This window comes from Lithobates pipiens, unplaced genomic scaffold (assembly GCF_037356315.1).
Source record: "Lithobates pipiens isolate NorthernLeopardFrog02 unplaced genomic scaffold, aLitPip1_a1.2 Scaffold_18, whole genome shotgun sequence".
Taxonomy (NCBI): domain Eukaryota; kingdom Metazoa; phylum Chordata; class Amphibia; order Anura; family Ranidae; genus Lithobates; species Lithobates pipiens.
The window spans coordinates 527,128,363-527,705,078 of NW_027507758.1; the positions used below are offsets into that span (position 1 = coordinate 527,128,363).

General features: G+C 43.6%; 1 protein-coding gene across 6 annotated transcripts; it reads left to right on the forward strand.

The window, feature by feature from the left end:
* The first annotated feature begins 136,903 nt into the window (after positions 1-136,903).
* LPIN1 (lipin 1) lies at positions 136,904-406,907 on the forward strand. 6 transcript variants are annotated; one of them, XM_077488801.1, is made up of 21 exons: positions 136,904-137,144; positions 302,525-302,725; positions 303,751-303,846; positions 310,883-311,208; positions 316,826-316,945; positions 318,640-318,769; positions 320,720-321,038; positions 325,514-325,607; positions 327,634-327,824; positions 337,270-337,363; positions 344,897-344,966; positions 364,907-364,984; positions 365,149-365,241; positions 372,875-372,954; positions 375,608-375,749; positions 382,823-382,971; positions 385,714-385,800; positions 388,135-388,287; positions 390,801-390,915; positions 396,212-396,315; positions 402,808-406,907. In XM_077488801.1, exons 1-21 carry the CDS (start codon positions 137,004-137,006, stop codon positions 402,965-402,967), a joined length of 2,943 nt encoding a protein of 980 aa, XP_077344927.1. In that variant the 5' UTR covers positions 136,904-137,003; the 3' UTR covers positions 402,968-406,907. The 6 variants fall into 6 exon arrangements, with proteins under 6 accessions (XP_077344927.1, XP_077344932.1, XP_077344929.1 ...); XM_077488802.1 differs by lacking the exon at positions 136,904-137,144 and adding an exon at positions 236,778-236,799; XM_077488805.1 differs by lacking the exon at positions 136,904-137,144 and adding an exon at positions 257,637-257,801.
* Positions 406,908-576,716: the final 169,809 nt, after the last annotated feature.

The following is a 576,716-nucleotide window of genomic DNA, read 5'->3' on the forward strand; positions in this document are numbered from 1 at the left end:
TTGAAAACTATTTAGCATTTTCCTTTCACTTCACAATCATGGGCCACTTTATGTTGGTCTATCAGATAAAATCCCAATAAAATACATTTACTTGTTGGCTGTAACATGACAAAATGGGGAAATTTCAAGGGGTATGAATACTTTTTCAAGGCAGTGTAAGGCAATAGAGGAGGCTAATAATGCACTACTGTGTATAAAACTGATTTATTGAATAAAAAATGCACTTACATCCAAGATTCTAAAAACTAGCAATGTATATGGTAATCGTGCTCGGCTGCCTGCAGAACTGCCGGCACTGATGGACGTTGTGTTGCTAGCTCCCAGATGGTTTTTGAAAGCTTCAAAACTAAGAATTGGGGTTTTCCAAGCTCTTGCTATGGTCAATTTAGTAGCAGAAAAAAGGTGTAATGCTAACTGTCGCTTTTGCAAAGTAATTATTCAATCAGTTTGCAGAGAAGGGCTTCATATGGGTTCTGTTTGGGTTCGGTATGAAGCAAAGTGCGAAGTAGGGCATAAACCCTGGCCCAAAATCTGCACACCTTTGGGAAAGACCACCAGATATGTCATCGTTCCCACCTGTGAGCATCCTCAGAAACAATTTTGCGGGTAGGCAGGGATAAAACGTGCAAGCCTAGAAGGAGTTTAATACCATGTATACAAAATCTTGCAGGCACTTTCCAAGATAAACACATTCTTGGAGCACGTACAGTAGAAAGTGTCATGGTCATGATCTGCCAATCCCCCAGGTCTAATCACATCCCCAGTTTGCTTTCGCATTGGACGCAGTGGGGGTTGTCTGGAATTTATCATTATGGAATAAATCAGGGAAATAAGGCCAGGGGATTGAGTTTAGGGCCTACAAAGACTCTCAAATTTGGTCAATGTGTAGGGGGTGGGCTGAGATCTAAGGAGCTGGGAAATAAAGTGACGGAGTTGGAGATATCTTTAGTGCTCTCATAATGGAATGTTATGTGAGAATCTGAGTGTTTCAAATGTCAAAATCCGAATGGGGGTGAGAAGAGAATGGATATCAAAGAATGCGTAGTCAGTCCATCAAATTGTCCTGGATTATCCAGTCCTGGGGGGAACAATGGGCACTGAAGAAGTGTAACAATAGGAAGTGGAGTGAGATCAGGCCCGCAGAGAATTCGACTCACATTCGAAGGGTGTGGGAGTGAATGGGGTATCGCTGGGCGAAAGGCAGTGGGAAGTCAAGGTAGAGAGTATAGAGGTATGGGGCGAGAGACTGTAAGAGCCATAGTGGCCCACAGCAGGAGGTGATAAGTATCATGAGGATGAGACAGAGGAGCGATTTTAGCCGCTAAGTAATAAGCCTCAAGGTTTGGAACTGAGAGGCCACCATTGCTCCTACGGATAAATAGAACCTGCTTATGGAGTCCAGATAAATTTCAAAAGTTTGCATTGGTGTATACGTAGGATTTGTGAAGGAATTGAGACTGATAAGACCTGTAAGGCGTATAACAATTTTGGAAGATAGGTCATACGAACTGCAGCAATCCTGCCAAACCAGGACAATGGAGGGTAGTGAAAAGGAAAGGTGCTTTTTGGATTAGTCAGTTCGGAGGATGAAAGATTTATAGACAGAGCTTTGGACTTGGCAGGATTGATGCAGAGACCAGACAAAGAGGCAAAGGTGTCCAAGAAGGAAAATACACTTGGAAGGGTGATTCTAGTAGAAGTCAAGGTCAGAAGTATGTCACCAGCAAATGGCAACATTTTATGGGAAAAGCCTGCTACCTCAATACCTGTTATGTCCAAGTGTGTGTGGATAGCCTCCATCATTGGTTCTAGAGCCAAGATAAATAAAAGTGGGAAAAGCGGGCAGCCTTGTCGGGTACCCCTATGAATTGGGAAAATAGAGACCTCAAAATCATAATATTTACGTTTAGCCTGGGGAGAATCATATGGAGCCATTATCCAGCTCAAGAAAGAGGGACCTAACCCATAACGACAGAGAATAGTCATAAGATAAGTCCAAGATAAAAGTGTCAAGCACCTTATTTATAACTAGCATTGGAACCATAGGCCAAATTTTTGCAGATGTAGAACTCTGCGAATGGCACCCCTCACTTGTTGTCGTGGAACAAATCCAACTTGGTCTTTTTTGATTAGACAAGTCAAGAAAGAGTTTAGACTCTTTTTTGTAAGGATTTTCATATCAATATTAATTAAGGAGATGGGTCTAAAATTAGCCCAAGAGGAATGATCATGAGGTTTTTACAGTATAAAGTTTTTTATTGAAAATATAAAAAGTTGACAATGACATGTCATGATGAGGTTTAGGAAGCATCACAATGTTGGAGGTCAATAAGTTTGGGGATAAACCTGAACCATTTTTGAATAAAAGCCTGCCAGATGGGGGACTAAAACATCTGCAAGTGTCTGATAATATAATGCTGTGTAACCATTGGGACTTGGACAAACCAGAAACCTGAACGTCATGATCCTTAAGGGTTTTGTGAGCCAATGACCGCTTTGGCAAGGAAAGGTAATACAAGAAAGAATTGATACCTTGGGTATCCATGTGGATAAAAGCTTCTTATATCGTAATAAGACGACACCTGAATTCTTCGAATACCTTTACGCAATGATGGGCACGTAGGGAGATTGGGTTAAATTTGTGAGCAAACATATCTAACCAGTTGGCTAGCATTGTGTCTAGTTTATTTGCTTTAGTGTATCATTTCCGAGGAGACCAACGCAAAGATCGTTCAGCCACATCAGTGAGATAAAGGTCTAGTTCGGTACGTACCTGGTCCAACAGTTTGATTGAAAGAAGGAGACTGTTTGTTTATATTGCTTTGTAAGCGACTTCAACTGGGCCTCAGGCTGACGCTGTTTGAGCTGTTGTTCTCATTTACTTTTCGAGGCCAGCTGGATAATGTGGCCATGGAGGACTGCCTCAAAGACCTCCCACAGTGACACGGGGGAAGAGATCGAGAACAAGCTTTTCAACTGAGGCTGTGACTACTTTCTTAAGAAAATGAGCTGTACAATTTTTGCATGCCTTTTATTTTGATGCACCTGGAGTTTGTCAAGCTGATTTTAAATCTAAAATTCTGTTGGAATTTAATGTTTTACAAAGCTTGGTTCTGTATACAGTTTGAAAATACTATACAGAATGTACATGGGGAACCTGTGTTTTACAAAGGCTCCACTCCCTGTTTTGCAGTGTTGAACAACGGTAATGGTGTAATGCTACTTCTTACAATTCAAGCCTATGGGGTTGATTGACAAAAGGTAAATAGACTGTGCAGTCGAACTCTGCAAAGACATTTGCTCCAGAGCTTAGAAAATGAGGTGAAGCTTCTCTTTGCAAAGAATACCAAATCTCATGCAAGGAAAAAAAAAGCTTAAATTTTTTTTGCACATGATTGGATGATGGAGGTCAGCAGAGCTCTCCCTCATTTACTAAGCTCTTGGGAAAATGCCCTTGCAACATGCAACTGCACTTGCAAAGTGCACAGTGTGTTTGCCTTTAGTAAATCAATCCCAATTGGTCATCTGAATCACTGAAATAAATGCCCTGATAACTTGCTTGTTAGTAAGGCTCCTTTCACACGGACGATCCGTTCGGGTCCGCCTGTCAGTTTTTCAGGCGGACCTGAACGGATGCTCCATAGAGGGCTATAGAGCGTCGGATGTCAGCGGTGACATGTCCGCTGATATCCGACATGCTCCGATCCAAAAAAAGTGTAACGGAGGAAAAAGCTATTTTTCCATCCATCATCGGATCGGATCGGGTGACGACGGACACTGCGGTCCATCATCACCCGATCTCATACAGGGGTAAGCGGCGCTGTGACAGGTCCGTCTCTGCGCAGTGTGCAGAGACGGACATGTCCTCTGCCTGCTCAGCGGAGATCGCTCTGGCGATCCCCGCTGTGCAAGCGGATATCCACGATCCGCCCCATGTGAAAGGACCCTTAGTTGCTAACCTCTTCTGCTTCTAGAGAATAAAATAAAATCTACAGATCTATGCATTTAATTGAATAACAAAATATAGAAGAGCAAGCATATTCAAATATGAAATTCATATAAAAACCCCTTGAATAATATTACAATAATAAAATAAGTGTTCGGTAAAGATACGTTATACATTATTCATTATGCCTTTAACGACGAACACCCAACCAACCCCCTCCCCTATAATGAATCAGGATATCACTTTAGATGCTTTCTATAAAAATGGACTTTAAAGGGTAATTCCACTTAAGTGGGAAAAAATAGCAACTAAAGAAAACATAATATAGCGTATACAATTGCAACATAAGTCATATTGTAATTGAATATCATTAAAAATGACGTTTCCTTTTCAATCTACAGCTCTGTCATTTTCTGGAAATGCAATGCAATATGACTACCTGGAGGTGTTTTGTACACAGAATGTGTACAGAACACCCCCCAAAAACATAATTTCCTGCTTGTGTGATTGTCTCACCAATTTTCACAAAAGTCTGCCCTAAGATACAAGTCAGATTTCAGTCATCCTCTGCAACAAAAATATAATTTTTGGTGAGATACTTCCAATAGGTCTAAAGGGATGCAGGCCCCGCAGCTTTCCCCTGTAAAGCCCTGCAAGTGCACAGCTGATTAATAATTATGAAACCACTCCCATTAGACTCACTTTCCGACACGGATACAGAGAAACACCCAGGGATTTCTTCAGAATAACAAAAGGTAGGCATCTGCAACAAAGTTTGTTAAAATCCTTGTAATGTATATAGATTATCCAGAGGGTAATGTTTTTTTCCTCAAAAAAAGTGGAGCTACGCTTTAAATTGAATCACATGCAATATTGTATAAGACCCAGTTGAGAGAATAAAATAGCCTTGTATTTGTCTGCTTTTTGTAGGTATCAAGAGATTCCCAAATTTTCCACTTCTTATTAAGTGATTGAACAGTACAGACTGGCATATTCAAGGCTTTGGATATCTTTTTATAGAATAGATAACACATATATATGAGTTGTTGGACACCCAGAATCGTTTAATTGAATAGGAAATCCCTCAAGTGGTGTTTTAGCAGCAAAGTGATATTCAAGGCAAGTGTCAAAGATTTTCTTAAAAATTAGTAGTTCTTTATTTATATCATGGTATCAAAAAGGGAATGTATGGCATGAATACATGGGAGTCATTAAAAGCAATTCTGGTCTTAACATAAAAAGCATATCTCGTCAACATGGGAAAACCACACATGAACTCAATTTTATATTTAAAATCCTAAAAATTGTGTAGAGTTTTACATGATATCCCTATGTGTTTTGGTCTGTATGGGCAAAGTTCTTCTTCAAGGGAATTTATTCACTTCTTGACGAGAAAGTTACATTCCATAATCAGATAGATTGCTGTTCATCTAAAAGTGCTTTAAGCCCTGGCGATCCCTATGTGTCACAGACAAATCATTTCTGGCCTACTAATTCATAGCTAAAAATGGCAGTCATGTCTAATTGGCTTGAATTATTTGATAATTATATAACCAATAAGTGTATATGCGCACACCCATATGGCTAGGCGATAATATATAGGTAAATATGTTGAAAGTAATCATCTTTTTATTTAGGCATAATCCATTAATCGGCTTAGGGCCAAGTTGTGCACATACAAATCCACATAATTGGCTGTTGGTGTTAGTAGGTTGATTGGTAACGAAATATATAATTAGAATATTGCTAAAAGAAATGTGAGCAGGAAGCCTGTTAAATGTGACAAAATAAAAGAATGTGAGTTTGTGTGGTAACTGTGTAGGTGTGTTTATTGTGTGATGTTGAAGTATATAAATTTTAAATAAAGTGATAAAAAGAAAAGGATGTGCTAAAAAATTTGAATATCCGATGAAATAGTGGGAGTGGGTGATGAGGATTGAGTGCTGACTAAGGTCAACATAAAAAACTTAGGTGAGCGTGAATTAGAGGAAAAAAAGTGAGCAGTGAAATAAAATTTAAATAAATTGAGTGAAATGAAACGGTGAAAAGGGAAGTGATAAAAAAAAAAACTTTGTACAGTGCACTTTACAAAGTTTTTTTTTTATGATATAAATAAAGAACTAGAAAAATAGCAATACTACAAAAATCGAATGCAAATCCTTTTTATAATATTTCAGCAGCACTTTTTTCCTCATTCAAATGCAGATATCACTTCTCATAATCAATATACGATGAGGTAAGCAGCAGAAAAGGAGAGTCTCTTATTGTGATTTGTACAAAGCTTCCACCCACAATTCACCACATGCGTCAAAAACTCCCCTTTGGGGGTACACTCACCAGACCACAAAAAATATAGAGCCTTGATATCTCAAGCTTAAATATCCACTTTTCACTGCTAGTCTCCCAGAATCCACTAGATGTCAGGGTTGTTTACATCAGGGCTTCGGGTAAGCCTAGGCCATGTTGAACTTCCAGGGACTGGTATGAGAGAGTGAGCGTGATAAAACCTGATTTAACACACCTGCTCCCCATTCACACCTGAGAAATTGCAACATTATAGAGTCACATGACAACGGGGAGGGAAAATGGCTATTTGGGCCCAATTTGGACATAATTAATTAGGGGTGTACTCACTTTTGTAGCCAGTGGTTTAGACATTAATGACTGTGTGTTGTGTTATTTTGAGCAGACAGCAAATTTACAGTTATACAAGCTGTACATTGTAGCAAAGTGTCATTTATTCAGTGTTGTCACATGAAAAGATAAAATATTTACAAAAATGTGAGGAGTGTACTCACTTTTGAAAGATACTGTAGATACCAACTGTCCTAGATTTGTCCATCTGTCCCACTGATGCTGTATAGGGATGAGCTGGGTGTTCGACTCGAACACCGGCTGTTCACCCATTCAGCGAAATCAGAACTTTATGGGCCATTCACGCCACATTCGTGTGGCGCTCACGGCCCATAATGCACTGCGGCAGTGACAGTTCATGCATCAGTGACACTGTACCTCTTGTCCACCTGTTGGAGCACACACTACGTGGAATAATGGACAGGGCACTTGAGGCAGAACAGAGGCAGGAAGAGGAGAACCTCCTTGCCTCTCAAGGCCCCCTTTATCCAGACAGTGTTGCTGCTGTCCCGCTGATCACACAGGAGGAGGAGGAGGATTGTGTCAGCATGGAGGTGAAGCCTGGCACTCAGCATCAGCAGCAGTCTTTTAGGGATGATTTACAGTCCCAAGAAACCAGTGGACTTGTACGTGGCTGAGAGGAGGTGGCTGCGGATCATGTTGTCCTTAGTGACCCATAGGACTCCGGACCGAATGCCTCAGCTAACCTACGCTGCATGGCCTCCCTGATCCTGCAAAACCTGCAGAAGGATCCTCGTATTCTTCGGATCAAAGAGAGGGATCATTACTGGCTGGCAACTCTTCTTGAATCACGGTACAGGGGTAAGGTTGTGGACCTTATCTTGCCGTCGCAGAGGGAGCAGAGGATGAGACATCTCCAGGAGGCCTTGCAGAAAGGTCTGTGCAATGCGTTCTCAAAGACTGAAAATGACTGGACAACGTGTTGCTGAGGCTTCGGTCAGTCACAGAAGGAGCGGTGGAGAAGGTGGCCATCTGACCGATGCGTTCAGACAATTTTTTAGTCCGCAGCCCCAAGGTATGATCGGTTCCAGCAACCATCGCCAGCGTCTGATTTACATGGTGCAGGAATACCTAGGGGCAAGATCAGACGTGGACACCTTTCCAACTGAAAATCCTCTGGGTTACTGGGTCTTGAGGATGGATCACTGGCCAGAGCTTGCACAGTATGCAATTGAGCTACTGCCCTGTCCTGCATCCAGCATTCTTTCGGAACGCACCTTCAGTGCTGCTGGAGGCTTTGTAACCGATCACAGGGTGCGCCTGTCCACCGACTTGGTTGATCGACTGACTTTCATAAAGATGAGTCAGTCTTGGATCACCACCAGCTACCAAACACCTGAAGCTGATGTAACCGAATAATGTTTTTTTGAAATGTCACATCCCTTCAAGACTGCCTATGCTGATGCTGAGTGACTATCCTGTTATGCTGACTGACTATCCCCCTAGCTTGGAAGAACATTGTTGGTTCTGGGTGCCGCCAACTGTGGCTAAGGCCCAATTTTTAAGCCCCTGTTTGACAGGGGTGTGTAATTACAATTTTGATGCAATACTTTGCAGCAGGGCTCATTCCTGCTATCCAACTAGAGTTTCTGTGAGGTGTTGCAGTGTTGTGTCACCAGTGCCTAAGGCCCAATTTTTCAGCCCCTGTTTAACAGGTGCATGTAAATATAATTCTCGATATAATATTTCACAGCAGGGCCCGTTCCAGTGCCCACCGAGAGTAACTGTGAGGACTTACCGTGTTGTGGCACCAGCACCACCACCACCACAACCACCAAAGGCCCAATTTTTCTACCACTGTTCAACAATGGCATGTAATTACAATTCTTGATATAATAGTTCACAGCAGGTCATTCCAGCGCCCACCAAGTGTCATTTTGAGGGCTTACAGTGTTGTGGCAACACCAACACCTTAGGCCCAAATTTCTGCAGAGCATATAGGGCAGGCCCCTACTTTCAAACCTCTAACTTACAAACGTCTCCTACTTGCAAACGGAAGGAGACAACAGGAAGTGAGATGAAAAAAGACGGACGGCAAAAAAAATTATACGGGTGATAACGGGTGATTTTTTGACTGGAGCTACACTTTAAAAATGTACCAGTTCAAAATTACAAACAGATTCTACTTAACACAACAAACCTACAAGTCCCTGTCGTTTTTGCACCGCCTGTATACTGCTGTTCTGAGTATATAGGGCCTGGGGGCCCCATGCCTTTCCTTTTTTTAATTTGGGTACGGGTTTCCCCTTAATATCTGTACAAGACCCAAAGGGGCTGGTAATGGGCAGGGGGGGGGGGGGGGCTACCCATGCCATTTTTCTCAATGATTTTCATCCATATTGGCAGAACCAGACATTACATTAAAACCGCAAGCAGTTTTAAATAACTTTTTTTTCTGTTAGAAATTTAATTTTGTGCAGGGACTGTTCTAAACATGGGAAACACGTGCCACTTCAAAGGCACACTATAGACACCCCCCAGGCACGATATTTAAAGGAATATTTCACTTTTTTTTTTTCACTTAAAGCATCATTGAAATCAGTGCTCCCGAAAAAACGGCTGTTTCTATAAAAAATGTTTGCATTGATACATGTCCACTGAGGCAAGAGCCGGGTCCCCAAACCCTTTTTAGGACAATAACTTACATATTAGCCTTAAAAATTTGCACTTTTGATTTTGAATGTTCGAGCCCCATAGACTTTAATTGGGTTCTAAAGTTCACACAAATTTTCAGTCCGTTCGCAAGTTCTGTTGTGAACCAAACCGGGGGGGGGGGGGGGGGGTGTTTGGCTCATCCCTAATGCTGTGTCCCAGGATCTCCCTATGAGCAGCACCAGCGGCCCCTCACAGGGATAAACAATATTTCCTTAGGAGCAACATGTGACAAGTTAGTCTTACATGTGGGTACACACAGAGTATAGGAACACATGTAACATGATCATTTAATCAAAGCACTGCTCTTCTAAAATGCTGCTGCCACTTATAGATGCGTGTAGGTTAGAGCTCTGTTTAAAATCAGGCATATTTACAGGTCATTATTTATTGATGTATGCAGCAGTACTCTGAAAATTTTCACTATAAGAAATGTTAATTTGCAATTAAATGGCAGTGCCAGACAGCAACTGAAAGTAGTCAGCGAGGTATTACATAGCTCCTAACCATCCCTCTTTTGGGACCAAATCCCCCTCTGCCCCTCTTGCAGCCCCAGCTGTCCTTCTTTTTGGTCTAATGTGTGCATCTTAATGCAAAAAGTACTATTGTACTACCAGGGGTGTTATGCTGCACTAAACTTTTTTTTTTCCCAATAACTTTTTATCGATGGTCAAGCAGTATATTACAATACAAGCAAAAGATGCTGAACAAAAAGAAACTGATCCAGTATGCCTATATAAAAAATAAAATACTACAATACAAGGCCCATATATGATGAATCATAAAAAAGGCATAGTGACAATGTCATTATCAAAAAGACATTCTTCAATATTTCCAAAGCTTATGTAGTATTTTTAGACCCATTAATATAGTAAGAATATTATATGAGGCAAAGGGGGAGAAATAACAAGAGAATAACAGAGAAAAAAATATAGCATAACATTTCACCAGCAATGACTTAACAATACTCCATTTTAGAAATTGTACAATTAGAATTTGCCAGTGATATGGTAGGTAATTTTGCTTACAGCAAGGATTTGCCATACAATTATAGCCATGGATCCCAAGTATTATGTAGCGCCAGCTCCTGAAGAGCACGCGCTATGTTTTTTCTATTTAAAATTCCTAAAGCCAGGTTTAAGGTTAATTATACCAAATTATGGTTTCAGTACCAGTCTAGCTGGATTGCACTGGGTTCTGCTTGGCCACAGGTGTCGCTGTCACCACTGGCAAGTGTGAGAACGCAGTTTAGCTAAGCGTATTGGTGCCATTCTTTCTCAGAACCAGCCCAGTGGGAGTGTTGTCTTGCTGTGCATTCTGGGAAAAGGTACTTAAAGTACTGACATCAGGTGCTTCTGGGCTCCGGTCCAGAAGATCTTTCTGTCTGCTTGGTCCTTGTCCTCCTGACCAGCCCCCTTGGCCCTCATGGCCTGAGTTGCAGATCCATCCAATTCCAAATCACGAGGCTGGCTAGCCCAAGGCAAAGTAACTGGGAGGAAGATTCAAAGGTGGTCCGTGCCGTCTCATCTGTGGAGAGGCCCAGCGACTGGAGAAGCAACCAAGGGAGGACTCTTCGGGAGAAGGCCACGCATAAGGCTGGTTTCTCAGAAGGAGCCTGGAGGCTCAGTTGAAAGACACCAAGTGAATCTACACTCATACGGTATCGCCGGGCCGGCTTCAAGATACTGGTACCATATGATAGCTCTCTAAATTTATCTACATCCCTCGGTTACATCCAAGTCTGTGGCAGAGACTTTGTTCAAGTGTTCTACATTCAAGTCTGTGGCAGAGACTTTGCTTTGTCTAAACACTCTATCGGCTGCTGGGCCTAGTGAGAGGAGGTCTATCCGGTGGATATGGGAATCCAGCTGTGAACGGTAATTCTCTGGATTTCTATAGTGAAAGACTTCCTATCTTTTGCAGTTTCAAGAGTACCTGAACTTCCTACATAACCTTCTACCCTTCATTGAGAGACTGTTTTGTTTACTACTTTTCAAATAAATATCCCAAAAGTGGATCCAGTGTCTGTTTCTGCAATTCTTTGGGCCATCTACCACAAGAAACTCCTAGACGTACACGAGGTCAGGAAGGTAACGGTAAGCCCAATCAAACCAGCCGCTCCTTTGCAGATCAATGCTACAATTATAAACTACAGTAGGCTTAATTTGAGTACAAGCAAAGGCTCTTTACTAGGAATAATGGTTGTTGACTCTGTGGTTCACTTCAGATATAATAGCGGCATCCGTATTTTTTCATTTATTAGTGATTTTTAAACATGCTGCATACAGGATATGATAGATTAATGATAGATTAAGCTCTAAATTGGTTGGGAAGACCCAATAAAGCTAGTGTGTGGGGGGGTGTATTTCAACAAAAATGCCTGTAACTGCACCCCTTATTACTGCATTTGTTATTTTAAAAAGCTAATATAAGGAAAACATAGATGTCAAAAAACATTTGTGTAGTTTAGCCAATCATTTTCTGCATATTAGATCTTTGCGATTCATGGCAGTGATGCATCCGTGGCTTTACCTACATACTGTAAGTTAAACATGTTCCTCTAGTTTACTTAGTTAAAAAAATAAAATGTGATTATATACAAAAGATGTCCCTCTTTATCATTTCAGAATGTTAGGAGGTATATGTATCTGAGTGTACATGTTGCAGGACAAACTCCGTACTTTGCCACTCTGAATCTGTATGTACTTGTGTCAGGATTTTTTTTTTCAAAGCCTGCGTGCTGAAAATTCTATGTCCCTAACTACAGTTGCACACTGCTCAGCGCTTCAGGATGAGATATGCCTTAAGTGAGTAAGCACTACTTAAACACTAAAATAACAATTATAATACAAATTAATAAAAATAGTAGCTGCTGCTTGTTTAAAATATAAAATCATAGAAAATATATAAAAAGCTCAAATCCTAAAATCAAGAGTCCACTAATTATATATAGCAGCGCTCAAACATGCGAGTCTTGTTCAGAAGACCTTCATTTTGTGCTCATGAAACAATGATGATTGGATACAGTCCAGTTTGTGAAAAGGAGAGAGATACAAACAGCTTCCACCTCACGTTCCACCTTTCGTGCTCCAAAACAAGAGCCCCCTGTGGGGGTGCACTCACCAAAATTCTAAAGCATTTGAGCCTTCATGATATCAAACCAATTACTCCTTGGCCGCTAGATGTCTCAATAATGGGAGGTCCAGTGTTTTTCATATAAAAGACAAGATTATACCAACATAGTGTGATATTGTTTTAACCTTTTTATTAGAACCACCCATATAAATAAATTATGCGTACCAAACAGAATAAAAACAATCGCTTTAAAAATGTGTGTACTGTGCCTTTTTCCTTGTTATGATCTATCACGGTCACCGCGGACGTCCGCTCTATAGATTGGTTTACTTCCTGGTGCCTTGGTTATTCAAAACTCGGTGTATGGAACGTACACGTCACTTCCAGTGTGTGTTACACCCACCTGAAGTGACTTTCAACTCAGTATCACATGAAGATAAGTAACAAAGTCACACAGTTATAGAAATTAACGCAGACATTCCAAATGCTCTAAAAGAAGAAACCAGGCCACAGAAGGCTTCAATCAGGAAATCCACCAGAAGCAATAAAGGCATCCCAGTGAAACGTCTGTCCTGTATTGCTCACTAGGGATGAGCTTCGTGTTCGAGTCGAACATACGTTCGACTCGAACATCGGCTGTTCGCCCGTTCGGCGAATTCCGAACGTTATGGGCCGTTCGCGCCAAATTCGTGTGTCGCTCACGGCCCACAATGCACTGCATCATCGCAGTGCATTGCTGGCTCATGATTGGCCAAGCATGCACTGTGACCCCGCATGCTTGGCCAATCACAGCGCCAGCAGCGTGGAGAGCCATGATTGGCCACAGGCAGGATGCCTGTGGCCAATCATAGCTCAGGCTGTGTAGTACACGCCCCACACTATATAAGGCCGCCAGCGCGGCGGCCTTGTGTAGTGTGTTGGCGTCTGAAGCAGTTAGTGGGTGTTCTGTGTACCTTCAACACAGTGCACACCGATTGTTATCGGCCGATTTTCGATCTTGCTCTTCTGTAGTGGTTGTTGTCTGCTTGCCCTGACCGCAGTATACACCGCTATATTCACCTCACCTATATAGCTAGTGATCTATCTTTTATAATAGAGCTTGCAGTCAGTAGTGTTAGGAGCTTGTGCGTGCTGTCTGCGTGCTCTGTACCCAGTACACACCGCTATATCCACCTACATAGCTCTTCTCTATTTGAGCCCACTTGCCATCTGCAGGAGTTATTGGAAGTTGTGTGTGCCTCCAGCACAGCACAGTATACATCTGTATATACCCCTTTATCTCTGGTGTTCTATAATAAAGGCATCTGCAGGAGTTAGTGGGTTTTTTGTGCCTCCAGCACAATATACACCTGTATCTACCCTTTATTGCTGTTCTCTAATAGAGCCATCTGCAGGGCTTAGTGGGTGTTGTGTGACTCAATTACAGTATACCCCTTTATCTCTGGTGTTCTATAATAAAGGCATCTGCATGAGTTAGTGGGTGTTGTGTGACTCCAGCACAATATACACCTGTATCTACCGTTTATTGCTGTTCTCTAATAGAGCCATCTGCAGGGCTTAGTGGGTGTTGTGTGACTCCATTACAGTATACCCCTTTATCTCTGGTGTTCTATAATAAAGGCATCTGCAGGAGTTAGTGGGTGTTGTGTGCCTCCAGCACAATATACACTACCCAACTGCTGTTTTACCCAACTCCCTTCAGGCCATTACCATGTCTGGAAGGCCAGCAAGGAGAGGCAGACAGGCACGAGCCGATAAAAGAGGGCAAGCAGGCTCTGTGTCTAGAGACAACAGTGCTGGTCGTGGACGCGGTGCATTGTCATCAGCACGTGGCCATGGGACACACTCGTCCTTCTTTTCGGCAGCTGGACATGTTGAACCCCAACATGCCAACGACTTGGTAGAGTGGATGACCAAGCCCTCTTCATCCTCCTCATCCTCTCTCACCCAGTCTCAGGGTACTAGTAAAGCAGCTGCCAACGCATCGTCTTCCCTCCTCTCAATGTCATCATCAGTGACTCCTTCCCTAGACCCACCACGTCCTCCTGAGGAGTCTCCTGAACTCTTTGAGCACAGTGTTGGGTACATGCTCCAGGAGGATGCCCAGTGTTTTGTAGGCTCTGATGATGACACTCAGCTAGAGGAAGGCAGTAGCGTGAGCGCAGAGAGAGGGGATGCTCAAGAAGGACATCAATCTGGCAGTCATGTTCCACAAGCTGCAGCATACTGCCAGGTTTGCTACAGCGATGAAGAGGGAGGGGATGATGAGGGCACTGACTCCACGTGGGTGCCTGGTAGGAGAGAGGAGGAGGAGGAGGAGGCACATGTCCAACGAGGCAGGATGCCCTCGGGGGGCCAGCTTAGGGGCAGCACACCGACTGAATCACACCGCAGAGCTCCGCCTGTGCAGGGCGCTGCCTCTGCGCGTTATTCTAAAAGTTCTTTGGTGTGGGCCTTTTTTGAGACGAGTGCATCAGATCACACCACTGCTATTTGCAACATATGTTTCAAGCATATCTCGCGTGGCCAAAACATCAGCCGCTTGGGCACCACATGCTTGACCAGACATATGTTGACCTGCCATGCAGCTCGTTGGCAAGCGTACCTCAAAGACCCACACCAAAGAACAAAGCGGACCTCTCCTTGCCCCTCATCAGCTGGCATCTCCAACCCCACTAGACCTTCAGTCCTCTCTGAAATCTGCTCTGAGAGGAATGAAGGTGTAGAATTAGGTGTGTCACAGCCAAGTGCTTCTGGGCACTCTGCTAGCAGTACACCCAAGTCCGATTATAGCAGGCAAATGTCCCTGCCCCAGCTGCTGGACCGGCGAAAGAAGTTCACTCCCAGCCATCCACATGCCCAGCGGTTGAATGCTAGCTTGGCTAAATTGCTAGCACTTCAACTGCTGCCTTTTCAGTTGGTAGACTCGGCCCCCTTCCGTGAGTTTGTACAATGTGCGGTTCCTCAGTGGCAGGTCCCCAAACGCCACTTTTTCTCACGGAAGGCGATTCCGGCTCTCTACCGGCATGTGGAAGGCAATGTCCTTGCCGCGCTGGACAGGGCGGTCAGCGGTAAGGTGCATATTACCGCTGACTCATGGTCCAGCAGGCATGGACAGGGACGTTACCTGTCTTTCACAGCCCATTGGGTTACTCTTCTGGCAGCTGGGAAGGATGCAGGACAAGGTGCAGTAGTGTTGGAGGTTGTTCCGCCACCACGCCTCCAAAATGCTACTATTGGTTGTGACACACCTCTCTGCTCCACCCCCTCCTCTTCCAGGGGCTACGCAAGTACGCAGGCAAAACTATGCCATGCCGTGCTTGCGCTGGTTTGTTTGGGGGACAGGAGCCACACTGGGGCGGATGTTTTGTCAGCTCTGCAGGGGCAGGCCGAGAGGTGGTTGACGCCACGCCAGCTTAAGCCAGGAATGGTGGTTTGTGACAATGGCACCAACCTCCTCTCCACCCTCCGACAGGGACAACTGACCCATGTGCCCTGTGTAGCTCACGTCCTTAACCTGGTGGTGCAGCGGTTCTTGGGCAGGTACCCCGGCTTACAGGATGTCCTGAAGCAGGCCAGGAAAGTCTGTGTGCATTTCCGCCGATCATTTAATGCCTGTGCTCGGCTGGCTGAGCTCCAAGAGGAGTTGAACCTGCCCAAGAACCGCCTTATATGTGACATGCCCACCAGGTGGAACTCAACGTTGGCCATGCTGCAGCGGCTGCACATGCAGCAGAGGGCCATCAATGAGTACCTGTGTGACTACGGCACCAGGCCAGGGTCAGGGGAGCTCGGTTTTTTCTCACCATGCCAGTGGGGCATGATCAGGGATGCATGCACTGTCCTGTCACCGTTTGAGGAGGCCACAAGGATGGTGAGCAGTGACAGTGCATGCATCAGTGACACTGTACCTCTTGTCCACCTCTTGGAGCATACGCTGCGTGGAATAATGGACAGGGCACTTGAGGCAGAATAGAGGCAGGAAGAGGAGGACTTCCTTGCCTCTCAAGGCCCCCTTTATCCAGACAGTGTTCCTGCTGTGCCACCCATCACACAGGAAGAGGATGAGGAGGAGGAGGATGATTGTGTCAGCATGGAGGTGGAGGCTGGCACTCAGCATCAGCAGCAGCAGTCTTGTAGGGATGATTTACAGTCCCAAGAAACCAGTGGACTTGTACGTGGCTGGGAGGAGGTAGCTGCGGATCATGTTGCCCTTAGTGACCCAGAGGACTCCGGACCGAATGCCTCAGCTAACCTACGCTGCATTGCCTCCCTGATCCTGCAAAGCCTGTGGAAGGATCCTCGTATTCTTCGGATCACGGAGAGGGACCATTACTGGTTGGCCACTCTCCTTGATCCACGGTACAAGAGTAAGGTTGCCGACCTTATCTTGCCATCGCAGAGGGAGCAGAGGATGAGACATCTCCGGGAGGCCTTGCAGAAAGGTCTGTGCAACGCGTTCCCAGAGACTGGGAGGTTACAAACTCCTGGTCCTGGACAACGTGTTGCTGAGGCATCGGTCAGAAGGAGCGGTGGAGAAGGTGGCCGTCTGACTGATGCTTTCAGACAATTTTTTAGTCCTCAGCCCCAAGGTATGATCGGTTCCAGCAACCATCGCCAGCGTCTGATTTACATGGTGCAGGAATACCTAGGGGCAAGGTCAGACTTGGACACCTTTCCCACCGAAAATCCTCTGGCTTACTGGGTCTTGAGGTTGGATCACTGGCCAGCGCCTAGAGGCGATTCAGTTCGCATTGTGCGCTATATAAGTATTTCATTCATTCATTCATTCAGAGCTTGCACAGTATGCAATTGAGCTACTGGCCTGTCCTGCATCCAGCGTTCTTTCGGAACGCACCTTCAGTGCTGCTGGTGGCTTTGTTACCGATCACAGGGTGCGCCTGTCCACCGAATCAGTTGATCGACTGACCTTCATCAAGATGAATCAGTCTTGGATGACCCACAGCTACCAAGCACCTGAAGCTGATATAACCGAATAATTTTTTTTGAAATATCACATCCCTTCAAGACTGCCTATGCTGATGCTGAGTGACTGTCCTGTTATGTTGATTGTCTATCCTCTTCCTCCTTCGCTGATATGTTGGAAGAACATTTCTGGTTCTGGGTGATGCCATCAGCCTAATTTTTCTGCCCCTGTTTAACAGGGGCGTTTAATTACAATTTTTGATGCAATGCTTTGCAGCAGGGCTAATTCCTGCAATAAAACTAGAGTATATGGGAGAGGTTGCAGTGTGGTGGCACCAGCACCAGTGCCTAAAGCCCAATTTTTCTGCCCCTGTTTAACAGGGGCGTTTAATTACAATTTTTGATGCAATGCTTTGCAGCAGGGCTAATTCCTGCAATAAAAATAGAGTATATGGGAGAGGTTGCAGTGTGGTGGAACCAGCACCAGTGCCTAAAGCCCAATTTTTCTGCTCCTGTTTAACAGGGGCGTTTAATTAAAATTTTTGATGCAATGCTTTGCAGCAGGGCTAATTCCTACAATAAAACTAGAGTATATGGGAGAGGTTGCAGTGTCGTGGCACCAGCACCAGTGCCTAAGGCCCAATTTTTCTGCCCCTGTTTAACAGGGACATGTAATTACAATTCTTGATATAATATTTCACAGGAGGGCCCGTTCCTGTGCCCACCCAGAGTAACTGTGAGGACTTATAGTGTTGTGGCACCAGCACCACAACCACCAAAGGTCAATTTTTCTACCACTGTTCAACAATGGCATGTAATTACAATTCTTGATATAATTGTTCACAGCAGGGCGCTCCAGCGCCCAGCAAGAGTCACTTTGAGGGCTTACAATGTTGTGGCAAAACCAACACCTTGTTCCGCCATTTCTGCAGAGCATATAGGGCAGGCCCCTACTTTCAAACATCCAACTTACAAACATCTCCTACTTGCAAACGAAGGAGACAACAGCAAGTGAGATGAAAAAAGATGGACGACAAAACAAATTATACAGGGGTGATAACCCTTCCCTATGTTTTCCAAAAAGCTTAAAAATAGTTTTTTTGACTGGAGCTACACTTTAAAAATGTACCAGTTGAAAATTACAAACAGATTCAACTTAACACAACAAACCTACACAGTCCCTGTCTTGTTTGCACCGCCTGTATACTGCTGTTCTGAGTATATAGGGCCTGGGGGCCACACTAATTTCCTTTTTTTAATATGGGTACGGGGTTCCCCTTAATATGCGTACAAGACCCAAAGGGGCTGGTAATGGGCAGGGAGGGCTACCCATGCCATTTCTCTCAATGATTTTCAACCATATTGCAGGAACCAGATATAACATTAAAACCGCAAGCAGTTTTCAAAGATGTTATTTCTGTTTAATGTCATTTTGTGCAGGGACTGTTCTAAACACAGGAAACACGTGGCACTTCACAGGCATACTACAGACACCCCCCAGGCACCATATTTAAAGGAATATTTCAATTTTTTTTTCACTTTAATCGTCATTAAAATCAGTGCTCCCGCCAAAACGGCCTGGGGCAGGAGCCAGGTCCCCAAACCCTTTTTTAGGACAGTATCTTGCAAATTAGCCGTTAAAATTAGCACTTTTAGGCTAGGTTCACATTGCTGCGATGCGGGAACGCCGCGAATCCGCGGCGTTTTCCCGCATCGCATACCTCACGCCGGCAGTTCACACTGCCCTATGCGGACGGCTGGGGGTGTCAATGTTATGTTAATGACACCCCCAGATCCGTCGGCATATCGCAGTGCGATCTGCCGACTCGCACAGGAATCGGATCGCATGGTGTGAACCCCCATGCGATCCGATTCCGTTGCGGACCCAAAAAAGGGTCCCGTGCGAGTTTGCTGCGGGACCGCTGCGAGTTCAGCCATACTATCTGTATGGCTGAACTCGCAGCGCTACGGAGATCGGATGTGATCGAATTTGGGGTCCGTTCGAAAGTTCTGGTGCGAACCGAACCGGGGGGGTGTTCGGCTCATCCCTATTGCTCACATAGCATTAAAACCAGAGCCAGATTCATGGAATAAGATGCAAACTTCCAGCTCATAAGAAACAAAAGTGAATCACAGCATGAATCACAGCATTTCACAAAACCGCTTACATGAAACAGATTTATAGAACTGAGATCCGAAATGGGACTAATAAAAGCAGCAGTTGTTGAGTGGGGGTGTTGGAATACATTGTTCATGTGTTTTTTTTTTCTCCAACAACTATGTAACGGAAATTTGCGTTACAGCAGAGGGGGGTGGGGTCACCCGCACGTCACTAGGGAAGCCTGGGCTTCCCCTTGTGTCAGAGGGGAACGGGGTCACGTGACAGGTGGCCCCGTCCTCAGCTAAGAGACCTATCGGGCTGCCAGGAATTCCCGCGGTGTCTCCGGTGGAGACAGGATGCGCTGCACTGGACATCATCGTTGGACCCTGGATCTGGAGAGGCGAGATCATCCATCGCTGGACCCTTGAGAGGAGATCCCCCATCGCAGGATACTGAGAGTAGATTACCACCGCTGGAATCTTTATTTTTTATTTTTAATAAAGGACTTATCCCAACGGTGTCTGTGTGTTTTTTTTTTATTTTTTACACTTTGTTTGTGAAATGGTAGGGGTACAATGTAACCGTTACCATTTCAAACAAGGGGGGAAGGATCTGGGGGTCCCCTTGTTAAAGGGGGCTTCCAGATTCTGATAAGCCCCCGCGCGCAGACCCCCACAACCACCAGGCAAGGGTTATGGGGATGAGGCCCTTGTCCCCATCAACATGGGGGCAAGATGCTTTGGGGGGCTACCCCCAAAGCACCCTCTCAATGTTGAGGGCATGTGGCCTTGTACGGTTCAGGAGGGGGGCACGCTCTTGTCCCCCCCCTCTTTTCCTGCAGCCTGCCAGGTTTTCGTGCTTGGATAAAGGGTCTGGTATGGATTTTTGCGACAAATTCCATGCCATTTTTTTTTTAATTTGGCGTGGAGTTCCCCTTAAAATCCATACCAGAGACCTGGTAATTGAATTTGGGAAGGACCCCCACGCATTTTTTTTATCAATGACTTTCAATGACTGTTTTCTGTAGCACGGGAGCTGACAATTCATTATAGCCCCGAGTGTTTTTTAATTAATTTTTTTCCTTCAGAAACAACACTTTGTGCGGGGACAGTTCTAAGCATGGGAAAAAAGTGCTACTTTACAGGCATACTATACACACCACTTAGGTATGAAATTTAAATAAATATTTCACTTTTATTGTTTCACTTTAAGCATTAAAATCACTGCTCCCGCGTTTAAAAAAAAAAAAAATTTGCATTGATACATGTCCCCTGGGGCAGGACCCAGGTCCCAAACACTTTTTATGACAATAACTTGCATATAAGCCTTTAAAATTAGCACTTTAGATTTCTCCCATAGACTTTTACAGGGTGTTCAGCGGCTTTTCAAATTTGCCGCAAACACCCCAAATTGTTCGCTGTTCGGCGAACGGGCGAACAGGCAATGTTCGAGTCGAACATCAGTTTGACTCAAACTCAAAGCTCATCCCTATTCCTTAGATGTGCTAATGAGACTGCTGTTTACAGTTTGCAATGTTAGGGTAATCTGATCACCAGGCCCTTACCTGAACTGGTGTGCTATATATTCTGTGTGAATTTACAATAAAATGAGTTTCAATCTGCACCTAGGCTAGTGTTGTCTAGATCTTCGGGGCAATATCTGCTATAATACCTTGGTCCTGGGTCCAGACAGTTGGAAGCTGTATCTTGACAGAAGCATTCAAGCTGAGAGCTGGACAGTTCGTCACATACAATTTCTACCAGTCTAAAATATTTATTCTTACATATTCTCTACTAAAACAGGACAATATTGTTTTACCTATTCTAAAACCATTCTGCTTATACTAAGTACTTGAGTGAAGACATTTCTATTATGTATCACATGCAACTCTAATTGGCAGCCTTGAGCTGATAAGATCAAGTGGGCCCAAACAGTGCTACAGGCTTTGTGGTTGGGTTTAACAAAAGCTGTATAATGTTTTTTGTCCTGTAAAAATAGCTTTTACCTAGAAGACCTTTCTGTTTTTGGAGAGGCTTACTTTTTCAATTCTAACTTTTATCAGCAGTCATCCAACTGAATTCACAGTACATATAATAATTTATGGCCATTAAATGTTTTGATTACTTAAGTACAACACACAGGCCTTACATTGAATGTTCTTAATGGAAAGATCATTTGTGCCTGTAAGAATTTTTATTAAGGAACAATTTTGTCTTCCTGTATGAGCCATTATGGGTTATTTTGAAAGAGACATTTCTTGAGATTCCAAACGTGTTTATTTGTACTTTGAGTCACAATTATGTTTTATGCTGTACTCAATACTGCTGTGATGCTAATGCATGTCAACACCAGCAGGAGATAATGCATGAAGTAAAAAAATGTAAATAAAATCTAACCTCACTTTTGATAAAGTCAGAAGTGGTCTGCTGTATATGTCTCAAAAATATACAGTGTTTTGCAAAAGTATTAACCCCCCCCCCCCCCCCCCCTGGCTTTTTACCTATTTTGTTACATTACAGCCTTTAGTTCAAAGTTTTTTTAATCTGAATTACATGTGATGGATCAGAACACAATAGTCTAAGTTGGTGAAGTAAAATTAGAAAAATATATACATAAAACAATTTTTCAAAAATAAAAAACTGATAATTGCCATGTGTGTATGTATTCACCCCCTTTGTTATGAAGCCCATAAAAAGCTCTGGTGCAACCAATTCACTTCAGAAGTCACATAATTAGGGAAATGATGTCCACCTGTGTGCAATCTAAGTGTCACATGATCTGTCATTACATATACACACCTTTGTGAAAGGCCCCAGAGGCTGCAACACCTAAGCAAGAGGCACAACTAACCAAACACTGCCAGGAAGACCAAGGAACTCTAGAAACAAGTAAGGAACAATGTTGTTAAGAAGTACAAGTCAGGGTTAGGTTATAAAAAAATATCCAAATCTTTGATGATTCGTAAGAGCACCATCAAAATCTATCATAACCAAATGGAAAGAACATGGCACAACAGCAAACCTGCGACCGCACACCAAAAAGCGACCGCACACCAAAACTCATGGACCGGGCAAGAAAGGCATTAATCAGAGAGGTAGCACAGAGATCTAAGGTAAACCCGGAGGAGATGCAGAGTTCCACAGCAGAGACTGGAGTATCTGTACATAGAACGACAATAAGCCATACGCTCCATAGAGTTGGGCTTTATGGTAGAGTGGCGAGAAGAAAGCCATTACTTTCAGCAAAAAACAAAATGCCATGTTTTGAGTTTGCGAATAGGCATGTGGGAGACTCCCAAAATGTATGGAGGAAGGTGCTCTGGTCAGATGAGACTAAAATTGAACTTTTTGGCCATCAAAGAAAACGCTATGTCTGGCGCAAACTCAACACATCACATCACCCAAAGAACACTATCCCGACAGTGAAACATGGTAGTGGCAGCATCATACTGTGGGGATGTTTTTCAGCAGTTGGGACTGGGAAACTGGTCAGAGTTGAGGGAAAGATGGATGGTGCTAAATACAGGGATATTCTTGAGCAAAATCTGTACCACTCTGTGTGTGATTTGAGGCTAGGATGGAGGTTCACCTTACAGCAGAACAATGACCCAAAACACACTGCTAAAGCAACACTTGAGTGGTTTAAGGGGAAACATGTAAATGTTTTGGAATAGACATGTGCACACTGAAATATTTTGTTTCGGAATTTAGTTTTCACCCGAAAAATACATTTATTTAGTTACTCCCGAAATTTATTTTTATTTATTTAGTTTTTCGTTAAAAATTCGTCTGAAAATCCTAATTAATTAAGGTCGAATCTGTCATTGAAGGATTATGGTGTCTGTCGAATGTTCAAAGAAGATTCTATGGAGCAGCTAAACTGTATGACTCCATATAGTTTAGCTGCTCCGTCAAATCTTCTTAGAACTTTCAACAGTCACCATAAGCCAAAGATTCGACGTTTGTATGTTTTTCGCTGCTTTGTCGAATCTTTGTCGTTCATGTTGAATGTATATAGTTCAAACAGAAAATAGACTGGTCATAGTGATCACTGATCAGACAGGTAACAAGATAGGGTATATAGAATCTATATATAATCTCAATCTATAATATAGAATCTATAATAATAAATCCCCTCCACAACATGGGCAGCCTCTGAGGCTATCACAACACTAGAAACACTAGTATCACTACTAGTATCACTACTAATAGCAGCAGATTATTATGAAAAAGTTAAGTTGAACTGTAGCTTGCTTCACTATTCTGCTGCTGTGCTTATGCTTAAGTGCTAAATAATTTAGGTTCTCTGACAAACGGACCAGCTAAAATTGACTGTCTTCTGAAATGATTCAGTGTGTGTGCCTCTCTCTGCTAGCAATTGTAAGTGAAAGTAAGTTGGCTGCACGTGTGTACTTAGTTCTAGCTATTTTACTGCTCCTCCTCTTTGGTTACAATCAGCCAATAACATTCATCATCATCATTATTTTTATTTTACTTCCCCCACTCAATTCCAGCAGTAATCTTTTCTCTCTCTGTCAAATCTTTTCTCTCTGTTGAATCTTTTCTCTCTGTCGAATCTTTTCTCTCTGTCAAATCTTTTCTCTCTATGTAGAATAATCCTGGACTAATAGAGTTAAGATTAGGCACATTCGACCACAGGTTAGATAGACACAGATTGTTATTGTCAGTGTCATGTCGAATCTCCTATCTATATCAAACTGTTGTTGCAACGAAAACAAAAATAAAGCATTTATTTGTCGGATCTTTAATTTTTCGGATTCTGCACTTTCGTTATCGTTTGTTAAAACAATAATCAAAATACCTGAAATTCGGATGAAAATGCATTCGGACGAAAATGAATGCACATGTCTAGTCTAGAAAATCTGTGGTCAGACTTAAAGATTGAGATCTGAGCAGTGAGTGTGTTACCCTGTCAGTGTCTGTCCAGTGTCCACTATACAGCAGCACCTTGTACTGTGATCTGTCATCGGACTGCAGGTGGCGGGAGGGAGGGTGACCTGCTTCTTCTGTGCCCCGAGAATACACCTTCAATCATTCACCCAACAATGTGCTCATTACACATCATCTGCTGACTGTATACCACACGAGGGGTCCCAGCACTGTCTCCTGCTACAGCCATGGTTTACAGACAGTATATCCCCACCTTAACCAGATCTATCTATCTATCTATCTATCTATCTATCTATCTATCTATCTATCTATCTATCTATCTATCTATCTATCTATCTATCTATCTATCTATCACTATGTATGTATGTATGTATCTATCTATCTATATATCTATCTGTCTGTATACATGTATCTATCTATCTATCTATCTATCTATCTATCTATCTATCTATCTATCTATCTATCTATCTATCTATCTCTCTGTGTCTCTGTGTCTCTCTGTCTGTATCTGTATGTCCCTGTATGTTAATGTTTCTGTATGTTTCTGTCTGTCTAGTTATCTATCTATCTATCTGTATCTATCTATCTGTATCTATCGATCTGTCTGTAGGCCTTATCGTGGGCAAGTGACGGGGGGGAGGTTGGTTGGGGCTTTGTTTGCAACCCCCCCCAAAAAAAAAGATGGAGCACCAGACGGAACTGACTGTGGGAAATACAATACAGACTCTTGTACAGAAACGGGATAAGGTTAGACCATGTGTCAAATGGCTGCCTAGCAGCCAAGGTCACTCCTGGCCATATGATCCTCAAAAATAACATTATTCTCATGTGAATGCAGCTGAAGCAAAGAAAACGTTATCATACATGTATAACAAATATGAAATAGATTCTCTAAAGCAACTCCCACTTGCTCACTATGCAACTTATTTATGACAAGAAAAAGTAAATAAATGTAGGGTACCCCCGTAGGAGCCACTAGAAAGATGCCCAGGGTTCATTCTCCCAACAATTGCCCTGCAGCCAGGCACATGAGTGTAGCACACTCTAGTAGTGTGCTAGAGAGGATAGGTACATTTAAGCAGTCCTGGCTGGTTGCTAGGCCTGTTTGTTTTCATTCTGGGTTGGGAGTGGCTCAGAGTAGTGCTGGGTGACTCCCAGGTGGCATCACTAGGACCTCCTACTTCTTTCTAGAACCTTCTAGTGCTTTCTGGCTCATATCTAAGGTAAAGTCTACAGTTTTGGAAATATCAGTTTGTAAATGGATAGAAAACTGGTTAAAAGACAGAATTCAGAGAGTAGTGGTTAATGATTCTTACTCTGAATGGTCTAAGGTTATCAGTGGTGTACCCCAAGGTTCAGTGCTGGGACCCTTACTTTTTAATAACTTTATAAATGATATTGGGTCTGGGATCAAAAGTAACATTTCCGTCTTTGCAGATGACACCAAGCTATGCAGTGGAATAACGTCCTTACAGGATGTCTCCAATTTACAAGCCGACCTCAATGCTCTGTCTAATTGGGCGAATATGTGGCAGATGAGGTTTAATGATGAGAAATGTAAAGTTATGCACTTGGGGGCTAAGAATATGCATACATCATACATTTTGGGGGGGGGGGGGTACAACTGGGGGGATTCATAGTGGAGAAGGATCTGGGGGTTTTGGTAGAACATAAGCTCGATAATAGCATGAAATGCCAAGCTGCGGTTTTCAAAGTGAGCAAAGTCCTTTCCTGTATTAAGAGAGGTATGGACTCCAGAGAGAGAGATATCATTTTGCCCATGTTCAAATCATTAGTGAGACCTCATCTGGAATATGCAATTCAGTTTTGGGCACCAGTTCTCAAAAAGGATATCGGGGAACTGGAGAAAGTGCAGAGAAGGGCAACCAAACTGATAAGAGACATGGAGGAACTCAGCTATGAGGAAAAATTAGAGGAACTGAATTTATTCACTCTAGATAAGAGGAGATTAAGGGGGGATATGATCAACATGTGCAAATATATAAGGGGTCCATATAGTGAACTTGGTGTCGAGTTATTCACTTTACAGTCAACAAAGAGGACAAGGGTTCACTCTTTACGTCTAGAGGAAAAGACATTTCATCTCCAAATACAGAAAGGTTTCTTCACAGTAAGAACTGTGAAAATGTGGAATAGACTCCCTGCAGAGGTAATTCTGGCCTGCTCAGTGGATTGCTTTAAGAAGGGCCTGGATTATTTCCTAAGTGTACATAATATAACTGGGTACTAACATTTATAGGTAAAGTTGATCCAGGGAAAATCCGATTGCCTCTCGGGGGATCAGGAAGGAATTTTTTCCCCTGCTTTAGCAAATTGGATCATGCTCTGCTGTTTTTTTTTGCCTTCCTCCGGATCAACTCTGGGTATAGAATTGGGTATATGGGATTGTATGATATTATTTTTTTTTTTTTGTGGTTGAACTAGATGGACTTGTGTCTTTTTTCAACCTGACTAACTATGTAACTATGTAACTAAGAGGCTGGAGGGGAGGTGGAGCCACCTGGAGTGTTCTGAGGAGCCCTGACCAATCTCTAACTTGGATTTGCAGGGGCAGGCCTGCTCAAATACCCAGGGTCAGCCCAGCTGAGGAGTTGTGGGGTGGAAGAGCTGCAGTGAGAAAGCACGGAGGCTGTTGGGGCCTTTAGCGGAGCTCCCCAGTCTGGGGGGAGTGACCCTGAGCCCGGGCTCAGGTGCAGTCGGGACCACATCCAAGAACACAGAAAGAGGTCCTGGACCGAAGGCACAAGCGAGACCAAGGAGAGGATTGCTGGAGAGTGCACTGCTAAGAGACTCCAGGGAGGACAATTGGTGAGTGAGACACAGTCTGGACTGTAGTGGAAGAGGCAGTGGAAGGAGGCAGCTGCAGCCAGGAGGGCTGGTAGAGCCTGAAGAGGGCCAACTGGGATCAGTAGCCATAGTTAGGGCAGCTAGCACAAGGACATTTCTGCTACACCATTGGGGCCCGAGGTCCCAGCCTGCAAAGGGCATTTGCTGAGGCCTGGCTGAGTCAGTGTCGGGCCTAACAAAAAAATAGTGCTAGCTGTTCCAGGGGAATCAAGTGATGAGCTGGAGGTGACTAGAAAGTAACAGTCTGTGCAGAGTGACAGACAGACCACAGCCCCTGCGGGGATACTGCTACATTTGGGGGCTCGCCCATGATATCTGTTCACAGCTTACCTGCGAGCCGTTGCCCCTAGCAACTGCACTTTGTTTCACTAATTGAGGAATTGAACTTGGGGAAGGACTAATATGCTTTGCCGGCATTCAGTACTATAGTATCAATTGCCATTGCCCAAAGCAACCAGCGGGAGCTGATTGTAAATTATTGCTGCCTGCTCACCCAGTCATCCCAACCGTGGCTGGGGTGGACACTTGTGGCTATCCTGCAACTCAGGAACTGTTCTATTATATGCTATCACCTGTGCTAACCACTGTGGATGATCGTGCCTATGGATTACAAAGCGTTCTGTTACTGCTGGACATTCTGAACTTTGCTTCAAAATTCTTGCTTGTTACAGAAAAGAGTGCCTGGAACCGTCTTCTGTTGCCTGGGGTGATCAGGGTAAGCCTGCGGGTGCCTGTGGGTGGTACTGTGCTAAGGATGTTCCTTTCAGTGAGACAAGAGCTACTAAATGTATTCTTGCTACCAGCAACCATCGGGGAAGTCAGCGGCCATATGCTTCAGTGCTTAGGGCACAGTCAGGGCTGAGCAATATGCCTGGACAAGTTTTACTCAACTTAAAATATTATTTTTTGTTTACGAATTTCAGATTTCGGATCAGTTGTCGTCGCATCGACGACGACTCAGTCATTATGCTTATTATGAGGGGCTCCCACCATCCCTGTGCTATGCTGACTTCCTCCTGGGGCTGTACCTCTGCTGTGCTCAATATGAGGGGCTCCCACCATCCCTGTTCTGTGCTGACTTCCTCCTGGGGCTGCTTATTATGAGGGGCTCCCACCATCCCTGTGCTGTGCTGACTTCCTCCTGGGGCTGCTTATTATGAGGGGCTCCCACCATCCCTGTGCTGTGCTGACATCCTCCTGGGGCTGCTTATTATGAGGGGCTCCCACCATCCCTGTGCTGTGCTGACTTCCTCCTGGGGCTGCTTATTATGAGGGGCTCCCACCATCCCTGTGCTGTGCTGACTTCCTCCTGGGGCTGCTTATTATGAGGGACTTCCACCATCCCTGTGCTATGCTGACTTCCTCCTGGGGCTGCTTATTATGAGGGGCTCCCACCATCCCTGTGCGTTGGACAAAATCCGACAGACAAAATACAACGAATTTGGTTGTCGGAATGTCTGACTGTGTGTACAAGGGCTAAGTGTTTTAGAAATGGACTATGACAAACCTTGGACACGTGCAAATAGGGATCAGAAAAACAATATAAATGTGCTACTTTCTATTGACTCAGCGCAATATAATTTGTCTACTTAGCCATTTGCCAATGTTTCAGCTTTGGGAAAGGCAAATAAGAGACAGGCATCGTTCAATAAAATGAACTGTGTGGGAAGTTTCTAAGGATGAGTTGGGGAGTTGTATATATTTTCTAATTATTCCTATAACATAAATCGTTTCCATGGATTATCTATTGCACGTCATAAGGTAAAGACCTTATGACACTATCATAACACACCAACATATCTATGTGAGGGACCATATTCCGTCCGGAAGACAGTTTACAGACTAATAGGTTATAAAATATTTTTCTTTCTGCAGGAAAACAAGAGCCACATTCTGTAAACTGCAAATTATTGTCTACTAAGTAGTTATCAGTGGTTATGTTGTCTACAAGAAGAAATTAACCTCCTTAGCGGTATTCCAGAGTGTGGCTCGGGGTCAATTTTCAGTACCAAAAGCGAGTAACTCCGAGCCACACTGGGGATCGCATCGCAGGATCCAGGCAAAGTTACTTACCTGGTCCCAAGGGTCCTGCAATGTCTTCCTGCTGTGTGTGCGAGCCATGTCTCCGCTTGATTCATCACAATGCCGGGCTTCGTCCCGGGAAGCAACGCGACACACGGGGACAGAGCACGGCGCCAAATTCAAAAAGTTAGAAACACAATACACATATACACATAATCTTACAGATTACATAACTGTATCCCTTTTGTCCCTAGTAGTTTGTCCAGTGCCCCTAGTGGTTTGTCCAGAGCCCTGCATGCAGTTTTATATTATAAATACTGTTCTTTCTGCCTGGAAACTGAAGATTGTCCATAGCAACCAAAAAGTGTCCCTTTACATTAAAAGTGGTTTTAGACCAGCTAAAAAGCAGCGATAATAAATTAGAATCACTTGCAGAAATGAGCGATAGTGATTCGTGGGGAAAACCGTCATCAAACACTGAAAGTAATGACAGCGACAGTTCTGCAAATGAGCAAATTTCAGTGTTTTTGATTGTATTTACATTATTGAATGATTATTATTATTATATTTTTTGTTGTTATAATTATTAATAGTTATTTATTATATTATAATTTATGATTTTGTGTTTCAAAGTTTATCATAACCGGGATGTCTACTAGACTCTTGTTTGGACAGATTTAAGTGTGTTATTCATAAGAACTACAATATAAAACGCCAAATTTCCATGCAAAATAATTGTACCGCTTTGAGCATAAAAAATCTGACATAATCATCCGCCAGGGAGGTTAAGTATTGATTTTAAGTCACTATTTATCTAATCTGTTGTTACAAATTATTTTAGAACTTTTATGCAGATAGCTTAGTGTCTATGTATTTCACAATCTGACTATGGTGTTTGCAAGTGACTTATTGTAATAAATAATAATTTATTTTCACTAGCTTCAGTCTATACTTACATCACTCTTGTTTTTTTTAAAAAGGATTCTGCTTGGTAAAAATATCTGGGCCATGATCCCAGGAATTGGCCAGGGCATAGTTGCTAACAGTCATGGATTTCCAGATACAATCCCGAAAATCTGACTGATGTCAGGGGAAAAACTTGTCCCTGCCATTATCCTGATAATTTCCCTCTGTCACGGACAATCGGGAAGACCCCTACCTCCTCCGCCTCCAGGAAGTCAGGTGCTGCCTGGCTGTTTGCAGATTGTTCAGTCCTGAGTGAGTGGGCGTGGCCACCAGAGGGCGATGAGTCCAGTTGTGAGCTGTGGTAAGGGGGCGGAACCATCCTCTCCTGTCACTGTCTCTGTCTGGTACTGCACTCATCAGAGGAAGCAGGAAGAAGAGCCTGAACTTCAAAGTCTGGGGAGAGGAGAGGCGCCAGCATGAGTACACTGACCTGTCTACCAAACCTCACTCACCTTTCCTCCGCTCAGTGTCCACAGCCCAACCACCTGTATAGATCTGGTGACAGTGGGGGGGGGGGGGGTCATGAGGGATACGGGGAGAGACATCTATCCCCTGGGGCTGTAGTCATATATGCACATTATTGATGTACTATTTAGTTTGTTTGAGGTCGGTTTGAATATTTGAGGAGCGCAGTTATTAATATTTATTTTATCATCTATAGCAGTGATTCTCAACCGGGGTTCCGTCAACCCTAGGGTTCCTCCAGAGGTTGCTAGGGGTTTCTTCAGCAATCGGCAATTTCTGCCTCTCAAATAAGTTCCCACTGTTCCCAAGATCCCATTGATCCTTTTTAGCTATCTGTAAGGGGGTAATTCTTCCCAATGACCACAAGTGTAAGGACCATTCTTCCCAACGACCATCACACTAATATATCTTGAGTTGTAGATTTCTAATGTTTAGCAGGGGTTCCCCCGAGACCGGAAAACTATTTTAAGGGTTCATCTGTGTTGTAAAGGTTGAGAAAGGCTGATCTATAGGCTATTTTTGCCTTACAATGGGCAGCTCTGGAAAAATTATAATAATAGTTATTTCAATTACACGTGTTTATTTTTTAATCACATTGATTATTCACATATAGATTCATTTGTTCAATTTGCACAGGTTGAGGGTGCACCCATTTTATTCCCAATAATCTAGTATTGCGTGATGGGAGAATATGTGTGATGGGGGTGCTGGCACAGGCTGGAGTGTGTGAAGAAGTTTGGAGGACTGTGTTAAGGAGTGTCTGGGCTTCCAGTGTTATGGCATGGAGCTGCTCTGCAAGCTGCATGAGGTGAGGAAGAAGAAAGTGTCTCCCTCTCCCTCTTTCTTTCTCTCTCTTTCCATCTCTCTTTCCCTATATATTACCAGATTCTCCATTATGTAATGCCTTGTACACACAAACAGATTATCGTACGACGTATCGTTCGCATTTTGTTGCATAAATACAACAGTGCAAAATGTCCTTTACGAAAAGTAAGATTTTGGTCGTACCATTCTGGTAAAACCTTCCGGTGTGAGTAGCTACGTATCGGAAATGATGTCAAATATGTGTGACCCCTGTATCTGCCATGCCTTTTGGCTATCCATTCGTAGTGTACAGGCATATCCGTGTATTGCTCTCCGGACTTTTCACACGATTGTTCTCTTAACAAATTGACAGAAGGAATGCAAGACCCAGAACTTCCAATTGCCATGTTGGGGATATTGGCTATCCAGAATGTCATTAAAAATAAACAACAAAAAAGGAGGACATGGTCCAAGCAATGCCTGCAGGGCCGTCAGAAAAACTCCAAAATGTCTCTTTTAAAAGAGTTGCAAGAGAGCAATCTAGATGATTTTATAAATTTTAAGTATGAATGATGACAGTTTCCAAAATCCGCTGCAAGCTGTCACATCATTGATCATCAAAAAGGATACACCAATGCGGGAATCTATTAGCCCTGAACAATGGCTAATAACTACGGTCCGTTACTTGGCGACAGGGAGAAGTCTTCAAGACCTCAAATTTTCAACTGGCATTTCTCCCCAAGCACTTGGACAAATCATCCCAGAGACCTGCAAGTAGGGATGAGCCGAACACCCCCCCGGTTCGGTTCGCACCAGAACTTTAGAACGGACCCCAAATTCGTACGAACTTTAGAACCCCATTGAAGTCTATGGGACTCGAACGTTCGAAATTAAAAGTGCTAATTTTAAAGGCTAATATGCAAGATACTGTCCTAAAAAGGGTTTGGGGACCTGGCTCCTGCCCCAGGGGACATGGGTCAATGCCTAAAATGTTTTTAAAAATGGCCGTTTTGGAGGGAGCACTGATTTTAATGACGATTAAAGTGAAAAAAAAAAGTGAAATATTGCTTTAAATATGGTGCCTGGGGGGTGTCTGTAGTATGCCTGTGAAGTGCCACGTGTTTCCCGTGTTTAGAACAGTCCCTGCACAAAATGACATTAAACGGAAATAACATCATTTAAAACTGCTTGCGGTTTTAATTTTATATCTGGTTCCTGCAATATGGTTGAAAATCATTGAGAAAAATGGCATGGGTAGCCCTCCCTGCCCATTACCAGCCCCTTTGGGTCTTGTATGCATATTAAGGGGAACCCAGTACCCATATTAAAAAAAGGAAATGCGTGTGGCCCCCAGGCCCTATATACTCAGAACAGCAGTATATAGGCGGTGCAAACAAGACAGGGACTGTGTAGGTTTGTTGTGTTAAGTTGAATCTGTTTGTAATTTTCAACTGGTACATTTTTAACCACTTGCCGCCCGCCCTATAGGCAATTGACGGCGGCAAAGTGGTTTCATAATCCTGACTGGACGTCATATGACGTGATCAGGATTATGAGCCCCGGGGGCGCACATCACGGCGATCGTTGTTGCAGTCTGACACCCGGCAACTACGATCTCGGTAAAGAGTCTCCGACGGAGACTCTTTACCATGTGATCAGCCGTGTCCAATCACGGCTGATCACAGTGTAAATGGGAAGAGCCGGTGATCGGCTTTCCCTCACTCACGTCTGTCAGACGCGAGTAGAGGAGAGCCGATCGGCTGCTCCTCTGACAGGGGGGGTCTGTGCTGATCGATTATCAGCACAGCCCCCCCGAGGATGCCCACACTGGACCACCAGGGACGCCACCAGACCACCAGGGAAAAGGTAATAAAGGTCATAATCCTCCCTAGACCACCAGGGATGCCAGTCAGCACAATGGGTGCCAATCAGTGCCCATAATGGATGCCAATCAGTGCCCACAATGGGCATCACTGATTGGCATGCATTATTGTTTGGCACTGATTGGCATCCATTACTATAGTATAACACCGATGCCGCCTATGAGTGCCCACCTGTGCCGCCTATGAGTGCCCACCTGTGCCGCCTGAGTGCCCACCTGTGCCGCCTATGAGTGCCCACCTGTGCCACCTATCCATGCCCACCTGTGCCGCCTATCCATGCCCACCTGTGCCGCCTATCCATGCCCATCCGTGCCGCCCATCCGTGCCGCCCATCCGTGTCGCCCATCCGTGCCGCCCATCCGTGCCAGCTATCAGTGCCAATTTGTGCCACCTATCAGTGTCCGTCCGTGTCGCCCATCCGTGTCGCCCATCAGTGCCGCCTATCAGTGCCACTTCATTGGTGCCACACTGGTGCCCATCAGTGCCGCCTTATCAGTGCCCATCAGTGTAGCCCCATCAGTGCCCATCAGTGAAGGAGAAAACGTACTTATTTACAAAGTTTTGAAACTGAAACAAAAAAAAACATTTTTTTTTCAAAATTTTCGGTATTTTTTTATTTGTAGCGCAAAAAATAAAAACCGTAGAGGTGATCAAATACCACCAAAAGAAAGCTCTATTTGTGGGAAAAAAATGATAAAAATTTCATTTGGGTACAGTGTAGCATGACCACGCAATTGTCATTCAAAGTGCGACAGCGCTGAAAGCTCAAAATTGGTCTGGGCAGGAAGGTGTTTAAGTGCCCTGTATTGAAGTGGTTAAAGTGTAGCTCCAGTCAAAAAAACTATTTTTAAGCTTTTTGGAAAACATAGGGAAGGGTTATTACCCCTGTATAATTTGTTTTGTCGTACATCTTTTTTCATCTCACTTGCTGTTGTCTCCTTCCGTTTGCAAGTAGGAGATGTTTGTAAGTTGGATGTTTGAAAGTAGGGGCCTGCCCTATATGCTCTGCAGAAATGGCGGAACAAGGTGTTGGTTTTGCCACAACATTGTAAGCCCTCAAAGTGACTCTTGGTGGGCACTGGAGCGCCCTGCTGTGAACGATTATATCAAGAATTGTAATTACATGCCATTGTTGAACAGTGGTAGAAAAATTGACCTTTGTTGGTTGTGGTGCTGGTGCCACAACACTATAAGTCCTCACAGTGACTCTGGGTGGGCACAGGAACGGGCCCTCCTGTGAAATATTATATCAAGAATTGTAATTACATGTCCCTGTTAAACAGGGGCAGAAAAATTGGGCCTTAGGCACTGGTGCTGGTGCCACGACACTGCAACCTCTCCCATATACTCTAGTTTTATTGCAGGAATTAGCCCTGCTGCAAAGCATTGCATCAAAAATTGTAATTAAACGCCCCTGTTAAACAGGGGCAGAAAAATTGGGCCTTAGGCACTGGTGCTGGTGCCACCACACTGCAACCTCTCCCATATACTCTAGTTTTATTGCAGGAATTAGCCCTGCTGCAAAGCATTGCTTCAAAAATTGTACTTAAACGCCCCTGTTAAACAGGGGCAGAAAAATTGGGCCTTAGGCACTGGTGCTGGTTCCACCACACTGCAACCTCTCCCATATACTCTATTTTTATTGCAGGAATTAGCCCTGCTGCAAAGCATTGCATCAAAAATTGTACTTAAACACCCCTGTTAAACAGGGGCAGAAAAATTGGGCCTTAGGCACTGGTGCTGGTGCCACCACACTGCAACCTCTCCCATATACTCTATTTTTATTGCAGGAATTAGCCCTGCTGCAAAGCATTGCATCAAAAATTGTACTTAAACGCCCCTGTTAAACAGGGGCAGAAAAATTGGGCCTTAGGCCTAACAGGACAGTCACTCAGCATCAGCATAGGCAGTCTTGAAGGGATGTGATATTTAAAAAAAAAAAATTTCGGTTACATCAGCTTCAGGTGCTTGGTAGCTGTGGGTGATCCAAGACTGATTCATCTTGATGAAGGTCAGTCGATCAACTGATTCAGTGGACAGGCGCACCCTGTGATTGGTAACAAAGCCACCAGCAGCACTGAAGGTGCGTTCCGAAAGAACGCTGGATGCAGGACAGGCCAGTAGCTCAATTGCAAACTGTGCAAGCTCTGGCCAGTGATCCATCCTCAAGACCCAGTAAGCCAGAGGATTTTCGGTGGGAAAGGTGTCCAAGTCTGACCTTGCCCCTAGGTAATCCTGCACCATGTAAATTAGACGCTGGCGATGGTTGCTGGAACCGATCATACCTTGGGGCTGCGGACTAAAAAATTGTCTGAAAGCATCAGTCAGACGGCCCCCTTCTCCACCGCTCCTTCTGACCGATGCCTCAGCAACACGTTGTCCAGGACCAGGAGTTTGTAACCTCCCAGTCTCTGGGAACGCGTTGCACAGACCTTTCTGCAAGGCCTCCCGGAGATGTCTCATCCTCTGCTTCCTCTGCGATGGCAAGATAAGGTCGGCAACCTTACCCTTGTACCATGGATCAAGGAGAGTGGCCAGCCAGTAATGGTCCCTCTCCTTGATCCAAAGAATACGAAGATCCTTCCGCAGGCTTTTCAGGATCAGGGAGGCCATGCAGCGTAGGTTAGCTGAGGCATTCGGTCCAGAGTCCTCTGGGTCACTAAGGACAACATGATCCGCAGCTACCTCCTCCCAGCCACGTACAAGTCCACGTGTTTCTTGGGACTGTAAATCATCCCTACAAGACTGCTGCTGCTGATGCTGAGTGCCAGCCTCCACCTCCATGCTGACACAATCATCCTCCTCCTCCTCTTCCTCCTCCTCATCCTCTTCCTGTGTGATGGGTGGCACAGCAGGAACACTGTCTGGATAAAGGGGGCCTTGAGAGGCAAGGAAGTCCTCCTCTTCCTGCCTCTGTTCTGCCTCAAGTGCCCTGTCCATTATTCCACGCAGCGTATGCTCCAAGAGGTGGACAAGAGGTACAGTGTCACTGATGCATGCACTGTCACTGCTCACCATCCTTGTGGCCTCCTCAAACGGTGACAGGACAGTGCATGCATCCCTGATCATGCCCCACTGGCGTGGTGAGAAAAAAACGAGCTCCCTTGACCCTGTCCTGGTGCCGTAGTCGCACATGTACTCATTGATGGCCCTCTGCTGCGTGTGCAGCCGCTGCAGCATGGCCAACGTTGAGTTCCACCTGGTGGGCATGTCACATATAAGGCGGTTCTTGGGCAGGTTCAACTCCTTTTGGAGCTCTGCCAGCCGAGCACAGGCATTAAATGATCGGCGGAAATGCACACAGACTTTCCTGGCCTGCTTCAGGACATCCTGTAAGCCGGGGTACCTGCCCAAGAACCGCTGCACCACCAGGTTAAGGACGTGAGCTACACAGGGCACATGGGTCAATTGTCCCTGTCGGAAGGCGGAGAGGAGGTTGGTGCCATTGTCGCAAACCACCATTCCTGGCTTAAGCTGGCATGGCGTCAACCACCTCTCAGCCTGCCCCTGCAGAGCTGACAAAACATCCGCCCCAGTGTGGCTCCTGTCCCCCAAACAAACCAGCGCAAGCACGGCATGGCATTGTTTTGCCTGCGTACTTGCGTAGCCCCTGGAACGCCTACGGAGCACCGCTGGTTCTGAGGACAGAGCACTGGAAGAGGCCATGGAGGAAGAAGAAGAGGAGGGGGTGGAGGAGAGAGGTGTGTCACAACCAATAGTAGCATTTTGGAGGCGTGGTGGCGGAACAACCCCAACACTACTGCACCTTGTCCTGCATCCTTCCCAGCTGCCAGAAGAGTGACCCAATGGGCCGTGAAAGACAGGTAACGTCCCTGTCCATGCCTGCTGGACCATGAGTCAGCGGTAATATGCACCTTACCGCTGACCGCCCTGTCCAGCGAGGCAAGGACATTGCCTTCCACGTGCCGGTAGAGAGCCGGAATCGCCTTCCGTGAGAAAAAGTGGCGTTTGGGGACCTGCCACTGAGGAACCGCACATTGTACAAACTCACCGAAGGGGGCCGAGTCTACCAACTGAAAAGGCAGCAGTTGAACTGCTAGCAATTTAGCCAAGCTAGCATTTAACCGCTGGGCATGTGGATGGCTGGGAGTGAACTTCTTTCGCCGGTCCAGCAGCTGGGGCAGGGACATTTGCCTGCTATAATCGGACGTGGGTGTACTGCTAGCAGAGTGCCCGGAAGCACTTGGCTGTGACACACCTAATTCTACACCTTCATTCCTCTCAGAGCAGATTTCAGAGAGGACTGAAGGTCTAGTGGGGTTGGAGATGCCAGCTGATGAGGAGCAAGGAGAGGTCCGCTTTGTTCTTTGGTGTGGGTCTTTGAGGTACGCTTGCCAACGAGCTGCACGGCAGGTCAACATATGTCTGGTCAAGCATGTGGTGCCCAAGCGGCTGATGTTTTGGCCACGCAAGATACGCTTGAGACATATGTTGCAAATAGCAGCAGTGCAATCTGATGCACTCGTCTCAAAAAAGGCCCACACCAAAGAACTTTTAGAATAACGCGCAGAGGCAGCGCCCTGCACAGGCGGAGCTCTGCGGTGTGATTCAGTCGGTGTGCTGCCCCTAAGCTGGCCCCCGGAGGGCATCCTGCCTCATTGGACATGTGCCTCCTCCTCCTCCTCCTCCTCCTGCTCCTCCTCTCTCCTACCAGACACCCACGTGGAGTCAGTGCCCTCATCATCTCCTCCCTCTTCATCGCTGTAGCAAACCTGGCAATATGCTGCAGCTTGTGGAACATGACTGCCAGATTGCTGTCCTTCTTGAGCATCCCCTCTCGCTGCATTCACGCTACTGCCTTCCTCTAGCTGAGTGTCATCATCAGAGCCTACAAAACACTGGGCATCCTCCTGAAGCATGTACCCAACACTGTGCTCAAAGAGTTCAGGAGACTCCTCAGGAGGACGTGGTGGATCTAGGGAAGGAGTCACTGATGATGACATTGAGACGAGGGAAGACGATGCGTTGGCAGCTGCTTTGCTAGTACCCTGAGACTGGGTGAGAGAGGATGAGGAGGATGAAGAGGGCTTGGTCATCCACTCTACCAAGTTGTTGGCATGTTGCGGTTCAACATGTCCAGCAGCCGAAAAGAAGGACAAGCGTGTCCCACGGCCACGTGCTGATGACAATGCACCGCGTCCACGACCAGCACTGTTGTCTCTAGACACAGAGCCTGCTTGCCCTCTTTTATCGGCTCGCGCCTGTCTGCCTCTCCTTGCTGGCCCTCCAGACATGGTAATGGCCTGAAGGGAGTTGGGTAAAACAGCAGTTGGGTAGTGTATATTGTGCTGGAGGCACACAACACCCACTAACTCCTGCAGATGCCTTTAATATAGAACACCAGAGATAAAGGGGTATACTGTAATGGAGTTACACAACACCCACTAAGCCCTGCAGATGGCTCTATTAGAGAACAGCAATAAAGGGTAGATACAGGTGTATATTGTGCTGGAGGTACACAACACCCACTAACTCCTGCAAATGCCTTTATTATAGAACACCAGAGATAAAGGGGTATACTGTACTGGAGGCACACAACACCCACTAAGCCCTGCAGATGGCTCTATTAGAGAACAGCAATAAAGGGTAGATACAGGTGTATATTGTGCTGGAGGCACAAAACACCTACTAACTCCTGCAGATGCCTTTATTATAGAACACCAGAGATAAAGGGAAATATACAGATGTATACTGTGCTGTGCTGGAGGCACACACAACTTCCAATAACTCCTGCAGATGGCAGATGGCTCAAATAGAGAAGAGCTATGTAGGTGGATATAGCGGTGTGTACTGGGTACAGAGCACGCAGACAGCAGCACGCACAAGCTCCTAACACTACTGACTGCAAGCTCTATTATAAAAGATAGATCACTAGCTATATAGGTGAGGTGAATATAGCGGTGTATACTGCGGTCAGGGCACGCAGACAACAACCACTACAGAAGAACAAGATCGAAAATCGGCCGATAACGATCGGTGTATACTGTGTTGAAGGTACACAGAACACCCACTAACTGCTTCAGATGCCAACACACTACACAAGGCCGCCGTGCTGGCGGCCTTATATAGTGTGGGGCGTGTACTACACAGCCTGAGCTATGATTGATTGATAATTTTTCTCCTTCATTGAAATGCGCTGATGAGGCTGCACTGGTGAGTACTGATAGGCTGCACTGGTGGGCACTGATAGGCTGCACTGGTGGGCACTGATAGGCACGGTTAAGGTGGCACCAATAGGCACAGATACGGCGGTACTGATAGGCACAGATAAGGCAGCACTGATGGGCACAGATAAGGCAGCACTGATGGGCAAAGATGGGCAAAGATAAGATGAGCACAGATAAGATAGGCACAGATAAGATGGCACGGATGGGTGGCACGGATAGGTGGCACGGATAGGTACCACTGATAGATGGCACTGATGGGCACTGATATGAGGCTCTGATAGGTGGCACTGCTGGGCACTGATGGGTGGCACTGATGGGCGGCACTGATGGGGACTGGTAGATGACACTGATGGGCACGGATATGTGGCATATGAGGTGCAGCACTGTTGATGCAGATTGTGGGCACTGATAGGTGGCACTGTGGGCACTGATGGGTGGCACTGTGGGCACTGATGGGTGGCACTATGGGCACTGATGAGTGGCACTATGGGCACTAATGGGTGATACTGAAGGGTGGCACTTTTACTATAAGTAGGTTGCACTGGCAGGGGGCAGGTGGGCACTGATGACTTGGCCGTGATCGGGACTGATCGCCTTTTTACCGGCTCTGTTGTGATCACATGATCAGCTGTCATTGGTCTGACAGCTGATCACGTGGTAAGGGGTCAGGATCGACCCCTTGCTCTGATCCGTGATCAGGCGAGTCTCATAGACTCGCTGATCACAGAGCGCCCTGTGCGCACCCCTCAGGGGGTGCGCAGTCCGCTCGTGCACAGGACGACATCAATAGACGTCGTCCCGGCAAAGCAGGTCCGTGCTGTAGCCGTCATTCGGCTATAGCGCGGATCTCTAGCGGTTAAACATAATTGTCTTCTTTTAGAATTTCTGCTATTCTTTTTTGTTCAGGCTGGGTTCACACTTGAATACACAGTGCCTCCCAGCAGGAGTTCGTAGCATCTCCAATCACAAACATCTCATGTGACACTGCATTGCGGTGCCGATTGCATGTGATGTCTGTGTAATGCGAGTACAGTCATACAGTTGTATGACTGAACTTGCATTGTATTAGCAGGAAAATAGTGCAGGTCCTTTGCTTCCCTGTACTGAAAAGTGATCCCATGCGATCTGTGAACTGATCTGGGGGTGGCATTACCATTGTATTGACACCTGCAGTGGTTCACAGAAGGCAATGTGAACTGCCTATGAGAGAGATGTGATGGGGCACACTTTCAGGGCATTTTCAAGTGCACTTTGAACTTGTAGTTTGCACCTGTAGTGCAAAGTGGATTTGCCTTTCGTAAATAACTCCCCAGAGTCTCCTTATACAAAAAAATTTAGAGAAATTGTTTCCCTGTAAAGTGTTAACAATAGTGCAAAATACAAACAAGGCAACTCAGGGATCGTGATTTTAGAATTTTCGGCATTACTGACATTTCTTGTTTGTTCAAGGGGAAGAAAATGGAGTCCCCTTTTTCAAAAAAGTAGAGCAATGTTTACCCTTATAAAGTGTAAAAAAAATAGTGCCACATAAAAACAATGGCAGCCATGCATTTTAAGAGATCGTGATTGCTGTATTTTTTTTTGTATTTCTGCCATTTCTTTTTTTATTCACAGGGAATAGAAAGGAGTCCCCTTCACAAAAAAAGGGAGCGGAATGGTTACCCTGTAAAGTTGAAAACATTGTACACAAAAAAACTATGAAAACAGTCCACATATATTTAAAAAAACAGTAATGAACATACTTCTATAAAACAATCAAAAATTGAATATAAAAATAAAGTGCTTAATAATAATCACGTGATTGCACTTTAAAGTGGTTGTAAACCCTTACAAACCACTTTGACCTACAGGTAAGCCTAAATTAAGGCTTACCTGTAGGTCCAAGAAATATCTCCTAAACCTACACGGTTTAGGAGATATTTGCCGAAAGACAGGCACCGCTGTCTACGGCGCAGGAGCACTGAGCGCGGCACAGTCAACGGCGAATATGCCGCGCGTGGCGGCTCCTGTGCGCATGCGCGGGAGTGATGTCATCGCGGCTTCGCCGAATGACAGTGGCGGAGCAGCGAGACCCACCGAGAAGATGGATGCGCCAGACTACAGGGGACATCGGTGACATCGCTGGCTCCTGTGTCAGGTAAGTGATACATAATGAACTACTATGCGATGCATAGTAGTCCATTATGTGGTTCTGTAGAAAAATACATTTTATATATTACTCCTCAGTGACTCCTCAATGCAGTGACATGTGTGTACATATCCATGAATGTTATTCACGTGCAGAAGAGACAAAATCCACTAGGCTTTTCTGTTCTACTGCTGTATCAAAATGGATATTCAAATTATCATCTACAAGATCAAGTATGCCAGGGTCACAACAATCACTAATGCTGTCCTGTCTGTAAACCTGGAGGTTGTATTATATTACCTCTGAAAACAAAAGATATGCAGTAATCCGAACATAATTCCCAATTATTTAATTAAAACCCAAATAATCCTATATTGCCTGAAATAAAATCACATTATCCCACAGTGGCTCATTAACCTCCCTGGCAGATGATTATTTCAGATTTTAGGTGCTGAAAGTGGTACAATTATTTTGCATGAAAATTTGGCGTTTTATATTTTAGCCCTGTAATTCTTAGGAATAACTCACTTAAATCAGTCCAAACCAGAGTCTAGCAGACATCCCGGGTATGATAAAGTTTGAAAAATGAAATCATAAATTATAATAAATAACTACCAATAATTATACCAAATAATAATATAATAATAATAAAAATTATTCAATAATGTAATCAAATCAAAAACACTGAAATTTGCTCAGTTGCAGAATTGTCATTGTCATTACTTTTCAGTATTTGATGACGGATCTCCCCACAAATCGTTATCGCTCAATTGTATGAGGGATTCTAATTTATTATCGCTGTTTTCTAGCTGGTCTAAAACCACTTTTGATGTAAAGGGACAGTTTTGGTTGCTATGGACAATCTCCAGTTTCCAGGCAGAAAGAAAAGTATTTATAATATAAAACTACATGCAGGGCACAGGACAAACCACTAGGGACAAAAGGGATGTGGAATAATTACATACAGCAGGGGTGGCCAACCAGACAAAGACCAAGAGCCACATTTTTTACCAAGTTACCGCAAAGAGCCACATCATACGCATGGGAACACATGAACATCACCCCATCCCTTCCTCATACACACATACTTTTGCTCAGCTGGATTTATTGTAAATGTCACACACTGTTTTAACACTACAAAGACCACAGGCCAGTCATTTTGAACAATGAACACTGTGTGCACTCTCACACAGACAAACTCTGTTTAACCAAATCCATAAACAATAATAGAACAATTTACAATACATACATGAAAAACTGCCCACATGCGCATTTGACGAAAATACTGTAGCGACCCTGCAGTAATGTTGAGTGTTACAATGTTTATGTTAGAGTTCTGTGATTTCCCATGGTCTGTGACTGCGTCTGCCTGGATGTGAGAGCGAGGGGGCGGGGGAGTGAGAGTGAGGGGTGAGCGGAGGTGTGTGTGAGAGCAGATGGCAAACGACTGGAAAAGAGTAAGGGAGAGAAACGAAGATTGTTTTTTGTTTGTGTTGTTTTGGCGTGGTTACGGCCAACAGTAATGGAGTTCTGCTGTTGTCAATAAATGACAGTTCATTCGACTACTTCTCGTCATTCTTGCACGTCTGGCAGAACGCTACAATATGAACGTAAGAGCCGCATGGAACCGGGCAAAGATGCTCGGGAGCCGCGGGTTGGCCACCCCTGACATACAGCAATGTAATCTGTAAGATTACATTATACTGTATGTAATGTGTGTGTTTTACTTTTTGAATTTGGTGCCGTTCTCCACCCCCATGTCCAAGGCTCACAGGGAACGAAGCTTGGCTCCATGACAGATTGAGAAGAGGATGAGTCGCTCGCACAGCGCGGGGACATCACTGGATCCAGGCGAAAAGGTAAGCATACTCATCCTGGATCCTGAGATGCGATCCCAAGTCTGGCTCGAGGTTACTGCTAATGGTACTGAATTTTCACCCCGAGCCAGACTCGGAAATACCGCCAGGGGGGTTAATCCCACAAAGAATCACTAATTGGAACGAAAATAAAGCCTACTTATCTGAACATACAGTATGAAATGTACATTTGCATTTTTAAAGAATGTTTTGCATATCTACCTGCCTCAGGTTCACTCGTCGTCAATCATCCTTAGTAGTCCACCAACCTCACGCATTCTGATAATGTAATCTAATTACTGTTGATGCAGCACGACAACACAGAAAAACACGCAACCAAACAATAACAGTATACAAACCTTTTGCAGATTCCTCAGAATAGGACAATTCCTCAAGTGTTATCACACCACTATCTTCATCTCGAACAGTGATGGCGAACCTTGGCACCCCGGATGTTCTGGAACTACATTTCCCATGATGCTCATCTATACTGCAGGGTGCCTGAGCATCATGGGTAATGTAGTTCCAAAACGTCTGGGATGCCAAGGTTTGCCATCACTGATCTAGGACATATGTTTGCTTGTGGGTTGTTTCTTCTGCATTCTCCAAAATGCCTTCCTCACTCTCTTCTTGCTCTTTTTCAGTTCTATTCCATTCTTGCTCTATCCAAACAAAAGACACAAAAACAGTACATTATGTTCGGTAAAGTTTCTATCTTTAAAACACTTGACGATAACCGAAGTTCAAATATGTTGCTGTACCATGGTAACATGTATTAGAGCCATTGATTGTATGTATTGTAAAAGCAGTTTTAGCATCTAGCTACTGGATTGCTGTAGCAGTGAGTGTGGACATGACCACCTCCCCTCCTGCCGCCCTCCTGGTATATCTAGAAGACTTTCAATGACAGAGTAGGGAGTGGAGATGTTATAAAACACAAATGTCCATATAAATAGTACCTGGCACATACTGTGATATTGATTTTTTAACTATTATGAAAACAATAACGTAAATAAAATAAAACTGCAAAAAAAAAAAAAAAACCTTACAGTGGTTGTAAACCACACTTAATAATTTTTAATTATATGAAGCTTATGTTAAGTGGCATTACTGTAAAATTAATATCTCCTAACCTTCACCGTTTAGGAGATAATCACCTTGTATGCAGATGCTTAAGTCGGCAGCGCATGCACTCTGAATGTGCCGACACTTCAGAGCCCCATTACCGAAACATGGGACCTGCCCTGGAGTGACGTCAATGCAGCTACAGCCACTCCCAGTGCCAGCGCCTATAAACAGGGAAGAAACAAACACAGAGGAAACATGTGAGCCCTTTCAGCCTGTTAAAAGGGCACTGCTGCAAGGTCTTAATTAAAAAAAAAGTATTACATATTGTAATAATATGCAATGTATACTAGCACATCATGATATATAGGGGGTTATTTACTAAAGGCAAATCCACTTTGCACTGAAAGTGCACTTGGAAGTAAAGTCGCTGTAGATCCGAGGGGGACATGCAAGGGAAATAAAAAACTGAATTTTAGCTTGCACATGGTTGCACGATAAAATCAGCAGTTTCCACTCATTTTAGATCTACCGCTCAGATTTAGAGTGACTGCACTTCCAAGTGCACTTGCAGTGGAAAGTGGATTTGCCTTTCGCAAATAATCCCCATAGTCTTTCATATACAGTGCCTTGCAAAAGTATTCGGCCCCCTTGAACTTTTCAACCTTTTGCCACATTTCAGGCTTCAAACATAAAGATATAAAATTTTAATTTTTTGTGAAGAATCACCAACAAGTGGGACACAATTGTGAAGTGGAACAAAATTTATTGGATATTTTAAACTTTGTGGTGCGTGCAAAATTATTCGGCCCCTTTACTTTCAGTGCAGCAAACTCACTCCAGAAGTTCAGGGAGGATCTCTGAATGATTCAATGTTGTCTTAAATGACTGATGGTGATAAATAGAATCCACCTGTGTGTAATCAAGTCTCTGTATAAATGCACCTGCTCTGTGATAGTCTCAGGGTTCTGTTGAAAGCGCAGACAGCATCATGAAGACCAAGGAACACACCAGGCAGGTCCGTAATACTGTTGTGGAGAAGTTTAAAGCCGGATTTGGATACAAAAAGATTTTCCCAAGCTTTAAACATCCCAAGGAGCACTGTGCTCTTCTCTCAAGCGACAATGCTTGGCAATCCTGGGATTTATGGCCTCCCATTGGGATCGGCACCATTGGCAGACCCTCCACTGTACAGAGAATGGCCAGAGCAGTCATGTGACCGCCAAAAAAAACCTATTTGAGAGTAAATTTATTACTGAATGGACCTGAGCTGGGGGGTGTAACTGGAGAGTTATTGGGATGCTTTCTACTTTGTAAAGGCAGAAGATTGATTTTTGCAGAGTAATTAACATTTCTGGATGTTCCCTAGTTCAAAGTTGGGCATACATTCCTTTTATATTTCTATTGTTCTATGGTCATGGCAATTACAGGCTGAAGTAAGGTTAAAGGGTTAGGCCACCTTTTTAATGGCCAGTTTTTAGGTAATCCCTCATACACTCCCAACTTATTACACGCCATTTCTCTTCCCTTCTGTTCATAGTTGCTGCTGTCCTTCTCCCCTCCTGTGCACAGCCTGTCTTTAAAAGCTCCTTGGTAGATGACCCCCCCCCCCACCACCAAAGCAGGGCAGGCCCAATGCCCCTTTGTAGCAGCAGTGCCTGCACTGTACAGGCTTGTACACTTAGTGTGCACTGTACTGTATGCTTGTACAGAATGCACTGTACGGGCTTGGTGTTTAAATGAGCCAGAGCAGCCACTGGGGGCACACTTCTAATTCTCATTGGAAAGAACACACTGCTGACAAGAGCAAGAAGGGTGCTGCTCACCCCTATAAATCAGAAAAATAAAACAAATTCCCCCACCAACGGGATTTTTAGGCAGCAATAAACAATAAGCGTAGCATACTATATAAAAAAGATTATTTTATTGTATGGTAAAAACATGAGCTTCACCCAGGTATTTAAAATAAAAAATATAAATAGAACCAAGCTTGTATATACAAAAATTACAATGACAATTGGGCATACACTAAGCAGACCTAACTATAAATATACTGTATAAGATTAGTAACAGCAAAAATAAAAAATTTTTTATAGTTCTAACGCGTTTCAACCACTAGGGTCTTCTTCAGAGATAGTCTGTTGATAGAGAGACAAGATACAACTTAATAAATCTATCGAATAGTATTAGTATTAAGCATATTCTAAATTTGTTAGTGTAGTTACCCAGTATAGTATTGCCGAGAGGTTCATATAAATTATAGTGCTTAATGGTGGAGTTTACCCAGGTTCATGCTTAGACGTCCTTCACAAGTTAAGAAAGATATATGGTCCATACATCTCGCCACAGAATCCAGCAGTGGGGTGAGGGTCGGAAGCCCAGAGGCGCGGCTCACGAGCGGTCACACGACAAAAACCCTATGCCCCACAAAGGTTGTAGGAAATAGGTGCAAACGTAGGCAGCCTGCCTGTATGGTAAGCCACGCCTGTGATGGAAATCCCAACATAATCGGAATTAGACATATATATTTTTATATTTGTTTTTTTATATTCTATATTTTATGTATAGGCCCACATATGGGGTATGAAGATATCTTATATATGATTTGTGTGCATATAAAGGGAATATCCCCAGATATCTGTATTCACATCCAAAAAGAAAAAAAAAAAAAAAATGAATAAAAAAAAAAAAAAAAAAAGAGAAAAAGGGGGGGAAAGGGGAGGGGAAGGGGGGGAAAGAAAAACAAAACTCAAAAACCAAACACACATTGAAAAGGAGGAACAAAACAACAAACGTAACTCAAGTCAAAAAAAAAAAAAAAAAAAACAAGCGTGAAATGACATGTGGTAGGGATAGTGTGTGTGATGACAACCCGATATTGGGTGACTGGAGTGAGTGAGTGAGTGAGTGAATGGTGTGCAAGGGAAGTGAGTAGTGAGGTGAAAAGTGTGGGTGTTAGTGTGATGAAAAGAATTGAAGGGATAACATATTAGGAAATCAGGGTGACAATGGGAAGAGTGCATTGGGGTGCTAGTGACGGATAAAAATAAAAATGAAATTGCATGGAATGCTAATGTTGAACTAGTGAGAGGTGACAAAAAAAAAAAAAGGGATTACAATAACCATTCAGGTGTGGTAAACCATGTTTATACTGAGAGTAATAACAGTTACCTGGATAGCTGGGCTGGACAAAAGATTCCCAAGGTGGAAAAGGAGAGACAGTAGCTGGGAAACTATCCCGGGAAGAGTGCCAGATACGGTCAATAACTCCTAGTCCATAGGGGCACCCCCATCTAAAAATGAATAGAATGATAAGGCGAGCTAGCTGTTAGAAAAGCTAGTTTGAGAAATTTATTTAAATAAAATGGGGGCATGTCAGCCAGGTTAGCAAATAGTCAAACTTACCAACCAGGGATTCAGAGATACGAGAGTCCTTGTTTGTGTACAGGAACTGATGTTTACTGCCAAGTGTACTGTGTTATATAGTGCCCCGGGATTGCATCACAGGCAATGGCCGCCCACCCATTGGCTGGTACTGCCTATTGTTGCTTGGCCGCCTAAACAGGTCGACCACGTGTGAACGCCCCGGCGTCCCGGAAGGTCGTAAAGCGACCCCGAAACGACGTCACTTCCGACGCAAATGCACGACGCGATTGCGTCACGTCCGTCCGTACGAAGGGTCAGACGAACGTGAGGCACGTCCGGAAGTGTTCAGGGACGCCGCCGACAAGGAAATACGTGTCTCCAATGGCTGGGCGGGACCAGCCCGCACCAGTCATATAGGGAGACATCTGTGGAGAGAGCCCTGCATGTGCACAGACAGGGGTCCCTCCTGCCCTTGTCGGGGAGTCGCGCAAAAGAGGCAAACAACCCCCCACGCACCACCTCCTCCACATAGAAGCGGAAGGGCATTGGAGGCAATGTGCAGAGGGACCATAAATGTGGGGGACAAGCATACACCCGGGTCAGGTCAATGTGGGGATATGCCGCTACTGTCCAATACCTCCCCTAACCCCCAGAGCAGGGATGGGGTAAGGGTGTGTGGGTAAAAGACGGGAGGGGAAAAAAAAAAAAAGGGAGAAAAAAAGGGGGGGGGGGGAAGGGGACAGGCGTACTCAAAACAAATGGCTGTAGAAATGAATCAATGACTTTGCTAAGATTTTCAGTTATTCCCCCTTTCCCTGAAACGATCGGCCGGCCAGGAGGTCTTGTTTGGCATTTATGGATCTTTGGTAAACTATAGAAGGTGGCGGCCTTAGGATATTTAATTCCAATAAAGGCATGTTGGTCCTTTGTGATGCCACCCTGAGCCAAGGCTGCATCTATTAGCTTGTAAAATTTATTGTAAAAAGTCTGTATTAATGTACTCGGGATAGTCCTATACCATTCTTTGTTGTCTAGAATCTCTTGGCACATGCGTACATAGTTTGAGTTGTCCATAAGGACAACATTACCCCCCTTGTCAGAGGGTTTTATTGTGATGTTGACATTGTTTGTCAGCATGTGAAGAGCTTTTATTTCTTCTGCATTTAAGTTGTTAGGGTGAGATTTCCTAGATGGCAATTTACGGATATCCCTCGATACTTGTTTAACAAATGTATCAATATTTGAGTTTAGACTTAGAGGTGGAAATTTGCCTGAGGGTTTTTTGACCATCGACCCAGGGGTGTTGGGGGGTTCATTCGTTGTATCCAATAGCATATCCAGATCTATCTGGTCTATGAGGTCCAGAGTATTGTTTTCCTCGTATAGAAGTGTCAAATCTCTCAGGGCCTTAAATTCTCTCATACTGAGTTTAGGGTAATCAATAGCATTGATATCAGTGGCATTCCTAGTGTGCAGGCTCTTTAGCAAAAGCCTGCGTGCAAAAAGTTGTATGTCTGTGATGGTCCCAAAGGGATCACAGTTTTCTTGTGGGCAAAATGTTAAACCACGCGCCAGAACCGCAGTTTCCACTGGTGATAGCGCGTAGGACGAAAGGTTGATCACACTGAAGGATTCGCTTGGATCCGTGTAACAAATGCGTCCAAGTTTCCTACTCCCTTGTTTAGTCGGGGTGAGGGAAATCCCCGCTTCGGGTTTAAAGAGTTCTGACCAGTTTCCAAATCGGATACATGGTTTTCCCTATACTCACTTCCCTTGCACACCATTCACTCACTCACTCACTCCAGTCACCCAATATCGGGTTGTCATCACACACACTATCCCTACCACATGTCATTTCACGCTTGTTTTTTTTTTTTATTTTTATTTTTTATTTTTTTTTGACTTGAGTTACGTTTGTTGTTTTGTTCCTCCTTTTCAATGTGTGTTTGGTTTTTGAGTTTTGTTTTTCTTTCCCCCCCTTCCCCTCCCCTTTCCCCCCCTTTTTCTCTTTTTTTTTTCTTTTTGGATGTGAATACAGATATCTGGGGATATTCCCTTTATATGCACACAAATCATATATAAGATATCTTCATACCCCATATGTGGGCCTATACATAAAATATAGAATATAAAAAACAAATATAAAAATATATATGTCTAATTCCGATTATGTTGGGATTTCCATCACAGGCGTGGCTTACCATACAGGCAGGCTGCCTACGTTTGCACCTATTTCCTACAACCTTTGTGGGGCATAGGGTTTTTGTCGTGTGACCGCTCGTGAGCCGCGCCTCTGGGCTTCCGACCCTCACCCCACTGCTGGATTCTGTGGCGAGATGTATGGACCATATATCTTTCTTAACTTGTGAAGGACGTCTAAGCATGAACCTGGGTAAACTCCACCATTAAGCACTATAATTTATATGAACCTCTCGGCAATACTATACTGGGTAACTACACTAACAAATTTAGAATATGTTTAATACTAATACTATTCGATAGATTTATTAAGTTGTATCTTGTCTCTCTATCAACAGACTATCTCTGAAGAAGACCCTAGTGGTTGAAACGCGTTAGAACTATAAAAAATTTTTATTTTTGCTGTTACTAATCTTATACAGTATATTTATAGTTAGGTCTGCTTAGTGTATGCCCAATTGTCATTGTAATTTTTGTATATACAAGCTTGGTTGTATTTATATTTTTTATTTTAAATACCTGGGTGAAGCTCATGTTTTTACCATACAATAAAATAATCTTTTTTATATAGTATGCTACGCTTATTGTTTATTGCTGCCTAAAAATCCCGTTGGTGGGGGAATTTGTTTTATTTTTCTGATTTATAGGGGTGAGCAGCACCCTTCTTGCTCTTGTCAGCAGTGTGTTCTTTCCAATATCATTTTGAAATGGAAGGAGTATCAGACCACTGCAAATCTACCAAGACCTGGCCGTCCCTCTAAACTTTCAGCTCAGACAAGGAGAAGACTGATCAGAGATGCACCCAAGAGGCCCATGATCACTCTGGATGAACTGCAGAGAACTACAGCTGAGGTGGGAGAGTCTGTCCATAGGACAACAATCAGTCGTACACTGCACAAATCTGGCCTCTATGGAAGAGTGGCAAGAAGAAAGCCATTTCTCAAAGATATCCATAAAAAGTCTCGTCTAAAGTTTGCCACAAGCCACCTGAGAGACACACCAAACATGTGGAAGAAGGTGCTCTGGTCAGATGAAACCAAAATCAAACTTTTTGTCCACAATGCAAAACGATATGTTTGGCGTAAAAGCAACACAGCTCATCACCCTCAACACACCATCCCCACTGTCAAACATGGTGGTGGCAGCATCATGGTTGGGGCCTGCTTTTCTTCAGCAGGGACAGGGAAGATGGTTAAAATTGAGGGGAAGATGGATGCAGCCAAATACAGGACCATTCTGGATGAAAACCTGTTGAAGTCTGCAAAATACCTGAAACTGGGACGCAGATTTATCTTCCAACAAGACAATGATCCCAAACATACAGCAAAATCTACAAAGGAATGGTTCACAAATAAACATATCCAGGTGTTAGAATGGCCAAGTCAAAGTCCAGACCTGAATCCAATTGAGAATCTGTGGAAAGAGCTGAAAACTGCTGTTCACAAACGCTCTCCATCCAACCTCACTGAGCTCGAGCTGTTTTTCAAGGAAGAATTGGCAAGAATTTCAGTCTGTCGATGTGCAAAACTGATAGAGACATACCCCAAGCGACTTGCAGCTGTAATCGCAGCAAAAGGTGGCTCTACAAAGTATTAACGCAAGGGGGCCGAATAATTTTGCACGCCTCACTTTTCATTTTTTTATTAGTTAAAAAAGTTTAAAATATCCAATAGATTTCGTTCCACTTCACAATTGTGTCCCACTTGTTGGTGATTCTTCACAAAAAATTTAAATTTTATATCTTTATGTTTGAAGCCTGAAATGTGGCAAAAGGTTGAAAAGTTCAAGGGGGCCAAATACTTTCGCAAGGCACTGTATTTAGTTTGGAGCGGTTTATTACTTAAAAAAAATATTATTCAAAATTAGCTTGGAACTAAGCACTAAGCTGTTTGCATTAATTAAAATTAAACTTTCATATAACATACCTTCTGCAATGATTCTTTGCTCATTGCTCATGAGCTCCTGATATGTCACTGTGTGCAATTTTCTGATCAGATGGGATTTCTTGCAGTCGTTTGTGAATGCACCTTTGATGCTGCGATTTATTAGATTTTGTTTTTTTTTATTGCCCTGTAAAGAAAACATACAATTTATTCAGTTTAGGGTATTCAATATTTTCACATTTACATAAGCCAAACAAAAACATCAGAAAAAGGCAATAAATATACTTTTAACTTTTACTTACTTTTTTTAATAGTTTGATGAATTAGTTCAAGTTGTTATATTTCACGGCGCTTTAGGTCGGATCACTGCTTCCTTAACTGATCTTGATCTACTGATTTTGTTTTGTGTCCAGGTCTGGCACTATGTGCCTTCCTGCCCTCCATGTCCACCATTTTCTCCATGTTGCAGGTTAGGACTCGTGGCTGCGTCGCAGGCGTCGGCTAGATTGCATGTTCACTTGTCATAAAAGGGCAGGGCAACATACACAGGACTAGTGTACAACATACCGATTGAACGTTGGGATGTTTATTGACACGAGACAAGGACAAGAGCACGAGTTTTCACCACCCACGAAAGCCATTTCCACATGAACGTAGGTATTAGGCTTGTGCAATTAGTTTCGTAACAAATCAAAATTTGGGTGCATCCGAATGTCCGAATAAAAAAATAAGAATTTCAACTAATACGAAAGAAATTATAGCGGATATAATGAATGAATTCGACATAATTTGGTAATTCGTTAAAGATCTAATGAAACAAAAGGTAAACTCAAAGTAAATCTTACAGTCCAATCAGCTGATTAATTTTGTGCTGGAGGTTGGATTACTGGCAAAGTGTATTTCTGAGAACTGAGTGAGAAGGGTGTTGTATTGAGCAGAGGAGAAGAGATATTGGGGGTTATTTACGACAGGCAAATCCACTTTGCACTGGAAGTGCACTTGGAAGTGCAGTCGCACTAAATCTAAGCCCCTGTACACACGGTCGGACATTCTGCCAACCAAATCCGTCGGATTTTGTCAGACGGATTGTGTCCGAAACTGCTGCATACACACAGTCGGACCAAGTTGTTCGGAAAATCCGATCATTCAGAACGTGATGACGTTATTTAGTTACGATGGGACTACGTTCAGGCTAGTAGCCAATAGCTTTGGTCTAGGAATTTGATCTGAGCATGCGTGGCACTTGGTCCGATCAAAATTCTCTACACATGAGTATGTCCGATCGAACCAGTTGGTCGAAAAATATTTCCAACATGTTGGAAAATTGGGTCCGACGGATATTTCGACGGAATCAGTCCGATGCATACCACACAGTCGGATTATCCGACAACACGGTCCGATAGGACACATTCCGACGGATTCTCCGACCGTGTGTACAAGGGCTAAGGGGTAGATCTGAAATGAGTGGAAGCTCTGCTGATTTTATCATCCAATTGTGTGCAAGCTAAAATGCTGTTTTTTTTATTTTCCTTGCATGTCCCCTCGGATCTACAGCGACTTGCAGTGCAAAGTGGATTTTCCTTTAGTAAATAACCCCCATTGTCAATGTGTGTGTTAAAATATTTAATAAACAAACTATTTTCCAAACTACGAATCATTATTATTACGAATATATACATACATAAATATCGAATTTCAACAAATACGAATGAAATTATAGCGCATATAACGAATGAATTCGACATGATTTGAGATTCAGTATAACGAATATCGACACTCTACAGAAATAACAAATTAACATAACATAACGAATATAACAGAACGAAATGATGTATTTTACGAATGACAACGAACCAAAACTAAACAAAATTTTCCGTTGTGCACAAGTCTAGTAGGTATCTTTCAAACATATTTTTTAAATCCTTGTTTATGGATTCAATTGCAATAGTCGTTTTTTATTTGTTTAAGTTCAGTGTAATTGAAGGCCTTGTTTATGGCATAATGTATATTAGGTCTGATAAAAGATAGGAATTATTTAGAAAATTTACATTTTATTTTCCAGTCAAAATGGCGGACAAGTTTACCAGCCCAGAATTCTTAGCACAATTCATCGAAATGTAAAGGGAGATGCCCTGCTTGTGGCAGACAAAAATCGAAGGAGTACTCCAACCGTAATAAAAGGCATGAGGCCCTCTGTAAACTTGTTGAAATATGCAAACCCATTTGTAGTTCTGCGGACTTGAACTATGTTCGCAATAAAATTGCTAACCTAAGAACTGTTTTTAAAAGGGAACTCAATAAGATTATTGATTCTCAAAGGTCTGGAGCAGGAGCAGATGATATGTATGTTCCCATACTCTGGTACTTTCAAAGCCAGAGATTCCTCACAGATCAAGTAGATGCCAGATCATCAATATCTACTCTTCCTTCTACCTCCTGTACTCTACCATCTACCTCTGTGGATTTGGAACACTCAATGTCTCCTGAACTACAGATTGAGGACACAGAGGACATACCACAGACACAGGTATTATTAACAAATTGTTGGCTTTTCAGATGCTTTCTCACAACTAATTCTTATATGATATGTTTTCTTGTAACATCAATGTTTGGGGTTTAATGTGAATATGAACTCTATTTTTTGCAATACTTTAAACGTCCTTTTTTCATTTACTAGACAATACCACAGGCAAATTAATCACCAGAAGACTTGAATGTGTTCACTTTCTAACACACGTGACAACTTCGATCACAACTATGACAACTTTCATCACACCTGTGGCCAGGCCTCAGAAGAGGAAGAGACTTGAGGATGCCACTACATCTCTTCTGACCAAGGCAAGCGCTGCTCTTCAAAAGAAAACAGATGTATTTGACGCTTTGGTCATTATAACAACAGACAAGATGAGAAGCATGTTGGTGGAACAACAACAAATTGCCGAAATTTTAGTGCTTGAGATGTTGAACAAAGGGGTTAGAAAAAAACGATTCTTACAGAGTCCGATTCATCTCCATCTCAGTCATTATCACAACAATCACACCATGCAGCTCATGGCTCACAGCATCCTAGTGCCCAATGGCAATACATGCGGCATGAACCTCAAAGTCCTCCTTGGTCTCAAGACTTTAATTATACGCAACTGTAGTTTCATATTAAAGAGTGTTAGGTTTTAAATAGTGTTCATTTTTATTGGACATCATGAACAATATGTTGCATTTATGTTGTGAGAATTAACTTGTTCTTTTTTTATGTTGACCACCAGGTCTGCTATACTGTATATTTGTTGTTTGCTACATATCAGCACAGAAGATCTCTTGCAGTTTCATTAAAACTACTTCTGGTCTACATACAACAATTGAAGCATACCTGTGCAATGGGTGTCATTACACACACTTGTAGTCTCCATTGACAGCCCATGTCACAAGGTGGCAACACAGGAGAACAATTGGGACAGGGACAGAGCATTGTCACTTTATGACAATGCCTGCACAATATTTTTCAGAGCAGGGTCATCAGGGATTATTTTATTAAGCTAAAAAATATTTTATGTCAACTACAAAGTAAATGTAAAAAAAAGTGTCAACTTTTGATCTTTTTTGGCCATCTGTGTCCCTTGAGGAGATTTTTGCTATGTTAATGAAATGTAGACACTATGAGAGGTGCAAATAAAAATGTCCTTAAAGCGGGGTTCCACCCTAAAGTGGAACTTCCGCTGATTGGAACCCTCCCCCCCTCCGGTGTCACAATTGGCACCTTACAGGGGGGAGGGGGGTGGAGATACCTGTCAAAGAGTATTTACACCCACTTCCGGGCATAGACTCCCGTGGGAGTCTATGTCATTTACTGTCCTGCCGCGCTGTCTGCTGGGACACACACGGGTCCCAGTGACAGCGCGGACAATTCCTATTGCGCTGCGCGACTCGCGCAATGCGCAGTAGGGAACCGGGAAGTGAAGCCGATTCGCTTCACTTCCTGATTCCCTCACCTAGAATGGTGACGGCAGCAGCCGAGAGCCGAGCGATCGATCGACCTCGGCTGCCGGCATCGCTGGAACCCGGGACAGGTGAGTGTCCATTTATTAAAAGTCAGCAGCTGTAGTATTTATAGCTGCTGGCTTTTAATATTTTTTTTTTTAGGTGGAATCCCTCTTTAATAAACAAAATCCACTCTTCAGGGGGACCCCCCGCCCCCCCCCCCAGGCCACCATAACCATTGTCCCTATTGGAAGATTTCCCCTCTGTTTTTTTTAGGGAAAAAACACTAAATTTGGGGATTCGTTTTACTTAGTAGTAGGAGTTTAGGAGTACAGACAGCATTAAAAAATTGACCTTTCTTTAGTTTGCTTAGTATAATTCTTTAATGAGTGACGAATACTAAATTTTGTGTAATAAGTTTAAATATAATGTTTATTATATAAAATATTGGGCACATGTAGATGCTCTGAGATTTATTTTGTTCACTTTTATATGAAACGCTTTAATAAACATGATCTGATTTAACAATACTATGCAAGCTTTGTTATTGTCTTTATTCTTTTTTTTTTTTTTAACTAAATAATTAGATTTCTTGACATTCAGCAGACTATATTAAAGTGCAATCAAAACATTACATAATAAATATAATTATATCATATTTTTATGGAACATGCTGATAAATAATTAACTACAATATTATAATTTGTTCATTGATTGTTGAGGAATATTGTGATCGGCTACAGGCGAGTTTCTGTTCATATGTTGGAGCATTTTTGCAGTGCGAACATTGTTTACATTCTCCCATCTACTTCTGGGTTATTTTCGTGTTTCCGATCATGCGTGGTGTTGGTCTATCGATTTTTAACGGACGCATACTGTACTAATTAAACGATTTTCTTACGATGGGCTATCGTCCGAGCAAAGTTTTCGTGTTTGTCCCTTCGAATTTTGATGGACGGTCTGTCATGGTCGGCTGTCGAAAGCTGTGTATTAATTATTAATAATTGAACAATCTATCTGAAAGCGATTTTTATCATCCGATAATCTGATTGTGTGTACGAACCATAAGACATCTCAGACTCTACTTACCCACACCCCCTTTAAGCCATACCCAAAATTTAGCATCATTGTAGGCCCTGCCTACAAATGAATGCCCCACCCCTAATTCCAATCATACTCTGCCTACATCAAAAAAAGTGTATAAAGTTTTTGAGAATGTTGGCAACTATGCCAAAGCAGTATAAATATTCATGCTGCCCATTTGCCTTGCTCAACACTTTTGTTCCAGAACAACCCATAGATCTCCAGAATGCAGAGAGAGCAATCACACCTGCAGCAAACACTGAACAGACCAAAATATTTAAACACAACCACACTGGTTACAGTGAGCCAGAACTAAATGTAGCCAATCCTAGCACCTATCTAGGAAGGTGCTACAAAAAGACAAGCCATTCTTCTATAACTATGGTGTAATTTAATGGCACACACAGGATACAATTGTTAGCGTGGTAGAGACACTGGGGGTTATTTACGAAAGGCAAATCCACTTTGCACGAAAAGCACAAACTACAAGTGCAAAGTGCACTTGAAATTGCACTAAAAGTGCACTTGGAAGTACAGTCGCTGTAAATCTGAGGGGTAGATGTGAAATGAGGGGAAACTCTGCTGATTTTATCATCCAATCATGTGCAAGCTAAAATGCTTTTTTAAAAATTTTCTTGCATGTGCCCCTCGGATCTACAGCGACTGCACTTCCAAGTGCACTTTCATTGCAATTTCAAGTGCACTTTGCATTTGTAGTTTGCACTTGTAGTGCGAAGTGGATTTTTCTTTCGTAAATAACCCCCACTATCACGGCTTGGAAAAGGGGCAAATTGCTGAAGGTATTATGCCCTCATGCAAACACTGGATCAGTAGGTCTGATTTTGTGGCATTTTCCTGACTTGACATGGCAGAAAAATACATTCTACAGAAAATGTACCCTTTAGATGTTGTTGAAGTGAAGGTCTGACTGCAAGCAATTCTGAACAGTCTTATAGTATCTCTGTCCCCACACAGACTGGGGACACACTAAGCTATCCCACTTAGACATGTACTGGACTGAAATTTTGCTTTGTTTCAAATAGATTCGTTATGTTACTAATTTTGTTTAGTTGATTTATTTCCAAATTTGTTTAGTTTAGTTTTGCTTCATAAAATTTTGTTTTGTTTATCTCTTTTCTAATGAATTCCACATTTTCAGAACAATTCAAATTCAGGTTTGGTCAAAAAACGATTGACCGATTTGAATTCTGTGTGAAGAATAGCTGGCATTTAATGAACCGGCCTGGGAAGCCGGTCGCCATGTCCTTAACAACCAATGACTAAGGGGCTTCCCCCACTGACAGCTGATTGAAAACAAAAGATTGCCAGCAATGAAAAATTTTGAAAAAAACAACGTGGGGTTCCCCAAATCCATACTAAACCCTTATCTGAGCATGCAGCCCACAGGCCAGGAAAGGGAGGGACACATGAACACCCCCCTGAACCATACCAGGCCACATGCCCTCAACAGGGAGGGGGTGCTTTGTTGCCCCCCACCCCAAAGCACCTTGTCCCTATGTTGATGGGGCAAAGGCACCTTCCCCAGAACCCTGGGCGGTGGTTGTGTGGGTCTGCGGGCGGGGACCTTATCAAAATCCAGAAGCCTCATTTAACAAGGGAGCCCCCAGATCCCACCCCCCCCCCCCATGTGAATGAGTATGGGGTAGTATCCCTACCCATTCACCAAAAATGTGTAAAAAGTAAGTAAAGACACAACAAGACCTTTTTTAAGAAAATAAGAAAAAGGGTCCCCCAGTGTAGATCCATCTCCAATCACGACATTAGCCAGACTAAAAAAAAAAGCTTTGTTCTCGTCGAAGGCTCCCCTCATCTGTCTGCTCCTCCATCTGACGTTTCTTAAACAACTAAGTGGTAGGGTCATCCGATGACGTCACCTGGTGACATAATTGACCCACCCAGCATGCCTCGGTTGATGGCGTCACAAGAAGGCGTGGCCATCCAGTGATGTTACTGGGTGGCCCTGCCTCCTTTGCTCCAAAGCCCCCGTGCCCCAAAGCACCCCCCCATGTTGATGGCATGTGGCCTGGAGGGGGGCGCTCGCTTGTCCCCCCCTCCTTGCCTGCCGAGCTGCATGCTTGGATAAGGGTTTGGTATGGATTATCGGGGGGGACCCCCACACATTTTGGTGTGGCGCTCCTCTTAAAATCCATACCAGACCTGAAGGGCCTTGCATGGATGGGGGGGACCCCACACTTTTTTTTTTTTCAGAATTTTTTTATTGCCGGTATACTTTTGTTTACAGTTCAGTTGTCAGTGCAGAAGCCCGCTGACAGCTGATGAGTCATCGGTTGTTAAGGACATGGCAGCCGGCTTCCTGGCCCGCTCCTTAACAACCAGCTACTGTATTCTTCACACAGAATTCGAATTGGTTGATCAATATTTTTTTACTTTCTGCTATAAAACATTCTCTATAAAAAAATTTAAAATATATAATATCTTCATCAATTTAGGCCAATTTTTATTCTGTGAACCAATTTTAGTAAAAAAATCCCAAAAAGTGTATATTGAAAAAAAATGCACTGACACTGTATAAATGACAATGGCATGGAAGGGGTTAACATCAGGGGCAATCAAAGGGTTAACTGTGTTCCCTGGGAGTGTTTTCTTACTGTGTGGAGGATGAACTGACTCGAGGAAGAGAGACATCTGTGTTCCTAATTAGAAGGAATCACAGATTTCTCACTTCCTGTCTGACAGAACGACTGCATTGTTTACATAGGCAGACTGCCATTCTTTCTCCCCAGCAATCGATCGCGGGTGGCCAGAGGCTTTTGCTTCCACCGGAACCACTGATTGACTCCCGCTGTGTCCAATCACAGCAGGAGCAAGCGTTCGTTGGCGGTACGTGATTTTGCGCTTAGGGGCCTATCAGTGCCCAACAGTGCTGTCCTATCGGTGCCCATCAGTGCAGCCTATGGGTGCCCATCAGTGCAGCCTCATCAGCGTTCATCAATGAAGGAGAAAAATTACCTGTTTGCAAAATTTTATAACAAAATATAAAAATATATATATATATATATATATATATATATACCATATTTATCGGTGTATAACATACGACGGCGTATAACACGCACCCAAGTTTAGGAGGGAATTTTAAGGAAAAAAACGTACATATAAATGCCCATCAATGCAGCCTTATCAGTGTCCATCTGCAGCCTTGTCCATCATTACACCCTTTTCAGTGTCCATCTGCAGCCTTGTCAGTGTCATTTTCAGCCTTGTCAGTGTCATTTGCAGCCTTGTCATGCAGCCTTGTCAGGTCATTTGCAGTCTTGCCATTTAAAAATGGCACTCGGTAACTCTTGGCAGCTTCTTTCCGCTTTCGGCCGCTCTCTGGGACTCTCGGCGGTTCTCAGGGGCTTTCGCCCACTTTCGGCCTCACTCGGGACTGGGAGAGCGGTCGAAAGCTGCCGAGAGTGGTCGAAAGCCACCGAGAACGGCCGAAAGCCGCAGAGAACGGCCGAGAACGTCCGAAAGCAGTCAAAAGCCCCCGAGAACGGCCGAAAGCCGCCAAAAGGCTCACAATCGGCGAGGGATCGGTGTATAACACGCACCCACGATTTCCCCCTGATTTTAAGGGGAAAAAAGTGCGTGTTATACGCTGATAAATACAGTATATATATATTTTTTTTAATTCTGAATTTTTTTAACAAAAAATAAATACGACCAAAAGAAAGCTCTATTTGTGGGTGGGTACAGTGTTGTATGTCCACGCAATTGTCATTCAAAGTGCGACAGCGCTGAAAGCTGAAAATTGGTCTGGACAGGAGGGGGGTTTAAGTGCCCAGTAAGCAAGTGGTTAAAGCACTGCCTACAGAACACATAAGATACTGAAGTTTGCCACATTTTTACAGGTGAATGCAATTTGAAGGTTTGACGGGTATCTATTTCCTCAGCGCAGCCTCATCTTTTATATTTTACAGAAAATTGGGTAATTTATTGCGTTTGTGTTCTCAAAAATGAACTTGGTTAATTAGTATATTTTTTACTGCAATGTTGTGTTTCCAAAACTGTTACTCTAATATCTTATAACATAAGAAACAAATTGGAACTGACACTATTTTATTCTCTACAGTGTTTTCAGAAAATATTTGGTTTTTTGTGAAGCCAGTTTATTACTATAATCTATCACTTGTAAATAGGACATCATGTGTGCTATTCTTGGCAGGATCTGTTATATTTTACAAAATGATGCATGTGTTATCTTTGTATCTCTAACTGTATAATCTGTCATCTGTGAAGTGAAACTCATTTTCCCCTCATTAATGACAGGCATGTACTCTGTGTTCCGCGGTGATTATAAGCTATTTCCATGCAAGCATCAGTCTTTTTCTTAATAAGACAGTGTGAGAGCGTGGTGATGTGCAATGCACCATATGAACCATGCTGCACCTTGTGTCATCTTAAAGCTGTCAGATTATTGATCCTTCTGTCATCTCCCCTAGACAACACACAAAGTTCATTAAGACCATGCATCCAGGGAAGTGTGCTGAATTCCTTCTATAAAAAGTTAGCTGCCTTTCTGTTTTTTTTTAAATCACTGACTGCAACAGACAGATGTGAAATGCACATATCCTGATCTACATACGTATTAGAAAATAGAAAGAAGTTCCTGGATGGCCGCACGTCAGAGAAATGGCATCTTTATTGGTCGATAAAATCCAAATGCAGTAACATATCAAATATGGAAAAACAGGTTTCACGCCTTCATAGCTATGAATAAGCACCAGAACAAGGTGTGAAACGCGTTAGTTTTTTATCCTGTTTTTCCATATTTGATATGTGACTGCATTTGGATTTTATCGACCAATAAAGATGCCATTTCTCTGACGTGCGGCCATCCAGGAACTTCTTTTTATTTTCTACACTGTGCAGAGCCAGCACCTGAGTGTCTCATTAGGGATATACATTTGTGGGGTGTCTGAGAGGCTGGAGCGGTAATTTCTTTTTGTTTGAACTTTACATACGTAGTACTTATTATTGACAAGAAAAGTGTGAATGGCTTTGGATCAGGAAAATACTGTAATGTGTATTTCCTTGGCACACATTTTGTGTTACCACGTCCAGCAATAGAATGTCAAATAATATGGCAGGATGCTTCTCAACTGATGAAGTAAAGTTCTTCCAGTCCATTCTTGGATGTACAGCCTTTTACTAAACTTTGTAGGACAAATTCTGATTTGTTCCTGTATTTTATGTATTTTATTAATTGTTTAGTAATTGTTCTTTGGGATAAAATTAAAGCTGAAGCCTGCCCCCCGGTCATCAACATGCTAATAAAGTTGTCAAATAAAAGCTCTTCATTTCATTACATTAGCTTATTTTAGACCAAGTGTTTCTCTATGCAATACAGGCAGATTATGGCTGGTGGCAGATGCTGGCAGGGTGTTGTAAATATCCCCATTTTTCTTAAAAAAAAAGCTTATTTTTTTCTTAGTTTAGGCCGATATGTATTCTTCTACATATTTTTGGTAAAAAAATAAGTATACATTGATTGGTTTGCGACTGCGACATTATAGCGGACACATTGGGCACTTTTGACACATTTTTGGAACCATTGGCATTTATAAAGCGATCAGGGCTATAAAAATGCACTGATTACTGCAAAAATTTCACTGGTAGGGAAGGGGGTTAACACTAAGGGGCGATCAAGGGATTAACTGTGTTCCCTAGGTGTGTTTCTAACGTTAGGGGAAGGGGACTGACCTAGAGGAAGTGACGGATCGTGGTTCCTAGCTAATAGGAACTCACGATCTGTCACGCCTCACAGGACAGAACAGGAATTTGTGTGTTTACACACATACTTCCCTGTTCTGCCTCTCGTCCCCGCGATCGCTCGTGACCGGTGGTCATCGCAACCGTCGGCCATGAGCATCGGCACCCCCACTGCGGGTGTGTGCGCACACCTTCTATCCCCATCCCGTGAGCCGACGTATAGCTACAACGGCTTGCAGGATCGTGCCGACCTGCCACAGTAAAATTATGGCAGCTGGTTGGCAAGGGGTTAATTGTTCTTTGGGATAAAATTAAAGATGAAGTCTCCCCCCTCCCCCCCATCATCAACATGCTAATAAGGTTGTCAAATAAAGCTCTTCATTACATTAGCTTATTTTAGACCAAGAGTTTCTCTGTGCAATATAGGCAGATTATGGCTGGTGGCAGATGTTGGCAGGGTGTTGTACATAGCTTCCTGAAAATAGCACAACACCCTCTCTCAGTACTACTCCCAGCATAGCCCTGATGTAAGCAGTGGGAAGGATCTTGGTGGGAGGTATGCAAATATCAAAATGCCTTGATGGGTGAATGTCAGTTTGAAGGAGTGGAAGTTGCTAGGCAGGCGTGGTTAGCATGTTGACCATCCTAGATAATGCCCACGTGTTATGCTGAGCCTCCATGACTGAAATCCTGAAAGAGGTGGACCAGGGGCATCACATTTCTGACCAAGGGGGGCTGCGTGGCTCCGATACTTTTCACTTTGTCCACTGTGATCTAATCATTCTTCAATAAAAATTTTGGATGGTACTTCATGATCCAAGGGTGACAACTCAGGTGCACATTTAAAAACATAGACAAAAACTTTCAGGAAAAATAACCAGGTATTAACCCCTTCATGACGAAGGTAAAGCAAATCTTATTTTGCCCCTATTTGACAAAAATCAATCTAATGCCGCGTACACACGACTGGACTTTTTGACAGCAAAGGTCCGACGAAACGAGTCCGTCGGACAATTCGATCTTGTGTGGGCTCCATCGGACCCTTGCTTGCCAAAAATCCGGCGGACTTTAGAAATAGAACATGTTTTAAATTTTCCACCGGAACTCCGCCGGACCGAGAAATCCATTCGTGTGTATGCTTGTCTGACGGACAAAAAACTACGCTAGGGCAGCTATTGGCTACTGGCTATGAACTTCCTTATTCTAGTCCGGTTGTAGGTCATCACGTTCCAGTCCGTCAGACTTTGGTGTGATTGTGTGTGGCCAAGTCCGTTCATTCGGAAAGTCCGTCGGAACTCCGCCGAAAGTCAGTCGGAAAGACCGTCGGACCTAGTCCCTCGAAAAGTCCGGTCATGTGTACGCAGCATAACAATTGACTTCTGTCAAATAGGCTTGTTGAGAACGTTTTTTCAATCAGCATGAGTCCCCGCTGTCATTATACAATGTCTGAGCAGAGAGGATTCCTTTATTCACATTGAATTTGTGAATGGAGGAATCAGTTTACTTTTATTTTTTTTGTTCAGTCTGAACGAGAAAAGAACAATCCATCTATGGCCAGCCTAATGTTTCTGGAACCCTTGGCATATATTAATGCAGAAAAAGTCAAAGTTTCACCATTCACGGATATATAAAGATATGCAATATCAATTTACCATTTCATAAACTAAAATTTTTTATTAAAATTAACACAAAATCATTAGGGCTGGTGCCCACAGGAAAATATGCAACAAATGTATCTATATAGTGTTTTTTTTTTACGGATCTGAATGCAGCTGCCTAGTTTTCTATGAAAGTATGCACACAGCTGCATGAGGACCAATAAACTTGTGCTTTGTAAGGACTGTATTTTATGCTGCATGCAAGTGGGACAGGAGTTCATTTTACTGTACCATGCAGGTCTTCTTTTCGTTGACAAATGGCAGCAGCAGGTGTGTTTGTTATTGAGATTGACTTTAAAGACTGCATCACTCTGGGAGATGTAGTTTGGGTGGAGATCAGAGTCATTGCCATACTGGGAAGCAAACTACTGCACCCAGGGGTACCTGAGAGCAGGAGGAGCAGACAAGGGGGTAGTATAAAAGGAAAAGCCTGGGAAGTGAGAGGAGGAGTTTGAGAAAGTGTCAACCGGAGAACTGCTGCAGAGGAAGCAGTGTTGTATCTCGCTGGGAAATGAAGGTGCCAGAGGATTGAGTGCAGGCTGAGCGCTGTTGTATAATGACCCAGGAAGCTAGATAGAGTTATACTTTGTTGCAATATCAGCTACCCTGATACTCTGGATAGCTAGTCCGTGACCCAACTTGCTGCTGTTTGGGCCTACTGGAGGAGCCACAGAGGTGAACCACTGCCAAGATACTCATTATTCTTTCTGCCACAGGTAAAGGCCAATAAAAAGGAGGACCCCTTCAACAGCTCGGCCGATCTATGCAAGAGGAGTCTAGAGAGAGAGTGGTGAGCAGGTGACAGATCCACAGTTAAGCTGAACCACTCTCAGTGTAACTACTCACTCTCAAGAAGCTTGTTGGTTTAAATGACCACGCAACGTTAATACCAATTAACACTGCGCTATCCCAAAAAAAAACAAATAAAGTAAAGCTGCTAACACAATCACAAGGATATAAAATAGTGAACAATTTGCAAATGTTAAATCATAGTGTAGCGCTAAAAAAGAAAGTGACCATTATATATAACTAATCAGTGATCTCATCATATTATACAAATGTCAAAACCAAGGATTATATGGCATTCATTAAAAATCCACCATATGTGCACAATTTACTAGTACAACATTTTTTTTATAAAAAAAACATATAGTGATACAAGAAAGTCCAAAAAGAGATACGAAAAAAAGTCTCTTATTCCACACGTGATGAAAAAATCACCGTCCACCTTCTTTATATGAAGATAACGTGCAGACACCACGTGATATTCCCGTCACCATTTACGATATAGGCTTACCAGATGTATTGGATCCAAACGAATATACATTCGAAGGATCACAAAGGCTTGTGCACTCGTATGCAAAATCTTTCAAAGATAAACTCTCCAGGGAAGTTTCAGATCAGACTATTCCACTCCAGTATTCAAAAAATTTCAAATCTTCAGTAATGTAATCCAACTCACATTGTCGAACCCATACAAAAAGAAATGAGGGCCACAATAGTATAATTCTGTTTAAAAGAAAAATTTAATAAAAAAGTAATGAACTTACATATGTACAGTCAATAAAGCGCTTATTTCATAAAAGACACAGCTGCAGTAGGAGTCCCAACGCGTTTCGTCCTCAAAAGACGTCATCTGGGGTAACACTCCGCTGCAGCCCACTTACTTTTATACCTAACCTTCCAATCTAGGCGAAAATTTCACCTGCCTGTGTCACCGCATATTACTTCCGGTTTAACATGGCGCCCGGCGTGCGTTCCACGCCTCATTATAGTGTTTTCGCATAAACCTACTCCTAATTGCATACCATGATGTATCTAAAGTGAGCCACTACAAGGAACTATCAATAAAGTGTTTAAACGACACAGAAAAACGGATATTTAGAAAGAGCGATGTTATACAACAAACATCACTTCCGGGTCATGACTGGGATGTTATCTAGTCAAATAAATGAATATAGGTGTGGCTCCAATAACAACCCACCTATCCCAGCCAGTCAACGAACGCCCACCAACCAGAGACGCCCAACAAAGGGAGCACGTCTCATCATGGGAGCGACGCAAAAACCTGGCATTTCCGGCCAGCACTAAGCCGCATCCGGGCCTACGCTGGAACGCACAGCACAGGAAACGCCAACACCAAAGGCGCATCCGATGCCGGAAGTGATGCAAATAAGAACTCGTCACTTCCGGTTGCTAATGGAACGCATGTAAACATACGCCGGAACGCACAGCATAAGAGAATATACGATCATACATACGCCTACCCCATGATCCGAAAAAATCAGACTCCACTAAACAAAAAATAATAATAATTCAAAAGAAAAAAAGGGGGACAAAAGAGAATGGAATTTATGCAACTCTCGCTTTATATTCCATTCGAAAAATGAAAAACCAACCTATAAGAGTTTATTGTATGCCAGATCGTACTTGGCAAAAAATCCCAGAATGCATTCATCGTGCATTCTAAAAAGGAAGACACACATATATCTTCCACAAATTAGAAAATAATTATATAATTGGTTCTAAATCCCTGTGCATACAGGCACGCAATAAGATAATGCATGTCGGTGTGCACATAATAACCTAATGCGTTGACACATAAGGCAGGTAAAATTCTATCCCAGGGATGGTATAGCAAACAAATAACAACCATAAAAAAGAATCCTATTAACATACAAATTTAAAATACTATAGAAAATATTGAAAAATTATAGAGGTTACAAAAAATATTTTTTTGAAATGCAATCGAAAACAGGACATTGCCACTTCCCACCTTACCCATCATTGATAAACGCATTAATGTCCCATTCTACGTTTAGGCCAAATGGAGAATAGGATCGAATCGTATATATCCAGTAGGTCTCTAATCTGGAGACACCCCGGGTCATAGCACCACCCCTCCAGGGAGGTGTGTATTTATCAATAGCCAAAAACTGTGTACCTGTAGGATCGCTGTTGTGACATTCCCTATAATGTCTCGGGACAGTGTGTTTAGAGACTTTACTCTTTATCAGGGCTATATGCTCTCCTACTCTAATCGCAAATGTTCTTGTTGTCCTCCCCACATATTGTTTGCCGCATGGACAAGTGATCAGATAAACTACGTACTTAGTACTACAGTTACAGAATGATTTTATAATGTGTGTTTTATTAGTTGTTGTTGATATAAACTCAGTTGTTTTATGTCTTCCAACCGTATTAAATTGGCACACAACACATTTCTTACAAGGATAAAAGCCCGTTAAATTGTGAAAAAATGATGGGCGACAGGGTGGATTGATAACATTGGGAGCAATACAACTCCATAGAGAGGGTGCACCCCTAAAAAGTACCTTAGCACGCTCAGGCAATTTAGAGGCGAGAACTGGATCACTTCTCAACACATCCCAGTGTCTATTTATGATGGTCTTGATTTGTCTATGCTGTATTGAAAAAGATGTAAGCATAGACCATCTATAGGTATCATCAGATTCCCGGCGTAATTTCTCTGCAACGAGGCTTTCCCTATTGGTGTCGGTAACTCTCTGTATCTCTACATCAAGAACCCTAGCATCATATCCTTTATCTACAAATTTTTGTTTAAGAGTCTCCGCCTGTGTCCTAAACGTATCCAGGTCAGTGCAGTTCCTCCGCAGTCGTAAAAACTGGCTGCGTGGAACCGAACTCAACCATGATCTATGGTGGCAGCTATCAAGGGAAATAAAACTATTCCGATCTGTCGGTTTAAAATGCGTTTTAAACACAAATTTATTGTCTACTATCCCTATCTCTAAATCAAGAAAATTAATCCTGGAAGAACTTATTTCAAACGATAGTGAAATACCCCTATCATTACAGTTCAAATTCTCAAAGAATTCAACTAGAGATTCTGATGAACCATTCCACAGGAGGAGGATGTCGTCTATATATATTGCCCACAGGACCAGAGAAGGGTTTTGTTGGGCATAGACGACATCCCCCTCCCATTTGGCCATAAATAGATTAGCAAGGCTAGGGGCAAATTTTGCCCCCATTGCCACACCCCGTTGTTGTAAATAATAATTATCGTTAAACCAAAAATAATTGTGCTCCATGGCAAATTCTAAAAGTTCTATAAGGTAGTCACATTGGAATGACGCCAAAGAGTCCTCGAGATTTAAAAAATGCCGGACAGCCTCTATACCCATCCCTTGTGGTATGCAAGTATAAAGGGACGCTACATCCGCTGTAGCCATAATACATTGCTCATGGAGCACTATACTTTCAAGTCTCCTAATTGTGGCACCAGTATCTTTAAGATAGGAGGGGGTTTTTTTAACAAGGGATTGCAGATAAAAATCTATATAACGGCCTATACGTGAAGTGACCGAATTAATGCCACTCATTATAGGCCTGCCAGGGGGGTTCACTGGATCCTTATGGATCTTCGGTAGATAGTAAATTGTGGGAATCCGTGGGGCAATGGGAACCAAAAAAGTTTTCTCTTTATTATTCAAAATTTTTAAATCATAACCTTTACTGACAAGATCTTTAAGTTGTCTCTTATATATGTTCGTGGGATTATTGGGTAGTCGCTATACAATAAACATACAATACAATAAACTCTTATAGGTTGGTTTTTCATTTTTCGAATGGAATATAAAGCGAGAGTTGCATAAATTCCATTCTCTTTTGTCCCCCTTTTTTTCTTTTGAATTATTATTATTTTTTGTTTAGTGGAGTCTGATTTTTTCGGATCATGGGGTAGGCGTATGTATGATCGTATATTCTCTTATGCTGTGCGTTCCGGCGTATGTTTACATGCGTTCCATTAGCAACCGGAAGTGACGAGTTCTTATTTGCATCACTTCCGGCATCGGATGCGCCTTTGGTGTTGGCGTTTCCTGTGCTGTGCGTTCCAGCGTAGGCCCAGATGCGGCTTAGTGCTGGCCGGAAATGCCAGGTTTTTGCGTCGCTCCCATGATGAGACGTGCTCCCTTTGTTGGGCGTCTCTGGTTGGTGGGCGTTCGTTGACTGGCTGGGATAGGTGGGTTGTTATTGGAGCCACACCTATATTCATTTATTTGACTAGATAACATCCCAGTCATGACCCGGAAGTGATGTTTGTTGTATAACGTCGCTCTTTCTAAATATCCGTTTTTCTGTGTCGTTTAAACACTTTATTGATAGTTCCTTGTAGTGGCTCACTTTAGATACATCATGGTATGCAATTAGGAGTAGGTTTATGCGAAAACACTATAATGAGGCGTGGAACGCACGCCGGGCGCCATGTTAAACCGGAAGTAATATGCGGTGACACAGGCAGGTGAAATTTTCGCCTAGATTGGAAGGTTAGGTATAAAAGTGAGTGGGCTGCAGCGGAGTGTTACCCCAGATGACGTCTTTTGAGGACGAAACGCGTCGGAACTCCTACTGCAGCTGTGTCTTTTATGAAATAAGCGCTTTATTCACTGTACATATGTAAGTTCATTACTTTTTTATTAAATTTTTCTTTTAAACGGAATTATACTATTGTGGCCCTCATTTCTTTTTGTATGGGTTCGACAATGTGAGTTGGATTACATTACTGAAGATTTGACATTTTTTGAATACTGGAGTGGAATAGTCTGATCTGAAACTTCCCTGGAGAGTTTATCTTTGAAAGATTTTGCATACGAGTGCACAAGCCTTTGTGATCCTTTGAATGTATATTCGTTTGGATCCAATACATCTGGTAAGCCTATATCGTAAATGGTGACGGGAATATCACGTGGTGTCTGCACGTTATCTTCATATAAAGAAGGTGGACGGTGATTTTTTCATCACGTGTGGAATAAGAGACTTTTTTTCGTATCTCTTTTTGGACTTTCTTGTATCACTATATGGTTTTTTTATAAAAAAAAATTTGTACTAGTTAATTGTGCACATATGGTGGATTTTTAATGAATGCCATATAATCCTTGGTTTTGACATTTGTATAATTAAATGACCACGCACCATTGTTCTAACTGCTTGTTGCTGTTGTTAAACTAGGCTCAACATGGCCAAGTCACCTGTTCTTTTCATACAATTGCTAAAACTGTGTTTACTTTTCATCTAATTACTGCAACTGCAGCTAAGGAACTCTCCATATTACTTAGTCCTACTCAGACACAGACACGGGCAGACACAATCGCTCCGTCCTTTTGATCACCCCAAGTGCAAGTCCCCCCCCCCCGTGAGGCCCCAGCCAGACACTGGTGTCCACCAGTGCCGGCTCCTGTGGTTCAGGCAAGTCAATGTTGGGAGTAGACGTCCACCCTTTGCCATCATGCTCTGCTGCCTCGTGGTGTCTTCTGCTAGCAGGGAATGCTGGGTCTCCTCCAGGGTGTGGCATCGCCCCCTCGCTTCCAGACATGCTGGGGCCCCCAGAACTGATAGACAGACCTCTCCCAGGGCATGCTGCTATAACCGCTTGTTAGAAAAACCTGAAGTTATCAGGCATACTGATGCTAGCAGGACTTGTCTAGGCATGTCGCTCGGAACCTACTGTGCCTGAGCAACTGGGAACTGATGACCGTTGACTTTTCCGGTGGTTGCCAGTAGCAACAATAACGTTTGTAGCCAATGTCTCACTGAAGGGCACTATCTGAGCACAATCCCACCCGCAGGCACCCACAGGTTTTCCTTGATCACCCCCCCGGGCAACAGTAGACGCTTCCAGGCACGCCTTACTGAATAATGCAGGAGTTTGGAGCAAAAGTTCAGAATGCCCAGCATTTGCAGAGGGCTGGACATATTTGTCATCATAGTTACATAGTTACATAGTTAGTCAGGTTGAAAAAAGACACAAGTCCATCCAGTTCAACCACAAAAAAATAAAAATAAATAATAATATCATACAATCCCATATATCCAATTCTATACCAACAGTTGATCCAGAGGAAGGCAAAAAAAAACAGCAGAGCATAATCCAATTTGCTAAAGCAGGGGAAAATATTCCTTCCTGATCCCCAGAGAGGCAATCGGATTTTCCCCGGATCAACTTTACCTATAAATGTTAGTACCCAGTTATATTATGTAAACTTAGGAAATAATCTAGGCCTTTCTTAACCACTTTCAGACCGGACCATTTTGCTGGTAAATGACCAGAGGTCTTTTTACACTTTGGCACTGCGCTGCTTTAACTGGTAATTGCGCGGTCATGCAATGTTGTACCCAAACAAAATTTGCGTCCTTTTCTTCCCACAAATAGAGCTTTCTTTTGATGGTATTTGATTGCCTCTGCGATTTTTATTTTTTGCGATATAAACGTAAAAAGACCGCAAATTTTGAAAAAAAATGATATTTTCTACTTTTTGTTATTAGAAAAATCCAATAAACTCAATTTTAGTCATACATTTAGGCCAAAATGTATTCAGCCACATGTCTTTGGTAAAAAAAAAGTCAATAATTGTATATTTATTGGTTTGCGCAAAAGTTGTCACATCTACAAACTAAGGTACGTTTTCTGGAATTTACGCAGCTTTTAGTTTACGACTGCCTATCTCATTTCTTGAGGTGCTAAAATGGCAGGGCAGTACAAAACCCCCCCAAATGACCCCATTTTGGAAAGTAGACCCCCTAAGGAAATTGATAAGAGGCATGTTGAGCCCATTGAATATTTTATTTTTTTGCCTCAAGCGATTGAATAATGACCAAAAAAAAATTGTTTTTTTTTTTTTACACAAAGTTGTCACTAAATGATATATTGCTCACACATGCTATGGGCGTATGTGAAATGACACCCCAAAATAAATTCTGCTGCTTCTCCTGAGTACGGGGATACCACATATGTGGGACTTTTTGGGAGCCTAGCTGCGTACGGGGCCCCGAAAACCAAGCACCGCCTTCAGGCTTTCTAAGGGCGTAAATTTTTGAGTTCACTTCTCACTACCTATTACAGTTTTGAAGGCCATAAAATGCCAAGATGGCACAAAACCCCCACAAATGACCCCATTTTAGAAAGTAGACACCCCAAGCTATTTGCTGAGAGGCATGTTGAGTTCATGGAATATTTTATATTTTGCCACAAGTTGCGGGAAAATTACAAACTTTTTTTTTTTTTTTTTAACAAAGTTGTCACTAAATGATATATTGCTCATGCATTCCATGGGCATATGTGAAATGACACCCCAAAATAAATTCTGCTGCTTCTCCTGAGTACGGGGATACCACATATGTGGGACTTTTTGGGAGCCTAGCCGCGTACGGGGCCCCGAAAGCCAAGCACCGCCTTCAGGCTTTCTAAGGGCGTAAATTTTTTAGTTCACTTCTCACTACCTATTACAGTTTTGAAGGCCATAAAATGCCAAGATGGCACAAAACCCCCACAAATGACCCCATTTTAGAAAGTAGACACCCCAAGCTATTTGCTGAGAGGCATGTTGAGTCCATGGAATCTTTTATATTTTGCCACAAGTTGCGGGAAAATTACAAACTTTTTTTTTTTTTTTTTCACAAAGTTGTCACTAAATGATATATTGCTCACGCATGCCATGGGTATATGTGAAATAACACCCCAAAATAAATTCTGCTGCTTCTCCTGAGTACGGGGATACCACATATGTGGGACTTTTTGGGAGCCTAGCCGCGTACGGGGCCCCGAAAACCAAGCACCGCCTTCAGGCTTTCTAAGGGCGTTACAGTTTTGAAGGCCATAAAATGCCAAGATGGCACAAACCCCCCCCAAATGACCCCATTTTGGAAAGTAGACACCCCTAAATTTAGGGGTACACTAGTGAGACTAGGTAATAAATGGCGGGTGCCCTGAAACTATAAAAAAATAACTAACCAACCAGCGTCACCTGTAACAGTTATATGGTGATCACTGGTGAAAGGGTTAACTAGGGGGCAATCAGGGGGCTTTATGCGGTAGTATATGGGGGTCCCTGGCGCTATAAAAAGCTGCAGCGAACCTAAATACCTACCTGCCTAACTAGCGTCACCTGTGACACTAATACAGCGATCAGAAAAACGATCGCTTATTAGGCTGGGTTCACACTGGAGCGATGCGGGAACGCCACGAATGCGCGGCGGGTTCCCGCATCGCATGCCTCCCGGCGGCAGTTCACACTGCCCTATGCGAACTGCTGGGAGTGTCAGTGAAATGTTACTGACACCCCCAGATCAGTTCGCATATCGCAGTGCGATCTGCAAACTCGGATCGCATGGTGTGAACACCCATGCGATCCGATTCTGCTGCGGGCCAAAAAAAGGGTCCCGTGCGAATTTGCGGCGGGTGCGGCGGGTGCGGCGGGTGCGGCGAATGGCTGAACTCGAATCGCACAGAGATCGGATGTGATTTGCACTGCAGTGCGGTGCGAATCACATTCGTTCTCATAAACCGCTGCAATGTGAACCCAGCCTTAGTGACACTGGCGACGGGGGGTGATCACGGGGTTAAACCTTTATTGGGGGGGTTAGGGGGGTACCTTAGAACTAAAGGGGGCTAACCCTAACTGCCCTAACAGTTATTAGTCACAAATGACACCCGCCGGGTGATCAGGGGGTTAAACCTTTATTAGGTAATAAATGGCGGGTGCCCTGAAACTATAAAAAAATAACTAACCAACCAGCGTCACCTGTAACAGTTATATGGTGATCACTGGTGAAAGGGTTAACTAGGGGGCAATCAGGGGGCTTTATGCGGTAGTATATGGGGGTCCCTGGCGCTATAAAAAGCTGCGGCGAACCTAAATACCTACCTGCCTAACTAGCGTCACCTGTGACACTAATACGGCGATCAGAAAAATGATCGCTTATTAGGCTGGGTTCACACTGGAGCGATGCGGAAACGCCGCGAATCCGCGGCGGGTTCCCGCATCGCATGCCTCCCGGCGGCAGTTCACACTGCCCTATGCGAACTGCTGGGAGTGTCAGTGAAATGTTACTGACACCCCCAGATCAGTTCGCATATCGCAGTGCGATCTGCAAACTCGGATCGCATGGTGTGAACACCCATGCGATCCGATTCTGCTGCGGGCCAAAAAAAGGGTCCCGTGCGAATTTGCGGCGGGTGCGGCGGGTGTGGCGGGTGCGGCGGGTGCGGCGAATGGCTGAACTCGAATCGCACAGAGATCGGATGTGATTTGCACTGCAGTGCGGTGCGAATCACATTCGTTCTCATAAACCGCTGCAATGTGAACCCAGCCTTAGTGACACTGGCGACGGGGGGTGATCACGGGGTTAAACCTTTATTGGGGGGGTTAGGGGGGTACATTAGAACTAAAGGGGGCTAACTCTAACTGCCCTAACAGTTATTACAGTCACAAATGACACCAATGCAAAAAAAAAAAAAAAATGACATTGGTGTCACTGTGACTGGGGGGCAGGGGTAATTGGGGGGGTGATCGGGGGGTAAAGGGGGGTGTGAGTGTGCCTGGCATGTTCTACTGTGTGTGTAGAGTGTTGGTGCAACTCACCGATCCGCTCTCCTCCGTGTCGGAACGAAAAATACCGACACGGAGGAGAGAATACATCACTTCCTCTCCTGTGTTTACATTACAGGAGAGGAAGTGATGTCACCGGGGATTTCTATTCGTCGGGAGCGATCGCGAGGGGGTGGCCATGAATGAATGGCCGCCCCCTCGTCCCGGATCGCTCCCGGACGAAAACCGACCGCCGATCGGGCCCCCGACCCGCGGGAGGCAAGGGACGTACATGTAAGTCCTTATGCCTGCCCGTGCCATTCTGCCGACGTACATCGGCGTGCGGCGGTCGGCAACTGGTTAAAGCAATCTACTGAGCTGGCCAGAACCACCTCTGCAGGGAGTCTATTCCACATTTTCACATTTCTTACTGTGAAGAAACCTTTCCGTATTTGGAGATGAAATCTCTTTTCCTCTAGACGTAAAAAGTGCCCCCTTGTCCTCTTTGTTGACTGTAAAGTGAATAACTCAACACCAAGTGCACTATATGGACCCCTTATATATGTTTACATGTTGGTCATATCCCCTCTTAATCTCCTCTTATCATGAGTGAATAAATTACATAGTTACATAGTAAGGTTGAATAAAGACACCAGTCCATCCAGTTCAACCTGAGTGAGTGTCTACAATTGTCCCTATCCCTGTACATTGCACACTACATCGGTCCTTGCCCTCAAGGAGACCACAATCCAAGGTCCCCATTCATAAATTCAGTTCCTCTAATTTTTCCTCATAGCTGAGCTCCTCTGTGCCTCTTATCAGTTTGGTTGCCCTTCTCTGCACTTTCTCCAGTTTCCCAATATCCTTTTTGAGAACTGGTGCACAAAACTCAACTACATATTCCAGAAGAGGTCTTACTAATGATTTTAACAGGGGCAAAATGATATCTCTCTCTCTGGAGTCCATACCTCTCTTAATCCAAGAAAAAACTTTGCTCGCTTTGGAAACTGCAGCCTGGCATTGCATGTTATTATTGAGCTTATGATCTACCAAAACCCCCAGATCCTTCTCCACTATGGATTCCCCCAGTTGTACTCCCCCTAGAATGTATGATGCATGCATATTCTTAGCCCCCCAAGTGCATAACTTTACATTTCTCAACATTAAACCTCATCTGCCACTTAGTCTCCCAATTAGACAGAGCATTGAGGTTGGCTTGTAAATTGGAGACATCCTGTAAGGACGTTATTCCACTGCTTAGCTTGGTGTCATCTGCAAAGACAACTTTTGATTCCAGACCCAATATCATTTATAAAGATATTAAAAAGTAAGGGTCCCAGCACTGACCCTTGGGGTACACCACTGATAACCTTAGACCATTCAAAGTATGAATCATTAACCACTACTCTCTGAATTCTGTCTCTTAGCCAGTTTCCTATCCATTTACAAACTGATATTTCCAAACCTATAGACCTTACCTTACACATGAGCCGTGTGTGCGAAACTGTATTGAACGCTTTTGCAAAATCCAAGTATATCACGTCCACCACCACCCCTCTGTCCAAGGTTTTACTTACCTCCTCATAAAAAGAAATCAGGTTTGTCTGACAACTTCTGTCTATCATGAATCCATGCGATCGCCCGCCGTGGTTGTCACGGGTGACAGCACATGGTATACCAAGTCACTGAATTGCAGGATTAGTATAAGTGTCCGCCCCAGCGCTGGTTGAGGCAGCTGGGTAAGCAGGCAGTAATAACTGGTAACTACTCGCGCTGGTTGCAATGGGCAACAACACTTATCATTACAGTTCTGAATAGCAGGCAAAGCACATAAGTCCTTCCCTTGGGTTCAATTTCTGAATAATGGTGGAGCAAAGCACAGTTCCCTGGCTCACTCAACTTCAGTTGCTATGGGCAATGACCCATAGGTTTGCAGTGAACAGGTGGTCCCAGAGCGAGCCCACAAATGTAGGGGCTGCTAAGTGATGTGGCTCACTTTGCCCATCCCAACATTCACTTCCCAGACACTCCAAGACAATGAACAGTCCATATGCTTGTTTATGGTATTTTATTGAGGGAATAGAACTTGGATGGGTAGAGGAATTTATGGGATGTCCAGTCGAACAAATGGTTGACTGCTTATGTAGCAATCAATTATTGGGACAGCTATGTACACTTTGTTACTCCAGTCTCCTCCAGTACATCTCTTGCTTGCAGACTATTACTCTCTCGCTCTCTCCAGCACATCTCTTACTTCTCAGGTGTGACCTTGAGAGGGGGGCTGGAGCCCCGAGTGGGCTCCCAAAAAGCACTGTGTTTCGGGCATTCACAAATCTATTATTGGCCTTGAGCCCGAGAGGGGACCGATCTGACTCAGAGCGCAGCCAAGTGACATAGCAGGTCCTGCCTTCTGGAGCCTGCAGCACTTTTGATGGATGTCCCACTGGTCCAATGCCAGAACTGCAAGATGTGTGACGTCCATCATAGGCACTGCAGCCTCCAGAAGGCTGGAATTACAATGCAGCCTTGGCGTCACTATGAGAAGTTCCCCTTTTGATGCTTGGGCAGTAGCACCTACCTAAGTAGAGGGTGCTACATAACTTTATTACTAAAACTGAGGGGCACATCATTTATGGTGACATCATACTCCAATGCCTCATGCCAGCTGTACAACTGAATGCAATCTTTTTATTCAAGCCCCTCTCACTTCCTGCACCTCACTATTGGTCAGAGAGGCCAACTATTATGATAAGGGACCAATAGTAAGATTCCAGGAGGGGTATGCCCCAGCTCTGCTTTGGGTTACTATGTGCATAAAAGCTATACCAGCCTTTTTGAACCAGGGCAATATGGTACCCTGGGGTTCCTTTTGGGTTTTTCAGGGGTGCCTTGGCAGAATGCCTAAAAATTCCCAGCAAGCCAGCGGGTTTATCAAGCCTGTCTTTTTGGTATACAAAGCTGAAACTTTTTATTGTGCAGCATTACAACCTTGGTCATCATGTGGGCCAGCCCCGTGGGCCACAAACCCAGGGAGAAGAGAAATGCTGGAATACTAGTAACTTGAAGTGTGCAAAGGTCCATTTGCTTTGTAAGAATAATTAATGTTGGGTGTCCTACGCGTTCGGATGTTGCTGTGATATATAAATCTATTAGTTTACTTTTTACATTTTAAAATGGAGTGCCAACATTTTAACGGGTGCCCTCACTGAAAAAAAAAGCTTGAGAAACAATGAGTTATACAATACTATACAAGCATTACTTTTATGTCAGAGAATAGGTGCAGGTACTTACCCAGGTAGTAGTAGGGGCATGGAATTTATCCAAACTAGCTCCCCATTCTGGCCATAAGATGGCACCAGAGAAATGAAATAAAATAGGTGTAGGGCCACTTGAATGAATAGGCAGTGTATTGCACTAGGAGTGACAAGAAGTCTTCATAGGTAGGATGTAAGTTATAAGCGGGAGGTAAGTAGAGTTAAAGTAGAAGTCCCCCCTATACTTCAACCTATACCATACTTTATCTGGATTATTTCTGGTTATATATATTTATCCTATGCAAGTTATCAAGTTTTTCTTATGTATATTTGATCTTTAAAATCAATGTATATGTACTGTTGTATCATGTTTTGTGTCATATTTGTTTTATCATACAACATTGGTTGTTAGACGTCTATTTATGATTGGATTTTTCAATCATTGTTTAATTCACTTGCTTTATGTAAAAATCAATAAACATTTTTCTATGCTATTCAATGTATATGGCTTTTAAAGTCCCATCCGAGGGGGAATTTTCTTGTGATACGTTGCAAAACTGTGTTCAGATGTTAAGATTTGTTTTACCTTCTGTCATGAAGTGATTAAGGCCAATCTTGACCCTCTATTCTAGAGGGGTCTTCCATCGCGAACATAAAATAGCAGCAATGTCTAGTGGAGGTGAATTGAATCAGTTTCTTGCTGATTCTTGTCACAGAAAGCATCTCTGAGGCAGCTAACAGTTAGAACTTCCCCATATATTAAGGCAGTCTTAAGGCCTATACAATGATCTGACTTTTCAACAACAATGGTCAGATGGACCTGTTTTATCGGACAATCCGACCGTCTGTATGCTCCATTGAACAATTGTTGTTGCTTTTTCAATGGACAAATATTCGCTGTGCATGCTCTCAAACTTTTCGACAACAAATGTCTGATGGAGGATAATCCGACTGTACACAAGTCCATCGGACTAAAGTCCAAAGTACAAACACGCATGCTCAGAACCAATGCTAACCATCAGCCAACAATAGCAGAAGTTGCCCAAAGGGTGGTGGTATAGAGCTGAAAAACCACGTGATTTGGTAAAAGTTGGCTGAAAATGTTCTGCCGTGTGTATGCAGAACAAGTTCACAGCCAACGCCCATTCTGACAAAATTCCACGTAAAAGTCAGATGGAAGTCCAATCATGTGTATGAGGCTTTAGATTTGGAAATCCTAAAAATATTACTCCATCCAATAAAAGGCTTTTGTTGCCATCTGGAAAACCTAACAGATATTTTAACTCTTCTCCCCTCTATGCAAAACACCAACAAGTTGTGGTATCACTTACCTGAAACATTAAGCAGCTTCTGAGCATTCCAACAGTGAAGCATGAGAAGGTAGAAAAGGGTAATGAACATGATATTTTAAAACTGATAATCAATAGTTTGCATCTGCTATACATTTTTTTAAATGAATGCATTGTGACCATGTTTGATTTGCTTGTAATGTGAAGAAACTTTTTTTTAACAATACAAGCTTCACCTAAATCCTATTGATGTACAGATGTCTAAATGTCCTACAGGTATAATAGAAAGACTTGGGCACTGTCAGTCACCCTGATCCTTTCTATTGGCTTATTGGACCTCTGCAGGGGAAGATGATTCATGTCTTGTTCGAAGAGAGAACTATATGTATTTGTTTCCCTAAAGCTGAACTCTGGGATAAAAAGCCTTATTGAGCCTGTGGGTAAAAAAATAAATAAAAAAAAATAAAAAAAATACCATATTCCTTGCTCAGCAGGATCCAGCACACCCTTCTTCTCTCCTCTGCTCCAGGTTATGAGGAGACCCTTGATGGCCTCACATAAAGGAGCCTTACAAAGGAGGCTACGGAAGACCTATCACACAGATGGAAGGAGCCTGCCAGGGTGAGAAATAAGGTAACAATTACAGCCTTTTCCTCTACCTCTAGCCGTCATAAGCATTTAACCCATGAGACGTGGGGTGCCCCACTGCAAGGTCACATTTTTTTCCTCCCTGGAGGGCAGCTATAAAAACTAGACTGTTGTCTTGTACCTTAATTATAGCCTGTTGTCTGTCCCCAGCTATTTTCCCAAGAGCCAAATTTCCAACTATTTATAAATTAATGTAATGTCTTGCAGCAGCCGAAGTAGGGGCATAGAAAAGAGGGAGATATGGGGGTCCAAACTCCCCACAGAGTGTCCTGGCCGGTGGCCACTTTAAAGAAAAGTTATGGCCAAAGATTGTTTTTTTTTTTGCTTTACAGGTTCACAGGAGTTTGGCTAGCTCTCCTCAACTGTGACTGTTTTTTAGCCGACAATGAGCTTTAGCTATAGAGCTGTCTCAAGCTTTATAGATGGGATCTGCCCAGATGCCTGGACCGGCAGTGCCTGCCTCATCCACAGTGCTATGGTGAGTGCTAGCGGGGCAGAGCAGAGAGCTGGTGACTGACAGTCACTGGTTCTTTGCAGGCTGAGGACCAAGAGCTGAGCGATCAGTGGTGGTTGACGGCTCGGTTCTCAGTCTTAGAGACAGCGGGGGGCAGCTGCAGCTCGGATCAATGCTGCACCCATCTAGGTGAGTATGATTGTTTTTTTTGTTTTTTTTTGAGATTCCTGAACTTCTCTTTTAGGACGCTGGAGTCAGACAGCCAGAGTACTCTTCTGGGTATCCGCACCACTGATCCCCTGTTCGACTTTCAAAAAAAATAGCATTAAAGAGGCAGCAGTATCACCTTCTGAATGCCTGTCAGCTGCTCCTGTGCCATTCTCTAAAAAGCAATCCACCATGGATCGCTTTTCAGAGTCCAGTGCAAGTATAAATTAACTCTTACTGTGTAGGCTCAGGTTTTATGCCCCTCCCATTGTAAGCGCAGTTTTGTCATGGTGTACACAGTGTTCTGAGTGCCCAAGGTCGAACACCCCTCCCAAGCATAGGTCACACAGGAAAATTAAATGTTAGACAACTGAAATAAAATTTATCAGAAGCAGCGTCATTCTAATGTACTAATATTTATCTAGCTCTGATAGCCAGTACTGTATCTGTTAGCTTTTATTACAGGCATTATCACGGATCAGTGGTCCCCTGCTTTGGTGACTGCCATCAGTTAATTTTTTCACAGCTTTGTTAGCAATAACTGGCGCAGAAGGTCGATCCTCCTCATCTGACATTTGTTTTCCTCCTCCACAGCATAGTGAGCCATCAACTCTAAGCAAGTATATGTAGCCAGGAGCTGCAATCAGAAGACCCCGTGTAGTATTATTCAGAGGGAGCTGTTTCCCTCTAGTGTTCCAGTTTGGCTGTCCTGTGAATCTCTTGATTAAAGGCAGAGCAGGGCAACTTGGGACATGTAGTCCATACGGAAAAGATTCGCCCTCTGGCTGTATCGTATGAAACTACAACTACCAGTGGACTGATAGAGAAAAGCAGACTGCTGGGAGACTATAAGAGGCAAGGCTAGGGGCCTAGCGTGCTATCTTGAGACCCGTGTGGATCTGTGTGCAAGGAATCTGTGATAGAGTGAGCTGCAGCTGTTTTGCGGCCTGCCTTGGCAAATCTGCCCAGCAGGTGTCTGGAAGGACACCTGCAGACAGTTCCCCTTCACCTTCCGACAGCAGCCTGGAGGCCACTCCTGTTTCATACACCCTGCAGAGACATCAGATCTGTGTGAGCCATGGCGCGGTGCGGCGGAGGCCGGAGGTAGCCCTTGAGCCAAACACCTGAGAGATCATCACCCTCATCATCATCATTATCCTCCTCATCATCATCTCCTGTTCCAGTATGGTGAGCAGGCAATAGCCCAGTTTGATAGACACTGTGTGTAGACATCATTGTTCCTTGCACTTCTTACCGTCATCAGTTCAAAGATCTGTTCCAGCATATCAAATATACCATACACAGACATCTATGCCATCTATTGTTCTGCTGCTGCTTGTATTTTCACAGAGTTTACTATTTTTAAGTCAGTGATCACCGTGAATTCAATTACAGTTCTGATTTGCACAGAAATATTGTCTACTGGTTATATACCATGTATTGGATCAGCTATTCTGCCTTACCAATCAATATCCTTTGCATGCAATTAAATACCTGAGAGCTAGCTGAAGATTAACCGGATTGTCACACAGCAACACTGGACTACTCTAATTTTCCTCCCCACTTCAGGAAATTGTGTTGCTTAAACTATTAAAGCTGCATTTCTCTGTAAGAGCAGGTTGAATTGTGCTACAGTTACTGTTTGCTGGCGTTTTATTTGTCTATCTGTCATTTTCCCATTTTCTTTTATGTGAAGGTTCAGTAGTGAGGGGTCTGACACTCATAGGAGTCATTCCTTTGCTCTCCTGTAGCCACTCACATAGACCTTGCTGTAAAAACGTTTTTTCCCACTTCATGATTTTATATTTTTTTGCATATTTCTCACACATAAAGGATTCAGATCATCCCAAGTAAATCCAAGATGTAGTTTTTACATTATTATTTCATTTATTGAGGGAAAAAATCTGTTCAAACCTGCCTGGCCCTTTGTGAAAAAGTAATTACCCCCCCCCCCCATGTTGAATCATGAATGAACTGTGATTAACCACAATTTTTTGTAAATCTGAGTTAAATTTCACTTGCCACACCCAGGCCTGATTAATGCCAGACCTGTTAAATCAAGAAATCACATAAATAGAAGCTGTCTAACAAAGTGAAGCACGCTAACAGATCACAAAAAGCCGCACATCATGCCACATAAAAAAAAATAAAAATCAAGAACAGATTAGAAACAAACATTTATCTGTCTAGGAAAGGTTTCAAAGCCATTTCTAAGGCTTTGGAACTCCAGTGAACCATTATCCACAAATGGAGATAACTTGGAACAGTGGTGAACCTTCCCAGGAGTGGCCGGACCACAAAAATTACTCCAAGGGCATGACGACAACTCATCCAGGAGGTCATAAAAGAACCCAGAACAACATCTTCATGATTTAACAATAAGAAAGACACTGGGCAAAAATGGCATCCATTGGGAGAGTTCCAAGGCCAAAGCCATTGCTGACCAAAAAGAACACAAAGACTCATCTCACATTTACCATTTACCAAAAAACATCTTTTTCAGGTTTCAGGCTTATCCTTTAAATCTTTCTCCTTTCACTCAATTGAGTAAACCATTTCTTATTTAACAAATTCTGGTGTATTTCACTATTGCTGTTGTCTAAAGGAAAACATTTGTGAACCCAGGGTGTCAGAGGTTGCAGAGGACTCACAGGGTCAGGGAAACCAGAGGGGTATTGATATTATCTTGCGACCTTCAAAAAGGGCAGCATTAACAAGGATAACAAGTGTAGAAAACCATTCTACCCACTGATATTTGCACTTTAGCAACAGAAGGCGCGTCTCATTATCCTGTCACCAACACTGTTGAGTTTTTTTCAGTTTTCTTTAAACTAAAAGATGCCAACCCTTAACATCATTTTCTCTGTTATTCTCAGGAATACAGAGATATCACCCCCCACCCCCACCCACAGTCTTTTAATTGGAAAATTAAGGATTAGTTACTCACATCATCAAATTTCCTCCTGTCTGCAAGTCCCCTTGTAGGTGGAGCCTAGGCCCAGGTTACCCAATCAGGGAGAGACCACATGCAGTTTTTCTCACATATTGTACTCAGGTTAGTGGTAATTATTAAAATGGGTTTTGAAGGCACTGTAGCAGTTGATATACTGTTTTACCGGAGGACAACTTCTGCTGGAGGGGGGCCCTTCCTAGGCCTTTTTGTTGGAAGGCGGAGGGGAGGAACCTGCGGTCAGGCTACTGGGCACGGCCACCTCCTGGCTGCCCCTTTCCCTGGCCACCTCACAATACAACACACAACACAATAAATTACACCAAGAAATCGCCATAATAAATATAAAATCATAATCATGAATGAACATGTGATTAAATAAATATGTAATACGTGATAAATACGTGATAGAATAACAAGTCCTAAAATAAAATAAATAATGTATTATATCAAAGTCCGGTGAGTAAAGTGAAAGTGATGACTTAATCAAATTCTTCTGTGCAAACAGAAACACAAGTGCCTATGAACCTCCACCACACAAACTATGCGCTTACCAGAGGGTAAGCGATACTGGTTCTGTAGTATTAAATCTGTAGCCTCAAATCAACCTCCAGACATCCATTGGAAATAGCAGGAATCATCTGTGGTTAAAATGAGGTGTAAGTCCATAAAACACAGTTTATTTTATAAGCAAAAATATTGCACTTACATTTGTAGAAATATTAAAAACTCGTAAAGAAATGCCGGTCAGCTTGCAGACACCCATCCTAGACAGCAATGATGTCAGCATGCCACCCTCCCAAACATTATTTTCATGTTATTAAGCTGGGTAAATAACATAAAATTTGCACTTTAGCAACAGAAGGCACGTCTCAATACCCTGTCACCAACTCTGTTCAGTTTTTTCAGTTTTCTTTAAACTAAAAGATGGCAACCCTTAAAGTGGTTGTAAACCCTCCCACACATCTTTGTCCCATGTAAATCAGCATAAAAAACCCTAATGAACACTGCTTGTAGATATCTCCTTACTTGCTTAGTATTGTTGTAATCCTTTTTGTTCTTTAGAAAAACGTCACTGAGCATGCCCAGATCTCCCCTGATTTACGGCACACTCTCTATGTCTTATCTATCTGTTATCGGGACTTCCTACGGTACAACATTGAACTCCCAGGAGGCTGCTAATCACTCAGAGCTTCCTTCTAAACACCATGTGACCATGTGACATGACATACAGTGTAAACCAGGGAATGGGACAGCAGTACTGCAGTCTTATCAGCTGAAGCTGATAGGACTCATACAGGCAAACACTAGGTAATCAGCACAAGTATATACTATGAAATAAAACAAGTCAGCTATGAACAGGGAAGCAGGGTTGCCATAGAAACGTTGGATTGAGAAGGAGGCTTGGTTAACAGTACAGGAAGTGCTCAATGTAAGGGCATAAATACACTCCACTGTGGACTCAGAAAACAATAGTTAAGATGGCGCTGCCTAACTCCTGGAAACAAGTTTTTTTTTAAGTTTCTTTAAACAGTAAGTAATATGCAATTTGGGCTGGATTACAGTGGCTATACTTTGATAATTACTTATTATAATGGACTAAATGAAAAGAAGCATCAGAGTGGGAGAGTTTACTTCCTCTTTAACATAATTTTCTCTCTTATTCTCAGGAATACAGAGATGTCACCCCCCCCACCCCCACCCACAGTCTTTTAATTGGAAAATTAAGGATTAGTTACTCACAACATCATCAAATTTCCTCCTGTCTGCTTGTAGGTGGAGCCTAGGCCCAGGGTACCCAATCAGGGAGAGACCACATGCAGTTCTTGATGTAATTTTTCTTGCATATTGTACTCAGGTTAGAGGTAATTATTAAAATGGGTTTTGAAGGCACTGTAGCAGTTGATATTTATACAGTGTCACCAGGCATGGGCCTGTTTTACCGGAGGACAACTTCTGCTGGAGGGGGCCCTTCCTGGGACTTTTTGTTGGAAGGCGTAGGGGAGGAACTTGCGATTCGCTCAGGCTACTGGGCACGGCCACCTCCTGGCTGCCACTTTCCACGGCCACCTCCTGGCTGCAACTTTCCCTGGCCACCTCCTGGCTGTCACTTTCCACGGCCTCCTCCTGGCTGCCATTATCCACAGCCTCCTCCTGGCTGAGATTTTCCTGTGTATGAAAATGGGACATAGTTTTATGGTCATCAATCACACACAAATTTAGAGCTCATGACTGTTGCAAACTGAATGTTAACAAATGGAAAAGACTATCATTCTGACCCCAGCATTTGTCATTCTTGACCCAATCATTTTTTGGCTACTACTGTCTATTGATATGTAAACCACTTTGTTAAATTAATTAAATTCATGATCAATAATAAAATCTAGTTAACATCATTAATTTTTAGTCAAGAAATATGTTTAATAATGCTATACCTGGCTCAAGCTGGGCTCCTCCACTTCTTCCTTGGTGGAAGGCCCGGGTTGGACTTCTGAAGCCTCATCTGAGGTGGAAGAAAGGGTGGAAGGAAGAGTGGAAGGAAGGGTTGAGAGTGATGACCTGATTTCAGTCTGGTCTGACAAAAACCGCAGTCTGTCCTAGTACCACAGCCTGGAGACATATACGTCATCTGCTGTTGCTCCTGATCTCATGGAATCCTGGATCTTTTTGCACTCCCTATTACATGTGCTCCTCAGGCCACCAATTTTGCACTTCAAATAGGGGATGGTTGCCGTGGGAATCACTGGCTTTACCAATTCCAACAGTTGATCCAACACTGCCTTCCTCTTAATTTTATTATTATAAAAAGGGTGTTTCACCTGCCGCAGCTCCCTGTATTTATCAATGAAGCTAGGGAGGAAGTCATGATCGTTGAATATATCTATTTTATCTACAAGGCAAACCCTAATGTCAGGCTAAACTCTCCTAATCTTGTCCCAATATAGGCCTCAATCTATAAGCAGTATAGGCCACTGATGCCCCAAGTTAAAATTGTACCTTCGTTAGCACAATCGGCGCTTACTCTGTTCTCCGCTCACAGATCGTAACCCCACCAATCATTACAAAATCAAATAAATATTCCTAAAACTATTAATTTTTTTAATGGGAATCTATTATGATATATTAGTTTATTTATTTATTTATTTATTAGTTTATTTTTTTCATTCTGCCCGCTGGCTGCAAAAAAACGAACCATCTGTGACCAGCTTTAAGCTCCATGCACACTGGCTTAAAAATCGCCGCTACTGCAGGATTTTTGTGTTCTGCCAGTGGAAGCAGCTCAATGTTATCCTATGTGTCCATGCATTAGGATGATTATAGGCATATTTTAAGCTCAACTTTTAAAGGCAGAAAAAAAAGCCCTTTGTGTTTCTGAAATGCAAAATTCTTCTAAACTCGTCTAAACTCTGTACAAAAAAATGCTCTATATGAGTGTTTTTTTCTGTCAAGGTAACTGCCATTTTTTTAAGCCCAGTGTGCATGGAGGTGCTTTGATAAACAAACATCACATTAATAGGCAATTCTGATATGTTACTTTCAGACAGCCAGAGCTTTAACATCCTTTTTATCTAAGCAACCTTTTTATGTATTCTTATAAACTTGTATTAAGCAGTTAAATCTGGAAAGATGTGATAATTTATTGGACAGAAATCAATTTTTTTTTTTCAAATTGACAGTTATAATGACAAAGGTTAAAGGAAAACTGAAGGGCAGAGGCAGATATTTGAAGTGAATTATGAAGTGGATGGATGTCCTGTAAGTACTCTCTTCTAATGTACACATACACTATAATTCAATGTATGATGCTGGTAATTAATGAAACTCAAGTAGTTAGTCCCCATTGAGTCAATTTGATAGTCTGTTATACTCTCTGTAGTTAGTTTCTCCTTGTCTATATAGATTGTGTTTTCTGGTCTGCAATACACAGCATAGCATGCCCTTTTCATTATTCCCACTTTTATTATCGTCATATCTATTATCCCTGCATAGGAAGATGGTACAAAGAATAGAAAGGATTGCTCTTGAGGGTGATCTGTTGTTACATTCAGAGAAATGTGGAAGAACTGCCAACATTTCATGGTCAAAATCCTCTGAAATTGTGCTAAATTCCAGGGAGATTGCAAGCAGCAAAAATAATTGCTGCAGCGTATTAAAAATTATGTATTCAAATAACAAGGATAAAAGGTCAGAGATGTGCAGACTGGCAAATGAATAAATGAATTCAAGTTTCTGATTCATATTGTTAAAGTTGTCCTGTTCTTGTTTTTCTAGTTCAATATATATTTTTTTTAATTTTCACAAAGCAATGAACACAATAAGAAAAGGTACAGTTGTAGTTGGTGAATATCTGAAAAAAAAGCTCAGCAACAACATACAGGGATATACAACGTAATACTGACATATAATCACACACATAGGTTGGACTTGATGGACTTGTGTCTTTTTTCAACCTCACCTACTATGTAACAAGTGCCTGAACCCTAGTATCTGCAGGCTGAGGCTAATGAGGTAGAACATGAACATATATGAAAGGGAGGTGGGGGATAAAAAGAGGGAAAGGGTTCCCAGGTTTGCCATTCCAATCACAGCAGAGTGGATAAACGAAAGGCTGGTTCACTTATCAACAGGTCAATGCTCCTAAAAAGATTTGTCAAAACCTGATGGAAGAAAGCTTGTATTCAAGGCTAACACAACTTGGTATATGTATGCACCCTATTTTGTAAGGTATGTTCTAAAATTCTATGGATCATGGCCTATGTGACCCTGATCCTAGCCTCGGTAATGCACATTTAGATCTTATCCAGGCCTTCAGTAAAGTCTGCTTAGTAGCAGTTGTGATCTGCAGGAGAAGCTTACCTTTTAGGGAGCTGAAAGGGGTTTCTATTTAGTAGAGCAACCATCGTCTCCAGGGAAAACGATCTACTGAAAAGTGGTGAGAGCATCCCAAATACTCTTCAGCCCAGAGAGTGTGTAATAGGAGACATGGCCACTATATGGGGGGGGGGGGGGGGGTACCCAACTTCCCACAACTCCTGAAGCAAGCTGGAAAGTATGAGGGGAGGAACTTGTGTGTATATCAGTGAGGAACAGGGTAAAGTTTAGCAAATATATGAGAGTACAAGAGTGAGATAAGACCTGGTTAGTGACAGTTTCTAACACACATACCCCCAAATAATGAGAGCTGGTCAAGTGAAGTTCATGTTTGGATCACACAATGATATAAGTTTTTGAATTTTAGGTACTCTGAAACATCTCAGTTTGAGGTAGTTTACAGATTTGATGGAGAGTGGAAAAAGATAGGAGCCTTGCAGGATCGACCAATTAGTAGAGGTGAATTTAAGGTGGACCATAAAGAAAAAGATTATGGCGACTCTATTGATGGGTAAAATAAAGGGTTGTGAAGGAAGGACAGTAGTGGACTATGCGGGCATTGGAAGCTAAATTTACATCCCTAGAGGCGTAAGGCTTGAAGGGATATGTGGTTAAACAGTCTCTGTTCTTTTTTTTAAAGAATAAATACAATAAATACAATAAAATGAGCCAAGCTTTAGCATACAGTTGGTGGTTTTCAATTAGTTTAACCCCTTAACATTGCCTCCCAGCAGCCCTTTAGGTTAGCATGGATTCTATATCATGTGACCACTGTGATTGGCTTTCAGTGTGGTCACATGATCAGGAGCCTATCAGTGACAGCTCGATCAGTGTTAGTAGAGTATGCAGTGAGCATGCTCTCAGCACACAACTTCACGCTACCGTGGACCAATACGCGTCGGCTAGACGTTAAAACCCATTTTTCTTGATCCCACAGACAGTATATGCATTACACGGTCGGCAAGAGGTTGACATGATGTACTTACTATGACATTAGGACGGGACACGGATGGCAAAAAAAACCTAGCAGGACTATAATCATCCCTCACTGTCTAAAATGAAAGAACATACGTTTTGCCGTTGGTCTTTCGTTTTTTAGAAACAAATCTGCTCAGTAGCTGTTCTAGAGCTTTGGGAGTAGTCTCTACCACTGCTATGCTTTGTATTGTACAATGAAGTGACTTATTACATTTATTATTAAATTGAAACAGAAGTTGCTTTTGACATTTGTATATTCCTTCTGAATGAGTTAATGAGTTCTGAATGTGTTATACGGTGTGATAATGCAGGTCATAAAAAGGATATTGGGAAACTGGCGAAAGTGCAGAGAAGGGCAACCAAACTGATAAAAGGCACTGAGGAGCTCAGCTATGAGGAAAGATTAGAGAAACTGAATTTATTCTCTCTTGAGAAGAGGAGATTAAGGGGGGATATAATCGACATGTACAAATACATACAGCATCTCACAAAAATGAGTACACCCTTCACATTTTTAAAATATTTTATTATAACTTTTCATGTGACAGCACTGAAGAAATTACACTTTGCTACAATGTAAAGTAGTGAGTGTACAGCTTGTATAATAGTGTAAATTTGCTGTCCCCTCATAAAAACTCAACACACAGCCATTAATGTCTAAATCCTTGTCAACAAAAGTGAGTACACCCCAAATTGAAAATGGCCAAATTGGTCCCAATTAGCCATTTTCCCTCCCCAATGTCATGTCACTCATTAGTGTTACAAGGTCTCAGGTGTGAATGGGGAGCAGGTGTGTTAAATTTGGTTTTATCGCTCTCATTCTCCCATACTGGTCACTGGAAGTTCCACATGGCACCTCATGGCAAAGAACTCTCTGAGGATCTGAAAAAAAGAATTGTTGCTCTACATAAAGATGGCCTAGGCTATAAGAAGATTGCCAAGACCCTGGACCTGAGCTTCAGCATGGTGGCCAAGACCATACAGCGGTTTAACAGGACAGGTTCCACTCAGAACAGGCCTCGCCATGGTCGACCAAAGAAGTTGACCTTTGGGAAATAGATGTATGAGTGCTGCCAGCATTGCTGCAGAGGTTGAAGGAATGGGGGGGTCATCCTGTCAGTGCTCAGACCATACACCACACACTACATCAAATTGGTCTGCATGGCTGTCATCCCAGAAGGAAGCCTCTTCTAAAGATGATGCACAAGAAAGCTTGTCCTGTGGTCTGATGAGACCAAGATAAACTTATTTGGTTCAGATTGTGCCATGTGTGTATGGCAGGAACCAGATGAGGAGTACAAAGACAAGTGTGTCTTGCCTACAGTCAAGCATGGTGGTGGGAGTGTCATGGTCTAGGGCTGCATGAGTGCTGCCAGCACTGGGGAGCTACAGTTCATTGAGGGAACCATGAATGCCAACATGTACTGTGGCATACTGAAGCAGAGCATGATCCCCTTCCTTCAGAGACTGGGCCACAAGGCAGCATTCCAACATGATAATGACCCCAAACATACCTCCAAGATGACCACTGCCTTGCTAAAGAAGCTGAGAGTAAAGGTGATGGACTGGACAAGCATGTCTCCAGACCTAAACCCTATTGAGCATCTGTGGGTCATCCTCAAACGGAAGATGGAGGAGCACAAGGGCACTAGCATCCACCAGCATCGTGATATCATCATGGAGAAGTGGAAGAGGACTCCAGTGGCAACCTGTGAAGCTCTGGTGAACTCCATGCCCAAGAGGGTTAAGGCAGTGCTGGAAAATAATGGTGGCCACACAAAATATTGACACTTTGGGCCTAATTTGGACATTTTCACTTAGGAGTGTACTCACTTTTGTTGCCAGCGGTTTAGACATTAATGGCTGTGTGTAGGGTTAGTTTAACCACTTGCCGACCGCCGCACGACGATATACGTCGACAGAATGGCACGGGCAGGCATATGGGCGTATATATACGTCCCTGCCTTCCCGCGGGTGGGGGGCCCGATCGGGCCCCCCCCGGTGACTGCGGCGGTCGGTATTCGTTCGGGAGCGATCCGGGATGAGGGGGCGGCCATTCATTCATGGCCACCCCCTCGCGATCGCTCCCGACGAATGGAAATGCTCAGTGACATCACTTCCTCTCCTGTAATGTAAACACAGGAGAGGAAGTGATGTAATCTCTCCTCCGTGTCGGTATTTTTCGTTCCGGCACCGAGGAGAGAGGATCGGTGAGTTGCACCAACACGACACTACACAGTAGAACATGCCAGGCACACTCACACCCCCCCTTCACCCCCTGATCACCCCCCCAATTACCCCTGCCCCCCCAGTCACAGTGACACCAATTGCATTTTTTATTTTTTTTGCATTGGTGTCATTTGTGACTGTAATAACTGTTAGGGCAGTTAGGGTTAGCCCCCTTTAGTTCTAATGTACCCCCCTAACCCCCCCAATAAAGGTTTAACCCCGTGATCACCCCCCGTCGCCAGTGTCACTAAGGCTGGGTTCACATTGCAGCGGTTTATGAGAACTAATGTGATTCGCACCGCACTGCAGTGCAAATCACATCCGATCTCTGTGCGATTCGAGATCAGCCATACAGATAGTATGGCTGAATTCGCGCCGCACCCGCCGAAAATTCGCACGGGACCCTTTTTTTGGTCCGCAGCAGAATCGGATCGCATGGGTGTTCACACCATGCGATCCGAGTTTGCAGATCGCACTGCGATATGCGAACTGATCTGGGGGTGTCATTAACATTTCACTGACACTCCCAGCAGTTCGCATAGGGCAGTGTGAACTGCCGCCGGGAGGCATGCGATGCGGGAACCCGCCGCGGATTCGTGGCGTTCCTGCATCGCTCCAGTGTGAACCCAGCCTAATAAGCGATCGTTTTTCTGATCGCTGTATTAGTGTCACAGGTGACGCTAGTTAGGCAGGTAGGTATTTAGGCTCGCCGCAACTTTTTATAGCGCCAGGGACCTCCATATACTACCGCATAAAGCCCCCTGATTGCCCCCTAGTTAACCCTTTCACCAGTGATCACCATATAACTGTTACAGGTGACGCTGGTTGGTTAGTTATTTTTTTATAGTTTCAGGGCACCCACCATTTATTACCTAGTCTCCCTAGTGTACCCCTAAATTTAGGGGTGTCTACTTTCCAAAATGGGGTCATTTGGGGGGGGTTTGTGCCATCTTTGCATTTTATGGCCTTCAAAACTGTAACGTCCTTAGAAAGCCTGAAGGCGGTGCTTGGTTTTCGGGGCCCCGTACGCGGCTAGGCTCCCAAAAAGTCCCACATATGTGGTATCCCTGTACTCAGGAGAAGCAGCAGAATTTATTTTGGGGTGTCATTTCACATATGCCCATGGCATGCGTGAGCAATATATCATTTAGTGACAACTTTGTGGAAAAAAAAAAAGTTTGTAATTTTCCCGCAACTTGTGGCAAAATATAAAATATTCCATGGACTCAACATGCCTCTCAGCAAATAGCTTGGGGTGTCTACTTTCTAAAATCGGGTCATTTGTGGGGGTTTTGTGCCATCTTGGCATTTTATGGCCTTCAAAACTGTAATAGGTAGTGAGGAGTGAAGTCAAATATTTACGCCCTTAGAAAACCTGAAGGCGGTTCTTGGCTTTCGGGGCCCCGTACGCGGCTAGGCTCCCAAAAAATCCCACACATGTGGTATCTCCGTACTCAGGAGAAGCAGCAGAATTTATTTTGGGGTGTCATTTCACATATGCCCATGGCTTGTGTGAGCAATATATCATTTAGTGGCAACTTTGTGAAAAAAAAATAAAAAAAAATTTAAGTTTGTAATGTTCCCGCAACTTGTGGCAAAATATAAAATATTCCATGGACTCAACATGCCTCTCAGCAAATAGCTTGGGGTGTCTACTTTCTAAAATGGGGTCATTTGTGGGGGTTTTGTGCCATCTTGGCATTTTATGGCCTTCAAAACTGTAATAGGTAGTGAGAAGTGAAATAAAAAATTTACGCCCTTAGAAAGCCTGAAGGCGGTGCTTGGTTTTCGGGGCCCCGTACGCGGCTAGGCTCCCAAAAAATCACACACATGTGGTATCCCCGTACTCAAGAGAAGCAGCAGAATTTATTTTGGGGTGTCATTTCACATATGCCCATAGCATGTGTGAGCAATATATCATTTAGTGACAACTTTGTGTAAAAAAAAAAAATTTTTTTTTTGTCATTATTCAATCGCTTGAGGCAAAAAAATAAAATATTCAATGGGCTCAACATGCCACTTATCAATTTCCTTAGGGGGTCTACTTTCCAAAATGGGGTCATTTGGAGGGGTTTTGTACTGCCCTGCCATTTTAGCACCTCAAGAAATGAGATAGGCAGTCGTAAAACTAAAAGCTGCGTAAATTCCAGAAAACGTACCTTAGTTTGTAGATGTGACAACTTTTGCGCAAACCAATAAATATACAGTTATTGACTTTTTTTTTACCAAAGACATGTGGCTGAATACATTTTGGCCTAAATGTATGACTAAAATTGAGTTTATTGGATTTTTCTAATAACAAAAAGTAGAAAATATCATTTTTTTTCAAAATTTGCGGTCTTTTTACGTTTATATCACAAAAAATAAAAATCGCAGAGGCAATCAAATACCATCAAAAGAAAGCTCTATTTGTGGGAAGAAAAGGACGCAAATTTTGTTTGGGTACAACATTGCATGACCGCGCAATTACCAGTTAAAGCAGCGCAGTGCCAAATTGTAAAAAGACCTCTGGTCATTGACCAGCAAAATGGTCCGGTCTGAAAGTGGTTAAGGGGACAGCAAATTTACACTGTTATATAAGCTGTACACTCACTACTTTACATTTTAGCAAAGTGTAATTTCTTCAGTGTTGTCACATGAAAAGATATAATAAAATATTTACAAAAGTGTGAGGGGTGTACTCACTTTTGTGAGATACTGTAAGTGAACCATATAGTGAACTTGGTGTTGAGTTATTCACTTTCAGGTTATTAAAAAGGACAAAGGGGCACTCTTTACGTCTAAAGGAAAACAGATTTAACCTCCACACACGGAAAGTCTTCTTCACAGTAGGAGCTGTGAAGATGTGGAATAGATTTCCTCAAAAGCTGGTTCTGCCAAGCTCAGTATATTATTTAAAGGAATAATGTTTCATCATGTTTACCTGTTTACCTGTATGGTCATCAGAGCAGTGCACATCGAAGTTATTGAATCTATGGACACTTCAATTTTCATAAATGCCCTCAGGCGCTTCATTGCTATCAGAAGCCCCATAAAGGGCATCCGCTCAGGCAGAGGCACTAACTTTATTGGAGCAGCCAGAGAACTGCATATTCCTTCAAACATGGACACCAAAGGGGTAGAGAGATACCTCAGAGACCATACTAGTGGCAACCTGTTAAGCTCTGGCGAACTCCATGCCCAAGAGGGTTAAGGCAGTGCTGGAAAATAATGGTGGCCACACAAAATATTGACACTTTGGGCCCAATTTGGACATTTTCACGTAGGAGTGTGCATTTAGGAATGCATTCCTAAATGCACATGATATAACAGGATATCAATATTTAGAGGTAATAACACCAGGGGTAGCTGGTGCTGGGTTGTTTTTTTTTTTGCCTTCCTCTGGATCAACTGTGGGTATAGCATTGTGTATTGGGGGGTTTTCAATATCTTTTTCTTGTTGCTTGAACTAAATTTACTAGTGTCTTTTTTCAACCTTACTAAACTATATGTAACATGGAAAATACAAAGATATGCCTTTCAAATATGAAGCCTATTTTTGGTGTTTTTAAGCCGTTTTCCATTTTTTTCAGAGTTAGAGCATTTTTACAGCTGAAATTCTCTCAAAACCCATTAGTTCTGGGGGGGGGGGGGGGGGGGTTTCCAGCCAGAAAACGCCCCTGCCAAAAACTGCTGATAACAGCCAATGTGTGCATGGACACATAGGACTTGATTTGTGAAACATCTGACTGGGATGTGACCCCTTGATAAGAACTCTTGGGTAGAGCGGAGGAACTCTCTATCAGTCTTATCTGATCTCCATGTTTCACGGCCATATGCTCCCGTACCTTCTACAAAGACACAGAGCCAAAACCTTGGATTATTTTGTGCTGCTTCTATCAAGGCAATAGCTGCTGTGGCCTACTTAAGAACTGTCGACACTACAGGACGATGCTATGTAAGATTCGTCATGGGCAAGGCAAAACTAGCCCCATACCCTGAGTACACTTTACCTAGGCTAGAACCTTGTGCTGCAGTGACCGAGACCATTTAGGGTGCACAGTCTTTCAAAGAACTAAAGATGACAATCATGTGGCAATGTCTATTGAGGATAAACTCTTCTTAGAAATAATGGAGCAAAGACTAGTCAAAGATAGCACAAACAGCTGGGTCGCACCTCTTCCCATCAAACCACAGAGACAACGCTTACCCAATAACAGAGAGCAAGTGCTACAACGTTTCGCTTCCCTTAGACGTAATTTACAAAGAAAGGCAGAGATGAGAAAACATTTCTTATTTTCATGGGGAAGATCTTTGAGAATGGTCACGCCAAGATAGCTCCCACCCTTAAAGACTCTGAAGAGTGTTGGTACCTCCCTATATTTTGAGTGTACCATTCTAAAAAGCCAGGTCAAATCAGAGTAGTTTTTGACTCTAGTGCCAAATTCAAGGGTGTCCCCTTGAATGATGTCCTCTTGACAGCTTGGAACTAAGAGATGTGTGAGTAACGTGATCTTTAAATGTGTCGCAAACTTCGTGGCATGCTACAAACACAAAAAATGGCCAACCCTCCAGCTGACAGACTTGCTCCAGACCTCCTTTCACCAATGTTGACCTTGATGTCTTTGGTCCTTGGTTTGTTGTCGCACGTCACACCAGGGAAGGTCACGCAAACAACAAACGCTGGGCAGTCATGTTTACCTGATGGTCATCAGAGCAGTGCACATCGAAGTTATTGAATCTATGGACACTTCAATTTTCATAAATGCCCTCAGGCGCTTCGTTGCTATCCGAGGCCCCGTAAAGCACATCCGCTGAGTGGCCATACAACTTTAGATTATCTGCAGATTTTCTATGGTCAGATGGAAAAGTGGAACGGATTCCTCCATCTATGCTGAACTGTGTGGCTGGAGGAATCTCCCACTTTTTCCATCTGACCATAGAAAATCTGAAGATAATCTAAAGGTGTATGGCCAGTCTTACACAGAAAATTGCAATAATCAGTGCTCCCTACGGGAATTTCACCACTAAAGACTTGCGCCGGTGGAGACAAGTACAAAGTCTGGCAAATACCTTCTGGGACAGGTGGAGGAAGCAATACCTGTCCACTTTACAGCCACGTACTAAATGGCAAGACAAGAAGCCCAACCTAAAAGGAAGAGACCTTGTTCTTGTTAAGGACTGTCAATCCCAAAGGAATGAGTGGCCTTTGGATCTCATCACCAACACCTTTCCAAGTGAGGATGCAAAGGTCAGAAAAGTGGAAGTCAAGATTCATAGAAACAAGGAGACAAAGTTGTTCCTCAGACCAGTTTCTGAACTAATTTTATTGCTGTCATCTAATGAATAAATAATGGCACCTGACGCTACCAGATGGGGAGTGTCATGCCTTTGGCCTAAAAGGAAAAATAAGGCAGCATTGATGGGCACTGCCCAACGGCACTGATAGGCAGCATTGATTGGCACTGACAGGTGGCATTTGATGGACACTAATAGATGGCACTGATGGGCAGCACTGATTGGGCAGGTACTGACAGATGTTAATGCTGGGCACTGATTGGCAATCAAACTGACACACCGCACTCGCGATCGATGTGCTGAGTGCCCCCACATATGACGTCCAATCAGGATAACAGAACCACTCCCCGGACGTCAATCTGTTATCGGCTGAGCGGGAAGTGCTTAAAGAGGAACTTCACTTTCTCAGTGAACGTTGACTATTTGTAATCCTTATGAGGCTATCATTTGTATATAGATAGGAAAGTATATAATATTTCTTTTCCTTAAACTTTTTTTTTACATTTCTTCAGTTACTTCCTGTTTTCCAGGACTAGGAAAATTATGTCATACATCCCAGGAATCTTCAGGAGGGAAAGAGGGGTTTTCTCTGGTAAGCACACCCTTCTGCCTGCATGCCTGAGCTAAGGGTAGATGGATTTCAGGAAGTAAATGATACATGAATCATCTGCATATACACAAGATGGCCACGAACAGAAATGCTAGGGGGTGTTTTTCAAAGTAATTTATTAGCAGGATAAAGCATGGAGACATGGATGGATGGGTGGGTTTGCGTGGACTATTAAAAATGAATTAAATAGCGTTTTTGCCTTGTGGCGCTCAGATGCAGTGTAGTTCCGTTAACTGGATATTGTCCCTTCTGGTCTCCTGGGATTTTCATATTGGTGACAGCACTATATTGACCATTTTTCATAAACTAATTTGCATCAAATGTATCATGTTTTCCTTCCACGGACTAAAGATTAATATTTGATAATACTTTTTTTTATACATTATGCTCATCCCATGATGATGCTTGAACTATTCTAACTAATCTAGAGTAACTAAACACAGAAATGTAATTTAATTATAGTTCCTATAGTTTCACCTGGTGATAGACCGGTAACACAAGTCTTGTCTAAGCCCTTGTACACACGGTCGGACATTCCGACAACAAAATCCATTGGATTTTTTCAGACGGATTTTGTCCTAAATTGGTGTTGCATACACACAGTCGGACAAAGTTGTCGGAAAATCCGATCCTTCGGAGCGTGGTGACGTTCGTTCGTTACGACGGGACTACGTTGATGCTAGTAGCCAATAGCTTTGGTCTCGTAATTTGATCTGAGCATGCGTGGCACTTTGTCCGATCGGAATTCTCTACAAACTATCGGAAAAAGTCAAATCGGATCATGTTGTTGGAAAATTTTATATCCAGCTCTCAAACTTTGTTGGTCGGACATTCCGACAGAAAAAGTCAGATGGAGACCCCACACGGTCGGATTATCCGACAACAAGGTCTGATCGGACATTTTCCGTCGGAATTTCCGATCATGTGTACAAGGGCTTAGAGTGGCTACATTCACTCCATAGCCACCTCAGGACACCAGGAATAAGTAGAGGGTGGTGTTGGATGTACTAGTAGATTTAGATGGGCTTTACATTAGTGACTAACAATATAAGCCCTGGTTCACCTTAGTGCGTTTTGACATGCGATTTGACATGTGGCACCGTTCTAATTGGTGTGACGCTGCATTTGCGACGCTGCCACGATTTCAAAAAGTAGTTTGTGTACTACTTTTTGCGATTTTGAGGTGCAATTTCCATTGACATCTGTGCAGAAACCCGCACAGATGTTTGTGAAATTGCTGCCGAAATTGGGACTGACATGCGGGAGTGAAATCGTGCGAGTTTAGCTAAACTCGTGCAGCTTCATTCCCGCAGCTCAATGTGAACCTGGGCTAAAGCCCAACTCCAGCTAAGGCTCTGTTTCCACTAGTGTCAAGCTGCACAACAACTCGCAGATGTCAAGTTGCATGACAAGTCAAAATCCATGTATTTCAATGGTCCCCGTTCTAATTGGTGCGACTCCAAAAAAGATTTTTGTACTACTTTGTTCCGACTTCAGTGCTTGGTTCTTACCAGTCGCATGACATCACATGAAAAATCGCATTGTAAAGTCGCACTGTAAATCGCTCAACTTTGGGACCTCAATAGTGAAAACCTAGCCTAAAACATTTTAAGCAGTTACAGCAATAGTTTTTTTTTCATTTTGTGATAACGGTTTTACATAAATGAATAAAAGTTGCCCATTTTAGCACCCCTTCAGTGTTAAATGGTTTGTCTCAACCCTCTAACTGCAACCTTTTCTAGACCGCTTAGTCTGTTTAGGGATGTTAAAAAACAAGAGATTTAGGGCTAGTTTACATAAGCATTGCTTTCTAAAGAGAGATCTGCATTCAATTGACAGGCAGTGAGGATGAGTTGTATCGCCTCCTCATCACCTGCTTTAACCCCTTGAATTCTCAACTAGCACGTCACAACTGCATGCATTACACATGGTTTCCCCCCTATTCATTAGGTTTTTAGATTATAAGCTCTAACGAGCAGGGCCCTCTGATTCCTCTTGTACCAAATTGTAATGCAACTGTAATGTCTGCCCTCATGTTGTAAAGTGCTGCACAAACTGTTGGCGCTATATAAAACCTGTATAATAATAATAATAATAATTATGTTGTGTACAGTAGTTGGTACTGCCCACTGAACGTAACAGTAAGGGTGATTTTTGCTACAGCATGATGTAGCAGTGGCATATATACACACACCTCTCCACTGCCCTTTCAGCTAAAGGGAAGTGGTTCAGTTACATGACTTTTACCTCCCCTCCAACCGCTAGTGTTAAAAAGCCCTTACTGACTGGATCACCACGCTTCCAGGTAAAGTTGTCCACATAAACCATCCTTTGCACCGCCATTGATGTCATCCCTTCCACGCTGGGCCCCACAAATTTCAAGCCTCGCTTTCAGATTGCTCTACTGCAGGGTAGTCTTCCCGGTCACGACTGCAGACTGACAGTGGTGGTAGCCGGTGGTGCGGAGGATGGTCTATGTGGACAGCTTTACCCCAGATCCCGGCATACTTAGATGCGCCTGTTTTAATCATCAGCCATGTGAGTTGCTAAATGTTGTACCTTCATTAAATGTAACCATATTGCTACACTTAGAGGTGCCTCTCTTCTCTTTTATACTCTATCTCCTGCTGGATTTTGCTTCTAATCCCCTTGTGGAGGCTTCCATTTGTGGATGGACATTTTATGGTTACACAACCTATCACATTGCTAGAATCTTTTTATATGGACTATAAACTGAAGGACTTATGAATAAATGGTTGTGGATGGAATCATTTGAGATTCCATTATTTCTTGTGGGAAAATTGACTTTGATATACCAGTGCTTTGTATTACAAGCATGTTTCCAGAATGAATTATGCTCCCAATCCAATGTTTTTCTGTATTTGATACCATTTTCTGTTTTCTTGCTGACAGCAATAACCTTTTTAGCAGGAAAAGAAGTAAGGAAAAATCTGTCTAACTGGCCTCGGAGAGCACTAAAACCTGACAGGGGATCTAATTACATCTAAGTACAAATTTTAACAGTAAGGGCTCATGCACACTGCAGCTCAAAAGAAACTCCAAGAAGCTGCTCCTACAGGCTTTTGAGCTTTTTTAAACTCCCATTTTTTCTGCCCTCCATGTTAACCAATGTGTCCATGCACACTATGGCTTTTCCAGGAGTGTACAGGCATATACTCTTACCAGGGATCGGCAGGTTGTCTGCGGCCACCCGTTTTGCATTGGGCCACAGGGAGTAGGTCAAAGGAGCAGGACAGATGAATATGCTGTCTGACAGTTACAGCATCCACTGATCCACCTCCCCTGCCGCTACTCACTGGTTGGTAGGAAAGCCGGCATCCTATCAACCAATCAGGTGCTTGCCCCACCCCCAGGCCCCGACTTTCAGAGGAGGAGAATGGAACTTCCTCCTCTAAACCTGCCCATGCTCGGTCTCAGTGCCCCGGGCCCCAGTTTCCTTGTGAGTCATGTATGTGTCCTATTCCTACAGCTCCACTAGAAGGATTGGATCATAATGTAAGGGGGATCTATGGGGGACCCTGCTCTAAAGGAGGATCTATAGGGACTCTGGTCTGCTCTAAGGGGGATCTATGGGGGCCCTGCTCTAAAGGGGGGTCTATGGGGACCCTGGCCTGCTCTAAAGGGGGATCTATGGGGGCCCTGCTCTGCTCTAAAGTGGGATCTATGGGGGCCCTGCTCTAAAGGGGATCTATGGGGGCCCTGCTCTAAAGGGGGATCTAAGGGGGCCCTGCTCTAAAGGGGGATCTATGGGGGCCCTGCTCTAAAGGGGGATCTATGGGGACCCTGGCCTGCTCTAAAGAGGGATCTATGGGGCCCTGCTCTAAAGGGGTATCTATGGGGAACCTGCACTAAAGGGGATCTATGGGGATGCTGGCCTGAAGGGGGAATCTATGGGGATCCTGCTCTAAAGGGGGGAATCTATGGGTATCCTGCTCTAAAAGGGGAATCTATGGGGACCCTGCTCTAAAAGGGGAATCTATGGGGACCCTGCTCTAAAGGGGGATCTATGGGGAACCTTCTCTAAATGGGGATCTATGGCCAGAGAGTAGACAGAGTGTTTTTTGATGGTTTTAATTTGAAATGTACCTTGGTGTCTTTCACTAAGGTCTGTACTTTGGAAAATGTCTGCCACAGCCTTGGTCGTCTGTGCCTATCCCTGGCTCTTACAGGCAGAAAAAAAAACACCAAACTCATGTTTTTGAGAAGAGCTTTTGAAGAGAAAATACCTAAGTGCCCAAAAATGCACGAAAACACGCAAAAAAGTGTGAGAAAGCACAAAAAAAGCTCAAAGCAAAAAAATAAAAATAAAAAATAGGAAAAATTCGCTAAGGGGAGGATTTGTGTGAAAAAAAAAAAATGCTTATGCTCAAAAAGTACAAGCTTCTTCAAGCTAAAATAAAAGCTCAAATGCCTGTAAAAGCAGCTTTTTTGAGCTGCAGTGTGTCTAAATTTAGAATTTTGGTCATGTTAACTTGGTAGTAAAAAAATGTAACTGATGTAAAGTACTGAAACCCATTAAAACTTAGATTAAAAATTTTTTTTTTTGATACTTCCTTGAGCATATTTCCATTGTAACTCGTAACTTGATGAAAAACAATGAAGGAAGTGGTAAAGAACATCAGTTTTCTACAATTTTTGCATTTGTTTTCATAAACATTTCCCATGAAGGTTTGGCTTGTTGCCATTGAATAAATGCTTTCCTTTTCAGTACATTGCATTCCAAGGTAGAACACAGGCAGCTGCTTATTGGCTGGCTGGACGAGAACATATGACCGGAGCGCACACAATGTCAGCCTTACATAATAAAAGCACTGCTAGATTAGCTGTGTAAGCAGACACAGGGTTAAGATCCGTCTGTCATTGCTTCATAAATTGCACACACCTGTCACAGTGAACATTAGCAGTTGGACTTTTCACATCCTTCCCATAACTATATAGGAAGTATTTTATGGGGTCATTAAAGGGAAGGACAATGGCTACTTAGCTGGAATAGCTAACACCATTAAATGATGTACTGCCCAATGCAAGAACAATAGCAAACACATTTACCAATGCTCAGGACAGCACCAAACCTCAAAATGCAAACAGTATGATCATTTGTTTCCTATTTTTGCAGACCTGTTATGTTCTAAGGTGACCAGATTTTTAAAATTAAATCCGGAGACATTTTTTTTTTTTTGGTGGTAATGGCGCCAATCAGGGACTCTCTGCCCATCACTACCGCTGCCCATCTCACAGCGTGTCAAGTCTTACTCTCCAGGCCCAGGCTACTACTGGGTGGGGAGCAGAGGAAGATCACTCCACCAGGGAAGGCAAAGAGATAAGCAGGCAGGCGGCTGGCCGGGACTTGACCCAAGGCAGAAGAACATGTGAGCGGAGCTGAATGGGAATGTGCCGGAAACTGAAGAAATATTACCTCCGCTCCGACCAGCACATGATCATCAGAAAGGGGCTCAGATAATGGAAAAAAATACACCCCCCCTAAGCCAGTAGGAGTGACGGAGCGGAGGTGTGTAATTCAGATTTTTTATTTTTTATTCTGCACTGACTGTCTTTGAAATTGTGCCAGTCCCTGTGCAAATCCAATCCGGGGACAAAACCGGAGACAGACTTGGTTCGGGGACAGTGTCCTCAATCCGGGGACTTCCCTGGAAACCAGGGATGTCTGGTCACCTTATTCTAGGGAAATTTAGGTGAATGTAAAAACACAAATTAATTATTAATGCATTTTTTGTATTGTATTTTTTTTTTTTTTAATGCAGGCAGTGTTAGCACCTGAGTGACAGGTTATTGAGCTCATTACTGTACTGCTTCTTATTTCACTGTCAAAAAGACACTACACAAGAAATCTCTGGATTAAGGGTGCATATTGCATCAAAACACGGTTTTGGTATTTTATCTTGTAAAGTGGTCGTAAACCCTTACAGACCACTTTGACCTACAGGTAAGCCTAGATTATGGCTTACCTGTAGGTCCAAGAAATATCTCCAAAACCTACATGGTTTAGGAGATATTTGCAAAAAAAACAAGCAGCGATGTCTATGGTGCATGGGCGATATGCCGTTAGTGGCGGCTCCCATGCGCATACGCAGGAGTGACGTCATCGCGGCTCTGACCAATCATAGCACCGGAGCCACAATACCCGGAAAGAAGATAGACGCTCCGTGAAAGAGAGGATAGCGGTGACATCGCTGGCTCATGTGTCAGGTAAGTGACACATAATGGGCTACTATGTGATGCATAGTAGCCGATTATGCTTTACCTTTGCAGGGAGACATAGAGGAAGTAAACCCATCGGGGTTTACTTCCTCTTTAATGGGCTATTTATGTTTTCTTGTGTTATCTTTTTTTTTTTTGCTAAATTTTGCAAAATTTTAGAACAAACTATGAAAACTTTTTTTTTTTTTTTCAAAAATGTTTATTGTTTATCAAAAAACCCAGTATTGAGTAAATACCACCAAAAGAAACCTCTATTTGTGTGAAAAAAAAATGCTAAAAATTCATATGGGTACAGTGTAGCATGACCGAGCAATTGTCATTCAAAGTGTGATAGCGCTAAAAGCTGAAAATTGGCCTGGGCAGGAAGGGGTTTTAAGTGCCCAGTAGGCAAGTAGTTAAAATGTATATACAGCCAAAACAACTTTTTTTTATTAGTGTTCTAAAAGTTTTCATTGCTCTCTGTGTTCATGTTGGGCCATGTTAATCCTCCGTCAGTAAATGATTTAAAATCCAAAATTTGTGGTGAGAGTAAAGCCTTGTACACACAATGGCATTTTCTGCAGACAAAGCCTTGGACTTTTGTTCGAAGGACGTTGGCAAAAAACTTGTCTTGCATACAAACAGCACACAATTTTTGGCCAACAAACACAAACATAGTGACGTACTAGACGTACTATGAGACGATAAAGAAAAAGTTAAATTGTCAGGAGCCATCCTTTGGGCTCCTTCTGCTAATTTCGTGCTAGTAGAAGTCTGGTAAGTGTTGATTCGCGCTTTTCATTTCACGCTTTTCCGGAATCAGAGGAGATAACATGTTATTGGCCTTGGAGTTATTGCTTTGACCCAAGTCCAGTCCAGGAACAGGAGGAGGAGGATTTCTTGGACCAAAAATTGGTTGCTTAATCGTGACCAATTATGTTATATGCCTTTGCTGCAGGAGCTCCAGGAGAATACTGTAACCTGGGTGATTTTCGTAATTATCTCCGGATGACAGACCCCTGTTTTCACCAACTCTTGGCATTGTTGACCCCCTATATTAAGAAGCAGGACACATCCATGAGGCTTTTATTTTATTTTTTTTGGTTGAATAATGATTTGATTTGGTATATTTTTTATATTTTTGGATGCATAGAATGCACTTTTTGGTTAAGTTCTATGGGCAGATAGCATGTCTAATTTTATTTGTTTTTTGTTTTTTAATGCACAATAAAAAAATTGTCTAGAATAATACTTGGCTATGTGTTTTACTTCAAATGACAATTGGGAGTAGGCAGTTACATTTTAAAAAATACAATGTAAAATTAACAAGGGACACCAACATACTTGTATCTTTGATTTGGAACTACGGGATAATGGTGCTGTGGTAGCTTGCCCCAAAAAAAAATAACAAAAAAAAAAGAAACAAGAATAATAATATTATTCTTGATATCACTAGAAAAAAAAAAAGCTTTTGAAAATACTTTGGCAGAACTCCATCAGTCTCACCAGCAAGCAGCTCTATTATTATACCATTAAAGAAGAAGAGAATGTGCGCTGCATTTCGAGATTTCATAATTCGCCACGTCACAAATGTTAATTCTCCATTATGAATGCTAGTTTACAAGAGCGACCGCTTCTGGTTCGTCCTTGCTTCCGAGCATGCATGTTTGTACTTTGGACTTTTGTCCAACGGACTTGTGAATACATGATAGGAAAATCCGACAACAGACATTCGTCCACGGAAAGATGGCCAACAATTGTCTGATAGAGCGTACAAATGGTCAGATTTTGCCCCAATAGCCTGTCATCACACATTTCCCCTTGGAAAATCTGATTGTGTGTACAAGGCTTAACTCTTCTATTGGGGGCACTTGTTTTCTGGTGACAACTGTCTAGTTCTCTATACTTTTCCTGTTGCATCTCATGAAACAGAATTATAGAAAATCTCCACAATAGGATAAAGACAGCAAAAAATAAACTGAGGGTGTTTTTAACCCTTCCTTACTGTATCCAAAAAAAAAAAAAAAGAAACATTTTGGCTATGCATACTTTCTTTAAATGTAAAGCATATGAGAAGGTAAAATAATAAAAAATATAAATAAAAAAGACATATGCATTACAATTCAATAGATGCACATTTCCCCATTTTTTTACACCTTTAAAGGCCCTGAAAAAGTATAAAAATATGAGAAATGCAGAAATGCTCTCACCTTCTAAACCCTTTTGTGGGCAGACAACACACAGGTTTTTTTGTGAACAGAGTGGTGTCAGCACTTGCAATTGTCTTTTGCTAAACTACTCAACCACTCCAATTGTCAGATCTCTACAACATAAGGGCTAATCATTTTGTAGTCCAAAATAAGAAATGGGAGGGCTCTTTGAAACAGCACAGGGAGCGTGCAGTGAACATAAGCGACCAGAAAACACACTTATCAAAGTGATATAATAAAACACATGTAGCGTCCTCCTCTGGTTAGGCTGCTAGGTAAATTTCATTTTTGGTCCCATTGTAGTTAAGGGAGCAGGGATCGGTTGTTTTTTTCCTGCTAAGGGTTTTTGAAGATGTGTGTTTGATTTCTTTCATCTGCTTTTGAAACAAGCTTCCAGAATGTATAGCAGGGAGAATCAGACACCTGTTATGGATATTTATTGTGCTCCAACCAATCCCTAGAGGGAGGCATTCAAAAGGTGGCTGGGGATGTGATAAATATTTAGGAAGCCTGAGTGTTCTTTCGTCATCATGGAGGGTTCCATTTCTCCTGGAGCTGTTGCCCCTAGGATAGGAAACACTTAGACAAGAGACTACAGTATGTGACTCAGCAGCTGCCAGAGGATTATTCTTGCTGGACGGCACTATCTTTAAGTCCTGGTCTGGAGAAGGTTCCTGTTGTCTTCCTCACTCATCTACCTATGAATGCTGGATGGCAGACAGCTTTTGGGACACTTTGAATAAATACCCTGCTGGGGGCTGTTAGCTTTGAAAGTGCCAAAAGTTGCTATATAGATTGCTGCTGTAGTGTCCTATGTATAATGGGCATTCCCTGCTACCTCCAGAAAAGCTACTATTTGAATATTAGAGAGACGTCTGTCCTCCCATTATTGCTATTGGTCGTTTGGAGTATACTGCGACTCTAAACCTCTCTCCAGTTACATTTCTTCAACAATTAAAGAGGACGTAAACTTCCGTCTTTAAATTTTACCTATAGGTAAGCCTATAATAAGGCTTACCTATAGGTAGTGTAAATATCTCCTAAACATGCACCGTTTAGGAGATATTTACTGTACATGCAGCTAGTGACATCACTGGCACATGTGCTCTGAAGGAACGGTCACCCGTGGCATTCCATCAGAGCCCTGTGCCGTGACCAGCGGGAGTGGCGTCATTACAGCTCTGGCCAGTCACAGGGCTGGAATCTTCGAACCTGGAAGCAAGACAGGTGAAGATGGAAGCGGAAGGCTTCCTTTTCAGGTATGTTTTACATAATGTGCTAGTATGCAATGCATACTAGCACATTATGTGTCATGTACCTGATCCCAGGCCAAGGAGCTGAGAGGGCTCCCCTTGTGGCTGAGTGCGCTAAACCCTTGAAGGTGGTACAGGAGGTGTAGCACCCAAAGAAGCAAAGTTTGCCAGCAGGGTACTGAAGATCTGGGCCGGTGATCACCTGGTAAATGCTGGAGGTAGTAGGATACACAGCAAGGCAGATGTCTCTCGGGGGAACTGCAGATGTACTTGGCAATCAGTGCACACAGGAAACAGAAGTAGAAGCCAGGCCAAGGGATTAAACACGGATGATCAGTCAGAATGCAGAGGCAGGTAGCAAAAACAGGAACTTGGCTGAGGTCATACATGGGAAGGCAAGCAGATAAGAAGTAGCAAGGTTCATAAGGCAAGCTGGGGTCATACACAGGTGGTCGAACAGGAGCAAGGTCGGTGGAGTTAGCCAAGGGGTCAATGCCAGGGGAAGAAGTCAGACAGGTCTGGAACAAGCTGGGTCACAAAAGGAAATCCAAAGAATATACACAGAGGCTCAGGAACACAGGAAAAATGATGACAGTCCAGCAATCTTATTGGCTCGGCAGCAGTCTTTTATAGGCCAGCAAGTGGCCACATCTGTCACATAATGAGCGTGTTACGCACAAGCTTTTGCCTATTCGTGCATGCACGTTCACCTGCTTGCGCCGTCGTGCATTTTGCGTGCGCCTGTTTATGGGAATGTTTACAACCGCTTTAATACTTAAAAGACATGCCCGGACTGTGCCGGAATTGTTGGTTTGTGTGGGACTGAGCATGTGTGATGGGTAGCCTCTGTACTATTTTAGAAGGACCTGGGCATATTCTCGGTGGCCCCTTCAGGAGCGAACACTGCATCAACAAAAGTGTAGTTACTCTTTAAATGACTTTGGAATTGCTTAACTGGAGTACAGAGTCACATCATATGAAGCATTTGTCAGCCGAATGCTCGAGCTTCACAATGAGAATTATCTGAGCAAACTATATATTTTACTTCTTCAGGTAAAATTGCCAATATACTATTGCTGAATTGAGCTTCTTCTTCTTTTTTTTTTTTTTTGGGGGGGGGGGGGATTTTGTGCAAATGACAACAATTTATGTGATTGTGTTCTGTCACAGATCACATTGTTGAAGACCATTAGCAGCCATCTGACAAAGAAGTGAAAGGACTTAATGGGTGGCGGTGGATGACATGAAGTACAGTAAACGAACTAGGCTTTTGAATTAATCTTTCAATACCAATTTTGCTCCATTATGAAACATTTCTTTGTCATTGAAACACCTTGTCAAATAATTCTAGTGATTTTTCAATCTACAATGTCTTTTGTCCCGTGAGACAGATGTCAGTGCTGGTGGGTCTCCCCTACATGCCGTATGCTATCAAAGGGAGCTGCTAACAAAGATCTGCTGGACAATGACTGAATCACGACTGTCTATGGGGACGTGACATGCATAAAATGAGACGTTATCCATGTGATGCTATCTCATTGTAATATGTTCTAAAGAATAAGGTGCAGGAAATGGCTGAAGCTGCTTGAAGGTTCTAATTAAATCAATTGGAATTCTATAAGATCAAAATGGCATTTTTATTGAAGGTTCTGTTTAAGGATGAGCTGAGACGCATGGTCCCCGTGCAGAGCACGCCAGGAAGTCGGCGCAGCGCTGCGCTAATCATAGGCAGTGAGACATTGCCCTGATGTACGGCTGCAGAGATCGGGCAATGTCTCACTGCCTGTGATTAGCGCAGCGCTGCGCCAACTTCCTGGTGGGCTCTGCACGTGGACCATGCAAACACGCCTGAGCTCATCTCTAGTTCTGTTATACCTGTGCAAAATTACTCAACAAACCTGACAGAAATCCAGTACTGTCCTGTGATCTCTCTGAACTGCTCTGTCCATCTACAGTACTACAGAACCCCTTACCCTAATGAACAGAGGGGGTGATATTCTGTAGCCCTCCATAGATACAGTACCGTTTTGCTCCTCCATAGATATAGTACTGTAAGGGCTAGTTTACACATGGATTTCTCCCTGAAGGGCAATCCACAGTGGACCACTCCTCAGAGGGCATTTGACATGAGGTGAGGTGACATTGTATAACTGCCTTACTGTATGTTTTAACCCCTTTAACCCACACTAGCGCACCCAGTTGAATGGGCTGTTTTCAGCAGGTGGTAAGGTCAGAGGAGATCATTTTTGCATATGTACTCCCCCTATGCTGCCTTTGCCGCATAAAGGGGAGTGGTTTGGGATGAATAAAATCATTGCTCAGCCACAAGTTATTACTACCCCCACCCACATCCAACACAAGTATAAATTAAACTTAAGTGATCTTTTTCACTCTAGTAGAGAAAGTGTGTTACTGGCGGGATCACCGGGTGAAAAAAAAAAGAGAAAAGTACTTAAAGTGGAATTAAACTCCTCTTTTTTTTTTTGTTTGTTTTTAAATAGCTGATAGGTAGGGTTGTTATGACAAAATAAACATTATTGGTCTCGTCTGTCATAAATGCTTCACCCTGCTTATCAGCTGTAATGTACACCGATAGAAAAAAGGTCAAGGATAATTCCAAGGAAAACTCCAAGCTTATTTACCGACCAGCCCACTGACAACCGAATCAACCTGTCTAACTGTATGCATTAAAAACAGGGGTTTAGTCTGCACACATTTGCAAATTCATGCGTAAGCTACAGAGCCCTGTGACAGCACCCTGCTATCTGTAATCCTATCACTAACTGATGAGAGACTCCACAATGGAAGGACATGCATTCTGATGAATAGATGGACTGAAGGAGCCTACACGTTCTTAAAGCGGAGGTCCACCCTAAAGTGGACCTCCGCTCATCGGAACCCTCCCCCCCTCCGGCGCCACAATTGGCACCTTTCAGGGGGGAGGGGGGTACAGATACCTGTACAGTACAGGTATCTGCACCCACTTCCGGGATAGCTCTCTGCGGAAAGGGGCGTATATTACGCCCCTTTCCGCAAGCCCCGCCCCTTTCCGCAAGTGCCCCGCTGCCTGCTGGGAAAACACACAGATCCCAGAGGCAGCGGGGACCGTCCTTATTGTGCAGCGCGGCTCGCGCATGCGCAGTAGGGAACCGGGAAATGAAGCCGAAAGGCTCCATTTCCTGATTCCCATACCCAAGATGGCGGCGGCAGGACCCGAGAAACGATCTACAGATCGGCTTCGGGTGCCGACATCGCGGGCGCGCTGGACAGGTAAGTGTCACTATTTTAAAAGTCAGCAGCTGCAGTATTTGTAGCTGCTGGCTTTTAAAAAAAAAAAAAAAACGCGGAGTCCCGGTGGACTCCCGCTTTAAAGGTACACTGGCACACTGAACACCCAGCATATAGCACAATGGCTGCAAAGGTGTCAGTGCGTTGCCTGACCAGTATAACAGTATTACAAAAAAAGGGGTCCACTGCCCCCACTTATAACTGGCCATTGCAGTAAGCACCATTGGAAGGCAACATATTATAGAAAAAAGGCCAAGAATAAATTCAAGGAAAACTCCAAGCTTACTTTTATGACCAGCCCGTTGACAATGCTGCTTGCTGCAATGGCCAGTTATAGGTGGGGGCAGTGGACTCATTTTTTGTAATACTGTTATATTGGTCAGGCAACGTACTGACACCTTTGCAGCCATTGTGCTATGTGCTAGGTGCTGAGTGTGCCCCTGTACCTTTAAGAAGGCGTGGGCTCCCTTCAGTCTATCTGTCCTCCATCAGAAGGCATGTGCTTCCATTGTGGAGTCACTCATTGGTTAGTGATAGGACTACAGATACCAGGGTGCCTTGGCGGGGCTCTGTAGCTTATGCATGTATTTGTAAATGTGTGCAGACTAAACCCCTGTTTTTAACGCATACTGTTAGACAGGTTGATTCGGTTGTCAGCGGGCTGGTAGGTACGTAAGCTTGGAGATTTCCTTGGATTTACCCTTGGCCTTTTTTCTATCATATGTTACCTTCCGATGCTGATTGCTGCAATGGCCAGTTATAGGTGGGGGCAGTGGACTTCTTTTTTTGTAGTAATGTACTGTCCCCGTCGGTTCACACTGAGGCAGCACGACTTACAGCGCGACTGCCTCAGGTGACCTTGACGCGACCGCTGCGGCGACTTGCAAAACGACTTCTGTATAGAAGTCAATGCAAGTCACCTCAAGTCGCCCCCAAAGTCGTACAGGAACCTTTTTCTAAGTCGGAGCGACTTGTGACACTCCGATTAGAACGGTTCCATTGTACAGAATGGGACACTACTTGTCAGGCGGCTAAGTCGCCTGACAAGTCATCCTAGTGTGAACCGACCCTCAGGGCTGGGCTCAGCCCTTCCTTCACTGAGTTGTTTGCTCAGCTGTCGGGTAATTGCCAGCTCCCATCTCTCTCCACAGTTAATCAGCTGTTGATGATATCCTTTTCGCCAGTCCTGCCTACTTAAGCCATCCAGTCCAGAGTAGCTCTGCCTTGGTCAACAGCACAGAAACATTCTCCTGCGATCCTGTTCAAATAGTGAAAGTAATTAATAAAAACGAATTAAACCGTGCTCTCTGTGAATAATTACAATCCCAATATTCAACATTTTCAAAGACCGTGACTGCAAAGAATTTATACAAATTTATATAGTGTTCCAAGTGGTGCACAAGTTACACCAAAATATAAATGCAAAAAACTGGAAGATAAATGTGAAAAAAAATGTGATGCAATAGAGTTCATTCAATTTTCAGTGCTCTATGATGTATTCCAGGTCTTAGTTAAAATATTCCACCACCATCAACACCTGCCAAACATCCTACTCACCAGAATCACATGACATCCATTACAGGTATCAATGGTATCCATTAAAAGTTTGAAAACAGCTTAAAAACAGCACAAATGGTTTTCCTGGTGCCTCCATGGCAGCATACCTGTGACAAGCTCCGCCTTGGCTCCTCCCTCAGGACTAGTGAATATTATAAAAGAAAAGGTTAGTACAGCCCCCGCATTCTCCTTTTTTTCCTCATACCTCATGGCAGTGAATCCTGGTCGGCGTCCTTACCTTCTGCATTCGGCAGCGTCCGTCCGGGTTCAAGCCTCTCCCGGACGCAGTTCCTTCTCTTGGGCAGCTAAATGCGCTTATAAGGTTGGAAGTCCCTTCTGTAGGATCTTTTGGGACAAGCAGTTTGTCTCTTAAGTAAGAGCTTTACCTGCAGTATGGGCGTTCAGGCTCCAGTCTATGGCAGCAGAGGTAGCAGCTTTGCTCTGTCCCTGAGGTTTGTTTTTTTCCCTCCAGTCTCATCTGTCCTTCCTCTCTCCTGCGCTCTGTTTCCGCGGTCCCCATAGTCCTAGCAGGCCCCCCTTTCCTTTCCCATGTGTGTTTGTCACTCCCAGACTCACTAGGGGCCGCGCGCGGCGAGTCTGTGTCATTTTATAATAGTCTAGCGTTCCCGCCGTCGTCTGCGCATGCGCCGGCGGGTCGTATGTTTCGACGGTCAGTTCTGACGTTCGGCGCGTGCGCGGTAGCGTCGGAAGCTTCGGCGGCCATCTTTTTTGAGGGCGAATGGTTCTTTTTGCCCTCAGAGTGTCAGAGGAGGAGTTTTAGCATGACATCACTTCCCCTCCTCCTATTTATTTCCCCAGCAGCACAAGTGAAATGCCTGTGGTCAACAAGAGAATTACACTCTAGAGTTCCAGGCTATTCCCACCCCTGTTAAGGTAAGGCATGTTTTAATGCATTTGTTTTTGTACATGTGATCATCCGAATATATTGGTATAGCTCTGATGGAATGTCTCTTTTCACTTAAAAAGAATTAATTTATTAATATATTAAATTATTTAAATCGGAGCCTCCAAAAAAAAATATATATATATATATATATAAAAAATGGATTAAAAAAAAAAAAAAAAAAAAAAAAAAAAACACAAAAACACAACACACAGTAACGGGGGGTGGGAATCGTCACTTTTGTAGGCAAATTCCCTTCTTTTCCGTGAATCAGCGCACGACTGGTTGACGCCTTTTTCCTCTGACTCTTTCCTAGCCATTACCTCTGCTAAGCCGCCTAAACATGAGCCTTTCGCCGCCCGCTCAAGATCCTACTCTACTCCCAAGGTAAGGACCTACGCCCAGGTAAGTTTAAAAAAAAAAAAAAAAAGAGTGCACTAAGGACGATACTTTTGTATTTCAGTCCTGTACGCCAGAAGACGTCTAAGAAGACCTCAAGGCGATATGGAGATGACGATGATGATTCCTGTCACAGCAGAGACAGGTCACCCAGACATGGGCATTACAGAAGCGGCAGGAAAGCTTCAGCTAAGAGGCGCCGTCATTCGCGCTCCCCGAGACCTAGACCTACCAGATGTCAGGCCTGCGGAGGCTCCCCACTTCCGGACAAACTAATTTGTCGAGACTGCCTCAGAGACTATGCAGCAGACAGAGAGTCTGAGAGCCTACAGGTGGCAGATCTCCTTAAAAAGGCAGTAAAAGACTCCCTTACGGAATTGGTCGCTACAAGGCCGACACAACAACCGGCATCTCCTCCTCAGGAGCTGATGGCTGAGGCCTCCATTCCTGGTCCATCCACCAGTGGAAGTGGTCGTCTGTTCCCTCCCTCCTCCTCTAAGCATCAGGACGAAATGGCCATTTCAGAGGATTCCTCAGATGACACAGATGCCTCCGGCTTTGCCTTTGCCATGGTCCAGCCCTATGTGCAGGCCGTTAAACAAGCAATCGGTTGGGAGGATTCCAACGTGGAGGTCAGGAAGTCCAAATCATACTTCCCCTTCCTTAAGCGCCAGATCTCCTTCTTCCCTCTTATGGAGGAAATCAGGGAGGTGATCGAGGAAGAATGGGGGAGGACAGACAAAAGACTTTCCACCAATCGATTGGGAAAATTATACCCTCTCTCCGAGGCAGATTCCAATATGCTGGACGGCCCGCCGGTGGTAGATGCCGCAGTGGTAAGGCTGGCCAAGAACGTCACTTTACCCCTAGATGATTCAACCTCCTTCAAGGACCCTCTGGATAGAAGGATGGACCTTGACCTTAAGAAGGCCTACCAGATGGCAGGATATGCCTGTAAACCTGCAATAGCTCTGACATCAGTGTCCAACGCACTACGCGTCTGGACAGATAATATAGAGTCGGCAATCCAACAGGATATCCCTAAAGAAGAGATAATAAGGGCATTGGATGAGCTGAAGCTCTCAGCCGACTTCATTGGAGAAGCCGCCATCGATTCCATTCGTTGCTCCGCAAGGGCAATGCTTCACACAGTAATGGCCAAAAGGGCACTGTGGCTAAAACCATGGGCAGCGGACGTTGCCTCGAAGAAAAATTGGTGCAAGATACCTTTTGACGGTAAAGCCTTGTTCGGGGAAAAACTCGACAAAGCCATCTCTCGGGTCACCGGCGGAAAGTCAGGCCTACTTCCTCAAGACAGGCGATCTAGACGTTTCAGATCCTCTGCACCAAGGTTCCAATATTCCAAAAATAGGGACTACCGACAATCAAGACAAGGGAAAGGCTTCAGGCACAACTGGAAGAGCACACAGTCGACGTTTCTCAAGTCCAGGAGGCAGAGGCCGGTACCTACCCCACAGGAGCCATCAAAGTCTTTTTGACGCCAGGCCAGCCCAAGTGATCCCTGTGGGGGCCAGGTTGAAACAGTTCTCAAAGATTTGGGAACAAAAATGCAGGGATCCCTGGGTAGTTGCAACAGTCAAACACGGTCATTCCTGGTCCTTCCTAAACCAACCCCCCAAGGACTATTTTTCTCCGACAAGGGTGTCAAGATCTCCTCAAAAGGCGGAAGCTCTGAAGCGATTTCTTCTTTCCCTACAGGAACAACGGGCAGTAGTTCCAGTGCCTCCATCCGAGAGATTTTCAGGTTTCTATTCCACCCTGTTTCTAGTCCCCAAAAGAAACGGAGGGTGGAGACCTGTGATAGACCTAAAGAGGCTAAATCGCTACATTTTTCTGGAAAAGTTCAAGAAGGAGTCTCTTCAGACGATCATTCGCGTAGTCCAACCAGGGGATTGGATGTTGTCAATAGACCTGCAAGACGCCTACTTACACATACCTATACTCCCTACGTTCCAGAAATACCTGAGATTTGCGGTGGGGCAAGTACATCTCCAATTTCGGAGCCTTCCGTTTGGCCTCTGCACGTCACCCAGAGTCTTTACAAAAACCCTGATTGCCATCATAGCACCTCTGAGAGAATTGGGGCTCCGGGTGTATCACTATCTGGACGATCTTCTACTCCTGGCGAAGAACCCAACCCAGTTATTAGAACACAGGGATATCCTGTTAACAACACTAGTGGATTTCGGTTGGAAGATAAATTACGAGAAAAGTCTTCTCTCTCCGACCCAAGAGATGGTCTATCTGGGAGCCCTGTTCAATACAACGAAAGGATCAGTGTCTCTCCCTCCTCAGAAGGTATCTTCCATTAAGGGATCCTTGATTTTTTGTTTCTGCTTCTCCACCCCCCAACTCTTATGCAGCTGAGAACAGAGGGAATGTGATCACTTATAAAAAAAAAAAGCTCCTTTCTTTTTTGGGAATTACTGAGCTCCTTATTGGGACCACGAAATAGATTGGTATCTAGAAGGCACTATTAGGAGATGGAGAGCTGACCTACTAAAAAGGAGGATATCTTTTGATGGGACCCATCGAATATATACAAACGCCCTAATTTGTTTATTTTCTGGTAAGCGCATTGAATATACGGTGACGGGCACTTTATGCGCTTTTTGGATTGTGTTGAATCACTGTGGTGTCACAAACGTTTATCCGGACTCACTTATGAACTTTCCATGATTGGACTTTTGTTTATGATATTTTTATTTTATTTTATGTAATACTGTGTTTTTTGCACTTAAGGTGTATTTTTGTCGTTATAATTATTTAATGATAACTACTTATATTTTGTCACTATTTTTTGTTATTTATTTTAGTATAGGGTTGGCGCAGTTTTCCATTTTTGCATATCTGTTTTGGTGTTATATCACATCTATTACTGCTGCCTGTTTCACATATAGTTTATTTGTTTTCATGTTTTTTCCTAGCGCGGCATAATTTTTTCCATCTTCCATTAACCAACAGATGAAGAAGGTGAGCTTGAGATCCTACCTGACAGCCTCAAATTGTTTGAGCCTGATAGGTCGGATGTCATCATGCATCCCTATGGTCCCCTGGGCCCACTGGCATTTGAGACATTTTCAGCTGGAGTTCTTAAGAATGTGGAACAAACGATATCTATCCCAACCCATACACCTGACAACCCGGATGCTCAGGAGTCTACATTGGTGGATGAAGAGACAGTCGCTTCTGAAGTCTCGCCCGCTAGGGCATGTCGACTGGATCATAATTACTACCGATGCCAGCGCAGCTGGTTGGGGAGCACATTCCAACAAGACCTCAGTACAAGGGAGATGGTCCTTCAATGCAGCAGGCGTGGTGTCCAATGTCCTGGAGCTCAGAGCGGCCTATCTTGCACTGCTAGCCCTGGAGTTCGAGATTTCGGGCAAACCAGTTCTCCTCAGGATGGACAACAGGGCCGCGGTATCTTATGTGCACCGTCAAGGGGGAACGCGCAGCAGATCCCTCCTGAACGAGGTGGAGCCCATATTCCTCTGGGCCGAAAGGAATCTGAAGGACCTGAGGGCAGTCTATCTGCCCGGCCATCTCAACTCAAGGGCAGACAGCCTTTCCCGCAGGTTCGCAGACACCAACGAGTGGTCCTTACACCCGGAAATCTTCAACTGGATAATGATCCAGTGGGGGCCCCTCGAGCTAGATCTCTTTGCGACAGCATCCAACACCAAACTTCCAAGGTTTATCTCGAGATTTCCGCACCCCCAGGCGGAGGCAACAGATGCCCTATCAGCCCCGTGGGCATGCGATCGGGCCTACGCTTTTCCCCCACGGCCCCTCATACCGAGGTTCCTGTCAAGACTCGTGAGGGAGACATCGACGGTGATAGCGGTTCTGCCATACTGGCCAAGAAGGCCTTGGTTCCCTACGGCAATGGATCTGAGCACCAGTTCTCCAGTCAAAGTTCCATTAGTACCCCTCCTCCTGTCGCAAGGATGTCACACCCACCCAGATCCCCGCAGGCTGGACCTTCACATCTGGCAACTGAAAGGGAAAGGTTCCAATCCCTAGGGTGCTCCGACAAGGTGATCGCAACCCTGCTCAAGGCAAGAAAACCATCCACAAACAACATATATGATAAAGTATGGAACAACTTCAAGACCTTCATGCTTGATAGAAACTGTGATCCAGGTTCCCCTTCGTCATCTCAAATTCTTGAGTTCCTGCAGGCAGGCCTGGACCTGGGTCTTGCATTGAGTACTTTGAAGGTACAGGTGTCAGCGATCTCAGCAGCAACCAGTAGAAGATGGGCGGAGGACCCATTGTTAATCCAATTTTTTAAGGCCGTCAGGAAGATCAGACCACCGTCTAAACAATCTTTTCCCACTTGGGACCTTACGGTCATCCTGGAGTCCTTAGCCAATCCACCCTTTGCCCCTTCGGACTCAATATCACTCTGGAACCTAACTTTAAAATTAGCCTTTCTGATAGCCATAACCTCCGGCAGGCGGGTGTCAGAGCTCCAAGCTTTGGGAGCAGATCAGGATCACATTATTTTTTACCCAGATAGAGTGGAACTTAGAACAATACGAGGGTTCATTCCCAAGGTCGCTTCATCCTTGAGCATGTCAGAACCCTGGGCACTCCCAACATTTTCTGAACAGGACTCTGTCACTCTTCATGAATTAGACATCGCCTCCACTCTGAAATGCTATCTCCAAGCCACAGCTCCATTCCGGGCTTCCATCAGACTGTTCATAATTCCTTGGGGAAAACGTAAAGGAAAGGAGGCATCAGCCAGAACGATCGCTTCATGGATCGTCAAACTCATCCACAAGGTGTACAGGACAAAGGGACTAGAGACCCCTTCAGTGGTCAGGGCGCACTCCACAAGAGCGGTCTCTGCCTCTTGGGCAGCAAGAGCGAATGTGTCGATCAAAACTATTTGTCGGGCAGCAACCTGGTCATCCCAACACACATTCCTGAAACATTACAGGGTGGACCCAGGAGCTCTCTCCTCAGTGGAGTTTGGCAGACAGGCAATCACTTCGGCCTTAGCCTCTTCTAAATAATAAATTCTTTAAATAAACCTCTAAGCATTATCCCACCCGTCTCAGCTAGTTATTTGTCACAGGTATGCTGCCATGGAGGCACCAGGAAAACAGAAAATTGTTCCATACTTACCGTAATTTTCTTTTCCTGGTGCCTATCCATGGCAGCATACATTCCCACCCTCGGTATTCTATATTAACGAGAATGCGGGGGCTGTACTAACCTTTTCTTTTATAATATTCACTAGTCCTGAGGGAGGAGCCAAGGCGGAGCTTGTCACAGGTATGCTGCCATGGATAGGCACCAGGAAAAGAAAATTACGGTAAGTATGGAACAATTTTCTGTTTTTCTTCAACAGCTGACACTTTCACGTGTTTGAAAAAACGCCGTTCCAGGCTGCGTTACAAATGGAAATTATGTGTCTCAATCATTTTGATTGAGACACATCACCTCCGTTTGTAACGCAGCCCGGAACGCTGACAGCATTTTTTTTGTTTTTGTTTTTTTAGTAAGCCAAAGTAATTTTAAGCACATAAAAAATGAGAACCAACCATGCTAGAACCTATCCATAGAAGCAAAACTTTACCACTACTGGGAACTTGGGGACTGTGTTGTCTGTAGAAAAAAAAATCACAAGTTTATATCAACAAACTGTGTTGCTTTATATCTATCTATCTATATATATATATATATATATATATATATATATATATATATATATATAAATATGTAGCGGCGGCTCCTGAAGAGCATGCGCTATGAGTTTTTTAAAGTTATGCCTGAACTGCAGTTTGGTTTGGGTACAATTATCTAAATTAGACTTCAGCATCAGTCTGACTGGACTGTGAGATGTCTCTTCTGGCAGGCATGGAACTATGGTCTGGTTAGGTGCTTAAGTTACTCTCTCTCGGAGCCCGCCCAGTGGGAGTGGCGCTAGCACTGTGCTTTCTGGGAGAGGGTATTTAAGATGCGGACGTCACGTGGTTCGGGGTTCCGGCACTCTCACCTAGCAGTAAGAAGGGTCGCTGGTTCAAATCCTAACCACAACACTACCTGCCCGGAGTTTGCATGTTCTCCCTGTGCCTGCGTGGGTTTCATCTGGGTACTCCGGTTTCCTCCCACAATCCAAAGACATGCAGGTAGGTTAATTGGTTTCTGTCCAAAATTGGCCCTAGTATATGAATTGGGACCTAAGATAGTGGGCTCCTTGAGGGTAGGGACTGATGTGAGTGTGCAATGTACAGGGATAGGGACAATTGTAGACACTCACTCAGGTTGAACTGGATGGACTGGTGTCTTTATTCAACCTTACTAACTATGAAACTATGAAACGTCTGTGGCAGAGACTTGTTCCTGAGTAAGCACCTTGTTGGCTGCTAGCCCTTGTGAGAGAGGGATCGTCCAACCTGAGTGATCATCCAGTTGCAAATGGCTATTCTCTGGATGCAGTCAGTAAGCAAGTTCTTCAACATTTTGACTTTGACACTAATGCCCCGTACACACGACCGGACTCTTCAACATCAAAAGTCTGACGGAATGATTCCGGCAGACTATTCGATCGTGTGGGCTGCAACGGACTTTTGATTCACAAAAGTCTGACAGACTTTAGAAATGGAACATGCTTCAAATTTTTCCGCCAGAACTCTGCCGGACCCAGAAATCCGCTCGTGTGTGTGCTAGTCTGACGGACTAAAACCGACGGTAGGGCAGCTATTGGCTACTGGCTATGAACTTCCTTATTCTAGTCCAGTCATACGTCATCACGTTCGAATCCGTCGGACTTTGGTGTGATTGTGTGTGGCCAAGTCCGTTCATTCAGAAAGTCCGTCAGAACTCTGTCAGAACTTCGTCAGAGCTCAGTCGAAAGTCTGCCGGACTTAAGTCCTGTCATGTGTACGCGGCATAAGAGTACCTGAATTCCCTTTCCAACCCTCTGATCCCAATTTAAGAGACTGTTCATTGCCTACGTTTGCAAATAAAATCCATTCAAGTGGATCTGTTGTCGGTCTATCAAGTTACTGGGCCATTTACCACGGGACACCTCTAGACGTGTAACGAGGAAAACAGAAGGTAACGGTAAGCCCAAATCTAACCAGCAGCTCCTTTGGGGGTAAGTGCTACAAATATATATGTAGCACTAACCCCTGAAGGAGCTTCTGGTTTTGATTGGGCCTGCACTCTACCTAGAAACCCCACTGACTTGACTCAATCCCCTTGGCACAGCTGTGGTGCAATGTAATACAGTACATTATACAACAATGCAAAGTGCCTGTATTGTACCCTCAGGATCCACTGGCACCACCTGGTGGGGAAAAACAATACGCCACACAACTGGATACTTAACCAGAAATATTGTTTACTGTAAAATATTTCAACAGGTGGTTACAGTAATTGTGCTGTCATCCCAACATAGGACGACAGCACAATGTATTTCAATATAACAAAATATAACAGATGTATGTAAGTATATTTATATGAACCTGGGAGCTCCCTCTGATTTAAAGGCTATACGTGAGGCCTCACTTAAAGTACTTCAATCCGGGGATCTTCTTTTCTTCGCTAGCTAAAGTCACTCCTTTGTATTTGTAATCCAAAAGTTCATAGAGGATTAAGCTGAAATGCTCCTGGTGTAACTCCAGTAACTTATCTACATACGCTGAGGCGCCAAAGTAAATAGGCCCCGGGCCTGTTCAGTGTCAGTGGCTCTGCTACACCTCCATGGAACTGCAGATTCCAGTGAGGCCTGTATGCGAGTCTAACTGCGTGTAAAGATTAACAAACGGTGGGCCGTAACCTGCTGACCAACTGGTTCCGTATGATCACTTTGGTCCGTTGACTGACGCTTGTCCTTCCGTCAGGTGGGCCAGATGCTCTGTATTGCTCCACCAAATCGATACGGTTCTCCGATTCTCAGCTGAATGTCTTTGGACCTTCTCAATCCGGGTACCGTCTTTCAGGTTCCGTCAGGTCACCTCACAAGAACAAACAGGCTGGCGCTCTGGGATGGCTGTCGGTCGCTGCCTCTCGGGACACCCCTCCATAGATCCACACAGGTAGGTAACGTGGTGCCAAGAGACCTAAAATGGCCGCTGCTGTCCCTTATATCCCTTACCTAGCATGCATTGCGTAAGCGAGTGTTCATGGATAGGTCACACACGGACTCCTGGGTAACGAGGTTAACCTTCAGAATCCAAATAAACAGTCCCTTCCTGTACAAGTCTTTAGGTTGTTCTGAGGTAAATGATAAACAGGTGCGTTACCCATATTTGGTCACTAGGTGGCTCTAGTGCGAAACCACAGTATTGTATATACCTCACATTAAAGCATAATGTTAGGACCTGGGCTTGAACCTGGGACCTTTGGTGTGTCTGGCAGTGACTCTGCTTGCTGAGCCACCTGGAATGCTGGACAGCTCCTTGGACAATTCCTTGAATGATCTTGTCTTGAATCTTGTTTGCCTTGAACCTTGAACCCTTTGCTTCTCCCATGAACTTCCTGATTTAAGCCATGTCTCTGCACTTCCTGGTTGCCAGAATATTGTGCCTTCACCAGCCAATATCTTGCTCCTATCTCTCCCGTATCCTCGCTACAATTCGTTACCGACATTTGGCTTGTTCCTGGACTACGCTTCTGCTGAATCCCAACCTGCAACTATTTGTTACCGACTTTTGGCTTGTTTCTCAACTATGCTTCTGCTTGATCCCTACCTGCTATATCTGCTACCAGACCCCCGGCTTGCTCACCTCCTGGTGGGGCTATCCTGAGGACCGCGACCTGGCACTAACACGCAGCCAAGCCCATCTCCACCTTTGGGAGCTCTGGTGAATACCGGTTAGTGCTTAGACCCCGCACCTCAGGTGAACCCGTGTCATCAGCCAGGGTGACCTGTGTGAATATCTGCTCTGCTGCTATAGCTACTGGCCTCTGAGCCTGACTCCAGATCGTGACACATAATCACATCAATAAACAAGGATGTCAGCGCTACACACACATATATATATATATATATATATATATATATATATATATATATATATATATATATATATATATATTTATATAAATCTCTAAATCTACAGGCATCCACAATCTAAAGCTGGATATTACACACTATACAACTCTTAGATTTCCTTTATATTTACCTTCAACTATGTAGTGCAAGAGCCTGCCTGATTGCATACAAATTTAAAGTGTTTGACCTCATATTATATGGTTTTTGTAAATCTAAAGGTAAAAATCTAATGGTAATTGTATAGTGTGTATCCAGCTTTAGACTAACCTATCTAGCTCTGTAAAGAAGAAATTTTGTGTTGCCCTAGGCCTGACTAAACTTGTGCATCCCTAATCTAAATATAACCTGCCCTGAAATTTTTGAGAAGGGACACTAGTTCTGAGGGCCTAGGGGGCAATGGATTCCCTTAATTTTCATTGATTTCCTCTCACTTCCTGTTTGACTATGGGGCAGGAAGTGAAGGGAAATCTCTGCAATGGGACAGGGATGGTAAAAAATAAACAGCGTTAGGACTCTTTCCGTGCTGTCCCCCTGCAAAGTGCTGTCCTAAGCCTGGGCCTATGCCAGGATACAGCGTTGGCTGCACCGTTCCTGTCTTCAGCGGCGCAAGCTCTGCAGAGGAGTATGTGATGGACACAGGTATCAAATCCCTGTCCTCCTCACTAACTCGTGACAAAGGACCGACCAATCTCACACTGTGTTGTCACTTATGTAACAATGCCACCCTCAGCTGCCCCCTGCACAAACATTTACCAGCTTGTGGGAGCACAATCTGGATGCCATCAGCCTGAGAGTGATTGCCACTGGGCTAATTAAGCAATTAACCCTTTAACTGCCACCACTCCCTTTTCTTTAATCGTCTGTAACACACATTGACACCACAGACAGGTGTGCTCATAGGATTTATCCTATACAGTAGCACTCTTCAAGAGACAGGTTCTTGGTTAGCTTGCATTAAAGCGGAGTTCCACCCAAAAGTGGAACTTCCGCTTTAAGCACTCCTTGCCCCCTGACATGCCATATTTGACATGTAATTTTTTGGGGGGGTAGTACCCTCTTTTTAGTGGGACTTCCTGTCCCACTTCCTCCTTCCTTTTCTTGGCCACCTAAGCGACTCCAACACTCCAACACACAACACAGGTCCCAGAAGATTGGCTGGCCAATAGCAGAGCACAGCGTGACTCGTGCATTTGCAGTGCACGCCCAGCCGTGCAGCCATAAGCTGTCACAGCTGGGTACCCACAGTATCAATGAAGGTGCTGAAGAGAGGAGGGGTGAGGAGCGAGGCTCTGGGTGGCCGAATCGCTGGACCGTGGGACAGGTAAGTGTCGGTTTATTAAAAATCAGCAGCTATGCTTTTTGTAGCTGCTGACTTTAAAGAAATTAAAAAACGGGTGGAACTCTGCTTTAAGAGCTTAGGGACAAGGTTAAGACTTTTCAAAATAAGGTTTTAATAATGAAAAGGCCAAAATTTGTGCAAATAAAATATTTACAGAAAAAAGGTGTTTCAAAGAAAAAAAGACATAATTCAGCAACAAAGAAATAAGGTAGAACTGAGGAGAAAGAATACTTGCAATCAATGTCCTTGGGTTGATCAGAGCTCGGTCAATGAGCCAGGCATAATCGCTTCTCACATTTGGCAGATGTTACTAAATTGGTGGTAAAGGAGAACTCCTAAACTGTCCTGGCATCTCCCCTTTCTTCGGGATCAAAGGAGTGTTGAGAGATAGCAATTCGTCTGGTCATCTGGTTTAGGGGGTGGTTGCTGGGAGGTCTCTACATTCATGACCAGATCTCAGATACATTTTGTGATATGAATACTTATCTCTGCATCTCTACAGACTGCTAATATTTATATTATGACATTTGCTTCAGAACAAATATGAACATGGTAGGTTTTCGTTGTCTATTTTATCTAGGAGAAATGAGGTACCAGTGGTTTCCCATATGATCTGGACTGGTCTGGACTTGAAACGCTACAAATTATCTGAGGAAAGTAAATCTGTCCATAATAGGGCTGTGCTATTAATATTTTGGAAGTAATAAAACATGCTGAAGTTTCAGAACTATCTTACCAAACTGTCTGCACTTTATGTGGATTGAGCTATCGTTCGTGGATGACTGTAGATTTAGCGATTTTTAATGTTAGGGTGGACTTCTACTTTAAGGTTAATCTAATAAAACAGTGAAAAGGAGCCTGGCGCCTTGTGCCTTGCAGTAGTCTTAAACAGAATTAAATTATATACTGCATAATTATATGTAATGTATAATATTACTGAGCTAAACAAAAAAAATTTTTATTTTTTACACATCTTTTTGGTCCCATATATTAAAAAATCAAAAAATTATTATACAGGACACCAGGGATGGGTTCTGGATAGGAAGTATGTGTCTCCCTTGCTTAGGTTGTGGTCCCTTTAAGGGGGGTGACAAGAAGCAGTTGGAGTACTCAGGAATTCTCACCCATGCAGGGTGAGGGGTTCTTGGGTGATCCAGTATGAGGGAAAATTGAAGTGAGGTTTCTCCCAGCATTATTAGTCCTGATGTGGTCCTGGAATTCAGAGGCTCATAGAGATATTGGTTGGTAAAGAGCCTCCAAACATGTCTAAAGGTACTTGAGCCTAAAGGAATTAACCCACTTGCAAGAGAGGGCTGAAAAGGGCAGGATGCAGCCAGACGGTGTCCATGAGTTGTTGAGTGGAACAGGACACAGTTATGAGAGGGCTGTTTGGCTACTAAGATGCTGTAAGGCTATTGTGACTCTTATGACTTTAAACCAGGTTGGAGTGAGCTGAAGTTTTGTTTTTTGTACCAGAGTTATGGACTGTTTCATTTATTTGATGCTGAAAATAGGCTACTTTGTATTTTTTTTGTTTTTTAATCAGGATGTCAGCCCTGGAGCTTATACCTTTAAATATAAATCAGTTGCACCATCCATCTATTTACAGTAGCCCCACAATTTAACACTATGCAATATGTACTATGAACCTAGTCACACAATCACAGTGCCACATGCCTCATTCAAATGTGCTCCTAGAGGTCCCCAAAACTATATGCAAATGCAGGATTTCTAAAAGTTAGGATTTGGATATAGTTAAACATGTTTTGGTGTATAGCCCTTTAATCAAAATCTTGTCAGGCAGCTGACTCCTTCAGTGAGTACTAAGGAATTTCTGAATATGGAACTTCCCAGCATGAACTTTTTTGGACAACTTTTTTTCCATCCTCTGGCAATTCTCCCCCCTAATGCCACGTACACACGAACTGACTTTTCGTCAGCAAAGGTCCGACGGAATGAATCCATCGGACAATTCAATCGTGTGTGGACCCATCGGACCTTTGCTATCCAAAAATCTGATGGACTTTAGAAATAGAACATGTTTCAAATTTTTCCGCCAAAACTCTGCCGGACCCAGTTCCTATGGAGAAATCCACTCGTCTGTATGCTAGTCCGATGGACGAAAACCGACGCTAGGGCAGCTACTGGCTATAAACTTCCTTATTCTAGTCTGGTCGTATGTCATCACGTTAGAAAACTGTCGGACTTTGGTGTGATTGTGTGTGGCCAAGTCCGTTCATTCAGAAAGTCCATCGGGAAGACCGTTGAATGTCCATTGGGAAGACCGTGGGACCTAGTCTGCCGGAAAGTGCGGTCGTGTGTGCATGGAATAAGTCAGCAGTTGTGGGTAGATCCCAAGTGGTAAATCCCTACAATATCCACAAAAAAAATAAGATACATAATGAAGTCTTGCTATCTTGTTATATTCTTTTTTGGCAGATGGCACAGAGAGGATGGCACATGCCCCGTCTACGTGTTCTAGCATGTTTCCAGCTTGTAACTTTCCTTTCAGCTATATAAGCGCAGTGTGATATTACTGCTCGGCAGGATATCACAGTCAATGGAGGCTGCCAAATACAGTGCCAGTCTCTGTGGAGAGTTTTGCAAGGCTGAAAATAGTGCTTAAATGATTTGAAACAAACTTATTTGTCTTAACTAACAAAAGAGGGACAAGTAGAAAGTTAAAGAGCTGAATGCATCATGGGAACAGATTATATATTTATATATAATATATATATTTTACATTGCGGTTTTATGTATTATTTAGATAACAAAAGTGTTCTACTAAACTCAACCTTTGGTCTTATCTATAAACTATTGCATTTTTTATTTTGAGGATAACCAATTATTTTTTGTTATTATTTCTTCACTGTCTGTGTAACTGGGGGCATGGCAGGAGTGTGACCCTTGAGCACATTCTGTGTTCTGAAAGGTATCCCTCTTTTACATCTTGGAAAGTTGGAGGTATGGATACAGATCCAATCACATGGAAGATGAAACCAAATCAAAAATCAAGTACACAAAATGATTGTCTAGGTCAGTGATGGCGAACCTTGGCACCTCAGATGTTTTGGAACTACATTTCTCATGATGCAGTGTAGTTGAACATCATGGGAAATGTAGTTCCAAAACATCTGGGGTGCCAAGGTTTGCCATCACTGGTCTAGGTGAAGGGCAAAGGTAAGCTAGACAATCACTTGAATTGACTCATCATGTCACCAGGGTTGACCCTAGCCGAACACATTCAGGATTTGATTAAGAGCTGTTGTTCTTGGTAAACTCCATTCATGAATTGTGGAACAACTGTGTAGGTCTGGAATAACATTCTTCAAGAGGCCATATTTTTAAAGAACTGTATTGTTGGATTTAAAGCATTACTAAACTCTCGGCTAAATCAGCTAAATACATTTCAGGTGCATCAAAACATATAATGTACAAAAAATCTGTCTCCCGCTGGCTCTAACACTGGGAACCGAGAGATTGAACACCGCCGATCGCTCAGTTCCCACAGCTCCCTGAGAAGAGAGCTGCTGACTGTTAGTCAGTAGCTCACTGCTCTGCCCCCCCTCCCCCCGAGCTCACTGGGGTGCTGGACTGTGGAAGGTACGGGAGTGGATGGCAAAGGCTCTCTGAGGCTCACTGTGAGGTCCAGGAATGTGGGCAGATCCCGACCATATGGTCGTGATCTTGCCCGAGCCAGGACCGACTCTGTGACATTATATATATATAATGCAATGCTTGGCACCTCAGTGGCCAGTTGTCAGACCCACAATGCAATGCTTGGCACCTCAGTAGCCACATGTAAGGCCTGTAATGCAATGCTTGGCACCTCAGTGGCCACATGTAAGGCCTGTAATGCAATGCTTGGCACCTCAGTGGCCAATTATTAGGCCCAAATGCTGTCACAGTGGTTTGCGAGGAGTATGCTGAGACCTGTATAGATATTTTACTTTCAGTAACATGTGCAGGAATTTGGAGAACCATTGATCATGGATTGGGGCAGCATGGCAACATGGGATAGGTAAACACAGTCCTATTATATTCCCTGCAAAACAGCAAACCTGTTTGCCCAATTTGAGCAAAGTGCAGGTTCACTTCAAATGTGTATTTTCCTTAAATAGTACCAGTAGAGAAAATGGATTGAAGAAATGTTCTTGATTTAAAAATCAGATGGCTCAGAGGCCACGGCTATAAATCTGATTATACTATGTGCCCAGCAATGTGCCAACAGTGTAACTTTCAGTAAACTCTGGCATACATGAAGCCAAAAGAGAAACAAAATACATTCTCTGAGAATCAGCATTGACTCTTAAAAAGAAGATGTAATTATGCCCTGCAATTTTTGCAAATTTGTCTCATGTGCATAATTAGTTAATTCTCAGTGTATTCCAAGTCCAGGCTGTGTTGACAAACAGCTGAGAGGACGAAACACGTGGATGGCAATTGCTTTGTTGGCATCATGCCTTGCGGGAAAATTTCAGCTGCTATGACTGCACATCAGAGGAGCAGCACATCTCGTTCTATTATCTAACAACATGTTCAAAGTCATATCTCCACTTCCTCTGTAAATGAATATTTTTCATCAGTGTATAAGTTTGGATGAATTGACTTGGAGAAGTCCAGTTGGTCTTTAGCATTTCAAGTGGTTGTAAATTCTTACATATACCTAGTGAATTGACTGGCCTCAGGTGATACAGCAATGAAGGAACGCCCCACCCCTTCACACAGCACAAAGGAAGAGAGATGAGGCTGTCAATCAGTTGGAGGTCTCTCCCCTATCACCTTCTTTCTCTTGGTGTCAGAAGTGATTCATGCTAATTGCAGAGTAACGGCAGATAGAAATTACACTTATTGCTCTTGAGACAAGTACATAGAGAGATATGCTTTGCTCATATTTCAAATTTGAGGGTTACAACCCCTTTAAATTAGTCATTTCATTAAGCCTATGTTGTATTAAAGCATCACCTGCAAAAGAATCTTCCCATTTGTGAAATCTTGCAGCACAGTGGTTCATATCTAAAGCCCCTTTCTCACTGGGGCGGTGCGGGCGTCGGCGGTAAAGCGCCGCTATTTTTAGCGGCACTTTACCGTCGTTTTAGCGGCGGTCTGCGGGCGCTAGCGGGGTGGTTTTAACCCCCGCTAGCGGGCGAAAAAGGGTTAAAACCGCCCGCATAGCGCCGCTGCAGTGGCGCTATGCCGGCGGTATTGCCGCGTTGTCCCATTGATTTCAATGGGTAGGAGCGGTTTAGGAGCGGTGAATACACCGCTCCTTCACTGCTCCAAAGATGCGGCTAGCAGGACTTTTTTCACTGTCCTGCCAGCGCACCGCTCCAGTGTGAAAGCCCTCCGGCTTTCACACTGGAGTGAAAGGGGCCGGTTTTTTTCAGGCGCTACACAGGCGCTATTTTTAGTGCTGTAACACCTGAATACCGCCCCAGTGTGAAAGCAGCCTAACACACCAAGGATGGCAGTCAGAGGAACCGCAGTTCATTCACTCTTCGTTGGCCCATATGCCTACTATCAGGAAATATACTTACCTGTCTCTGCCAGCCTTTTCCTCTTCACCACAAGGCAGCCCAGGCAGTGGCTTAGTGGTTAGCACTCCTGCCTGCTAGTGCTGGGGTTGTTGGAATCCCAGCCATGACACTACCTGCATGGCGTTTGCATATTTTCAGCTTTTCAGTGCCAATGACTTTCTTGTAGGTAAATTGGCCCTAGCATATCAATTAATATAGGGGCCTTAGATTGTAAGCTCCTTGAGGGCAGGGACTGATGGCAATGTACAATATATATGTGTATATATAATATATATACACACTGAGCAAAATTGTGAACGCAACACTTTTGTGTTTGCCCCTATTTATCATGAGCTGAACTCAAAGAGCTACAACTTTTTCTATGTACACAAAAGGTCTATTTCTCTCAAATATTGTTCAGAAATCTGTGTTAGTGAGCACTTCTCCTTTGCCGAGATAATCCATCCACCTCACAGGTGTGGCATATCAAGATGCTGATTAGACAGCATGATTATTGCACAGTTGTGCCTTAGGTTGGCCACAATAAAAGGCCTCCCTAAAAAGTGCAGTTTTACTGTATTGGGGGGTCGGGGGGTCCAAAAACCAGTCAGTATCTGGTGTGACCACCATTCGCCTCACACAGTGCAGCACATCTCCTTTGCATAGAGTTGGTCAGGTTGTTGATTGTGGCCTGTGGAATGTTGGTCCATTCCTCTTCAATGGCTGTGTGAAGTTGCTGGATATCAGCAGGAACTGGAATACACTGCCTTTTTTGCCAATCCAGAGCATCCCAAACATGATCAACGGGTGACCTGTCCGGTGAGTATGCTGGCCATGCAAGAACTGGGATGTTTTCAACTTCCAGGATTTATATAGAGATCCTTGCAACACGGGGCTGTGCATTTTCATGCTGCAACATGAGGTGATGGTTGTGGATGAATGGCACAACAATGAGTCTCAGGATGTTGTCATGGTAACTCTGTGCATTCAAGATGCTATCAATAAAATGCACGTTGGGTACGACGACGAACTGCAGTCAGGTCAAGATCCTGATGAGGATGCAGATGAGCTTCCCTGAGACGGTTTCTGACAACTTGTGCAGAAATTCTTTGGTTATGCAAACCGCTTGTTGCAGTAGCTGTCCGGATGGCTGATCTCAGACGATCTTGGAGGTAAAGATGCTGGATTTGGAGGTCCTGAGCTGGTGTGGCTACATGTGGTCTGTGATTGTGAGACCGCTATGGTATAGAAAGTAACATTCAATTCAAGGGCAACAGCTCTGGTGGACATTCCTGCAGTCAGCATGCTGACTGCAAGAATCCCTCATAACTTGCAACATCTGTGACACTGTGCTGTGTGATAAAACTGCACATTTTAGAGTGGCCTTTTATTATGGCCAGCCTAAGGCACACCTGTGCAATAATCATGCTGTCTAATCAGCATCTTGATTTGCCACACCTGTGAGGTGGATGGATTGGGGTCGGTTTTTTCAGGCGCTACACAGGTGCTATTTTTAGCGCTGTGGCGCCTGAAAACCGCCCCAATGTGAAAGGGGCCTAACATAGATTTAGAAAGATTTGTGAACAATATTTGAGAGAAATAGGCCTTTTGTGTACATAAAAAAAGTCAGCTCATGATAATTAGTGGCAAACACAAAAGGGTTGCGTTTATAATTTTGCTCAGTGTATAAAAGTGAGTACACCCCTCACATTTTTGTAAATATTTTATTATATCTTTTCATGTGACAACACTGAAGAAATTACACTTTGCTACAATGTAAATTTAGTGAGTGTACAGCTTATATAACAGTGTAATGCCCGGTTCACACTACTCATCTGAGAACCCTGCGAATCAACTGCGGGTTCCAGCACCCGTAACGCACGGCAGTTCCCACTGTCATATGCGAACTGCCGGGGAGTGTTATATGTTAACGACACCCCCATTTCAGCTCGCATATCGCACTGCGAACTGACCGTTTGGACATGAATCGGATCACATATGTGTGGACACACATGCGATCCGATTCTGGTCCGAACAGAAAAAAGGGTCCTGTGTGTGTTTGCACTGAATGTGGTGCGATATCAGCTATACTGTCTGTATGGCTGACATTGCACCCGCACAGACATCGCATGTAATGTGAACAGCAGTGCGCTGCACATTACATGCAATGTCTGGCATCACAATAGTGTGAAACAGGCCTTAATGTTCTGTTCTGTCACTATAACTCAACACACATTCATTATTGTCTGAACCGCTGGCAACAAAAGTGAGTACACCCCTAAGTAAAAATGTCCAAATTGGGCTCAATTAGCCATTTTCCCTGCCCGGTGTCATGTGACTCATTAGTGTTACAAGGTCTCAGATGTGAATGGGGAGCAGGTGTGTTAAATTTGGTGTTATCACTCTCACTTTTTCATAATGGTCACTGGAAGTTTAACATGGCACCCCATGGCAAAGAACTCTCTGAGGATCTGGAAAAATGAATTGTTGCTCTACATAAAGATGACCTACACTATAAGAAAATTGCCAAGACCCTGAAACTGAGCTGCAGCACGGTGGCCAAAACCATACAGTGGTTTAACAGGACAGGTTCCACTCAGAACAGGCCTCAACATGGTCGACCAAAGAAATTGAGTGCGCCTGTTCAGCGTCATATCCAGAGGTTGTCTTTGGGAAATAGACATATGAGTGCTGCCAGCATTGCTATAGAGGTTGAAGGGGTAGGGGTTAGCCTGTCAGTGCTCAGACCATACGCCACACACTGCATCAAATTGGTCTTCATGGCTGTCATCCCAGAAGGAAGCCTCTTTTAGAGGTGATTCACAAGAAAGGCCGCAAACAGTTTGCTGAAGACAAGCAGACTAAGGACATGGATTACTGGAACCATGCTCTGTGGTCGGATGAGACCATAATAAATGTATTTGGTTCCGATGGCGTCACGTGTGTGTGGCGGCAACCAGGTGAGGAATACAAAGACAAGTGTGTCTTGCCTACAGTCAAGCATGGTGGTGGGGGTGTCATGATCTGGGGCTGCATGAGTGCTGTCGGCACTGGGGAGCTACAGTTCATTGAGGGAAAACCATGAATGCCAACATGTACTGTGACATACCGAAGGAAAACATGATCCCCCTCCATTCGGGGACTGGGCCGCAGGGCAGTATTCCAACATAACAACCCCAAACACCTCCAAGACAACCACTGCCTTGCTAAAGAAGCTGGGGGTAAAGGTGATGAATTGACCAAGCATGTCTCCAGACCTAAACCCTATTGAGCATCTGTGGAGCATCCTCAAACAGAAGGTGGAGGAGTGCAAGATTTCTAACATTCACCAGCTCCATGATGTCATCATGGAGGAGTGGAAGAGGACTCCAGTGGCAGCCTGTGAAGCTCTGGTGAACTCCATGCCCAAGAGGGTTAAGGCAGTGCTGGAAAATAATAGTGGCCACGCAAAATATTGACACTTTGGGCCCAATTTGGATATTTTCACTTAGGGGTGTGCTCACTTTTGTTGCCAGAGGTCTATACATTAATGGCTGTGTGTTGAGTTTCGAGGGGACAGCAAATCTACACTGTTATATAGGCTGTACACTCACTACTCTACATTGTAGCAAAGTGTCATCATCTTCACTAAAAGATAATAAAATATTTACAAAAATGTGAGGGGTGTACTCACTTTTGTGAGATACTGTGTATATATATATATATATATATATATACAGTTGTGCTCATTTATATTGAAAATATGACCAATTGTGCCAAAAAACTGTATTTTGTTCAAGGATAGTGATCACATGAAGCCATTTATTTTCACATAGTTTGTTATTTCCTTTTAAAATCATAATGATAACAGAAATCACCCAAATGGCCCTGATGAAAAGTTTACATACCCTGGAATGTTTGGCCTTGGTACAAACACAGAAGGTACCACACACAGGTTAAAATTTCTATTAAAGGTTAATTTCCCACATTTGTGGCTTTTTAAATCGCAAATAGTGTCTGTGTATAAATAGTCAATGAGTTTGTTAGCTCTCACATGGATGCAATCTAGCCTGCTAGTGCATCCATGTGAGAGGTAACAAACTCATTGACTATTTATAACAGGGGATCGCTCAGATGGAAAAGTAGATTTTTCCTTCATCACACTTTTTCAGATCAGAGCGGGTCGGGTGTCAGCGGACATGTCACCGGTGATATCTGACGCTCCATAGAGGTCTTCCTTAATAGATAAAGCTGTCCAGCAAAAGTAGTAGGGATGATAGACACCGCACACCACTAACTCAACAGGTAGAGAGAAGTGGGAACGCCCTCAGCCTGGAACTCCTAAGCCACTCCTCTCTGATGTATCTTGCCTTGCCCACCGGGGCTTAGTCATAGAAGTCATAGAGAGCAGCCTGAGTTCCCAGCATAGCTAGAGAACTGACCATGATGTGATCTCCTGCCTAGTGTGGTCAGTTTTTAATAGCAAAGCAGAGGGACTGACAGGAACACAAGTAAGCAATACAAAGGGAAGAGGATACTTTCTGATACAAGTCATGGTACACGAGGCACATATAAGGAATACAAAATAACAAAGATAACAAATGCAGCCACCACCTAAGGATTAGTAAGCCGCACTATAAAATATTTTGGGTTTTGGTTTATATGTGCTCTTCCCTTTTTCCTTTTTCTGCTGGTGTAATGTACAATTCACATACTCGCCCAGCCATTAAATTCAGCTTTGTCCTGCTGATATTCACTGAGCCACTGCCACATGCCTTGTGCCACCTACAGTACCTCTTGATGACGTACTACTGGCTTCGCTAGTGGTGGCCCATCCATAGGGGGCACACCGGGCGCCGCCACCCAGCCATGTGTCCCCTAATCTACATGCAGGACGCCAGACACAGGGATTTCAATAGGGCTTTTTTTTATTTTTATTTTAAGCAAATGATTAGAGCCTGAGGCTCTAATTGGCTTAAAAAAAGGGTGGGTTCTGGGCATAGAGCACTACGTTCCGAGCCCACCCCCTTGTGTGACATTAGTGAATTAATATTTGCTAATGTCTTCCTGTTTCTTCTCTTGGCCAATCAGGAGTCAGAAGACCCGATTGGCCAGGAGGAGAAGACGGAGAGGGGACATAGAGGCCAGGACACGAAGGAGACAGAGGGGAGAAGCTGCCACCGATGGATTCAAACATGGGGGAGAGCCACTCTCTTCTCTGCTCTACCCGGCTCCGTTCATTCCCCACCAGCAGCAGGCATTCCAATGTGCTGAGCACCGTTCTGGGGGGGGGGGGTATGATGCGTGGTGGCGGTCCGGAGCAAAAGGGGGGGTCCAAGGTGAGGTCCATCTCCCGCCCCCCCCTGATTGATGGAGCACCAGCCACCACTGGGTTTCACCCTTCTCCAGCCACAGTGAATGGATTAGAAAGCATCCTGCAATAAGAGATGCAGGGGATCTATTTTTCTGCTTTTATTTTTATCATTACCAAATTCCTTACAAATTACTTAGCACCACAGAGTGATACTTTGTTCTGCATTGTCTAAAAGGGCAGTACTGAGAGGTGGGTAGGGGATGGAACAAAGGAATGGTGCTGGAGTTGGGTAGGGGCAGAGAAAAGGAATGAATCAGAAAGGGGTGTTCCTGCACCTATTCTCTGAGAGAAAAAAGCCATGTGTACTTATTTCAGGAGGCTTCAGAACTATAAAGACATCATTTTGGCCTGGGCAAGAATGACAGCTAGGGAGCAGGGTGGACCCAAAAAAAAGGAAAAAAAGGTATCCAAAAACAGAAAAAAATTGCCATTTTACATTGTGGAGAGAGGGAGAGCAATGATGCCAAGCGCATTCAGCGGAAATCTTCCCTACCTAATTCTGCATTAAAATAGATTAAAAACAACTTTGCAATGCATTTTTGCCTGGATCAATGTGATAAAGTCTTCTCTTTCTACCTGGGTCCAACTATAAATAGCCATGTAAATGCCGACCAGAATATACTGTCAATGTACACTGTAAATGTGCTTTACTGCCTCTTTGATACCTAGTGTGCACCAACAACATGCAAACAAAGCAGAACATACCAGTAAAGATTATAAATCTCTAATGCAGCACTCAATGTTTACAGTGTAGGAAACTTTAGTTGGGCTCCTCTGTAAGCAGGCTTTGTGTATGAACTCGAGCTGGTTCCTGGCCGGGAATACTGTAAGCAGAGGAGCCAGGGTTAATTTGTTTGGAGTTAATTTGTTTGGGTTAATTTGTTTGGAGTTAGTCGGCAGAGTCCCAAAGTCTCTGTTGCCTCCCCCTGACTTCTGGGACTACTGGAGGGTTCTAGAGGGCAGAGGAGCAAAGACGAGGCCTGAATATTTATGGAGTCTATTCCAATCCCTGGGTGGGGATTGGAATAGAAGGTGGATAGACAGGTCATTAATATTCTGGAGGCTAGTGATGTGGTAAGTCCAGGATCCAGTTGCCTGGAGGGGACCCCTATGCTTGGGGGCTCTGCCCTTGACCAGAAGGAAAGGACAAAAGAGAGAGAGAAGCTGATGAAGTCTCACTCTTCTAGGTTCAGCCATTGGGACCTGTCCAGCAGGAGGCCTGTTCAGCAGTCACATGTGCTTCAGGATCCACCAAAAGGGAGTGAGTGAGTAGCTTCAACCACTGCCACCCAGAACCTGATAAGGGAGAAGCAGCCAGGTGCAAGACCGTTACCCTACACCTCTTGTTTGGGGAATCTAAGGAGCAGCCAGGTGCCTTTGAATTTTCTACAGCGATAGAACACCTTCATTCAGTGATTAGAAATCTTTCGTTAGCAGTTGATCCATGTATCCTACAGGAGGACAGTCATCTGATTTTTGGTAGCCAGAGACAGTTTCAAGTCCTCGAGTTACATTCAAGTTACAGTTCTGGGCATCCCATACCTTCCCATCCTTATCCAAATTCATCTGCGAAAAAAACAAATACAAAACACCCTGGACTGGTTCTTAACTGCTAAGTGAATGCCGGAAATTTCCTGTTGCCTGGTTATGCATGTAAGGGGAAGCCATAAATCCAGAGGCCCTTATGAGGGTAATGCTACAGTAATATATAATACAATGTTTAAAAATTTCACAAACTCTTCTATCTTCACAAACACCAGTCCAGCAACACATATAAATTTGTATCCCAATGATTAGGGTTTTGATGATACCAGGCAATATTGCCTTTAACATTAAGTTGGTGATTCAAGAGGAGGACCTTCCCTGCATTGGTGTTCGTCCCTTTGGAGCCACAAATTTCACCCTTGCCTCTTTACTTTACTACCAAAACGTGAAGTATAATAATGGAAGGCCTCTCTTCATCATCATCTAACAGCAGCTACTCCAACCAAGGGACAGAGTTAGAGAATTGTCTCTGATTGGTGCAAGTCAGACAGGTGCACTTTAACGCTCCATGTGTCAAACAGCTTTTCAGTCACTGGAGAGACTAAAGAGAGGAGATAGGGCAGCTTAGTTTATGTCTTGGAGCAGGCTTTGTGTATGAACTCGAGCTGGTTCCTGGCCTGGAATACTTCAGGAGTCAAAGAGTGCGCTGGACGTCTGTCTCAGATTTCTGAGTTAGCTGCCATTCCAAGAACTTGTGCAGGTAAAATTAGCAAGCAAACATGATCAGTGTAAATAGGTTTAGCCACAGATCGCATTGTCCAAAGCAGTTTCTTCTGCACAGAATGCTGGTTATCCACACCAAAGTGGGGAGATTTTAGCCCACACTCACCGCTTTATAGGCTCTCTGGGAATGGATGTAAATACTGAAGAAGCTGTTTCCAAAGATCACCTAGAAAAGGGGAAACAAGACAGCCTTCCCGAGGATCACCTAGAAGACAAGAGATTGACCCTAGCTGGGATTCCCCTAGGCTTGGAGTACAACTGGTCTTGGGTAATGTTTTCTTCTTACAGCTTGAGTGTAACTGTAGCAAATGCTTGCAATATACTTAGCTACTTGAGGATTTTAGAATGATTTGTTGTTAGTCTTTTTCATTGTATCGTATGTGCTGACAACATATAGAAATTTCAGTGTGTGTATCCAATCTCAATACGTGCAAGATGGACTGTAACGATTTATGTCTTGCATTGTGCGATTACAATATTTAAAGACCTGAAGGAGCTCTGAAAATGGGTTTAAAATATGCTATACAGACAATAACTTCAAGTATTCCTAAAATCAAAATATACTTTATACACACTATATATATATATATATATATATATATATATATATATATATATATATATATATATATAATAGAAGAGCCACCCATGGGTCTTGAGCAGGAATATGTGTTCCAACAAAAAACATTCTGTTCAACTTTTCAATGGATCGCAGTCCATCTTTGTCTAGGCCTTCACAAAGATGGACTGCAATCCATCGAAAAATTGGACAGAATAAACTCTTCTTGTTTGGACACAGCTTCCTACTTGAGGCCCGTGAGTACCTCTACCACTTTCTATTTATCAAACAATGCTACCTTGCTGCAGTGCGCCTGGGCAGATATTATCTAAACAATGTGCAGTCACTTTTGATTTTGATAGATTTTATATATGTGTATATACAGTATATGTGTATATTAATATATATACACACACACATATATATGATGCGTGCGATTTGTTTTTCAAAACTCAGACAAATTTTTTTTTTTCGGAGATTCGGATGTACCCAAATCTCCAAATCACAATAGTAACAAATTTCAATTAATTCAAAACAAATTATGATGACAACTAATTCATTCGTATTCAATTGTTTCATGCAAGTTACATGATGCAATAGTTTGGGCCTTTTATAAATGTTTGAAGCATCCAAAATAAGGTAATGTCATAACAAATGATCCGAGTTGATAAAGATCTATTCATTTTTATTCTAGTGAGTGTGAATGATAAAAAAATGCACTATATAATACATATGAAATGGAAATATTTTGCAATAAATAGTTACAGTAAGGTATAAAAGTAAAAAAAAAAGATGATTCCTACTACTTGCTTTTGGGATGGATGGAGGTGGATCCATCAGAATGGCCAAATCATAATATAACAAATAAATCTGAATCTTCCTAAATAATATCTGATAATACAAATCAGTTTGGAACAATTAATATACAAAACAAATCCGAATATACAAAAACAAATTCCAAATATACAAAACAAATTCCGAAAATCAATCATTCTAACATAACGAATATGACAAAATGAAATTATTAACCAAATTATTCCGAAACAAAATAATTTTTTCTGTCGCGCACATCTCTAATATACTGTATGCTTTTTAATTGATACAATTAAAATTGGGAATGTTTTAACAGTATGGTGAGTGTATAAGCAGTTGCTTTGAACAAGGTATTTAAAAAGGATATCACACAAGCTGCATTGTACTGCATTGCTAAACACTACCTCAACACAAGGACATATTCACCCAGTTCACATTAACATTGCCCGATTATGTGCACTGATTGAAAAGAAAAGTGTGTTATTTAAAAAAAATGTATATAAATAATACACTGCAGTGCTCAATAAATGCATATGCACTGTGTGAATGGGCCCTAAAACTATAGATTATAACAATAATATAACAATTATAACATAATACATAATATAGTAAGGTATGCTTTCATGGTCCTATGTGGGTTTTTTATGCTATTCAGGGTTATGTTAGATCTCTAAACCTTAAAAAAAAATAAAACACACTAATACAATGCAGAAGCCGTAGACATCTTCAGCCATAGAGTGGTTGCATACAGTATCGTCGGCTTCCTGGGTGAAGGAAAGCAACAGAAATGTTATGCAACATCCATGTACACAAGGCTTTACAGATATTTACCTCCACTTTCTGTAGTGCTGACAGTATTTTACCAGTGAGGGTAAATTTTCAACAACACAGGCAGAAATAAAAATGCTTTTCTTTAGTAGAGTAGAGGAAGACTAGAACCCCTGTCAGAACTGTATTTCTGTATATGTCCCTATTGTAGATTTTCCCTCACTTCCTGTCTTGGGAAATTGCTGTCAGCGTGGCAGGAGGTGAGAGCAATGCCGTGTACACACGACTGGACTTTCCGGCATAAAAGGTCTGGCGGTCTTCCTGATGGTCTTCCCGGCAGAGTTCCGACCGAACGGACTTGCCCACACACGAACGGACTAAAGTCCGTTTGTTTTGAACATGATGTCGTGCGAATTAGGACTAGACTAGGAAGTTCAATAGCCAGTAGCCAATAGCTGCCCTTGCGTCGTATTTGGTCCGTCGGACCAGCATACAGACGAATGATTTTCCTGATAGAAATTGATCCCGTTGGAAAGATTTAAAGCAAGTTCTATTTCTAGGTCCGTCTGAATTTTTTGAAGAAAAACAGATGATTTCGTCCTTTTCTGCGGGACAGTCCAGTCATGTGTATGTGGCATAAATCTCTCTGAGCCCTGAATAGCAGTAAAAACCTGACTCGCTTTCATCCAAAATAAAAATAAAAAGTATGACAAATCCACCACTTGCAGCACTGTGAGGTACCTGTATATCGCAGGACTTTCAGTGGTTATACCAGGATGATTGCCTTTTTCGGCTGATGGAGCACTTTTATGTAAAAGTAATCCTAGTGGCAAAATAGCCGCTGGATTACTTTTACAAGTGGCAGGAAGTGGTCCCCCATCCTCCTTCCTGGGCTTTCCCGTCCCAACAGGGAACCCGGCATTGCAGCCAGTGGTTCCGCCAGCTGACCACAGAGATAATCAGGGACTGGAATAGGGTTGCCACCTCATCCCTTTAAACCAGAAAAAACATATATGAGCAAAAAGCACTTGTGGGTTTAACCAATCTTGTTTTTTTTTTTTTTTTGTACAATTCTTCTTTAAGGGGGCGTGTCCTATACCTGCTTACTTTTGCCGATTGGTGTCCCTCATTCCCATCTTAAAAAATGCAGAGGTATGCTATTTAAGTGAAGTTAAATCTGACCAAGGGGCACACTGACATCAATAAAAACCCAGACAGAGATTTTAGCTCTGCCTCACTATGCAAAACAAGCAAAAAGTATTGGCCGGAATATCACTTTAAACTTTTGAGTCCTCAACACCATGTTAAAACAGCTCTAAAATAGAGGCTATTGGTCCAAGTGACGTTTTCGAACAGTGATCAGCCTCAGTGACTCCTGCAGGCCCCTCAGAACTTTTGTTGAACCTGCTGGCTGTCAGCACTAAGCACAAGAGCTGAAGGGATGATTCTACAGACATCTCCGCAGGTGGCATCTGTCATTACACATGGATCGTGTGTCCTCTACAGAATGGATTTCAAAAAGAGGCCACACCATTGAGTACTTACCTGAAAACAGGAGCAGCCCTTCTGTCTCCCGGCTCTGTGTCAAACACTGCCCTCATCCCGTGCCTCTATGATGATGCCAGCAGCTGGAAATTTAACAGCACTACCAGGTGGATATCCATTTACCTGGGGGTACCTGGCAATTGAGGAAAGCAGAGCACTGAAGCCACATTAGGAGTGGATATAAATCTGCTCCGATGGCAGATTGTTGTGAAACCCTTGGGGAGCCTCAGGACTTATCACAGGACCCCAGCTGAGAATGCTTGGGTAGCGCATGTGCTTGAGAGCGTTGGAGCTAGCGTTGCCACCTCATCCCTTTAAACCCGAACGCATATTACTTACACAGGTTCTGTGGCTGATTAGGATGGTAATTAAACTCACTTGGTACCTTATCTACATTAAGATAGCCTCAGAACTTGTGTTATTCATATGTATTTGGGTTTAAAGGGATGAGGTGGCAACCCCTGTTTGGAGCATTGGAGTTCTTATTGAGCTTCTTAACATTTTCTGTACTGATCACAAGAGCAATGATAGGAAGGTGGTGGAGCCCAGCATGGAAGAAACTGGCTTATTAAGGCACATGGGTGTCATAATTTACTGATGTTTACATGTTGTTGACAAAAAGTCTGTGAGTAAAAAAACTGTGTGTAAAACCTGAGTGATGCTGAATATAGGTCTGTAAAGGTGCATAAGCGTATAGATGAGTAAAATTCTTCTTCACTGTCAGTGTTGTAGTATACTGATTTATGCTTATAGACGAGTAAACGTGTATGCGAGTAAATTACTGCACTCAAATGTAAAATGTTAGTTTTATGGCTCTGTACTCATCACTATATTACTGATCTTTACTCAGCTGTGTGCGTGGTTCCATAGACAACAAATGCATGTCATTTCAAATCAGTAAAAATGTGGCATTTTTTTACTCCCATGTGCAAGCCCTGATGGATCACCCATTACTGTTGCCTCTGACAGTCTACTTTGTATATTTTGATGGCTCCTTTTAAGGTGTCTTCTATGGCAACAGTTTTATCCCATGCATTTCACAGCATGGAATCTGATCAGTGTCAGGGCATTACGTTCGTTTTTAATGGAGACAAGATCAAATTCTGCTTCACTCAAACACACCATCTTGGGCAATGCATTTGAGATGACTTTCTTAGTAACTACCCAAGGAAGAAGTTCTGAGAAATCATTGACTTGTTTACAATCTGTGTACAAATATCACAGACAACATATAGCCTGAAAAAAACAATAGAGCCATTATTAATTTTCACAAAGTCTTCTGCTTCAGTGTTTTTAGATCTTTTTGTCAGATGTTACTATGGTATATTGAAGTATAATTACAAGCATTTCATAAGTGTCTATTTTATTGACAATTACATTAAGTTTATGCAAAGAGTCAATATTTGCAGTGTTGACCCTTTTTTTTCAAGACCTCTGCAATTCGCCCTGGCATGCTGTCAATCTACTTCTGGGCCACATCCTGATTGATGGCAGCCCATTCTTGTATAATCAATGCTTAGAGTTTGTGTGTGTGTGTGTGGGGGGGGGGGGGGCATGGACCCAAAATTTAGATGTTTTGTTTCCTGGTCATGGACCCAAAATTTTGATGTTTTGTTATACGACATCTAGTTCTCACTTTTGCCTTATGGTGCTCCATCATCCTGGAAAAGGCATTGTCCCTCACCAAACTGTTCTTGGATGGTTGGGAGAAGTTGCTCTTGGAGAACTCTTTATTCATAGATGTGTTCTTAGGAAAAATTGTGAGTGAGCCCACTCCCTTGGCCAGGGCTGGCCCAAGACATTCTTCTGCTTGGGTCTAAGAATAAAATGCTGGCCACCCCCCCCCCCCCCCAAATAAAAAGAAAATCAGGCCCACAAAAAACATCCATTATTTTATATGATAATTGAAACTAAAATTACATTTATCAAGAAGTCAGATTTACATGCAACAGCACCTTTCTTATATGCAACATTATATGACATACCATTATGTTCAATTCCAAACCACAGACTCCCCTAATCACAGACCATCCCATCACAGACTCCACTCATCACAGACCATCCCATCACATACCCCTCTTCATCACAGACTCCCCCATCACAGATCAACCCATCACAGACTCCCCTCATCACAGACTCCCCCATCACAGATCAACCCATCACAGACTCCCCTCATCACAGACTCCCCCATCACAGACTCCCCCATCACAGACTCCCCCATCACAGACTCCGCCCCCCCATCACAGACTCCCTTCATCACAGACTATTCCATCACAGACCATCCCATTACATATTTCCCCCATCCCAGACCATCCCATCCCAGACCATCCAATCACAGACCATCCCACCACAAACTTCCCTCATCACAGACCATACCATCACAGACCATCCCATCACAGACCATCCTATCACATACCCCTCTTCATCACAGACCCCCCCATCACAGACTCCCCTCTTCGCAGACTCCCCTCATCACAGACTCCCCCCAACACAGACTCCCCCCAACACAGACACCCCCGTCACAGACTCCCCCACCCCATCACAGACTCCCCCATCACAGACACCCCCATCACAGACTCCCCCGCCCCATCACAGACTCCCCCGCCCCCATCACAGACATCCCCCATCACAGACTCCTCCCCATCTCAGACTCCTCCCCATCACAGACTCCCCCGCCCCATCACAGACTCCTCCCCCATCACAGACTCCCCCGCCCCCATCACAGACATCCCCCATCACAGACATCCCCCATCACAGACCCCCCCATCACAGACACCCCCCATCACAGACACCCCCCCATCACAGACTCCCCTCATCACAGACTCCCCCACCCCCATCACAGACTCCTCCACCCTATCACAGACTCCCCTCCCCCATCACAGACTCCCCCATCACAGACCCCCTCCCATCACAATGCCCCACCCCTAATTGAAATAATACTCCATCTACAGAAAAAAGTGTCCGTAAATTATTTTTTTTAAATGTTGGCAACTATGCAGTACGTGGGAGTGTTGTATGGTGTTAGTTCACCTTTTCTGTAAAGGTGAACTAAAACTTTAATCAGAAGTGTATCTGCACCTACCGTTTTCTCTTAGCTTCTCTGCCCACAAATACCTGTTCAGTGAAGTCCACCTAATGCAGCTTCTTGTGATGGTGTGACAACAATGCTGCACTGCTCCTGAATGCAGAGTAAAGCTGTCTCCCTCATGTACAGTGCCTGCTTGTACTACAGTGGAATGAAAGGATATTGCAGGAGGCATGGCAAATAGAATCATCACTGCCGATTCACAAGCCTGTAGCTTGTCAATAGCCCCTGGCCAGACCTAGTCCTGCCCACTAAATTCTGAATCAACACTACTGAATCAGCACTATCTCTGTTACTGAAACCCTCCTACTGTGAGCTACAGTATCTGGGAGTATATGAGGCACCAATTAGGGAGCATTTTTCTAAACCAGGCAATGTAAAGAATGTTTTTTTGTTTATGAATCCTATACATGACTTAGTAACTAAATTTGTACTTGTGGGGGGCATGGCTTGATGGTGGGGCGAGAGGCTGCATAGAAACACTGCTCCAGCTCCCAACTGCTATCCTGTGTCTGATCTCCTCACCAAATGGCTCAAAATATTCCCCACAGTGGTGGGCACACAGCAGGCTGGCTGAGATGGTGAAATACGGGCCGCCCTGGCCCCCTTCCATGGCGGACTGACTGGCTGGGTTCCGGAGGGAAGATGGCGCTGGCTCACATGCCGGTCATGCGGATATGCTGCAGGCATCCTCCTCTGCAAAATGGAGTTCAGCTAAGGGGGTGAGTGCTTCACATTCGGCTGTTACCTACTCACAAGCAGACACCAAGCTAGCACAGGATCCCCAGCTATTGCAGGACACTGAGCTATCACAGGATTCCCAGCAGCTTGTTGAAAATGGCCAGGAAGAGGTTTCTCCCCTAATGAACCTACACTGGCCACCATTATGCTGGCTATACAGGATTGCAAGGCCTCACTCACTAATCAAATAGCCTCTATACGTATGGATTTCTCACTCCTGAAGCAGGTTGTCCAGAACCTACATGATAGAACTGGTGACATGGAGGAACGCATTAGCTCTCTGGAAGACACTGTGCATCCACTCTCAGTTAATATGCATGATATTACTGGGAAAATGGCACCCCTCACGCCAAAATCAATGATTTAGAGAATCGTTTGCGCAGGAACAATCTTCGCTTTGTCTGGTTCCCCGAACGAGCGGAGGTCTCCCACCCTGAAAAATATATTTACTCCTGGCTGAGGGACATTTTTGAAATGCGACTTCGTTCTCTTATGTGATTGGACGGGCATGCCGCACCCCTCCCCGTCCTCCTCCAGAGGGAATCTTCCATGCTCCATTGTAGCACGCATTCTCAACTTCCAGGACAAGGTAGCCATTCTACGCCTGGTGAGGGAGAAAGGCCCGCTCAAATATAATTGTAACAACATATCGATTTATCCTGATTTCTCAGCTGAAGTCCAGCACCAAGGTATCTCCTTCTCAGCCGTAAAGTCCCGTATATGTGGCCATATCTACTGCGTACATATAAAAAGCATTCGATATCGGAGTTCTCCCCCTTACTGTGCGAGAGGCCTTGATCGTACTGCTACTAAAACCCTGTAAAGACCCACTCAAATGCGATTCAGTGTCCAATATCCCTCATAAATGTGGATGTTAAGATACTGGCCAAAGTATTGGCAAATCGCTTGAATGCCATAGTAACAACCTTGGTCAATAGTGATCAGGGTGGTTTTAAACCTGGAAGGTCCACCAGAATGAATATTCGCAGACTATTCCACAATTTGCAATACCCACACGATTGTTCCACATGGGCCTACATGCAGAATGCGCCAGTCCATATAACAGACTGGATCACAAAGATCTTTCAAGAATTCAAATAGTCTCTAGAGGAGTTCACAGGACCATCCCTAAACTCTCTCATATCCACAGAAGCTACATACACACAGACCAAATGTCGGGCTGCATCAGCCGGTTCAATAAAAAAACGTCCGACATTCGGCAGTGTGTACTGCAGCCAGTTTGGCCTGCTCCCGACTAGTGTTCTCAGCCAATGGCTGAGGGCGCTGACTGGAGTTTTCTGGGGGTAGGGGGTGCCCGCCTGTCAGAATACAATAGAACAATAGAATTGTTAGTACAGCGGCTCCGACCTGAGCTGTCAGTTATTTTTCGTTCAGTCCACTGTGTGTACTAGGCATTAGGCTAATCCTATTGTCTCCTTAAGAAACAGACGTGTGTCCTTATCTACAATCTTCCCACACTGCGGGCATGTCAAATGATCCAGTAGGGGCCATATATAGCCTCTCTCAGTCCAAGATAACTAATAACCAAATCTTGAAAGAGCTCTGTGTTAATATAGACACAGGCTCCCCCAAGATGGCCAATGAGAGCCCAATTCAGAGGACAAGTCAGTAAGACAATATGTAAATGGAAATCACTGATCTTTTCCAATCCAAAAGTAATAAAAAAAAGTTTTAGCTATATTTACATATTATTTACATATTTCCTTGATGAGTTCTCTGCCTGGCTGCCCTACTTTCTGTCTTCAGAAATTCCCACAATCCTTCTTGGTGATTTCAACATCCCTGCTAATACAAACACTCCTGCTACTTCTAAACTTCTTAGTCTAACCTCTTCATTTGACCTGAAGCAATGGGTACAGGCTTCTACTCATTCTGATGGCAACACCTTTGACCTTGTATTCTTCTACCTTTGCACTCCATGCAACTTCTCAAATAATCCTTCTCCTCTTTCCGACCATCACCTAATTCATTTCTCTCTCCCCCTGTCTTCCAACACCTTTCCCTTCAGTCGCCTAACCATCACCCGTAGAAACTTTCGCAACTTCGACTCTTTTCTCCTCTATTCTGCTGCTGACCACTTCTATGACAAAATCTCTCCCCTGTCCTGCCCCAACCAAGCCACTTCCGTCTACAATAAACCCCTGTCCTCCACCCTGGACAAGCTAGCTCCAATCACTACACGCAGAATCAGACCTCGACCCCTACAACCCTGGCAAACAGATGACACTAGAATTCTCAAAAAACGTAGTCGTGCTCTTGAGCGTCTGTGGCACAAGACCAAGTCTCACAAAGACTTCAACCAATACAAGTCTGCCCTCCAAAAATACTACTCTTTCCTCCACGCTGCCAAGCAGACCTATTTTACAACTCTTATTAACACCTTCTCGTCCAGTCCCTGTAAACTTTTCTCTACCTTCAACTCTCTACTCCGTCCTCCGCGGCCTCCGCCCACTGACTCACTCACTGCCCAGGAGATTGTTAATCACTTCAAAAACAAGATTGATACAATCCGTGATGAAATCTCCACACTACAGGTATCTCCCCCAGTTAAGACCCCACTACAACAGGTACTCTCAACACTCCCCTTATTCAAAACTGCTACTACAGATGAAGTTGCTAAACTCCTTTCTAACGCCTACCTAACCACCTGCCTCCTGGATCCTATTCCCTCTCAAACACTACGGTCGCCATCTGACTCTATACTACACTCTCTAACCCACATCTTCAATCTCTCCCTCACCTCTGGCATTTTCCCCAAGGCTCTAAAACATGCACTGGTCACCCCCATACTTAAAAAGCCATCCTTGGACCCTACCAATCCTAACAACCTACGCCCTATCTCCTTGCTCCCATTTTCCTCTAAACTCCTTGAGCGCCTGGTTTACAACCAACTGAGTGACTACCTCATTAAAAACAACCTTCTTGATCCCCTTCAATCTGGATTTCGCCCTCAACACTCAACAGAAACTGCTCTTTTAAAACTCACAAATGACCTACTAACTGCAAAAACCAACGGAAACGATTCTGTACTCCTATTTCTGGACCTTTCAGCTTCCTTTGACACGGTTGACCACCCTCTCCTCCTCAAAAAACTTTACTCCCTTGGTCTCCGTGACTGTGCTCTTCAGTGTCTCTCATCCTATCTATCCCAACGCACCTTCAGTGTCACTTACAATTCTACTTCCTCCACTCCTCTTCCCTTCTCTGTCGGAGTCCCCCAAGGTTCTGTTCTTGGACCTCTTTTATTTTCAATCTACACCTCTTCCCTGGGTCAGCTGATAGCCTCACACGGCTTTCAATATCATTTCTACGCTGACGACACACAAATCTATCTCTCCACCCCTCAACTCACTCAATCAGTCTCCTCACGCATCGCCAACTTACTAACAGACATATCTGTATGGATGTCACAACACTTCCTTAAACTCAACTTGTCCAAAACCGAACTTATAATATTTCCTCCCCCACGTGCCTCTTCCTCTGACTTCTCTGTCAAGAGTAATGGCACAACCATCCACCCATCCCCACGTGTCAGGGTGCTAGGTGTTATCCTGGACTCTGAACTCTCCTTTCGGCCCCACATCCAATCACTTTCCAAAGCTTGCCACCTCAACCTCCACATCTCTAAACTACGTCCCTTTCTAACCAATGAAACCACAAAGCTCCTGAATCACTCCCTGGTTATCTCTTGCCTTGACTACTGCAACTCCCTCCTCATTGGTTCAACTTTAAATAGACTATCCCCCCTTCAGTCCATCATGAATGCTGCTGCCAGACTCATCCACCTTACAAACCGCACAATGTCTGCTACCCCTCTCTGCCAATCCCTCCATTGGCTGCCACTTGCCAACAAATTAAATTCAAAATACTAACACTTACTTACAAAGCCATCCACAACTCTGCCCCCAGCTACATCACTAGCCTAGTCTCAAAATACCAACCTAATCGCCCACTTCCTTCCTCCCAAGACCTCCTGCTCTCTAGCTCCCTCATCATCTCCTCCCATATCCGCCTACAAGACTTCTCCCGAGCCTCGCCCATCCTCTGGAACCCACTACTCCAATCTGTCAGACTGTCTCCAAATTTATCCACTTTTAGGCGATCCCTGAAAACTTTCCTCTTCAGAGAAGCCTATCCGGCCTCCATCTAACAACTTCACTATTGTCTCCATTAGCTCATCCCCCACAGCTATTACCCTTTTGTATAACTTGACACTCCCTCCTAGATTGTAAGCTCTAACGAGCAGGGCCCTCTGATTCCCCTTGTCTTGAACTGTATTGTATTGTAATGTCTACCCCAATGTTGTAAAGCGCTGCATAAACTGTCGGCGCTATATAAATCCTGTATAATAATAATAATAATAATATTGGGTAAACAGACATGAAATATAAACAAAGCATATCCCTCTATGGTGTGTACTTAATTAACCTCCTCGCGCCCGCCCTATGGCCGAATGACGGCCGTAGAGCAGGCGCATTCGTCCGGGCGGTCGTCCCTGGACGGCCCGATGTTTACTTCCACAATGCGCGCCCCCGCGGGCGCGCATCGCGGAAGCTCTGTGTTCGCCGTGTCCCCCGGGGACAGGCAAACACAGATCGCTGTAAACGGCCAATCACAGCGGCCGTTTACAGCGTGATCGGCGTGTCCAATGGGAGATGATCTCATATGTAAACATATGAGATCATCTCTCGGCGCCGCTCTCCTTCCTCGCACTGTCTGTGCGAGGAGGGGAGAGGGGAGAGATGAACGGCTGCAGCGGCAGCCGTTCTGCCTGTGGGGGGAAAAAAAAAAAGTAAAAAAAATAAAATAAAGTGCCATCCGCCCCCAGCAGTGCCATCCGCCCCAATGCCATCTGCCCCAATGCCATCTGCCCCAATGCCATCTGCCCCAGTGCCATCTGCCCCAATGCCATCTGCCCCAGTGCCATCCGCCCCAGTGCCATCCACCCCAGTGCCATCCACCCCAGTGCTACCTGCCCCCAGTGCCATCCACCCCAGTGCTACCTGCCCCCAGTGCCATCCACCCCAGTGCTACCTGCCCCCAGTGCCATCCACCCCAGTGCTACCTGCCCCCAGTGCTACCTGCCCCCAGTGCCCCCTGCCCCCAGTGCCACCTGCCCCCAGTGCCACGTGTCGTCAGTGCCACGTGTCGTCAGTGCCACATAGTGCCATCCGTCATCAGTGCCACGTATCAGTGCCATTTGTCATCAGTGCCACGTATCAGTGCCATTTGTCATCAGTGCCACCTGTCAGTGTCACGTGCCATCTGTTGTCAGTGTCACGTGTCATCAATGCCACTTATCAGTGCCATCTGTCATCAGTGTCACGCGTCATCGGTGCCATGTATTAGTGCCATCTGTCATCGGTGGCACATATTAGTGCCACGTATTAGTGCCATCTGTCATCAGTGCCACGTTTCAGTGCCACGTATTAGTGCCACGTGTCATCAGTGCCACGTATAAGTGCCACCCGTCATCAGTGCCACATATTAGTGCCATCTGTCATCAGTGCCACATATTAGTGCCATCTGTCAGTGCCACCTGTCATCAGTGCCACGTATAAGTGCCATCATTGCCACGTATCAGTGCCATCTGTCATCAGTGTCACGTGTCATTGTCCTGGTGCTTCAAAAGTGTAATAAATAGTCAACAAGTTAGATGTGTAATTTATGTTCCTAGAACACATGATGGCGCTACCTGCATGTTGGGCCTCTCTATGTGGCCAGGCTGTGAAAAAGTCACACACATGTGGTATTGTAATACTCAGGAGGAGTAGCAGAATTTTTTGGGGGTGTCATTTGTGGTATACACATGCCACGTGAGAGAAATAACCTATTACAATGACAATTTTGTGGAGAAAAAAAAAATGAAAAATCTTAATTTTGCAAAGAATTGTGGGAAAAAAATGACAACATCAAAAAGCTCACTATACCTCTTACTAAATACCTTGGAATGTCTACTTTCCAAAAAGGAGTAATTTGGGGGGTATTTGTACTTTCCTGACTTGTTGGGGTCACAAGAAGCGAGATAGGCCACCAGTACATCAGATGTGATCAATTTTGTGCGATTCGCACCACAGCTTGTAGACTCTCTAACTTTCACAAAGACCAAATAATATCCACTAATTTGGGTTATTTTTACCAAAGACATGTAGCAGTATAAATTGTGACCAAAATTTATGAAGAAAAATTAATAATTTGCATAATTCTGTCACAGAAACAAAGAAATATGCGTTTTTTTTCCAAATTTTCGGTCTTTTTTCATTTATAGCGCAAAAAATAAAAACCCCAGAGGTGATAAAATACCACCAAAAGAAAGCTCTATTTGTGGGAAAAAAAGGACAAAAAATTCATTTGGGTACAGTGTTGCATGACTGAGTAATTGTCATTCAAAGTGTGAGAGCACCGAAAGCTGAAAATTGGTCTGGGCAGGAAGGTGTTTAAGTGCCCTGTAAGCAAGTGGTTAAGAGCGCTAAACACAGACACAGAAAAGTGACAGCAGAAAAAGACCATCAAGTTTTTTATTTTTTATTTTTTTTTATTAACTTTTTTGTCTGAGTATAGATCTATGTTTGTTCCAAGCATGTTTGAAACAATATACGGTTGACTGTCTCGCTACTTCTGCTGGACGTTTATTCCAAGCATCAACTACCCTTTCAGTAAAAGAATACTTTCTAAAATTAGTTTTGAACTTTCCTCCAGTTAGTTGGAGGTCATGTCCCCGTGTTCTTGACTTTGGTTTCATATTGAAAATACTGCCCTCCCGAACCTTATTCATCCCCTTGTTGTATTTAAAGATCTTAATCATGTCTTCCCTTTCCCTTCTTTTCTCCAGACTGTACATATGAAGCTCCAGAGGTTTTTCTCCAGACTGTACATATTAAGTTCCTGAGGTTTTTCTCCAGATTGTACATATTAAGCTCCAGAGGTTTTTCTCCAGATTGTATATATTAAGTTCCTGAGGTTTTTCTCCAGATTATACATATTAAGTTCCTGAGGTTTTTCTCCAGATTGTACATATTAAGTTCCTGAGGTTTTTCTCCAGATTGTACATATTAAGTTCCTGAGGTTTTTCTCCAAATTGTACATATTAAGCTCCTGAGGTTTTTCTCCAGATTGTATATATTAAGTTCCTGAGGTTTTTCTCTAGATTGTACATATTAAGCTCCTGAGGTTTTTCTCCAGATTGTATATATTAAGCTCCTGAGGTTTTTCTCCAGATTGTATATATTAAGTTCCTGAGGTTTTTCTCCAGATTGTACATATTAAGCTCCTGAGGTTTTTCTCCAGATTGTATATATTAAGTTCCTGAGGTTTTTCTCCAGATTATACATATTAAGTTCCTGAGGTTTTTCTCCAGATTGTATATATTAAGTTCCTGAGGTTTTTCTCCAGATTATACATATTAAGTTCCTGAGGTTTTTCTCCAGATTGTACATATTAAGTTCCTGAGGTTTTTCTCCAGATTGTACATATTAAGTTCCTGAGGTTTTTCTCCAGATTGTACATATTAAGCTCCTGAGGTTTTTCTCCAGATTGTATATATTAAGTTCCTGAGGTTTTTCTCCAGATTGTACATATTAAGCTCCTGAGGTTTTTCTCCAGATTGTATATATTAAGCTCCTGAGGTTTTTCTCCAGATTGTATATATTAAGTTCCTGAGGTTTTTCTCCAGATTGTACATATTAAGCTCCTGAGGTTTTTCTCCAGATTGTATATATTAAGTTCCTGAGGTTTTTCTCCAGATTATACATATTAAGTTCCTGAGGTTTTTCTCCAGATTGTATATATTAAGTTCCTGAGGTTTTTCTCCAGATTATACATATTAAGTTCCTGAGGTTTTTCTCCAGATTGTACATATTAAGTTCCTGAGGTTTTTCTCCAGACTGTACATATTAAGTTCCTGAAATCACTCTCTGTATGTTTGAAACAAAGGGGTTTATTAAGACCCCTTTCACACTGGGGCCGCCCGTGCGTAGCACTAAAGCACTCGGGCTTTCACATTCGGGCGGCATGGGAGGCAGTTTTCAGTCGCTATTTCTAATGCTGAACACCTGCCTCAGTGTGAAAGGGGTCTTACTAAAACTGGAAAGTACAAAATCTGGTGCAGCTCTGCATAGAAACCAATCAGCTTCCAGATTTTATTGTCAAAGGTTAATTGAACAAGCTAACTTTAGATGCTGATTGGCTACCAGGCACTGCTGTACCAGATTCTGAGTGCACCAATTTTAGTAAATCTACCTAAGTATTATTTCTGTCTGCTGCTTTGCTCCTCTGCTATTAGTATTGAGTTACTTCTGACAAGTTTTCCTGACACCAAGAGAAAAAAGGTGACAGAGGAGGAACCTCCAGCTGATTGACAGTCTCAGCTCTGTTCCTGTGTAGAGGGGGGTGTGTCCCTTCCCTCCAATCAGCTCTCAGAGCTCACCTCACTTAGCCCTGCAGAGTGTAATTTCAGTTCTCTGCACCCTTTTTTCTGAAAGTCCATACAAGCTTTATAAATTCTGGACTTTAAATAGATGTAAAGTAGAGAATACTGCAGATAAACAGGTACAACGTATGTTGGAGGATTTGTTTCATCTCTGTGTATCATCTGAGACCAGTCACTTCACTGTGTATATTAAAGGATTTATATTACCTTAGATGTTTCCTTGATGGATTCCAGTACCAGAGGCCAGATACAGTGACTTGAAAAAATATCCATTCCCTTGAAATGTTCCACATTTTGTAATTTTCCAACCAAAAACGTTAATGTATTTTATTGGGATTTTAGGTGATAGACCAACACAAAGTGACACATAATTGTGAAGTGGAAGGAAAATGATAAATGGTTTTAAAAGATGTTGACAAATAAATATGTGAAAAGTGTGGCGTGCATTTGTATTCAGCCTCCTTTACTCTGATACCCCTAACTAAAATCAAGTGGAACCAATTGCCTTCAGAAGACACCTAATAAGTAAATAGAGTACACTTGTGTGTAATTTCATCTCAGTATCAATACAGCTGTTCTCAAAAGGTTTGTTGGAGAACCTTAGTGAACAAACTGCATCATGAAGGCCAAGAAACACACCAGACTGGTCAGGGATAAAGTTGTGGAGAAGTTTAAAGCAGGGTTAGGTTATGAAAAAATATTCCAAGCTTTGAACATCTCACAGAGCACTGTTAAATCTATCATCCAAAAATGGAAGGAGTATGGCACAACTGCAAACCTACCAAGACATGGCCGTCCACCTAAACTGACAGGCCAGGCAAGGAGAGCATTACTCAGAGAAGCAGCCAAGAGGCCCATGGTAACTCTGGAGGAGCTGCAGAGATCCGCAGCTCAGGTGGGAGAATCTGTCCACAGGACAACCATTAGTTGTGCTCTCCACAAATCTGGCCTTTATGGAAGAGTGGCAAGAAGAAAGCCATTGTTGAAAGAAAGCCATAAGAAGTCCCGTTTGCAGTTTGTAAGAAGCCATGTGGGAGACACAGCAAACATGAAGGTGCTCTGGTCAGATGAGACCAAAATTGAACTTTTTGGCCTAAAAGCAAAACGCTATGTGTGGCAGAAAACTAACACTGCACGTCAAAATGAACACACCATCACCACCAAGAAAAATGGTGGTGGCAGCATCATGTTGGGATGATTTTCTTCTGCAGGGACAGGGAAACTGGTCAGAGTTGATAGGAAGATGGATGGAGCCAAATACAGGGCAATCTTAAAAGAAAACCAGTTAGAGTCTGCAAAAGACATTTGCGACTGGGATGAAGGTTCACCCTCCAGCAGGACAACGATCCTAAACATACAGCCAGAACTACAATGGAATAGTTTAGACCAGTCGTCACCAAACTGCGGCCCTTTGCTTGCTTTAATCTGGCCCTTTGGGCACCATTTCATCCACTGATGAGTGGACCGCGAAAGGGAATTTAACAAGACACATGACTATTCACTAAAATGAGAAGAAAAGAGGTTTAACCTTAAACTGCGTAGAGGGTTCTTTACTGTAAGAGTGGTAAGGATGTGAAATTTGCTTCCATAGGCGGTGCTTTCAGCGGGGAGCATCAATACTTTCAAAAAACTATTAGATAAGCACCCGAATGACCACAACACACAGGGATATACAATGTAATACTGACATATAATCACACAGATAGGTTGGACTTGATAGACTTGTGTCTTTTTTCAATCTTGCCTACTATGTAACTATACTTAACTATGCCCTACGCTGAAAAAACGGTGTGGGGGTTCCCCCAAAGTCCATAGCAGACCCTTATCCGAGCACGCAGCCCGGTCGGTCAGGAAAGGGGGTGGGGAAGAGCGAGCGCCCCCCCCCCCCCACCCCGAGCCGTACCAGGCCACATGCCCTCAACATGGGGGGGTGCTTTGGGGAGAAGGGGGGTTCTGCGGCCCCCCCACCCCAAAGCACCTTGTCCCCATGTTGATGAGGACAAGGGCCTCTTCCCGACAACCCTGGCCATTGGTTGTCGGGGTCTGCGGGCAGGGGGCTTATCGGAATCCAGGAGCCCCCTTTAATAAGGGGGCCCCCAGATACCGGCCTCCCACCCTATGTGAATGAGTATGGGGTACGATGTACCCCTACCCATTCACCTGGTGAAAAAAGTGTAAATAAAAAAACAACACAAGTATTCTTATAGCTTCTTATAGCTCTTTAACTAGCGTTGGCCCGGTCTTCTGTTGCCTTCTTCTCTTCTTCCTTGCGATGTTGACACAACGCTCTCTTTGGCCGAAATGGCAAGGACGCGTTGTGCGGCGACTTATATAGGGACAAGGGCGGGGTCACTGGGTGATGTCACATGATAAATATTAAATCATAGTGTAGCGCTAGAGAACAAACTAATACATAGCAATATGTGATCATAAAATATTTTAACCAATCACAGAACTCATATAGTGTGCAAGAAATACACCTTAAGTGTATAATTCGTAAGTGTATATAAAAAAAGTCCAAAGAAAAAATAAAAATAAAAATAAAAAAAATAAAAAATAATTTTTATTTTTATTTTTATTTTTATTTTTATTTTTATTTTTTCTTTGGACTTTTTTTATATACACTTACGAATTATACACTTAAGGTGTATTTCTTGCACACTATATGAGTTCTGTGATTGGTTAAAATATTTTATGATCACATATTGCTATGTATTAGTTTGTTCTCTAGCGCTACACTATGATTTAATATTTGTTAATGATTCACTGTTTTATATCCTTGTGATTGTGATAGCAGCTTTGTTCTTTTATTTGGATAGCGCAGTGTCACAGGGTAACATTTTTTGACTATATATGATGTCACATGATAGCCCCCCTCCTTATGATGTCACAGGCCCGGAGGATGGAGTGGCTCCATGTGGATCCATGAAGTGTCCTTCAACTGAGCCTCCAGGCTCCTTCAGAGAAGCCAGCCTTGTGCATAGCCTTCTCCTGAAGACTCTTCCCCTGGATGCTTCTCCAGTTGCTGGGCCTCTCCTTAGATGAGATGGCACCGGACCACCCTTGAGTCACTAGGCCTCGACATCCATGTAGGCCTGTCCCTGCAGTTGCTTAATCCCAGGCTATCCAGCCCTGGGACTTGGAAATGCATGGAGCCGCACCCCAGGCCAGGAGGGCCATGGGGGATGGAAAATCCTCTGGCACGGAACCCCGTAACACGTAATGTCAGCACCTTAAATACCACCTCCCAGAATGCACTGCGTTATACCACTTGCCGGAGGTAAAAGCGACACCTGCGGGCAAGGAGAACCCAGTGCAACCCAGCTGGACCGGTACTGAAATCATAATTTGGCAAAATTAGCCCTAAAACCCAACTGTGGTTTCAGGAATATTAATTTTCAAAAACATATAGTGCATGCTCGTCAGGCGCCAGCGCTACATATGTTTTTGGTAGCAACATGACAAAATGGGGAAAATGGCAAGAGGTATGAATACTTTTTCAAGGCACTGTAGGTCTAGCAGTCTGATCTCGAAGTTAGAGGACCCCTTTAGATGTAAAGCTGTTAAATACTCCAGGAACAAAAAATAAGACATCACTGTTCATTAAAGTAAAGTAATCTGGTAGCAAAGTGCGCTATATAAAGAGAACATGAGACTTGGATAGAAAATGGTCAAAAATAGAAACTAAATTGATGTACTTATTAGCCACTTGGAAGCCCATTAACATTAAGGCTTTTTATCTATATGTAAGTATATGGGAGTAATTTGCTATAATAAGAACAGGAAGAGGAGAAAATGGTGACGTACATGTGGCAAGGTACAGGAACTCAACTCGTCTCATTCAAACTTAAAAGTATCTAGAATGGTAAGAATATTTCAAAGTGCACAGAATGACGTTTTACCCACCTTGTTCAACAAGTATTCTCCACTTAGTGACAGGTCAGCTAAAGCATCTCTGCCATCACATGTGTGTAAATCAACTCCAGGAGGAAGGAAAAGCCATTTAGTCACCCACTAATGATATCCAGCAAACACTGCAACTGTGTTAAAGCCGTAAAAAATTCACCGTCGCAATAAAAGCACCATAAAGATATTCACAGACAAGCAGATTTCTCTCCAAGAATAGTGGATAGGGAGATATCTGCATGTACTTGAGCGAAGCTGATGTTTTGGGACCTGTTATTCTTTCTAGATGGTGGCAGTGGTGCTGATGCAATCTTCATTCTTTTGTTTTCAGTAATATGTTGTGGATGGGACCTCCATGATGCTGCCACATGAAGGCCTTCCACAGAAATACAAGCATGATAAATGCTTTGCCTAAATATTTCATGTCTCATTTGTTTGGTGTTTAGTCAGATGTAATGAATAAAGAGCCCGCCCAACATCACCTTAACGCCCAAGATCAGCTTCACATTAGAATAGCCCAGCAATTAAAAAAACAGCTTTCATTACAATACTTACCTCCTCTCTGGCGCTGTCCCCTTGTGGGGAGGTGCAGCAAGGTGCAGCGGCAGTAAACACTCGGAGACCAGATGCAGTATCAGGACTGTATATAAAGGTCCAAGTAAATACAACTACCCAGCGGGGAGACAACTTAATTCGGGAGCATTCACAGGATATTGCAAAGAACAGGGTAGCACCAGGTCTCAGATGCTCTGACAGCATCTGTCTCAAGGGATAAAATGCAGCCTGTTTGGTCTACGCCCAAATGGGGTCGTTTTTCAGAAAGGATAGCATGTCCCTGCTCTTTCCCTACTTGTCAAGAACTTCTTCCTACCGCTATAACTATCCCTGTCAGATGGGTGACCTGTCCTTACACCATACACATGCAAATTGTGCTCCAAGCCTGGGAACCAGGGCCTTAAATAGGCTCTGCCTGATCCAAGATGGCTGCCAGAGTCACATGGGGTGGCAGTGTCCAATTGGATAGCTTCCCCAGTGACCCCCTTGTCAGATGGGTGACCTGTCCCTATAATACCCACATGAGAAAAGCACGCCAAGCCTGGGAGCCAGGGCATTAAATAGGCTCTACCTTACCCAAGATGATCACCAGAGTAACATGGGGCAGCAGCGTTCAAACAGATAGCTCCCCCAGTGACCCAGGAAACCATAGAGGAACCGTGCTCCTTTTGACTTCCCCTCCAACTGTAATGCCGCTATACCCTCACATGGTGCTGTGCTGCACATAACTGTACATATCCCGGATAGAGCCCCTTTAGGGTTGAATTACACCCTGCATCATCGTGCACCTGTGAATACAGAGTCATGGATTCTCCACCTGCACTCACAGTACAATAATCCAGAGCACTTTTTTCAGTCAAGGCACCCTTTAAAATGATGCATACAATCTTATGGCACCCCATTCTAAAATGTTGAAAATTAAAAATGGCAACATCCACACACGTGGGCCATCCAACATTAGAGATGATTTATTTTTCCAAAGAAAACACACTTTTGCACACTGGTACTGACTAGTATTCTAGTGACCCCACTGCTGATAAAGAGGGAGAGGGAAGGTGCAAACAAGAATGCTGTGCAGACCTCCAATGTTCTCCTTATTAACTGATGAGGTCATTGATTGTTATGCTGCGTACACACGGTCGGACTTTCCGACGGCAAATGTGCGATTGGAGATTGTTGTCAGAAATTCCGACCGTGTGTAGACTCCATCGGACAGTTTCCATCAGAATTTCCCGTTGCACAAAATTTAAGATCTCAAATTTTACAGCAACAAAATCCATTTGCGTAAATTCCTATAGTGTGTAGACAATTCCGACGCACAAAGTGCCACGCATGCTCAGAATCAAGCATAAGAGCAGCACTGGCTATTGAACTTAATTTTTCTCGGCTCGTCATACGTGTTGTACGTCACTACGTTCTTGACAGTCGGAATTTCCGACCAACTTTGTGCGACCGTGTGTATGCAAGACAAGTTTAAGCCTTCCGTCGGAAAAAAACCATGGGATTTTGTTGTCGTAATGTCCGATCGTGTGCACAGGGCATTAGGACACCGGTGGCAGGAAGGCTGTAATGGTCCACAATGAAAACCTAAGGCTTTGTGTAACTAAAAGGCAGGGATCCACCTGCTGGCTTGTATAACATTTTTGGCCAATTTTTAGGTATTTTGCCAAGGCACCCCTGAAGAAACCTGAAGGCACCCTGGTTGAAAAAGGCTGACCCAGAGAACCGTACTGGAACCTTGGGAAAAACCCAGATATGGGGAAGCAAGTTGCATAGTAGGTGAAGTCGAAAAAAGACACAAGTCCATCAAGTCTAACCTATGTGTGTGATTATATGTTAGTTTTACATTGTATATCCCTGTATGTTGTGGTTGTTCAGGTGCTTATCTAATAGTTTCTTGAAACTATCTATGCCCCCCCCACTGAGACCACCTCCTGTGGAAGGGAATTCCACATCCTTGCCACTCTTACAGTAAAGAACCCTCTACGCAGTCTAAGGTTAAACCTCTTTTCTTCTAATTTTAATGAGTGGCCTTATTAAACTCCCTTCCATGAAAAAGTTTTATCCCTATTGTAGGATCACCGGTATCGTTATTTGTAAATTAAAAATCATATCCCCTCTCAAGTGTCTCTTCTCCAGAGAGAATAAGTTCAGTGCTCGTAACCTTTCTTCATAATGAATATCCTCCAGTCCCTTTATTAGCTTTGTTGGCCTTCTTTGTGCTCGCTCCATTTCCAGTACATCTTTCCTGAGGACTGGTGCCCATAACTGGACATCATACTCTAGGTGCGGCCAGACCAGAGTCTTGTAGAGCAGGAGAATTATCGTTATATCTCTGGAGTTGATCCCCTTTTTAATGCATGTCAATATTCTGTTTGCTTTGTTAGCAGCAGCTTGGCATTGAATGCCATTACCGAGCCTATCATCTACTAGGACCCCCAGGTCCTATTCCATCCTAGATTCCCCCCAGAGGTTTTCCCCCCAGTGTATAGATTGCATTCATATTTTTGCCACCCAAATGCATTATTTTCCATTTTTCTACATTGAACCTCATTTACCATGTAGTTGCCCACGCCATTCATTTGCTCAGATCTTCTTGCAAGGTTTCCACATCCTGTGGAGAAGTTATTGCTCTGCTTAGCTTAGTATCATCCGCAAATGCAAAGATTGAACTGTTTACCACATCCTCCAGGACATTTATGAATAAATTAAATAGGATTGGTCCCAGGACAGAACCCTGGGGGACCCCACTACCCACCCCTGACCATTCCGAGTATTCCCCATTTATCACCACCCTCTGAACTTGCCCTTGTAGCCAGTTTTCAATCCATGTACTTTGTACAGTAAACGTTTATGGGGAACTGTGTCAAATGCTTTTGCAAAATCCAGATACATCACGTCTATGGGCCTTCCTTTATCTAGATGACAACTCACCTCCTCATAGAAGGTTAATAGATTGGTTTGTCAAAAACGAGTCTTCATGAATCCATGCTGATTACTGCTAATGATACCATTTTCATTATTAAAATCTTGATGGGAAGAAGAGAAGTTACTCCTTCCCTTCTTCCCAGGGTGCAGTGATTGGGCCTGAATGTCCAATCACCGGGCTCAAACACTGTCACCTATGAGAGCAAAGAAACTGGGGGGGGGGGGGGGGGTTGATGTGGTTGGGGATGATGGGACCAAGGAGACAAGGTGATTGGGGGAAGGGCAGGGTGGGTGGAAGGGGGGCTGTGGATGGGGCAGTTGAGGTGGTTGGGAGAGGGATGCTGTAAGGTGGTGGGGGGTGCTGTGGGAGGAAAGCCCTGTGACTGGGAAAGAGGACAAGGATGAAGAAGATTTCAACTTAAAATTCTGTATGTGGTTATTCTTCTTCTTGAGTCGATCTAAACCAGGAAAGAAAAGCCCTATTCAACTCTTAAGCTTCGTACACACGATTGGATTTTCCGCCAACAAAACTAAACTTTTGTCCGAAGGGCGTTGGCCCAAACTTGTCTTGCATACAAATGGCAAGGAATTGTCTGCCAACAAACACGAACGTAGTGACGTACCATGTTGTTTTTCAGCTCTTTGGCACCGCCCTTGAGGCTCCTTCTGCTAATTTTGAGTAATTTAGAAGTTTGGTAAGTGTTGATTCGTGCTTTTCATTTAGCGCTTTTCATTTTGCGCTTTTCAGTTCTTTTCTGAATGGCCGTTCGTCAACCAGCCATGTTGCGGAATCGGAGGAGATAACTTGTTATTTATTATTGGCCTTGGAGTTATTGCTTTTACCCAAGTCCAGTCCAGGAACAGGAGGAGGAGGATTACTTGGATCAAAAATTGGTTGCATTATTAATCGTCACCAATTATGTCATATGCCTTTGCTGTGGGAGCTCCAGGAGAATAATCCAGATTATTTTGGAATTATCTCCGGATGACAGACCCCTGCTTTCACCAACTCTTTGCATTGTTGACCCCCTATATTAAAAAGCAGGACACATGCATGAGGCTTTTATTTTATTTTTTGGTTGAATAATGATTTGATTTGGTATATTTTCTATATTTTTGGATGCATAGAATGCACGTTTTGGTTAAGTTCTATTGGTAGATAGCATGTCTCATTTTGTTTTCTTTTTTAATGCACAATAAAAAAATTGCGTAGAATAATACTTGGCTATGTGTTTTACTTCAAATGACAGTTTGTGAGTAGGCAGTTACATTTTAAAAAATACCATGTAAAATTGACAAGGGACACCAACATAGTTGTATCTTTGATCTTGAAAACTACAGGATAATGGTGTTGTGGTAACTTGCCCCCCCCCCCCCCCCCCCCCAAAAAAAAGCATAATAATATTATTCTTGATATCACTAGAAAAGGAAAAGCCTTTGAAAATTTGTTTGCAATAACTCCATCAGTATCACCAGCAAAGCCGCTTCATTATTATCCCATTAAAGAAGAGAATGCGCACTGCATTTTGAGATTTCATAATTTGCCATGTCACGAATGTTAATTTTCCATTACAAATGATGGTTTACAAGACCAACCGCTTCTGGCTCGTCCTTGCTTCCGAACATGCGTGTTTGTACTTTGGACTTTTGTCCAACAGACTTGTACACACGCTCGGAAAATCTGCCAACAGACATTTGTCCGCGGAAAAGTTTAAAACATTTGTCCGCGGAAAATCCGACAACTGTGCAATGGAGCGTACAAACGGTCAGATTTTCCGACAACAGCCTGTCATTACACAATTCCCGTCTGAAAATCTGATCGTGTGTACAAGGCATTAGTATGTTCTACAATACAGTATCCAAGCTTAGTTTTGCTTTATGTAGCATTTTTCTTTAGGGCATAAAGCGGTTATGAACCCAAAAACACTATCTTATATATATATATATATATATATATATATATAAAACATTTATTAATTTTTTTATATTTTATATTTTATCGTTTTTTTTTTTTCTCTCAACCCAGCGGGCTAAATAAAAAAACTAAAAAAACTGGGAGATTGCTGTGCTAAGTAGGCAAAGTTAGAGCAATGATCTCTACCGCTGTCTTTGTTTTCTGACCGACTTCTGTTGGAAGGACAGCTGTACACATGGTCCGAACTTTGTTCCTGCTGAACCGGCCAATATTCAGATAGTGTGTATCCAGTTTTAGGTGCACTAGCAGCAGATTTAGATGGACTTGAATAACAAGCAGTTTTTTTGTGGGGTAAAGGTTTTATATATGCAAAAAAGCATACTACGCCCTGTGAATAATTCATGGAGCATAACATTATTATTGTCCTTTACTCTTCAGGAGTTCAGTGCTTAACAAGCAAACATGACCTTTGTAACATTTTCGTAGAACTAATTTGACAGTATTAAGGCGGTATTAAACCCAATATCAAAATTGTAATCTATTTCAGTTTACCAATCTTAAAATGTGCTGGCTGCATTCGTTTTCTTATTTTAGGCTTTCTTTTCCTCTATTGTCACCCGGTGATCCGGCCAGTAACACACCTCCTGTATTAGAGTTCCCCTACTCTGCTGCTGTCCAAAGTTGTTTCTGTTGCACCTTCATCCATTGTTAGTCTGGGGGAGGGGAGTAGATCCACTAGCAAATTTTAAATACACTAACAAATTGAAATCAAATTCCAGCTAATCTTATATTTTTGAGGGTATTTATTATAGCAAAAAGTAAAACACATAGCTTTTTTTTTCCAAAAATGGTGCTCTTTTTTTTGTTTATAGCGCAAAAAAAATAAAAACCACAGAGGTGATCAAATACCACCAAAAGAAATCTCTATTTGTTGGAAAAAAAGGACGTCAATTTTGTTTGGGAGCCACGTCGCACGACTGCACAATTGTCAGTTAAAGCGACGCAGTGCCGAATCGCAAAAAGTGCTCTGGTCTTTGGCCAGCCAAATGGTCTGGGGCTGAAGTGGTTAAGCAGTTACAGCAAACTGTTTTTTTTTTTTCTTTTGGGATGAAGGATTTACATAAATAAAAGCTACTCATTGTGAGCAACCAATTTTCCTGCACTGCTTGGTCTGTGAAAAGAAGGTTGAAAATAACAGACTTACTGGCCTTTTCACCAGGTGAAAAAAAAAAAAAGGAAAAAAACATAAAAAAAATTTGGGCAGTTAATACTGGGTTAAAATTTATAACTCAATCCTGTATGACACTTATGCTTTATAATACCGCAAAACATAGTAAGATATAAAGTAAATGAATGCAGCCACCACATCTACGAATAGATACGCTGCAATATATTCATCTTTTGGGGGGTTTAATACTGCTTTAATATTTATTGCATTATCCTGTATGTCACTTATGCTTATTAACAATGCAAAACATAATAAGATAGAAGAACACAAGGCGTAATGTATATAATATTCATATTCATGATTACTTTCTAATAAACATAATTACACAGGTTGATCTTGTTAATACAGACTATAATGATCCATATGAAGAATAGGGCTAGGGATGGTTATTGCATGGAAACAGTGACACCAAGTGGTAGTTTTTAAAATGGCAATTAAAATCTAAATAAAGGATCTTGAAATAGACTCAGCAAGGGGGTGCATAGAGTGCTGGGGTCTTTGCAGCACCCAAGCATAGAACCCCCCTTTATCTGCTATGAGCTCATTCTGTACATAGTAAGGTTGTCCATATGCTATGAGGCCTATTATAAATTCCACAATCACTACTTTGCTATTATGTACATATTTCTATTAACCACCTTCAGACCGGACCATTTTGCTGGTAAATGACCAGAGGTCTTTTTACAATTTGGCACTGCGCTGCTTTAACTGGTAATTGCACGGTCATGCAATGTTGTACCCAAACGAAATTTGCGTCCTTTTCTTCCCACAAATAGAGCTTTCTTTTGATGGTATTTGATTGCCTCTGCGATTTTTATTTTTTGCGATATAAACGTAAAAAGACCGCAAATTTTGAAAAAAAATGATATTTTCTACTTTTTGTTGTTAGAAAAATCCAATAAACTCAATTTTAGTCATACATTTAGGCCAAAATGTATTCAGCCACATGTCTTTGGTAAAAAAAAAGTCAATAATTGTATATTTATTGGTTTGCGCAAAAGTTGTCACATCTACAAACTAAGGTACGTTTTCTGGAATTTACGCAGCTTTTAGTTTACGACTGCCTATCTCATTTCTTGAGGTGCTAAAATGGCAGGGCAGTACAAACCCCCCCAAATGACCCCATTTTGGAAAGTAGACACCCTGAGGAAATTGATAAGTGGCATGTTGAGCCCATTGAATATTTTATTTTTTTGCCTCAAGCGATTGAATAATGACAAAAAAATTTTTTTTTTTTTTTTTTTTTTTACACAAAGTTGTCACTAAATGATATATTGCTCACACATGCTATGGGCATATGTGAAATGACACCCCAAAATAAATTCTGCTGCTTCTCCTGAGTATGGGGATGCCACATATGTGGGACTTTTTGGGAGCCTAGCCGCGTACGGGGCCCCGAAAACCAAGCACCGCCTTCAGGCTTTCTAAGGGCGTAAATTTTTGATTTCACGCCTCACTACCTATTACAGTTTTGAAGGCCATAAAATGCCAAGATGGCACAAAACCCCCACAAATGACCCCATTTTAGAAAGTAGACACCCCAAGCTATTTGCTGAGAGGCATTTTGAGTCCATGGAATATTTTATATTTTGCCACAAGTTGCGGGAAAATTACAAACTTTAATTTTTTTTTATTTTTTTTTCACAAAGTTGTCACTAAATGATATATTGCTCACACATGCTATGGGCATATGTGAAATGACACCCCAAAATAAATTCTGCTGCTTCTCCTGAGTACGGGGATACCACATATGTGGGACTTTTTGGGAGCCTAGCCGCGTACGGGGCCCCGAAAGCCAAGAACCGCCTTCAGGTTTTCTAAGGGCGTAAATATTTGACTTCACTTCTCACTACCTATTACAGTTTTGAAGGCCATAAAATGCCAAGATGGCACAAAACCCCCACAAATGACCCCATTTTAGAAAGTAGACACCCCAAGCTATTTGCTGAGAGGCATGTTGAGTCCATGGAATATTTTATATTTTGCCACAAGTTGCGGGAAAATTACAAACTTTTTTTTTTTTTTTTTTTTTCACAAAGTTGTCACTAAATGATATATTGCTCACACATGCCATGGGCATATGTGAAATGACACCCCAAAATAAATTCTGCTGCTTCTCCTGAGTACGGAGATACCACATATGTGGGACTTTTTGGGAGCCTAGCCGCGTACGGGGCCCCGAAAACCAAGCACCGCCTTCAGGCTTTCTAAGGGCGTTACAGTTTTGAAGGCCATAAAATGCCAAGATGGCACAAACCCCCCCCCAAATGACCCCATTTTGGAAAGTAGACACCCCTAAATTTAGGGGTACACTAGTGAGACTAGGTAATAAATGGCGGGTGCCCTGAAACTATAAAAAAAATAACTAACCAATCAGCGTCACCTGTAACAGTTATATGGTGATCACTGGTGAAAGGGTTAACTAGGGGGCAATCAGGGGGCTTTATGCGGTAGTATATGGGGGTCCCTGGCGCTATAAAAAGCTGCGGCGAACCTAAATACCTACCTGCCTAACTAGCGTCACCTGTGACACTAATACAGCGATCAGAAAAACGATCGCTTATTAGGCTGGGTTCACACTGGAGCGATGCAGGAACGCCACGAATCCGCGGCGGGTTCCCGCATCGCATGCCTCCCGGCGGCAGTTCACACTGCCCTATGCGAACTGCTGGGAGTGTCAGTGAAATGTTAATGACACCCCCAGATCAGTTCGCATATCGCAGTGCGATCTGCAAACTCGGATCGCATGGTGTGAACACCCATGCGATCCGATTCTGCTGCGGACCAAAAAAAGGGTCCCGTGCGAGTTTGCGGCGGGTGCGGCGGGTGCGACACGAATTCAGCCATACTATCTGTATGGCTGAACTCGAATCGCACAGAGATCGGATGTGATTTGCACTGCAGTGCGGTACGAATCACATCCGTTCTCATAAACCGCTGCAATGTGAACCCAGCCTTAGTGACACTGGCAACGGGGGGTGATCACGGGGTTAAACCTTTATTGGGGGGGTTAGGGGGGTACCTTAGAACTAAAGGGGGCTAACCCTAACTGCCCTAACAGTTATTACAGTCACAAATGACACCCGCCGGGTGATCAGGGGGTTAAACCTTTATTAGGTAATAAATGGCGGGTGCCCTGAAACTATAAAAAAATAACTAACCAACCAGCGTCACCTGTAACAGTTATATGGTGATCACTGGTGAAAGGGTTAACTAGGGGGCAATCAGGGGGCTTTATGCGGTAGTATATGGGGGTCCCTGGCGCTATAAAAAGCTGCGGCGAACCTAAATACCTACCTGCCTAACTAGCGTCACCTGTGACACTAATACGGCGATCAGAAAAATGATCGCTTATTAGGCTGGGTTCACACTGGAGCGATGCGGAAACGCCACGAATCCGCGGCGGGTTCCCGCATCGCATGCCTCCCGGCGGCAGTTCACACTGCCCTATGCGAACTGCTGGGAGTGTCAGTGAAATGTTAATGACACCCCCAGATCAGTTCGCATATCGCAGTGCGATCTGCAAACTCGGATCGCATGGTGTGAACACCCATGCGATCCGATTCTGCTGCGGGCCAAAAAAAGGGTCCCGTGCGAATTTGCGGCGGGTGCGGCGGGTGTGGCGGGTGCGGCGAATGGCTGAACTCGAATCGCACAGAGATCGGATGTGATTTGCACTGCAGTGCGGTGCGAATCACATTCGTTCTCATAAACCGCTGCAATGTGAACCCTGCCTTAGTGACACTGGCGACGGGGGGTGATCACGGGGTTAAACCTTTATTGGGGGGGTTAGGGGGGCACATTAGAACTAAAGGGGGCTAACCCTAACTGCCCTAACAGTTATTACAGTCACAAATGACACCAATGCAAAAAAAAAAAAAAAAAGAAAAAAAATGCAATTGGTGTCACTGTGACTGGGGGGGCAGGGGTAATTGGGGGGTGATCGGGGGGTAAAGGGGGGGTGTGAGTGTGCCTGGCATGTTCTACTGTGTAGTGTAGTGCTTGTGCAACTCACCGATGCTCTCTCCTCGGTGCCGGAACGAAAACTACCGACACGGAGGAGAGAATACATCACTTCCTCTCCTGTGTTTACATTACAGGAGAGGAAGTGATGTCACCGGACAATTTCATTCGCCGGGAGCGATCGCGAGGGGGTGGCCATGAATGAATGGCCGTCCCCTCGTCCGGGATCGCTCCCGAACGAATACCGACCGCCGCAGGCACCGGGCGGGGGCCCGATCGGGCCCCCGACCCGCGGGAGGCAAGGGACGTACATGTAAGCCCTTATGCCTGCCCGTGCCATTCTGCCGACGTACATCGGCGTGCGGCGGTCGGCAAGTGGTTAAAGAGGAAGTAAACCCTGATGGGTTTACTTCCTCTTTCATTCCCTGCAAAGGCAAAGCATAATGGACTACAATGCTTTGCATAGTAGCCCATTATGTGTCGCTTACCTGACACAAGAGCCAGCGAAGTCGCCGCTGTCCCCTGTAGTCCGCCGCATCCATCTTGCTGGTGGCGTCTCGCAGCTCCGCCGCTGTCATTCGGCGAAGCCGCGATGGCGTCACTCCCACGCATGCGCACGGGAGTCGACACGCGCGGCAGCTCCATTCTTGGAAATGCCGCGCTCAGTGCGCCTGCGCACCGTTGTCTACGGCGCATGCGCCGTAGACAGCGGTGCCCGTTTTCGGGCAAATATCTCCTAAACTATATAGGTTTAGGAGATATTTCTTGGACCTACAGGTAAGCCTTAATCTAGGCTTACCTGTAGGTCAAAGTGGTTTGTAAGGGTTTACAACCACTTTAACACTTTGGCCAATTTCCAATAACTCACTTAAAGTGATTAGAAAGGAAAAGGGTTCTTTTTTTTTTGTTGTTGTTTTACCTTAGTGCATGCTCTGCATTAAAGTAAAAAAATACTTTCAAAAGCTACCCCCGACAGACCAAATATGACGCAAGGGAAGCTATTGGCTACTGGCTATTGAACTTCCTTTTTTAGTCTCGTCTTACGCCATCATGTTCAAAACGAACAGACTTTCGAAAGCACTTAGTCCGTTAGTGTGTGGCCAAGTCCGTTTGTTCGGAACTCCGCCGAAAGTCCGTCGGGTAGACCGTCGGACCTTTTCTGCCAGAAAGTCTGGTCGTGTGTACGCGGCAATAGAAGAAAACTTTTTAGAGACTGCAAAAGATTTGAGACTGGGGCGGAAGTTCACCTTCCAGCAGGACAACGACCCGAAACATACAGCCAGGGCTACAATGGAATGGTTTATAACAAAGCATATTCATGTGTTAGAATGGCCCAGTCAATGTGCAGACTTGCAGCTGTAATTGCAGTGAAAGGTGGTTCTACAAAGCATTGACTCAGGGGGGCTGAATACAAATGCACACCACACTTTTCACATATTTATTTGTAAAAAAATGTTGAAAACCATTTATCATTTCCCTTCCACTTCACAATTATGTGCCACTTTGTGTTGGTCTATCACATAAAATTCCAATAAAATACATTTAAGTTTTTGGTTGTAACATGACAAAATGTCAAAAATTTCAAAGGGTGTGAATACTTTTTTAAGGCACTGTAATAGCAGGGTGCTAAATTTATACATGTAATACAAAGTATGTATAACATACGTATTATTTAATTAAAAAAAATAAGCTTTACAACACCTTTGAGGTACAGTATACAGAGGATATAAAAAGATGGCGAGGTGGTGTTTTATAGCCCCCTCACTGTCTGCTTGTACCCCGCACTAGAGCTCTGAAACCTTGTGCGTTGCAGATGAATGGGTTGTTTTGGCATTATTATACAAATAGCGGTACTCAAAAAATTTAACTGCGCTGATCCAAAAAGTGCTAGTGCAATATTACCACTGATACGTTGTCTATACCTTATATGCCAGCCTTAACAGTAAAAAACTATAAACTAGGCTCTGGTGAGTGCCCATATCAGAAGGTGGTGGTGCCACATGAAGTGGTGAATAGTTCCTGTTCTAGAGCATGGATGAAAATTGGAGCATAATATGCACATTGAATGTATATGATAAATGGAAGTGGACTTTGGGGATTACTATAAAATACCTATGTTCTAGGTTGTGATATTTTGCACTTTCTAATTTGCACATTATATTGATCTATTAGTAATAGTAATATTGCACTAGCACTTTTTGGATCAGCACAGTTACATTTTTTGAATATATATTTTTTTCCTAATCTATGATATAGGACTTTTTAACTGCAGCAGATCAAATTTTAAATTACATTTTTATTACTATTATTTAAACTTTTTTCACCGGTGACACAATTTTCCAAATATCAGTACTGCCTGCTGAATGTGACAGTGGGGATCACGCTGTGATTCAGAGCATTGTACATACCCCTCTGCTGCCTTTGCTGCTAACGGGAATCTGCAATTCAGTTAGGCCGCGTACACACGCGCGGACTGTTCGCCCAACTTTGTCTGTCCAACAGTTTCGGCAAACAGTCCGCTCAAACTTAGCATGGACGGACATGGCCACACACGACGGACGAACAGTTTGCTGAAACCGTGCGCGATGACGTGAACGGCACGTACGACGGGACGAAAAATACGACGTCCTATACACTGCATTATAGCTTTCGGCGTGAAAATCCTTTCTGAGCATGCGCGCAACTTTGTTTGACGAACAAGCCTACACACGGGCGGACTGTTCGCTCAAACAAGGTTTCAGCGGACAGTTTTTCGGAAATTCCGAAAAACCTTGTCCGTCCAACTGTCCGCTGAAACTGTCCGCTGAAAGCCCACACACGAGCGGACTGTCCGCCCAAACACTGTTCAGCGGACAAGGTTGGGCGAACAGTCCGCCCGTGTGTACGCGGCCTTAGTTTTGCAGTCCATTCAAATTATTATTATTATTATTAATAATGATTTATATAGCGCCAACAGTTTACGCAGTGCTTTACAATATATAGGGGGGACAACACAATTACAGTACAATACAAAAGGTACAGGAGGGCCCTGCTCGTAGAGCTTACATTCTAAAGGGAGGGGGTGGTGATACAAAAGGTAAGAGCTGCAGAGAATGATTTGATGGGGGCGGCTCGGGGACAGTTAGGTGGGTGTGGGATAGGCTTCCTTGAATAAATGAGTTTTCAGGGAATAAATCAAGTTTTCAAATTTTTCTAATTATTTTTTTCAAATGAAGTTTTCAAATGAATGATTACAGTGTGAACCAATCCCTACTGCTTAATTTTAACTTCCTGCCCAGCCTATAGCAAACTGACGGCCAGGCGGGGGCTTTCACGTTCTCACTGGACGTCATATGATGCCTGTCAGTGCCCTCATTAGTGCCACCTATCTGTGCCCTACACTGCCACCTCTCAGTGCCCATAAGTGCTGCCCATCAGTGCCACCTCTCAGTGCACATAAGTGCTGCCCATCAGTGCCACCTATCAGTGCCCATCAGTACCGCCTATATGTGCCCATCATCAGTGCTGCATATCTGCACAAATCAGTGCTGCATATCAATGCTGCCTATCAGTGCTCATCAATGCTGCTTATTAGTGCCTACTCTTCTGTGCCCATCAGTGCAGCTTCATCAGTGCCCATCAGTGCTGACCCATCAGTGCAGCCTACTAGTGCCATCACTACAGCCTCATCAGTGCAGCTTACCAATCCCCCTCAGTGCAACCTCATCAGCACACATCAGTGAAGGAGAAAAATTACTTCTTTACAACATTTTAGAAACTAAGAAAAAACTTGTTTTTCAAAATTTTCTGTCTTTTTTTGTTTAGCAACAAATAAAAAACCCAGTGATGATTAAATACCACCAAAAGAAAGCTCTGTCTGTCTCCAAAAAAATATACAAATTTTGTTTGGATACATTGCTGCATGACCAAGAAATTGTCATTCAAAATGCAACAGCACTGAAAGCTGAAAATTGGCCTGGGCAGGAAGGGGGTGAAAGTGCCCAGTATTGAAGTGCATTATACTTGGAGTATTGTAGCTAAAGCAAGAGGGTAAAAAAAAGACATAAGGATATCTAGCGCCAGCTCCTGAAGAGCTTGCGCTATGTGTTTTTAAAATTTAATGTTACACCTGGACCGCAGTTGGTTTGGGTTTAATTACTCCAAATTTTGACCTCAGCATCAGTTTGACAGGGGACGCTGTCACTTCTGGCAGGCATGGTAACACAGTCTGGTTGCGTGCTTTAAGGTTACTTTCCTTCAGAGCCAGCCCAGTGGGAGTGTCACTCTTGCTGTGCTTTCTGGGAGAAGGTACTTAAGATATGGATGTCACGTTTTTTGGTGTTCCGGTCCAGAAGTATGTTCTGACTGCATGGTCCTGGTCCTCCTGACCAGCCCCCAGGACGCCTATGGCCTGGGGTGTGAATCCACCCGACTTTACATCTCGGTGCCATCTCAAGTTGTGGAGAGGCCCATCGACTTCGTAGTTACCCAGGGGAGGACTCTTCAGAAGAAGGCCATGCAAGAATTGGCTTCCCAGCAAGAGCCTAGAAAAGCTGAAGGACCAATGTGAATCCAATCTCGTGCGGTATCGCCAGACTGGCTGTAAGATACTGGTACCACACGAGCGCTCTACAAGTTTTTTCAAGTTTCCTTAAACGTGTTCTATAACAAAGTCTGTGGCAGAGACTTGTTCCTGATTTAAGCACCCTGTTGGCTGCTAGGCCTGGTGAGAGAGGGACTATCCAACAAGGGTGAAGATCCAGCTGTGAATGGCTATTCTCTGGATTTTACTCAAAGTAAGAAAGATCTTTATTACTGACTTTGACAATAAGAGTTCCTGAACTTTTCACCTAACCCTCTGATCCTATACTGAGAGACTGTTGTTAACTACGTTTTTTTATATAAATCCCTTAATACTTATTTATTTTTAATAATAAGTCCATGTTTGTCATTTTAAATTGTTTGTTTGGGCTGACTGCAATCCCCCAACACAGAGGCCGAGCAGTTAAAGTGGAAGTAAACCCACTTTTTTAACTTTTACCTACAGGAAAGCCTATAATAAGGCTTACCTGTAGGTAAAAAAAATATCTCCTAAACCTGTACGGTTTAGGAGATATTCCCCTCGGTATGCGCCGCTGACTGCAGCGGCGCATGCGCACAAGGGGGTTCTCTCCGCGAAAATCCGGCAGCGCTCGTCCGGCCGGATTTAAATCTCCCGCGCGCATGCGCGGGAGTGACGATATCGCGGCTCCGGCCACTCACAGCGCCGGAGCCGCGATACCCGGAAGAGACGCCGAGGGAGCATGTCGGCTTCCTCGGCGTGGATCGGGCGAGATGTCGGGGCCTCGTTCTAAGGTAAGTATTTCATAATGAGCTAGTATGCGGTGCATACTAGCTCATTATGCCTTTTGCTTTGCAGGTTTAAAAAAAAAAAAAAAAAAAAATGCGGGTTTACTACCGCTTTAAAGACGGCTCCCGATCTCTGCCCCGGTTGGACCAGCTCCAGATCATTTGACCCCCAATGACAGCCAATTGCAGTGGTCACTTGCAGTGGTGGCTGGTGCTCAATTTTCTTGGATGCCACCCTTTTTGAAGCCAATTAGAGCCTCAGACCCTAATCATGTGCTTAAAAAAAAAGACCTTGAAATCCATGCATCCGGTGCCCTGCACATGGTTGGCAAATCCTTCCTGCCTCTAGGGCATTTAGAACCATTTAATGGGATGGGAAGGGGTTAAAAAAGCTTTGAGCAGGGTAAAAGCGCAGTAACCAATTCAGAAATGATGGTTCATTGTTCTGACTGCTGTAAACTGATTATATGATCCTTGGATACAAATCGTGTTTGATTTGGCCTCATCTGACTCCAGTAACCTGAAACCTGCTGATAGCATTACACTCTGCATTGCCTTATTATATATACAGCTCAATAAAGGGGCCCCAAAAGAGGCTTCATAACGTTCACTACCAGGGGAAGGTTGTAATGTAAACTTCCAGTGGAGCTATCATTAATTACGGCACTTGGCAGTCAACGAGCAAAAACAAGTTTGGTATGTTACACAGATTGTGTGACAAAGTTATGTAGCAAACAAGAGCCATCTGAACTTAGTGACACCAACAAGTGTACAGCAACAAGTTAAAGGGAAAGTACGCAAAATAATGCTTACCACACGGTAATATCTAATTGTACAATGTCCTTTAGAGTCACCTTATACTAAGCTATTGCTCGCTATCAGCTAACGGAGCAGAGCTGCTTCAGTCTCTGGAAGGATCCCCACAAATTTGTTGGAATCCATCTGGCTGCCTGATTGACAGCTGGCTTTGTCTCAGTGTGTGGCTGAGAGCCGGAGCCAGCTGCGCCCACCCCACACCTCAATGCGCCAATGAGCTCTGGAGGAACAGAGTGGAGAGTGGTTGTAGGCGGGTGCAGTCTATATTCTCCACTGCAGGTGGCGCTTGACCATAGCGGCAATCAGATTGGAGAAGGAGTTAATAGAAGCTGTGTTTCTCTATGATTTCTGATCTGATTGGATACACATGCCCCATGTGACCCTGGCAGCCATCTTAGGTCAAGCAGAGTCTATTTAAGTCTCTGACCTCTGAGTTTGCTTTATGAGAATGCTTTATGCAAGTGGACAGGTTAGGGACAGATACCCTGTCTGTCAGGGACAGTTCCAGCAATAGGGAGAGGTTCCAGAGGAGTAGGAAAAGAGCAAGAACCACGTCTAGCTTTCCAGGAAGCCTCCCGTTTGGATCAGACTGGCAGGCAGCACTTCACTCCTCGTGGTAGAGGCTGTCCACATCCCTGAGTCTTCTGACTGCTGTTAATTCTCTGGATAGTTGTAAGTGGCACCAGATGGGTGAGCCTCCCAGCTGGGCCTGTTTCTGCTGTTAACCTGCTGTTTCAATGCATTGTTCTTTCCAAAGTGGGACTCTCAGTCTTTACTACCTACCACACCATGCTGTACCTACCCAACATGGTAACTGACAGTCACCACTTTCCACTTTGAGCAGACCAAAAACTGAGTGATCAGCGGTCATGTGACTGCTCAGTTCTTGGTCTTAGAGCTGACATGGGACAGATGCAGCATCACACACACAGTGAGTATGAATGTTCATTTCTCTCATAAACTTCTCCTTTAGGACTCATTTACACAACAATCTCTGCAATCACTGTGCCTTTTGCACGTTTGCATGCATTTGCAGTGCGTTTTCAGGATAATTTATTATATTTATTTCAATTTATTTTCTTTAATAACTTTGCACGCATTTATGTGTGTTTGTGTGCACTCGTGTGTCTTTTGCAGTGTGTTTGCACATATTTTCACTGCGTTCCAGTGCAGAAAAATGCAGCATACTGGACTTATTTTAAATGCACACGAAAGCAATGCAGTGGTGTAAATGAAGCTCTACATTAATTTTTCTTGCATATACATTCATATTGCTTTCATGCTGCATTTGGAAATGCATATGACTGCATCCAGTGTAAATGAGCCCTTAATCTATTGCTATTCCACATTCAGGTGTTCCCCTACCTCAGTGCTTTTGCACAAGTAAGGTTGTCCCACTGTCAAAGTATGGTCAGCTAAATTAAAATTTCCATCATGGTGGTACAAACTTGAGTGTTCTTGGCTACACACACACAAGAAGTCTTTTGACTTTATAGCACAAGACTGAGGAGTGGAGCCTAAGGCCGCGTACACACGGGCGGATTGTCTGTCCAACTTAGTCCGCTGAACAGTGTTTCAGCGGACAGTCCGCTCGTGTGTAGGCAAGTTGGACGGACTAAGTATGGCGCATGCTCAGAAAGGGTTTACACGGCCGAAGGTTGCATTGCAGTGTATAGGACGTCGTTTTTCTAGTCCCGTCGTACGTGCTGTACACGTCATCACGCACGCTTTCAGCGGACTGTCTGCTCATCGTGTGTGGTCAAGTCCGTTCATGCAAATTTTGAACGGACCGTCTGTCGGATTGTCTGCCGAACTTAGTTGGGCAGACAATCAGCCCGTGTGTACGCGGCCTAAGGCTGGATTCACACCTATGCATTTTTAGTGCTTTTTGCATTTTTCAGCTTTGCCCTACAGAACCATGGTAAATGTACTGTGGTGAAAATGTGCAAAATGCAAAAAGCACTAAAAATGCATAGTTGTGAATCAGGCCTGATACAAGCAGTGTGATTACCTGAATGTGACTTGGTATCAGCCTCTTGCAGTCCCTGTACAGCAGAGCTCAGACTGGGGAGGGAGAAGCAGACAATCTATTATGCTGCAATGCAAGAAGCATGCTGACAGGAGGGAGGAGCAGAGTTGGCCTGATATTAGATATTTCCCCCAGACATGCATGTTTAGGCCAAATGCCAGATTACCTCCGGGAACAATAAAAACCCAAAAAAGCAAACCTGGCTTATCAGTTTTTACTCCAGGAATGCTCAGTCTGAGTCTAGCAAGGTTGGGGGTTTATAGATAGAGCCAAATATAACCAGTTAGATTGGGTGATGCTGAGCTTATATCTGTAGTCACCCTCAGCATTCACAAGCTTTAGCTGTCCTTCAGCATCTCAGAGTAGCTCATGTGTCATCAAGTTCCTACACATTTAGCCGCATTTACACAATTAGCCAGCTTTCTGGGACCACATGGAAAACTGGTATCCCACCAACAAATGGTGGGGCCCAATTGACACAATAAGCAGGCTTTAAAACACCTTTCCAAAATAAGCTTCAACCCACGTATGAGGATTCTGTTAAGCCTGATGGGTCAATATGAGTTGGTACTTAGCATCTCTTGAACTGGGCTCATGGGGTCCCACTATATGATGATTCTGTTAAGCCTGATGAGCCATAATGGGTTGGTACTTATCATCTCTTGAACTGGGCTCATGGGTCACTATTTGAGGATTCTGTTCAACCTTATGGGTCAATATGGATTGGTATTTACTGTAATGTCTTTTGAACTGGACTCATGGGCCACTATATGAGGATTCTGTTAAGCCTGATGGGTCAATATGGGTTGGTACTTAGCATCTCTTGAACTGGGCTTACAGGCTATTATATAAGGATTCTGTTAAGTATGATGGGTCAATATGGGTTGGTACTTAGTATCTCTTGAACTGGGCTTACAGGCCACTATATGAGGATTCTGCTAAGTGTGATGGGTCAATATCGGTTGGTACTTAGTATCTCTTGAACTGGGCTCATGGTTCACAAAATGAGGATTCTGTTAAGCCTGATGGCTCAATATGCGTTGGTACTTAGTGTCTCTTGAACTGGGCACATGGGCCACTATATAGAGATTATTATTATTATTATTATTCAGTATTTACATAGCACCAACATTCTGTAAGTGCCCGTTCACACAGGGGCGACGTGACTTGCAGCGCGTCTCACAGACGCGACCTGCACACGATTTCAGCGGCGACTTGCAAAATGACTTCTGTATAGAAGTCAATGCAAGTCGCCTGAAGTCGCCCCGAAAATACTACAGGAACCTTTTTCTAAGTCGGAGCGACTTGAGTCGCTCCTATTAGAACGGTTCCGTAGTACAGAACGGAGCGCGACTTGTCAGGCGGCTAAGTCGCCTGACAAGTCGCGGTAGTGTGAACCGGCACTTAAGCCTGATGGCTTAATATGTGTTAGTACTTAGCGTCTCTTGAACTGGGCTCACTGTACTATGAGGACTCTATTAAGCCTGATGGGCCAATATGGGTTGGTACCTAGCATCTCTTGAACTGGACTCATGGGTCACTATATGAGAATTCTGTTAAGCCTGATGGCTCGATATGGGTTGTTATTTAGTGCCTTAACAGCAGACTGATGGGGTCATCTCTCTACTTCTTATGAATGATATAAGCACATTACTGTGTAATGCAGGAGAGCTTAACTGGATGAATCAGTTGGCCGTTCCTCAAATATTCTGCATGCTGCTATATAGTGGGTTACAAGCAGTAGATCAAAAAGACGTACAATTGTATGCCAGCTGTTTTCTTAAATCCTCTGCTTTAATGCATGTATAAATGTAGCAGGTCATACATAGGCCCTGGACCCCATTTTCAATAAGTAGAAATCTGGAAGTTGCCATGTGTTGTGGAGCAAGTTTCTCCGACCTGAACCCCTTGAGCTCTCCAGCTATGGCTGAGCTGAGGTTTCATACATTTCATACATTTCTCACAGCTAATGCTTATGGCTTTGACTGAAAAGAAGCCCGGTGGCCCATAACAGAGAAAGTACAGGGAATTTCCAAATTCACAATTAAAGTGGAAAACCCCTTTAAGAGATTGACGTGCCGCCACATTGTCATTCCCAGGTTTTAGGTTTCCCTCATGAATGACGTAGAATTCCTACACAGATGCCAAATTCTCCATCCCTGGCAGTTAATGAAGTACAAGGTTTCACAGGCATTTACTGCGTACCGCTTTGCTGGGTTTCATATTTCCAGAGCTATGTGTTGTATTGCCCAGACACATCTAGGATGTAAGCTGATAGGAGCCTCTGCCCTCAGATATTTAGACATACATCTCAGGACGTATTTGGAAGTCGCAATGTATCAGGTGATTATCGGCTGTATGTAAAGCCTACACACATTTCCTTCTGGAGATCCTGTCCAAGCTTCCATTTTATTTGCATTTTGTTGCTGTCAATCAAAACCCAACAAGTGACATTTTTATAGAAACTTTTTAAAACAAAAATTTAAATATCTATTATTTGCAAACGTAACCACTAGCCGACCAGCTCATACAGATATACTGCGGCAGGTTGGCAGCGCTGCGCGAATCACCGTACCTGTACCGTGGCTCACGCAGGCGCAGTTGAGCGGCTTGCTCCTGCAGTTCGGGCAGATTCGATGTCCACCGGCAACCCACAATCACCTAGTACACCGGCAACCCACAATCGCCTAGTTCTGACAGGAGACATGACAGAGATCTACTGTTCTCCATTGATCGGGAACAGTGATCTCTGACATGTCCCTGGTAGCCCATCATCCCTACAGTTAGAACACACCTAGGGAACACATTTAACCCCTTGATCACCCCCTAGTGTTAACACCTTCCCTGCCAGTGTCATTTTTACATTGATCAGTGAATTTTTTTTGTTTCAATCTTTTTTTTTGGTGTTTTAAGAAAATGCAGATTAATTGAGCAGAGCAGCAAACAATCCTTGCATGCTCTGAATAATACAACTAGAACTGGTACAAAACAAAGGAGGGGAGGAGAGTATGGAATCGTCAGGGGAAGAGCTTGGTAGACTGGTTAGGTCTATAGTAAGGCCTCAGTGGAACATAACAGAAGAAGACAAGAAAAGTAATCTTTGGGTTATGAAATACAGAGACATTATTATCCCTGAGAGGTGGCCGTCAGGATTATTGCCCTGTATATCAATATGAAGATCAATGAGGGTAGGAATATCCTGAGATTGAAACCTTGCTGAAACGTAGTCACAGTGAGTAGGCCCTCAAAAATTATATAGAGGGTTCTAGTCCAGTGACTATTTTTCTCCAAATAGTAGAGTAGAAAAAGGGGAAAGGAGGAGATAAGAAAAGGGGGGGGGGGGGGTGGAGGGAGAGGGAAAAGCAGAGGCTATAGCAATTTTGGCTGCCGGAAACATGAAATAAATCAGGGTCTGGGTATGTCAGGGGTAGGGATGAGCCGAACACCCCCCGGTTCGGTTCGCACCAGAACTTGCGAACGACCCCCGCGTTCGGTACGAACGTTAGAACCCCATTGAAGTCTATGGGACTCGAACGTTCGAATTGGAAAGTGCTCATTTTAACGGCTAATATGCAAGATAGTGTCCTAAAAAGGGTTTGGCGACCTGCCTCCTGCCTCAGGGGACATGGGTCACTGCAAAAAAAAGTTTTAAAAACTACCGTTTTGGCGGGAGCACTGATTTTAATGACGATTAAAGTGAAAAAAAAAAAGTGAAATATTCCTTTAAATATGGTGCCTGCGGGGTGTCTGTAGTATGCCTGTGAAGTGCCACGTGTTTCCCGTGTTTAGAACAGTCCCTGCACAAAATGACATTAAACGGAAATAACACCATTTAAAACTGCTTGCGGTTTTAATGTTATATCTGGTTCCTGCAATATGGTTGAAAATCATTGAGAAACATGGCATGGGTAGCCCTCCCTGCCCATTACCAGCCTATTTGGGTCTTGTACGCATATTAAGGGGAACCCCGTACCCATATTAAAAAAAGGAAATGCGTGTGGCCCCCAGGCCCTATATACTCAGAACAGCAGTATACAGGCGGTGCAAACAAGACAGGGACTGTGTAGGTTTGTTGTGTTAAGTTGAATCTGTTTGTCATTTTCAACCGGTACATTTTTAAAGTGTAGCTCCAGTCAAAAAAACTATCTTTAAGCTTTTTGGAAAACATAGGGAAGGGTTATCACCCCTGTATAATTTGTTTTGTCGTCCATCTTTTTTCATCTCACTTGCTGCTGTCTCCTTGCGTTTGCAAGTAGGAGATGTTTGTAAGTTGGATGTTTGAAAGTAGGGGCCTGCCCTATATTATAGCGGTATGTACTGGGTACAGAGCACGCAGACAGCACGCACTATCTCCTAACACTACTGACTGCAAGCTCTATTATTAACCACTTGTTAGCCCAATGTTTGCATAAAGTGAAAGATGAAGTTATGCTGAGTAAATAGATATCAAACATGTCACTCTTCAAAATTGCACATGCCCGTGGAATGGCGCCAAACGTCGCTACTTAAAAAATCCCCATAGGCGACGCTTTAAATATTTTTTTACTGGTTACATGTTTTGAGTTGCAGAGGAGGTCTAGGACTAGAATTATTGCTCTCGCTCTAACATTCTCGGCGATACCTCACATGTGTGGCACATGCGAGCACATGGGGACATGGGCGCTTTAATTTTTATTTAATTTTTTTATTGTTCATTTTACTTTATTTATTTTAGTTTGACATTTTTTTTCCCAAAAATATATTTTTGATAACTTTTATTCCTATTACAAGAAATGTAAACATCCCTTGTAATAGGAATATGGGGTGACAGGTCCTCTTTACAGTGAAATCTGGGGGGTCAATATGACCCCACATCTCACCTCTAGGCTGGGAAGCCTGAAATAAAAAATAAAAAAAAGATTCTGGCTTTGATCGCACTGGCGAGTTGGTAGAAGCACCGGAGGGCGGTGAGGGGTGGGGGGCGTCTATGGCTGGGTATTTCAGGGTATCACCGAGTATGGCTGGGTATCTCTGAGTATGGCTGGGTATGGCAATTTATGGCAGGGTATTACAGAGTATTGGCGGGGTATTGGCGGGGTACTACAGAGTAATAGCAGGGTACTGCACTGCAGAGTAATGGCAGGGTACTGCACTGCAGAGTAATGGCGGGGTACTGCACTGCAGAGTAATGGCAGGGTACTGCACTGCAGAGTAATGGCGGGGTACTGCAGAGTAATGGCGGGGTACTGCACTGCAGAGTAATGGCAGGGTACTGCACTGCAGAGTAATGGCGGGGTACTGCACTGCAGAGTAATGGCGGGGTACTGCACTGCAGAGTAATGGCGGGGTACTGCAGAGTAATGGCGGGGTACTGCACTGCAGAGTAATGGCAGGGTACTGCACTGCAGAGTAATGCCGGGGTACTGCACTGCAGAGTAATGGCAGGGTACTGCACTGCAGAGTAATGGCGGGGTACTGCACTGCAGAGTAATGGCGGGGTACTGCACTGCAGAGTAATGGTGGGGTACTACAGAGTAATGGCAGGGTACTGCACTGCAGAGTAATGGCAGGGTACTGCACTGCAGAGTAATGGCGGGGTACTGCACTGCAGAGTAATGGCGGGGTACTGCACTGCAGAGTAATGGCGGGGTACTACAGAGTAATGGCAGGGTACTGCACTGCAGAGTAATGGCAGGGTACTGCACTGCAGAGTAATGGCGGGGTACTGCACTGCAGAGTAATGGCGGGGTACTACAGAGTAATGGCAGGGTACTGCACTGCAGAGTAATGGCAGGGTACTGCACTGCAGAGTAATGGCAGGGTACTGCACTGCAGAGTAATGGCGGGGTACTGCACTGCAGAGTAATGGCGGGGTACTGCAGAGTAATGGCGGGGTACTGCAGAGTAATGGCAGGGTACTGCAGAGTATGCACTGGTATTGCAGAGTATTGGCAGGGAATTGAGGGGTTAAATTCGGTGAGCAGCGATGTGGGCACTGCAGATGCAGCCCACATCGCTGCTGACACCGATCTCTTTCCCCTCCGCTGTACCGATCGGTACAGAAAGGGGAGGGAGGAACAGGCGTCATAACATGATGCCGGTTTGTTTCCAAGTGATCACTCCGTCATTTGACGGAGCAATCACGTGGTAAACGGCCGCTATGAGCGGCCGTTTACCGTGATGCGCCGGGTCCTATGGACCCGGCGGTCACGGATGCTCTCGAGTGCGCACACCTCGGGGCACGCGAGAGCAGAATTCTGGGAGGCCGTCAATTAACGGCCTCTCTGAGTTAAACAACCGCCCTGAAGCCGTTAATCGGCAATGGGCAGTTGTTAAGTGGTTAAAGCTAGATCACTAGCTATATAGGTGAGGTGAATATAGTGGTGTATACTGCAGTCAGGGCACAGACAACAACCACTACACAGCAGCAAGATAGGAAATCAGCCAAAAACGATTGGTGTGTACTGTGCTGAAGGTACACAGAACACCACCTGCTTCAGATGCAAAGTAACACACTACAGGAGGCCGCCTTAAAGGCGGCCTTATATAGTGTGGGGAGTGCACTACACAGCCTGAGCTATGATTGGCCACAGGCAGGATGCCTGTGGCCAATCATGGCTCTCCTCGCTGCCGGCGCTGCGATTGGCCAAGCATGCGGGGTCACAGTGCATGCTTGGCCAATCATCGGGCAGCAATGCACTGCGCCAACGCAGTGCATTGTGGTCCGCGCGCGCGTCACTCGAATTTTGACGCGAACGGCAAAAACGTTCGGAATTCGCCGAACGGCCGAACGGGCAATGTTCGAGTCGAACGTACGTTCGACTCGAACACGAAGCTCATCCCTAGTCAGGGGATATTTTCAACAGGCTTACTTATTAAGGCTATACTCGCTTCTTTAGGGATATTGACCATCATGACCGAGAAAATAAGCGAGTGTACCCTTATCCAAAAGCGGCCGACCTTAGGAGATGCCCACCACATATGCAATGGTGTTCCAATTTGACCACAACCCCTGAAGCTCCCAGCTGAGGCACCTGGATACATTTTCGAAAGCGCTCTGGCACCAAGTACCATCTTGGTGCCAGAGCGTGGACTTTATAGCCCGCTTCTATCAAGGCTACATTTAGAATGCCTTTATGAATTCTCGTGCTCCGTATATGCCATTCTTATGTCCCAGGGGTTATGGACAGATCCCTCTCCCACACCACCTGGTAGGGTAATCTATCATTATTGGTGATAAACAGTTTATATAATAGCGATATGCTCCCCCGCAGAGCAGCATCCTGCATGCATCTGTTTTCGAACACAGTACATACTGCCACATCAGAACTGTCTTTCTGTAGGGATTGGAGAAAGTGATACATTTGTTGCAAGTGGAAGTTCTGGGGGGGGGGGCATCTCCAGGCTTCCTGTGAAATATGAGGAGGGATATATGCCTCTATGGTCCAAATAGTCGCTTATACGGTACATTCCCCTATTCATCCACCAGCCGTACCTGTCAGGTTGCAAACCCGGTGGAAATAGGAGGTTGCCAAAAAGGGGGTTGCTGGGATTTGTGATAAGGCACGTAAACTGACCACGGTGTCAGGGCTCAGCAGCCTAGATTAACCGTGGTCAGTTTATAAATGTGAGGGCAGAACCAGGCAGGATCTGACAGGTATTTCAGGTAACACAAGGGGCCAAATGACACAGCACAAGCACTGTGCTGTGCAGGAACAGGATCTTTTATTTTGTATTTTTTAGGTTAACAAACACCTTAATGAATTCTATAAAAAAAAACTCTAGATTATTACAGTATAGTAGAAGGACATGCTGCATGTATGGAGAGGAGAGGGCCAGTGAAATAAGAGAAAAGTGAATAAATGGTGAAGACTGAAGCATAGCTCTCCTTAGGCCGCGTACACACGGGCGGACTGTCCGCCCAACTAGGTTCGTCAAACAGTTTGACAAACAGTCCGTTCAAAATTAGCATGAACGGACTTGACCACACACGACGAACGAACAGTCCGCTGAAAACTTGCGCGATGACGTGAGCGGCACGTACGACGGGACGAGAGATTCGAAGTCCTATACACTGCAATGCAACCTTCGGCGTGTAAATCCTTTCTGAGCATGCGCGGAACTTAGTTTGACGAACAAGCCTACACATGAGCGGACTGTCCGCTCAAACCAAGTTTCAGCGGACAGTCTTACGGAAATTCCGAAAAACTTTGTTCGTCAGACTGTCCGCTGAAACTGTCCGCTGAAGCCCACACACGAGCGGACTGTCCGCTGAAACACTGTTCAGCGGACAAAGTTGGACGAACAGTCCGCCCATGTGTATGCGGCCATACAGTGGTCACAGAGTGCAGATATAGAGTCTAAATGATCACTGCTGCTCTGCTACCTGCTATTTCGATTTGGACATTTGTACCTGAATTGAAGTATTAAACTCAGTTTATTTTTCTCCCACTGTTTGTCACTACTTTCACATTTGTGTGTTCTTTTTCTCACGGATAAAGAGTGTGAGTCCTCGGGTTTGCCCTGACATCTAGCGGAAGGCTGTGTGGCCCTCAGGTTCCTCCCTTCCCTGCCCCTGGGGGAGGTCTCTCTTCGGGAGAGACACTTGACTACGTTTTTGATGGTCGGCTTTGGCTAACCTAGAAGAACGGGGTCTGCCAGGCCTTATGACCAGGCAGACCATTGGAAACCTTAGTCCCTTTCAGGAGCCTTGGGCCCCATGGATCAGGGTAGAGGTCCTACCTACCCCTTCGGGAGGATGGACTAAAAGCACACTGTGAGGCCGCGTACACACGCGGGGACTGTTCGCTCAACTTTGTCCGTCAAACAGTTTCAGCGGACAGTCCGCTCAAAATTAGCATGGACGGACTTGCCCACACACGACGAACGAACAGTCCGCTGAAACCGTGCGCGATGACGTGAACGGCACGTACGACGGGACTAGAAAACGACGTCCTATACACTGCAATGCAAACTTCGGCGTGTAAATCCTTTCTGAGCATGCGCGGAACTTAGTTTGACGAACAAGCCTACACACGAGGGGACTGTTCGCTGAAACAAAGTTTCAGCGGACAGTTTTTCGGAATTTCCGAAAAACTTTGTTCAGCAGACTGTCCGCTGAAACTGTCCGCTGAAAGCCCACACACGAGCGGACTGTCTGCCGAAACACTGTTCAGCGGACAAAGTTGAGCGAACAGTCCCCGCGTGTGTACGCGGCCTTAAGTGCACTTTTTAGCATGTGTTTGCACATGCATGTTTTTTGTTCACTTATGGTTTTTTTCTGTTTCAACTTTTGCACCATTGCAGACACAAAAAAAAAGAAGTTACTTAGAGTGGAGTTTACCAGTTCTTCTTCAGTGGTGCCACAAAGTCTCTTTTATTCAGTATACAGTATGTTGTACATCAACTGAACTTTGTCCTGAACAAAAGGAAGGATGCCAGCATCTTGGCAACAGCTCAAACAATTAGCTATTTTTTTCAGTATAGTGTCTTCAGCAGGATGTGCGACAATGTATTATCTGATAAAGAAGTCATTTTCCAAGAAAGAATATTTCACAGAAACTATTAAAAAGCTGGGGTCTCAGCCTAGTGCTCTAGAGATTATAGGGCCCCCTATATATACCTCTTAGAGCCCGTTCACACCAAAAACTGCACATAATTGTGTGTTTTTGACTGCATGTTTAGATGCATTTGAAGCGCACATGAATGCGTTTTGTGCTGCATTTTAGCCCTACATCTACAGTGTATTCTTCTATACATTTTTGGGCTTGGCTTTCTTGTCTTAAAGTGAAAAAATATATTGAGATATAACTCAGAATGTGGCACCACATCCAAATGCGAATATCAAGGGAAAAATAGGAGTTATAATGGACTTTAAATTGGTAGCCACTGGTAGACCCAAATGAAATGGAAAAAGCACTCAATTGAATAAAAATCCAAACATTTTTGTGACAACATTATAAAAAACACCAAAAATCCTCAAATAGATTCAAAACGGGTAAATGCATATCGTATACATATGACATTGTCCCATGTGGGTTGATCCTATGTATGTACAAAATGACCTGTAGGGATGCCCATAAATATGGTGAACTTGTGACTTGGATTAAAGATGGTCTTCCATGTCAGGGCCCCATAGAAAGTAAGAGTATCAAGGGATCACTACGCGTTTCACTTATAGCTTCCTCAGGGGTTCCTATTGGTACTGGGAATTATGACATAAATTACCGTAAGATGTGCATATACATATGTGGATCTCAGAAACAATTTGTACATCAACAGCAAAGACAAAGAGGAATGTATATAAATATTTTCCTCATGGGACAAAAAGAATAAAAATCAAGACAATATTTATACTGGTAATGCATATTTGAGTACGTAATAATACTTCCCAGGTTTCAATGGGAAATATGGGATGCCCAGTACACAACATGAAGGAAAAAGGAAAAAATGGGGGACAGGGGGAAGTAGCACACAAATAGCCCCAGATCGAGAATTTGTCCAATATATGGTACTTCAGCCAAACAAGGGAGCTTGCCTTAAGGTCAAACATGTACCTGGCAGATAGACAAGATTAAATCAATGTTTTCTGTATACTCTGAGTAAGGATATTTTTAAACTGTAGGTGTAGAGGGTGCAGTCACTATTGCTTCTCAAGCATTTAGCAAGTATATGTAAGTATATGTTTGTACGTCCCTGTAAGTGGCAGTACTTGTATACCTACCATGTACAAATGATTATCCAGGGAGGGCAGTACAAAGGAGTGATGTCAGATATTTATATATGATGATAAAGCCAAGCCATCCTCGGTGAATAAGTAATCCCCATATACCATAAATCTGCTGTGGGTATAAGTATAGGGTATATAGTGCCCTCAAAAAGTATTCCTTGACATTTTCCAAATTTTCTTGTGTTACAACCAAAAACATAAATGTATTTTATCGGGATTTTATGTGATAGACCAACACAAAGTGGCACATAACTGTGAAGTTGAGGGTAAATGATTTTCAATTTTTTTTACAAATAAATATCTGAAAAGTGCGGCGTGCATTTGTATTCCGCCCCCTTTACTCTGATACCCCTAACTAAAATCCAGTTGCCTTCAGAAGTCACCTATTTGGTAAATAGAGTCCATCTGTGTGTTATTTAATCTCAGTATAAATACAGCTGTTCTGTGAAGCCCTCAGAGGTTTGTTAGAGAACCGAAGTGAACAAACAGCATCATGAAGGCCAAGGAACACACCAGGCAGGTCAGGGATAACGTTGGGGAGAAGTTTAAAGCAGGGTTAGGTTCTAAAAAAATATCCAAAGCTTTGAATATCTCATGGAGCCCTGTTCAACCCATCATCCGAAAATGCAAAGAGTATGGCACAGCTTCAAACCTACCAAGACATGGCTGTACACCTAACCTTACAGGCAAGGCAAGGAGAACACTAATCAGAGAAGCAGCCAAAAGGCCCATGGCAACTTTGGAGGAGCTGCAGAGATTCACATCTCAGGTAGGAGAATCTGTTCACAGGACAACTATTAGTCATGAACTCCACAAATCTCACCTTTATGGAAGAGTGGCACTAAAAAAACCATTGTTGAAAGAAAGTTGTAAAAAGTTCTGTTTGCAGTTTGAGAGAAGCCATGTGGGGGACACATCAAACATGTAAGAAGGTGTTCTGGTCAGATAAGACCAAAATTTAACTTTTTTGCCTAAAAGCAAAATGTTATGTATGATGAAATCTAACACTGCACATCACCCTGAAAACACCATCCCCACCGTGAAACATGGCGGTAGCCGTATCATGTTGTGGGGATGATTTTCTTCAGCAGAGACAGGCAAGCTGATCAGAGTGGATAGGAAGATGGATGGAGCCAAATACAGGGCAATCTTATTCCCCATACACACACAGTTTTTCTGCTGAGTTTTTCCTTCAGATTTACCAAAACCATATAATATGAGGTCAAACCTTAGGAGTTTCAATTTGTATGCAATCAGGCAGGCCCTTGCACTACATGGTTTTGGTAAACCCGAAGGAAAAACTCAGCAGAAAAACTGATAGTGTGTATAGGGCTTTAGAAGAAAACCTGTTTAGAGTCTGCAAAAGACTTGAGACTGGGGCGGAGGTTCACCTTCCAGCAGGACAATGACCTTAAACATACAACCAGAGCTACAATGGAATGGTTTCATATTCATGTGTTAGAACGGCCCAGTCAAAGTCCAGACCTAAATCCAATTGAGAATCTGTGGCAAGACTTGAAAATTGCTGTTCAGACACTCACCATCCAATATTACAGAACTTGAGCTATTTTGGAAAAAAAAATGGGAAAATTGTCACTCTCTAGATGTGCAAAGCTGGTAAAGACATCCCAAAAAAGACTTGCAACTGTAATTGCAGTGAAAGGTGGTTCTACAAATTATTGTCTCAGGGGGCTGAATACAAATATACACCACACTTTTGAGAAATGTATTTGTAAAAAAATTTGAAAACCATTTATAATTTTCCTTCTACTTCACAATTATGTCCTACTTTGCGTTGGTCTATCACATAAAATCCCAATAATATCCATTTATTATTTTTGGTTGTAACATGACAAAATGTGGAAAATTTCAATTGGTGTGAATACTTTTTTCAAGGCACTGTATATGTTAATAACTCCACCATACCTTGAAGGGGTGGTGGAGAAAAGGGGGGGGGGGGAGAGGAAAAAACTTTAGGGAACAAAGGCCAAGATATCCTCTCATCAGGGCCGGACTTACCATTGGGCTTGACTGGGCTCAAGCCCATGGGCCCCACCCAATAGGGGGCCCCGCAGACCCCCCCAAGATACATAGCCGAGTGTACTCGGCTCCGCTGACAGTCACCCCCAGTCCCGCACTATAATAGACATAACACAGTGACTGGGTGTGACTGAGCCGAGCCCAAGTACACTCGGCCACTCTCAGCTCCGCTCAGGACTGTGAGAGGACCCGAGAGCCGCCAAGATACACACGACTTTGTATCTCGGCGGCGCCATTTTTAGACTTCAAGACTGCAATGACAAGGCTGCAAATGACAAGGCTGCAAATTACACTGGGGCAAGGTTGCAAATGACAAGGTTACACTGACAAGGCTGCAAATAACACTGAGAAGGCTGCAGTGACACTGGACAAGGCTGCAGATGGATGGACAAGGCTGCAGATGGACACTGATAAGGCTGCATTAATGGTCATTTAAATGTATGTTTTTTCCTTAAACTTCCCTCCTAAAAGTTTTTTCCCTTAAAATTCCCTGCTAAACTTGGGGTGCGTGTTATACTCTGACACGTGTTATACGCTGATAAATACGGTAATGTATAGAAGGTAGGGCCCACAAGTGACTCAAGCCCAGGGGCCCCCACCACCCTAAGTCCTGCCCTGCCTCTCATATATTACTCCCAGGGAGAATGGAAACACAATGTGCACTGAGAGCTCCTTTACCCTTAATGCTGCAACTACAGGTTTCTATGAAAGTATTGATTTCTGTGTCACAATTCGAGAAGAAATTCGGTCAAATTGAAAATCTTGTTTCCCGTTAATATGGTTAAATAGAACCAGGGAATGGTTATATTTGCACATATTCTGTGCCAGCAGAGCAGCTTCAATCCATTTACTTGACAGCCTCACCTGTTCTCACTATGGAGTCTATTTATAAAAAAAAATCATAGCTATTCATCCAGTAAAATGGCATGTTCATTCGTTCTGTATGAGTTACCCAGCATTCACTTATTAGTTTAAAAGATGTTTTGCATAATGTGTAAAGCTGTGGTTGTTGTGCGAACAGGACAAAATCAAATGTTATTAGGGTTATTTGTCTTCCGAATGAATGTCCTTGGGTTATACGCTGTAATCCTAGGATCAAATGTTTTGCATCCAGCACTTCTTAAATATAAGCCCTTGTACACACGGTCGGAGATTCCGACAACCAAATCCGTCGGAGTAATTCCGACGGATTAATTCCGGAAGAGGTTCGGAAGTGATGTTGCATACACACGTTCGGGCTAAGTTGTCGGAAAATCCGATTGTACATAACGGGATGACGTTATTTTGTTACGACGGGACTACTTTCAGGCTAGTAGCCAATAGCTTTGGTCTAGGAATTTGATCTGAGCATGCGTGGCACTTTGTCCGTCGGAGTAGGCTACACATGATCGGAGTATGTCCGATCGGAGCATTTTGTCTGAAAATTTTACCGGCAAGTTGGAAAACTTGGTCCATCGGATATTCAGACGGAAACAGTCCGATGCAGACCACACACAGTCGGAATATCCGACAAAACGGTCCGATAGGAAACATTACGTCGGAATCTCCGACCGTGTGTACAAGGGCTTACAGAGAAATCCATACAGTAACATGCACAATAATAAATAAATTATAATTACTTTCAACGTGACAATGATGACATAAACAGGATTCACCATATTCATTTTACCATTGTTGGGAAAGACATCTAAAGCCTCGTACACACGATCGGATTGTTGGCCAACAAAACCGTGGAATTTTGTCCGAAGGGCGTTGGCCCAAACTTGTCTTGCATACACACGGCACACAATTGTTGGCCAACAAATGCGAACGTAGTGACGTACTATGTTGTTTTTCAGCTCTTTAGCGCCACCCTTTTGGCTCCTTCTGCTAATTTCATGTTAGTAGAAGTTTGGTGAGTGTTGATTCACGCTTTTCGCACTATGCATTTAGCGCTTTTCAGTTTGCGTTTTTCATTTCGTGCTTTTCTGTTTGTTTCTGAATGGCCGTTCGTCAACCAGACATGTTGCGGAATTGGAAGAGATAACGTGTTATTTATTATTGACCTTGGAGTTATTGCTTTGACATTATTTTTTGGTTGAATAATGATTTTCTATATTTTTGGATGCATAGAATGCACTTTTTGGTTAAGTTCTATTGGCAGATATTATGTCTAATTTTATTTGTTTTCTTTTTTTAACCACTTGGCGCCCAAGGTATGTCATATGACGGCCTCGACTTTCCGGGCTTATATCTGAATGATGCCTGAGGCTACAGACATCATTCAGATATCGGCATTTTCAGCCGGCGATTCCCTGCACCATAAGAACAATCATAGCGGCTGTTCCACCGCTTGATCATTCTTACGGGCAGCGGGAGGGGACGACCCCCCTCCCGCCACCCTCCGGTGCTTTTACCGACTCACTGCTTCCATCGGTGAGTTGGACACAGGATCCGCCGGCCCCCGGATAGTGATAATAGAGATGTCCGGCGGACCAGATGGTCGCCGGAGTCTCTATGATCGTTTAGAGGCCGGGCGCTATGTTATGACGTCACGCCCGGCCTCTGCATTCAAATAACGGTGTCGCCTTGGCTGGGAAGCCGAGATCATTTTTTTGGGGGGTTTTTTTGTTTTTTTTAGGCTTCCCAGCCTAGAGGTGAGATGTGGTGTCTTACTGACCCCATATCTCACTGTAAATAGGTCCGATCATGCCATATTCCTATTATAAGGAATGTTTACATTCCTTGTAAGCCCTCGTACACACAATCGCAGATTCCGACGGAATGTGTCCGATCGGAGCGTTTTGTCGGATATTCCGACTGTGTGTGTTCTGCATCGGACTGTTTCCGTCGGAATATCCATCGGACCAAATTTTCCAACTTGCCGGAAATATTTTCCAACAAAATGCTCCGATCGGACATACTCCGATCATGTGTAGAGAATTCCAATCGGACAAAGTGCCATGCATGCTCAGATCAAATTCCTACATCAAAGCTATTGGCTACTAGCCTGAACGTAGTCCCATCGTACCGAAATTACGCCATCACGTTCTGAAAGATCGGATTTTCCGACAACTTTGTCCGACCGTGTGTATGCAACAGTTTCGGACAAGACCCGTCAGACAAAATCCGACGGATTTGGTTGTCGGAATCTCCGACCGTGTGTACAAGGGCTTATAGGAAAAAAAGTAATCAAAATTATTATTATTTTTTTTCAAATAATGTCAAACATAGTGTCAAACCAAAAAATACAAGTAAAATTAACAATAAAATTTTTTTTTTAAGTGCCCCTGTCCCCGTGAGCTCATACGCAGAAGCGAACATATACGTAAGTCCCCCCCCACATATGAAAACGGTGTTCAAACCACATGTGAGGTATCGCCGTGAACGCTAGAGCGAGAGCAATAATTCTACCCTAAACCTCCTCTGTAACTCAAAACATGTAACCAATAAAAAAAAAATTTAAGCGTCGCCTATGGGGATTTTTAAATACCAAGGTTTGGCGCCATTCCACGAGCGTGTGCAATTTTGAAGCGTGACATGTTGGGTATCTATTTAATCAGCGTATCTTCATCTTTCACATTATGCAAAAAAATTGCGCTAACTTTACAGGTTTTTTTTTTTTTTTTTTAAAGCATGAAAAAAAAATTCTGAAAAAAACGTGTTTGAAAAATTTCTGCGCAAATACCGTGCGAGATAAACGACCGCCATTGTATTCTCTAGGGTCTTTGCTAAAAAAATATATATAATGTTTGGGGGTTCTATGTAACTTTCTAGCAAAAAAATTATGAAATTTACATGTAGGAGAGAAATGTCAGAATTGGCCTGGATGCGAAGTGATTAATGCACAATGAAAAAATTTGCGTAGAATAATACTTGGCTATGTGTTTTACTTCAAATGACAGTTTGTGAGTAGGCAGTTACATTTAAAAAAATACAATGTAAAATTAACAAGGGACACCAACATAGTTGTATCTTTGTTCTTAAAGCGGTTGTATAGGGTTTTTTTTACTTTTACCTACAGGTAAGCCTATAATAAGGCTTACTTGTAGGTAAAACAAAATCTCCTAAACCTGTATGGTTTAGGAGATATTCCCCTCACAATGCGCCGCTGACTGCAGCGGCTTCCAAGCATGTGTGTACTTTGGACTTTTGTCCGACGGACTTGTGTACACACGCACACATTTGTCCGCGGAAACTTTGAGAACCTGCTAGCCAACATTTGTAGGGGTGAAAGTACGACAACAATTGTCCGATGGAGCGTACAAATGGTCGAATATTCCGCCAACATCCTGTCATTACACATTTCCCGTCGGAAAATCCGATTGTGTGTACGAGGCTTTAGAGCCCAAGTTCACAAATTAGACAAAATCTACTCTTGCAGTGGAGCTCCCGCATTGCAAGGGTTAACTGCCTGTTTAGTCTAGGGGAGCTGAAATAGGGAGTAATACCTGCTTTATTCCTTGCCCCAACATGGTCCCTCCACAGTGTGACCTATCTAGCGAAGCCTTCTCTCTAAGGCCCCTTTCACATGTGCGGACTGTTCAGGTTCACCTGTCAGTTTTTTCAGGCGGATCTGAATGGTCGCTCCATACACCTCTATGGAGCGATGGAGCGGGTGAAAACGGACAATCGATGGATCCGCACATCTGAAAGGGGCCTTAGACACTCCTCACTGTAGTTGAACCCCTGCCTCCTCTCTCTCTTCTAAGGGACCACCCACAGCCTGGAGTGCTGGAGGGAGAGGAAGAGAGTGCAGGACCCAACCAAAATGGTGCGAGGTAAGTCATGCAACCTCTTTATCTTCCCCTAGAACACTGGTTCTCAACTACCAGGTGTTAGGTGTGACCTCAACAAGTCACCTATTTGTCAGGTTATGTTACCGTTTCCCAATTGTTAGTTAGAGTTCTTATCCGAGCAAAGAGACACGGAGATATTCAGTATTTCTGCTCAGAAGTCCGTCGTTAACTCTGACTGTCTCTGACTGACTGTGGCTCTGAGGCTTCTTTATTACATCTTTTATAGACAGAAAAGGGCAAACATCAGCAAATGTAAAAAAAACAACATTTTCAAAGTAAAGACAATTCTCCGGGTGTTATCAGCTGATAAGACAATCTTCTGGGCGTAGACTGCTTTTTAGGGCTGATGCGGCCTCTCCTTATGCGTATGTGACTAAAGATGACGAATCCTTATTTTACAGAGAAGGATAGAAAAATACATGTATTTAGTATGACATACGGTCAGCCATTTTGTTTCAACATACCTCAATCCTTACATTTCCCCCTTTGACATCACCCCTCCCTCTTGCCCTGGGTCCACCTGAACAAGTTCTAGTCAGCCTATATCCAGAGTACTCTCCCTGACCGCGAGTTGTCAGAGGGGTATACACCCATCCCCCTGGACAGTACCAACATCTAAAATTCAGGAAGAGTGGCTTTTCTGACAGATGGGTGATGTCAAGAAACTAAATCTACCTATCTTCACAAAAGTTCCATCTTTTCCGCATCATTTACCTTGGCTTTCTTGCAAAAGCACATAAACAACTTAAAGCATGCATAAAAGAAAAATACGAATAAGAGCACCACTATAATTGTCATTGCTGCCTTCTTAACCCAAGAGAATAACCCTGAGAAACTAAAAGTTCCACCAAACGGATCCCAGTCGCGACCAATATTTCGGGCCTTCTCTTGTAAATTCTTTACTTCCGTACGGTGTTGTGCAATGATGTCATAATAATCAGGTACCTCAATGCTGGTGTTATGTATCCAAGTACAGCACTCATAGTCCTCAGTAGTTTCACAGAGTCCTGTCAGTGCTGCACTCATACTTTCAATTGCTAATTCATGTAATTCTAATTGTTAATGCTACTGTTAGCAAGATCAGTATAGTTTATAGGAACTGCCATCAGTGGTATACTTGCTGTGCTGGGGTATAATTTGCTACAAATCCAACATTTCTCATATCCTGACTTCTGGGCATAAGCATATTTAAACTTCAGTAATAACATTTTTTTAGAAAATCCTTCATCCTTGTGTATTTTATTCTGTGAGGTAACCAAACTATTAGCCAGAATTACTGAAACAATAAAAAGATACATGTTGTCATTTGCCAACTGGCTCCTTTTTACAATGAGAAGCGTGGATCCAGGTAGGTTTCCCTTCCAATTTCACTGAGGTTGCTGTAATCAATAGCACCTGGAAAGGACCTTCAAACCTTGGTTCCAGTGTCTTTCTGGTATGTTTCTTTACATACACATAGTCTCCTGGTTGTAGATCGTGTGTACCTGTGACAGAATTAGGGTCTGGAAGAGAAGAATACACACTCTTGTGGATTTTAGTCAGACGCTGTTGCAACTGTATTACATACGTAGTTAAACTATCACATTGTAATTGCATACTTTGAGGAAAATATAAACCTAATCTAGGTGCACTTCCAAACAGTATTTCATATGGGGATAACCCTGTTTTTCCTGTTGGGGTGTACCTAATAGAGAACAAAGCTAAAGCTAGGCACTCAGGCCATGGTTTGTTCAACTCCTGCATAGCTTTTTGTATTTTCAGCTTGATTGTACCATTTACTCTTTCTACTGATCCTGAACTCTGTGGGTGGTAAGGAGTATGAAAACTTTGTTGAACCCCTAACATTGCCATCACATTTTGCATTATTTCTCCCGTGAAATGTGTCCCCCTATCTGATTCTATTGTTTCTGGGAGACCAAACCTAGGTATCAGCTCAGTAATCAGTTTCTTGGCGGTGGCTTTTGCCGTAGCTGATTTCACAGGATAACTTTCGGGCCAGCCTGAAAATAGGCAGATGCACACGAGAACAAATTCAAAGGGGCCGCTCTTAGGCATTTGTATGTAGTCAATCTGCAGTCTCTGAAAGGGATATTGGGCCCGGACCTGATGTTTACGTGGGGTTTTCACTCTCTGTCCTGGGTTATTAATCAGACAGATTTGGCATGCAGCACAGTAGTTCCTTGCAGTACTACTGAATCCAGGGGCTAGCCATCCTTGGCTTACAATCCTATACATAGAATTGGAGCTGACATGAGTGGGTAAGTGAACAGCCGCTGCCATTGCTGGGTATAGAGAACCGGGTAGACATATTTTGTCTCCTTCTCTCCATACATTGTCAAGGCCTGGTGCAGCTCCCTCTTTAACCCAACGGTCCTTCTCAATAGCCCCTGCTTGTTCCTGTAGTTCCATTAGCTGCTGCCATGTGGTTTCGGGCATACTCACCTGTACCGTGGCTAAGGTCTCAGGGCTTACTTCCCCTAGAGCTGCCTTCTTTGCAGTTAAATCTGCAAATGCGTTTCCTTTTGCCTCAGTTGTTTTTGCGCTCGTGTGTGCCGCTATCTTCATGATGGCTACTCTTATAACCTTTTGAAGATTGTTCAGGACTCTTTTGATTCCTTCACCATGTTTAACAGGTGTGCCTGCTGCTGTAAGGTAACCTCTAGCTTTCCATATGTGGCCATAATCATGTGCCACACCGTAGGCGTATGCGGAATCAGTGTAAATGTTCCCTTCTTGTCCCTCCAAGTGTTCTAGGGCTTTCTCTAGAGCGGTTAGTTCCGCTTCTTGTGCCGACATGTGTGCTGGTAGTGACTTTGCCTCAATTACCTGTGTGTCCGTTACCACAGCATAACCTGTGTGATATTTACCTTTGTCATCGGCAAATCTACTACCATCTATGTACAGTGTGTGTTCTGCATTTGCAATGGGTATGTCTGTGACATGTGGGAACCCCGTGGTTTCTTGTTCCATAAGTTGGAAACAATCGTGTTCATCAGATGTTATGTCATGAAATGAAAGTGTGTCAGAATCCTGAGTATCTTGTGCTGTATCTACACCATTATCATCATTACTCCCCCCTGTCAAATCTGTCTGTAATGGTAAAAGCTGTGCTAAGTTAAAAGAAGTGCATCGCTGAAAGGTAACATTGGGGGGTAGGAGCAAAGTGCATTGTAGACGCAGCTGCCTTGCCATTGATATGTGTTTTGGTTGGACCTGTGATAAGATGGCGTGTATGTCATGTGTGGTATGTACCACTACAGGATTGTCTAAGACAATTTCTGAGGATTTGTCAATGATAATTGACACTGCTGCAACTGCTCGTACACAGGACGGTGATCCTCTAGAGACAGGATCGAGAGCCGCCGAGAAGTATGCTACCGGCCTTTGTTTGATGTGTTGTTGTGTCAACACCCCTGTTGCGTGTCCCGTGATTTCAGCAATGTACAAATGAAATGTTTTGGTATAATCAGGGATCCCGATCGCAGGTGCCGAAATTAGTAACCTTTTTAAGGTGCTAAAAGATTCATGACCTGCTTCTGTGAGTACATAGGGTACTATTTTCAAGCAATCATATAATGGCTGCATCAGAGAACTGGCATGTGGTATCCATTGTCTACAATATGACACCATTCCCAGAAACATACGAAGTTGCTTAAAATTGCGTGGGATATTCATTTGTCTTATGGCCTGGACTCGGTCTTCAGTGAGATGTCGAGTACCCTGGGATATACAGTGGCCCAAAAAGACAACCTTTTTCTGACATACCTGTAACTTAGTTCTATTCACCTTGCACCCTTTTTCAGCCAGGAATTGTAACAATGATAGAGTGGCTTTTAAACAAGTATCGTTATCCGGACAACATAACAATAGGTTATCTACATATTGCAACAATACACAAGTGTCAGGTGGTAGCCATTCCCCCTATTTTTACCTTTTTAAGGTTTAGTCAGCGGGGCATCGGACAAAAGACCGTCATAACCACTTATGGGTATGGTGTCACGGGACGTCATGTGTGGAGGGACTACTGAATCAGACAACAGACTGCGTGACGCTCCTGTGTCAACCAAACAAGGAATATGTTTACCTTCCACCTTCATCAACATGTGGTGCATTTTGTTCTCTGATTCAGCTAGGACTGGGGCAAGTCATGCGGTCGGATCGTCCCTATCATTGGTACGCCTCTGTCTGTAGTCCCTCGTGTCTCTGTCCGTGTTTCCTTCCTGTTCGTCTTTTATCCTTTTCCTACAGTCTCTTTTTATATGTCCCACATTGTTGCAGTAATAACAGGTAAGAGGTTTACGGGAGGAATTCCCTCCTTCATTGACCCGGGCAACAGTGTTAACTCCCGGTGTCCTTCTGGGTTTAGTTTCTGCTAAATCAGCCTCTATGCCTTGTGCTTTCTGCAACAATGTTCCTCTGTCCCGTATGGCTCTCCATTCGGGAGTACATGCCTTCAGTTTGTCACCTATTTGGGGTACTAGTCCTTCCATAAACTGTCGATTGAAAGCCCTAATGGTGACGGGTAAGGCTAAATCTAGACCTTCGTCAGCCATCATGCTTTCCATGTTGAGGTAAAATTCTGTAACAGTCTGACCTGGGGCCTGTTTTATGGGCGCTGTCGAACCCCTTTCCTGCTGTTTCCCTTGGCAAAATTCTCGTAACTGAGCAATAAACAGGGGTCTAGAGTCTATATGACGAGGGTGTACTCCTGGCGGATCTGCCGCTGGATCCCCTTGTGGTCTATGTGGAGCAATTTCATTCATAAATTGATTAAACATCGTTAGTGTCATTTTATGTCTACATATATCTTCCCCATCTTGCCAAGTTGCTTCATGTGTGTCTAGTAATTGTGTCACGAATCTACAGAATGCGGCAGGTTTTGCTACGGGATCAGGAGCATTCTGTATTAATGCCATAAGAGTGTCAGCCGACCAAGGTGTCCATGTCCTCAGAACGACTTGTCGGGTCACTGTAGGTGGCTGTCCTGCTTGACCCGCATTTGGATTATTTACTTGTATTACCCTAGTCCGACTATGGACTGGAGCTACGGGCTCTGGTCTTTGAGCGCCGCAATGCACACATTCCTGTGCCCAGTCTGGGTTCTGGGTACCGCATACTCGGCATACCCATCCTCTTCCTCTTAAGGAAGGATAAAGTTTTGGTCTTTCATTACCTGGTGTGGTGATGTTATAAGGAGGTGGAGTATCTCCCGTATTAACCCTATCGCCGGGAGCAGAAGGAAGACTTTTGTGTCGGACCTTCATATCCCATCCACCCTTTTCCTGACAATACTCCCATCCCTCCTCTTTAGCCCTGTTGGAAACCTTAATTAAACATTGTATTTGTGATACCCATCTGTTCTGCAATATCTCTCCCTGTCTGTCTTTCTTTATTTCTTCCCAACCTTCTACACTTAATCCATTTTCTCCATCCATCCCCAATTTCTTGAGAATCCTATTCGTGCCCTGTGCCTTATCCTTCCCATACAACATTGTAATTATGTCTTTAACAGCATAACATTTCTGAGATTCCTCCTGGGGTTTACCATGTGTCTGGCCCATTTTGACAGTCCTGCCTAGGTGGCGTTTGGATCACTTACTAAGTGTCTCGTTGCCTTCTCCTCCTAGGGTGCCAAAATACTAAAAACCTCTCCTGGATGAGATTTCTGAAATCAAATTACCTTATATGCTAGCCAACTGACAAATATTATGACCAGACTGACGGCTACAACATATACAAGCATTCCCTTTTGGTGGCCAAACACATATGACTAGGTCTCCGGGACTTGTGGAGACCTTATTCCCTTCCCATTACCATGGAATCTCTCAGCATTCGTTTCTTATTCCTGCTTTATCGAGGCAGTCAGGACTTATACTTTCAACCCGTTTTTAGGCTCATGAATCAAAAAGCGTATATCAAACTTAAGTGTCGGACCCCCAAAGTACTCTTACGAGTTAAGGGCGCATTCCGTTACCCATTGGGATGATATATGTTTCAATTCACACCATACAAACAGGGCTTATCTCATTCACAACAGACAGATGACAAGTAGACAGACAAGAAACAACGGTAACATAAGCCAAAATATTAAGTTCAAGACCCGCATACTACAGAGGTTGGTTTTTACCTGAAGAACAATTCAGACAGATCAGGTGGGCACAAATCTAAGAAGCACAGAGTTTATAAGAAAATAAAGCTTTTCTTACCTGCGCAGGATTTGTCTGTGGTTCTTTGATGTGCCCGACCATTTCGTTCCGTCCTTATGTTCGTTCGCCTCTTGTAGTTTCTTCAGCGAGTCCGTGTTCGCGGCGCCAGAAATGTTAGGTGTGACCTCAACAAGTCACCTATTTGTCAGGTTATGTTACCGTTTCCCAATTGTTAGTTAGAGTTCTTATCCGAGCAAAGAGACACGGAGATATTCAGTATTTCTGCTCAGAAGTCCGTCGTTAACTCTGACTGTCTCTGACTGACTGTGGCTCTGAGGCTTCTTTATTACATCTTTTATAGACAGAAAAGGGCAAACATCAGCAAATGTAAAAAAAACAACATTTTCAAAGTAAAGACAATTCTCCGGGTGTTATCAGCTGATAAGACAATCTTCTGGGCGTAGACTGCTTTTTAGGGCTGATGCGGCCTCTCCTTATGCGTACGTGACTAAAGATGACGAATCCTTATTTTACAGAGAAGGATAGAAAAATACATGTATTTAGTATGACATACGGTCAGCCATTTTGTTTCAACATACCTCAATCCTTACACAGGCTATAGCCCGCTGCCAGGCTATGGCCTCCCTCCTTCTAGGTTTCCGGCCAGCTGCAGATCCCCTAACTTCCCACAGTGTCTCCCAGCTCCCACAGTGTCCCCATCCACCCATAGTGCTCCCAAACTCCAACAGTGACCCTCAGTCCCTGCAAGGCCCTATAGTCTCCCACAGTGCCCCTATAAAGCCCCCAGACTACTGGAGTTAGCTCATCCCCCAGAGCTGCTCCCAGCCCCTTCCTAAAACCTCATCTCCTACAGGGCCACCAAGTCTGCTGCAAAGTCCCCTAACCCCCTCCAGGATCTCCATCCCCTACTGTGACACCCAGCCTCAACCAGAGCCTTCTATTTGAACTTCTATTTTGTATTCCTATACTTATTGAGTATAAACTTTTTTGTTTTTTAACTATTGTGGCATGAAATGTTTTGGAAGAATTTACCGGTGTGCGTTTGAGATTATAACCACTGGTCTAGACCTAATATAGCATTGTTGGATGGGGTCAATTTTGTTTAATTGTTGGAGTTGGGCGACGTATTTAACCACTTGCCGACCGCCGCACGACGATGTACGTCGACAGAATGGCACGGGCAGGCATATGGGCGTACCTGTACGTCCCTGCCTTCCCGCGGGTGGGTGCCCGATCGGGCCCCCCCCCGGTGCTAGCGCCGGTCGGTATCCGTTCAGGAGCGATACGGGATGAGGGGGCGGCCATTCGTTCATGGCCACCCCCTCGCGATCGCTCCTGACGAATGGAAGTGAAGCGTGACATCACTTCCTCTCCTGTAATGTAAACACAGGCAGAGGAAGTGATGTAATCTCTCCTCCGTGTCGGTATTTTTCGTTCCGGCACCGAGGAGAGAGGATCAGTGAATTGCACCAACACTACACAATACAGTAGAACATGCCAGGCACACTCACACCCCCCCTTCACCCCCCGATCACCCCCCCAATCACCCCTGCACCCCCAGTCACAGTGACACCAATTGCATTTTTTTTTGCATTGGTGTCATTTGTGACTGTATTAACTGTTAGGGCAGTTAGGGTTAGCCCCCTTTAGTTCTAAGGTACCCCCCTAACCCCCCCAATAAAGGTTTAACCCCATGATCACCCCCCCGTCGCCAGTGTCACTAAGGCTGGGTTCACATTGCAGCGGTTTATGAGAACGGATGTGATTCGCACCGCACTGCAGTGCAAATCACATCCGATCTCTGTGCGATTCGAGTTCAGCCATACAGATAGTATGGCTGAATTCGCGTCGCACCCGCCGCACCCGCCGCAAACTCGCACGGGACCCTTTTTTTGGTCCGCAGCAGAATCAGATCGCATGGTGTGAACACCGATTCCTGTCCGAGTTTGCAGATCGTACTGCGATATGCGAACTGATCTGGGGGTGTCATTAACATTTCACTGACACTCCCAGCAGTTTGCATAGGGCAGTGTGATGCGGGAACCCGCCGCAGATTTGTGGCGTTCCCGCATCGCTCCAGTGTGAACCCAGCCTAATAAGCGATCGTTTTTCTGATCGCTGTATTAGTGTCACAGGGGACGCTAGTTAGGCAGGTAGGTATTTAGGTTCGCCGCAGCTTTTTATAGCGCCAGGGACCCCCATATACTACCGCATAAAGCCCCCTGATTGCCCCCTAGTTAACCCTTTCACCAGTGATCACCATATAACTGTTACAGGTGACGCTGGTTGGTTAGTTATTTTTTTATAGTTTCAGGGCACCCGCCATTATTACCTAATAAAGGTTTAACCCCCTGATCACCCGGCGGGTGATATAAGTTTGAGGGTCAGATAGGGTCTGCGTCGCCCCAGGCAGCGTCAGGTTAGGGCCAGTACCGCTAACACCCACGCGCAAAGCATACACCTCCCTTAGTAATATAGTATCTGATCTATATTAGCGTCGCCAGCAGTTTAGGTTTCCCAAAACGCATTGTTAGCGGGATCAGCCCAGATACCTGCTAGCACCTGCGTTTAGCCCCTCCACCAAGCCCAGCCCAGCCCACCCAAGTGCAGTATCGATCGATCACTGTCACTTACAAAACACAACACACAACTGCAGCGTTCGCAGAGTCAGGCCTGATCCCTGCGATCGCTAACAGTTTTTTTTGTAGCGTTTTGATACAGTCGCTGACAGCCTAGGTGCTTTTTTACCTGTGAGTCTCACTAGTGTACCCCTAAATTTAGGGGTGTCTACTTTCCAAAATGGGGTCATTTGGAGGGGGGGGGTTTGTGCCATCTTGGCATTTTATGGCCTTCAAAACTGTAATAGGTAGTGAGGAGTGAAGTCAAAAATTTACGCCCTTAGAAAGCCTGAAGGCGGTGCTTGGTTTTCGGGGCCCCGTACGCGGCTAGGCTCCCAAAAAGTCCCACATATGTGGTATCCCCGTACTCAGGAGAAGCAGCAGAATTTATTTTGGGGGGTCATTTCACATATGCCCATAGCATGTGTGAGCAATATATCATTTAGTGACAACTTTGTGAAAAAAAAAAAGTTTGTAATTTTCCCGCAACTTGTGGCAAAATATAAAATATTCCATGGACTCAACATGCCTCTCAGCAAATAGCTTGGGGTGTCTACTTTCTAAAATGGGGTCATTTGTGGGTGTTTTGTGCCATCTTGGCATTTTATGGCCTTCAAAACTGTGATAGGTAGTGAGGAGTGAAATTACAAATGTATGCCCTTATGCCGCGTACACACGGGCGGACTGTATGGCGTACTTAGTCCGTCGAAACACATTTCAGCGGACAGTCCGCTCGTGTGTGGGCTTCAGCGGACTTTTTCAGCGTGCAGTCTGGCGTACTAAGTATTTCGGATTTTTCGAAATTCTGTCCGTCGTACTTTGGTTTCAGCGGACAATCCGCTCGTCAGTAGGCTAGTTCGACGGACTAAGAATGGCGCATGCCCAGAAAGGATTTACACGGCGGAAGGGTGCTTTGCTGTGTATTGGACTTCCTATTTCTAGTCCCGTCGTACGTGCTGTACACGTCATCGCGCAAGCTTTCGACGGACTGTTTAGGTATCCGTGTGTGGTCAAGTCCGTTCAGTCGAAAGTATGACGGACTGTCCGTCGGATTGTATGACGGACTAAGTAGGCTATACAGTCCGCTCGTGTGTACGCGGCATTAGAAATCCTGAAGGCGGTGCTTGGTTTTTGGGGCCCCGTACGCGGCTAGGCTTCCAAAAAGTCGACCACATGTGGTATCCCCGTACTCAGGAGAAGCAGCAGAATGTATTTTGGGGTACAATTCCACATATAACCATGGCATGTGTGAGCAATATATCATTTAGTGACAACTTTGTGTAAAAAAAAATAATAATTTTTTTTTTGTCATTATTCAATTGCTTGAGGCAAAAAAATAAAATATTCAATGGGCTCAACAAGCCTCTTATCAATTTCCTTAGGGTGTCTACTTTCCAAAATGGGGTCATTTGGGGGGGTTTTGTACTGCCCTGCCATTTTAGCACCTCAAGAAATGAGATAGGCAGTCATAAACTAAAAGCTGCGTAAATTCCAGAAAACGTACCTTAGTTTGTAGATGTGACAACTTTTGCGCAAACCAATAAATATACAGTTATTGACTTTTTTTTTACCAAAGACATGTGGCTGAATACATTTTGGCCTAAATGTATGACTAAAATTGAGTTTATTGGATTTTTCTAATAACAAAAAGTAGAAAATATCATTTTTTTTCAAAATTTGCGGTCTTTTTACGTTTATATTGCAAAAAATAAAAATCGCAGAGTCAGTCAAATACCTTTAAAAGAAAGCTCTATTTGTGGGAAAAAAAGGACGCAAATTTTGTTTGGGTACAACATTGCATGACCGCGCAATTACCAGTTAAAGCAGCGCAGTGCCAAATTGTAAAAAGACCTCTGGTCATTGACCAGCAAAATGGTCCGGTCTGAAATTGGTTAAAAAAGAAAAGAAAAAAGTACCCCACATTTTAAAAACATTTGTGAGTTTTGCATGAATACTGATACGTTCGTGCGGCAAAATGTTTTTAATAACTGACCTCTGTGTGTCTGTGGTCATATCACACTGACTGGCGACAACGCAGGATAAGAATAGCGCCTGTTGGAGTACTTCTTTAATGTAGAGTTCATATATTCCCTAAGTATTTCTGTAGGCAAATGTTGGACTTGCACAGAATGTTAACAACATTGTGAAAACATTTAGGACATTACGCAATTATTTCTGAGTACAATACATCTTAGAAAGGAATTCAAATGCTTTCTCGCAGGGAAGTCTATTCTCACAGGAGACCCCGTGCTTTCTATGGAACTTATTTGTTGCTTTCAGTCCCAGGCTTGGCCAACACGTGATGTTTAGACCTGCACGTTGGTTACTGATTGGCTGTTTGGGACCACCGCCTCCCTATAAGTGAAATGCTGCCAGAGCTTTCTAGGAATCTTTGTGTTCTAGATGAATGTTTACATATGTGTGTGCACATACAGTACTTGTCCACTTCTGGGATGTTTTCGAATTCTAACCATAGCAATATAACAGATTATCAGCCTGTACTACTTGTTCTCACCAGCTTTTAATAACCCTTCGCTACCAGGTCTTTTTTTTATTATTATTATTGTTGCTATTTTTTATTTTTTTTTGCTATAAAAAGGAACATTATGAACTCTTTTCCTTATTTTTTTTGTTATAAAACACTTTAAATAAGAAATGTCCAACAGTACGGAAACAGTATTTTTTTGAAATTTAAACATTTAGCGATATGGAGGGGGGTAGAACTAATGCCCCATACACAAGGTCGGACATTCCGACCACAAAATCCGTCAGATTATTTCTGACGGATTTTGGCCAAAAGTAGTCATGCATACACACGGTCGCACAAAGTTGTCAGAAAATCCGATCATTCAGAACGAGGTGATGTTTGTAACGTACAACGGGACTAGGTAGAGGCCAGTAGCCAATAGCTTTCGTCTCCAATTTTTTTCTGAACATGCCTGGCACTTTGTGCGTCGGAATTCTCTACACACGATCGGAAAAAGTTCGATCGGATTTTGTTGTTGGAAAATTTTAAATCCAGCTCTCAAAAATTTTCAGTCGGAAATTCCAACAGAAAAAGTCAGATAGAGCTACCCACGATCGGATTTTCCGACAACATAATCCGATCAGACTTTTTCCATCAAAATTTCCGACCGTGTGTATGGGGCAATAGAGCTTTTAACAGCATCACCTCTGACATCATGCATAGACCAAATCCGAACCCCCTCCCCGCTCAGACACTACCATTATCACACATGCACAGACCTACCGAGGGGCTCTGCCTGGCCTTCGGATGTCACCACATCTGCGCATGGCTGCGTAGGTGATTTAGTTTTTTTTTTGCACATGTGCAAAACAGGGATGATTTAACACTTCCCAGATAGCAGTCTTTCCACATTCCCAGGAAACCTCATACATGTGCACATGGTCGAGGAAACCAGCACATGCGCAGATGTACCGTAGAACGCTCTCAGAAATGAAGCCATGTGGCACATAAGTGCAGGGGCTGGGGACAGGGTTGCCACCTTTTCTTCAAGCCAAACCGGAACTCTTTAGCGGCCTTTGGACGCCCCAAGGAGGGCAGTAATGTGGTGCAGATAGAGCGCCGCAGCGAACAGTGAGTGGGGTCAAATACTCTTGGTGACATCATCATGATGCCAAAACTACCCACAGACAGCCGCCCGCAGCTCCCGGGTGGCAACAGATTTGTGTGTGACTATCTTGGTTACTTGGGGAACCACAGCCGAGTCTGAATAATGTGTCCAGGTTTCAGTTCGCCACAAAATCAAATTCTCCCTTTAGGCCAGAAATGCAAAAATGCTCCTTTGCAACGCAAATAAATTATTTTGTTTTAAAAAAAAAAAATGATGTTAATTTGTAAGAGAGGAAGCAGGGCAGCACAGCATGACATTTGGGGTGCAGGTCTGCTTTAATCTACAGTCACATACTGTGAAAGAATGGGCATAAGAAAGAGCCGTGCCGCAGACGTGACTCCCATGCGCATGTGCAGGAGTGACCTTATTACTGCTTGGCCAGTCAAACGTTCACAGCCCCTGAACTTGGAAGGAAGACCGGGTGATGATGGAAGCCCCGGGAGAGCCGTGACAGTGCTCCACTGAAGGGCTTTGTTTTCGGTTAAGTTTTTTTTTTTTTTTTTTTTTGCGGTTTACTACTGCTTTAAAATTGCTATTCCTGGAATTCAGCTTTGGTATGTGCTTACTAGAGATCAGTCAGTGGCAGGGTGTCTACAAAGAACAGCTACTACCTACATCTATTCTTAAAGCAGAACTAAACTCTCTCAATCAACACTGATTGGTTATAATCCTTATGCGGTTGGCATTAGTAAATACTGTAGATAGAAAGGTATATTATATTTACCTGTTTTAAACTTTTTTTTGAACATTTCTTTGGTTACTTCCTGGTTTCTGGCCTAGGCCAAAATTATGTCATACATGCCGGGGATCATGGGAATTCGGAAAAGGGGCTTTCTTAGCTAAGCGCTTCCTACTGCCTGCATTCCTGAGCTAAGAGTTTGCTTTGACTATTAAAGAGGAAGTAAACCCTGATGGGTTTATTTCCTCTTTCATTCCCTGCAAAGGCAAAGCATAATGGACTACTATGCATCGCATAGTAGCCCATTATGTGTCACTTACCTGACACAGGAGCCAGCGAAGTCACCGCTGTCCCCTGTAGTCCGGCGCATCCATCTTCTCGGTGGGGTCTCGCAGCTCCGCCGCTATCATTCAGCAAAGCCGCGATGACGTCACTCCCGCGCATGGGCACGGGAGCCGACACGCGCGCCATCGCGCGGCATCTTTGTCATTGACGAAGCCGCGCTCAGTGCGCCTGCGTGCCGCTGTCTACGGTGCATGCACCGTAGACAGCGGCGCCTGTCTTCGGGCAAATATCTCCCAAACCGTATAGGTTTAGGAGATATTTCTTGGACCTACAGGTAAGCCTTAATCTAGGCTTACCTGTAGGTCAAAGTGGTTTGTAAGGGTTTACAACCACTTTAAAAATGAACTAAATAGTGTTTTCAGTTTGTGGTGCTGAGATACAATTCCTCATTGTACAAAAATTGGTTACATCAATCAATTGGCTCTTACTACATCAATGGAAAAAAAAAATTCTGGGCCACAGAATAGGTATGAGCATATGCTTAACCACTTGGCGACCGCTGCACGCCGATATACTTTGGCACAATGGCAGTGGTGGGCAAATGGGCGTACTGTATGTCTCCTTTAATTGGCTGCGTACAGCGTGACTGTGCCCGCTGGTCCCGCAGACTCGATGTCTGCCGGTGTCCCGTGATCGTGTCACAGAGCCATGCCATGACATGACAGGGATCTACTGCTCCCTATCATCGGGAGTCATCTCCCCACAGTTAGAATCACTCCCTAGGACACAGTTAACCCCCTTGATCGCCCCCTAGTGCTTAACCTCTTCCGTGCCAGTGTCCTTTACACAGTAATCAGGGCATTTTTATAGCACTGATCGCTGTATAAATGACAATGTTCCCAAAATTTGTGTCAAAAGTGTTCCGATGTGTCTGCCATAATGTCACAGTCGCAATAAATATCGCGGATCGCCGCCTTTACTAATAAAAAAAATGAATAATAAAAATTCCATAAAGCTATCCCCTATTCTGTAGACGATATAACTTTTGCGCAAACCAATCAATATACGCTTATTGCGTTTTCTTTTACCAAAAATATGTAGAGGAATACATATCGGCCTAAACTAAGGAAAAAAACATTTTTTATATATATTTTGGGAGGATATTTATTATAGCAAAAAATAAAAAATAAAATATATTTTTTTCAAAATTGTCGCTCTTTTTTTGTTTATAAATAAAAACCGCAGAGGTAATCAGGGCCCTCTGATTCCTCTTGTACCAAATTGTAATGTAGCTGTAATGTCTGCCCTCATGTTGTAAAGCGCTGTGCAAAACCTGAATAATAATAATAATCAAATACCACCAAAAGAAAGCTCTATTTGTAGGAAAAAAAAGAAAGTCAATTTTGTTTTAATGTAACCTCTCACGACCGCGCAATTGTCAGTTAAAGCAACGCAGTGCCAAATTGCAAAAAGTGCTCTGGTCAGCAAGGGGGTAAAATCTTCCGGGGCTGAGGCGTTTAAAGAGTAACTCCACTTTTGTTGACAAAAAACATTCCCCTCTGAGTGATCTATGTACAGTGTAAGGATTTTGACAAACTTTGTTGCTGATTCCTACCTTTTGTTATTCTGAAGAAATCCCTGTGTGTTTATCTGTGTCCATGTCCAGAAGTGAGTCTAATGGGAGTGGTTTCATAATTATCAGCTGCTGCACCTGCAGGGCTCTAATGACGAAACCTGCAGGGTCTGCATCCCTTTAGATGTGATTTCCTATTGGGAGTATCTTACCAAAATTTACATTTTTGTTTCAAGGGATTGACTGATATCTGACTTGTATCTTATTGCTGACTTGTGGAAAAATCAGTGAGCCAGTCACACAAGCAGGAAATTACATCTGTGTACAGACCACCTCCAGGTAGCCATATTGCATTACATTTCACAGAAAATGACATATTGAAAAGGAAAGGTAATTTTTAATAACATTCAATTACAATATGACTTGTGTCGCAATTGTATATGCTTTATTTTTATTTTTTCGTATTTGCTATTTTTTTTCCACAAAAGTGGAGTTACCTTTTAAGTATTTTCCACATCTGTACTTGCAGAAGTAAGGAAAAACTGTTTATACCCCACCCCATTTTTTTTTTTAGATTGTATTCACTGACCTAGAACAACCATATGATAAGCAAAGTCAGTGTAAGTTCAGAAATCCTGATATGCATGCTTGTTCCAGGTATGTCATTCAAAGTAGTGAGACCATTACATCAGAGTAACAGCCAGGCAACTAGAATTTTCTGAATGGGTCAGCAATGGTGTTCTCAATGTTTTTCATCTTTTAAGACATATTAGGACTTGTATAACAGCTTACCTGTAAAATACTTTTCTTGGAGTACATCACGGGACACAGAGCAGCCATAGTAATTACTATGTGTGTTATACGCCACCTATAGGTGAATGGACACTGGTACACTCAAAAGACAGGAAGTCTCCCTCTATATAACCCCTCCCATACCGTGATCACCTCAGTTTTGTAGCTAAGCAATATATCTATACCCTAATAAGAGGCGAAGGACCTCTGTTTCCTGTGATGTACACCAAGAAAAGGATTTTATAGGTAAGCTGTTATAAAAATCCTAATTTCTTGATCATACACGGGACATAGAGCAGCCATAGTAATTACTATGTGGGATGTCCCAAAGCAATGCCGACTGAGGGGAGGGAGACACAAATAAGGCAGGTCGCCATAAGACGTGAGGATCTAAACTGCTGCCTGCAGTACACTGTGCCCAAAGGCAGCATCCTCCTGCCATCTTACATCCATCTGATAGAATTTCTTGAATGTATGCACTGATGACCAAGTTGCGGCTTTGCAAATCTGAGTCATATAAGCCTGGTGATGCACTGCCCAAGAAGCACTGACTGCCCTGGTAGAGTGCGCTTTTACTTGAAAAGGTGGAACTTTTCCTTTCCGGTCATAGGCATGAGAGATAATTTGATGATTCCATTTTTAAATGGTCGATTTTGTTGCTGCCTGCCCCTTCCTAGGGCCATCTGGCAGCACAAATAAAACATCAGTTTTCCTTATCTGAGTTGTCGCTTTCAGATACGTTTTTCTTCCACAGAAGGAGGCTGTGGGAAAAGGGAGGGTAGGACCACGTCTTGGTTCAGATGAAAACCTGACACTACATTAGGCAAAAAAGTTTGGGTGGGGACACAGCACCACTTATTCCTCATGGACAACAAGGTATGGCTCTTTACAGGAAAAAGCTGCCAGCTCTGATGCCCTCCTTGCGGAAGTTACCACTACCAAAAAAAACAATTTCTTTGTCTAGAAGATCAAAGAAATATCCTGTATTGGTTCAAAAAGTGTTTTTTGTAAAACTGACAGGACTAGATTCATATTCCATGGGCACAAGGGTGTCCTGATCGGCGGGAACCATATGTATTACCCCTTGTATAAATGCCCGGACCCAGGAATGTGAGGCAAGCGGCCTTTGAAAAAATACTGACAAGGCTGAAATCTGACCCTTAATTGTACTCAAGGCCAATTTGATTTCTACCCCCAACTGAGGGAAGGTAAGAATTCTACCTATGACATACTTTTGAGGATGCCATCTTCTAGCCTGACACCAGTAAATATAGGCCTTCCAGACCCTATAATAAATGAATCTGAAAGCCGGCTTCCTTGCATTAACCAGGGTAGTTATCATAGAACCTTGTAAGCCCTCGATTTTTTAAAATGTGGGCTTCAATAGCCAGACCGTCAAATTTAGCGACTGTAAGGCAGGATGGGATACTGGCCCCTGCGACAGGAGGTCTGGACAATCTGGGAGAGTCCAAGGCCTCCCCGCTGACATCCTGATGATCTCTGTATACCAAGATGGGCCATGTTGGGGCTACCAGAATCACCGGCTTTTATTCCTACTTGATTCTGCAAAGAAGTCAGGGTAGCAGCTCAACTGGAGGGAGAGCATAAATCAGCGCAAACTGATCCCACAGGGTCACTAGTGTCTCTATCCCGTTTTCAAGAGGATCCCTTGCTCTCAACACAAAATTGTCCTTTTTGTACTTTTTGTTGAACCTGGACGTCAACAGATCTATGTCCGGGATACCCCATCTTTGGGATATGGTCAAGAAAATGTCGGGGTGGAGAGACCATTCAAGAAATCCCCCTGCCAATTCTCTACCCCTGGAATGAAGACTGCTGATAGGCAAGGCACATGCTCCTCTGCCCAAATCAGAACATGATTCACCTCCTTTTGGGCTGCACAACTTCTGGTGCCCCCTTGGTAATTGATATAGGCCAATGCCGTGGCATTGTTGGACTGTATCCGGACAGGACAGCCCCACAATCTGTATGTCCAGGCTGTTAAGGCTAGACATACTGCCTAAATCTCTAGGACATTGATAGGCATGTCTTTTTTAACATAGACCATTTCCCTTGGACGGTGGGCTCTTCCAGAACTGCACCCCAACCAAAGAGGCTGGCGTTCATTGTTACCACCTTCCAGGTAACCGGCATGAAGGATTTTCAGCAAATTTTTGGTTACCAACCACCACTTGAGACTCTGGAATACCTTCAGGGACAGCCGCATTGGATGATCCAAGGTCTGGGTATCTTTGTTCTAAACAGACAGAATGCTGTTTTGCAGCAGTCTTGAATCTCATACAAAGGCGGATGGAAGGATCCTTCTTTGTCCTGACCATTTGGATCAGCTCCCTTATGGCATTAATTTTTGCCTGGGGTAAGAACACCCTTCTTTGGGCTGCATCTATGACTAAGCCTAGATACTCCGGTCTTCTTACTGGATGCAAGGAAGATTTTTCTAGGTTGACAATCCAACCCAGACGTTCCAAATACTCGACTGTAGTGAACACGCCCTGGTTCAGTCCTGCCACTAACTGATCTATTAGTAATAGATCGTCCAAGTATGCCATTACCACTATACCCTGGGCCCTTAGGCCGCGTACACACGGGCGGACTGTTCGCCCAACCTTGTCCGCTGAACAGTGTTTGGGCGGACAGTCCGCTCGTGTGTGGGCTTTCAGCGGACAGTTTCAGCGGACAGTTGGACGGACAAAGTCTTTCGGAAATTCCGAAAAACTGTCCGCTGAAACTGTGTTTGAGCGAACAGTCCGCCCGTGTGTGGGCTTGTCCGCTGTACTTTCGAAATGAGCGGACTGTTCCCGCTCGGAAAATCCCCCCATTTCGAGCGCGTGTACAGGTAGGCGGGGCCCGCGAAGGAGACGTCGCGGGCTCCGCCGCCTGGAATGGGCTTAAAGGGGAACCCCAACGCCGAAAAAAATCGGCGTGGGGGTTCCCCCAAAGTCCACACCAGACCCTTGTCCGAGCACGCTACCCGGCCGGCCAGGAAAGGGGGGCGAGCGTGCGCGCCCCCCCCTCCTGAGCCGTACCAGGCCGCGTGCCCTCAACATGGGGGGGTGCCTTGGGGAAGGGGGGGCCGCGCGGCCCCCCCACCCCAAAGCACCTTGTCCCCATGTTGATGAGGACAAGGGCCTCTTCCCGACAACCCTGGCCGTTGGTTGTCGGGGTCTGCGGGCGGGGGGCTTATCGGAATCCGGGAGCCCCCTTTAAGAAGGGGGCCCCCGGATACCGGCCCCCCACCCTATGTGAATGAGTATGGGGTACAATGTACCCCTACCCATTCACCTGTGAAATAAAGTACAAAAAAAAACACAACACAGGGAAAAAATATTTTATTGCACAGCTCCGGGGGTCTTCCGTCTTCGGGGGTCTTCTCGCCGGACTCCTCCGCTATCTGTGTGTAGCTCTTTTACTAGCGGAGGAGTCCGGCTTTCTTCCTCCCCGCCGCCGGCCTCTTCTCCCGACTTCGGGGGTCTTGTCCCCCTCTTCGGTTCTTCTGCCGGGCCACAGCGCCTTCTTGTAGCTCTTTTACAGGCGGTGGCCCGGTCTTCTGTCGCCGCTGTCGTCGTCGCCGCCGCCGCCGCCGCCTTCCGTTCTTGTTCTTCTTCTTGTTCTTCTTCTTCTTCTCCTGGAGATGTTGACTCGACGATCTCTCCGGCCGGAATGCCAGGGACACGCTCCGCTGCCACTTATATAGTGACAATGGGGCGGTGTCACATGGTATATGTCACATGGGTTGGTCACATGGGTTGATGTCACATGGGGACTATGACATCGTAAGGGGGCGGGGTCACCATGTGACCAACCCATGTGACATATACCATGTGACACCGCCCCATTGTCACTATATAAGTGACCGCACAGCGCAGCTCTGGCATTCCGGCCGGAGAGATCGTCGAGTCAACATCTCCAGGAGAAGAAGAAGAAGAACAAGAAGAAGAACAAGAACGGAAGGCGGCGGCGGCGGCGGCGACGACGGCGACGACGACAGCGGCGACAGAAGACCGGGCCACCGCCTGTAAAAGAGCTACAAGAAGGCGCGGTGGCCCGGCAGAAGAACCGAAGAGGGGGACAAGACCCCCGAAGTCGGGAGAAGAGGCCGGCGGCGGGGAGGAAGAAAGCCGGACTCCTCCGCTAGTAAAAGAGCTACACACAGATAGCGGAGGAGTCCGGCGAGAAGACCCCCGAAGACGGAAGACCCCCGGAGCTGTGCAATAAAATATTTTTTCCCTGTGTTGTGTTTTTTTTTGTACTTTATTTCACAGGTGAATGGGTAGGGGTACATTGTACCCCATACTCATTCACATAGGGTGGGGGGCCGGTATCCGGGGGCCCCCTTCTTAAAGGGGGCTCCCGGATTCCGATAAGCCCCCCGCCCGCAGACCCCGACAACCAACGGCCAGGGTTGTCGGGAAGAGGCCCTTGTCCTCATCAACATGGGGACAAGGTGCTTTGGGGTGGGGGGGCCGCGCGGCCCCCCCTTCCCCAAGGCACCCCCCCATGTTGAGGGCACGCGGCCTGGTACGGCTCAGGAGGAGGGGCGCGCTCGCTCGCCCCCCTTTCCTGGCCGGCCGGGTAGCGTGCTCGGACAAGGGTCTGGTGTGGACTTTGGGGGAACCCCCACGCCGATTTTTTTCGGCGTTGGGGTTCCCCTTTAAGCCCATTCCAGGCGGCGGAGCCCGCGACGTCTCCTTCGCGGGCCCCGCCTACCTGTACACGCGCTCGAAATGGGCGGATTTGCCTCCTCCTTACGTGGGCGAGTCCGTTCATTTCAAAAGTTGAGCGAACTGTTTGCCCAACCTTGTTCGTCAAACAGTCCGCTCGTGTGTGGGCAAGTCCGCTCATGCAAATTTTGAGCGGACTGTTTGCCGAAACTGTTTGACGAACAAGGTTGGGCAAACAGTCCGCGCGTGTGTACGCGGCCTTAGTCTTGCTAGTACCGGGGCCAGGACTAAATACTCATAGAGCAGTGGCCAGCCCAAAGGGTAAGGCCACAAATTCAAAGTGGTGGTGTTCTACTGCAAAGTGCAGAAACTTCTGGTGAGCAGGAAATGTAGGCACATGCAGGTATGCATCTTTAATATCTATTGATGCTAGAAATGCCCCTTCTCGCAGGATGGAGACAACTGACCCAATTGACTCCATGCATAAGGAGCGGATGTTTAGGAATCGATTCAGATTTTTGAAGTCTAGAATGGGTCTGACATCTCCATGCGGTTTTGATACCGTGAAGAGATTTGAGTAGAACCCCATCCTTCTTGCTCTGGTGGAGTCTCTATGATTACTCCCTGAGACATCAACCAATCTAGTGCTAGAAACAAAGACCTTCTTTTCCCTGGATCCTTGGGAACATTTGAACTCAAAAAGTGACCCGGAGGGAACTTCTGAAATTCTAGTTTGTAGCCTAGGGCTACTACAGAGGTGACCCATCTCTCTCGGATTTCTTCCTGCCAAGCCCCTAAAAACCTCAAAAGTCTTCTCCCCACTCGATCAAGCAGGGCACCCCTTCAGAAGGAGGCATTGGGTTTCTGCTTTGCAGGTTTTTGCCCCCAGGACTTCTTTGGGCCATGTGCTTGGCCCTGAGGCCTACTCTTTGACCCTGACAGAGTCTGGTGCGGCTGCCTGGAGGCTGGGGGTCCTGGCACTGGAGAGGAAGTACTTTTGTATGAAGAATGCTTATGCCACCTTTTAATCAGTAAAAGGGTACTTTTAACACCTTTTTTGGATGTATTTATCCAAATCCTCCCCAAACAATCATTCCCCATGGAAGGGGAAACCAGCCAATAGCATTTTACATGGTGATTCAGCTGGACAGTGTTTTAGCCCCAGAATTCTACGCATGTGTACCAATAGGAGGGCCAGGTGGGATGCCTGATGGATAGAATCCTTGATAGCATGAACCGCAAAACATAAGGCCCTTGGCATCTCGGATAGATCCTGAGCCCCTGACCCTCGAGGAGGCACATCCTTAATGACCTGCTTAACCTGATCTTTTAGAGCCTGGCAAATACCTACTGCTGCAATTGCAGGTTGTCCCACTGCTCCAGCCATGGAAAAGGAGGCTTTAAGTAACATTTCCTGTTTCTTGTCAGCTTGAGCCTTAAACACCTGAATATTGTCCACCAAGCAGGTCAGACTTTTATTAACAAAGGATATGGCTTCATCAACTGCCGACAAACTCCACTTTTTTATAAATTTTTCTTCCATGGGATAAAGAATAGAAAATCTTTTAGGAGGAAAAAAATCTGGGTGATCCCAGTTTGCATACATTAGTTGTTCCAGTAAAGGATGTACCGGAAAAACATGAGGATTCTGTGGGGGTTTTAGTGAGCCTAGGGAAGAAAAAGAGGCCTCAGCTGCTTCTGCTGGAGGCATCTTATACCTAGAGTGGACCAATTTTGTAAGGCAATGGACTAGTAATCTTTGGGATTGTGAGGTTGAAACAGGCTCTTCTGAGTCTGAGTCTTCAGAGGAGGAGACATCTGTCTGTCTTTCTTCCTGATCCTCCAAAGGTAACACACTATCTCCTTCCCGTTCTTGCTCCAAAGTTGGAAGGTTAGGGGCAGGGGATTGGGATCTATCGTGTTCTCTTCCAGACTGGGAAGAAGACGCGATCATTTCAGCTATTTTCCCTTCCAATCCAGCTAATGCTGAAGCCAAATCGTTGACGTATGCAGAGGCTGAAAAGTTGGAAGCAGTTGCAACTCCGGAAGGCCTAAATGGCTCAGCTTGGTCTGTCACCACAGGCCTTTCAGGGGAGGATGGTCCTGTGGAAGCGTGACCAGGATCCTCAGTCCCTGACCGCAGCACCCTTGCACTTCTCCCTGAGGCATTTTCCGTTGTATTACGGAAAGACAAAGTCCTAAGCACAAAGCAGAGGTCATAACACTGTGCATCTACTCCCGAGCACTAGTCCAGCAATTAGTATTATGCCACTAATAATTTGCTCAGCCTGATGCTGAGTAGATATGCTTTTAAAATTGTGTCCACCAACTATACAGCTTATGTGCCCCAAATACGCTCTGTGTCCTTTATCCCACCAGCCAACCAGTTTGTTGCAGAGAAGCAAACTTTTAAAAGGAAATGAGCCCTGCACCTTCCTCGTGCATGTTGGCTGCTTAAGCCACACCCCCGACGTCCTAAGATCGCCTCGCCCCTCCTAACATACAAAAGAAGTCAGAATCCCACACACATGCATTTAGCATGGTCCGATCGGATGGCGTGGTCCTATCGGATGTTCGATCGGATGGTACGATCAGCTTTTCGAATGGTGTTCGATCGGATCGGACTGGCGAGGAAGGGGGGAAGATGCTCTTCCAGGGGGACCCCCACCCTTAGTTGGTGGCCCAGAGCAAGCTTACAATCTGCCACTAATGCTAAACAGGAACTGAAGCGTGGTAATGTAAAACTTAGCATGTTCTTTCACACCCTCTAGTGGAGCAGGTTTAGTACAATCTACTCAATAGAGAAGTCCATAATAAGTGTAATAATAAGTGTAATACTTTAGGATCTTCTCACTTACCATTCCCGCTGCAGGATGCTGCTGGAGAACAGACAGACCCACTTTTCACCCATCACGCCTGGCATGTCATGGTAGACCTTCAAGGACTGGGTCCCTTGTATATGGGGTTCCTCTCCCTTGGACCTGTATAAAGCACCCTGCCAGAAAAAACGGGTGCTCCCGTATGGGAGGGGTTATATAGAGGGGGACTTCCTGTCTTTTGAGTGTACCAGTGTCCATTCACCCATAGATGGCGTATAACCCACATAGTAATTACATAGTAATTACTATGGCTGCTCTGTGTCCCATGATGTACGATCAAGAAATATATTTTTGCAACACTGGCTGGAAATGTTTATCAATACACTATCAGTTATTGATCCTTTGCTTCACCCTAATGAGTGGGGCTGCCAAAAGCAGAGCATGCAAAACTTTTCCATGGGCATTGTTGTGCCCGTCATTGAAGTGAAGGGCATTGTTTGCGGCAGATAATAGGCACGTTCAGACCTCTGGCTGACAGTGATGATTTGGCTGTTTTAGAGACAAGCTTTCACTAAGCGCAGCTTTTCTAGAAAGTCATTGCTGGAGAGCAGATTGTCTGTAATCCCAAACCCAGTTTATTATGCAGGAGGCAGGTGTAATTGCTTACAGGGGTTGTTCACCTTCAGAAGGGTTTAACAAATGAGCTTACAGATATTCTTTTGCAGTTTTATTCTAAATTCCACAAGCAATTTTAATATTGTTGTGAACGTGTGGGCAAAAAAAAATTGTACATCTTTCTGATATACTGTATGTACAGTACATATTTCCCTATATGTTATCTCTTTACATGTACAGAAATATAACTGTTCTGCCAGATATCCAGTCACCTACTTAACTTGACATATGGGCTAACAGCACAATGCCTCTGCTGCACTGAAATCCCAAGCGGTATTAATGGCCCTGCTCAATTCTTCTTTGCTGGCCCACAGAACACCTCCCCCTCTCCATAACATAAGTGGAGTTGTTCTGTAGTCCAGCTGAGGAGAGCTCATGCAAGGCTGACAACACTGCTTGGGATTTCAGTGCAGGAGAAGCAGCGTTGTCAGCTCATACAGGAAGTAAGGAGAATGGATTTGCATTACATCAGCAGACATTTGTCTGTACTTGTAGTATTTTTATAAATAAAAAAATAAACAATGTGCATGTATTAAAGAGCTGTACAGCATGTTTCTTGCCCATATATACATAAACTAAAACTCGTCAGGGACTGAGAATTAATTTTTGCTATTCATTGTACCCATTGTACCCACCTACCCACCCCATTTGTGCCAGTTTCGGTAACATTACTGACATGTGCGCCAAATTCAGGTAGTCCTAACTACCTCCATTCTAACAGTGACAGATTCTTAAGCAGTTGCTACCAGGTCACTGATTCAGGTACTAACCATGATAAATACCAGCTCTGACCAGGTCATCAGAAGAACACAAGGGGGCACACGCTAAGCACCTCAAGTGTTCCTTTTGTTGTTTTCATTTTTGGAGTTACTGGAAGAGGGTTGAGGGAATTGAGTGGGCCACTCCAAAAATAGGACTATGTACAGGTTGAGCACAGTGAATTCTTTCTGTAAAGTTCAAGAAGTCCTTGCAATAGCAAACTGTGGACTTGGCTTTGTAATAGAAATAGTTAAAAGCTGGTTCCAGAGCAAAGTCCCTTCACAAATAACTAGATAGACTAAGCTCTTCAGGACACCAGACAATGTTCCCTTTTTGTCCCCTTTGGTCAAAAATACAGCTGACTCTCTAGCACAAGAAGGGTGGGTGGCCCAAAAAGTCTCTAAGATCTCTCACAGCAGTCTGTACTCAAAAAGTCCACGGAAAGTTGGTTGCCTTCTTCCAACATCCATGAAACACCTTTCTCCTGTGATACCAGACTAGAACTTCAGAAGACAGCCACACAGTCAGCTCTCTGTAGCTTCAACATCCAAGACCTCAAGTCGCCCACCTGAGGCCTAACGAAAAGCAAGCACATGGCAACATTGCCTGGAGGGCAGCAAGCCTTCCAGGCTGGACCTTCCCTCTGCAGGCAAAGACCTGTGTCTCTGAATATTTATACAAACTCCCAGCAGCCTTCAGAGCCATCCTCCTTGGGATTGGCCAGGCCTGTATAAATATTTATACTGCTATTTGTATTACGCCACATCTATGTTCCAGATTATTCTACTGTTCTCTGAAAAGCAGAAGAAGCAATCAAACCAGCAGCCACTGAAACACTGAACAGACTTAACTAATCACGTGCAGCTGATTACAGTGAGCATACTAAATTTACCTAACACTGGTTACTGAGAGATAAGCTATATTTACCTAGCAACAAAAATACAGTTCCATCACTGCATATGAACCCTTCCTTACGATATTATCCTTGTTCCTAGTCTGCCTGCTTTCCCCCCCCCCCCTGTCCCCTCCCCCTTCCCTCCCCCCCTCCTATCCCTCCTACTTATCTGGATCTATATAATGTAATCTAGGCTTTTGCTCCGCTAGGGAGCCGGTATTAATACCTGCTTTACTTAGGGTTCAAAACAGTCCCCGATTCATCCGGTTGGTCCCCACTGTTTTAAGCTATTACTGTTCGCTGAACTCTTTGGTGTACCACGGTTTCCCTCTGCCCCAGGGCATGCCCTGGATATTTACATATTTTCTACTTATCGCTGTTTGTGCCTTTTTGTATGCCTTTGTATGTCCTTATTTCTTTTTCTTTGAATAAAATTTATTTAAAAAAAATAAAAATACAGTTCCACTGAGCACCGTGGGGGAGATTTACTAAAACCAGAGCACTCATATCTGGTGTTGCTGTGCATAGTAAGCAACCAGCTTCTAACTTCAGCTGTGACAATAAAACCTGGAAGCTGATTGGTTTCTGTGCAGAGCTGCCCCAGATTTTGTACTCTCCACTTTTAATAAATCCCCCCAGTGACCCAGCACTAAACCTTACTAATCCAAGCACCTATCTAGGAGGGTGCTACATCTACAATACCCTTTATGAAGTCCCCCCCATGGAGTCTTATGGGATTTTTTTGCTTAGCCTTGGGGATGACATTGATTAAGTTGCTATTATCAGAAAAAAATTAAAACAATTCACATTACATTTACATTCTCCTTGCAGATATTAATACCAAGAATAGTTTCATGTGAAATGTTTGTAAACTTGTTGCTCGGGTGATCTCTATGTACTGCTCTGTATCTCACACCCTCTTCAATCTTCAACCTCTGACACAGTCACCTTTCAAAGGAATATCACTGATGACGCAGAATAGAGGTTGTTTTCTGTTATGGGGATTTTTTTTATACATTTAAAGGGAACAAACTATTTACAGGCCCACACAGCTAGAACAATTATGTAAATTAAGGTTGGTTCAAAGCATTTATTGGGTACAACTGGGGGTCCCCAAACACAGTCCAGAGGGCTGGATGTTCACAAACTTTCCTTTGACTTAAAGGGGACCTTCACTCAAAAAAATAGACTTCCCACCACTCTACTTCCCCCACAGCAGAAAGTAGCAGACCATTTTATAAGAAATCATTTCTATTTACCATTTTTTTCTGTTACTCTGTTGACCTGCTCCATTCTCGCCTAGGTGAGAATGATTTGTTTGCCTACCCCTGCAGCCTCCTAGCATACCGACTTCAAATATCTCAGGAGGCTCCAGGCTTCCCAGCAGTGCAGGAAGAGGCACCGGGCACCTTGTCCTCGGGGTCTGGCTGCAGGAACCAGGCAGAGACAGCCAGCCCAGATGGCAATGTAGGACGGGACCTGGAGTAGGAGGGAAATGCAAGAGAAGAGAGCTAACGCTGGATCTTGTAAGTATATTTATGCTGCACAAAACCAACAGCAAATGTAAAGTTGGCATGACTAGGGTAGTTCAGATAACACCTGCTACCAAAATAATTAAAACTGTACCTTACCACCCCCCTTATCTTCAGTAACAACACCAAAAACTGAGTTGGGGTTAAATGGCTGATTCGACCTTTTATTAAACAAAAAAAACATAATTGAACATAAAACATTTGTAAACACTCCAGGTCAGAGATGAAGAAACGGTTGTAGATCCTTGACGACACCATCTCCCACAACTTTGGAATCTGTGATACCGTTAAAGTGGAGTTCCACCCAAAAGTGAAACTTCTGCTCATTTATCTCCTCTCCCCCTCTGGTGCCACAATTGGTGCCTTTCAAGGGGGAGGGGGGACAGGATACCCATTTTTGACAGGTATCCCGTTCCCCCTCCTGGGACTCCGGGCCGCGCCCTGTCGCCAGGAGGAGAGAGGAGCGGGGCCTTGCGCACATGCAGTAGTGTTCCCGGTGGGAAGCCGTAAGGTTACACTGCTGGGTACCCTTACCCGCAATGGCAGCGGCAGCACCCGACAGCTGATGGAAACATCAGCTGCAGTGCTGACATCTCTGGACTCCAGGACAGGTAAGTGTCCTATTGTTAAAAGCCAGCAGCTGCAGTATGTGTAGCTGTTGGCTTTTATTTTTTTATTTTTTTGGGGGGGGGCGGAACACACCGCTTTAAATTAGGTTCTCTGCCCAGTCGCTAAACACCGCCTCAAAAACTACCCTAACTGACCACAGACCCCTACCACCTTAACTACCTGGTCCATTTGGATTGATCCATGGGTCCCACCATTTCATCAATATACCTCATGTTTTATACCCTCGTCAAGGACCCCAACCACCAGCGACCATCCTCTTCATGAACTCTAACCAGACATCTTCACCAGGGCAGGAGGGAGTGTCGACCTCCTACGATTTCCAGACTGCAAGTGACGCTCTTCCCTCCTCCCCCCAACTACTATCTCTCCTGCTCCTCCCCATCACCCCCTTCTCCCCGTCAGCTCATCCAATCTGGTAAGAGCCCCTTACTTTTATCCCCAACCAAAACCCTAAAATTGAACCTGCTACTGCCTGGTCTTACTTCCACCCTGTCATGTATGTCCTTCACTTATCATTTTATTTAAGCTCTGTACTTGTGTTGAATTAGGCGGCACAGTAGTGTAGTGGGTAGCACTTTCACCTAGCAGTAAGAAGGGTCGCTGGTTTGAATCCCAACCACGACCTGCCTGGAGTTTGCATGTTCTCCCTGTGCCTGCGTGGATTTCTTCCGGGTACTCCAGTTTCCTCCCACACTCCAAAGACATACTGGTAGGTTAATTGGATCCTGTCTAAATTGTCCCTAGTATGTATGAATGTGAGTTAGGGACCTTAGATTGTAAGCTCCTTGAGGGTAGGGACTGATGTGAATGTACAATGTATATGTAAAAGTGCTGCATAAATTGATGGTGCTATAAGTAACATAAATAAATAAAATTGAATTTTTTGTGGAGGATGAAGCTTCTCTTTAAACTCCGGCCCTTGTCATCCCACAATACAACACTGCTTTAACAGTAGAGCATACATAGAGAAACCACAGGCTTCCTAGTGGGAAAAATAGAAATTGGAACAGATTTTCCAAGCAGTCCACCAGCAGCAAGAACCCAAAAGACGTGGCCCCATAACCCAATCCAGACCAGGTGACTGACATCTCATGTCCGTGGTTACCTTTAGGTACAGTATTCAGTTTGACAACATTTTAACCTTTAAAGGTTATTTCAGTATAACATGAGATTCTTTGTGTACTAAGTCACTGGCACCCTTCCTAGAACAATCATGTGACTGCACGGTTAGTTTGCGTTTTATAAGCTGTCGTAAACACTGCCTGTGAAATTTCGTTTGCAATTATGTTTTATTTTGTTTTGACAATTTAGGTTAAAGTGAAACTTTATGTAAGAAATGAAAATGGGTGCACAGGTGGGATTTTTAATGCAGAAGAGACATGCTCAAAGGTACCTACCTGGCTGTCTGCCCGGTACAGCGAGCTGCGAATGCAGGTATAGCCTAATGTAGAAGTTCGGCAATGACAAAGGCGACTGCACTCCCCCGCATGTGTGGGAATGACATTATATCGGCCCGGCCAATGAAGCCAGACAGTTGAAGATATAATCTTCAAGTGGCCCGCGGAGAGATCCAAGTTGCTGCACCGCTGGAGCCAAGGTGAATATAGTTTTGCTTTAAAGTGACACTATATTAAAATCCTATTAAGTATGTACTCTTAAAAAAGGTTGTAAGGACTTGTTTTTTTATTTTTGTAATAAAACCTTCTCAAACCTCCTCTTCTGGGGTCTCCTGCCAGCACTCTTGGCTCCTCTGTTTCTGCCTCCATAACAAGCCATGGGGGTGCATGTGAAGGCTCACTCCTGAGCCGGGCTGTGTATTTCCATAGACGCACACAGTGTGACCCGGTCCTCCCCTGACTCCCTCCTCACAGGATTTGATTGGCAACAACATGAGCCAATGGCTCCCACTGCTGCCTCTGTGTCCTTGGAGGAGAGAGAGAGACCAGCGCCACTGCAGATGGGAACAGTAAGATCAAGAATGGGCTCAGGTAAGTACAAGGCGGATGAGGGGGGTGATGAAAATACTGGAACATTTTTTACCTTATTGCAGGGAATCTGAACCAAATGGTGTACTAAAATATTTTTCAGTGCCCATGAAATGCAGAGTGATCATTACCATAGAAAATGCAGAGTGACCATTAAGAGTGACCATTACCATAGAAAATATTGCCAGAGTATTGGCAGGGTATTGGCAGGGTATGGAGTGACTGCACTTGTCACAGAGCAGTGCTGTGGGCACTACAGATGCAACCCACAGGGCTGCTGCCATCCGATCTCTCCCCTACACTGTACAGATCTGTACACAGAGGGGAGAGAGGATCGGCGTCATCATGACGCCGGTTTGTTTACAAGTGATTGCTCCATTTGACAGAGCGATCACATTGTAAATGGCCGACGGGTGCACCAAGATGGCCGCCGCTCCGGAGCTAGGCCGAAGCCGCGGCCTTTCCTAAGGCCGAGGCCGCGGAGCGCTCCAGATTGGGGGGGGGGGGCGCTGCCAATTGTATATTCGCACCATAAGACGCAGGCACATTTTCCCCCATATTTCTGGGGGGAAAAGTGCATCTTATAGTCCGAAAAATAGGGTACCTTCTATTGCTCCCCTGACTCCCTCCTCACAGGATTTGATTGGCAACAACATGAGCCAACGGCTCCCACTGCTGCATCTGTGTCCTTGGAGGAGAGAGAGAGAGAGACCAGCGCTACTGCAGATGGGAACAGTAAGATCGAGAATGGGCTCAGGTAAGTACAAGGCGGATGAGGGGGGTGATGCAAATACTGGAACATTTTTTACTTTATTGCAGGGAATCTGAACCAGATGGTGTACTAAAATATTTTCCAGTGCCCATGAAATGCAGAGTGACCATTACCATAGAAAATGCAGAGTGACCATTAAGAGTGACCATTACCATAGAAAATATTGCCAGAGTATTGGCAGGGTATTGCAGAGTATTGGCAGGGTATGGAGTGATGTTTGTGACTGCACTTGTCACAGAGCAGTGCTGTGGGCACTACAGATGCAGCCCACAGGGCTGCTGCCATCCGATCTCTGCCCTCCACTGTACAGATCTGTACACAGAGGGGAAAGAGGATCGGCGTCATGATGACGCCGGTTTGTTTACAAGTGATCGCTCCATCATTTGACGGAGCGATCACATTGTAAACGGCCGACGGGTGCACCAAGATGGCCGCCGCTCCGGAGCTAGGCCGAAGCCGCGGCCTTTCCTAAGGCCGAGGCCACAGAGCGCTCCAGATCGGGGTGGGGGGGGCGGTGCCAAACGTATATTCGCACCATAAGACGCAGGCACATTTTCCCCCATATTTCTGGGGGGAAAAAGTGCGTCTTATAGTCCGAAAAATAGGGTACTTTCTATTGCTCTCAGCTTCCCCCAAACCTCCAAATTTCTTTTTTTTCTTCCTACCATGATCTGACTTGTTTGTAGGATTGTAGATAGTCTCTCTTGTTCACTCCTGAGATGGACTGTGGACTATGGGATTTGTAGTGTGCACGGAGTAGTGCACATAACCACAACTAATGTTCACTGCTCGTTCCAAACAAATGGAAGCGATTGGTGGGGGGGGGTTCTGGAGCTCACAGAGGACTTTACAAGGAGGCAGAAAAACACATGTAGCACCCTGATGTTTCGACATAGTTGCTCCTAAATTTACCTGCCAGATGTAGTTACCTTGGCTCATTGTTAGGGATCAATTGATTCCACCCTAAGTCTAGAATTGCTGAACTTCTCTCTTCTGCCGCTAGGTTGGCAGGTACTTGGTGAAATTAGATAAGACAAGAGCAAAGCAAAGACAGATTAGAAGTATATGGAGTATCTCAGCCAATGGGCAGGGGTTTTCTTAAATCTCTTGGACTGCTGGGAGAACCTATATATTTGGGTGGAGTCAGGTGATCACTGTTTTGTGGCACCTGCATGGCTGTCTGGGTGGACATGTGTTGTATTGCCTGGGCTGCTATGCTGGAGTTTGGGCCTATCCCTGGCACATCTGGCTGCTAGGCTGTCTCAGGGCCTATCCAGAAGCAAGAGAGCTGCATAGGATTGGCATTGCGGCTTGCAGTCCAACCAGAAGTTACAGTTCTGTTGGCCAGAGTACTCATCGTGGTCAGAGCGGGGTAGAGGGGAAACTGTTGCCATTAAGGTACCAACCACCTTATTACCAGGGACTACAGTGAGTAGCTGAATCAAGTACCGGAGCAGTATTCTCACCAACTGGGGAAGGTGAAGAATTAGGAAACATCAGCAGATGTCAAGCCAGGCATCCAGCCAGCGGAGGTGACGCTTGCAGAGCAGCCTTGTTTGTCAAGCCAGGGAACGAGGGGGGTGAAGCTTGAGAAATATCTGGAGTGCCAAGCTATGGACCCAGCAGAGAAGTGGGGTTGATGCTTGAGGAAAATACTAAAGTGCAGATTGGAAAAGCTCAAGGGATTCGGTGGCAGTGAATCAGCAAATCTAGTGAGAGAGACCGGGAGCTCAGTGAGTTAAGAACCTACAAGAAGTGACTGTAAAGAAAGTGAAGGAGTTCATTACAGCTTGTGTTAGGAACTGTTCTAAGACTGTTGCCATAGGAGACAGCATTCCTACACGTGCCGATGTGGTGTCTTGCTGGGTGCCTTTCCCTGCATGGTTGCCTACCTGTAGAAGTGTCTGAGTCTACCAATTAACATTGCAACTACCTTAAGAGTGTCCTGGCCCTAACAGTCTCTCCTAAAGTTCTGTTCAAGAGAAATAAAATCGCTTTGAATGCAAGAAGTGTCTGGCGCCCTTGAATATTCCTTACACTACACCAACTATGCTTTACAAAACACTGTATATATAAGGATGTCAGCAGCTCTTGGCTCTGGAGGTTCTCACTAGACTAAAGGAGGCCTGGGACCTTGCTACACACCCAAACAATTTCATGAAAAATAGATCACACTGTCATTAAGTAGTGGATGTGTATGGATTATTTTGGGACAATATTGTTTAGTGTCACATGGTCCACCCTGAATATTTATATCCTCCCCCAGCATGCACCAGTAGCAATACACCCTCTACTGGTTGGCTAGAGGAAACATAAATATTCATAACTCACCATCACTGTGGCATCTCACTCTATTTCTAGAGAGCCAGTGACACCTACTGGCAGCAGAAAGAAACAACGTCCACAATGAGCAAGGGGAAAACCAAGTGAACAAATAAACTCTAAACCAGCTTGGGCTGTCTACCACCGTTAGGGTAATTTTAAATAGTCATCCCTGTTTAGGAATAACTAGGAGCTGGAATAACTCTTTGTGGCAAGACTGGGCTCAAATGATAGGAAATCATATTCTCTACATTATGACATAAACAATAAAAAATTTGGGTTTACATCCACTTTAAGCCAGCCATAGGCGGATTGAAATTTGGCTTCTTGAGCAGGAACCAGACGAATTTCAATCCATCTATGGGCAGGCTGGTTGTACTGAAGTTGATCGGTCAGAATTCAATGGTGCAGTGGGAGGGATTTCCCCATTGAAAATGACTGTGCTGATTGGTGAATCAATTAATTTTCTTTTCTTCAACCTGTGGTTGAAGGAAAGATAATTGCATAATGTATGGTTGGTTTCATTTCTTGGCCGGAAGTCCAGTGATGTGGAAATTGGACATTTTTTGATCTACCGCCCTGGATTATGTTATTCATGTTTTCTTGCATTGCCTTAATTGGGAGAACCTGATTTACCTGTCATGTCCATTGTCAGCTGTCAGGGGCACTGATTACACAAGAGATAATTATTACCTGTATGATGTTTGTTAGTGTCTTGTGATTTTAGATCATCGGTATACATTTATGCTGAATACACATGGAACTAATGAACAAATTGTCAACATAAACTTGTGCAACCTATTCTTTAGTCACCTCGTATTATAGTGGTAGGACACTGAATAACACCCCAGGGAGGAACGCTCGCTACAACGACAAAACTTCCTTCTGTAGAGTAGAAAACAAATCCACGTATCCACTCAGCCTGGAAAACTCAAATTTCTACTATTTCTCTTCCTGTTGCGAATAAAGCTGGCCATACACTAAAAGAATTTTGCTCACAATTTTTCATGTTAACAGTGTTTGTATGATTTTATATTTGTTAGTGGAGTCAAAACAATGTTTATTTTTGACCGCAGTGACAAGAAAAATTATAGGAAGCGGGATGGAAGACACTTTTTTTCGAACCATCGAGTTTCTAACAGTGTATGTGGCTTTAATTCGGGAAATTCCATTCATTCCAAAATCATGACCGTGGTATACAGATCAGCCAAAAAGGTATATAGTGGCAGTATTTTAATATAAGATTTATAAGCTGTGGGCACTGTGGGGGGGGGGCTGATTAACTATTTTCATATTACTGGGTTTAGTAACACTTTAAGTGGTTAGGAAACCCCCCTGAGTTTATTTTCATTTTGTGCATGCGTGCTGTGGCTGCTTTCGTTATAAAGGATAAGCCTTATTCTGAGGGACTGCTGGAGGCCACCATTAGTATGGCCACCCATAGAAATAAATGGAGCTATGGCGCCCATGCATGTTAAAGGAAAGTTTGTTGGTTTAGGGAAGAGCATAGCTTAGCTTAGCTGGGCTGTAGTCAGAGGGTTGGGGTATTATTAAATTTCACTAAAGCCCATACCTCCCAACTGTGCCTGATTTTGAGGGACTGACCCTGATTTGGAGCAATGTCCCTTTGTCCCTCATTCCTCCTCATTTGTCCCCCATTTTGGTCTGATCTATATAGATGTATATAAAATGCACTTTTTATCTATCAAAAAGTGTTTCCCAGAGCTACACCTTTCATTTGATTTCTAAATTGCTTCATTTGTAGATTACAAAAGCCAAAATAAAGGAATAGTAGTGGTAAAAAAAACACTTGGGGGATTAACCAATCTTATATTTTTTGGTACAATTCTCCTTTAAGGGGGTGTGACAAGGGGTGTGTCCTATGCCTGCATACTTTTGCTGATAGGTGTCCCTCGTTCCCATCTCGGAATGTTGGGAGGTGTGCTAAAGGTGAAGTTGTTCTTTAACCACTTCAGATCCGCGCTATTGCCAAATGACGGCATTAGCGCGGACCTACATTTTCAGGACTACGTCTATTGACGTCGTCCTGGTTACGAGCGGCCTGCGCGCCCCCTGAGGGGCGCGCGCGGCGCGCTCTGTGATCGGCGAGTCCGTGAGACTCGCCTGATCACCGATCCGTGTAAGGGGTCGATCCCGACCCCTTATCACGTGATCAGCTGTCAGCCAATGACAGCTGATCATGTGATAGAACGGAGCCGGTAATCGGCTATTATTCCTCCTCGCGCTGACAGCGCGAGGAGAGAAAAAAAAAGCCGATCACCGGCGGCCGTGATCGGGACATCAGTCCCGATCACGGCCATCAATACAAGGGACCACCTGCCACCTGCCTGTGCCCACCTGCCTCCCGCAGTGCCATCCTGAAGTAAAATAAAAGAAAAAGTAAGTGCCCCCCGTCAGTGCCCCCTGTCAGTGCCCATAGTGCCCACAGTGCCACCCACAGTGCCACCCACAGTGCCACCCCACAGTGCCACCCACAGTGCCACCCAATCTGCCTCAAAGGTGCTGCACCCCAGTGCCGCCCATCAGTGCCCAGCAGTGCCGCCCATCAGTGCCCAGCAGTGCCGCCCATCAGTGCCCAGCAGTGCCACCTATCAGAGCCACCTATCAGTGCCACCTATCAGTGCCCATCAGTCCCATCTATCTGTGGTACCTATCAGTGCCCATCCGTGCCACCCATCCGTGCCACTTATCCGTGCCACCCATCCGTGCCATCTTATCTGTGCCCATCTTTGCCCATCAGTGCCGCCTTATCTGTGCCCATCGGTGCCGCCTTATCTGTGCCTATTAGTGCCGCCTTAACTATGCCTATCAGTGCCCACCAGTGCAGCCCATCAGTGCCCACCAATGCAGCCCATCAGTGCCCACCAATGCAGCCCATCAGTGCCCACCAATGCAGCCTATCAGTGCCGCCTAATCAGCGCACTTCAATGAAGGAGAAAAATGACCCGTTTGCAAAATTTTATAACAAACTATTAAAACATGATTTTTTTTTTTTTTTTTTTTGCATCTTTTTTTGTTTGTTTAGCAAAAAATAAAACTCCGAGCTGTAACTAAATACCACCAAAAGAAAGCTCTATTTGTGGGAAAAAAATGATAAAAATTTCATTTGGGTACAGTGTTGTATGCCCGCGCAATTGTCACTCAAAGTGCATCAGCGCTGAAAGCTGAAAATTGGTCTGGGACTGAGGGGGGTTTAAGTGCCCAGTAAGCAAGTGGTTAAAGCTGAAACTCTGGGAAAAACAAAAATCCTCCTTGTGGTGGCACTGCAATTCACCCTGTAAATTCTTCTTTAGGTACAGGGGACAGGAAAAAGCTCTGCTAGACCAGTTCCCACAGTGTCTTCTCCCCCATGCTCTGGTGGTCTCAGGTCCTCTGATATCATCAAATACAATGCAGGACCCCTAGCCTTGCAACAGGATTCTGAAGGACAGTCCACCACAGAGTGTAGGGGAGAGTGCCGTCTGCTGGTGGAGAGGAGGATCAGGTAAGTAAAAGTGCCTTTTTTAAAGCCCTAAACCTAAACAAGAATTTACCTTTGCAGTGTGTGGGGCAGCCACACTATGTAAAGCCCCATCTACACTATCAGATTTTCTGAGTTTTTCTTTCAGATTTACCAAAACCATGTAGTACAAGGGCCTGCCTGATTGCATACAAATTGAAACTCCTATGGTTTGACCTCATATTATATGGTTTTGGTAAATCTGAAGGAAAAATTTATTGTGACTGCTACATTATGGCGAAAACATCAGACATTTTTGACACATATTTTGGACCATTGTCATTTATACAGCAATCAGTGATATTTAAATGCAGTGATTCCTGTGTAAATGACACTGGCAGCGAAGGAGTTAATCACTAGGGGGCGGGGTTAAGTGTGTGTGTGTGTGTGTTTTTTACTGTTAGGGGCGTGTCTTGGCATGTGACGTCACTGATCGTCTTTCCCTATAACAGGGAACAGACGATCGGTGACAGCCAAACTAGGAAGCACGGAGAGAGGTTTGTTTACACAGACCTCTCCTCGTTCTTCAGCTCTGTGACCCGATCGCGGGACACCAGCGGCGATCGGGTCCACGGGTCCCGCGGCCACGGTCATGGAGCTCAGGACTGGGTCCCGAGCGTGCCACCGGTGGCGCGCGCGCAACCCATGGTTGGGCACTTAAAGAGCAACGTACCTGTACGTTGCCATTCTGCCGACGTAAATGTGCAGGAGGTGGTCCTTAAGTGGTTAAAGAGGAAGTAAACCCTGATGGGTTTACTTCCTCTTTGTTTCCCTGCAAAGGTAAAGCATAATGGGCTACTATGCATCACATAGTAGCCCATTATGTGTCACTTACCTTACACAGGAGCCGGCGATGTCACCGCTGTCCCCTGTAGCACGAAGCATCCATCTTCTTCTGGGTATCACTGCTCTGGTGCTGTGATTGTCCAGAGCAGCGATGACGTCACTCCTGCACATGCGCATGGGAGCCGACACTAACGGCATTTCGCCGATAGCAGCGGCATGCTCAGTGCGCCTGCACGCTGTAGACAGCGGTGCCTGTCTTTTTGCAAATATCTCCTAAACCGTGTAGGTTTAGGAGATATTTCACAGACCTACAGGTAAGCCTTAAACTAGGCTTACCTGTAGGTCAAAGTGGTCTGTAAGAGTTTACAACCACTTTAAGCGAGGATTTTTCCTTTCCCTGTAAATGGGGTTAAAGGTCCAACTCCAGCCAAAGTCCTTTTTGTTCCCTGCTGCATGTAACCCCACTGGGGAGATTTCCCCTCACTTCCTGTTCCAGACAAACATCAGGAAGTGAGCGCATATATACTCACATTCATAATCCTAACTTTGATCATTGTCACCAGAAAAACTGGCACTATTGGTAGATTTACACTCATCTCTGTTTTTGATTTATTTTTATTTTTTTGTTCTGGCGACAATGATCACCAGGACGGATGATGAGAATGTATTTCCCAATGAGGAATGCAGAAAATAATAAAACCTGTCCCTACACAAGCCAAACCTAAAAAAAAAAATGTTTTTATTCTGGGTTTGCAATTTATAGAAGTACACTTCTCCGTTATATTGTGACTTCATTAGAAAGACAAAACAGGAAATACTGTTTTAGGGAGGTGGAGACAATTCACTAAGATTTCAACAAAAAAAACAGGAATATTGTTTGTGCAAACAACATTCCTATGTACTGTACTTCTCAATGGGTGTGATACCACCTCTTCCTCCACAAACATAAATTCTCATGCAAACTTCTTAAAAACACTCTGATGGTTATACAGCATCCACAACCGGGGTTTCTAAAACTTAAAAAATAAATAAAAGTTAGCATCTACAAATCCTGTAGCTGCTGACTTTAAATAGGAAACAAAATGTACCTGTCAATGGATCCAGTGCCATCCTCACCCAGGCTAGTTTTTCACTAGCCTTGGGGTTCCCGACGCTGGCATCTTAAGTATGGGCACCCGGCTGTGACAGCTTGTGGTTCAGGCGTGAATATATATCCAATCCTGTGTCCAGGACTTCCTGGAGACCTGCAGAGTGTATGTCCAGGTGTGTACACTCCTTATGCCGCGTACACACGAGCGAATTGTCCGGCGTACTTAGTCCGGCAAACAATCCGGCGGATAGTCCGGCGGACTTTCTACCGAACGGACTTGGCCACACACGGACACACAGAAAGTCCGGCGTTTGCTAGCACGATGACGTACAGCACGTACGACGGGACTAGAAAAAGGAAGTTCAATAGCCAGTAGCCAATAGCTTACTTTTCGTACTTGCTTCTGAGCATGCGTCATTCTTAGTCCGCCGGACTAGTATACTGACGAACGTATTGTCCGCTGAAACCCAAGTCCAGTGGAAAGATTGGACTGCAAAAATACTTTCTAAGTCCGCCAGACTTTACGCTGGAAAAGTCAGCTGAAGCCCACACACGATTGAATTGTCCGGTGAAATGCGTTTCAGCGGACTAAGTACGCCGGACAATTTGATCCTGTGTACGCGGCATTAGAAGCCAGGAGATGGCCATAGTTCAGAACTCTTGTTTGGAGATAGGTGTGTTCTGCAGCCAGGAGAGGTGTCGACGGTAAAGCGGGACTATTTTTCCGCCGCTTTACAGCAGTTTTAGCTCCGCTATTCAGCCACTAGCAGGACGGTTTTAACCCCCGCTAGCGGCCAAGAAAGGATTAAAACCATCCGCAAATCGCTGCTGCAGCGGTGGTTTGGCGGCGCTGCCTCATTGTTTTCAATAGGCAGGTGCGCTTTAGGAGAGGTGTATACACTGCTCCTACAGCGCTGCAAAGATGCGGCCTGCAGGACTTTTTTTGCCATCCTGCAAGCGCACGGCTCCAGTGTGAAAGCACTCAGGCTTTCACATTGGAGAGACAGGAGAGGCTCTTTACAGGCACTATGCAGGCGCTATTTTTAGCTCTGTATCGCCTGTAAAGTGCTGCAGTGTGAAAGTAGCCTCCATGTTGGAAAGATTCTCTTACATGCAGAATTGGAACAGCTGAGCAAGTTGGCTGGGCTGAGACAGCTGAAGCAACTAGTGAGTCCAGGGGACTGGAGGGATTTTGTAAGTCTCGGAAGAGTGAGGCCGCGTACACACGCGGGGACTGTTCGCTCAACTTTGCCTGCTGAACAGTGTTTCGGCGGACAGTCCGCTCGTGTGTGGGCTTTCAGCGGACAGTTTCAGCGGACAGTCTGCTGAACAAAGTTTTTCGGAAATTCCGAAAAACTGTCCGCTGAAACTTTGTTTCAGCGAACAGTCCCCTCGTGTGTAGGCTTGTTCGTCAAACTAAGTTCCGCGCATGCTCAGAAAGGATTTACACGCCGAAGTTTGCATTGCAGTGTATAGGACGTCGTTTTCTAGTCCCGTCGTACGTGCCGTTCACGTCATCGCGCACGGTTTCAGCGGACTGTTCGTTCGTCGTGTGTGGGCAAGTCCGTCCATGCTAATTTTGAGCGGACTGTCCGCTGAAACTGTTTGACGGACAAAGTTGGGCGAACAGTCCCCGCGTGTGTACACGGCCTGAGAGAGCACTGGGTGATAGGAGAACTCTAGAGGACAGGACTGGGCCCGTGCAACAACGTGTTGTAACTAAGGTTGAGTGAGCCAGGAGAGCCAAAAAGCTGGGTTTAAGGGACCAGTGCCAAGAGCAGTGGTGCCAGTGCTGCTGAAGAATAAGTCAGGTGCCTTAGCATTTTGTTGTTTATATTGCTGGTGGAAGAATTCTTGTGTGGACAACCTGCTGTAAAGACTCTGCTTCTTGTTTTAATAGAGAGGAGGAGTCAGTAGTGCCAACAGAGACCCAAGAAGAGGAGGTTCAGAGCTGCTCTGTGCAAAACCATGAGTTTACCTTTACAATCACATTACTACACAAAAAAAAAACGATTAGTTAAAGTGATACTAAAGTCTCTGTTTTTTTTTTTCTTTAAAAATAGCAAACATGTTATACTTACCTGCTCTGTGAAATGGTTTTGCACAGAGCAGCCCCGATTCTCCTCTTCTCGGGTCCCTCCTCGGTGCTCTTGACCCCTCCTTTCGAGTGCACCCACAGCAAGCAGCTTGCTATGGGGGCGTCAAGCCGCAGCTCCTTGTGTCCATTCAGACATGGAGCCATGGTTCAGCCCCGCCACCTTTCTCTCTCTCTCCTGATTGACTAGCTGACTTTGATTGACAGCAGTGGGAGCCAATAGCGCTGCTGCTATGTCTCAACCAATCACGAGGGAGAGTCCCAGACAGTCGAGGCACTCATGTAAAGGGGCGGCTGATGGGGGGGACCACTGATCCTCTTGTAGGGGGCCCGAGCACACAGGGGGGTCCACGCAGGGAGGGGGATTAGTGTTGGATGACAATTATGTCTCTTTTCCTCCAGCAGCTGAAAGCTGCATTCACCCCATCTCTGCTGCTGATAAAGAACGTTTAGAAGCACTTGGGCTTTTTTTTCCAGCAGCCCCTGAATTCTCTTCTATGTTATCTTTTGTGTCCCTGCACACTGAGTAGTTTATAGTCATTTAAAGGCAGTTGAGTTTAGTGGCATTTTTTTTTTTAAAGGAAAAAATTTGCGTTCAGGATGGATGTTTATTGGCATTTGAAATGCAAATGCTTGTAACAACGCGCAAACGCATCTAAACGCGGTAACTCATGTTTAGCCACATTTCGTTTATAGGCGTTTTTAATGGAGATACATTTATGACCATTTACAATGTAAAAAACGCTTCTAAATGCAAACGCGGCATGTAAACGCGGCACAACAAATGTTTTTAATGGTCAGTTACTAGTTGTCAAGTTCCAGCATTCAGAAGTTTTAAATGTCCCGTGTACATGAAGCCTGGCTTTGTTTCTCTCTCCCTCTGTCTCTCTGATCCGGGAACCCAGCCTGTATATTTTTTTTTATTTTTTATTTTTTTTTATTAAAGCGGAAGTCCACCCTAAAATGGACCTTCCGCTCATCGAAATCCTCCCCCCCTCCGGCGCCACAATTGGCACCTTTCAGGGGGGAGGGGGGTGCAGTTACCTGGATAATCCAGGTAACTGCACCCACTTCCGGGATAGCTCTCTGCGGAAAGGGGCGTAGATTACGCCCCTTTCCGCAAGTGCCCACCCCCTTCCGCAAGTGCCCCGCTGCCTGCTGGGAAACACACAGATCCCAGAGGCAGCGGGGACCGTCCTTATTGCGCAGCGCGACTCGCGCATGCGCAGTAGGGAACCGGGAAATTAAGCCGAAAGGCTCCATTTCCTGATTCCCATACCCAAGATGGCGGCGGCAGCACCCGAGTGACGATCTAGAGATCGGCTTCGGGTGCCGACATCGCGGGCGCACTGGACATGTAAGTGTCACTATTTTAAAAGTCAGCAGCTGCAGTATTTGTAGCTGCTGGCTTTTAAAAAAAAAAAAAACGCGGAGTCCCGGCGGACTCCCGCTTTAACTAAGTTTGATCTCTTAGCAGGAATTCTGTGAGTTATGTTGTATTTGTGTCTGCTAATAATTTTATTGTATTTTTTTGCGAAATATAGCTGTAATATTTTCTTGGGGGGGGGGGGGTCTGTACGGGGCACCGCAATTTCTATCAGCAGCCCTGCTCATGTATATAGCTGGATGGAGAAGGGGCTCAGGTAAGTATTAGGGCGGCTGCTGCACACAGGTTTTTTTTTTTATCTTAATGCATAGAATGATAATGCATAAAAATGATAAGATAATTGGTCAGGGCTCCCCACATGAGCTGCCTGCCACTCAGACTTCAGGTCCAACCCCTATTCCGGAACCATCTTTTTGAAAGCAGGAGAGGCATCTCTGAATCAGAGCACAGATGACCACACCCACCACTACACTAGACACTCCCAGTCCCAAAATCAAAACAGACAGGCCCAGCGTGCAGCATAAGCCTGCCTAAATATTTACCTGCACATATCCTGAACTGGGAAAAATCCTAGTCTAGCACCTACCCTTAGGTAGAGGGTGCTACATTATATATTATATATATATATATATATATATATATATATATATATATATGTATATTAGAGCTGTTACTCATTAAAATTTTTGTGTTCGATTAAACTATTTTTTTTAAATCGGTTAATCGATTTAATTTCGATTAATTATAACGCACATACAGATCCAACTACTTTTAGCTGATCTCCTTACATTGCAACTCTGCATTAGTCAGTGGTAAATGTGGTATACACTATATACAATCACCCGACACTAGTGTTAGTCTCCGCAATCCATGATTTAACTTCACAGTTCACACAAATACGTTTTAAATTCCAACTGTAGCACTGATGTAAGTAATTTTTTTTACCACAGTAGTGTGACAATCCCTCCACCTCCGGTCTAACTAATCACTCTCACCTTATTGCATGGACCCCTGTGCAAACAGGTGGTCATGCAAGCGGGTATCAAAAGGGTTAACTTGGACCATAAACTTCTCTCACGTCTCCTTAGATCTCAGCAAGGACGCCAGGTCATGGGTAGAAAGAAAAGATCTAAGTGCTCACCGCTTAAGTATAAGATTAAATTTTTGTGTTCAAACACAAACTGCTCACATAAAGATGATAAAACACAACATGCAAAGCCGACAATCGTGTTAGTTCCATAGGGCAGCAGCGGGTGACGTCATGCGTAGCTCCTCCCCATACGCGTTACATTCAATCAGAACTTCAACGTCACCGGACTCCTCCCCCCTTCCCTTCATTAGCAGACGGAGGCACTTGGGGAAGGGGGGAGGAGTCCGGTGATGTCGATGTCCATGACGTCATCGGATCTCCGACGGAACTCCCTGAAGACCCAGAAGCCAGCGGAGAGGTGAGTACAGATCAAAAGAATTTTGATTGCTCAAAAAAATTAAGGATTAATTGAGGAATTAATCTTTAATTTCCACAGCCCTAATATATATATATATATATATATATATATATATATATATATATATATATATATTTTTTTTTTTAACCCGAGTTTTGAGTCAGCATAAGCACAGTCTGATTTACCTAATAGTAGGAATGTAGCATTGCCGGGCTCCTTTGCAGAATGGGAAGAAGATGTGAAGGATGGAAGCAGGGTATGAATGTAGCTCTGTCATTATTTTCAGGGAGTTTTCCGCTCGCCCCTCTCTCCCATTCTGCTGCAGGCAGAGAATAGGCTTCCAGCAACATTTACAGGCCACACACATCTACTAGAAAGTGCTGCCCACCCAGATGACAGTGTACACCATTCTGCTGGCTGGGCTGCTGATGGCTCTAGCAGTATTCCCTTACTGTATGGAGATAATACAGACATGGGGTAGGCTAGGATTTGGGACCTATCTATGAAGATAAGAGGTATAAAATCGGAATCATCCAGGATTCATCATGGGAAGAGTCAAGCAAATCCTACAATCCTTGAAGTCTAACAGCTTGCTGTCTGAATCCGATGTCAAAAAGACAACGGTGTGTAAACTTTTCTATATCCTACAGAGTGATTAGCAGACTACACTCTAAGTCCAAAGCAATGTTAAATGCTGTAACATAGATGTTTTTATAATTTATCTGTATATGGAGACATCACTCTTTACAGGCTGAAGTGTAACTTTTTACAGGTCTTTATTGAGTAAATGAAAGTAATTTGTAGCAACTAGGGATGAAGTTTGAGTTGACAGTGATACAGGGTTCATCCCCAACTTTGGTAGTTCGCTTTTTTTGCTGCCCCCAAGCCTCTGGCTGCTGGGAAGTCAAGTATTCAATGGCGGTATTACTACCCCCACTAAATGTGACAGCTTCCTGCTCAGGGCTTGCTGGTTGCTAGGAAGCTGGCGGCTGCTAAAGTCCTAGTAACCAAGGAGCCAGTGGCTTAGTTTACTGCACTGATTTTGATTCAGTTTGTATTAACATTTGCAATGTGCAAACTTTCAGCCACAGTTGCTTCTGAAACCCATGTACTTTCTCCTATCACTAGATACAGGAGATACTACAAACTAGTATCTACAAACTACAAACTAACAGAATCTGTTTGCTATCCGAGGGGATATGGGGGGTTATTTATGAAAGGCAAATCCACTTTGCACTACAAGTGCAAAGTACATTTGAAATTGCACTGAAAGTGCGCTTAGAAGTTCAGTCGCTGTAAATCCGAGGGGTAGATCTGAAATGAGGGGAAGCTCTGCAGATTTTATTGTTCAATCACGTGCAAGCTAAAATGCTGTTTTTTTATTTTCCTTTCATGTCTTCCTTGCCTACAGTGACTACACTTCAAAATGCACTTTCAGTGCAATTTCAAGTGTACTTTGCACTTGTAGTTTGCACTTGTGGTGCAAAGTGGATTTGACTTTAGTAAATAACCCCCACAATGTCGCATTGCTAAAACTAGGTGGCCATACACTATACAATTTGATTGTGGCATCTCTTTAAAAATAAACTATATACCAGGAGGACATACCTAATATATTAAATGAATCTGTATCCAATTATTGAGGATCTTCACTGCCGCAGGGCGGCCGCTCTGTGCCAGATCATGTACCTAGTACATAATCTGATACTTCCGGGTCTGGAGCATGCACATGCCACACCAGCATCCCGCTAATGCTGTGATTGGAAACAGCAGGAGCAAATCAGTGGGTCAGACAAACTCGAAGTCTGCCAGGACCCGCTCATCGTTCGGGACACAAGCAGAATGTCTACTGTATGTAAACAAGGCAGACTGTCATTCTGGCAGATCTTTGCCTTTGCCTAGTCAAATAGTCAGTGAGTGAGGACAACCTAGGCATAGATATTTTACAAAAGTGAGTACATTCCTCACATTTTGGTAAATATTGTATTATATCTTTTCATGTGACAACACTTAAGAAATTACACTTTGCTACAATGTAAAGTAGTGAGTGTACAGCTTGTATAACAATGTAAATTTGCTGCCCCCTCAAAATAACTCAACACACAGCCATTACTGTCTAAACTGCTGGCAACAAAAGGGAGTACACCCCTAAGTGAAAATGTCCAAATTGGGCCCAATTAGCCATTTCCCTCCCTGGTGTCATGGAGAAAAGTCTGTTCATTTTGAACGTGACTCCAGGTAGCCAAGACTAGCAAGGGAAGTCAATGTCACCACCTCCATCGGTCCATAGCAGACCCTTATCCAAGCATGTGAAGAAAGTAGCTGATACACAGCGACTAATAAACTCCGCGCCACAAAAAATAAAAAAAATAGTAAAATATAAAATTGATCAATAATCAGTGAATCAATTATGTTGAGTAAAACTAATAGCCGCTCCCTAAACGAACAAGAAAAAACCTGTCATACTAAAGATATACTGATGATAGGGGCGCTAGAGCAAATATAAATATCAAAAGAATGTGAAAATTTGACAATCAAATGATATCCACCATATTACAAAAATGCAATAAACAAAAAAAAAAAAAAAAAATACAACCAAAATATAGTGAAATACAATAATAAATAAAGTCCCAGTTGGGTGATGACACCAAAAGGAAAAAAAACGCTTAAATAAATATAACTCCAAAGTCCAAAACAGTGATTTTTTCAGTGAAAAATTCCTTCTGAATCCATAAATCAGAAAAAACTGCTGCAATCTTCTATAACGTATTGAAAAGTCCCTTCACCAAAAACTTATGGACATAGAAAACAACACCCCACTTGTGAAGATAAAGATGTCTTCTTACCAGATGCTGTTGACTACTTTGATTAAAAAGATAGTCAAATAGGCTTATGCAGGTTGATTCCCTGCTCACATGGAATAAGGTGGACCTCGTATGGACAGAAGCTTCTCCTCATAGACTCAGATAGGTCATAAAAAAAGCCAAACAAAAATCCATAGCGTAACACCGTTTAATAATAAAAATAAATTAAAAAACATAAGGCCAAATGGCTGCTTACATATGTCGGTGCCAAACCTGGCACTGGGGCTGCTTGCTTAAAACAAACGTTTCGTAATGGATACGTAGTTCCTTGTGGTTTAGGCGTGCGTTCCACCAAAGGGCAGCCGATAACCAAAGACGACCGGAACTAGACGTAAACGAACGTGACTGGATACCGCCTCGACGTACGTTTCGTTTGACACGTCATCAGGACGCTTGGGTGATCAAATACCACCAAAAGAAAGCTCTATTTGTGGGAAAAAAAGGACGTCAATTTTGTTTGGGAGCCACGTCGCAGGACTGCGCAATTGTCAGTTAAAATGACGCAGTGCCGAATCGCAAAAAGTGGTCTGTTCTTAAGCCAGCAAAATGGTCCGGTCTGTAAGTGGTTAAAATACTTTATTAAACAGCTCCGGTGGTCTTCTTCTGCTGTCCTGGGTCTTCTCGCCAGACTCCTCCGCTATCTTCTGCTCTTTTGCTAGCTCTTTTACTTGCAGAGGAGCCCGGCTTTCTCCTTTGTCACCGCTGCCATCCGGGGGTCCTCTTCCGACTTCGGGGGTCTTGTCCCACTCTACGGGGGTCTTGTCCCGCTCTTCGGTTCTTCTTGCCGGGCCTCCGCTTTCTTCTTCCAGCTCTTTTACTAGCGTTGGCCTGGTCTTCTGTTGCTGTTGCCGCCTTCTGCTTTTTCTTCTTCCTTCTTCCGATGTTGACATGATGCTCTCTCTGGCCATAATGGCAGGAACGCGTTGTGCGGCGACTTATATAGGGACAAGGGGCGGGGTCACTGGGTGATGTCACATGGTGACCCTGCCTCTTATGATGTCACATGGGACAAAGCACCCCCCCAGACAACACATGTCCCCAGGTGGCACAGAAGACCCCAGATCACCTGACCTAACCCGAATATATAGGCTCTCCCAGCAGGCTAAGGGATTAAACAAAATCCTTGCCCATTGACTGAGATACCCCATCTACCCATAACCTCACCTTAAAGCGGGAGTCCGCCGGGACTCCGCGTTTTTTTTTTTTTTTTTAAAGCCAGCAGCTACAAACACTGCAGCTGCTGACTTTTAAAATAGTGACACTTACCTGTCCAGCGCGCCCGCGATGTCGGCACCCGAAGCCGATCTCTCGATCGTCTCTCGGGTGCTGCCGCCGCCATCTTGGGTATGGGAATCAGGAAGTGGAGGCTTTCGGCTTCATTTCCCGGTTCCCTACTGCGCATGCACGAGTTCCCTACTGCGCATGCGGAGGTGGACCTCCGCTTTAAGTTGTCCTCAGTCAAATACTTTCAAGTGCCTGGCCATCTGGTGGTAGAAGAAGAAAGTATAACCAGGCCAAACTTAGGGAGAAGTCAATGGATCCTTAGTAATTAACTACAGTAGCTACTCCTGACAATGAATTTGGTGAGGAGCTCCCTCACTTACAGGCGCTATTTTTAGTGCTAAAACGCCTGAAAAGTGCCTTCAGTGTGAAAGGGGTCTTAATGATACTTACCCATACCTCCCAGTACAGTAAAAATAAAGATCATTATAATAATTCACAAATCCTTTATATGATTCAGTTCTTTCGGTTAAGGTTTACAGTCTGGATATATTGATTTCTATAATGGATCTCTGGAAAGCAATAACAATTTGACAAGGGTTCTGGTCCTCCATTACTCTATCCAAAACTAGAAAAAAATATTCTAGCCTGCCATACCCTTCAAATAGAACTATCATATTGCAGCAGACAAATCAGACTCCTAATGGCGCATACACACGATCGGACTATCCGGTGGACATAATTCGGCGGACAACCCGCCGGACTTTGCATAAAAGGTCCGCCGGACTTTATGAACGAGTGGACCTGCCCACACACGACCGGACTTTTCCAGCGGACTAAGTCCAACTATGGTAGGAGTCCGTTGGACTTTTGAAATGAACGGACTTGCCTAAACACGGAGTAAAGTTCATTCTTTTTGAACGTGGCTCCAGGTAGATGGGATTAGCAAAAGAAGTCAATGTTGCCGCCTCCATCGACGAGATTGACACCTCGCTAACTCCGTCACCTGGTATGGATTTAAAGGGGAAGCCCTATGCCGAAAAAACGGTGTGGGAGTCGCCCCAAAGTTCATAGCAGACCCTTATCTGAGCATGCAGCCCGGCCAGTCAGCAAAGGGGATGGGGACGAGCGAGCGCCGCCCCCCCTCCTGAGCCGTAACAGGCCACGTGCCCTCAACATGGGGGGGTGCGTTGGTGGTGGGGTCACCAGGTGATGTCACATGGGGACCCCCCTTATGATGTCACAGCCCCAGCATCCTCCGGGGCTGTGACTTTTGATGGCTGCATCTGACTCTCACCTCTCAATCCGCGGATTGTGTGGTGTGCCGATCCGTGGATTGAGCCCATAGGAAAGGCCGCAGCTTCGGCCTAGCTCCGGAGCTGCCGCCATCTTGGTACACCTGGCGGCGGCCTAGGTGAGCGGCGCGCTGACGTCATCATCACCCACCTCAACTGCTCGTGGATCTGCCTGCCTGTGTAGTGGTAAGCAAGCAGACAATCGTGGGGGAGATGTGGATATTACAGTGGGGGAGATGATGTGGATATTACAGTTATAATTGAAATTAGTCGATTTAAAAAAAAAAGTGTTTTAAACATATTGTATGGCTCTCGCGGAGTTACATTTTAGAATATGTGGCGTTCATGGCTCTCTCAGCCAAAAAGGTTCCCTACCCCTGCTTTACAAGGTGCAATGTCTTATAATTAATGTGCTGGTATTCAATGTGTTATACTGTAACCTCAGCTGGATGCAACAAGTCAGAACAGTGGCCAGAGGGAGAGTGATTGATAATATCACTTAATGGGATGAGTCAGAGTGATATGAACCAGAAAATAAAACAGTGCAGCACCTACAATGTAGATATTCTACTGTGCTACACCCTCTGCATGGATACCGTGTTTTTAATGTTAAAACCCCATGATTTGCTGGTGAGATGCAAAAAAGGAAAGCGTAAACTAAACCTTAATAACAGATGGTGTTAGCCCTTATACACACGGTCGGACATTCTGACAACCAAATCCGTTGGATTTTGTCCGCCGGATTTTGTCTGAAACGGTTGCATACACACGGTCAGACAAAGTTGTCGGAAAATCCGATTGTACATAACGTGATGACGTTATTTCGTTACGATGGGACTATGTTCAGGCTAGTAGCCAATAGCTTTGGTCTAGGAATTTGATCTGAGCATGCATGGCAATTTGTCCGTCGGAGTAGGCTACACATGATCGGAGTATGTCCGATCGGAGCATTTTGTCGGAAAATTTTACAGACAAGTTGGAAAAGTTGGTCCGTCGGAGCATCCGACGAAAACAGTCCGATGGAGACCACACACAGTCGGAATATCCGACAAAACGGTCCGATAGGACACATTGGTCGGAATCTCCGACCGTGTGTACAAGGGCTTAGTGTTATACCCTCACCCAATCTGGGGTATGCTGTGAAAATGAAATGTGTTCCTCAATAATGCTATAAACAAAACTACGTGTTGCACTTTCAAAGGTAAAAGATAATAATGAAAATAGGAGGCTAGAGTGAATTGAATAAGTGCTGGTGCAAAGAATTAACATTTCATGTGTTACACCCTCTGGAAGGTGTTTTCACAAAAATTGATATTGCAACCAATTAAGAAAATATTTTACCAAGAGGGATTAGATGCCTGTGATGTGGTAGTTATAGTTTGCTTAGTAACATAGATAATTGAGGTAATAAATATACAAACTGTATGTGACAATATAAAACTCAATGTAAAAGTCCAAAAACAAAGTGACTAGTGCTCAAAAAAGTGTCCACTGCTTGCTGAGAAATAATTTCTCAAAAACGTCTTATTTAGGTGACAGCTGGTGTTGGTGATTCTTATCTGTGCTCCTATCATGAATGGGGGTACTGCGCAGTCTATATGCCACTGTGTAGCAATCCTTGGAACCCTGCTTCATGCTATGAATATTAGCTCATTATTCCTTTGTTTTGCAGGTTTTTTTTTGTTTTGTTTTTAGAGTTTACAACCACTTTAACAGTCCTTTTTGTATTTTTAGGAGAAAAAGGGTTAGGGTCAGGACAACCTTAAGTAGTTGTAGATTATTGTAGTTATTGGATTATTTCCCCCAGGCCTTCTGCTCTGTATAGGGCCCTCATAGTAGCTGGTAGGGATGAGCCGAACACCCCCCGGTTCGGTTCGCACCAGAACTTTCGAACGGACCCCAAATTCGAACGAACGTTAGAACCCCATTGAAGTCTATGGGACTCGAACGTTCGAAATGAAAAGTGCTAATTTTAACGGCTAATATGCAAGATAGTGTCCTAAAAAGGGTTTGGGGACCTGCCTCCTGCCTCAGGGGACATGGGTCAATGCCTAAAATGTTTTTAAAAATGGCCGTTTTGGCGGGAGCACTGATTTTAATGACGATTAAAGTGAAAAAAAAAGTGAAATATTCCTTTAAATATGGTGCCTGGGGGGTGTCTGTAGTATGCCTGTGAAGTGCCACGTGTTTCCCGTGTTTAGAACAGTCCCTGCACAAAATGACATTAAACGGAAATAACACCATTTAAAACTGCTTGCGGTTTTAATGTTATATCTGGTTCCTGGGTAGCCCTCCCTGCCCATTACCAGCCTATTTGGGTCTTGTACGCATATTAAGGGGAACCCTGTACCCATATTAAAAAAAGGAAATGCGTGTGGCCCCCAGGCCCTATATACTCAGAACAGCAGTATACAGGCGGTGCAAACAAGACAGGGATTGTGTAGGTTTGTTGTGTTAAGTTGAATCTGTTTGTAATTTTCAACTGGTACATTTTTAAAGTGTAGCTCCAGTCAAAAAAACTATTTTTAAGCTTTTTGGAAAACATAGGGAAGAGTTATCACCCCTGTATAATTTGTTTTGTCGTCCATCTTTTTTCATCTCACTTGCTGTTGTCTCCTTCCGTTTGCAAGTAGGAGATGTTTGTAAGTTGGATGTTTGAAAGTAGGGGCCTGCCCTATATGCTCTGCAGAAATGGCGGAACAAGGTGTTTGTTTTGCCACAACATTGTAAGCCCTCAAAGTGACTCTTGGTGGGCGCTGGAGTGCCCTGCTGTGAACGATTATATCAAGAATTGTAATTACATGCCATTGTTGAACAGTGGTAGAAAAATTGACCTTTGGTGGTTGTGGTGCTGGTGCCACGACACTATAAGTCCTCACCGTTACTCTGGGTGGGTACAGGAAGGGGCCCTCCTGTGAAATATTATATCAAGAATTGTAATTACATGTCCCTGTTAAACAGGGGCAGAAAAATTTGGCCTTAGGCACTGCTGCTGGTGCCACCACACTGCAACCTCTTCCATATACTCTAGTTTTATTGCAGGAATTAGCCCTGCTGCAAAGCATTGCATCAAAAATTGTACTTAAATGCCCCTGTTAAACAGGGGCAGAGAAATTGGGCCTTAGGCACTGGTGCTGGTGCCACCACACTGCAACCTCTGCCATATACTCTAGTTTTATTGCAGGAATTAGCCCTGCTGCAAAGCATTGCATCAAAAATTGTACTTAAACGCCCCTGTTAAACAGGGGCAGAAAAATTGGGCCTTAGGCACTGGTGCTGGTGCCACCACACTGCAACCTCTGCCATATACTCTAGTTTTATTGCAGGAATTAGCCCTGCTGCAAAGCATTGCATCAAAAATTGTACTTAAACGCCCCTGTTAAACAGGGGCAGAAAAATTGGGCCTTAGGCACTGGTGCTGGTGCCACCACACTGCAACCTCTGCCAAATACTCTAGTTTTATTGCAGGAATTAGCCCTGCTGCAAAGCATTGCATCAAAAATTGTACTTAAACGCCCCTGTTAAACAGGGGCAGAAAAATTGGGCCTTAGGCACTGGTGCTGGTGCCACCACACTGCAACCTCTGCCATATACTCTAGTTTTATTGCAGGAATTAGCCCTGCTGCAAAGCATTGCATCAAAAATTGTACTTAAACGCCCCTGTTAAACAGGGGCAGAAAAATTGGGCCTTAGACACTGGTGCTGGTGCCACCACACTGCAACCTCTGCCATAAACTCTAGTTTTATTGCAGGAATTAGCCCTGCTGCAAAGCATTGCATCAAAAATTGTACTTAAACGCCCCTGTTAAACAGGGGCAGAAAAATTGGGTTGATGGCATCAACCAGAACCAGAAATGTTCTTCCAACATATCAGCGGAGGAGGAAGAGGATAGACAATCAACATAACAGGACAGTCACTCAGCATTAGCATAGGCAGTCTTGAAGGGATGTGGTATTTCAAAAAAAATTATTCGGTTACATCAGCTTCAGGTGCTTGGTAGCTGTGGGTGATCCAAGACTGATTCATCTTGATGAAGGTCAGTCGATCAACTGATTCGGTGGACAGGCGCACCCTGTGATTGGTAACAAAGCCACCAGCAGCACTGAAGGTGCGTTCCGAAAGAACGCTGGATGCAGGACAGGCCAGTAGCTCAATTGCATACTGTGCAAGCTCTGGCCAGTGATCCATCCTCAAGACCCAGTAAGCCAGATGATTTTCGGTGGGAAAGGTGTCCAAGTCTGACCTTGCCCCTAGGTATTCCTGCACCATGTAAATCAGACGCTGGCGATGGGTGCTGGAACCGATCATACCTTGGGGCTGCGGACTAAAAAATTGTCTGAAAGCATCAGTCAGACGGCCACCTTCTCCACCGCTCCTGACCGATGCCTCAGCAACACGTTGTCCAGGACCAGGAGTTTGTAACCTCCCAGTCTCTGGGAACGCGTTGCACAGACCTTTCTGCAAGGCCTCCCGGAGATGTCTCATCCTCTGCTCCCTCTGCGATGGCAAGATAAGGTCGGCAACCTTACCCTTGTACCGTGGATCAAGGAGAGTGGCCAGCCAGTAATGGTCTCTCTCCTTGATCCGAAGAATACGAGGATCCTTCCGCAGGCTTTGCAGGATCAGGGAGGCCATGCAGCGTAGGTTAGCTGAGGCATTCGGTCCGGAGTCCTCTGGGTCACTAAGGACAACATGATCCGCAGCTACCTCCTCCCAGCCACGTACAAGTCCACGTGTTTCTTGGGACTGTAAATCATCCCTACAAGACTGCTGCTGCTGCTGCTGCTGCTGATGCTGATGCTGAGTGCCAGCCTCCACCTCCATGCTGACACAATCATCCTCCTCCTCCTCTTCCTCCTCCTCATCCTCTTCCTGTGTGATGGGTGGCACAGCAGGAACACTGTCTGGATAAAGGGGGCCTTGAGAGGCAAGGAAGTCCTCCTCTTCCTGCCTCTGTTCTGCCTCAAGTGCCCTGTCCATTATTCCACGCAGCGTATGCTCCAAGAGGTGGACAAGAGGTACAGTGTCACTGATGCATGCACTGTCACTGCTCACCATCCTTGTGGCCTCCTCAAACGGTGACAGGACAGTGCATGCATCCCTGATCATGCCCCACTGGCGTGGTGAGAAAAAACCGAGCTCCCCTGACCCTGTCCTGGTGCCGTAGTCGCACAGGTACTCATTGATGGCCCTCTGCTGCGTGTGCAGCCGCTGCAGCATGGCCAATGTTGAGTTCCATCTGGTGGGCATGTCACATATAAGGCGGTTCTTGGGCAGGTTCAACTCCTTTTGGAGCTCAGCCAGCCGAGCACAGGCATTAAATGATCGGCGGAAATGCACACAGACTTTCCTGGCCTGCTTCAGGACATCCTGTAAGCCGGGGTACCTGCCCAAGAACCGCTGCACCACCAGGTTAAGGACGTGAGCTACACAGGGCACATGGGTCAGTTGTCCCTGTCGGAGGGCGGAGAGGAGGTTGGTGCCATTGTCGCAAACCACCATTCCTGGCTTAAGCTGGCCTGGCGTCAACCACCTCTCGGCCTGCCCCTGCAGAGCTGACAAAACATCCGCCCCAGTGTGGCTCTTGTCCCCCAAACAAACCAGCGCAAGCACGGCATGGCATCGTTTTGCCTGCGTACTTGCGTAGCCCCTGGAACGCCTATGGAGCACCGCTGGTTCTGAGGACAGAGCACTGGAAGAGGCCATGGAGGAAGAAGAAGAGGAGGGGGTGGAGGAGAGAGGAGTGTCACAACCAATAGTAGCATTTTGGAGGCGTGGTGGCGGAACAACCTCCAACACTACTGCACCTTGTCCTGCATCCTTCCCAGCTGCCAGAAGAGTGACCCAATGGGCCGTGAAAGACAGGTAACGTCCCTGTCCATGCCTGCTGGAGCATGAGTCAGCGGTAATATGCACCTTACCACTGACCGCCCTGTCCAGCGAGGCAAGGACATTGCCTTCCACATGCCGGTAGAGAGCCGGAATCGCCTTCCGTGAGAAAAAGTGGCGTTTGGGGACCTGCCACTGAAGAACCGCACATTGTACAAACTCACGAAAGGGGGCCGAGTCTACCAACTGAAAAGGCAGCAGTTGAAGTGCTAGCAATTTAGCCAAGCTAGCATTCAACCGCTGGGCATGTGGATGGCTGGGAGTGAACTTCTTCCGCCGGTCCAGCAGCTGGGGCAGGGACATTTGCCTGCTATAATCGGACGTGGGTGTACCGCTAGCAGAGTTCCCGGAAGCACTTGGCTGTGACACACCTAATTCTACACCTTCATTCCTCTCAGAGCAGGTTTCAGAGAGGACTGAAGGTCTAGTGGGGTTGGAGATGCCAGCTGATGAGGAGCAAGGAGAGGTCCGCTTTGTTTTTTGGTGTGGGTCTTTGAGGTACGCTTGCCAACGAGCTGCATGGCAGGTCAACATATGTCTGGTCAAGCATGTGGTGCCCAAGCGGCTGATGTTTTGGCCACGTGAGATACGCTTGAGACATATGTTGCAAATAGCAGCGGTGCGATCTGATGCACTCGCCTCAAAAAAGGCCCACACCAAAGAACTTTTAGAATAACGCGCAGAGGCAGCGCTCTGCACAGGCGGAGCTCTGCGGTGTGATTCAGTCGGTGTGCTGCCCCTAAGCTGGCCCCCGGAGGGCATCCTGCCTCGTTGGACATGTGCCTCCTCCTCCTCCTCCCCCTCCCTCCTTCCAGGCACCCACGTGGAGTCAGTGCCCTCATCATCCCCTCCCTCTTCATCGCTGTAGCAAACCTGGCAGTATGCTGCAGCTTGTGGAACATGACTGCCAGATTGCTGTCCTTCTTGAGCATCCCCTCTCTCTGCGCTCACGCTACTGCCTTCCTCTAGCTGAGTGTCATCATCAGAGCCCACAAAACACTGGGCATCCTCCTGGAGCATGTACCCAACACTGTGCTCAAAGAGTTCAGGAGACTCCTCAGGAGGACGTGGTGGGTCTAGGGAAGGAGTCACTGATGATGACATTGAGAGGAGGGAAGACGATGCGTTGGCAGCTGCTTTGCTACTACCCTGAGACTGGGTGAGAGAGGATGAGGAGGATGAAGAGGGCTTGGTCATCCACTCTACCAAGTCGTTGGCATGTTGCGGTTCAACATGTCCAGCTGCCGAAAAGAAGGACAAGCATGTCCCATGGCCACGTGCTGATGACAATGCACCGCGTCCACGACCAGCACTGTTGTCTCTAGACACAGAGCCTGCTTGCCCTCTTTTATCGGCTCGCGCCTGTCTGCCTCTCCTTGCTGGCCTTCCAGACATGGTAATGGCCTGAAGGGAGTTGGGTAAAACAGCAGTTGGGTAGTGTATATTGTGCTGGAGGCACACAACACCCACTAACTCCTGCAGATGCCTTTATTATAGAACACCAGAGATAAAGGGGTATATACAGATGTATACTGTGCTGTGCTGGAGGCACACACAACTTCCAATAACTCCTGCAGATGGCAAGTGGGCTCAAATAGAGAACAGCTATGTAGGTGGATATAGCAGTATGTACTGGGTACAGAGCACGCAGACAGCACGCACTATCTCCTAACACTACTGACTGCAAGCTCTATTATAAAAGATAGATCACTAGCTATATAGGTGAGGTGAATATAGCGGTGTATACTGCGGTCAGGGCACGCAGACAATAACCAGAGAACACCAGAGATAAAGGGGTATATACAGATGTATACTGTGCTGTGCTGGAGGCACACACAACTTCCAATAACTCCTGCAGATGGCAAGTGGGCTCAAATAGAGAACAGCTATGTAGGTGGATATAGCGGTATGTACTGGGTACAGAGCACGCAGACAGCACGCACTATCTCCTAACACTACTGACTACAAGCTCTATTATAAAAGATAGATCACTAGCTATATAGGTGAGGTGAATATAGCGGTGTATACTGCGGTCATAAGACGATGGCGGCCTTATATAGTGTGGGGCGTGCACTACACCGCCTGAGCTATGATTGGCCACAGGCATCCTGCCTGTGGCCAATCATGACTCTCCTCGCTGCTGGCGCTGCGATTGGCCAAGCATGCGGGGTCACAGTGCATGCTTGGCCAATCATGAGCCAGCAATGCACTGCGCCACACGAATTTGACGCGAACGGACCAAAATGTTCGGACTTCGCCGAACGGACGAACAGCCAATGTTCGAGTCGAACGTACGTTCGACTCGAACACGAAGCTCATCCCTAGTAGCTGGCTACATTTGCAGGTTTGTTGGTTGGTTTGGCTCCCATACCCCGACTGCACTAGACTCCTCCAATCCTAGCATATAATAGGCACTAACTCCATCCATTGCATACTACAGGAAGGCTTTGTCTAAAAGGGGACTCAACACAAAATTACATAATTCTCTTTTACCACGCCACTTTAGGAGAGCCACGTAGTAGCAGACTAGCTACCTGCATCTACTTATAAGTGCATCTGATGGTCTGAGAACTTGTAGATTTTGTAGCTTGAAGGACAATCCCACAGTGAGAGGACCTGATTTATTTATTTTTTTGAGACAGAACCTACATGGACCCATGTTGAGGAGGATTCCAGCAGGTCCCAGCCCTGGAGCAGTCAGTGATTGGGCAGAAATTACCTTGTCTTTTATTCTTGGAGAAATATCTACGTATCTATGACCAGCCTTAAAGGCAGAAAGTATTAATAATTAATGAGTAATGGATTGCTGCGCAGGTCACTTTGACAGAAGATACTTTTCTTCATCTCTTATTCCTCCGTGTGAGTAAGTCAGCTAGGTTAGATGCTTTTAACAGATCCCATTCCCACAGCAACGCATTTCAGTGGCTCTCTGACCTGGATATTTCCTTGAGATAACACTGATCTAATCAGAATACAGAGTTCATCCTTGCGCACAGTGTTCCATGCAATTCCTGAGGTCCCTTTCATTCTCAAAGGGACAATACAGTGCTATAGGCAGCAGAGACAGACATGAGCACCAGAGAGACAGACATGAGCACCAGAGAGACAGACATGAGCACCAGAGAGACAGACAGAAGAACCAGAGAGACAGACATGAGCACCAGAGAGACAGACATGAGCACCAGAGAGACAGACATGAGCACCAGAGAGACAGACATGAGCACCAGAGAGACAGACATGAGCACCAGAGAGACAGACAGAAGAACCAGAGAGACAGACATGAGCACCAGAGAGACAGACATGAGCACCAGAGAGACAGACATGAGCACCAGAGAGACATACAGAAGAACCAGAGAGACAGACATGAGCACCAGAGAGACATACAGAAGAACCAGAGAGACAGACATGAGCACCAGAGAGACAGACATGAGCACCAGAGAGACAGACATGAGCACCAGAGAGACAGACATGAGCACCAGAGAGACATACAGAAGAACCAGAGAGACAGACATGAGCACCAGAGAGACAGACATGAGCACCAGAGAGACAGACATGAGCACCAGAGAGACAGACAGAAGAACCAGAGAGACAGACATGAGCACCAGAGAGACAGACATGAGCACCAGAGAGACAGACATGAGCACCAGAGAGATAGACATGAGCACCAGAGAGACAGACAGAAGAACCAGAGACTGGCAGAAACATCAGAGAGGCATACAGGAGCACTGGAGACAGACAGGTACTAGAGAGACACAGACAGAAGCACCAAGGAGAGGGACAGGAGTATCAGAGACAGACATGAGCATCGGATACAAGCAGATACTAGAGAAACAGACAGGTGAGACGGACAGGCGAACCAGGGACAGACCGGTACTAGAGAGACAAACAGGAGCATCAGAGAGACAGACAGGTATTAAAAAGACAGATAGATAGATAGGCAGGAGCACCAGAGAGACAGACATGAGCACCAGAGAGACAAACAGGAGCACCAGAGACAGACTGGTACTAGAGAGACAAACAGGAGAACCAGAGACAGACTAGTACTAGAGAGACAGACAGGAGCACCGGAGACAGACTGGTACTAGAGAGACAAACAGGAGAACCAGAGACAGACAGGAGCACCGGAGACAGACTAGTACTAGAGAGACAAGCAGAAGCACCAGAGACAGACTAGTACTAGAGAGACAAACAGAAGCACCAGAGACAGACTAGTACTGAGAGACAAACAGAAGCACCAGAGACAGACTAGTACTAGAGAGACAAGCAGAAGCACCAGAGACAGACTAGTACTAGAGAGACAAACAGAAGCACCAGAGACAGACTAGTACTGAGAGACAAACAGAAGCACCAGAGACAGACTAGTACTAGAGAGACAAACAGAAGCACCAGAGACAGACTAGTACTAGAGAGACAAACAGAAGCACCAGAGACAGACTAGTACTGAGAGACAAACAGAAGCACCAGAGACAGACTAGTACTAGAGAGACAAACAGGAGAACAAGAGACAGACTAGTACTAGAGAGACAAACAGGAGAACAAGAGACAGACTGGTACTAGAGAGACAAACAGGAGAACAAGAGACAGACTGGTACTAGAGAGACAAACAGAGAATCCAGTTGTGAAAGATAATTCTCTGGATTTCTATTGTGAGAAACTTCCTATTTCTGCAGTTCCAAAAAAGTACCTGAACTTCCTTCCTAACCCTCTACCCTTCATTTAAGACACTGTGTTATTTTTTAAATAAATATCCCAAAAAGAGGATCCAGTGACAGTTTCTGCAGTTCTTTGGGCCATCTATCATGGGAAACCCCTAGACGCATACGAGGTTAAGAAGGTAATGGTAAGCCCAATAAAACCAGCAGCTCCTTCAAGGGGTCAGTGCTACATAGGCATTGTCCATGACTTGGACGTTGTCCGTGACTCCCGGTATCTTCAGCGCCATCCTAGTGCTCATAGGTTGGTCGCCATGCCCTCAGCTCTATGCACTACACTCCAACTTCTGCTTCCATTAAAGCTGTGGCTACAGTTTAAAAAAAAATACAAAGAAAAAAAAAACACCTGCAAGGCAATTGTATAATGTGCTAGTGTGCATCACATACTAGCACATTATAAAATATTTACCTTAGAATGAAGCCCTCCAGCAGTGCGCTGTCACCACTGACAGGGCTTCCATTGACACCTGCTCTTTCTTCCGTATTTGTGGGCTCCGGCTGTATGAGTGGCTGGAGCTGCGATGTTAAACTCCTGCACATGTGCGTGGGAGCCCTCCGGTGTTAGGTCGATATGGGACGCTCTGTAGATATGGGACGCTCTGTAGGTATGGGACGCTCTGTAGGTATGGGACGCTCTGTAAGTATGGGATGCTCTGTAGGTATGGGACGCTCTGTAGGTATGGGACGCTCTGTAGGTATGGGACGCTCTGTAGGTATGGGACGCTCTGTAGGTATGGGACGCTCTGTAAGTGTGGGATGCTCTGTAGGTATGGGACGCTCTGTAGGTATGGGACGCTCTGTAGGTATGGGACGCTCTGTAGGTATGGGACGCTCTGTAAGTATGGGATGCTCTGTAGGTATGGGACGCTCTGTAGGTAATAGGATGCTCTGTAGATATGGGGCGCTCTGTAGGTATGGGACGCTCTGTAGGTATGGGACGCTCTGTAGGTATGGGACGCTCTGTAAGTGTGGGATGCTCTGTAGGTATGGGACGCTCTGTAGGTATGGGACACTCTGCAAGTATGGGATGCTCTGTAGATATGGGGCGCTCTTTAGGTATGGGATGCTCTGTAAGTATGGGACGCTCTGTAGGTATGGGACGCTCTGTAAGTGTGGGATGCTCTGTAGGTATGGGACGCTCTGTAGGTATGGGACACTCTGCAAGTATGGGATGCTCTGTAGATATGGGGCGCTCTTTAGGTATGGGATGCTCTGTAAGTATGGGACGCTCTGTAGGTATGGGATGCTCTGTAGGTATGGGACGCTCTGTAGGTATGGGACACTCTGCAAGTATGGGATGCTCTGTAGATATGGGGCGCTCTTTAGGTATGGGATGCTCTGTAAGTATGGGACGCTCTGTAGGTATGGGACGCTCTGTAGGTATGGGACGCTCTGTAAGTGTGGGATGCTCTGTAGGTATGGGACGCTCTGTAGGTATGGGACGCTCTGTAAGTGTGGGATGCTCTGTAGGTATGGGACGCTCTGTAGGTATGGGACACTCTGCAAGTATGGGATGCTCTGTAGATATGGGGCGCTCTTTAGGTATGGGATGCTCTGTAAGTATGGGACGCTCTGTAGGTATGGGATGCTCTGTAGGTATGGGATGCTCTGTAAGTATGGGACGCTCTGTAAGTATGGGACACTCTGTAAGTATGGGACGCTCTGTAGGTATGGGACGCTCTATGTAAGTATAGGACGCTCTGTAGGTATGGGACGCTCTGTAAGTATGGGATGCTCTGTAGATATGGGACGTTCTGTAGGTATGGGACGCTCTGTAAGTATGGGATGCTCTGTAGGTATGGGACACTCTGTAGGTAATAGGATGCTCTGTAGATATGGGAGATATGGGGCGCTCTGTATGTATGGGACGCTCTGTAGGTATGGGATGCTCTGTAGGTATGGGACGCTCTGTAAGTGTGGGATGCTCTGTAGGTATGGGACGCTCTGTAGGTATGGGACACTCTGCAAGTATGGGATGCTCTGTAGATATGGGGCGCTCTTTAGGTATGGGATGCTCTGTAAGTATGGGACGCTCTGTAAGTATGGGACGCTCTGTAGGTATGGGATGCTCTGTAGGTATGGGATGCTCTGTAAGTATGGGACGCTCTGTAGGTATGGGACGCTCTATGTAAGTATGGGAAGCTCTGTAGGTATGGGACGCTCTATGTAAGTATGGGAAGCTCTGTAGGTATGGGACGCTCTATGTAAGTATGGGACGCTCTGTAGGTATGGGACGCTCTATGTAAGTATGGGATGCTCTGTAGATATGGGACGTTCTGTAGGTATGGGACGCTCTGTAAGTATGGGATGCTCTGTAGGTATGGGACACTCTGTAGGTAATAGGATGCTCTGTAGATATGGGAGATATGGGGCGCTCTGTATGTATGGGACGCTCTGTAGGTATGGGACGCTCTGTAGGTATGGGACGCTCTGTAGGTAATAGGATGCTCTGTAGATATGGGAGATATGGGGCGCTCTGTATGTATGGGATGCTCTGTAGGTATGGGACGCTCTGTAGGTATGGGACACTCTGCAAGTATGGGATGCTCTGTAGATATGGGGCGCTCTTTAGGTATGGGATGCTCTGTAAGTATGGGACGCTCTGTAAATATGGGACGCTCTGTAGGTATGGGATGCTCTGTAGGTATGGGATGCTCTGTAAGTATGGGACGCTCTGTAGGTATGGGACGCTCTATGTAAGTATGGGAAGCTCTGTAGGTATGGGACGCTCTATGTAAGTATGGGACGCTCTGTAGGTATGGGACGCTCTATGTAAGTATGGGACGCTCTGTAGGTATGGGACGCTCTATGTAAGTATGGGACGCTCTGTAGGTATGGGACGCTCTATGTAAGTATGGGACGCTCTGTAGGTATGGGACGCTCTATGTAAGTATGGGACGCTCTGTAGGTATGGGACGCTCTATGTAAGTATGGGAAGCTCTGTAGGTATGGGACGCTCTATGTAAGTATGGGACGCTCTGTAGGTATGGGACGCTCTGTAAGTATGGGAAGCTCTGTAGGTATGGGACGCTCTGTAAGTATGGGGCGCTCTGTAGGTATGGGATGCTCTGTAAGTATGGGATGCTCTGTAGGTATGGGATGCTCTGTAGGTATGGGATGCTCTGTAAGTATGGGACGCTCTGTAAGTATGGGACACTCTGTAAGTATGGGAAGCTCTGTAGGTATGGGACGCTCTATGTAAGTATGGGACGCTCTGTAGGTATGGGACGCTCTGTAAGTATGTGAAGCTCTGTAGGTATGGGATGCTCTGTAAGTATGGGGCGCTCTGTAGGTATGGGATGCTCTGTAAGTATGGGACGCTCTGTAGGTATGGGATGCTCTGTAGGTATGGGATGCTCTGTAGGTATGGGACGCACTGTAAGTATGGGATGCTCTGTAGGTATGGGATGCTCTGTAAGTATGGGGCGCTCTGTAGGTATGGGACGCTCTGTAGGTATGGGACGCTCTGTAGGTATGGGATGCTCTGTAGGTATGGGATGCTCTGTAGGTATGGGACGCACTGTAAGTATGGGATGCTCTGTAGGTATGGGATGCTCTGTAGGTATGGGACGCACTGTAAGTATGGGATGCTCTGTAGGTATGGGATGCTCTGTAAGTATGGGGCGCTCTGTAGGTATGGGACGCTCTGTAGGTATGGGACGCTCTGTAGGTATGGGATGCTCTGTAGGTATGGGACGCTCTGTAGGTATGGGACGCACTGTAAGTATGGGATGCTCTGTAGGTATGGGACGCTCTGTAGGTATGGGATGCTCTGTAGGTATGGGATGCTCTGTAGGTATGGGATGCTCTGTAAGTATGGGGCGCTCTGTAGGTATGGGACGCTCTGTAGGTATGGGACGCTCTGTAGGTATGGGATGCTCTGTAGGTATGGGATGCTCTGTAGGTATGGGACGCACTGTAAGTATGGGATGCTCTGTAGGTATGGGACGCTCTGAAAGTCTGGTATGGGACGCTCTGTAGATATGGGACGCTCTGTAAGTATGGTCCGCAAAATCACATACCCATATGTCATCGGCAGGCTCGCGGGCACGTGTGCGCCCACCGCGGGAGCCCGCGATCGTGACATGGAGAGGCAGAATGGGGAGATGCCTATGTACACAAGGCATTTCCCTGTTCTGCCTAGCAACATGACAGGGATCTACTGCTCCCAGTGATCGGGAGCAGTGACCTCTGTCATGTTCTAGTGAGCCTACAGTTAGAACATGCTGAAGAAACACACTTAACCCCTTGATCGCCCCTAGTGTTTAACTCCTTCCCTGCCAGTGACATTTACACAGTAATCAGTGCATTTTTATAACACTGATCGCTGTATAAATGCAAATGGTCCCAAAATAGTGTCAAAAGTGTCCGATCTGTCCGCTGCAATTACTAATTAAAAAAAAAATTAATAATAAAAATGTCATAAATCTATCCCCTATTTTTTAGACGCGATAACTTTTGTGCAAAAAACAATCAATATATGCTTATTGCACTTATTTACCAAACATATGTAGAAGAATACGTATTGGCCTAATCTGAGGAAGAAATTAGTTTTTTTATATATTTTTTGGGGATATTTATTATATCAAAATGTAAAAAATATATATTTTTTTCAAAATGTACGCTCTTTTTTTGTTTTTAGCGCAAAAAATAAAAACCACAGAGGTGATCAAATACCACCAAAAGAAAGCTCTATTTGTGAGAACAAAAGGACGTCAATTTTGTTTTGGAGCCACATGGCACGACCGCGCAATTGTCAGTTAAAGCGACGCAATGGCGAACAGCAAAAAAGGGCCTGGTCGGGAAGGGGGTAAATCCTTCCGGAGCTGAAGTGGTTAAATGCCGCTCGTAGCTGCACATGCAATATTGAGAGCCTCACGCACACTTTGTGAGCGCCCCATACCTACAGAGCGTCACTTACTGACATAACCCCGGAACCGAGCTCTGAAGGAGCTAATTAGGAGATATTTTACCTAGAGGTAGGTCATATTATAGGTAAATATCACAAGATGTGTGACCCAGCCTTATGGGAAGGCAGGGAAACTATAGAAGGAATATGGAGGAGGCTGAGAGCAACAGAAGGGACTTTTCTGAGGTAAGTACACATCATCTTTCTGTAAACCAGAGATTGGTGTGACTTTACAATTTGGAAATGAAAGCTGGAAGCTTATGGTTGTCAGTGTTAGGAAATGCTCCGGTGTGGTGTGTTTATTTTCTATCACTAGTACAGTCACCCCGCACATGACTGGAGGTGACTGGAGGTGAGGAGGATTAGTCAGGGAGGATGACAGCTCTGTTCGCGTCACTTCCACACCAGCTGATGGATTGGCCTGAGAAGATACCCCCAGCTGATTGGCTGCCTCGATCACCTCAGCCCCCTCCTCATTGCACGCTCACACGTCTCCTCCAGCATGGGTGCATGCGCACACGGTCACTCTCTGCTCTAGGTTGCCTGTCAGATAGGGACCTCGCGGGAACGCGCTCCATAGCTCCTCCCCCCAGATGCAGCTGATGCGTCCTGATGTCTGTGCCGATGGTATGTGTCCCCGGAGGAGGGAGGTGTGACACCGGTCTAGGGGGTTATCCCAGGAGGCTGATCCCCTGACTGCTCTCTATACTGCCCTGTGTACCCCATCCACACACGTGAGTATCAGTCTTCTCCTTGGGGCACAGCATCCATGGATGAGGGGGGGAGGGGAGGTACCCTGGGAGGACATCACAATCAGTCTGCTGACCAGTGTGCAAATGTAAAACAAACCGCTGTGCAAGGGAATGATCGATGTCCTAGGGACAAACCACTTTCCTAGGGACTGACCACTGTGCCAGGGAATGATCGCTGTCTTAGGGACAAACCACTTTCCTAGGGACTGACCACTGTGCCAGGGACTGATCGCTGTTCTAGGGACAAACCACTTTCCTAGGGACTGACCACTGTGCCAGGGAATGATCGCTGTCTTAGGGACAAACCACTTTCCTAGGGACTGACCACTGTGCCAGGGAATGATCGATGTCCTAGGGACAAACCACTTTCCTAGGGACTGACCACTGTGCCAGGGAATGATCGCTGTCTTAGGGACAAACCACTTTCCTAGGGACTGACCACTGTGCCAGGGAATGATCGATGTCCTAGGGACAAACCACTTTCCTAGGGACTGACCACTGTGCCAGGGAATGATCGCTGTCCTAGGGACAAACCACTTTCCTAGGGACTGATCGATGTCCTAGGGACTGACCACTGTCCTAGGGACTGATCCCTGTGCAAATAGACAAACCACTTGTGCCAGGGAGTGATCGCTGTCCTAGGGACTGACCACTGTGCCAGAGAATGTTTGCTGTCCTAGGGACTGACCACTGTGCCAGGGACTGACCGCTGTCCTAGGGACTGATCGCTGTGCAAATAGAAAAACCACTGTCCTAGGGACTGACCGCTGTGCTTGGGAATGATTGCTGTCCTAGGAACTGACCACTGTGCCAGGGAATGATCGCTGTCCTAGGAACTGACCACTGTGCCAGGGAATGATCGCTGTCCTAGGGACTGACCACTGTGCCAGGGAATGATCGCTGTCCTAGAGACTGACCACTGTGCCAGGGAATGATCGCTGTCCTAGGGACTGACCACTGTGCCAGGGAATGATCGCTGTCCTAGGGACTGACCACTGGGCCAGGGAATGATCGCTGTCCTAGGGACTGACCACTGTGCCAGGGAATGATCGCTGTCCTAGGGACTGACCACTGTGCCAGGGAATGATCGCTGTCCTAGGGACTGACCACTGTGCCAGGGAATGATCGCTGTCCTAGGGACTGACCACTGTGCCAGGGAATGATCGCTGTCCTAGGGACTGACCACTGTGCCAGGGAATGATCGTTGTCCTAGGGACTGACCACTGTGCCAGGGAATGATCGCTGTCCTAGGGACTTGCCACTGTGCCAGGGACTGACCGCTGTCCTAGGGACAAACCACTTTCCTAGAGACTGATCGATGTCCTAGGGACAAACCACTTTCCTAGGGACTGATCGATGTCCTAGGGACAAACCACTTTCCTAGGGACTGATCGATGTCCTAGGGACAAACCACTTTCCTAGGGACTGATCGATGTCCTAGGGACTGGCCACTGTGCCAGGGACTGACCGCTGTCCTAGGGACTGATCGTTGTGCAAATAGACAAACCACTTGTGCCAGGGACTGACCACTGTGCCAGGGAATGATCGCTGTGCCAGAGAATGTTTGCTGTCCTAGGGACTGACCACTGTGCCAGGGACTGACCACTGTCCTAGGGACTGATCGCTGTGCAAATAGACAAACCGCTGTCCTAGGGACTGACCACTGTGCCAGGGAATGATTGCTGTCCTAGGGACTGATCGCTGTCCTAGGGACTGACCACTGTAGCAGAGAATGATCGCTGTCCTAGGGACTGACCGCTGTCCTAGGGACTGACCGCTGTCCTAGGTACTGATCGCTGTGCAAATACACAAACCGCTGTGCTAGGGACTGACCGCTGTCCTAGGGACTGACCACTGTGCCAGGGAATGATCGCTGTCCTAGGGACTGACCACTGTGCCAGGGACTGACCGATGTCCTAGGGACTGACCACTACGCCAGGGAATGATTGCTGTCCTAGGGACTGACCGCTGTGCCAGGGACTGACCGCTGTCCTAGGGACTGATCGCTGTGCAAATAGACAAACCACTGTCCTAGGGACTGACCTCTGTCCTAGGGACTTACCACTGTGCCAGGGAATGATCGTTGTCCTAGGGCCTGACCACTGTGCCAGGGAATGATCGCTGTCCTAGGGACTGACCGCTGTGCAAATAGACAAACCACTGTGCCAGGGACTGATCGCTGTGCCAGGGACTGATCGCTGTGCAAATGTAAAACAAACCGCTGTGCCAGGGACTGATCGCTGTGCAAATGTAAAACAAACCACTGTGCCAGGGACTGATCGCTGTGCCAGGGACTGATTGCTGTGCAAATGGACAAACCACTGTGCCAGGGACTGATCTCTGTGCCAGGGACTGATCGCTGTGCAAATGGACAAACCACTGTGCCAGGGACTGATCTCTGTGAAAGTGGACTGATCTCTGTGCCAGGGACGGATCGCTGTGCAAATGGACAAACTACTGTCCTAGGGACTATTCTCTGTCCTAGAGACTGACCGCTGTGCAAATAGACAAACCACTGTCCTAGGGACTGACCTCTGTCCTAGGGACTTACCACTGTGCCAGGGAATGATCGTTGTCCTAGGGCCTGACCACTGTGCCAGGGAATGATCGCTGTCCTAGGGACTGACTGCTGTGCAAATAGACAAACCACTGTGCCAGGGACTGATCGCTGTGCCAGGGACTGATCGCTGTGCAAATGTAAAACAAACCACTGTGCCAGGGACTGATCGCTGTGCAAATGTAAAACAAACCACTGTGCCAGGGACTGATCACTGTGCCAGGGACTGATTGCTGTGCAAATGGACAAACCACTGTGCCAGGGACTGATCTCTGTGCCAGGGACTGATCTCTGTGCCAGGGACTGATCGCTGTGCAAATGGACAAACCACTGTGCCAGGGACTGATCTCTGTGAAAGTGGACTGATCTCTGTGCCAGGGACGGATCGCTGTGCAAATGGACAAACTACTGTCCTAGGGACTGTTCTCTGTCCTAGAGACTGACCGCTGTGCTAGAGACTGACCGCTGTGCTAGGGCTTACCGCTAGGGAATTTGCTTAGGCGTGTTCGCATGGAACACGTGCAGTGAGACATTGCCCGATGTGCGGCTGCAGAGATCGGGCAATGTCTCACTGCCTGTGATTAGCGCAGCGCTGCACCGACTTCCTGGCGGGCTCTACACGTGTTCCATGCGAACGCACCTGAGCTCATCCCTACTGACCGCTGTGCCAGGGACTGATTGCTGTGCAAATGTAAAACAAACCACTGTGCCATGGACTGATTTCTGTGCAAATGTAAAACAAACCACTGTGCCAGGGACTGATCGCTGTGCCAAGAACTGATCGCTGTGCAAATGGACAAACCCCTGTGCCGGGGACTGATCACTGTGCAAATAGACAAACCACTGTCCCAGGGACTGATCGCTGTGCCAGGGACTGATCGCTGTGCAAATGTAAAACAAACCACTGTGCCAGGGACTGATTGCTGTGCAAATGGAGAAACCACTGTGCCAGGGACTGATCTCTGTGCCAGGCACTGATCGCTGTGCAAATGGACAAACCACTGTGCCAGGGACTGATCTCTGTGCAAGTGGACTGATCTCTGTGCCAGGGACTGATCGCTGTGCAAATGGACAAACTACTGTCCTAGAGACTGACCGCTGTGCTAGAGACTGACCGCTGTGCTAGAGACTGACCGCTGTGCTAGAGACTGACCGCTGTGCTAGGGCTGACCGCTAGGGATGAGCTCAGGTGTGTTCGAATGGAACACTTGCAGAGCACGCCAGGAAGTCGGCGCAGCGCTGCGCTGCGCTAATCACAGGCAGTGAGACATTGCCCGATCGCTGTGCCGTGAACTGATTGCTGTGCAAATGGACAAACCACTGTGCCGGGGACTGATCGCTGTGCAAATGGACAAACCACTGTGCTAGGGACTGATCGCTGACTACTGTGCTAGGGACTGATCACTGTGCCAGGGATTGATCTCTGTGCAAATGGACTAATCGCTGTTCCTAAGGACTGACTGCTGTGCAAATGGACTGACCACTGTGCCAAGCACCAATTGCTGTGCCAGGGACAAATTGCTTTCCTAGGGACTGGTCGCTGTGCAAATGGACTGATTGCTGTGCCAGGGACTGATTGCTGTGCCAAGGACTGGTCGCTGTACTAAGGACTGATTGCTGTCCTAGAGACTGGTCACTGTGCCAGGGACAGATTGCTGTACTTGAGGACCGATTGCCATGCTAGGGACCGATCATAGTTCTAATGAGAGCTGCTGCTTACTGTGCTGAGGACAGACACATGTTGTAGTGCCAGCTGCTGATCACTGTCCTCCTGAGCACACATCTGCTGCTGACATTGAGTGTAATGAGCAGAGCTCTCTAGGACCCAGCTGTCTCTTCCTGGAGGAGGTGAAGGAGGAGGCTGATCTTGTGTCTTATTTTCCTTTAAACTGAGCCTGCCTTCCCCAGTCTGGCGTGTGATTGGAGGTGTGCAGGGATAGTGGCACAGCGATTGGAGGTGTGCAGGGATAGTGGCACAGCGATTGGAGGTGGGGGGGACACCTGGTACACTGGAGACTGTAGACCTCTATTGATCTCCTTCCATACAGACATGGATGGCTGAGTGTTCTCTGACCCTGGGGAAGTCACTGCTAACTGATCACTCCATTGCTGCACGCTGGTGACACGGCTCCGTGTATGAACAGGTATGTACACTATGGCCACAACGCTTCCCTTTTTTATGGCTTTGGATTGAGTAGGAAAGGGTTAAAGTATAATTAAAGGCAAAAGATTTTATTATTTTTTTCCCCCATTTTGGATAGAGTATCCATTACAACCCTTGTCAGATTTTTAAAAAAATTTTTTTGTCCCCTGTGTCCTCTGTGTCCCCTAGTCCTATAGTCGAAACAAGGGAATCCCTAGTTTGGAAGATTTCTCTATTGTTTTGCTGACAATCCAGAATTTGGGATATACTTTCAGTAATCATGGTAAACAGGACACATGGGGAGGATGAATGTACCTAACGGGGGCACAGACAGCAATAAAACTTGACGGGCTCTAACCCCTCTCCACTGTATCCAAAACTAAAAAAAAAAAAAAAAAAAAAATCTTTGCCTCTAGCTATTATTTATCTGGAACATAGGAAAGAAATAAAGAAGCTGTATGCTCAGAAAGTGATTACATCCGCTGTCATTGGAAACCTCTGTAGGGTTGTGCCTAGAGATCCTGTATAAAAGGGATATGCAATTAGCTTACCTCCAGCTTTTGCAAAACTACAAGTCCCATCATGCATCTGCATCAGGGTGTCATGCTTGTGGCTGTCAGAGTCTTGCTATGCATCATGGGACTTGTAGTTCTGCAACAGCTGGAGGTCCGCTAATTGCATATCCCTGCTGTATAATGTCAGACGATCAGAGTGGCCCCCAGCCTGGGTTCTCGGATCACTCTTCTCGGGTGGGATTTTGGTTGTGGCCACACTCCAGTCACGTTGGTAGCAGTCTGATGACTCAATAGTACATTTTCTCTTAGGTCCCAAAAGCAGAAGCTTCCATCTGTGCTTAAAGCTGAAATTCTCTCTTGCAGTGGGGTTCCCAGCCTTGCAACACTCTAATGCTGCGTACACATGATCGCAAATTTGAATAGTGCGGCAAAAACCCCACTAAGGGTGCCGCTCAAAAAGGGGCATATGCTTCTTTAGGGCCACAAATGCACATAGAGTCAGCCCATTGAAGTGAGTGGGGTGCCCTATGCGGAAAAGCAAGTAAAGCGCGATTTTGAAATCACAAATCCTAAGGTCCTTGTCTCACATACATACTAGGGCTGATTTAGACAGGAGCCAATTGACCTACCTGCTTGTGTTTTTTTTTTTTTTTTTGATGTGATAGAAGAAACCTACACAACCTACACTCTAAGCACAGAAAGAACATACAAACTCCATGTAGATAGTGTCCTGACCTGCATAAAGTATGTTTTTTTTTTTTTGGGGATTCATACTTGCCTAGGTGGATGCAGCATCAGTCCCCCAACTCCTCTTCATTGAGAACCGAGCAATCGAACGCCACCGATCGCTCTGTTCTCACAGCTCTGCGAGCAGAGAGCTCTCTGCTCTACCCCCTTTTCACTTACTGGATACTTTATAGCTTGAAGCTCGAAAACGTTCAACAAGTAAAAAGCCCTTGTTCATATCTGAGCGTCTTTTTGCTTGTAGCACACTGTCTGTCACTCAGAAAAGTACATGCGCTACTTTTCAGGCAGAATTGAGCATTTTTGTCACCATAGGCCTTCAATGGAAACGCCTGAAAAGCACAACATAACATACAAGTTATAGTCTGCTAGTATGCATTACATACTAGCACATTATGTAAAACTTACCTTAAAACTAAGCCCTCCAGCGATGCACTGACGGGGCTTCCATCTTCACCCAATCTTCCTTCCGGGTTTGCGCCTTTTGGCCGTCTGATTGGCTGCTCCGCGATTATATCACTCCTGTGTGCGGGAGCTGCTATTCACAGCACATATTCAGAGCACATGGTGACGCGCTGGTGACGTCACTGGCTCATTCACAAGGAAATATTTCCTAAACGGCACAGGTTTAGGAAATATTTACTGTACCTATAGGTAAGCCTCATTATAGGCTTAGTTATAGGTAAATGTCAACCATGGGCGTTTACTTCCACTTTAACCCTTCTGGGGCGGAGGAGCCCTGCTGCACAAGAAACCATCTGTTTTCCTTGGAGTTCAGCTTTCATACAGTCCCTTTTACTATATGTGCTGGCATGATTACAAGTACATCCTCACCGGACAGATTTTTTTTTTTATGTCGCTCTATAAAAGAAATCCCCGTAATTCTCCCGTCAGAGCTTTTCCTGCTAACGCGTTTCAGGTACAATAGTGCCAGAGATCATTGGGTGTGAAGAATTTATTTATTTTCTATGGTATGTGACATGGAAATTTAGGCAACTCCTATCCTCGTATTGATTAGTGGTTCCAAATTAATAATAACTACTGCAGTAGGGAAGAGACACAAAAGCTACACTCCTCATCTTTCCAAATAACGATTTTGCTTTATTATGATGCCATTGAAGGTTTTTATACACATGATTACGTAGTTATCACATTAATATTACAATTGTTCTTTTATGGTAACAAGGGGCGTAACATAGGCAGGCTAATTCTAAGCAGGACTCGAAAGAATGCAAACATGTACTGAAAACATTATTAGTGCCGTGTACAATACATATAAAATAGAATACAATTATATACAGAACTTACAAATTTCCTTTACAGTATGCATTTCTTCTTATTGTATAATTTGCTCCAGCCAGGTTACCGTATACTACTGAGTAGTGCAGACCTGTATATGGGTAGTAAGTTGTAGGATATACACGGAGGGTGATTCTGCAGTGTGGTCATGCATCCTATTCAGTTATACGGAGCAAGGACTACATGGGATGGTCACACCGGGGTCGGTTAGTGGTGCGTTCAGCATATGAAATTCCCTACAGGCTTGTTTACACATGCCCTCTGAAGAGCGATCTAACTAGGCCTAACTAATCTTAAAAAAAGCTCTCACCCCCCTCCTAACCTCTATACTGGCTAACCTGTGTAAGAAAGATGTATATTCTTTTGGAGCTGCTCTAGTCTGGTGTAAGTGAGCGAGAGAGCGCTGGACACCGGCTAGTAAAGACAGGGAGTGGTGACATCACCCATAGGCTCCTATGGCCCAGCCATTGTAAGCACTCTCTGCTCTCCTCCTCTCCCCTGCAGCAGCACTGGCCATGAAAAGGCCAGAGATCACACTAGCCCACACACTACACTGATCCATTTTGGCGTGCAGGTTGATGTCTTTTCTGTATAGGAAGTGCCCTGTGTTTTACATCTCAAAGCACTATGTACCCCTTTTTTTCCTTTAAACTCATGCACATTGTGTTATGGAGTCTGATGGAGACCTCAGGTGAGCTCCAGCACGGTGCCGATAAATACAGACATGCTGCTTTTTTTTCCCCCGCACCTCATCACTACATTGTTAACAGAACACATAAACAACAGTTTTCTATGTGCCCTTCCTGAGACCTGCATTGATCAGATCCCTCCCCTGTCACCATTTTTCTCTTGGTGTCAGGAAAACTTGTCAGACTTGATTCATGCTGCTAGCAGAGAAATGAAGCAGCAGACAGAAATGACACTTCAGCCAGCCATACATGGTGTAAATTTCTCTCCTGCAACCACCCCCGCCGGTAGAAGGCAGTGGTTATTGCTAGTGGGTATAGCAGCCACTAGCACTAATCGCAAGAAAATCCAGCAGGCTGGTTATATTGATCGATAAACTTGGTACATTCAACCTGTCCATTAATGGTACAAATATCGTCCGGTTCCTGCCCAATCAGCCGAGATTCGACCCGCGTATTCTTCATGCTATATAAACTATAGAGGGAAATGCTTTGTTCATATTTCATGTCTGAGGTTTACAACCAAGTAAATGGAAGTGAAGCCCTAACTTTACCAAGCTGCATGCTTTGTCATGGCCAGCGACTTAAATTATTAAAGCAAGAGACAGCCTAGCAACAAGCATTTCCAGGACTGGACCTGTTCTCTTTGCACAGGATAGTATAGACCGATTAGGCCATGCTCTCACCATGTCATTGTGTTGTGTCTGTGCACAAAAAACATGCAGTTGTTTTGTATGGCGAGCACGTTTTCACATTCATTAGTGTCTCAGGAAATTCAAAAAGACATCTCTTGACCAGAATTTGCTAGTCGATCAGTTTGTCACATCAGAGATGAACTAGATAAGGTACAATGCAGTCACTGTATGAGAGCCCATTAGCATCGTCCCCTTAGAAAAAGCAAACAACATTTTCAGTGCGGTGCATTACAATTTTTAGCTTTACTTCCATTTTTTTTCTCCGCCTCATTCACACTATACATTAGAGCTGCACGATTCTGGATAAAACGAGAATCACTAAAAAATTAACTAACTTTAGTGTTTAGTTTTTTTTTTTTTTTTTTTTTTTTTAATTCATTGAAATGTATTTTTTTCCAAACAAATTGCATTTAAAAGACCGCTGCGCAAATACATAAAGACATAAAATATTGCAACAACCACCATTTTCTTCTCTAGGGTCTCTGCTAAAAAAAAATGTATATAATGTTTGGGGGTTGTAAGTAATTTTCTAGCAAAAAAATACTGATTTTATACAAGTGTCAGAAAAAGGCTGACATTTTTTATTTTTTTTTCTGACCTGCAAGGGAAAAGGCATAATGAGCTAGTATGCACCGCATATTAGCTCATTATGAAATACTTACCTTAGAACGAGGCCCCGATATCTCCGACCCACACCAAGGGAGCTGACATGTTGCCTTGGCGTGTCTTCCGGGTATCGCAGGCTTCGTCTCTGCGAGTGGCTGGAGCTGGATATCGTCACTCCGGCGCATTTGCGCGGGAGATTTCTTTCCGGCAAAGTCCGGCATCTACAAGGCTATCAGCCAAAAATCCCTGGTGTGCATGTGCCGCTGCAGTCAGCGGCGCATCGTGAGGGGAATATCTCCTAAACCATACAAGTTTAGGAGATATTTTTTTTACCTACAGGTAAGTCTTATTATAGGCTTACCTGTAGGTAAAAGTAAAAAAAAAAAAAAAAAACAGTATACAACCGCTTTAAGCCCCATACACCATATAATATAAGGTCAAACCTTAGGAGTTTCAATTTGTATGCAATCAGGCAGGCCCTTGTACTACATGGTTTTGGTAAATCTGAAGACAAAAATCAGCAGAAAATCTGATAGTGTGTATGGGGCTTTAGTTTTTAAGTGGTTAAACTGACCTCATTTACAGACCAAAGTTCATCCCTTTGATCTAAAAGAACCAAATGATACAATGTTTCTTTTTATCTATCTTTCAGCACAGAGCAATGTTGTGATAAAACTTTTCAGGTGTTCTATCAGATTAGCGAACCCGTCAGATAATGTAACAGAAGGGACGTTCCGTCAGCTGCGCATGCGTTCCATCGCTACCAGGTTTGCTAATGTGACAACACCTGCAGTCAGAAGAAGGCAGCGGACATCTTACTACACCCACCTACGTCTTAAATTTCAATGTAATTTTAGCAATAAAGTGAGCGTATATAAATATAGTATATTTACATCTGTGATGCTGTTTGGATGTTTAATTTTGAAAGGCTAAAGGTTTATCACTGAGCAGTGCGGGGTGTACCAACATGGCCTCCGCCATCTTCCTACTGCTGGCGTTTTTGCTTCTTTCAAAATTTAACATCCAAATAGCATCACAGATGTCAATATACTATATTTGTTTATATATTCTCACTTTATTGCTAAAATGAGCAAACCTGGTAGTGGTGGAAGGAATGCGCAGCTGACGGAATGTCAGCTCCGTTACCTAATCTGATGGATTTGCTATTCTGACAGAACACCGTCTTCTTCTTCTTTTTTTGGCAGCTCTGAGCAGAGAATGGATCTGCACCTGTTACATAGAATCATGGAAATGCGGGATTAAGATCGGGGTTTATCAAGATTGTGATTTATATATATTATTTTTTTTTTTTACGATTAATCTTGCAGCTGTACTATATGTGCTTAAAAACTGATAGGAAAAACATGCAGATATTATCCGCATGGAATATTTTGGGCTTGTTCACAGCATGTGTAGAGATATGCGATTTTGTAATGTACGTCTCTGCAAGATCGCAAAGAAAATGATTGATTGTTTTCTGTATGCCCTGTTCAAACCATAATGTTGGCGTCATGCAGGTTGTGTTTTTTTTTTTTTTTTTTGTGTGCAGAATATGCAACATAAAGAATCTGCAAGAAAATGGAATTGCTTTCTATGTGCCCCGTTCACACCACACTGTTGGTGTCAAATGAGTTTTTCTTATGCGCAGAAAAACGCATGCATGTTGCATATTCCTGCGTAGAAAAAAAAATCTGCACGATTTCACTCCCACATGCCAGTTCCGATTTCGGCCGCAATTTCAGAGACATTTGTGTCCTGTTTTCTGCACAGATGTTGATGTAAATCGCAGCCTGAAATCGCAAAAAGTTGTACTTTTTGAAATTGCTGTGGCGATGCACTAATTAGGATGGTGCCATAAACCGAAATCGCCGCCAATTTTGACATGCAATTTGAAATATCAAATCGCATGTCAAAATGCTCCAGTGTGAACCAGGGCCCCAACTAATACTTTGTTAAAGCACCCTTCGATTTTATTACAGCACTGAGCACTCAGTCTTTTTGGGTATGAGTTATCAGCATGGCACATCTTGACTTGGCAATATTTGCCCACTCTTCTTTGCAAAAACACTCCAAATCTGTCAGATTGCGAGGGCATCTCCTGTGCACAGCCCTCTTCAGATCACCCCACAGATTCAGGTCTGGGCTCTGGCTGGGCCATTCCAGAACTTTAATCTTCTTCTGGTGAAGCCTTTCCTTTGTTGATCTGGATGTATGCTTTGGGTCATTGTCATGCTTAAAGGTGACGTTCCTCTTCATGTTCAGCTTTCTAGCAGAAACCTGAAAGTTTTGTGCCAATATTGATTGGTATTTGGAACTGTTCATTATTCCCTCTACCTTGACTAAGGCCCCTGTTCCAGCTAAAGAAAAACAGTCCCGGACCATGATACTGCCACCACCATGCTTCACAGTGGGTATGGTGTTCTTTTGGTGATGTGCAGTGGTGTTTTTGCACCAGACATATCTTTTGGAATTATGGTCAAAAAGTTCACCCTTGGTTTCATCAGTGTAACACATTTTCCCACATGCTTTTGGGAGACTAAGGCTGGGTTCACACTGCTGCGATGCGGGAACGCTGCAAATCCACTGCGGGTTCCCGCATTGCATGCCTCCCGGCGGCAGTTCACACTGCCCTATGCGAACTGCTGGGAGTGTCAGTGAAATGTTAATGACACCCCCAGATCAGTTCGCATATTGCAGTGCGATCTGCAAACTCGGATCGCATGGTGTGAACATCCATGCGATCCGATTCTGCTGTGGACCAAAAAAAGGGTCCTGTGCGAGTTTGGGCCGGATGCGATGTGAATTCAGCCATACTATCTGTATGGCTGAGATCGCATCGCACAGAGATCGGATGTGATTTGCACTGCATTGCGGTGCGAATCACATCCGATCTCGTACACTGCAGCAGTGTGAACCCAGCCTTAAGATGTGTTTTTGTAAAATTTAGCCGGGCTTGGATGCTTTTCCGTCTTCCACTCTACACTATAGCCCAGACATATGAAGAACATGTCAAGATTGTTGTCACATGTACCACACAGCCAGTACTTTCCAGATATTCCTGCAGCTCCTTTAATGTTGCTGTAGGCCTCTTGGCAGCCTCCCTGATTAGTTTTATTCTCGTCTTTTCATCAACTGTGGAGGGAAGTCCAGTTCTGGGTAATGTCACTGTTGTGCCATATTTACTCCACTTGATGATGATGTCTTCACTGCGTTCCATGGTATATCGAATGTCTTGGAAATTCTATTGTACACTTCTCCTGACTGATACCTTTTAACAATGAGATCCCTCTGATGCTTTGGAAGCTCTCTGCGGACCACAGCTTTTGCTGTAGGATGCGACTAAGGAAAGGTCAGGAAAGACCTACCAGAACAGCTGAACTTTATCTGGGGTCAATCAAAGGCACTTTAAATGATGGCAGGTGTATACTGACTCCTATTTAAAATGAGTTTGTATGTGATTGCTTAATTCTGAACACAGCTACATCCCCAGTTATAAGAGGGTGTACACACTTATGCAACCACGTTATTTACTAAAGATTTGTACAGTTTATAGGTCACATTTAAAGGTGGAAAAAGTTCTGAAATTATTTATCTTTGTCTCTCTTTTTTTTTTTTTTTACATCACAGAAACCTGAAATTTTAACAGGGGTGTGTAGACTGTTTGTTTATATCCACCGTAAAATCATATTCTTCATTGTACAATGCTATCCCTGAGGTCTCCTGGACATGGTGTAACCACAGAGAATAGGTACCGGAAACTCCACCATTGTCTCCGCCCCCTACCCACCTCTGAGCACTGTCTCTTGGTTCCGCCTCTGAGCACTGTCTCTTGGTTCCACCCCCTACTACCCACCTCTGAGCACTGTCTCTTGGTTCCACCCCCTACTACCCACCTCTGAGCACTGTCTCTTGGTTCCACCCCCTACTACCCACCTCTGAGCACTGTCTCTTGGTTCTACCCACCTCTGAGCACTGTCTCTTGGTTCCACCCCCTACTACCCACCTCTGAGCACTGTCTCTTTGTTCTACCCACCTCTGAGCACTGTCTCTTGGTTCCACCTCCTACTACCCACCTCTGAGCACTGTCTCTTGGTTCTACCTCTGAGCACTGTCTCTTGGTTCTACCTCTGAGCACTGTCTCTTGGTTCTACCTCTGAGCACTGTCTCTTGGTTCTACCTCTGAGCACTGTCTCTTGGTTCCACCTCTGAGCACTGTCTCTTGGTCCCACCCCCTACTACCCACCTCTGAGCACTGTCTCTTGGTTCTACCTCTGAGCACTGTCTCTTGGTTCTACCTCTGAGCACTGTCTCTTGGTTCTACCTCTGAGCACTGTCTCTTGGTTCCACCTCTGAGCACTGTCTCTTGGTCCCACCCCCTACTACCCACCTCTGAGCACTGTTTCTTGGTTCCACCTCTGAGCACTGTCTCTTGGTTCCACCCCCTACTACCCACCTCTGAGCACTGTCTCTTGGTTCTACCTCTGAGCACTGTCTCTTGGTTCCACCCCCTACTACCCACCTCTGAGCACTGTCTCTTGGTTCTACCTCTGAGCACTGTCTCTTGGTTCTACCTCTGAGCACTGTCTCTTGGTTCTACCTCTGAGCACTGTCTCTTGGTTCCACCCCCTACTACCCACCTCTGAGCACTGTCTCTTGGTTCCACCTCCTACTACCCACCTCTGAGCACTGTCTCTTGGTTCCACCTCCTACTACCCACCTCTGAGCACTGTCTCTTGGTTCCACCTCTGAGCACCGTCTCTTGGTCCCACCTCACGGAGTTGTGGTGCTAAATAATTTGTATGGAATTTGTTACTAATAACAAGAAAATAAGTAAAATAGATCCCCTGCAGTAAGCAGTAATTAACCCCACCCCAGCAACACTAGATCCCACAAAACAATAGATCCCCCAGCAACAATGGACTCCACTCCAGCAACACTAGATCCCCTGCAGCAACAATAGACCCCACAATACAACGGACTCCACCCCAGCAACACTAGATCCCCTGCAGCAACAATAGACCCCACAAAACAACAGACTCCACCCCAGCAACACTAGATCCCCTCTTAGAGCGGTGATTCTTTGTATTTATAACACTAGATCCCCTGCAGCAACCATAGATTCCACTCCAGCAACAATGGAGCACCCACAACAAAATACCACACCCAACACAACAACATAAGATCCACCCCAGCAACATTTGACCCCCCCCCCCCCCCCCCCCCAGAAGCAACAACATATCTCCCAGTAGTCAGCATCAATATACCCTCCAGCAGCAAGCAACAGTAGACCTCTCCCTGAACAGTAGATCCCTACCAGCAACATAGGACCCCTCCAGCAACAATAGACCCTCACACAAAAACAGATCCCCCACCAGTGACAATATATTCCCCAGCAGCCAGCATCAATAGACCCTCCAACACACCCCACACTCCACATACATTCAGTGCTGGAGGTGCCACAACTGTGTTCTCACTGAAAAAAAGCCTTGCACATATCTTACCAAGTTAGTGAATATGGACTCCTGTATTCCACATACAGAACAGTTGTCTCTGTAGACAGACACTGTGTGCGGAAAAACCACTGCAAGGCTCATGGGTTGAGGTAGGAAATTGTGCAAAATGTAGCTGTGTTACTGCATCTGATGTAGGAAATTACTAAACCTTATTTATTCACAAAAAAAAGTGACATGAACATTAAAGCTCCAGGCAGATATAAAAGACATAAATGTATGCAGTTCTGTGTTATTAATACAGAATAAAATGCTTTTCTTTCTAATACAAGCAGTGTCAGGCCCTGATGTGATTTGTATTTGGCCTCTTGCAGTTCGTGTACAGCAGGGCTGAGTGGTAGCTGAAAAAGCAGCACAAAGACCCAATCAGTTTCTGTGCTGGCCAGGAACATGCTCATAGGAGGAGAGAGCAATGTGACAGAGATGAGCTCCCCGCTGTGCTGTTTCTCCTTTCACTGTCCAGTCACAGGCTGGAGGCAGGCCCAGGCTGACCTGGACTCAGAGGAAGTGAATTGAATAATATTGGCTGTCATTTAACCCAGAAGTCTGAGGACATTTTATGGCAGACGGGAAGTACGCCAGAGGACAGCTTCAGCTTTAAGGTGAATATTGCAGTCAAAGCTGATTTATTTGATCTGATAATTGGTGATTCATTTTTTTTATTTTATTTATGGGCTGGAGTTCTGCTTTAGACTTTTGATGAGTGTACAGGATCTAGTGTTCCTGCAAAGTATCATGTTCTAGCGTCTAACTACATATATGAATATTTCATTAGGCTCACTTAGAGAGGTGTCACACTTCTACTGTTAGGCAATTAGAGGTGCGGTAAGCTGGACAATTAGGAGATCAGATACTCATGCCAACGAAGGATTAGTCTGTGTACAATGTAGGGATGGGCAGTGTTAGCTGCTTGCATTTCCCAGTGCTTCCTGCAACTCCTTTATTTTTATTTTTTTTCCCCTTTAGGTCTCATTTCTCACATCACTTCTATGTTAGCTTATGGGGGAGATTGAGTGAACCCGGAGCACACACAATCTGGTGCTGTGCATAGTAACTAATCAGCTTCTAACTTCACTGCCGGCACGCTCCCGACCCGGTCCTGTGCTCTGTGACCGTGGCCGCGGGACCAGCGGACCCGATCGCCGCTGGTGTCCCGCGAACGGGTCACAGAGCTGAAGAAAGAGGAGAGGTCTGTGTAAACAAACCTCTCCCTGTGCTTCCCTGTGTGGCTGTCCCCGATCTCTGTTCCCTTTTATAGGAAAGGACGATCAGTGACGTCACATGCCATGCCACGCCCCCCTACAATAAAAAAACACATCACGTCATACATAACACCTACACTGCCCCCTAGTGGTTAACTCCTTCACTGCCAGTGTCATTTACACAGCAATCAGTGCATTTAAATCAGGGCTCGACAAAACCCGGGCGCCAGGTCGCATTGGCGACTAGAAATAGCGACCTCGCGCCTGGGGCAGCACAGCTGGGGGTATCCTGTCTCTGTGGACCCCCCCAGCGTGATCGCGTCGGGCCGTTCCGCCGGCGGCCGAAAATTTAGGCCGCGGCTTTGAGGCCTTCTGCGGTCCTATGATTCCTTATGGAATCTGGCGCCCTCTTGTGGTCGCCGTTGGTATGACAAACCAGCAATGCTAATAATGAAGCTTCCTCTGCCTGTTTTATATTACCTGCCTCTTCTTCCCTTTATTTAGAACCCCCTAAACATTATATATATTTTTTATTCTAACACCCTAGAGAATAAAATGGTGGTTGTTGCAATACTGTCTGTCACACCGTATTTGTGCAGCGGACTTACAAGCGCACTTTTGTTGGGAAAAATAATTTAGTTAATAAAAAAAATAAGACAACAATAAAGTTAGCCCAATTATTTTTTATATTGTGAAAGATAATGTTACGCCGAGTAAATTGATACCCAACATGTCACGCTTCAAAATTGCACCCGCTCATGGAATGGCGACAAACTTTTACCCTTTAAAATCTCCATAGGCGACATTTAAAAAAATTCTACTGGTTGCACGTTTTTGAGTTACAGAGGAGGTCCAGGGCTAGAATTATTGCTCTCGCTCTACCGATCACGGCGCTACCTCCTATGTGTGGTTCGAACACCGATTTTATATGCGGGCAGGACAGGGCGCGTTTAAAAATTATTATTTTTTCTGCTTATTTTAACTTTTTTTTTTTTCCACTGTTCTTTTAAAAAAAATCTGGGGTCAGAGAGACCTCGGATCTCATATTTACACTAAAATGCAATTGAAAAAAAAATTGTCATTTGAAAAAAATTAATAAAATGTCCCTCTAAGAGCTATGGGCAATGACTTGGAGATGGGGGGGGGGGGGGCGCGGCGACGGCGCTGCTATCTTCCCCTCACTCGTCTCCATGTCAGGCCAGGGACAGGTCCGGATCGCCGTCACGGACCTGGCTCCTAACTTTTTAAGCTGGCTCCTAGATTCCAAGCAAATTTGTCAACCCCTGATTTAAATAGCAAATTGCGATTTTTTATTTTAATTTTTTTTACCAAAAATATGTAGAAGAATACGTATCGGCCTAAACTGAGGAAAAAAATGTTTTTTTTATATATTTTTTGGGGATATTTATTATAGCAAAAAGTAAAAAAATATTGCATTTTTTTCAAAATTGTCGCTCTATTTTTGTTTATAGCGCAAAAAATAAAAAAAACCGCAGAGGTGATCAAATACCACCAAAAGAAAGCTCTATTTGTGGGGAAAAAAAGGACGCCAATTTTGGTTGGGGAGCCACATTGCACGACTGCGCAATTGTCAGTTAAAGCAACGCAGTGCCGAATCGCAAAAAGGGGCCTGGTCCTTTGGCTGCAAATTGGTCCGGGGCTTAAGTGGTTAAAGTGTTGATCAACACAGTTCCCTGCATTCACTATATCTGGTTTCCTACAGTACACATAACATGGAAATGCAATTGTTTTAGTAAATATAAACTGCTAAATACCTTTTCTCATCAGCAGTTAGAGCAGTCTTGTGACTTCTATCAGTGTCCAACAGAGCACTGGTTAAAGCTTGTAAGAGGAGTTTTCATTCTCCCCTGACTGTCCTATGAGGCTGCAGGACCCCTGACCCTCTGTCTGGACAGTGCTGATTGGCCCTGTGCTGATCACATGCACTCTCCCAATTTGAAAAAAACACTAGTAATACACACCAAGCAGAGTGATTTCAAAGGCTCTGTCTTATCAGGAGATGGATTGGGGACAGTGGAAAAAGGGGAGGATCAGAGAAGACAGGATCAAACAGCCTTTTTACAAAATGTAGAGGATTAAACCCCTTAGCTTTCACAGTGAGTATAATATAACCAGCGTACTTTACTGTATATACAGATTGATTTTACTGGTGTGGGTTTAGTAACACTTTAAAGGGTCAGTTCACAAGACCTTACAGGTTTGCAATGTTCCTAGTTCCTTGTAGGACACCTATATAATAGGCACACAGTGTGTGTATCTTGTGCTCTGCGAGCCCTCCCTGCTTATCTTTGCTGAGTATACAGAACCTGTATAGCAGGCTCTTTTCTATTCATTATTTATTGTCAGGAATATATGAGCCTGCTACATCTAACAATGCTTTGGCGCTAAAACTGGCTACACATTACCTTCAACTATGTAGTGTAAGGGCCTGCCTCATTGCATACAATTTGAGTGTCTAGGTTTGACCTCCTATTACAGTGCCTTGAAAAAGTATTCATACCCCTTCACATTTTCCACATTTTTGTCATGTTACAACCAAAAACGTAAATGTATTTTTTGGAGATTTTATGCGATTGACAAAGTGGCACGTAATTGTGAAGTGGAAGGAAATTGATCAATGATTTTCAAAATTGTTGACAAATACATGTGTGAAAAGTATGGTGTGCATTTGTATTTAGCCCCCTTTACTCTGATCCAACTGACTATAATGTAGTGGAAACAATTGCATTCAGAAGTCAATAGTAATTATAGTCCACCTGTGTGTAACTTCATTTTTAGTATAAATACAGCTTTTCTGTAAAGCCCTCAGAGGTTTGTTAGAGAACCTTAGGGAACAAACAGCATCATGAAGACCAAGGAACACACCAGACAAGTCAGGGCTAAAGTTATGGAGAAGTTCAATGCAGGGTTAGGTTATAAAAAAAATCCCACGCTTTGAACATCTCATGGAGCATTGTTCAATCCATCACCTGAAAATATAAAGAGTATGGCACAATTGCAAACCCACCAAACATCACCTAAACTGACAGGCTGGGCAAGTAGAGCATTCATCAGAGAAGCAGCCAAGAGACCCATGGTAACTCTGGAGGAGCTGCAGAGATCCGCAGCTCAGGTGGGAGAATCTGTCCACAGGACAACTATTAGTCGTGCTCTCCACAAATCTGACCTTTATGGAAAAGTAGCAAGAAGAAAGCCATTGTTGAAAGAAATCCTATAAGAAGTCTTGTTTGCAGTTTGTGAGAAGCCATGTGGAGGACACAGCAAACATGGAAGAAGGTGCTCTGGTCAGATGAGACCAAAATTGAAATTTTTGGCCTAAAAGCAAAACGCCATGTGTGGTGGAAAACTAACACTGCACATCACCGTGAACACATCATCCCCGCTGTGAAACATGGTGGTGGCCGCATCATGTTGTGGGCATGCTTTTCTTCAGCAGGGACATGGAAGCTGGTCAGAGATGATGGGAAGATGGATGGAGCCAAATACAGGGCAATCTTAGAAGAAAGCCTGTTAGTCTGCAAAAGACTTGTGACAGGGGCGGAGGTTCACCTTCCAGCAGGACAACGACCCTAAACATAAAGCCAGAGCTACAATGGAATGGTTTCAATTAAAGCATATTCATGTGTTAGAATGACCCAGTCAAAGTCCAGACCTAAATTTAATTGAGAATCTGTGGCAAGACTTGAAAATTGCTGTTCACAGACGCTCTCCATCCAATATGACAGAACTTGAGCTATTTTGCAAAGAAGAATGGGCAAAAATGTCACTCTCTAGATGTGCAAAGCTGGTAGAGACATCCCCAAAAATACTTGCAGCTGTAATTGCAGCAAAAGGTGGTTCTACAGAGCATTGACTCAGGGGGGCGCTATACAAATGTACACCACACTTTTCACATAATTATTTGTAAAAAAAAATGTGAAAACCATTTATCATTTTCCTTCCACTTCACAATTATGTACCACTTTGTGTTGGTCTATCGCATAAAATCCCAATAAAATACATTATGTTTTTGGTTGTAACATGACAAAATGTGGGAAATTTCAAGAGGTGTGAATACTTTTTCAAGGCAATGTATTAGGTTTTGGTAAATCTAAGGGCCGGTTCACACTGCGAGCCGCGGCGAGGCGTCTCCGACTTCCTCGCCGCGACTTGCAGGGGGGGTCAGCGGCGACTTGCAGAGGACTTCTGCATAGAAGTCAATGCAAGTCGCCCCCGAAGTCGCCCCGAAGTAGTACAGGAACCTTTTTTCTGAGTCGGAGCGACTCGAGTCGCTCCTCTCAGAACGGTTCCATAGTACTGAATGGGGGCGACTTGCGGGAGCGAGGCGAGGCGAGCCGTGTCGCCTCGCCTCGCCTCGCAGTGTGAACCGGCCCTAAAGGAAAATTGTACAATAAATTTGTGGAAGCCCAGGTTCACACTGACGGTGGGAATGAAATTGTATGAGTTCAGCTGAACTATTGAACGATTTCATTCCCGCTTGTCAGCCCCGACCTTGGGGGGGGGGGGGGGGGGCGATTTCAGAGACCTCTGTGCGGGTTCTACACAAATGTCTATTGAAAACGCACCCGAAGTCACCAAAAGTAGTACAGAAACTACTTTTGGGAATCATTGCAGCACTGCAAATGCAGCGTTGCAGCGATTCAGGTGGTGCCATTGCCGGCAATACCCGCCAATTTGGCATGCCAAATTGCTGCAATGTGAACCAGGGCTAAAAGTTGTATAATGTGTAGCCAGCTGAACACTTTTCTCCTAACAGAAGAAAAGCATTGTTAAAAAAAGCACCCAAAGCCACTGCATTCAGGAGTGTCAAGCGTTTGGGCATTTATTTATTTCATTGGCCAGAAATAAACGCTCATGAGCTAAACATGCCTCGTGTTCAGGTGCATTTGGACCCGATGGTTTCTGCCCCTGAACGCCCGTGCCCACACATTCCTCTAAAAGCCTATGTGGGCAATCATATAGGCCAGTGATGGCGAACCTTGGCACCCCAGATGTTTTGGAACTACATTTCCCATGATGCTCAACTACACTGCAGAGTGCATGAGCATCATGGGAAATGTAGTTCCAAAACATCTGGGGTGCCAAGGTTTGCCATCACTGATATAGGCTAACATAGAGGGACGTTTGGGGGCAGAATTTTTTTTCAAATGCCTGTAAAATGGACAGCTGTAGTATGCATGAGGCCAAATAAATTTCTAAGCCCCCCCTTTGTTTGGGAGAAGCTGACATAGTTTTATTTTTCAGATTTCCTATCACATGCACTGTGTGCGATGACATGGGACAAATATTTGTATTTCCCATTAGAACATGTGACATTGTAGCAGTAGTCCTGAAGTGAAGAGTAGAAAAAACAGATTTAGGCCTCGTGTATAAGAAGTTTTTTTTTTTTTTTTTCCTCCTCCCCTGGATAGATTCGTTTTTTCATGTGCATTTAAGTGCGTTCACGTGTTTGGCGTAATGCATTCTATTTTTATTTTTTTGTTAATGTATGTGGAATATGTAATGAAATGTGGATCATAAGATCTCCCATTATCTGCCCTCTAAGGCCCCGTTCAGACCTTGCATAGTAGGAACAAGCGCTCCCGATCATGATTTTTAAAGCGCGATTTCCACACAGAAACGCATGTCACAAATGGGGCAGTGCATTTGCACTTTTATAGGAGTTTTTCGCCCCAGAAGAAGCTCCTGCTCCTTTTTGGTTGGCAAGCTTAGCACTGTTTTTAACCACTTGTTTAAGAATAATGGCGATCAAATGTGCGTCAAATGTTCTGCTGCGATTTGGAATAGCAGGCAGAATCGCAGCAATTCCGCCCGTGATTTCATATCGCCTTATGTGAATGGGGAAGGTAGACCTCTCTTGCTTTTGGACACAGTAGAAAGTGTTTCTTAATGCGGAGTTCCACACTAATTTTTAAATTTTAATTGAAATCATTCTTGCAGCATAATCATTGTGAAATGGACAATGTTTTTATTTGTTGATTCTGAAGGGTTACCTAGATATTCCAGTTTTATATTCAGCTTCCTGTCTTTGCCACCCGCGGATATGCCCTTCATATCCGGCGGCACACTGTCTCCTGGGAGCTATGTCATAATTCCCAGGAGTCAATGTGGATGGCTGCCGCTCGGTATCGTGATAGTTTATCTTTGTTGCCATCACAACGGGGCGGGCACTTCTGACGCCGCCGCTGCCCGTTGCAATGGGAACGTCAGAAGTGTACAGCGCTTACATACTGCGTACATGCGCATGCACGAGAACGAAGCGGTGCATGCTGGTTGCTCAGCTGCACCATAACCAGGAAGATGGTGCCTGTGGGCTTCACATGCCCACAAGCAATATGGAACATGCCAGGGATAAAAAAATATAACAAATCGTATGATCTAAATCGGCAATCGAGCGGATATTGATCGCTAAACAGTGAGTCATATAAATAATAGTATTTAACAAAATATATTCGTCCAAAAAAAAAAAAATTTACGTAGTTGAAACTCCGCTTTAAATGGGGTCTCTCTGAATTTCCCTAATTGCTCCATTTTGCTTTGTTGTATACAATATACCATTCAAGGTCATTTTGTAGTTATATCTGTTTGAAAAGTGCAATAGAAAACCCCAGTTAATCCTGTCTGAAATCAAATAAGATAGTAAGCTCCTGTGGTGAGCTAAAGACGCTCCGGCCTGGTTCACTGGTATTATTGTATTCGATTAATTTGATTTCTATGTGGTTTTTTGCCCTTTATTGCATTTGGTTTATGATGTGCACAGAATGATAAAGATGCTTTTCTCGGTCATGTGCTGTTGATGCCCCAGATGGGTGGGAGTCTAAAGGAAGCCATGCCAAGATTCTGTTTACATGGAAATTCTTTGTTCGTCTTTCTGAGTCTACATTATTGTCAAGGCTTGAAGCGATCAACATTGCAGCCATGCCGCCTATTGTTCTCTTAGCACCATGGATTCATGTGGGCATCTGCTTGGCAGTGCAGCACAAATGGAATTTATTTTGCCCAAAGAACTAGATTTGCGGCAGCTGAATAGTCCCGTCCACCATTCTTTGGTAGCGAGGAGTAAACACTGCTTGTTATGTCTTGTTTGTCTGGTTCAGAATCCTGATGATGGGTGCCGTTCTGAAGTATCTGAACCAAGACCTTGGTCTTCTGAACTGGTTGGAATGGATAATCAAGGAACACTTTTTAAATTAAATAGCAAAGTGTGCTTGAACCTTGAAAGGCTAATTCAGCATGTCATTAATTTTATGGCTTATTCCCTTATTCACACTTAGCATGAGCATAGTCAGGTGATTTTTGTGTGTGTGTGTGTGTGTGTGTGTGTGTGTGTGTGTGTGTGTGTGTGTACGTCATAAGCAGAAGCATGTGTTTTTTGCCCTATAGCAGTAGTCCCCAAACTGCGGCCCACGGACCAGATACAGCCCTTTGCTTGTCTTTATCAGGCCCATGGGGGACTTTTCCTTCCACTGACACCAATGATGGTGCCCTATTTCTCCCACTGACACCAAGGATGGGGCGCTATTTCTCCCACTGACACCAAGGATGGGGCGCTATTTCTCCCACTGACACCAAGGATGGGGGCTATTTCTCCCACTGACACCAAGGATGGGGCGCTATTTCTCCCACTGATACCAAGGATGGGGCGCTATTTCTCCCACTGACACCAATGATGGGGTGCTATTTCTCCCACTGACACCAATGATGGGGTGCTATTTCTCCCACTGACACCAATGATGGGGCGCTATTTCTCCCACTGACACCAATGATGGGGCACTATTTCTCCCACTGACACCAATGATGGGGCGCTATTTCTCCCACTGACACCAAGGATGGGGCGCTATTTCTCCCACTGACACCAAGGATGGGGCGCTATTTCTCCCACTGACACCAAGGATGGGGCGCTATTTCTCCCACTGACACCGACTGGGCATAATTCCTGCTACTGACACCAATGACGGGGCACTGTGTCTCCCACTGACACCAATGACGGGGCACTGTGTCTCCCACTGACACCAATGACGGGGCACTGTGTCTCCCACTGACACCAATGACGGGGCACTGTGTCTCCCACTGACACCAATGACGGGGCACTGTGTCTCCCACTGACACCAATGACGGGGCACTGTGTCTCCCACTGACACCAATGACCCCTTCCTATTCCGCAGCGCTGTTCCTTCACTTCCTCCTCTTCGATGAACTGCCCCGTTGCCTTCTGGGACGTGTGTGTCCCAGAAAATGGGACCATTCACAAAGCCCTGAGCCACTCACGCATGCACAGTAGGAAACGGGCAGTGAAGCTGCAAGTCTCCACTGCCTGTTTCCCTTAGTTAGGATGGCGACGCCGGCACCCGATCCGATGGACGGATCGCCCTCAGGGGGGGGGCGACATTGCGGACTTGCTGGACAGGTAAGTGTCCTTATTAAAAGCCAGCAACTACAGTGTTTGTAGTTGCTGATTTAAACAAAAAAAAAAAACGGCCGGACCTCTGCTTAAGGCTGGGTTCACACCGCTGCGATGCGGGAACGCCGCGAATCCGCGGCGTTTTCCCGCATCGCATACCTCCCGCCGGCAGTTCACACTGCCCTATGCGGACGGAAGGGGGTGTCAATGTTATGTTAATGACACCCCCAGATCCGTCGGCATATCGCAGTGCGATCTGCCGACTCGCACAGGAATCGGATCGCATGGTGTGAACCCCCATGCGATCCGATTCCGTTGCGGACCCAAAAAAGGGTCCCGTGCGAGTTTGCTGCGGGACCGCTGCGAGTTCAGCCATACTATCTGTATGGCTGAACTCGCAGCGCTACGGAGATCGGATGTGATTTGCTGTGCGAATCACATCCGGTTCTCCCCCCGCAGCGGTGTGAACCCAGCCTTAATGAAGATGCATTGTTTACTTCCACTGACTCCAGGACAATTTCTACTCCCAGTGGCCACAGTCCACCTCCCCCCCCCTAAATGGGGCACTATTTCTCCCACTGACGGCAATGGGGCACTAACTCTCCCACTGACGGCAATGGGGCACTATTTCTCCCACTGACAGCAATGATGGGGCACTATTTCTCCCACTCACCCAAATGATGGGGCACTATTCCTCCCCTTAATGAAGATGCATTGTTTACTTCAACTGACGCCAGGACAATTTCTACTCCCAATGGTCACAATCCAGCCCCCCCTAAATCCTGGAGGACAGTAAACTGGCCCTTTGTTTAGAAAGTTTGGAGACCCCTGCCCTTTTAAATGGATATGCCTGGAAAATGTGGAAAGAAAGCGCATGGTTTTCAAGCCGTATATACAGTAGGTGCTCCCGTTAAAGCTATGGGGCCAAACAATGTGCAAGAAATGTTTTATTTCAAATATATATTTATATGACAATCTCTAAAACTGTTTATTGATATTTATTTTTTTCTCCGTGTCCCAAAGGCTGTTTAAAAAATTAAAATAAATAATAATTTTCAACATGTGACCAGCAGCAAAGAACTAGAAGCTCCTCCTGCTTATGTTTCCGTGCAGACAGTCTGGGGGGAGCTGTGCATTGACAGCCTGTCTGAAGGGTGTTGCCCCCCTAATCCATGTGTCCGGCCCCTAATCTACATGCAGGGTGCCATTCTCATTGGAGTGATCTCGCTCTACATCGCCACAAACACAGGAGCCCGATGGCATAAGTACCACTGAGGGGGCGGGGGCGTGTTTGCCCCCCCCCCCCCGGCTGAGGCCGCTACTGGAGCTGGGCCATGTGACAGTTGTATATATCGATTAGGAAAAGGAACTTTTTTTTGTTATAATAATTAGTGTCATCACCCATGTTTAGAAATAGAAGGAAAATGTAAATGAAACTGTGTTTAGTATCACTTTAACTTTTAGCATGGAAGTAGAAGGAAAATCTTCCCAAACTTGCCGATAACTAACATGGTATTTATCTTATTTTGGATGGTTTTTCTGCTCGATTCATATTGTGCCAATTGAAAAGGAAGACACAGGCAGTAATAAAGATCATATAAGGGCATACATTTGTATCTTGAGTATAGAGGGTTATGTGACTGGAGGACAATGATGGGAGAAGTAGTGATGAGAAGAGGCAGCTAAAAGTGGCTTATTTACAGTACGTTGTTTTTTTGTCTGGAGTTCTCCTTTAACTTTCCCATGCAGGCTGAAGGCAGCATTGTGTGAATGGAGGGCGAGGAGTCCGGTCTCTGCAGTGCAGCTTTACGTCTGTTCTTCATTTGTACAGTGTACCCTTTACAGGTCTTTGGAAAGTGTCCAGAACCAACACGCTCTGTGTAAGGGCTTCTCTATTTTTATAGGAAAATCCCAGTGGCTATGTAGGGTTTTTGTTATTTTTGGTTGATGAATACCTCTTCAGTCACCATCTGTCTGACATACAGCATTTCAGAGAGGGGGCGTGATGGCATAAAGTGTGGTGTGTTTAAATGCCCTCCTTACTTTTACAAACCTGGTCTGGTGCCGGTCGGGCCAGGCGGGGTAAACAAGGGAGCAGCTGATGCCTGTAAGGGTCATTTAATTTTATGGATGAGAAGGGAGGCAATTCTAGACCTCATAACCCAAAGTATAGTTACAATTTAAAATACAACTAAAGGCTCCTGTATGACAGACTAAATATATCCCAACTCCATTTACTAGGTGATGCATAAAACCCCATGAAGTATATAAATAAACTTCCCTTACCGTTCACAATTCAGCTAGAAGATCCTCCTTCATATGTGTCTCATGCACTCTCCCTCCCAGACATTGCAGCTCACAACAAGAGGGGCTCCGCACCAAGAGTCATTGCTGTCAATCCAGGATACAGCGGGCAGGAAGAGGCGTGGCCAGGTGCTGATTGAAAAGCTACAAGCTTGTGAATCATCAGTGGCAACACTGATGACTGTGACCCCTGCCACATCTTGTCCTCCCATTGTAGTGCAAGCCGACACCACCTACATGGGGGAGACAACTCTGCTCTGCATTTAGGAGCAGTGCAGCATTGTTGCCACACCATCACAGGAAGCTGCATTAGGTGGACTTCGCAGGCAGGATCAAGGTAATCAGGTATTTGTGGAACTTTGCTGGGGGATTGAGAGAAACCTAAGTTACCCTTATAATTAAAGCAATTGTCACCCCAACATTAAATATTCCTGTTATGTGTCTGCTGTGCGATGTACTTGTATGATAAAGTCTCCTCTTCACTTTGTGTTTACTTTGTGTGAAATCCCTGGTGTTCCTGACAGTCCTGCTTTCCTAATAAAAACTGACCACACTAAGCAGCAGAGGAGAGCGTGGTCAGTTCTCTAGCTATGCTGGCCTCAGTGTGCTATCCTTCAATGATCAGACCTGTCCTGACATGCCACCGCTGCAAAGCCATTCATTGGGAAGCTCGGTGTACTGCTGCTTCTCAGAAGGAATGTGATCAATTATAAAAAAAAAAAAAGGGCAATGGGGTATTTATAACCCCCCTTTTTTTTTTTTTTTTTTTTTTTTTTTTGAACTATACCAGATTGTTTTGCATTTAATTTCTATTTTAAACTGAATGGATAGTTTTACAAGGTGATCATTTACAATCACCTTTTAAGTGCTGCAGCGCATATATATATATATATATATATATATTTTTTTTTCATGTATTTCAGTATGGATTGTTATGCTTAGAATAACAGGCATTCTTGGATCTGCTCTATGACCCTTGCCATATGTGTTTGCACTAACATCCTGTCTAATAAAACACATATATTCCCCCAGTGCACGACTAGGAAATGCTAAGATCGTTCGGCACACACAAATACCATAGCTCCCAACTGTCCCTGATTTCGAGGGACTATCCCGATTTGGAGCAATGTCCCTCTGTCCCTCTTTCCTCCTTTTTTGTCCCTCATTTTGGTCTGGTCTATATAGATGTATATAAAATGCACTTTTTATCTATGAAAAAGTGTTTCCCAGTGTTAAACGTTTCATCTGATTTCTAAATTGCTACATTTGTAAATTCCAAAAGCCAATATAAAGGAATAGTAGTGGTTAAAAAAAACGGGGCAATTGCGCCCCCCCGAAATAGCATTGACAGATATGACATGTCTGAGTCGCACTTCAGGTGCTCTGCAGCTGCCGCTGCCTCTGCTGAGTCTCTCTTACATCAGCCGATCAGCGGCGCAGAGAGAGAGACTTGATAACAGCAGGAGGAACAGGTGGGAGGAGCCTCTTCCCCTGCACTCGTTGCTAACGTCTGGGCCGCCTGGCGTCTAGCAACGAGTGACGTCAGTGAGTCACGTCAGACTCCAGTCTCACTCTCAGAGCCGACGTGACTCACAGTCACTGTATGGAGCATTGGAGCTGCTGGAGAACAGGCCAGGGAGGGAGAGGAGAGAAGTTGGTTGCACTTGCAGTCACATATCCAGTGGCTGGTGTCCACATCCACAGTCATTCTGTGACTGTAGAGCCAGCATTCTTCTTTCTCCGCCGAGTCCGCCCCTGACTGTGTTGGCCCCACCCACCGGCACGCACCCTCCTCCCTCCATCTTATCCACGCTACAGGCCTCCACTGCCCCTGAGTTAGTGTTGGCTCCACCCACCGCAGGTGATGAGGCAAGTGACAATCTAATGTGTGGCAGGCTACGTGGCAAGTGACATTCCACATTTGGTCACAAGTGACATGGAAAGTCACAATCCGCAGCGTGTGGCCGGTGACGTGGCCAGTGACAATCTGCAATGTGTGGCAGGTGACGTGGCAAGTGACAATCCGCATTTTGTGACAAGTGACGTGGCAAGTTACAATCCGCATTTGGTGACAAGTGACGTGGCTAGTGACACCCTCACAATGTAATAATAACAACCATGGTGCCATAATGATTGAAGCGCCAATACCAGCCATTTCCCATATAAATTGCCCCCAAAAAAACATTTTATAGCAGTTCCCCTCCCGAGACTAGACTCTGGATCCGCCCCTGGTTGGTACCCTATTTCTAAGTGAATAGGCTCCTTTATGCATAACATGTTAAGGCTTAAATTATCAGCAACATAACAGCCCCAAAGGGTGTCAAGGGGCCCTTAGGATTTAGTGTGGAGTTTGGGGTTGCAGGTCAGAGACTTGTGGGTACACAACCTATTTCCTTCTCAGCACAGAAAGTGTGTGTGTGTATATGTGTGTTATATATATATATATATATATATATATATATATATATATATATATATATATATATATATATATATATATATAATGATTGTAGATGGATGGAAAGTTTGATGGATTTGGTATGTCTAATATGTAATTCTGCTATCCTGTTACTGTCTGACAGGGTTTCAGTGGGGAATTTTCTAGGACAAACTGTTTTGTTTGTGATTTGCAGTACACTGGGATCTTGGAAACATGAAAAGGCAGATTTAACAAAAGGCAAACGCCTTGCCAAACACTCTACTTATTTTATATGCTGGTGTCGGAGGCTTCGCTATTGTACCCCGAAGGTGTCATTATTTATTCCATTTTTCATGTTCGGCCACGTTAGGAATCTAATACACAGTTCTAAAATAAAGCTTTGTTTCATTCATGTCTCAGTAGTTTGTATGTAAGGAAACACACAAACTTTTCACAGCACTTTCAGACTGGTGTATTGTAAGTTACTGCAAGCAATAAATCTACTTTTAGAAGTTTAGTTAAGTCGCGTGTTTGATTGACCTGATTGCAGTGTGTTGCGTACATTTGAAACGCCTTACTCTGACTTGACCTGAAATTCCATGTAATTCTACTTTCACTGCCAATGCGAATTCAAGCTGTTATTAGTCAAAGTGCCTGGCTGGGCAAATGTTGTTCAAATTTTACCTTCTTTAACCACTTAAAGTGGAGTGGCCAAAAATAAAAAAATGGCATTAAAATTCTTTAAAAAATGAAAAATCACCTTACCTGAAACCGCTGTTGCTAGGCAGTCTTCCTCATCTGCCTCTTCCTATTCCGCGGCACTTCCTCCTCTTCGGCGAGCGGCCCCGTTGCCTTCTGGGACATGTGTGTCCCTGAAAACAACGGGGCCATTCACAAAGCGATGCATGCGAAGTAGGAAACGGGCAGTGAAGCCGCAAAGCTCCACTGCCTGTTTCCCTTTATTAAGATGGATGTGCCGGCAGTCGATCTGATGGACGAATCGGCCTCGGGGGCGGCCGTCATCGTGGGCTCACTGGACAGGCAACTGTCCTTATTAAAAGTCAGCAGCTACAGTGTTTGTAGCTGCTGACTTAAAAAAAAAAAAGGGGGGCCGAAACGCCCCTTTAAGGACCGAGCCTCTTTTTGAGATTTGTTGTTTACAAGTTAAAAACATTTTTTTCAAGGGGTCAGGTAAGTAAAATGGTGGGGGGGGGGGGGGGGGGGATGGGGTCCCGCCCTCCTGCTGACCAGCTCGTGTTATAGACGCAGTGTTCTGTCTATCACACAAGCTGATCTAGGAGGAGGGCGGGCGAACATTTGAGAGTCAGCTCTGAGATACAGCGGTCTCTCACTGTGTAAGGGAGGGAGAGAGGGGAACGCTGCAGCCACAGTTCAAAGCGGCCGCAGGGCAAGCAGCCTGATGCCTAGTATGCTGGTAGGCCAGCCCGGCCCTGCCCTCACTCGACTATAAGCCAAAGGGGGCTTTTTCAGCATAAAAAAATGTGCTGAAAAAGTTGGCTTATACATGAGTATATACGGCCATATATGGCTTTTTTTTTTTTATTAAAATAATTACAGTGCAATCATCCATATACAGAAATAGAAGGGACAATGTAAATGTTTAGTATCCCTTTAATGCACTAAATAACTCCCATTACCGCATGCAGTAACACAGCAAAAGTCTGAAAAGTTTTGCCTTGGATTCACATTTTATTTGTATAGCTCACTGTGAACAATTATTGGTAGCACTGAAATAATACCGTATAAGCTTTTGCCAGTGGTGCTCATGCAGTAAATGAAATGACCAATTCTTATATTTGTCACGTGTGAGTAATGCCCAGCAACATGTATGTCATTGTAAATCCACCCCCCTCCGCTGCACGCTGACACCACAGGCCTGTACTTGTATGACCTCTGTGATTGAGACAAGTTCCCTGATTTGCAGAGGGACACGTCAGCTGAGGTTTTCAGTGGAGGCTTTTTATCCGATTAAACGGACAAACCTTGAAGATCAGGGAAAATTAAAATAACGAGCTTATGACATTTTTCTGATCAGTGTATCACTATTGCTGCTCTGTGTTTTCTGATTACAAAGATGTATTGCAGACATCTGTAGATGTTTATAGAGAAGAGCTTAGATCTGTATTCCTTTGTATGTGGATCTGTTCCACTTTTTGTTTAGTGTGCAAATAGCTGAAAGCGGGCAGAGCTTTATTAGTGTTGCCAACCTACCAGATTGACATTTCCTGACACGACGCCGACATTTTACTGGCACAGCCAAGTTTTTACTGGCATTCGAAAAGTTCCAAAATGAGTTTTAAAGAGGAAGTAAGGCCCTAATAAAACTAAAAATAGACCCCGCAAGGCAAAGGCATAATGAGCTAGTATGCATAGCATACTAGCTCATTATGAATAACTTACCTGAGATGGAAGCGACCCTAGTCGTCGTCCTCCGACGCTGCCATGATACCCGGAGTGACTTCCCTGTATCGCGGCTCCGACACTGTGACTGGCCGGAGCCGCGATGACGTCACCCCCTCGCATGCGCGCTTGAGCCGCCACTAACTGTTTAGTGTGCCTGCTCGCCGCTGTCTACGACGCATGCGCCGTAGGCAGCGGTGCCTGTCATTTGCAAATATCTCATAAACCGTGTAGGTTTTGGAGATATTTCTTGGACCTACAGGTAAGCCTTACCTGTAGGTCAAAGTGGTCTGTAAGGATTTACAGCCACTTTAAGTGCAAATGTCAGTATTTAGGCTACAAACAAGTACAATATGCAAGGACAATGCAATTTCAAATGTAAACCCTTGTGCTTTTTCACCTTTAAAGCGGGAGTCCACCGGGAGTCCGCGTTTTTTTTTTTTTTTTTTTTTTTAAAAGCCAGCAGCTACAAATACTGCAGCTGCTGACTTTTAAAATAGTGACACTTACCTGTCCAGCGCGCCCGCGATGTCGGCACCCGAAGCCGATCTGTAGATCGTATCTCGGGTGCTGCCGCCGCCATCTTGGGTATGGGAATCAGGAAATGGAGCCTTTCGGCTTCATTTCCCGGTTCCCTACTGCGCATGCGCGAGCCGCGCTGCGCAATAAGGACGGTCCCCGCTGCCTCTGGGATCTGTGTGTTTTCCCAGCAGGCAGTGGGGCACTTGCGGGAAGGGGCGGGCACTTGCGGAAAGGGGCGTAATATACGCCCCTTTCCGCAGAGAGCTATCCCGGAAGTGGGTACAGATACCTGTACTGTACAGGTATCTGCACCCCCCTCCCCCCTGAAAGGTGCCAATTGTGGCGCTGGAGGGGGGGAGGGTTCCGATGAGCGGAAGGTCCACTTTAGGGTGGACCTCCGCTTTAAAGTGATTGTAAACCCTTTAAAAAAATTCCAAAAAAAGCATACTATGCATAACATACTAGCTCCATTCTAAATTAATTACCTGAGATAGAAGCCCCCACAGCGGTCCTTGTTCACTGCTCTGGCGGCCAACAGTTACTTCCGGTTATCGTGGCTCCAGCGCTGTGATTGGCCAGAGCCGCAATGACGTCACTCCTACTTTAAACTGGTTGTATACCCTCAGAGAAAAAAAAAATGTTAAAAAAATAAATAAAAAAAAACCCCTGTAAGGCAAAGGCATAATGAGCTAGTATGTGCCACATATGAAATATTTACCTTAGAACAAAGGCCCTGTATTGCTGGCCGGTCCACGCCAAGGGAGCGGACAGTTTGCCCTCGGCGTGACTTCTTAGTTCGTGGCTCCGGTGCTGTGAGCGGTCAAAACCGTGATGACGTCACCCCCGCGCATGTGCACAGGAGTCTTCTTCCCGCTGCTGGACCTTCATCTGGGCATTCACAGTGCATGTGCCACTGACATGCAAAGTGAATATCTCCTAAACCATACAGGTTCAGGAGATATTCCTTTTACCTACGGGTAGGCCTTATTATAGGCTTACCTGTAGGTAAAAATTTAAAAAGTTTCTATAAAACCACTTTAATGCATCCTATGCATTAAGGTGAAAAAACTTTTGGCAGTGACCGGACCCCCAGCCCCCCCATTTTACTTACCTGAGCCCCTTCATTGCCTCAGTGGAGATGCGCTCTCCCTCTCTGCATGGGCTCCTGACTCTGGATTGGATAGATTGATAGCAGCACAGCCATTGGCTCCCACAGCTGTCAGTCAAATCCATTGACACGGGGGGCGGGGCCGAGTCCGGCATTTGTGTCTATGGACGCAAATGCTGTATTCGGGAGCGCGCCTGCAATGTAACCCCCTTCTCCAAATGTACATAGATTTGCAAAACAATGGGATAAAGGAATATTCCTGAACTTTGTTTTATCTCATGGTTACTGTGAAAATGTGTGAACGCATTAATGCAATGCAGGTTATCTCAGCTTGCAGAACTTGAATTCGTTGAATGAGTTTACCAAAAATGTAAATATTGCAGAATATACAGATTCATGCTACATGACTAAGCTCCATTTCATGCTCTCTCTCTCTGTCTGCTAATGAAGGGAAGGGGGGGGGGGGGAGTCTGGTGACGTCACCAGACAGCCTGGACAGTGATGGTAATTATGGATGTGGTTAACTGGGATTATTCAGTGAGCTAAGTGTAGGCAAATTTGATAACCTCCATTTTTAACATTGTTGTAAAAAACAAAACAAAATGTAAACACTGTGGTATGTTTGCGTGACTGGCTAAAGTGATGCCTACTATAAAGTGACTGACAGTCAATATACTAGATAAGTTTTATAATTAAAGTTAAACTAACTTTCTACGTTTTTCTTAACGTGTAATGAAAAAAATGACTTACGTCAGTGCTACAGTTTGAATTTAAAACGTATTTGTGTGAACTGTGAAGTTAAGTCAGGGATTGTGGAAACTAACTACTGTCAGGTGATTGTATATAGTGTATACCACACTTACCACTGACTAATGCAGAGTTGCAATGCAAGGAGATCAGCTAAAAGTAGTTGGATCTGTATGTGCGTTATAATTAATTGAAATTTAGACGATTAGTCGATTAAAATAAAAAATCGTTAATCGAACACGAAAATTTTAATCAGTAATAGCCCTAATGTGTATGTATGTGAGTAAGGGACCTTTGATTATAAACTCCTTGAGGGCAAGGACTGATGTGAATGTACAACATGTAAAATCACTACAATAACTGTCAGCACTCTATAAATACCTGTAATAAATCAATTGGTGCCGCTGATGATTGTGATGTTTCGTCATGTTTCATCATGATTCATGAACAGATAACTTGTGTTTGTAAATCTACTCCTTGTATGTGTTGTGTTTTTTTTTTTTTTTTTTTAAGTAATTATCATGCTTGTATAGATTGTGTATAGTCCTCATTTCCTCTTAGGGTCCGTTCACACTGGGGCAACTCAGATCCGACTTCAGGTCGGCTCAAGTCGCGCTACATGTAAAAATCAATGCAAGTGAATAAGAGCCATCTTAATGCACACTACTGAAGTCGCTCCGACTTCAGAAAAGGTTCCTGTACTACTTCAATCCGACTTGTAGGCGACCGGTACCCATTGATTTCAATGGAGGTCGCCTCCAAGTCGGATCTCCGTCTATAGCGAGTGCCCCCTCCCCTCCTGAGCCGTACCAGGCCGCGTGCCCTCAACATGGGGAGGTGCTTAGGGGAAGGGGGGGCCGCGTGGCCCCCACCCCAAAGCACCTTGTCCCCATGTTGATGAGGACAAGGGCCTCTTCCCGACAACCCTGGCCATTGGTTGTCGGGGTCTGCGGGTGGGGGCTTATCGGAATCCGGGAGCCCCCTTTAATAAGGGGGCCCCCGGATCCCGCCCCCCCACCCTATGTGAATGAGTATGGGGTACAATGTACCCCTACCCATTCACCTGTGAAAAAAATGTAAAAAAAAAACACAACACAGGGTTAAACTAGTTTATTGCACAGCTCCGGGGGTCTTCTTCCGTCTTGGGGGGGTCTTCTCGCCGGACACCTCCGCTATCTTCTGCTAGCTCTTTTACTAGCGGAGGAGCCCGGCATTCTTCTTCACCGCCGCCGCCCTCTTCTTCCGACTTCGGGGGTCTTGTCCCCCTCTTCGGGGGTCTTTTCCCCCTCTTCGGTTCTTCTTGCCGGGCCACCGCGCCTTCTTCTAGCTCTTTTACAAGTGGTGGCCCGGTCTTTTGTCGCCGCTGCCGTCTTCTGTTCTTTTGTTCTTCTCTTCTGGAGATGTTGCCTAGTCCCTGTCTCCGCTCACTATGACAGAACGTGTGGCTACTTATATAGGGACATCACCGGATGATGTCTCAGTCCCAGCATCCTCTGGGACTGTGACATCATAATGGGCAGGGACATCATTCGGTGATGTCCCTATATAAGTCGCTGCACGCCGCGTGTTCTGTCATAGTGAGCGGAGACAGCGACGAGGCAACATCTCCAAAAGAGAAGAACAGAAGACGGCGGCGGCGACAGAAGACCGGGCCACCGCTTGTAAAAGAGCTAGAAGAAGGCGCGTTGGCCCGGCAAGAAGAACCGAAGAGGGGGAAAAGACCCCCGAAGAGGGGGACAAGACCCTCGAAGTCGGAAGAAGAGGGCGGCGGCAGCGAAGAAGAATGCCGGGCTCCTCCGCTAGTAAAAGAGCTAGCAGAAGATAGTGGAGGAGTCCGGCAAGAAGACCCCCAGAGCTGTGCAATAAACTATTTTAACCCTGTGTTGTGTGTTTTTTTTTTTTTTTTCATAGGTGAATGGGTAGGGATACTCATTCACATAGGGTGGGGGGCCGGGATCCGGGGGCCCCCTTATTAAAGGGGGCTCCCAGATTCCGATAAGCCCCCCGCCTGCAGACCCTGCCAACCAACGGCCAGAGTTGTCGGGAAGAGGCCCTTGTCCTCCTCAACATGGGGACAAGGTGCTTTGGGGTGGGGGGGCCGTGCGGCCCCCCTTCCCCTAGGCACCCCCCATGTTGAGGGCACACGGCCTGGTATGGCTCAGGAGGGGGGGGGGGCGCTCGCTCGTCCCCACCCCTTTTCCTGGCCGGCCGGGTAGCGTGCTCGGATAAGGGTTTGTTATGGATCTTGGGGGGGATCCCCACGCCATTTTTTTAGCATAGGGGGGTTCCCCTTAAAATCATACCAGACCTAAGGGCCTGATATGCTCTCAGAGGGGAAACCCATAAATTTGGCATGGAGTTCCCCCTTGAGAGCTCATTCTCTGATTGGCCGCGCCAAAAGTCGCCTGGCCTGGGGCGACTTAAAGTTGTGTTGTAAGTCGCCCCAAGTCGTGTCCAAGTCGTGTTCAGGTCGCGTCCAAGTTGCCTCCAAAAGTCGTGTTGAAAGTCGTGTTGCCCCTGTGTGAATGGACCCTTATTTCTAGCACACAGCCAGCATCCAACTCGCAGAGCTAACATGAAGAGATTGGTCACTCTTCTGCCAAACCCAGACACCTGAATCACTAGATTAACACTATTGGTTAGAAGACCCCATTCAGAGGCAGCTAAATACTGCTTGCTGTGCTGCGGCCATGTAGCAACTGACCAATAAGCTGCGGCCAGAAATGCCGTCTCTCCAGGCACCCTGTCTGCCTATAGGAGTGGTCAGAGGCTGCACCGGCCATTGACTTATATGGAGTACACACTGTTCAGACACACCGTGGGGCTGATTAGTTGAAAACTGGAGAGTGCAAAATCTGGTGCAGCTCTGTATAGAAACCAATCGCTGTTTTTTTTATTTAAGATTAATTGAACAAAATAAAGTTAGAAGCTGATTGGCTACCATGCAGAGCTGTACCAGATTTTGCACTCTCCAGTTTTAGAAAATGAACCCTACTGTGTTCATGCAGCATTTAGCTCTGCCAATAGGAATCCATTGAATCTCGCCGGCGGATATCCATGTGAATGTATCTTTTAGATTTCTCAGCAATTCAACTTGCTGCATGGGTCACTGTGCCATGCATTCGGTGCAATTTGTTTTTGTGGGGGAGCAGGGAGAATATGGACACCAGAAATGTATATGTCCTATTTTGGCACCAACTTTTATGACCTCTGACACAAAGGCAAATGTTTATAAGAACCCCTTAGGCCACGAAAGGGTCCCATCAGGTACATTTTTTTTTTTTAGGCACAGTTCGTTCAACCCTATGAATCGGCAGGTGTAAGCAAACTTGTGTCCATTTACACCCATCTATGTCTAATCCAATCGGTCCGCTAAAAACCCCCCCAAAAAACAGAAAAATATCCGCTGTCCTCCGTCTAGGTGGATCGGATTGGAGGTTAGTCAGGTGTAAAAGGACAGCAGAGTCTGTTTACACCCAACCACTCATAGATCAGACAGGGCTCTGTCTGTGTCCACTCTGCAGAGACTAAGCAGACACGGACCTGTCATCTTCCCCATTCTGGTCCCATGAGCAAGGGATCGGTGTACAGATTCCCCCCCCCCCCCCCTCTTAAATGTGCCCCACGTGACATGGGTTTAAACAACAAAAAATTGCTAATTGTTAACCGGTTATTTAGTACTACCCCTAAGGCCTCTCACAAGACCGTTTTTAGCTGCATCCATTGGATTTCAGTGGCAATAAGTGGATTCTTGTTGCTGGAATGACAGGTGTATATGAATAGCATTGGCCGCTCAGCCTAGGTAGACTAATGAATGACAGGCTGACAGCTGCTGTCACTGTTTTGCATGTAGCTGCACACACGGCGACTACCCGTGGTTAGTGACAGCCTAGCCTGGATCCAGCTGACTGTGTCCAGTCTCAGACCTCTGTCTCTAACTGCTGGTGACCCCATGGTGTTCGAATACGTGGGAACAGTGGCAGTCACTGTCGGCTTATCTTTAGTTTATATATAAAGAAATATGTATAAGTTCTTGTGCTCAGCCAACACCACTAATGTGAACCCCTGCAACTCTTATATCCTGAATACTGGACCGATAAATAATTAAAAGCAGTTTAAGTGCGCTGTTCCTTTAAATTCAAAAAGCGAATATCCAATACAACAAATGCACATATAATAGTGCAAACCCAAAGTGTTAAAAATATTTGTGTGTGATGGCACTTCTAAATAAATAAAAATAGGTAAACCACTTATAAAATTATAAAGTTCAAATGCAAATAACCAATATGTAATATATCTGAATGCACACTCTCTTGTGAGTTTAAACTTTAAAGTCCATCATGTGATTATATCCTATCACAAAAAGTCCATATCATGTATACAGTGATAAAAGTGCTTGGTGCTTATGAAAAAAATTCCACTCGAAAGTGCTCCGTATATTGAAAAAATTGGCCTCTTACCAGATGACATGGATCTCATATTATAGAGATCAAAAACGCATAAACTCCTTCTCCAAAGCAGGCTTTTTCAATAGCAAGGCACTTCTGGTGTGGCAAAATCAATGGTGGAAAGAGAAAGACTGCCTCTAAGGCCCCTTTCACACTCAGGCGTCGGCGGTAAAGCGCCGCTATTTTTAGCAGCGCTTTACCGTCGTCTTTGCAGGGGTATTCTTTTAACCCCCGCTAGCGGCCGAAAAAGGGTTAAAACCACCCGCAGCGCTTTGACGGCGGTATAAATTTCCAAGGGGGGGGTATATGATTTCAATGGGCAGGAGCGGTATACACACCGCTCTTTCACCGCTCCAAAGATGCTGCTAGCAGGACTTTTTTTTTACCATCCTGCCAGTGTACCTAAGACACCTTTCACACTGGGGCGCTTTGCAGGCGATACAGCGCTAAATATTGTGCCTGCAAAGAGCTTTCAGGGCTCTTTGCAGGCACAATATTTAGCGCTGTATCGCCTGCAAAGCGCCCCAGTGTGAAAGGTGTCTTAGGCTGACTTAGCTGCTCTTCACACAGGCGTATGTGAAATATGGATAGGGAGCAAATTTTGGGAGCCTTTTGCTTATTTTTTTTTCCCTCTTCTGGTCACCTTTTGATAATTAAGACTAAATTTGTCAGGAAACCATAATAATCACATGACATAATAGGTGTGACGTGTGCAGAAGCAGCTTATTATTCAGGTGTATTCATCCCCAGCGATGATGCGACTGGCCTAAGTGCCCCATGATACTGTATGTTGGCTTTACATGGAGAATTCAATTGAGACTGCTCTCCATTAGAAATAATGACTACAAATAATATCCAGCAATAAAAGCTGTTGAGAAAACTGCATGCATGCTACAACCGGCCAAGCCCAAGGCTCCGATAGCTGATGGTGTGGGATTCGGGTCTGGGATGCAATCCATACAAATTCTGAAACGTGGAGGAATGTGTATCCATGAAATAAAATAAATAATGGAGTGGAAAATCTCAGTTCTGAGAAAAAGCCTGGAAGACTAGCAATGTTTACACACATAATACCCAGCTGGAAAGCATCATTACGTTATGCGGGCGCAATATATGGCTTCCTCTAGACGCAATTATGTGATTGGTGCTTTCTAGTGGTTGACAGACTATATAGCCTGCAGATTCTCTCTGGATGGAATTTAGAGAGCCTTGAAAAAGTATTCATACCCCTTAACATTTTCCACATTTTGTCATGTTACAACCAAAAGCGGAAATGGATTTTATTGGGATTTTATGTAATAGGCCAACACAAAGTGGTACATAATTGAGAAGTGGAAGGACAATTTATAAATGGTTTTGTAAATTTTTTACAAATATCTGAAAAGTGTAGTGTGCATTTGTATTCAGCCCCCTTTACTCTGATACCCCTAACTAAAATCTAGTGGAACCAATTTCCTTCAGAAGTCACCTAATTAGTAAATAGAGTCCACCCGTGTGTAATTTAATCTCAGTATAACTACAGCTATTCTGTGAAGCCAACAGAGGTTTGTTAGAGAACCTGCACAAATAGCATCATGAAGGCCAAGGAAAACACCAGACAGGTCAGGGATAAAGTTGTGTAGAAGTTTAAACCAGGGTTAGGTTATAAGAAAAATATTCCAAATTTTGAACATCTCACAGAGCACTGTTCAATCCATCATCCAAAAATGGAAAGAGTATGGCACAACTGCAAACCTACCAAGACATGGCCGTCCACCTAAACTGACAGGCCGTCAAGGAGAGCATTAATCAGAGAAGCAGCCAAGAAGCTCATGGTAACTCTGGAGGAGCTGCAGAGATCCACAGTTCAGGTTGGAGAATCTGTCCACAGGACAACTATTAGTCGGGCACTCCACAAATCCGCCTTTATGGAAGAGTGGCAAGAAGAAAGCCATTGTTGAAAGAAAGCCATAAGATGTCCCATTTTGCAGTTTACGCTGAGCCATGTGGGAGACACAGGAAACATCTGGAAACTGGTGCTCTGGTCAGATGAGACCAAAATTTAGCTTTTTGTCCCAAAAGCAAAACCCGATGTGTCGGAAAACTAACACTGCACATCACCCCGAACACACAATCTCCACCGTGAAACATGGTGGTGGCAGCATGTTGTGGGGATGATTTTCTTCAGCAGGGACAGAGAAGCTGATGAGAATTGATGGGAAGACAGATGGAGACAAATACAGGGCAACTTAGAAGAAAACCTGTTAAGAGTCTGCAAAAGACTCAAGACTGAGGCAGAGGTTCACCTTCCAGCAGGACAACCCTAAACATACAGCCAGAGCTACAATGAAATGGTTTAGATCAAAGCATATTCATGTGTTAGAATGGCCCAGTCAAAGTCCAGACCTAAATCCAATTTAGAATCTGTGGCAAAACTTGACAATTGCTGTTCACAGACGCTCTGCATCCAATCTGACAGAGCTTGAGCTACAGTATTTTGCAAAGAATGGGCAAAAATGTGACTCTCTAGATGTGCAAAGCTGGTAGAGACATCCCCAAAGAGACTTACAGCTGTAATTGCAACAAAAGGTGGTTCTACAAAGTATTGACATACAAATGCACGCCACACTTTTCACATATATTTTATTTGTAAAAAAAAAAAAAATATTGAAAACCATTTATCATTTTCCTTCTACTTCACAATTACGTGGCACGTTGTTGATCTATCACATTAAATCCCGATAAAATGCATTTATGTTTTTAGTTGTAACATGTGTGCGCGTGTGCGCATATGTGTCTGTGTGTGTCTGTGTGTGTGTGTGTGTGCGCACATGTGTCTGTGTGTGTGTGTTTTTTTTTTTTTTATTATTGCACTGCACCAAAAGCACCCTACATTTTCCAATGTGTGGGGTACCATTAAGAATTAACGGTGCCCCCTAAAGTGCAGAGCATTCGTCTATGTGTTGGGAACGAGTGCGACAAAGGCAAGAGAATTCTTGTTGGGCCGTGTATTAGTGCTCGGATGGACACACTTAGACCAAATTTTCAATGGTTCAAAGAATGTCAGGCAAAATGGTCGGCCCTCAGGCATGTTCACTTCATCAAATCCGGCCCACTTTGAAAAAAGTTTGGACACCACTGATTTACTTAGAACACCTAAACATTACATATACATATATATATATATATATATATATATATATATATATATATATATATATATATATATATATATATATATATATATATATATATATACATATACATACACACACACACTTTTTTTTTCTTTTTTATTCTAACACCCTAGAGAGTAAAATGGTGGTCGTTGCAATAATGTCTGTCACACCATATTTGCACAGCGTACTTACAAGCGCACTTTTTTTGGGGAAAAAATAATTTATTTAATAAAAAAAAATAAGACAACAGTAAAGTTAGCCCAATTTTTTTTTTATATTGTGGTTTGAACATTGGTTTCATATATGCGTTCGCTTCTGCACGCAAGCTTGGCGGGACAGGGCGCATTAAAAAAATTTTTTTTTTTCTTATTTTAACTTTTATTTTTATTTTTTTTCACTGTTCTTTTAAAAAAAAAAATGTGTGTCACTTTTATTCCTATTACAAGGAATGTAAAAATCCCTTGTAATAGAAAAAAGCATGACAGGACCTCTTATATATGAGATCTGGGGTCAGAGAGACCTCACATCTCATATTTACACTAAAATGCAATTAAAAAAAAAATCGTAATTTGAAAAAAATAAAACAAATAAAATGTCCCTCTAAGAGCTATGGGCAATGACTTGGAGACAGGTGGGGGGGCTGGAGGCGCTATCTTCCCCTCACTCGTCTCCATGTCAGGCCAGGGACAGGTCCAGATCGCCGTCACGGACCTAGCTCCTAACTTTTTTTTAGCTGGCTCCTAGATTCCAAGCAAATTTGTCAACCCCTGTCCTACCCTCAAGGAGCTTATAACCTAAGGTCCCTAACACACATTCATACATATACTAGGGCCAATTTTTTAGACAGGTTCCGATTAACCTAAGAGCATGTCTTTAGAGCAGGGATATGCAATTAGCGGACCTCCAGCTGTTGCAAAACTACAAGTCCCATCATGCCTCTGCCCCTGGGTGTCATGCTTGTGGCTGTCGGAGTCTTGCAATGCCTCATGGGACTTGTAGTTCTGCAACAGCTGGAGGTCCGCTAATTGCATATCCCTGCTTTAGAGTGTGGGAGGAAACCGGAGTACCTGGTGGAAACCCACGCAGGCACAGGGAGAACATGCAAACTCCAGGCAGATGGTGTCGTGGTTGAGATTCGAACCATCGACCCTTTTGATTGGATAGATTGATAGCAGCGCAACCATTGGCTCCCGCAATGATGTCAATCAAATCCAATGATGCAGGTGTGGGGAGGCGGGGCCGAGTTCTACATTCTGTGTCTATGAACTCAAATGCTGGACTCGGGAGCACGCCCGCAAAGGTATCCCCCCAGGGGAGCGCTTCTCCTAGGGGGTTATATGATGCGGGGAGGAGTCACCAGCACCGCCGGGGGACCACAGAAGAGGATGATCGGGGCCACACTGTGCAAAACGAACTCTACAGTGGAGGGAAGTATGACATGTTTGTTGTTTAAAAAACAAAACAAAGCTTTACGATCACTTTAATAGTGCACATGTAATTGTAACAATATCATCATATTATCATCATTTAATTGAATAAAAATTTAACTTTTTTTTTTTTTTGCTATAAATAAATCCTTCATGGGACTTGAAGCCATGGCAGAGGGATCACTGGCCTGTGCCTAACAGAACATTAAGAAGGAAGTCTGTTGTTTTCTATGGGACTTGTCAATGCCTGGTAGATATCCAGGTAGATAAGTGAATTTGAATGGCACAACACTGTGCATCACTACATAACAGGAGGCAGAGTTGGCATATATAACAGGCAGCTATGGCTGCCCCCACATAAATATTTCTGAGATGTGAACCCAGACAAAATATTTATTGGGTGTTCAGAGGAGGGCAGATAAAGAGTACCCTGCTAAAAAAAAAAAAAAAAAAAAAAAAAAAAAAAGTGAGGCTACTTTGGGAATTTTCAGAATTTTATAGACTAAATAAGTGGACTTTAGAGGCACACCAGTAGTAAATCTAAAAAATGTTTTTTTTGTTTTTATCTAGTTTTATTATTCAAATATTATTAATGATTTAATTTATTATCATTTAATTTATTATATATTTTTTGGGACGTTGGCACCCTATTATCTGTGCTTCCACAGTGTCACCCTGTGCAAGCATTTTTTTTTAATTATACAAGTGTTTTTCCAAATACTTTGGGAAATTGCTTATTAAGGATATATGTTTAAAAATGCTAACCAAATCCGTTCTACTTGACTTAGATCAGAGAACAATGTGGATTAGGAGCCTACATCAGGTTGGGTAGCACTCTTCTCAGTCAGAGCCTCCCTGTAGGCTTACAAGTGGATGGTGGAACCTAGCACCCCTCTGTCACCCCTGACGGCACCCCTGTCACCAAGTACCCCTGATGACACTCCCCATGTAACCCAGCACCCTTTTTATTTCACTCGCCTATCGCCCAGAGCGCCTCTTATTTCACCAACTTGTCAACCAGCACCCCTGACTTCACTCCCACCATCATCACCAGCACCCTTTTTGTTTCACCAACCTATTGCTTAGAACGCCTTCTCTTTCATCCACCTGTCACCCAGCATCCCTGATAGCACCCCGCATTAACTGGCACCCTTTCCACCACCTGTCACTGAGCACCTTTTGTAACTCACCAAGCTTCCCTAAAAAGAAACCCTCTATAACCCTTAGCACTTACCTGGCATCAAACACCCCTGTCACTGTCCCCGCTGACACCACCTCATTGCTCCCCCTGTCACCCAGCAGTAATGATGCTCACCAAGCACCCCAACTTCACTTTCCTTCACTGTTCACTGATTAAGGGGGCCCTGTGTGGACTTGAAATGCCATTGGTTCCATGTCTTCCAAGTAAGGCTGTAAGTCCAGGCTGTTTTCTTACAATCATGGGTATGCTGGCTTCCACCTTCAAATAACGTCTGTGTACTGGGCATCCTTAATATACTATAAGAGCTGTTGGTCACCCCATTGAATATTCTGGTACTTCCTAGTATGAAGCACACTTGAATGCTGCACCTGCCCACCTAGAATGCAGTGCATGGTGCCCGGACAGCCCAGTCTTAGTGCAGTCACATAGGGGCCTATGCCTAGCATTGTGCAGGCATTGACTATAGATTGCAAGCTTTACCCTGGCAAACCATAATGTGACTGCTTCAGTATACTCCTTGTATAAAGCAGAAATATTTATCTAACCATTTTAAATTGACTGATTTTTGCAGACTCAAACAATGAATTACGTGGGTCAGCTGGCTGGACAAGTATTCGTTACTGTGAAGGAGCTGTACAGAGGCCTGAATCCCGCCACTCTCTCTGGCTGTATAGATGTCATAGTGATCCGTCAGCCCAATGGCAACCTGCAATGCTCACCCTTTCATGTACGCTTTGGGAAGATGGGAGTTCTGCGCTCCAGGGAGAAAGTGGTAAGGATGCATTAATATGATTAATATCATCATTATTATTTGAGTACAATTATTGTACGAACCCTACAATAGCATGAAGATGGGGACATTATGGTACAATTTTATTGAAATTACTAAATTATCAGAAGCTATTCAGAAGCTTTTGAATAGTTTATTAAACAGGCCTTCTTATGGAGCTGACCCAGTGGCCCAGCTTCAAACACCACCCCCATCCCCTGTCCCATCTTCATTGCTGTTTTTGGGCCTTCCTAGATGTAGTCCCTGTACGTTTTGGAGGACATTTATAAATTCTGTTGCATAGCCAGACAATGCTAAACAAGAGCTGCGAGATTTATCATGATACAGATTTACTTTTCTGCCTGATTCTTAAAGCCTGACTCCAGGCACAACAATAAAATGCCCATGCAGAGTTCCAACCCCCATGCCACAAGAGGTATGTGCTCAATAAATCCAGGGGTTGCAGAAGAGGCTCTATTACTTACCCTTTTCCTCACTTCAGCAGGTTCTCTCCAGCTGTTTGGCTTCTCCCCCTGCAGCCTCCTTTTAAGTACTGACCTTCACTGCATTCTGCCTCCACCATGTACAATGCAGAGTTAAGAGCCCTGCATTGTACATGATGATACTGAAGGTCTGCCCACTAACCCACAGAGCTTCAGGGGGAAGAGGGTGGCATTGGAGCTTGCTAAAGTAGGGAGTCTGGTAAGTAGTTGACTATGCCCCTTGTTCTACTGCATAGGCTTAAAGGAGAAGTTCACCTTTTATAACATGTTACATCAGTATGGGTGTAACATATCATGTTCTTGTTCCACCCCTTATCCCCTCCCTGTCTCTCACCAGTGTGCCAGCGGGTGGGGGTTCCCCTCCCTGCACCAGCTGCCAGAATTTAGAAAACAACCTGGTTGTGTGGGGCTCCCCATGTGGGTCTAACCTTGCCCTACTCTAACCAAAAAAAAGTTTTTCCTATAGATGCCCTTTAATTTACTCTAGACTATACTTGTCTAAAATAACGTGTTATATTCTACTAGGTGGACATTGAAATCAATGGAGACTGTGTGGATCTCCACATGAAGCTGGGGGACAATGGAGAAGCCTTTTTTGTTGAGGAGACCGAGGGTAATGAGGTAGGTTGTGCTTAGAACATAATAGTTATAAAACTCTGAGGAATCCAAGAACATATTGCATATTGGACACCTTGGTCATTCATGGTATTGCTCTGGGCTACAGATATGTATCAGCCATCCTTGTTGAGAATGTGGCTCCTCTCCTGTACTGCATAGGCCAATGAGGCCTTATATTATTATGATGGACCAATAATACAGAGCAAGAGGTGGTGGATTAGGTTTTCTTTCATGAATGCTAAAAAATGATTGCATCCTTGCAGTGTTAATTTTGACATCAAATTTTGTTTGATTGAAATGTAGTTTTAGTTCTAGCAAAAAAGGGAAAAAGGCTGGTGCTATGGAAGTCACCTAAAACATAATTTTATTATAGCATGTGAACAACAGTCAAAAAAAAGCCAACACGTTTCGGCCAACAGGCCTTCATTTATGGTCTTTTTTGCATGGATTAAATGGAGGTTTGCAGAGACTTCCCAGTGCTTTGTTGAGGCTCACCAGACATTGCACAGGAGGTAGTAGCTTGGATGCATCTGTTCTAAGCTGTTTTAGTCCTAGTCTTTTGCCTAAAAAGACATTTTAGTTTTGGTCATATTTTAGTTAACTGAAATGGTGTTCATTTCGATGACTAAAATATTTTCGTCAACTAAATTGACACTGCATCCTTTAGTTCCAGCATGCTCAATAATTAAGCTGAGCTCAGGTGCAACCACCATAATGTGCATGTTGTGTTGTAGTGCTGGCAGTTTAGGAATTTCAGTGTGTTCACTTTAAAGTATAGTAGAGCCATTCTCAGCCAGGGTTCCTCCAGAGGTGGCTAGGGGGTCCTCGAGCTGTGGCTAATGGACCTCCCATTCAATGGTGCCTGCATAATTCCAAGTCCAAAGCCACTTGGCAGAACCAGCAAAGACAACATTCTAGCCACCACTGTAAATGGGGCATTCTTCCCACTGGCCCCCACCAATGTAAAGGGCATTTTGCCTTTTGACTAATCAACTTGGGTATCTTCAGCCTACCCATACATGGTTCGAATCTCGGCCAGTTCCTGCTGAACGCCCGAGAGTCAAACAATTTATGTCTGGCTTTACTTTACCAGATCAAGCTGTTTAGACAAAGTAGAAATTGGAGGGTAGAGACAAACCATACAACTCTGACAGGGGGAGTTACAATGATCAGATTTTATTAATTTATATAAAACCTTTATCTCAAAAAGAACATAACTGTTTGCTGTACCTGCTAAGCGGAACTAAACCCATCGATTTAACAGTTTCAAAAAACAGTTACATTCTCGGCACGTGTCGGGAATGTATTTTTCACATTGGTTATGCTTTCAACCAAACAGTCAAACCATCCAATGGCTGGTGTCATAACTGATCACATGTGCAGCATCATGGCAGTTGAAGATCAAACCGAGGCTAAGATGGCAACTTATTTTGCTGAAAATAATAGAAGGGTTTTATTCCACTTTAACCACTTGCTTACTAGGAACTTAAACCCTCTTCCTGCCCAGGCTAATTCTCAGCTTTTAGCGCTGTCTCTCTTTGAATGACAATTGCGAGGTCATGCTACACTGTACCCAAATGAAATTTTTATTTTCATTTTTTTTCCACAAATAGAGCTTTTGGTGGTATTTAATCAGTGTTTGGGTTTTTTATTTTTTGCAAAAAAACAACAAAAGACTGAAATTTAAAAATCAAAAGACAAAACTTTTATAGTTTGTTATAAAATGTTGCAAATAGGTAAATTTCCTCCTTCAATGATGTGCACTGATAGGCGGCACTGATGGACACTGATAGGTAGCACTGGTGGGCACTGATGAGGCAGCACTGGTGGGCACTGAGGTGGCACTGATGAGCAGCAATGAAGGGCACCGATAGGTGGCACTAATAGATGACACTGATGGGTGGCACTGATTGGCGGCACTGATGGGCACTGATTGGCAGCACTGATGGGCATTGTTAGGTGGCACTGATTGATGGCACTGATATGAACTGTCAGGTGGCACTGGTGGGCACAGATGAGGCGGCAGTGGCTCTCGCTGTTCGGGACCGCTATCCCTTTGACAGAAGCTGGTAATCGGCTTTATTTTTTCTGAGCAGAAAAAAAAGCAGTTACAGATCTTTTGTTTACATCACGTGGTCAGATATCATTGGCTGACAGCTGATCACATGATAAGGGGCTGGGATCGCCCCCTTACTCCGATCTGTGATCAGCCGAGTCTCATTGACTCAGTGATCACAGCGTGCACTGCACATGCCCAGCAGAGGATGCGCCAGCAGCGCATGCTCGGGAGGCTGTCTGTTGACGCCCTTCTGGTAATTTAAGGCCGGTGCTGTAGCGGTCATTCGGTTATAGCATGGGCGGGAAGAGGTTAAAAAGTATAAGTTGGAGTTTGAGTTCAATTTGTTAGTGTATCTAAATCTGCTATTACATCTAATAATACCCCATCCCAGACTGACAGTGCTGCTGTGTGAAGGTGTTGCTCCTTCATCCAGAGTGGGGGCATTCTAATGCAGGAGGTGTGTTACTCACCAGGGGAAAACTGGGGGGAACAAAATGCTAACAAAAACTAATGCAGCCAGCACATCTAATAACTGGTAAGCTGCAATATATTACAATTATTGGTTTTGGTTTTAATATAGCTTTAAGAGCCAGCCGTATTATACTAGGTGTTGATGTATTAGTACCATTCTTCTCCCTGCAGAGGTTCCGGTCATCGGAGTGAAGAATATACTAGAAGTTATCTCCTATTTGTGAAGGTGATCTAAGAAATGAGTCAGCTTCTATTTTCTAATGTGTCTGCTCTGTGACATTCTGCAGAATACAGGCTGGTCACATTCATGTAATACCCCAGTGATTTCATGGGTCACAGACAGACGTGGTTTTGTCTTCTGTTGGCTGGCTCCTCGGTACACAAGCTGTGGAAGGCCCAGTCCGGAGTGGGTAGGGAATTTCTTGGCAAGATCTGTGAAAGGCTGAACTATAAGCAGCTACTTTCCTGTTGATATACTGGACAGATAAATGAATAGTCTCTTACAGGCCCCTCTAATGGTGCTGTCCTAGTAGACGTCTCCTGATTACATCTCTCCCTTTAATGGCTTGGTGACTATTAGACAAGATTCTGAAAGTATGCTCCCTGACCTCGTTTGGCAGGACATACCGTCTCTGTGTAACCTGTGATATGTTGACAGCAGCCCAACACAAGTTGTCCTTACGTCCATGTCCATGGCTAATGCTATCAGCAAGCGGTGCAGCTATGCTAAATGTATAAAGTCCACTGTCATTGCAGTTTATGATTTTTCCATTGCAACGGTATGTGTTTTTAATTGGCACAGAACTTGTACCAGTAGATTTGTACGTTTTTCTGTGCCAGTAGGCACTAATGCGTATGCTCGCCATATGCTTATAAGCTTGCCATCAGCCATTTGGCACCTGCCTTCTCAAGTGGTTAAATAATTGGTGGAAACTGGATCAGAATACCTTTCCTATTGCTTTGCAGTGATTTTTGATCATGTGATTTGTAGAGGAATGCTGGGCAATTCCGGTCTAAATCACATGTGATTCCCCCCACCTCTCCTGTGTGTGTGTGTGTGTGTGTGTGTGTGTGTTAACCCAGCATAGAAAGGGAAGCGCCATCTAGTGAGCAGTTTATTTAAAATGTTATAACTCACATTAAAGTACAGTAATACCTTGGATTACGAGCATAATTCGTGCCAGAAGCATGCTTGTAATCTAAAGCACTCGTATATCAAAGCGAGTTTCCTCATAAGAAATAATGGAAACTCAGATGATTTATTCCAACACCACTGCTGGTGTATGCAGTACTGTATGTGGTTAAAGGTGAAGGGGGCGTTGGTGTATACAGTGCTGTATGTGGCCAGAGGTGAGGGGGCGCTGGTGTATACAGTATTGTATGTGGCCAGAGGTGAGGGGGCGCTGGTGTATACAGTACTGTATGTGGCCAGAGGTGCGGGGGCGCTGGTGTATACAGTACTGTATGTGGCCAGAGGTGCGGGGGCGCTAGTGTATACGGTACTGTATGTGGCCGGAGGTGCGGGAGCGCCTGTGTATACAGTACTGTATGTGGCCAGAGGTGCGGGAGCGCTTGTGTATACAGTACTGTATGTGGCCGGAGGTGCGGGGGCGTTGGTGTGTACAGTACTGTATGTGGCCAGAGGTGCGGGGGCGCTGGTGTATACGGTACTGTACATGGCCGGAGGTGCAGGAGCGCTTGTGTATACAGTACTGTATGTGGCCGGAGGTGCGGGGGCGCTGGTGTATACAGTACTGTATGTGGCCAGAGGTGTGGGGGCGCTGGTGTGTACGGTACTGTATGTGGCCAGAGGTGCAGGAGCGCTGGTCGCTCCCAGCGCTTTGTGGAGAAGCTCAGAGATGCTTGGAGACACTCGGAAACTATTGACATTTTTGGGTGCTCCGACGCACGTTACACCTGCCCCACCCAGTTGGGAGTGTCTCTCTGAACGTCTTAGTCCTCCACAAAGCGCTGGGAGCTACCAGTGTCCTCAGACCTCTGGCCACATGCAGTACTGCATACACCAGTAGCTTTGCTACATGGATTGTACTGCTCATATATCAAGTCAAAATAATAAAATGTTGCTCGTTTTTTAAAATGCTCATATACCGCGTTACACGTAATCCAAGATATTACTGTACATATCTGCTCACATCTAACTCTGCATAGTGTCCCCGTCCCGCTGATGATAGAAAACCAAGGCTGCTGGAGGTGCTTACAGGGCTGGAAGACATGTATACGTGGTCTACCCCCCAAGCTGACATCACTTCTGACCTATACCCACAGGGTTCTGGAACTTCTCCTCCAGCCCTGTGAATACCTCCAACAGCTGTGGTTTTCTATCATCGGTGGGACAGGTACACTATGCAGACTTGGATTTGACCAGATATCAGTCCAGCATTGTTAACTGATCACATGTGCAACACCTTGGCAATTGCAGATCAAACGGAAGCTAAGATGGCAGCTTCCCTGGCTGAAAAGGATAGGAGGGTTTAGTTCCGCTTATATTGAAGACTGATAGAGTTTCCAGAATCAGAACAGAACTGCAAAAATGAAGGGCCAGTTCTAGACTATGTGAAATTTTATTGAGGTGATAGTAGATGGTGTTTCAGTGTAGTGACATTTATACATTTATACCCAAAATCTTAAATCTAAGTAATTTACCCTGAATATAAGACTCAGCTTTTCTCATAACCTTCTAAAGTGGCACCAGATGCATACAGTGGGTACATCCTGGCATTTGTTCACATTCTCATCGGAGCAATTGCGTATACCAAAATCTCCAGCACACTGGGAATAGCAGCCAGTTTGTGGCCCATCCCTTCTGCCAGCCCCTGCAGCTTTTGACCCGTGAGGCCGCCCATTCCATTTGGTGGCCAATAGGATTGCATAGGAGGAGGTGAGCCAAGGATAAACCAGGGAAGCTGGTCAGTATTTGCATACTGGATCTTGCTTGGACTGGGTTGCTTGAACACTAAGGATGCGGCACAGTGGTGTAGTGGTTAGCATTCTCACCTAGCAGTAAAAAGGGTCGCTGGTTTGAATCCCAACCACGACACGACCTGCCTAGAGTTTGCATGTTCTCCCTGTGCCTGTGTGGGTTTCCTCCGGGCACTCCGGTTTCCTCCCACACTCCAAAGACATGCAGGTAGGTTAATTGGCTTCTGTCCCAAATTGGTCCTAATATATGAATAGGGACCTTGGATTGTGGACTCCTTGAGGGTAGGGACTGATGTGAGTGTGCAATGTACAGGGATGGGGACAATTGTAGACATTCACTCAGGTTGGACTGGTGTCTTTATTCAACCTTACTAACTATGATAAACTGAGGATGCCCACTCTTTGGACCTGGAGCAACCTAATGCCCCGTACACACGAGCGGACTTTTCGACATCCAAAGTCCGACGGGCTGAGTCCGTCAGACTATCCGATCGTGTGTGGGCTGCAACGGACTTTAGCGAAGCTAAAGTCTGACGGACTTTAGAAATGAAGCATGCTTTAAATTTTCCCGACGGAACTCCGCCGGACCCGGTCCCCTTCGAAAAATCCGCTCGTGTGTGTGCTACTCCGACGGACTAAAACCGACGCTAGGGCAGCTATTGGCTACTGTCTAGGAACTTCCTACGTCGAATCCAGTCGTACGTCATCACGTTCGACTCCGTCGGAGTTTGGTGTGATGGTGTGTGGTCAAGTCCGTTCGGTCGAAAAGTCCGCCAGAACTCCGTCGGAACTCCGGCGGAACTCCGGCGGAACTCCTTTGGAGGTCTGTCAGACTTAATCCCTCTCGTGTGTACGGGGCATTAGAAGATAATGGTAACTTTATTCTCTTATTATTTTTGTGCCACACATTTCTTGCACCTAAATAAACCTGGACTGTAATCTAAAAGTACAAAAATGCCATTACTGAATATTCCAGGGAAAATATATATTGCAAATATAATTGAGCTGCATTCTTGAGTTCTCAGCTTCCTTTTATGGAGATTTCTGAAATAAAAATCTTGCCAGAATGCACCGGGTCAAGTTTTTATATTAATCTAGAGTTTGGAATCTGACTACCCTGCAGGGGAGATTCCCTGGGATTCCTGGCACACCCATAACATGCCACCCTTTGATTGAGCTTACAGACTTTTTTTGGGGTAGATATGGCCATGTTTTCTTGTAAGGACTTTTTTTTTTCTACCTGTTTTCTGTAAACAATGACAGTGACATTCAGATTTTGTGGTTCAGCACCAATTCAGTTGAAAAGTCCATAATTTGGTTATAGAAAACTTGGTTGGACATAATGGCTGCTCCGAGGGTGGGGGGACACATCCCTGTGAGGTGCCCACACATCTTTACCAACCTGGTGGGGGGATTGAACCTTACTCTGCATCCTCCAAAAGAGCACCAAAGCTCTCCTTTTAATGGACATTGCAATAAACATTTTATTATAGTTTGCTCTGTTTATCTGTTAGTATAGAAAAGGTGATGGGACACTTTAAGTAACTAGGTTGTTTTTTGTTGTCACAGGAATCGATCCCGTCATACTTGGCAACTTCGCCTATCTTACTGGATGGAGTATCTCTCATGGAGGCCCAGCTGAAGAGAAGTTCAGTAGAGTGGACTAGAGGTCTGGACTCTGCAGGTTCTTCCCAGAACCCTGGAAATACTCACTTGTCCCAACCCAACCCAGACAATGTCATGAGTGGATCTGTAAAGAAGAGAAGGAAAAGGAGGAGGAAATCAAAGCTGGATAATTTAAAGAGAGACGATAAAGGTGACACGTCAGAAGATGATGACATGTTTACCATGGAGATGAGCTCAGAGGAAGAGACCGAAACACTGGAAAGCGCCAGGTAGATTTCAAAGTGCTTTGGTTAGATGACATATGTACACCATCCACAATCCTGCTAGTCAGTGCGTCCCAAAATATGAAGACATATCATTATCTCTATCTAATGCTATAGTCCAAAAATATTTTATAACATCCAATCCGATCAAAAATGAGTATTGCGGTTCAAAACAAGTGGTAACCAGTGATATCCTCCATCAAGTGACGTCACCAACATTTAGTCAAGATGTACTCTTACCCACATGGTGGACCCTCTAATTATGGAAGGTCAAACTCGCTTAGGATGTATCTGCTGATAAGGTGTCCAAAAGGTGTAGTACAGGCAGTCCATGTCTCTCCAGCCATTCCTCCCACACTAAGATTGAAATATCATGGCAACCCAGCAGTACCCAAAAATAATAGATAAACAAGGGGCCTCCAATAGTGTAAAACCTTTTTATGTATTTATTAAGAAGCAAATGCACATCCACCAAGATAACATTGGAAGTGCATAAGGATAAAAAACAGCTGCAAGGAAGAAAGAGCTAACCTACTTCACTGCGATTTTTAACCTTCCAAGATTTTCTAGATTTTATGGTTTTTATCCTTATGTACTTCCAATGTTCTCTTGGTGTATGTGCATTTGCTTCTTAATAAATCGCTAAAAAAGTTTTACACTAAACAAAACACTTATTAATACACAATTAGCACAACTTTTTCTTTTTCTCCAATTATTTGTTGTGTTATATCTCGCTGTTCATTGTTGCTGCTTTATATTATTCCATTCATTTACTACACAAGCGCAGTCATTTTTATTTTTTTATTTTATAATATTCGTTTGAAAGTTTTCTACTGAAAACACGCATGGAAACATTTATGCTTCCATCAGTGCTTCCAAAAATCCTCCACCCTCTCTTCAGACTGATCCTCGCCCTTTTAGTTGGACATCTTTGTTCAAAGTAAGTTCAATAGCATTTAGCCTGAAGTTCACACTTATGATGTTTCATGGCAGCTCATTTGCGCAGGCACAGACCCAATGGGTTGCTGTCTTGTGGGAAACGCAGGGAAAACCTTTCTAAACCTTTTCGAAAACCGCAGCCCCACAGAAACTGCATGGTGCTGTGCATTTCCGTGCACGGGAAAACGCACCATGGTTTCCAACGCGTGGGGATGCTATTAAAGGGGTTGTAAAGGTTTTTAATTTTTTTAATAGGTTCCTTTAAGCTAGTGCATTGTTGGTTCACTTACCTTTTCCCTCGATTTCCCTTGTAAATGTTTTTTTTTCTTTGCTTTCTTTGTCTAAATTTCTCACTTCCTGTTCCTCCTCAGTAAGCTGTTCTAGCTAACTAAACACCACTCGGATGATGATGTGAGGTTTACTGAGGAGAAACAGGAAGTGAGAAATTCAGACAAAAAAAAACATTTAGAAGGGAAATCGAATGAAAAGGTAAGTGAACCAACAATGCACTAGCTTAAAGGAACCTATTTAGAAAATAAAAAACTAAGCTTTACAACCCCTTTAAGATATAATGGCACCCCCGCGTGCCTGCTAAACAGCAGCATTTTTTTGTTGTTGCGTGTGCATGAATGTATGCAGTTTACACGCAATCCCCGCAGCCACATTGTCGCGAACCTACATTTACAGGCTCTCGCTACCAGATACGAGGACTTTATTTATTACAGGTACTTTATATAGCACCGTCAATTTAGACAGCGCTTTACATATATAAGGCTACTTTAACACTGGGGAGGCCCGAGCATCAGCCCTAAAGAGGCACTCATTATATCGGCGCTTTAGGACTGTTTAAGCAGCACTTTTCGGCTGCTAGTGGGACGCTTTTAACCCCCGCTAGTGGCCGAAGAGGCGGTTAAAAGCGCCCGTGTTGCGGCACATCGAATCGCTTTTCAGGCGCTTCAGAAGCGCTACCCGTTCATTTCAATGGGCAGGGGCATTTTGGATGTGCTGTGCACAGTGCTTCCAAACCACCCCAAATTTGCTGCTTGCAGGACTTTTTCTTGAGTCCCCCAAGCGCACCACCCCAGTGTGAAAGCACTCAGGCTTTCACATTCGGGCAGCATTGGAGGCAGTTTTCAGGTGCTTTTACAGGTGCTACTTCTAGCGCTAAAATTCCTGAAAATTGCCTCAGTGTGAAAGGGGTCTAATGCATACTTCCACTGTTTCTTATAACCAAATGATCCTCAGTCACATATATAACCAAATATCATCTACACAGCACTCTGCTGGCCACTATGTATTTGTGCTTGGGTCAGTAGGCTCTGCCGAATGCATTAAAGTGGTTGTATGCTCAATTTTTTAACTTTTACCTACAGGAAAGCCTATAATAATGCTTACCTGTAGGTAAAAAAAATATCTCCTAAACCTGTACGGTTTAGGAGATATTCCCCTCGGTATGCGCCGCTGACTGCAGCGGCGCATGCGCACAAGGGGGTTCTCGCCGTGAAAATCCGGCAGCGGCCGACCGGCCGGACTGAAATCTCCCGCACGCATGCGGGGGAGTGACGATATCGCGGCTCCGGCCACTCACAGCGCCGGAGCCGCGATACCCGGAAGAAACGCCGAGGGAGCATGTCAGCTCCCTCGGCGTGGATCGGGCCAGATGTCGGGGCCTCGTTCTAAGGTAAGTATTTCATAATGAGCTAGTATGCGGTGCATACTAGCTCATTATGCCTTTTGCTTTGCAGGTTTAAAAAAAAAAAAAAAAAAATTTGCGGGTTTACTACCGCTTTAAGTCCTTTCCTTTTTTTTTTTTTAAACGTCCTTACAAAATCTAGAAATCTCTGCTTTCTTCCGGCAGTCTTTTTACATTGGCAATTCAGCTACGAAATATAAGGCTGCATTTGTATTGCAGTAGCATGTAAAAGTGCACATAATTGAACTTGCAGCGCCATTCAATAATGGACATGCATTTTTGCACAACAATTGGGGCAAAACGCACTGCTAAAAAACACTCAAAGCGCAATATGAAACATGCACGTTATTTCCGTGTTTATGGTTTATAGAGCAACCTATTGAAATTAAAGGGCTGCCCTATGCGTGAAGTGTGGCAATGTGCGAAAAATGCACGAAAAACAATCAACACTCTACATTGGGGCTATGGGACAGATGTAGTCTATAAAGTGAGTATTGAGTGACATCTAGTGGAAACAAATGATGTTGCACTTTAAAACTAATAAAAACAAAACAAAAAAAAAAAAAAACTTTCAATACTCTACATGGAGCTATTGGACAGACGTAGTCTATAAAGTGATTATTGAGCGACATCTAGTGTAAAGAAATGATGTTGCACTTAAAAAAACAACCTTTTAAAGACCCATCATTAAAAATCTATTTTTTTTCCAATGAACAGGCTCCTTTTAGCATCACCAAATGCCATTTTTTATTTTTAGTTTAAAAGCACCTTACATAAATGGGATTTTTTAAAAATCTCTTTCCTTTGACCTAGAGCTTTGGCAGCCTATATTTTACATGGTTTCTGGCTACCAAGAATTTTATAAGTGTTCTAACATCAGAAGAGATATTTTTTCCCCCAAATACACATATTCTGTTTGGCAGGCTTGCATTGAGATAAGAGGATTAGAAAGGTAAAGGCAGAAAGCAGAGCCTGCATATGTAATAAGCAAATGTTGAAGTACTGCAGCTATTGCAATAAAGTGTAGGATAATGTGTTAGAAATTAGCAGCACTTTAATAAAACAAAAAAAAAACTTGCCCTTTAAAAGGAAACTGTTATCTTTTGAGGATAATTTTAGTTGTTTTTTTCCCTCAAGATTACACATTTTTAAAATGATGTTTTATACCAAAACCCATTAAACTACCAGTATCTGCAATCTGGCCATTAATAATCTGACACATGGGTTCATGTGATATGAGAATGTTAACCAAGTTTTCAGGTAGGAATTAGGAATGTGCACTTGTCCAAGTTCCTAGCTCTCTCATGCTGCTTGTCTGTGTTTGTGTTTGGTCTTACCTTACTGATCGGAAAGCAATTTGCATGGTTCTGACCACGTGATCACATAGTTACATAATATGTGAGGTTGTTCAACCTATGTGTGTGATTATATGTCAGGATTACATTGTATATCCCTGTATGTTGTGGTTTCATGTGCTTATCTAATAGTTTCTTGAAACGATCCATGCCCCCCCCCCCCACTGAGACCACCTTCTGTGGAAGGAAATTCCCTGTTACCGGGATCAGTAACTGGGTTGTCATTGGATCGCTATGATGGGTCATAGTGATTATATGAAACAATGTAAGCAACCTGTCATGAATGGCTTTTCATTCATGAACAGCTTTCTTACTGTTGTAATCTGTGATTGACCCACAGCATTTACAAGTTTCCTGGATACCTGTACCATGTGATATTAGTCTAGCAAATTACAGATCACAACCAAAAGCAACGGTTTATGAATGGTTAACCCATTCATGACAGCTAAAACTATTGCTTAAACAGTGATCATCACTGTATAAGCAGTAACGGTGTGGACAAAAAAAAAATTGGAGCCTCAAGAAAAAAGATAGGCAGTCAGTACATCAGGACTGATCAATTTTCAAATCTATATTATTTTTATTTATTTATGTATATTAATATACAATTGGGATTTTTTTTTTTTACCAAAGACATGTAGCAGAATACATTTTGGCCAACATTTATGATGAAATTTGAGTTTGTTGGATATGTTTTATAACAGAAAGTAGAAAATGTTTTTGTTTTTTTTTCCCCAAAATTTTCAGTCTTTTTTTGTTTATATCGCAAAAAAAGTAAAAAAAAAAACCCAGTGGTGATCAAATACCACCAAAATAAATAAATACAAAGAGCCGGCAACTCCAAATGTCCTTGTTGCTTCTTTATTGGTGCATAAAAAAAAAAGTGTGATCAAGGCTTGTAAGCTGGAACGTGTGAGCCCCTGTATGTTTTTACTCACTTTTTTGTGAGAGAGAGCATCAGAGCCAGAGCACCCACTAAGGATTTTATTACAAGCCTGCAAAGGACTTACACTGATTTTTGCATTATCTGCTTTTACCACCAAAAGAAAGCTCTATGTGAAAAAAATAAATGATATCAATTTCATTTGGGTACAGTGTTGCATGACCGCACAATCGCCAGTTAAAGTAGCACAGTGCCGAATAGCAAACAATCGTCTGGTCGTGAAGGGGGGTAAAATCTCCCAGAGGTCAAGTGGTTAAAGGAGCAAATGGAGAGACCATGGCTCACACAGTGAATGCAAAACATGACCAAATTGATATATATTTACACAGATTAGGCCCTGCCCATGTTAAAGAGAATATAAGCATATCGAATTTAAGGGTAAGAGAACTCAGAGGAAGATGTTGCAGTAGACAAGGCACTTAAGCCCCATACACACTATATCAGATTTTCTGATGATTTTTTTCCTTCACATTTACCAAAGCCATATAATATAAGGTCAAACCTTAGGAGTTTCAATGTGTATGCAATCAAGCAGGCCCTTCCACTACATGGTTTTGGTGAATCTGAAGACAAAAATCTGCAGAAAATTTGATAGTGTGTATGGGGCTTCAGAGTATGCATTTTTATTTTATTTATATCATGGATAAGAAAACAAAATGACCAAGTATTTAAAAACGTTACCTTATTTTATAGATCGTCTGTCCAGAACAGTTTTAGTGACCGAGTCTCAGAGGTGAACCAATCACAGATCACTTCCTTCACTAAACCTGAGAAGTACCCGCATTCTGATGGAGAGTGGACTCCAAACCCAAGGTTGGTACCTAGATTGTTCCAGTTATAGGTGAAGAGCACATCGGGGTGCACAAGACAAACTTTTTGGGCTTCATTTTTTTTTTTTTATCCAGACATTGCTCCACCCCGCTTCCTTTTGTAGTTTATCATTTCAGAAGAAAGACCTTAATTATAGCGGAGCACCTGGAGGAGGGACTGCCAATATGAACCAATCACATACTCCCTTTCAGCCTCCCAATCTGCACTAACAGAACAGAAATATTGGATTGGTTCTAACATACAGTTAAAGCACACATGTGGCATTGTAAAAGTGAATAATTACTCCAAAGCATGCAGCTTTAGGGGATCGCATGCATTGTCACCTTAGTTGCTTTTCAAGTGTACCAGGAGCCCCAAACCTTGGTCACTTGATATGTTTACTGTAACCACAGCTGGTATGGTCGTGGGTATGTCCCTGGCTACATTATTTAACCACTTGCTTACTGGGCACTTAAACCCCCCTCCTGTCCAGACCAATTTTCAGCTTTCAGCGCTGATGTACTTTGACAATTGTGCGGTCATACAACACTGTACCCAAATCAATTTTTATCATTTTCTTTCCCCACAAATAGGGGGTATTTGATCACCTCTGCGTTTTTTATTTTTTGTTTAAAAAAAAATTGAAAGACTAAATTAAAAATAATTTTTTTTTTTTTTAAATATTTTGTCATAAAATTTTGCAAACAAGTTAATTTTCTCCTTCATTGATGTACGCTGATGAGGTGGCAGTGATGGGCATTGATGGGTGGCAGTGATGGGTGGTAGTAATGGGCACTGATTGCTTACACTGATAGGTGGCACTGATTGGCACCACTGGTGAGCATTGATAGTTGGCACTTGTGGGCATTGATAGGTGGCACTGGTGGGCACTTTGGGCACTGACAGGTAGCAATAACGGGTGGCACTGGCAGGGGGTACTGATTGGCACAGATGAGGTGCCTGTGTTCCTTCCTCTTTGGGACCGATGTCCCTTTAACATAAGCCGGTGATCGTTTTTTTTTTTCTCCTCACACTGAAAAAAAAAAAAGCCGAGCTTTTGTTTACATCATGTGATCAGCTGTCATTGGCTGACAGCTGATCACATGGTAAGGGGCCGGGACCAGCCCCTTACTCGGATCGGTGATCACCCAAGTCTCAGTGACTCGGTGATCACAGCCTGCTCCCTGCGTGCCCTGCAGGGCGTGTGCAGGGAGCGTGCACAGGGGAGGATGTCCTATGATGGCCTCCCGGAAATTGATGTCCGCGCTGTGGCCGTCATTTGGCCGGACCTCAAGTGGTTAAAGGTTCAGATGCACCTCCTTTACACAAGAAGTTATCAACTTACTTGATGTAGCTTTCCCTAATCTTAGGTCAACACTAGTGTTGCTGCATTTGTGAATGAACTACGAGGGCGCTCATTAGTGCCCCCTGCAATTCATTGAATACAAGCTGTCTAACCGTGGTGACAATTGGGACTTTTAGTTCTCTCATTCTGAATACTGTGCACGATTTCCACGCTGTATTTAAAATGTGTTAGGAGATAATATCTCCCCCCCCCACACACACACACACACTCTGTTACGAAGTATGGGAGTCAAGGGGATGAGGAAGACGTGCTGGAGCATGTTACATGTTACACCCTAAATATGGTAAACTACACTCCTAGACTGGAGGTTTATTTGGATGTTTCTGCTCAGTCCTCCAGGATCCCGTTGTGCAACTCCTAAGAGTGACTCTGAACTGGTCAGCAAAGCACAGGATCGAGGAATGGCGACCAACGATGTCCCAATTCACTGGGCCTGGGGGGAACTACCTCAGGCTACCAAGGTAGGTAACTAATATTGTGAATTACTGTGGGCCTTAGGGTGATGGCTACTGATTTGCAATGACTAGAGATTTGTGAGTCCACATTTGTGGAAGATTGTGACCATAGAGGGTCAGGTATTTTCCAAAGAATGATGAATGCGGAAATACCTGTCTTAACATGATTAATTAACCACTTCTGGACCACCCACCGTGTATGTGCGTCGCTACTAGCTCCTTTTTCATAAAAGTGGTCCCAGCGGCAGATTCGCCATGGGACGACTTTTATGGGCAGTGGGAGAGGTGACCACCACCCCCCTCGCTTCCCAATCGTTTCGGCCACTTACCAGAGAGATCAGCAGTGGCGGAGACGATCCAATACGATGGCGTGATGGTCAGGAACTCGAGTGAGGGCAAGATGGCCCCCACTTGACTCTATGCCCTTGGAGCGAAGTCAAACATCACTTTCGCCCTGAGGCCTTAAATGGCCCATTTCTTTTATGTGAAAACATAAAGTTACTATTTGTTTTGTTTATTGCTTTTAAGTGTAAATGTGAGATCTGAGGTCTTTTTGACCTCAGATCTCACATTAAAGAGACCCTGTTATGCTTGTTTCTATTACAAGGAATGTTTAAAATTACTATTGCGACAACACATCATCAGTAGGGTAAAACGAACCTGTCTCATGACAGTCTAAACCCAGCTCACGTTCTCTATTAGTGGGTGAACAATCCAACGCTTGGTGAATTCTGCTTCACAATGATAAGAAGAGCCGACATCGAAGGATCAAAAAGCGACATCGCTATGAGCGCTTTGCATTCCTTGTAATAGGAATAGAAGTGATCAAAAACATTTTTTTTGAAAGGGACCGTGTAAAAATAAAAAGTCAAATAAATGAGAACATTTTTTTTTTTTTTTAAATGCCCCGTCCCTCCGAGCTTGCGCGCAGAAGCGAATGCATACCCAAGTCACGCCCACATATGTAAATGGTGTTGTGTTCAAACCACACATGTGAGGTATTGCTGCAATCATTAGAACAAGAGCAATAATTCTAGCACTAGATCTCCTCTGTAACTCTAAACGGGTAACCTGTAAAAATGTTTAAAGCGTCGCCTATGTTGCTCTTTAAGTACCGTAGTTAGTCGTCATTCCACAAGTGTGTGCAATTTTTAAGCATGACATGTTAGTAACATCATTTTTTACACTATAGAAAAGAAATTGGGCTAGCTTTACTGTTTCCTTATTTTCTTATTCAAAAAAGTGTATTTTTTCCCAAAAAATTGCGTGACAAAGTATTGCCATGATTTCCATTTTGTTCTCTAGGGCCTCTACTTGGGGGTTCTAAGTAAATTTCTAGCAAAAATACAGATTTTAACTTGTAACTTGAAATGGGCTCGGTCCTTTAAAGTGGAGCTCCACCCAAAAGTGGAGCTTCTCATTTGTCTCCTTTCCCCCTCCGGTGCCACAATTGGCACCTTTTGAGGGGGTGACAGGATACCTGTCAAAGACTTCCCACTTCCAGGAGTCCATGCCGCGGCCCATGACATCACCGTGGCGCTCCCTCCTCCTCCCCCTGTCACATGGCCAGTAGGAGAGAGGAGCGGGGCCTCGCGCATGCGCAGTAGGGCTCCCGGAGTGAAAGCATAAGGCTACACTGCCGGGTTCCCTTACCCGCAATGGTGGTGGAAACAACATCGCTGGACTAATTGCTGGATTATTAAAAGCCAGCAACTGCAGTATGTGTATCTGCTGGCTTTTAATTTTATTTTTTTTGGGGGGACCTCCGCTTTAAGTGGTTAAGGTATCAGGTAGCAGGTGGGAAGGGAGGATGTTCTGAGATTCCCCAAGTCTAGTGAATTTTAGGATTGTGAGTTTCATGTTAGCAGCATAGCATGCATGCTTTATAAAGTCCAGTTTCCACATGTCATTCTGCATTTTATAGATTTATTTTTTTCTTGACTTTTTCCTTATCAGTCTCCACACAAAATGAAGGACTCAAGTGTTGTGAACATAAACCCCCGTGAAAGCACACATTTCAGGATCATACAAAGCATTTCTGAAGAAGGGAACGTCTCATCACTTCCCACAGCTGATGAGCAGCCAGCCTTGTGCATTGTAGAGGATGAAGGTCCAGAGATGGAGCCACTCCAGAGAAGCGCAGACATTGACATTGAGTCTCTAGGAGCTGCAGCCGCTGCTCCCATGTACGAAGAGGCCACTCCTTTAACTGTCTGTCTGAACCAACCACAAACTCAGCCATCAAGCAAGACTGATTCACCTTCCAAGAAGAAAGGTACTTCGGTTAAGTTATCAACATTCTCTGGCACATGTATGGAAGGGATGCAGATCATCACAACAGTGGTGGCAGCCTGGAAGTTCTGTTTCTTTGTAATTTCTCCATCCCTTTGTACACAGGGATCCCCTCCTCCACAGCTCCTGGCTTTTATCTAAAATTGGGGTACAATTTCCAGATGTTTTCTCTATTGCCATCTGTTGGTGAAAATAGGTATAGCTCCATGGCCATAAAATTATATTCTGGCTACCACATTATTTTGTGAACTTTAGTCCATCAAGTGATGTAAACTATAATAGTCCTGCTGTGGTTTACAAAAAAGTTATGGGAGAGATTTGGAATTTTTAAAGGGAAATGGATTCAAGGCAAACAGTAGGTTTTGTTACATTACACAAGCTGGTGACTATTACAGAGTTATATAATAAAGTACAATACCTCCCATAACTCAGACTGGGCAGATCTTAACTACTGTGGCTTCTAGTGGGATTACTACATGAAACATTGGTTTCTATGCAGAGCTGCACCAGATTTTGCACTCTTCAGTTTTAGTAGATCAACCCCTTTATCTCTATTGAGTGAGCCGACTCATACAATTAAGCTGGCCATACACAAAATTACGCCCCTGTTGGCACCACTCACACTTGACGGATGATCATCCATTTACATCAGTTTTTCCATAGCGATGCATTGATGTCCGTTTTTCATCCATTAATGGATGGATGAAAAACGGACAAACGGACAGCATGTGTGAAACGGGCCTTCGTTTTGTAAAAGAAAAGCTGTAGCCTTAGCATCCCTATTTGAAAATGTTTTAATGTAGACAATAATACAGAAGATGCTTGTTATTTGACATCAAGGGCTGTGCAGGACTTGAGAATAAATGAGCCAGTCGCATTAAAATCGGGGGGAGAAGTTTTGGAAAGTTATGTCCATAGAGCAGTGCTGCCAGTTTGTTGATTTGCCCCTGTGCCACTTACAGCTCAGTTGTTTGTATTTTAGGAAGCTGGCAGCAGCTGAGAGACAAAACAATATGCAAATTTCAGTTCCTAAAGCAATCTGTTTTTATTCCAGAGAGGAATGCAAATGACAGGACAAGTAAACACTTATGCAGCGACAAATAATGAAATGTATTAATGCATCTCCAGCGTGAACACCTCCCTTATCCCATGCTCCGTACTGCTGAAGCGCAGGGATGTTTGCATATTCACATTTAAACAAATTCCCTATCCAGGTTTATATTAGTGCAGCCAATTTCAGGATATACAAAGCTCAGTTTTCACGCTAAACAATTGAACTTGCCAAATGGAAAAAAATCACCAAAAACATCAGATGGCGTTGGGGCGCTCCAGCCTTGCAGCCTTGGAAACATTCATGTGGACGGTGCAGCATGATTATTTGCCCCTGGTCTTCTCTTGGGGTCACAATAGCAAAAGAATACAAACTACTGGGACTACAGTTTCTCACATGAAGAACCATAATTTGTTCCTAGACCCAGACCTTGTCCTTAGAACAGAGATTCTTAAAACGGAACTAAACTGTATTTAAGAACCACAAACTGAAAACGCTATTTCATTTTTAATATTCAAAGCAAACTCCCCCATCCATAATGTCTCCATGCTTTGTTTTGTTGATAAATCTGTTTTTAAACCTCCCCCCCAGCATTTCTAGTCGTGGCCATATTGAGAAGGGATAGATAATTCATGTAGTATTTACTGCCTGGAATCCATCTGCCCTTAGCTTAGGCTTGCAGGCAGGAGGGTGTGCTTAGGTGAGAAACCCCTCCTCTCCTCCAAATAAAAGGAAAAGTCTCCTGGGATGTATAACATCATTTTGACCTAGACCAGAAACCGAGCAACTGAAGAAATGTAAAAAAAAAAAAACGTTTAAAAGAAGTAAATATAATATACCTTCCTATCTATTTACTAATGCTAGCAGCATAATGCCTGGTAAACATGGTTAGACATTCCGAACACAAAATCAGTCGTATTTTACTTTGTCCGAAACTGGTGTTGCATACACAAGCGCGGACAAAGTTGTCAGAAAATCCGATTGTTCAGAACGAGGTGACATTCATTGCATATGACGGGACTACGTTGATGCTAGTAGCCAATAGCTTTGGTCTCGTAATTTGATCTGAGCATGCGTGGCACTTTGTCCGCCTGAATTCCCTACAAACGATCAGAAAAAGTCCGATCAGATTTTTTTCCGATAGAGCCCACACATGATCGGATTTTCCGACAATATAATCCGATTGGACCCTTTCCGTTGGAATTTCTGACCGAGTGTACAGGGTATGAAGGTTACACATCGTTAATGCTGATTGAGAGAGTTTAGTTCTGCTTGAACCTTTATGAAGTAACCAACACCCCAATGTAATATGTCCCTATGTCCCTTCACTGATCTGTCCAAAATCATCATCACCACCAGTCTAAAAGTAGAACTACAGGCAAACCTTTTTATTTTAATTTCTGATAGAATAAGCGAGGGTTCTAACCCCGGTAAGGTATATTTTTGCCCTTGTCGCAATGGAAAGATTTCCCTTCACGTCTGTCCCATAGCCAAACAAGAAGTGAGAGGAAACTCCTGCAAATGAACCACTTCAGCTCATTTCAGGCCATTCAGTTCAGGCCATTTTTTGCGATACGACACTGCGTTGTTTTAACTTACAATTACATGCGATGTTGTACCCAAATAAAATTTATGTGCTTTTTTTTCCCAAAAATAGAGCTTTCTTTTGGTGGTATTTGATCACTTGTGTTTTTTATTTTTTGCACTAGAAACAAAGAATGACCGACAATTGTGAATATTTTTTACTTTCTGCTCTAAAACATATCCAATAAAAAATGTAAAAAAAATCTAATTTCTTGATCAGTTTAGGCGAGCGTGTATTCTGCGAAATGTTTTTGTTAAAAAAAAAATCTCAATAATCGCATATATTGATTGGTTTGCGCAAAAGTTATAGCTTCTACAAAATAGGGGATTTTTTTATTTCGTGTTTTTTTTTTTTTTTTTTTTTTTTACTAGTAATGGTGTCGATCAGTGACTTGCCAGAACTGCAATATTGCGGCGGGCAAATCAGACACTAAATAAAACTTTTGACACTTTTTGGGAACTAATTACAATGATCAGTGCTAAAAAAAAAATGCACTATCACTATACTAATGACACTGGCAAGGAAGAGGTTAACATCGGTGGTGACCAAAGGTGAAAATGTGTGCCTTGGGAGTCTTTACTCATGCCCCGTACACGCGGTCAGATTTTCCGACGGGAGATGTTCGATCTGAGCTTGTTGTCGGAAATTCCGACTGTGTGTAGGCTCCATCGGACAGTTCTGTCGCACAAAATTTGAGATTTGGATCTCAAATTTTCCAACAACAAAATCCGTTGTCGGAAACTCTGATCGTGTGTACACAATTCTGACGCACAAAGTTCCACACATGCTCGGAATCAAGTAGAAGAGCCACTCGGCTATTAAACTTCAATTTTCTCAGCTCGTCGTACGTCACCGTGTTCTTGACGTTGGGAATTTCCGACAACATTGTGTGACCGTGTGTATGCAAGACAAGTTTGAGCCAACATCCATCGGAAAAAAATCCCACAAATTTTGTTGTCGGAATGTGTGATCGCGTGTACTCGGCATTACTGTGGGGGAAGTGCTTTTACTACTTGAAGAGATGCCTTCTTCGCAGGATTCATGTCTTCTGTACTCACGGAATGACAGTCTGCCTTGTTTACATGGGCAGACTGTCATTCTGTCAGAGTACCGAATGATCGGCGGGTCCCAGCGGACATCGGATCAGCTCCCGCTGTGTAAAAACAAGCCCGGAAGTGCAGAATTATATATGTGATTCTGCACAGAGCAGCCGCCCTGTAACAGTAAATGTGCTATGGGGCTGTTGGAAAGAGGTTAAGAGAATCCCTTGGGGACCCCCAGGTCACCAGAACTAGCATCCCCATTGGAAGATTTCCCCTCTATTACTTTTCCGGGGACAACCCAAAGTGGAATGGATACCCCTGGTTAGGAATCCTGATCTAGAGACACAAAATTAGCTGGAAAGAATGAGGATCAAGGTTTTCTTTAGGTTGAGAAAATGCTAATCCTAAATGCTATGCTGATTAATCTGACACCTCAACAGTTATTATTCATACTCCGTAAACTAAATCATTGTAGTACAAAATACTATTTATTTTTTATTTTTATTTCAGCCAGTGCACTGTAAAGCGTTTTGTTAACCCAACATTTCACAACATTTTTCAGCTCTAATTTTCTGTGAAATGTAATATGGCTACATGGAGTTGTTCTGTACATAGGTGGTATACAGAATGCCTCCTAGAAATGTCATTGAGAGATTGAATGATTGCAGATTACAGATCGCCATTGGAGGGGACATCTATAGTATATGTACAGGGGAATGTATTACAATGTTGTATACAGTATATACTAATCTCACATATCTATATGTTCTCTATTCCAGATAAGCGGAGCAGACATCTTGGAGCGGATGGCGTTTATTTAGATGACATCACCTGCATGGATCCTGAACTTGCTCAACTGTATTTCCCAAAAAGGTACTTAACCTTCCTTTTCCTTATACTTTTCATTTTCAACCTCAGTGAAACACACAGATAACACACACGGGAATTGTTTTGCATGTGAAAACATTTGTAAAGTAATTGCCAGGCTGTGATACACACGAGATGTACTCTAAGCCCTTGTACACATGGTCGGAGAATCTGTCGGAATGAGTCTTATCGGACCGTGTCGTCAGATAATCCGACTGTGTGTGGTATGCATCGGACTGATTCCGTCCGAATGTTGGAAATATTTCCCGACCAACTGGGCCGGACGGACCTAATCCGATCATGTGTAGAGCATTTTCATCGGACCAAGTGCCACGCATGCTCAGATCAAATTCCTACATCAAAGCGAACGAAATTACGTCATCACGTTCTGAAAGATCGGATTTTTCACCAACTTGGCCCGACCGTGTGTATGCAACAGTTTCGGACACAATCCGTCAGACTAAATCCGACGGGCAAAATCCGACGGATTTGGTTGGCAAAATCTCCGACCTGTGTACGTGGGCTTAGGCTTCACAGACTTGGTGCCACTGCCCCGCCTCCTGCCTGCTCTTTGGACATGTGACACTCGCCTGAATCTATTAGTGCTGCTTATTACCTCCTTATTTCAACAATCTATGTACCGTGTATACACTTTAAACCTGATATCTGGGTTCTGGCTGTTACAGTAAAGCCATACACATGGGCCGAATGTCAGGAGACATCTGGCGTTTCAATAAAAAACGTCCGACATTCAGCTTGTGTGTATGTCAGCCATTCTGACAGCCAGTCCAAATTGCTGTCTTGTGTCAGACGAGCATTTTAGAAAACCAGCAGCCAACCGGCTCCCGATCAGCCAATGGTTGAGCGTGCTGACCGGAGTGTTCTGGTAGAGGGGGGGTCCCCCTGTCAGAACACAACAGCTCAGCAGGGGAGATCGCTGTACTAACCTTGGACTGTTAGTACAACGACTCCGACTTTGTCCATTTTTGTTTTTTTGGTTTCAGGAATCTGCCTGTGCACAGGGTGGAAAAAAAAATTAAATCTGACAGATTCCTCCATTCACTTCAGTTTGCCACCCAATATCATATCAGATTCAGGAAACACACTGTCAGTGAACCTGCAACATGCTTTTTGAATTTTGGCTACAGAGAACACAGATTAGGCAAATATTTTTCTGACTGTAGCTTTTTGGAGAGTGTTACGAGCTCACTGATTGGTTTCACTTGTTACCTCCAACTGTTTCCTAAGGAACCTTGCCTATTATGCTGGTACTAGGTTTTGGCATCAAAGGATTTATGGTCTAGAGATGAGTTTTATAATGCTGTTTTAACATATTTAAAGTGGTTGTGAGGTGAAGTGATACACAGAGGTGAAATAAGTCCGCCAACTCAAGTTGTACCCGTTTATTTGCAGTCTTTTCTTCTTTACATCCATTCAGAGTTCAGAATTTATAAAGCTTGTCTGAAAGTTCAGAAAAAGGGTGTGGAGAGCTGAAGTTACTCTCTGCAGAGTACAGTGAGGAGAGCTCTGAGTGCTGATTGGAGGGAACACTCTCCTTTACTGGTTGTCAATCAGCGGGAGTTCCCTCCACTGTCACCTTTTTTCTCTTGGTGTCAGGAATACTTGTCAGAAGTGATTCATGCTGATGGCAGAGGAAAGAAGCAGCAGGCAGAAATAATGAGACAAGTACACTTATATCTAGGCTCCAATAAAGCAATGACATTATCGCAGCTTTACTGAGATGATGTGATTTCCTTTTCTGTTGTGACATTGCTGTGAATGCACATGATCATCTTATTTTTAGGTGACCTGTACTGGTAAGGTTACCTTTTGAAAATACTGCACAGGCACATAAGTACACAAAAGGCTCTAGCGTAGCAACAATCGGAGGGTAGTGGAAATTGCTGGTCAGGGCTGTGCAGAACGTATTCTTGTCCCCTAAGTCTCCTATTATTCTGGGCTGTATTAGTAGTTTTATTATTTCATTTGCTGTAACAGGTTGTTTTTTTATTTTTTATTTGTATCTTTTCAGTGGTGACCCGCCTGCACCAGGGAAAATCGCAGCAGAAAATGGTGTCCGTTCCGCCAACCAGTCACCGCAGTCTGTGGGAAGCTCTGGGGTGGACAGCGGGGTAGAAAGCATCTCTGATGGGATCCGAGATCTGCCTTCTATTGCTATATCATTATGTGGTGGCCTCAATGACAACAAAGAACTGACAAAAGGTATGTTTTCAGAGCTTATGAGCTCTAAGCAAATATGTAAATCATCCTTACTTTCTGAAATACAGCAAAAAAAAAGAAAGAAGTATGTGTATATATATATGTGTGTGTGTGTGTGTGTGTGTGTATATATATATGTATATATATGTATATATGTGTATGTACAGTATATATATGTATATATATATACATATATATAAAATACATTTTTGTTTTTTATTAACCACTTTGAGACCAGGCCTCTTTTTTAGATGTGGTGTTTACAAGTTAAAAACCGTTTTTGTTTTTTTTTTACTAGAAAATTACTTAGAACCCCCACACATTATACATTTTTCTCTAACATCCTAGAGAATAAAATGGCGGTCATTGCAATACTTTCTGTCACACCGTATTTGCGCAGCGGTCTTACAAGCGCACTTTAAAAAAAAAAAATACACTTTGTATCTATTAAAAAATAAGACAACAGTAAAGTGAGCCCAATTTTTTTTTATATTGTGAAAGATAATGTTGCGCCGAGTAAACTGATACCCAACTTGTCACCCTTCAAAATTGCGCCCGCTCGTGGAATGGCGGCAAACTTTTACCCTTAAAAATCTCCATAGGTGACATTTAAAAAATTCTACCGGTTACATGTTTTGCGTTACAGAGGAGGTCTAGGGCTAGAATTATTGCTCTCGCTCTACCCATTGTGGCGATACCTCACATGTGTGGTTTTAACACCATTTTCATATGCGGGCGCTACTCACATATGCGTTTGCTTCTGCATGTTAGCTTGACGGGGCGCGTTTAAAATTTTTATTTATTTTTTCTTATTTATTTTGCCTTTTATTTTTTATTTTTACGCTGTTTTAAAAAAAAAAATGGTATTGCTTTTATTCCTATTGTAAGGAATGTAAACATCCCTTGTAATAGAAAAAAAAAAGCATGACAAGACCTCTTAAATATGAGATCTGAGGTCAAAAAGACCTCAGATCTCATAGTTGTACTTAAATGCAAAGAAAAAAAAAAAATGTTGTCATTTTGAAAAAATGACAACAAACAATTTGCCTTTTAAGATGTATGGGCGGAAGTGACATTTTGACATTGCTTCCTCCCTGCTATGGTATGGAGATGGGTGGGGGACATCTTCCCTTCACTCGTCTGCATACCTAGCAAGGAGACAGACGCGTTTGCCTCCGCCGCTGCTGATGGCCTCCGGTAAGTGGCAGAGGGCACCGGATCACAGCGGGAGGGGGGGCCCTCTCCCACCACCGATAAAAGTGATCTTGCGGCGAATCCGCCGCAGAGACCACTTTTATCTTGTAGTCGGCCGAACATGGGGATACTGGGGTTATGGCAGCTAGCTGCTGCCATAACAACGATGTCCGTCCCCAAAGTTGGGTTGTACATTGGCGTGCGGCAGTCGGCAAGTGGTTAATATATCTATATACCTTTGTGGGTCTGCAGTTCAATGTTAATACAGTCAATTAACAAGTAGGCACAGATAATGTGAAAACAGAAAGAATTGTTTCAGCAATTGCAACTTTGATCAGGCTGTGAAGCTGGCAACACACTATACAATCTGATTGTACAATATCTTTTAGATCTACTATCAGCTATGTAGTGAAAGGGACATGTCTGATTTGATTCAAAATAAATAACTTGTATAGATTACTCCTTATAATAGTTTTAGTAACTCTAAAGGAGATAGTATAGAAATTGTACAATCAGATTGTATAGTGTATGACCAGCATAACGGGAGGAAGCCATGCTACAATGTCCACTCACTGCTAAGCAACATTGTGTTTATATGTTTTGAATTTTTTGGGTATCCAGATAATAGTGAGTGCAACTGATCTTTAGCACTTATTGGATTTTTTTTTTGGGCACTTTTAGTGCAGTTCTTTGGTATTTTTGTTAAAGCGGTTCTTAAGTCCGGTTTAACCCCTTTGTGCTGGCGCCTTCTGGCCCTTTACTGGATTTCAGATGCTGGGAGGTGGAGCGGGGCTGGGCTTATGATCATGTGACCGCCATGATTGGCTGTCACGGCAGTCACATGATTCCGTTAGCCGCCAGTAACTGTTGGGAGCACACAAGGCGTGCGCTTTCAGCACAGGTGTGTGCAAATTGATGTGCAAATATGCGGCCTATCGGTGCCAAGGCGTACCCTCGAGAGGCCACATATTTGCATACTGTCTGCGTTTAAGGCAGTAGTGTATTTAGGTTTTGTGCTGCCCTAGGCCTGACTAAACACGTGACCCCCTCATTTAAATATGACCCACCCTTCTTGTGAAGGCCACACCTCTTGCTGTTTAAGACCCACCCTGAAATTTTCGAGTGGGGTTCTGAGAGCTTGGGGGGGATGGATTCCCTTAATTTGCATAGATTTCCTCTCACTTCCTGTTTGGCTATGGGGCAGGAAGTGAAGGGAAATCTCTGCAATGGGACAGGGATGGTAAAAAATAAACTGACAGGGGCCATAACCCTCCCTTACTCTATCCAAAATGAAAAAAGAAGTGTTGCCTATAGTTCTACTTTAAGCACAAATTTCTGATAATTTTATGGAGAGGACTAAGAAGATATAACCATGGTGCAGCAGAAACCATATAGCACAGTGAGGAAGGTTTGTGGTCCAGGATGATAGGACAGTCAAAATTAGAAGCATTGTACCCCCCCCCCCCCCCACAGTTGCGGAATGTCGGCCGCCCGCATACTGGAAGCAGTGAGCCCGCTTTATGGGGGAGTTAGACTAATTTGCCTGTCAGCCCAGTCCGCCCAATAAGATTGGCACTACACTAACAGTGTAGCACAAGCCGGCGTGGACTGTTTCCGTGCTGCCCCCCTGCAAAGTGCTGCCTTAGGCTTGGGCCTTGTCGGCCTAGGCCAGGATACAGCGTTGGTCTAAGCCCTTGTACACACGGTCAGATATTCAGACGGAAAATGTCCGATCAGACTGTGTTGTCGGATAATCTGACTGTGTGTGTGGGCTCCATCGGACTGTTTCCGTCTGAATATCCGACGGACAAAGTTTTAGAGCTGGGCTATAAAACTTTCCGACAACATGATCCGATCGGACTTTGTCCGATTGTGTGTAGAGAATTCCGATCGGACAAAGTGCCACGCATGCTCAAATTCCTAGACCAAAGCTATTGGCTACTAGCCTGAACGTAGTCCCCTCATAACGAAATAACGTCATCCCATTAATTACGATCAGATTTTCCGACAACTTTGTCCGACCGTGTGTATGCAACACAAGTTTCGGACAAAATCTGTCAGACAAAATCCGACGGATTTTGTTGTCGGAATGTCCGACCGTGTGTACAAGGGCTAAGAGTTAAAAAAGAAAAATACAAATACTGTAGCTGCTGACTTTTAATATTGGGATACTTGCCTGTCTAGGGATCCAGTGCAGTGCTCCCCCAGGCTAGTTCTTCGCCGGTCTTCAGGTTCCCGGCGCTGGCTTGTTTAGTGTGGGAAGCCGGCTGTGACTCCTTGTGGCTTCACATCTGGCTTTCCCCTGTGCATGCGTGAGCCTCTCTGCACTGTAAGTGGTCCTGCAGTCTCCAGGGACCTGTTATGTGTCCCAGAAAGTTGCGGTTTGGGGGATGGATGCGTCTTCTGGTGGAAATGGGAGCAGGTATCTGACAAAAATAGGTGCCCCCCCCCCCCCCCCCCCAAAGTAAAAAAGTTCCAAAAAAAGGACATTAAGCGGAACCTCCCCTTTGGTGTGAAGTTCTTTTGAAGGTCCCCTGTGCCACTTTTGTAGTCCCCTATAGATGACTTGCATTTAGTGGTTCCATTGGCAGGTCCAGGCTAGTTTCTGGTGAGCAGAGCAGGATCCAGCCTGGTGTTTCTGACATTAGAAGCCTGTTCCCATCTCTTTGTTTTCCATCTTGATGTTTTTCATAAATGTGTGACTAAAATATTTATAGCACATTGTTCTACAATCTTGCAGTGTACTTTGTGAATTTCATTAAAACTTCCTCTAGTGCCAGCGGCTTGTATGCCATCTGTTTGTGTTCAGTATGTCTGTTCCAATAAAAGACTTCACACTGCAACACAGAAGTACTACTGTATGGAGATCTTGCTGGAGGTGACTTCTACACGAGAGCCATACTATTGTGGCTGTCTACAAAATGTTGCCATCTATAGACTTTAGTAGTCATGAGGATAATGATCTGATATATATATATATATATATAGTGTGTGTGTATGTGTGTGTATATATATATATATATATATATATATATATATATATATATATATATATATATATATATATAATATTGTGTGTGTGTGTGTGTATATGTGTATATATATATATATATATATATATATATATATATATATATATATATATAAATTGGAGATGCAATCTCAGTTTAAGTTGAATCCCTTTACTTCAATCTTCATGCATGTAAAAGTTACAAGCGACTGCACAGTTTCGGATAGCACGTCATTCATCAAGCTGCATGTGATGAAGGAAATGCATCATTAATCTTCTGCTTTGTGTCTTTGACAAAATCCACTGTAATTTTTTTCATTTATTTTTAATCAAAAATAAATTTGTGTGTTCCTCTTCAAATGCAGCCTACTAAAAAGGCTTACATGATGTGCGACATACAGTATCTCACAAAAGTGAGTACACCCCTCACATTTTTGTAAATATTTTATTCTATCTTTTCATGTGACAACACTGAAGAAATGACACTTTGCTACAATGTAAAGTAGTGAGTGTACGCGGCTAAGGCGTTTGACTCGGTGGAGTGGGAATATTTGTGGGAATGCCTTAGACGATTTGGGTTTGGGCCTAACTTTATAAAATGGGTCAGAATTTTATATTTTTCTCCGGAGGCGCGCGTGGCGGTGAACGGTTGGCTGTCTGAGCCCCTACCCCTAAGGCAGGGGACTAGACAGGGATGCCCGCTGTCCCCGATTCTATATGCCCTGGCGGTGGAGCCACTGGCTATTTCCCTCAGATCCAATACCCACATTAGAGGCCTTAGGGTGGGATCCATAGTAGAAACCGTGAGCATGTACGCAGACGACATGCTCCTATATCTTGAAGATGAGGGGCCCTCTTTACGGGCCGCTCTTTGTACCATCGAGGAATTTGGTAAGCACTCGGGCCTCAATATTAACTGGGCAAAGTCACAAATTCTTCCCATTGACATGTCTCCGCCAGCACTTGACGCAGCCTCCCTCCCACTGCGAAGAGTGTCTTCCATTCCATTTGGGACTCCAGATTACTAGGGAACCCCTTGACTATCTATTTCATAATATTGAACCTCTGATTATCTACTTAAAATGCAAAACTCAATCCTGGGCAAGGCTCCCCCTTGGCGTAATGGGAAGGATAAACTTAGTTAAAATGATTCTGCTACCCAAGTTCCTATACAAATTCTGGCATGCATCTATTCTTATCCCCCTTAAATATTTTAAAACCATAGATACTATCCTTAACTCATTCATCTGGGGCTCTGGACGACACAAATTGGCTTGGAATACGCTTAAGAATCCTACCAACCTGGGGGGGGGCTGCGCTCCCCGACTTCCACGCATACTACATTGCCGCCCAGCTATCTAATTTCTTTCACCTACATAAAGCGGATGCTCCCAGGTATCAAGCACTGATTTGCAGAGTGCCACATAGCTACACCCACTCTCCCCTCCAGGTTTTGTTTAGGGGGAAGGAGACTAACAGGTGTACGAAGGGTCGCGCCCCATTGCTGATTCAACATAGGCGGGTGTGGGAGATCGCCCAAAAGATGGTGGGGGCGGACTGGGTACATTCCCACACGCCCTTGTGGCACAACTCTCAGCTGGGGGAGCTTCGGGAGCTGCCGGGTGCGGGCCTCTGGGCCTCCAGAGGGGGTGGTGTACCTGTATCAGGTCATCACCCCGCTGTGGGTACGCAGTTTCCGGGCGCTGCAGGGAGAGTTTGAGATCCCCTCGCATATGATTTTCCGCTATGCGCAATTATCCCATGCCCTCCGGGCTCAATTTGGGGAGGGATTTCCTGATCCTCAAGAACTGTCATTGGTGGGTGTTATGGTTGGTGAGGAGCCCTCAAAACTAATATCTACTATATATGGCTCCCTCAGACGACGCTCTGAATCCAGAATTGCTGAGGTAGTAAGGCACAAATGGGAAGAAGAGGTGGGCCCGTTGGAGAATGAGGACTGGGAGGAGATCCTAGATAATGTTAAACAGGCTTCCCCTAGGATAACCGACAGGCTGACTCAACTGTACATTTTGCATAAATCTTATCTCACTCCTGCAAGAATTTGCAGATACAAACCCTCCCAGGAGCCGGGGTGCCCACGTTGTAGGGGTCTTCCGTGCTCCTTCTACCACCTAATATGGTCCTGTCCGGACATCCAAACCTTTTGGCTACAAATTGTTCAATTCCTACATGACCATATGGGTTCCCCCCTCCAGGTGGATCCCAAAACTTGCATACTAGGATTGGTGATGGATGCTCCGACTGACCCCTCACATGCTGTTTTCATACAAGAAGCGTTATTCAGTGCTAGGAAGCTGATTGCCAGGCTGTGGATGCGGCCCGAAACCCCGACATTCAGGGCCTGGGTAGCTGAGGTAAACCTAACATTGCCAATGAAGAAAGTTATATATGCACATAGGGGCTGCCCAAATAAATTCAATAAGATCTGGGACCGTTGGCTCAATAACCCGGACACTTGTGCGGACTAGTCCTACTGGTCCGCTACGAGTTTCCCGGGTGGGCAGTGCGAAGAGAGACACTTTAATTTGATTCACGCTAGGGGGACCAGGGGGGCTGATCCTTTGATACCCCAGAGAAGGGATTGTATAGGCGGGTAAGGGTGGATTGTAATACTTTCAACATAATGGGCAAATTTGAGACATGGTATTCGTCCTCTTGCTTTACTAGGGACCAGTGAGTGCTTTTGACATGCTTTCATGGAATAACATTTTTTCTTTCTCTCTGTTTATTATGCCTTACAGTATAAGTGCCCACATATGTATTATGTCACAGTCTTAATGGATCTGGCCTGTGTTTTTCTATGATACGGAGCTGTTTCTGTTTGTTGTTTCCCACTATTGTTGGATGTACCGAAACTGTAATTCTTTACTGTTTCATTTACCAATAAACCAAAAAAAAAGTAGTGAGTGTACAGCTTGTAAATTTGCTATGCCCTCAAAATAACTCAACACACAGCCATTAAAGTAGTTGTAAACCCCAAAAAAACAAAAACAAACCCTGCAAGACAAAGGTATAATGAGCTAGTATTCATAGCATATGCTAGCCCCCCCGTACACAGCTCCGGCTAGCGACATCGCTCCCAGAGTTACTTCCAGGTATCGCGGGTTCCGGTGCTGTGATTGGCCAGAGCCGCGATGACGTCACTCCCACACTTGCATGCGGTAACGGCACACTAGCTGAAGCAATGGCACGAACGAGCCATTGCTTCAGTGCGCATGTGCCGATGATGTTGACACATGCTGATACAGGGGATATCTCCTAAACCATGCAGGATATCCCGAGTAGCTACAGGCAGTGTTAATTTTGTCTACTAAAACCGCCTAAAACATTTTAGTCGACTAACTTAATACCATTTTAGTCTACTAAAATATGACTAAAACTAAAACAATTGAGATGACTAAAATACAACTAAAACTAAAATGGTACTAAAACTAAAATGCCATTTTAGTCAAGACTAAGACTAAAACTAAATTGAAATTTGACGTCAAAATTAACACTGATCTGTAGTGTATGGTCATACCTCAATACCATAAATAATAACATATTCAAATTTTCACTCACTTCAGCAGTAATTTAATGAGTTTGGACATTTGTGGAGACATGCTTAAATAATGCATTACAATTTAATTACACCCATTAGGTTTTAGTGGACTAAAATCATTTTAGTCGACTAAAATGTCCTGGAGATTTAGTCGACTAAAATTTGACTAAAACTAAAATGCAATTTTAGTCCTAAGACCAAAACTAAATTGAAATTTGCTGACAAAATTAACACTGGCTACAGGTAAGCCTTATTATAAGCTTACCTGTTGTAAAAATTGGATTGTAAGGGTTTACAACCACTTTAATGTCCAAATTAGGGCCAGTTAGCCATTTTCCCTCCCAAGCCATTTTCCCTTCCCAAGAAGTTGAGTGCACGTGCTCAGCGTCATATCCAGAGGTTGTCTTTTGGGAAATAGACGTATGAGTACTGTCAGCATTGCTGCAGAGGTTGAAGGGGGGGGGGGGGGGGCTCAGCCTGTCAGTGCTCAGACCATATGCCGCACACTGCAGCAAAGCGAGGCCATGCCCGAAGCGTGGCAAGGGGCCCTGTTACAAAGAGGAGTCTTACAACAGTGTTGGAACACAGGCGCTGTTTGTAGCTGACTCACAGGTGTTCAGCTTCGGCTATTTTCGGCGGCTCCTTTATGGTTCGTACTGCGCAAGCGCTGTCCCTGTGCAGTACAGTGGGGTCACTATCCGCCGGGGGGGACCTTTCTCGGTAGAACACTGGCACTTTATTGAGGGAACCATGAATGGCAACATGTACTGTGACATACTGAAGCAGAGCATGATCCCCTCCCTGTGGAGACTGGGCCGCAGGGCAGTATTCCAACATGATAATGACCCCAAACACACCTCCAAGACAACCACTGGCTTCCTAAAGAAGCTGATGGTAAAGGTGATGGACTGGCCAAGCATGTCTCCGACCTAAACCCTATTGAGCATCTGTGAGGCATCCTCAAATGAAAGGTGGAGGAGCGCAAGGTCTCTAACATCCACCAGCTCCGTGATGTCGTCATGGAGGAGTGGAAGAGCACTGCAGTGGCAACCTGTGAAGCTCTGGTGAACTCCATGCCAAAGAGTAACCCTGCAGCGCTGGAAAATAATGATGGCCACACAAAATATTGACACTTTGGCCCAATTCAGAAGTTTTCACTTAGGGGTGTACTCACTTTTGTTGCCAGCGGTTTAGACATTAATGGCTGTGTGTTGAGTTATTTTGAGGGGACAGCAAATTTACACTGTTATACAAGCTGTACACTCACTACTTTACATTGTAGCAAAGTGTCATTTCTTCAGTGTTGTCACATGAAAAGATATAATAAAATATTTACAAAAATGTGAGGGGTGTCCTCACTTATGTGAGATACTGTGTACTCACTGTATGTGTATGTATAATATATGTATGATGTACATATGTATGAGATTATATATATATATATATATAATATATTATTCTTTACATTATTTTTTTTTTTTTCTAATTTTATTTAATATATTTTTTCCAGTGCATTGCTTGTTTTTTCTTTTTCTTATTTGTGTAGATTGTCTTTCAAGGCCAGAGAACATATTGCTGTATTAAATGTGCCCTTTTCAGATCATCCTTTCCTCACTTCCTCATGTGAATAGACACACTAAGTACGGTTTATCTTATAGATTTCTTATCTTTTTTTCTTACAGAGCAGTTTTTGGAGCAAGTTGTGACATACCAGCAATTTGTGGACAATCCGTCTATCATTGATGATCCGAACCTTGTTGTTAAAATTGGAAACAAGTATGTGTCGGTTCAGTCCAACTATTTTCTGTTTTAACTTTTATTTAGTTATTTATCAATAAAGTAGAACTATAGGCAAAACTTTTTTTTTTCATTTTGGATGGAGTAAAGGAGGGTCATAACCTCTGTTAGGTATTTTTTTGCCATATGTGTCCCATTGCGGAGGTTTCCCTTCACTTCCTGTCCCAAAACCAGAAGTAGTATCCCCATTGAAAGATTTCCCCTCTTATTACTTTTCTGGGAACAACTCAACAAGATTTAGGATTTTCTCTTACTTTCAATGATAACAATAAACAGGACATATAGCAGTCGTGATGAACCTATGAAACGCCAAGCCAGGATAAGGGGGGAATTCCCCAGCCAGGCAGTCACTTGTGCGACATTTAGGGGAATGTAAAGTTAATCCTCTTCTGTCCCGAGGGTCTGTGCTGCAGCTTATTGCCTCCCCTGGACCCCTAGTTCAGCTCCTCCTGCCCCAGGACTACTTTGGTACAGCCTGGGGGGGGGGGGGGGGGGGGGTGGGGGTTTGCTCAGAGCAGATTATGACCATGGGAGAGGTGCAGTGGCTGCCAGCTGACCTCCTGGCGGCTGGGACACCAAGGAGCAGCTGGATGGCGGGGACTCCTGCAATACTGCCTGCCCGGTGCTGGAGAGAGCCCTGATGTGATGGACGATGAGGCCGTGGAGAGTTAAGGAGGAGGATGGATCCTCCAATCTACAGTGCACTATATGGGGGGGAGGTGTGAGTAGTGCAAGAAGTATGTGTCGGGTAGATCAGTGTATGTGTCGGGTAGATCAGTGTATGTTGCACAGTGCATTCTGAGCAATACACATTCCTGAACCCTGTATTCTGAGCACAACGCATTCCTGAACCCTGTATTCTGAGCACAACGCATTCCTGAACCCTGTATTCTGAGCACAACGCATTCCTGAACCCTATATTCTGAGCACAACGGATTCCTGAACCCTATATTCCGAGCACAACGCATTCCTGAACCCTGTATTCTGAGCACAACGCATTCCTGAACCCTGTATTCTGAGCACAACGCATTCCTGAACCCTATATTCTGAGCACAACGCATTCCTCAACCCTGTATTCTGAGCACAACGCATTTCTGAACCCTGTATTCTGAGCAAATCTGGCAGAATTGTACGTTTTTGGTCCCTTAGGCCTCATTCAAAGGGATGCTCAGTCCCATCCTCTGAACAGAGCCCCAGGTAGGGTTAATTTTGTGTTTGCACTTTGAAATAAATAATTTGGTTTTATGTCGCTGTTTGGGCACTCAAGCTCAAAAAGTTTTGCCATCACCGACATATAGAGAGGGTGAATCTCCCGAACGGAGGCACATTCAGCAATAAAACCTGACAGGTGTTGTAATCCCTCTCCACCCTATCCATAACTAAAATTTTTTTTTAAAAAATAAAGTTTTGTCTTTAGTAATACTTTAATATGTTTTGCTGTATTTATTGAATGCATGGTTTTAGGCTCCATTCACACCTGATCGCGGGCATAATAGGCACGATTCCGCCTGTGATTTCAACTCTCTGCAAAACGCAGGACGTGTTAGCAATGCCATTACTTCTAAAAGCACCCCAATTTTGCTGTGATTTTGCCATGATTGTTGTGCCGTGAATTGCACTGCAGTCGCAGCCAATCCCAATGTGTGACACTGTCGCCCAGAAGAAGCTCATGTTCCTTTTTGCAATGTGTCACAGATTCTAAGAGGCATTGAGAGATCTTTTAGATCCACTATAGGTTGCAGTCAGTAAACCTGACATTGGGGTTTCGTTGATCTGGAAATTGTTTGTGTGCCGCTCAGGCTCGATGGAGGGGGGGATGCATGTCCATAACTGTTGCTAGATTGCTGGCAGGGGATGGAGCCCGTCCTGGCTCCTGTAGTGGCTCAAGGAAAGAAGGGTGAACCTTGGAAACCGCACATCTAGGGTGTCCTACTTGGATAAGTGGAGGGGCAACCTTAGCCTGGACTCCGACCAGGCCAAGCTTTTGCTCCACCCCCGGAGCTTAATCATGGGGATGGGTTTCCCTTAGCAAGGACGCTGTTCATTGAGCTTAGAAAAAAGGACGTAGCTTTGTTTATCAACCAATCCTGTGCTTGCAAAAATACAGTTTTTGTAATTTCCCTTCTATATGATTGGATATTTTGAAGTGAACGCAGGTCCACCTTATTTACTATCTTTCGATTTTTAGCGTACTGGCAGCAGGGCGTATTCTTATGAATGGTTTATGTACTGTGCAAATCATTGTGGTATTAGCTGCACTATATGAATAATTTAGACTAATAAATAAAAAATCGCACAAAGTAACTAAGAACCGGATGTATTATTCATTTACATTACAGATTCTTATACCGCTGAATAATTCCAAAGAGCTTTTTCTTGTACATTTGTACCTTTTTCACATCAGTCCCAACTCCATACTAGAGTATATACTATACACATAGGCTTCCATTGTTTTGGATGGTAGCTGATTTTTGTAAATGCATTGAGAAAAACTTACAGTGGAATGTGTCGAGATAATATACATGTTGGTACCTGCACCTAGAATCCCAGTGCCACAAGATCGCATTTTTTACCACTAAACCACTGTGCTGCTGTAGGGCCCATTTACATTTATGCTTTGTAGTAACTTGTGTTATACTACGCATTACTGGAATATATGTACTGCATTATATTGCGTTGGGGTGCCATTCATAAAAGCCAAGGCACCGATGCTGCAGCAAACATTAATACACATGCTGTGCACGGTGTTGAAAAAATGGGTCATGTTCATTTTCCATTGCTTAGTGTGCATTTGTAGCCCATTGTAAGGGAATCATCCATGCATGTCAATGTTGCATTTGATCCCTACAGCCAGCCATACATCTATTAAAATTTGTCTGGTTCTGCAGGGACCGTCCAAATTTTGATCCATGTATGGGCACCCGGGTTGTACACAAGTCGATTCATTGATCCACTTGTGTACAATGAGCCTGTTGGGTTTTTTCCTGACTGATTTGTGGCTATAAGCTGACAACGCTAATTATTGTGTTCTGCAGGCAGGGAAGGTCCCCCACCGACAGAACACAATGGCTCTGCGGGAGGGAAATCAAACCGTTTTCTTTCCTGCAACCCATCATCGATGTAAAGAAAATGGCATAATCTGTGGTCTGCTTAAAGCCAGCTGTTGATAGAGCGATTTTTCTGTTGCAGGAAAGAAGATCGCTTAATTTCCCCATCAACGCAATGCTGATGGGGGAATCCCTCCCGCGGAGCTAATGTGTTTTCCTGCCTGGGGCGAGGAGAGCTGCCCCAGCTGGGAGAACACAGTGATTCTTGCTAGCAGCTAGAGTCGCTGGCAATAATCACATAAAATATCCAACTGGTTGTACCCAAGTTGATTGATCGATCAACTTAGGTACATTCAGCCTGCCCATACATGTATCTAAACTTGGCCAGTCCCTGCTGAACTGACAGAGATTTGAACCATCTATGGCCGGCTTAAAGAGGAAGTAAACCCTGATGGGTTTTACTTCCTCTTTTGTTCCCTTCAAAGTAAAAGCATAATGGGCTACTGTGCATCGCATAGTAGTCCATTATGTGCCACTTACCTGCAAACGAAGCCCGCGATGTCCACACTGGTGGCCACATCCATCTTCACCCCTCTTCCTTCTGGGGCCGTGGACTCTGGCTCTGTGACTGGCCAGAGTCACGTGACGTCACTCCCACGCACGATCGTGCCTTTTCTTCAGTGCGCATGCGCCAATGACATGGGCACAATCTTATTTGGTAAATATCTCTTAAGCCGTATTTAGGAGATATTTCCAGTACCTACTGGTAAGCCTTATTATAGGCTTACTGGTAGGTAAAAGTGGTGTGTAAGGGTTTACAATAACTGTAAGTCTCAGCCTGTCATTACAAGTTATGTCTTTGTCTTAGCACTACACAGTATTCCCTGCTTGTTTTCAACTGATTTGATTATATTCATTTCCAGGGTAACAGCATAAAAGTGCTGAAACAATGGTGCTATAAACTCGTAGCTGACTTTTCACACCTGTGTCCTGTCTCATTTACATATATGCAAAAACAGCTGTACAAATCCCTATAAATAATTCATGGAGCATATCATTATTATTGTCCTCTACTCTAGAGGAGCACAGTGCTTAACAAGCTAATATGACCTTTGCAACATTTTTAGAGAATTAAAGTGGTATTAAAAGAGAACTGTGGGATTTTTTATTTTTTCAGAATCATATTTACTTAGGTGGATGCAGCATCTGCCCCCCGGTTGAGAACCAAGAGATTAAACACCGCCGATCGATTTGTTCTCAGGGCTCCGTGAGCAGAAAGCTTGGTACTGTAACCACTGCTGTCTGCTCTGCCCCCCCCCCTTCCCCCAACTCACTGGGGTGCTGGACATTCCTGAGCCCTGTATTCTGAGCACAACGCATTCCTGAACCCTGTATTCTGAGCACAACGCATTCCTGTACCCTGTATTCTGAGCACAACGCATTCCTGTACCCTGTATTCTGAGCACAACGCATTCCTGTACCCTGTATTCTGAGCACAACACATTCCTGTACCCTGTATTCTGAGCACAACGCATTCCTGTACCCTGTATTCTGAGCACAAAGCGTTCCTGTACCCTGTATTCTGAGCAGAAAGCGTTCCTGTACCCTGTGTTCTGAGCACAAAGCGTTCCTGTACCCTGTGTTCTGAGTACAAAGCGTTCCTGTACCCTGTATTCTGAGCACAACGCATTCCTGTACCCTGTATTCTGAGCACAAAGCGTTCCTGTACCCTGTATTCTGAGCACAAAGCGTTCCTGTACCCTGTATTCTGAGCACAAAGCGTTCCTGTACCCTGTATTCTGAGCACAATGCATTCCTGTACCCTGTATTCTGAGCACAACGCATTCCTGTACCCTGTATTCTGAGCACAACGCATTCCTGTACCCTGTATTCTGAGCACAAAGCGTTCCTGTACCCTGTATTCTGAGCACAAAGCGTTCCTGTACCCTGTGTTCTGAGCACAAAGCGTTCCTGTACCCTGTGTTCTGAGTACAAAGCGTTCCTGTACCCTGTATTCTGAGCACAACGCATTCCTGTACCCTGTATTCTGAGCACAAAGCGTTCCTGTACCCTGTATTCTGAGCACAAAGCGTTCCTGTACCCTGTATTCTGAGCACAAAGCGTTCCTGTACCCTGTATTCTGAGCACAACGCGTTCCTGTACCCTGTATTCTGAGCACAAAGCGTTCCTGTACCCTGTATTCTGAGCACAAAGCATTCCTGAACCTTGTATTCTGAGCACAGCGCATTCCTGTACCCTATATTCTGAGCACAAAGCATTCCTGTACCCTGTATTCTGAGCACAAAGCGTTCCTGTACCCTGTATTCTGAGCACAACGCGTTCCTGTACCCTGTATTCTGAGCACAAAGCGTTCCTGTACCCTGTATTCTGAGCACAAAGCGTTCCTGTACCCTGTATTCTGAGCACAACGCGTTCCTGTACCCTGTATTCTGAGCACAAAGCGTTCCTGTACCCTGTATTCTGAGCACAAAGCGTTCCTGTACCCTGTATTCTGAGCACAACGCGTTCCTGTACCCTGTATTCTGAGCACAAAGCGTTCCTGTACCCTGTATTCTGAGCACAAAGCGTTCCTGTACCCTGTATTCTGAGCACAACGCGTTCCTGTACCCTGTATTCTGAGCACAAAGCGTTCCTGTACCCTGTATTCTGAGCACAAAGCGTTCCTGTACCCTGTATTCTGAGCACAAAGCATTCCTGAACCTTGTATTCTGAGCACAGCGCATTCCTGTACCCTATATTCTGAGCACAAAGCATTCCTGTACCCTGTGTTTTGAGCACAGCCCAGCACTCACTGGAGTGCTGGGCTGTGGAGGGGAAGGGAGCAGCCAGCTCAGGCTAGGGCTGGGTGCTGGTCCAGGCATGTGGGCAGATCCCGACCCCAGTGTCCAGATTTTGCCCGAACTTAGACCGCCTCTGTGACGTAAGCAGACAGCGGACTTCAGCCTGCTGTCTGTTGAAAATGGGTCACAGGAGTGCAAAACGAACTGCACTTCTGTGATCCATAAGAGGAGTACAGCCTAATGAGTTTTGGCTGTACGTCTCCTTTTAAACACAAAACCAAAGATGTAATGCATTGTATCTTGCCAATCATTTGATGTGATGGCTGCATTTGTTTTCTTTTTAGGCTCTTTTTTTTTCTCTCTTTTTTCACCTGGTGATTTGGCTAGTAACACACCTCCTGTATTAGAGTGCCCACAGTCTGGATAAAGGAGCAAAAGAGACACCTTTTGGACAGCAGCATTGTCCGTCTGGGAAAAGGGAAGTGTTAGATGCACTTGCAGATTTAAATACACTAACAATTTGAAGCTAAACTTCATCAAATACTTTATAAGCAGTTACAGCAACAGTTTATTTTATTCTTTTGGGAAAAGGGTTTAACATTAATAATAGCTGATTGTTGTAAGCACCCCTGTCAGTGGTAATTGGTTTGTCTCATCACTTTAATGGCTACATCTGCAGGACAGCTTGTTCTGTTGAAAAAAAAAAAAAAAAGATTTACTGTGTGGATCACCAGGTGAAAATAAAAGAAAGAAAGCCTGAAACAGAATACACAGCTAAGAATTGGTAAGCTGCAATATAAAAAAAAATAGCTTTCAGGTTTTATTTTTATTTTTATTGTTTTGTTTTTTGTTTGTTTGTTATATGCAAGTTACAAACTTGGAAACATTCGGCACCAGTGGACAATGCAGCTCCTATCCTTTTCCCCCCAAAATAAGACCTAGCGTGATTGTCGGTGATGGCTACAATATAAGCCCTACCCTGTTTCCCCCCAAAAAAAGCCCTACCCTGAAAATAAGGGCTTATTTGGGGGGTAGGGCTTATATTGCAGCCATCACCGACAATCATGCTAGGTCTTATTTTCAGGAAAACAGGGTATATACCATTGTGACATAATAATTTAAATAAATGGCAACATATTACATAATAAGCACTTTCATCTCCAAATAATAGCTCCCCTAAAGTACAGGGATCAAATACCTTATGTGCTCACAGGGGCCTTCAGTGCCCAGTAGTAGCATATCCTCCACAATAACTTCCATTGTAGACAATGTGTTGCAGTGGACTTGTCATTTATCCAATCCCCCCCACACTTTTTCAAATGTAGTTGGCACACCTCTACTATTATATGTAGCCTTATACAATGGTAATGCTTTATTTACCAGCACCTTCCAAGCCAAAATGGTAAGGGCCACCGGTTTCTTCCATAGCAGAATTCAGATTTTCCGTGCATAATAGAGCAGTAGGATGTGGATCACCTTTTAGGGAGCTAGCGGGTCTACCAGGCCCAATAGACTTTGCTTTCAAGTTTAATACCACTTTAATTGTTTTGCCTCGTAAAAGTAAATAATTTGATGAATAGTAATCATACTTTTATTTTATGTCACTTGAATTTTGTATTCTTGAAATGTGATGGATGATTTTTTTGTTTTTTTGTCCTCCTTAGATACTACAATTGGCCTACAGCTGCCCCTCTGCTCCTGGCCATGCAGGCTTTCCAGAAACCATTGCCTAAGGTACTAAAACAAGGTTATGAATGCAGAAGAAAGCTTTTTGTTTTTATCAAGGAAACTTGTCACAAAAGAAATATGAAGGCTGCTATTGCTGGTCTTATTTCTGGTAGGGCTAGTGATCCGGCTGACCCTCTTGCTTCATTACTTTGACTCACTGACCGGGACCAATTATGGCGATAAGGACTTCTGACTTTTCCTTCACTTTACTCATTTACGTGCTTGTTTTGAGTCAGCGACTCAAAGCCAAAAGCCCCGTACATACGATCGGACTTTCCAAAGGCAAATGTGTGATGACAGGCTGTTGCCAGTAAGTCCGTCCGTGTGTATGCTCCATCGGACAATTGTTGCCAGACTTTCCGATGGAAAATGTTGAATGTGAGGTTGTTGGCGGTAAGTCTGACCGCGTGTACACTCCATCGGACAATTGTTGTCGGACTTTCCACCAACAAATGTTGGCTAGCAGGTTTTCAAATTTTCCGTGGACAAATGTACGTTGTCTGATTTTCCGATTTGTGTGTACGCAAATCTGTTGGACAAAAGTCCAAAGAACAAACACGCATGCTCGGAAGCAGAAGCGGTCAGTCTTGTAAACTAACATTCTTAAAGCGGAGGTCCACCCTAAAATGGACCTCCGCTCATCGGAATCCCCCCCCCTCCGGCGCCACAATTGGCACCTTTCAGGGGGGAGGGGGGTGCAGTTACCTGGATAATCCAGGTAACTGCACCCACTTCCGGGATAGCTGTCTGCAGAAAGGGGTGTAGATTACGCCCCTTTCCGCAACTGCCCGCCCCTTTGCGCAAGTGCCCCGCTGCCTGCTGGGAAACACACAGTTCCCAGAGGCAGCGGGGACCGTCCGGATTGCGCCGCGCGGCTCGCGCATGCGCAGTAGGGAACCGGGAAATGAAGCCGAAAGGCTCCATTTCCTGATTCCCATACCCAAGATGGCGGCGGCAGGACCCGACAGACGACCTAGCGATCGGCTTCGGGTGCCGACATCGCGGGCGCGCTGGACAGGTAAGTGTCACTATTTTAAAAGTCAGCAGCTGCAGTATTTGTAGCTGCTGGCTTTTAAAAAAAAAAAAAAACGCGGAGTCCCGGTGGACTCCCGCTTTAATGCAGAATTATCATTCATGACGTGGCAAATTATGAAATCTCCAAATGCAGCGCACATTCTCTTCTTCTTTAACGGGATAATAATGAAGCTGCTTTGCTGATTATACTGATGGAGTTATGCCAAACTAATTTTCAAAGGCTTTTTTTTCTAGTGATATCAAGAATAATATTATTATGATTTTTTATTTTTTATTTTTTTTGGACAAGTTACCACAACACCATAATCCCGTAGTTTTTAAGATCAAAGATACAACTATGTTGGTGTCCCTTGTCAATTTTACATTATTTTTTTAAATGTAACTGCCTACTTCCAAATTGTCATTTGAAGTAAAACACATAGCCAAGCATTATTTTACACTTTTTTTTTTTATTGTGCATTAAAAAAGAAAACAAATAAAATTAGACATGCTCTCTTCCCATAGAACTTAACCAAAAAGTGCATTTTATGCATCCAAAAATATAGAAAATATACCAAATGGAATCATTATTCAACCAAAATAAAAGTCAAAGCAATAACTCCAAGGCCAATAATAAATAACACGTTATATTCTCGGATTCTGCAACATGTCTGGTTGATGAACGGCTGTTCAGAAATTAACTGAAAAGCGCAAAATGAAAAGCGTAAAATTAAAAACACGAAAAGAAAAACGCAAATCAACACTCGCCAAACTTTAGCGAAATTAGCAGGAGTCCAAAAGGTGGCGCTAAAGAGCTGAAAAACCATGTAGTACGTCTAGTATGTTACAAGGTTCGTAATTTTTGGCCAACAATTGTGTGGCCTTGTGTATGCAAAACAAGTTTGGGCCAACCCCCTTCGATCAAAATCTCACGGTTTTGTTGGCGGAAAGTTCGATTGTGTGTACGAGGCAAAAGGGTCACCATGATGGTGGAGAATTGTTAGAAGGAAACAAGCAGTGATAGCCCTTCATGTTCCTTTCATGACAGTTTACCTGTAGCTCTATTCTCAATCCTTGAAACCTCATCTCATTATTATTGTATCTTCACAAGCCACACACAGTTTTGGTAGTTTATTTTGAGAACCAATATGAAGGCATTTTGGGACGTATAGTGTCATTAGGAGCATTAAAAAAAAAAGCCTTTCAATATGGTAGTAGTTTACTATATAATGCCAAAAAAGTGCAGGCTCCCCAAAACAATTCTCACTAACAATACCAAACCAACTCATGTGTATGCAACATCTATTCAAATTATATAAAGGTCTGAGTACAAAGAAATGTGTATACTCATTCATATACAAGTTGGTTGTTTGGTATTGTTTATCAAGCCTTTTGCTCCGTTTTGATTTTTTGAAATACAGTTAAATGTCAGAGTTCTCATGGAAGGGTTTGGCCTGTTTCGCACAGGTTTCAGCTTGTAAAAGAGCAGTGTGAACAAAACAAACATTCGCAGAGCTTTCGGCAAGCTTTGTCGAAGCTTTTCAAGTACCGTTTAGCTCTAGTTTGTAAATGTTGAATATGCATCGTAATGGGAGTGTTGATTGCCACTTTAAGCAAGTTCCTAGCAGGCTTCAACATGCTTTCAACAAACTTCAAGAAGTTCTGAAACCTGCTGGCTTAAAGTGTCAGTCAACACTTTTATTAGGATGCGTGTTCAACATTTACAAACTGGAGCTGAATGGTATTTTAAAAGCTTCAACAAACCTTGGTGAAAGTGTGAAACAGGCCTCAGGGTTTAGTACAGTAGTAGTATTGAGCAGCGGGTTGCCTACTCCCAGAAAACTGATTGTAATTTACTAGGGACCCCAACACACTTTAGGTTAGTCAGCTTTTAGTGATAACATACAGTTAAGTCTAGTACACACTTTTTTTTTTTTTTTCGTTCAACCCAGCAGGGCTGAAGGAAAAAAAAACTGAACAGCTCGGGAGGAGCTGCTGTACGAACTATGCAATGTTAGTACAGCGATCTCCCCTGCTGAGCTGTTGTGTTCTGAGAGGGGGACGGCCCCTCTTGTAAGAAGACTCTGGTCAGGGCTGTCAGCCATTGGCTGAGAGAGCTGATCGGGAGTTGATTGGCCGACCTTTTTTGGTCATGAGCCTTTCGACAGAAGCCGGCCGGTTGCCATACACAAGGCTCAAATGTCAACCGGTTTCTATTGAACCGACCGATGCCGCCTGATATTTGGCCTGAGTGTACTGTGCTCAAAGTGGAGTTCCACCCAGAAATTGAAGTTCTACCCCACCCTCTCCGGTGTCACATTTGCCACCTTTCAGGGGGAGGGGGAAGCAGATACCTGTCAAATCCAGACGAAAGAGCGCCGCACATTGTGCAGCGAACTACACTATGTCCGTCATACCCCCCCCCCCCCCCCCGCTGTTCTCTGGGAGATGCACAGGTCCCAGACAGCAGGGACCATTCAGAACGCAAAGCGCAACTTTCACATGCGCAGTAGGGAACCAGGAGTGAAGCCGAAAGTCTTTGCTGCCTGGTTCCCTTACCAGGAATGGCGGAAATCAGAAGATCGGCATCCCTGGACATGCAAGTGTCCATATATTAATGCTGTAAAGCGCTGCGTAAACTGTCGGAACTATATAAATCCTGTATAATAATAATATTAAAAGTCAGCAGCCACCTTATTTTTAGCTACTGACTGATTTTTCCCAGGCGGAACTCCTCTTTAAGTATGAGTAGAGTTTCTGCCTCAGAAAGGATTTTTTCAACTGCAGTAAGCTGACCAGTAAGATTATTATTATTTTTATTATGATACAGGATTTATATCACACCAACAGTTTGCACAGTGCTTTACAATACAAAAGGAGACAGTATAGCTACAATACAGTTCAATACAAGAGCCCTGCTTGTTAGAGCTTCCATGTAACTATCTCAGTGGACACCAGCTTACACCAGTCCATAGTCACTTGGGTGATCGCTTCAGGGAAGACCTGAAAGTGCATTTAAGGCCTCTTGCACACAATACTCCTGTTTGACATCTACTTTTTTTTTAGACTTTTTTTTTTTTTTTGTATTTGCACACATGAGGCGTAAATTACTGACCAAAAATGCAGATTTTGTTAATTATTTTTCTTTACTGAAGAATGCACAGCGCTTGTTTACATGCCTGTACAATTAATGGGCTGTATTTTAGCTCAGTAAAGCAAAAAAGCTGTACTGAGCTTTGTCAAACTGCAGTGTGCAAGAGGCCTAAGACTGCCAGAAAATGAAGTATTTTGTCCATAACATGTCAGCGATGGATGATGATGTGGTTGTCTCACTTCACTTATTTTGTGTTTGTGTCTTGCTTTGTGTAGCATTACCCATTTTTGTCTTTGCCAACATTCTCAGATTAGGAATGCACACCACATTTTGAAATAGATCATAACAAAAAAAAAAAATAGAACTTTGGCTTCCCATTAACAACTTCAGGTCTGGGCCAATTCTGACATTCCTCTCCTACATGTAAACAAACATAATTTTTTTTTTTTGCTACAAAAGGACTTGGACTTAAGCAGAGGCCCTAGAGAATAAAATGGTGAGCGTTGCATATTTTTATGTCACACGATATTTGCGCAGCGGTTTTTCATACCTACATTTTTTTTTGGAAAAAATACACTTTAATGCAAAAAAACTCAATATAATTCTCAATTGTTTGGTAAATTATAAAATACGTTGTTACACTGAGTAAATGGGTATCAGACATGTCCTTCTTTAAAATAGCCTCCACCTGTGGAACAGCGCCAAATTATGGTACCTAAAAAAAATCTCAGCGATACCTCACGTGTGGTGTGATCATCGTTTACATATGCACGTGGGACCTACGTGCATGTTGCCATGTGCGTATGAGGAACGGGGACTTTTTTCATTTACATTTTTTTTCTTCTTTTTACTTTTTTTTTTTTTTTTGTTAACACTGTACCTTTTTAACTTTTTTTTTATCAACTTTATTGCTATTACAAGGGATGAACAACATCCCTTGTAATAGCATGGGCCGTGACAGGTCCTCTTTATGGAGAGATTTGGGGTCCGGTAGACCCCAGATCTCTCCTCTGGCCTCCGATCAGATTGGTCTGATCTGAGGCTGTTGTTCATGTATCATTCTAATATCATGTTTGTTATGAGAAGCACTGAAAGGTAGTTTGAGCTGTTAATAGCAGAGTTTCAGTAGATGGCAAGCCAGCTGTTCATAGCAAGAGATCTTAACAGCAGTGAGCACTTACCAGCCCTGTACTTGTACACTGGCAGCTCACAAAGTGTTAGTGAGCTGTTAAAGTGACAATAAAACAATAACACACATCCACTGTTTAAAGTGGTTGTAAACTCAAATAAATACTACTGTCAGCCCCTCTGTTCTATCAATCCATCCTACACAGTGTACATGTTTGAATAAAATGATTTCTCTTAAGACCTTATCTCAGATCTTTTGTGGCCGTCACATAGCCTCCGGCTGCTCTCCTCCTTTGATCTAAGGGCTACAGTGGGAGGGGCTGTAATCACCCTCTGACATCAGCCGGGGAGGTCACTTGACTGCTATGCTGTTTGTTCAGCCTTTCCCACTGTAGCCCTTAGATTGGAGGAGGAGAGCTGCCGGAGGTCACGTGACTGGCCAGAGAAGATCTGAGATAAGGTATTTAGAGGCATTGTTTTATACAAACATTTACATCGTGTAAGATGGCTTGAAAAGAGGGGTTGGCAAGTAATCAGAGGAGATGGCTCACACACACAGGAGCTGGAGCTGACAGGCAGGGAGGGAGGGGGAGAGAGAGGAGAGCAGTGGGATGACAGAGGCACGTAAAATGACCACGGCAGTCATGGCTCTGCAGCCAAGATAACAGTGGTCAGCACACTAAAGGGAACACAGGAACTGGCAGGATCAACCAGGTTTTTTTTTTTACAACAGAGAGAGACAGATTAGACAGCACAAGTACTGTGCTGTTTAACCTGCGGTAAGTGAACAGTATCTTTTTTTTTTTTTTTTTTTTTCCTCCAATCAGTTTTTCATGAAATTTTCTTACTGTGTTTTTCTGCCTCCTTGTAACATCCTCTGTGAGCTCCTGAACTTCTCTTTTCTCCTCTCACTTCTGTCTGTTTGAAATGAGCAGCGCCCATTAGCTGTAGTCATGTACACTGCCCGATGCACACTATACATCCTATAGTTCATAGTCCATCATGGGAGTGAGTAAGGGAAGGTGGCTATGCTCCTACTTACAGTGGGACCATGGAGAACAAATATAGCCACCCTTTAACAGGAAGTCACATCACAGCAGCAAACTGAGAGCAACAAGAAGGTACCTTTTTCAGTTAAGAATACATATCTGAATAGAATGTGTATTATTATATATTTTTTTAAAACAGAATTTTAAGACTACTTTGAGATTTATTACTGAACATGGCCGTTTTATTATTTGCGTTCATAGCTTTCTAAATACTAAAAAAAACATTCTTGTGTGATAAGGGCCGAGGGTGGCATCTTGCTATACTGGCAAGTTTGAATTTTTTGGCTGGTATCCATACAGTATTTTCATTCTGATGAGTCCCATAGTGGCCTACAGGTGGCGCCCCTTCCGTAGCCTTCAGGACTTTACCTGCACTTGCTGTAAACTTCACTAATAGGAAAATATGATGCAGTTTTTGGAAGTAAAGTCGTATTAGAGGATCATAAAATGAGAGGGAACTAAATGCCACATCAGTTTCCTTCACCCTTTTTCTTTCCTTCACCGTTTTTCTTTCCTGTTTTCTTTTCGAAAACGAATACTAACATGATTAAAATACAGGGATTTTGGAGGGTTCAAGCTCCATTCAGTCTCTTGGTAGAGAAAGGAAGTTCAGTGGTGTCAGTAGGAAGGAAACTGAATGCATCAATGTTGCCACAAGTAATAATAAAGAATTCAAAATGAGTCAGTAGAGCACCTATTGCCATGACCTAACACCGGGGGAGATTTTCTAAAACAAGCGCACACAGAATCTGGTACAGCTGTGCAAAGTACCCAATCAGCTTCTAACTTCAGCTACTTCAATTAGACTTTAACAATAAAACCTAGAAGCTGATTGGTTACTGTGTACACTGGTTTTTGTAAATATCTCCCTTTTAGATTTTTGAATTGGGTACTTTTTCTAGTGGGAAAGAGGAAATAAACACTGCTCTGAGCTCCCTTATATAATTACAGCCTGGACAAAGGTGGCACGGTCTGTGTCTGGTGCATTGTGGGTGTTTTATATAAGCAAACGCTGCAGAGGGTCTGCTGTTTTCCATTAGAGGCAGCAGGGTGTAAAGTCTGCTATGTAATAGGCAAAATTGTCAGCCACTATTTGCTTATCTGATTACAAGCTGTGCATAAAAGTAGCACACATGCTGAATGATTGATTACGATTATTTCCATTAAAATGATTGTAAACGATCACCTTGTAAAACAACCCACTCAGTTTGAAATAGGAATGAAAGGCAAAATATTTGTGTATAGATTTTTCCCTTTTCTTTAATAAGTGATCACATTCCCTCTGTTCCCTCTGCTCTCAGCTACGTAAGAGTACTGACCACGGTGTGCTCTCCCGCTTATCGTGGTCAGTTTTTAATAGGAAAGGGACTGGCAGGAACACCAGGGATTTTACATAAAGGAAGTAGTACAAAGACTTTTTCATACAAGTACATGGTACAGCAGGCACATATTGGGAATATGAAACCAAAGAAGGGCAACTAAGTTAATAAAGGGTCTGGAGGATATTAGTTATGAGGAAAGGTTGCGAGCACTGAACTTATTCTCTCTGGAGAAGAGACGCTTGAGAGGGGATGTGATTTAAATTTACATATACCGTACTGGTGACACCACAATAGGGGTAAAACTTTCTCGGAAGGGAGTTTAACAAGACACATGACTACGCATTAAAATTAGAAGAAAAGAGGTTTCACCTTAAACTAGGTAGAGGGTTCTTTATTGTTAGAGTGGCAAGGACGTGGAATTCCCTTCCACAGGTGGTGGTCTCAGTGGGGGGCATCAATAGTTTCTATTAGAAACTATTGGATAAGCACCTGAACGACTGCAAAATACAGGGATATACAATGTAATACTGACATATAATCACACACATAGGTTGGATTTGATGGACTTGTGTCTTTTTTCGACCTCACCTACTATGTAACTATTTAACACTTTAAAGTGGTTGTAAACCTTTACATATATCCAGTGAAGTGACAAGGCAGTGGTGGCTGGTGTTTTTTTCTTTTTTTGGGGGGGGGGGGGGGCAAACAACCACCCCCCTTCCCGCTCCTGTGTCCTCTCCTCCTTGCTTCTGCCATGTGTCTCCTCCACTCCTCCTAGGTGTCCAATAGGATCGCCTGTCTTTTCAGGTGAGGGGTCTCATACCCGCTTCCTGATTGGCCAGGAGGAGGACCAGTGTAAGAATAGCGAATATTCATTCACTATTCTAACACACCTGGGTGGGCTGTGAGCGCATTCTCTTTGCCCTATTTTGAAGCCTATTGGAGCCTCTGACTCTAATCAATGCTTCAAAAATATACCCCCACCACTGTAATTCATGTGCCCGGCGTCCTGCAAGGGACGGTGGCATGGTTAGGAGAGGAGGCGGCGCCCGTGCGCCCTTAATGGACAGGCCGCCCCTGGTCTCGGGTACTACACATTGATGAAACAAATCCTCCTACATCAATTGCACCTGTTTATGGGCAGCCGTCTTAACCCTACATCCATTCAAAGTGCAGAATTTACACAGGATCTCTCAGCTTTGAAAAGCAGGGGGCTTTTTATCTATTAGATGGGTACCTTAACGACCACAACATACAGCGGTATACAATGTACTATTAACATATAAGCACACACACAGGTTGGACTGGATGGACTTGTGTCTTTTTTTTTTAACTTCACCAACTGTGTAACTATAAGAGCTGAGGATACATCAGTAAGAGCTCTGGGAGCTGATTGGAGGGGTTTGACACCCCTCTTCACATAGCACACAGCTGAGGCTGTCAATCGGCTGGAGGCCCCTCCCCTGTCACCTTTTTTTTTCTTGGTGTCAGGAAAACTCCTCAGAAGTATTTCATGATGATAGCAGAGTAAAGAAGCAGCAGACAGAAATGACGCTTAGTGCTCTGGATTGAGAAAAATACACACTATAGAAGGGTATGCTTTGTTCATATTTCATGTCTGAGGTTTACAACCACTTTAAATTATTGTATATTAAAAAAACACATTTTTAATTGAGGGTTTAGGTTTACACAAATTTATATCACATACATGTTTAATATGAAGTATTTTGTTAAAAAGGCACACCCTATGTAATCTAAAATGGAAAATTGACGGTTATTTGTCAGGCAAAATAATAGAGCTATTCAGCTAGTGTCTCCAGAGAGCAAAACAAATAATTTGGGAAAAATGTAATAATCCTGCAGTGCGAATGTGAGTTTATGTCCCCCTGCGGTACTGTAAATGAGGAACTCGGCTCCCCAGTTGTTGTTCTAATTCCAGCCAGCAGAGTGCAGAAGAGGCAGTACTAATATCATAGCACAGCTAAACAAGACATGGCGTGCCTATCTGTGCGCTGCAATATTATGTTTGTTCCTCAAAAGCAGATGTTTCTATGCCAGCTGGGAGCTGAGGAGTAAAAACACCTTAGGATGCTCATAGATGGCCACATATCATACCAGAGTGACCAGAGGGAATAAATCTGCTGGTCATGAGAAACATGACCTGACAAAAATGATTTCAATACTTTGGCAGTAGCATGTGTTATTTTTTTCCTCCTTCCTTCTACATACAGTGATGGATCAAGTCTCTTGCAGGAAAATGCTCCAATACAGCCAAAGGTTTAATGCAGGGTTAGGCAACCCTGGAAAGGTGGAGATCTACCAAAACAACATGGAAGAGATGAAAGATCACCAGGGTACAGCAAAGCCCAATTAAAAGTAAGGAAGGTTTGAAGTGTACAGGGTTCAGGTGTAAGTCAAGTAGAGTTTAGGGATCAGTAGTAAGTAACAGTGTTTAGAGGTTAGTAGTATGTAAAACAGAGGTCAGTAGTAAATATTGCAAAGTACGGGATCAGTAGTGTGTAACTCAGAGGTTAATCGTATGTAATGCAGAGTACAGAGGTCAGTGGTATGTAACACACAGTGCAAAGGGTCGGGTGCAAGTACCACAGAGTGCACCACAAAAGGTCCGTCGCAAGTATAACCGAGTGCAGAGATCAGTGGTAGAAAACGGAGATTAGTAGTATGTATGGTAGATTGCAGGGGTCAGTAGTATATAAGGAACAGTGCAGAGGTCATTGGTATGTAACAAACAGTGCAGAGGTGAAATTCCACCCTTCCAGCACAAATATCTACTTCACAAGTCAAAATCACCCAGAGTTCAAATTCTCCCTCCCTCTGTAAAATTAATTTACTAAATCTCAGATGGAGCAGCACCCAGCAGAGTGAGGAAAGTCCTCCTAGCGACCCCCCCCCCCCCCGGCAATAACAGCCACTGGAAATAATCGCAGGTAAAATCTGACAGTTTGGTTGTACCCAAGTTAAGTGATCGATCAATCAATTTGGGTACAAGCAGCCTGCCCATACATGGTTCGAATCTCGGCCAGTTTCTGATGAACCATCCAAGATTCGAACCATCTATGGCTGGCTTAAAGCAGAACTTTACCCATAACAAATTGTTTAAAAAATAATCTTTAGCAAGGAACATACATTCCATAGTACCGTATATACTCGAGTATAAGCCGAGATTTCAGCCTCTTTTTTGAGGCTGAAAGTGCCCCCCTCGGCTTATACTCGAGTCATCGCCGTCTGCCTGCCCGATCAGCGTGTCGAGCAGACAGACGGCGGCCATTCTACTATTCAAAAGCCGCGCCTCCCTGTCTGTGATAGGCGGAACACTCAATTTCCCAGCAGTCAGTGGTCCGCCTATCACGGACATCCGCTCATCCTCATACTACGGACGAGGATGAGAGGATGTCCGTGATAGGCGGAACACAGACTGCTGGGAAATTGAGTGTTCCGCCTATCACAGACGAGGCGCGGCTTTTGAACAGTGGAATGGCTGCCGAGGCGCCGACGCCGTCTGTCAGACGAGAAGAGCGGCGATCCTGGCATGGCAGAAGCACACAGGCTCGGGACGCAGGCTCGGGACACAGGCTCGGGACACAGGTAGGCTGGACACACAAGGCTGCACACACAGGGATGGACGGACACACAGGGATGGACGGACATACAGGGATGGACAGGCATGTCTCACCCTCGGCTTATACACGAGTCAATAAGTTTCCCAGTTTTTTTGTGGTAAATTGGGGGCCTCGGCTTATATTCGGGTCGGCCTATACTCTAGTATATACGGTAATAATAATGCTACCAAAATGAAGCTTGTGCTGTAAATTGTCTCCAGCATTGTTCCTGTTTCTTCTTGCAGGAGGCTGCCATTTTGCAAAAACCCCCAGAGCCACTGAACAGCAGTAAATCAGAAAGCGGAACTAAACCCATCAATTTAACAGTTTTAAAAAACACTTACATTCCTGGAATGCCGGGATTGCTATCACATTTGATTGTGTCTTCAACCAAACGGTCAAACCATCAAATGGCTGGTGTCATAACTGATCACATGTGCAGCACCAGATCAAACAGAAGCATCTTCCTTGACTGTAAAGGATAGGAGGGTTTAATTCTGCTATAAGGCTGTCAGCAGATCGGCCTCTACAAATTTGGCAGTGTCTAAAAATAGAGAGCAACTGGGCATGTGCAGAACACAGGGGGAGACATTGTATTACTGCATTTTAAGCAGTATGGACACTTATTTTTAATGTTTTACATAGCTATACCCAGTGATGGCTGCTTATGCAGGGCGCATGGATGCCCCCCCCCCCCCCAATCCATGCGCCCGGCCCCTAATCTACATGTAGGGCACCTGACGTATAGATTTCAACTAGATTTTTTTTTTTCCGCACATGATTAGAGCCGCGAGCTGTCTCCTCCCCCCCCCCCCCCCCCCCCCCCAAAAAAAAGTGAGCACCAATCTCCACACTGGCTATACCTGCAAAGGCAGTCAGCCTGAAGTAATCTAGCAGGACCTGATTTTCTGAATAAAGTTTCACTTTACAGCGGAGTTCCAGGCCTGAGTGAAAAAAAAATTAAAGTCATCAGCTATAAATACTGTAGCAGCTGGCATTTAATTATAAGGACACTTGCCTTTCCAGGAAACCCATGATGTTGGCACCCAAAGCCGACCCATCCATCGGCTCTGGTTGCAGGTGCCAACATCCTTACTAAGGGAAGCAGGAAGTGAAGCATTACGGCTTCACAGCCCATTTCCTACTGTGAGAGTCGCTTGACTCATCATAAATAATCTGGTCGTCTTCTGGGACACACACTGGTCCCAGAAGGCAACGGAGCGGAAGGAGCTATGAAAAAAACATGGAAGTGACGTACCTTGCCACAGTGACATGGGGTGGAAGTCCTGAGGAAAACATGGTAAAAAACAGAAAAAAAAAATATATCCAAAAATGGGGGGGGGGGGGGGGGGGGGGGGGTGTTTTGGGCCTGGAACTCTGCAAGTAGTTACAGCAAACGGTAACTTTTCGAAGCACCCCCAGCAGTGTTATGATTTTTCCCCCACTCTCCTGTAACTGTCACTTTTACTAGCCAGCTTGGTCTGCTTGTAAATCTGGAGGAAAAAAATAAATATAGGCCTATATGAAAAAAAGAAAAAAAAAAAGCTTAATGCTGTTATTGTAGTTAACAACACCATGCAGTTACCATAACGCATTTTTCAGTTAAAAGAGGGCTTTTACATTTCAAAATGGTCGTTATTTGTTCAGTAAACAGGCAAGTCACACGGGGCGGATCTGCTCAGTGGACTCCGCTAGCTCAGTGGGGGATCGCTCCATTGATCCCCGCTGAGCAGGCGGATGATGACAGGTCCATCTCTGCCCACTGTGCTGAGATGGACCTGTCAGAGACCCGCTGTTCTCTATGGGAAGATCAGATGAAAACGGACAGCATGTCCGTTTTTCCATCCGATCCTATCCGACCTGCTGGACGTATCGCCATCCTTCTGTTTTCAGCAGTTCTTGTCGAATCGGATGGCAGGTGGGTGTCAGCGGACACATCTCCGCTGACATCCACCTGAAGAACGGCCTGGCAGATCTTTGCGGGCCGATCGTGTGAAAGATACCTTAAGCCGCGTACACACGGGCGGACTGTATGGCCTACTTAGTCCGTCATACAATCCGACGGACAGTCCGTCATACTTTCGAATGAACGGACTTGACCACACACGGATGCACAAACAGTCCGTCGAAAGCTTGCGCGATGATGTGTACAGCACGTACGACGGGACTAGAAATAGGAAGTCCAATACACAGCAATGCAACCTTCCGCCGTGTAAATCCTTTATGAGCATGCGCCATTCTTAGTCCGTCGAACTAGCCTACTCACGAGCGGATTGTCCGCTGAAACCAAACTATGACGGACAGAATTTCGAAAAATCCGAAATACTTAGTACGCCAGACTGCACGCTGAAAAAGTCCGCTGAAGCCCACACACGAGCGGACTGTCCGCTGAAATGTGTTTCGACGGACTAAGTAGGCCATACAGTCCGCCCGTGTGTACGCGGCCTTAGTTGTAGTGCTTATCACTCTCTGGAAAGAGGTCCGTGGTAGATTGCTTTTCAGAGGGTGGTATAGCAGCAACTGACAGGTGTTCAGGAGGTGCTACTACAGAGCTCCTAATTGCCTGTCTCTTGTGCTTTTTTTTTTGTTTGTTTTACTTTTTTTTTAAATTGCTGAATGGCAATTTTAAATTGTAGGACTGCACGACGACTGCGAGCTGAGCATTCACATTCAACTAAGTGGGAGAGTCCGCCCAGCAGTTCCATCTGTCGAACCCCGAATTAAAAAAGCCATGTCTGCAAAGCATTATAACTGTGGTTTGGGTACAGCCCTGTCTGGCTGTATTCATACAATTCAGGTAGGCGGCCAAAAGGTGGTAAAACAGCAGCTTGGCTGCCTGTTTTTACTGCCCCCTGGCTGCTTGTCTGAAAGGGTGCTCCGAATTAGTATGCTTCAATATATCACTTTTTTGTTAGTTTGTTTAGATACACTTTAAGTATACAAGCTTTATGCATAAATGACAAATTAATATTCAATATGCTATATAAAGATAGTTCCTTAACATATGGCACACAGATCCATTTAATAGAACATTTCTTGCAATTGTAATACTTTTGACTTCCATCTGTCTTCCAGCAATAAAAGTTTTAGAAGGGGGGGGGTCATTCCCTGTTAAATAACTCAGCAGTGTGCCAGAGCTTTACCACTCGGAGCAAAAGATCTTCATTTACGAGGTTAGGAGCAAACGATTGTTGGCAGAAAGAGAAAAGCTTTGTGCTGCATGATGGAGTTGGTTGCTACGGGAAACTCATTATTCATATATAAACATAATTGAGCCGCCCTATTGTCAGATGCTTTTTCATAAGGACAGATTGGTCGCACAGCAATATTTTCCATTAGAACTTGCTTTGTTTATCCCGAGAATAATAAAACATGAATCATGTAATTACCCATTATAGCTGTGTGCCATTCTCTCTCCCTGGATAGGAACAGAATTATTTGTTTGAGAATGCCCCCCCCCCCCCCCACTCCCACCCCCCCTGCACAATGGCTGATTATCTAATCTGGAAGCTACGGCTATTCAAACAAGCTTAGTATTTATACAGAGCTGTTTACTGGAGCTAGATATAGTCCATGGCGCCATATCTCTCTCTTCCAGATATTGACAATACAGTTATATAATACATGTGGGCACGTCTGTATGTAGAGCTGTATTTCAGAAATAAATAGGAAAACATAAGATGGTTATACAGAAGATGTTAAAGCTGAACTCCGGGATAAATAAAAGTCCTCTCTTGCAGTGGAACTGCTTCCTCACGGTAAGGGTTAACTGCCCATTTGTGTCTGGAGGGTGGGAATAGCAGTTTTACTCACGCAATCCTGCACTGCTAAACGCAATCCCCAAAGCGTCTTCTACTTGGCACTGCAGCTGTCATCGGAATGGATGCAGGGACCCTAGCCTTGCATTGGATGTGGTGACACCAAGAGAGAGTCCTGTGCTGGCGTGTAGCAAAGCACTATTTCCTATGGGAGGATAAGATAAGTAAAAGTGCTTGGGCTTTGCTGATTGTAGAGCTATAGGAGTTCTGGGCTTAAAGTGGTCATTAACCCATATAAGCAAGTCTATGCCAGCCCCTCTATTAGAGACTGGCACACCGTGTAAGTCTTCTATAAAAACGAGGCTTGTAAATACCTGTTTAGAGCGATCTTCAGGCAGGTCACATGACTCCTGGCCACTGTACAGCTCCGATGGATAGCTTCTGTAGGAGGGGTGAAGATCTCCCTCTGATGTCAGCCGGGGAGGTCACATGGCCACTCGGCCCCTTCTGCAGTAGCTCTGGAAACCGGCCGACAGTCATGTTACGGTTTAGAGCGGGGCAGATTCCACAACACAAGCACTGTGCTGTTTAATCTGTTTTAAAGTGGTTGTAACCCTAAAAAAAAAATCCTGCAAGACAAAGGCATAATGAGCTAGTATGCATAGCATACTAGCTCATTTTGAATTACTTACCTGAGACTGAAATCTCTCTCAGGGGGAAATCTCTCTAAGGGGTTACTTCTGGGTATCGCGGCTCCGTCGCTGTTATTGGCCAGGGCCGTAATGACGTCACTCCCACGCATGCGCATGGGAGCCGCCAGTAACGGCACAGTCTAACTGAAGCAACGGCATGTATGTGCCATTGCTTGAGTTTGCTTAAGTGTGCATGTGCCAATGACGTTGGCACATGCAAATACAGGGATACCTCCTAAACCGTGCAGGTTTAGGAGATATCCAGTGTAGCTACGGGTAAGCCTAATTATAGGCTTGCCTGTAGTAAAAAGTGGTTGTAAAGGGTTTACAACCATTTTAAGGGACCAGGATCTGCATTTTTTATTTTTTGGGGTTTACAAACACTTTAAAATACAGTACATGTGGATGGTTTCCAGAGAACATTACAATGCACATTTATTATCTTGAAACGGTTCATGGTTCCATTGTATCTCTTTTGCAATTTTGAGCAGCCATTTTTCATCACACGCTGGAAGGGGACATCTTGTGATTTATACCAGTAAATGCTGCTTCCAATTTAGTTGGCGTTCTCTTGTGCGTTTGTTCTAGTCGCAGGCAATGCCAGAGCAGTACCAAGGGAAACACCCATGCCTCGCCTAGTCTATAAGAATGTTTTTTTTTTTTTTTTTATCCAGTTTTCTTTCTGTCCACAATATTGTGTTTCCAATGCTTTGACCTTTGCTTTTCATGGGCTGTACCTGAATTGCCGCCATCTTTGGTGTAAATAATAAACAAACAGTTGTTTATCCAGAACAGATGAAATAAAACAAAGATTTGGTAGAGTCTTTACGTTTGTTATTGTTATTTTAAAGCTGGTCCTTTCCCAAGGGTTTAGACCAGGGGTCTCAAACTGGCAGCCCTCCAGCTGTTGCGAAACTACAAGTCCCATCATGCCTCTGCTTGTGGGAGTCATGCTTGTAACTGTCATCCTTGCAATGCCTCAAGGGACTTGTAGTTTCACAACAGCTGGAGGGCCACCAGTTTGAGACCCCTGGTTTAGGCTGATGGGGCCAAAAATAAAGTTGTATCTACATTCTACGAAATCTATGCTGTGTGACCACCGGAAGCCACAAAGCCTCTTCCCTGAAAATCTCCTTGCCAGGATCTTCATCTTCCAAAACATGCAAATCTGAATGTCTGACCATTACAACAAGAAAGGCTTTAACAGAGCATGGCCAGAAGACTTTCCATAGAGAGGCAGTGCAACTTCTAGCGACCACGCAACAAAGATCAACATAGAAAACTTCACCCAAAACATACATTTTAGTTTTGTGTGGGTCCTGGAAAATCGAGTCACTTGCTGGCATCTTATGAAGATTCCACTGGTGAGATTTCCATGCAGTAGTTTTCATCCTCCATCCACAATGACATATTAAAGGTATATCCTACACTTTTCCTCCCGAATAACTTCACTATTGTACATGAAGAAGAAGCTACTGTGGGAGTGTGGCACCATCTCTAGGCTTTCTAATATCTTTGGCATTCGGGTAAAACTGAAAATTGTGGTAGGCCTATCTCTTACCACTGAAGTCCCCAGAAGAGTAGGTGATTCAATTTTCCAATTTGAAAATATTTAGAACATGTTCTATTTCTAGGTCCGTCAGAATTTTCGAAAAAAAAAAAAAAATCAGATGAGGCATACACATGTTCGGAATATCCGATGAAAAGATTCCATCTGACTTTTTCTGGCAGACATTCCGCTCGTGTGTACATGGCATTAGGATGGAAGAGGGTAGGGCACCTATAGGAGCCAATCGGGTTCTGCTGTTTTTCAAATGTGCAGGCTGAACAGAGGGGCAACTTATGAATTCACGAAGAACTATAGCCAAAACTTTATTTTTATTTTTTTAATTTTGGATAGAGTTAGGGAAGGTTATAACCCCTGTCAGTTTATTTTTTGCCATCTGTGTCCCAATGCAGAGATTTTCCTTCACTTCCTGCCCCATAGCCAAACAGGAAGTGAGAGGAAATCTCTGCAAATTAAGGGAATTCCTTAGGGACTTTCAGGTCACCATAACTAGTGTTCCCATTGGAAAATTTCCCCTCTCTTACTTTTCTGGGGACAACCCAAAATGTGGGAATTTCTTTCACTTTTGCTTTCAATTATAATGGTAAACAGGACAAATAGAGAGGGGGAATCTCCCTAACGGCGGCACAGGCAGCAATAAATAAGGACAGGTGTTCTAATCCCTCTCCAAAACAAAAAAATGTTGCCTTAGTTATACTTTAAGTTAGGGGATATATTATTGAGCAAGACATTCTGTTATTGAGCCGGGCTGTATTGATTAAACACTTCAGCCCCGGAAGAATTTACCCCCTTCCTGACCAGAGCACTTTTTTGCGATTCGGCACTTTGTCGCTTTAACTGACAATTACGCGGTTGTGTGACGTTGTACCCAAGCCAGTCTTTTTTTTTCCCCCCACAAAAAGAGCAGTCTTTTGGTGGTATTTGATCACCTCAGCAGTTTTTATTTTTTGCGCTATAAACAAAAAAAGAGCATTAATTTTGAAAAAAACGCATTATTTTTTAATTTTTGCTATAATAAATATCCCCCCAAAAAATATATAAAAAAAATATTTTTTTCCTCAGTTTAGGCCGATATGTATTCTTCTACATACTTTTGGTAAAAAAAATAGCAATAAGCGTATATTGATTGGTTTGCGCAAAAGTTATAGTGTCTACAAAATAGGGGATAGTTTTATAGCATTTTTATTATTATTATTTTTTTTTCTTTTTACTAGTAATGGCGGTGATCTGCGACTTTTATTGTGACTGCGACGTTATGGCGGACACATCGGACAATTTTGACACGTTTTTGGAACCATTGGCATTAATACAGCGATCGGTGCATTTAAAAATGCACTGATTACTGTAAAAATGTTACTGGCAGGGAAGGGGTTAACACTAGGAGGCGGTGAAGGGGTTAAATGTGTTCCCTGGGAGTTGATTCTAATGAAGGGGTAGGGACTAACTACAGGAAGTGATAGATCGTGGTTCCTAGCTAATAGGAACACACGATCTGTCACTCCTGTCAGAACAGAATAGGGAAGTGTGTGTTTACACACACTCGTTCCTGTTCTGTCTCCTGATGACCGCTTGTGGCCGGCGGTCATCGCAACCATCGGCCACGAGCATCGGCACCTCCACTGTGCAGCGGGCGTGCGTGCACGCCTGTTGTCCAGACCCCACGAGCCGACGTATAGTTACATGGTTTTGCGCAGGGGAGCTAACCTGCCACAGTGAAAAACTGCGGCGGCTGGTCCGGAAGCAGAACTTTACTCTCTTAATCAACCTTAATTATTTTTATTCCTTATGCTGCTACCTTCAGCACATAGAAAAGTATATTATATTTACTTTTTTTTAACTTTTATTTTTTTTACATTTGTTCAGTTGTATCCTGGTTTCTGGCCTAGGCCGAAATTATATGCTACATCCCAGGAGTCGTCATGGGCAATTATTTTTTTTTCATCTGGAGGAGGGATTTTCTCAGCTAAGCACACCCTTCTGCCTGCATGCCTGGGCTAGGGGCAGATGGATTCCTGAAAGTAAATGCTGCATGAATCACCTCCCCTTTTTCAATATGGCTACAGCAAGAAATGCAAGGGGGAGGGTCCAGTCGAAAATGGATAGATGGGCGAGTTTGCTTTGAATATTAAAAATGAATTAAATGGCATTTTCAGTTTGTGGTCCTCAGATGCAGTTGAGTTCTGCTTTAATTGCAGTTTGCAGGGAGGTCTAAAGCCTGGATATGGTGTCTGGCAGGGTGGGCAGGGTCACAAATCCTTAGGCAGGTACAATTAGTTTCCATATATGTATTAACTTTCTAACTGTATGCCTGGAGTTTATCCTTTAGAGTCTAGTGGCAGAGCAAACACAATGGAGTTGATTTACTAAAACTTTAGAGTGCAAAATCTGGTGCGGCTGTACATAGTAACCAATCAGCTTCTAGGTTTTTTTTTTTTTTCTGTCAAAGCTTAATTGAACAAGCTGAAGTTAGAAGCTGATTGGCTGCCATGCACAGCTGCACCACACTTTGCACTCTCCGGTTTTTGGGAAATGAAATCCAGTGCTGTTTCTCCTACAATGGAATAATCCTTTTTGGGTTAAGTTGTCCTTGGCAAACATTTCATCTCCATCGAGTGTTCATGTCTGTATGTAACTCCAAATACTAACACATTTTTATGTTTTTTTTTTTCTTCTTGTTTTTTTTATTTTATTTTTTTTTCAAGTACTCTTGCTTTGATTTCGTCTGTGCTCTGGTAGATTCCATTAGATTTTGTTTTTCTAGTCTCTGTGGCCAGCAGACAGTATGTATGTTTCTCATACCTGTGCTTGCTTGTCATTGGTTCATTGCTTTCTACATGTTTCTTTTTGGTTGGCCTATTATTTCATTTAGATATTTTTCTGTTTTTGCTTTTTTCTTTTTTTTTTTTTTTTTCCTTTTACTGTGGTCACCGTGCATTTATCACAGGTCACTGTGGACACTTTGATGAGAGACAAGATGCCAAAAAAGGGAGGCAGGTGGTGGTTCTCCTGGCGTGGACGGAACAGCAACAATAAAGTAGTAAGTCTGAGAAGCTGAACAATGTCTTTTCATGTCTTGTGGCTTAAATAGATTATATTATGTAACTGGCTAAGCTGTTTAGGCCCTAAAGCCTAACTCTGGGAAACTCACTTGTAATGGGACTGCACCCACACAGAAAGGGTTAAGTGCTTCTTTAGGTCTAGGAGGCAGTAAAAGATAGAGTAACTTACCTGATCCTCCTTACTGCTAGATACTGTCCCTTGAGTATCTCCTCCCTCGTGTGCTAGCAGTCTAAAGTCATCAAGACTGGGGCAGGGTCCATAGCTTTGCTTTGGGGATGATGGCGCTGAGGGACAGTCCATCGGTGTAACATGAGTAGCACCATCTGCCATTAAAGTGGAGGATAAGGTGCTTTAAAGCGGTTTTGTACAGAAAATTGCAAGTTCATCTTATTCAAATGGCTTTGGAACATAGATGCAGTTATGACCATTGAAATAAAATAATATGCAGTATTTACCTTTTATTTTTAATGTTTATGCCGACTTCCGGGCTCTCCTCCCGTGGGAGTAGGCATGTTTATCGGCTTCGCAATGGTCCCTGGGATCTTTTTTAGCTATTTCCCAGGAATCAGTGGGGGACACAGTCATGCCGAAATCTCGTGAGATTTCGGAAGGAGGACGCCGGTCACGTGACGAGGGCATGTCCGAAATTGCCATTTTGAAAGTGGGCAGGCAGCTCTATCTGCCATTACCACTATAGCACACGAGGCAAAAGGAAGGAAAACAAAAAGGACACTCAATGAGCATGTGCGAGATGGAGCGGTGGATGCTGGGAGCTCAGCATCATCGCATCCAGGAAGTAAATGCCTGTGGGCTTCGAACGCCCACAGTGAAAATGGAAACCGCCGGACTGCTTTTTTAAAAGTTTTCCTTAGCAATGAAATCGTCACGCCGGGGATTAAAAAGACGCCGATCGTGACTGCAAAGACATCGTAGGAATCGCCCACCAGTGACACAGGTAAAAAAAAAAAAACGGCAGCGGAATCCCGCTTTAAAGTAGAAGTTCACCCTAATACTTAAATCTCTAAATCTACTGGCAAAATCCAGGGGATTTTTTCCGACAGATGTTGGCTCAAATTTGTCTTGCATACACACGGTCACACAATGTTGTCCGAAATTCCGAACGTCAAGAACGCGGTGACGTACGACGAGCCGAGAACATTGAAGTTCAATAGCCAGTGCGGCTCTTCTGCTTGATTCCGAGCATGCGTAGAACTTTGCGCTTTGGAATTTTGTACACACGATCGGAATTTCTGACAACGGATTTTGTTGTTGAAAAATTTGAGATCCAGATCTCAAATTTTTATGTGTCGGAATCTCCGATGGAGCCTGCACACGGTCAGAATTTCCAACAAAAAGCTCCCATCGAACATTTTCCGTCGGAAAATCCCACCATGTGTACGCAGCATAAGACTAACCTTTCTAGTCCTGTAAAGCAGTGGTCTCCAAACTGTGGCCCTGGGGTCAGATGTGGCCTTTTGTGGGAGCTGGATTTGGCCCTCTATCCGGCCCTTGGGGCACTATTCCATCCACAACTGACACCAAGGATGGGGCACTATTCCTCTCGCTGACACCAAGGATGGGGTGCTATTTCTCCCACTGACACCAAGGATGGGTTGTGATTTCTCCCACTGACGCCAAAGATGGCTTCTATTCTTCCCACCGATATTAATAGGGCACTATTCCTTCCACTAAAACCAATAATGGCACATTGTTTACTCCCACTGGCCACAGTCTGGCCCCCATCAAGTCTGAAGGACAGTAAATCAGCCCATTGTTTAGAAAGTTTGGAGACCCCTGCTGTAAAGCAAAAATTGCTATACATACCTTTTCTGAAGCTGATCTGGTCTCCAGCGGTGGAAGCTCTGTGCAGGAGACAGCCGACAACGGCTGGAAAGTGATGTCACCTATTGAGTTTCTATGGGGCTTCCGTTGTCGGCTGTGTCCTCTGCATCCATCTCCACGGAGAAGCCGCTGCTGACAGCTCAGTGTGGAACTGGAGCGTCTTCAGAAAAGGTAGGTTTAGCGATTTCTTCTTTACAGGGGCAGACAGGTTAGTCTTACATTTTGGATGCCAGTAGATTAAGAGATTTTATTAACAGGCCTCATGTACACTGCTGCTGGTAAATGGACGTTTAGGAGCAGTTGTGCGTTTTTTTTTTTTTTTTCAACTGCCCCTGAACTTTCCTCTCTGTTATCTTCTCAGTAAATGTACACAGGGTCGTTTATATATTTTTTTAAACGCTTCTAGATGTAAACGCGGCTAAACTGACATTTTTAGACTTCGGTTTCTAACTGTCAAGTTGAATCGTTCAGGAGAAGTTAAACAACGTTCCGTGTACATGAAGTCTTAGGGGGAACTTCCACTTTAATTCTCCTGTAAAATAAACAAGCAGTGAACCCTTGCAGTTGCATATTTAAAATGTACCAGAGTTGGGCTTTAAAGGAAGCATGGCATGAGGGAAACCTCTAGGCTGCCATTGCTGACCTCTCCTTCTGAAAATGCAAGTTGTCTGGCTGTCATGCTGATTTTGTAGTTTAATACCTTGAGTCATTGACCCAAAACAAGTATACAGAGAAGGATTTAAAAAAAAACTTCTGACTTTATAGATCTGCATCAATCAGGAAAGCAAGAGTCTATAAGAGCAATAAATAAAATAGGACGTTTATTAAAAATGCACATACAGAGAATGCCTTATGCCGCGTACACACGATCAAACAATCCGGTGGAAAAGTCCACCCGTGTGTTTTTTTTTTTACCCAAAAGTCCGGCGGACTTATAAAGTAGTTTTGCACCAAAATTTGTCCGGCTGTGTGTGTGCTAGTCCGCCGTACTTTTGAAATGAACGGACTTTTCCCACACGAAGAAAAGTCCGTTCATTTTGAGCGCGACTCCAGGTAGCCGGGACTAGCGAAGGAAGCGTCGCTGGCCCCATCACCTGGTATGGACTTAAAGGGTAAGCCCTACGTCGAAAAAACGGCATGGGGTCCCCCCTAGGTCCATATCAGACCCTTATCCGAGCACACTACCCGGCCGTTCAGGAAAGGGGGTGGGGACGAGCGAGCGCCCCCCCCCCTCCTGAGCCGTACCAGGCCGCGTGCCCTCAACATGGGGGGGTGCTTTGGGGAAGGGGGGGGGCGCGCGGCCCCCACCCCAAAGCACCTTGTCCCCATGTTGATGAGGACAAGGGCCTCTTCCCGACAACCCTGGCCATTGGTTGCCGGGGTCTGCGGGCGGGGGCTTATCGGAATCCGGGAGCCCCCTTTAATAAGGGGGCCCCCGGATACCGCCCCCCCACCCTATGTGAATGAGTATGGGGTACAATGTACCCCTACCCATTCACCTGTGAAAAAAATGTAAATAAAACACAACACACAAGGGTTAAAAATAGTTTATTGCACCACTCCAGGGGTCTTCTTCCGTCTTGGGGTGTCTTCTCGCTGGACTTCTCTGCTATCTTCTGCTCTTTTGCTAGCTCTTTTACTAGCTGAGGAGCCCGGCTTTCTTCTTTGTCGTCGCCACCCGGGGCTCTTCTTCCAACTTCGGGCGTCCCCCTCTTCGGTTCTTCTTGCCGGGCCACCGCGCCTTCTTCTAGCTCTTTTACAAGCGGTAGCCTGGTCTTCTACCGCCGCTGTCTTAGCCGCCTTCTGTTCTTATCTTTTTGAGCTGTTGCCTCGTCGCTGTCTCTGGCCACAATGACGGGGACGCGTCATGCGGCGACTTATATAGGGACATCGCCGGGTGATGTCCCCGCCCATTATGATGTCACAGTCCCAGAGGATGCGTGATGCGAGATTGTGTGTTGTGTTTTATTTACATTTTTTTCACAGGTAAATGGGCATTGGTACATTGTACCCCATACTCATTCACATAGGGTATTTCGATAAGCCCCCCGCCCACAGACCCCGACACCCAACGGCCAGGGTTGTCGGGAAGAGGCCCTTGTCCTCATCAACATGGGGACAAGGGTGCTTTGGGGTGGGGGGGCCGCGGGTCCCCCCTTCCTCAAAGCACCCCCCCATGTTGAGGGCACGTGGCCTGGTATGGCTCCGGAGGGGGGGGGACTTGCTTGTCCCCACCCCCTTTCCTGACCGGTTGGGTAGCGTGCTCGGATAAGGGTCTGATATGGACCTGGGGGGACCCCCCACGCCGTCCATACCAGGTGACGGGGCCAGCGACGCTTCCTTCGCTAGTCCCGGCTACCTGGAGCTGCACTCAAAATGAACGGACTTTCGTGTGTGTGTGTGTGTGTGTGTGTGTGTGTGTGTGTGCAAGTCCGTTCATTTCAAAAGTACGGCGGGTGGTCCGCCGGACCTAGTCCGCTGGAAAAGTGCCGCGTGTAGGCAGGTCCGCTCGTTCAAACAGTCCGGCGGACATTACAGCGGTTTGTCCGCCAGACTAAGTCCACCGAATAGTCTGATCTCGTGTACACGGGATTAAAGTGGTTTTAAGCCCTTACATATATCCAATGAAGTTGGACCTATTTATCTGCAGTCTTCTTTTCTCTACAGCCATTCAAAGTGCAGAATTTATAAAGCTTGTCTGAGAGTTCAGAAAAGGGGGCATAGAATTAAAGTCTCACTCTGCAGAGCTCAGTTAAGCTCTGAGAGCTGATTGGAGGAAAGGGACACACCCCCTACACACAGGAACAGACCTGAGGCTGTCAATCAGCTGGAGGTCCTTCCCCATCACCATTTTTCTCATGGTGTCAGGAAAACTTGCCAGACGTAGCTCCTGCTGATAGCAGAGAAACTAAGAAGCAGATAGAAATGACATGTATTGCTTTTAATTGAAACAAGTACACACTGTAGAGGGATATGCTTTGTTCATGTTTCATGTCTGAGGTTTACAACTACTTTACCTACAGACCATGAGAACAATATTAGCCTTATGGGTAAGTGCTGTAGTGCAGAATAAATCAAGGAATTCTCACTGCTGTATGTGGATCGTTGAATAAACCACCCATTTCGTGTATGTCGTCTTGTGGACTCTGCTTTCCTGTTTGTTTCAATATCTCAGCTTGGCCAAGCTTTAGGGTCAGAGCAATCAGAAGGAGTTGCGGCGTGTGGTTTTCCTGCGTGTGGTCTCTCATTTATATCCTGATCTGTATGTTTGTACCGTGTCAGGAAGGTGGTGGTTCAGCATAAGTGCCATGCAGCGGGTATTTTTAGAAGAGGGTCAGCAATGGCAGGCCTGGTACTTATCTCATTATAAGATTACATTACCACTTCAAGGTTTCCCAATGTAATGGAAGGACATGCATGTTTTTTTGTTTTTGTTTTTTGGTTGGGGGGGGGGGCACCTTCCAAATGCGCATTTGAGACTTCTTATTAGTGTTAATAGACAGCTGTGGTCCTATAATAATGAACAGTAGCCCTCCTGTTTAATTGCTGGTCTTGTGATCATTGTAACAGCTGGTGAAAGTGAATATAAATAACTTTATTTTGTATCTAATATACCACTACAGACTTCTTTCCTGTCTAATCACCTTTATGAGCTGCATCAATTATGCAAGATAAAACTGAGATTATTTTTGTGTGTTTCTGCCCAGTGTTCTAAAAGAAAAAAAGCTAAAAAACAAAGAACAGTTGTCAAATAGTCAGTTCCTCAAAACCTGAAAACATCTCCAATCATGAAGGGCTCAACTTGTCAAACATGAAAAGCCTTCTTCAGTCCAGACTCAGTAAAGTGGGCTGCTGTAGGCACAGACAGATCAGTTCGATGTTCTTCAACACTTCATTGATGCTGGTGCCACTCTACAGCTCCAGTTTTTACGTTTTGGATAGGTAAGGGTTAAAACACCTGTAGGTTTTTGGGGTTTTTTTGCAAAAAGTTTACCTTCTGGAGCATGTTACACATGGGGCAGACTCAGCTTTGATCAGCAGGGGATCTGTCTGCTGATTCCCTGCTGATCAGAGTAGAGCGGGCGGATGAGAGGTCCATGTCCTCTCAGTTTCTGCAGAGCGGACATGGACAGAGCTTTATGGGCAGAATGGAATCCCCTGTCCGTTTACATCCATCTGCCCTCCAATCTGATCCAATTTGCCTAGACGGAGGACGATGGATCCTCCAGTATTTTTTAGCCTAACAGATTGGATCAGAGATAGGCGGGTGTAGACGGACTTAAGTCCATTTACACCCACTGATCTATAGAGGTGCATGGATCATCCACATTTAGGGTGTAACCTGTGACATGATCCGGACTTGCCCTCCCGCACCCCTGCTGTCACATTTTGAAAGGAGGAATCTGTGAAAGAGAAAACCACAAGTTGAATGGGCAGTGAGGATACGGATTAGCACATAGTCCATGCACATTCCCTCCAGCTTGCAAGCTGACAGCTCATACAGAGACTATATTAGGAGCCTAAATGTTTTGCAGATGCCTATTAAAAAACAAAAACAAAAAAAAACAATAATTGCACATTTTTAGCTTGCAAAAAAAAATGTGCATTTTTTTTTTTTTTCGTAAAAGGTGAACTTAGCCTTTGCTGCCACAGCCGTTTTTTTCTTTTCTTTTTTTACACATCTGTTTAAAAATAAAATAAAAGATTACTTACAAACATTATATATTTTCTTAAAGTAGAGACCTTGGAGAATAAAATGGTGGATTTAAGTTAATTTTAGGGTACAAAAACACAATATATTACCCAATTTTTAGTAAAATATAAATGATAAGGTGTACTGTGTGAATAGATTCCCAACATGTCAAGCTTTACATTTGCTTGTGCTTGCTAAACAACAACCAAAAATGTACCCTATATTTTCTATAGGTGATGCTTTAAAAGCCCCAACAGGTCATCAGTAAATTAGAATTTTGTTTTTAAGTACAACTCTAGACATTTTTTGGCAGGTAAGAAAGATTAAAGCCCATCCAGCCTACTGTCTTTGTCCTTGCCTATCTCACCAGGTTAGGAAGTAAGGGGAGAGATCTCTAGCAGAGATGGATACAGCAATAAAAATATTTGTTGTCCGAAGAGTGGCAAAGGGTTAGAACAGCTGTCAGGTCCTATTTGTTGGTATTCCAATTCAGGAAATTTCCTCTCGTTTCCGATTATGGTAGAATGCAATGCATCAGGGTTTTGCCAGAAAGAAAGTTAGGTGAAATCATACCAGAAGCAGTAAAAACCTGACAGAGGTTCTTTCTCATCCCGCTCTTTCCAAAAAACAAACAAACAAAAAAAAACAAGCAAAAAAGTCTTTACTTGTTCATAAGCCAGTTAACCTGCTGGTATGTTTTTGGTTTGTAGTCTGAAAACCACACAAACATAGAGGAACATGCAAGCTCCATGCAGATAGTCTTGTTCAGCAGTGATCACAGGACTCCAGTGCTGAAATATAAAGCTTCAATTAGCTGGCCTTCTCTGCCAGGGAATGTGAAAATCTGCATTTGTAATTTCCCATACCTATCCTGTACAAAATCCACATCTTCCACCGCCTTCCTTTTCATTTCCTTTGTTAATACATTGTGCAATACCTGGTTTAAAGATCTGCTTTGACCCGTAAAGAATTTGACATCTGGAATACAGATAATGTCTTCAGTGCCTCGAACCACATTACTGTGTACACTTCCTCCACCATATATAATAACTGGCCTAACCATTCTTTTTATTAGGAGTCTAAAGCAGAGCAAGGCTTGAATGGAAAAGGACTTTACACTGGCGATCAGGCGGCTGGCATCAGCATGGAAAAAAGGTCAGTAATAAATGCCTGTTGGGGTTGATTTACTAAAGGTATATAAGCTGTTCACTTTGTAAGTGAATTTTCTCCAGGACTTAGTGAATGTAGTGAGATTTATCATGTGTAAAAAACAAAACAAAAAAAAAACAGCATTTGTTTTTGCACGATTGGATGATGGAAGTCCACATTCACTAATCTCCAGGGCAGGGGTCTCAAACTGGCGACCACCCAGCTGTTGCAAAACAAGTCCCATGAGGCATTGCAAGGCTGACAGTTACAAGTGTGACTCCCATTGCCAGAGGCATGATGGGACTTGTAGTTTCGCAACAACTGGAGGGCCGCAAGTTTGAGACCCCTGGTCCTGGGTCAATTCCCTTGCAAAGTGAATAGTCTATTTAGTAAATCAACTCCATTGTGTTCATAGTACAAACACACATAATAAATAAAACTAGTCTGCGTATGTCAGTAAAGTGCTTGTATGGCTGTTTCTACCCCTGATTCTCCCCTATCACAGCAGAATCCCTAAGGGCTCATTTAGACAGGCAATCAGACCTGTCCTTAGATCTGACTGCTGTCTGCTGCTTGTGAATCGACATCAGAGCTGCCTGCAGGCAGCCCATAGAAGTGGATCCACACGTGGCGGCTGCATGGACACAACATTTGACTTGCAGGCCGGAGCGAGTGCACTGATCTGAATGCAGACGCTGTGGGGTTGATTTACTAAACCTGGAGAGTGCAAAATCTGGAGCAGCTCTGCAAAGAAACGAATCGGCTTCTATTTTTTTTTTTTGGTCAAAGCCTAATTGAACAAGTTGAAATTAGGAGCTGATTGGTAACCATGCACAGCTGCTCTAGATCTTGCTCCAGATCTCTCGTTCTCCAGTTTTAGTAAATCAACCCAACTCAATGTGGTCTGATCCCTTCACCTGCTCCTCTGTGCATGTCATATTTTAACATGTGATTGTGTCTGTGCAGCTGCTGCGTATATATCCAATTCTACAGGCTGCCTGCACACAACTCCGAGGCAGATCCACATGCAGCAGATAGAAGCCCAGAGCAAAAGATGGGTCTTAATTCCCATCTTAAAGTGGTTGTAAACCCTTACAAACCACTTTGACCTACAGGTAAGCCTAGATTAAGGCTTACCTGTAGGTCCAAGAAATATCTCCTAAACCTACACGGTTTAGGAGATATTTGCCGAACTACTAATGAACTACTAATGAACTACTAATGAACTACTAATGAACTACTAATGAACTACTAATGGACTACTAATGGACTACTATGCATCGCATAGTAGTCTATTATGCTTTACCTTTGCAGGGAATCAGAGAGGAAGTAAACCCATACTAGCCCATTATGTTGCACTTAAATAGTTGATTTCTATTTGAAGTGGGTACATATGTTAAGAGTAAACACTATGTCATCGATAACAAAAGGTCTCTGCATTGTTCTTCTTTGGTCCTCTGCCTATACTTTCCCCACAGCCTGTTATTTTGCAAAAATGTGATTGGACTGATGGATACAAGTGTACACTTTTTTTTTTTTTTGTAGGTAAGAGCCAAGAGTTTACTGTAGATTTGTTTGGGTGAATGGAGAGGAGTGCCCGATGTCCAAGAAAAGTCTCACTTGATGATTTTATAGTTTATTGAAGATGAAATTATACAAGTAGTGCCAAGGCATTTTAGGGGAGTTGCTTCCCCCTTCTCAGGGCTGTATTTCCTGGAGAACAGTTAGCATCTGAGAGGGTTAGATATATTTGATCAGCGGCTCTGCAGTATGCTGGCATTATGGCGCAGAGACAACCTGGTGGTAACACTCCCTTTGGAGTCTATCACCTACATTTGGCTTATACAGTAATCCATTGGAAGCAATTCTCTCTATACCCTCCACATAGTAATTTGCCATTCGGCAGCCTCCAACAGCACCAGTCCAGCCCGGTCTTCCACCCAAACTTGATACCCACAGTAGGTGTTTTTGGGAATACCTCTCCTGCTTTTTTAAACATTTTTATTTTTTTTATCAAAGTGGGTCTCCAGATTACAAGACTGCAGGCAATAGGAGTGGTTAGGCTGGTGCACTAGAACTACACCTGAATAAATGCCTTCCATGGCTTAATATTTATTTTTATAACTTGAGTGTGCTTTTTAACGGAGGTCCACTTCAATAAAGAAAGTGAGAATCCCTACTTACTGGAAGGGAAGTCCATGCTATGACCTTGACACTGACCAGGTAATATGATGGCAGGAAGGCATGCACATAATTACTGAAGACCATTGCACTCCATGGGGACCCTCTGCAATCTATACTGACCACTGCATTAAGCTCACTTTAAAGCCCTAATGTTAATGTATGTAACTTGAGAGCTGAGACATCGCTATTTTTACTCTCTTCCTATGATTCCAAACCTCATCCTGCCACGTCTCTATTAGCAGAGTGCTGGGTATTATTGGAAATTATATTCTCAATGGAAGGTATGAATGAAGCATTGAGCACAAATATCTCATTGATGGTTTAACATGCAGGTTTTGCTTCTCCTCCCTGGAGACTGGTGTTTCAAAAGACAATCAATTAATGCACTCAGCCATTCATAGCAAATGTATCTATTGAGCCGGCAGCCAAATGCATTTTTCCGGTTCATCACATATTCTTCCTGTGTTTGTTCCAGGATAAAGGATGAGTCTTCGTCCAGTGACGACGATCACAGGGCATCCAAGCAGAACATGGGTTCTCTACAGTCCAGCCAGAGTCACCTTTCATCATCGGGTATTACGTATAAGAAGACGCTGCGGCTGACCTCTGACCAGCTTGTGAGTTCCACATCCATACATCTCTGCACTGGGGAATGTTAGCATGTAAATGGAAATAGATAGCAATGCTATGAGCTTTGTGATGCAACCCGACATCTCAGAGCAGAGTATAATCTAAGGATCTAATAATAATAATAATAAGGATATAATACACGGATCATTAATTTTCGATCAGCCAACAGGCTGATAGAAATAAAACAAATGGATTCCCCCATATACCTAGCTTTAGGGACATTAGTTCTGATAACAACTAGGAATTTCCTCACTTTGGAGGGATTTTCTCTTACTTTCTGTTTTGCCTATGTTTTAAAATTTTCCATGTTTTTGTCATGTTATTTCTTAAAGTGCCCGCAGGTTAGTCTTCAGACCAATCCCTGTATGCCCGTGGATCCCCCTTAAATCACTCTTGGTATTTTAAAGTATATATGATCCCTCACCTTTTAAAACAACACATTCATTTTAAAATAGAAATGAAAGGCAAAACATTTGTGTCCAAATATATAAAAAACATTCTTAATCCCCTTTTTCTTGCCTTTTTTTTATTAGTAATCACATACCTCCTGTTCTCAGGTGCATAAGGAGCTCAGAGAGCTAGGGGAGGAAAAACAGCAGGACACTTGTCTTCCCAATGCCACAGTGGGGCGTGTCAGGACAAGTCTGATCATTGGAGGAGAATTCTCTTTTCTACAAATTTATACCAATTTCTACAGTCAGTGTTTGCAGCTTTGCTATTGGTCTGTGCCTGCCACGTCAGTACAGTTTTATATTTTCACTCATGTAGATACCCAAAACCCAGGAGTGTTCAGATGGGTAATAACAGAGGTGATGGCTGTAGTTTGCACCTGTAAAGAATAGAAATATGCTTTCTCTCCCTCCGGTGCCACATTTGGCACCTTTCAGGGGGGAACGGGGGTCCATCCCATTTCCTGGGATGGACCGCGGCCCGTTCTCCCGGGAGTTTACCCCCCCTTCTTCCTTTCCCCGCCGGGCCAACTAAAAAGCGAGCTTCGCGCATGCACAGTAGGGAACCAGGAGTGAAGCCGAAAGTCTTCACTGCCTGGTTCCCTTACCAGGAATGGTAGCGGCAGCACCCGGGAGTCGATCCAAAGATCGGCTGGGGTGCCGACATCGCAGGCTCCCTAGACAGATAAGTGCCCTGATATTAAAAGTCAGCAGCTACAGTATTTGTAGCTGCTGACTTTTATTTTTTTTTTCACCCAGGGTGGACCTCCTCTTTGAAGTGTTTGTTACCTCAGCACTTCATATTCCTGATATGTGCCTGCAGTACCATTTACCTGTATGAGAAAATATCCTGTTCTTTGTATTGCTTCCTTTGTGTGAAATCCTTGGTCTTTTTGTCAGTCCCTCTGCTTTCCTTTTATAAACTGACCACACTAAGCAGGAGAGGCCACTGTGGTCAGTTCTCTAGCTGTGCTGGGAACTCGGGCTGCACTCCTCCGATGATCAGACTTGCCCTGACACTGGGAAGATCGGTGTCCATTTGCTTCTCCTCCCTCCAGCTCTTATGCAGCTGAGAACAGAGGGAATGTGATCACATAAAAAAAGAGGAAAAAGGTATTTATAATGTTAGGTTTTTTTTTTTTTTTTTTTATATATATCTATACATAAATGTTTGCCTTTCATTTAAATTTAAAACATTTTGCTATACTGCATTTAATTCCACAGTTACGTCAAGATGTATATTAAAAGAAATCCATTTTCCTCTTGAGGACCATTTATTGGTAGAATTCAATTTCCAGGATCTGTCCGGTACTCTTGTAGGTCCTACCCACAGTTCTCATGTATTACTGGGACCTGCAGTTGCTATTCCTGGGTCTCCATACAGTGCCACCTGCTGCCTAAATTCAGTGTTACAGGAAAGTGGTGAAAGGTTTGCCAAGTGTTATCAACAGTGCAGTGGGGTCCCACTATTGTTTCCAAGGGCGCTGTGAGATGTGGGTTTTGCTCCTTGTCCATGATTGCATTCTGCTTAATTGATTTCCTTAGCAAATCCTACTGGATTGTGTTTTTTACCAATACCAACCATTAGTACATGAAGCAACAATATAAATACAAAGACAAAACAAAAGAAGTGATTATTCCTGACACAGTGTGTGCGAAGCAAGACCGGAATCACTCTTTGACAGGAGTGTGCAGAATCTAAATATAATTGGTCTGATGTTGGATGGGAGAGCATTAGTGATATCCATTAGCCGTATTGCCATTGTGTAATTGGTGTGTCTGGAAGAAGGCTCCCGGGCCAGTAATGAGCCAAAATCAGATGAAATGTATCTCTGTGCAGGAAAGATTTAGAAGAAATGTTTGAAGTGAAAGATGAAGAAAAGAAACTAATGGCTTATAGGGGGAGTAGATGGCAGGACTGAATTATTAAACATTTATGAAGAGGCAGACACCGTCCTCTGTGCATTTGCAAGCGAAACACCAAATAAACCTTCCATGATGCCTTTTTTGTTGGTCTTCTATGTAATGTTCATGATGAATAATGCTGTCCGTTAACTCTTCAATGATGTTGCTTGCTTTGTTAGCAGTACGGTCAGATGGCCATTTACAGGTGAAGTATGGGATAAGTACAAAAAAACAAACCTTCATACCTACCTCCATACTGCAGCATCATTGTCAAGATGCAGCTGACTCTAAGACAGAGAACTGAGCAATTACATGACTGCTGACCACTCTCAGACTCAGCCACGGCTCTCTGCTCCTCCAACTTTCACTGGAGTGCCGAACTAGGAAGGAGAGACCAGCTCCGGCTTTTAGACATGTGCTGAAAGGCAGAGCCAGGTGTCGACCAGATAGCTGGGTGGATCCCAACAATAGTGTCGGTGTCCTTCCAGAGCCTAGCTCGGCTCTGCCCTGGCAGCTGATAGCAGGTAATAGCTCTCTATCAGCTAACTCTGGGTCACAGGACAACTAAAGTAAATCTGCTTCTGTGACCCAAAAGAGAAATGTGGCAAAAAAAAGCATTGGCCATGCTTTATTTTTTTTAATCAGCAGGATAAAAATCAAGGCAGCTGCCCATAGGACTCACTCGGGTTTAATGTTGAATTAAAGCAAACATTATGTGATTGGCTTCTTTGAGCAGCTACTTTTGCTCTTCATTTCATTAAAGGACACAGCTAAATCTTCATAATGGATAGGTTTGATTACACCACCTGCAGGAGTAGGTACAACAAAAGAAGAAAGAAGATCCCTAGGGGCAGCCCCCCTTAGTGTGATTGGTAGCTATGAGCAACTACTTTTATTTGTTTCATGGTTTTGCAATTTGGCACTGGGTACTGGTTTGGCCTTTTTTTTTTTTTTTTTGGCTGCGAAAAGTAGTTGGAACAAGTGTCTAATAAGTTGCTGCGCACCTCCCAACTTTCTCTCTTTGAATTTCATAAAGAATGTTGTAGATCTGCATTAGGGATATGTCTCGCAATAGTGTCACAAATGGCGCACTTTGCAACAGATTGATGTACGTTTTAGTAAGGTGTATATAAATCTGTCTCAGAATTGTTTCATAAGAACATGCTCATCTGTCTTACTACTGAATCACCTTCTCATCTGTCCTAACACTGAACCCATCTGCTCATCTGCTGCACCACTGTAACCTGCTTTCTCATCTGCCTCCCCAATGTACCTCCTGCACATCTGTCTCACCTCTGTACCCCCTTGCTCTCCTGCCCCACCACTGTTCCCCCTGCTCTCCTGCCCCACCAATACACCTCCTTTCACATCTGCCCCACTGCTCTACCCCCCCCCCCCCGCTTTTCTGCCCCAACACTGAACTCCACTGCTCTTCTGCCCTACTGCTGAAACCCCTTCTCACCTCTTTCACCACTGTACCTCCCTGCACATCTGCCCCACCACTGTACCCTCCTGCTCTTCTGTTCCACCGCTGTACCCTGTTCTCATCTAAGATATGCAGAGTGGTGAAAGGAAGCAGAGATGAGACACATCTACCTGACCTGGCACACTCATCCTGCTGATCCACCTCTCGCATCCAGCCATGTGCTTGTATGTGACGTATATGACGTATGTGATGTATATGATGTCACATACCAACATCTGGAATAGATGCGCATTGATAAGCTGAGGTCAGGGGCATTTTCTGAAAGCAGTGGGCCTGGGTTTGATTTTCATTGCACTAAATACTGGCTATGGCTTAAAGCAGTGGTCATCAACCCTGTCCTTAGGGCCCACTAACAGGCCAGGTTTATGTATTACCTTGGGGAGATGCAAACTAGAATATCACAATCACTGAGCAGCAAATTATATCACCTGTGATGTATTTCAGTTATCTTGCAAACCTGGCCTGTTAGTGGACCCTGAGGACAGGGTTGATGACCACTGGCTTAAAGGAACACAGAGTGCAGGGGTAAGTAGTAAGTGACACAAAGGTTCAGGAATAATCTCCACAAAGTTCCCAGAATCTCAACAGTAATTCTGTCACCTGATTGGGGTTTTCTCAATCACAGTGAAATCCCTTCTTGCTGAGATTGGTAGTGGCAACCAATCGAGTCATCTTCCTCCAGATGGTGGGCGGGGCTAGCAGGACTGTGATTGCCTTTAGCAGTGGCCAATGACAGTCCTCCTCCTCCTGGAAACAGGGACCCCCCCCCATCAGAACTGTACCCAATCTCTTCCTCATTACAAAAGCTGACGATCGCAGCTACAGAAAAGTTAGGGAAGCAAACAATGTTTCCCATCTTTTACATTAAATGGTAGGACTCCACCAATTAAAATGGCGGTCATGCAGTGCTCAGGACAAATCCTATATTTCCACTCCAGGCACCTTCCCAGGAATGGTATTTCATCAATAATGAAAGCCACAATTTGTTGCACCCAATAGCTAAAAAAAAACAAAAAACCTAAAAGCATAAAACCAATAGTCATTTATTAAACGATAATAGAAGTAAAATATTGCACTCACAAGGTAGAAGTATTAAGATTGCATCTAGGACAATGAGCCACAAACATTTACGCAGGAGGTAATCCAAGATGGTACCTATGCCAACGTGAGGATGACAGACTCCACCCAGCTGACATGTTGCGTCTGTACCGGACTGTCTCAAACACACAATACTTACCTGTGTGACACAATTTACTCGAACATGGAACAGGTCTTATTCACTCCCACCTTTTGTATCACCAATACAGCAGTATTTATTTAGGAATTTGTTGCAACAAAAGCAACAGATGGTAAAAGTGTTGCAAATATGCCACTTACACAAATTAGTCACACGTGTTGTTGCAACAATTTAAAACGTTGCATGGGTTTCATGAATTTGTCGCAAGGCTATCGATTTACATCCGCACCACCAGAAATGTGTCGCAAATGCCTTATTAAAACATTCTCTCTGGGGCAAGAAAGAGGTTTAGTTATATTATCACACTTTTAGTTATTAAATAGTAAATTTTTAATAGAGGTCTATACATCGAATGAAAAAGAGGCACAACTGATATAGACAGAGGCATTTGGTTCCAAAAGAAGCACAGTATTAATGTGCTAATTTCATAAGAAAACGTAGGGTTCATCTTTGCATTTGTGTTTTCTCGTTGCTTTTCTGCGAGGAAAAGTGGAAATTCTGTTTTCTTGAAGACCTTTTGTTTAGAAAAGGGACCCATCTGCCTTGATTTTCTATGGAAAAAGAACAGCTTAAAATTATACCGCTGGTAATATTTGGTATTACAACACGACTGTTTGAAAACACAAGGAGGTTTTATAGGAGCTGCTCCATACTCAGTAGTTCATCTCTAATACACTGGTAATGTAAGCACTTGTAAATTAATAGTGCTGCTCAAATGGTGCAATGGGAGGTGGGAACCCCTTCCTCTTCCTACACAGAAAGTCAATTCTAAATTTGTGACTCTTTTGCTACAATCCCTAGCTCAATGGCTGCGCAGCCTTAGGGAGTCTGGCTTAGGTTCAGTGTTCCTTTGCCATAAAGAAGCTGAGAATCCCCTTATCTCTGGCTCTTTTATATTTCATAGAGTAGGAACAGGACGTTCCCTTAATTGATTGTTCTAAAGTTAAACAATTTTCACCTTCGTGTATTCTCTGTATTAAAGTATAACTAAAGGCAAAAGTGTTTTATTTTATTTTTTTGTTTTTCGTTTTGGGTAGTTGAGAGGGATTAGGATACCTGTCAGGTTTAATTGCTATCTGTGACCCCGTTAAGGAGATTCATCCTCTCTATTTGTCCTGTTTACCTTCATCATTGAAAGTTAAAGTAAAAGAAAATCACAAATTTTGGGTTGTCCCCAGAAAAGTAATAGAGAAGAAATCTTCCAATGGGGACACTAGTTCTGGTGACCTGGGGATTTCCTCTCACTTCCTTTTTTGTTATAGGACAGGAATTGAAGGGAAATCTCTGCACGGGGGACACAGATGGCAAAAAAAGAATTGACGGGTTATAACCCTCCTTTGCTCTATCCAAATGAAAAAAACAACTTTTTCCTATAGTTCTACTTTAAGGTAAAACTCCCCACTACCTGTCCTACCCCTCTGTCCCTAAACATTTACTACATTCTTCCCACAATTCTAGCACTGTCTCTGGCTCCAGCACCACTCGCTTCACTTCTGCTTTCATAGTAGAAACTGAGGCCAGCAGAACCATAGGATCCTGCTGTTGTCAGTTAAACTTCTGTGAGGAGGGAGTGGGGGCGTGGTGTTCTGCTGCTGTGTGTGTATATAGATGCGCCCAGCTCAGAAGTGCATAGGGACAGGAGCTTCTCTAGCATCCGGCTTGCTACAGGAGGTACCCTAAGGAGGAAGAAGTGGACAGTTTATTGCCAGCTTTTTTTTCCAGCATTTTATTTAGCATACAAAAAACACTGGTGTGCATGGAGCCTGATTTTTCTTTAAACCGATATCTAATTAACTTTATCAAGTGACGTGGTAATGGTTGCACAGTTCATTATGTTTACATTTCATTTATCTCTGGCACACTGCTTTTGTAGGAGGAACCTGCAAAATAATTCCTTCCTACTGTTTGCCAAGATATTAAATACCTCCAGCTGAACAGGTCGCAGAATGGATTTCATACTATAATTATTTTCTGTTTTTACAGAAAAGTCTGAAGCTGAAAAATGGCCCCAATGATGTTGTGTTCAGCGTTACGACTCAGTACCAGGGAACATGTCGCTGTGAGGGCACCATTTACCTGTGGAACTGGGATGATAAAATCATAATTTCCGATATTGATGGAACAATTACGAGGTGAGCTTTTTGTGGAGAGGCACAATAGTTACTTGTAAAGGCACAGTGAGCAGGATTTGCTGCTTTCATTTTCCTTTGTTTAATTGCCTCTGAAGAAAGTTGTGCTGGGCTTCTATTCAAACCTAGACTGACAGCTTATTTTTTACAATAAACGATATAGCACTAGCAGAATATGATTGTTCATTGACCCATGCTCCTTTTCCTTTGCTTTCCTTTTTTCTCATTTCCTCTCCCTGTCTCTAGACTCTCTCAGCCTCTCATTTTCTCTCACCCTCCTTCCACGTCTGCTCTCTCTCCTCATCTGTGTTCTTTACCATTTTTCTTATTTTTTCCTCTTCTTTACTAAAATCTGTTGGCATTCATATTTTCTCCCATTTCCCTAATCTGTTTTTTATTCTATTTTCCTAAGCATGCTGATATCCATCTTTCCTCTTCCTATCCTTAGCCTTTTGGAAATCCTCTTTATGCCCTAAGCCTGTTGGTATTCATCTTTTCTCCTCCCGCAGTAAGCACATTGGAAATCCTCTTTCCTCTTCCTGCCTTAAGCCTATTGGTATTAATCTCTCCTCTTCCTGCCCTAAGCCTGTTGGTATATATCTTTCCTCTTCCTGCCCTAAGCCTGTTGGTATCTTTCCTCTTCCTATCCTTATTATTTTAGAATTCCTGTTTCTGACCTAAGCCTGTTGGAATTCCTCTCTCCTCTTCCTGCCATAAGCCCATTGCTATTCTTCTTTTCTCTTTCTGCCCTAAGCCTGTTGGTATTCCTATTTCCTCTTCCTGCCATAAGCCCATTGCTATTCCTTTTTCTCTTCCTGCTCTAAGCCGTCAGTATTCCTCTTTCCTCTTCCTGCCCTAAGCCTGTTGATATTCCTCTTTCTTCTTCCTGCCCTAAGCCTGTTGGTATCCATGTTTCCTCTTCCTGCCTTAAGCCTGTTGGTATCCATGTTTCCTCTTCCTGATCTAAGCCTGTTGGTATCCATCTTTCCTCTTTATGCCCTAAGCCTGTCGGTATCCATCTTTCCTCTTCCTGCCATGAGCTCATTGGAATTCTTCTTTCCTCTTCCTGCCCTAAGCCTGTTGGTATCTATCTTTCCTCTTCCTTTCCTTAGCATTTTGGAGATCCTCTTTCTGACCTAAGCCTGTTGGTATTACCCTTTCTTCTTCCTGCTCTAAACCTGTTGGTATTGATGTTTCCTCTTCCTGCCATAAGCCCGTTGGAATTCCTCTGTCCTCATCCTGCCCTAAGCCTGTTGGAATGTTGGAATTTCCTCTTTCCTCTTCATGCTCTAAGCCTGTTGGTATCAATCTTTCTTCTTCTTTTTGCCCTAAGCCTGTTGGTAGCCATCTTTTCTCCTCCTGTCCTAAGCCTGTTGGAATGTTGGAATTTCCTCTTTCCTCTTCATGCTCTAAGCCTGTTGGTATCAATCTTTCTTCTTCTTTTTGCCCTAATCCTGTTGGTAGCCATCTTTTCCCCTCCTGCACTAAGCCTGTTGGTTTCTGTCTTAGTCTTCCTGTGCTGAGCATGTTGGTATCTGTGTTTCTCTCTATGTCGGCTCTATTCGGCTGCAGTCTAGATTGATCTACATGATCCATTCCATACTAGTTAAGTAAACAGTAAGGGCATCATCTGTGCAGAACAGTTATGGATCAGTCCAAAACGGCATCTCTAGTGGGCTATTACAGGCGCTTCTGGCTGTGGGTGTTTCTCTTTATTGCGCCTAGAACGTTTACAGCTTGGATTATGGTGGATCCCGTGTTACAATTGTATTGCCCTTATTCCTTCTTCAGAAATCTGTCTTTAAATAGCCAATATAAGCTGACTAAGCAGACACCCCCAGTAATGATGTATCGAGAAGAAAACGCTAGCAATCCCAAGGTTTTTTTCCTGACTGATCGCTTGATCATGTGCCTCAGTTAGTGGGGGTCTGTTGGTGTCCCATAGACACCAGGTCAGTGTATCTCAACCGGGGTCTCACAAGCGCGGATCCAGTTTGCCCTGGATTGGCATCATGAATGGTGTGGATGTACTGACCTCCTGCACGATAACAACCGTTAGGGCCATGTTGCTATGGTGTTGGTGACTGGCCCACCTGCACTTTGACAGCCCCAGCATTGAGGAGAGGACACGAGATCTTCTCTTGCCTTTTGCTGTGCTGCTGGAGCCAAAATGTAGGGCTTTTATGTGAAGAGGGGAGTGTGTGATTGGGAGGCTCTGTGATAGGGGGATTGTGTGATTGTGGGCCTCCTGATGTATAAGAAGATTTCTGATGAAATGGGGAACTCTGACGTGATGGGGAGCTTCTGGTATTCATTTCATAAAGAAGGTTGTGTGCCATCCCAGCCTCAGGTTTCCCATTGATAAGTAACGTTTATATTTTTACATTTTAGACTGGAGCATCTTGAGGTTTTGCTTACTTTTAAAGGGTGCCACTGTTGAAAAAAGGTTGAGGAACACTACACTAGATCATCACTGATCCAACCAAAAACAGTGAGACTGGAAGACTGTGGCGTGTCTATGGGCAGCTTTACTCACTTTCCAATTATCTCCTCATTTCTCAGTCATTGCTTTTTTTCTCTCTTCCTAATATGTATACATGCTAACAATAATGTGTTTTATTTCCATTTAACATACATGTTTCCAGGCTCATAGCCTACAAGAAAATTGTGAAAAGAACCAGATATAGTTTTTCCTAATGTATTAACTGTGTGAAGTAATTTGTGACTTTTTCCTAACTTTTTCAGGTCAGATACATTGGGCCATATTTTGCCAACTTTGGGAAAAGACTGGACCCACCAGGGAATTGCTAAACTGTATCATAAAGTTAGCCAGTAAGTACTGTTTATGCTGCCTGTGAATATGCAGCATGTGAGCTCATAAGACATTAAAGTGTCTCTAAAGCTAAACACTAAGAGGATAGAAAGTGGCGACAAATCCCAAAAAAAACAGCTGTCACTGGAACACCAATAGATGGGAAATTAAGCGGGTCCTATGATAGCTTAAAGTGTTACTAAACCCACAACAGTAAAATTAGTCTATATATTCAGTAAAGCATGCTTGTTATACTATGAAACCTAAGGGGTTAATCCTCCACATTGTGTAAAAAGGCCGTTTGATCCTGTCTTCTCTGATCTCTGATCCTCCCCTTCTTGCACTCTCCCAATCCATCTCCTGATACAACAGAACCTTTGGCATCACTCTGCACATGCTCCGTTTTAGTGTGTATTGCTAGAGAGGTTTTTTTCTCCTTGTGAGGGTTCATGTGATTGGCACAGGGCCAGTCAGCACTGTCCAGACAGAGGGTCAGGGGCCCTGCAGCCTCATAGGACAGTCAGAGTAGAATGAAAACTCCTCCTTCAAGCTTCTAGGGCTGCTTTATACTGCTAATGACAAAAGGAATTTAGCCATTTATATTTACTGAAATTATTGCATTTCCATGTTCTGTGTACTGTGGGAGACCTGATAAAGTGAAGGTAGGCTCCTGGATTTAGTGTATATACGTCGCTACCTCAACGTTAAATTCTGGGGTTATGGCAGCAGTTGGCTGCATACTCCTCAGTATTTTTTTACACAGTGGGTGATCTTTCACATAAAAGTGGTCCCAGCAGTGGATTTGCCATGGGACTTTTATGGGCAGCGGATGAGGTTCCCCGCTGCTTCCTGGTCATTTCCAACACTTGCCGGCAGAGGCAAAAATGATCCGATATGATAGAGTGTAGGGCAGGAAGTCAAGTGAGGGCAAGATAGCCCCCACTCGACTCTATGCCCTTGGAAGACCTGAGTGATGTCAAACATCACTTCTACCCTCCGGCCTTAAAGGGCCCATTTTTTTTTTCTATGTGGAAAAGTAAAGTGACATTTTTTTTTATTGCTTTTAAAGGGGTTGTAAAGGTTCAGTTTAAAAAACAAAAACAAACATGTCATACTTGCCTCCGCTGTGCAGTTGGTTATGCACAGTGGCCCTGATCCTCCTCTTCTGGGGTCCCTCTGCGGCGCTCCTGGCTCCTCCTCTTCTTGAGTGTCCTGTCGGAATAGCGCTCTCCTATGGGATACCCGTGCAGGCGCGCTCCCATGTCTTGCTTCTGCGTCTGTTGACACAGACAGCAGGACTCTGCTCCGCCCGCCTCGTTCAATTGAATTGACAGCAGCAGGAGCCAATGGTTGTGCTGCTATCCATCTATCCAATCCGGACACGAGACACCAGCCAGAGCTGGTGTGCTCATTCCCATTGCGGGAATTATGGGGCTCAGGTAAGTATAAGGGGGGCTCGGGGGCGCTGCTGCAGTAAAGAGGTTTTTTCATCTTTAATGCATAGAATGCGGCGGCATTCACGAGTAAATAGCTGGCGGTTTTGATATGTAAATAAAGGCGGCATTCATATTTAGCTCATGCCCCCCTGCAGTGAGGAGATGATGTGCTGTAACCTCTAGCAACCAATCAGTGAGCAGTAATGCTATACAGTAATCTCTAGCAACCAATTAAGCAGAAATCATTTGCTGTAACCTCTAGCAACTAATCAGTGAGGAGTAATGTGTGCTGTAACCTCTAGCAACTAATCAGTGTGCCGTAATGTGTCCTGTAACCTCTAGCAACCAGTCCGTAAGCAGTAATGATATGCTGTAATCGCTGGCAACCAAATCACAATTGCTCCCTGATCTCATACAGTAAACTGATTTTAAGTCTGGCTGCTATTTATTGTATGTCTCAGAGCAATTGGAGAGTGAAATTGCATGGGGGGGGGGGGGATTTTTGCCCGGAGTTCAATCAATATTAAAGATGGCCCTGCTGAGCCCATAGGAAGTTAGACTGTATGCTCTTGCAGGGCAGCCACTGATATAAATAGCCTGTGTAGTCTGTAAAGCACTGTGATATTGTAAGTGCGCAGTAAAAATTAAGAAAATATATTAATTCGGTCTATGGCCTGCTTAATTTATGGGTTTGGGTCAAGGTTTATTGGGTTGAATGATGTACTGTTATTTGCAGTCCCATAGAAAGAAGAATTAACCTGTTTATGGCTAAGCTTATAGGCATGTATGCCATATTATGCATGTAAATATCCAGTTGTACCATATGGCCACTGTATACGTAGCACGAGTGACACATCTTCATTTGCTTTGGACCCTTTGTGTATTTTGTTACTATATTATTTTTATTTCATTCACCAGGAATGGCTATAAATTCCTGTACTGTTCAGCACGGGCTATAGGAATGGCTGACATGACTCGGGGCTATCTGCACTGGGTAAACGAGCGTGGCACGGTATTACCTCAAGGACCTGTACTCCTCAGTCCCAGCAGTTTGTTCTCTGCACTTCACAGGTAAGCAACATCTTGCTGGTATGTCGGCAGCACATTTTTTCTTCTTATTGTTGAATTTTCATCATCCGCTGCACTATTTTCAAAATTTTTAAATCTGCATGTCTCTGTGGGGGTGATTTACCAAAACTGGTGCACTCAGTATCTGGTGCAGCTGTGCATGGTAACCAATCAACTTCTAACTTCAACTTGTTCAATTAAGCTTTGACAATAAAACCTGGAAGCTGATTGGTTTTTATGCAGAAGTGAGCCTGATTTTGCACTTTCAAGCTTTATGGCCAATACACACGATGCCAAAATCGGACAAAAAATACCTCTTTTGGTGCGATAATCGGATCGTTAGTACACACTACACAGCTTTCGAGAGCCGATCAGGACAGTTCATCCTATATTATTTGATCGGACAAACACAAACATTTTCCCTGTATGATACCAGATCATACGATTTTCGTTAAGTCAGTACAGTTGTCATCTAAAAAATACAATACAAATACACTACAACACATGACATCACTTCCGATTTTTTTATATTTTTTTCTGTCGTACGAGTATTTTTGTGACTTTAGTAACCTCTTCAATTTCTACTTGCGACTAGTAAGTGAAACAGTCGGACGATCCGTTGTCCGATTTTCTGATCGTGTGTACGGGGCATAAGTTAAAAAAACCCCATTGTGTGCTTACAGAGACTGCTAAAAAATTAGACTTCTAAGTGACTTCTTATTGAAGTTTACAGACCTAAGTTTGTTTCAGACTCTAAAGAAGGGTAGACATCCTCGCCAGAGAAAATCTAGTTTTTTTTTTTCAGCACAGGAATTGCGCTTACAAAATTTTAAAAACTATGGGTTCGTAACTGTTCACCGTTTCAGGTCCGATTTCAGTCCGAATTTTTGGCTGAATTCGGACCTGAAATGAACCAAAAGACGCACAGGGCTCCTGTGCAATTCGCTCCGGAGCCGCTCTGGAGATGTGTGAACCAGCTCCATAGAGACTTGACATGCGACTTGGATGTGGGGAAACCCGCATTCCAATACGCAGTACTGTGAACCCAGCCATAATCACTTATAAAGTGTTGCAGACCCTGCATTTTCCTCATTAGAAGTGCTGAATAATCATGAAAATTAACTTCCATTCAGATTCACTCTACATATTGACCTAATAAAACAAGCTTTTTCTTCAGAGCAGAAACAGGTGGGACTCTGCAGGAAACCTTGGTAAAACTCCTGCTATGTGCATTGATCAGTCACCGGGGGTTCATTTTGGTTTTTCTCAAAAAGTTTAAGCTTTACTTTCTGTGAATAATATCGTGCAGTGAATGTATGCAATTTACCCAATCTGTAAGAACAAATGGAAGAATCTGAGATGTACGTTTTGTTGTACAAAAAAGCAATAAATAACTCTTATTAAAAAAAAAAAAAAAAGAAGGATAGGCCTATTTTTTAAGCCGTATGCCAGCCAAGCTAGACGGATTCATGTAAACTGTTATATCTGATGCCCAGCCCTAGACTCTGAATGTTAGAGGACCTGAACTATAGGAGCTGTGCCCACAAAAACAGATGACATGGGCCTAATCACCAGTGTTGCCTGTAGGTCTGTAGCTGATCTTTTTCCATTACTGTCTCCAATATGCCTTGTTTCACATTGTGTGGAGGCGGTCATCCTGGTAACAGAGGAGGTGAGGAGGAGCTCATGTTGGCCCTTTGAAGACTGGTGATCTCATAGTGGGTCAGGGAATAGCGACACGGGAGGTAGAAGAAGCCCAGGACCACAGAATAGCTGAAGCAAAAGCAAGGGACTCCTTGCACTGCAGGTCCTTGGGTACACTGACCATACACAAGACGTGTATGGAATTATTTAGTTGTTTCTCTCCTGATCCATTAACTCTGCTGACGTTTTTGGAGACATGCGGTTATCTTGTTTATTTATTACAGTTATTAATACTTTACAAATTGTGCATCACATCACCATTAGGCTGTTGTTTCTATGCACAAAGCATTTGATAAAGAGCAGCTTTGAATGTGCTTCACTACTTGATATGTACGAGAACTATTGTACAGCTTTGATATTTCTAATTCTCACTCCAAATCTTGTTAGACTTACAGTCACAGGTGCACAGTACCTTAGATCAGGGATCTCCAAACTACGGCCCTCCAGCTGTTGTGGAACTACAGGTACCATAAGGCATTGTAAAACACAGACATGGCTAGGCATGATGGGAATTGTAGTTCCTGAGCAACTAGAGGGCCTTGGAGACCCCTGCCTTAGATGATCTCACACTGCAGATGTACAGCTATAAGGCTCCAGGCACAGGGAGTGTCAGTGTCCTTACTGGTCTCGCTTTCATATGTGAAGAATTTTGTATGGAAAGATTATTTAGACTCCTTTAGGTCAGTGAAAACATTGTTTAGATTTTTCCAGTTTTAACATTCTTCTCTTCATGCTTTTTGCAATTTTGATTCTGAGGTTTTGTCAAGATAGTCACACTTCTTGTATCATTTTATTTATTTATTTTTTTGCAGAGAAGTCATAGAAAAGAAGCCAGAAAAATTCAAAATAGAGTGTTTGACAGATATTAAAAACCTCTTTCACCCCAATACGGAGCCCTTCTATGCTGCTTTTGGGAACCGACCTACTGTAAGTACTTTTCTTAGAACTTTGATAGACGTTCAGAGATAATAGCTTTGCAGCTATAAAAACTCATGTTAAAAGGAACACTATTGTGAAAATAATAGTATTTTGATTAGTACATGTAATTAGTACCTGTAAAGATAGTATTCAGTATATTATATATTCTTTTATTCTCTGCATTTACGTGTGCATATATAGTATATGCAGTTCTTGAATCACTATTCCTATCACCTTTGCCTTCTTAAATCTGTCAGATATACACATTGTTATGGTCAGATATTTCCACTGACTGAACCTAAAGGCCTGACCTTTCTGTCACTGTTGGAGATTACAACACTGCTTCAATCCAGGTTACCTGCAGAGTCCTCTCTATAGGGTTCCTTTGCCTAGAGCAGTGATGGCGAACCTTGGCACCCCAGATGTTTTGGAACTATATTTCCCATGATGCTCATGCACTCTGCAGTGTAGTGGAGCATCATGGGAAATGTAGTTCCCAAACATCTAGGGAGTTATCTCTGTAGTAGACATGTGCAATTTGTTTCATTCACAATTAGTTTTTTATCGACTTTTGACAAATTTGTTAATTCGGAAATATCCAAATTAACGAAAACCCGTTTAACAAATTTTTCTGAATATTTGAAAATTCGTAAATTCAAAATTTGAAAACCCGAAAATTAAAAAATCTGAAATAATAACTAACTAATAATAACGTAACTATTACTAACTATTAAATTATAAATATTGGAATTTCCTTTCAAATTTGGCTGTTAGTGAACGTAACGAATACGAATTTATCCAAAGTTTAGGCATTATCCAAAATAACGAATGCCGTATCTAAACGAATGGAACATAACAAATTATTGAATAATAAATAACAATAATAATCTTTGTATTATTATTATGTATTATTAATTTGTTCAGTTCCATACATGCGGCATTCGTTATTTCAGATAATTTGTAACTTTGGATAAATTCGTTTTAGGTTCACTAACAGCCAAATTTGAAAGGAAATTCCAATACCTAAAATTTAATAGTTATTCTTTCGACTTTTCGGATTTTCTTCTTATTTTTGGATTTTCGAATTTACGAATTGCAATCATAAGAAATCACTCAGAAAAAAAAATAAGGACAAATGAAACGAAAATAAACAAATTTTTTCGGACGTGCACATGTCTACTCTGTAGGGCACCTTTTCCCCGCTTGCTGATGACGTGTTAATTACAAAGCATACGTTGAGGTGGCTCCGGTCATGTCACTTCTGGATCCCAGCATCTGGTTTTCTCCTATGCACGTGTGGAATGCACGCCAGCTTTGAACGTGATCCCAGCGACAAGTGGCTTCCAAAATAATTATTGCAGGCTATCCTCTGTGCCAGGCTAAGGCACCTACAAATATAAGCAGACATCCCTTATATTTATGTATGCTTTTAAAATAAAATACAGTATTGCGCTATGTAGTGTCCCTTTGTTTTTCCATATGGGATAATTGGTGGAGAGGAGATCACACTACAAGGATCGATATGTTAACCTAGGATATCCAATCCAGGATTTCCCAATAGCGCATTAGACCTTCCTTTTAAGTAAAGTGGCCACATCCATCTGGTGAGCAGTTTTCAATTCTGAGCACATTGGGTGGATTTTATTATATACGGTGAAGGCATTCCCTCTTGTTTTCGGTGTGAGTCTACTAATCAAGACACAACTTTGGATATAATGGACTTTATAATTTTTTATTAATAAATTCTATATCACGTATGGTTATTATCTATATGCACATGCTCACTTTATCTCATGTTATATTGTTTGACATAAAGTATATGTCGCACTTTATGCACATGTTCACTTTATTCCATGTTATATGTTCCTACAGTAAAACCTTGAATTGCGAGCATAATTTGTTCCAGAAACATGCTTGTAATACAAAGCACTCTAATATGAAAATGAATTTCCCCACAAGAAATAATGGAAACTCAATTGACTCGTTTCACAACCATTTATTCATAAGTTGTTCAGTTTATAGTCCATATAAAAAGATTCTAGCAATGTGACCGGGTTGTGTAACCATAAAGTGTCCATCCACAAATGGATGAAAAAAATGTTTTTTATTTACTTACCAGAAATGCCTGTTGCTAGGCAGTCTTCCTAATCTGCCTCTTCCTATTCCACGGCGCTGCTCCTTCACTTCCTCTTCTTCGGCGAGTGGCCTCGTTGCCTTCTGGGACATGTGTGTCCCAGAAAACTACAGGGCCATTCGCAAAGCGCCGTGCGACTCGCGCATGCACAGTAGGAAACGGGCAGTGAAGCTGCAAAGCTCCACTGCCTGTTTCCCTTAGTTAGGATGGCGGCGCTGGCCCCCGATCCAATGGATGGATTGGCCTCGGGGGGGCGACATCGTGGGCTCGCTGGACAGGTAAGTACCCTTATTAACCACTTGCTTACTGGGCACTTAAACACCCTTCCTGACCAGACCAATTTTCAGCTTTTGGTGCTCTCACACTTTGAATGACAATTACTCAGTCATGCAACACTGTACCCAAATGAATTTTGTGTCCTTTTTTTCCCACAAATAGAGCTTTCTTTTGGTGGTATTTGATCACCTCTGGGGTTTTTATTTTTTGCGCTATAAATGAAAAAAGACCGAAAATTTTGAAAAAAAACGCATATTTCTTTGTTTCTGTGACAGAATTATGCAAATTATTAATTTTTCTTCATAAATTTTGCCCACAATTTATACTGCTACATATCTTTGGTAAAAATAACCCAAATTAGTGGATATTATTTGGTCTTTGTGAAAGTTATAAGTTATAGAGTTTAAAAGCTGTGGTGCGAATCGCACAAAATTGATCACACCTGATGTACTGGTGGCCTATCTCACTTCTTGTGACCCGAACAAGTCAGGAAAGTACAAATACCCCCCAAATGACCCCTTTTTAGACATTCCAAGGTATTTAGTAAGAGGCATGGTGAGCTTTTTGATGTTGTCATTTTTTTCCCACAATTCTTTGCAAAATTAAGAATTTTCATTTTTTTTATTTTTCTCCACAAAATTGTCATTGTAATAGGTTATTTCTCTCACATGGCATGTGTATACCACAAATGACACCCCCAAAAAAATTCTGCTACTCCTCCTGAGTATTACAATACCACATGTGTGTGACTTTTTAACAGCCTGGCCACATAGAGAGGCCCAACATGCAGGGAGCGCCATCACGTGTTCTAGGAGCATAAATTACACATCTAACTTGTTGACTACTTATTACACTTTTGAAATACCAGGACAATGACACGTGACACTGATGACAGATGGCACTGATACGTGGCAATGATGACACGTGGCACTGATGACAGATGGCACTAATATGTGGCACTGATGACAGATGGCACTAATATGTGGCACTGATGACAGATGACACTAATATGTGGCACTGATGACACGTGGCACTAATGCGTGGCACTGATGACACGTGGCACTAATGCGTGGCACTGATGACACGTGGCACTAATACGTGGCACTGATGACACGTGGCACTAATACGTGCCACCGATGACAGATGGCACTAATACGTGGCACCGATGACGCGTGACACTGATGACAGATGGCACTGATAAGTGGCATTGATGACACGTGACACTGACAACAGATGGCACGTGACACTGACAGGTGGCACTGATGACAAATGGCACTGATACGTGACACTGATGACAGATGGCACTAATACGTGGCACTGATGACAGATGGCACTATGTGGCACTAATGACACGTGGCACTGATGACAGATGCCACTTATACGTGGCACTGATGACAGATGGCACTGGGGACAAATGGCACTGACAACAGGTGGCACTGGGGACAGATAGAACTGGGGGCAGGTGGCACTGGGGTGGGGTGGATTGCACTGGGGTGGATGGCACTGGGGCAGGATGGCACTGGGGGAGGATGGCACTGGGGGCTGCTGCAGCCGTTCATCTCTCCCCTCTCACACGCTGTCTGTGTGAGGAGGGAGAGCGGCGCTGAGAGATGATCTCATATGTTTACATATGAGATCATCTCCCATTGGACACGCCGATCACGCTGTAAACGGCCGCTGTGATTGGCCGTTTACAGCGATCTGTGTTTGCCTGTCCCTGGGGGACTCGGCGAACACAGAACTTCCGCGATGTGCGCCCGCGGCGGCACGCATTGCAGAAGTAAACAATAGGACGTCCAGGGACGGCCAATTGCACGAAAGCGCCTGCTCTAAGTCCGTAAATCGGCTATAGGGCGGGCACGAGGTGGTTAAAAGTCAGCAGCTACAGTGTTTGTAAACCGATGTGGACAGTTTCCCCTGGATGCCTGCATACTTAGATGCGCCTCTTTTAATCATCGACCATATGAGTTGCTAAATGTACTTCATTAAATGTAACCATATTGCTACACTTACAGGCGCCTCTTTTTTCTTTTATACTCAGTTGTGACATGACGCTTCTCTTATATCAAGTTACAGTTTATTAAAAAAAACTTGCTTGTCTTGCAAAACGCTCTCAAACCAAGGTTTTACTGTATAAGGAATATAATATAATTAGCGCCCCCTATCACCCATTTGTTCAATTGCACCTTTTCCCCAAGCACTCTTTTATACAATTAAGTGAAAAGTATTTACCCCCTTCGATTTTGTTTCCTGACGCACATCGCAAGGAAACCTTTAGTAGGACATTTCCGAACACACATATTTTGATGTTACAGATACAAAACCCCTTTATTTGAAGTACTGGGCAGCTTTGTACTAATCCTTTCATTATTACTTTATAACCTTAATACTACATAAAACATCTAGGAAAGCCTATTGTGTTTTGGGCTTGTTCCATGTAAAGAAATAATGGGGTATTTCTTTAGTAAAGGCATGAGTCGATGAGCTCATTAATATTTTATATATCTGTACCAAGCAGAAAGTGTTGTGACATCCCCGCAGTGTATTGCTCCCCGCGGTAACAAGATCCCAGCTCTGGCAAGATTAGACTCGCTCCACGGGATAGAGATTAAACTGTTTGTATTAATCCAATAAGACTCGTCTGTGAATTTACGACATTGTCCACATAAAATCAAAGCACTTGGACACACTTAAAGAAAATTTATTGAATAATACATGGATCCCTTTTTATGGGGCTTTTCCACATTCCCTTATTTTATCGGGTTCTATAGAGGACTCCACTTTATGACATCATAAATCAAATGGCGTGCTGTAAACTCTGCGCAGCTGACGCGGTTATCGCTGCATTAAACTGTCAATTTCATAAACTAATATGTGGTTGTATGATTTATGCAGGATGTTTATTCGTATAAGCAAGTGGGAGTTTCCTTAAACAGAATATTTACGGTGAATCCCAAAGGAGAGCTCGTCCAAGAGCATGCGAAGACCAATATCTCCTCGTAAGTATCTCTTTTATCGCAGGGATGCAAGGATCTAAAATCTTATCTGAAAAACACAGCAGTCATTGATGTCAAAATAACTAAAACACAGACAGGGTTGTGTAATGAAGGAGTGCAAAGGACAAAAAAAGATGATGAAATATGAATTCTGATTGGCTGCTGTGGGTTACTGCAGTTTGCATTTGGCACTTTGGGTAGACGGAAACTTTTTAAAGCTTAAGTTGAGGCAGATACAAAATCACCTTTTCGGCCCGTTCACACCAGAGAAATGTCCTCCGATCTGCAGGACATTTCTCTAGTGTGAACGGGTTGAAAAGGTGATTTTGTATCTGCAATGCATTTCTGAATGTACTTTTTTTGATGCATTCCAGTGCATCTTTGGGACGTTTCCGGATTCATTCCAGATGCTTTTTTCCTTCTTATTTTCAGTTTTTTTTTGTTTTGTTTTTTTAACTGTACTGAGATCCGGTGAATTTTTGATGCTTTCAACCGCATTTCAATATAGTTCTGTGCAGTAAAAAAGTAGCATTTGTACTTTTTTTTTTTTTCTGGAACCTGAAAAGCACTGGGCTCTAAGGCCTGGTTCACACCTATGTGTTTGTTGGTGCTTTTTGCAGAAGTGTCATTAATACCAGCATTTCGTTTTTTTTTTAGCAATTTGAGGTACAGTAGCTCATCTATTGGATGGGGCTACATAGGCCAGCCTTCGCTTCCTACATGTATCATGAGCCTTGACAGCCCATAACCCTGTTGATGGTTCATTTGGAACATCTCAAAAGAACTGCAGTTTTGGAGTTGCTCTGACCCAATCTAGCCATTACAATTTGGCCCTTGTCATAGCCACTCAAATCCTAATGCCGGCCATACACGGTTCGAATTTCAAAAGAATTTTCTTTCAAGAATCGTATCTAAGAATTTTCGTACGAATTTCGCACCATTAGTGGGCTTCAGCAACAGCCGGTTTTCGTGCGGAAATCAATTGGACATGTTGGAAATTTTTTGAAAACCAAAGGATTTTCTAATCAATGATGGGAGAATCGTGCGAGAAATGTAATAAGAAAAGAAAATTTACAGAGAGAAAAGATTCCTGGCCACGAAAATTATTTTCTGTAGCAACATAAGGTGAAATTGAAGGCTTGGTCAGCCGAATTTCGAAAATCAATGGTGACATCATCGGATCACAAAAAAAAAACCTTTCTGATTTTGAAAAGAAAATTTGTTCGAAATTTGACATGTGTGGCCTGCATTACTCTTGTCCACTTTTTCTGCTTTCAACACATCAACTTCAGGGATGACATTTTCACTTGCTGCCTAATCTATCCCACCTACATTCAGATGCCATTATAATTTAAATATTCATTATTATTCACTTTACCTACTGTGTTTCCCTGAAAATAAGACCTACCCAAAAAATAAGACCTAGTCTGATTATCAGGGAGGGCTGCAATATAAGCCCTAGCCCAAAAATAAGCCCTAGTAAAGTTCATAAAAAAAAAAAACTGTAAAACTGGTATAAGGTGCCTTTGTAAGACCCCTTTCACACTGGGTCATTTTTCAGGTATTATTGCGCTTAAAATTAACGCCTGCAGACTGGCCTGAAACAGCCGCTGCTGTGTCTCCATTGTGAAAACCCTGAGGGCTTTCACACTGGAGCGGTGCTCTGGCAGGATGGTACCGTACTGCTAGCCGCATCTTTGGAGTGGTGTATACGCTGCTCCTTCACCGCTCCTGCCCATTGAAATCAATGGTGCAGCGTGGCTATACCACTGACAAAGTGCCTCTGCAGAGGCGCTTTGCAGTGGTTTTTAACCCTTTCTCGGCCGTTGGGGTAAAACCACCACCTCATAGCAGCCGAATAGCACCACAAATCTGATGGTAAAGCACTAAAAATAGCGGTGCTTTACCGCCGACGAACCAACCTCCCGCCCCAGTATGAAAGGGGCCTTATTGTTTTTCTTAAAAAATCCCATATTTACAGCTGCCGTTGACTCGCCGGAGGTCTTCTCTCCTCCTGGCTGGCATCTGCGCTCCCTTCCTCATCAGAGCTCGGAGCAGGCTGACGTCAGTGGGAATCTCGGCTCTTATCTCCTCCCAGCTGTCTGCGGCCCCTCCCTCTTCAGAGCTTGAAGCGGGTTGACGTCAGCGGGGATCTCAGAGTGGAGAAAAAGATCAGATCACGGGAGGGCCCAGGGAGCTGTTATAAAGGTATTTTCCATAAAACTGTTACAATGTGAGACACACTGCCAGTAAACACACTTATACCAGTGTAATCTTTTTATTAAAACAGATTACATAATTTTAAGCAAGGTGGTTTTAAAAAAAAAATGATTAACCACATGCCAAACGCCCGCTGTCGTTTGGTGGCGGCAGTATTGTTCCCCTGTGCGAATGGCTGCAGCTGTACGGCGGCCGCTTTTAAGGGGTATAGGGGGCGCGCGCGCCCGTTGCGTCACTCAGGAGCCAGTCTTCTTTTCGAAAAAACATAGTAGCAGTGGTCACAGAGCTATGTCTGATCGATGTATACTGTATGTATTTTTTTTTTCTTAAGTTTAAAGGTTATGGCTGATTGGTGTATTCCCTTTAACATAAAATAAGTCATTATTGGCTATTGCCAGGTAATGGTTTAAAAGCAATATCTCCCCCCTCCCCCCCCCCCCCCCCCCCCGTAGTTTGCAACATTAGAACATATTGGATGCTCTCATTTTGCTTTGGTTCCAGGGGAGAAATAGAAGTGCAGATACATGTGTTAGCTAAATTAAAAAATTTGAATCAGAGTAGATGTAGAAAGAGGTCAATAACATAAAATGGGGTCAATAATAAGTACATGTTACTAATATTTAGTACAAAGAATTTTACTGTTCTCATAATGTCAGATTTAGCACATTTTCCCAGAACAATATACCGAGGCATCCTATAATTAACAGAAGCAGGGAACATTATTATCAGCAGGATTGTACACAGCTTAATAACAAGGGGAGAGATAATTACTGAGGAAAAGATGCATTATAAAGTGTGAAACTAATTAATCACACATGTGCTAATGAAATTTCAGCTATTTTTACATCCAACTGATGAATGAAACCCAGCTCACTATTTTGACAGGTGATTAAATAAGTCGCTCAAAACACATTTGATCTCCTTTCTCTGTAAGAGAAGAAAAAAAGCTTTAAGAACTAAACTCCACAAATACCGCTGCTTAATGATGCCAAGTCTGTGAGGTCCCTTGCCAATGCCATCTTCTACCCAGGTTCTTCTGGTTGTTGGGTATTTGGCTGCTTGATGGGCAGTTCCATTGCATTTTTACTGCCTCACCAAAAGCCAAACATGGCAACTGGAGATGAATGATTGTACAAATGCTTAAAGTGGAAGTAAACTTCCCTATCGTTTCAATCCATGGAAGCTGCCATCTTTGCTTCTGTTTAATCTTCAGCTGCCACGGTGCTGCACATGTGATCCGTTATGACACCAGCCATTGGGTGGTTTGACAGTTTGGTTGAGAGCACAACCAATGTGCAGTTAGTATTCCCGGCATGCCGTTTTTTGAAACTGTTTAGATCGATGGGTTTACTTCCAATTTTTATCTTAGTACAGTCTATGCATTAGGATAAAAAGCCTTCTGTGTGCAGCAGCCCCCCCCCCCAATACTTACCTTAGATCCAGCTATGTTGCAGGAGTGTCTTGGCTGCCCTAGACAACCCTCCTCATTGGCTGAGACAGCAGAGCAGCGCTATTGGCTCCCACTGCTGTCAATCAAAGTCAGTGAGCCAATGAGTAGAGAAGTGGGCCAGGCTGAATGGACACACAACTGTGACTTGGCTTGGGTGCCCCCATAGCAAGCTGCTTACTGTGGGGGCACTCAACATAAAGGAGGAGCCAGGAGCACCAAAGAGGGACCCGAGAAGAGAAGGATTGGGGCTGCTCTGTGCAAAAACACTACACAGAGCAGGTAAGTATAACATGTTTGTTATTTTTAACAAAAAAAAAAAATAGACTTTAATAGCACTTTAAGGCTAGGTTCACATATGTGCAGTTTCTGTGTGCCACGTTTTCACAGGCACAGCAGCCCTTTCAATTGTACCTGTGCGAAAGGCACCTTTTTTGAAAGACGGATGCAGGGAAATGGCATGGCACACGCTTTTGCACCATGCAATTTTTCACAAATGCATGGGGATGGCGCTAAGAACGAATGACACCCATCTGCCAAATAGCACCACTTTTGCCTGTGGGTGCAGGAATGGGTGCATTTTATATGCCTTCCTGAACCCGCATATATGTAAACCTAGCATAACAACTATGGCAAATTTAAAGCTGATCTCCAGCTTTCAGTGAAGAGAGCCAGACTTGATTTTGTTCCAAAAGGGAATTTCTTGTCCCACCACTGCTCTGTATACTGTATGTAGCTGAGGCTACGTCCAGTTTATACAGCACACACAGCCGCTGCATCTGTTTGTCAAGTAAATCATTTGTTTGGACCAGCTTTAAACTTCACTAAAAGCTGTACATCAGCTTTAACTTAGTTTGTCAAAGTTGACAGGCAGCACTGCCTGTCAAGCTCACCCAATAAAGATAATGGGACCGTTTTGCTACTGTGAACCAAAAACGCGGTTCGCAGTTACAGCGCACGAGTTCTATGCAAAATCACCCTTTGACAAAAAATGTTTTTTACGTTTTTTGCTGGGGTCCCACTTTATGGCTATATCCCAGTCAGGTTTATATTTACATACTATTTAAAGTGATGCGGGGGGATAGACTTACCTGCAAAATGGCTTAAATTTTTTCCCTGTTATTTAACTTCTTTTTTTTTTTTTGGCTTTCCCATCAATTAAATCCATATCAGTTTTGATCTCTTTTTAATCCTTCAAAGCTCAAGCTAAGCAAATAAAATGCAAGCCACTGGAGTCTCAGTGGCAAGAGAAATAGGTTGTATAACACAGAATCATGTCATAAGAGCTGTTAGAAGCTCCTGATAAGCTGTATGGGATTATATAAAACTCTGATCAAGGAAATTTGAGCTAACTGGTTGAAGCTAGCACAATCACAGGTCTTTATGGGTAACATTATAGTGCTCTTCCAATGCTTGCCGTTTAAAGGGGCCTTGTCACCCAGAGAGAAATTTAGAAAATCCATTTTTAATATTAGTGTCTTGTGTTAGACTTGACTGACAGCTCAGGTCAGAACTGCTGTACTAACAATCAGATGTTAGTACAGAGATCTCCCTTGCTGTTCTATTGTGTTCTGACAGGGGGACACCCCCTCCGCCAGAACACTTCAGTCAGCCTCCTCAACCATTGGCATGACAGCGCTGATCGGCAGCCAGTCGGCAGAATTTTTTTGGTCATTATCCCGTCAATAGAAGCCGGCAGAACTGGCTGCTGTACTCACAGGCCGAATGTTTGCCGGTTTCTATTGAACTGGCCAATGCCGTCCGACATTCAGCCCGTGTGTACTAGGCTTCAATGTTAGCAGTATAGGGATAAAGAGTACCCATATGCATATTCACTGAAGGAAGCAGGCCATATTGGCTACAATCCTATAGTAACTGTGGATAGTGGTAACATTGCCACATAAGGTTCCTCCATTAAAATCTACTTGTCTGTCAAAGTGCCCTTGATCTCCACTTCAAGTAAAAGGTAACCAGTGTCTGTGCGCTTTGGTTAATGTGATATGTGGTCAAAGAATCGGGTGGGGGTTGAAAGAAGCATGGGTCTAAAAGAGGGAAATCATTGAAGTTCTGAAATGTAAAAAAAAGAATGCTTTTGGGAAATGCAGCTATAATGCTTGCCACTAGAAATACCACTTTGACATATCCAGTTGTAACAAATATTGTTAGAGCCCCAGTTGAACCCAATCTTGGATAGCAATGTCGGGAGACTCTAGAATCCTCAGAATCTAAAACTGTTGGGTGTTTCAAATGCCTGCACCCCCCTGCTACTTAATGTGACTTCCCCCTAGAGCTGCTTGAACATTTGTATGATGTAGTGGCTGGGGAGCCAGAGCAGGATGATACAAACATCAGGAACATCCAGAAGTGTTTGGATACTGAAGTCTGTAGAGGCTCCTCTAGCACCACAAAAGAGCGGTGGTCAGCTGTAATGGAGGAGCTAGTATTAAAACAATTTTCCTCTTATCAGGACTTAAAAAGCTATCATACAAAATTCTGATCACAGTGATTCTTTATCCCCGACTTGGAGAGAAATAATGACCATTTGTATGGCCAGGGCCGTGGACCCAAGGGGCTTTACAAGGACTCTAGTACATCAGCAGGAGTCTTTACATTTTAGGCCAGGACAGGTTCATTTCTTTAATGAATATGGTTTAGTTTTGCTGTTCTTGATGTGAACATACCATTCTCTGACTATGCTCATCTTTCTTTCCAAAGCTTCTTTGTATTGTGCCTATATATAAGTCTTCCAATTTTCCTGTCAATGGGAGGACAGATTTGAATTGGTAAATTGCTCTATGGAATTCATATTCCTATGTCTGTTTTTTCAGCTACGTACGTCTCTGCGAGGTGGTGGATCATGTCTTTCCGCTGTTGAAAAGAAGCCATTCCTCAGACTTCCCTTGCTCCGACACCTACAGTCAGTTCACATACTGGCGAGATCCAGTACCACCCTTCGAAAACCAGGATATCCATCCCCCAGCTTCTTAAAGACAGAACTCTCGTTTGTTTCCACCCAAACTACAACATTTCATCAAATCATTCAGCTGCACTACTTTGTGAAGAAAAAAAAAGACTGAAACAATTTTTGACTTGAAATAACTCAGCTGAGATGTCTTCTATTTTCCTGAAGGTTTATAGAGAATTTAGTTCTTCAGAGAAAAGTATTGATTGACATGAGTAATTTGCGCTTTCGACGTACATGGCTGGAGGGCTGTATATTTGTACTGTAATACAACACTGTTCTCCCCCCTCCACCTCACACAGGAGGCTTCTGGGAGCTTGGTTTCCTTCTGAGAATAGAATCAAGGCTGTGAAATTGTGCAGTGTGAAGAAAGATGCAATTAAATCCATCCAGCCATGATTTTCCAGCGTTATAGGTGAATTTCTTTAGGTAGGGCTTATTTATTATTTACAAGTTCCATCAGACTAACTTCCTAGTGCAGTAATGCTGACAGGTTTAAAAGTGCTTCTTAAAGGGCTTGTTGAGTTTTTGCTGAGTAAGTAGGTACTTAGCTGTAGATTGCATTGCTAAACTAATATTTGCATAGTACATGCTCAACACGCTTCCAGGTAGCCAAAAATCTGGTGCTACAGCACAAGAGTGCGGACATACGATGTTATGATTCTTGCATTAGGGGTTCTTGGGTATGGATACTCCACCTATGCTTATCTAAAGTTTTGTGTTGAGCGAAGTTAGGCTCCCAGTGAATGGAACTTATAGTGGGACTTTAGACTGATTTTTTTAAGCTTTGCATAGGCATGGAAAGGCTTAAAATGTTTGGCTTTTATTGATGTCTTTGTCCCCATTGGAAAAAAATATGCTCTGACTTGTCCGTGTTCGCCAGGATAGAAAAGGAGGGGAAATCTCCCCAAAGGGTATTCAGACAGTGGTTAAAACCCAGACCTTGAAGAGATTTCTTTTACTTGCCATCCTGGTTATGACCTCTTCCTGGGACAGGATGTCAGGTGAGATCTTCAGGGACATAGAGCTAAGTCACCATGTCACAGCAGTTCTAATGCTTTCCCATTTCCATCTAAAACTATATCAAATTCGTTTTGGCTGGAGTTTCTCTTGAAGTTGCAAAGTAGTTAAGTTATATGAACCCCATGAAAGTAGTTCTGGCAGAACAAGAAAGTGTTCTGAGTTGTTTGCCAGATGTAGGCCTCATTTAGAGTTCTCCAGGGGTGTACTCGTAGGAGAAGAAGAAACACAAATGCTGAAATGACAAGTGCCCCTACCATTAAGATTCATAGTGCACATCCATGGTAATTAGTTTTAATGGTTGATGTTTTCTAAGAAATGTTATGAGTAGTAGTAATGATACCTAGTAATAGCACAGCAGCAATGAATGCAGTACCGAATAGTGAAGATTGAACATCTCGGCTACAGTAGCACTGATATCTATATACTGTACAAAGAGATTCAGCCAGCTTTAGGTGGAGTGTTTAAAATATACACAACCCTTAAGCTGAAAGTGAAAATGATGATTATAAACCTTGCTTAAGACTTTCAGGCTGCCAGTCGTACATTACATTTTGAGTAAATTCCTTAGCACTGAAAGCATCATGGCCATATAAAGATCTGCAATTTCTGGTTTTAGGAGGCATGCCCCAACTGGCCAAAATCCCATCTGAATGCCATTTGTACATTGAAAAACCAGTCTCCAATGCCATGCTGTCCTTCTGCACGCTAATGTAATAGATGGATATGTAAGGCCACATGCTTGCCAGTACTCCTCTCCACTACTATTGGCTGCTCTTCTACCCTGCTGAACTTCTCCACGTTCTCCTCTATATATCCAGTAATGAATGAAAGGGAAATTCATATGGACCTACTGGGTTCTATTCAGGTTTTATTGTAGGTGCTACTCTACATTACCTGCATTTGTTTAATGGGGTTTATAATTCAAATATGCCACAGGCTCAGGGAATGCTTTATATACGTAAGTACTTTAATATGATTGGTAGTGACTATATATCCAACGAAGAAGTGGTCACCATCCAACTCATCAACCCAGCTATTGCTACCCTAGTGCCTGCGGTTACAGTTGATCTATTCTGGCACGAGATATTGGAAGTTTTGTCATTTGGTAGCTATTCCTGCTTAGCTAGACCTCAAAATCACAGCAAGTAAAAAAGCTTTAGGGCCTTTGAGTACAGGCTTTTCTTTGCATCAAATCTGTTTTGCTCCCTACATAAGTCTATTGGAACGCAAAAGCTTGACGCTGGTTGATGCAGCTGAGAATGATAAAAGTTGAGTTGAGTGCACCTGAAAGCACACTGCATTTGCCCATCAACTCAAGCTTAAAGTAAACCCGTGGTTTGCCCACATCAAAGGGGCAGGTTTACTTCACTACCCCTGTCCCAAGCAACATACATGCCTTCTTGCTCTCTATTGCGCCATCTAACCAAATGACGAGAGGAAGCTTTGTATGCTACAGATTGTAAATTGGAGCTTACACAAGGCTGAGGACTCTCTCAAAGGTATCACAGGGGGTTGCAGGGAAGCAACTTGCACTTGCAACGCTAAAAATATACACAGCCATTTTCTCGTTTCTTTTATGAACATATTTATTTAGCGATAACTTTTATTGCTTTGGGTACAAATGTGATACATATATTCCTGTTGATGCAGATCTGCGGTGCATAAAATAAGTAAATTCTGCAGTTCAGTAAACATAAGCAACAATACTGTTGGAGTCTTTTGATGGCTGGCCTTCTACATAGTTAGTTTGAACCAAAAAACCGACCCTCTTTAGCCCCCTTTCCTATGCCAACACTCTTTAGCTGTACCTAGATAGCAGCTGTAAAAACTCTGTATAAAACTAAGTTTTAACCTTTTTGTCAGATGTCCATAGCTGAGGCCTGCCCTTCTACAATGGCATAATCCCTTCTGCAGATCTGATTTACAAGAACTAGTTAAGGAAGAACACAGATATTGTTTATGGCAACAGATAGTTGCTTTATGTTTTTACTATCTGCAATGCCAAACTGACAATTTAAATGTGATTACTGCAGAAAATGTGGATCTTTTTTATATGTTTAGGTAACAATCATTTTACTACCACGTACACATGTATAAATGGTTTGACATTAAATCGCAAACAAAATTGCCGTAAAGAAGGGGAGCTGGCAACCTTTGCAGCAAAAACTAGCCTCCACATGACAATATACAAACACGGCTATTCTGGTCCCCCGGTCCATCCTATCTGTACTTCATTACATTTAAAGTGAACCTGACATGTTAGAAATAAGATCTGCCATTGTTAGCTTCTTTTTGCTTATTTGCTGACTGGCATGCTTATCATGAGGCTTCACTAGATAGTGAGTCCATGGCCCACGCTTCAGGGGCTGCATACTTTTTCAGGTCAATGACTTACTAAATGGTTAAGCATCATGATGACCAACTTGGAACTAGTAGAGATGTGGTTGTTATAACAGGTTCTCTTTATTGACCCTTCATTTATTTGTAATGTAGTATTATTTTGCTTTTTTTTCCCTGAATGCTTCAATTTTGCTGTGCAAAATGTTTCCCCTTTTACTGTGAGATTGCAGTTCACGAGCACACTACCTACATACGCCAGATTCCAAATGACAAAAATGGAATGTTGTGTGGAGTTTATATTCTTTCCATGAAAGAAATAACATGGGCTGCTTACTTAGTAATGCTGGTTTCTGTTAAAAGATGTTTTATTCAATAATAAATTCATATACTGTATATTATTTTTTAGCTGTGTAATTGCTGTAAGAATGTTATGGAGATGCGAACAGAATTGTGTCTTTCTTTTTGCATTGTATTTGAACGTACTTAACTGGCGATGACTTATGTAACTGAGGAGGACAATGTTACATTTTGTTGCACTTGTGTGTTTAATATTTACTGTATATACAATGTATGAATACACCATAAAGAAGTGATTTAAATAAAGTCTGTGTGTTATGGCTATTAAGGGATCCATCATGACGTTCGATGTGTTAGTGGAACTGTTAAATGCATTTGTCGCTCTCAAAGAGAACACCGAACTCCCTCGCATGTGCTTTCACCTTATTTTCTTCCCAGAGGGTTGATACCTAAATCGTCATCCAGGGTCTTCATCTAACTTCCAGAAATAATTTGTTGGGCCAGAGAATAAATAGTTAGGTAATTCTGCCTTAAAGCACATTTACCATAAGAGAAATATAGGGGCGGCCATTGCTGGGCACCTTCTGAAATGCTGGTGGTGTCAAGGATCCAGAACAAGCATGTTATACATAAGATTGAGGAGGAGTTTGGAAACCTTTGGTCTGAGTGGTAAACATGGCCAACTAGCACTTTCTTGGTAAGGACAGATTTCTGGAGGCTAAAACATGTGTACCGTGTAAAATGAGCCTTGGGGTCTCAAATATTGGAGAGCAATATGCAATCCGAGGTCTGAAAGGGGAGCAGAAAGCTAAAGCGGGGCTGGCCCTGACTGCAAGTGCCTCTCTGATGTCTGAATGGTCAAGTATTTCCACTCAGGGCCAATAGCCTAACCAATCTTATTAGTCCCGGTTCAGGTGGCAAATGACCATGGGCAGGGTATTTGTTAAAACGGAGTACCAAATAAAAACCTTAAGGGCTCTTTCACATTGGCAGACTCCGCTGATCACTGCTAGGCAGTAATGACAGATCCCTGTCTGCTTCACTTATGCAGAGCGGAAACAGACACAGCCTGCTTTCCTCTGTGGCAGTGGTTTTCAACTCCTGTCCCCAGGACCAACAGGTTAAGTTTGCAAGATAACTGAAATACAGCACAGGTTATATCCTTTGCTGCTCAGTGATTGCAGTATTCTAGTCTGCATCTCCCCAAGGTAATACTTAAAATCTGGCCTGTTAGCGGGTCCTGAGTACAGGTATTGAGAACTACTGCTCTATGGGCAGTCAGATGTAAACTGTCCATTTACATCCAACTGTCATTCGATCTGCCATTCCCCATCCATCAGTTTTTAGCTGATAGGATCAGATCGGATGTCGGTTGGTGTCAACAACACATGTCTGTTTACATCCGCCGATTTATAGAGGGCAATGGATGATCCGATCGGTCCACCCATGTTAAATTGGCCTATATGGGGCTAAAAATTGTAACAATTATTTAAGTCGGCAAGATAATCAGATATTGTTAAGGCTCTGTTCACATCTTGATGCCTGTGCAATCCCCATCACTTTCAATGGCACCCGATCGTGGCACGATTGTCACCCGACAGATCGATTTAAATTCCGCAAACAGAATCACGGGACACCTGTCCACCAAAAGAAGTACAAGAACTTCTTTTGGGCGATGGGCTTCCCAGAAATCTGCGCAACTTTACCGCAATTTCGTCGGGCGACAATAGCAGGAAAATCGTGCCATAATCGAGGTGTCATTGGAAGTGACGGGGATCACACGAGCAGGGTGCAATTTGCCATAATTCGGGATCATGGGCAGAATCGCAGCGATTCTGCCCGTAATCCGGAACACCAAGGTGTGAAAGGAGCCCAAGTCAATCATTACATATGAATGCTGCTAAATTTGTTCTGGGCATTTAAATTTCAATGACCTCTAGTTATGAAAGAATTATTGTTATCCTCCTGTAATGCTGTGTACACAAAACTGGACTTTCCGGCAGACTAGGTCCAAAGGGATTAGTCTGTCGGACAATCCGATCATGTGTGGGCTAGTCCGATCGATTTTCGGAAAAAAAAAATCAGACGGACCTAGAAATAGATCATGTTTCAAATGTATTCGATGGACTAAGATTGGGAAAACCGTTCGTCAGTGTCCTGGTCCGACGGACCAAGTACGACGCAAGGGAAGCTATTGGCTACTGGCTATTGAACTTCCTTGTTTAGTCCCGTTTACGTCATCACGTTCAAAACGAACGGACTTACGAACGGACTTAGCCCTTGTACACACGGTCGGAGATTCCGACAACCAAATCTGTCGGATTTTGTCCATCGGATTATATCCGAAACTGTTGCATACACACGGCCGGACAAAGTTGTCGGAAAATCCGATCGTTCAGAACGTGATGACGTTATTTCGTTACGACGGGACTACCATCAGGCTAGTAGCCAATAGATTTGGTCTAGGAATTTGATCTGAGCATGTGTGGCACTTTGTTGTCTGATCGGAATTCTCTACACATGATCGGAGTATGTCCGATCGGAGCATTTTGTCGGAAATTTTTTACCAACAAGTTGGAAAACTTGGTCCGTCGGTTACGCCAACGGAAACAGTCCGATGGAGACCACACACAGTCGGAATATCCGACAAAATGGTCCGATCGGACACATTCCGTCGGAATCTCAGACCGTGTGTACAGGGGCTGTTTGTGTGTGTTCAAGTCCGTTCGTTCAGAAAGTCTGCCGGAACTTAGCTGAAAGTCTGTCGGGAAGACCGTCGGACCTAGTCTGCCGGAAAATCCGGTTGTGTGTATGCGGCATAAGACTTGAAAGAATGTCTTTATAGCTCCTGCTTTTTCTTCTGGACAATCTTTCTGATGAGGTGGTGCATAGTTTCAGCTAAGCTTGCCGTCCAGCAATTTTTTTTTTACCTTTTTTTAAAAACCTACAGATCTGTATGAATCAAAAGTTGAAATTGGAGCTTTACTTACTGGTGGTTGCCAAAAGCACACACACATTGTGCTTGATGGAGGAATATAGTAGTGGTGGTTCCATTACAGTTTGCACTCTTAAAAAAAATCCATAAACCATATTGTGTACACCACAGCAACCTGCTTTTCATGATGCATGTGACAGCCAGGGCTAGATGTATACTTTCCACCATCCACCTAGCCTAGTCTTCTTCTAGGTTTAGATCCATTTAAATCCATAAGTCCTTTTTTTTTACTACTACTATTCCTTTATATTGGCTTTTAAAATGTACACATGCAGCAATTTAGACATTGAATGAAAGGTTTAGCACTGGGAAACACTTCTCCGCCATGATGACATCACAGAACTGATGGATGATGGAGACATTGCACTCCTCCACCTTCAGTTTGATGATGCCCCACAGCTGCTCAATAGGGTCTGGAGACATGCTTGGCCAGTCCACCACCTTTACCCTCAACTTCTTTAGCAAGGCAGTGGTCATCTTGGAGGTGTACTTGGGGTCATTATGCCCTGCGTCCCAATCTCTGAAGGGAGGGGATCATGCTCTGCTTCAGTATGTCACAGTACATGTTGGCATTCGTGGTTCCCTCAATGAACTGTAGCTTCCCAGTGCCAGCAGCAGTCATTCAGCCCCAGACCATGACACTCCAACCACCATGCTTGACTGTACGCAAGACACACTTGTCGTTGTACTCCTTACCTGGTTGCCGCCACACTTTCTTGACACCATCTGAGCCAAATAAGCTTATCTTGGTCTCATACCACAGGACATGGTTCCAGTAATCCATGTTCTTAGTCTGCTTGTCTTCAGCAAACTTTTTGCGGGCTTTCTTGTGCATCATCTTTAGAAGAGGCTTCCTTCTGAGATGATAGCCATGCAGAACAATTCGATGATCTGTGGCTTATGGTCTGAGCACTAACAGGCTGACCCCCCACCCCTTCAACCTCTGCAGCAATTCTGGCAGCACACATGTGTCTATTTCCCAAAGACAACCTCTGGATATGACGCTGATATGACGCTGAGTATGTGCACTCAACTTCTTTGGTCGACCATGGTGAGGTCTGTTCTGAGTGGAACCTGTCCTGTTAAACCACTGTATAGTCTTTGTCACCATGCTGCAGCTCAGTTTCAGGGTCTTGGTAATCTTTATGTAGCGCAACAATTCTTTGTTTCAGATCCTCAGAGAGTTCTTTGCCATGAGGTGCCATGTTGAACTTCCAGTGACCAGTATGAGAGAGTAAGATAATGGCGATAATAAATTTAACACACCTGCTCCCCGTTCACACCAGAGACCTTGTAACACTAATGAGTCACAATTCTTCGGGGAGGAAAAATGGCTAATTGGGCCCAATTTGGACATTTTCACTTAGGGGTGTACTCGCTTTTGTTGCCAGCAGTTTAGACCTTAATGGCTGTGTGTTGAGTTATTTTGAGGGGACAGCAAATTTACACTGTTATACAAGCTGTTACAAAAATATTACAGCGCACACATGCAAAACTAACATTTACCTCCAGAAAGGCTTTTTTAAAAACACCTAAACATTTTCAAAAAACATTATCAAAAAATATGGGGATTTGGTCACACCATATTGCTATATGGTGCTTAAGCCCACTTACTGTGACAAAGTACCCCATGATTAGTGGGTCGTACACTATCCATAGACTGGGAGATCCTGCTTCTCTGAAACATTGTTTATTTCTTCACTGTTGTCACATGAAAAGATATAATAAAATATTTACAAAAATGTGAGCGGTGTACTCACTTTTGTGAGATAGTGTATCTCTTGTATCATAGTGCCTCCACTCTGAATGAATGAGCAGGGGCACAGCAAACCGCAGCATTGTCAAACTTGGGGAGGCAGCGTAGTGTTCAATGTATTAGCAAATTTAAATACAGTAACAAATAATGCCAAACTCCAGCTCACACTTAATATAAGTTAATATCAGTTATACACCTATGGGCAGTTACAGCAAACATGTTTTTCCCTTTGGGATAAAGGTATTACATAAATAAAAGTTGATCATTGTAAGCATCCCTGCCAATGGTAAATGGTTTGTCTCATCCCTGTAAATGAATATGTATACATCTTGAAGAGAGCTTGTTCGTTTGGAAAACAACAGACTTACTGGCTGAATCACCATCTGAAAATAGGAAGAAAGCCTAAAAAAAGAGCACCAATGTAGACATCACATCTAAGAATTGGTAAACTGCAATAAAATAAATGTTTGCTTTAGGGTTTAATACCGCATTAAGCACTCCGTACACCCTTCGACCAACAAAAACATGCAAGTTGTGCATAAAGAAACACTAAAACTGAGGACTTAGCCTTGCTTCAGTACACAGCCAGGGTGACAGTCTAGAAAATGTTATTATATATGGCAGTGCATTATTGGAAGTCGGCATCATGATGTGTAGGAGGCTGTATGCAGCCCCTGGTAGCCCATTTATCTTAGTCCATGGTCTGTGCTCATTTTTGGACCTGCTGGCAGCCAGACTCCTTCTGCCCATGTACTGTATGTGGGTGTATAAATTCAGAGGAGTGCTAAGGTCAACGGTGAAAAATAATTCTGATAATGGTACATAAATCACAAAGAACACAATTTTATTATCAAAGGGACAACCCATTTCATGGTACTCTTCACTTCTTTCATGTGAAGTGCTGATTCTAATACAAAAAATTGGAAGAATACAATGAACTTTCTTATGAAACAAATTTAAAAAGGATGTCTAAAAAATAAATCTCTAGGGTATTGACACGGTTTTATATTTCTCAGTTTTTAGTTATACATTTTTTTAATTTTTTATAATTCTTTATTCGAAATATTTTTCCATTTATAACAAAACATCTGCACAATAACAAAGAAAAAAATAATATGCCCATTTTAGAATAAAAAAATAAATAAATCAAATCAAAACCAACCTCACATAACAGATAGACCAGCAGCGACACATATTAAAGCGGTTCTTCATCCTAAAGGGGAAGTTCCGCTAATCTTATCCCTCCCCCCCTCCGGTGCCACAATCGGCACCTTTCAGGGGGGAGGGGGGTACAGTTACCTGGATAATCCAGGTAACTGCACCCACTTCTGGCCAGACCGCCGCAGACGCTCCGCTCCCCCCCCCCCCCGTTGTGTTCTGGGAAACGCACAGTTCCCAGAGACACAGCGGGGGACCATAAGAGACGCGCAGCGCGACTCGCGCATGCACAGTAGGGAACCGGGCAGTGAAGCCGTCATGCTTCACTTCCCGATTCCCTGACAGAGGATGGCGGCGGTGGCAGCAGCGAGACGAGCGATCGCTCGTCATCTGCCGCCGACATCGCTGGAACCTGGGACAGGTAAGTGTGAATTTATTAAAAGTCAGCAGCTGCAATATTAGTAGCTGCTGGCTTTTAATATTTTTTTTTTAGGTGCAGCTCCTCTTTAAGTTCATTGGCTAAGATAAAGGATAATACAATAATAATACACCACCCTACTAAAAATTCATATACATTTTCTTCTTAATCACAAACTCCAGTAAAAAATTATATTAATTAATTATGTAAAATTACCTTCATTTAAAGTGATTGTAAACCCTTACAAACCACTTTGACCTACAGGTAAACCTAGATTAAGGCTTACCTGTAGATCCAAGAAATATCTCCTAAGCCTACACGGTTTAGGAGATATTTACTAAAAGACAGTGACAGCTGTCTATGGTGCATGCGCCGTAGACAGCGGTGCGCAGGCGCACTATCGCCGTTAGCAGCATGCCGTTTATTGGATTTGGGCGTTTTTTTTAAAAGCCCATAAACTCCACTCTATGTTAGCCTATGTGTCCATGCACACATGGACGTTTTTTTAGCTTTAATGAGCAGTGGAGTTTATGGGCTTTTTTCTGAACGCTAGAAATTTGCGTTCAAAGTGCTGTTTTTCACCGACAAAAAACGTCAAACGCCGATAAATGTGCATAAACTCTCATAAACGCTCATAGTCGCATCCAGTTTGTCGCACTGCCCTTTGGCCTATCCTCTGTTCCCGGAGTCTTCACAAAGATCCTTGCACCTCCTCTTGCCTGGATTGGCTCAGCTACCACTTCATTACTTCATTAATCAATCAGACATCTTCAATCTGATAGTTCAGAAATGTGGGACTCAGGATGTAGACAACCTTAGTCTCCAGATTCAACCACAAATTTCCTCTGTTTGTAGCCAGGACAATGGATCCTCTAGTCCAGGGGTGCCCAACCAGTGGTCCATAACCTTCTGCTCTGGTATGACTGGTTGGCAATCTCAGATCATCAGTGTTGTGAATAAAGGCGGCATCAGGGCAGTAGGGGACGCAAGTGGCTGTGAAGGAGAGAGGCATAAGTCGCTGCTTTCTGTAAAGCGCCGCCTCCTTTTACAGGTGGAGTGATACCAAATGCACTCTGCCTGGGACAGCATCAGTCAGTGATACCTGAATGGAAAACGTATTAAATTATTATTATTATTTAAGGTACTTATATAGTGCTGTCAATTTACACAGCGTTTACATATACATTGTACATTCACATCAGTCCCTACCCTCAAGCAGCTTACAATCTAAGGTCCCTAACTCACATTCATATACTGGGGCCAATTTAGACAGAAGCCAATTAACCTATCAGCATGTCTTTGGAGTTAAGTTTTTTACATAAAATCACAGTGTATATCTCGGCATATCTGTTCTTTCATTGGTTACCGGGTGGCTTTCAAACTGATTTGCAGATGCAGAGCAGTGCACCTGTGGGTTACCTGCACTGAGCCATAGACTTCTGTTATTACCTACGAGTTTGGTGTGCTTTCAGAAAGTGCACTACACCTGCAGGATATAATAGAAGCCTATGGAAAAGTGCAGCCAACAGATGCACAGCGCTGCGGTAAACCCCAGTGCATCAGCTTGAAAGTAGCCTTAGGCCCTTTCACACAGACCCTCTATTCACCTCTATGGAGTGACAGATGTAAACGGACTTGTGTCCATTTACACGCGTCTACCTCCAATCTGATTGGCAATAAAAAAAACTCAGAAGGGGATCTGTTCCCTTCCATCTGAGCAGATCGGATTGGGAGGCCCATAGAGTAGAGTGGGCTGTGTCCTTGTCCTCTATGCATAAGCAGAGTCCTCTCATTGTGGCCCGCGACCGGTTATCAAGTTGCTTAAGTGGCCCTTGCTCTTCAAAAAGGTTGGGCACCCCTGCTCTAGTTCCAGCCTTGGATACCTTCATAATTCCCTGGTCTCAGTTCCGGTTAATCTTTAATTTCCCTTCAGTGCAAATTCTAACTCATCTGTTCAAAAAGATAGAGCAAGAGAGGATAATGATGATTATAATAAAGCCGAATTGGTCCAAAAGAACCTGGTACACATACATTCTCAAACTTGTAGCGGACGATCACTTGCCTATTCCCAACAGGGAAGAACTACTATCTCAAGGCCCTCTTTTTCATCCTCTCTGGCTTTAATGGCATGACTGTTGAAGCCCATGTCCTTAAGAGATAGAGGAGTCACTGATTCTGTTATTCCTACCTTGCTAAAAGTGAGATCTACCATCGTACCTGGAAATTCTTCTTTGCCTGGTGGGAACACAGGCACTTCAATCCCAAAGAATAGTTTTTGTCTAGCATTCTGCCCTTTCTGCAACCAGGTCTTGACCAGAACTTGGCCTTAAGCCAACTAAAAGGAAAGGTCTCAGCCTTGTATATTCTCTTTCAAAAACCTCTGACTTCGCTCTCCTTTGTGAATGACCTTTCTTTAAAGTGGGAGTAAAGTCCCATCTCGGACTTTTACCTATAGGTAAGCCTATAATAAGGCTTACCTATAGGTACTGTAAATACCTCCAAAACGTGCACCGTTTAGGAGATGTTTACTGTTCATGCAGCCAGTGACACCACCAGCGCATGCGCGCCGAAAGAACGGCCAAGTTCCTTCAGAGTCCTATGCAGTAAACGGCAGCTCCCATGCGACTGCATGGGAGTGACGTCATTTCGCCTCCAGCCAGTCACACAGTCGGAGTCCATGAACCCGAAAGGAAGACCAGATGAAGATGGGAGCACCTGCAGTGGTGACAGTGCTGTACTAAAAGGCTTTATTTTAAGGTAAGTTTAACATAATGTGCTAGTATGTGATGCATACTAGCACATTATGTCATTACCTTTCGAGTTAGGAGAAAAAAAAACACCCGGCGGTTTACTACCACTTTAAACTGCCTTTTGCATGAAGCCACTATTGCAGCACCCTGTGCTTCCTTGGAATCTACACTTGGTTTTTCCTGCAGAAACCCCCTTTCAGATCCATCAGGAATATTCCCTTACATGACATCTCCTGCCGAGTAGCCTTTTAGGTTGCCAAAACTTCTGGCCCTCTCCTGTACTAGCACTAGTGGCCCTCTTTTGTATGGAGCTGTCTTTCATACTTCACATAGACAAGGTTGTCTTATGCCCAAGACCATCCTTTCTTCCCAAATTGGTATCAGTCTTCTGCCTAGATTCTAGAGGTTAAAGCCCTACCATTCTTTGTGCTTTGCTCCAAAGCATCCAAAGAAAATTTCTCTTGTATACGAGGGGAGGCCAATAAGTTCTTACCCTCACCAAAATCCAGTTAGGATCTGAAATTTAGTCCATTAACTCTTCCTTCTCTACATCACCAACTACTATGATTACACACTTCTTACATCCGTGGAACAGACCTTTAATACCATCTGCATAGAAGTATGCAGATTAGTAGGAAAACCAGCTATAAACTTCAGTAATGACTGCCTCATCATTGTGGAAATGTCTTCCCATAAATGTTTCTTCAGATTTGGAAACAGGAAGGAGTTTGAAGGTGCCAAGTCAGATGAGTAAGGTGGATGGGGTAAAGATTAGTAGCCACAATTGTGAACAAAAGTGATGGTAGGTACAGGTCCAAAAAGCTTTGTGCACATTCCACTTGTTGCTGTTTTTGGAAAGGTGTCAGTAACCTGGGAACCCAACTTGCAGCCACTTTCCTCATATGTAATAATTTATGTAATATGTTGTAAACTCCCCACTAATGTTCACCGCCCTAAGAAAATAATAGTCACACATCTATCTTCAAGCACTAGCTGCTCAACTTTCACCACCACACTTGGTTCTGTGGCAGTTGACGGACAACCTTCCCTTGGGTCATCCTGTATATTTGTACGACCACACTTGAATTCTCTCTTCCATCGTTTCATATGATGGACAATCCTCTCCATTCACATCTGATATCGCTTCATGGATTATTTGGGCAGATTTGCCTTGAAGATAGAGGAACCTAATCACGGCTTGGTATTCAACTTTGTCCGGCATGACACCTACTCCGACTCTCTTGGCTCTAACTATAATTCACCATGACCTACAAAAACAAAAGTTGGCATGCATATCAACCTATAAACCTGCAAAATGTCAGATCCCTAGCACATCTAGATCATGGTGAGGGTAAGAACATATTGGTCTCCCCTCGTAGATGGAGTCATAGCCATTAGAGTTTACCTGAGCTACAGCTTCGATTAGACTGATGGATTCTCTATTTGTCCTGTCTCCATTGCGAGATAGATAAGAACATTAAGCCTGTATGGTAGGCTGAGGAGGCTGATGAGGCTGAGGAGGCTGGAGCCTAACCTCCTTATTTAGCCGCACCCAGTTTTTTCCTCAACATGTGCCCCTCGCCTTATCACAGTATAAACATTTTCCCATGTTGACATCTCAGCATGCTTTACAGCAATTGCTTTGACCATTCTTTTAAATATTGTTATATTGTGTGGGTAAGAGTTAATGCTGAGTTTATGTTTGTTTCATGAGCTGTATGGCAATATTTATATCCTGACAAGTAAAAAACCCTGCAGCCTCTGTGAGTCTATATATAGCTATCTCTTTATTCTCCAGCCTATGTGTTGTGTGTAATAAACAATATATTTTTAATATTCAGCACACCAATTGCACTGTGCATTTTACTATCCACAGTGATTCACTGACAAATGACTCAATATATTACGGTGAGGTTTATACATAATTTAAAAACGTAAATGAAAGTCTCTTCTTCCATGCTGTCATATGAATATTGCAGAATTGCATATTTGCATGTATTCATTCATCCCAGGCCATACATACAAAAAGAATCATAAGGAATGAGGCTAAAGAATAGACATATTTTATTCTAATGATCTGTGTAAATATCAATAAATGCAGGAGGATAATTACAGTGCCTTGCAAAAGTATTCACCCCATTGGCTTTTTACCTATTTTGTTACATTACAGCCTTTAGTTTAATGTTTTTTTTTTAATCTGAATTATATGTGATGGATCAGAACACAATAGTCTAAGTTGGTGAAGTAAAATTAGAAAAATATATACATAAAACTATTTTTCAGAAATAAAAAAATTATAATTTGTATGTGCGTATGTATTCACCCTCTGCTATGAAGCCCATAAAAAGCTCTGGTGCAACCAATTACCTTCAGAAGTCACATAATGAAATGATGTCCACCTGTGTGAAGTTTAAGTGTCACATGATCTGTCATTACATATACACAACTTTTTGAAAGGCCCCAGAGGCTGCAACACCTAAGCAAGAGGTACCACTAACCAAATACTGCCATGAAGACCAAGGAACTCTCAAAATAAGTAAGGGGCAATGTTGTTGAGACGTACAAGTCAGGGTTAGGTTATAAAAAAATATCCAAATCTTTGATGATCCCCAGGAGCACCATCACATCTATCATAACCAAATGGAAAGACAGCAAACCTGCCAAGAGACGGCCGCACACCAAAACTCACAGATCGGGCAAGGGGGCATTAATCAGAGAGGTGGCACAGAGACCTAAGGTAGCCCTGGAGGAGCTACAGAGTTCCACAGCAGAGACTGGAGTATCTGTACATAGGACAACAATAAGCCTTACGCTCCATAGAATTGGGCTTTATGGCAGAATGGCCAGAAGAAAGCCATTACTTTCAGCAAAAAACAAAATGGCATGTTGAAGACTCCCAAAATGTATGGAGGAAGGCGCTTTGGTCTGATGAGACTAAAATTGAACTTTTTGGGCATCAAAGAAAACGCTATGTCTGGCGCAAACCCAACACATCACATCACCCCGAGAACACCATCCCCACAGTAAAATATGGTGGTGGCAGCATCATACTGTGGGGATGTTTTTCAGCAGTCGGGACTCAGAAACTGGTCAGAGTTGAGGGAAAAATGGATGGTGCTAAATACAGGGATAGTCGTGAGAAAAACCTGTACCACTCTGTGTGTGATTTGAGGCCAGGACAGAGGTTCCCCTTCCAGCAGGATATTATTGACCCCAAACACACTGCTAAAGCAACACTTGAGTGGTTTAAGGGGAAACATTTATATGTGTTGGAATGGCCTAATCAAAGCCCAGACCTCAATCCAATAGAAAATCTGTGGTCAGACTTAAAGATTGCTGTTCACAAGCGCAAATCATCCAATTTGAAGGAGCTGGAACAGTTTTACAAGGAGGAATGGGCAAGCATCCCATTGGTAAGATGTGGCAAGCTCATAGAGACTTATCCAAAGCGACTTGGAGCTGTGATAGCCGTAAAAGGTGGCTCTACAAAGTATTGACTTTAGGGGGGTGAATAGTTATGCACATTGACTTTTTCTGTTATTTTGTCCCATTTGTCGTTTGCTTCACAATAAAAAAAAACTATCTAAAGTTGTGGGCATGTTCTGTAAATTAAATGATGCAAATCCTCAAAAATCCATGTTAATTCCAGGTTGTGAGGCAACAAAACACAAAAAATGCCAAGGGGAGTGAACTTTTGCAAGGCACTGTATACAGGAGACAAAGCCTTTTCCCCCACCAACACTAAAAATTTGAAAGATTTTAAAAGTTTGGTGACCTCGTTGCAGAGCAATATTCATGGCAGACCATGCAGTTGATATTGAGCCTGGGGTTGGAGGGGGAGTGCCATCAACAACAGCCATAGCAGAATATGCGGCTGCTATTGGGCCTCGGGTAGGAGGGGAGCCTCATTAGGGAGGCTGTAAAAGAAACTGCATGGTTCCCTGTATAGGAGATAAAGTCAGACCTCCATATCCATAGCTCCCAACTGAGCCTGATTTTGAGGGACTGTACCTGATTTGGAACAAAGTCCCTCTGTCCCCCATTTTGGTCTGATCTATATAGTTGTATAAAAAAAGCAACATTTTATCTTTTACTAAGTGTTTCCCAGTGCTAAACCTTTTATCCAATTTTTAAATTGCTGCATTTGTACATTTCAAAAGCCAGTGTAAAGGAATAGTAGTGATAAAAAAGCATTTGTTGATTTAACTAATCTTTTTTTTATACAATGCTCCTTTAAAGGGACATGACAGGGGGTGTGTCCTATGCCTACATACTTTTTCTAATAGGTATTTGCTAATACGTCTTTAATAATGTCCTGTGGGAAGGGAGAAACACAGCATCAGACGCAGCTTGCGGCACCGTGGTGACATCACGTCAGATGCCCGTTCAATTGCAGTTAGGTTGTGAGAGAACCTATTGATTAATGGACTGGTAATTGATGTTCATCCCTTTGCCCTCCTTCTTGGAACCTTGTAAAGATTGATTTTATGATTGGAACTTTGTAAAGATTGATTTTAATGAATAAAACAAGACGTACTTTACTATGCGGGCTCTTTCTCCATATGTTTGTGCCTGAAAACAACCTAGGAAGGATCGCACCCAGGAGTTGGCTTTTTCATCACCCCGATCACCATACTAAGCCTACCTGACCCGCAACGCAGTACTGCTTGGATCTGGTGAGTTCCACCATGGGGGCAACATCTGTGTAAGGCACCTTCCAACTAGAAGTTTATACATATTTGCATGTGTTTTTAAGCTTTCACGGGTTACATGCTTGAGATATATATATATATATATATATATATGTATATATATATATATATATATATATTATTTTATTATTAATTTTGCACTTAATTTTGTATGCACTACAATTGTTCTTTATTGTATTCATTCAGGCTGTCAGTGCTGTGGTACTTATACCCTTTTTTCCATGTTTTGACTTATGTCATGTCCAGCAATGGCAGGCCTAATCACTAATTAGTATCTTTAGCGCAGGGGATTGTTTTTTCACAATAGGTGTCCTTCGCTCCAATCTCAAACAATTGGGAGGTATGCGTATCCTCATCATCAGTGGCAATAGCCATAGCAGCCCATGCGGCTGCTATAGGGCCTTGGGTAGGAGGGGGTCTTATTATGGAGGTTGTAAAGGAAACTGTGAATTTTCCTGTATAGAATGGCTGAAGTCAGATGTTGTTAGTGGCATAACAATAGTTATGTGGCTGCTACTTGGCCTGTGGTAGAAGTAGGGTTGCCACCTTTTCTTCAAGAGAAACCCGAACACTTTAGTGGCGCACATAATTATTATTTTTTGTATAAACTATACATATATTTTGCTATTAAATAACATGTCTAATCATATGAAGTTAATAACAAGAGTCCCCCTTTACATCAGAGTCCACAGAGTTCCCCTTTTACATCAGAGTCCACAGAGTTCCCCTTTTACATCTGAACTTGCAGAGTTCCCCTTTCACTGTAAGGGAAGACTCTGCAGACTCTGATGTAAGGGAGAACTCTGGGGACTCTAACATAAGGGATGCTCTGGGAACCCTGATTTAAGGGGGAACACTGAGAACTCTGATGTATGGAGTGGGCTCTGATTGAAGGGGGAACACTGTGGTCTCTGGTGTAAAGGGGAACTCTGATGTAAGGGGTGCTCTGAGAACCCTGATTTACCTTAGTGTACTCACTCAGGAGATAGAAGGGGGGAGACTTCAGTCACAGACAGAGATAGATGGTGAGCTCACTCACCCCTTGGCAGTCAGCACCTTTCATCCTTTCCTTTTCTAAGGAGTGTGGGCAGACACAGAGGGGTAGAAGAGGGAGGAAGAGGTTCAGATTGAGCCCTCTCTCCTCTCCCATCTGTGTGTATGTTTTGGGAAGGGGGGATTGTTAGTGCTGGCTTTGGGCAGCATGAAAGAGAGCATAACAGACACTCTCAGCTTAGACAACTGCAGCCAGCAAACCTGCTGGGAAGCCATATTTCAGTCTGAATAATGTGTCCGGGTTTCAGGCAGTCTGAAACCCGGTCACATGATTCCAAATCCAAACTGTCCTGGTGAATCCCAGACGGGTGGCAACCCTAGGTAGAAGGAGAGCCCGATTAGAGAGGCTGCATAGGAAACTTGATTTTTACTGTATAAAAGGACTGAAGTCAGACCTCAGGATCCTTGTTGGTGGTGTAACAATAGCCATAGCAGACCATGTGGTTGCTGTTGGGCCTGGGCTGGGAGGGGGGTGCAAATTAATAAGACTGTAAAGGAAACTGACATTTTCTGTGTAGATGGGCTGAAGGTAGACCTCAGTATCCACATCGTCAATGGTATAACAACAGCAGTCCATGTGACTGTTATGGGGCCTGGGGTAGGATGGGGGACCCAATAAGCAGGCTGTAAATAAAACTGTGAAAAGTTCTGTCAGTCATGACTGATGTTAGACCTTTAGAATCCTTCTCCTTGCTAGTCACATATCCCACTCTGTGCAGTAAGAAACAACGGATTTTGTTGTCGGAATGTCCGACCGTGTGTACAAGGGCTAAGAGTTGTGCCTCCAAACATTGTGTGCATTAACATAAACACACAAGTCCATAGCCTAAGAAAGCAAGGCACTCCCCTGTTGTTTACTCCTTCTCCTCTCCGCTTTCTTCTCCAAGATAAAAGAGTTGAGACTTCAACGTCCATTGTCAACTCTTTCCTGTGAAGACCCAGATGTTCAGGAAAGCAGCAATGAGAGAACAAGAGCAATTGAAAGTTGTATAATGGGCATGACATTGGAATCCTCCTCTTTCTGACAGAAAGAGGCCATCGCTTCATTTGGGCCTTGGCTATGACCTCATCATTGTCAAGCGAGCTACAGCAACTTCCATTTGATTTATTACATACAGCTGTAGAGCATTCTTGCTTCACCTGTAACATTTGCTATTTCCTACATTCTACAGCCCTGAGGAAGTAAATTATTTTCAGAAACGTGTTGAGTGATCCCTTTTGACATCATCTCCAGATGAAACTTAAAATCTTTTTTTTTTTTTTCTGTTAATGGGAAATGTGGTATATTTGCTCACCTTTGTGCTTAACCACTTAAGGACCGCCGTATTGCCATTGTACGTCATCGCAATGGCACAGGCAGGCACAAGCACGTACATGTACGTGCCTGCCTTCCAGCGGGTGGGGGGTCCGGTTCGCTGCAGGAGCGATCCGTGATGAGGGGATGGCCGTTGGTTTCTGGCCACCCCCTCTCGATCGCTCCTGGCCAATGAGAAGCTTCCTCCCACTGTGTATTGTATACACAGGAAGGAGGAAGTGATGTCATTCTCCTCGGGGCGGTCTTTTTGACCGGACTACGAGGAGAAGACAGAAAGTAAGTGTGCACCAACACTACACTGACATGTAGCTACACACAGGCACACAAACCCCCCCCCCCGATCGCCCCCCGATCCCCCCCCGCCCCCCCTCCCCTCCCAGTCACAGTGTCACTGATTGCAGTGATCATTTATTTACTGATCACTGCATTCAGTGTCAGTTGTAAAAGTAAAAACTGTCAGGGCAGTTAGTGTTAGGTCCAGGGTAGCCCCCTATCACCCCCCAATAAAGGTTTAACCCCCTGATTGCCCCTAGAGTTAACCCTTTCACCCCCTTTTGCCAGTGTCACTAAGCGATCATTTTTCTGATCGCTGCATTAGTGTCACTGATGTCGCTAGGTAGCTAGTTATTTTTTTAGGTTCACCGCCAGGTTTTTATAGTGCTAGGTACCCCGATATACTACCCAATAATGGTTTTAACCCCCTGATTGCCCCTAGTTAACCCTTTCACCCCCTTTTGCCAGTGTCACTAAGCGATCATTTTTCTGATCGCTGCATTAGTGTCGCTAGTGTCGCTAGGTAGCTAGTTTTTTTTTTAGGTTCACCGCCAGGTTTTTATAGCGCTAGGTACCCCGATATACTACCCAATAATGGTTTTAACCCCCTGATTGCCCCTAGTTAACCCTTTCACCCCCTTTTGCCAGTGTCACTAAGCGATCATTTTTCTGATCGCTGCATTAGTGTCGCTAGTGTCGCTAGGTAGCTAGTTTTTTTTTTAGGTTCACCGCCAGGTTTTTATAGCGCTAGGTACCCCGATATACTACCCAATAATGGTTTTAACCCCCTGATTGCCCCTAGTTAACCCTTTCACCCCCTTTTGCCAGTGTCACTAAGCGATCATTTTTCTGATCGCTGCATTAGTGTCACTAGTGTCGTTAGGTAGCTAGTTATTTTTTTAGGTTCACCGCCAGGTTTTTATAGCGTTAGGTACCCCCATATACTACCCAATAATGGTTTTAACTCCCTGATTGCCCCTAGTTAACCCTTTCACCAGCGATCACAGTATAAGTGTCACTGGTGACGCTGGTTAGCCAGTTAGTTATTTAGGTTCCCCGTCAGGTTTTTTTTTTTTTTTTTTTTTTTTTTTTAAAGAAAATTTTATTGAGGTTTATTGCAATACAGGGGAAAAACTGTAAGTACAAGCAAACATATCTCTTCCGAGTTTGTTCAGATAACAAGTACTTGGTAATACAACATAGCAAAATGTAGGTAATAAGAGGATTAACATCAGAATCGACACCAACTCAAACAATTTTGCAATATTATTCACACGCTACTACGATTTGTGCTGTTCAGACCCATTGTAAATCGAATGTCTAGGAAACTAGGCTCTATTCCCAAGGGTTTGGCCAGAGAGGTTACTAGGTTTGATTCACACACCAATATAATTCTAAAGTGGAGTCGGGGAGTTTACAAACAAACACACTCCCAGACACACCAAAGATATCCCCAGGACACTGTGCATCTGGCAAAATGGGGATTGTGGCATCCGTGTTAGTCAGAGGGCTTATAATCTTGTTCAGTCAAGGTTAGTGTGAGCCTAGTCCTTAATTGCTAAGTAATTCTTCGTGGAGTTTAGGGTCTAATGGAAGGTAATGACTGGTGAGGATTATAAAAGCTTGTAATGAAGAAGTCATATGTTCAGAAGAGGGGAATCTGGAGTGGGGGTGTGGGGAAGGGGAAGGTAGGAGAAAGGGTAGCTGGGGGACCTAAGGAGAGTGAGAGGGAATTAGCACAAGTAGGAGAAATGAAGTTAAAACAGAAGGGTTTTGTGGGTTTGCCCCCCGGGATTATTGCAAGTAGCCATTCGGTTTGTGAAGGGGGAGTTTTAAGCCTAACTATCACAGGAAGGGTAGGACATCTTTTATGTCTATTAAGCTGGCAGGGTTCAGGGACGACCATTCAAAAGATTAGAATAAGTAGGGGTGGTCTTGAAGTGGATCCAACAGGCCCATTTCGAACTAAATTTCGAAGGCGTGTCACGAGCAGTGTGTATCAGCTCTTCCATTTTTGCCGAATGATTGATCTTGCTGAACCATTCTGCAACTGTGGGTGCGTGGCTGGATTTCCAGTTGGTTGGGATACATTGTTTTGCTGCGTTTAGCATAAACATGGCTAAGGATTTATGGTAGGTGTTATGGGATCCGGGAAAGAGATGCAGTAGACACTGCGCTGGAGTAGGTTCAATCGTATATGTCGTAACCTGTGTAGTGATTTTGCAGACTTCTAACCAGAAAGGGACCAGCAAGGGACAGGACCACCAAATGTGAAGGAATGTTCCTGTATCCGAGAGGCATCTCCAGCACCTGTCCTGTGCATTCGGGAATAATTAGCTTAGTTTCACTGGAGTATGATACCACCTGGTTTGTACCTTATAATTGTTCTCTTGCGAACTAACATTTAACGTGCCTTTATGCGTGGTTAGAAAGATATTACTCCATTGTTCGTCTGTCAGGGAAACGTTCAAATCCTCTTCCCAGCGATTATAAGCAACGTAGTCCCTCGGGCTGAAATGGTCAAAGATAAGTGCATGTGTATAGGCTATCAGGTGTCGTTGTGGGGAGTGTTGGGAACATAGTATTTCAAAGGGGGTTAGAGCACGGGAGCAATCCTGGTTTCTGTTTAACGAATGGAGGAAGTGGGAAATTTGTATGTATGGCCAAGGAGGGATAGGGGGCATCTCTAGTTTTTCTGCAATGTCTGCTGCAGATAGTAACTCGCCTCTGGAGAAAAAGTTACCTGCTCTGGCTTGGGACGTGGTCCATTCTGGACCTAGGAATTGGGTGGACAAACCTGGAGGAAAGTCCGTATTTAGTTTGAACGTCGTTAACGGGCTGGGAATAGACGAAATCTGCGTTTGTTTGCAGATGCGTTGGAAGTAATGCAAAGTCGGACCAATTAATGGATGGCTCTTTATAGACACTGAAAGACTTTTCGGGTTGAACCACGGAATGGAGCCCAGGGGGGCAAGTGAGAAGGACGATTCTAGGGAGACCCAATCTTTAGAGGTTGCGTGTAAGTTCCAGTCGGCAATTCGGGACAGGTGGACGGCATAGCAGTAGTTATTTATGTCGGGTAGGCCTATGCCACCTAAAGATTTTGGGCGAGTAAGGAATTTGAAGCTAATCCTGGGTCTTTGGCCGTTCCATAAAAACTTGGAGCAGATGGATTTGTATGTCTTGAAAAATGTTGGTGGGAGTTGAATGGGAACCGCTTGTAGAATGTAGAGTAGCCTTGGCAGGGCGTTCATTTTAAGAATGGCCGCCCTGCCAAACCAGGAAAAAGACGGTTTATTCCATCTGCGAAGATCCAGGATTAACTTGTTTAATAGTGGTAGGTGGTTCTTGGAATATAGGTCCCTTAGCTTGGGGGGGATTTGGATACCAAGGTATGTTATGTGGTCTGTTCTCCATTGAAATGGAAAGTTATTCTCACATTGTAACACTGTGTCATGTGCTAGGGAGATGTTGAGTGCGTACGACTTTGAGAAATTAATCTTGAGATTGGAAACAGACTGAAAAGAATGAAATTCAGCTAAGAGATTCGGGATAGTGGTTATAGGTTCAGTTAAAAAAAGTAATATGTCGTCCGCGAAGGCGGCGTATTTAAATTCTTTATGTTGTGTATGGATCCCTTTGATGTTTTGGTTGCTTTTTAGTTGTTCCAGGAAGGGTTCAAGTGTTAAGATGAATAGAATGGGGGATAGCGGGCAACCCTGCCGTGTACCGTTGCGTATGTGAAAGGCGTCTGACAGAGTGCCATTAGCTTTTACTCTAGCTGTTGGATTGGAATATAAAGCCAGAATATAGTTAAGCATGTTTGGGCCCAAGCCTAGAGTGCAGAGTACTGCTTCCATATATTCCCATGACACTCTGTCAAACGCCTTTTCTGCATCTAGGGACAGGAAGAAACCCTTTTGCTTCGACTGTGTAATGATATGGTGTAGATTGAGGGCCTTGAGCGTGTTGTCTCTAGCTTCGCGTCCAGGGACAAAACCTACTTGGTCAATTGAGACTAGATCTGGAATCAGAGGTAGCAGTCTGTTTGCCAAAATTTTAGAGAAGATCTTTAGATCCACGTTTAATAGCGAAATTGGCCTGTAATTGCCTGTATTTGTAGGATCTTTGTCTGGTTTCGGGATTACCGCAATGTGGGCTTCTAAAAGCCCCGTGGGGAGGGATCTAGTGTTAGCTGTCGAGTTAAAAGCTTTGAGGAAAGGGTTTTGCAGGGTGTCTAGGAAGGTTTTATAATAGGCCGCAGTGAGGCCGTCCGGGCCCGGGCTCTTAGCAGGTTTAAGTTGTTTCACGGCCTGTTTCCATTCTAAACTAGATATTGGGGCTTCCAAAGTGTCCGCAATGGTTGGGCAAATTTTCTTTAGAGATGGATTGTCAAGGAGTGAGCGCAGTTTTTCTGATTGCAAACGAGAGGGGAGATCGCTAGGTTTATTGGGTTCAAGGTTGTAGAGTGATTTGTAATATTTTTCAAAAGCCTGTGCAATGTCTTGATTTTTCACAATGGGTTTGCCCGTAGGGGAATGGAGTAGACGAATTGTGTGTTTTGCCTTTCTCGTGTGGAGGGCCTGGGCTAAGAGGTGTCCAGTTTTATTTCCGAATTCGTAGAACAGTTTCTTTGTGAGAATAAATTTTCTTTTCAGTCTGAATTCCAAGTCTTCCTTGATGAGAGAGCGTACCTCTAAAAGTTCTGAGAGTGTGTTTTGAGCTAGAGTGCGTTTATGTGTAGCCTCCAAGGATTTGAGTCTAGAGAAAAGAGTCGCTAACCTAGCGGCTTTTTCTTTTCTAATTGCGGATGCAATAGAAATAATCTTCCCCCTTACTACACTTTTGTGGGCTTCCCACTGTGTTACATGTGAAACATCAGGTGTGTCATTTTCTCGAAAATAATTCGTTAGGCAGTCCCTTATGTCCGAGGTTTTAGTCTGGTCAGATAAAATGCTGGCGTCTAGTCTCCAAACATAGTTACCGGAACGCTTGTCAGGGAACACAAGCGTTGCAGCAACCGGATGGTGGTCAGAGCAAGTCATGGGTTCTATTGTGGCCGAATATAAGTAGTCAAGGGACTGTTGTTGAACAAAGATGTAGTCAATGCGTGAGTATTTATTATGCGGTGCAGAAAAAAATGTGTAGTCTTTATCTTGGGGGAACAAAGTCCTCCAGGTGTCATGGAGCAGGAGATTGTGGAGAGATTTTCTGATCTGTTTGATGGCTCTGTAGGGAAGATGAGATGAACCCGAGGAGGTATCCAAGATCGGTTCCAAAGGTACGTTCAGGTCTCCTCCAAAGATCAAGAGACCTTCTTGGAAGGAAGATAAGCGATTGATTGTTTCTCGAAAGAAGGTCACTTGAGATGCATTCGGGCTATATATATTTGCTAGAGTCATAGATCTACCATTGATGGTCCCTTTCAGGAAGAGAAATCTACCTTCTATGTCAGCAAGCGTGTCTGAGATCTGGATGGTTACATTTTTAGAGAATAAAATTGAGACCCCTTTAGTCTTGGATGTGGGGGATGAGGCGTGAAAACTATGGGGGTATGCTTGGTTTTGAAATTTGGGAATGGAATTTTGTCGAAAGTGAGTTTCTTGGAGGAAAATTACATCAGCTTTCATAGATTTCATGTTAGTCAATACTTGGGATCTTTTTTCCGGGGAATTTAGTCCTTTTGCATTCAGCGAAATTATCTTAAGAGAGGTATACTTACTAGGGGAATACGATGAAGGCATGGTGATCAGAATGGTCAAATCACTGATGAGGGGAACTAGGTGTAAGAATATCAGTAGGTTTAAGGAGTCCCGGGGGGCAAAGAAAATGAGAGAGAGGAGAAAGATGTGGAGGGGGAAGGGAAGAGGGGGAAAAGAGGAACAGAAAGGAAGCGTCTATGAGACGAGCGTCGTAGAATGGGCGGGGGATGTGGGTGAAACCGGTTACGGGGGCGAACCTGTCGTCCCTAGAATTCCTTGATTTAGTAACCGGGATAGTCGACCGTAACTACCTGCGTCGGTCGCGTGGAGGTGGTGTGCAAAGTATCAAAATGTATTCGCTCTGGTGTCCAATATTGGCCATAAGGCGGAATGGTTCGGCTTTTGCCGAATAAGTGACAGGAGGTACGTGGATAAATGAGTCCCGAGCGACACTAGGTCATATGTGGCTAGGATAACATGCTATCGGGGAAGGAATAGGTATGTTAGGAAAGTTAAGTAGCATGAAGGTCAGGTCAGAGAATGTAAAGAGGAGTTTAGTAGGAGTGATGACTACAAGGTCTACTAGCAGCTGTCAGAGGAAAACTGCAGATGCGTTGAAAAAGCCCAATACTGAGTAAGGGGAGAGAAAAAGAATAAAAGGGGCCTTATACAATGAAAACATGAAAATAAAATTTAAGAAGTTTAAAATAGTGAGACATTAGACTGTGTACCAGGTCATAACAAAAGGTGGAAAAAACCAATAAACTGTGACCTCACAGGTCCTAACAATTCCCATAAACACATAAGAGAGGGTAATAACAATCCAAAAATGTGCCCCCCTTCAAGTAATTCAGAGAAACTGGTATAGAGTAGCAATACAATAACAAGTTCAAATCCTTTCCCCCCCCCCGCCTGCTGCATACGATAAACCCTGAAAATAATACGTACTAGGAGGAAGAGGGAAGCTTCTCTTTAGTTTTCTATCCCCCGTGACATGAACCCAAGATAAAGCTAATATAACCCTACCCCCCTGCATCCAGTTTTATAAGTGCACATCATATTATTTGGATAGTGGTGAGTGAAATTTGATCCTGATGCCCCACTTGCTATAGAGGCGGGTCTAGAATTGAAGCTAAAAACTAGGTTCCTTTTGCAAGAAGCTTCCCTCTTATTAAGTCTGAAGCATTTAGGTAGACAAAAATGTAATACAGACCGGGTGGCAAAATGTAGATCACATGGTAAAAAAAAAAAAAAAAAAAAAAAGGGGGGGGGGAGAGAAAACCCCCCCCCCTTTGTTTCGCATACTTGCCATCAAAAATGATTCAGTCATGGCAACAATATTAGAGAAAGTTCACCTTCATTCAAATATGCAGTGAGAGAATCGTAGTCAATCGTTCCTTTTACCCCTCGTGGGGGGTCGTAGGGGAGAATCGATCGTCTAAAGGATTTCCTAGGAAGGTCCAGAGAAGATCAAACAATGAAGTATCATACCTGGAACCGACGAACGCTCCCTAGATCTTCGGGCACCCGACCCTGTTAGGCTTCGCATGAACGATCGCTTACATCGACTGTAAAGTTCTGCCGAGCTTGCGTGATGTGGGCAGCCTTTTCCGAACGCGAGGATCCGAACCGTACATCGAATAGGTAGAGAACTCTGCGTTCGTTTTTAAGGGGTTTGTCTTTCAAGTGCAGGAAGAGGGGGGAATGGGGGGAGGAGGTTGGGGGGGTAGAGTAGACGATCCATGTGGATCAAACTTCGTATTGCTGCTCGATGGTGCTAGGAATCATGAACGGGAGTCTGAATCAGAGAAAGGTGCATAGGAAGGGAGGCCATATGAAGAACAAAACGAGGGTGGACTGTGAGGTCAGCATCAAAACAACGTCAGAGAATATGAATACGTACGGTTAGAACGATCAGTTGATCCGAGCTCTGCGGTGTGCTGGAGATGCTGAGGGACTGCCGTTCCTAGGTACATCTCTCTCTCTCGGGTGTGGTTGCTGGAAAGGGGGAGCAGGGACTGGTCGGCGGCGTCTTCCCAGGCTAAAATTCCCTGCTTCTTCTATGCCTTCCATAGACGCGGATCTGACCGGTGTCGGTAGTCTGAAGTCGCTATATCAGTCAGGTAAGCTTACCACTGGTATATCAATGGTGGCGCAGAAGTGATCGATGTCTTCCGGTACCCTTAAGTTCGCCGTACGACCTTGGTGATTTACCGACAGGCAAAAAGGAAATTTCCACCTATATTGTATTGCTCTGTCTCGTAAGACATCCAGCAGTGGTCTAAGTTCTCTTCTACGTTGCAGCGTAATGTTTGAAAGGTCTTGGAAAATCTTGATCTGGGCTCCTTCAAATATTACTTGATTTCTGGTCCGGGCCTTGCGGAGGATCTCTTCTTTTAGTGGGAATTCCACGAGGCAGCACACGATATCACGTGGGGGATCTGCATCTCTGTTCCTAGGCCGCAGGGCTCTGTGCAGTCTCTCAAAGCTAATCGGAGTGTCTGCAGGTCTTTCCAAAATGTCATTAAAGATTGTAGTCACTGTTTGCGAGAGGTTAACAGGCTCAATTGACTCTGGAATGCCTCGCACTCGTAGATTCCGACGTCTCCCCCTGTTGTCCAGGTCTTCCATGTGGCGGTTAATCTCCCGCAGGTGAATGGCGTGGGATTCCGTTAGCTGCTGGACCTGGCAGAGGGAGGCATCATGGCGGGCCTGTGTGATTTCCATGTCTTCCACTCTCGTCGATATGGAGTGTAGGTCGTCTCTGAGATCCACTATTGCTGCAGCTAGGGTGGATTTGATGTCCGCTGCTACTGACCTGAGATCCTCCAAGCTGATGGCTGGTTGTTCTCGATGTGCTGGGTCTCCCCTATCCCGCAGCGGGCTTCTGCTGTGGGAGCGGTGTGGACGGGACATCGCTGCAGCGGAGGCTTGAGAGCTACCTCTGGGCCGCGCTCTGAAGATCTCAGGGATTTGTCTGGCTGAGTGCGGATCCGGTTCAGCCGGTGATCTCGATCGATTCCCCGCTGACTTATCCTCCTGTCTCTCCATGTTTCGGTCGCTGGAATGCTGGCTACAAGCCGTTAGCTGAAGTTGCAGGGCCGACTGGACGGGAGCTAGACAATTACGCGTCCATCTTGGTACGGTGCCGAGCCACGCCCCCCCCTCCCCGTCAGGTTTTTATATAGCGCCAGGGACCCCCATATACTACCTAATAAAAATTTGAACCCCCCTGATTGCCCCTAGTTAACCCTTTCACCAGTGATCACCGTATAAGTGTTACGGGTGACTCTGGTTAGTTTGCTTTTTATAGCATCAGGGCACCCACCATTTATTACACAATAAAGGTTTAACCCCCTGATCACCCGGCGGGTGATATCAATTAGGTTTTAGGGTCAGGGTCTGCGTCGCCCCAGGCAGCGCTAGGTTAGTGCCAGTACCGCTAACACCCACACGCAAAGCATAAACCTCCCGTAGTGGTATAGAATCTGAACAGATCGATATCTGATCTGATCAGATCTATACTAGCATCCCCAGCAGTTTAGGGTTCCAAAAAAACGCATTGTTAGCGGGATCAGCCCAGATACCTGCTAGCACCTGCGTTTTGCCCCTCTGCCCAGCCCACCCAAGTGCAGTATCGATCGATCACTGTCACTTACAAAACACTAAACACATAACTGCAGCGATCGCAGAGTCAGGCCTGATCCCTGCGATCGCTAACAGTTTTTTTGGTAGCATTTTATATTTAAATCCGGAAGGCAGTGCTTGGTTTTCGGGGTCCCGTACGTGGCTAGGCTCCCAAAAAGTTCCTCACATGTGGTATCCCCGTACTCGGGAGAAGCAGCAGAATTTATTGTGGGGTGTAATTTGACTTATGCCCATAGCATGTGTGAGCAATATATCATTTAGTGACAACTTTGTGCAAAAATAAATAAAATTCCTGCAACTTGTGGCAAAATATAAAATATTTCATGGACTCAACATGTCTCTCAGTAAATAGCTTGGGGTGTCTACTTTCCAAAATGGGGTCATTTGCACCCTTAGAAACCCTGAAGGCAGTGATTGGTTTTCGGGGTGCCGTACACAGCTAGACTCCCAAAAAGTCCCACATATGTGGTATCCTCATACTCAGGAGAAGCAGCAGAATATATTTTGGGGTGCAATTCCACATATAACTATGGCATGTGTGAGCAATATATCATTTAGTGACAACTTTTTGTAAACTTTTTTTTATTTTTTTTTGTGTCATTATTCAATCACTTGGGACAAAAAAAAAAATATTCAATGGGCTCAACATGCCTCTCCACAACTTCCTTGGGGTTTCTACTTTCCAAAATGGGGTCATTTGGGGGGGTTTTGTGTTATTTTGGCATTTTATGGCCCTCGAAACTGATAGGTAGTGAGGAGTGAAATCAAAAATTTGCACCCTTAGAAATCCTGAAGGCAGTGATTGGTTTTCGGGGGGCCGTACGCAGCTAGACTGCCAAAAAGTCCCACATATGTGGTATTCCCGTACTCAGGAGAAGCAGCAGAATATATTTTGGGGTGCAATTCCACATATAACTATGGCATGTGTGAGCAATATATCATTTAGTGACAACTTTTTGTAAACTTTTTTTTTTTTTTTTTTGTCATTATTCAATCACTTGGGACAAAAAAAAATATTCAATGGGCTCAACATGCCTCTCCACAACTTCCTTGGGGTGTCTACTTTCCAAAATGGGGTCATTTGGGGGGGGGGGTTGTACTGCCCTGCCATTTTAGCACCTCAAGAAATGAGATAGGCAGTCGTAAATTAAAAGCTGTGTAAATTCCAGAAAATGTACTCTAGTTTGTAGACGCTATAACTTTTGCGCAAACCAATAAATATACGCTTATTGACATTTTTTTTACTAAAGACATGTCGCTGAATAAATTTTGCCCTAAATGTTTGACTAAAATTGAGTTTATTCGATTTTTCTTATAACAAAAAGTAGAAAATATAATTTTTTCTCAAAATTTTCGGTCTTTTTCCATTTATATCGCAAAAAATAAAAATCGCAGAGGCAATCAAATACCATCAAAAGAAAGCTCTATTTGTGGGAAGAAAAGGACGCAAATTTCGTTTGGGTACAACATTGCATGACCGCGCAATTACCAGTTAAAGCAGTGCAGTGCGAAATTGTAAAAAGACCTCTGGTCCTTAGGGTGTTTATTGGTCCGGAGCTGAAGTGGTTAAATGTGACACATGTACTGACAAGTTATCCGGTATTGAAGTTTTAAAATGTTTTACTGTTTGTAAAAAATTGATTCTTATGTTTTATAACACAGTTGTAGTAAATTGCTTTTAAAGTCGCACTAGGGGGAATTTTCCTATTCATATTAATGTGCAGGAATGATGCCAATCTTAGGACACACCTCACCACTTGATTTCACTTGTTACTTGGAATTGCTCTATAGGAATGGGGTAGAATGACTAGTATACTCTTCAGTTAAAGAAAACAGTTGTGTGTTTGTAGACTGGTAAAGTTAAAGCCCAACTTTTTTTTTTGTAGACCATCCCACATCTTCCTTCAGGAGGAACTGCAATCTGCTCACATAATTTGTACTAAAAACATCTTTGCCATTCTGAAGCTTTCCTCCAACCACTTTGCATATTCTTTTATAGATACTGTGATTCTGTATTTGCCAAATATGCTGCAGAGATCTCCCTCCACTGAGTCTGGCTGTATCCATTTTAACTCCAGCCAGCTAAAGCTTCTGCCTGTTCACTTCCTGGATTTACACAGACACTCAGAGGCACACCTCCCGCTCTGCAGCTCTCATTGGCCCTCTTATGACTCACCTCCTCCCTTGCTGGCAAACTCTCACTGCAGTGAGAGAGACAGAGCTGTGCATGATGGCATAAGCCTAGGCTTTTTACCAGACAAGAAACAGGAAGTGGGCTGTATAACGTATGTACTGGCAGAAAAAAAAAAATGTTTTACTATCCAAAGTTATAACCCAGCAAATAAGTAACCCCCAGTTCATTGGGACTTTAAAGGCAACTCAAATATACAAATATATAGTAAAATTAAAATTTTTATTCATATACAAGGGTAAAAATTTGGTGCATACATCACCATAGAAAAACATTCCAAAACATTAAAATATGACTTGTTGGTGAAGCTAGATGTAATAGTGGAAATATCTTTGCAATATGCCCCTATCCAAGGTTAAAACAACAAGGGCAGAAGATTTAATACATGGAAAGATGAAAAAATTACTGAAGTTACGCTTTCCCTTTCCCAGAAGACACTTGATATTATAAAAATGTTATTATACCAACATTTTTTCTCCTGCAGTCTTTAGGTAGGTCCGGTGATTCCAGGGGTCCTTCCTCTTCTCCTCTCATGGTAGCGGGTTTGGTCCTTACTCATGGACTGAGAGGCACTTATGCGTGTTAGTGGACATTTTTAAATAAATATTTTAATGTTTAAGGGGATTTCACTATGGTCAGCTTCTTTGTTCCATCTTTATGTCTATGATGGGTGAGACTGGCAGGCTGGGCTGGAAACCGCTGATTCTGCTTGGGCGGACAGGAACCTTGAGAGGTTAATTTAAACATGTGTGATCGGTAACAAACGAATTGGAGGATTGTACTAATTAAGGCTTGTGTTGACCACCTTTTTGGGGTCACAAGCTTTTGGTAAGCCCCTCATTTACACACAAGGGTGGTGTGACCTTTATGTGGGTGCATGGACATCTGTTGTATTTTCTTCTTCTTCTTCTTGTGACATCTCCACATCTATTTCAGACGGATTGTTTCTCTACTACTGCATATCATTTCACTTGAAACCATTACTTGTACTTCAATGATAAGGACTTTATTGTTATATGCATTTGATGGAATTTTTTTTGTTTATTTATTACACACAAAAGCACTTTAATATACAGTATTTTGCTCACATTTGAGCCATATTGCACAAGGTATTTTGAGCACCATAATATGTTAGTGCTGTACTCTTTTGTCCCTAAGTCTGGTGATTCCATGGGTTCTTCCTCTTCTCCTCTCATGGTAGCAGGTATGGTCCTTACTCCTGGACTGAGACGCACTCTCAGTGGAACTAACATCTGGAAAACCTTAATTGTAAAGAAAAGAAACTGGGCTATTAATACAAACTAACAACTAAGCTGCAACACAAGCCGTTATACAACGCCACACAAAACTCACAAATATATGAAGCTGCGCTAAAAATAATAAAAATTGAAATGAAAAACGTGAGGTAGTTATGTTATGCAATAAAGCCAATTCTAATTCGGAGCAAGAAGAATTATATCATAAATGGCAAATACACCCATAAATGTGCCAATTTGTACATAAAAATTAAACAAAAAATATATTGAAAATAACAGCGAAAATATAATTAGTGCATTAGGTCCTAAAATGAAAAGCCCATATAGTGTATCCAATAGAGAACTGAAATAGTTCATGCAAAAGTGTCAACAGGATCTCGGTGATAAAATATGAATCACACCCTTGGAACGTGCCGTGAACCAAACAGATGCCACCACCAATAAGCTCACTAGCCACTTACCGGAACTGTATGGCCCCTAAATTGTAGGACCCAGGAGCACAAACAGTTAACAACAAAGCTTGACCATCAGGATGACAAACAGGCAACTCCTCACTCTCAGCAGTGGAATTACGAAAGGCAAATGGCAGTTTTCCATATACATAAAAAAGAAAGTGCTCGCTTAGCGTAAAACCTTAAGATTTATTAATAAAAATGTAGACAATAAAACACTCACATGTTTCCAAATAAGAATGGCCACAAAAACGAGCGAGCCGGCTGGCTCTCGACTACCACCCGTTACTTCCGGGACTGGCGTAGAATGCGGTGACGTCAGCACGCCACTCCTCCCTATGCATTTTGTCACTTAAAGGACTTATTGGTGGTGGCATCTGTTTGGTTCACGGCATGTTCCAAGGGTGTGATTCATATTTTATAACCGAGATCCTGTTGACAGTTTTGCATGAACTATTTCAGTTCTCTATTGGATACACTATATGGGCTTGGCACACCAGTACACTGTACCATCGTTATATAACAAGCTGCCACCTACTGGTCAATTGATTCAGTGACAGCAAGAGGGCAAGTAACCCCCACTCAACAGCAGACAGAGCAGGACCATTAATAGTTCCCAGAAGGGAACTATTAATGTGTCCCCATTACCAGTTCACATACACAAACAACCATTCATTGTGCATGGACACCATTTGCCATAATTTTCTATTTTGGCCAAGTCACTTTCCTCTTTGCTACTTCACTAATGCAGTGCTGTCTGTATATTTCTTCTTCTATCTATAATCCAATTGTACACCTGTGGGGAGTGATTAAAATGAAACCTGCTTGGCTTTCCACTGTCTGCCTGCAGGAACAGTTTCCCAGCATGCTGTGACCTTGACATTGAATATTCTTCACCGAGGAAGAGCTGAAAAAGAGAGGACAGGCGTGCATTGTGCCTGTTGGGGATAATCACCTGTTTATCCTAAACCCTACTAAAAAGGAAATAGGTTTTTATTTTCAGTTCCCTGTGTCTGATTACTGCAAAGCGGGAGAGGAAAGAAGAAATGACAGAGCTAGCGGTTGATTTCCAATGTGAAATGCTAAAACCACAATCTCCGGTGCAGTAAACAGAATGAGTCACAGGAAGGGGCTACTAGCTTGTAAAACTCATTAAGAGGCGATGCAAGGCACATTGGATTTCCTGCATCGATAAATTGATTTTGGGAGACGTCATGTCTTCTCTATTAGAATTATGCTTATATATAAAGCCATTTGATATATGATATATTAATATATCTGTCATTGTATAGTTACTGATATGTATACATTACTGCAATGTTTATTTCTGTCTGCTCTTTATAGGATTAATTTTGCATTTCATTTTGTATGCCTCTTGGGTGAAGAAATATATACACATATAGATGCTGTCTTATGTTTTCTTATGGTCATAGACCTCAGTGTTCTTCAATACCCTTAAAAATATAGGATAGGATATTTTTTAGCAATAAATGCTATATATATATATATATATATATATATATATATATATATATATATATATATATATATATATATATATATATATATCAACATTTATATGAATCCACTTGACAATGTTATTCTTATAGTCCTGTTATAGAAGGTGTGTTAATGTTCATATTTTTCACCAGTAGGAGTGTGCTATTCCTTAAAAAAAAATAAAAAATACTTGGAGTGTATGTAAACCCTAACATAATGACATTTGGGGGGTTATTTACTAATGTAAAATCCACTTTGCACTGCAAGTGCACTTGAAAGTGCGCTGAAAATGCACTTGGAAGTAAAGTCGCTGTAGATCTGAGGGGGGCATACAAGGAAAATAAAAAACAGCATTTTAGCTTGCACATGATTGGATGATATAATCAGCAGAGCTTCCCCTCATTCCAGATCTACCCCTTAGACTTAGAGCGACTGCACTTACAAGTGCACTTGCAATGCAAAGTGGATTTGCCTTTTGTAAATAACCCCCTTGGTCTGTTAAAGCATTGTGTATCATAAAAAATTGCATTAAAAAAAATATTTTTTGCTTTTTTTTTGCGTTTGTGTTACATATTAGTACTGCTGATCTTCTGTAGCCCCTTCCTGTCTACAAGCATGCACTCTTTATGGTGACAACCATCAAGCCTAGCATGCGTAATGTGTGTTGAAAGGGTAATTTGCTGTCTCCATTGGAAGACCTGAGCCCTGGGAAGAATAGAGCCTTGTTACCCTATAACAGGAAATGCCTGAACTGGGACCTTCATAGCAGGATCATCAGGTTTTACTTTAATGAAATCTGGAGATTAAAATATATTGAAAATAAATTAATTTGACATTTTTTATTTATATGAATATGTTAAAGCCTATATGAGATTTTAATTATTGGGATTTCACATAAAGAAAAAAATATATATTTGGAGCGGTTCCTTCTATTTCCTGACATTTACCCTGCTTCTCATCCTTCCTTCCTGAGTGATTCTTGTTTGCACTACCCCTGGATTATATCCAGCCATTACTGACTGTTACCATTTTACCAATCCCAATCTCTCAGGTTTTTGAGTGTCTTTTTTCTCAACCTTGCTTTACAAAAGCTGTTTGGTCTGTTACTGTTTGTCAAACTCCATTTGACTCGGTGTATCCCTGTTTTATTCAAATTTTAAATTTACTCAATCATTTGTATGGTATTTTACTACATATGAAGAAAAAAGAGAAAACTGTATGGACATTTTCTTATGTTCTGAATAATCTTTAATAAATACATAATTATGAAAAAAAATAATAATAATTAATTTACGTAAACTAATTTAAAGACCTTGAAAAAAAACAGTCAGGGCAGTGTAGCTCTACTTGTATTAACAGTGATGGTAAAGGACCAATAGACCCAAAAGTATTTAAAAATGGAGCTTAGTGGCCTGAGTCAGCCCCTGGCCTGGCTACTCTAAAAGTGAGGCCTCTTTGCCAAAATGGCTCTCTGTCTGCCCAGTTCAGTGTTGGGTGTTTTTGGTGTTCATGGCCACCTTTATGCATTCTAGCACCATCTGTTACATTAGCTTTAACATAAAATGTATAAAAATCCAACATAGAGTGTAGGACCTCCTCATAATGGCCACAGCAGGTACACAGAACCATTAACTCAGACTAGATACCCCCAAAAGATATAAAAAAAAGGTGCTGGTTGCTATCAGAAAGTGAACCTTTCAGATAGACTGACTGTTGAAATGTGCTCCTTCCACAACATAGTTTGAAGATATCTTTTAGATACTGGTTATACTTAGCTTAGGTTGTAAGATCAGACTAAATATTTGAATTATTGAAAATGATTTGAAAATCTGACAGGCTTTGACAACAAGTGAATGACATTTACAAGATGGCAGGCCTACATTGACATTGATGTGGCATTGAGGCACACAGTACTTTGTTTACTCATGTTTTTTCTATCTTTTTTTAGCTTTTTCCTAAAACTGAAAAGAAAGCTACATCAACCATAATTATTTTTTGCCCCCATTTAAATACATTTTTGTTATCTCATAGTTGCAAAACAATCACACGTGCTTGGTAATCTTTAATGGTAGAACCTAATTTCATTGTTTTTTTTATACAGGTAAATTAAAGAGGAAGTAAACCCTGATGGGTTTACTTCCTCTTTTTTTCCCTGCAAAGGTAAAGCATAATGGACTACTATGCATCGCATAGTAGCTCATTATGTGTCACTTACCTGACACAGGAGCCAGCGAAGTCGCCGCTGTCCCCTGTAGTCCGCCGCATCCATGTTGCTTGTGGCGTCTCGCAGCTCCGACGAATCACAGCGGCGCAACCGCGATGACGTCACTCCCGCGCATGCGCACGGGAGTCGCGTCTCGCAGCTCCGCCGCTGCCATACGGCGAAGCCGCGATGACGTCACTCCCGCGCATGCGCACGGGAGTCGACAAATTAGGCAAATCCATTCTTGGATTTGCCGCATTTAGTGCGCCTGCGCGCCGCTGTCTACGGCGCATGCGCCGTAGACAGCGGTGCCCATTTTCGGGCAAATATCTCCTAAACCATATAGGTTTAGGAGATATTGCTTGGACCTACAGGTAAGCCTTAATCTAGGCTTACCTATAGGTCCAAGTTGTTTGGAAGGGTTTACTTCCTCTTTAAAACAAATGCTTTATTGCAAGATTTCCAGTCTAGGCCTGGGCAATGTGGTTACTTTTCATGTCCTTCACTTTAAAATTTTGTTCGGGTGCAATAGTTTCCTCCAGATATAATTTTCTGCAGATATTTCACATTAGCTCATGAAATATTCACCAGCACATGTTTGAGTTTGTAGACATTTGCTCAGGTTGGCAGTGGATACATTCCATTAAACATTTCTTGAATCCATGACTAACAATACCAGGAGTTATTTGCAAATAACACCTGGAGAAAATTTGCATATGTCTGAATAGCAAAAGAGACATTTTTTATTTTTTGCTGACCGTGGTTATTTCCGTTCATTTAATTAACTCTGCCGTTCATGAAGCAAATGTATTATATTGATGCAACATTTTTAAATAATTTTCCCATTTTATAGTAAGGGCCATCTAATAAATATTATATTTTCTCACAGAGGAAGTTCAAAAAAAGCTTATATGTTGATTTTTTTTTTTTTTTTTTACTGTATTACTATCAATGTGAATTAAACCTTATATTATTACGTTTTTGTATATATAAAATAATAATAATAATAGGGCTATAGATTTGTGATTTCACTTAATAGTTGCTCAAAACTCACCCAAGATTCCACCAACATTTGCACAAAATTCAATGGTGAAAATGTACCTTATGTATCAAGCCAAATTTGTGGAAGTACACTAAACATTTGCCTAAAATTCAGCCAGTGAAAAGTCTTCTGCCAATCAGTGTTGGGTATTAATGCTTTCAGGAAGGGGCCCCTATATTTTGAGGACCCCCTAATGCATGTAAACTAGTATCAGCATAGCAGGGGAGCTGCACACTTACAGCTCCTTTGCTATGGATTTATCAGCCTACATGATTGGTGCTCTGGGCTGGTTAACTTTGGTAGAAGAGGAAGGCATGCTTTTTTCCCTCCAATGTTTTACATTTAAAAACCCAAACAACATCTAACCCTCCTCGTGCTGAAATTGTGAGATTTAATATTTTCATAAATAGGAAAAATGTAACACATGTTTGCTGTGTCCCCCACATGGCTTCTTGCAAACTGCAAATGCGACTTCTTACGACTTTCTTTCAACAATGGCTTTCTTCTTGGCACTCTTCCATAAAAACCAAAAATACGAGAATTTTCGATTTGACAGAATACAATGTCAGAAGTGACGTAACGTGTTGAATAGTTTTGTATGTATTCTTTTGTTTCCGAGCATACGTAGTCTTGCTTTTACGATTTTTTTCAGGCGCAAAACCGTAATAATGAATCAAAAATCAGATGTTGAGTTCACATCCGACAAAAATTTTATAGTCTGCACATCCAACTTTTGTCTGACGAAAAAGTTAAATTGGCTGTCGAAAGCACCATACTAACGGTAAGATTTGCGGATGATCGGTCGTCGTAACACAATTGACATCCAAAAATCAAAGCGTGTGTACGGGCCTTAGCGGTTATCCTGTGGACAGATTCTCTCACCTAAGCTGCGGATCTCCTCCAGAGTTACTATGGGCCTTTTGGCTGCTTCTCTGATATATATAGGCTGCTTCTCTGATTAATTCACTCCTTGCCCAGCCTGTTAGGTGGATGGTCATGTCTTTGAAGGGTTGCAGTTGTGCTATACACTTTCTATTTTCAGATGATGGATTGAACAGTGCTTCATGAGAGGTTAAAAGCTTGGGATATTTTTTTTTATAACCTAACCCTGCTTTAAACTTCTCCACACCTTTATCCCTGACCTGTCTGGTGTGTTCCTTGGTCTGCTGTTTGTTCATGAATGTTGTCTAACAAACCTCTGAACGCTTCACAGAACATCTGAGATTAAATTACACACAGGTGAACTCTATTTACTAATTAGGTGACTTCTGAAGGCAATTGGTTCCACTAGATTTTAGTTAGGGGTATCAGAGTATAGGGGGCTGAATACAAGTGCATGCCACGCTTTTCAGGTATTTATTGGTAAAACATTTTGAAAACCATTTATCATTTTCCTTCCACTTCACAATTATGTACTACCTTGTGTTGGTCTATCACATAAAATCCCAATAAAATATATTTACATTTTTTTGGTTGTAACATGACAAAACGTGGAAAATTTCAAGGGGTATAAATACTTTTTCAAGGCATCCATTCTAGTCCATGAAATATACATAACTGATCTGTTTATTTGAACAAAAGTAAACGATCACTTTTAAAATATAAGAGAAAACTGCAGCTTATGAATGGCAGTTTCAGTCATTGCGTTGGTGGTCTGTTTCTAGGCTTGCAACGCCAATATTTCAAAACAGGAAACATTGCTTTTCCCCCGCAGCTGGTGAAATAAGCTCTGGCCAGCTGGTATGAAGCTTAGCCTTGTTTCTAAAGATGTCTGCACAGCCAATATAAAATCTCCTCTGATGATACAACCCCCTCCACACCTCACTGTACATATTCATGATATAATTAGACAGGTCATATATGGAAAGCAAAAACCCACAGCTGAATGTCACACCACCTACACTATTCATCACTTGAACCTCAGTGCTTCAATTAGACATTTAAAATAGCACTTACATTTTTTTCTTCTAAATGTACAAGAGTGTAGAAACTAATTGGCTAAGAGTCGGTATGTACTATACCTAGGATCCCAGCTTTTATAGAAGACGGCAATGAGAAATCTACAGATGAGGGGCCTGCCTTGATAAACACAGCAAATGGTGCATTAATAGCACTTTAATCTTATAATTCCACCACATGTGAAATTAGATTTAAAACTCATCTTTGAGCATGATGATCCCCATTCCTATACCCCCTCTAGCCCTGTCACGCTTATAGCATGCTTTTTTAAAATAAATACATTGAGACACTTATAAATACTCACCTAAAGCCTTGTACACACGATTGGATTTTCCGTTGTGTGATGACAGGATATTCGCAGAAAATCCGACCATTTGTACGCTCCATCGGACAATTGTCGGATTTCCCATGGTCAAATGTTGGATAGCATGTTTTAAAATCTTCCACAGACAGTGATCTGTTGTCAGATTTTCCAAGTGTGTGCACACAAGTCCGTCTGACAAAAGTTCAAAGTACAAACACGCATGCTTGGAAGCAAGGACGAGCAAGAAGCGGTCGGTCTTGTAAACTAGCGTTCATAATGGAGAATTCACATTTGTGACGCAGCAAATTATGAAATCTTGAAAAGCAGCGCACATTCTCTTCTTCTTTAATGGGATAATAATGAAGCTGCTTTGCTGGTGATACTGATGGAGTTCTGCCAAACGTATTTTAAAAGGCTTTTATTTTATAGTGAAATCAAGAATAATATTATTATGCTTGTTTTATTTTTATTTTTTTTACTTAGGTTCTTGGCTGCAGATTTTTATTTTTGGGGTCAAGTTACCACAACACCATTATCCTGTAGTTTTTAAGATCAAAGATACAGCTATGTTGGTGTCCCTTGTTAATTTTACATTGTATTTTTTTTAAATGTAACTGTCTACTCTCAAAATGTCATTTGAAGTAAAACACATAGCCAAGTATTATTCTACACAATTATTTTTATTGTGCATTAAAAAAAGAAAACAAATACAATTAGACATGCTATCTGCCAATAGAACCTAACCAAAAAGTGCATTCTATGAATCCAAAAATATAGAAAATATATCAAATCCAATCATTATTCAACCAAAAAATAAAATAAAAGCCTCATACACGTGTCCCGCTTCTTAATATAGGGGGTCAACAATGCCAAGAGCTGGTGAAAGCAGGGGTCCGTCATCCAGAGATAATTCTGAAAATAATCTGGATTATTCTGGAGCTCCCGCAGCAAAGGCATATGACATAATTGGTCACGATTAATAAAGTAACCAATTTTTGGTCCAAGAAATCCTCCTCCTCCTGTTTCTGGACTGGACTTGGGTCAAAGCAATAACTCCAAGACCAATAGTAAATAACACGTTATCTCCTTCGATTCTGCAACATGTCTGGTTGACGAACGGCCGTTCAGAAATGATCTGAAAAGCGCAAACTGAAAGGAGCAAATCAACACTCACCAAACCTCTACTAATACAAAATTAAAAGGGTCGTAGTAGCTCGTAGTATGTCTAGTAAGTCACTGCGTTCGTGTTTGTTGGCCGACAATTGTGTACCATTTTTATGCAAGACAAAATCTAGACACGCGCTCTTCGGACAAAAGTCCAACGCATTCTCTGCAGAAAATCGTGTGTACGAGGTTTTAGTCTGCAATCTGTGCTCCTTGCCAACATCACTTCCAGGAGATTCAACCAGTCGATCCAGTTTTGCCATAGACAATTGCCTCTCCCTGATGTCATCAACTACTACAGTCTTCTAAGGACCCCACCACTGGACATCCAATAGGAATTATCCAAGTCACCCATACCATCATGTGGACACCAGAAGAATAACTCTCTTCTTCTGCAGGATAGAAAATGGAAGACTTGGCAGTTAGGCAATCATGTGACCATGGATATACTTAGTTGGGGGGTGCCCGAATGTCCAGAGTTCAAATTTAATAAGCATTAACGCAGTTTTAAAGGTTGAAGTTTTTTTTTTACCCTAATGCATTCTCTGCATTAAGGTAACAAACCTTCTAAGTGCAGCTCGCCCCTCCATTCCCAGCTTAAACTTACACCAGCCGGATCTTGATACAGAGATGTGCACGAGAGCACTGTCTCTCTCCCTTAGACACAGCAGCAGGAGTCATTGGCTGTCAATTAAAGCCTGTGACAAGGGATCTGGGGCAGGGTTGCGCCATGCTGTGTGTCTATGGACACACACACCTGGCTTGGGAGCAAGCCTGCACAAGTTTCCCCATAGCAAGTGGCTTGCTATAGTGGGCACTTAGTGGGGGAGGAAGTTTTGTGAAGTTTTGTAGGGGGACTCAAAAAGAGGAGGATCAGGGCTGTTCTGTGCAAAACCATTGCACAGAGCAAGTAAGTATGACATGTTTGCTATTTAAAAAAAAATGAAGGGTTTACAATCACTTTAAATCCCAACAATAGCCTCCATCAATAATTGTATTTTTTTTCCCAGTCCGTGATTCGTGCCGTACATGTGTGAACCTAACCTTACTGTCACCAGATAAAAATAAAGGACTAGCCATCTAATGATCAAAGGACTGGAGAGCTGCAATTAAATACATTTTTCTTTTTGGGTTTAATACCTCTTTAACTATTTCCACTTGGCCTATTGCTCTATTCGAGTATGTATAAACCCAATCACTAAAATTTAATGTTAGCTTTAACATGTTTTTGTAATTTTAAAAGTAATTTATCATATTTTTAAATCTGCGGTTTAAATTAAATTAAGGTAAAATGGTGAAAATACTGCGCCAACCTCAAATATAAGCAGCCAAAACAACAATCAGACTGGTTGTAATGTGATATGTAAAATAAATGTGTGATGTATATAAAACATAGCCGCCCAACCAGAATGGAAATCTGGAAGCAGATTGTGCCATAGATACAATAATATAACACTCTAGAGTGTATATAAAAATTATAGAAAAAAACAAGTGAAAATGCAAATCCAAAAGCGACTATATAACTGATGGGAAATCGCACATAATCACATAAACTTGTATATAAATGAAGGGATATGGTGTTATGTATCACAGAAATATATAAGAAAACTTTAAACACTAAAAGAAAAGTGCATGTGATTAACCACTTCCCGCCCGGCCGTCATTCTGCTATAGGTGGTTCAGTTATCCTGACTGGGAGTCATATAACGTCCTTCAAGATAACAGCCGCCACGCACTTGTAGAGGCGCGCATTGCAGCGATCGGTGGTGTGGTGTTTCAGTCTGACACACCGCTACACCAATCTCGGTAAAGAGCCTCTGGCTGAGGCTCTTTACCACGTGATCAGCCGTGTCCAATCACGGCTGATCACGATATAAACAGGAAGAGCCGTTGATCGGCTTTTCCTCACTCACGTCTGACGCGGCAGGTGACTCTCCTGACACGGGGGGTCTGCACTGATTGTTTATCAGCGCAGCCCCCCCTCAGATGCCCACACTAGACCACCAGAGAAGCCCCCAGGACCACCAGGGAAGCCCCCAGCATGTGGATGGCTACTTACATACCCCATAGCCATCCACATGTGAAAAAATATGCCAATCAGTGCCCACAAATGGGCACTGACTGGCACCTCTATGGCACATTACAACATTAAACATGGATGCCCAGCAATGCCACCCATAAGTACCCATCATTGCAACCTGTCAGTGCCACCTATCAGTGCCCATCATCAGTGCCCATCAGTGCAGCCATATCAGTGCCTGTCATCAAAGAAGAAAACTTACTTATTTACAAAAAAAAACAGAAACAAAGAAAAATGTGCTTTTTTAAAAAATGTCTGGCTTTTTTTTGTTGCTCAGAAAATAAAAAATCCAGAGGTGATCAAATACCACCAAAAGAAAGCTCTATTTGTGGGAACATAATGATAAAGAATTTGTTTGGGTAGAGTGTAGCATGACCACGCAATTGTCATTCAAATTGCAACAGCGATGAATGCTGAAAATTGGCTTGGGCAGGACGGTGTCTAAGTGCCTGGTATTGAAGTGGTTAAAGTGCAAACATAAGCGATTGGATAATCGCACAAAATTGCATAAACTAAAATATAAGAAAAGAGGTGAAATGGATATTGCAACTTTAGCACACAAAGGGTTTATATATTATATGAACTTCTAAGTGGAAAAAGAAGGCTTCTATAGGAAATAGAAAAAATATGAATGTATTCTTAGCCCCTGTACACGCGGTCGGAGATTTCCACAACCAAATCCGTTGGATTTTGCCCGTCGGATTTTGTCCGTCAGATCTTGTCCGAAACTGTTGCATACACACGGTCGGACAAAGTTGGCAAAAAATCCGATCTTTCAGAACGTGATGACGTAATTTCGTTACGATGGGACTACATTCAGGCTAGTAGCCAATAGCTTTGATGTAGGAATTTGATCTGAGCATGCGTGGCACTTGGTCCGATCAAAATTCTCTACACATGATCGGAGTATGTCCGACCGGCCCAGTTGGTCGGGAAATATTTCCAACATGTTGGAAAATTGGGTCTGACGGATATTCCGACTGAATCAATCCAATGCATACCACACACAGTCGGATTATCCGATGACATGGTCCGATAGGACACATTCCGACGGATTCTCCGACCGTGTGTACAAGGGCTTAGATGTCACATAAAATACAATATCAGAAAGTGTATATAATCCAAGGTATACTGTTGCAAGTAATAAGATCAATGATAAAAGTGCACCACATATCGATAGAACCACATATAAGAGTCCATGATATTATGATACAGTAATATTCTTGCAAACTGATATAAGGCGATTATGTATTTTTTAAATTTCTGTATTAAATTCCCATGTGCTCAATGATTGAAGTGACACCCGGGATAGTGCCTCCACCTTCTGAGAATAGGTGGGGTGGAGTACTCTTACCAGAAATGATGGACTTACAGGCTGGTGGTGGTGAGTCAATCGAGCATGTACCAGAATTCGGTAATTGTGGATGAGGTTCAAAAGCAAGATGTTCAAACTTCTCCTTTGTTGATCCGTGAGCGACACAGAACATAACTCACCACAGGGGTACACCGGACGCAGATTGGATTTAAAAACCAAAATGGTCAATCTTCTCCTTCATCAATCGATCAATGGTCTTAGAAACACAGATCATCAACCCAGGGCCATCTTTAAAGCAGGGCAAAAGGGGCAGCTAGCCTGAGCCCAATGCAGTTGTTGTGGGGCACAAAGCCCAAAACAGCAGCCTCATACTTGCCAACTATCCTGGTTTAAATTCCCTTGTCCCTTGAGGTTCTAGTCCCATGCTGTGTCCCAATATTTCAGTGTGAAGTGCTGCTACTAATGCTGCCCAGCTCTGCCTTATTGTTGTGTACAGATGACTCACCTGCAGACCATGTGTTTACCGGCATTCATATGTAAATAGCAGGGGCCGGCAGCATTGATATGTATATCATGCCCACTTGAGGTCATATCCACAGTAATCTCTAACAACCAGTCAACAAGCAGAAATCATGTGCTGCAACCTCTAGCAACTAATCAGTGAGCTGTAATGTGTGCTATAACCTCTAGCAACCAGTCAGTGAGCGGTAATGATACACTGTAACCTCTGGCAACCAATCGCAATAGCTGCCTGATCTGATTCAATAAACTGATTTTGAGTCTAGCTGCTATTTATTATATGTCTCAGAGCAGGTGGAGAGCGAAATTGCATGGGGGGGGGGGGGGGGCCCAAGTTTTGCCCATGGTCCAATCAATATTAAAGACAGCCCTGCATCAACCGCAATCCTCCGAACAATGGTAGTGGTTTCTCCATAAACCGGCCATCTCAATGACACAAGGTGCTAATGCTGGAATATCCATTTCACCTTTTTCTTACATTTTAGTTTATGCAATTTTGTGCGATTATCCAATCGCTTACTTTAATGACATGCACTTTTCTTTTAGTGTTTGAAAATTTCTTAAATTAAATGAATACCTGGTGATTCTGTAATGAAGGTTTATGTTTAGACTTCTCCTGGTATAGGATGTCCTTGTTTCCCAATTGTGCTCCTGTATTGTCACATGGACATCCGATGGAAAATACCAATGGCCATTTTAACACATATTATGTGTACATGGTTCACTGGGGTAACAGGGAAGTTGCAGATGTACACGGGGCCATGAAGTATTCATTCAGTCCGATTCATGGAGGCCTCACCTCACAAATTATAGGACTTAAAGAATCTGCTACTGGTGGCTTTGTTATTTGTGTCTGCTTGTGTAAAGCAGCTTTACAATAGAAACTTTCTCAGGAAGGTAATGCTTTAAATACAACAATATTATATCAATATTTTTTTAAGATTTATAACCTTTTAAAAAATGAAAGGAGTAGAGATAAAAGCTTCCTTTCCTCCGGAGTATTTTCCGCTGCATGAGCTTGTGCGTGGTCCACTGAGCACATCGGTGAAACATTTTAAATAATTTGTGAGCGCTAACAGCATACAACTTCCAGTTGCCAAAATATTATAATCCCAACAGCACTCCAGCACACACTCCGAAATGCCAAAATGGAAAAACTCATTTAGTAAATGTTTTATGCTTCTCCTGGAAACACTCAGTTCAGCAGCTTTCTGTCTGAATGTGACTGTGATTCTAACCACTGGAAATCACTGTTTTATGCTACATGTGTAGTAGAAGAAGAAAATAATAAAGTAGGCAACTCGATAAAAGGTATAAAAGGCAGAAGTCTGAAAACTGGAGCAAAATTAGTTACCAATCACATTTCTTGTGTCATTTTACCATTTACCTCTCTGATTTGTAGGGATAAGCGGAGTCATTTCGGCAAAACTGAGTTTGCTGTTGGCAAGATTTTGCAGAAATTAGAACATTTGATTTCATTCATTGAGCTCCTTGGGCTACATTCTTTGAAAAAAAAAAAAAAAAAAAAAAAAAATATATATATATATATATATATATATATATATATATATATATATATATTTACAATATCTATTATATTTTTTGAAGGATCATTTTTAAAGTTTTACTTTTTTTTTAAAGTAAAGAGGCTAGTGAGAACCATTTTATGGCATCCCTAAAACCCACCCAAACAGCCCTAATTTTGTCCTCCTTTTGATTCTAATGTATTTAATCAAAATTACGATATTCTGCAGAAATCTTGTGATTTTTGCCAAAATGTTGTAGAGATCAAAACTTTCAATTTTCATAAGTCCTGATTGGTGTACATTTAGAACATTAGCACATTTCATTGGTTTCAAATTCTGGTTTTCATTTCCAAGGTTTCTGGAAATACTGTTATAAGGTTCAGTCAATGTGAAAGTGCACATATCTGGGGCAATTACATACATCATTCTGGATTATTATTATACAGGATTTATATAGCACCAACAATTTACGCAGCGCTTTACAATATAAAAGGAGACAATACAGTTACAATACAATAAAATACAAGAGGATTAGGAGGGTCCTGCTCAGAAGAGCTTACAATCTAATAGGGTGGGGCAGGTGGTACATAAGGTTATAACTTTGGGGAATGAGCTGATGGAAGTGGTAGGAGATTAGTTGGAGACATGATAGGCTTCCATGAAGAGATGAGTTTTCAGGGATCGCCTGAAGGTAGCAAGAGTAGGGGATAGCCGGACCAGTGGAGGTAGTGAGTTCCAGAGGATGGGAGAGGCTCTGGAGAAATCCTAGAGACAAGCATGGGAAGAGGAGACGAGAGAGCTTGAGAGTAGGAGGTCTTGAGAAGAGCGGAGAGGACGATTTGGGTGATATTTGGAGACAAGATTGGAGATGTAGCTCGGGGCAGAGTTGTGAATAGCTTTGTATGTTGTGGTGAGTATTTTGAATTTCAATTCGTGCGTGGTCCACTGGGCATATCGGTGAAACATTTTAAATAATTTGTGAGCGCTAACAGCCTATATGGATTCATATAGGCTGTTTTTTGTTGAGGATAACATGCTATTAGAACTTCTTTAAAGATGAAGTATGGCCAAAGTTTTTTTGGCTATACTTCTCCTATGAATCACACAAGTGCAGTTCATTCAGCACTCCTGTGACCTATTTTTAGCTGACAGTGGACTAAAGCCTGTTGTCGGCTGACTTCACTCAGCCACTTTACAGTCGGGATCCACCCAAATGCCTGGACCAGCAGCTGGTTCAGCCTCTCAGCAAGCCGCTGGAAGCTTAAACCAGCTGCTCCCACCTTGTCCACATAGGGCTCCAGTGAGTTCTGGAAGGCGAGAGCAGAGAGACGATTACTGACAGTCATGGTTCTCTGCTCAGAGCAGACGGGGAGAGTGATGTTTGATGGCTCAATTCATTTTTTTTGCAAACTCTGAACCTCTATTTTAAGGGCCAGTGTCCTTGGGCTTTGCTGATATGGGAACTGCTCCTCTCCCTATACAAATCTATGGGAATACAAAAACATCTTGAAGCAGGTCACATGCAGATCAGAATAAGGTCAATTGCACCATTCAATGAATTCTGAAGGATCTCAGAAGCATCTCAAACTGATATCAAAAGCTGGCCTAACGGAACTAGCCCATAGGCTTTTCTTTCTATGTCCCCAATGAAGATATTTTCCTTCACTTCCTGTCAGTAAAGATTATAAACTTTACCCACTCTACTGAGAAAACAATTATTTTTATTGCACTGAGTCTTGGTTAAAGATTATTCCCCTCTTGCCGCGTACACACAATCGGACTATTCGGTCGTGTGTGGGCTCCGGAGGATTTTTTCTTCCCAAAAGTCTGGCGGACTTATAAAGAAGACTTGACTCAAAATTGTCTGCCGGACTCAGCTTTCGAGCGGACAATCCGCTCGTCTGTATGCTGGTCCACCGGACTTTCCAAATGAACGGACTTGCCCACATACAGGCTAAAGTCCGTTCAATTTGAACGTGACTTCAGGTACGACAAGACTAGAGAAGGAAGTCAATCTCGCTGCCTCCATCGGCGAGATTGACACCTTGCGAGCCCCGTCACCTGGTATGGGTTTTAAGGGTAACCCCTACCCCGAAAAACAGCGTGGGGGTCCCCCCAAAGTCCATACCAGACCTTTATCTGAGCACGCAGCCCGGCCGGTCAGGAAAGGGGGTGGGTACGAGTGAATGTCCCCCCTCCTGAACCGTACCAGGCTGCATGCCCTCAACATGGGGGGGGTGCTTTGGGAAAGGGGGTCGCCCTGTGGCCCTCCACCCCAAAGCACCTTGTCCCCATGTTGATGAGGACAAGGGCCTCTTCCCGACAACCCTGGCCTTTGCTTGTTGGGGTCTGCAGGCGGGGTCTTATCAGAATCCGGGAGCCCCCTTTAATAAGGGGAACCCCAGATCCAGGCCCATCACCCTATGCGAATGAGTATGGGGTACATCGTACCCCTACCCATGCACCTGAGGGAAAAAGTGTCAATAAAAAAAACACACTACACAGGTTTTTAAAGCGGAGGTCCACCCTAAAGTGGACCTTCCGCTCATTGGAATCCTCCCCCCCTCCGGCGCCACAATTGGCACCTTTCAGGGGGGAGGGGGTGCAGGTACCTGTACAGTACAGGTATCTGCACCCACTTCCGGCATAGCTATCTGCATAGCTTCTGCAGAACAGAAGAAGGAATAAGGAAGAAGAAGAAGAAGAAAGACGAAGACTGCGGCGACAAAGGAGAAAGCCGGGCTCCTTCGCTAGCAAAAGAGTGGAAAAGAGCAGAAGATAGCGGGGGAGCCCGGCGAGAAGAACCGGAAAGCGCGGAGAAGTCGGAAGAAGACCCCCCCAAAGTCGGAAGAAGACCCCCGGAGCTGCCTAATAAACTACTTTAAAAACCTGTGTAGTATGTTTTTTTTATTGACACTTTTTCCCTCAGGTGAATGGGTAGGGGGGCCTGTATCTGGGGGCCCTCTTATTAAAGGAGGCTACTGCATTCCGATAAGCTCCCTGCCCGCAGACCCCGACAACCAACAGCCAGGGTTGTCGGGGAGAGGCCCTGGTCCTCATCAACATGGGGAGAAGGTGCTTTGGGGTGGGGGGGCCGCAGCCAACCCCCATGTTGAGGGCATGCGGCCTGGTACGGTTCAGGAGGGGGGGGCGCTCGCTCGTCCCCACCCCTTTTCCTGACCGGCTAGGCTGCGTGCTCAGATAAGGGTCTGGTATGGACTTTGGGGGGATCACCATGCCATTTTTTCGGCATAGGGGGTTACCCTTAAAACCCATACCAGGTGACGGGGCAAGGTGTCAATCTCTTCTCTAGTCCTGTTGTACCTAAAGTCATGTTCAAAATGAATGGACTTCAGTCCGTGTGTTGGCAAGTCCGTTCATTTGGAAAGTCCGTCGGACCTCCACCAAAAGTCCGGCGGATTGTCCGCCAGAAAGTCCATTCATGTGGTGTCGTGTGTATGCAAGTCCGCTCGTTCGGAAAGTACGGTGGACCTCCGCTGCAAAGTCTGGATAGTCCGATCTTCTGTACGCGGCATCACTGGTCATCTGGTGTCACCAAGACAGAAAATGCAGGAAACTTTTCCTATGTGGCACGGACCACATTTAAAACCCAGTAGACATGTATCTTAAAATATTCAAAGCTTACAAAAAAAAAGGGTTGGAGTAAAAATTGTATGCACTAGCAACCAATCAGATTTTAGCTTTTGATGGCAAAATATTGTACTTGTTCATCATCAGTGCTCTGTTGCAGATATAATTTAAAATGGTTACAAAGCCTAAACATTTTTTACTTTAATGTATTAATGCATTAATGTAAAACATGTTTATTCATCAGTATCAGTGTTAATTTTGTCATCGATGTATGTAAGTATGTTCTGACTACATGGTCCTGGTCCTCCTGACCAGCCCCCAGGGTGCCTATGGCCTGGGGTACAGATCCACCCGACTTTATATCTCGGGGCTGGCTAGCCCGAGGCAAGGAAACTAGAGGAAGGATTCGGAGGTGGTCCGGTGCTGTCTCAAGTTGTGGAGAGGCCCAGCAACTTCGAAGTTATCCAGGGGAGGACTCTTCGGGAGAAGGTCACGCAAGGGTTGGCTTCTCAAAAAGAGCCTGGTAAAGCTGAAGGACCTAAGCAAATCCAATCTTGCAGGTATCGCCGGACCGGCTGCAAGATACTGGTACCACACGAGTGTTCTACAAGTATTCAAGTTTCCTTGTTCATGTACTATAACAAAGTCTGTGGCAGAGACTTATTCCTACATGTTCTATCTAACAAAGTCTGTGGCAGAGACTTATTCCTACATGTTCTATCTAACAAAGTCTGTGGCAGAGACTTGTTCCTGACTCAAGCACCCTGTCGGCTGCTAGGCCTGGTGAGAGAGGGACTATCCAATTAGGGTGAAGATCCAGCTGTGAATGGCTATTCTCTGGATTTATTCAAAGTAAGAGAGTGCTTTCATACCGTTTTTTCTACCTAAACCCTCTGATCCAGGGGGCGGACTGACCATTCTGGCACTCGGGCACTGACTGAGGGCCAAACGGCCACTAGGGGGCCCCATCAGGGTTGCCAACCTTTGTAAAAGCAGGGACAGTTTGTAAAAATTTGCATATTTTTACATCTGCCCCTCAAATGGCCACTACCGACATCATTTTGCTGTACAAATCTTGAGATTGTATCTGCTCCGCTTCTCCACTGCCTCCTCAGCCAATGGGAGGACAGTGTACACACCCCCTTCTCCAGTGCGGCTTTTTTGACACAGGAGCAGGAGATGCCGACAGCTGGAGGAGAGGAGAGGGAGGAGGGGACAGCCTGCAGTGTGGGTACTGACTGCTGCCTGATAGAAGGTAAGCTGGCTGAGCTGAAAGAAATGTATTATTATCAGTGGCTTACCCTGGTGAGGACGGGGAGGGGGGGGGGAGGATTTGTTACATCTAGCAGAGCTCCTCCCATCTCTTACGCTGCTGTTGGATCGATGTTCTGTGTGAGAACTGCCATGCTTCTGGGGTAGAATGTTCTGAACTTCCCCAGTCTCTGCTACATCTCCCTACTCATCACCTGCCCACCAGTACACAGGCATATCATCCTCCTCCTCCTCTTCTCCTGTATTACCACATCCAATGTCTGAGCTGCTGGGGCACTACAAGTTCCAGCATGCCAGGAGATGGGGGCAGCAGCAGTGTGTTCTATCAGGATGATTTTTGGGTGAAAAGTCCTGGTGTGTGTATATATGTATACTATGTATGTATACTGTGCATGTGTGTATGTTTGTATATATATATATATATATATATATATATTATGCATGTGTGTATATATGTATACTGTGCATGTGTGTGTATATATGTATACTATGTATGTATACTGTGCACGTGTGTATACCAGGGGTGGTCCATCCATTAATGGCACCGCACCCTCTATCACGACACCCCCTATATCTAGAATGTATAGATTAATGCATAGCATAAATCTATCCATGGCCACTGCGGCCACCCCCTATTTGGACATCCAACCCCTTTTAGGACGCCAGGCGCCTGAATTACAGCGACAGGGGTGTTTATTTAGAAGCATCTGATTAGAGCCATAAGCTTTAATAGGCTTCAAAATAGGGTGGGCTTGGAGCGCAGAGCACTCAAAGCCCATCCAGGTGTGTTAGAAAAGCAAATTAATATTTGCTTTTCTAACACTGAACCGCCTCTCTGCCAATCAGGAAGTGTGGGTCTGATACCCATCACATGATTGGCTGAAAGGACAGGCGCTCCTATTGGAGGAAAGAGATGCAGGGCGTAAGCATGGAGGATGTAGCCTGCCGCTGCCCATCCCACATCTCACCACCATCACGCGTTGCCTGACCGCCACCAAGATGGGGTAAGTGCCCGTCAGACAACGGGCGGGGGTGCTGGTTAAATGCCGCCAGGGGGTCACAGTGGCTGCATTTGATAGGGCACAGTGAGGCTGCAATTGATGGGGCACAGTGAGGCTGCATTTGATGGGGCACAGTGAGGCTGCAATTGATGTTTTTTTCCAGTATTTTTCCCATTTTCTTTGCACCCCCCAAAAAATGTTGAGCACCAACCACCACTGGTGTATACTGTGTGTGTGTGTGTGTGTGTGTGTGTATACTGTATGATCAATGTCTGCCCACTGCTGCTCAACAGAAGTCAATCTAACAATCCCATGCTCGTGAAAAATGCACTTGTTGCCATTCGGGGCCATCTGAATGGTGAACTGCTGAGCCTGGTCTTGGATCAGGCAGCAGAGCAGGTCTGGGTGCACACCTGTGCAGTGACGTCATGTCACACATCAAGCATTGCTTTTGTTCACACGCCCCACTGCCTGATCTGAGGCCAACCACAGCAGTTCACTATTCCGCTGGCTGTATGACTCACTTGCACAGTTCAGAGGCTGCAACAAGTGGATATTTTTTAAAAGTATTTTCCCGCCAGCTGCTTAACACACCAAGCACCAAGGTGCAAAGGTGTGTGTAAGGGGACACTGATGGAAGGTGACATTGGGGGCTCTGCCGCAGGGTGGCACACTGGGGGGCTCTGCCGCAGGGTGGCACACTGGGGGGGGGCTCTGCCGCAGGGTGGCACACACACATGGCGGCCATCTCTAAGGCTGGGGGCCCCATAATCTCCTATTGCCCGGGGGCCCCATGAGTTGTCAGTCTGTCCCTGCTCTGATCCTATACTGAGAGACTGTTTTTTACCTATGTTTTTTGCAAATACAAATCCCTGTCGTCAGTCTCTATAGTTAGTACGGAAAGCCCCTAGACGCATACGAGGCGCAGAAGGTAACGGTAAGCCCAATAAAACCAGCCGCTCATTCGAGGGTCAGTGCTACACATACATTACCATTTGTCCCTCTGGAATTACCATTTGTCCCTCTGGAATTACCATTTGTCCCTAGGCTTGCTGAAGAATGCACAAAAAATTCAGCAAATGTTTTTAAATGCACCCCACTAAAACATAATATACATATGAAATATACCTTAAAATATTGATTGTTGGTTGCATGTTCTAACTGCTGCATGAACATTATGTATAACAATTGCAGCAACTTCTGGTGTGTATATGACCTGCACACTGTCATATTAAAAAAAAAAGTCACAATCCAGCTTTTCAGCCTTTCACTACAGAATTCTACTGGAGTGCAATATAGTCCTGTCAAAAGTGATCAATCACGTAAGGGACGCCTATACTGGTTGCATATCTATGAGCACCTTTAGCATAAATCCACAGTAGTTTAATTCACTAAAAATTCAATTTGTATTTCCCCAAATATGTAAACATCCATTCTGACATATTGTTGGTGTGGTTAATAATATTCCTCTACTGTATATAGTAATGGACATGCATAGTGGTGTTTTCGTTTTCTTTTTTTTTTCTGAGTAAAGAGCTATTTCTAGCAAATTTGCAGAAATCAAACTGCTTTTAAGTACATGTGATGTGACAAAGCTTCAGCCTCAGGCAATCACAGCTTTGAATTGACTTATGAAACCAGGGAAGGATTTCTTGCAATCAAATCACTCTCAAAAGGGAAATTAAAAAGAATCAGATGGTCCTGCATTTTTTTTTTTCATATTCAGCTTGAAATACTGTATATTAGGTATTTTACCCAGTCTTAAAATTGATAGTTAATTAGGAGTGTGTGTACTCAGAAAGCAGGGCTTTAATAAGCTACTGTATGAACAGCTTTTGTAGAGTTCATCCCAAAGCTCATATCCAAAAATGACAACAGTGACGATGGGTTTACTATTGCAAATTATTTTTTTGAATAGGAAACTTGCTCATCAGCCTCCTGAACATAAATGTAGTTGTTTATGTAGCACTGACCCCCAAAGGAGCTGCTGGTTTTATTTGGGTCTGCACTCTGCTAATAAACCCCACTAACTTGACTCAGTCCCCTTGACACAGCTGTGGTACAATACAATACAGTACAATATAATATAACACAATATACCTGTATTTACATTCAGGATCCACTGGCTCCACCTGCCTCCACTCCACACAACGGGGTACTTAACCAAAGTATATTTTACTATAAGTATTGGCAAACAGGTGGTTACAATAATAGTGCTGTCATCCCAACATAGAATGACAGAACAATGACTTTTGATATAACAATTATAAACAATATAATTACAAGGGAGCTCCCCCTACTTTTATAGCTATGTGTGAAATCTCACTTAAAGTACTCAGTCTTTTTGGTCTTCTTGTCTTCGCTAGCAATGATAATTCCTTATAATTTGTAATCCAAGGGTTAAAGTAATTACCGTATTTATCGGCATATAACACGCACTTTTCCCCCCTAAAATCAGGGGGAAATCGGGGGTGTGTGTTATACGCCGATCCCCCGCTGTTGCTACCCGTTTCTGCCATTCTCTGCGGATTCCGGGTATTTTCGGCCACACTCGGCCGTTCTCGGCTATCTTCAGCCGTTCTTCGCTATTTTTTGGCACACTCGGCTGTTCTCGGCGGCTTTCGGAAAGCCGAAAGCCGCCGAGAACGGGCAAGTGTGGCCGAAAATAGCCGAGAGCGGCCGAATGCGGACGAAAATACCCCAAAGCTGCCGAGAACTACCGAGTGTGGCCAAAAATAGCAATTTTTAAATGCCAAACACACTGTCAAGGCTGCAATGGACTGACAAGGCTGCAAATGACTGACAAGGCTGCAATGGACTGACAAGGCTGCAATGCAAGGCTGCAAATGACACTGATAAGGCTGCATTGATGGGCATTTAAATATAAGTTTTTTTCCTTAAACTTCCCTCCTAAAAGTTTTTTTCTTTTAAATTCCCTTCTAAACTTGGGGTGCGTGTTATACGCCGATAAATACGGTAAAGTTGAGTTAAGGATGATCTTAGTGTTGCTTCCGTAATTATAATGCAATACTTGAGATGCGATAGTAAGTAGGCCTTATGCCTACCTAGTGTCAGTTGCTATACTCCTCCTCCGTGGAACTATGGATCCAAACGAGGCCTGTATATAAGTCTGACTAGGTGCAAAGTTTAGTAAACTGGGGACCGCAACCCGCTCACCAACTGGATCAAAAGTCCGGTATGGTAACTTTGGTCCGGTGTTTGCAGCTTGCTTCCATGTTAGCCAGCTCCGTCAGTCCGTTCCGTTCCGATAGGTGGACCTGGTCTTCCGATGCTCAAACGAGGGTCTTTGGATCTTCCCAATCCGATCACTGTGTCTCTGGCACTTCAGGTCACTCACACAACCAAGCAGGGTTGCGCTCCGCAACGGCAATAGGCCGCTTCGTCCAGGAGGCCTCCTCACAAGTCCTCACAGGCAGGCCATGCATGCCCAAGAGACCTAAGATGGCCGCGCGGGCTTCTTTTATGTCCTACCCAGCATGCACTGTCAGAGAGAGTGTCCCTGGGTAGGTCACCCGGCAACCTAGGTAAAAAGGTCAACTCTCCAGTGTAAATAACAGTCACTTCCTGTACCAAGTTCAATGCTTTGATAAAGCAAAAATCATTTAAGTCCACTATCAGTGCATGGCCGCTAGATGGCACCAAACACTAAGCCATAGACACGTCCATAGACTTTCATTGTAAAGGCTAACATAATTTAGTAGGCAAGGATGCCAGCGCTACATATAAAACAGATTGTTTGCAAACAAGCTACAGTTTGGTTTTTAACAGATATTTGCCCAGATCATTCACTCCAAAAATGTAGATATTCTGGACAAGGAGTTCAAGGTTACATGCACATGGCTATAAGAAGCACTGGCAACTAGTACACAGGGATCTTGCTAAAAAGGTGGCAACAAGTTCCTACATAGAAAGTGTTCTGTACAATATACTCATGTAATGTTTGAGAAAAGGTTTATATGCATTACAGCATAAATGGCCTTTTGTTGCTAGGACACAGGCAGCTTCCCCCGCAAGCCATCCTTCTGTTGCTAGGAAGCAGGCAGGTTCTTCTACCAGGTGTCCTTCTGTTGTAAGGACATAGCCAGAGTCTTCTGCCAGTTGTCCTTCTGCTTCCAGGACGTAGGCAGTTTCTTCTGCCAGGCATATTTCTGTCAATAGGATGTAGGCAGCTTCTTCTGTTAGGCGTTCTTCTGGTGCTATGACACAGACAAATTCTTCTGCCAGACATCCTTATGGTGCTGTGACAGAGAGATTCTTCTGCCAGGCATCCTTTTGCTGCTAAGACACAAGAAGCTTCTTTGGCAAGGCATCCTCCAGTTGCTGGGACACAGGCAGCTACTTCTACCAGGCATCCTTTTGTTGCTAGGACACAAGCAGATTATTTGGCCAGGCATTCTTCAGTTGATAGGACACAGGCAGCTTCTTCTGCCAGGTATTCTTCTGTTGCTAGAAAGCAGGAGGCTTCTGAAAGAAATTGAATAGCGCCCTTTTGCTGCTAGGACACGAGCAGCTCAGCTCCGATAGAGTGCATTTGCATTGTCTGCTGTATGCATGTAAATGTTATCACTAATCTTTACATGCTTGCAGAGTATAATTTGGTCTTTGTGCAGGATCTCAGATGCAGATTTTTTTTTTTACAGTTTACTTAAAATACATTAGTTCGGTAGTACCTCAATATCACTGGACATTATGTTAAAATTATGCCAACTATATATATTAGATAATTTTAACATAATTCACTTCTGATTTATTTATTTATTAATATTAGCTTTAACCCTTTCGTGCTTAAGCCTATTTCTGACATTTGGTGTTTACAAGTTAAAATCTGTATTTTTTGCTAGAAAATTACTTAGAACCCCCAAACATTTATATATATATATATATATATATATATATATATATAATATTTTAGCAGAGAATCTAGAGAATAAAATGGCAATTGCTGCAATATTTTATGTCACACAGTATTTGTGCAGCGGTTTTTTAAATGCAACTTTTTGGGAAAAGGGCCACTTTCATGAATTAAAAAAAAAAAAAAAAACAGTCAAGTTAGCCCAATTTTATTGTATAATGTTAAAGATGATGTTATGCCGAGTAAATAGATACCAAACATGTCACGCTTTATAATTGCATGCACTCGTGGAATGGCGACAAACTATGGTACCTAAAAATCTCCATAGGCGACACTTTAATTTTTTTTTCCGGTTACCAGGTTAGAGATACAGAGAAGGTCTAGTACTAGAATTATTGCTCTCACTCTGACAATCGCGGCGATACTTCACATGTGTGATTTGAACACCGTTTAGATATGCGGGCCCGACTTCCGTATGTGTTTTCTTTGCTGCGCGAGCTCACGGGGAGGGGGGGCTTTAAAAAAAATGTTTTCTTATTTATTTTTATATTATTAAATTGTGTTTTTAAAAAAAAAACACTTTTATTTCCATCACAAGGGATATAAACATCCCTTGTGACAGTAATAGGTGGTGACAGGTACTCTTTATGGAGCGATCGGGGAGACTAAAAGACCTCCAATCCCGCGATTCTGAATACTGTATATTTTTTTTAATCTGGCGCCATTGGCAGCTGAGTAGACCGGAAGTAACGTTGTGACGTTGCTTCCGTGTTAACATTCAGGAGACTGTAACAGAGCCATTTACGGCTTCGTTCCAGTCTGTGGCTGGACGACAGAAAGTGCCAGATCTCGAATCGGGACGGGATGCCCGCTCAGAGTGGCGGGAGGCGGGGACGTCCCCTCTCGCTCCTCCAGAATAACAATCGAGCGGATTTTAGCTACATTGGTTGTTATCCCTGGAAAGCCGATTGTTCACGCTTAAAAAACGGTACCAGGATGATGCCTGTATAACCCCCGAAAGCCGAGGCTGCATATATTAAAGTAAAATTCCAGTCAACATGAACATTTCCATGGTTTTACAGAACACTGGTTATCAGATTATGCATACAAGCAGCTATTATTTGACTTGAAAGGTGCAGCAGGACTTTTAAGGTTACAAATGACTTCTCAGCAGATAGTAAAGGATTCCTGTATGGATAGGGGAGGAGCTGTTATTGTATCATATCCATTATGCATTATTACAGAGTATATTATCAGAAACACAGAGCAAGGGAGACCACATGGGATGTGGAACAGGATGTTATGAATGTTTATCCTTTACTGTATATCTGGCAGCACTGTTAATTCTCTCTGCTGCAGTAACAGATTTGGCTTTCTCTTAGGCCTCATGCATACTGGACGTCAGGACTGGACTTACCATTGGGCTTGACTGGGCTCAAGCCCATGGGCCCTGCCTAATAGGGGGCCCCCATTGCCCCTCCGAGATACATAGCCAAGTGTACTCAGCTCCGCTCCGCTCACAGTCATGCCCAGTCCCGCCCTATGATGGACATAACACAGGGACTGGGCGTGACTGTGAGCCGAGCCGAGTACACTCGGCTACTCTCGGCTCTGCTCGGGACTGCGAGAGGACTCAAGAGCTGCTGTAACTACATATTCGGCGACCCATCGCAGTTTGCTACGGAAGTGACGTTCCATCGCCACCATCTTGCTACACCCCACACTCGGGATACACTAAGAAGGGGTAAAGCGGACATGTTGTTACACCCACTGGAGTTTTGCATTTTAGACGTATTTATAACATTAAAGTTAGTATATAGTGAAATATAGGACTTACAACTCCGTCTGACTACTTAGATGTTGAATTTTAAAAGCAGCGATCTTCTGTCAGATTAGTAAACCTGTGTGATGAGCCGGGTTGCCGCTACTTTTAAAATTCAAGATCCAAGTAGTCAGATGGATTTCTAAGTCCTGTATTTCACTATACAGTAACAGTAAACTGACTTTACTGTTATAAATACGTGTAAAATTTAAAACTCCAGTGGGTGTAACAAGATGTCCGCTTTACCCCTTCTTAGTGTATCCTTACTGTGGACGAGTATGGGGTATACCAAGATGGTGGCTAAGGAACGTCCCTTACATAGTAAACTGCGGTGGGTCGCAGAATATGTCGTTACACCGCCGAGAGGACCTGAGAGCCTCCGAGGTACACAGGATTTTGTATATCGGCGGCGCCATTTTTAAACTTCAAGACTGCAATGACACGGCTGCAGATGGACACTGATAAGGCTGCACTGATGGGCATTTAAATGTACGTTTTTTCCTTAAACGTCCCTCCTAAAGGTTTTTTTCCTTGAAATTCCCTCTTAAACTTGGGGTGTGTGTTATACGCTGGTGCGTGTTATATGCCGATAAATACGGTAATGTATAGAAGGTAGGAACCAAAAGTGACTCAAGCCCAGGGGCCCCCATCACCCTAAGTCCTGCCCTGCTGGACATTATAATAACATTATAAAAATGGCAGTAGCTTTGCAGTGAGATTTTTAATGTTCCTCAGTGTTTTTTAGCACGAGTGTAAATGGACAGGAGTCTGTTTACATCTGCCGCTCTATAGAGGTGAATGGAGAGCCTGTTTGAGTCCACCTGAAAAACAGACAGGCGGACCCGATCGGACCGATTATGTGAAAGGGGCCTTAGGCTGCTTTCACACTGACGCACAAAGGTTTACCTGCTCCTCAACTGACCTCAATCTTCACTTCTTCCTCAGGATTCCTGCAGCTGGCCGGTGCTGCTGGTGGGTACTGCTGACAGGTGCTGCTACTGCTGGCTGGTACTGCTGGTGGGTACTGTTGGCTGGTACTGGTACTGCTGGCTGGTACTGGTACTGCTGACTGGTACTGCTGGCTAGTACTGCTGGTGGGTATTGGTACTGGTACTGTTGGTGGGTACTGCTGACTGGTACTGCTGGCTAGTACTGCTAGATTTGCCTAGCTGTCTCCCTGTTTAGCAGAGAAACCAAAAACTATATACATTTACACTAGCACCTACGATACATGTATATATAATCCTCCCCTATGATTGCTATAAGTGTTGGCCCTAGGTCTAGAAAGATAGCAAGACCCTGGCAGTATGCTGACAGCCACTTTTGGAGAGATGTCCAGCTCAGCACTACTTTCTTAATTCCATTCCAACATCACCCAGCACAGTCCTGGAGGCACAAGGCAGGAGCATGGCACCTGGGGCGCTTATCTTTAATAAGTACTGTATACAATAAATACTCCTCATGCACGTCAATGTAATAAGAGGCACAGACCACTGGATGCCAATGTAATGAGGGGCACAGATCACTGGACACCAATATAATGAGGGGCACAGACCACTGGACACCAATATAGTAAGAAGCTGAGATCACTGGACACCAATGTAATAAGGGGAACAGACCACTAAACCCCAATGTAAAAAGGGGTACAGATCACTGACCACCAATGTAATAAAAGGTATAGACCACTGAACACTAATGTATTAAGGAGCAGAAACCACTGAATTCACAATGTAGTAAGGAGCATAGATCACTGAACCCCAATGTAATAAAGGGAACAGACCACGGGAACACCAGTGTAATAAAAGGAACAGACTACCGAACACTAATGTATTAAGGAGCAGAAACCACTGAACCTCCATGTAATAAGGAGCATAGATCACTGGACACCAACATAATAAGGGAAACAGACCACTAAACACAAATGTAATAAGGAGCACAGATCACTTAATACAAATATAATAAGGGGATCAGACCACTGAACACTAGTGTATTAAGGAGCAGGGACCTTTGAACCCCCATGCAATAAGGGGCACAGACCACTGAACACCAATGTACTAAACAGCAAAGACCACTGAACCCCAATGCAATAAGGAGCACAGACCTATGCTTCCAGACTATTAGTTCAAGAGAGCACCAGAAACTTTCGAGTGCAGACACCAATCCCCCTCCAGGAGGCATTCTCTGGGCTCGTCCACCTTAAAAGCATGCCCTCCTACACCTGGCAGGACAGCTTGAACAATCCTGTGCTAGGCCCCATAGGACTCTGTTTTATACAACAGAACACTGCACACTTCCTCCCCTCGCCTAGGCGGCCTGGGGGACAGAGCTCACCAAGCCATTCTCCAAGCTTTAATAATCTCTCCCAGCACACTCTACTGAAGGAAAGTACTAGTGGAAGCCTGAGAGGATACAAATGCTTAATAGCACAAGATTTGCTTTTGTCCCATAACTATAGCTCCACGTGCCAGTGGTGCACAGTGGCAACAGTTGGGTACTGCAGAAATTGTGAAAGATGGGAGAAGCCAAATGAGAAACTCACAAATCTAAACACCCACTAAAATATAGGGTGGCTGCATGTTGTTTTTATCATTGTACATTCTTATATTGGATGCTGAATGTGTACATTGTACAGTAGCCTGAAGCCTGAGCAAGATTTGCTCTGTCCTGCTGAAGAAAATAGCAGATGGAGCCATGGTCAGGGGGAGTACGGTGATCTCTGCAAGAGGAAATAAATACCTGGAAGTGTAACACGTACACATTACTTAGCAAGCATACACTTAAAATGAAAAAATATATATTTCTGATGCTAGGCTCACTTTAAGGGCCCATTTACACTATTGCACTGCAGTAACTAGCAGGTTATGCATGTTGGTGCAATGTAGTGACATTCTTTCTCGATGGCAACCCAACACACCTTCTCAGTCCACTTGCACTGCATCTCAGCAAAACGTGTGGCAACATACTAATGCTGCATGTGTGATTTTTGGTCTGTTGTAGTGCATTGGGTAGCCTATTCAAATCAATGGACCATGCTAGCGCATTGTACTGCAGCTGATGGGGCTGACATGAACAGGCCCTAATCCATACCTCCCAACATTTTGAGATGGGAATGAGGGACACCTACTAGCAAACATATGTGGGCATAGGACACACCCTCTGCCACACCCCCTTAAAGGAGACTTAACCAAAAAAAAGATTAATTAAATCCACAAGGGTTTTTTTTTTTAACCACTACTATTCCTTTACATTGGCTTTTAAAATTTACAAATGCAGCAATTTAGAAACTGGATGAAAGGTTTTGCTCTGGGGAACACTTTTTGAAAGATAAAAAGTGCATTTTATATACAACTATATAGATTAGACCAAAATGAGGGACAAATGAGGTGGGGAGAGGGACAAAGGGACATTGCTCCAAACCAGGGACAGTCCCTCCAAATCAGGGACAGTTGAGAACTATGCTAATCTATTCACTGCAAGTTATTTCTGAATCCCAATTTTTTGCTTAGAGAACACCTCCAGCTGTCAAGCGATTCTGCAGTGCTATTCAGACATTTCAAATACAATATGTTAACCATTATTCTGAAAGACTGTCTTAATACTTAGCAAATTGGTTTTAAATTAGGCTGCTGGTGTTGCAAAAGTAATAAGGATTCCATTGAGCGATCTTGACAATGAGCCTGCATATGGCCGAAAATAACTGACAATCTAACTTGAACCAATAATTGGCTCACATACAGTACATAAATCCATACCGTGGTTTATCTATCTCATTATTTTACAGAGGTTTGAAAAGCAGAAAAAAATATATAATAAACCAGCTTAGCCAAGAAATGTTTCAAAATGATTTGCATTTCTGTACAGAAAGAAAATAATAAATGTATAACTGAACAATTGATTGGAGATCGTATCAACACAGAGTGATACTGTGGATACGGGAATTAAATATAAAATGCCACATCCCGATACATTTGATTTTTAAAGAGTAGGTTTTATATGTATGTAGGTGGTGTGTTGTTCGTTCTTCAAGGCATTTTTGTGAATAGTCGATGAATTTTAATGCAATTGTGTCGTATGTTTTTGTAATAAATTTTATTTTCAATTTATATCTGTGTTATGCCTATAACTGAACAATGACAGCCAGAGTATAATATACTTCATTCTCCTGCGCTTTAGCAGCTCGTAGAAAACGATAACCTTGAACGCACTGCATCTCTCAGCCAGGTATTTGGCGTAGAGGTGATTACTTTCACTTGCAATTAAAATGCACAACACTGAAGTGGATTTGAAGAGCAATCCTTGCCCGAGCGATTATTCCCAAACACAGTGCAACAAAGGCTAGTTAATCACAGTAACAGTTATCGGGGTGCGTGATCTGTACTGAATCAATATTTCATTAAAATGTTCTTTGCAAGTGATAATCCACAGGGAATCAGCAGGAACAAAAAATTAAATTAAATCACATAGTGTGTGTTTCTAATATTTCATTAAGCTCCATATCATATCATTTAATTGATTATGCTTAATCATTTGCTTTAAAGGGTCACTGGCATTTTTACTTTTCGCGTTTATTATTTTTTTTAAAATGTAAAGAAAATAATGACTTTTAAAGGAAAACTGTTTTGGTAGAAATATGAGGATGCCTTTGCTAGTCTTCTGCAAATGCTAATTGCCTGGCCACCTGCTTTGCTAGGCGTTAATTAATGTAATAATAATAATAATAATATATATATATATATATATATATAATATATATATATATATATATATATATATATATATATATATATATAATTTATTAAATTATATAATATACAGTATAAACAGAAACTGTAAAAGGTCTGAAGTGACCCTATCAGGAACTTAAAATTCTGCTGTCCTCTGCTTAGCCCCCATTTACAAAAGAAGGCGGTGCAGCAAACCTGCAATCCGCGTGTGTTTTCTGTACCACATTTAAAATGCTCTGCTCTTGCAATTTGCTGTAGGTGTCAGTGAAATGTTAACACCCTATACACAGGTTGCAAATGCAGCACATTTGCCTGCACAGGATCACAAGGTACAAAAGTTCCATGTGATCTGATTTCAGTGCATTTCCAAAAGTAGCGCATACATGCGCATGCACTACTTTTGTGCCATTTTAAATGTTCTCAAATCGCACCGCACTGAATCACATGTGCATTGTATAGGAATGCAATAGTGTGAACCTAGACTAAAAATGTATCTTATAAAAGGAACTTCGGTCTTTGAAAAAAATAAATAAAAAAATAAGTAACTAGAAATACTGTAGCTGCTAACAGATACTCACCAGTCCAGGGATCCAGACCTGTCTTCACCCAGACGGATTCTGTGGCTGTCTTCTGGTTCCCAGAGCCACCATCTTGATTGTGAGAAGCCAGCTGTGACTTTATGCTGTTTCACAGCCGGCCCCCCACTGTGCATGCACGCGCTGCACTTCTTACTGGTCTAGCAGTCTCCTGGGATATGTGACTTGTCCCAGGAGGTTGCAGGTGGGGGGGGGGGGTGATATTCTGTATTCCTCTGCTAGGTGGGAGTGGATACCTGTCAGAAATAGGAGTACCCGCTCCTCAAAAAAAAGTACCAATAATGGCGGGAGGGGGAAGGGGGGGCTGTGGATGGAAGAGGAGGAGGATGAGTGCAACTTCCTATTTTAATTGAAGTTCCACTTTAACTTAAACACCCTCTCCCAAGCAGAATTGTGTGAAATAAAAAACAAACAAACACTTTTTTTAAATGTTTGCCCTGCTGCCATTCCAGCCCAAAATGATGTGCAGCCTCTTAGGATACTTACACCACATCTCCCAGGGGAATGCAGGATCAATAAACAGAGCAGCTGGGGGAGAGCCTAGCACATCATGAAAGCTGGCTGCGTGCACTCAGAAGGGGCAGCGAGCTGAGGAGAACCAAGATACTGTTACTAGTGGGAAATGTCATTCGCACACTGCACACTGCACTGCCGAATTACAAGATATGATAGAACCCTACAGTCTGATGTAAGAAGTGTCTACCGGGATTGGCATAATACCAATGTTCCATCTTCAGTCCTCTCACTAGTCCTGATGCTTGTTGCATGTTGCATCTAGCAAATACATTTACAATTTGAATTTATATCAGCCTGTGGCTATATCGGTGCATTTTATTACCCCTTCACTCAGTGACCCCATATACTCCATGTACCTTAAATCTCTGGAGTCACCACCAAGAGTCACTGGTCCTTCATTTGACTTGGCCCCTTTTGGTGTCTTCCGGTTTGAAATTGCGGTCCCGTCTGGCAGTGTTGTCCCGCCTTGCCTGTTGACACTTTTTAGAGGTTCCTTTATCTTGCTCTTGAGCTATGACTTCCAGTCATTGAATCATCAGCACATAGGATAAATTTTTAGAAAAATTTTGGACTGCATAACTTTTTTCCTTGAAGGAGACCTCCACTGTCTCTGTTGAAAAGCATTGGGATTTCTTCTGTCCTATACCTATAGGCAGTTGATCAGTAGGTTATTCCTTGACTTATTTCAATGCTGTCATATGCTATGTTATGTGCTTGTTTTTATTGATCAATTTTATTAGATTTTTTCATTTCTTCATCAATAAACTTTGTACTTTTGTATTATACCATTTACTGTTTCTGGTCCATTAAAATCCCAACTTTTGAGAAACCCTTTTTTGTTCATTGTCTGTACCAGGGATGTGGGAAAGAAATAATTTATCCAGTTAGCTGGCAAAATGTATTTTCATGTCAGAAATAGAAGAACCCGCTCCTCAAAAAAAGGTTCAAATAACGGCAGGGGAGTTGGTGGATGGAGTACTGCTTTAATTACAATTTAGCTGTAGCTGGACAGCCACACTCTGTTGCAACACCTTTATTGAAAACAATTAAATCCATATAGCCAAGAAGATCACAGAGGCACAGGAACAAAGTGGTTGAAGCATTTCACACCGCTAGTGGGTGCTTAGTCATGGTTTTAATTACTTTAATTACAGTGCACTATATTGATCGGGAGGTCAAAGGAAGAACCAGTGAGTACTGCAGTGGACACAAGAGACTGACACTTATACTTCAATGAATGATTTCTACTAAGTAAAGCAATTGTCAGCTGCACAGGCAGCAGGAAGGGTAAGTATTTACTCTACTTACTTTTGCAGAGTATCCTTTTTGGTTGGTTGAGCTTCCTAGTTTACCCTGAAATATGTTTAGCGTGGCCCTAACCTCAGGAGCATGTAAGAGGACCCCAGTGCAAGGTTGGGGTAGTATTTACTCCAAGGGCAGAGTGCTTGGCTGCAAATGGAGAATTTGAATATTCATAACCCCATATTACTGTGGGCTCTCATTCTATTGCCAGAGGCACCAGTGATACCTACTGGCACCAGGTAGAAGTGACAGCAGCACTAGAATTAGGAAAAGGGAAAATCAGTGCAGCACTATAAATCAGCTTGGGCTGTTCACCTCCCAGCAAAGTAAATTTAGACATTCACTCCTGTTTAGGACAAGATGGCTACAAATAGTTATCTTTTTTTTCAACATTTAATAATGGTTGATATATGTAATTAATGTTGATTGGTTTACAGTAGCATAACTAATACACTTAAAAAAAGAGAGAAAGGGCAGGAGAAGAGAGCAGGAGGGAGGAGGAGGAGGGAGAGCATTGGAATACAGAATTGTGTTTTGCGAAACAACTACTGAACATCAGTAATTAGAGATATATTTTTCAACCAGTAGATGGCAGTGTGTATACGTTTGTAGCTGCATCTATAGTATGCTCTCTATCTTTTTCCTGAATAAAGTTTCATGTTTCCTGTCTACAGTTAAGCAGCAAAGCCCACGTGGACTGTGCACTGTCTGTTCTGTAGGGGTATATACAGAAAGAGAGAAAGAGTGAAGTAAATAAAGGGGGGGGGGGTGTTGAGAATAGGTAGGGGGAGGTTATATCTGTTCCCATTAAGAACACATGAGTTACAGAAATCCAAACCTTACAGAGATTAGCATCAAAGTACAATCTCACATAGAATATCCAGTGTCACCAATGTTTTAGTAAACTAGTGTGTTTATCACTAAAGTAGAACTCTAACTTGTATGGTTTCCCTTAGCTGGGCTATTTCAGGACACCCTGTCCTCCATCACATATTTTATAACAGCTCTATGTGGAGCTTGCAGACATCCACTGAACATTTTTGTCTGGCTCTGGCTTGTTTATACTTCCAGTTGTGTGCCAAGTGCCATCCAGCTTCACTCCATTTTCTGTCCTGGCCACTGTCTTCTTTACACGCCCTGTAGTTTGCAAACTACATGAGAGTTGTAATTACTTTCTTGATGCTGCCAGTAGTTATTACCCTATCATTACTGTAGCAGAGTAATGCCCACATCCAGTGACAGACTTCTCTTGCACCCTGGCTTAACGTGTGTTTAGTAGGACAATGAGTGTTGCTATACTCAAAAACATTGCTGCCTCGCACCTCTCGGTAGTGTCCACTTCCTTGATGTGAGAATGTTGAGAATGAATATGCTGCCCCCTGCTCTCCCTGATGATCCCTCACACTATGAGTAGAAAAAGAGAACCAAGTCATCACCCGACCACAAGTTTATAATGAAATACAGGGTAATCGCATTGATCAGGAGCAGGGGTGGTAATGGGGGTTAGCAATGTTTTGATGACTGGAGTTATAAATACTGATTTACCTATACTATGGCTAACTTTGAAAAAAATCTCAAGGTAGGAGTTTTCTATGCTCTGACTATGGTTTGCTCTGTAGTGGCAAATATAAGAGCAATAAGGATTTGTTCATGGTATAGTATCATTGGGATAGGTTTGTCAGCTCCCCAAATACACGCCTCCCACAGGTTTTTGTGAACGTTGCAAAAGAAGAATGTAGCCATTAGGCTGTAAATTGTGATCTTTCATGATCGGACAGGTCCACCATATATGCACCATAGTACCAGGCAGGACCGGTGCTACCACTAGGCAAACTAGGCAGCCACCTAGGGCGCACAGCTGCCTAGGGCACCCGGCCACTGGTGTTCCTTCTCTTCTCTCTGCAGCAAGCAACTAAGTCTCAGAATCAGCAGGCAGCCGCCACTCCATGCACACTTAGTGCCAGAGGGGCAGCGGCAGCAGAGGACTGTATCTGTGTTCCGACTCCCGGATGAATGAAAGCAAGCAAACATTCATTGATGGGCACTGGTTGGCTGCATTTGATGGGCGCTGTTGAGGCTGCGTTTGATGGGCGCTGGTGAGGCTGCATTTGATGGGCGCTGGTGAAGCTGCATTGATGGGCGCTGGTAGGCTGCATTTGATGGGCGCTGTCGAGGCTGCGTTTGATGGGCGCTGGTGAGGCTGCATTGATGGGCGCTGGTGAGGCTGCATTTGATGGGCGCTGGTGAGGCTGCATTGATAGGCGCTGGTGAGGCTGCATCGATGGGCGCTGGTGAGGCTGCATTTGAGGAGCACTGGTGGGCCACATTTGATGGACGCTTCATTAAAAAGGTGGGGTATACATGAGCAGGGCAAAGGGGATGGAGTCAGGGGCAGAGCCAAAAGGGGGAGGCAAAATGAGGTTTCACCTAGGGTATCAAAAATCCTTGCACCAGCCCTGGTACCAGGCTGTGTGTTGCTTCTGAAGCAAGGCTATCTCTAACTTTATTACCTTGTGACACTGTTCTGGAGTAACCAAAACCATAAAGTGTTGGTTGTAGGTTAGTGATCCTCAAACAATATTGAAGACACACTGGATTTCCATGACAACCAAATAGCTAGCATTTTTAGAAGAAGGCATTAGAAATGGCAGCCTCCATATTTTCCAATTACAGTTGTAATGGTGACCTCCAGAGTTAGGGACAGCTGACATCCTTCTATGTAGAGTGGGTTATGAGGCATGGTGGGTGCAATGCAAGGTAGATTAATGAGTGGCAGACACTTCCTGAATGCAAAGAGATGTATTGTCTCTTAAACAGAACTGTGAGAGAGAGGATTAGGGCCAGGGCACCCTTTAGTAGTTGCAATGTTAATTGGCAGACTCCGAGACTTCTAAAGGTATAGACAGGCATGCAGGGAATGGCATCCAGCAAGACACCACATCTGTCTCCTATGGCAACAGTCTTGTAACAGTTTTTACACAAGTTGTAACGATTCCTTTACGTCCTCTACAATCTTTTCTTGTAGATCTTCACTCAGCTGAGCTCCCAGTCTCTCGTGATGACGTAAACAGGACAAAACAAGGAAGTTCAATAGCCAAGAGCCAATAGCTGCCCTTGTGTCGTATTTGGTCTGTCGGACTAGCACACAGACAAACGGTTTTCCTGATTTTTTGTCTGTTTTATTTCTAGGTCCGTCTGACTTTTGGGAAAAAAAAGTCAGCTGGCGCCCACGCGCAATCAAATTGTCTGACGGATTCCGGTCCGTCGGACCAAGTCTTCTGGAAAGTTCGATCACGTGTACGTGGCATAATAGTAGTGAAGTAATCAACATATAAGAAAAAAATCCAAATCTGCAACAAACATAAATATTATTCAAAAATAATGTCCATAATCAAAAATTCCCAAGATGACTTGTGCAGGATACCAAAGTGACGCTTTATCGCAGCTTCCATGTCAGATAATAAAGTAACTTTTTTCGTGCGCCCCTCTTGATGATGATCAATATGACTGCCTCCTCTGTGGTGTTGTTTATGCAATGGGGTATCCACATGTAATTGAGTGTAAAGGGGCACTCATAGCATAAATCTGGTTAATCAAATCTATTTTTTAAAAGCGTATAATCTTTAAAAAAGAAAGGGCTCCAATCGCCCAAACGTGCACAGAAATAAAAACAAATCCTTAGGTCTGGACGGCACGCATTCCACAGACCGCAGCACAAAAACATTTCTGGAAACTACGTGAATGCGTACCAAGCTCCACCTTACGAATTTCGTCATAGGACGTCATCTTAGGTGGTGCCATCTTGATACACCTCACATCTTTTATAGTAGGTGGAGGTGCTTGCGCAGGTGTTTACAATTTGGCTGCCTAACATAGAGCTAAAAAGGGTGGGTTTCTATTTTAAATAATGCATTACCTAATCCACCACATAGGGTCCATCTTAGATGATGTTGCGCATTCAATAAGGCAAATATATGTTAAATATCACAGGGAAAACCAATCACTCCCCCTAGTGGTCCAAATTAGTAATGTATATATCAATGCACCACCGCCTGCCAAATTGCAAAACAGATAATACCTGGTAAAACTATAAAGATAGATTAAAACAAAAAATAAAAAACGTGTCATAAATTGGATGCATTCAAGGGAGATAGATGAAGAATATAATGAGACTAGAATCAAAAAATACATACATATACATTTTCCAAAATCCTACATTAAATTAATTAGTGGACTAGTTTAGCTCAATATACTAGGAAAAGTAGACTGTTCTAGGAATACTGGGACTAGTATTAACCCTCGTATTCCAGAGCAGTCAGCAATAGCAGACACCCTAAACAGTTTTAACAGATTAATTAAAAATTTGATAAAAAACAATTGAGGTCAATATCAATATTAAGGCCCCAGGCACTAAAGACCCTAATCTATATATCCATTTGGTCTCGTTCTGTGACACCTGTATGTTTTTGTTATCACCCCTTCAATGGTCTTTAATTAGATCTATTCCATAGACAATTAATCCTCTGGGATTCCTGTGCTGTACTTCCTTAAAATGCCTTGTTTGTTGCAGATTTGGATTTATATTTTTTATATGTTGATTACTTCACTACTGTTTTTGCACTGATTTTGGTTTGCTTATATATGGTTTCTATATATGTACCTGGTTTACTATTATGTTTTATTACACATATTTTTTTTTGTACACTACACATGGTAGTATTGATTAACCTAGAGGAGATTTTTATATAACCTTTATATGTATATGCAAATTTCATTTATTTTTCACACTACCCCCCAACCCACTATCACTTGTAGGCTTGGCATAGGAGACTTGGGATATATACGTATGCCATTGCCATTTATACTTGTCACTACATAGTTTGACAGGGATTTTTTCACGTTAGCAGGAAGGCAGCTCCACTTTGCTCTTTTTATTTAATTTACTCTCTTATGCTGGCCATACACGTTTATAATATTGTTCGGAAAAACGTCTGCTACGCTCGATCGTTCGACGTTCGAAACGTTAGTGGTTACATTTTGATTCCCGAAATGCAAATTTTGTGGCGAAAAAAACCCCCAACGTGTTGTTTTTTTTCCCGCAAAACGATTGATTTTCGAACGATTAGTAGTGTAATCGAACGAAAATAGTTTGAAAAATCGACAGCGCATGCGCATGTTAAAATCTAACCCGGAAGTAATTTCAACCAGGAAACGAACAGAACGATCTTTCTATTTTTTGACTTTTCGTTCACAATGGCAAAACGAAAATATTAGATTGGAGTTCAGGGTAAGTAATTAGGGGGTGATGGGGAGGCTACAATCCATGACTATTGCACCTCCAACGACAGACGTATCGTGCACGGCAAAAATATCTGACAGGTTTCCGTAGGAGGATTCTCAAAGGTTGAATCCTTGTTACATCATTTCTGCTGCTTATATAATCGATCAAGGACAATTGTACTATTTATGTTGTTAACGATCGCTATATTGGGCGACATCTATTGATACAATGTTGCCGTTCTCGCATGCACGTTCGACGAATTTTACAATTTGCTAACTTTTTTCCGAACAATATTCTAACCGTGTATGGCCAGCATTAGTGGATGATTTCCCTTCTATCCATATACTAGTATACTCCATATACTAGTTCTGGTGTTCACTCACTCAGTCTTGGTGACAATGGTCTGTGAGATAAGTAGAAAGGGCAGATCTCCCTAGTGAAGACACAGACAATGATAATAATTTGATAATGATAATAATTTGACAGAGGTTTTAACCCTTCTTTACATAGTCTAAACAAAAAATGGCTTTGGGCACAATTTAACCACTTCAGCCCCAGAAGATTTTACCCCCTTCCTGACCAGAGCACTTTTTATGATTCGGCATTGCGTTGCTTTAACTGGCAATTGTATGTGTACCTAAACAAAATTGACGTTTTTTTTCCCCCCACAAATAGAGCTTTCTTTTGGTGGTATTTGATCGCCTCTGCAGTTTTTTGGGGTTTTTCTTGCACTATAAACAAAAAAAGAGAGTACATTTTGAAAAAAATGCATTATTTTGTACTTTTTGCTATAATAAATATCCCCATCAGTTCAGGCTGATATGTATTCTTCTACATATTTTTGGTAAAAAAAATCACAATAAGCTTATATTGCTTGGTTTGCGCAAAAGTTATAGCATCTACAAAATAGGGGATAGATTTATAGCATTTTTATTATTATTTTTTCTTTTTACTAGCAATGTTGGCGCTCTGCGATTTTTATCGTGACTGCAACATTATGGCAGACACATCGGACAATTTTGACAAATTTTTGGGACCATTGGCATTAATACAGTGATCAATGCTAAAAAAAATGCATTGATTACTGTAAAAATGTCACTGGCAGTCAAGGAGTTAACACTATGGGGGCGATCTAGGGGTTAACTGTGTTCCCTGGGCGATGATTCTAACTGAAGGGGGAGGGGACTGACTAGAGGAAGTGACAGATCGTGGTTTCTGGCTAATAGGAACGCATGATCTGTCACTCCTGTCAGAATAGAACAGGGAAGTGTGTGTGACCTGTTCTGTGTCTCCTGGTCATGATCGATTGTGGCCGGCGGTCATCGCAACCATAGGACACGAGCATCGGCACCCCCGTTGCTATCCCGACCCCGCGAGCCAACGTATAGCTATGACGGCTCGCGCAGGGGAGCCAACCTACCACAGTATAACTGCAGCGGTTGGTCGGGAAGCGCTTAAGAGATCCTTTTAAGGCCGGGATGGATTAAGGGGTCACTCTAGTGATTTTACTCCTTTCCTAATGCCATGTTATTAATTGAAAGCCCTTTATACTGCATATTCCAGTCCAGCGTTAATTTTTTCATTTTATTCATAGGGGTTGATTTACTAAAACTGGAGAGTGCAAAATCTGGTGCAGCTGTGCATGGAAACCAATCAGCTTCTAACTCCAGCTTTTTCAATTAAGCTTTGGCAAAAAGACCTAGAAGCTAAGCCTGCAAAGCCGCACCAGATTTCGTACTCTCCAGCTTTATTAAATCAACTCCAGTGTCTGTTAATTATTTTAGTTTTAGTCATATTTTAGTCATCTGAATTATTTTAGTATTAGTCATATTTTAGTTGACTAAAATCTCCAGTACATTTTGCTTTCAAAATTTCTATTGAGTTTATAAAACAGAGAGAACAATACAACACAGTACAGTTATCGCGCATTACGCGTTGAAGGCATAAGACACAGTCATCAAACTCAGAAATGGTTACTTAGAAGATAACACGTAACTAGGATGTTATTATTCTTGATTATAGTCTCCCCTCCCAATTACTTATTTAATCTTCTGGTTTTACCTGAGGAACACCTGCTGGGCCTCACCTGCACCCCATCTGGGATCATACTGTGCAGGGTGAGAGCCCCGTGGTGTCTTGTGTCCTGCACAAAGGGTGGAGGACATTAACTGTAATGTAGGAGGGGACTCTGTCAGGGGTGTGTCTTAAGCTCCAACACCTCTTTGCTCCAGCTCTAATCGACTAATAAAAATGGGGTATGTAAAAGGTCCTGGAGGTTGAGGGAGCGAATGGAAACTTTGTACAGACGGACATGGGATGGGGGGCGTGGGCAGGTGGGTGAGGGGTGGAAGGGGGGAAGCGTGTCCACGGGCGAGTGACACCCACATCTAAGAGAGGTCTGGGAATCTAGGGCTGGGTTCCTGGAATCAGAGATATGCCCATGTATTGAGCCCAAGGCTCCCATGTAGCCTCGAACTGGGCTGTGGAGTCTAGTAGTATGCCAGTAAGTTTCTCTTGCAACATTATCCAAGAATTTTTTTTAATGTTAGCTGCTAAGGAGACTCTATAGTTTCCATGCTTTGGCTATTGTCATTTTGGCACCCAGGAATATAAATTGAATTAGTTTACGAGTGGCAGGGCTTCTCAGGAGGGTAAGATTTGTGATTTTCCTTATTAAGGCCAGGATTTTTTTCCAAAAAGGCCTTATTCTGGGGCATTCCCACCAGATGTTTGGCCATGGACCCGACCAGTTGGCATCCCCGGAAGCATTTGGGGTCAGCTGCGGGATACATTAAAGAGAGTCTCGAGGGAGTTAAGTACCATCTGGTAAGGACCTTTAAGTTGGCCTCTATTAGTGAAACATTTCTGATGCCTTTAAAGGCTCTGGAGAAGGAGGCCTGCCATTGCTCCACGGACATGCCGATTGCTAGATCATTCTCCCAAGCCGTCATATAAGTGGATTTATTCGGTTGATGAGCAAGTGCCTTGTATACAACTGAGACCGCCCCTCTCTGCTTCGTGGCCTGTCCGCACCATAACTCATACGGAGTGCAGCCTGAATCTCCAGTACATTTTACTCTACTAAGATCTAATGGGTTTAGTTAAATTATAATGCATTATTTAAGCATTTCTCTAGAATTGCCAAAGTAATTATATACTCCTGGAGTAAACATCTAATAACATGTTATTATTTATGGTATTAAGGCTTGAACATACACCACAGACACAGATTTAGCTGTTGTGATATATAATGTCTTAATAAATAAAACCAAGTTTCATAAACACACAAAAATATTGCTCTTTGACAAACAGAAGTGCAACCTTAACCACTTCAGCTCCGGACCAATAAATACCTTAAGGACCAGAGGTGTTTTTGCAATTTCGCACTGCGCTGCTTTAACTGGTAATTGCGCGGTCATGCAATATTGCACCCAAACGAAATTTGCGTCCTTTTCTTCCCACAAATAGAGCTTTCTTTTGATGGTATTTGATTGCCTCTGCGATTTTTATTTTTTGCGATATAAATGGAAAAAGAGCGAAAATTTTGAAAAAAAATGATATTTTCTTCTTTTTGTTATAAGAAAAATCGAATAAACTAAATTTTAGTCATACATTGAGGGCAAAATTTATTCAGCCACATGTCTTTAGTAAAAAAAATGTCAATAAGCGTATATTTTTTGGTTTGCGCAAAAGTTATAGCGTCTACAAACTAGAGTACATTTTCTGGAATTTACACAGCTTTTAATTTATGACTGCCTATCTCATTTCTTGAGGTGCTAAAATGGCAGGGCAGTACAACCCCCCCCCAAATGACCCCATTTTGGAAAGTAGACACCCCAAGGAAACTGCTGATGGGTATGTTGAGCCCATTGAATATTTATTTTTTTTGTCCTAAGGGATTGAATAATGACAAAAAAAAAAAAAAAAGTACAAAAAGTTGTCACTAAATGATATATTGCTCACACATGCCATGGTTATATGTGGAATTGCACCCCAAAATATATTCCGCTACTTCTCCCGAGTACGGGGATACCACATGTGTGGGACTTTTTGGGAGTCTAGTCGCGCACGGCATCCCGAAAACCAATCACCACCTTCAGGATTTCTAAGGGTGCAAATTTTTGATTTCACCCCTCACTACCTATCACAGTTTCGAAGGCCATAAAAAGCCAAAATAGCACAAAACCCCCCAAAATGACCCCATTTTGGAAAGTAGACACCCCAAGCTATTTACTGAGAGGCATGTTGAGTCCATGGAATATTTTATATTTTGCCACAAGTTGCGGGAATATTACAAACTTTTTTTTTTTTGTACAAAGTTGTCACTAAATGATATATTGCTCACACATGCTATGGGCATATGTGAAATGACACCCCAAAATAGATTCTGCTGCTTCTCCTGAGTACAGGGATACCACATGTGTGGGACTTTTTGGGAGCCTAGCCGCGTACGGGACCCCGAAATCCAAGCACCGCCTTCAGGATTTCTAAGGGCATAATTTTTTTATTTTACTCCTCACTACCTATCACTACCTATCACAGTTTTGACGGCCATAAAATGCCAAGATGGCACAAAACCCCCCCAAATGACCCCATTTTGGAAAGTAGACACCCCAAGGAAACTGCTGATGGGTATGTTGAGCCCATTGAATATTTATTTTTTTTGTCCTAAGGGATTGAATAATGACTAAAAAAAAAAAAAAAAAAAAAATGTACAAAAAGTTGTCACTAAATGATATATTGCTCACACATGCCATGGTTATATGTGGAATTGCACCCCAAAATATATTCCGCTACTTCTCCCGAGTACGGGGATACCACATGTGTGGGACTTTTTGGGAGTATAGTCGCGCACGGCATCCCAAAAACCAATCACCACCTTCAGGATTTCTAAGGGTGCAAATTTTTGATTTCACCCCTCACTACCTATCACAGTTTCGAAGGCCATAAAAAGCCAAAATAGCACAAAACCCCCCAAAATGACCCCATTTTGGAAAGTAGACACCCCAAGCTATTTACTGAGAGGCATGTTGAGTCCATGGAATATTTTATATTTTGCCACAAGTTGCGGGAATATTACAAACTTTTTTTTTTTTGCACAAAGTTGTCACTAAATGATATATTGCTCACACATGCTATGGGCATATGTGAAATGACACCCCAAAATACATTCTGCTGCTTCTCCTGAGTACAGGGATACCACATGTGTGGGACTTTTTGGGAGCCTAGCCGCGTACGGGACCCCAAAATCCAAGCACCGCCATCAGGATTTCTAAGGGCATAATTTTTTTATTTTACTCCTCACTACCTATCACTACCTATCACAGTTTTGACGGCCATAAAATGCCAAGATGGCACAAAACCCCCCCAAATGACCCCATTTTGGAAAGTAGACACCCCAAGGAAACTGCTGATGGGTATGTTGAGCCCATTGAATATTTATTTTTTTTGTCCTAAGGGATTGAATAATGACTAAAAAAAAAAAAAAAAAAATGTACAAAAAGTTGTCACTAAATGATATATTGCTCACACATGCCATGGTTATATGTGGAATTGCACCCCAAAATATATTCAGCTACTTCTCCCGAGTATGGGGATACCACATGTGTGGGACTTTTTGGGAGTCTAGTCGCGTACGGCACCCCGAAAACCAATCACCACCTTCAGGATTTCTAAGGGTGCAAAGGCCATAAAATGCCAAAATAGCACAAAACCCCCCCAAATTACCCCATTTTGGAAAGTAGACACCCCAAGCTATTTACTGAGAGTCATGTTGTCTGAACGAAAAAAAAGAGATTGATCGGTGGGTATGCCCACCATTAGATACCTCCCTTCATCCACCCACTTCTAATGATGGACATACATGCACCATTTATATATGCCGAAGCATGGGGGCATCCTCCCGCAAAAAAGTTATGCCGCGTACATACGTTCAAACTTTTCCATGGGCAAGCCCCCTGTCGGAATTTTGACCGTATGTACACGGCATTAGGAGCAAAATCACTCCTCCACCCCTTATGCCCCCATGCTTCGGCATATATGCTCTTTTTTAACTGTGGTGGTGAAATCACCGCCTACAGCACTGGAGTCACGGCTTTATGTATCGTGGGAGCAAACGCTGTTGCTGTCAAGATAAATAAATCCGCGCTGCAGCTGAATGGCGTACCTGCTAAGCAAATTATGGTTAACGTTAAAACAAAGTAACATCCCAGTAAAACCTTACCATACCATACCTGCAAAGCAATTGCCAAAAAAAACAGTAAAAAAAAAAACATTTTTTAACACAACCTGTGCCTAAAATATATATATGCCGAAGCATGGGGGCATCCTCCCGCAAAAAGTTATGCTGCGTACATACGTTCAAACTTTTCCACGGGCAAGCCCTCCGTCGGAATTTTGACCGTATGTACGCGGCATTAGGAGCAAAATCGCTCCTCCACCCCTTATGCCCCCATGCTTCGGCATATATGCTCTTTTTTAACTGTGGTGGTGAAATCACCTCCTACAGCACTGGAGTCGCGGCTTTATGTATCGTGGGAGCAAACGCTGTTGCTGTCAAGATAAATAAATCCACGCTGCAGCTGAATGGCGTACCTGAAAACATGAAAAATGGTTAACAATAACACAGTAAACAGTAAAGTATAAAAAATTTGAGAGAAGAGAGAGAGAGAGAGAGAGAGAGAGAGAACAATAAAACGACAACTATTTTTGGTTTTTATATTTTATATTTTTTTTGGTTTTTTTATTTTACTTTTTTTTTTTTTTTTTTTTTATACACTGTTTTTTGAACTGTAAACTGTAACTGTAACGGTTCGGGTCTCTCAAAATGCGATGGCATCTTGGGAGACCCTGTGTAAGTGTGCCTAGCCTGTGAAATGCTGTACCCTACGCTAATACTTCACTAGTGTGTGGTAGCGTTCAAAACACTCACCCTGACAAAGACCAGGATTGCCAGGACAGCGTGGACAATAAGAACGGGTGTCACGCCTATATCCGCGCTTGCTACAGACACGACATCTTTTTTGGGGGGCTCGTTGGGTAGGGGTACTCGGGAGGACATAAGAAAAATGCCTCTCATGCAGCCGGCTTACTGCATTTGGTTGGGAATGGTGAGGTACAGAACCGTCTGGAAACAGAAGCTCTGTGACAACCTCTCTTTGGAAGAAAAGAAAGGTTAATGTTCCGCCTGAAGTTTTGTATAGCACAAAAGCATTCAGCAAAGCCAATTGAAATAAGTAAGCAGACACTTTTTTGTACCAGCGTCTGGTCTTACGGGAAGTTAGATACGGCGCCAACATCTGGTCATTGAGGTCCACCCCTCCCATATTTTTGTTATATTCGTGGACACAGAGGGGTTTCTCCACAATACCAGTCGCCGTAGAAATTTGGACCGTCGTGTCTGCATGAAGGGAGGTAAGAACGAAAACATTCTTATTATCCCTCCACTTCATAGCGAGCAAATTATTACACCGATAGCAGGCTCTCTCCCCCAGCCTAAGACGGGACTCTACAAGCCGCTGGGGAAAGCCCCGGCGATTAGGTCGCACGGTGCCACATGCTCCAATCTGATTATCAAATAAATGACTAAACAGTGGCACGCTGGTGTAATAGTTGTCCACGTACAAGTGGTACCCCTTTCCGAATAAGGGTGACACCAATTTCCACACTATCTTGCCAGCGCTTCCTATGTAATCAGGGCAGTTCTCCGGCTCTACGTAACTATCTTTACCCTCATAAACCATAAAGCTCCATGCATAGCCTGTGGCCCTGTCACAGCACTTATAGAGCTTGACCCCGTACCTGGTACGCTTGTTGGGAATGTACTGTTTGAATGACAAGCGACCAGTAAACTTAACCAGGGACTCATCAACGCAGACAACTTTTTGGGGAGTAAACAAGTCTGCAAAACGTTGGTTGAAGTGGTTTATGAGGGGCCGAATTTTGTAGAGCCGATCGTATTCAGGGTCTCCACGTGGACGACAAAGTTCATTGTCACTGAAGTGCAAGAACCGCAAGATCTGCTCGTATCGTTTCCTGGACATGGAGTTAGAGAACACGGGCATGTGGTCAGCCGGATGCGTGGACCAATAAGCCCGCATCCGCATAAATTTGTGTGTGCCCATGTTGAGGGAAAGGCCCAAAAACGTCTTAAATTCGGAAACCGTAACTGGTTTCCAATCTCTGGCAAGAGACGGCAACTGGGGATTAGCGGCGATGCGTTGACCAGCATATAAATTGGTTTGGTCCACAATAGATCTATAGAGATCTTCCGTGAGATACAGAGAATAAAAATCGAGTGGCGTAAAATCATCTGTATCCACCTGAATACCGGGTTGGGCAGTGAATGGGGGAAGTACGGGTTCTGCAGAAGTGGTGGGCACCCAATCAGGATTGGCGAATTCTGCAGGAAGGGCACTATGGGTACGACGGGCCTGTCTTTGTCTTCTTCTTGGTGGCAGCGGGACACTACTTGTGCTTGCCACCTCGCCAGCTTGAACTGCACTTATGGGACTCGCCACGTCACCACGTGATACTGCAGTGCTGGATGTACGTCCAGGGTGTACTAGGCCGCTGGTGCTTGCCAGTTCACCAAAAGGATGAGCGGCGCTAGTACTGGCTCTATACTCCATACGAGGGACTTGCGGTTCCTGCACCTCAACAACATCAGAAAATCGGGGTCGGGTACGCCTGACAATAGCAGGGACCTCTTCTTCGTCGTCAGAGCTATCTGACATGGAGGCGCTGTCCTCTACAGGTTCGTATTCTGAGCCTGAATCTGACAGATCAGTGTCTTCCTCTTCACTATCTGTCATGCTCAGAAACGTGTAGGCCTCTTCACTAGTGTACCTTCGCTTTGCCATTTTGGGCTCTAAATTTAGGGGTACAGTAGTGAGACTCACAGGTAAAAAAGCACCTAGCCTGTCAGCGACTGTATAAAACGCTACCAAAAAAAACTGTTAGCGATCGCAGGGATCAGGCCTGACTCTGCGAACGCTGCAGTTATGTGTGTTGTGTTTTGTAAGTGACAGTGATCGATCGATACTGCACTTGGGTGGGCTGGGCTGGGCTGGGCTGGGCAGAGGGGCAAAACGCAGGTGCTAGCAGGTATCTGGGCTGATCCCGCTAACAATGCGTTTTTTTAGAACCCTAAATTGCTGGGCACGCTAGTATAGATCTGATCCGATCAGATATTGATCTGTTCGGATACTATACCACTAAGGGAGGTGTATGCTTTGCGCGTGTGTGTTAGCGGTGCTGGCACTAACCTAGCACTGCCTGGGGCGACGCAGACCCTTTCTGACCCTAAAACCAAATTTATATCACCCGCCGGGTGATCAGGGGTTAAAACCTTTATTGGGTATTTATATGGGGGTACCTGAAGCTTTATAAAAAGCTGACGGGGAACCTAAATAACTAAATAACTAACTGGCTAACCAGCGTCACCAGTGACACTTATGCAGCGATCGCTGGTGAAAGGGTTAACTCTAGGGGCAATCAAAGGGTTAAAACCTTTATTATGTTATATATTGGGGTACCTAACGGTATAAAAACCTGGCGTTGAACCTAAAAAAAAAACTAGCTTCCTAGCGGGACCAGTGACACTATTGCAGCGATCAGAAAAACGATCGCTTAGTGACACTGGTAAAAGAGGGTGAAAGGGTTAACTGGGAGGGCAATCAAGGGGTTAAACCTTTATTAGGGGGGGGTAGGGGGCTACCCTGGACCTAAAGGGGCCTAACACTAGCTGCCCTGACACTTTTTACAGTCACAACTGACACTAAATGTAGTGATCAATAAATAAATGAACACTGCATTAGTGACACTGTGACTGGGGGGGGCGGGGGGCCGATCGGGGGGGTGATCGGGGGGTGACTGGGGTGAAATGTGTGCCTGTGTGTACCTATGTGTCAGTGGACTGTTGGTGCACTTACTTGCGTCTTCACTCCTCGCTGTCCGGTTCAAAAAGACCGCCACGAGGAGTGTGACATCACTTCCTCCTCCTGTGTTTACATTTTCACAGGGGAGGAAGTTCGTCACTGGCCAGGAGCGATCGAGAGGCGATGGGCGGAAACCAGCGGCCATCCCCTCATCGCCGATCGCTCCGGCACCGAAAGGGACCGCCGTATCTAGCGGGAGGGGGTCCGATCGGACCCCCCACCCGCTAGAAGGCAATCACGTACATTTACGTGATTGTGCCTGCCCGTGCCATTGTGTTGACGTACATTGGCAATACGGCGGTCCACAAGTGGTTAACCACTTCAGCCCCGGACCATTTTGTTGGTCAAAGACCAGGCCACTTTTTGCGATTCTGCACTGCGTCGCTTTAACTGACAATTGCGCGGTCATGTGATGTGGCTCCCAAACAAAATTGACGTTGTTTTTTCCCACAAATAGAGCTTTCTTTTGGTGGTATTTGATCACCCCTGCAGTTTTTATTTTTTGCGCTAAAAAACAAAAATAGAGCGACAATTTTGAAAAAAAACGCATTCTTTTTTACTTTTTGTTATAATAAATATCCCCCAAAAATATATAAAAAAACATTTTTCCCTCAGTTTAGGCCGATACGTATTCTTCTACATATTTTTGGTAAAAAAAAATCGCAATAAGCGATTATTGATTGGTTTGCGCAAAAGTTATAGCGTTTACAAAATAGGGGATAGTTTTATGGCATTTTTATTAATATTTTTTTTTACTAGTAATGGCGGCGATCAGCGATTTTTATTGTGACTGCGACATTATGGCGGACACATCGGACATTTTTGACACATTTTTGGGACCATTGTCATTTATACAGCAATCACTGCTATATAAATGCAGTGATTCCTGTGTAAATGACAGTGGCAGTGAAGGGGTTAATCAGGGGGTGGCAGTGTAGGGGTTAAGTGTTCCTAGGGGTGTGTTACTAACTGTTGGGGGCTGGGCTTTAATTTAGTGAACACTGATATCTGCTCCAATCACATGGAGCAGAGATCAGCGTCACTAGTTGCTAGGCAGAACGGGAAAATGCTGTTTACAGCGGCATTTCCTCGTTCAGCCGCCCCGTGAGATGATCGCGGGTATGCCCGCAGCGATCGAGTCCACCGGACCCACGACCGGACTCACGGAGGTCCCGACCAGCACGCGAGCGCGCCGCAGGCGGTGCGATGGCAGGGCAGTGCGATGGCAGGGCGGCATTAAAGATTGGACGTACCTGTACGCCAATATGCCTGCCCGTGCCATTCTGCCAATGTACATCGGCGTGTGCTGGTCGGGAACCGGTTAACCACTTGCCGACCGCCCACCGTCAAATGACGGAGGAGCGGTGCGGCTCTCGTTCTGGGATGCCGTCATACGATGGCGCCCCAGAACGGCCGCTCTCTCGGGCAGCGCTGCGATCGCGGCCTCACCGCGTTATTAGGACATGGTGTAACCCTGATCTTGGTAAAGAGTCACATTTAAATCCAGAAGTGCCATTTATCGGCTCTCCTCGCCTTACACTGACAGAGTGTGTAGCGAGGAGAGCTGATCAGCGGCATCTCCTCACAGGGGAGACCAGGACATGAAATCAGGGCCCTGATCATCAGTGCCCTGATTACAGTAAAGCCCCAGCATTGCCCATCAGTGAGACCAATCAGTGCCCATCAGTGACACAAATCAGTGCACATTAGTGATGCCAGTCAGTGTTGCCTTTAAGTGCCCATCAGTGCCTGCTCATCAGTGCTTCCCATCAATGCCCATCAGCGCCACCCATCAGTGCTGCCTATCAGTGCTGCCTATCAGTGCCCATCAGTGCGCCATATAAGTGCCTCCTCATCAGTGCCACCAATCAGTGCCCTTCAGTGCCACCTCATCAGTGCCCATAAGTGAAACTTCATCAGTGCCCATCATTGTTGCCTCATCAGCACGTATCAATGAAGGAGAAAAATTACTTATTTACAAAATTTACTGACAGAAACTAAGAAAACCTTTATTTTTTTTTAAACATTTAGTTTTTTTGTCTTTTTTTGTAAAAAACAAACAAACCCAGTAGTGATTAAATACCACCAAAAGAAAGCTCTATTTGTGTGAAGAAAATGATAAAAATGACATTTGGATACAGTGTCGCATGACCGCGCAATTGCCATTCAAAATGTGAGAGTGCTGAAAGCTGAAAATTGTCCTGGGCAGGAAGGGGGTGAAAGGGCCCTGTAGGCAAGTGGTTAAACTTTAATGTGCTACTATTAAGGATGGGCTCAAGCGTGTTCACAACTCCACATGCCCAGGCCCGCCAGGAAGCTGACACTTTTCAGTGCTAATCACAGGTAGTGAGACATTTCCTGACCTGTGCAGCGGTGGATCGGGAAATGTCTCACCGCCTGTGATTAGCGCTACGGAGTGTCAGCTTCCTGGCGGGAGCGGGCATGGGCACGTGGAGAAGCGAACATGCCTGAGCTACTATTATAGGCTGGGGATGGAATTGTGTTGCTTATTTAGAAAAGGCCAGCAAAGAGCGCAAAAGAAATAGTGTAAATAAGTGTAATGTGTGGAACTGCATAGGAAAGTATTGATGGGAGCCTGTGTCTCTCAGCCAATACAGCTTGCTGATAGAGTCAGGGGGCTTTAACCACTTTCAGACCAGACCATTTTGCTGGCTTAAGACCAGAGCACTTTTTGCGATTCGACACTCGTCGCTTTAGCTGACAATTACGCGGTCGTGCAACGTGGCTCCCAAATAAAATTTACGTTGTTTTTTGCTCACAAATAGAGCTTTCTTTTGGTGGTATTTGATCACCTCTGCGGTTTTTATTTTTTGCGCCATAAACAAAAAAAAGCGACAATTTTGAAAAAAACACATTATTTTTTACTTTTTTACTTTTTGCTATAATAAATATCCCCAAAAAATAAATAAAAACATTTTTTCCCCTCAGTTTAGGCCGATATGTATTCTTCTACATATTTTTTGGTAAAAAAATCACAATAAGCGATTATTGATTGGTTTGCGCAAAAGTTATATCGTTTACAAAATAGGGGATAGTTTTATGGCATTTTTATTAATAATTTTTTTTACTAGTAATAGCAATTTTTATTGTGACTGCGACATTATGGCGGACACATCGGACATTTTTGACACATTTTTGGGACCACTGTCATTTATACAGCAATCAGTGCTATACAAATGCACTGATTCCTGTTTAAATAACACTGGCAGTGAAGGGGTTAACCAGGAGGTAGCCATGTAGGGGTTAATTGTGTCCTAGGGGTGTGTTGCTAACTGTGGGGGGGGGGCGTGGCTGTGTTTTACAGATCACTGATCTCTGCTCCAATCACAGGGAGCAGAGATCAGTGTCACTTGTTGCTAGGCAGAACGGGGAGATGCTGTTTACATCGGCATCTCCCCGTTCTTCCTCCGTGAGGCAATTGCAGGTATCCCCGCGATGATCGAGTCTGCGGGACCCACGATCGGACTCACGGAGGCTCCGACTGGCGCGTGTGATGGCATGTACGCCCATTTGCCTGTCCATGCCATTCCGCCAACGTACATCGTCGTGCCCTGGTCTGGAAGCAGTTAACAGGCGGAGCTCAGAGGGAAGTGGAAGATCAGATGGGTAAGTGTCTCTCCCTCACATTTTCTGTTTTCATTCGTTGACGGAAATCGGAATTGATTTTCATCATAGTTTTCGTCAATTGACTTAATTTGAATTTTATTTTTGTTTCGTTTTCATTACTGAAAACATGCAGCTGATGAAAATTATGCCGAAAATATTTTTGTCGAGTAATTTGGTAAAGTCAGTGCATATTTGCAAGTTAGCTGATGGCACGTGAGGAAGATTCTGATAAAGCTGCAAAAACCAACGACATACCCTCTAATTGTATAACACATCATATTCACAGCCAGCTAAACATTTTGAAATATTGCCTATTTAAAAGCTCATTGGAGCTGGCTTAACAGAATCATTAATCTAGATGCGACTAGCAAATACATTTACTGAGTGACTTATGTGACATAGATTCTGTTGGGAGTAAATAGTCGGATTCTTTTTTTTTTTCATTTAAAACACATCATGTCTTTGTGTGTAATCAATATAAAATAAATGTAGGGTGAAATTGTGAAGGAGTAATGACTGTCTCCTGTACAGTACTACATAATTTAGAAGAAATAAATATAAATATAGCCTATTTACTGCTAAAGATTTATAGTGTGAACATACAGCAAATCCAATATCTCTATTCTTTACTCACTGTACTGTTTGATATCAGCAATTTACATACCGCCGAAAATATTTTTAACTTGCTCGGGAATTTATCCTATAGCTTTCTCCACAGAGCGGGCACACTAATCAATAACTGTCGTCTACATTAATTACTTTTTGTTATTATGCAATATGGCCAAAAGTACAATGACACCTATAAGGGCTTGTTATACATCCCAATCCAAAATCTTGGACATTAATATACAGTATCTCACAAAAGTGAGTACACCCTTCACATTTTTTTTTTTTCCACAAAATTTTATTAAGATTTTTGTAATATTTTATTATATCTTTTCATGTGACAACACTGAAGAAATGACACTTTGCTACAATGTAAAGTAGTGAGTGTACAACTTGTATAAGTGTACATTTTCTGTCCTCTCAAAATAACTCAACACATAGCCATGAATGTCTAAACTGCTCGCAACAAAAGTGAGTACACCCTTACGTGAAAATGTCCAAATTGGGCCCAAAGTGTCAATATTTTGTGTGGCCACCATTATTTTCCAGCATCGACTTAACCCCCTTGGGCATGGAGTTCACCAGATCTTCACAGGTTGCCACTGGAGTCCTCTTCCACTACTCCATGATGACATCACAGAGACCTTGCACTCTCTACCTTCCGTTTGAGGATGCCCCACAGATGCTCAATAGGGTTTAGGTCTGGAGACATGCTTGGCCAGTCCATCACCTTTACCCTCAGCTTCTTAGCAAGGCAGTGGTCATCTTGGAGGTGAGTTTGAGGACGTTATTATGTTGAAATACTGCCCTGTGGCCCAGTCTCCGAAGAGAGGGGATCATGATCTGCTTTAGTATGTGACAGTACATGTTGGCATTCATGGTTCCCTCAATGAAGTGTAGCTCCCCAGTGTCGGCAGCACTCATGCAACCCAGACCATGACACTCCCACCACTATGCTTGACTGAGGCAAGATACACTTCAGGGTGTGACTTAGGTGGGGAGGTGATCTCTGTTTTCCAGGTAGGTCAGCCCGCTAAAAAGACCATCCAAATTTTCAGCATTAAATTGGAAGTTCAGTCAAAATCGAACTAAGGCTAAACCTAGTCCCACTTCCATTCTAAGCCTATCCTATCTAACCCTGTAAAGAAAAGAAGTGTATACTTACCTATTCTGAAGCCACTCTGCTGCGTTCCCATGATCTGCTGGCAGCAATGGCTTCAATATAGAGGAGAGATAGCATACAGCAGTAATCCTATGGGTGACTTCATCTTACCAATGATTAAACGTTTTATTTTTTTAGGCATTTTTTCCTCTATTTTCACCTGATGATCCAGCCAGTAACACACCTCCTGTATTACAGTGCCTACACCCTGGCACACTCTTGGCAGACATCTCATCTTTGGGCATCAGCACAGTCATTCCAGGGGGAGTGCTAGATGTACTAGCATATACCAATTGAAGCAAAACTCAAACTGATCATTGTAAGCGCCTCTGTCAGTGGTAAATGGTTTGCCTCAACCAACTAACTGCTACTTTGGACAGCTTGGTCTGTTGAAAAACAACAGACTTACTGGCAAGATCACTAGGTGAAAATAAAAGAAATGGTAAAAGAAGAAATCTAATCACATCTAAAAACCATCTCATCTAAGAATTGGTAAACCACAATGTAATAAATATTTGCTTTTGGGTTTAATACAGCTTTCAGGTGACAGGAGACATGACCAGAAACACTAATTTCTTCACAGGATGTATGCTCCAGGATTTATCAATTAAATTGATTGATATAAAGTAGGTTAGTTCTATAGTACATGTTATGGATTTTAGAATGATAGCTATAATCCTTGAATGAGGCATGCATGGCTTTCTAGCTATTGATTTTAGCAGGCTTTCAGAGAAATCTGCTAGGGTGGTCAATGTGTGTGCAAGAAATGAATCGATTCCATAAATATCAGCAAAGGTATATTCTGGCCCTGTGTCCCCCCCCCTTTAACAAACAGAAAGCGATCTTTGGGGTCCACTAATTGATCACAGGATAAAAATGGGCAGGTTTTATGCACAACTATAAGCTACAAAGAGGAAAATAAATATTTTAGGTCTGCCAGCTCACCATAAATTAAAGGTGCAGACCTAGCACCTAAAAAAAAATACCTAGTAATAAAAATTCTACAAAGAGAGTGCTAATAAGGTCCATGCAGTGTGACTATAGAAAAATCCTTTATTAATAATTACACTATTCAAGAATCAAAACTCAGTACCAAAAAAGCACCCCAGATTTTTAGTGGTTGTCACCAAGTCACGACAATAAAAGGATTGACAACGTTATCAATCCTTTTAATGTCCTGGGTTGGTGGAAATTTCCTGGTAAAAATCTGTGGTGCTTTTTTGATGTTGAGTTTTGTGTTTAATGCAGCAATTATTTGATGTAAATAGTAAAACTTAAATTTGATGTAAATAGTTACGCTTGGATGTTACTAGTAGGGATGGGCAAACGATTTGGCCTGAGCATAAGTTCAGGCCGAACTTTCGTTGTTCGGACATTGATTTGTTTTACCGTTTGTTCGCCCCCCCCCCCCCCCCAAACCGGCCATAATGCATTGCGGCGCTGAACAGTGCATTGCAAGCCCTGATTGGCTGAAGCAGTGAAAGCTTCAGCCAATCAGGTTACAGAGCACTGTCAGAGTCATGATTGAAACCTGTCATCATGACTTTATCCAATCATGGCTCATTCCTGCCCCACAGTATAAAAGTATTCTTTTAATGGCAGACATTTTCAGTGTGATTTTGGCGTGGAGAGAGATAGAACAGGGCTCTGTTCAGTGCTATTAATTAGTTAGTGCGCTATACTGTGCTATTTTGCTTCAATTGTCATTGTAGAATATTAGTTTAGTGTCAGTCTAGGGATAGTGTGAGTGTAGTGAGGAGGACCATCATTCAGCTTTGCATAGTGTGCAGCTAGAGTAGGGACAGCTCAGATAGTTTCACTGTAGCATAGTGAGACTGTGTCATTCATACATACATTAGTGTAGAGTAGGGACAGCTCAGATAGTTTCAGTGTAGTGTAGTGAGACCGTGTCAGTAATCTTGACATTAGTGTATAGCTAGAGTAGGGACGGTTCAGATAGTGTCAGTGTAGTGACAGTTGAACAGCGTCTATTTGATTGTGTTACTCCCAGTTTAACGCCATTTACTTCTGTGTGCGTTACTGCCAGTTTAACGCCATATAGTCCTGTGTGTGTTACTGCCAGTTTAACGCCATATAGTTCTGTGTGCGTTATTGCCACTTTAACGCCATATAGTTCTGTGTGTCACTGTACGTTGGCGCATTATATTGCAGTATATTATAGTGTATCCATGGAGTGTGTCTGTGTAGTGTGAGTACTAAAATTAAAGTGCACCCAACACCTCTTTACATTGATTACGTGCATCTACGTACAGATTTCAACTTCTTATTTACATTTGCTTAGCTGGTGGTGATGATGCCAGACCTGTGAGCTCCACCCCCCTCCTCCTCCGCCACCTCCATGCCCTCCTCTGCAGAATTGTCCTATGAACATCAGGTACCCCTTAAGCGTTCAAAGGGCTATTCCATGAGTCAGGCTAAAAGGTGCCATGTAGTGCTTCAGCTGGTGTGTTTAGGGGACAGGAACCACACCGGAACAGAGATTCTTGCAGCTCTGCAGGGACAGGCCCAGAGGTGGTTCACACCATGCCACCTGGAGCCAGGAATATTGGTGTCCATTAACGGCTCAAACCTCCTGTCCGCCCTTATACAGGGAAAGTTGACAAATGTGCCATGCCTGGCACATGTCCTCATTTTGGTGGTGCAGCGTTTCCTAAGTACGTACCCAGGGTTACAAGATGTACTAAAGCAGGCCAGAAGAGTCTGTAGCCATTTCAGGCAGTCATACACAGCCAGTCCTTGGTTGGCTGAAATTCAGCAGGAATTCCACCTGCCTGTAAACCGCTTGATTTGTGACATGCCCACCAGGTGGAACTCAACTTTGGGAATGCTGCAGTGGCTATACATGCATCAGAGGGCCATCAACGAGTACCTGTGCCAATACAGCATGACGACAAGCTCAGGCTGCCTCAGCTTTTTTTCCCAACGCCAATGGCTGAATATTGAGGATGCATACACTGTATTGCCACCATTTGAAGAGGTTACAAGGATGGTGAGCCGTGACAGTGCATGCATCAGTGACACAATCCCTGTTGTGATCATGCTGGAGCAGACTCTGCGTGGCATTATGATCAGGGCACTGGAGGCAGAGCAGCAGGAGGAAGAGGAGGACTTCCTTTCCTCTCAAGGCCCACTTTGTCCAAACACCATCATTCCTATGTCACATGACACACACAGGAGGGGAGGAGGATGAGGAGGAGGATTCTGGCACTTTCATAGGCTTCAAAGAAGAGGAAGACATGCGTCAATCTGTAAGCAATGTCTTTCCAACTCCAGGATGCTTGGGAGTAGTACATGGCTGGGAGGAGGTAGTTCCAGATGCTGTCAACCTGAATGACCCCAAAGAAGTCTGCTTCTCAAGCCTCTGCAAATTTGAGGCACATGGGCAACCTCATGCTTCAAAGCCTGCACAAGGACCCAAGAATACATGGCATAAAGAAGGATGATTACTGGTTGGCAACCCTCCTTGACCACCATTATAAGGGGAAGGTCTCAGAACTCATCCGTCCCCACAGACAGTGCAAAAATCTCTTGAGGACATGTTAAAGAGGATTTTATTGAACATTTTTCCTGACTCCAGTAGGTTACAGTGTTGTGGAAAACGTAGTGGCATCTGCATGAGTGAGACATTTCGGAATTAGTCCTCGTTGCCCAGGGCTGTCAGCTTCCACATCCCATCGGCAGCGTCTGCATCACATGGTGGACAATTACCTCAGGACCAAAACAGAGATGGAGAGCTTTCCAGCCGACGACCCACTGACTTACTGGGTCATGAGAATAGACCACTGGCCAGAAATTGTCCAGTATGCTATTGAGTTGTTAGGCTGCCCTGCATCCAGCGTGATTTCAGAACGGGCATTCAGTACTGCAGGAGGTTTTGTTACTGTTCATAGAACGCGTCTGTCCACAGACTCTGTGGACCGTTTGACTTTTATAAAAATTAATCAGTCCTGGATTACCAGCTATGAAGCCCCTGATGCCGATGTCACCAAATAAGTCTTTTTGGGATGTGGAATCTCTGCAGGACTTTGAGGCTGCCTAGCTTTGAGGGTTTTCAATCACTTCATCTAGAAGAATGTATTTGGTATAGGTTTCATGGGCACAATTAACACCCAAAGACCAATATTTCAGCACCTGTTTGACAGGTGCATATCATTGCAATTTTTTACAGCAAGGCCAATTCTTGCTTTCATCAAGAGTGCCTCTATAGGGTTACAGTGGAAAGGTGCCACCGACCCAAAGACTAATTTTTACACAACCATTACTTCTATACAAAGTCAAAGTGACACCAGAATGTATCCAAAAACTCTCTAATCTTGTTCCCAGTGCACTACATTGTGACCTCATCATACACACTGGCTCCTCAGCTATTGCTGAGAAAAATAAAGGCAGGGAAAATGTATTTTTGTTGGCTTTATAAATACAATTATTGCTGCAGCAGATTCTAGACATGGTACAGATCAGCCACTTTACAGGTAGACTAAGGGGACCCCCCCCCCCCCCCCAGACACTATAGTGGAAGGAATTTATTCATTTTTATGCTTTCACTTTAAAAATCAAAACATCACTGCTCATTTAAAAATTACGTTTTTCACCAACTTATTCTTTATTGATACATGTCCAGTTATGCCCAATTACTTGAATATAAGCCTTCAAAATGGGCACTTTTGATTTTTGCCGTTCGGCTCCCATTGACTTTAATGGGGTTAGTTATTTTGGTCCAAACTTTCACAGTGTTTGAAAGTTCTGGTGCGAACCGTTTGGCCCATCCCTAGTTACTAGCACTATCTGTTGTAGAAACTTTATTCCTAGGTATTATTTACAGCTATAGCTGCACCTTTAGCCCTAGGTATAGTAGAGTTGCTGAGAAATCACTGTTGTTAAGAATATGTGGGTAGTTTTAAAACAGATTTTGGTAAAATGGATCTTCTGGATGAGAGGACATGTCTAACCAAAATTTGCTCTCTTTATACAGAGAACATATGCCCCTCACATTATAAATGAGTATCTTGATTTTAGACCTGCATTAAAACAAAGGGAAGCACCAATCAAGTAGACTCCATAAGTGAACTCTGGTGCAAGATATGTAACAAGCATATAGCATTCCCCCCAGTAAAGAACCCTCAACATCTTGGGAATAAGATAACTTTGTTTGATCTATCAGTTCCAGTGGCGGCCTGACCATTAGGGGCGCCTGGGCACCGCCCCCTTTCTGCACACCACCCCCCTATATGACCAATGGATAGATTCATGCATAGTACGAATCCATCCATGGACGCCACTGCCACCCTCTATTCAGGTGTCCGCCACATTTCTGTTTGCTGCCCACCCCCCAAGAAAATTATCACCAGCCATCACTGATCAGTTCTATTCACACAAAGTGATAAGGACACTGCATTTCTGGAAAAATATGTATTTTCTGTACTTGCTGAAAATATTCTTAGCCTTGAACACGAAAACGAATGCAGCCACCACATCTAAGGAATAGCAAGCTAAATTACTGCATTTCAACATTTTGTTCTTGGGGTTAGATCCTTTAAAAAGCTATTCCCAACCAAATTAAGTATAGCCAAATATAAATATATATAAACTGTTCATGGGTAAACCTGTATAAATAAGACTGATAGTTCAAATGCTTGCATAATCCCAATCATAACATGTTCTTACTAATCTTTTTCTTTTCTAACCTGGCCTTTAAACAGCAGAGCAGTTTCATTTAGTTTTCAGTTCATGCTATTTCACTGGCAGTTGCACATAAGTAAGAGATTATTGCACAAAAGGTCATTGCACAAAAGATTAGAAAAACAGAATAAAAGCGGACTCTGTATTTTTCATGGAAGTAGATGTAAACTTTACAGTTATACCCTGCAATTTAGTTTACTAAAGCACTCTGTGACTACAATTTCCTTTTTAAAATATAAAATACTGCTTTCATCTCTTTTTTTTTCAACCTTCAGTGCATCTCAGTACTGCTTATCTGCTGCAACCTCTTCCTATTTGCATGCACTTCTGCAATAGCTGTATGGCATTTTCTGGGTCAGTTATCTAATGGTAACAGTGGATCATGACTTCATATTGTGTTTTGAAACAGCTATATGTAGGCTCAACTGAAAGCCTGTGGGGAGATAGGGACAGGGCGTTGTCATCATATAACAGGAAGTACCTAAACAAGGACCTTCATAGTAGGATCACCAGGTGTTATTTTGAAAGCTTCAGATTTGAAACAAAAATGTAATTACGTTACCATACAGTACTATAGCTCAGCGGTCCCCAACCTCTTTGGCACCGGTGACTGGCTGTATTGGGGGTAAGCGATTTTTCACGGGCAATTTGTCAGGGCAATGGCTGGTGTTGGCGCTTCAATCATCATGGCACCAGGGTGATTGAAGCCCATTATTTATATTATTACATTGTAGTAATTAGTAATAAATGAAATCGTTTATACCGAGAAGTGATTCAAGGCTAACTCAGTACCATACAAACGGTGACCTACTTGGTAGGTCCTCCTCCCAGATAGAATGGGCAATGGAGAGGGCAGCTGGTGATAATCTCACCCCCTCTTCCTTTCTTTCTAGTGCTTATATCCTGGGGCACCTTCCCAGAGGCCTTTCTCTCTCCTCCTCCCACCCTACTACTCTCCCCTCCTTTTCCCCTCCTTCCCCTCCCCCACTTCATTTTTTTGGGGTGGTTTCTGAAAACGTAAACAAGAACCTTCCTAAGTAGGGTAGACTTGAACTCTACCCTCTAGCAGGTTTGGGCCCAAGAACGAAAAGCCTGGGGATAAAGTGGGTTACACCTGGCTTGTGCGTGTGCATACTTATGATCACTGTATTGTTTCTTGTTTTATTGTTACTATTGTTTTGTATGTAATAGATTTGGATTCATGTAATAGGCTTACCTCTGTAATGTTTGCATATGTTTAATAAAAAATGTTTGTGAAAAAAAAAAAAGTAGAAATAGTTTAACTCACCATAATGCAGAATCAGTGGGAGCCCTGACCGTGTCACTTGCCACTGTCACCTGCCACCAGGTGAGGAATGTCACTTGCCACGCTGTTGCCACCAGATGCAGAATGTCATTTGCCACATTGCTTCACACCAGAAGTGAACTGTCACTTGTCTTGCTGCCTGCCACCAGATGTTAATTGTCACTTGCCACGCTGCCTGCCACCCAATGTGGATTGTCACTTGCCATGCTGCCTGCCACCCAATGTGGATTGTCACCTGCCATGCTGCCTGCCATGTTGCCTGTCACCTGATGCGGAATGTCAATTGCCACACTGCCTGACACAAGATGTGGAATATCACTTGCCATGTCACCTGCCACGCTGCCTGCCATCAGATGTGAATTGTCACTTGCCACACTGCCTGCCACCCAATGTGGATTGTCACTTGCCATGCTACCTGCCACCCAATGTGGATTGTCACCTGCCATGCTGCCTGCCATGTTGCCTGTCACCTGATGCGGAATGTCAATTGCCACGCTGCCTAACACAAGATGTGGAATATCACTTGCCACGTCACCTGCCATGCTGCCTGCCACCAGATGTGAATTGTCACTGCATTGGTAGTAGCACTGGTCCTTTTAGTATTACTGCATGTAATTTTAGTATTTTCGTCATACACTGTATAAGTTCCATGTCAGATGGTGTAAACGATTACACAGCATTGATAACGTTGCCTCCCCTCATCATCAGATAACAGGGTTTGGGATTGATCATTGCCTGCTTAGACACAAGAATTGTATCCTGGGAGGATGAAAGACAGCAACAGATTGTTGGGGGAATGCAATTTAGGTGAGTATAAGGCTTGATTCACACCTATGCATTTTTAGAGCTTTTTGCATTTTCCAGATTTGCACTACAGAACGTGTTCCATAGGAAACCATGTTAAATGGACTGTAGTGAAAATGTGCAAAATGCAAAAAGCACTAAAAATGCATAGTTGTGAATCAGGCCTAAGAGGGTTGGGAGGTGGGCTAGTAAGAAGCTCTATCATGTCTCTTATAAGCCTGATGATCAGAATATCGTATGAAAAATAGCGCTTTCTAACCGATCATATGATAATCTAATGGATAGTACACAGCTTTCGTCTGAAATTTTCCAAAGGGACAAACACATCTTTTTCTCGTACGATACCAGATCGTACGATTTTCGTTTAATCAGTATAGTTTTCGTCACAAAAATAGAATACAAATACATTACATCTCTTTAGAAATGTTATTCTGTCGATGAAGAATTTTCATACTTTAGTAAACTATTCATTTTCAATATGGAGATTGGCATCCAAAATACCCCGACAATCATTCGCCTGATAATCTTATTGTGTGTACTAGGCTTAAGTGCTGTTACAGCTTGATCAACTATGGCCAATGTAAAAATAAAATATGGCAACCAGAAAAAAAGGTGTTTTCAGGTGAAATATGACTGTACTTTCAGGCCATCGCTGTTTTCTGAAGGAACATAATTGCTTTCAACCAGAGGTGCTTACCATTGCACAGAGAAGTTTTTCAGATTTTTAGAAAGTCTCCATGCAAGCAGGCATGATTTAAAGTACTGTACATATTCTTTGGTCACTCTCAGACAAACAGGCCTCTGATGACTTCCTCAAGGATAGATAAACATCTCTCCACTCACCATTGTTAAAGTGGAGCTCCAGGCTCCAAGCCTTGCGGCTTCACAGCCGCTTCCCTACTGCGCATGCGCGAACCGTGCTGCTCTCTGTGGGCCGGCTGCGGGGGAAGGAGGAGGGGGCTGAACATTTACATCTGTCAAAACCAGGTACCCACTACTCCCCAATAGGTGCCAAATGTGGCAGCAAAGGGGGGGGGGGAAGAGGCAGACAAGCAGAGCTTCATCTATTGGGTGGAGTTCCACTTTAAAGTGGTTTTAAACCCCTGAAATGAAAAATGTACAAAGTATATCCTTTCATAGTGTGTGCTTACCTCAATCCAAAGCACCTAGTGTAATTTCTAGCTGATGTCTCTTTCCTCTGCTATGTTAATAAGTCACTTCTGACATATGACATTTATGCCATCATCAACAAATCTTGGTGGTTTACCCAACCCTCCTCCCCCACAGCACACAGCAGGTGTTTAACGTCCTTTCCCCATTAGACAGTGTAGAGGGGGTGTGTGTCCATTCCCTCAGGTCTCAGATTACACCTAGCTCTGTGCTGTTGCAGTGTGTGATGTCAGAATCCCTTCTCTTGTCTGCTGGAGCTAATTAATGCTGTGTACATTCTAAACTTTAAATGGCTCTGGAGAAGAAAGGTCTGCAGATAGACATGTACAGTTTATGTAGGAGTTTTTTTTCTCTGTGTATCAACTGAAGGCAGTCACTTCAGGGGAATATTATGTAACAGTTCACAATCACTTTAACCGCATGCGGACCAGCCACCACAGTTTTACTGCTACAGGTTGGCTCCGCTGCGCAAAATCACGTTATTGTAGGTGATCTCATAAGGCTTGGCTAGCGGGCGCGTGCATGCCCTTTACGGGCTCCGTGAGTCTAACAGCGGGTACCTCAGACTCGATGTCCGCGGGCATACCTGCGATCACCTCACAGAGAGGAAGAATGGGGAGATGCTAATGTAAACAAGAATCTCCCCATTCGGCCTAGTGACACTGTCACTGATCATAGCTCCCTGTAATCGAGAGGGATGATCAGTGATGTGTCACACACAATCCCTCCCCCCCACAGTTAGAATCACTCCCTAGGGCACACTTAACCCCTACAGTGCCACCTAGTGTTAACCCCTTCACTGCCATTCTCATTTACACAGTAATCAATGCATTTTTAATTGCACTGATTGCTGTATAAATGTGAATGGTCCCGAAATAGCGGCAAAAGTGTCCGATGTGTACGCCATTATGTTACAGTTGCGATAAAAATCACTGATCACCGCCATTAGTAGTAAAAAATTTTTTTTTTACAAAAATGCCATAAAACTATCCCCTATTTTGTAGACGCTAGAACTTTTGCGCAAACCAATCAATAAACGCTTATTGTGATTTTTTTTAACCAAGAATTTGTAGAAGAATACATATCTGCCGAAACTGAGGGAAAAAATTTTTTTTTATATATATTTTTTGGGGATATTTATTATAGAAAAAAGTAAAAAATAATGTGTTTTTTTTTCAAAATTGTCACTCTTTTTTTGTTTATAGCGCAAAAAATTAAAACTGTAGATCAAACACCACCAAAAGAAAGCTCTATTTGTGGGAAAAAAAGGCGTCAATTTTGTTTGGGAGCCACGTCGCACGACCGCACAATTGTCAGTTAAAGTGACGCAGTGCCGAATCACAAAAAAGTACTCTGGTCTTCGGCCAGCCAAATCCTTTGGGGCTGAAGTGGTTAAGAAGATATTGCCAATCCTTACTTTTATCGAAGCACAATTGCAAACACCCACAGGAATGTAAATATCAATACCTGTACAGAAATTAATTTACTGTATCTGATACACTAAGGCTTGTAAATTTTTAGGAAAATCTTTAGATGCTAAACTCTTCAATACACAGAAATGTTTTACCACTCTCAGTCCAAGCAGCAAACTAGGTTTTAATATTCTTTGAATGTTTCCATCACTTACAATTTCATGTCCAGCTCCGGTATTAAGTTGCTAACAAATGTATCCACAACTCTTGTATATCCCCTTTTGTGGCAGTAAGTACTGCCTTTCCTTTGATATCTTTTTAATTGCAATGATTTGTGACAAGGATATTGCTAGTTAAAATTAGTTAACCACAAAGTATGGAGTTAGATCTTGTTAGATTGTAGTATGTGCCTGGATTATGATATAGGACCTGCAATGTGGAAGCTGCGCTCAAAAGGCAAACGGAGGACAAATGACTAGTCGCCAGTATTGCTTGTATGCCCCCTGCAGCAGATATTTTCCCCATTACTGATTTACCATGTGTAGCACCATCTAGTGTGCTACTAGATTAGTGCAAGCAAATTTATGCCATGACTCATGGTTGGCTTGTGAGTCTGAAATTGGGTCAAGGGTTTACTGCAGGTCAGGCTAGATGACTCACAGGGGCAGGTCTCAGGTACCTCCCTCTGGGTCTGGAAATTTGCAGAAACTACTAAAAGTTAGTGAGCGGAGGCAGAATCCCCAAAATCCCCAGGCAGAATGCTCTGGCAGAGTGGCTGAGTCAGCCCTTAAACATGATGGAGCCATGCCAGCAGGAGAGTCAGGTGGAAGATGGAGTGCTGGGGAGGCTGCCGATGGCCTAGAAAAGGTCTCCTAGGTCTAGGAGGGCCTTTTCCTCCAGGCTGGGCTTAGGCTAGCTTTATTTTCTAAATAGGATCCTTTAAGCTAGTGCATTGTTGGTTCACTCACCTTTTCCTTCGATTTCCCTTCTAAATGTTTTTTTTTCTTTGTTTTCTTTGTCTGAATTTCTCACTTCCTGCTCCTCCTCAGTAAGCTGTTCACTAAGCTGTTCTGGCTGACTAAACACCGCTCGGATGATGGTGTGAAGTTTACTGAGGAGAAACAGGAAGTGAGAAATTCAGACAAAGAAAAAAAAACATTTAGAAGGGAAATCAAAGGAAAAGGTAAGTGAACCAACAATGCACTAGCTTAAAGGAACCTATTTAGAAAATAAAAAGCAAAGCTTTACAACCCCTTTAAGAAGATCTATTCGGCATCATGGTGTGAACAGGATTTTTGCCTCAGAGCAGTGGGAGCAAGGAGGGCAGAGAGAGTACATCAGCACAACTAGGGATTCACAAGGGGAGAGATTGTCAGCTGAGTGGGCTGGTAGTCATGCAGCCAGGAGGGCTAGTAGTTCCTGCAGGCGGTGGAGCTGAGACCAGTTCTACAAGAGGAGAGGAGAGACTCCTGCATGCAGCATTTCAACATTTTGTGCGACTTTCCAAAGGGGCTGAAAGCTCCTATTACGTAAGAGACTTTGCCACTGATCCAGGAGACTGGGTGTTTCTAGCAAGGAGAGCAGTCTATGATCTTTTCTTTGTACGTAGGAAGGAAGTTGTCCTCTTCTGTTGTTCTTCAAGTCAAGTTGGGCATCGCATAATCCCTATACCCTATCCGAGTTTTCCACAATAAAACAACAAAAAAAAGCCCATGGATTGATTTCTTGTGTGTGGATTCAAGTTGGAAATGCGTGTTGCCTGGCTGTGCAGAAATAGGGGAGCCTTTTAGCAGCAACCTTTGCGGGAGTAGTGCTACACATACCTTGATCTAAACAGTATCTCTGTGTGGAAGTGACTACATTGGTAGAGGAAGGACGGGCTTTGATTCCTCTTGTTAGAGTTACCCCCATGATGACTGGTTGAGTAATTATCAAGATGCAGCAAGGTGGAGCACCGATTCATAGACTACAGGTCTAGGTCCTTGGGTACAGCTTTCTTTCAAGCAAGGAGAACAGAGAGCATCGTAATAGTGACATCCCCAAATCTCATGTCTAATCATGCAGTCCAAGGCAGCATGTAGGTCTTAGGTGATCTCAAACTGCAGATATAGGCATACAAATGACTAGACTCAGGAACTGCACTGCTAATTTTCAAGCAGAATTCAAGACAAGAGTTCTCAGATTACTGCTTGTGCACAACTTACATTTCTAGAAGTTCTCTATAAGATATAAGATCACGAACCTTCACTTTTTCAGTTCAGGTCAACTTTAATATATTACAGCTATTAACAGTTGTTGGGTGCACTACTCACAAGGGTAATTTGTATGTGACCACGATGGACAAAGTTAGTAAACAAGGGACTATGTACAAAAGGAATGTTTATGTCCTCCCAAACCACATACACACACACCATTCACATGGCTGAAAATAACTATCCTATGGCAAGTAAATCATATGTTATAGCTTAGTGATTTAATCCTATTTTGTAAGATAAAAAATTCAGCCACTACAAGCCCCTCTAATACAAAGCTCTGTCATGTTAAGCGACCACAAGCTCAAAAAAGGCACAAAAAAGGGCAAGTACATTTTCTTGCAATGCAGCACACCATAACCTATGGTAGTGCATTACAGTTGGTTGTGGTATTATTATTTAAAATATATGGAATTGCAGTGCCTGTAGCCTGAGCTAATGCAACACAATAGTGTGAATGGGCCCTCAGTGTCCTTTTCAAGAATCGGGGTTGTGGTTTTAGTGTCATACAAAATGGATGGCACAGCGGCACAGCAGCACAGCAATGCCAGTAACATGTGCTAACACAACACAATGCCATGAATGGGCTCTCAATGTCCTTTTGGACGATTTATATACTATTTAAAAAAGATGACACCTTTGAAGAACTTTATCATCTACCCGTATCAACACACATACACAGTTCATCAATCTCAATTGCCCAGTATGGCTGGCTATACCCTTTGGATAAACATACAGATATAGCTGCAGATTGAAGAAGCGCAACCAAAGAAAGTCCACTTGGCAACGTGTCTCTATAACGAGGAAGAGGAGTGGGGAGCATCCTATTGATAACATAAATTGATTTGCAAATAACTGGTGACTGATGATGACACTGAGCAGGAAATAGTGACCACTATACCAATGCATTTCTTTTATATTGGCTTTGTTTCAGTCAACCCTAGCTGACATGCTATGTAAAATTATGAACAGGTATAGGAGAGAATAGAATCATACAATACAAAATAGAAAAGTCTTCCAAAAGTCACCAGAAACTGAAAATTGTGCAAACAGATTTGATGTGATTTGACCAAAAACTGACTGATATGCATCAGGCAAATTTGGTGTCATCCAGGTCAGTTCACAGCTTGTGCATCTTGCTTCGCTCATCTCTGTAAGCCTGTTGGACAATTTATCCCTTCTAAAGTATTCTTCTCAATCATCTATAAATTACATTATAATTTGAAGAAGGAACATGACCTGACACACATCTGCTAAGATTGTTGCGAAACCCAAACACAAGACATCCTCCTGGTGGCCTACAGTCCTGGCACAATGTTCTTTCGGGACTAGAATAGACAAACATAAATTGACTTATGACACACAGTTGGCAATAGATCTCAGACTGTGGTTCTCCATTACAGAGTCTGGTTCCCTAACCACAGGGCCACTCTTTCCTTACCACATCTCATTTCCTTCCTGAGGCTTTTGGTTTCTCCTGTGTGTATCTGCTGGAATGACATATGGCAAAGGCACCGCTATGATATACCCTAGAGAGACCCACACTATTGTGAATTAAAACAAATTGGAGACAGCTTGCATGTTTGTGCAATGATGTAAACATCTTGGACATGTGCAGTCAAGAGTTCAGTATGACTGTCAGAATATGTAACATCATCCACCGCCTGCCACTGAAAACTTTTGTTTTTTAATGCAGCTAGCCTTGCCTTCAGTAATTGTGTTCTGTGTTTCGCAAAGTGGATTTTTTTAAGGATTTTTGGCCTACCTCCTTCCTTAAAATACTAAAATAAGGCGTGCACAGCTGTGTCACATAGATTAAAAATGGTGTAGAAGCCTTTTGTTGACCAGCTTCCAAAGTACGAACTTTAAATAACAAATATTAATACCAACTCCAAAGCAGTTGTACAAAATTGAACTGTATCTCTAATCAAAACTTTGTATTGCATAGAGTGGGAATGTATTTTTTTTTTATTGTATGTGTCCCATTGTGGAAATTCCCTTCCTTTCCTTTAATAGAGACAAAACAGGAAAGGATAGGGGATTTTCCAAAGTGAGGCAATGGCACAAGTGCATACCCTCCAAGATTCTGAGATGAAAAAAAAGGCACAACTTTTAGATCATGTAAAATAAAAATTCAAAAGTTGTGATTAAACCCACAGTTGTTTTTTGCCCAACTTTTTTTTTTTTTGTACAGGCTTTTAAACATAACACATGCAATATTACAGGAGCTGAATGAAAGATTTACAGTAGTATAACACTTGCTAGGTACGTTTTAGAGGTGTAAATATATGACAAAAAGAAGAAGAACTGAGGAGGAAAAGGGTCAGAGGGATTTGATCGAAAAAGAAGGACTGTCCTGCCAATGGAGAGGGACAGTTGGATGCTATATAGGTATCCCCATTGAAGATTTCCCATCAGCATTAATTTTTACAGTTGTAAAATTTTGGATTTCTCACCACTTTATGATCTACATTGGCCACCAGGATAAGTAGATAGAGTGAATTACACCATGGAGACACAGATATCAATACAAATCTAAAAACGGCCAGCACACCAAGAGTAAAAATTTGAAATTTTTAAAAAAATCCACCAAAGCTTCAGGTACATAAAAACTTTGATTGTCTGGCCCCATCCTTTTTCTTGTTTTGGTGGAGAAGGCATTGGTGTGGAATGGATTTGGACTTATAAGCAATATAAACCTGAGTCCTAACCCTTCTCCACTTAAGTTTTGGCTAGAGATAACTTAAACCGAAGCTAGCCACACACATTCCAATCTTTTTGTGCAATGTCTGCACAATCTCTAGACCTACCAAAACTATGTTGTTTAAGGGCCTACCATAGGGCCTTTGTCCATGGGCTCTTGTTTGCATGAAACAGGTTTTGAATTCCCATACAAGCTAATTGGGTTGCAAAACCTGTTTAAAGCAAGTCAACTGCAGGTCAAAAGGAGATTAACTGCAGGTCAAGCGCATCCGTCAAGAAATTCTGGACGGTCTCAGAAGCAAATCAATCTGATGTCAGACTGATGCCATTGACATAAGCCCAAAGCCTGTCAATATGGACCCTAAACAATCCAATCAATTTATATCCGATTAGCCAGGTCCTTGCAATACTTAGTTGTTAGTATATCTAGGAACATTGTAACATGTATAATCAGCTTTACACAGCTTTTTCACATAATAATTAACTGTTGATAAAGCCGAACAGGAACACATCTTTGATGATATGGCTCTTGTTAATAACTGCATTATTGGGAAAGTGTAATCGTTTTTTTTTTTAAATTCACGAGATTTTAAATTGTAAGCTTTAAAAATGTAGGCAGTTTTTGATTTATAAATTGTACAACTATCTGAAAACCAGATAAATCTGTATGCCTATATTCAATTAGCTGATTTGCCTGTTTTTCAAACATTTACTCATCACTGTTGCATAATATATTAATTATAAAGTAAAATCATTTGGGTTTTTTTCTTACATCCCACAGGTTGTTTACTGGAAATTGAAACCTCACATGGACTGTGTGGCAGTGGTTATATCAGAGCTCTTTTTGTTCTCCGCCATCTGAAAAACAACAATTTAAGCATAGTTTGAGTCTCCCATAGCTCTGCAAACTCTGTGTATCAAATATAGAGCTTTGCCGAAGGAATCTAATGAAGCTGTCGCCTTGTTTGCTGTACAGGCTGACTCGCTTCGCTCAGAGTTTGGAGATGGCTAATTAAATTTTGTCTGGAGAAGCATATGCACGGGAAGAGAAGACAAAACAAATGACAGAACATATTGTTATCTCTGTCTGTTCTTTATTTGCTGACATGTTGATACTGAATACTGTAAAGCGAGTTAATGAATTGGCTAGATCCATAGAAGGACAAAGACTATGAGACAGGTGCCTGACATATGACCTCTAGGATATATAATACTGTCTTTTGTGATCTGCACTTTGTACCTGTCATTTGACCTTGCCTTGTAATGGGCAATTTGTATTGCAAAGAGCTTGTCGGTTAAAGGATATGACTTCCAAAAAGAAATCACATATTATAGGCTGTCTACATAAATCAATCTAGTTCTAAAGGGCAGGTTTATCAGTCTGCTCAAATCCATAATCATTTAAACAATTTAGTCTCTAGGCAATTTTTTTTATTCTGTACTTAATTTTCTCTCAGCTGTAGATGGATACATGGATACCGATTGCACTGTTTGGCCTACAGAAAGCCACTAGTTGGGAATATACAAATATGTGTAATATATGTAGAAGTCCCATTAAGTGCTGATTTACACCACAAAAACGCACTCCAGATCCGTTCTTAATGCGTTTCTGCATGCATGTTTTTAATGCGCTTTTAGCGTGTTCTGGTGCGTTTTTGATGTTTTCCAGTGCATTCCGGTGCATTTTTGATGTGTTTTATCACGTTCCAATACAATCCAGTGCAGGAAAAATGTAGCATGTTCAACTTTTTTTCTGGAACTGGAAAGTCCTGGAACTGACTGTACTGTGTGAACTATGCCATTGGAAACCAATAAACCTACTTGCATGCTTTTTTGACAAATAAAAAAAATGCACTGGACTACAGGTGGTGTGAACAGGCACTTAAGGTCACAATTTTTCTCTTTTCTTTCCTGGTCTCAACTCTCCAGTTTTAAATTTTTAAAACACATATGAACAAAAGTTTGTGGACAGCTGACTAATATGCCTGTATGAATTTATTGGACCTTCTATAACAAATTCATGGGCATTATTATGAATTTGGTCCCCCTCTTTGGGGCTATAGCAGCCTTCACTTTTCCACAACATTTTGGAGTGTATCTTTGGGTATATGTGCATGTTCAGCCAAAAAAACATGAGGTTAGGTACGAATGTTTAACAAGAAAACCTGGTTCACAACTGGTGTTCCAATTTATTACAATGGTGTTCAAATGGGAAAATGTCAACTTTTGTGCAGGCCACTTGAGGTCCACCACCCTAAACTCATCAGTCCATATCTTTATCAATCTGGCCTTGTGCACAGTGACATAGTTATGCAGCAAAAGAAAATGGCCCTTACCAAACTGTTGCCACAATGTTGGATATACACAAATGTCTTTGTATGCTGTGGCATTAACAATATCCTTCAGTGAAAGCATCAAACCTAATCTGGAGGGATGTCCACATACTTTTGGCCATATAGAAGGTATGATGGTCAAGTGTCCACAAACAATTAGCCATATAGTATACATGTACATCTATACAACAAAAAATATAAAAAATACCGGCGCACTAGGGACAAGAAAATATAAAAAATCTAATATATCTGTTTGCTGCAACCTAGTATAGAGATATCACTATGTGAATCAATCTAATTAATAAGTGCGTATGATGAGGGTTGCGCTAACTTTATTTACTATGATAAATATTTGGGCGGCACAGTGGTGTAGTGGTTAGCACTCTCACCTAGCAGTAAGAAGATCACTGGTTCAAATCCCAACCATGACACTACCTGCCTGGAGTTTGCATGTTCTCCCTGTGCCTGTGTGGGTTTCCTCCGGTTTCCTCCCACAATCCAAAGACATGCAGGTAGGTTAATTGGCTTCTGTCCAAAATTGGCCCTAGTATATGAATGGGGACCTTGGATTTTGGGCTCCTTGAGGATAGGGACTGATGTGGGTGTAGCAATGTACAGGGAAAGGGACCATTGTAGACACTCACTCAGGTTGAACTGGATGGACTGGTGTCTTTATTCAACCTAACTAACTATGAAACTATGATAGTGCCTTACTTCCAAGGACAAATTCCATAAAATGTACTGATATCACTACCAGCTAGACCACCACTTTTACAAATGATAGAACCAAATCGGTAATTGCCACCTGAAGACGCAATTACCGATTTGCGAAACGCGTAGCGGCTGTCTGAACCCCGCGAGTTGGAAGAGAGGTCTGTGCATCCATGGGACACCACTGAAGTCGGTGAACGGAGGGTGAGGTACATTGCTGGACAAGCTTAGTGCCGGCTGGGACACTGGTCCATGTGAGTGCACACCTGATTGATTTTAAACCTTATTTTAAATACATTTGCATTTACTTGCTACACTATGATGGTCCTTTGCATGTCTTTTTGAGCTATATTAGTACAAGAAGTTTTTACTTATCTTGGGAAGAAATCATTGATGTGACCAGAGAAGGAATGGTTAACCTTAAATGAACCAAAGGCGATAACACAGACTAGGTCTGGTGAGTGGCCAATCTTTCCGGTGGTGGTGAAGCACTTGGTCTTTGTCCCTGGTTGACACTTTGGGTGGAGATAGAAGCATTATCAAGAAAATTTTAAACACTGAAGAGACTGTTTAGATTTATGTATTATATGCAAGTAGCACTTTTTCCTACAGGAGATACTTAAGCACTTGTAATATTAATGGTATATTGAAGCATATTGTGGTATATACTGTTTGTGTTATACAGTAAGCAACAAACAGTTTTTTCACACATTTTTCACACTGTTGAAATTATTTATTGTGGATGTTTTTTACACAGGTTTTTCATATAATTTTTAATATAATTATTGGGGTTGGAGCACTTTAGTTGTTTGTGGTCTGAGTAAGATAGGTTGTGTTTGGTGACACCGGTGCAGGAATTAGGGGTCTGGTCTACAGACACAAACTGCAGTGGTGCCGCCACATACATATTTATATACATATTTTTTTTTTTTGGTTCTATTATTTCTAAAAGTGGTGGTTTAGCTGGTAGTGATATCAGTACATTTGATGGAATTTGTCCTTGGAAGTAAGGCACTATCATAGTGAATAAAGTTAGCGCAACCATCATCATACGCACATGCATATCTATACACCTATACTCCTATACACATTTGAAATAAAAAAAAAAAACATAAGATATTAATTAATGAAAACTGATCTTTTCTATCTGTACTTAAAGTGGAGTTTTTCACCTTCTCTAAATCCAATCCCCATCCTCCATTTGCTTTTAAATGGTAACTTTTTTATTTTTCTAAATACCGAATACCTGTAATTTATGCTTTTCTGGAGCACTTCCTGGTCCCTCTGCTTAGGCGATTACGTCATTAGGCTCTTCCCATGGACACCTGGGATATTATTGTCATGTATCCCAGGAGTCCTTGGGAGTCTCCTAATACTGAAATATCGTGCTATTTCCCATCAGGAAATGAGTAGAACGAGCTCCACGCAATGGCATTACTGCACAGGCGCGAGATCAGGAGGTGAATGCTGGGTAACCAGCTGCACCGATTCCCGGAAATAGATACAGGAGGGCTTCAGAAGCCTACAGTGGAAATGGACCCTGCCAGCTTCCGAGATCCAGGTACTTTTATTGAATTTAAACGAAAATAAAAAGGGCTACAGTGATAACACTGTAGTCTAAAGACTGCATATAAGGTGGAGCAAGTTGAAGTGGAGTCGTAAAAAAAAATTTAATTGGGGGACTGGAACTCCGCTTTAATATAAATGGCAACTCAAGGGAACACATGAAACCAGTCAGTGAGCTACTGATGCTAAATTCACACAATTGGCTTCATCTGAGTTCTGTGTAATCAAAATCAGTAAAAATTCTGAGCTCATCCCCAGAGTCTTTGGGTTCACTTTCAGAATCCTATCCTATATGCTAATGTCCCTCTGTTTTCTATACTATCAAATACATTCAAACTTCCAAAACAAGCCTAAAAATAATTCTATTTTCGTTGAGAAAAAACATCCCCTCTGAGTGATCAATGTACAGTATGTTGCAGGAATTTTTATCAAACTTTGTTGCAGATACAAAATAGCTGTTTGTCCCACTATGTCCTTTAAATACTGATTCTGAGTGGGAGGGACTGTTTCATTATAATAAACTGGTACAATCTCAGTGTTCTGATAAGAAAAGTTGCAGGGTCTGCATTCTTTTATAAGTAGTTAACCCTTAGGGAATATCTGCACCTCCATGCAAGTATACACATCGGGAATGCCAACCCCCACAGCTCAGGTTCCTGTAGAGTGTATCCTTTTGAAGAGTGCTGGATTTTGATTACAATCCTTCACAGTACTTTATATGGTAAAAGATAAGTGACCGGGGACACCAAAGCAAACCCAGCTGCCTTCTGCATGGTTTGTTTAGATATCCGAAATCACGTATCTTCTGCCAAATAAAGTACTGCGAGGGATTCACTTCCAACTTATGGAATTTAAAATAATATAATGTAATATAATAACCTCACCAATATGAATTGCCTGTTGCAAGGAATGACTAAAATCTGACTTGAATCCTAATGCAGACGTCTAGGAAAATGAGTGAGCCAATCACACAAGCAGGAAACGACATTTCTGGGGATGGTGTGTACTCCATCTGTGTACAAAACGCCTCAACGTTGCCGTATTGCATTACATTTTACAGAAATTTACCACGCTGCACATTGAAATGGAAAAGAAAAGGTAATATTTTCATAACATTAAATTACAGCATTGCTTGTGTAAAAACTGTATATACTATATTTTGTTTCATGTGTTAAATTATATTATATATTTCCATGCCAGTGGAGTTACCACTTTGATTAATGGAATGGACTGCCACCCTATAGATATGCATGGATAAAAAAGCGATCTACTGAGCAGTTTTTTTCTATGCATTGTTCATTTGTTAGTCTTCTAACTAACGGCTGTAAGAGAGGGCTGTATGCTCTGTGCTCGCTTTCATCCTTCACCTCCCTGCTCCTGCCCCCCTCTGCCTCCTAGCAGCAGTACTTGAGACAATCAGCAGCCAAACTGGATCATGGGACATGTAGTCCACAAGGAGCGCTGTACAATGGATGCTAATGGGCTGTGGACTTTATTACCCAGAAGCTGGACCAAATTTTAAACTTACTGCTGGACAAAATGAGTTTGAAAAGAAATATGCCCTATCCTGTTTTTTGCTTAACAACAGAGTTTTTTGCTAGAAGGGTGTAGCCCAATTAGTATTAATTCTGTTACGTACCGTGTAGAAGAGTCTGACGTGTAGGAGGAGACCTCTCTTACAGCCCTGGCTCAAGAGCCGCTGGAGTGAGAACAGCAGACTCAAGAGCGCATTGAGCAAACAAAGATGAAAATAAGGTTAAAACAGTATTGTATGCATAAAAGCATGACACTTATATATGATACAAAGGGCTAGCAAACCTATTGTTATCCTGTTATGCCGCATACACACGACCGTTTTTTCTGAGGGAGTTCCGCTGAAATGGACTTGCCTACACACGATCACACCAAAGTCCAATCGTTTAGAACGCGGTGACGTACAACACGTACGACGGGACTAGAAAAAGGAAGTTCAATAGCCAGTAGCCAATAGCTGCCCTTGCATCATTTTTGATCCATCGGGAACAGCATACAGACAAACGGTTTTCCCGATAGGAATTGATTCCGTCGGAAAGATTCAAAACATGTTCTATTTTTACGTCCGTCAGAATAAAAAAAAAAAAAAAAGTCAGCTGAAGCCCACACACGATCGGAATATCCGATTAAATTATTTCGTCTGACTTTTTCTGATGTTCTTTAGGTTGTACACATAGTTTAAAAAAAAAAAAAACGAATGGTGTACCTGGTATATCTGACACCCAGGGTGAATAATTTATAAAAAAAAAAAAAACCTTCTCTTTGCTCAATACACCAAAATATTTTTTGTGATAATTACAAAATGTAACTAATAAAAATAAAAAAGAAATGCAGAAAATAATAACTGTGGTGCCCCTTTACATTGGTGGTCAATGGAGAAATACCCCCTTACATTGTTGCTTAGTGGAAAATAATCCCCCTGCATTGGTGATCAGTGGGAAAAGGACCCTTTTACACTAGATTTTAGTGGGAAGTGAGCTCCTTTCATTGGTGGTCAGTCAGAAGAATACTTCTTTCATTGTTGGTCAGTGCAAGAATTCTCATTTTATTGTGTCAGTGGGAAAAATACTCCTCACACTGGTGGTCAGCGGAAGAATGATCCTTACATTGGTGGTCGGGGGAAGAATGCTTCTTACGTTGGTGGTCAGTGAGAAGAATGCTCCTTACATTAGTGGTCAGTGTGAAAAATACTCTTTAAAGTTGTGGTTACTGGGAAGAATGCTCCCTACAATAGTGCTCAGTGGGAAGAATGCTCCTTACAGTAGTGCTCAGTGAGAAGAGCGCCCCTTCATTGGAGATCGTGGGAAGGGTGCTCCTTACATCGGTGGTCACTGGTCATTGGAAAAAATGCTCAATATACTGGTGGTCAGTAGGGATGGACCGAACACCCCTCGGTTCGGTTCTCACCAGAACATACTGAATAGGCAAAAAATTTGGCAGAACACACAAACACTGTTAAAGTCAATGGTACATGAATAATCAAAAGTATAAAGAATAAACAAAAATGTTGAGGGCATGTGGCCTGGTACGGTTCAGGAGGGGGAGGGGGGCACTCTCTCACCCCCCCTCTTTTCCTGAGGCCTGCCAGGTTGCGTGCTCAGATAAGGGTCTGGTATGGATTTTTGGGGGGACCCCAAGCCATTTTTTTTATTTGGCACGGGGTTCCCCTTAAAATGCATATCAGACCTGAAGGTTTTTATTATGGATTTTGAGGGGGGGCCCCTACATCATTTAAAAACTGAAGGGCCTGGTATGGAATTTGGGGGGACCCCAACACAATTTTTTTTTTACATTTTGGTTCAGGGTTCCCCTTAATATTCATACCAGACCCAAAGGGCCTGGTAATGGCTTGGGGGATCCCATGCCATTTTTTTCAATGACTTTTATCTGTATTGCCGGGACCGACAATTCATTGTAGCCACAAGTACTTTTAGATTACTTTTTTTTTAGAAATGTCATTTGGTCCAGGTACTGTTCTAAACATGGGAAAATGTGCCACTTTACAGGCATACTATAGATACCCTTTAAGCATTATTAAAATCACTTCTCCCAAAAAACAGCCGTTTTTAAAACTCTTTTTGCATTGATACATGTCTCCTGGGGCAGGACTGGGTCCCCAAACACTTTTTATGACAATAACATGCATATAAGCCTTTAAAATTAACACTTTTGATTTTTCATGCTAATGTCCCATAGACTTTACCGGTGTTCCGGCGGCCTTCGAAATTTGCCCCTAAAACTGCATATTGTTCGGTGTTCGCAGAACATCCAAACAACCAAAGTTTGGCCTGAACTTATGCTTGGGCCGAACCGTTCGCCCATCCCTAGTGGTCAGTAGGAAGAATGTCTTTGGCATTTAGGACAGGATGGAAGTGCACCTTAATCCAGACATGCTTTGCCTCCTGCTCTTTACCATGCTGTTGGAGCCATAGGGTAGAGTTCTGATAGGATGTGGGGAAGGAGGGCTTTAATGTGATTGGGGGCTTTCCTATCTAGGGGAAACCTCTGATTTACATGAGGGATTTTGATGGGAAGGATGGGGCTTCTAATGTAATGAGAGGAATCTGTGATGAAGAGACTCTGATGTGAATGGGGAACTCTGATGTGATGAGGGACCTTTGGTGTGATGGGAGGACTCTGATGGGAAGGGGAGGATTTGTGGGAATTTCTGATGTAATGGTGATGGAAGAACTCTGATAGGAAGTGGGGAGGGGCTTTTGATTCAAAGGGGGACTCTGATGGGAAGGTTAGGGGGACACAATATGATGAGGAGGCTTTGAAGGGAAGCTGGGGGGGAGGGGTCTGATTTGATGTGGGGACTATGATGTGATGGGGGGACCTCTAATGAAACCGAGTTGTCAGTTGTCAGTTTTTCCAATGATAAGTAACATGTAAATTTTTTACATTTTAGACTGTCTCAAGATTTTGTATACTCAAAGCGTTTCATGACTGAAAGAAAGGTTGAAAAACACTGGTCTATGTACATTCACTCTGGAATCAGCTGCACATCATTGTCCTGGATGGGTTTCCTGACAGTGGTGGATGATACAGCAGTGGGGTTGCTAGGGGGAGCAGGGGATGCGGGGCGCTCACCTATTATTGTGACAGGCAGGCGGGGAGAGGTGTTGAAAAAATGATCCACACTTTGGTTGTTGCTCTTAAAATTTCTTCATTTTATTGAATAGCCACAGTGAACAAACACAGATTAAGTCAGAGGGAGAAGTACCGGCTGCCTCTCACAGTTAGTACATACCTCATAGCTGATGGAGCCTAGGGTCCTCCTCCACCCTGACAGTATATCCACAACAGGAGGAGGAGCCTAGGAGGAGGGACATCTATGTGGACAGAACTGTGCTGATCTGAGGACTGTAAATATGGGCAGGGGAGATATACACTATCTAGTCACAATGGGCAGATATTGAAAGAGGGGTTACATTAGGGGGATTACACGGGGTACATTGGGGGGGATTACACAGGGGGCATTACATGGGGGTACATTGGGGGCATTACACGGTGGGGTACATTGGGGGCATTACATGGGGGGTACATTACACTGGCAGGTATTTACACAGGAGGGGGGTTCATGGGGGATACACTGTGGGGATTTACACGGGGGAGTACAATGGTGTGGGGATTTCTGCAGGTGAGTACAATGATGGGGGGATTTACACTATGGGAGACTAAACTGGGAGGATTACGCGGGGGGGGGGGGGGTGATTTACACTTGGGAAATTACACTAGGCTGCTCAGTCTAAAATGCCTGGGTCTATTTTTTCTCCCAGTCCAGGCCTGGGTGACACCATTAAAGTGGTTATAAACCCACCCCCACAACTTTGTCCCATTTAAATCAGCATAAAAACCCCTAATGAACACTGCTTGTAGATATCTCCTTACTTGCTTAGTATTGTTGTAATCCTTTTTGTTCTTTAGAATGACGTCACTGAGAATGCCCAGATCTCCCCTGATTTACAGGACACTCTCTATGTCTTATCTATCTGTTATCAGGACTTCCTACGGCACACAGCACTGAACTCCCAGGAGGCTGCTAATAACTCAGAGCTTCCTTCTACACACCATGTGACCATATGACCTCACATACAGAGTAAAGCAGGGCATGAGACAGAAATAACTGCAGTTTTATCAGCTGAAGCTGATAGGACTCATACAGGCAAACACTAGGTAATCAGCACAAGTAAATACTATGAAATAAAACAAGTCAGCTATGAACAGGGAAACAGGGTTGCCATAGAAACATTGAATTGAGAAGGAGGCTTGGTTAACAGTACAGGAAGTGCTCAATGTAAGGGCAGAAATACACTTCACTGTGGACTCAGAAAACAATACTTAAGATGGCGCTGCCTAACCCCTGGAAACCAGATTTTTAAAGTTTCTTTAAACAGTGAGTAATGTGTGATTTGGGCTGGATTACAGTGGCTATACTTTGATAATAACTTATTATAATGGACTAAATGAAAAGACGCATCAGAGTGGGAGAGTTTACTTCCTCTTTAAGAAGGATGGGATATCCAACCGTGATGGTGTCACCCCCATCCGTGACAGTGCATGGATTGGCGCACTGGAATAAACCACATTTACAGGGGCCAGTTTGGGTTGAGCACAGTGATCGTTCGCTGCTGTCCTGAAACTAGTCTACCCAGTGCTCTGCAGAGCACTGTGGCAGGCTAGACAGAAGAGAGCCCGATGCACTAGCCTGCCTAGTGTCTACTGCTTTGTCCTGCTGTCACTCCGCAGCAACAGGACAGAGCACTGTGGAAGGCCAGGGGGGAGAGCCGTGCTGATGCGCTAACCTGCTCAGTGCCCCGGATTGCTCAGTGATGGGTGGGTGACACCATAATTTACCGCACCAGGTGACACCAGCTCTAGTGACGCCACTGTGATACAGCACAGTGTGTCGGCATTGCCAATTGTAGTCTTCAACAAGAGCCCATGTGACCGGCTGAACTCCAGCTGCTAAACCCATTTAGATATATTTCTGAACAGATACAATATAAATCCTCTTTTTATGCGCCAAATGAGTTTGCATACCCAGGTATTATCATGTAAAAGTAGCAGTGGCATCATCACTGTGCAGAGAGAGCAGAACTGTGGGTGGGACATAGCAGACCCACCCATTACAGGCTGCGTGTAGACAAATACAGGAGGGGGTGGAGACAAGACCAGTCACTCTGCACAAGGAGAGTAGCAGCAATGACTGATTTTTATTACAGGAAGCTCCTGCACAGAGACAACGTTTTACACTGGATTGCTGCACAGATCAGAAGAAATACACAAAGCACACCGAGATCACAATAACAATACACATGCCTCTCATAATTAGACAGTATTTGGAAATTCAGCTTTAATTTTAAAGCAAAAAAATTGCAGCCTACAAACTGTTCTGATCTGGCTTGAATCACAAGCTTTGTGTGTGGCTTCAAATCTAATCAAATCAGTTGCACATGGAGAAGTTTATTTCTTTTAATAAATATAAACTGTACTGGTATATGAACTAAATGGGGGATTTATACAATTACATAATGTGTACCTCTAAATAATGGTCTGATTTGTGGCATGTATAATGCTGTACCTTCCTCAGCCAGCAGATGGCTCCCCTCATCAAGATGCACAGCAGTATGTAAAGCGAGTTCCAGTTCACTGGCAGAATGTTACACAAAACACTTTGCGTCTGTCAGCGCATTCCTGGAAGGTCACAGCGAATGATGAATGTTGTAGTGTAGGAGCCTTTTTTATGGATTGCATCACTTGGCAGCAATTGCTGTTGGCTTCATTTATTTGACTCCTGTGGTTACAAACCTTTCCCCAATTGTTGTGCGCTTGCTTCCTCCACAGGCCCTTTGTGGCCAAAGCAGGATATCCATGACTGGCTGGCCTGTGCATGCTGGAGAGGTTCCAGCTCCTTTCCATAATGGAAGTGCACAACTTCTACTGAAATATCCTGTGGCTGTGCTGGTTAAGTTTCATTCCGGATGCACACAGAACATACTTAGTACCATATAACTTTTCAGCCTGCCCCAGCACAGCGATTACCAATCTCCTTCAGTTAAGGATTCATACACGGACCGTCCATCTGTCTCCCTTTTCTCTAGTGTTAATTCTTTGGTCCTATAAACAAACCAACCCAACCTGCAAATGATAACATTTTCAAACAAAGTATGAAGGAAAATAAGAGATTTTACCTTTTACAAATGTTTTCATGTTCCCACTTTCTTACCAGTGGCGGCTGGTGCTCAAAATTTTTTTGGGGGGCGCAAACAAATTGAAAAATTCAGAAAAAAACCCCCCCATCAATTACAGCCACTGTGCCCATCAAATGCAGCCACTGTGCCCATCAAATGCAGCCACTGTGCTCATCAAACGCAGCCACTGTGCCCATCAAATGTAGCCACTGTGCCCATCAATTGCAGCCACTGTGCCCATCAATTGCAGCCACTGTGCCCATCAAATGCTGCCACTGTGCCCATCAAATTCAGCCACTGTGCCATGAAATGCTGCCATTGTGACTGCCCACTTGCTCGCCGTTTGCCCGGCACTTACCCTGTCCTGATGGGGCAGCGGGTGACGGCGGCAAGCAGTGTCCACCATGCGTCTCTTCACGTCCTCTCCTCCCGATAGGCGTCCAATCACAGCGCCTATCGTTTCAGCCAATCAGGTGACAGGTAACTGACCCGAGCACCTGATTGGCAGAGAGGCGGTTCAGTGTTAGGAAAGCGAATATTCATTCGCTGTTCTAATACACCTGGGTGAACTGCGAGCGCCAAGCAACTGAAAGAGCCAACCTTTTTTGACACCTATTAGAGCCTATAGCTCTATTCAGGTGCTTCAATAACACCACCCCCCCCCCCCCTGCTGCTGTAATTCAGGCCTAAATAGGGGGTGGCAGCGATGGCCATGAATAGACGCACCACCACTGTTTAATACTATATATATATATATACCTGTGTATATATATACAGTGGTGTGAAAAAGTGTTTGCCCCCTTCCTCATTTCCTGTTCCTTTGCATGTTTGTCACACTTAAGTGTTTCGGAACATCAAACCAATTTAAACAATAGTCAAGGACAACACAAGTAAACACAAAATGCAATTTGTAAATGAAGGTGTTTATTATTAAAGGTGAAAAAAAATCCAAACCATCATGGCCCTGTGTGAAAAAGTGATTGCCCCCTAAACCTAATAACTGGTTGGGCCACCCTTAGCAGCAACAACTGCAACCAAGCGTTTGCGATAACGTGCAATGAGGCTTTTACAGCGTCCTGGAGGAATTTTGGCCCACTCATCTTTGCAGAATTGTCCTAATTCAGTTACATTAGAGGGTTTTCGAGCATGAACGGCCTTTTTAAGGTCATACCACAACATCTCAATAGGATTCAGGTCAGGACTTTGGCTAGGCCACTCCAAAGTCTTCATTTTGTTTTTCTTCAGCCATTCGGTGGTGGACTTGCTGGTGTGTTTAGGATCATTGTCCTGCTGCAGAACCCAAGTTGGTTTCAGCTTGAGTACACGAACAGATGGTCGGACATTCTCCTTCAGGATCTCTTGGTAGACAGCAGAATTCATAGTTCCTTTTATCACGGCAAGTCTTCCAGGTCCTGAAGCAACAAAACAGCCCCAGACCATCACACTACCACCACCATATTTTACTGTTGGTATAATGTTCTTTTTATGAAATGCAGTGTTCCTTCTACGCCAGATATACTTGGACACACACCTTCCAAAGAGTTCCACTTTTGTCTCATCGGTCCACAGAATGTTGTCCCAAAAGTCTTGGGGATCATCAAGATGTGTTGTGGAGAAATTGAGACGAGCTTTGATGTTCTTTTTGCTCAGCAGTGGTTTTCTCCTTGGAACTCTGCCATGCAGGCCATTTTTGCCCAGTCTTTTCCTGATGGTGGAGGCATGAACGCTGACCTTAACTGAGGCAAGTGAGGCCTGCAGTTCCTTGGACGTTGTTGTGGGGTCTTTTGTGACCTCTTGGATGAGTCGTCGCTGCGCTCTTGGGGTAATTTTGGGCGGCCGGCCACTCCTGGGAAGGTTCACCACTGTTCCATGTCTTCGCCATTTGTGGATAATGGCTCTCACTGTGGTTCGCTGGATTCCCAAAGCTTTGGAAATGGCTTTATAACCCTTTCCAGACTGATAGATCTCAATTACTTTCTTTCTCAATTGTTCCTGAATTTCTTTGGGTCTCGGCATGATGTGTAGCTTTTAAGGATCTTCTGGTGGACCTTACTGTGTCAAGCAGCTCCTATTTAAGTGATGCCTTGATTGTGAACAGGTGTGGCAATAATCAGGCCTGGGTGTGGCTAGAGAAATTGAACTCAGGTGTGGACAACCACAGTTATAGTATGTTTTAACAAGGGGGGCAATCACTTTTTCACACAGGGCCATGATGGTTTGGATTTTTTTTCACCTTTAATAATAAACACCTTCATTTACAAATTGCATTTTGTGTTTACTTGTGTTGTCCTTGACTATTGTTTAAATTGGTTTGATGTTCCGAAACACTTAAGTGTGACAAACATGCAAAGGAACAGGAAATGAGGAAGGGGGCAAACACTTTTTCACACCACTGTATATATATATATATATACATACATTCATATCATACCATATCATTCATATCATACCAATCAGCCATAACTTTATGACCACCTAGCTAATATTGGGTAGGTCCCGTTTTACCTCCAAAACAGCTCTGACCTGTCGAGGCATGGACACCACTAGACCTCTGAAGGTATGCTGTGGTATCTGGTACCAAGCCTTTGCGAGGTGGGACCTTTATGAATTAGTCTTGTTTTTCAAACACAGCACAAAGATGCTCAGTTGGATTGAGATCTGAAAAAAATGGAGACCAAGTCAATACCTTGAACTCATTATTGTGTTCCTCAAACCATTCTTAAACCATTTCTGCAGTGCATTATCCTGCTAAAAAAGGCCACTGTTATTAAGGAATACTGTTTTCATGAAGACGTGTACTTGGTCAAAAACAATGTTTAGATAGGTGGTACATGTCAAGTACATGAACATGAATGGCAGGACCCAGGGTTTCCCAGCAGAAAATTGCCCAAAGCATCACACTGCCTCAGCTGGTTTGCCTTCTTCCCATAGTGCACCCTGGTGCCATCTGTTCTCCAGTTAAGCAATGCTCACACACCCAGCCATCCATCCATATGGTATAAAAGAAAAGGTGATTCATCAGACAGTATCTCACATAACTGAGTACACTCCTCACATTTTTATAAATGTTTTATTATATCTTTTCATGTGACAACACTGAAGAAATGACACTTTGCTACAATATAAAGTAGTGAGTGTACAGCTTGTATAACAGTGTAAATTTGATGTCCCCTCAAAATAACTCAACACACAGCCATTAATGTCTAAACTGCTGGCTGCAAAAATGAGTACACCCCTAAGTGAAAATGTCCAAATTGGGCCCAAAGTGTCAATATTTTGTGTGGCCACCATTATTTTCCAGCACTGCCTTATCCCTCTTGGGCATGGAGTTCACCAGAGCTTCACTGGTTACCACCGGAGTCCTCTTCCACTCCTCCATGCTGACATCATGGAGCTGCTGGATGTTAGGGACCTTGCTCTCCTCCACCTTCTGTTTGAGGATTCCCCACAGATGCTCAATAGGGTTTAGGTCTGGAGACATGCTTGCCCAGTCCATAACCTTTACCCTTAGCTTCTTTAGCAAGGCAGTGGTCATCTTGGAGGTGTGTTTGGGGTTGTTATCATGTTGAAATACTGCCCTGCGGCCCAGTCTCCGAAGGAAAGGGATCATGCTCTGCTTTAATATGTCACAATACATGTTGGCATTCATGGTTTCCCTCAATGAACTGTAGTTCCCCCGTTGCGGCAGCACTCATGCAGCCAAGGACAATGACACTCCCACCACCAGGCTTGACTGTAGGCAAGACACACTTGTCTTTGGGATGACAGCCATGCAGACTAATTTGATGCAGTGTGCGGCATATGGTATGAGCACTGACAGCCTGACATCCCCCCCACCCTTTCAACCTCTGCAGCAATGCTTTCAGCGCTCATATGTCTATTTCCCAAAGACAACCTCTGGATATGATGCTGAACACGTGTACTCAACTTCTTTGTCCACCATGGCGAGGATTGTTCTTAGTGGAACCTGTCCTGTTAAACCACTGTATGGTCTTGACCACTGTGCGGCAGCTCAGTTTCAAGGTCTTGGCAATCTTCTTATAGCCTAGGCCATCTTTATGTAGAGCAACAGATCTTTTTTTTCCGATCCTCAGAGAGTTTTTTTGCCATGAGGTGCCATGTTGAACTTCCAGTGACCAGTATGAGAGAATGAGAGCGATAACACCAAACTTAACACACCCACTACCCATTCACACTTGAGACACTTGTAACACTAATGAGTCACATGACCCTGGGGAGGGAAAATGGCTAATTGGGCCCAATTTGGACATTTTCACTTAGGGGTGTACTCACTTTTGTTGCCAGCGGTTTAGACCTTATTGGATATGTGTTGAGTTATTTTGTTATTTTGAGTGGACAGCAAATTTACACTGTTATACAAGGTGTACGTTCACTATTTTACATTGTAGCAAAGTGTAATTTCTTTGGTTTTGTCACATAAAAAGATAGAATAAAATATTTACAAAAATGTAAGGGGTGTACTCACTTTTGTGAGATACTATATATATATATATATATATATATATATATATATATATATATACACACTGTATTACCAAAAGTATTGGTGTGCCTGCCTTTACACACAAGAACACGAATGCTAACATATACTATATTGTCAAAAGTATTGGGGCACCTTTACACACACACACACACATGAACTTTAATGGCATCCCAGTCTTAGTCCGTAGGGTTCAATATTGAGTTGGCCCACCCTTTGCAGCTATAAGGGGTTCGATTCTTCTGGGAAGCCTGTCCACAAAGTTTAGGGAGTGTTTGACCATTCTTCCAGAAGCGCATTTGTGATGCCAGGCACTGATGTTGGACAAGAAGGCCTGGCTTGCAGTCTCCGCTCTAATTAATCCCAAAAGTGTTCTATTGGGTTGAGGTCAGGACTCTGTGCACGTCAGTGAAGTTCCTCCACTTCCCAGTTCCACTATGTGTGTGCCCATAAGACATACAGAATGTGGCTCAGCACCGCCCCACCCCTGCTCCCTCCTTTCTGGATGTGATTGACAGCAGGGGAGCCAATGCTGTCTCTTAGTTAATAAAGAGGCATAGACCCAGTTGCTCTCACATCACTGGATCAAGATCAGGCTTGGGTAAGAAAGGGGGGGCTGCGGGGGGAGGTGCATACTGAAGGTTTTTTACCTTCATGCGTAGAATGTCTCATACCTGGAAAACACAGTAGAGTCTATCACAGTGGCGCTCAACCATTCATAGAAAGCAGTGTATTCTATCAATGAATACAAAGCTTCCTCCAGTCAGAGGCAGGCTGTCAGAGAGGCAGGCTGATGTTGTCACAATATTTTCCAATCAGAGGAAGCTTTGTATTCATTGATAGTGATGTGCATGAGAGCGGCTGGGTCTCTGCCTCCTCCTTAGCTAAAAGACAGCATTGGCTTCCGCTGCTGTCAATCACAGCCAGTGAGGAGGAAGTAGGGGTGCGTGGGGGCTGAGCCTCATTCTGTGTGTCTTATGGACACAGAGAGAGGAGCTTGGGAGCGAGCAAGTTCACACAAATGCCCTCATAGCAATCAGCATTTGCACCGTCAAGGGACCCAAGAAGAGGAGGATTGGGGCTGCTCTGCTGAAAACCATTACACAGAGCAGATGTTTATTTTTATTTTTTATTTATGAAACCTTTAATATCCCTTTCAGTGATTTGTTTTGTTTTTTTTTTATTTATAAAACCATTAATATTCCTTTCAGTATTTTTTTTTTCTTGTTTGTTAAAAAATAATATGGCTGAGCAGATCAGATCCCTAATCTCATTTCCCGATATACAGTTGACCAATGAACACTAAAAAGAGCATTGACCAATGGTCACATATAATACAGTACAAAAATGAAAAAGCGAAAGCTGTGTTATACTTTTATTTCAGGAAAATGTTCCAATAATATCTCCATATGTGAAAATAATTTCTCTTGAAATCATTATCGGGCGGTTTAATTTGAGTTGTCTCTAAGCAATTACATGAAATAAAAGTACTGTGGAATGATTTTAGTTACATTTCAGACAAAGAAAGATCAAAGCAGAGTAATGATTTTAAACCTGTGTTTTATTTGTTGTTCGGGGAGGCGTGCATAATTTTGTTTCTTTGCGCAATCAAAGAAATTATTGAAAAGAGCTCTAGGGAATCGTGTGTGAAAACTGTTTCATTGGCAACGGTAGTTTGCATCCCTAGTGGGTTCCTAAAGATCTTTTAGTTCTTAGGCTATAAATATGTTAGTGTCTAACATGGTGTTATTATAAAATGTATGTTTGCGCTGTGTTGATGTGTTGTCTGTGCAGTGCTCCAGCTGTTTTACAGCGAGCATTAACATAATGAAAGGATATGAAAAACATGCAGAGTAAATATAGAGTTGTTGAAGTTCCGTGTTCTTACATATGAGTCCTACTGAAAGGAAAGACTGCTGAGCTGTTTATACATCCTTCCTTGGAGAACATACAGTGAATGTGCTGTATTGTTCCATCAGTGGGCACATGGCAGGGTACTGGGATTTTCAGATATTTCTTTTCATGCTTATTTTCAAAGTACAAAAAAGTGACACTTTTTCTTGTTCAATTTGTTTATTGGAACCTTAAAGCTTCATAGTACAGATTAGGGGTTTACCAATATAGTTTTTTCAGGGCCGACACTGATACTGATTGTTCGGCTGCCTTTAAGTCCAATAGTCGATATCACGTGCCAATATTCTGTAGATTTTACGTTTTTATTTTTACACTGTCCTTTTTACATTTATTTTTATCACTTTTATTGCTGTCACAAGGAATGTAAACATCCCTTGTGACAGTGATAGGCAGTGACAGGTACTCTTTATGGAGGGATCTGTGAGTCCACTGCACTTAAAAGTATTTAAAAGTCAAGATCAGCGTTTTTAAATACTTTCTATTTTGTAAAACTGGCGCTTTTAGGATGAGAGTAATCCAGAAGTGATGTCATGACCACTTCCGGGTTACTAGATCCAAGACCCAAACAAAGCAACCGACTGGTTGCTTGGGCTGCCTGGTGGGACAGGAGACCCAGGCTGAGAGTCCCCTCCTGCTACTTGTGATAATGACTGAGCGGCTGTTTAGCCACATCAGTTGTTAGTACAAGAAAATGGGCCGTCTGCTCTAAAGAATAGTACCGGGGTGATGCCTGCAGCTGCAAGCATCACCCCGGTACAACCACTTGAAGCAATATCGGTAATACTGGTAAGTTTGTTACCTATACCGATTCTTCAAAAAAAGTTAATATCGGCCGTGCTGATAATCGGTCGACCCCTGGTACAGATATACATGAACAGCATGGTCATTTGGTTAGTATTCATTCAGACAATGTCTCAGTTACTTAGGTTTCCAAATACTTGACTTGGCTATAAAATTCTTTGGGCCAAAAAGGCCCAGAATATTCCCGGAGGTCACCAACTGTTAAATTACTGAGGATGGGAGACCATGGTGGCAACTAAAATGAGTATGGTCAAGGCAATAACAGGGATTCACCAAATTGAGGAGGTAAAAAATGGCCCACCCATGGCTACCGGACTTTCATATATTGTGGATTTTTATTAAATAGTGTAGCTTTGATTTTGTTATGGATCATGGGCAGGGTAATCTTGTTTTTAGCCTATAGCAAGAACAAAGTAATGGACTTTAAAGCCTTTGCAATTGTCTGTTTAGAGGCTGTTGAATTGCTTATATTTTCCTGGCTTCTGTGGAGAGTTCCTTTACCTACCATGTTAGGGCTAGCTTCTGTGGTTAGCTCCCTATACCTACCATGTTAGGGCTGGCTTCTGTGGTTAGCTCCCTATACCTACCATGCTAGGGCTGACCTTTGTAGTGGGCCCCCATGTTAGGGCTGGCTTCTGTGGTGAACCCTTTTAGGGCTGGCTTCTGTGGTTGGTCCACTATATCTTACCCTCTAAGGACAGGCCCTGTGGTGTACCCCTATACCTACCATGTTAGGGCTGATTTCTATGGTGGGTTCCCTTTGCCTACTATTTTGGGGTTAGCTTCTGTGGTGCGCCCCTCTACCTACCATGTTAGGGCTGGCTTCTATGGTTGTCCTTTTTTAACCAACACATTAGGATTGTTTTCTGTGGTGGCCCTAACTGTTAGACTTGGCTTCTGTTGTTGTCTCTCTAAACCTACTATGTCAGTGCTGACTTATGTGGTGGACCCCATATACCTACCATGTAGGGATGAGCTTCGTGTTCGAGTCGAACGTACGTTCGACTCGAACATTGGTCGTTCGGGCGTTCGCCGAATTCCGAACGTTTGGGCCGTTCGCGGCAAAATTCGTGTGGCCCACAATGCACTGCGATGGCGCAGTGCATTGCTGGCTCATGATTGGCCAAGCATGCACTGTGACCCCGCATGCTTGGCCAATCGCAGCGCCAGCAGCGAGGAGAGCCATGATTGGCCACGGGCGTCCTGCCTGTGGCCAATCATAGCTCAGGCTGTGTAGTGCACGCCCCACACTATATAAGGCTGCCTTTGAGGCGGCCTCGTGTAGTGTGTTGGCATCTGAAGCAGTGGGTGTTCTGTGTACCTTCAACACAGTTACACACCAATCGTTTTTGGCTGATTTCCTATCTTGCTCTTGTGTAGTGGTTACTGTCTGTGCCCTGACCGCAGTATACACCACTATATTCACCTCACCTATATAGCTAGTGATCTAGCTTTAATAATAGAGCTTGCAGTCAGTAGTGTTAGGAGATAGTGCGTGCTGTCTGCGTGCTCTGTACCCAGTACATACCACTATAATCCACCTACATAGCTGTTCTCTATTTGAGCCCAATTGCCATCTGCAGGAGTTATTGGAAGTTGTGTGTGCTTCTAGCACAGCACAGCACAGTATACATCTGTATATACCCCTTTAACTCTGCTGTTTTCTGGTTATTGTCTGCGTGCCCTGACCGCAGTATACACCGTGATATTCACCTCACCTATATAGCTAGTGGTCCATCTTTAATAATAGCGCTTGCAGTCAGTAGTGTCAGGAGATAGTGCGTGCTGTCTGCATGCTCTGTACCTAGTACATACCGCTATAATCCACCTACATAGCTGTTCTCTATTTGGGCCCAATTGTCATCTGCAGGAGTTATTGGAAGTTGTGTGTGCTTCCAGCACAGCACAGTATACATCTGTATATACCCCTTTAACTCTGCTGTTTTCTGGTTATTGTCTGCGTGCCCTGACCGCAGTATACACCGTGATATTCACCTCACCTATATAGCTAGTGGTCCATCTCTAATAATAGAGCTTGCAGTCAGTAGTGTCAGGAGATAGTGCGTGCTGTCTGCGTGCTCTGTACCCAGTACATACCGCTATAATCCACCTACATAGCTGTTCTCTATTTGGGCCCAATTGTCATCTGCAGGAGTTATTGGAAGTTGTGTGTGCTTCCAGCACAGCACAGTATACATCTGTATATAGCCCTTTAACTCTGCTGTTTTCTGGTTATTGTCTGCGTGCCCTGACCGCAGTATACACCACTATATTCACCTCACCTATATAGCTAGTGATCTATCTTTAATAATAGAGCTTGCAGTCAGTAGTGTTAGGAGATAGTGCGTGCTGTCTGCGTGCTCTGTACCCAGTACATACCGATATAATCCACCTACATAGCTGTTCTCTATTTGGGCCCAATTGTCATCTGCAGGAGTTATTGGAAGTTGTGTGTGCTTCCAGCACAGCACAGTATACATCTGTATATACCCCTTTATCTCTGCTGTTTTCTGGTTATTGTCTGCGTGCCCTGAACGCAGTATACACCGTGATATTCACCTCACCTATATAGCTAGTGGTCCATCTTTAATAATAGAGCTTGCAGTCAGTAGTGTTAGGAGATAGTGCGTGCTGTCTGCGTGCTCTGTACCCAGTACATCCCGCTATAATCCACCTACATAGCTGTTCTCTATTTGGGCCCAATTGTCATCTGCAGGAGTTATTGGAAGTTGTGTGTGCTTCCAGCACAGCACAGTATACATCTGTATATACCCCTTTATCTCTGCTGTTCTATAAAAAAGGCATCTGCAGGAGTTAGTGGGTGTTGTGTGCCTCCAGCACAATATAAACTACCCAACTACTGTTTTACCCAACTCCCTTCAGGCCATTACCATGTCTGGAAGGCCAGCAAGGAGAGGCAGACAGGCGCGAGCCGATAAAAGAGGGCAAGCAGGCTCTGTGTCTAGAGACAACAGTGCTGGTCGTGGACGCGGTGCATTGTCATCAGCACGTGGCCATGGGACATGCTTGTCCTTCTTTTCTGCAGCTGGACATGTTGAACCGCAACATGCCAACGACTTGGTAGAGTGGATGACCAAGCCCTCTTCATCCTCCTCATCCTCTCTCACCCAGTCTCAGGGTAGTAGCAAAGCAGCTGCCAACACATCGTCTTCCCTCCTCTCAATGTCATCATCAGTGACTCCTTCCCTAGACCCACCACGTCCTCCTGAGGAGTCTCCTGAACTCTTTGAGCACAGTGTTGGGTACATGCTCCAGGAGGATGCCCAGTGTTTGGTGGGCTCTGATGATGACACTCAGCTAGAGGAAGGCAGTAGCGTGAGCGCAGAGAGAGGGGATGCTCAAGAAGGACAGCAATCTGGCAGTCATGTTCCACAAGCTGCAGCATACTGCCAGGTTTGCTACAGCGATGAAGAGGGAGGGGATGATGAGGGCACTGACTCCACGTGGGTGCCTGGAAGGATGGAGGAGGAGGAGGAGGAGGAGGCACATGTCCAACGAGGCAGGATGCCCTCTGGGGGTCAGCTTAGGGGCAACACACCAACTGAATCACACCGCAGAGCTCCGCCTGCGCAGAGCGCTTCCTCTGCGCGTTATTCTAAAAGTTCTTTGGTGTGGGCCTTTTTTGAGACGAGTGCATCAGATCGCACCGCTGCTATTTGCAACATATGTCTCAAGCGTATCTCACGTGGCCAAAACATCAGCCGCTTGGGCACCACATGCTTGACCAGACATATGTTGACCTGCCATGCAGCTCGTTGGCAAGCGTACCTCAAAGACCCACACCAAAGAACAAAGCGGACCTCTCCTTGCTCCTCATCAGCTGGCATCTCCAACCCCACTAGACCTTCAGTCCTCTCTGAAACCTGCTCTGAGAGGAATGAAGGTGTAGAATTAGGTGTGTCACAGCCAAGTGCTTCCGGGAACTCTGCTAGTGGTACATCCACATCCGATTATAGCAGGCAAATGTCCCTGCCCCAGCTGCTGGACCGGCGGAAGAAGTTTACTCCCAGCCATCCACATGCCCAGCTGTTGAATGCTAGCTTGGCTAAATTGCTAGCACTTCAACTGCTGCCTTTTCAGTTGGTAGACTCGGCCCCCTTCCGTGAGTTTGTACAATGTGCGGTTCCTCAGTGGCAGGTCCCCAAACGCCACTTTTTCTCACGGAAGGCGATTCCGGCTCTCTACCGGCATGTGGAAGGCAATGTCCTTGCCTCGCTGGACAGGGCGGTCAGCGGTAAGGTGCATATTACCGCTGACTCATGGTCCAGCAGGCATGGACAGGGACGTTACCTGTCTTTCACGGCCCATTGGGTCACTCTTCTGGCTGCTGGGAAGGATGCAGGACAAGGTGCAGTAGTGTTGGAGGTTTTTTTCCGCCACCACGCCTCCAAAATGCTACTATTGGTTGTGACACACCTCTCTCCTCCACCCCCTCCTCTTCTTCTTCCTCCATGGCCTCTTCCAGTGCTCTGTCCTCAGAACCAGCGGTGCTCCGTAGGCGTTCCAGGGGCTACGCAAATACGCAGGCAAAACTATGCCATGCCGTGCTTGCGCTGGTTTGTTTGGGGGACAGGAGCCACACTGGGGCGGATGTTTTGTCAGCTCTGCAGGGGCAGGCCGAGAGGTGGTTGACGCCACGCCAGCTTAAGCCAGGAATGGTGGTTTGCGACAATGGCACCAACCTCCTCTCCGCCCTCCGACAGGGACAACTGACCCATGTGCCCTGTGTAGCTCACGTCCTTAACCTGGTGGTGCAGCGGTTCTTGGGCAGGTACCCCGGCTTACATGATGTCCTGAAGCAGGCCAGGAAAGTCTGTGTGCATTTCCGCCGGTCATTTAATGCCTGTGCTCGGCTGGCTGAGCTCCAAAAGGAGTTGAACCTGCCCAAGAACCGCCTTATATGTGACATGCCCACCAGATGGAACTCAACATTGGCCATGCTGCAGCGGCTGCACACGCAGCAGAGGGCCATCAATGAGTACCTGTGCGACTACGGCACCAGGACAGGGTCAGGGGAGCTTGGTTTTTTCTCACCACGCCAGTGGGGCATGATCAGGGATGCATGCACTGTCCTGTCACCGTTTGAGGAGGCCACAAGGATGGTGAGCAGTGACAGTGCATGCATCAGTGACACTGTACCTCTTGTCCACCTCTTGGAGCATACGCTGCGTGGAATAATGGACAGGGCACTTGAGGCAGAACAGAGGCAGGAAGAGGAGGACTTCCTTGCCTCTCAAGGCCCCCTTTATCCAGACAGTGTTCCTGCTGTGCCACCCATCACACAGGAAGAGGGTGAGGAGGAGGAAGAGGAGGAGGAGGATGATTGTGTCAGCATGGAGGTGGAGGCTGGCACTCAGCATCAGCATCAGCAGCAGCAGTCTTATAGGGATGATTTACAGTCCCAAGAAACACGTGGACTTGTACGTGGCTGGGAGGAGGTAGCTGCGGATCATGTTGTCCTTAGTGACCCAGAGGACTCCGGACCGAATGCCTCAGCTAACCTACGCTGCATGGCCTCCCGATCCTGCAAAGCCTGCGGAAGGATCCTCGTATTCTTCGGATCAAGGAAAGGGACCATTACTGGCTGGCCACTCTCCTTGATCCACGGTACAAGGGTAAGGTTGCCGACCTTATCTTGCCATCGCAGAGGGAGCAGAGGATGAGACATCTCCGGGAGGCCTTGCAGAAAGCTCTGTGCAACGCGTTCCCAGAGACTGGGAGGTCACAAACTCCTGGTCCTGGACAACGTGTTGCTGAGGCATCAGTCAAAAGGAACGGGGGAGAAGGTGGCCGTCTGACTGATGCTTTCAGACAATTTTTTAGTCCGCAGCCCCAAGGTATGATTGGTTCCAGCACCCATCGCCAGCGTCTAATTTACATGGTGCAGGAATACCTAGGGGCAAGGTCAGACTTGGACACCTTTTTCAGTCAGAAGGAGCGGGGGAGAAGGTGACCGTCTGACTGATGCTTTCAGACAATTTTTTAGTCCGCAGCCCCAAGGTATGATTGGTTCCAGCACCCATCGCCAGCGTCTAATTTACATGGTGCAGGAATACCTAGGGGCAAGGTCAGACTTGGACACCTTTCCCACTGAAAATCCTCTGGCTTACTGGGTCTTGAGGATGGATCACTGGCCAGAGCTTGCACAGTATGCAATTGAGCTACTGGCCTGTCCTGCATCCAGCGTTCTTTCGGAACGCACCTTCAGTGCTGCTGGTGGCTTTGTTACCGATCACAGGGTGCGCCTGTCCACCGAATCAGTTGATCGTCTGACCTTCATCAAGATGAATCAGTCTTGGATCACCCACAGCTACCAAGCACCTGAAGCTGATGTAACCGAATAATTTTTTTTGAAATACCACATCCCTTCAAGACTGCCTATGCTGATGCTGAGTGACTGTCCTGTTATGTTGATTGTCTATCCTCTTCCTCCTCCGCTGATATGTTGGAAGAACATTTTTGGTTCTGGGTGATGCCAGCAGCCCAATTTTTCTGCCCCTGTTTAACAGGGGCGTTTAATTACAATTTTTGATGCAAAGCTTTGCAGCAGGGCTAATTCCTGCAATAAAACTAGAGTATATAGCAGAGGTTGGAGTGTGGTGGCACCAGCACCAGTGCCTAAGGCCCAATTTTTCTGCCCCTGTTTAACAGGGGCGTTTAAGTACAATTTTTGATGCAATGCTTTGCAGCAGGGCTAATTCCTGCAATAAAACTAGAGTATATGGCAGAGGTTGCAGTGTGATGGCACCAGCACCAGTGCCTAAGGCCCAATTTTTCTGCCCCTGTTTAACAGGGGCGTTTAAGTACAGTTTTTGATGCAATGCTTTGCAGCAGGGCTAATTCCTGCAATAAAACTAGAGTATATGGCAGAGGTTGCAGTGTGATGGCACCAGCACCAGTGCCTAAGGCCCAATTTTTCTGCCCCTGTTTAACAGGGGCGTTTAAGTACAATTTTTGATGCAATGCTTTGCAGCAGGGCTAATTCCTGCAATAAAACTAGAGTATATGGCAGAGGTTGCAGTGTGATGGCACCAGTGCCTAAGGCCCAATTTTTCTGCCCCTGTTTAACAGGGACATGTAATTACAATTCTTGATATAATATTTCACAGGAGGGCCCCTTCCTGTGCCCACCGAGAGTAACGGTGAGGACTTATAGTGTTGTGGCACCAGCACCACAACCACCAAAGGTCAATTTTTCTACCACTGTTCAACAATGGCATGTAATTACAATTCTTGATATAATCGTTCACAGCAGGGCACTCCAGCGCCCACCAAGAGTCACTTTCAGGGCTTACAATGTTGTGGCAAAACCAACACCTTGTTCCGCCATTTCTGCAGAGCATATAGGGCAGGCCCCTACTTACTAACATCCAACTTACAAACATCAGACAGCAGCAAGTGAGATGAAAAAAGATGGACGACAAAACAAATTATACAGGGGTGATAACCCTTCCCTATGTTTTCCAAAAAGCTTAAAAATAGTATTTTTTGACTGGAGCTACACTTTAAAAATGTACCAGTTGAAAATTACAAACAGATTCAACTTAACACAACAAACCTACACAGTCCCTGTCTTGTTTGCACCGCCTGTATACTGCTGTTCTGAGTATATAGGGCCTGGGGGCCACACGCATTTCCTTTTTTTAATATGAGTACGGGGTTCCCCTTAATATGCGTACAAGACCCAAATAGGCTGGTAATGGGCAGGGAGGGCTACCCATGCCATTTTTCTGAATGATTTTCAACCATATTGCAGGAACCAGATATAACATTAAAACCGCAAGCAGTTTTAAATGGTGTTATTTCCGTTTAATGTCATTTTGTGCAGGGACTGTTCTAAACACGGGAAACACGTTGCACTTCACAGGCATACTACAGACACCCCCCAGGCACCATATTTAAAGGAATATTTCACTTTTTTTTTTCACTTTAATCGTCATTAAAATCAGTGCTCCCGCCAAAACGGACGTTTTTAAAACCTTTTTTTGCATTGACCCATGTCCCCTGAGGCAGGAGTCAGGTCCCCAAACCCTTTTTAGGATAGTATCTTGCATATTAGCCGTTAAAATTAGCACTTTCCATTTCGAACGTTCGAGTCCCATAGACTTCAATGGGGTTCTAACGTTCGTTTCGAACGCGGGGTCCGTTCGAAAGTTCTGGTGCGAACCGAACCGGGGGGTGTTCGGCTCATCCCTACTACCATGTTAAGACTGGCATTTGTGGTGGGCCCCCTATACTTAAAATGTTAGGGCCGGCTTCTGTGGTGGGCCCCCAAACTTACCATGTTAGGACTGGCTTCTGTGATGGTCCCCTATACCTACCATTTTAGGATTTGCTTCTGTGGTTTTAAACTACCATGTTACCGCTTATAATATATACCATATTTATAACCAACACATTACACAGCTTTGCATAGAACTTGAAACCTGTTACATTGCTTCCTGCTTTACAATCCAATGTCCCTATCACAGACATTTAGACCTACCAGGACTTCAATTCTTAGATTAGAGCAAAGACATAAAGACCTCTGGTAGGAATTGAGGCCAGAAGACTAGTTCTGTAAAGCCACGTTGCTGCTCACTAAGTTGACACATGCAGCCACTGGTCTGGGTGGTCAGACTGTTAAGTTAGGCTCCAAGTCATAGTAAAAGTATAAGGCACAGGTCTCTAAAATATGGCCTATAAAAAGGAAGGAATGTGTACATTAGTAAGTATTCTCTAAGTACATTTGTCATATACTGTAATTGTTTATAGAGCTTCATGATAATTCAGTTCCATTTAGATAATCCTGTTGAAGTTCATAACAAGTGGCCTGCTGTGTTTTCATTTGGATTTGTAGGAAAAAGTCATGAATATATATTAATTTTGGCATAGTGAAAGTATGTGAACTATTTTGTTGTGGGTGGATGTGGCAGCACGCATAAATGAAATATTATGTACTACAGCACTCTGTACAGACATATGACACCTACGCAGTACAGCGTGACCAACTCAGTATTATCTGAATACAATTACACTACACTCTGTACAGACACAGAATTCTACCTGGAAAATTCAATTAAAATTCACAAATCAGAGTTTGAAGATTCCAGAGTCAGAGCTATAGGATTCCACAAAGACTACTCAGCTCATAGTAGAATATGAATTTTAGTGTCTTTGTTTTTTTTTTTTTTAAACTGTGCAACTTTATAAAACATTTATATATATATATATAGCTTTACTAATTTGTCTGAGTTTGACTATATGCCCTGAAAAAAGGGGAGATGTCATCCTTTTGTTGCTGCCCTGTCAACTGCATGACTATATAATATAGCTCAATATTTGTTTACTTTCCACTGGAACTGCAGCCAGTGGTTTTTTTTCTATGTTTTGAATAGAGTGGGTAAATCTCATTGGTTTTGCACTGCTTTTAGTTGAGTGGATTCCTGTCACCAGGGCAGAAAGTGAGGGGGGAGCATTTCAGGCAACAATAAAACCTGATGAAGGTTTTAGCCTTTATCCGCATTACTAAAAAAGTGTTTATTTGTTGTATGTGCCCCTATTGGAATGATTTATTGTAGAAACTTCAGTCAGTGAGGAGAAATCTACTCAAATGTTCTCACCCTTTCACACTCTTGGCAATTTGGAATTGCGGATGTAATCATCGCAATTGTGCCCACGATTCCAAATTGCGTGCCAATCAGTGCAAAATGTGTGTGGTGCCCTCTAGTGTGCCAGACATAGATAGGTTTGTTGTTATTGTAGGTAAAAATTTGTTTAACTCAGGGTTAAGCTTGAGCTATGAATCTGGGTCTGGGTTTAGTGACTCAGGGTTAGATGACTCATTCTAGTAGCTTCTCTGGTGCCTAACCCCTGTTTATTGGGACATTGGAGAATGTTCTAGACATAGTGGGTGAAGGTTAGGAGGAGCTGTTTGGCATATTTATGAGGGCCTCAGCCAATCCCCAGTAAAGGGCTGACAGGGAGCAGGCCACTTCATAAATAGGCATGAGTCATGCCAGGGTGGGGTCGATGGGTGGAAGGTGGAGTGCTGAGGAGGCTGTCGTGGCCCTTGAGGGTGCCCCCTAGTGGGAGGGGGTGGCCTGGGGTTTGGGTGCTGGAAAGATCCTACCAAAACACACAGAGGAAGCCTCTCCTGGAGGCTTGGAAGTAAGGAGAGAGGACAGCAGGAGCATGTCAGAACATCTGGGAGATCAAGTGGGCTGGTGAGTGCCAGTCTGAAGGACTGTGGGGAGAAGTTAGCCTAGAGGGGCAGCTGCAGCTAGGCAGGTTGACAGTGCACTAAGAGGGAGTGCTGGGATCAGTAGCCACAGGAGTGATGCAAGCTGGACACTGAAGTTCTGCAACACAACTAAGGGGCCTTGGGTTCCTGCCTGTAGTGGGCCATTGCTTTGTTCTGACTGAGTGACTGTCAGATATTCTCAGTGTTCCAGCTGTGTTTTGCAAGCAAGTGAGTGCTGAAGGAAGAAGTGGAGCAGTATATATAGTGTATCGTGTATATAGGAAGAGTTGTCCCTGAAGTTATTGTTAAAGTCAAGTGGGCATCCCATAGCCTCCCATCCCTATCCAAGTTATTACCCTCAATAAATAACAAAAACAAAGTCATGGACTGTTCTTTGTCTCAGGAGTGCTTGTGAAAATTTGGTGTGTCTGGCTGCGTGGGGTGGGGGATCACAGTTTACTTGAGGCTCCTTAGGGAGTGTGCTACATGCGCAGCCCAGCATTTGCATGCCATTCATTGTAAATGGCAAGCCAAACGCGGTGTGATTTTGTAGTGGGCCCCCATGTTAGGGCTGGCTTCTGTGGTGAACCCTTTTAGGGCAGGAGCTTCTTCTAGGGTGACAAACACTCATAGGGCAGCCCATTGAAGTGAATGTAAGTTTCCACCTCGTGAAGTGTGAATTTGGCCTAAACAAATAATTCTTTATTGTACATCATGGGACACAAAGCCATAGTTATTAATTTAATGGGTATATACCCACCTTCAGGTGATGGACACTAGTATACACAATACAGGAAGTTCACCCCCCTATATAACCCCTCCTCCTTCCAGGAATACCTCAGTTTTTTCGCCAGTGTTGGTCACGAGTGAAGATGTGCTTTGAAGAGCTCCAAGCTGGTGGCATCCCATGCTGGATTTAAAGAGACTGGATCCACCCAAATTGCCACTAAGGCCAAGGTGGATGGTACTTGGGCCTTGCATAAAGAAGAACGAGGTTTTGCCTGTAACGCCTCTCTTTGTAGGGCTGGACCCCAGGACCCAGGACTTTTTTGGTTATGCTACAGTACCTAAAATTTTCCTGAGGGGTGCTATACAGGTCCAAGGTTACTGGACCCCCTATAATAGGAACCCGGTCCTTGAAGGTTTGCTAACGCAGCCCACCGTGATAGGTGAAGTTTGGATCTGTCTGTTACAGCAGTATCCTGCAACGAGGATAAGGTAAGGGAAGAAGCCTAGGAACTGTAAAACGTCCACTTATGCTTTTTTCTTACATTAGTAAAATATTGTCATGCCTAAAGTCTCCAATAGAGAGAGTAAATGCATACCTTAGTATGTTGCTTCTCAGTCAGCTCAGAAGTCCCAGCTAAACAGCACATGTGTGGTCTCAAAAGCCAGGGGGGATCCTCAACCTGAACATTTCCCCCCTGGGGGAGGGAGGTACAACTGAAGCTTGTTTCCTTCCCCTCTTCTCCCCCCCCCTTCAGGGGGTGTGGCAGCATCTTTTTTCATTTAGATTATATTCCTCACAGAAGGTTTTTTTCTTAAAACTTCCCAACGCCCAGCCCTCATTTGCTTCCCCTCACAGCTGCAGCAGACACACAGGACACAAGAGCGCTGGGGCCCGTAAGGGCTGCCGGCATTTCTAGCACAGGAAATAACATGATAACAACTAAAGCTGAACTTTATTAGCATTGTCTTTGGCTAAACCATTTTGCTCAGCGAATTGTGCATTTACTCAGCACTATGGCTCCCAAAAAACGACACCCCAAAGGTGCCAAAAATTCCACCCCCAGGTGCTCGGAACTCCAGTTGTATCTCCACATTGTCATCCTCGTCTGAGATACAAGATAGGGCAAGCCAGGGTGAGTCATTGGGACCAATTGGTGGTGCAGCTGCTTCTCACATTTCAGCCCCTATATACGTGGCTGAAAATGCATTTTCCTTTGCCCTGCAGGGCCTAGAAGGAAGATTAGCGACTTTAATCGCATCCACTATCCAAAAGGATAGGAAGCGTGTTAGATTCCCCCCCCCCCCACCTCAGACCCCTTACCAAGGGAACAGTGGGTAGACGATGAGGGGTTACCCTCAGAGGATCAGGAAGACGGGCAAACTGATTACTCCTCTGCGGAGTAAACAATGGTAGATGAACCTTTTTAAGCCTCGCAATCTGAGAAATTGCTGATACAATCTCTTACAGAGATGGTTCTTGCCCCTTTCAATCTACCTCTAGCAGAGTCAGCTGATAATTCTGTTCCTTCTTTTGGTTCCTTAAAACATTCACAGCCGTTTCATGCGTTTCTTGTACATGCATTATTAGAAAAGCTTATTTATACTGAATGGGACCACCCAGGTAAGCATTTTCTCCCTCCAAAGAGATTCACAGCACTCTATCCCATGGAGGAGATATTCTCCAAAAGATGGAAGGTACCAGCAGTTAACACTGCGATTTCCAGTGTGAATAATAGTCTAACTTGTCCAGTAGACAATGCACAAATGCTTAAAGATCCAACTGATAAAAGGGCCTGGTAATGGACTGGGGGGAGAGAACCCATGCCTGTTTTTTTCAATGATTTTCATCTATATTGCCGGGACCCGACAATACATTACAGCCGCAAGCAGTTTTAAATTACTTTTTCTCTTTTAGAGATTTTTTGCTGTGGTACTGTTATAAACATGGGAAAATGTGCTACTTGACAGGCAGACTAAGGACACCCCCCAGGCACGAAATTTAAAGGAATATTCAATTTTTATTGTTTCACGTTAAGCATTATTAAAATCAGTTCCCAAAAAAAGTCAGTTTTTAAAACTTTTTTTGCATTCATACATGTCCCCTGGGGCCGGACCCAGGTCCCCAAACACTTTTTATGGCAATAACTTGCATATAAGCCTTTAAAATTAGCACTTTTGATTTTTCATGTTTGTGTCCTATAGACTTTAACGGTGTTCGCATCTTCGTAAGTTCTGGTGCGAACTGAACCAGGGGGTGTTCGGCTCATCCCTATTCAGAAGGAACAAGGGATATTTGAAAAGCATAGTATCAAATTTGAAAAAATCTGTAAAAGTGTTCTTGGGTACGACCATCCAAAGGTTCACCCACAAGATAGAAGATATTTGGGTAACGGAGTGTATCGACCCAGTGGTGGACATATTTACTATCAGGAAAAAGAGACAGGAATGGTCATTGGAGACTTCCTTTGTTTCCTGGTACTTTGTGGGGGTGCCTTTATTTGTGAAGCTAGACTTTAGATGTGACAGGGGAAGGCCCTGTCAGGACCGCTTTAAAAAGAATTTCCCCCCTGCAGCAATATGCAATAATGACCCAGTATGTACCACAGTATGTGCCACATACTAGCACATTATGGCAAACTTACCTATAAAATGGAACCACCAGCAGTGTGCTGTCACCACTGCCAGTGCTCCCATCTCCACCCAGTCCCTCCTTCTGGGTTCTCGATTTGTAGTTGTCTAAATGGCTGAGTTGAGATGATGTCACTCCCACGCATGCACATGGGAGTTATCATCACAGCAAGGGGCTCTGCATTCCCCAGCACATTTAGTGTGCCCTGAATGATATTGCCAATGGGAATATCTCCTAAACGGCACATTCATTGTGCAGTTAAACTATTGTTTTGTCATGTTTTTGGGGTTGTGTTCAATATGTGCAAAGAGAGATCACACAAATACTTATAAGTATAATGTTTATTAAAAGTAGTGACAGATAAAGATAATATTAGAAAATATGACAAGAATACTTAACTAAAGATGCTGTTTCGCCATGGATCTCCCCGCTTTTACGCAGCATGGCCGTCCAGGTTCATACACATGCCTCATGGCAGCACTGAGTGAGATAAAGATTTTGGCTGTTGTAAAATAGAACTTGAATGTTAGGAAATGGCAACTTGTAAAGAATAAAGTGGGCTCGGCCACATTCTGGTCAGTTAACAATAACATTCATTGGGTATAAGGTAAAGCCGTGCTTATGTCCTTATATGGCCTCCTTAACCAAGATTTGGAGGCTTATAATTTATTAGTGAGCTACAATACTAATAAGGAAATATGTAATATTATTTCCCCATCAGCTATATTTTAAGCTTACCTGTAGGCAAAATTTAATAACGAGCGTTTTCCACGGTTTTAAGTGATTGATATTCACCGTAGAAGGGGGCATCTAATCGGGACCTCCAGCTGTTTGGCTCCCTCTGTGATATTGCTTCTCTGGGAATATTTGGATGGGTGCACCCATGAATGCTTTTGATAATTTTACAAACAATTACGATACTATGCTTTCCAATGTCCAGCCCCCTTGTTCATCCTGTAGAGGTAGACCTGTGGTCTAAAACAAAAAAATGCATCAAGGATTTTATATCTCCCCACTTAAGTGATTTCCAATGCGACCAGGAGACTATGTGTTTAATATCTGAACAATATAGAAGAAAAAAAACTGAATGTTCAGGGATATACAATTACTTGGTCGCTGCTGAGTAAGATCTTTGTTAGGGAATATACAACACTTTCTTTTTTATAAATAGACCATAAACCACAGGGGTCGGGTGCCAGACATGGCACATGGACACCCTTTGGGTGGCACACGAGAGCAATCCTGGGAGACCCACCCCCCACACACAAAAGTTGGTCTCGTTGAGTGGCTGTTTAGAACAAAAGCAGTGTGCAAATAGCCTGCTGGAGTGGCATGTCATGCTCTGTGCTCAGAGTGGAGGGGAGAACTGAGCAATCAGTTGTGTTTGATCATTCAGTTCTCTGTGCAGAGCTAGCGAGGACCATATGCAGCATCGGATTGATGCTGCATCCAACTAGGTGAGTATAATATATATATATATATATATATATATATATATATATATATATATATATATATATATATATATTTGCGCTGATTTTTTAATAACCACCTTTGTGAATAATTCTTAGTAACTGACTTTGTGAATACCCCTTTAGAACTGGCTTTTTTGAATAATGCTTTACAGCTGGCTTTGCAGTACTTCTCCTTTTTATCTGGCTTTGCAGTATTCACAAAGCCAGCTACCCTGTTTCCCTGAAAATAAGACCTAGCGTGATTGTCGGTGATGGCTGCAATATAAGCCCTACCCCCCAAATAAGCCCTACCCTGTTTCCCAGAAAATAAGCCCTACCCTGAAAATAAAACCTACACGGACTTTAACTAGGGCTTATTTGGGGAGTAGGACTTATATTGCAGCCATCACAGACGATCACGCTAGGTCTTATTTTTGGGCAAACAGGGTATTAAGCATTGCTCACAGAGCCCTTTATAAAGCAATACTTATTTTTGGGCAAACAGGGTATTAAGCATTGCTCACAGAGCCCTTTATAAAGCAATACTCCTTTATAACTGGCTCTGCAAGCAATGCTTAATAATTGGCTTTATAAATAATGCATAACTGTCTTTCTAACCCCTACTTTAGAAGTTTTAAAGGGAACTACAACTTTATAACAGAGTTTGGTAACTACTTCTTTATAAATTCTATTTGTTCAAAAGTACTAGTTTTTAAAATCTGTTCTAAAGTAGTAGCTCCCATACCTTGTTCTATAGTCTCATGGTTGTTTAGGCATGATGCAAATGGCAGTGGCAGGAAACTGCAGATTCTTACTGCTGGCTTTGTGTGTTATGAAGATGCAGGAAATGGTGCTGGTCGGAGGCGTTAAGGTCCTGGAATTTAGGCTGTTGTGAATTGTGAAGGTAAAGGAATTGGGGTGATCTGAGGTGTCAAGGGGCAGGAACTGGGATGATCTGAGGTGCGAAGGGGCAGGAATTGGGACTAATCTAAGGTGTGCAGGGTCGGGAATTGGAACTGATCTGAGATGTGAAGGGCAGGAATAGGAACTGATCTGAGATGTGAAGGGCAGGAATAGGAACTGCTCTGAGATGTGAAGGGCAGGAATAGGAACTGATCTGAGATGTGAAAGGCAGGAATAGGAACTGATCTGAGATCTGAAGGAATTGGGACTGAACTGAGATGTGAAGGGGCAGGAATAGGAACTGATCTGAGATGTGAAGGGCAGGAATAGGGACTGATCTGAGATGTGAAGGGGCAGGAACTGGGGTGATCTGAGGTGTGAAGGGGCAGGAACTTGGGTGATATGAGGTGTGAAGGGGCAGGAATTGGGACTGATCTGAGGTGTGAAGGAATTGGGACTGATCTGAGATGTAAAGGGCAGTAATAGGGACTGATCTAAGGTGTGTGAAGGGCAGGAATAGGAACTGATCTGAGATGTGAAGGGCAGGAATAGGGACTGATCTGAGATGTGAAGGGGCAGGAACTGAGGTGATCTGAGGTGTGAAGGGGCAGGAACTTGGGTGATATGAGGTGTGAAGGGACAGGAACTTGGGTGATATGAGGTGTGAAGGGGCAGGAATTGGGACTGATCTGAGGTGTGAAGGAATTGGGACTGATCTGAGATGTGAAGGGCAGGACTAGGGACTGATCTAAGGTGTGTGAAGGGACAGGAACTGTGACTGATCTGAGATGTGAAGGGCAGGAATAGGAACTGATCTTAGATGTGAAGGGCAGGAATAGGGACTGATCTGAGATGTGAAGGGGCAGGAACTGGGGTGATCTGAGGTGTGAAGGGGCAGGAACTTGGGTGATATGAGGTGTGAAGGGGCAGGAATTGGGACTGATCTGAGGTGTGAAGGAATTGGGACTGATCTGAGATGTGAAGGGCAGGAATGGGGACTGATCTAAGGTGTGTGAAGGGACAGGAACTGTGACTGATCTGAGATGTGAAGGGCAGGAATAGGAACTGATCTGAGATGTGAAGGGCAGGAATAGGGACTGATCTGAGATGTGAAGGGGCAGGAACTGGGGTGATCTGAGATGTGAAGGGGCAGGAACTTGGGTGATATGAGATGTGAAGGGGCAGGAACTTGGGTGATATGAGATGTGAATGGGCAGGAATTGGGACTGATCTGAGGTGTGAAGGAATTAGGACTGATCTGAGATGTGAAGGGCAGGAATAGGGACTGATCTAAGGTGTGTGAAGGGACAGGAACTGTGACTGATCTGAGATGTGAAGGTGCAAGAATTGGGACTGATCTGAAAGATCTTTATTAGGATGACCGATATCATCTCACACTAGATTCTACTGAAGTCCTCCACTGGCATATTAATTTGAAGTTTATAAGATTTACCTCATAGCACACCTCTTCTGAAACAAAGGTAAGTTACCATTTACATCACTTAAAGCTCAATGTTTGTTTATTACTATTATTGAAGTGGTTTCCATAAATTACTTTTTAAAATGTCCTTTTCTTAATCGAGAGTGTGAAGTTGACATTGTTTTATGTAGCCGGCACCCTCAATTTGTTTGAAAATAAAAATTGGCACACTATGCTCAAAAGGTTGCCTGCCCCTGATTTACCATATGTGTGTATATTGTTTTTGTAATCAATGTTTAAAATAAAGCAACATTTTTTAAATTACTTTGTTTGAATCAAGTCATCAATTTCTGTTACATTTTTTGCCAATATATTTGTAAAAAAAAAAAATCCTCTCATCTAACTAGTTTGGCATTCAGTAATAAAAACTGCTACTCCTTTGATATAAAGGCTTTCCTTTAATAAAGGAAGCTAAAGGATTCATCCTAAATAGATTATAGAATGTAAAGTTGGTCAGTGGTCACATGCATTGAAACAACCTACCTGATTAGATTCAAAATGAATGGATTTTTTAGGTAGGTCCTTGCATCACATAGTTGTACAGAGATTGGGAAACCAAATTCTAATGTGTGTGACCATCTTAAAAATGTGAGACAGCAATAGGAGGCACAGAGATGCTGCAGAATAAGTCACATCTTACATAAATCATTCATAATAAGTATGTATGTTGGTTGTGGGTCCATTCAATTACTTCTCTGGGGCAGTAACTGTTGTGGATGATGTGTGATGTGAGAATATTTCACAACTCTTTGCAGCAAATTATTATTATTTATAAGAAGAGTAATAATGGTAGTATGTAACTGTGTTAGGGACATTATATTGTAGGCTTCTTCCACCTAGAGACCATTATAAATGATGAAAGTCTATTTTCTAGAGCTCATTCAGACAAACAATGAACTGTGTCATGCAGATACAGTTTATTGCTTTGCTCTTAGATGTACTTTCCTGGGTAAAGGGCAGGCCCCATTCATCTCTGTGGATAAGTGGAGCTATCATTCACACACAGCCTAGAAAAGAATGCTGACATGAATGACTCTGACCCCATTCATTCAGGGAGATAAAGAGATCTAACACTTGCTGCAACGTTCTCAGGTATGAGTGGTAATCTCTGCATTTACAGTATAGATTGTCACTACATAATACAGAAAAGTGTGAAGTACATTAATGGGAAAGTACGGTACTTAAGCAGAAATAATATGGCATGTTAGTGTGATGATTTGTTGTCAATTTTTTTTAAGTATTTTTATACGTTTTTTTATTAGCTATTTAATATTTATTTTTAATGTTTTTTTTTCTGATATAAATCTAAACATCTGTATACAGTACACTTACTACATAGAACACTCATGGCACAGCATTGTAGAGAAGTCTGGTTTTTCTAAAGTGAGAACATAGCTGTAGCTTCTGCTTTTTAAGACAGCCTCTCTTTACATGATACTCTTTAAGCTCCAGGTATTTGGCTCTGTAAACAGCCTTTTTTTTTTCAGCAAAACAGTTAAGTTACCCTGGTGAACTTGCAAAATTGAGCCTACAACTTTAGTCTGAAAACAGTAAATGTGAAATATTCATATTTTCCTAAATTGAAATGAAACATCATTTTTGTAACTTGTAATTTTATTGAGATATAAAGGATTACATATGATAAAATAGTCATACAGATTATGCAATAAGGTAATAAAAGGTGAGTACATTGTCTCTGTACTTGTTTTATTTAACTTTTTATTGGAAAATCATTGTCAGGTCACCTGAGGCCAGGTGACAGATGCACCCCGGTCAGGAGTGCACTGATGAGGTAGTGGACCCTACGGGCTGACTGTTGCGGATGGAGTTCTGGTTGGTTCAGGAAAGCAGGTACTCTGGAGCACCAACACAGATCACACTCGGAGCTAGAGCAGGAGATTTCCCAGGGCGTGTAATCTAAGAGCCAGCGGATGTTCACCAGGGCCCCTGATGGTGGGGATGGACTTCACTGTAGTCTGGCTCCAGGTCACGACCCCCAGGATCTCCCAGCTCCTGCTTATGGTAGACTACTGGAAAATAGAAAAGAAGCAGCAGCCTGGGACAAAGATAGTCAGGAGATAAGCCAAAAGGTCAGGCCAACAAGCAGATAGGGATAGTCAAACAACACGCCAAAGGTCCGGATATGAAGCAGATGAGGATAGTCAAGAACCAGCCAAGGTCGGTAAACAGGATCAGACATAGGACACACAGCAATGAGCCAAACACACAATAATGATCAGCAAGGCTTGGCTTGCAGCGCACAGCTAATATAGTGTTCCTAATTAAAGGGTGGAGCCATGCTTGAGGGAAGATTACTTAAGCATACAGGTGAACAGCGACTGGCTTCTAAGCTGAACACAACAGAATAGTGAGCAAACAGACAAGAACACTACTGCAGAATCATGACTTTACCCCCCCCCCCCCTTACGAGGTCTCCCCCTCCTTGGGCCCAGGCCCAGGCTTGGAGGGAATCCTCAGGTAAAACCTCAAAACACGAGGCGCAAAAACATCAGATGCAGTGATCCAAGACCTCTCCTCAGGACCGAACCCTTTCCAATGCACGAGTTACTCAAGAATGCCTTTACACAGCCAGGAATCCAGAATTTGACTAACCTCGTACTCCTGATTATCCTCAGAAACCGAGGATGCGGTAGGGAGAGGATGAGAGAACTTATTTAGGACTAAAGGCTTTAGAAGGGAAACATGGAAGGAGTTAGAGATTTTGAGGCTTTCAGGAATCTGAAGTTTAAAACAAACCGAATTCTGTTTAGAAGTTACAATGTACAGGCCAATGAATCTTGGGGCAAACTTCGGAGAAGAAACCTGGATCTTGATGTTTCTGGTGGAAAGCCAGACTTTGTCCCCTGGCTGTAGAGAAGGCAGTTTACGCCTGTGACTGTCAGAAAAACCTTTGAATTTGCTAGCTGCTGCCCGGAGAGAATCATAAACGTCACCCCAAATAGAATTGAAGGATTCCTGAGCCGTATCCAAAGCTGGAATGTCTAGAGAACAGGTCATAGGAAGAGGGAGCTGAGGGTGTCTTTGTAATGTCTCAGGCAGTGAGCTAGTAGCGTTTTTGTAGAGGATCACAGCTTCGGACTTATATACATACTATGTAGTTAAGTGGTTACACCTTATGGCAAATTACAGATAAATTAACAAAGGTATGTTGAAGGATTAGTTGGGGTTTATTTAGAGAGTTTATATACAGCCATAACTTAGGTATCAGGAGGGTCAGCAAGGCATTGGCAGAACAGAAGTACAAAGTTTATTCAGTTCAGGTATACTTGCAGTGAGTTGCGTTATGCTGATGGCGGACACTCCATAGGTCTGGAGAGTAGTAAGTGGGGGCTCTGTTTGGCCCAAACGAAGAGGATGAAGTGGGGCTCTGTCTGGCCAAAACGAAGAGGAGGAAGTGGGGCTCTATGAAGCCCAAACAAAGAGGATGAAGTGGGGCTCTGTCTGGCCCAAACTTTGAGAAGTTAGCAGCAACGTGTGGCTGGTGCACTAGGCCCGGTAACAGGTTCCTAGCAGGAACGATGAGTCATTGGCGGCAGCTGTTTAAATAGGAACAAGAGGAGGTATCAGGCGATGTGGCTGAGACCTCATCAATGGGCTGAGGGGATAGTGGAGATGACTGAGCCCCAGTAGATGAATCAGACATTACAGTCTTCCATAAACTGTGAAAAAGGGTGTCTTCTGAGAACTGTTGTTTGCATGATTGTTGTGAGAGAATTCTGCCCACAGGCGTAGAGAGGACCAATCAACATGATGAACAGAGACTAATGTGCGGAGAAAGGCCTCTAACTTCTGATTAACCCTCTCAGTATGTCCATTGGATTGAGGGTGGTAAGAAGAGGAAAAATCCAAGACAATATTGAGGGATTTGCAAAAGGCTCTCCAAAAATGAGAAGTAAATTGAACACCCCTCTCGGAAACAGTATGAGAAGAAACCCCATGGTGGTAGATGGTTTCTTGAACAAAAATTGGAACCAAAGCAGGAGCAGAAGGGAGACCAGGAAGGGGATCAAAATGAGCCATCTTGGAGAACAGATCTAATACCACCCAAATTACTATTTTTCTCAGACAGTGGAAGATCGGTGATAAAATACATGGTAATGTGACACCAGGGCTCCTTAGGAAATGACAAGGGCATGAGAAGACCAGCAGTTGCTTGTGTGGAGGATTTCGACTGAGCACAGACACGACAAGACTTAATGTAGTCCTTGACATCTGAGCAGGAAGTAGGCCACCAATAGTGGTGACTGAACAGGAAGGAGCAGAGGAACCCAACCTGACCTGCCACCTTGGAATCATGTCCACAGCGAAGGATATTGGCTCTTAGCTCAGTGGGGACGAAGGTCTTGCCTAAATGAATTTTTGACTGCAGGGTGGTTGAATGGGCAAGAATGCATGAGGTTTGAATGATTGGCTCAGGTTCACGGGTGGGCGCCTCATCCAAAGTGTCAAATGACCTAGAGAGAGCATCACTGTTGCAGAAACCAGGTTTGTACTTAATCGTAAAGTTTAAATGGGAGAAGAAATGGCTCCATGTGGCCTGTCTGGGATTCAGACGTTTGGCATTCTGTAAGTACTGCAGATTTTTACGATCAGTGAAAATCGTTTTGGGGTGAGGGGAACACTCCAAGAGATGCCACTCCTCTAACGCCAATTTAATTGCAAAAAGTTCCCAATCACCTATAGCATCACAATTCTCTGCCTGAGAAAACTTTTTGGAGACGAAAGCACAAGGTTGACGTTTCTCCCTAAAGGACTGAAGAAGCACAGCTCCAACTCCCATTGAAGAAGCGTCCACTTCAACAAAAAATGTATCCCCAGGATTAATTGTTCCTAAAAGAGGTCCAGAAACAAAGGCCTATCTATTGATGCCCCTCGCTGACACCACCGCCTGTGGAAGGGAATTCCACATCCTTGCCGCTACAGTAAAGAACCCTCTATGTAGTTTATGGTTAAACCTCTTTTCTTCTAATTTTAATGAGTGGCCACATGTCTTGTTAAACTCCCATGCGTGAAAAAGTTTTATCCCTATTGTGGGGTCACCACACCAGTACGATATTTGTAAATTAAAATCATATCCCCTCTCAAGCGTCTCTTCTCCAGAGAGAATAAGTTCAGTGCTTGCAACCTTTCGTCATAACTAATATCCTCCAGACCCTTTATTAGATTGGTTGCCCTTCTATTTACTCACTCCATTTCCAGTACATGCTTCCTGAGGACTGGTGCCCAGAACTGGATAGCATACTCTAGGTGCGGCCGGACCAGAGTCTTGTAGAGTGGGAGAATTATTGCATACATGCCGCAAGATGTACACCAAGTTGCATCTCCACACCCGGCCGGGGATCATACCTACCAATTTAATGAGGATTGGGGATTATACCCTGTCCAAATTACCTAACAACTAGCTTCCTGACACTAATACTCAACAATACACTACACAGGTACTCAACAAGACAATACACAGGTACTTGCAGACCACGTGCACTCGCAGACCTGCATGCACTCACAGACCCACGTGCACCCACAGACCTATGCGCATTCACAGACCATGTGCATTTGCACACCACGTGCACTCGCAGACCCGCGTGCATCGGCAGACGATGTGCACTCGCAGACGATGTGCACTCGCAGACCCGCAGACCACGTGCACTTGCAGACCCACGTGCATTCACAGACCGTGTGCACTTGTAGACCCACGTACACTCTTAGACCCATGTGCACTCCCAGACCCATGTGCAATCGCAGACCCACGTGCACTCCCAGACCAATGTGCACTCCCAGACCCATGGGCCCTCGCAGACCCAGTGCACTGGCAGACCACGTGCACTCACTGCCCACGTGCACTCGCACTACACAGGTACTCAATACTCAGGTACACACAATACTCAGATACTCCCAATACTCAGGTACTCCCAATACTAAGGTACACACAAAACTCAGGTACTCACAATACTCAAGTACTCCCAATACTCAGGTACACACAATACCCAGGTACTCCCAATACTCAGGTACACACAATACCCTGGTACTCCCAATACTCAGGTACACATAATACTCAGGTACTCACAATACTCAGGTACCCAGATAGATGACAACAAATTGATACAGCAGATCCCTGAAAAATTTGTTGACAAAGTTTTGGAACACAGCTGGGGCATTACACGAACCAAAAGGCATAACCAAGTATTCTCAAATGCCCATCCCTAGTGTTAAATGTGGTTTTCCATTCATCACCTTCCCGTATCCAGATCAGATTGCATTCACCTCTGAGATCCAACTTGGTAAAAATGGTGGCACCTCATTCTTGTGGGGGCGTGGCTTGGTAATGGCAGAGTAGAGAGACACGCTAACTGAGCTCCGACCATCCTTCCAGCAAACTAGCATTGAATGCAGCTATTAAGCTACTAAGCAGCAGATACATACTGTCAGGACTGCCTCAGCCCTTCCTTCTCTGAGCTGGCCGCTCAGTTGTCAGCTAATTGCCAGCTCTCATCTCTCTCCACAGTTAACTAGCTGTTGTTGATCTGCTCGTCAGTCTCGCCTATTTAAAGATCTTCAGCTCACTTCATTCCTGCCTTCACCTTGGTCACATCACTAGAAACCATCTCCTGCATTCCTGTTTAAAGACTGGCTTTGCTGACATCCCTTCTGGCTCCTTATCCTGCTTGCTGTTCCTCTACTTGGATCCCTGACTTCTGGCCTGGCTGATTATCTGGTTACCGAACTCTGGCTTGGTTGACTACCGATCCGTTTACTGGACTCTGGCTATGCTTTGACTATGCTTACTCTATTTACCTTTTTATTTTTATTAATAAACAAGTGTGATTTTACTGTACTTCTGTCTCAGTCTGGTTTATGGTTTCTGACATATACACCGGAATGAGCAACCCGAAAAGAAAAGGAGAGGAGAAGAGTAAGCCCGTACAAAAACTGACTGCTCAAGCAGAGATACAACACTATTTCACATGGACGCCGGCCTCCACAGTCTATGTCTCTATACTTGAAGCAAGGAGGAGCCCGTGCATGGACACTGTAATAGTGGCTCCTCGTATGAGCTTACCTACTGCCCAAGGCTTGCCAGAACTGTCAGAGCTGAGAGAAGATTGGCAGGGGGCGACATTAGAGCAGGAGAATGCAATGCACTTATACCTGGGAGATCTGGACCTAAGAGCTCTGCTGAAAGCACTGCTGACGCAAAACGATATGGAGGCGATGGTATCCCACCTTGAGGAAGCACACCGCAGGGAGATACAGTTGGTCCAGATGGAGGTGCAATTTCTGGCAAATAGACTTACCACAGAAGAAACAATTGTGGCATCCTTGGAGAGCCATATCTCTAAACTAGAAACGGAGCAGATACCTCAGATATCTCATACATTTTCTATTCAACTCCGGTTAGAGGAGTTTGAAGACCGGAGTAAACGTAATAATCTAAGATTTAGAGGTATTCCAGAAGAGCTAGAAGAGGAATCGCTACACTGGGTGGTTCTGAATATATGTCAGAAGCTGAGAGTCAGAATTTCTCCTCAAGATCTGGAGTTTAATAGATTGCACAGGGTCCTGGGACCTTGAAAGAACCAGAGATGTGATCGCTTGTCTACATCGCTACGCACACAAAGAATTGATCAGTCGTAAGGCATGGTGGGAGCGATCAACTATGATGGAAAATTGATTAAAAGCTTGCCAGATCTATCTCAGGCCACTTTACAGCAAAGGGCACAATTGCGCCCACTCTTGGAGAAAATTAGGCAATCAGGAGGCTCATATGGTGGGGTTTCCCCATATCCTTAACAATAAAGATGGGATCTTCCTCTTTTACATCGTCCTAGCCGTCAGACCTCCCGGCCCTGTTCCAGTTCCTGGGAATGGAACAGTTTGCGGTCCCGGACTGGTTCAAACTACGGTGAGAAAGCAGCGACGAACCAGCCCCCTTAAGGTAGCGGTGGACACCCTACTGTGCTTTTTTCAACCGGCTGAAATTGCTTATTGTGTTTTTTTTTTCTTCTTCCCTCCCCCTTCTTTTTCCTGACGTTCTGCTCCTGGATGATTTTTGAATCGTATCAAGGGGGAGGATGAGAGGGGGAGAGTGAAACCCTTGAACCCCCCCTCCGGCTCCCTATCTCACTACCCCCTTTTCTTTTGACTGGGACCCCTCGGGGGACTATCCCCGTCCAGGAAACGGGAACAGACCGCTAGGGCCTCACGAACGAAACACACGTAACACGTGACCTCAACATCTTAATTACCCCTCCTCAGCGGGGCCCAGCTCACCCAATGATTGGCTCAGAGGAAGCTGATACCCAAAACGTCCAACCAGGCCTAGTTCTGGCCTGTCATGTGCACCTCACTGTACACATGACCAGGCAGAACTCTAACACAGCCCAGCCAAACTATAAAATACAAAATACTCAAGCGCTGGTGTGGAAAAAATACTCAAAAATTACCCAAAATTAATAAAGAAATTAATTACTGATAAAAGCTGCACCAAAAAAACAGTGATCCCTCACTTATGCAATTAATAAATAAACTATATAAATTATTAGTGCACTAAAATCAATATTCAATGCTCAATTCAAATCAAATAATCGTGAATAAATACCAAATAAATATATAAATATTAATAAATCCCCCTGCAAAAGAATAAATAAATAAATACCCTATAAGTGTGTAAATGTGATATACATGAACCAATTAGTCCGTGAAAATATCCTCCTAATAAATAAATAAATGCAGATGAAGAATTCAGATCCCTGAATGGATACCTTCTATGTCGGTAAATATATATATATATATATATATATATATATATATATATATATATATATATATATATATATATATATATATATTGCTGATTCCCACTAGCCAAATACATCCAGTGTATAAACAAAACAAATAAAGCAAAAACTAATCACATGCAACTGCTGCATCTACACTCTAGTTCATGTATATCACATTTACTCACTTATAGGGTATTTATTTATTTATTCTTTTGCACGGGGATTTATTAATATTTATATATTTATTTGGTATTTATTCACAATTATTTGATTTGAATTGAGCATTGAGGATTGATTTTAGCGCACTAATAATTTATATAGTTTAATTAGCCCAGACAAACTGATGTCAAAGTTAACCTACATAATTAACCCTCAGAACCCCATTACCGTTCTGAGGCAAAAACTAAATTTACAATCGAATGACACTTTGTCCAAAATGTCATCCACTACAGGTATTACTGAATTGCACTTTGGAATGTACTGTATGCACTTCATGATAGAGGAAATATGTACATATATGGAATATTGAGTTTTTTTGTGGTTGTTTTATGTCTGCACACGTGAGAGGGGTGTGAGGGTATACACTTTATGCACTTTATGCACAGTATATGCACTTTATAGTATATTCTAGGCACACACATGGAATAAGTCTGATGACGGGGTATAGGAAGGAGTATTGGAAGGTACTTTGAAACATATGTGGGGGAGGAGGGAGGGGGTTAAGGAATAGGGTTCTACTAAGGGCACTATTAATTTTCACGATTGAAGGCACCTTATGCTATTTATATTACACATATACATATAGATAAAAAGACACCTTTTTTTCATGAGACTACTTTGTTGGGGAGGAGGAAAGGGGTAGGAAAAGGGTAATACACCTGGGAGAGGAAGGAGGGTAGGAGGAATAGGGATGAGAGAAATTAGATAGAGGCAGAGTGTGCTTTCAGGTTAATGGAGTAGGGACAATGAAGATAGTAAATCTAGGAGATCGGGGGGGGGGGATGGTAGGGGGGTTTTGGTGGCACCTCAGACCCTGTATATAAAATTATACCTTTTTAGGTCTGAATATGCTTGGAGGCAGGTGATACCGCCTGTAGGAGGCCGGCTTCTTATTCTTTCTACTCTTTATCCCTTCTGACTATACATAAGTAGTTTGTGTTTAGGAAGAATTATCCCATATCTCCTTGGGCAATGGATGTCGCCCTCTATTTATAGAAAGGAGTGAAACTGTTCACTATTAGATATTATACAGTATAATTTGTATTAACCTCAACCTATAAAAGATGGCCTCACCGATAGGAGAAAACTGGGACTCAAAATGGAGGAATGGGATTGGAGGGATTATGTCGGGGAGAGGGGACAACGGGGAGATGGGGAGTTACTGGGGCATTCAACGCTCTCTCTCTTTTGCTGCCTCCGTCTTCCCCCTTTCTCTCTCTCCTTCCTCTTTTGAGGGAGGGGATGGGGGGTGGGAGAGGAAGGGAGAGATGGTGAGAATAAGTATAAGCCACAGAAGGGATATGAATGGGATTTTGCTGCATTTTATATTGAATGTCTACAGAAACAGCTAGAGGAAGCATGGTTGGGAGCCCTGCCTTTCTGCTTCTCCCAGGCCATCACTCCACATTTGGCACCTATGTGAACCTTGGAGTTCATAGGTAGGTGCAGTTTCTGAAGTGTTTTTTTTTTGTGTCTCTCAGGGAATATGGATGGCCTATGTGTGACTTTGTTAAATGTTAAAGGACTTAATGTCCCAGGAAAAACGAAGGATGCTACTTAATGATTTGAAACACATGAATACTGATGTGGGATTTGTGCACGAAACTCATTTTAGAGAGGGGGGTTTCCCCCTACTCCAGAATAATTTTTTTCCTTGTGCATATCATGCCTCCACTCAAGAAGCAAAAACCAAAGGAGTCTCTATTTTGATCTCCAGCCAAGCCCTGTGGTCCCTTATGGGTAAATGCTCTGACACAGGTGGGAGATATATTTTTATTAAAGGATGCATAGGTGGTGTAAAGGTTACTTTGGTCACTATATATGCACCCAATGCACACAAAGATAAGTTTCTTGTTAAAATTCTCTCAAAGTTGATGGAGTTTATGGAGGGAAAATTGATCCTGGGAGGGGACTTTAATGTCCCCCTGGACCTTAGAGTAAATACTAGTGCTGGTACGTCATCTGTTTCGATTGGAACCAGAAAAAATATCCTGCGGAAGCTCCATGAATTGCAGTTGGTGGATGCTTGGCGTATTTTGCATGCGGGGGAGAGAGATTATATTTTTTTCTCTAACCCGCATCAAGCATATTCCCACATTGATTATTTCTTGGTTCCCCACCAGTTACTTTCCATAATGTCAGATATATCCACAAAGCACATAGCATGGTCTGACCATGGTCCAGTAACGATTTGGCTCTCCCTGTCTAGCAGTTAAATGAAAATTTACTACAGATCCCTGAGATCCAGGAAGATTTGATTAAAGAAATGACATTGTATTTACAGATAAATGATTCCCCAGGGAGTGATCCGGGAATAGTTTGGGAGACGCACAAGGCAGTCATCCGAGGGATCCTAACTAAACATGGATCCAGAGTGAAGAAGGCTTGTGAAGAGTGTATTGGAAAATTGCTTGAGGAGATACAGGAGTTGGAACGGCAACATAAAAGGATACCAGTACGTTTGCTGGGGAACGATCTTGCTCACCTGAGACGACAGATAACTGATCTTCTCCACTATAAAACCAAAGCGGCAATACAATCCGGTAAGAGAATATCATATAAATCCGGAGATAAATGTGATAAAATGTTAGCGATGAAACTCAGGGAACATCACATGGGGACATATATACCTCATATAAAAGGAAGTAAAGGTCAAACACTCTCATTGCCGAAAGACATTGCCCAGGCATTCGGGAATACTATTCCTCTTTATACAATCTGGCGGTACCATCTCTACCCCATTTTCCATTGGAGGAATATTTATCCTCATCACACCTGGTACGTTTGTCCTCTCTTGTCAGGTGTAAACTAGAAGCTCCTATTACTATTGAAGAATTACAAACAGTAGTGACTAAATCTGGGAAGGCACCTGGCCCGGATGGATTTACCATCTAGCACTACAATAATTTTATCTTGTTACTACGCTCACACATGATAAAGGTATTCAATGCCTTAGGGCAGACAGCATTCCCTCCAGACTCATTGATGACATATATTTCTGTTATCCCAAAAGAGGGGAGTGATCCGTCAGATTGCAGTAGCTACCAGCCAATCTCTCTCCTTAATGGAGACCTAAAACCTTTTACTAAGTTACTTGCGTTACGTCTGCAACCTCAGCTCTCCTGGTTGATACATATGGACCAAGTGGGTTTTATCCCCTCTTGTGAAGCGAGAGATAATACTATCAAAATACATAACTTGGTCCAATATGCAAAACGAACGAAGACACCCTGCATCTTTTTGAATACGGATGCAGAAAAAGCCTTCAATAGGGTCAATTGGACATTCATGTTTGAAGTCTTAAAACATGTGAGCGTGGGAGACTAGATGTTGCAATGGATTATGAGAGTGTACTCCACCTGCCGCAGTCAAGGCAAACGGAGTCTTCTTAAAGTCTTTTACAAATGATACTTGCCAGGGCTGTCCTCTCTCGTCCTTATTATTTACTCTTGCGCTAGAGCCACTATTAAACAAAATTTGACAAAATCCTAATATTGTGGGAATAAAAATAGGAGGCCGTAATCATAAGGTATCAGCTTATGCCAACGACCTACTTTTTTTAATGCCCAATCGACATGTGTCACTACCCAACCTTATGAGAGAAATTGAAAGGTATGGAGCATTATCAAACCTAAAAATAAACTATACAAAATCGGAAGCAATGGGAGTTACTCTGCCCAGTTCAATACGTAGCACTTTACAGTTGAATTTTACATTTAGATGAAAGTGAACAAAGAGTCCTGCGCAAATCAGTCAAAAAGTCCTTATAAAGTGCTGAGTGCTAATGAAATATAAATAAATAAAAAACTACAAATATATATGAAAAAAAAATTCAGCAAAATATAAAAGTCCATAAAGTGAATATGAACGTGTAAGTCACAGGCACCAATGGTGAAAAAAATGCAGATGAAAGCAGTATTATAAATCCCAGGATTAAAGGCTCTCAGAACTCTCACCTCCAAGTATAAAAAACAGGCACATCAGACAAAGCTGACCAACTCCACTCCTTGTCTCCAGCCACCAGGGGGGTCCTCCACTGCAGCCAACTAGGAAGTGATATTCTCCACACGGGCCACAAGGGGGCCATATAATACATGTAAACTTATACTGTAGTTGCGGGGAAGATATTCACAGAGGTGTGCGGCTCAAAAATATAAAAAACATGGAGAGAGAGGGAAGGCTCTGATAGTGTAGTAATTAGTTAAAATATAACGGTTTAATTGAAGAAATAAAAATCGGACTCTCACATTTAAACATATAAAATACAGCACAAGTAAAATGGTGTTATGGCGTCTTCCGCCAGTCCTACTTCACTTCCGGTACGACAGGGAGTAGCCTATTGGTTTACAGGCCTTGGTGTTCCCAGAGAAACGGGATGGAGCTGGCAGCTGCAGGGACTGTGTGGCTGTGACTGCAACCAAAATAGTTACAGCAATTGCGGTTGCTGAATCGGGGTCCCTAGGGAAGCCTGAAGCTGCTTGAAGCAGGAAGCCAAATCCTGGAGGAATCGCATCACCTGGATCTGATTAGATTTGTGCAGCTTGTGTTCACCAGGGCCCCTGATGGTGGGGATGGACTTCGCTCCAGTCTGGCTCTCTGAAGGGCCTCTATATATGACTTGGAGGCATAAATGGGTAGAGTTCTGAAAAAGAAAATAATTTGGGATAAGATTGCCATTTCTATGGCAGTGACTCTGCCCAGAAAAGAGATATGGTAGGTGGTCCAAATTTTCAGCAGGGAACAAAATGATTGGGTAAACGAAAAGTGTTGTTGCAACATTGTTATCAAACTGGCGGGTGTCTCTGTACTTGTTTACATAGAGAAAGGCATATGCTTCATTATAGATGAATGCAAAGCAGTTGGTATGGACCACTTTGAATAACATCAAGCCCTAACGAGGGGGCTTTAAGTACGCAAACCAGGGTTGAGAAGTGCTCCAAACATAAACAGTAACATAAACAGTAACACCTGGTATATAACCCAACTGTCGACTCCTAGGGCAAGAGACAGAGGCCTGATAGGACCCTGTGGCAGGACAAAATGGGTGTGAGATGAGCTACTAGTACCATAGGTCATAGAGTTATATGGTTAATAGTGATTTTTTTTTGGGAGTAAGGTTTAGCGGCTAGTAGGCTGAAACAGGTATTATTTTATGTAAGATTCAGCATACATCTGGGGTCTCATAACCAAGGGGCCCAATGTGCAAAACATTTTTATAAGGTATAATGTGCTTTAGCATACATATATTCCATATGAATATTCTGGTTAAGAATGGAGATACATAGCTGAGAGGTACAGGGTGAATGGATTTCCAGTTTCGGGCTATGGCTAGCAGTTATAAGAACACATGTAATCAAATGATGGAGTTGTACACGCCATGCTTTTATCCCAAATCCCAGCAAAGCGATTTGGGGGTTAATGAAAAATGTGAGTCTGTGAGTTGAGGTAATAGGGCATTCAAAACTTTCCAAAAGGGGGTGATTATAGGGCAGTACCACCATAATTGAAGGGATGTGCCTGGTAAATCATAGTTTGTCCAACAGCAGTTTGACTGGAGTGTAGTACCATAGGTGGAGAATGTCATGCACTTGGAAAATTTTAGCGAGTAGGTTGTTGCTTGATTACAGTTTTTAGGTTCCGCTATAAATTGAAGATAATGTTCCCATTTCTCCATAGAGGAAGCTTTTGATGCTTTTTGTGCTAACATTTTATAGTGGAGATCTCCTTGCAAGAGCAGGAGGGATGCTTGTAAGTTTGAATGATCTGTTGAGGCAGAGTGGGGGTGGTCCAGAGAGTGTCACGCAGGGCATGTCTGATGCGTAAATATTTATAAAAGTCTCTGACTCAATTTGAACAATTTAACTTTATAGCCCTGAACAGAATTAATAAAATTAAGAAAACATGCACAAAAACACAATTTCTTTTTAAAAGGGATATGGAATTGCTTTTTATATCAGTTCTACTTGCCAGGATGGAAGGCTGATATTTTGTCTTCAGTGCTTTATGAGTCAGTGACCCAGAAGAAGCATGGAGATAAGCTATTTATTTTCAAGGGCAATTTGAATGATATAGGAGGGTTCTGCTACTTATTTGGATCAAAATGAATATAGTTGAGGCAAGGAGATACAATGAAGGCCCTCGTGTACAGCTTGCTCTCCAACAGGAAAAGACAGATCTGTACATTTAAACCACCCCACAATTCTGAACTAAGACATAAATCTCAAGCCCCCCCCCCAAATCTGAGTCCCTATAGGCCTCTAGAGGACATTTCACGTACTTAACTGATCTCAAAATGAGTATAGTTCTCAACAGACTAGGCTTCTGATGACCAATAATCCAGCCTATACAGGTAACTGGTCCAAACTTTGGTAAGGTATATGTAACACTGTGCATAGTGACTGTACTGTAAAACGTCTTTTTGACCAAGATGGCAGTGTTCAGCAACTTAGTTCAACACAATGTGTGGAGGTTGCTAGGACTTGTATTCTGCAAGCAGTCCAGGAGCAATTGGAAGGGGGCAGGGGCATATAAAATCAAAAGCCCGGGAACATTGGAGGAGGAGAGAGAGAGAGAGACTGTGCTGAAGTTTGGATTTGTGAGGGAGATGTGGATCTGCATAGGCCCAGACTGGTTTGGGTTGAGACAGAAAGCTACAAGTGTCCGTGGAGAACTGAGCATCTGGAGAAGGCAGTTTAGAGGAGGCTGCGGGTGATTTGTTCAGTTCATCATCATCATTGCAGCCACATCTACTGAGGACAAAGCCCCCCCCCCCCACCCCAACAGGACGCTCAACGCTTCACTCTGCTTTGCTTAAGGACTGGGTGAGAGGGTTCCTAATCCATACAAAACTACCCTTGTTTCAAATGTGTTTGCTGTTTCCAGTTGCTGTAAGTTTAAATACACTGAACAGTACAGTCTCATAAAGATAGCACAAGGGTCAGAGCACATCTATTTCTGTAGTTTAACATATTTTACTGTCTCTACAAATACTGTCTGCAGAATATCCCCGTTAACTCTTGCACCCTCCCCCCATTAGGCAGAACTCTACACTTACTCCAACTTAAGCTCAAGCCATCCAAAGAAGGAGTTAGCGACTCAAGATCAGTTTCTTCATTTAAAGGGAAATACAACCCCCCTTTCTGTTAAAGTAACTTCTTCCTACCATATAATATTCTTAAAGTGGTTCTTCATTTACAAAAAGGGAACTCTGCTGGCCACTTTATCATCCATAGGAATAATTTTGTTTCTTCTTAAAGAGACTATGTCCATATTGCGCACCAACGTATGGGCCCCAACTAGCTGGAAGGAAAATTCACCAGGTGTTTATGGTTCATCGTTGGGAGGATTTCCTGTTAAATTTATTGAAGGTTAATTCCTGACTCTTCTTACTGAGAGCCTACAAGTGAACTAGCCCTGTGTTGGTTCTTGGCTTTTTTTTTTTTTTTTGCACTTGGGAAAAAAATCTCTTGGTTTGAGAGCCATCATTTATATCTTCAGTCCGACTGTTCTCCTTCGCCTGTTTTACCACTTCATATTAATACAAGCTAATGTGCATTTTTCATTTGTGTTATAGGCAGGGAATTGCCTGGCCAAGGTATTTTGGTGGTGTCACCATGGATAATGCTTTGCTCTGGGTTTATTGAGGAACAAGGAACTCGGAATATTCAGTGGCTCCTGTGGGGGGTAGTGTTACATGTATCTAAACTTTGAAATGATAAATGTAATGTACAGTGGAGAAATTAGTGTACCCTGTTTCCCCAAAAATAAGACCGTGTTAATTTTTGCTCCCAAAGATGTGCTAGGTCTTATTTTTCAGGGGATGTCTTATTTTTCCATGAAGAAAACACGTTACACATTTATTGTTGAAGAAAAAAAGGTAATTTATTACCTGTATACAGTATGGTAGTACCAGTAGTTGTCATCACAAACCAGCATAACCAGACCATTATTTCCATGTACAACAATCTATGGTACATTTACTGATACCGTATTTACCGGTATGAACACAAAGTAAGATTTATTCAATGACAGTCATGTCATCATCTTCTTGAACATCATCATAACAATCCAAACCCTGAATTTCCTGGTGAATGTCTTGTGACTCCATTCCTTTCAGAATCAGTGGACCAAATCTCTCATGTTTAGCAATAGCACTGTCCTTAAATGAGTACTTATTGTCAAGGTAGCCTGCTCGTAGTGCATTTGCAATGCAACTGTCAGTGATTTTCTCCCATGAATTCTTCACCCAAGTCACAACCTCTTGCAGTTTAGGTTTCACAAAGTTGCCACGCTGATTTCTCTGAATTCTATTTTCAATGTAGCCATTAATTTCCATGCGCAAATTGTCCTTGAATGGCTTGTTTATTGCAAGTCAAGAGTCTGGAGATAGGCCGTCATTCCTGCGGGAATCATTATTTGATCTATTCTTCTTTCGTGAAGAAATTTCTTCATGTCTTTAGCGCGGTGAGTGCTTGCTGCATCCCAGACTAGCAGACCTCTTTGGCTCCCTCGCATAACAAGCGGCAGCATTACATCGACCCACTTCCTTATAACTGCTTGTGTGGCCCAGGCCTGTTCAGTTTCAAGAATAAAAATGCCCGAAACACGTTCAATCTTTTCCTTCTTGCCCATAGAAATGATTAAAGGTGGTATTTTTGTGCCATCCAGACGAATTGCCAAAATACAGGTAACACATGCACTTTCGTAAGCAGTGGAGGGAATGTAGACTGAGGAGGCACCCCGCTGTTCAATTGTTGTTTGAGATGATTGGCCCATTAACACTGCAGTTTCATTCATAGCAATCATGTTGGAAAGATTGTATTTAGAGAAGTCAGCATCATAAATAAAGGACTTGAATGCAAGTGCTCGCTTAATAACTTGAGCATCTGTCAGCCTAAACAGTGTTGTGGATCTTATAAAGACAGTTCACTTCGTTGAAGGAAATTATCCAGCCAGTGTTGTGATGCCTTGAAGTCTCCGGGGGCTATGTCAAACTGTGGTGCTATTGCAAGGGCAAATTCTTGAATCTGAGCCCTATTCACAACCAAAGCCTTTGCTCTCCTGTCAACAACCCATTCACAGATCAGGTCTTCCAGCTCGGAAAATAATGGTTGCCGACCTGATCCACACTTGCGCTTTTTAGCATTTCCCTTGTCCAATTGTTCAATGAGGTTACCATACTCTGCTCGCTATTTTCGGACCAATAGGATATTCAACATCTTCTCTTTGCAGAAAGCATTACGATTTTGGCCTCGAGAGTCTTCCACGATTCCTTTCTTGTACTCCATGGAGTAGCTATTTCTTTTTGCGCTCATGTCTATGGGTAAAAATATACCAGCACTGTTTACCAGTTACCATATTACCATTTTAGTACCCCTTCTAATCCACCTGTGCCATTTTGATTCCCCCCTTCTGATCCTCCTGTGCCATTTTGATCCCCCCTTCTAATCCAGCTGTGCCATCTTGATCCCCCACTTCTAATCCACCTGTGCCATCTTGATCCCCCCTTCTAATCCATCTGTGCCATTTTGATTCCCCCCTTCTGATCCTCCTGTGCCATTTTGATCCCCCCCCTTCTAATCCACCTGTGCCATCTTGATCCCCCACTTCTGATCCTCCTGTGCCATTTCGATCCCCCCTTCTAATCCACCTGTGCCATCTTGATCCCCCCCTTCTAATCCACCTGTGCCATTTTGATTCCCCCCTTCTGATCCTCCTGTGCCATTTTGATCCCCCCTTCTAATCCACCTGTGCCATCTTGATCCCCCTTCTAATCCACCTGTGCCATCTTGATCCCCCCTTCTAATCCACATGTGCCATCTTGATTCCCCCCCTTCTAATCCACCTGTGCTATTTGACCCCCCTCAAATCCACTGTGAGCCCCCCACCCCCGTGTGGATTATTTACCCTCTCTCCTTCAATGTGCCCGACTCCTGCCCCGCACAACTCACTGTCTTGTGAAGCAGACTCCTTCAGGTGGCAGAAGGCATCAGCATGTCATGGCCGCGGTGTGGGCTCTCTGATGACGTTGACGTCACTCGCCACCGCTACGGTCCAGAGGAGTCAGACTCCTTATGGTACCGTAGCTTCAGGTGGCTTTATTATCGGGGAGGCCTTATGTTCGGTGGAGGACTTATTATCGGGGATGCCTTATTATCGGGGGATGCCTTATTATTGGGGGGTGCCTTATTATCGGATAGGCCTTATTATCGGGGGATGCCTTATATTTCTGCGAGATGGAAACCTGGTGGGAGATCTTACTTTCGGGGACACACGGTAGCCACACAGTGACAGAAAGTTTATTATTCATAGGATCAACAGGTAAAAATAAAGTGAAAAAATTTCTAAAGAAAATGAATGTAACCATCACATCACAGGTAAACTGCAAATTATTCTATTATTGTTTTGGGGTTTAAATGCACTTTAAAAGCTACTCAATGGGAATTTTATAGTTTCTCTCTCTGTACTGCATTTCAATCAGATGTTTTACTTTTTCTTTTATCTGCATTATTAGTGTAAAAAAAAAAAAATAACTGGCACAAGCCCTGCACACAAAGGCATAAAAATGGGTAGCTCCATGCTGCTTAATGACACACACCAAGTGCTTTCTGATATCTAGGCATATTAAAATGAGTAAAAAAAAAACGAAATGTATAAAAAAAATTTCATGGTGACTCTAGTAGTACACCATCTTTAGAAGTTCCACCAACTTGCAGTGACAAAGATAAAGGATGGTATTAAACTTTTCTGACAGATTCCCCACAATGCAGAAAAAATAAATAATTAAGGGATCCAGCTGCGATAATGTAGTACTTTTGTAATAACCTTACAATAGGGCGCAGAAACACAAGCTTCTGTACACGGAATCCCACTGCTGGTCCTTGACAGATATAAAATGGTGCAGAATAATTCAATTAACTGTCAACATTGTTTTAAGTGAACTATGGGCCAAATACAACATTACATATATGCTGCAGTCTAGCATTAGCATTAACACAGTAGTTAGTTTGTTTTCTCAGTCTCTTCTGTACGTTTTACCAATTCTACTAGCTTCTTTATTTTTCCACTGCCTTTCACAAAATGACAACACTGTCCAGAGTGTGCTTAGAGCATTTGCCAACTGGGACGGATCCTATATCTGGATATAACTTTACATTTTGATAAAAGAGATGGTCAGAGACTGTGGGCATGTTACAGGAGATGGTCAGAGACTGAGAAGAGATGGTCAGCGATTGCTGTTCCAGGCTGCTCACAAAAGATCACTCTAATTTTACGCTGGATTGTTAGGTTTCAACTCACAGGGAAGAGAACACCTGTAGATCAATTGTGATTTAGAAGTTTTTTTGTGTACATATACATGTGTTATTTTCCTGCCCCCAACCCAGTCAGTGTCACAGATATTGGTTTTCAAGGTCAGTGTGACAGGGACCATGGCAAAGATGCTGAACACTCTGCTGTATCATTTGTGGCTTACCCAGTACAGGCTCCAGTGCATAGGAAGGTCAGTTAGCCCAATGATAGAGCAGCCCGCGCTGTGACTCCTGAGTTCCGCTGCTCCGTGCTCCACCCCACCCCCTGTCCAAGCCCTTGTCAAGCCTGCCCAACTCTCGAATCCTGCCTAAGCCCAGCCTGCAGTTCCAAAGTTGGCATGCGGCCATATTTTTTAAGGGTGGCCTCTGCTCCACCTGCAGATACCAGACCGGAAGCCTGGCCCAGCAACTCCGGCCCACCGAGCAAGTGCCTAGTGTGCCCTAATGGCTAGTCTGCGCCTGCCTGAGACCCCTAAATGACGTTGGCCTGTCACTCCCCCCCCCCCCCAAAGTGTTGCACCCGGGATGGAACACCCTCCCCATCCCCCCTTGGTACGCCACTGACATTGTGCAGTGAAATTACACAGTAGCATTGTCACCCTATGGACAGGGTAGGAAAAATTTCAAGTAAGCGTCAAGAAAAGCTAAACTCCCCCCTCCCTCCCGTTTACATCAGTGACCATTGTCACAGAGAAAGAAAGTGAGGGGAAGTCCAAAATGTTAACTTTGTCCCCAAACAAGTTAAATCTTCTAATGGTGAAACCTGCCCAGGGACAACTCTCTAAGGGAAAATTCACCATCACTTTTGGAGTTTTTCTTTAACTTATGTTGTGTCCCCAGGACAGGAAGTGAAGGGAAAGTTCCTGAATGGAACACAGACAGCAAAACATATAAGAAATAAATAAATAATATAGACTACTCTGTCTAAAACAAAATAAAATAAACATATATATATATATATATATATATATATATATATATATATATATATATTGTAAAGTTAGGGGTTGTTTAGCTCAAGTGTAGCACCCGCTAGTGAGACCAATCCACACAAACGTTTCCTTTTCAGGGTTTGTTGGCCCACTTTTATTAAAGAAAATCAAACAAAGTTCCATAAGTGAAAACAAAGTAGTTTAACTCACAGGGGGTTTTCACCACCAGCAACAAATAAAAGGATATTCAGCCTCCTGGTTTACAAGTGCAGCATTGCACACAAAAATACAGAGCCACCTGGCTCTCTTCAGCAGCAGACACACCACTGCTCGGGCTCCCACATGGAGTTCTCCTGTCAGCGACCTCAGACTCGGGTCTCTGGCTTTCACATTACAGCCTGCACACCCTAGCTACTTCAGTGCACACCGGCACTCTCTGGGTTCTCCCTTGCAAGCCTGGACTCCTCGGGAGGGTGGAGCCCAGAACCATGGTCCTGACTCTACTATCAGGCCCACGCACACCTGAACAATCAGTGTGTCGGTGAGTCTCAAAACCCAGAACCCAGGACTGGGGATTTCCTCCCACCCGGATCTCTAAGCCCTTGTACACACGGTCAGAGATTCTGACAGAATGTGTCCTATCAGACCGTTTTGTCGGATATTCCGACTGTGTGTGGTCTCCATCGGACTGTTTCCGTCGGAATATCCGACGGACCAACTTTTCCAACTTGCCGGTAAAATTTTCCGACAAAATGCTCTGATTGGACATACTCCAATCATGTGTAGCCTACTCCGATCGGACAAAGTGCCACACATTCTCAGATCAAATTCCTAGACCAAAGCTATTGGCTACTAGCCTGAACGTAGTCCCATCATAATGAAATAACGTCATCACGTTATGTACAATCGGATTTTCCGACAACTTTGTCCGACCGTGTGTATGCAACAGTTTCGGACAAAATCCATTGGACAAAATCCGTCGGACAAAATCCGTCGGACAAAATCCAACGGATTTGGTTGTCAGAATGTCCGACCGTGTGTACAAGGGCTAAGAAATCCAGTTCCCAACCTGCCTGGTTGAGAATCCTGGACCCATATACTGGTGGGGTACCACACTACCACAATATATATATATATATATATATATATATATATATATATATATATATATATATATGTACTTTACACCAAATGCATAAAAACTGATCGTTGTAAGCACCATTAGCCGTATTACATGGTTGTCCCAACCATTCCTTAATGAAAAGCCTGCTCTGAGAATAGCAAAAATAATCAATATACTAAATAATATCATTGCATGCATTAACCCATGCGGTTAGTTACGAGAATACAATATATTTTGCTATACTTGTAATTTAAGTGTATAGTTAGCCTTTAATTTCACCATATTCACGTTCCCTTTTAGCAGATGTACAGTATCAACTATTTATTCCTTACTCCTTTGTTGCAATGCTATTATTTATCATGACCTCATTTTATCACTACTCACCATGAAAAGGTCAAGGCTCCTTTTATCACCGTAGACCCTGTCACTGTCATTCACAGGGGAGCAGATCTTTATGCTCTGTAATTTCAGTGATTGTAGTCCTTGGCTTCCTGATCACACAATCAGCTTCTAACATGAATCTACAATGGCCTAGCTAATTTCTTTTCCGGCTAATCAATTAGTATGTGACAAATTTGTTCTAAGAGTATTTTTTATGTAAATAAACCACTTTCCCCAAGCTATTGTACTTTGACTTTCATATATATCTAATCAGAGACAGATGTAGTTTCAAAGACACGTCACATCAAAGAATAATTTAAATAAGACACGGTGTATTGAGATACATACTAACAACCATTTTTTTCTTGTTCGTTTTAGATTTTTTTTTTTCTATTGAAGGTTTCTTGCTCCAAATTTGCTTTTAAATTACTTAACAATGTCACTTTTACTAAAAAGGACCAATGTAACTATAGTATTTCATTAGGTGCATTTATTGTTATTTATTTCCCTTACCTTTGTTTGTATATATTTCTCAAAAAAAGAAATTCCAGCAAAAAGTGACACTTGAAGGGGTTGAGTCAAAGTAGAAGGCTAAATTCACACTGGCATTAAAAGGAGGCGTTTGAGGGAGTGTTAAAAATGCCCCTCAAACGCCTATGCATATGATACACATTATGTTCACATTATTAAAACATGAAGCGCTAGCGTTGCGTCGCTTCAAAACTGAAGCCTCGTGTCGAGTCAGAATGCGTTTAAAGTCTTTCAATGCCTCCCATACAAGTCTATGGCAATGCTTCACAAATGCTCTGGCAGGCATTTGCGGCACGGTTGCGGTGTGGTTACAGGGCGTTAAAATGAGTTAATTTCCTGTAATGTGACTTTCCATTGTGGAGCAGTTTTAATGTGCCTTAACGCTCATCAAACGCTTCAAAACTGCGCATAGGGCATTTGGAGATCGTTTTTAACTTGTCATTAACGCTTGCAATTTTTTTTTGAAGTGTTACATAAAAAAAAATTTAATTTTGAAAATACATTTGCCATGCTGTGTACTAGAAATATCATTTTAGTGTGATTTTTTTTTTTTTTTTTTTTTTAATCTAACAAAGTAGAAAATAAAGGTTTTTACTTTTTTTCTATATATTACATACAAAATAAAATATTCTTGCAAGATAATATTGGCAGAATAATCAAATTCTACACTAGTATAAATGGCGCCAACCTGAATAACCTGTATTAAAAGTTATATATTTGACAGTTGCGAAGTGTGAAGCACACCAAATAATCCAAAACCTTATAATAAAGCGGGGGCTAGTTCTCCTTATGCCCTGTACACACGATAGGATTTTCCGATGGAAAATGTGTGATAGGACCTTGTTGTCGGAAATTCCGACCATGTGTAGGCTTCATCACACATTTTCCATAGGAATTTCCGTCACACAAAATTTGAGATCTGGTTCCCAAATTTTCCAACAACAAAATTCATTGTCAGAAATTCCGATCGTGTGTACACAATTCCGACGCACAAAGTGCCACGCATGCTCGGAATCAAGCAGAAGAGCAGCACTGGCTATTGAACTTAATTTTTCTCAGCTCATCATATGTGTTGTACGTCACCGCGTTCTTGACGTTCGGAATTTACGACCAACTTTGTGTGACTGTGTGTAGGCAAGACAAGTTTGAACCAACATCCGTCGGAAAAAATCCCATGGATTTTGTTGTCAGAAAATCCTATCGTGTGTACAGGGCATAAGTGTAATTTAGTGACCTGTGTTTAAAAAAAAAGCCATATATCTTGCCAATATCTGGTTAGTATCTCTAAATTGCCATACATATCATATTTACTGGGCTGTACATAGCATTTGTAGAGAGTAGAACTGTGGGAGAGACCCAGCAGACTCCTCTCACTACAGGCTGGGGGGCGGATACAAGACCAGTCACCCTGCACAAAGGTAGAGAAGTTCATGCACAGAGGTAAAGATTCAGACTGGATTATCCACTTCAGCCCCGGACCAATTGTCAGCCTAAGGACCAGAGGTCTTTTTACAATTTGGCACTGCACTGCTTTAACTGGTAATTGCGCGGTCATGCAATGTTGTACCCAAACTAAATTTGCGTCCTTTTCTTTCCACAAATAGAGCTTTTTTTGATGGTATTTGATTGCTTCTGCAATTTTTATTTTTTACGATATAAATGGAAAAGGACTGAAAATTTTGAAAAAAAAGATATTTTCTACTTTTTGTTATAAGAAAAATGGAATAAACTCACTTTTAGTCATACATTTAGGCCAAAATGTATTCAGCCACATGTCTTTAGTAAAAAAAAAAGTCAATAAGCATATATTTATTGGTTTGCGCAAAAGTTATAGCGTCTACAAACTAGAGTACATTTTCTGGAATTTACACAGCTTTTAATTTATGACTGCCTATCTCATTTCTTGAGGTGCTAAAATGGCAGGGCAGTACAACCCCCCCCCCCCCCCCAAATGACCCCATTTTGGAAAGTAGCCACACCCCAAGGAAATTGCTGAGAGGCATGTTGAGCCCATTGAATATTTTTTTTTTGTTGTCCCAAGTGATTAGTGACAAAAAAAAAAAAGTTTACAAAAAGTTGTCACTAAATGATATATTGCTCACACATGCCATAGTTATATGTGGAATTGCACCCCAAAATATATTCTGCTGCTTCTCCTGAGTATGGGGATACCACATATGTGGGACTTTTTGGGAGTCTAGCTGCGTACGGTACCCCGAAAACCAATCACCGCCTTCAGGATTTCATATGCCATAGTTATATGTGGAATTGCACCCCAAAATATATTCTGCTGCTTCTCCTGAGTATGGGGATACCACATATGTGGGACTTTTTTGGAGTCTAGCTGCGTACGGCACCCCGAAAACCAATCACCGCCTTCAGGATTTCTAAGCCCCTGTACACACGGTCGGAGATTTCGACAACCAAATCCGTCGGATTTTGTCCTTCAGATCTTGTCCGAAATTGTTGCATACACACGGTCGGATAAAGTTGTCGAAAAATCCGATCTTTCAGAACGTGATGACGTAATTTCGTTACGATGGGACTACATTCAGGCTAGTAGCCAATAGCTTTGATGTAGGAATTTGATCTGAGCATGCGTGGCACTTGGTCCGATCAAAATTCTCTACACATGATCGGAGTATGTCTGATCAGCCCAGTTGGTCGGGAAATATTTCCAAGAAGTTGGAAAATTGGGTCCGACAGATATTCAGACGAAATCAGTCCGATGCATACCACACACAGTCGGATTATCCGACAACACGGTCCGATAGGACACATTCCGACGGATTCTCCGACCGTGTGTACAAGGGTTAAGGGTGCAAACTTTTGATTTCACTCCTCACTACCTATCACAGTTTCGGAGGTCATAAAATGCCAAAATAACACAAACCCCCCCGAATGACCCCATTTTGGAAAGTAGACACCCCGAGCTATTTACTGAGAGGCATGTTGAGTCCATGGAATATTTTATATTTTGCCACAAGTTGCGGGAATATTACAAACTTTTTTTTTTGCACAAAGTTGTCACTAAATGATATATTGCTCACACATGCTATGGACATATGTGAAATTATACCCCAAAATAAATTCTGCTGCTTCTCCTGAGTATGGGGATACCACATGTGTGGGACTTTTTGCGAGCCTAGCCACGTACGGGACCCCGAAAACCAAGCACCGCCTTCAGGATTTAAATATAAAACGCTACCAAAAAAAACTGTTAGCGATCACAGGGATCAGATCTGACTCTGCGAACGCTTATGTGTTTAGTGTTTTGTAAGTGACAGTGATCGATCGATACTGCACTTGGCTGGGCGAAGGGGCAAAACGCAGGTACTAGCAGGTATCTGGGCTGATCCCGCTAACAATGCGTTTTTTTGGAACCCTAAACTGCTGGGGACGCTAGTATAGATCTGATCAGATCAGATATTGATCTGTTCAGATACTATACCACTACGGGAGGTGTATGCTTTGCGCGTGGGTGTTAGCGGTACTGGCACTAACCTAGCGCTGCCTGGGGCGATGCAGACCCTATTTGACCCTAAACCTAATTGATATCACCCGCCGGGTGATCAGGGGGTTAAACCTTTATTGGGTAATAAATGGAGGATTGCCCTGATGCTATAAAAAGCAAACTAACTAACCAGCGTCACCCGTAACACTTATACGGTGATCACTGGTGAAAGGGTTAACTAGGGTCAATCAGGGGGTTAAAACCTTTATTAGGTAGTATATGGGGGTACCTAACGCTATAAAAACTTGGTGGTGAACCTAAAAAATAACTAGCTACCTAGCGGCACCAGTGACACTAATGCAGCGATCAGAAAAACGATTGCTTAGTGACACTGGCAAAAGGGGGTGAAAGGGTTACCTGGGGGGGCAATCAAGGGGTTAAACCTTTATTGGGGGGGTAGGGGGGTACCCTGGACCTAACACTAACCTCCCTGACACTTTTTACAGTCACAACTGACACTAAATGCAGTGATCAGTAAATAAATGATCACTGCAATCAGTGACACTGTGACGGGGGGGGGGGGGGGGCGGGGGGGATTGGGGGGGTGACTGGGGGTTGAAGTGTGCCTATGTGTACCTACATGTCAGTGTAGTGTTGTTTCACTAACTAGGATGCCTTCTCTCCTCGCCGTCCGGTCAAAAAGACCGCCTCGAGGAGAGTGACATCACTTGCTCCTGCCTGTGTTTACACTACACAGGCGGGGGAAGCTTCTCATTCGCCAGGAGCGATCAAGAGGGGATGGCCAGAAACCAACGGCCATCCCCTCATCCTGGATCGCTCCTGAAGCGAAAAGGACCATCGCAGCCAGCGGGAGGGGATACGATCGGACCCCCCACCTGCTGGAATGCAGGCACGTACGGATACATGCTTGTGCCTGTCCATGCCATTGTGCCGTCGTATTTTTACATGCGACGGTCCTAAAGTGGTAAAGCACATATTGAGAAGAAATACACAAAGTACACAGAGATTCAAATAAGAATATACACACCTCTTTAGACATTATTGGCTTATCCAGAAGTTCAACTTGAAATCAATTTGTACAGATCTCTTTTCACTTTGGCATCAAGAGTACATTTCTCTTGATCACTGTTAAAAGACAAAAAGAAAAGTACATTTACTTTGATTCAGTAAATTTAAACCTCCAAGTGTGTGAATACTTATATAGCCACTTGATGAATCTCCCTTAGTTTCCATGCTTCCATGTTTGATAGTTTACATAGTACCAGGTCCACTTTAAATGAACATTGTATTCTTTTGTTTCAAATTCTTTTGACCAGAAATGGTTAACAATCTGTCCTTGAAACAAAGTGACCTGGAAAACAGGCAGTGTGTTGGAGGTCAGAGATTGCTACAAACTCTGAGGGTCTCCAGCTTCCATTCATATTTAATGCTTCCTGTGCTACCAAGAAACCGGAGCCAAACCCATTGTACTGCCATCTCAATTTTAACTTGAACAAGATAAAGCTCCATTCACTTACAGAAAGTCGAATGTTTCAAGCAAAAGAGGACAAAGAGTCATTCTTGGAAGAGGTCTGAGCGTCATGGATGATGATGAATGTTATTGGCTGATTGTAACCAAAGAGGAGGAGCAGTAAAATAGCTGGAACTAAGTACACACGTGCAGCCAACTTACTTTCACTTACGATTGCTAGCAGAGAGAGAGACACACACACTGAATCATTTCAGAAGACAGTCAATCTTAGCTGGTCCGTTTGAATTGTCACTTGTCAGAGAACCCAAATTATTATGTTTCTGTTTGAACGAATATATAATATATATACAGAAACACTTGTAGATGGCCCAGGAACGTCCTCCAATGCCTCCATGTCGCTCTCACAATGGGTTGCCGCCATATTCGCTATTATCAGTCACTCAATATCTGACACCTGACACTGTGAGACTTAGACCATTCATTCAACATGAACGACGGAGATTCGACAAAGCACCGAAAAACACACACGTTTATAATAATATTCGATGGAGGATCCAAAATGTACGACGCTGCAATCGTACATTTCCGGAGTCAAATGCTCCGCCTATAGGCTATATAGAGTTTAGCAGCTCCGTCAAATCTTCTTTATACATTCGACAGACACCATAAGCCTTCAAAGACAGATTCGACCGTAATTCATGTGGATTTTCGGACTAATGCAATTTTTGAATGAAAAACTAAATAAATAAAAACGAATTTCGGGGGTAACTAAATAAATTTATTTTTCGGACGCAACAAAACGAAACAAAATTCTGAAACAAAACATTTCACTCTGCACATGTCTAGTTCTCTAATTTTTCCTGATCATTCACAGCAATATCAGCATCAGCAATGTGTAGCAGAGTAGGTCAAATATTAAAGGGGTTGTAAAGATACGTGTTTTTTCCCCTTAATGCAGCCTATGCATTATGGTGAAAAACACCTGGAAGTCACCGCCCCCCTAGCCCCCCCCCCCTTACCTGAACCCCTTCATTCAGTCGTCGGGGACGCGCTGGCTCCTTTTCCACGTGCACCCGGCTCTTTATTGGACATATTGATAGCAGCGCAGCCATTGGCTCCCGCTGCTGTCAATAAAATCCAACAACGTGGGCGCCGGGGGGAGGGGCCGAATCAGGCATTCTGTGTCTATAGACGCAAATGCTGGACTCAGGTGCGTGCCCGCAAGGTATCAGATGTGGGGAGGAGCCGTGAGAGCCGCTGGGGGACCCCAGAAGAGCGGGTTCGGGGCCACTCTGTGCAAAACGAGCTGCACAGTGGAGGTAAGTATGACACGTTTGTTATTTAAAAAAAAAAAAAATTACCCTTACAATCACTTTAAACATACAAATCAAAACCGGTTGATAAATTGTAAATCAATGTACACATTTGTGAAAAAACATGTGAAGCAAAAAACCTAAAAAACAAAAAAAAGAAAAGTTCAAACACAAAGTTCAGTGTTTTTGCACTTGTTATATTTGCTCCCATCCACCGTGCTTCTATGTGAGTGATTCTGAAACTGCCAGTGATGCTAATATTGCACTCACCAGAGCCCTGAGGCCCTCCGGTCCAATCATGCCTTATTATTTAGCCAGAAAAAACAGGTGGAAACTTCAGAACAGCATTTCTTCATCCAATAAACGTATTCTCCCCTCAATGGATTAACATCAGTCACCCAAAAAAGGAAAATGACAGAATAATCACACAACACAGTTTTATTAAAAATAACCTATTAACTCATCCCACAATTCATGTGCTTACACATTGGAGTGCCCAGACCGGCACCAGCTCGATCAGTATATCTGTATAATCCAAAACCCATCAGGTAATCCGACCTGCACCACCGTTCCTCTTACCAAGCCTCGGTGTGTGCTCCACTGACAAATGGATGTGAAGTTACTTGCGGTCCACAGTATGGGAGCAGCGATCTGACTTCTAGAATTTCACTGTATTAGCGTCATCAGGAAGTCTGATGAAGAGGAACGGCGGTGCAGTTCGAATTAGCTGATGGGTTTTGGATTATCCAGATATGTTGATCGAGCTGATGCTGGTCTAGGCACTCCAATGTGTAAGCGCATGAATTGTGTTTTTAGTTTCAATAGTTTTTTATTGTTAATGAGATAATACAACAGCACAAGTGAAACAGGTTCAAATCAGCAGTAAAACTACAGAATGAACATTCCAAGTAGCAGAGGAGGGTAACATATCTATTGTCAAGTAGACTTGGTTGAAGTGGTCAAACCTGTAACTGATCCTATACATCTCAGATACAATGAATAATAGGGAGGCTAGAGGGAGGAGGGGGGGGGGGGAGTGGAGAGTAGTCACCATCTTGGAACATGCTCAGAGTATGAATCATGGGTCATTTGTAAAACCTCTAGATTCGTATCACATTTTCAGACTTTAACTGTACATTTACAGTCACATAACCATAGTTTGCATTTGACTCTAAAGGATGCTAATGAAAGAAAGGTTAGTGATAGTTAGTAGTTTCTCCATCTCAAATTGGTGATTTTACGTACTTACAACATCCATGGGGGAGGGTGGGCTAGGTTTATTCCAAAGTCTCGTAATCGTGAGTTTAGCAGCTAGGAGTAAATGTATCGCCACAACTCTAATATTGGGGCGCAAGTTCTGAATGGTCATGTGTAGGAGTGCTAGCTCAGGGCATGGGTCGACATGATTTCCGCCTATTTCCAAGAGGAAGGAGAACATTTTATTCCAGAATGATCTCAAAGATTTGCATGGCCATAGAACATGGTATATAGTACCTGATTCTCCACAGTCCCTCCAACAGAGGACTGTATGAGAGTGGTAGAACTTCAAAAGTTTAAATGGAGTGAGATACCATGAGTGGATGACCTTCTGGTACATTTCCCACATTTAGTTGAGGCATAGGTGATATAGAATGTTTTTTCCCAGGAAGCATCTGTAAAGACTTTTCCCAGCGTTCCCTCCCATTTTTTAATGGTGATGGGCTCGGAGGGTGAATTGTGTGCATTAAACAGAGAATAGAATAGGGAAATCCCTTTTAGAGGAGTTTTAGCGTCCTGGAAGAATGTTATGATAATAGCCGGTATTTCTAAATGTAAAGGCAAGGGGTGTTTGTGTAGAAAGGCCCTAATCCGTAAGTAAGTGAACTGCATTAGTGGTGGGAGGCAGAATTGAGAGGAAAGTTCTGCAAAGGGTTGTATGGAGGTTCCTTGGTATAGGTCTTTTAATAGAGTGAGTCCCCTTTTTTCCCTTATGCTCAGGTCAAGATGTGGGATAAAATGGTAGAGGACAAAAATAGGGACAGGTGTTTTACACAGGGAACCCTTCCCTGGTAAGGAGAATGGAGTGTCTAGTCATATTTTGATGGCTGCTTGTACAGTTGGGACCAATGATCTAGGGGGCGACGCCCCCAGTTTGAAAGCGACTAATGCTGTTCTAAGATCCGTATGTAAGCTCGTATCAGCTTCCATGCGTACCCATGTTTTGTGCTTGGGAGGAGTCCACCAATATGGATATACTCATGTGGTTCTCAAATTTGTATAGTAGAAGGGAGCGAAATGTTTTCCTATCCTGAAGGATTTCAGTAGTTAAGGTATGGGTTGGGTTAGTTTTGTTGTGCTCTTCTTTGGTTACTATGGAGTAGGTCGTCTATCTGCCCCATCCTCTGTTTCTTGGCATAAGATGCTAACTTGATCAGTATCCCTCTAATGTAGGCATTATAGGCACACCATAGCGTGTACCTACTAAGCTCCGGGGAATCATTACATTGAAAGAAAGTATGGTGTTCCTGGACCACTGTTTGGTACAATCCCTTGTCTTCCAAAAGGGAGGCATTAAGTCGCCATGGGGGGGGGGTTACAAAGTTTATCATCAACTTCTAACCTAATCGGGGCGTGGTCTGACCAAGAGATTGTACCAATATCAGTTCTGATGACATTTTGTAAAGTCACTTTATCAGCTAAGAAAAAGTCAATACGTGAGTACGAGGCATGTGCAGCCGATAAGAAGGTGAAGTATTTTTCTGATCCATGAAAGCACCTCCAGATGTCGTATAACCCAAGCTGGTTTACAAGAGGTGCTATGGTGTGCACGGGTTTTTTGGCAGGGGTACTAGAGTCCATTTCAGGATCAAGAGCAACGTTAAAGTCTCCACCAATCAATAAAGTTCCTTGTCGTTCTTCCAAGACCTTTGTGAGCAGAGGGAGAAGAAACTTCCGCTGTTTCACATTCAGGTCATAAATGTTAACCAGCGTGAACTTAGTTTGATTCAGTTCACACATAAGGATGAGGTAACGTCCCTGGGGATCTGCAATGGTACGGAGGTGGTAGAAATTGACAGAGTCTTTAATCACAATAAAGACCCCACAGGCCTTTTTCGGACCATTGGACATATACAGATAAGGAAAGTGTGGAAAGTTCAGATGTGGGCACTTGTCTATCGCAAAGTTCGTTTCTTGGGCAAAAATTATGTCTGTCTTGAGTGAGCGGGTTTCCTTGAAGAGGGAATTGCATTTAAAAGGGCTGTTAAGCCCTTTGGTGTTAAGGGACATTATCTTCAAAGGCATGATGGCTGGTAAGTAAACGCTAGGAGATTGTCGTCTGTGAGGACATCATGTAGGGAAGGAGTAGGAAGTTCATACCTGAGGTGCGTAAGAGTCAGCTTCGTGGAGACAAATCCATCTGGAACTGGAGTGATCATGACATTCTTCTGCAGTAGAGGAGATATAGAGTCTACGTATCGAAGTAGGTGTAGCTGTGGGATAGACCACGGTTGGAGGCTTTCTTCTCTGTGGTTAGTGTCCAAGACGGTGACTAGAAGGGTGCAGAGGGTCAAAGTATAGGTTAGGTAGGGGAAGAACAAGAAGAACATGTTAAGAAATTCCTGGCTATGCTGGCACAATGGGTGGCAAAGCCACTATAGGGATAGGGCGAATAAACTAGCAGTGCAACGCACCAAACTATGAATGGGTGTAAAACCCAATGAACGAGTGAGCTCCTGGCCACACAATAAAGCTGAAGTAGAATTAAGGACAGGTAGAGGCATTTCCACTAGCATAATAGCAGTTCAGGTCCATTCAGATTGCAGGTGTTCAGGCGCGAATGGAGCTGGAGGCTGCGTGTCCGGCGGAGAAGCTGCCACTGTTTAAATACCTGAATACCTTTTTCCACACTATAGATGGGATATAATTTTCCATTCCACGTAACCAGTAATTTGGTGGGAAACCCCCAACAGTAAATGACGCTGTTGTTGCGCAGGATTTTGGTGAGAGGAGTGAGTTTTTTCCTATTTATAGCCGTATGCTGTGATATGTCCATAAATAGGGAGAAACCCATAAACTCCTCCGGGACTGCTGGTCTTTGCTGCTGCCATGATGCGTTCCTTCACGTGATAATAGTGGATGCGTGCCAGGGTATCTCTGGGCGCGGTATCTGGTAGAAATTTGGGTTTGGGTATATGGTGCGCTCTATCAACACAAAGTTCGATGTCACTTAGGGCCGGGATCAAGGCTTTCATAAGGCACTGCACAAAGCTAGTGAGCTCATTGGGGGTATGGTTTCAGGAATACCTCTGAATTTGATTTTATTTCTCCTGGAGCGGTCCTCCAGGTCCGCCATTTTGTTTTGTAGGCGTTGGAGCTCAGCTTCTTGATCAGTGTATGCGTCCACCAAGTCATTGTGTGCAACATACAGTTCCGCCATTTTGGTTTCCAAATGTTGAATTTTACCCGCATGAGATTGCACCACATCGTTTAATGGGCCAAACATACCTGAGAAATCAATATGCAGTGTTCTCCTCAGAGATAACAAGATATTTTTCATTGTTTGCTCTGAGATGGGCTGTTCTGTTGCAGGGAACATCTCTATTGAGGCTCCTTGTGTAGCATTCTGCATTACGTCCTGTG

What these genes read in the sequence shown, in the direction of transcription:
- LPIN1 (XM_077488801.1), top strand. Translation starts at nt 137,004, where the DNA reads ATGGATGTAAATACTGAAGAAGCTGTTTCCAAAGATCACCTAGAAAAG. An exon ending in AGGAGACCGAGGGTAATGAG is followed by an intron (nt 303,847 to 310,882) that starts GTAGGTTGTGCT and finishes TTGTTGTCACAG; the next exon opens with GAATCGATCCCGTCATACTT. An exon ending in GAGTGGACTCCAAACCCAAG is followed by an intron (nt 316,946 to 318,639) that starts GTTGGTACCTAG and finishes GTTTCTGCTCAG; the next exon opens with TCCTCCAGGATCCCGTTGTG.